This window comes from Plectropomus leopardus, chromosome 16 (assembly GCF_026936395.1).
Source record: "Plectropomus leopardus strain MGB_pleo_1.0 chromosome 16, ASM2693639v1, whole genome shotgun sequence".
In the NCBI taxonomy this organism is placed as follows: Eukaryota; Metazoa; Chordata; class Actinopteri; order Perciformes; family Serranidae; genus Plectropomus; species Plectropomus leopardus.
This window is the reverse complement of record NC_142191.1, coordinates 4337287-4914002: the sequence shown is the minus strand read 5'-3', so window position 1 is coordinate 4914002 and position 576716 is coordinate 4337287. Positions and strand designations below refer to the sequence as shown.

General features: G+C 39.7%; 12 protein-coding genes across 24 annotated transcripts; 6 read left to right on the top strand and 6 right to left on the bottom strand.

Annotated features, from left to right (window-relative positions):
- Positions 1-114312: 114312 nt before the first annotated feature.
- On the top strand, positions 114313-134872 carry agbl5 (AGBL carboxypeptidase 5). 3 transcript variants are annotated; one of them, XM_088089366.1, is made up of 17 exons: positions 114313-114625; positions 116197-116492; positions 116597-116768; positions 117360-117526; positions 117647-117824; positions 117957-118135; positions 120944-121481; positions 122221-122390; positions 122690-122825; positions 123844-124061; positions 124163-124365; positions 125987-126163; positions 130902-131050; positions 131182-131231; positions 132143-132336; positions 133122-133255; positions 133779-134872. In XM_088089366.1, the coding sequence occupies exons 2-17, from the start codon at positions 116278-116280 to the stop codon at positions 133854-133856; spliced, it is 2958 nt and encodes a 985-aa protein (XP_087945492.1). In that variant the 5' UTR covers positions 114313-114625; positions 116197-116277; the 3' UTR covers positions 133857-134872. The 3 variants fall into 3 exon arrangements, with proteins under 3 accessions (XP_087945492.1, XP_042359444.2, XP_087945493.1); XM_042503510.2 differs by having other exon boundaries at positions 124160-124365; XM_088089367.1 differs by lacking the exon at positions 125987-126163 and having other exon boundaries at positions 114314-114625; positions 124160-124365.
- A 906-nt stretch (positions 134873-135778) lies between these two features.
- ost4 (oligosaccharyltransferase complex subunit 4 (non-catalytic)) lies at positions 135779-137403 on the bottom strand. The gene is made up of 3 exons (XM_088089368.1): positions 137396-137403; positions 135993-136130; positions 135779-135900 (listed from the first exon to the last, which is right to left on the bottom strand). Exon 2 carries the CDS (start codon positions 136127-136129, stop codon positions 136016-136018), a length of 114 nt encoding a protein of 37 aa, XP_087945494.1. The 5' UTR covers position 136130; positions 137396-137403; the 3' UTR covers positions 135779-135900; positions 135993-136015.
- Positions 137404-138254: 851 nt separating this feature from the next.
- selenoi (selenoprotein I) lies at positions 138255-161037 on the top strand. The gene is made up of 10 exons (XM_088089442.1): positions 138255-138458; positions 144126-144194; positions 144663-144771; positions 146211-146285; positions 149529-149791; positions 150664-150772; positions 150853-150901; positions 156261-156441; positions 156572-156751; positions 158826-161037. The coding sequence occupies exons 1-10, from the start codon at positions 138402-138404 to the stop codon at positions 158931-158933; spliced, it is 1200 nt and encodes a 399-aa protein (XP_087945568.1). The 5' UTR covers positions 138255-138401; the 3' UTR covers positions 158934-161037.
- A 24641-nt stretch (positions 161038-185678) lies between these two features.
- LOC121955085 (uncharacterized) lies at positions 185679-355433 on the bottom strand. Of its 3 annotated transcripts, XM_088089692.1 has the most exons (16): positions 355203-355433; positions 354219-354281; positions 352882-352944; positions 333187-333294; positions 289523-289647; positions 241628-241690; positions 199859-199981; positions 199470-199639; positions 195700-195755; positions 194339-194477; positions 193930-194057; positions 191798-191933; positions 190341-190518; positions 190124-190207; positions 188073-188370; positions 185679-187995 (listed from the first exon to the last, which is right to left on the bottom strand). In XM_088089692.1, the coding sequence occupies exons 7-16, from the start codon at positions 199919-199921 to the stop codon at positions 187217-187219; spliced, it is 2031 nt and encodes a 676-aa protein (XP_087945818.1). In that variant the 5' UTR covers positions 199922-199981; positions 241628-241690; positions 289523-289647; positions 333187-333294; positions 352882-352944; positions 354219-354281; positions 355203-355433; the 3' UTR covers positions 185679-187216. The 3 variants fall into 3 exon arrangements, with proteins under 3 accessions (XP_087945818.1, XP_087945819.1, XP_042358808.2); XM_088089693.1 differs by lacking the exons at positions 354219-354281; positions 355203-355433 and adding an exon at positions 353124-353401; XM_042502874.2 differs by lacking the exons at positions 241628-241690; positions 289523-289647; positions 333187-333294; ... (1 more) ...; positions 354219-354281; positions 355203-355433 and adding an exon at positions 203714-204314.
- tbx18 (T-box transcription factor 18) lies at positions 252024-266698 on the top strand. Of its 2 annotated transcripts, none has more exons than XM_042503443.2 (8): positions 252024-252836; positions 254515-254674; positions 256095-256196; positions 257712-257883; positions 259079-259246; positions 260842-260906; positions 262251-262345; positions 263391-266698. In XM_042503443.2, the coding sequence occupies exons 1-8, from the start codon at positions 252602-252604 to the stop codon at positions 263930-263932; spliced, it is 1539 nt and encodes a 512-aa protein (XP_042359377.2). In that variant the 5' UTR covers positions 252024-252601; the 3' UTR covers positions 263933-266698. The 2 variants fall into 2 exon arrangements, with proteins under 2 accessions (XP_042359377.2, XP_042359376.2); XM_042503442.2 differs by having other exon boundaries at positions 252028-252836; positions 254512-254674; positions 263391-266697.
- A 1403-nt stretch (positions 355434-356836) lies between the features above and the next one.
- Positions 356837-360148, top strand: irak1bp1 (interleukin-1 receptor-associated kinase 1 binding protein 1). The gene is made up of 4 exons (XM_042503545.2): positions 356837-357125; positions 358249-358330; positions 358425-358555; positions 359242-360148. The coding sequence occupies exons 1-4, from the start codon at positions 356863-356865 to the stop codon at positions 359492-359494; spliced, it is 729 nt and encodes a 242-aa protein (XP_042359479.2). The 5' UTR covers positions 356837-356862; the 3' UTR covers positions 359495-360148.
- On the bottom strand, positions 359535-364702 carry LOC121955537 (uncharacterized). The gene is made up of 7 exons (XM_042503544.2): positions 364518-364702; positions 364102-364236; positions 363162-363251; positions 362848-362936; positions 362410-362570; positions 361015-361131; positions 359535-360939 (listed from the first exon to the last, which is right to left on the bottom strand). The coding sequence occupies exons 1-7, from the start codon at positions 364700-364702 to the stop codon at positions 360829-360831; spliced, it is 888 nt and encodes a 295-aa protein (XP_042359478.1). The 3' UTR covers positions 359535-360828.
- Positions 364703-365727: 1025 nt separating this feature from the next.
- Positions 365728-426814, bottom strand: phip (PHIP subunit of CUL4-Ring ligase complex). Its single transcript, XM_088089856.1, has 40 exons — positions 426656-426814; positions 426482-426540; positions 426367-426396; positions 426156-426215; positions 422045-422195; positions 419821-419919; positions 419335-419495; positions 412797-413018; positions 411043-411143; positions 410576-410646; positions 409585-409685; positions 407733-407773; positions 407067-407165; positions 405181-405337; positions 402708-402842; positions 397124-397252; positions 396774-396999; positions 395416-395556; positions 392122-392305; positions 391929-392031; positions 390844-390978; positions 390077-390174; positions 389754-389961; positions 388547-388657; positions 388174-388281; positions 384925-385049; positions 383341-383423; positions 383129-383240; positions 381950-382011; positions 380776-380931; positions 378705-378825; positions 378487-378612; positions 378200-378275; positions 377130-377189; positions 376840-376992; positions 375421-375573; positions 373726-373937; positions 373403-373644; positions 372760-372906; positions 365728-371994 (listed from the first exon to the last, which is right to left on the bottom strand). The coding sequence occupies exons 1-40, from the start codon at positions 426693-426695 to the stop codon at positions 371276-371278; spliced, it is 5517 nt and encodes a 1838-aa protein (XP_087945982.1). The 5' UTR covers positions 426696-426814; the 3' UTR covers positions 365728-371275.
- Positions 426815-432810: 5996 nt separating this feature from the next.
- hmgn3 (high mobility group nucleosomal binding domain 3) lies at positions 432811-446196 on the bottom strand. Of its 2 annotated transcripts, none has more exons than XM_088089886.1 (6): positions 446025-446196; positions 442416-442466; positions 438527-438577; positions 436646-436744; positions 436240-436339; positions 432811-433606 (listed from the first exon to the last, which is right to left on the bottom strand). In XM_088089886.1, exons 1-6 carry the CDS (start codon positions 446037-446039, stop codon positions 433599-433601), a joined length of 324 nt encoding a protein of 107 aa, XP_087946012.1. In that variant the 5' UTR covers positions 446040-446196; the 3' UTR covers positions 432811-433598. The 2 variants fall into 2 exon arrangements, with proteins under 2 accessions (XP_087946012.1, XP_087946011.1); XM_088089885.1 differs by lacking the exon at positions 432811-433606 and adding an exon at positions 442161-442190 and having other exon boundaries at positions 433613-436339.
- A 9312-nt stretch (positions 446197-455508) lies between these two features.
- Positions 455509-465576, top strand: enpp5 (ectonucleotide pyrophosphatase/phosphodiesterase 5). The gene is made up of 4 exons (XM_042504019.2): positions 455509-455751; positions 456843-457739; positions 458988-459164; positions 463018-465576. Exons 2-4 carry the CDS (start codon positions 456854-456856, stop codon positions 463422-463424), a joined length of 1470 nt encoding a protein of 489 aa, XP_042359953.2. The 5' UTR covers positions 455509-455751; positions 456843-456853; the 3' UTR covers positions 463425-465576.
- Positions 465577-466347: 771 nt separating this feature from the next.
- On the top strand, positions 466348-490331 carry clic5b (CLIC family member 5b). Of its 2 annotated transcripts, none has more exons than XM_042503964.2 (6): positions 466348-467059; positions 482324-482433; positions 482517-482642; positions 483976-484082; positions 485607-485788; positions 486823-490331. In XM_042503964.2, exons 1-6 carry the CDS (start codon positions 466466-466468, stop codon positions 486985-486987), a joined length of 1284 nt encoding a protein of 427 aa, XP_042359898.1. In that variant the 5' UTR covers positions 466348-466465; the 3' UTR covers positions 486988-490331. The 2 variants fall into 2 exon arrangements, with proteins under 2 accessions (XP_042359898.1, XP_087946010.1); XM_088089884.1 differs by lacking the exon at positions 466348-467059 and adding an exon at positions 474791-475103.
- A 10577-nt stretch (positions 490332-500908) lies between these two features.
- Positions 500909-569429, bottom strand: runx2b (RUNX family transcription factor 2b). Of its 6 annotated transcripts, none has more exons than XM_088089297.1 (8): positions 569324-569429; positions 560300-560421; positions 534107-534369; positions 532557-532713; positions 529547-529651; positions 514564-514731; positions 510468-510629; positions 500909-505225 (listed from the first exon to the last, which is right to left on the bottom strand). In XM_088089297.1, the coding sequence occupies exons 3-8, from the start codon at positions 534305-534307 to the stop codon at positions 504747-504749; spliced, it is 1272 nt and encodes a 423-aa protein (XP_087945423.1). In that variant the 5' UTR covers positions 534308-534369; positions 560300-560421; positions 569324-569429; the 3' UTR covers positions 500909-504746. The 6 variants fall into 6 exon arrangements, with proteins under 6 accessions (XP_087945423.1, XP_087945422.1, XP_042359294.1 ...); XM_088089296.1 differs by lacking the exons at positions 560300-560421; positions 569324-569429 and adding exons at positions 557644-557767; positions 557993-558783; XM_042503360.2 differs by lacking the exons at positions 560300-560421; positions 569324-569429 and adding exons at positions 557644-557767; positions 557997-558783.
- Between the last annotated feature and the right edge of the window lie 7287 nt (positions 569430-576716).

Sequence of the window (576716 nt, the reverse complement as noted above, 5' to 3'; positions counted from 1 at the left end):
TCATGAACTGGGTTTTTCTTTGCTCCCAAAACAAAGTAATCAATAAGTTTGATCACAGTGGTCATTAGCGATCAGTCTTCCATGATGCATTTGCTTTCCTTTATCCGTCCAAGCGTATCACTGGAAATTGGATTCTGGATAAGTTCTGAGGATTTCAATGTGTGTCGAGCCGAATGAATTTCTTTTTGAAATATTTTTTATTGTCTTATTTTTTTCTCAAATTCTGGGTTTTCTGTTCTGATTTCTGTTGAAATCTGTGTTTTACAGCTTATACACATTTTGCCATCAGGAAGAGACCCAACAACATCTCAGTAAGAAAATAGTTGAAATTCAATGGACAATATAGAATTTGATGTAAATCAACATTGCACAATTTTTTTGCGCTATTTTGAATAAGTTGATAATTTAGCTCGCAATTTATTTTGGGTGGGGTTTCAGAATCAATGCAGCATAGTATTTGTTTATTTTTTATATTATTAATTACTTAGATTATTTATTTCCATTCGGATTTGCTTTCATTTCTTCCGAAATACTGTTTTCCATCGTAATTGCTCTGAATTCTTTGTTTTACAATTTAAACACATTTTCTCATCTGAAAAAGTGTCTGATCATGTTGTAGATTGTTAAAAAACAACATTGTATGTAAAGCAACATTGCACTATTTTTATTAATTTAATAATTTGCCTCACAATTTAGAAGCAGTGAGGTAAAAAATTATTCAGCATAGTAACACAATATTGTGTGGCTTTATAGCGATATATGGATGCCATGTATACCTTTTTTATTATATAAATTTAATAATATTGCAAATACAAATTAAACTTTTGGTATCGAACTAGAATAATAAAATAAATTGCTCTTTAAAAACCTTTTCTTATTACATAAGAGGTATTGATGATATTTTCTTTCTTTCCAATTTTTTTACAGACAAAACAGTAAAAGAAACAATCAGCCAATAGATAATTGAAATAATGAATTTATTAATTAAATAACAAAATTAATAATAATTATTATTATTAATATTATTATATTAATATAGTATTGTGGGGCCCTACCAAAAAAAATAGTGGGATTATTTTAATCTATAAAGATAGTAGGTAACTTCCTATGAGTATATAAAAATTATTAACGTGGTCAAGTTAGCTGCCACTCACTTCTTGGCTAAAATTTGAGGTAGACACAGGGAGACGAGAGCGAAGTCCCGGTGACAACTGACCTGCTGTTTATTTGGTGATTCGGTGTCGACGGCCCTGCCCTCGCTTAAACTCACAGAGAGAAGAGGACAGAAGCAGCATGCCTATATATGATGTCAAAACATTGCAGCATAGTTTCTTTTTCTGTTTATGCGGCGTAGGCGCTGTGAAAAAAACACCTATAACTGTAGTTAAAACCGTGGTTTTTCGAAAGGGGGGCCACATTTTAGCAAATTCTTCAGTGTTCTCCATTGTTATTGACATAGTACGTGAGTACGTCCGTGTTCTCCACATCATGGAAATCATAAGACCCTACCTGCGCTGTGTTTCATTTAGATGAAGAAGTCTGAAGTCACATTTCTTCGTCCTCTCTATCATCCTGCAAATGTGGATCAAGAGCTGACTGAAGCTTAAGTCACATAGAATTTTGTTGTCAATAATTGAGTTATTGATAATGTACAATAACTTCTCAGAGAAACAGTGTTTTCAGATTCATTCGGATTCAGAGCGATCGCAGGAATCCTTGTGATGAATTCACTGGTGTCTAAGGCTTCCGGATGACAAAGACGTTCTCCTGTGAGACCCACTGGCACATCCCCCGCCAGCGACGTCTTGCCCCTAGAGACAAACTTGGGATAAAACAATGACAGGAGCCCAGCAGCACACAAGCCAGTGCCAAACAGCACACCCACCTGCTTATGATCAATGAAACCTCACCGTATACTATCTCGGCATACCACGCCAGCCGCTGATGAAAGGCCTCGTCGTTAGTGACCGTCTTTGATCGGCTCATCGCCTGTTTTGAAATGTAAATTGACGGGAAAAGGAAAGGGCTTCGTGAAGGAGTGGCATGCAGAGGAGAAAAGGGGACCCCACCCTCTGGGGAGATTAACGCCACCCCAGTCAGACATGTGTCAAGTGGGGCTTGATGAATCCTGGGAAAATGAAAAAAAAATAAGGTATGAAAAAAGGAGACAGAGAAAAGAAAGCCCTTTCTCTTCCCTTCTTGCCTCCTTCTGCACATCCCTGCCTCTCAGATCATCATCTCCCGCCCTTATTCTGTCAACGCCCTTCTTGATGGTTACTGTCAAAGGTGCGCATCTCTTTTGTAGTGTGGTGTTTTGCTGCTGCCACAGTGGAGATGCTTCCTTCCTCTGCATATGCACAAGTAGGCAAGGGTGGGGTGGTGAGGAGTGGGTGTTGGATTGCAGAGCACGGAGGGGAGGGGAGGGGGGGAGGCATGGATGCCTGTGGTATCTGCTGATCCTGACACACCTTTGGGAATCAGAAACCAAAGGACGGAGAGAACGCTTCACGAGAAATAGTGGGAGCATGATATCGGAGTAGAGGGATTTGTTGTTGTTGGTGGCGGTGGGGGCTGTTGCAAGGGCATGGCACATGTCTGTGACATTGTGGATGATAACACAAGCATGACAGCGAACAGTGGTGGAAGAAGTATTCATGTCCTTTAAGTAAAAGTACTAATACCACACTGTAAAATTGCTGCATTACAAGTCAAAGTAATGCATTGAAAATTTTACTTAAGCAAAGTTAAGTATGTTCATGAAAAGGTACTTAAAGTATGAAAATGTAAAAGAACCAAATGCTGAGAAATCTATTATTTTGAATAACAAAAGAAAAAACACCCCAAGGCAAAAAAATGTTTTAAAATATAAACACCCTAAAAAACTGGCAATTATATTTTTTAAAAATGAACAAAAAAAGCATCTAAATAACTCAAAATTATTTAACAAAAAACACTACAAAATTCAAAAGTATTAAAAAAACCCCTCAAAATTATTTAAAAACAAACATATCCCTTAAAACTCAAAATTATTTTTTTTTTTAAAATTGACCGTACCTCTAACGTGGACTTGAGTACAGTACTTGAGTAAATGTACCTAGTTACATTTCACCACTGACAGCAAACCCACATGCTGAAAAGGAAAAAGATACAGAGAGGCTGTTTAAAGGTGTAATCCTGATCCATTTTTGGGCAGTAAAGGAAACACACGGAAGATGCACATCCATCGGCCACTTGTGAATGGCCTCTCCTGTCACACAAGGGCGGAGGTGTCACCTTCTCCGTTCACTCCCGTGCCCGTCTGCCTGCGCCTGAAAAGACCATTGCATCATTTGAAGTGACGATGAAATAGAATAGCTAAATAATGTCCCAGCAGGAGGCCGCTCGCAGAGACGATACAATGCGCAGGGCCTGCAAACTAATGGCCAGCTGTCTTATAATGAGCTCCGGCGATCCAGGCTCGCTGATTACCCCCCTCGCCCCATCGCTGTCCCCACTGTGGGACATTACGGGCATACGGGGGTATGCGGATGGGGGTTTGTAGGAGTGCAGAGGTGGGAGATGAGGGTGGGACTGTCCCTCTCTCTCTCTCTCTCAAAGCTCACACCCCCCAAGCCCTCCATCACCACTACTGAGCACCCTCTCAGTTAACGAACCAAGAGCCGTCTAATTAGAGCTCAAAAATTCATGAGGGTCCTCATTAATATTGAATATCTGTTGTGGGCCACGACTTCAAAATAAGCACTTGCATATGCAGATGGAAGGTGAGAGAGGAGGGAGGGAAGGAGGGAAGGCATTGTGCACCACCAAAGTAAAGGTAGGGAGGTAAAGGTGGAGGGAAGGAGGTAGAGAGGATCTAAGGGAGTAGGGAGTGGGAAGTACATGAAAAGAAGGGCGACGGATTCGGAGACAGATGAGGAGAGGAGATGGAGGGAGAGCAGAGAAGGGGAAAGGGAAAGGGATGAGAAAAAGTGAGGGGCCCCAGAGAGCTGTACCTGTGGAGAAGAGTTGTAATGTTGGAGGACTCTCCTGGGAGAATATGCATGGTCTTTAATGAGGAGGGTGGAGCGCAATGGCGAAGAATAACAAAAAAAAGAAAGGAAAAAAACATTCCGCTCTTAATCCCTCGCTGAGAGGAAAAACTCTTTCAAGCAGGTACGCAGAGGTATCACTTTTCAAGTCCCTCACTCCTTCTGTTTTACCCTGGAAAAGGGTACATAGATAAAAGATACTGTCATTTGAAGATTGTCTGCTACCAACAACCATCATTTGCCTTTGAGATAATTCTGGGTTTTCCACTTCAGATTTAGAGACATATGGGTAATGCAGAGGAGGGGAGAGGAGGGGATGAGAGGGGGGGGATACACTACATTAACTATATGTCAGCCACTCCGGAAGACATCAAGAAAGTCATTTTATAGTGAAGAGGAGGAAAAAAAACTGACACGGATAAACAATTTCTCCTCACATTGCTATACAAGTGGTTGGGTTTTGTCTTTTGTATCACAGCAGTATTTCTATGAGGAGTCGAGGGGTGTCTGTCCTCAGGCCGCAGAAAACGCCCGATGTCCAGATAAAGTCCAAATGCATTTTGTCTGCGTTGCCCGCATCACAAATCTGGTTGCAGATTTCTTGGGTAGGGTGTGCAGTGGTATTAGATTGTTGCGGTGCAGTAACTGTCTCAGAAAATATCACGGTTTCACAGTATCACCGTAGTACAGAATTATTATTTTTATCAGTCAGATCGACCCTTAAAGGGCCTATATGTCATTACCAGCCACCCAGTCCACCTGAATAGGGAGCAGTATTTCACCCTTTAAATGACTTTAAGTCGTCTACAGTTTGTGTTGTCATTTGTTACACTCAAGATATGTTTTGGTAAAAAGCCAACGTTAGACATTACTTACCGGTCTAAAAGAAACATTCTGAGTTCAGCAGCAAACGGCATCTTTTTACTCTCAAAGAGCTGTCTCCAGCATTGGAAAGCCAAAAAACGGCATTCATTGTCCTCTGTTACAGATGGTCTTTGTGGTATTTGTGCAACTTTCATTTTTAGTCGTAAAACAAGCAAATAATCACAGAAGTTGTTCAGTGTCGGATTTGTCACTATGAATTTACTGAGGTCATTTTATGTCAATCTTATGTTGTTTTATATCTCTTTAGATTTCCTTTGCATATCTTTGTGGTCATTTTGAGTCTCTTCTTTGTAGGGGGGGCACTTTCATACATTAGGTAGGTAAGTGTAAGTGGGTTAAAAGCTGTCCTTCATTTGTGGTCTGCTGGTTCACAGACTAGCGTTTGATTTGATTGAGATTTTACACAAATTTGAGCACTGCTGACCAGGAAATAGCCTGTTAGTTTTGGGATCACACAAAGATTGAAAACAGCTATTTTGGCTGTGTTCAAATAGAATCTGCCTGACAGCAGCTCTAAAGATCACATTATATTCTTTTTTAATCTGTGCAAAAACAAAAGTGTAAAAATATATGGGGGCATACTGTATGTGCTGCAGGAACTTGTTGCAGTTTTGTTCTCAGAGTGAAGCTGCTAGGCAGGTATCAGTCTCCTCACTTAACTCCCTGCCACAGAGAAAAAATCTTGTTTTCCAAGATGTCACATCAAGAGAAACAAGGTGTGTGTGAGCTGAGCTTTAAGCTCTGTGCCTGTGTACCTATATGCATGCAACAGAAATGTGCATGCACACATAAGTCAGTGCATGTTTGTGTATGTGAGGGCAAGTCTGATTGTGTCAGCTCAGGCATCTGTTCGCCCATGTGTGCTCAGCGCTTTTGCTTGTGTCCATGTGTTTGTGTGTGTTTGTGCAGAGTGACTGTGGTTGGGGCCAACCTGAGCGCTCTTCCTTAATGTGTCTGGGAGGTCCAGGGGAGTCGAGGGCTTTGGAGGGTGTGGATCTGTCTGCACTGAGAGATTTATAGGCTTCAGCCAGGATCACTCTCTTTCTCTGGTGCCAAGTTAAGCAGTAGCATAATTAAAACCTCAGAGGAATCCTTTTGAAGTCAACAATGGGCTCTTAGGCAAACCTTAATGCAAACGCACATACTGTACACACACACACACACACACACACACACACACACACACACACACACACACACACACACACACACACACACTCAAGTCATGCACCAACTTGCTCTTAGATACACACACACGACCACACACATATACTGTATGTCCATGTATCTTCACACACTCTGGAAAGATGCAGGGTAGATTAGATTAGAGCTCTATTTGTTGTCGAGGAGGAAATTCATTTCCACGGCCAGCCAGTTGCAGGTACATTTTATACATAAGACAGTTATTACTCTGGCACATGGTTTGACACGGACCAACACGCCATCACAGAGGGAATGCACTCACAACAAGAAAACATTTCACATAGGGCTGCAAAATTATGGCTACAATCACAAATTATTTTGATTAATATTGAGATCATGATTATCTATTGTTTTTATGGGCAAATATTTTTTAGCGTGCTTTTGCATCCAAGTAAAGAGAGCAGTGTATTTCTGCTAATTTAAAAAAAATGCATCAAAATAAGATTTAAAATAAGGTTCTTCTTCACTTAAATTCAGTGTATCTCCTATACAATCTGTATCCCCCTTTGCATTTGCATGCTCTGCACTGGCATCATGTGTTAGGGTTGTCCGTCTGTACATATGCGTGTCTCATTCTTGTGGAAGTGATATCTCAAGAACACCTTGAGGGAATTTCTTCAAATTTGGCACAACAGCTACTTGGACGTAAAAATAAACTGATAAGAGATTGGTGTTCAAAATCATTCTGACCTTGTCTGTCTCACTTTCATGAACACGATATCCCAAGAATGCCTTGAGGGATGTTTTTGTAAATTTGGCTCAAATGTCCTCTTGCACCCAAGGATGACCTGATTAGATTTTGGTAATCAAAGGTCAAGGTCACAGTGAACTCACCTGGGAAAGATGTCGGTGAAGCATCCATGTTTTCACAGACATGGATGTAAACTGTAAGGGTAACTTGAGTGATGTGTGAAGGCGCACAACCATGAGGTGGTAATTCCCATTTTGTTACAGCGGTTACAGTATCGTGAATTGCTGCATTGTTGCCGTTACGGATGCCTGAGTTGACACTGGTTAAGCACTGGGATTCAGTGAGGTAACTGTAGCAACTCTATTCTTTAATGCATTTATCCCACTGCAGATTGCAGGGTTGTATCAGGTGGTTTAACAGCTCTGTTGTGTTGCTTTGAGTTGCAGACACAATCTCATGCACTCTTTGCATGTGATTTGTTCTCTCCTAAATGCAAACCATGCATGGCAGCATGACTGCTCTTTTAAGGTGGAGGCTGGCTGTTAGTTTAGGAGGAGCTTTATTTGATAAGCGGCAGTTTTCTGTGGGCAGAGCATGAATTTTAAACGTCAGTATTGCAATTGATCATGTTGATTTAATTGTGGATAGCAAAAACCATGATTGTGATGAATACGTGTTTAATTGTGCGTCCTTACTTTCACATAGTTGCACAAAACTGAAATTGTCCAAGGTGCTATTAGCCCTTTGAAACCTGAGAAAATTGGTTTTGTTGCTTTCAAATACATGCGGAGAAGGCAATGAGCAGCTTAACACGAAATTACTCAGCATTAGCAATATATTTGTTAAGATAATGAAAATGGAAAAATAATTTTAAAAAAAGTTATAAACTGAAAAATGTGCTGTTACACACTCACATATACATATTTCTGCAGTGAGCATTTTCCTTTATATAGAAAAAATAATAAATTTCTAATCATTTAATCTGTCTACGTAACTAATTTTTAGGTCATTTTCTTATCACTGCTTCCTTATCTCTTTTAAAATTATGAAACAAATCGGAATTTGTTATAAAGCATTTCTCGTTCAAAAATCTTTTCCTCCATGTTCAAAAAGAAACCAAACAAATTTTCTCAGGTTTCAAAGGATTTAATGTGAAAAGTGTCTGAACACAGCACATGAAAACTGATGTCAATGCAGGTTTCAAAGGGTTAAAGGTGGTGATAGCATAAGGGGCAAAACCACTGCATCAGTGGTAAATGTGAGATAACCCAGTATGTGAGCATATAGAAATGACATTTCCCTAAATGCTCTCCCTCTGCATCTTTCTTCACATGCATACTGTACAGGACAATTACTCACATTAAACACCAACAGATGCCATCTTGATTAAATTTGACCGTACAAACACAAATGGAGGCGAGCGGGTCTGCGTCAAGGGTTCCCAGAGCATATGCCGCGTGGGTCGTCTGGAGCCCGGGATCTGAGACCGCCTGCTGTTGTTGCCTTGCTGACAACACACCGTGGAAAATACCCTCCGAGCCCCTGAGAGGGCGCGGGCCGTGACCTACCATCCGGCCCTGCCGGGAGACTTGGCCCGAAACACTAAGAGATGGAAACAAGGGAGACTACAGTAGATGTTAGTAATTCTCAGTACGTGTAGGTCCTGACCTTGTTAAGTGAACAAAAGTGCTGCTGTGGAAACATGATGGAGGTGTAAATTGGACAATCGGAGGCTTATTTTCCATAATGAGATATTTGCTTTTGGATTCGCATCAAAGTGAGAAATGGTATAGCTTTGAGTATCTCAAGGTTGCAAAGTCAAGTTATGCTCTGGACCCATACAGGCGCAGATCAAAAGTATTGGGCCTTGTAATGTGATCACAGTGGGAGTTCACAATGTGAGCTAACGCGGTCTGCAGAGAGGGGGGTATGAAAATAAATGTGTGATACTTATCTGCTGTTGCCCATAACCCATGCAGGCATGGTGGTGGTATGCATCGATAAACTCATAAACAAACTGTAATTACTAGCCCATTAGAGTCAGACCCTCACAAACACAGGCTCATAATCCGTACACAGGAGGGATGGAGGCTTGTCGCTCATTTTCATATAACCCACTGAGCTAAAAAACTAGAGCAAAATACTTAATGATTTGTGACTGGGGGACAAACAAACCATTTGATATAAGGAGCTTACACACTCTCAAAAGAGATGTAGCAAATGTTGACGCTCATCACTGCACACACTCCCCCTTGTTTGAGTTTGAGCGGAGCTTAATTTATAGGGGAGGTGATCAGAAAATGGAAGGCAAATTGGTGTTTTATTTGAGGTGGATAAACATGTATTCCTCTGCTGGGAGTAATCAAGAAAATAATCACTTCAGCCTCCACAACAAATCTACTTGAGTAAGTTTTACGATAATAGCCTTGTTGTTTGAACTGGACCCCGCGGAGTGCAGTTTGTTTTCCCTATACGTCTAGACGGAAAGTCTCTTGGCAGTCCGGGCCACACTCGCCCCGAGACAAACCCAAGTCCAGAGGGATAGAGGACAGGAGCCAAGAGTTCATTCATTATACAAGACAGGTCCATATCCAGCTCTGGGTATCACTCTAGAACCCTAACCAGGCCTGTCACGTTTTGAATGGCTTTTCTATGACATTTTGGACATTAATATTGCAGGGATTACTTATATCCCCTCTCCATACCTTTATGCATCTTATGGACTCCTTCAAAGGCGCTGGTCAGGTCCTCTAACCTGGGATATATGAAGCCTTGGTCCTTTCCTTGCTTCCTAGTTGGACAGCAGGGATATCCTCTGATCCGCCGAGACTCCCGAGTGTGTACATGTCTGCGTGTCTATACATTGTGCCTAAATCTGCCTCACTCCTAACCTTCAGTGGATGCTGTATGACTGAGTGATCAAGCAGATCAAGCCCGCGTCTACCTCAGCTCCTCTCTGTGGTGACATTTCGACAAACCCCAGGAAATCCAGGCCGCCCTGATCCTCCTCAGCCCATGTTTATTCAGGAGGCAGGTGGGCCGACCGAGCCCGCAGACAGAGAGAGGGAACTTTATCCGAAGGGACACGGGTAATGCTGTTGATAGTGACGGGAGAGGTGGAGAGAAAATCAGTGCATAACAGAACAGAAGCTATATATAAATATACAGTAATCTCTGTTGGTTTGTTATAATACATAACAAAATGTGCAGATGTGCAATTTTTAAATTTTTGCTTTTGTTTTTAAAAAGCAGCTCTGCTATTTTAGTTTTTCCTCAAAGGAACTTGAAACTGATTATTTATTATAATAAAAACAACCCTTCTTATAAATATGAATGTGGCAAAAATCCTCTCACTACATCATGCCACAAGCATTAATTCTTTAATGCTTTCAGGGTTTTTTTTCCTGTTTTTCAGAAAAAAAAAAAGATTAATATCTTATACTAATCATTAACATTATTGATTAAGCAAACATTTTACAATTTCTCTAATTTAAATTCCTTAAATATGATGATTTATTGTTTTCTGCTGTTTTCTACCATCTTACTTAATTCATGCTTTTTTTGTTGCATGTTTGTCCTTTTTTGTCATTGTGTCACCTTTTAAATTGTGAAATATTTGTGGCTCTGTAAACAGTGAACACAAGCTTAACTCTTCATGAGTTCTTTTTTTCCGCAGCAGCAGTTGGTGAAATTTGAGTCCCAGGGTGGATAATTGATCTGTAGATCCAATCACAGCTGATCAAAAGATGAGAGGAGACCGAGTGCAATCACAGTAAAATTTCACTTTCATGTGCTTGATGTTCTGTTGCTCCCTTTGTGCCCAGAGTACACTCTGTGCTCCAGAAGAGCTGTGCAATGCAGAACTAAATGGTATATATATACCCCCAAAAAAAAAAAAACAGTGAACAAAAAACCCTAAATTAACATTTCACAAAAAAATACAACAAAAGATAAATGACAACATTAAAATTGTTTGGAGATCTTTTGTCTGATTCCCAGTACAGTTCCTAGTTTTTTCTAAATCTGACATGGAAAAAAGTCTTGATACAGTGCTGCAGAGAGGCACTCCAAAAGAAGGAACATAACATTTTAAACCTGCACACGTTCCATCCTGAGTTGTATTAAACTGAGAAAAAAAGGGAACACTAGCACTCTCTGATGCCAGCTGGAATAAAATGCCTGTAGGTCACATGTGGTAAATAATAACCGGTGTTGCTTGAGCGAGTAGAGAGGTGGTTATTAATTATAGTACCTGGTGATGTGTTCAAGTGCAAGGTATTAGCCTCTGTAGCGCTAACGGGTTGCTAATGCGGTCGGTGTTTGACCGGCGCTGAGCTCTCTAATATGTCTGCAGGGACGCGGGAGGCTCTAATTAATCCTGAGCTGACGGCCAAGCCAGGACGTCCCCGGGGAGGCATCAGGGAAAGCAAGGAGTATCAGCACACTTATCCACAGATTAGACTCAACACCCTCACTGGGATGCTGAAATGGGATGCCGGGCTAAAGGGTTGCAATTGTTCTTCTCTCACCTAGCTAAGTGAAAAGACGACGCTTTGGTGATGTTTCTCGTGTTGGAAACGATCCGTTTTTATATTTTACGACTTATCTGTCAGTCAAAAGAGAAAGTGTCACTGGAGTGAGGCATTAATAAAAAAAGAATATTCATGTCCTGTCTAACTCACTCAAAGTTTCCTCTGCTGAAAAGGTTGTCTGACGGAGGATGAATCTCATGCATGTTTGTCAATATAATTTGCTCCCCCCATCACCCCAGAGGAACATGGCGGTCCCTTAAGGTTTCCGACTCAAATGCCAACATCTGTCTGGCAACGGAGCCAGAACGAGACAGAGTAGGACACCTTCATCAGAGGTATTCTCTGGCTGACAGAAGCCACAAGGTGGAATTTCGGAGATGAAATAATGGGCGAGCTGAAAGAAGCTAGAGTATGCAAATCCCCCCCTCTGCACCCACCCCTGTGTAAAACAATCCATCTTGATTAATATTTCATGTAATAAAAAATCTATTAATGGGGAAAAAAACTTTTCTGCTCTCCCGAGGAAGATAAATCCCTTGTTTTTCTGATACTTTTATGCATGATGTCATTTTCTGGGCGACCATCTTGGAAAAAAATGGAGACAAAACATCTTGTAATAACGCGCCAAAAAAGACTTTTCTGTGTGGAGCTCATGATAGTCTGAGCACGAGCGAGGCCAAATGTGCAGAAAGTCCAAAAAGCATTGAGATCCACAAACAATTTGGCACCGCCGCTCACACTTATCCCCATTCACAAACCTTCTTTTATGTACGTTTTACTTGGCACCGAGCGCCCTCCCTCCTCCCCGGGCCCAATCAACTGATAGACAGAGTGGGTGAGAGCGGCGCATCACAGTACCACGCTGCTCTCTACCTCACCACTTTCATTATATTGTCATTTTGAATTATCGGCAGCGATGGACTGGCAAGGATGACTGACACATTCCTGCAAGCGGAGCAGCTACAGCCTGGCTCTCCAGCGTGTCCTGGCAAGCCCCGCTTTGTGCCGTGCCAGACGGGAGAGGGCCGGCCAAGTGTCTGGCCAAGGGGCTGCACTAATACTGCATAAATAGGGGGGGAATCCCCTGCCCCCACGCTGGCTGAAAACAATATGCTGAAATGGAAGGCGATATACCTGCGAGGACATGTGCTCATCCTGTGATTATATGTAATTGAGTAGAAAAGTCACATAAAAAAAGGCTGCAATGCAGATATGGTAGGGTGAGTACATTTTAATATCAGCACTGTATCCATTACCAAATGTCAATTTCAAGTCAAGTGATATAATTGAATAAAACAGATGCTCTCTTGCCAGAAATATGAGGCACTATAACTAATGTGTCAGTGGAAATCTATCTGAAAACGAGCAAAGGGTGACAGAGAAGATATCACTATAAAATGCGGTTTTAGCAGCAAATTAGATCGTGGATTTCACCATGATTTGCATTTTGCATGTAAGCAGTGTCGAGCCAAAAATACTTGCCGCAACACCACGGCGGCGGTCTCAGAGGGCTCAACAGCACCGGCAGACGAGAGCGAAAAAAGATAGCAAAGACGGTGAAATGAAAGGAGGGGGGGGTTTAAAAAAAGAAAGGACATGCTAATAAAAAAAAAAAAAAGAGTCTGAGTGTAGCAGGGCGATGGCCAGGATGGGATCTTGTGGGACGTTACATTTCACAAGACGCTGGGATCCACATCAACCAGTTAGCAGCGGTTTTACAGCTATGACTCTGTGGTGAAAACCACTTTGTTGCCTTGGATGTAAATTACGTGTTCGAACAGAATCATGGGCTCTGACACTGAAAGGATCCAAAACACTCATCCTCTGTGTTTTCTGCTCACCAGACTGCACTTCAAATTTGTATTTTAAAGCCTTAAAAAGGTAGACGGACGTCTCATGAGTAGAAAAGTCTGGGTGTTATTAGGGTTTGTGTTGAGAGATGGGGTTTTTTTTGACTAGAAACACAAGGTTACTCACTGACTCTCTAATTTCCTCAGGACTCTTTAAAAGACAGAGACGGTTCATGTGATCTCCTGCACTTCACATAAAAATAGTTGTTAGTGAAGTTCTCAACAGCTGCGTTTTAGCTGATTTGTCAAACACATAAAAGGCAATTTGTTAGTTTGGCAGCTCAGACCGAGAGGTCAGGACATGACGGTGTGAATTTGTTTGAGTGAAGTTCTTAAAAACTCTAGTCCTAATTTGTTAATTGGGAAAGGATAACAGAGATAAAGGAGACATTAGGTGAACTAAATCTTCTACCTCTCCTGGAAAATGATTATGCCTTATCTCACTCTGCCCTGCAGATACTCCATGACATCCGAGATTTGCTGAACATATTTGAAATAAATGATCCAACAGTATGAAAAAGTGAAGCAGGCCCGCTGAAAGACACAGTCACAATGGTTTCCCCACACCCTGCGCTGCGAACATTGTGAAATCCTTTACTAATTTGTATCAGGGCAGAGAAGGATGTTTGCACCTCATTCGATCCATATTATCCTGAAGAAGCAGCGTGTAGGATTTAGAGGCATCTAGCAGTTAGGATTGCAGATTGTAACCAGATGAAGCTTCTCCCATGTGTCGAATGTGAACTCCTGATTAGAATTCCTTCAGTTTTCAATAGGCGGGTTTCCATTGCAGATTTGCGCAAAACTAATGCAATATTTTCAAAATGTCTATAAAGCACAATTGCGAGATGACTGCGTTTCCATTGAGTGATGTTATGCGACTTCTCCTCTCGCGATAATATTCCAAGAAGCATAGTGATGGATGTTTAAAAGCAGGTTTATTTCTGTTGCAGCCACAACACTCGCCGTCATTATTTCCAATCCAAGGCCATGTAGTTGTGAGCAATAATAGAAAGGCGAGCCTCTTATACGTGGGAGCGGCCATGTATGAGGGGTTTCTGGGAAGTGATAGTCCACGATTTCACAGAGGAATTGTTGATTCACGATCCGCTCAACTTTTGAAGAGTTATGCGATGCAGTAACAGCTCTTGTAGCGCCTGCCGCATCATGTCTGAGGAAAAAAGTCTACCGTAAAACTTAATGCAGAGGTGTCTTCCTCTCCGAGACAAATAGACCCAGTGATTTAAACCAGTGAAAACAGTCAATAGTGTAGTTTAGCTTGTGGTGGAGGGGCGGCTAACTACAGTGGCCAATGCACAAACACAAATGTTCTCACCTAGAGTTTTCAGTTTACTACTGAAAGAACAGCAAAATGACAGGAGGCCAGTGGCCAGTCACAAGAGCCTCATACATGTTTCTAGCATTACAGGACATTTCAGGGATTTAAGGATTTTAGGAAATTTCTAGGATTTTAGTATGTTTCTGAGAATTTCTAAGATTTCAAGACATGTCTAGCATTTTAGGGCATTTCTCATATTTTAAGATTTTTTTTAGGGTTTTAGGATGTTTCCTGGATTTCATGACATTTTTAGGATTTGGGGATGTATTTTGGATTTCAGGACATTTCTAGGCAGTTTTTGGACTTGAGAGCATTTCTCGGATTTTAGGACATTTCTCTGATTTTAGGACATTAGATGCATTGCTAGGACCTCTGTCGGGAGTTGTGTGTGACCCTCCAGTTGCAATTCTTTTTTAAAAAACAAGGTATTTTGGTGCTGTTTTATGCACTCTGGCACCTTGTGTATATTAAAAGAACAAAAACAATTCCCATTGTGAATCACTTTATAATTATTATGAATTAGAAATTGTTGTGGGGCCACCAGGCATCGTGCCAGGAGCCAGATTTGGCCCGCGGGCTGTGAGTTGAGTATCACTCCCCTACAGTCAGTGCCAGCCCTCCTTGTAAAACCACAACTGGGTCTCTTGCATATTAAACCGTCTCTGTGTGCCATCTCAGGCCGATGAGCGCAGAGGTTGGCCCAAAAACCAGAGACAAACACACGCACACAGCGTCACAACTTGAGTGTCTGTGCACGCTCTGTCTTTTTCCAGTTAAAATCTCATCGTGGGGAGTTTTTGTGTGTGTCAGCCCCTCAGCCCGTCCTCACCTCTCTGTGTTTCTTGGAACGCACTCAGACTGCCGTCAAACTTCTTGGAACCAGATTGAGGCAGATAGGAAGGTATTGTCAGGCAGCTCTGGTGCGCGTATAAGAGGAAAAATATGACCTGTTGACTTCTTCGCTGAAATTACTGACGAAGAACTTAAACAATTAAGTTAGAGAGTCTTTTGATTTTTGGTTTAAAAGACTTTTTTTCTACTGTGAAGGACATCTGAGGGCTGAAAATGAATTATCTTTTTTTAACTCTGTGTGATTTCAGAGTGTTTAAGGCCACAGCTGAACTGACTGAGGGCCGGTCGCTTAAACTAACTCTGCCCATAAACATCCTGACGCCAGTTAATTGTTGGTTTGTAGTTCAGCCTCCCCTCTCTCTTCCCCTCAACCTTGCTTTCTCTCCCTCACACTCTCTGTCTGTCACCCCATTCTGAAACAATGAATGCAATTTTTGTAGAAAAACTAAGATAGAGTGAAGCACGGAGCGGGAAGGAGATTGAGAGAGAGATTTCAGGCCGTGGTGGTGTGAGAAGGGGCGTATGGCACCCATTATCTTGTTTATTAAAAGCAAGTTTCTTTCCTTCGCTCCCTCCTCCCCGCGCAGTTGACCGCAGATATTTCCAACGGCCTCGCTCTGCTGTTCTGTGCCTACTTCACAGGCTGCTGGAAGGGTCACAGAAGTTGAAACCAAGAGGGTGTCAATCGCCTGTTTTGCTCCGGGTCCCACTGGAGGCATCTCAAAGGCAAAAAAAAAAAAAAAAGTGCATGTGCATCAGCTGTGTGTGCTCGTGCATAGCTGAGCGTAATTTATGTGTACATGTGCATTTGTTGATGAAGCAGAGATAAAATATAGTGTGAATAAGACAAAGTCAGATTTGTCAGCTGTTGTGCACATTCGGTGTAAACAGGAGGGAAACTGTCAAGCCTGCAGCACAATGCGTTGCAGCAAATTGGAAGCCTGTATCTTTCCTGTATGTTACATAAATGTTACGCTTTTTTCAATAAGATTTTCACGTTAATGGTCGAGGTGTTGTAACTGACCTTTTGCCCCACCCTCCTTGGTTACTGTTGCCACACCTGTCAAGCCTCAGATTCTTGCACAGCAAATAATGCATGGGGGCATAGGGGAGGGGAAAAAAAGATGGTGGAAAAAAATAGATAGTGTAAAAACATTAGATGGTGAAAAAAAACTAAATGTAAAAAAAAACAAAAACAATTTCCACTATCAATTTGTTTTTACCTTCCTGTTCCTTTCCACCATCTAATTTTTTCACACCATCTCTTTTTTTGTCCCCCATGTCCCTTAAGGGACTCCACAAGAAACAGACATACCACTCCAAAGTCAAGTACATTTTTTTGAAAATAATGTATTTTTCATTTCACATATACAACAGGTTTATTTGCTTTCAGTGTTGAGCACGCATTATCCAGTAACTAACCAGTTAACAATGACGTAAAATACAAAAGCCCTTTCTTTTTCTTTCTCATTGACTCATGAGGTTCAGTGTCGCATTTCAAAGCACTGTCCATTAAGTGAGAGAGCAGTTTTAATCCTTTGTGATATAAATATCTCCCCTTTTATTTATTTATTTTTAACTTGACAGTGCATCTCAGGTGATGTTGGGGGTAATGTAAAAGTAATGTAAATAGTGGTGGAACAAATAACTTTCTGCAGAGTAATTACGTAAAGTAATGCAAAATTATCAGTAATGATTATTAAAATAATTTTTATGCCTCCAGCGATAGCAGTGGCTGGAGACAGTAGGTTTTTTGGGCTGTCCGGCCATCCATCCCGTCCATCGGTGTGTGATTGCGTGTCATTTCCGTGATGGAATTTCTCCAAATTTGGCACAAATGTCCACTTGGACTCACTGATGAACTGAGTTTGGTATTCAAAGGGTGAGGTCACTGTGACCTCGTCGGTCTAATTCTCGTAAATATCTCAAGGCATTGAGGTAGTTTCCTCAGATTTGGCACAAACATCCTCTTGACTAGACTTGATTACATTTCAGTGGTGGAAGGTCAGTGTGACCTCACAAAACATTAGTTTTGGCCATGACTCAAGAATTCATACGCTAATTATGGCAAAATTTCACTGAAAGGTCATGAAAATATACATGATGAGATCGTGACACAGCTTGCATCAAGCAGATGAAAACACTGTTCCTCTGTGTTTTTGGCTTTTCAAAGGCTTTGGTGTTTTACGGTTGCTAAGCTATAATTGGGCAATCTATGATTGATGGAGCAATTTAGGGAACAGTCAATTGATAAACGTGTCTGTCTCTTCTCAAATTTTTTTTAGTGATGCAAAACTGGATTTTCAGCCGGGCAATGTGCTCCACTGCCGGGACCCAAGATCCCCAAAAGCTTCAGCTTTAACATGCTGCGTAGCAACGGGTGAGTTTTTCTTTACTGAAGTTTTATGAATCTTTAGGAGCACTACTTAAGTTTAGTGTTAATGAAGCCTCAAGGTGCATCCTGCTTTCTTTCCAGAATTTGAAAGGGACCATGTGCAGGGTTCCCATGGATCCTTAAAAAGTCCTTAAGGCACTGAATTCATTAATCTAAAAAAGGCCTTAATTGGAATTAAAATGTCTTAAATTAATCTTCCAAAAGTCTGAAAAATACTTTTACATTGGAGAAAGGATTGTTATTAATCTTGTTTTCTGACGTTGCATTGCAAAAGCCCAAAATAAGGGGTAACGCCTAAAACAGTCATGTTTTATGTTCCAAAATTAAATTCAAATTAAATTCCCCCATAACCTAATTGATGTCGATACATGTTTTGTTTTTTTTTTTAGTATTGTCCACTGAAAAATTGGTCTTCAATTTCAATTCATGTGGCATTAAAAATAATTTTTAAAAGTCTTCTATCCCACTTGCCTTTAGTTGTAGGAACCCTGCATGTGTCAAATTTTAGCTTTAAGACATCTATAATATCAGTTGCATATAGGTGTGTGAAGTAAACAGGGGCCACACATCTGATTTTTGTCTCAGGGCCCCCCAGCAGGTCAATCCAGTCATGTAGGGATGCGTCCAAAACTGATCAGACTTTAGCACAAAATAATAAACTCACTAGAGCCGTTGAAATTAATCTTCTCAGGTAATATTCAAGACACGACACTTATTAACATATTAAGAAATAACCGGTTTATCAATTAAATTACACTATGAAAACACCAGGAACTCGGAGGTCCAACTAAATTACAAATTATCTTTGCTAAAACTTATCTTTGCAGCACACCTTGTTCTGCAGACTCGCTGTGCCCAGTGTGACGGATTCATTTAACTAGGTGAACTCACATGTTGTCCAAATGTTATCTTGCGTAATGAGTAACACCCTGCACGCCGTCTGTGGTCGCACTTTATATTTTTTCCATACTGTATCAAGATGCCCACATGTTACCCAGAAGACACTGAATGGTACTACTGTATATGAAGTGAGGCAATTTTAACTGCTGGTAAAACTGGTTGTAAAACATCTGAAGCATTTCTGTATCTCTTCCATCTTCAGTTACAACAAGTGCGATTCAGACTTTAAGTATTAACGGCTAGAATCCAGCCTGAAACTAAATTCATGTGTTTTTCATTGGCAGCGATCATTTCACAGTGCGCATTGTGCACATGAATGAGTTAATCCCATGGCTACAAATAAGGCAAGAGGCACTCATGACGCCACTTGTATGTTCTGTGTAGATGAAGTGTCGACACTGGGCAGACAGTTCTCAGGGTGATTTTCTTGTGTTGTGGGTCTTTCTGCTGAAAAAACTGTTAACACGACACAGATTTCAAACGTATTTATGAGCGATATTTTTGCCAGTCATATATTCATTGCAGTTGTAGCTGCTCCAGATCATTTCTGTCATAAACATCACAAATTAACGTTCTGGCATGTGTGGTTTACAGTTTTGCGAGAGACTTGGTCATGTTTGCATACACAGATGCAAGTGTCATCAGGAGATCATTAGAAGTAGTTCTGCAGGACTTTTTTTAAAGACACAGTTTACTCTTAAATGTCCTCGGCGCTCTTTAACAGCTCCAATACATTGTACATATTGTTTTGTCACCTTGATACTTCATTTTATGAGGATTACTTAGAAACATAATTTTAAAGCGATGACATAATTCAGAAGGCTATAGAAAGTGACGCATTACTTCTGATTGGAGTCTGAGGGAGACCCCAGCTGTTAAACATCCAAACATAGTTATGTGCTATATATTTGTGATTGGTGTCGTCAGTACTTTTAATCTCAAAATCCCAAATAAGATTATTTGGATATCTTTTTTTCACATTTCTGTAGTCTAACAGGGAGTCTGAGCAACAGTGGGAAACGTCTCTATATATACATACTGTGCTTTTATTTGCCAGTAAAACATGTATTTTTTCAGTGGCCTGTAGACCCCAAAATTTCATTTTGTAGCGACCCGTCATTGTTTTTCCAGTAGCTTTTTAGGGCACCTAATATATATATATATATATATATATATATATATATATATATATATATATATATATATATATATATATATATATATATATACACATAATTATATATAATTATATATAATATAATTATATTTCATATAATTTTTTATTTTTTTTTAAACAATCAATCCCTGAGTTTCCAGCTGCTTTTGGGCACCAAATGTGGTTGTTTTGCAGCAACCTGTCACTGTATTTCCAGCAGCTTTGACTTATCTGTGTCATGCTGGGTCCCAAATGTAATTTTGTGGTGACCTGTCACTGTTTTTTCACACCAAGCAAGTTTTTTTTGTAGCAACCCATCACTGTTTTTTTTCCTGCAGAGTTATACATCAGACCTGGGTGGTTGTTCTGTAGTGGCCCATTGCTATTTTCAAGCAGCTTTTTAGGCACCAAACATGGCTGTTGCAGCAGACTGTTTCTGTGTTTCCAGCAGCTTTTACCCACTAAATGTTGCTGTTTTTCGGGTCCTGAGGCTGATATTTCCAGTGGCTTTTTAAGTAACAAACGTAATTTTGTAGTGACCTGTCGCTCTTTTTTCAACAGCCTTTTACACACCAAACATGGGTTTTGTAGCAGCCCATTGCTGTTTTCAAGTGGCATTTTAGGCACCAAAAGTAACTGTTTTTATTTACCAAACTGACCATTCTGTAGCAACACGTTGCTTTGTTCCAGTGGCTTTTTAGGCATAAAACATGGTTGTTTTATGGTGACCTGTTAATGTGTTTTTGGGGTCCTGTGGCTGATATTCCTTTGGCTTTTATGCACCAAATGTAGGCGTTTTGTAGTTACCTGTTGCAGTTTTTCCAGCGGATTTTTACGCCTCAAACGTGTTTTCTCCAGCAACTTTTTATGCACCAAACATGGGTGTTTTGTTTCCAGTGAGGATAGTGCCAAGAAAAGTGGTTGTTTTTTACAGAGATATTGCTACTTTTCCATCAGTATTTTAAGCCAAAACACAATCTTTTCCTTACCATAACCAAGTGTTTTTTGTGCCCGAACCTTATCACACATTAAACCTTTGCAGAAATGTACAATGGCAACATTTTTTTCTGTTGATTGGATTGGTACCACTCCAGCACTTTTCTATACTTTTCTATGGTTGATTTTCTCAATTATCGCAATTATTTTTCCACAAACAGAAGTGTATGTGTGTGTGACAGACAGCAAGGAGAGAGTAAAACCAGTGTCACCAGATCACAAGGGTTAAATTGTCTTTATACTGTAACATATGAGAAGGGCAGGCACAAGGACACACATGCACAGGTACACAAACACACGGATGTCCTGCGTGTACGCAGGTCATTGTGTGCGGTCATTATCCAACACATCTACAGCAGGAAAACAACCATTATTCAATTTGCACCAAGCAAATCTCTGAGGCTGTTCAATTCATCAGGGCCAATTACCGATACAATGTGCTGGAGGTTATCTCCACTCGCCACATACTGCACTCATTCAGACATAGACCATCAGCTCTGTTATGAATCAGGGCTCTGCCTGCCTGCATGGATGCACAATGGCCTCACAGTGCAGCTCGATAAAAGTGGGTGGTCCGACTATTTGACACTGCCCAGTGCGCACATGGAAGTCTCTGCTTCTCAAGGAAACTGATTTCAGATCAGTTTGCTTCAGATGAAATCCACATTCATTCATTCAGCGAACACTGATAAGAGATCAGCAAGTCGCCTGCAACTGCAGCAGGGCGCAGCTCCGCCGGGTCTGCTCTGTTGGGCTCTGTTTGCATGTCCTGCTTTGTGATCCCTTCTAATTGGCCATCATTACACCCCACATTACCCTATCAGGGCATGGCTAGAGGGGGAAACAGACCATGGTGGTGGATGGTACGCTTTGGTAAGTCTGAATTACACAACTCCGGGGCCATGACTAATATTGGCGCAGTCGATAACTGCTAATGTAAGCAATGGAACAGATGCCCACGGTGGAATAACAACAAATATAGTCCAGTTAACCTTCTCGCAAGGCTGCCTTTGACCAGTCAGAGAGGCACAGGCTCGGTCAAGCGCACATGATGGCTCTCATTCAGCTGTGATTGTGTTTCACTCTGTTGTGTTAAGTGTTTATTAGTTTGAGCTGTTTGTTTTGGTTGTGAGCGAGTGTGGCTGCATATGCATATTTCAGCGTGTGTGTGAGGTGTCCCCTGCTCCGCGTGGTCAATTGTGCCGTACGTGTGATTGAATTACGGCCAGTGTTTATGAAATCCTCCACCGCAACATTAAAAGTGGGAAAGCAATCCTTTATGGTAATAATCGGCCCCCTCCGCCGAACAAACAAAAGTGTGTTTATACAAGTGAATGCATGAACAAGGAATCGCTTGAGACCGGCCAGAAAGTAAGATAAAGACGAAACAACAAAGATTACTTCCATACTTTTTTGTGACTCATGAGTTTAATTGTTTGTTTTTGTTTGGAGAGTCTGCTTATGTTAATTACGCTCTCCTCTGTTTGAGAAAAATAAGAGTCGAAAAATATTTTTCAGCACAAACACAAACACTTTGACAGAATGCAAACATGAGAAGCCCCCCCTCCAACACACACACATACACAAATCCACACCTCTCAGCCCCACCGCTCGCACTCTGAAGGAAATTAAACATCTGTCTTTTCTCTCCCTCACTCCTGCAAAACTTGGCATCTTTGAGTAATTTTTCTTTCTTCTTCGTCTTTTTTTTCCCTGGTCAGGTCTGGGATTCCCTTGCCACAGCCGAATTCAATTTACTGCTTTTTTTTTTTCTTTTGGTGGGAGCCCAGTTCGTCTCATAGAGGAGACTCTGGGATGGCAGTGCAGCGACTGAGGGCCCGGTCTTTAGACCCGATAGATGAGACCGTAGCCTTGACCCATGTGCAGAGCTGCCGGGTCGCTTGATTGAAGTGCACCACACTTGAGAACATCAGCGCCTTGCATCCATTGAAATAATAAGCTGACCCAGAGAGCTGCTCGCCTTTGAGCTGCAGCCAAGCCATCTGAATCCACTCTGCCCAAATGAGGGCTTATTTTTCAAAGCGTCTCTCTCATGTGCTCCGGCCCGACCCTGCACCCGTCTTCTGCGTGTGCTATATGTGTGCGAGTTAGTGAGTGGAAGGGCGGCGGAGGCCGCGTTGGAAGGGAGCGGATCACGTCTGTGGCTAAACAGTTTGTTTGGTGAGTCACATGTTCCTGGAGAGTCGTGTTTTCACAGTTTGGCTAAGTCCAAGAGTTTTCCTTTCCAGTTATCTCCCCCAAAGTTTTGTTTCGTGTTTGTTCTTAACCTTTAAGTCACGAGGACACAACATTTCTCCAGAGTCTTTTCTCTAATGTCATGTAGGGAGAGTCCAGCTGAAGCAGGATGCGACATAATTTCAGTGGGACTGTGTCCAAAAAGTTCATATGTCCAAACCTGGAATAAATGGAAATTATTACATTTGCAGTGACAAGAATAGGCACCATGTTCAGGGTTTGTTTGAAGGTTTTGGAAAGCAAAACATACCCTGAAGGTCAGATTTTTGTTTCAAAAACTTGTATGATAACACATGATTTGTTAAAGGACCGTTGGAAGTGTGAAAATTCAGCCATAATTTCTGTTGTAACAGTTTCTGGCTGTGATAAGTGTAATTTCTTATGTTTGCCTTCCAAAACGGCGGCATGTTTTCTTTAAAAATAATAATGATAGTAAAAATAAAAAAAAAAACACTGAAATGTTTTCCTTAAAAATCGCCAAAAAATGTTTGAGAAAGAAATGACATAAATATTTTCTTTAAAAATTGCCAGTAAAATAAATACAAAATACAGCCATTTAAAGGTGTATACCACTTCACCAACTCCAAAATCCCAATAACTCTCTTCCCAGTGCTAAAAAAAAATATTGACATGCCTTCCCTTTTTTTGCCCCCCCCCAATAAATAATAAACAGTCTCTATGTTATATTTAAATATTCAGTTCCAATCCTCACCTGAATTCAATATTTTTCCAACAATATAAATTATAAAAGCTATTACGAAAAGAACCAATAAGTAGTATTGGTGACTGTTTCAGAGAATGTCTGGGCTTTAAAATTTGACTTAAAGTCTTGGAGAAGTTATGGAAATGTATGGATAAAAATGTGTACGGCATGTCGAAGCAGGGAAATGGAGGGTAAATGCCTCAAAACGTTCAACTGTATCATGTTGTAGTGACTCTTTTGAAAGTCGATACACCAGTCGAGCACACCTACAGTACTGTGACACTTATTGAGTAACCACATCGTATTTTTCTGTAATTTTTTTGCAATTGTATGGCACTTATGATTGCTTCTTTTTATTTTTTTCAGTCGTTATGCATTTTAGTTCTTATTTGCCTTTTTATCCTGGATCGAGGAGGCAGAGGGATAAAAAGGACAGACGTAAAGGGAGGGGAGACTTTAAGGACCGTAGCAGCACAGAAGAGCTCTTTCCAGGCCAGTAATGAGTGCTATAATGTACATGAACACACAGTGGTCCTATATATGTATACTTATGTAAGAATACTTTATGTTGGGTATAATGTATGCAGGAGTTGATGATTTGCATACACACTGTCTTGACATGTTCGATCTGCCCTCCAGCATTGACAAAATAAAAAATTGATAGCAAAAGAAAACAACCTTGGGATAAAACATTAAAACAGATGAATAGTAAATTAGTGTACTTTAGATATTAAGAATGGTATTAAAACAAAGAAGTTAATCTCATTGTGACTTACAGTAGCACACTAACTCAGTGTCTCAATCATGGAGGATGTCATACGGTCACTTCATACTGTACATTGATGGTGTGAAAAAGTCTTTTTGATTCCTCTAATGAGCCGAATTGGCCTCAAATTGTTTGGATTTATTTATTTTTTATTCTTTTTATGGCATTTCTTGTTTTATCGAGATGGTGACAGAGGAAGATAGAGAGACAGAGAGAGGATCACTTTTCTTAATAACTGAAGCAATAAGTCAAGTGGTAATCTGGCAGAAAATTTATCACCAAGTAATTTTTTAAGAAAAGAATTGCCAGAATTTCTTTGGTTTGAGCTTTCAAATTATGAATATTTGTCTTCTAAGATTTATATTAAACTGAAAACTTTGAGCTTTGGATTGCTTTGACAAAGCAAGACATATGTATATGTTAAATTAAGCTTTCAAATTGTACAAAATTAAATCAAGAAGAGAATCATTGCAGCCCTACCGCTTGTCGGTATGAACTGAATCCCTCATGATGCAGCAGGCGCTACAAGGGGTGTTACTGCATCGCATAACTCTTCGAAAGTTGAGCGGATTATGCAGAAGTTTTGAATCCAAAATTCTTCTGTGAAGTTGTGGACTATCACCTCCCAGAAATCCCTCATACTTGGCCGCTCCCACGTAAAAGGGGTTCGCCTTTCCATTATCGCTCACATAACATGCCTATGTCGCCTTGGATTGGAAATAATAACTGCTAGTGTGGTGGCTGCAAAAGTCGCATATCATCACTCAGCGGAAATGCAGTCATCTCTTGTGTTTTATTGAAATTTCAAAAAGTTTTGCACAAATCTGTAATGGAAACCCGCCTACTGTTAAATTAAAGCAAAATGCCAAAAATTCTTGAATTTGACACTTTGATAACAGTTTGGAGACCTAAAATCAGTCATTGGTCTGAAAAGGTCAAGATGGTTACTCTGTCCTGTCTTGTATTATTCAAGCTCTCCGTAGTAAATGTATGGAAGCAGCGAGGACTTTATTCTACAAGATACTGCACTGGAGAGGTCCGCAACATGGTTTTCATTTTCAGTAATTCCATATGGCCCAGTGAGATGTCTCAGGCTTCACTAATAACTCTTGCTAACCAGTGCGTCCCGGCATTTCATTCCCTCCATCCCTGTTTTTTTCTTCCTTTCCGCTTTGACAAGTCTTTACAACATCGGACATGTGTTTGAATTCAAGAGGCCAAGTGGAGACTGTGCTTTTTCCATGCTCCTCTGTCCTTTTTTTTCAACCTTTCATGCATCTCATTCCTGATTAGAAGCGTCGGTGGGCCATCGTCACTCCACAGCCCATAATGTGCCCCACCCACGCCGGCTGCAGCACAGTAGCCAGTCAGCAGAACACATTAATGGGAATTAATCTGGAGTGGACACATGTGGCTGCTGGGGGAGACTGAGTTAGATGCACGGCAGACAGGAGAAATGTGTCAGTCAACGGTCAACTTCCAACACCTCGTGAGAAGGGAAAGAGTGCAAAAAGGAGAAGACGAGAGAGAACAGGGAGAGGAGAGAAAGACGTCACCGTGCAATCTGCTCCCTCAGCACAGTTTCTCAGATGTGGTCTGGCACCTAGTTCACAAAGCCAACCAGATCCACACATTGCCTTCATATATCTCTGGAAAGGGGTGTGATGGGGGGAGAGAAAGTGGGAACGGGTGACAGGGGAGAGAGGGGTGGGGGGGCGCAGCAAGGGTGGGGTGTTGCAGAAGAAAGGGAAGAGCAAGTCTTTTGTGTTTACTCACACCGAGTCACTGCCAGAAACTTTAGACCACATAAGCGATTCACTTTTGTCATCTTTGCTGACCCAGTCCCATGTAAAAGATTGATGAGCGAGATGATGAATTAAAATAAACAAATCTCACAGTCACTCACACAGACAGGCAGCCAAGCAGGCAGGCGAGCAGACAGCCAGGCCCCCTTCAGTGAACGAAACCAGGCCCAGATCCTCTCTGGCCAAGTCTCATCTTCATCTGAAACAGCGAAGGTTTGGCCAGTCAGTAGCAGCCTGCTGCCCTCTTTTGTCAATATTATGGCTGCACTGAGTGGAGATCATTCTGATCATATAAAACTTACTGTGAAAGAAAAATGCATAGACCCCGAGTGAATAAATACAGAGATCTATATTTCAAATCTTGTTTGAAGCACCAGACCTCATTCAGTTTTTTTAATCAACTTAACAGCTGCATAATTTGCATGATCTTTTAAACTGGTGAATGTAGTTTTGGGCAAAACGCAAACTTTTTTCTTTTACTAGAATAATAATGTGTAACATGTGAAATCATATATGGCTGCACTAAATAGATAAAACTTGGATCACAGTCATATACGACTCACAGCAAAATACAAAACTCATAGAATCAGATATATTTTACAAATCTTGTTAAAAGCACCAAACCTCTTTCAGTTTTTTATCATTTTAAGAGCTGCAAGATTTACATGATTGTTTAAATTTTTAAAATGCTTTTGGGTAAGAATGGGCAATATGGAAAGAAGTCTTATCACAATCATTTTTTTCATATCAGTCGATATCAAACCTCAAACCTAAAACAGATATCACAATTAATTGAACATTGAATGATTATTTTGCTTTTTTCTCTCTTTTTTTTTTTTTTTTTTATTTTTTTAGTTGTTTTTTTTGCCCTCATAGTTCACTGACAGTTTCATTTGACCATGGTTTCTTGGAGTGTAATAAACATATGATTTATTATTATTCATTAAACTTTCCAGCAGTATGTAAAAATTGCAAGCTCAGTTTAAACAAACTTCAGATAAAATTAAACACAGTGTTCTGATAAAAGGCCAACCTCTCCTGACTGCAGGACTCTGACTTTAACTTCTGTGAATTGTCTGTGAAGTGTCTGTGCCATTAATCATTTTACTCAGGGAAAAAAAACCCAAAACTTTTGAGCAGGCCTACTTCTCTTACAGCTTCCAAAAGCCTGCCAGTATTCCCAGTTAGAGAAATGGTGGAAATAAGGTCGTGTACTTGTGACCCCAGGCCCCCAAAACATTACATCTGCCCCTGATAATAATAAAGAGAGTTTAGCACGAGCAGCTGGATAAGACATGGAGCGATGCGTCGTGGTGTTACTAAATAATTCATCCAAAGTCTGATAAAACCTGAAACTAACACAAAGTAGTCTGTAGAAGTCTAAAGAAGTCACTTTCCACCTCTGCAAATTTGGCTGTTTCAGACACGTTGGTGCTTTGAGGAGAAGCTGCGCTCTGTTTGTCTGTCTCACTGCGCTGCTGTCGGACCATCAGCTGTTTGATCCGCGATGATGAAATGCTGTGGCTGTCAAACACTCAGCTGTTCTAAAGTCAAAGTTGTTCACTTTTTTACATGATTGTTCAACACTTGACATAAAACCTCGTAGATCCCCAGTGAATTGAATCACAGATATATTTTACCAAGCTTGTTAAAACACAGAACCTCATTCAATTTTGTTTTTTTAATCAGTTTTATAGTTGCAAGATTCACATGATCTTTTAAACTTGTAAATGTGTTTTTGGGCAAAATATAAACTTGTTTTTTTTTTTTTTACCAAAACAATGATGCAATACTACATAAGTAGTATATGAAAGCATACATGGCTGCACTAAATGGATATCATTTATATCAAGTCTGTTAGACTCACTATAAAATAACAACTCATAGGTCCCTGGTGAATTAAGTCAGAGACATATTTTACAAATCTTGTTTTATGCACTGAACCTCATTCAGTTTTTATCAATTTTAGAGCAACAAGATATACATGATTTTAAACTTGTAAATGTGGTTTAGGGCATAATGAACACTTTTTTTTCTCCAGAATAATAAACTATAACATGTAAAAGCATAAATAGATTTTATTTTTGTCCTAGTCATGTAACATGTGCTGTAAAATAAAAATTCATAGGCCTATGTGTTCCCCAGTGAATTTCAGCATAGATACATTTTACAAATCTTGATTTAAGCAACAAACCAAATGATCTTTCAAACTTGAAATGAAAATGAAAGCTATTTTTCTTACCAGAATAATAATTTATAACATGTGAAAGCATATATGGCTGCACAGTTTTCTTCCACGAGTGTCCCTCCATCACTTAAACAGTATACAGAACTGCAGCTTTTATGAATCCATAAAATGATGTCTTGTTTTAACGAGAAAAGAAATTCATTGCTACCGTAATTGGTAAGTGCCCAAATCATTAAGCCCTAATGCGGGGCATTTCCTTTGGAGGTAGTTTCCATTTAAGAGACAAGTGTCTAATTGGTGAGTTGTTGAAAAGCACCACTACCTCCCCAGAGATCGTTTCTGAAATCATATAGAGGATAATTCCCTTTCAATTAAAAGCTACAGTATTCCAGGTTTGATTTAATTGAATGCGTTTATTCAAATCACAGGGGGGGTTGGGCGTTGGGGTTGGAGGGGGGGTAGATGTGGAGGCACCGTGATTCCATTAAGGGTGGTGTAATATTATGAGGCCAGTGTGAAAATATCACTCTGTCTCAGAGAAAATAGAGCAATATCAGAAATAGATTGCTCGAAAAACAGAACACTCCAAAGTAGACGGCGGCCGGCACGGGTGCAGATTGAATAAACAATGTTCAGAGCAGAAAGCATAATGCTGAATAAAGATGACCTGCTGCTGCCGCCACCACCGTATTTGAATATTATTGGAATTAATTTGTCAGCCGATACTGAACATTGACTATTTGTCAGGAGACTGAACAGATCTCCTGCAGGTTTCAAAGTAATGCATGTGTGGAAAATAGTAAGGGCCATCGTGGGGAGGGTTACTTTGGAAATGTGATAGGTTAGAGATTTCTAGGTACCTTGTTAAAAGTAATAAGTAATGTAGCCATTTTAATTACTGTATCAATGTAATAAAATGTATTACATTTGATTACTTTTTTTACGTGACTTTTAACATTGACATTAATTTTTCCCCTGTTTGACATTCAGTACGTTTACATGAAGTTTGAAAAAGTTGATTTATTGTGTTAGTCTGACTAAAACTGGACTTTCAAAATATATTATATAACATATTAGTTTGACTGAAAGCTGAATTTCTGCAGGTTGGACTAACGCACCTAGATAATACAGTTGGGGGTCGATTTACTCTTTCATATATACGCCTCAACTGGACCTGCACTGGCCTAGGTGTTCTGCAAATGCTCCATAGTCCTGGCACTGGGCTTTGACCTGGAAGTCGAACAGCATACACGCAACCCGTTTGCCGTTTGCGACACTCGTCTGGTATGTGATGCAATAGGTCAATCTGAAGAGGGTCCAGTACAACTAGCTGAAAGGGGGCATAGCAACATCAACTGTGGTAGTGTTTATACACAGTCATACAGCACTGTGCAAAAGGCCACCATTTACATATATATATATATATATATATATATATATATATATATATATATATATATATATGTATATATATATATATATATGTATGTATATATATATATATATATATCTTTATTAGGGTACAAACAAAGAATACAGTGAACATGTACAAATCATTAAAATAGTAAAAAGTAAAAACAGAATGGCTTCTTCAGCCTGAACTGACTGAAGTCAATATTTAGCGGGAAACATGGACTCCTACAACCATAACAAAAGGTAGCTCAAACAATTAATACTAAGCTTTGAAGATGTCATGAATGCAACCTGGTGTAAATACACCAGAAATGGAAGTACTTCCATCAATACATGGATTCTCCCCTGGTGCTTGTATACTGGGACAAGTACAGTAGTCCAAATAAAAAAATCGAGCTACGACTGTAGCTCAACTGCGCATGTAAACATGCTGAGGGATCATTTCGAAATTCGGTGTTTACCGTTTTAACTCTCCGTAAATAAGCCCTACACTGCACAGTAATGTTAGAGTCCTTTCTGATTTCAGAAGGAAAAAATGGTTTTATTTCTGGCACTGAGAGGTGTTCTTGTCCAATGACATGGTCACCTCACTTGGCTGGCTTTTTCTTACCCCAGATCGTCAAAATTTGCTGCCTGGGCATTATCTCCAGGGGTACTGTGTAGTTTCTGTGTGAGATAGATTAAGATTCCTAGCAACTCTGTCATTATTAGATGCTGAGAGCAAAACGTGTAGTATAAGAGTGTGAACATCTGCTCAGCGTAGGCAGGACGGAGGTGGATGGATACAGTATACATCAGACATTTACCAAGGAGAGCAGTGTCTCAGACGTAGAACAACAGTAGTGGCTGCTGTGTTTGTGGCACTCAAAGCAAGTTTTTTTGTTGTTTTTTTTGTGACTCACCACTGCACTAATCATTGATGTAGTTTTGTTGTCTAACCCTTACCCACTGACCCAAAAGGCTGCCCTCTGTGTCCTTTGAGTAATACTGGGGCTTCCACCCCAAAAAGCAAAATATGATGAGCAGAGATCATGTTTGGTCATAGGCTTTGCAGCAATATGCATTGGTTTGATTTGCAGTTTGAGGTGGTGCAAATTCAAACAAGAGAACCAATCAAAAACGACGCTGAAACTTTGGGTGCATACTGTGACATGAATAGAGCCTGTCTGGATGTAGAGACAGCTTCCTGTCAGCCATCCAACCTCTGACGGTGTTGCAGTCAAATTTGTCCCAACGACTTTGCTGACTCGCGTGTCCCAAAATATGCCAAAAGAAGGCAGTCCTGCGTGTGAAGTATTATTTCTAGTGGAGACATATCATAACATGTTTGTGTCTCAGTCACTTTCAAAAACGTATTTTATATTAGTTTTTAGAACATGCCTACAACAACAACAACAACAAAAAACATGCTTAAAACATTATTGTTTGTCCAGTATTCAGATTTGATCTGAAAATGTGATTTGAGCTGTGCATACTGAGCATAATAATCCATATCTGGATTATGTTTCAAATACTGTAGTCCCTAAATATATGCAGAAATGCAGGACATGGGATTCAAGTCTCAAAACTGTGTGTGTGTGTGTGTGTGTGTGTGTGTGTGTGTGTGTGTGTGTGTGTGTGTGTGTGTGTGTGTGTGTGCAAGTTACGAGTAAGTCTCAAGTCTGAGCACTCAAGACCCAGTTCAAGTACCAGGTGAAGCCACAAGTCCTAAACTGTGAGTTTCCAGTCTGAAAACAAGTTATCATGCAACAGAGTAATCATTTATTAGATTTACAAAAATCATGAATGCTTTATATAATTGTATTTATTTGTTAAAACCAGTTTGTTTAGAGTTGTTGCATTTCTGTCTGTCATTTTTGAGTAGCATGTTTAACACATGGCGGATTGTTTACTGTCGCCACCACATAGTTTATGTGCAGTAACCTGCTAATCTTAGCTTTCATGGTTCTCTCCTGCAGCTTGATTAGAAACTGTTGGATTGGTTTAAACACGGTGATTTATCTGAGGAATTAAGTGTCAGCTTGTTGGGAATGAGTCACATTAATGTCACTTGAGTCAAGAAATAAATTGATTCAAACTTTATAAATGACATACTTTTTAATCTTTGGGCTTGAAGGAGCGTATCAAGTTAAAAGGCTCGAGTCCAGGTCAAGTCACGAGTCATTGGTGTTACAGTCCAAGAGCTCGATTTTGGCAAGTTGAGTCGAACGTCATTAAACTTGTGACTCCAGTCTAAGTCATGTGACTCCAGAACACACCCCTGATACATATAAGCTTTTTACCAAAAAGGACATATTAGCCCTTTGAGGCCTGGAGCAACATCACTTTTCTTGTGCTGCTTTTAGACGCCTTTCAACCTTTGAGTTCTGAGCAAACTGGTCAACAAATCAATCATTCAGACTTTTGTATAGCACTTTCCATACAAACTGTAACAGAAAGTGCTTCATACAGTTAGTACAAAATCCCCACCTCCGCACACACACGAGCTCAGAAACATGTGACTAAAAACACAAAAAAGCAAAAACAGTACTCATTAAAACCAAGATCTGAGGAAATGTAAGTGGGGAAACACCAGAGGCAGGATAAAACCTGTAAATACAAAAAAAAGATTAATTAATTAAATAGATAGATAAACAAATCAATTAATAAAAGGTAAATTAATATGCTCAAACTATACATAAGAGGTAAATGAAAGGATAAAAGTAAAAAAGTAAATAAATACTTTAAAAATAATAAAATGATATAGGAAGTAGTAAAACTGTCAAACAGACTAAAATGTATAAATAAAAATTCAATAGACAAAGTCCAATTAAAGGCCAAAAGAGCGTGATTTCTCTCAACAACACGATGTGAAAAAAGGGCAATGGGCAACTTGATAAGAAAATTAATTTAATTCATTCAAATTAATTCACCTTCTTTTTATTTCCATTTTTCTTTTAGATAATTTTCAGGTAATTTTCTTCTACTTTTTGCTAATTTCTTACTATTTTTTTTTTATAATTTCCTCTTTTTTTGCTCATTGTCTTCTCTCCATGTTTTTGAAAGAAATCAAGCCAGTTTGTTCAGGTTTGAATGGGTTGTCATCACAAACATTTTGACTGGTAGCAGTGATTTGATTACATATTTTTCATTGGTAACTGTAACTGATTACAATAACATTTTGGTGAGGGTGGATGTTTGCGTGTGTGCGTGAAGCCGCAGCTGGAATAAACTATGGATCATGGAGTTGTTGCGATGGTTGTGGAATCAGGTGTTTAGCGTGCCGCTCAAAATACATTTCCTTTGAGTTACATTGACGCAATGTGTGAGAAAAACTGCAAGCGAAAACTCTCGATACGTAGTCAAATCAGGAATGTAGCATCTTAAAAGTAAAAGGTGAAGAGTTATCTCCCTCTCTTCATCTCTCAGTTTGTTCTGTCAACTCTCCTGCTCGCTCCCTCCCTCCCTCCCTCCCTGGCAGGTGTCACACCCACACTGTGGCCTCTGGGCTGCAGTAGCAGTGCAGCGCACCGAGATAAGGGCTGTACAGAGACAAGCGTACATCCTGTATGAGGTTAGGGCCCCACCAGCGCAGCACTCTGCTGCAACTTATGTTTATGTGTGTGTGTGACCGCAGCTCCTTCCCGTCTCCACGCCAATGAGGACAGAGCCTGCGGTTGCCAGGCGCAGGTGTGTGCGGCGACAAAGAGAGACCTGAGAAACTCCGCCACGTTCTGATCTCATGGTCGTTTTGATAAATGTGTGAGCAAACAAGGTCAGAGAGGGTGAAGGCGGACCTGCCGTTATGGCGGCAGTCTACAGATGTTGTGATCTCACTGTACTACCCGCCTTTCAACTCCCCTCCGCGGCGCTCGTCTGCGGTTTGAGATGACATTGTTCAATACAAAGGTCTCCGTCTCTGTTTCATTGTCAGATATCCTCACTGTTCTTTTCGGTGCTGTTTGGCACTCAGTAGGGGAGGGACTATAAAACTTGTTGGTGGCCCGGGATTGAAATTCAAATCAAACCCATTTGTCAAAGACGATGTGTGTATATAAGCTGAACTTTGAAAGTTTATCCACTTTTCTTCACACATCTGGGACTGCGATGCCCTCTCATGGCTGCACGAGCACACACCTAGTATGACTTAAATGGAGAGGAAAAGTCGAAGCCTCCCACAATGCGAGATTTTGTGTCGAATGAGGAGGTGGCCGCGTTTAAGGAGGAATATCACATGTTGTCAATATGGAAAAGGATTGTGAGCTTCCTGCTCTGTACTGTAAATTGCTCTCACTGCGAGGAAGGGGAGGGGGGGCTAATGCGTGCATCATCATCGCTGCGGACTTGTGTGTATATATACAAAAAAAACCCTGTGTTTACAACGTTTGTGCGAACTTATGAATTTATGTATGTGCACATGTGATAACAAATTTTCCAATATTCTTAAAGCTGTGATATTGCTTGAAAGTTTATGCATGCTTGACACGCTCTCTCTCTCTCTCTCTCTCTCACACACACACACACACACACACACACACACACACACACACTGAACCGGATATCATCTACAGGCCATCTCACAGGCCATCCCATCAAAGCGGCGACTATTTCTCCCACTCCCTGCCCGGCTTTTTCTCTCTAAATCTGACACCGCTCTCATAATAAGCAGCCTTGCATATCAGCTCCTTGGAAAGAGATGCAACTGCTCAACTGAAGGGAAGAAGGCAGGAGGGAAGGACAGAGAGAGAGAGGGGGGAGGAAGGAGAGATGGAAGAGGAGGTGGAGGAGGAGGAAGGGCGGGGGGGATTGAAATCGCGAAGACTTCTGTCACTTCATGAAAAATAGCTTCCCCTTTGGACGGAACTTCACAGGCCACAATCAAGCGGTGCCAAGACGCTGCAATCGTGGCAAATCAAGTCAGCATCTATTAATAATATTTCTGGGGCTGCTGCGGTGAGTGCGCGGCGTGTCCTCCCGCTGTCACAGCCCCGTGATGGAGCGCTGCCTTTATCTCAGCCCTGGCACGCTTCTGTCACCGTGATAAACAATTCACACACAAATATGAATAAGGATCCTCCCAGTAGGCCCCTACACACCCTGCCTTTTCCCCTCATTTTCTAGATGGGGGGAATGTAATCTTCGGGCTTGGTCTTTCTCTCTTCTTTTTCTCTCTCCATCTATCTCCCCCCCCCACACCCCCTCTTTTCTTTCTCGCCCTCCCTCCACCCCTGCATTCCCTCCTTTCTCTTTCTTTTCAATCTGTCTTTCAAAGATATGTAAATGACCCCGAGATGGGACCCCAGTGCGTAGGTGGTGTAGCGTGAATGTCAAAGCCCGGGCCTGTGAACCCTGCACACACGCGTGCACGCGGACGCACACCTGCACTGTAAAGATGTCTGCTTTGCATGCTTATTCACAATGTTAAGAGTGTGTTCACCACACACACACACACACACACACACACACACACACACACACACACACACATACACACTCCTATCTGAAGGACACTGGTTTTATGATCATCTGCCGGTTAGAGTCACAATCCAGCTTCATCCAAACGTTATGAAAACGCATCGATTATGTTATTTTTTTTCCCGAGCTGAGTGAAAAAGTGCTAATTAATGAACGAACCTACGTGTTTCATTTCACTGCCTACCAGCTGTGCTGACTGTCATATTGTGCGCCACCTCTAATGTTATAATTATTCAAAGATTATTCCTTCTTCAGACGTGTTTTATTGGGGGGAAAGGGACGTGCAATATGAAGTTAGAGCAACATTAATAGTTTGTTTATGACAGAATATATGTAAGAAAGAGAGCACATTAAGGAATCGTTACTGTTAATTATAAGTCCTATTGGGACTTGAGATTGTTGATAAGAGGCTGCTAGATCTTGTAAAACTGTTAAAGTCTTTCCTTTAGCAAAGTACTGATGAACTCATTAAAAAGATGTCTCTCTTTTAGTGTATGAGAATGTTTTTTGACTTGAGTTAACTGCAAGAGAGGAGCTGTCATCCCAAAAACTGTCATTTTAATACGGGTTCCTGGGGATCCTTAAAAAGTCTTAAAAGACATTGAATTTATTAATCTAAAAATATGGCCTTAATTGGAATTTAATTGACTTGAAATAATCTTTCAAAAGTCTTAAAAATGCTCAGACATGGGAAGCGGGATTTTTTCGAATGATTTTTATTTGACGTTGCGCTGTAAAATCTTATTATCCTTGGTAACATTTTTTTTGTTAAATAATTGAATAAATTCCTTTTCTGACACTTGTCATGATGGGAATCCAAGCAGATTTAGAAACACAAAATTGCTCAGAATACAGCCAGAAATTTCCCACTTCTACTGGTAAACCAAATAGATATCGTTTATGATAATGTAATTTGTTAATTGTCTTCCATGTATTCCACTCTTGTTGTTGAATTTTTTTTTCAACATTTAACGTAGATTATCAAATATTTCACTGGACAAAAATGTTATTTTTTTGTTACAAAAACCAGTTGGCCAAATAAAATTGTCCTTGAATTTTGGTCATGAGAAAATTGGTCTTAAACTTAATTCAGAGTGGCATTTTAAAAAGTCTTAAAAAGTCTTAAATCTACCTTGCCTTAAGCTGCAGGAACCCTGTAGTTTGGGGTCAGGATGCGCTCTAAAGATCTCAAATCAGTAAGTTACTAGTAAAGATTATTCCTTTGTCCTCACATTGCATTTGATACTTGGTTTGCAATCAAATTCAAATATAATTAGGTTTTTACACAAAATCAAAACTCTCTGGACTGGTTTCCATTAACCCTCAAATTGCACAAATTGAAACTGCAAATATAAAATACGCCTAATGAAAACACATTGATAAAAAGCAATATTTTCCAAAACTGCAATGGAAACACTTTTTTCACTTTCTAGGTCACATGATGCTATGCGTGCTTGTCGGTAGGAACTGGCTGCCTCAGGCATGATGCTGCAGGTGTTATTGCATCGCATAACTATTCAAAAGTTGAGTGGATCATGTGAAAGTTTTGAATCCACAATTCGTCTGTGAATTTGTTGGCTATCACCTCCCAGAAATCCCTCATTCGTAGCTACTCCCACATATAAGAGACTTGCCTTTCCATTATTGCTCGCATAACACGCCTATGTCGGCTTCGATTAGAAATAATGATGCCCGGTGCAATGGCCGCAATAGAAATAAACCTGCTAATGTTTTAAACATCCATCACTATGCTTCTTGGAATAATATTGTGAGAGGAGAAGTCGCATAACATCACTCAGTGGAAACGTAGTCATCTTACAGTTGTGTTTTATTGACATTTCTTCCGTCTTCTGCCTCCCTTATTTGGGTTGCTTTGCAGTGTAGGCAGTTATTGCCAATGCTGGAACAACAACTTTCCCTGCATGTTTTTCCGCCATTGAATCAGACTTTCATTGAAGAAAATCCAATAGGAACGCCCTCTCTCTGAAATGACTTGTGACTGGCCAAAGTGTCATAAAGTCTGGGCTAGATTTTCTAAAGTCTCAAAATAGTCAAGAGGAGGAGCAGAGATCTAATTTTCTCTCTTACCACTTGAATCATGGTATGCTCAAAGTTTATTTTTTTTTTAATCATTTTTGCCCAGTGATGCCAAAATAAAAACTGTCTACCCCAGCTTTAACATTTTGCATACAAAAAATATGAAAAGTGTATAAAAGATGTTGCACTTTTACATACTACCGAGCAAAAAAAAGGGAAAAAAAACCCCATACATAATTGGCTGGGCTACATAGCCTAAAAATACAATCTCCCATTTTTTTCACACCAAACTCGATTTACGATTTTAATCAATTTTTTCCCTCTTAAAGACAAATAATGAAGAAATGACTCAAAATAAATTCTGCTATGATTTTAGCAATAAAAATTCAAGGCAAACTGAAAAATGTAGAGGGCTTCAAGTCAGTATTGCATATTGCAGTTTTGCATTCTGTACAGTTTTGAAACAATAGCGTAGTGATAAAGTCAGATTCTGAAATCATACAACCCTCATTCATCATCAGTTCCATGTATACAAATAATGTTATTTGTTGGGATCGAATGACTGGACCATAGGTCTGTTGTAGTGGAGTCAAAACACATCTTTTCATATGTAGAGTTGTACGGATGAGGCAGGACAACTTTATCAAAATATCTTGTTCTTGGTAGCACAAACAGTCTGTTGTTTTTTTAGCATGTGGATAAACACAGGTGTTTTTACAGTAAGATCTGCTAAATACAGGACTTAGGTTTGTAATTGAGTGTTTTTACATTGCAGTATTGCTACTTTTACTCAAGTAAAATATCTGAATACTACTTCTATCATAAATACAAAATATATTTATCTATATAGATCTATGGATGGATAGATAGACTTAGTTTCTATAAGTACCGACTGTGCTTTGCAGTACAGTTCACACCTGGTCTGTTTGGTGTCTAATTGTCAGTGGCTGCTCCCTGCCAGGCCCGGTCCCCCCATGTCCGTGATGTAATTGCGTATTTCCAGCACAGTGAAACATCCAAAGAGGCCTAAATGAGATTTCACTCAGCAGGACGGAGCCTGCGGTGGGGTGCTGATGATGAATGTATTGTAAGATTGATTAGCGCCAGTAAGAAGTGTGGCGGATATGGCCACCGGAGGTGTTTTGTGTGTTTGTGTGCGTGTGTGTGAGAAAAAGACAAGAGGTTGGTGGCGGAAGTGACAGAGTGTGTGTGTGTGTGTGTGTGTGTGTGTGTGTGTGTGTGTGTGTGTGCGCGTGTGTGTGTGTGTGTGTGTGTGTGTGTGTGTGTGTGTGTGTGTGTGTGTGTGTGTGTGTGTGTGTGGTGGTGTCATGTGCACGTGTGTGTGAGCGCTTGATGTGATATTTGTGTTTGGATGGACTGCAGAGAGCGTCATTCAGGTGAGAAGTGAGAGTTGGAGAGCTGCGAGGTGAAAAAACAACACGTGAAAAAGGAAACAAAGAGGATCTCAACTATTTCATGAATTCAGTAGATCGAGACGAGCACACATTAAAGAAGCATCCACCACAAAACAATCCTAACAAGCAGCTTCATTTAGTATTCAGTCCCGAGTAAAAGATATCTCAGTGGTCTCAGATACTTCAACAGTTTGCCAACTTTCAATAATTGGGTATCACCTGTCATGTTGTGCCGTAGATGGTGTTGGAGTGATGCGTCTTATTCAGCATTGATTCAAGGCGTAGATCTCTGTTTTGTGTGGGGGAAAAGACGATCGATTGCAAGAACATGTTCATTTTGTCCAAGCTGATCAGTTTCTTTTAAGAAAAAGGATGATTTCAGCTCTGAATATTATTTTAAATTACTTTTTGCAGAATATTAGCACTAATCACACTAACATAATGATTTAACAATGCAGAACTCAATCTAAATCTACTGTCTCTCTTCAAATCAGCTTCCAGTGTATGTTTACTTCATTTTTATGTGTACTTTCTTGGGTTTAGGCAACAAAAGTATGTGGTTAGCTTTAGATAAAAGACTATAGTTTGGGTTGAAATAAGTGTGTTGTAGGACTGGACACATGCGGTGTCTTTTACTGAGTGGAAAACGTGAGGTCAGGAACTGGGTGCCACTTATTTGCCAGCTTTTAAGGGCATGGTGGTAGTTGTGTCTGAAGTGACCATAACCGACATACTTATTTAGTAGCCTCCTTAGCAGAAATCCAGAGTTTGAAGCTGATCTTCTTTCAGTGGTTAACATGTAGTCTGTTGGACAGATGGAAAGTTCTGAGTAGCTCTGCACTAAAATGATCAACTTCTCCTCCAAAGTTAGCGCATACTGATGTTTACAGAAGAAAGGAAAGATATGTGCTTGCTGTGATTGGTTGTTTCTGTAACAGTATCTCAGTATTATCACAAAAATGACCCTTAAGTACCAAAAGTAAAAGTTCTCATTATGCAGAATTGCTCCTGTCAAAGTATTATGTTATAGCATTTTAACGATGCAGTTTGTCGATTGTGTTGGTAATTTTAGATACTTTGTATATTATTGGGTAAATTAGTAGTATAATACTGCATGGTATCATGTACCTGGTAACTATATCTGTCAAATACAAGTCAAATTGAGTAAATATACTTTGTGACATTGCACCTCTGAATACAGTATGTTGTAACTGAACATCTTGTGCATCAAAGATCAGCATGTACAGATATAAAAACAATTCATGAGTCAGTTTACATTCTGTCAGATTTATGTTTGACAATATTCATTTACTTGTTTGATCGTCATGCGCCGCTAACGTTTAACAGTACAGAGGGAGAAGAGGCTGTGCGCTGGATTCAAGCCCTCAGTGGTTTGAGACTGCACCTCTCTGCACAGAGGAGCTGAGACACCTGCTCCTACTCTGATATTAACGGCTCCACTTCCAGATCAACAAATGTCACGTCATTTCAAACTCTGAATAATATCTGCAGATATTTCGTCCATACTCGTAAGTGTAGAAACTCAGTAGAAAATCTGTGAATTCTGCAGCGCTTAATGCTTTTGTTGTCTTTACAAACCTGATAAACATGGTTTTGTGTTTTTGAAAGCAAACGAGCCCTCAGATTCCATTTAAGCCCGGCTGTGGGGTGGTAGGACGCAGGCCTCCAGGCTTTGGCACAGGATCACTGTGCCTCCTTCATAAGAGGGAAATGTCTGTGCAACCCTTCCTACTGGAAGCTAGCCACCGCGCAGCGAGCCAAAAATGCCGCACGGACAATTCCCCCCACTCTGCTTTTAATGGTGGTACACAGAGGCAATAATCATAAAAAGCCAGGGTCTCTTTCTGAATGGTAACTGACATTCGTCTCCTGCAGTAACCGCAGCCCCAACGCCGGGCAATTTCCCCTCAACATGCAAAACTGTGGGGACAAAATGTGGGACCTGCCATTCTCCATGCATATTAAAGACACTTGTCATCAAGACGTCACCCAGGAGCTATGAGAACAAGAGGTACAGTTCCTCCGAGACAGACTCACTCACCATCAAAACCATGAAATTAGACCCGGGAAAATATCCTTGTGATGGGAAAAATGCTACACTTTAGTGCATTTTGCATATAAAAAAAAACTGAAACGGATGCATGTAAATTGCCCGTGCCACAAAGACAAATTGGTAATTCAGGTTTGGAATGAAAATGACACTAAAGTGCAAAAAGGAAATGGTGCAGCGTGAAAGGAATAAGGGTTGTTAAAATGTCACATTTGAGATTCTGTGCCTTTAGGAATCGAGATGTATTGTTAGAGGAAATGTGATAAACACGAGCCAAATGTACGGGCAGCAAATAGAGCTCCATGTATGCCTCGTTGTCTTAGTCAACGTGCAACGAGCGACGCCCACAGAACAGACACAAACTGATGAATGCACAATTTGTGGTTATATACTTCCTCGCACCTTTCTCTTAGGAACTCGTACGTTTTCTCCATAATGACAGAAAAAGGAACAAGTACCCACACAATGACATTCAAAGCGTAATTCTGAGTAAATGAAAACCAAATGTTGATTTGTTCAAAGCGCTGACAGATCACACAAACACATGTACTTGCATCGCGAGGAGGCACACAGAATTTTTTCAAATGGTCCAAAGACACAGAGCCAAAATAAATATTTTTCATTTTGGAAAACCTGCTAAACACACAAACTCCGCTTCAGCCACTTCAAGCACTTCTCATACAATTAACATTTGAACCAGAGTCAGTGAGCAAAACAACACACTTTACTGTTTTGTTCATATCACGGTTTGTATGGACATGAAAAACCTGGAGAAGTCATGAAGGAGTTTGTGATTAGCAATTTCCAGGCCCTTTGGAAAAAATTAAAACCAGAAAGTTTTGGAAAAATCACTAAAATGTGTTTCAGAAATACCTGCATACTGAGTATACATGGTTCAGTTGAGATCAAATGAGAAAAATCTGTATTGTTAAAAAAAACACAGTTTCCTGCACATTCAGTTATTTGTGGTGGCCCGCCACAACTAAAACTGATTTTATGTTTTTGAAGCTGGACTGTTCATTTGGAGTGCTACTGAAATAGTTACCTAGGACTAGGCAGTATTGGCTAATTATGATAATGCAATATATTAAGGCTTTGTCTTGATGCACAATATATATCTTGATATTTTTAAATCTCTTAAAAGCACTTAAACATTCGAAAACCTTACAATTTTTATTTATTTATTTATTTTCAAATTCCCTCTTTGATGTAACAGTATTGTTGGAATGACTATTTTTACTTTGAAAAAATATCAGCACAATTACATTGATGATAAATAATCATAAGTAATGTAGATGTAATGAAAGTGAGTAAAGTCAAGTATTTAGTAAAGTAGAACTGTCTGATAAGTTGAGAAAACTACATCACTTATAATGCAACATATAAAATCAGAAAAAAACACCTCAGAATGATATATACTGTCATATTTCAGTAGGATATAATATGTTGTCCAGCCCTAATTTCACTACACTCTCGGAGCGCAGAGTGTACTGTGGGCACAGACAGAGCAGCAGAACATCAGATGCAGTCAAAGTGAAACTTAACATTTCTGGTGCCGTGTCCACAAACAAAGCGCTAACTGCAGAGGTATCTTGGGTGCTAAAGGTGGCCAGTTCTCGCTATTCCTACAAGTCAAGTGAAAACAAAGAGCCAGCTTCTTATTCCTTTGTGCAGGCGATAGTGGAGGCTGGAAGCATTATATTTTTGGGTTGTCCGTCTGTCTGGAGTCCTTAAAATTTGGCACAGATTTACTCTTGGACTTAACAATGAACTGACTAGCTTTTAGTGGTCAGAGGTCAATGTCACCATGACCTCACATTCGTCCCATTCTCGTGAACACAATTGCTCAAGAACAGTCCAGGAATTTTTTTCAGTTTTGGCACAAATATTCACTTGACCTCAGTGATGAACTGATTAGATTTTGGTGGTCAAAGATCATTTTGACCTCTGTCTCATTCTCCCTGAAAGAATTTCTTCAAATTTGGCAAAAGCGTTCACGTTGAGTCAAGGACAAACTGATTAGATTTTGGTGGCGAAAGGTCACTGTGACCATGCGTTCATCTCATTTTCATGAATACAATGTCTCAAGAAAACCTTTTTTTCAGATTTGGCACGAACTTCCACTTAGACTTTACAATAAATTGTATACAAGTTGCTGGTCAAGGGGCGCTCAGTGGCACAGTGAACGAAGTGGGCGCCCCGTGTATGGGGACAGTGTCCTTGCCACTGCAGCTATGGGTTTGCTTCCAGCTCGTGGCCCTTTGCTGCATGTTGTCCCCTCTCTATACCCCTTTCTTGCTCACATCCTGTTCTGTCAATAAAAGGCAAAATGCAAAAAAAAAATAAAAACAACTCTTTTGACATTTTATGTCATTTTATATCCAAAAGGTCAAAGATCAACTTCACTTTGACATCATAATGTTCTACCAAAACACTTTTCTGGCCAGTACTCAACCTCATAACTCAGGAACAGAAGGGGAGACATTTGGTCAGACACTGAATTAGTGACGCTAATCTTAAAACTGTGCTGATTGTGGAGATCTTTTCGGCTTCCTAGTTCAGGTCATGTTTCCAAACAGCTAGATAGCTGCCAGTTTTGCATGCAGTGTAGGAGCAGTGCTTATATACGTACTGTTGGGCTGGCTCCATATTTTAAGTAACTGACAAGAAATTTGTATTCTGACTTTTTCTATGTACAAACACGTTACAGGAAGTGTATGGTCATCAAAATTTGCCTTAAGGGCATGAAAAAGTCATGTAAATTTACTGTTAAAAATGTGTGTGAACACAGTTTTCGTTGCCTGTATTTACAGTAAGAAAGGCAGATTACCTCCCCCCACATGGGTGACACAAGCCCCCCTCAGTTTGTCCCTGGGCTCCTCGGGGCCCAAGACCAGTGCCCTCCAGGATGACAAATGGCCTTAATGAAATTGGACAACTCAGCATACATGCATAAGAGGATGTTAAATATTGATAGTGAAGATCAACGTAGCGGTGCATATTCCACTCTTTAATATTTTAAGTGTCAGACAGGCCTATTGTCTATCTATTGGGGGGGTAAATCACTGTCTGTGTCCCCCTCCTCTACTTCCTCTTTGAGACACATATGATGGCCGGGGCAGCGTTCGCTCGGTTATGGATGAGAGCACCCAGGTCTGCACTTTGCATATGTGCTCAACAAAAAGCGTGGCGGGACATCTTTTCATAAATTTTCATTCTGATCAAGTGGGTTTATGCATTTGAAAACATGTAAGCAAGCAAATGGAAACCATATATTTATTTACAGTTTAAGCAGCAACAATCTAAGATCCGTCCTGATAGAGTTCATTTTGAGGAACAACAAAAGGGGCGCCTTCAAATCTGGCTTGATAAAAATGATTTTGATCTCCAGCTTAAAGGATGAGTCTTAAGATTCCGTATTAATCCATGCCCTTGCAATCTCCTTTCTTTCCTCTAATGTATTAATCATTTTACATTTTCTCAAGTTATGAAAGAACGTGCGATATCAAACGCCATACGCATGCCAACGCTTGTGTATACAGTGTACTTATCACAGTGGCGGTGCCGCACCTTGAGGGCGTGTCGTCGCGCGGCGCGGTAGCAAAGGCAAAGATCACATGAATAACCATTATTCAAATCGATTCAAATTAGGGGGGCACTCAGAGTAATCGGCTAATATCCTACAAAAAATCAATTCCACTCCCATTTGGACACAATTGAATGCGTCTGAAGAGGGCAATTATTAAACACACAGATCAGATCCATAATTGGCAGAGTGTGTGTGTGTGTGTGTGTGTGTGTGTGTGTGTGTGTGTGTGTGTGTGTGTGTGTGTGTGTGTGTGTGTTGGGGGGGGGGGCATTAGCCCTGCATTGTCATGAGGGCTAATGCACTTCCACTGAGCCAAGAGCCACAGCAGACACTTAGCGGAAGCTAGGTTTGTGTAGCGGGGGCAGACGGGGCTGGCAGCACAGAGGCTGAGGAACTGCCAGGAGTTCATGAGGGAGGGGTGGACAGGGTTCATACGGTCATGAAAAAACCTGGAAAAGAATTTGTAATGATCTGTTTCCAGGTCTGAAAAAGATTAGGAAAAAGTCGAAAAAGTCATGGAACCTGTATAACAACACATGATGTGTTCAAGGAAATTTGAAAATTCAACGATAATTTTTGTTTTTACGGTTTCTGGCCGTGATAAATGGCAAAATTTTGGTGAGTTCACAAAAAAGTTTTTAAACAAAAATTATTGTCCTTTTTTTCTTCGGAAATCACCAAAAGAAAAGTTTTTTTTTTCTGTAAAATCACCAAAAATATTGAAAGAAAAAAAGCCTTTTTTAAAAAAAAGATAATATGCCTTCAGTTGGATTTGAAAGGCAACTTTTATTTAAAAATTGGCAGTAAAATAAATGCAAAATACAACCATTTATGATAAATAAAGCCTGACGGTTTTGAAAAGGCATGGAATTTTGTTTCACAAACCTATATAATAACACATGATGTGTTCAACTGTTACAAATGTGAAATAAATGGTGGGATTTTTGGTGTGTTCTTAAGAAAGCATGCCTTCCAAATGCACTGAGATGTTTTCTTTAAAATAACCAAAATTATTTAAGAAAAAAATGCTTTTTTTTAAAAAAAAATCAAACCCGTGGGCATGTTTTCTTTAAAAATCATTGGTAAAATAAATATAAAATAAAGCAATTTAAAGTTGCATGCCCTTCCCCTAAAAACACAAGTCCCTCCCAAGTGCTTAAAAAATGATTTGACATGCCTCCCCCTTTTTGCACCAGCCCCTCCCCTCTCATGCTTAACAAACAGTCCCTTAGTTATATTTAAATATTCAGTTCTAATCCTGTTTTTAGATAATACATAATTTAAAAAAAACATAATAAGGTAATGAAAAAGAACCGATAAAGAGTATTGATGGGCATTTCAGAGAATGTATGATCTTTAAAATTTGAAAAGTCATGGAAATTTATTGTAAAAATGTGTATGAACCCCGGATGGAGGTGGAGGTAGAGGTGGTGGTGGTGGTGTGGTAGGAGGGCACCTGGGACTTTGCCTAGCGGGGCCCGCTCCCCTGCAACCTCCCCCTCAGCTCCCCCCTTCTCCTACATCCCCTAGAGGCTTGCTTCACTACGGGTCCCTGACACACCGGAGGGATGACCCTGGGAATCTCATTATGCATACAACCAAAGTGTGCCCCCCCACCGCCACCAGAACCACCGCCACCCTCAACCCTACTGCCAGCCGCCCCCCACTAATGCATTTGCATACAGAAGACAGACCAAATAAGGTAATAAATCAGTGGCCTATATTCAAATGGTTTGCAGGGGAGATTGAAACCCCTGCATACACTACCCCGAGTAAATTCACCCACATGCTGCAGAGCCAGATACCCATTCTCATCAGCGGACACAGGCGCTGCGTCCACCGGACACCTCGATATAAATATATATCTCGCTTCATTGCATTGCCGAGGGACGAACTACCTCAATATATCAATATACATATGCTTATATCTCATATGCCTTAGGCAAACTAACTGCCTCGGTTATAAGGCTGTGCTTTCATGGCACCCGAAGGTCACAGCTCATACTGAGAGAGGGAGGACAATTTGAATATTGCACTTAATGTAGGTCTTTGGACACCACCTCTGCCAATTCACTTTGCCTCATCAATAATGAAATTGCCATGAACATGGAAATCAAAGTAATTTCCTTAAGGTGGGATTACGGAGGGTTTCAATTTTCTTACAACATGCAGCCTCGCTTTCGTGCCGGCGACAAACTTTCACATGGAGGAAAGTGTGTACACATGCTTGATGTGGCTGATTATAAAAGTCTGAGAATAAATAAATAGGAATGTCTGGCTGTTGTGCATGCTTGAATAGGACACAGTGAGACGGAATAATAAAATCAAATCCTAAACAGAGTAAGATGTATTTGTGTGTGCGTGTGCTGACTGGCACAATAAAGCAGGCCAACTATGATTGCATTATGATCTGGTGGAAAATGAATTCTGCTTAACAAGCCGACCCCCCCGTGCGCGTGCGCGCACACACACACACACACAGACACACACACACACACACACAGACACACACAGAGGCAGCTCCACCTACACACACTTACTTCCATTCCATTATTTTCAATAAAAATGGGTAGAAAAAAAGATGCATTTTAAGATACATGCAAATAGCTATCCATCAATCAATTTGTTGGTCCCAAAACTACCATCAAAGGGGCAGAGGCTGTGAAGTATGCAATTCCCCATCAACAAATGGAGGATTGAAACTGAATCCTTCAAGCTTAATTAATGGGAAGTCTGCCACTATTACTTGGTTTGTTTAACGCGCCTCACACAGAGGGCAAGTTGTCCTTTTTTGAATCACTGCACCGAATTCCACTTGTTCAACATCACTGAACTGCTTTTCATGCAAAAAAACAATCCATCTCATTTTTAATCCGCTCCTCTCATGGGTCGACATGTCATTATTTTGATCCCCACGTACAATGGCTTCACACATTCATATTGCATCACTCCGAGTGTGTGCCAGTAATTATCACGAGGCAGAGATTTCTATTTGTAGAATAACTACCTACAGTTAGGCAGAAGCACTGATGCAGTAATTTCTGTTTCATCCCAAAGTTCAGCCCCACACCAAATACCTCTCTATTCCAGATAGCCAATTATATCTCGGTAAATAGTGACTTAGAATCCTATTTTTACCGAAGCATCATCGCAAATCTATAATAAAAGCTAATGAGAAAAAACACAGAAGTTTGTTCAAAAAATGTCAAGTTGGAACTTTCTGTAGGGAACCAAAATGGAAATGAGTCAATGTAAATAATGGTTTAATGAAATCCCCTCCAGTGTAAATCCAATGTGAAATTCACCAAAATACGGGAAACTTTTCACCCTCTTCAGCTAATAACTGGTGACAGGAAGAGGGCTTAAACAAAAGATCAGTCAAGCGTTCATTTGAATATTCAAATCCTTTTTAATAAAACTCGGCTTGATTCATTTCCCATAGATTTGCCAAAAACACTCATTTTGCATTGGAGAGAACATCATTTGAATTTTTTGTGCGGAAAAAAAGAGACAGAGAATGAGACTGTAGTGTTCACCTGTTTGAGGTCACTGTCCAAAATTGGGAACATTTTCACATGTTTAAATAGGGAATACTATGTTTCTGCACGCAAACATAAAACTATGTGTGCAAGAAAGTATCTACATCATACCAATGTCACAGTATTTTCATGTTTTTCATAATTTAATGATAAATTTGGATGTTTTTATAGCCATTTATATTACAGGGTGTAAATTTTTTTTCTACATTCTATTTTCGTAGTTAAGCCAACCTGTTCCATCCCCAGGTTGTCAAATACCGATGCCTCGTCACACTCCCGAGCATCTGATAGTGACGCACAGCTGAAACCGTGCTTACAGAGAAAACTGAAGATCCAACTCCGTAGAGGTTCTTGAGCTACAGCCAAACTCTGAACGAGGCTTTTTCAGGCAACCGAAATGCTAGCATTAGCTTTCATGAACTGAAATTACACTGAAATAGCGACACTTATGGCGGCGCTCTGTGATTCTGGGGTTACATAACCTAACCGACGCTGTTGCAATGATAACGACATATCAACGGACTTCCCTCAAAGGAGCCAGGCTCTTAACTATGTGTAACTTTAAGGTTTAATATTAAACTGCTGAGTTTTGTAACACATTTACCCCTATATAGTTGTCTTGTATGTAGAAATTAGCTACAGCAACCAAAACTGTTATTGTACAAGGGTGTAAATATGTTTCTTTCTGCTGTAAAGTTTGGCATTTTAACACAGGAGTCTATGGGGATTGACTCGCTTATGGAGCCAACCTCTAGTGGCCATTAGTGGAAATGCACCTTTTGGCTCTTCCATGTTTTCAGCCTCAAAGGTTTCCTCTTGATTTTTGCCGTTTCCATTTCTTTGGGCTTGCAATTTACAGACCAACTTCTTGGTTTAACTTTGACTTACCGTACTTACTGTAGTTGTGCACAGTGCGACAGTTTTCCTGTTGTTGTTTACAACTCGTCTGACTGCTTGTTTTGAGCTTTTGGACCCTGTTAGTGATGCTGCTGTGTTCCCAGATATCAGAAGTTACTTTAGGGAGTGCAGTGCTATCATGACTAGGGGGTGACCGAAAGCTTTTTCAGGGCCGATACCAATTATTAGTATTTAATGAGATTGATAACCAATGTTTGGAACTGATATGCATTTATAATAAAAATGAAAATCTTGCTGTCAATATTTAGAAATTGGAATACAACAAACTCCAGCACAAAACTTTGTTTAAATGCCTTTAGCAAATGTTTAATCAAAACATTAACTTTTAACAACGTATACAGAAAGTTCCCAGCAATTTTTTTTATAAAGTCAAGTTAAAATCTAAAAAAAATATAGATAACTTCCCGAGATTTTGCAAAGTAAAAGTTCCTCCACTGCTGACACTCTCTTTGCATTTTTTAATTAATTAATTTTATTGGCGACCTTTAGAATAAAACGACGATACAAATAATCGGCAATATGCCAAATATTGGCTTCAATAATCAGCCAGGCCGATAATCTGTCGACCCCTAATCATGACAGATAGAAACAATGGCTTAAACTACAAAAATAAGACCAAGCTATATCAAATCGGAACTTATTATGATATATCATTTAAACATAGCTTGTCTCTTGTCTTGTTGTTCACACACATTGGGATCTTCTGTGCAGTCCCAGTCTATTAGAACATTTGTTACCTTTTCATAAAATTTAGCTTAGCCCACTACGCTACAACAATCTTCTACAAGATGTCAAACGTCTAAAGATTAAAGTCGCTTCAGCAGCAATGTGGCAAAACTCCACTCTGGGAATTTCTTTCCCTGTTTGCATGGTGTGAATAGGGCTCGCTTTTGACTCCGCTGTTCTCAAGGCCTCAGCACTCATAAACAAAGTGATTTATTCAAACTTTCCATATCAGAATTCTGCTATCTAATTACTTCAGGGGGACAGCATATTCCACTTGCCTATGAGTTATGGAGAACCTTCTTTATGAGTGAAGTTGATGGAGGATCAGGCGAAGAGCTCATCATAAATCCTCAATAATGCAAACGTTTGAGGAATATCTCAAAATAAAAATGCAAATGTGATTAAGAATGGGTTAGCCTGTGCTGATATGGCAGCTTGTATCATCTAAAGAGATGCAGAGCACCTTCGGAGGGGTTGGTGGAGCAAAAAAAAAAAAAGTGCCACGTACTTAGGAGGCACTCAAATAAATAAATAACATTCACTAGCATAGATGCTGTATGGTAATATCTCCTTTACAGCACGCACAGATGCACATGTAGACACACGCGTAGAAATGCACACACTCGCTCAGTCAGTATGAAAATGAAAGTGTGCCCAACATTTTAATCTCACACCTACGTGGCCCTAACGAGAAGGCATAAACTTTTAGGAGGGAGGATGAAGTTGAGGCTTGCACATGCAAATGGTGCACGTGGAAAATGGCGGAGGTACAATGCAGAAGCTTGTTAGTGACTGAGAGGCGAACAGTGAGGACGATCGTGACACCTCGTCACTCGCCTTTTATCTCTCGTCACCGGCAGATGAAAAATCACTGTGAATCTGCCACATCCGTCTGCATTAACATAACAAAGCCTCTGAGGAGAGAGAGAAAGAGAGAGGGGGGAGAGAGGCCGTAGCGACCGTCCTTCTCAAATCTACCCAAAGTCCAACCAATGTGCAGAATTGACAAATTCTCTTCCCTTTTTTATTCAAACTATTATTATTTATTCTTTTCTTTCTTCTGGCTTCTGTCTTTCTTCCTCTCTCTCGCTCTGTCTTTCACACACACACGTTCACACAGGATACAGACAGTGAGAACAGATGTCGAGCAGCCACCTAAAGAAGATCCTCCCCAATCTTAGCATCATCTCACCACTCAGCCAGTCTTGTCAGCACAATAGACAGGACAGAATTACAGACGGGTCTCTCTCTTGCTTTAAAAAAGGCACAAAAAAGAAGGACTCATCACCTCTCTCTCTTTTTCTATCTCGCCATTTCTCCTCTCTGCTGCACCCCCCCCAATCCCGCCATACAAAGCTCATTGGGTGGAAAGAGAGAGAAAGAGGAATGAGAAGAAGGGGGGGTTGAAAGACATTATGCATATGAAAATGTCCTGAAAGAGGTGTGATTTATGTATGCATTAGATGCAGATTCCATTACGGGCCAGTGGCTCAAGTGAGATCTTTCCAGGAACAGCGAGGCGACCTGATCAAACTCAGTCTCATTACTGGCCATACGGGCAGCGGGGGGAAACTACCAGCGGAGGAGAGGAAGGGTGCGACAGAGGGAGAAAAGAAAGAGAGATAGAGGAGGCATATTTACAACCTGGACACACACACCTCACCCACAGGGAGAGAGTAAATTGCAATCTGCCCTCCAAGACCGCGGCGGATCACAGACAGGCGTTCACCTGAAAGACGAGTGGGAGAGAAAGAGAGGAGGAATAGATGGAGAGAAAAGTGTGAATATATGTTTGTGGGTAACTGTGGTCAACTGTTGGGTTGTGTTTGTGCGTCTGTCTTTCTCACAGTGTTATTTTTCACCCAAAATGCCTGCTACTACGTACTGTATGTGTTGCAATCCATATGCATTCTTTAAAAAAAATAAAATAGATATGCAAGTGCACGCCTGTATGAAGCCCGGGGTTGTTTGGCTTGATAATCACGTGCCTCCTCGAGATAAGGAAAAAGTGTTTTGTGAAAAGAAAACATGGGCGGCAGTCCTCCATGCTGGCTGACCCCGGCGCTGTAGCCCCTGTGATTGGGGTCAGCCTGGAGATTCCTCTCTGGCCAGCTAATGTGATTGCATCGGAGCAATCCCCTTAAACGCCATCAGCTCTGATCTGCATAGTAATTGGCTCGACTCTCCTTGGACGTGACCTTGGGAAGGGGCGCTGTCACTCCCGCCGCTCTCTCCTGTACCGGCAATCATACACACATGCATACAAACTCACACACACACACACACACACACACAGTGGCAGCATAGGGATGGACAAGCAAGGTGAGGAGCAGATGCCCTACATGGTTCGCTGGGTAGTGACTATATCTGCAAAGAAATGCAGGTGACAGGTGTTAATAAACTACCAGGAAATAGGCGATACCTCGCAATCAACATGTTCAAACACAAGGGAAACCAGTTTCGGTTAATTTTGGTTTTGAAAGCCCAACACCCAAAAAACAGAAACTGACTAGTTTTTTTTTTAAGGAAAAAAAAACAACACAAAATGACGTGAATGATAAGAGGTATTTTTCTCTCAGCGTGATGGTCTGCAGACTGCTGCACGCATTGGATTTTATAAATTTTGCAGAATATGAGCTCTGTGGCAAACAAAAGCTTGTGATATTTATACACAGGTTTCAACATTCATAAAAAGATTGGAAAAGTTATGAAATTTCACAATCACGTTTTCCAGGCTTGGAAAATGAAAGACCAGCCACTGAAACTTTGGAAAAATCATTGAAATTTGTTGCGTGTAATAAATTACATTACATTAATGTAACATAACAGTGAATTTATTTTCTGTAGATGACAATATAACATACAGTTTACAGTACATTTTTTTTTTAAAATTTTTGTTTATTGCAATTTTATAAAGACAGGTTTGAATGGGATGTTTTCTTTTTATTATTTTTTTCTTCTTCAGTTTTTGGAGGGCAAGTTTTCTTTCTTTGAAATTATACCATTTATTACAGCCAGAAACTAAAAACAGAAGTTACTGTCAAATTTAAAGTGGTCCTTGACACATCATGTGGGATGCTGAAATTATGTTTGAATAGAGTTTAAATCTTTTATGTCTGAAAAACAATGTGCAAGAGGGGAAAGAAATTGTTTACATGACAATGTATTTAAAGCTTCTATACATCTTTATCAACAAGATTATCTTTACATATGAACACCATTTTTTTTAGTTTTTGAAGCATTAATGCAATCATAATTGAAGCATAAACACCCTCTCACTCACCGCCTTTGGTTCCCTTGAGACAAGGGAACTTATTTCTGCATTTTAGGACTCATTCATGCAGCTTTTTATTGTCTCAAAGGGCTTTAACACTGCATTTCCAAGTGCTATAAATTTTAATGTTTTGTGATATAAATTTCCAATTGCCTTCAATTTTATTTTCTGTTTGCTTTGTTAACAGAGAAGAAGAAACACCCTGCCCACTGCCCACCCTCTGGTCTTCACTGGTTAGCTAGCCTTGGCTGCTCTGCACTGCACAGCATCCAGCTCATTCTGCAGTCACTGCTGGTAACACCATCCCAAACCCAGGTGGTGGGACATTGTTGCTGCAGAGACATTGTACCTGCCCTCCAGTCATCCCCGGTGAGTAAACAGCTTCATTTTGACTCCCAAACCTGCTTTAGCATTGTAACTAGCACATGTTAGTACCATTGCCTGTGCTGACTCTGCTAATGGTGCTAACAGAGCTACCTCATTTAAAACCAGTCACCAGAAACATGTTTGTATTTTTGTTTCTACAAATGTTACATTTGTGCATTATGTTGTAGCTGATGCGTTGAAACTGATGTTTCTTAACAACGCTGTGGTCAATGTGTCTTCATGTTTAGGCACGAAAAGCACTTGGTTATGGTTTGGAAAAAGTCATGTTTTGACTTAAAATACCCACGTTAGTTGTCAAGAAAACACTAGAAAAGCAATGACAGGTCCATGAAAAACGCTGTGGTTGGTGGCTCAGACACTACTGGGAAACACTTAAATGTGTCAGTGAAACACACCTAGACTCTGTCGCACAAATGCTGCCGGGACACACCACAATGTGCCGCTGAAAACACGCAGGTGCTACAAATACAGCTAGGAAATGCCATGATGTGCATCTACAAACTCCTATTTTGGATATAAAAAACACTCCCTATTTAGTGCCACAAATGCTGCTGGGAAATGCAGTGATGTGCCGCTAAAAACACCCAGGCTTGGTAAAAAGGGTTCAGTGCCACGGAGGGTCTTGAACGCTGGTCTGCAGCTTGGCAGCCATCTCTCTTCGGTGTTACACCGTTGACTCTTCCCTCCACCTCCCGATAACAAAGTCAGCTCATATAATTTGTCAGTAGAAATGTTGATCACATGATACATATGAAATGTACAAATTTAAAGTTTTCATAGTGAGCAGAAATGTACAATGCCAACATTTTCTACTGGGAACTGGGCTGCTAGTTCCCAAGCAGCATAAAACCTTACTAGAGTTTTCTTAGTGTGGTACGGCAAAGTACTAGTACTTAACTGTAGTGTATAAATTAACCTATAATCTGACATAATGGCAAATTGATTGTGGTCCGTCACTGTAGAGAAGGGTCACTCAACTGGCTTTAAATGGAGGCCCCTTTAGCCAGATGAGGCCAGGAGCCAGTCACAGCAGCCCCATGGTCCTCGGATTTTAGGATGTTTCTGAGATTTAAGGGCGAATTTAGGATTTAAGGACGTTCTTTGGATTTGCAGACATTTCAGCATATTAGGACATTTCTAGGATTTTTGGACATTGCCAAGGTTTTGGGCTGTTTCTCAGATTTTAGTGTGTTTGTAGGATTGAAGGACATTTCTTAGATTTAAAGACCTTTCTAGCATTTTAGGACATTTCCAGGGCTTTAAGATGTTTTTTCGGTTTTCAGGAAGTTTCTCTGATGTTAGGACATTTCCAGGACTTTTGGACATTTCCAGGATTTAGGAGCATTGAGAACATTTCTCGGATTTAAAGACATTTCTAGGATTTTAGGATGTATCTAGGTTTTTAAGGGACATTTCTAGGATTTTTGGACATTGAGAACATTTCTAGGATTATAGGACGTTTCTCTGTTTTTTTTTTGACATTAGGGGCTTAGCCAGGACCTCTTTCAGGGGTGCAGAGGTTCTTCCACTGGCACTTTTTTTGATAAAAAAAGCTCTATTTTGATGCCGTTTTATGCACTCTGGCATCTTATGTATCCTAAAAGTCCAAAAACAGTTCCCAGTGTGAATAGAGTAAATTAGGAAATGGTTGGGGGGCCACCCAGCACCCTATCAGCAGCCAGATTTGGCCCGCAGGCCGTAAGTTGAGTCTCACTGTTGTTGTAAAATATCTTGTGGAAATACAGCATTATAGGTGCTTTGGCGGGGGTTCACACTGAAGTCGTCTGCTCTCTAAAACGGGAGGAATTGAGACAAATAGTGCTGTATATGCCCTTAAAGCTACTTTAAGAATAAATGAATCTCTTTTCCTGATTAACAGTAATTCATAAAGAAACGCGGTGAGACAGGGGTTAAGTCATGCTGCTGCAATTCCATTTCCCAAACACCCCGTAACCTTCTCTCTTTTTGTCCTTCTTGCATCAGCACTATTTGTTGAAGATCTTAACGAAAGACAAAGAAGCAGATGTATATTTTATGAATGTGTGCCTCTGGTTTATCTTCCTTTGTGGGGCTTGTGTATACAATCGAAACCAGCTCTCGAAGAGAAAAGTGCTTTTTCTTCTCCTGTCCCCCGATGTCAACGACAAGGTAAGTTGTGGCTTTGGCTGGCTTTTTGATATGCATTTCAAACGGGGGAAAACTTCACAACCATAGAGGCTAATTTGCAATGGAGATTTTTTTTTTATTATTATTATTATCGTTCTCTGCTTCGGAAAGCAAAACAGTCAAGGGTGTCAAGCGAGTGACAAGTTTGTTTTCCTGTAATGATTTCCGCAAACTTGAGGTCTGTTCTGTTTTGTTCCTTAGACAGTTTGACCTAGTTGGAGAGCGAGCACGTCCCCTCTCTCTTTCCCTCACTCATGCATTGTTAAAGCCGTGGGCCCGTATTAGGCACTCCCAAGTCATCACATGTCAGAAGGAGCTAATACAAACTGTGTGTGTGTGTGTGTGTGTGTGTGTGTGTGAGAGAGAATAGAAATACTTTATTTGCATTGAGGGAAAAATTTAGCTTTTTCCTCTTTTTTTTTTTTTTTTTTGACGCCAAGTTTGAGCCAAAGAAAAAGCTCATCAGGATTTTTACAAAATTACCTAAAAGCAACCAAAACAAGTTGTCACCGGCGTGCAGCTCACTACAATGAATTAAGTGACACTCCCTCAGCTGTAAGTCTGACATGAAACCGCCATCTATCCCCGTTCCCCAAGTAACCCTCCGCATGGCCGCAGCAGCATTGGATTATTCATTTGAAACATCAGCACTGAAACAGGCCCAATGTCTGCGAGAAAAAGTTTCTGAGGCATCCTCAAATGGCTGTGGGGGAAGACTGGGGCCCAGAGGATTTGACTGGAGCGCACCCAGCAATACTCAAGAAAAAAAAAACAAAAAAGGCAAAAAAAAAAAAAAAAGTGCTTTGTTAGAAGAGCGAGAGGCATCCCTTGGGCTGTCTCTTTGAATAAGCCAGGAGTAAAGCATCCACCAGCACCACCAACCCCGCACACCCTCCACTCCTTCCTCTCACTCACTCACTCTCGCTCCGTACCCACCGTCTCCTCCTCCCCCACTCCTTCACCCCCCTCCTCCCTCCCCTCTCCCTTCAGAGCGACAGAGGTATAATTGTGCCACGGGGTTTTAGGTGGTGTGACATATCTGTCACCTGGAGACGTGCCGTATCGTGCTCTCCGGAGGAGCCTCGCCTTCCTGTTGGGTGTTGTGTGGAGAAAGAGAGAGAGAAAGAGAGGGAGAGAGAGAGAGAGGGCTGGCTCGGGCTGTTTGTTGACTTTTGTCAGCGCATTGATGCTTTGTAAACTTTCCACCGCCCCAAAGTTTTGTTACCGTGCTGCGTGTACATGCCACTTCGACCACATGCTCCACCGCTCGGGCTCTTTTTGAGTGTCATTAAACCCAACACACTGTAAAATCTGACAAGTTGATCCAACTTAAAATAAAATTGGAAACCGATTGCCTTGAAAAAGGAAACTGAATATAACAAGAAATCTTAATCTATGTTTATACAGGCTTCCCACGGTCATGGAAAACCTGGAAAAGTCATGGAATTTCACAATCACATTTTCCAGACCTGGAAAAGTCTTGGAACAAGTAAATATATTAGAAAGTTTTTGGAAAAATCATGGAAATGTGTTGTGTGTCGTAAATTAAATGAAGTTATTGTGACACAATGGTGAATTTATTAATTGTGGCTGACAACGTAACGTAGCTCTAATATGCATCCACGTGTGACGTTTTGATAATGATTTTGTTTATTTGTTCGTTAAGAAAGTTTCCTCATTTCCCTCTCGTGTTCTGTCTCTCTCGTGTCTGCCCACAAGACATGTCAAATCTTTTTTTTAAGCACCTTTTACTTTACGGGAGAGACATACAACTTTAAATGTCTGTATTTTGTATTTTATTTTACAGCCAAGTTTTAAAAAAAAAAAAGGCCCTTTTTTACTTTCTTTTTTATTTATTTTTTATTTTTTTGGTGATTTTAAAAGAAGCTTTAAAAAAAATTTGATTTTTTTGGTCTTTTTTTTCTTAATATTTTTTTCTTTTGTTTTTAAAAAAACAAGAGGACATGTTTTCTGTCAAAAAAAATGTTTTTTGTCTTTTTTAAAAAATCGTCTAGATTTTTCTTAAAAGTTTTTTTCGCCATTTTTTGGGGATTGTTTTTATTTTTATTTTTGAAAGGTTTGTTGTCTTTAAAAATCACCAAAATAATGCAATTTGTAAATAAAAAAAAAAATGCTGAAATCAAGTTTAAATAGTGTTTGAATCTTATATGTTTGAAAAAATGCCTGGAAAAGTGGGGCAAGAAGAAAAAAGGTCCTTGAAAGTCATGCAAAATTTTTGAAATTTTGTTCATGGCAATGTATGAGAACTCTGGTTATATCTAATTGTTACGTTTACACCAGATTTAGCTGTATTCACTTAATTCAGTGAAGTTGTTGCAAGTTAAAAACGAACAGTGGAATTAACTTCTGTCTGATTTTTAGCAGCTTCAGTAAACTAAGTTAGTCTGATTTAGCTTGATCATCACAAAAACGATCTTGCCAATGATGAAGTTCGGCAATCTGCGAGTTCATTTTGTAATAGCACACTAAACTTGGTTTACTGAAGTTGCTCAAAGTCTAAAAGATTGATTTGATCAAACTTTTTAATTTTTAAGTTGCAGCAACTTCACAAATGAAGTAAATATAATTAAATTTTAAGTAAACTTAACAATTAAATACAAAGTAAACATGAATTCACAACAATAGTTGAATTTACTTTCATTTTTCCAATTTTTTTAAAAGTAAAATCAACTTTTACAGTGTAAAATATACACAAAAAATGGCACAAAATTTAACTAAATTTGAAGTAAAGTTAACAATAAGACATAAAGTAAACATAAATTAAACTGATATTTATATTCACAGTGAAAAAAGAGAATTTTCTCAATTTTCTCATAGATAAATTTTCTCAAGTAGATGTGTTAATCAATTTTATAACTTGAATTGAAAAAACTGTTACCAATTGAAGAAATTAATAATTGTTAATGTTAACAATAATTGTTATTGTTAACAATAATTGTTATTGTTAACAATGCTCTTTTTTGTCAGTGTAATTATTTTTTCGAGGCAATTGGTTTCCTAGATTTTAGTCTTTTTAAGTAAAATCAACGTGTCAGATTTTACAGTGTACACAGCCACTGAGCGCTCTGCATGCTTCCATAAACACCAGGTATTGTTGCAGGAAGCACGTCATGCTCCTCAACACATGCTAGACAACACGGCTCCGTCCCTCCTCGGAGGATCGTCTGACTTTAAATGAAATGTCCCATTTTTACATAAATTATGAGATGTACGTGGTCCTGCGCCGTCTCTCCCTCAAATAGGCCTTCACTCTTCTTTCTTTCACCCTCTCACTTCACAGCCAAATCAAGAATTCTGTTGGCAGTGAAATATATTGAATTTGACAACTCCAAGAAAGACTTTCTGGAGGATAGCGTTTTATTTTGGGTGACCTAATTGTACGCTCCCCATGGCTGCTCCTTGTGCGGTATCTCACTCACTCCTGAAACAGCTTCATTTCTACATTCAAATTATTCATCATCGCCTGGATTTATTTCCTCCTTTCTTCACTTTTCATACCTTTGGTGTTCTCTGCGGGGATTTGAGATGAGGAGGGAGGAAAAAAAAAAGTGCTTCTTTGTTTTTTTTTTTCGTGAGCTATTGTTGAAACACCTTAAGTCTCTGGTGTACGGCAGAAGCTGAAGTGATAGACAGGGCTGCCCTATTTACAGCCAGATTAAAAAGAATCACACAGGAAGAGAGTGTTAAATGATGATTGTCTATGACATTTAACAATTGATTAAAGAAAGATAAGTTTTAATAGGTGTTAGTGATGGTGGTGTGGGTGTTGGGGGAGGGAGGGGTTCTTCTTCTCAGCAGCAGTGTCTTTTAAAATTTTTTTATGCATGCCACATTCTGCTGCTCGTAACGATGAAATGATAAATTTAACATAAAACATCTAAAGTCTATCAAAAAGAGCACAGGTATTGAAGCAAATAAGGATTTTTTTTAAAAAAAAAAACTTGTACAAACACAGCTGTACTTTTCCTCATACATACAAAAACACACCAATGCACGTTTTATTAGATTATTAAATTTAATAGGTTTAATTTGGAAATTTGCCATTCATTTCTTTTATGTTTCCCCTTTAAATGTTATCTGTTTTTGAGCGTGCACCATTCTAATATGTGAATATGATATTATCTGTCATGTTCATAGTAAACCGCATCCGTTCTTACATTAACCCCTTGTGTGCTAAAACTGATTGTTATCAAAGCAAACATGTTGACGACCAGAGGTGGAAGAAGTATTCAGATTCATTACTTAAGTATCAATCCCACAGTGTAGAAATACTGCGTTACAATGTCCTGCAAACTCTTACACTTAAAGTACCAAAAGTAAAAGTATTCAGAATGACGCATAATTATTGATGCATTAATGTGTTAATCTCTTTAATGTTTCAATTGAATTAATTTAAACACTCCTGGGCAGCTTAAACTATAATAAAACATCATAATTTGTTAAATAATTACATTTTTTAATTGATAAACCTAATCTGCAAAGTATCTTAAGGTATTAGATTAAATGTAGTGGAGTACAAAGTATAATATTTGCCTCCAAAATGTTGTGGAGTGGAAATATAAAGTAGCACAAATGGAAATACTCAAGTAAAGTAGTAAAGTACCTCAAAATTATACTTAAATACTGCCACTTGAGTAAATGTACTTAGTATGAGTACTCAGTACGCAGAATGGCCCATAAATGTTGATGCATTATTGTATTCCTACATGTTAATGTTGCAGCTAAGATTAAGATTAAGCTACTTCTAGGTAGCTTAATCTTTAACAATTCATTGTCATGTATTTCTTGATTATATTTTTTATTAATAATCTAAATTCATTACGTAACATAAGTTATTAAATTGATAGTGGACTCAAAAGTACAATATTTGCCTCCAAAATGTAGTGGAGTCAAAGTCTAAAGTAGTGTAAAAGTGAAATACTCAAGTAAAGTACCTCAAAATTGTACTCGAGTAAATATACTTTGTTATGTTACATAGGTTCTGTTAATATGCATTTAATCAGGACTTATTGGACCACAATGACCACAAATAGAAGTAGAAGTTTGTCACTTTCTGCAGTCTTATTTTCAAGTTACATCTTTTTCTCAAGCAATTTCCTATATTTAAAAAAAAGTTGTTTTAGACAGCTCATCTGTCTTAGGGAACTATTTTTACACCCCTCCATGTTTTAACTTTGGCAAACATTTTCAGGAATCACAATCCAGACGAGTGTGTTTTATTAGTAAAGTCTGCCAGCATTGTCAAACATCACGTCAGTCTGTCTCACGGCATGCTAATTACATGTGCAAGACAAGAGAGCATAAGAGCATAGAAGCAAATAGCATGAGCACCTGACACGACCGGAGATAGAAACACTTTTTGGCAAGCAGGAGACGCGTGTGCTGACAGGGAGGCAGACAGACGGAAAGACAGACAGACAGACAGACAGACAGACAGAGTCATTGGTGGAGAAGTTACGCAGCTTAGCGAAACTCCCCAGTTTTCTCGATGTAAAGGACAAAAGTGACAGATAGCGTGGGATATTTGTGTTTTCAGAAATAGAATGAGAGAGAAAGAGTCCGTCGGTGGAGGGCTGCCGGCAAATGTCGAGGTCAGTGAGTTATCAAAGTGTGACTCACAGCTCCGAGGTAAAGATTTGAAAGAACCACATAGTAAATTATTTTTAGAATTTTTGTTTTTCAAGATATGACAAACTCCCACTTTCACTATACCTGCGTGGCAGACTGAGTAATGCACCCTTCACTCCAAGCACTTGTCTAACATGACTGTTTGACGTGTAAGCCCACACAGTGGCACGCATAATTTTTGGGCTGTGAGAGCTTAAAATTGGGCGCAGGAAAGTCTGACAAAATAAGTCAAACTTTTTCAGTGTTTTTTTTTAAGACTGTTTCATCATAATGTGCCGATAAATTTAAATCTGACTCCCATTGTGACTCACTCGAATAAAACCACAACTGGAAGTATATATCACTTCAGTAAAACTAGCTGTTTTAACTTAAAAAGGTTAGTGTCAGGGCTGCCTTAAAAAATTTGTCTGAATTTGAGAAGACACATTTTGTGTAATGATTCAAAACATAAGTTTTTCCAGTCAAATAAACAGTTGTACTATGCTACTAAAGGCTTTAAATCAATCTTAGTGAATCAGTTTAATCCACAGACTTAAGCACAAAGTACACTTTAAAAAGAGACTAGACTAGAGTTAGTGTCCGGGCTGCACTAAAATCTTAAGTTGACCAAATATGATACAAATTTAGGTCATTTTGCAATGATACTTTTCATATTTCCCAATCTTAGAAAAATGAAGGAAAAAAACAGCATACAAGTATAGAAATGTAAGAGAAGATTCACTGTCAACTTGTCAACTCCACTTTGATCCCCACATAGTATAAACCAGAAAGTATTCATCACTGTAAAACGAAACTAGTTGTATCAACTTAACTAACTGAGCATCTAGGCTGCCTTAGAATTTTGAGTTGACTGAATTTGAGAAGTCACATTGAGGTAATTTTGTAATGATTCAAACAAATAAGCTTTCTAGCCCAATTTACTTGGTCTTAATTCAGTTGTACTATGCTGCTTGTGGCTTAAATTGCTCCTAGATGATTTTTGTTGTCGTTGTTGTTGTTACGTAAGAAGAAATGTAACTAGCGGATTTTATTTGTGTGCTAGCTCAGTGCGTGTACACTAAAAATATCTCCCAAACAGACAAAACTATGTATTTAACAGAAGACACATTGTAAAAGGAAACTAGTTGTTTCAACTTAAAAAGTTGGTGTCATTACTGCAGTAAAAGTTGAAGTAATTTTTTACTGATTATAACAAATACTCTTTTCTTGTGATATGAGCTTGATCTCGGTTCAGTTGTACTATGCTACTTAAAATAATCGTAGTTGATTTTTTTAACCTTTTGCCTGCTAGTTCAATGTGTGTACACTAAAATTATGTCTCAAACCTACAAAAAAACCCAAACCTGTGAATATGTTGTTTTTAAAAAAAAAACAAAAAAAAACAGTGTACACTGAACGCTGTACACTGAAAATATCTCCCAAACTTAAAAAAACAAAACTTCGTATGTAAAATTCAGCAGAAGACACACTGTAAAAGGAGACTTCAACTTCAGAAGTTAGCGTCATTGCTGCTGTAAAAGTTGACTCAATTTAAAAAGACAAGTCGAAGTAATTTTGTAATCATTCCAGACAAATACACTTGTCTAGTTATATAAATTCAGTTGTACTATGCTGCTCATGACTTGAATTGATCCTAGTTGATTTTTTTTTTGTTTTGCCTGCCAGCTAAGTGCATGTACACTGAAAATATTTCCCAAACTTTAAAAAAGCAAAACTACGGATGTCGAAATTCAACAGAAACAAACCAAGTTTCCCCGCTAAAGAGTCAACACTGGCAAATACAACTTCATCTGAGAGTTTAATGAGTTGAATTACATTGTGCTGTAAATAGTCTTTCTCCGTAGGGCACTGCATTGGCCTGCGGACGGTTCCTGGCATGTCTGTGAAGTGTGGCGGTGCCCTGTGGGGACGGGAACGCACACACGTACACACACACACACACACCAGCCCCACCAGCATCCCCCCTCGCAACAGCTGCCGTGCTGCAGGAGGCAGCCGTACCCCTCGCTGATCAAATCTTGTCCGTCACATTTCCCCTAATTAACGGGCATCTGCTTCCCCCATTTTCCCTACATGGCTACACACTTTCCCTCTGTAGTTCCAATCATCTGATCGTTATGACCTTTAACCCCTGCGAGCTCGCCTGCCTCAGAGCGTGCCTGCGCTCGCCCGCCTGGCTGCTCACACCTCTCGCCCTCCTTCCTGCTTACCTGCCTGCCACATACCAGCTGGGGAGACGCGAGGGCACGCAAACAAACAAACCAATGAGGCGGCGTTCATCTGTTCACATTACCGTCTTTTACAGTGGTTGTTTTTCCTGCCAAACTTCTGGTAGAATTCACTCATTTTCAGAATAAAAATCCCACAAAGCCAAAAAAAAAAAAAAAAAAACCCTGAAACTTGTGACAACTTTGTTTTTATTTCTGGAATGGTCCAAACAAAACTTCACTCGTCCTAGAATCCAATTTTTTTCCCCCCAAGTGATTTGGCTCTAAAGAAAACTTATCTCATTTTGGTATGGAGAATTTGCCTTACAGTACTGCAATGATTTTTATTTCACTAATGACATAATTAAAGTGTGGTAAAAGCCTGGATTAACACCAGTCACTCAGACCCCACAGCCCGCCGCCACTGACAGGAAATCTCTCTTTGTCGGAGGGTTTATGTGTTATGGTAGGGACAGAGGGTGATGATGATGGTGTGTGTGTGTGTGTGTGTGTGTGTGTGCGCGCATTCCGTCATTCACAACACAGAGGCACCTGAGCAGGCACCAGCTGGCAATGTGAGAGGTGCGCTCTAATTTAAAATGCATCTCATTAGAAGCAACCCATAGCCTGTCACTATACTCTTTCTCTGTATAAAGACACACAGTGGAATTAATGATTTTCTCAAGAAATAGCTGTTGAAATGTTTCTCTCAATAAATATGTAACATAGGAGAGAATCACACTTAATAGCTACTTTTTTGGGAGGGAAGAAAATGTTTAAATATATATTTGTTTTAACCAATGGGAGGTTTATGTAGATTTTTCTGTTGAAGTTTGACCTTGAATTATGTGCATTTCCATTGAGCAGAGATTGAAGGCTTTTGTTTGTTTGTTGCTATTGTTTAAAACCCATTTCCCATTTGCAGGGAGAAATATACTTAAGAGAAGTGTTTATTCATTTGTAGAGATGGCTCCACTGCCAAGGAGAGGAGACTTGATGGAAGCTCAGATTCATTAAAACTTAATTAATATGCATCATTATGTAAATGAGGGTGCAGTTAATGAGTTTTTAAAAGAAGCATTCCTTAATTAGTTCACTTTTAATGGCATCATCATTTATCTTTTTCTTCTTTGAAGCAGAATGATGCACTAGATGCAGGCAGTTCTAAAATGCTAATCTACGTTTTATCATCTTATTTTTCTGATTTCCATGTGATAGCGACGACATCTCGAATCTTGTCGCTAATGAGGGACGTTTACACGTTTTAATGTCAGTTATTTCAATTCAAAACACTGTAAAAATTTTCTTGGGGGAAAAAAGGGGGAGGATTGCAAACAAACACAGAATGCTTATCACAAAAAAAAAAGATAATTAAAAATGTATCGACCAGGAGAAGTTAAATCCAGACCCTTAGGCTACTCACAAATGCAGTCTTTTTTTCCCCATCGTTTTGGGGGGAAAAGATTCTCAACAGTTCCATATCCCAGAGAACAACACTGGCAGGGTGTCAGAAGACTTGACAAAACCTGGAGACTTCTGACAGCGTCGCACTTCTGGATAATTGGTCCCCAGCACTTCCTGTAAAAAGCAGGCGAACTTCCTCCTTTACAGAGGTCCCGATAAAACTTTCTTCACAGTGTTGCACCTCAACCAACACCGCGTTTTCTCAATCATTGTTATGCATGCCACGCTGCAGTTCAAACCATAAACTGTGTACAGGAAGCGTTTTTTTTTTCTTTTTCTTTTTTTTCTTCATTTGTTGTTGTTTTCAGTTTTCACTCAGCATCAAATCCTGAGAACATGTGAGAGTAAGGTTGTCAGGTGAGAGTTTGAGACTCTTAAATGTCTCTTTTTCAAAGAGAATTCTGTGTGTGGAGTGATCTGTCCAAACATATACACATATATATATATATATATATATATATATATATATATATACACTCACACACACACACACACACACACACACACAAAATTGCAAGATGTTATCTAATGTTTTTAAACTTGTCATGAGCTTTTTTCACCCTCTACAAATCTTGGCAGTAATTATCATATATATTTGGGGAGACACATTCCACCCGAGATTCAAATTATATTGACAAAATATGTAAAAAATAAATAAATTATTTTTTGCTGTGACAGGCGTCGCCATCCGAAATGATCATTAGCAAATGTAGACTAATCATAAATAAACTAAACAAATCAGCATTATTATTACTACAAGTTATATTAATGCAGTGCAGCTCTGCATGTGGTTTATCTAAGTGCTGTACCCAGCAGCCCAATCAGTGTCAACCACTGTAGGTCAGTGATACTCAACTTACGGCCAGCGGGCCAAATCTGGCCCCTGATAGGGTGCCGGGTGGCCCCCCAACCCTTTCAAATAAAGTGAATTACACTGGGAACTGTTTTTGCAGTTTTAGTATACATAAGGTACCAGAGTGCATAAAACAGTGCCAAAATAGAGCTTGTATATTTAAAAAAAGAAGTGCCAGTTGAGGATCCTCTGCGCCCCCCGACAGGGCTCCTGGCTGAGCCTTTAATGTCCTAAAATGCTAGAAATGTTCTCAAATCTCAGGTATATCCTGAAATCTTAGGAATGTCCTTAAATCCTGTCCTAAAATCTTGGAATTTCCTTAAATCTCAGAAACATCCTAAAATCCTGGAAATATCCTTAAATCCTAAAAATGTCCTGAAAACCTTGGAAAGTCCTAAAATCCTCAGCATCCTCAGATTCTGGAAACATGTATGGGGCTGCTGCTGCAAAAGTGGCCCCCAATCAAAGCAAGTTGAGTAACTCTGCTGTCATGTCTCTCTATTTGATTAGTTTTGATCACTGTTGATTGTCATAGTCTTAATTTTGTCAATTTATCAATACATATCGCCTCTTAATATTTGGTTTCAGTACTCACTTTCTTCAGTATCAATACAGTCCATTCCTCTTTCTCTCACCTCATCTTTTCTTGACCTCATCGCCCGTCTCCTCTCACAGTGCTCTCTCCTTGTCACTCGTCTTATTTTCTATAGTTGCATAACGATTTTGTGGCACAGTTTTGTTTAATCTTCTTCTTGTACTTTATTGCTTTGTGTATGTGTGCACTACTACAGATTATGTTTTCGTTTATGTATTCGTTTATCTTGTTTATTTATTAATTTATCTTAAATCCAACTTGTATGCCCTCAGTTTATATTGATATTTTTCAAGGTATGTTGAAGTAAGAAGCATATTGACAACATTACAATCATCAAAATGCTCTGAAACAGTCAGTTTAGCTGTTCAGTTTCTAAGAAATTGTGTGGCAGAAGGTGTATTAAGGTGCAGCGAGTGACGTCTAAGGCTCAACATGGTTTGTCAGTTCTATAGCTCAACCTTTGTCTCCCTTCAAGCCTTCGCTCGCTAGTCACTCCAAGGTCACTGCTGGAAAACAAAGGTGGCGCGCTTTTGTCATCAGGGCATCTACACTGTGTAGTTTTCTGTTTTTAATTTTTACAATGTATTTTTAATAGGAAAGCTTTTCCTTTTAAGTTATGATTTGTCAGCCTCTTTGCGCTCTATTTTTCCTAGCTCCTAAAATTATATTACCTCTAATTTTACTGTTTTATTTTAACGCACCTTGTGAAGCACTTTGTAACCTTGTTTAGATAAGTGCTATACAAAGTTATTATTATTATTACTTTATTTTTTATTATTTTATTTTTTTTAATATTTTTTATTGCTATTATTATATTGTTGTTTGAAAATGGCCCCCCGCCCAGTGTAAAATAGTTGGTTACGTCCCTGCTAAAAACACATAATATGAACTGTTTGACCAGCATCTACTTTACACACACACACACACACACACACACACACACACACACACACTCACACACCTCCAACCTTTCACATCTTCTCCTCTGATGAACATTTTGGTTGTTCCGCCTCAGAAGGAATCAGTTGCATCATTTCTCTGAGGGGCATCAGCACTGGGCGCTACAAGCCTTTTGCATTAACAATAAATTTATCATGCATGAGTGTGGTCCCCTCCTGCGGATTGATAAGTGGATGTGAATAGGAAAAATGCAGGATATTGGCTTGTGGGTAAAATGACACAGGCAGCCTCAACGTCCGAAAGTGGACTCAGATTTTATGCCCAAATTCATGTTTGGGTGTTTGACTGTGGTGGCAACGTACATTTGTCTATCCATCTGCATCGAATTCCTAACAATAATATAAACGTCTGATTACAAGACGTTACTTTCTTTATGTAAGTTGCTCCAACAGCAGCTAAAATCCCCGTACTTAACATACTGTTATTATTATGATCATTATTATTATTATGATTATTATTATTTTCTCTGCTAGTGTTGTTGTTGAAGTGCCTTTGTTTTGCTATTATTATCCCTCTGCTTCCCCTTATAGATGAAATACAGCAGTTTCTCTCATTATTTAGATGTGCATTCCAGTGGAATCAATTCTCATAGACACATATAAATTATTGTTTAACGAGAAGCTGTATCCTATAAATTATTCAAAGCACCTGGGATTACAATACGAGATCAAATGATAGGAAAGAAAGAGCACTCTGCTGGAGGCAGCCCGCACACGAGCCATCACATTCCCAGTTTGATGTTCCACACAATCTGCTTATGCAGGAATAATTGGGGAGTAACAGACACCATGTGTACAGATGCACCGGCCCCGCTTTTGTGCGCCATATTTGGAGAGAGGTAATTGGGCCGCTGGACATGGTCAGCAATGTCACGGCGACTCGTGTACACGTTTGTCCTCTGCAAAGTTACAGAGTGCGCTCCTGAATAACAAGAAAAAAATAATAATCAGCTTGTTTATTCTCTCTGGCAGCAATTCTGAAAAAAAGGAAAGTTAGGGAGGAGCTACTTGTTTACAACTAGCACACCGAGCAAACTGTAATAATTTTTTTCATGGCCACTTTCCCCGTCTGGGTGAATTTAAACCGCAGGTTTCAGTAGGTAAGAATACGGAAACAGTAGAATTTATTGGTGTGTTACGGTGCCCTGATGTGTTGTAAAAAGGACACTCCAGTAGATAAGGAGAAAGCCATTGTGTGGCGTGTGACTGATGGAGAAAGGGGATTTAAATTGAGTCCTCAGTCATAAAATAAATAATGTGTATGTCACCAAAGTGGGGAGCAGATAGAAAGAGAAAAGAGAAAGATGACAATGATCTGCTCTCACAGGAACCCGGGGCGTTGTAGGCCGCGAGACGGAGGGCATTGTGGGACTGTTAGAAACATGAGGGATGCAGGTGCACTGAGGGATGAATGTGGTTTTGCTGAGTGTGTGTGGATGAGAGGGGGGCACATAATTGCCCCCACAGATGGGTGAAGTGTAAAGAGGCGGGTGCGGTGAAGAGGCGGAGGGGGTGGGGGGAGTGTGTGCCATGGGTGCATGAACTCCTGCATGTGCATCTATTTTGCTTTGCAGAAACCTCAAGCAAATGAGTTACATCCAGTGTGAAATGGGAAGAGAAAAAAATGAAATATTAAAACTTCAGCAGGAGGAAAAAGTTGAAGCGAGGATAAGACAGAGTGTGTCCAAAACAAGCATAAAAGCTGTGAATTACTCTTTCTACAAAGTGCAGTGAGTTTAACAGGTGCTGCAATACCCACAACAGGACTACTTTTTCTTTCCTCATGAATCTCACCTCTCAGAAAAAAAAGAAAACTCAAGGAGGAAGTGGGATTAAGATGAAGGAAGGACGGGCCATGGGGAAGGAGAGAGTGAGAAGATAGAGGGAGCGAGAGAGTGGGAGGGAAACAGGAAGAGGGAGATCATAGCGAGGGAAGAGAAAAAGACAGAAAGATCATAAGAGATGGGTATGCATTTGCACACGAGAGAGAGAGAGGGAAGGGGGGGGGGGGCAGGAGACCGTAGGGGACTGTCCCCATTCCTGCACCCCACGCTGAGAGCTCCTCTCCACGACCGTGCCACTTCCGATCAGCCACGCAGACGAGCCTCAGCCCCCATGACAGAGCTGCAGAGACTGGCGGTGCCAGCTAAAGGCTGGATCCCAGCTGAATATACTGACGGGAGAGCGAGAAGTTTGGAGGCTCTCAGTAGGCATGTTCCTCCCTCTCTTATTCATTTCAATTACAAGGGGCTTGTATTCCTGCAGGGCAAGGCCGTGTCGTGTGATCCACTGTAATGCAGCGAGGGCGACACGGAGAAGACACTCTGATGCACCGTTATCTGCATATTATATGGGGCTGGTTACATTAGTGGCTAGAGCACGGCGGGGCAGGAAGTCGCTCTGCGGGCTGAAAGATGTAAACAACATAAACACCAGATTACAAAAAAAAAGAGGATTGTTTAAAGCTTCATTTATGCTGAGCTGCAATCGATGCACCTTGTTCTGGATTCAAGTGCTGCCCGGTACAAGCACTTGAAGTATTTGGGATTCCAAAACATTTTGATTTAATCATGTCGTGGTTGCAAACACTTGAGATGTAAATGCTTGCCCCTTATGCGAATTTTGCTGCTTGAAAATGATAAATAATGAAATGTATTTATAAAGCACCTTTCATACATGAGATGCAGCTCAAAGGGCTTCACACACAGAGAGAGAAAGAGAGAGAGAGAGAGAGAGAGAGAGAAATGCTTACAGGCTTAAAGAGGTAAAAAGCAATAAAATATACAGAGTAATTATGAGAATCAAAAGGCGAGATAAAAGATACAAAAATACTACAATAGGGATGTCCGGATCGGACCAGAAGGATCAGTATCGGCCAATCAAGACATTTTTTAAATTGATGGGACGGGATATTCTGAGTGCCCGCCCCACCCCAACCTTTGTTTACGTCCGCCGTCACACCGGTGTCGTAAACAGAGAGCACAGTTTGCAGCAGATATTCTGGTTATTTTGTAATGCTGCAGATTTTTTTCATGTCTAACTTAAGCTTTTACAACACTTATAGTAGAATTTAAATTTTTGTTGCTCATTTTTAGTGAACTAGTTTTACTATAATGCTGTAATAACAAGAACTGTGACTGATGTTTTGGGTTTGTTTGTGACTTGGAATGTTAATGATACGCTATAACAGGACGTGGAGTGGAAATGTGATTATATTACTCACTTATAGTGTTTTGTACTTTTATAACAATGCCACACTGGGTGGCTATTTCTAAATACATTTTAGGTTGTTCACTTTATTTAAAAAAATATATACTGTGCTAAGTAGAATTGTGATATAAGCCATAAAAAAATATTTTTAGTTTGTTTACTTTGTAATTTAGTAAAAATAAAATAAAAAAACCCTTAAGGAACCGTTTGGATGCATACATGTTTTCTGGCGATGCATTGCAGAGCTATTAAACTTTTAAGCGTATACACTGGATTGATTTTAATAACTGAAGTAGTTAAAGTTGGCATTGTGCAGCCATATTATACAAGTAAATACAAGTATCGGATTGGGACTCGGTATTGTATGTAAAAATGGCGTAAGGGTGAAAAGCAGTCTATAAGGTTTTTGATCAAAGAGAAGGCCGGAGTAAAAAGGTGCATTTGAGTTGTTTCTTAAAAACAGTCACATAATCTGATTGTCATATGCAGCAGTAGTGTGTTCCATAGTTTTGGAGCACTAAAGGCTGCTTCAGACACTTTTTTGTGAGTCCTTGGGGCGGTTTATAGTGCACAGTCTGATGATCGTAGCGCACTATTTAGAGTGAAAGTCTGCTGTGAGGGTGACATATTATTTAGAGCTTTAAAAACCAAAAGAACTTAAAAATCAATCTTATATAATGCAGGAACTCTGTAGGCAATATGTTCTCTTCTCTTGATGATGCTATAGCTGCTGCATTTTGTACCAGCTGAAGTTTCCTAATTGATGTCTTTGGGGCGTTGCAGTAGCCTATTCGTGAGAAAATAAAAACATGGGTGAGTTTGTCTGCATCCTGAATTGACAGATAACTCTTGAGATAACACACTTTCACACATCAGAGCTGAGCATTGTTTCACCTCTATTGTTCAAGTGCAAAAAATAAGAAAGAAAGAAAGAAAGAATCTCTGTCTTTACGGCTGATTAATCTCCAGCTCGGAAAAAAATATATATATTTAGAATTTCTTCTACCTTTACTTCCTATAATCTTCAGTTCAATTGCAGAGGAATCTGGCTGTTTTGTAGTACGACTTCCTTTGCAGTGCAGTCTCTTTGTGCAGGCAGAGAATGTGTTTTATTTGTATTTATGCATATGAATAGCATACGCTGAATGCCAATGATTAGATGGCTTAAGTTCCCCTTCAGAGTTCATATCCTCCATAAAACTGTCCAATTATCTGTTCATGAGCTGAGAGGAGGATATGTATGTCTGAAAGCATGCCCAACAGTGCCACCTAGCCCTTGAGAGCAGCGAGGGGGGGAAACAGATTTTTAATATCTTCCTCTGTTTTCTGCATTTTATTTTTTATGATCCGTGAACACGGCCGCTGTGAAGTCAGCATTATTGTGTGTTTTTCATTCAAAGTTTTTCACATCTTACACCTGGCAGTTGTTTTGGAAAATATGCACAATTCGAGTCATTACATTTTTTTTTTTTTAATGATTGGCCTCATACTAATAATTTCCTTTCCGTACAAAACAGGAAAACCACAGCACTCTATTGTGAAAATTCAAGTGAAATTCCAACACGGCATATAATATGCATACCTTGTCAGTGGTGCAATATAATACCTCACTGTGAGCGAGTGAGTAATTTTTCGCTGTGTGAGTCGGAGTCTGAGCAGGGGAGTTATTCTCTGCCTGATAACTGCCAAAATAACAGCAGATAATTAGGCCCTTTAGAGCGCTGGGTGTCTCTTAACAAAGGCACCTGCGTTTCCTGTGGTGTTTGCCGTGCACCCCGAGTGATTGTCATTTTTAATCTAGCACTCCCGCTGAGACTTCTTCGGCAGCAGCCTAGTCTACAGGGTGCCGGGGGTACCTGCATGGGAAAGCGTGCATGTGCATGCTCGTGTGTATCCGGTTAGCCAAGCATGTGTCGGCGCATGCACATGAAAGCAGACATGTGTAAAGAAAACACCCTAGTGTGTTTTTTTGCATGTGTGCAAAGGCGTTTGTGTATATGCAATGGGCGTTTTTTTAAATCTTGCATTCTCCTCACAGCTACGCCTGTAATTGCCACAAGTTAAAATGCTTGACATTAAAATTGACATCACACCAGAGGTTAATGTTATCAGTCTTTCTCCCCAAACAGTCAGGTTTGTGTATTCATAAATGTTGTTTATACTCGGGGACTTTGGCTGCAAATGTTTGCAAATGTACAGGAATGATTTTCAGTTCATCTGAATGAAATAATTTGTTCTGAGCAAGAAACAGACCCCCCCCCCCCCTCTCTTTTCTCTCTCTCTCTCTTCTCTGTCTCTCTCTCTCACATATTCATATATTCAGATAGCTTTGTTAGCGTGTACAAAAATATGTTATTGCCAAAGCAGTTCACAAAACAACAAAAAACATTTTAGACATATTACATACATTCATTTATTACATATATTTTATGTTTATTATGTTTACAGGTCCATCTATCGCTCTCTATGTATGTAGGTTTGTATGTACCCTATTTATCTATCTATCTATCTATCGGATCTATCTATCTATCCATCTGTCTATCTACCTATCTATCTATCTATCTATCTATCTATCTATGTCTGTCTGTCTGTCTAGCTGTCTGTCTTTATTTACACACACACAAACACACACACACACACACACACACACACACACATAGATAGAGAGACAGACAGACTAACAACAATATATCAACATATTAATTAACAATTAACAACAGTGTATTAATTCAGTATTAATTCAAAATCCGTACTAAAGTACATAAAGTAAAGTAAGAGTAATGAGTGAAAAAGCGGCGTGAGCTGTGAGGAGATGAAGTCCAGCTGTTTCGTGTTGTGTCGGTTGTCTCTCAGGCTGTGAAATGCACTGACATATCTTGCTTTCTTCTATTGCGTTGATACTATTTTCTCCCAGTAAATGTTGCGTTTTAATCCGGTCAGAGAGCATATAGAAAGTGTTGGAGTTTACGTGTAATTTTCGTGAAGAACTTTGTTTTAATATCTTCATGTGCTCGACATCGTAGCAGAAAATGTTGCTCTCGCTCTCTCGCTCTCTCTCTCCCAATAAAGAAACAAACAGAGAGCCAAATAAACCCATTGCAATTCCTCTCCAGTGCAGCCATCCACATCCTGGACTGTGCCAGGTTGGGGAAATCATTGGAATTGTTTACCCCCCATACACCCACCACCCCCCCTCCCCAATACCAGCCCACACCTCCCATCTTCACCCCCCCCCTCCTCCTTCTTCTTCTCCTCTACAAAATGAGATGCCCGTGTCTGATCGCCTGAGCCAATTTGCAGACCCATGTGGCACCCTTCCCTTCAGACCTGGGCATTGTGCCTCCCGCTCCCTGGCAAAGAGGCGAGGAATTATTTTTATCCCCCAAACACGCGGATATGCACCGATGATTTCAAATGCCTGCCTCGCACATTGTCAGGGATGATTTTGGCCAGGTGCCAAACCTATTATATTGATCTCTCTTTCTCTGTATTTCAATAGCCACAGACAATGCAGATTTACTGCAGAACATATTAGGGAAATAAAAATCAGTCTCAGGCACTAAACTCGCTCAAACTGATGGTATGCATGTGAGTGTGTGCGTGTATCTGCGAGGCGATTTTGTAACAATACTCTCAGGTTTGGGTCTATCTCCATGGCAGCCAGTGTTTTCGCTCCTAATACGCAGCTCCTTCTAAATAAATGTCTAATTACATTCTGACATATTCTCATCATGTCATTGAGTATCATAACATTTGAGCCATTATATTTTTTTCCCACCTCAGCTTATTGCTTTGGCATCTAGATCTTTCTCCTTGGAGTGCATTGCTGGCATGTCGGCTCTGGCTTTGGTTGGAAAAGACGAGACCTCCGATGTTTGCTGAGGTACACACGGGAATATTCAAATGTTGAAACTGGCAGGGAACGGGGCTGTCAGCTAATGAGCGTGTCTATGAGAAAATGATTTGGTTGTTTCCTGAGAGGGAAATCACAGAGAATGGCTAAATGGGAGCTCTCCGAAGAGACTCTGCCGAGGTTCGTTGTGCGGCGATGAGACCACGTCGGGAGGCCGGCGGGTTGGATGAACACTGTCTGTCTGCCTCGGTGCCAATGTCATTAGTGCCGAGGACTGAGAACGACCACCATGTCCCTTTTGATTGCCATTAGAGCCTGGAGCCAAACAAAGAACCACACAAAAAGGCCATGAATAGACTTGGAGTGGAGGTCATGCCAGCCGCAGAGAGGCTTCAATAACAGAGCTTTTGGTCGCCTTTAACCCAGCAATTTTCAGCCTGTTTGGCACCGTTGAACACTTTACCAGACAAAACATACTGTATCAATCACGCACAGTAAATGGATTGATCACAGAACAGTTCATATAAAACCCTCGTGGCTGATCCTATAAAAGAGAGAATATCAAATGTAAACAAAGCTCTGTGTGATCTCAACTTTAGTTCAGTCCTACAGGGATAATGGTTTTTTTTGATGCCGCCTTAACCTTTGAGCTGCATCTCAATTAACATGTTAAAGGTACCCTGCAGATTTGTGAACGCTGGTGGAGCTGCAGAGCGATGTTGTGACGCCATGTTGTTAATATCTCTTGCTCTACCCGCACACTTTTATTATATAATAACTAAGGATGTTTTCTACTGTCTTTGATTAGAGCTTCTTCAGTTGTGTTTATCATAAGCTTTCAGGGGCTTTAAAATTTACACACAGCTCGCACACATTTAAAGGGATGGTTCAGATTTTTTGAAGTGGGGTTTTATGAGGTACTTATCCATAGTCAGTGTATTATAAATAGATATCAGTCGGTACACCCCAGTTTGGAGAAGCAAGTGCCAACATGGAAGCTAAGAAATCTATTGCTGTGGATGGGGGCCGCAGCTAAAACCTTAAAAAACTAAATTGGTTTAAGTGTATGCCATATTTAGAGTATTTTTACTGCTTTACCTTGATGTCAGACAGCCCGTTCTGGCAGGGAGGCCGCGTCAGTTCCCTTTCTCAGCTCTCTGTCAAAGCCACCAGACTCCACTGACAAAAACAGTAATTTTAGCTCGCTGAAAATAGAAGCTGCTGGTGTGCTGCTGCTTCAGTCAGTTAGTTAGTTTGTGTTATTGTGTGCCGTTGGTTGAATCCAAACTAAACCTTTAAATGCTGGGGTTACTCAATAACATTAACAACGAGCTAATCAGGTCAGCAGTAGAACAGCAGCTCCTGTATTCAGCGATGTTAAATCCCTGTTTTTCTTAATGGAGTCTGGCTTTGAAGAGAGTGATATAACACGTTCATTTTCTTGATTTTCTTTTAAAAATTGCTGTTTACAGGCATGGTAAAACAGTAAAAATCAGTGTGCTGCATTTTATCTACTATATTGAAGGGTGTCAGCAACAAAACATATTTTAGCCACCTAAAAAAACCTGAAACTCCAAATCCAAATTTATTTTTAAAGCACATTTAAAAACAACTATTGATGAAAGTGCTGTATAATCCAAAAAAAGGAACAAACATTTCAAAACTAAATAACTAACAATAAAAACCCAGGGAAAAAAAACACAAGACAGTATAAACAATGCAGTAATAAAACAGACTCCATATAAGTTTAAATGTATACTATATTTAGAATATTTTCACTGCTTTAATTTAATGTCTGATGGTGATTTTTAACTGGAAATTGAAGATCAAGAAGATTGCTCTGATCAAAACCAGACTGCAGTCAGAAAAAACAGGGATTTAATGTGACTTTGGCATTTAAAAGAGTTAGTTTGGATTCACCAAAGTCACACAATAACACAAACTAAGTAACTGATTGAAGCAGCAGTAGAACAACAGCTCCCGTGTTCAGCAAGCTAAAATTACTGTTTTTGTCAATGGAGTCTGGTAGCTTTGACAAGAGCATAGATGGGAAACTGAAGCCGTTAACAGCTTCCTGTTGGGAAAGGGCTGTCTGACGGAAAGCTTTAAAAATACTTGCTAATAAGCATCTAATATAGATTTTTTTTAAGGTGGCTAAAATATGTTTCGTTGCTGACCCCCGTCTATAGCAGTACTTTGTTAACCTTCCTGTTGGTACTCCTGTTTGCTGCTCCAAACTGGGCACGTGCTGACTGGCATCTGTATGTAAAACACTGACTATAAATATGAAACGCATACAAACACTCATGTCAAACGATCTGAAGTATCCCTTTGAAAGCATGCTGTGCACAAGAAAATATAACATTTTAAGCACCATATCAGCATCAGTTGCCAGCCACTCTGTTTGCATCCCACTGACCTGACTGACACACCAGCCACGCTCGGTCAGCCGCGACCTTAAACAGTTGTCTACATTATTGCCATTTGTTTCACTTAATTTGCTGTGTAAATTTACTGCTGCTGTGAAATAAATGGTAAAAAAAAAAGCCCTCAATGAGCTACAAGTTGAAAGCTTCAGCGAACTCTAACGGAGTGATAAAGTCCTTCCTGTAGGCAGAACTGTGCATTTTATTACAGGAATGGCAGCAGGCATGTTACATAAATGCAGCATTTTTAACTTTGATATATCAGATATTCAGTTTTGTTTTCTTGCCACCATGCTTGCTTCCTTCCTCAACTTAAAGGGACAGTTCAAATCAAAATCACATACTTTTCCTCTTAACTATAGTGCTGTTCATCAATCTAGTATGTTTTTGTGGGAATTGTTGGGGATATCAGAGATGCCTGCCTTCTCTCCAATATAATGGAAGAAGATTGCACTCTACGTGTGCCAAAAAACGCCAAAAAAATCAAATAAAAATATAATTTCAAACCCACTATCGATAGAAATCACGACCGGTTACTTAAGATAATCCACAGACCTTGTTGTGAGCAGTTTAATGTAGGAACTATTTTCTTTCTTCTGAACTACACCTGCCAACCATCAGCCTATCACCATGCAAAAAGAAGCGTGCAGCTACTCATGGTCGAGAGGCTCGCGCTCGGGACAGCTTAAGATATGGACATTAATGGCGTCCTCCTCAGCTGAGCTAGCAGAGGACGCATGCTTCCCTCTGCGTGGTGATACAGTTGGCAGGTGTAGTTTGATAAAAAGAAAATAGTTCCTACATGACACTGCTCACAACGAGGTCTGTGGATTATCTTGAGTAACCGGGTCATGAATTCTGGAGAGAAAAATTTCTTCTTTTTTTTTTGGGACTTTGAGCACAAGCCGAATGCCATCTAGATCCTTTAGAATAGACTAGAAATACTTTATTAATCCCCGAGGGGAATTGTTTTGTTACAGCAGCAAATAAGAGAGCAGCAGCAGAATAAAATATTTGTTAAAAAGGCAAAATAATGCAAATATATTTACAAAGGAAGGCACTTAACATAGAATAAAATGGAATAAAATAAAATAACAATAATAATAATAATAAAAAAGATATGTGCAGTATGTACAGAGAACAAACAGAATCAAACAAACAAAAAAGACAGATTAAAAAGAGCGATAAAAGAAAAATGTGCAAATAAGTGTGCAAAAAGTGAAGATGGATGTGCAAACATAGTAATGTGTTGTACATGTTATTTGGAGAGAAGGCAGACATCTCGACAGCCGACACTCGATAACACACCAAAACAATCTAGATTGATAAATAGCACTACAGGTAAGAGGACAAATATGTGATTTTGGTTTTGGGGTAAACTGTCTTTTTGAATCAACTCAGTGACCGTTTTATTAGATGCACCTGTACTGAGGTCATTATAAGTGATGGTGTTGTACTGGACTATATTATAGTGAGAGATGTTTCAAATATTTGACCCTCATTATGTGTGTAATCGGGAATAAAAAATAAAAAGATTAAATATAATGGAGTCTTGTGCACCGCAGCTAGCTATGACATCAGTATAAACTGAACTTACATATTTCTGATAATGTAAACATAAACCAAACACTATATTTGTGCTACAGTCAAAAAGTAAACCCAGCATAGATGTGGGGTTTTCTACATTTTATAGCTCAAGTAAAAACAGCTGTCTTTCGTTTCTTCTTTTTTTTGCTTTTTTAAATGTGATTTATCGTGCGCCCTCTCTGTAGTATTTCACCGTGTGAGTGACCCGAGATGCAGCTAGATTAGCGAGGTCGTCTCCATCTCGTCGCAACAATGTTTCAAATGTAAGACATTTGCAGACCCGGCATAAAGAAACGGTTAATGAGGGTTTTCACTGACCTCTGAGCATCTTTGACAAGAGTAACACCTCATTGTTTGGCCTTGAGTTTTCACTCGCTTGTTTGGATGAGACATCCTGTGGTAATTGAGGTCAAAATGTCTCTGAGTCCTACAATGCTCTGATTTCATGTTGATGTTTGTCTCTCATAAGAGATGACCAGGTGCAATAAAAGCCTTTTAAAGTGCAAATATAATCTGGAAAAGGTTGTTTTTGCTTGTGCCCTGGCACTGCCCAGGCATTTCCATTTTGATGATACTGTACATAACTAGTGTGTAAAGTGGACACAAGGATACATCTAACCAAAGCCAGAACTTTTCTGAGACACTTCAATGACAAGAAGAAGAAGGAGAAGGAGTTTTATTACTATATTAGAAATAACAGAAATAACTTAAAGGAGCAATGTGTAAGATTTCGAAACTGAATCACTTCTCTGACAGATTTCCTGTGTTCATTGTTCCGGAGGTTTTTACCGTGAGCCGAATCGTCTGCAGAGATCTTTACTTCTACAAAACAAACAGACAAGCTGATTTTAACCACTAAACCAGTTAATAAAGCAGTTTCACCTTATACATGAGTGTTTCACCTACATTGTTTGGCATGTTGTAGATGGACTGCAGTCAGCACCTGCTAATGTGCTAATGTGTGCTCTGATTTCTTAATAGCCCTTTTTACACAGAGAACGCACTATAGGACCACTACAGAGTCCCTAATTTATGCCGCCCTTGCATTTATACACAGAACCAAACAACAGCCACATCATGACGTTCTAGTGTGACTTTAGACAGCATGCTGGCTTTGCTGAAGCAAAAACACAACAGTGTTGGTGTCTAGTGTAACATGTTTCATAGGCGTCAGCAGCACTTTCTTAACAGTAACAATAATTTACCGTCCCTGTTATATGGCAGCTAATGTCAACCTGCCTGCGGGGTATGGAGCTTCCGGACCTAATTGTCTCTACAATTTGTGGATATTTTCGACTGCTGTTCTCCTTTTTTGAATGTGCTGTTAACTGCTACTAGCTACTTTTTAAATCACCTGCGGTGGGTTGCATGCATAACACAACGTCAAAACGTCGCACCCATCCTGTCCATAGCTCCCTCCTGCCAGCTGTCCCTTTACAAAGACATTGTTTTGGCACTGTCATTAACTCTATTGCCAGCGTTCAGGCCTTTAACAGGCAGTGTAAAAGGGGTAAATGTGTGCTTGCTTTTTCAAAATTATCGACAGAGGTCACTTCCTCTACAAAATAAATTTATCAGGTGACTTAAACCAATAAAACACTGAATAATGCAGTATCACGTTCAAAATTTTTTTTTGCTTTTCATGGAGGGGCTTCTAACTAATGGTCAACGCAAATAGCAAAAACACAATCATTCTTATTGTATAGTATATTCCATTTCTGCCGATATAGCTCCCCAAATCCAACACTCTTGACCTTGAAAAAACTTGAAGTACCTACAACTATGTCAAGAGGCATCAAAGTAGTCGTGCCAGACCCATCACACTGCGCTATATAACATTTAGAGATAATTACATATCTGAGGATTGTCAAGCATGCAGCCCATTGCAGCTGGATACATTGATTTTTGCACAATATTTGTGTTTGTGTGTGATTCCTTGCATCTGTGCGGGATTTCTCCGCCGATCCCATAAGACTCCTCTGGCTGGCGTCCCATCAGAACTCGTCTCTTGAATGAGAGACGGCTCGATGGTGCTCAGATGGAGAGAGTTATTGTCAGAGGAGCTGCATGTGACTAATCAGGACTGGGCTCGGCTCCCTGCCTCCCCCAAACCATATTCTGCTGATTCAAAAGGCCACAGACGGAGGCTCCGTGGTAATGGAAAAGCATGATGGGGGCCATCAGAGAAAAGTCAAGAAATATTGTGGCTTGATATTGCTTTGGTTGATGTCCAACACGATATGCGGTAATATATCAGCCGGGGCTGTTGAAAGCCATTATGGGATTCATTATATGATGTAGATAAACAATTGATTGATCCACCCCGGTGTCAATAATCAGCCAAAAAAGCAAGTTACGGATCAAACACGGGGGTTATATCTCACCAGCGGACTGTGTGTGCCTTCTGCCATATGCCGCCCATCTCTATCTTTCTCTCGCTCCCTTTTTTATCGCTTCCTTTTCTCTCTCTGGTCATTCTCTGCCTTGCTCCGTGCCTCCACACACATAAAATGGAGGGCAGCGGTGAGGTTCCAATTCAGAACTCATTTGTGGTGCTGCCGGCCCCCTACCCGCTCAGCAGTTGCCGAGGGGACCCAGGGGAGCCCTATCACAGCTCTATATGCAAATGTCCTTGCACCTGGACAACAGCGTGGGCATGCTGGGACTGGGAGCTTATTTATGCAAATCTCAGGGAGACAGTCGCAGCACAACACAGAGCCGGCCACAGACACTGGTGGCCGTATCTCCCCGGCAGCACAACTAGTTGGAAAACGTGGAAAACATGAAAGATGTGGAGCAAGAGGCAAAAGAGGGGAGGAGACAGGGGTAGGGCTGTCGGTGAATAAAATGTATGGATGCTGCAGATGGGATTTGGTGGGCATTTTCGCCCCTGACATTCAGAATTAGAAGTCTGCATGAATGTCTAAGATGTGACTGTACAGGTATGTAACAATTAATCATGAAAAAGCTTGATTTTTCTTTTTTTCTTGTGCATAACACACAAGACCACACACACACGCTCTGCAAAGGTGTTTGTTTACCGCCACAACACCACTGACAAGAGGCAATAACGCTGAATGTGTTAAAGCGCTCCGCGGCGGAAAAGGAGAACAAAACCAATCTTTGTGTCTCAGCTGGCCCTGCCTCCCGACTGGGCCGCACCACTGTGTGAGACATCACACAGGAAAACGCTCCCTCTCCACACACGACGGGCTGCATTAATGTGCAAATGTATGCAAGGAAATTTTCAGAAAAGCCGAAATTACTGAGCCAAATGAGGTAGCTGCACTCAAATTGTTGGGATTATGAATAATTACGGCACGTTTGCTGGAACTTTCCTCGATTTCCTCTGAAACAATGACTTCAGTGCGGCTAATTGAGGAAAAATCCAAACGTGGTGTGAAGTTATTGTTAGCCGGTGGCTGGGGGTGGGAGCTACCTGTGCCCAGTTTCTTATGCTGTCACAACACCAGCTTGATTTATGTCATCATTTTTGATTTCAATACTTACTCTCCTGTCATTTTAAACTCTGCCCCTCCCTCCTGACCTATAGTAACCCCTGTCCTCATTCCCCATCACCTGACTGAGCCGCCTCACCTGTTCTCACTTCCCCCACCAACCCTGCAGCATATAAAAGCATTTCCACCTATTTCCTACCGTTTTCCCTCATATGTTCCTCACTATATGTTCATATGCCTGCATGAACTTTGGGCCACGTTCAGATTGCAAGCAAATGTGGTCCAAATGTGATATTATTGCTCTTATGTAACAGTAGGCGGGTCGTCATTACCGATTTTCGCAAAACGTAGGCAATATTTTCGAAATGCCGATAAAACACAGTTGCAAGATGACTGCGTTTCCATTAAATGATGTTATGGGACTTCGCCTCTCATGATAACATTCCAGTAACCATGGCGATGGATGATCAAAACAACAGCAGGTTTACTTCTATCGCAGTCACCGCACTAGCCGACATTTTTTCCAGGCAAAGGTGATGTTGGCGTGTTATGCGACCAATAATGGAAAGCGAAGCCTCTTCGGCCGGAGATATACTTGCTGTGACCTACGTGTACGCGTGATAGCCTCCGTGCATCCCCTGCAACGGTTTGGCGTGTCGGCTCTGCGCATCCTAAAAAAATAACACGACGTGGACACCAAATGTAGCGCATATATACACAGCGGGGGCAGTGCAGAGGCAGAGCGGATCTCAGCATTAACATAGTAGTATCCTCGAGTGTTGCCATGTCTGCTGTGTACATCTCACTTATCCGGTAGTTGTATACTGCCTGAGCTCTCTCATGTGCCTTCTAGAGGTATCCTCCAATAACATGCTAGTTTTTTTTTTTTTTTTGTTTGTTTTTTTTTTAAATTGACGTGTTTCTATTAGGCATATATTATATAACAGTTTCACTGGAAACGTGGAGAAAATTGTCGAGTCCACCCAGGTGTCATATTTACATTACTGCCAATTAGAGCTGGGGCTGATAAATCCCTGAGAGTACTGCAGTCTCTTTGTACACTGGCTTTTCCTTTTTGAGCCCCTTATTTTTGACTTGGTCCCCTTCAACATGCCAGTGTCAGGGTGTATCTTAGCTGGTCTTTTAATGTCTCGTTTTTATGCTTTACTTATAGTGTATAATGACCTAATTTTCAATGCCTACTTGTGGTAACTCTATCTTCTATCTGTTCTTTTTGTGTTTTATATGGTTTGCTTTGGATTTGCATATTTGGATTTTGTATTTTTGTTCCATGTTGTTTGTCTGTAACATTTGTTCCCGCCTGTCTTGGCCGGGACATTCTTGAAAAAGAGATTTTTAATCTCAAGAGGTTTTTCTGGTTAAATAAAGGTTAAATATAAATAAATTAATAAATAAAATAAATGTATTGGAAATACATAAAACTTGTATTTTCAGTGATATAAGTCAGTAAGTTCTTGTACTTGATCACACTGGCTCCCTGGGCCTTGGGTCGGGATTGTCTGTAGCCATTAGCGCCGAGCTAAAAGAGGGATTTTGAACCCTGCAGCTCCACTGTGAGGACTTGACTCCTGCAGTGCTGATGTGTAAAGTCACTGGGACTAAGCGAGCTGTTAATGGTTGGAAAATCTCCAAACTGTGTGGGTGGGCAGCCTGTTAAACCATACTGTCTCGTTTTCTTTTTATATCATGGATGTATATGGAGAGCTGGACACAGCGTTGGAGGCGGGGCCCCGTTGCGCTCAGTGGTGCATAACGCCAACAAAATCTCGATCCCTGTTAACTTGAATTGGGATAAAATGATTTAATCGTGTAGTTCTTCAGAAATGTTATCAGATAGAATGAACCAGATTTCAATCGTGACACAAGTCATTATAGGTCCACTGATTTACAGACATGTCTCTCAGAATAAAAGTCTATCGGCAGAGTCTTTGGGGCCCATTGGCATCACGTGACGGGCTGTAGGTGGCAATTCTGTGTATGGCCATTATGAAAAATTGACTTTAACTCTTTGAAACCTGAGCAAATTGGTTTAATTTCTTTCAAAAATGTGGGAGAAGTCAAGGCATGGCCCAAAAAAAATAGCAAGAAATAACTAAGAAATAAGGGGGAAAAAATCCCTCAAGAAAATGACCCAAAAAAAGTGCAGAAAAATAAAACAAAATGTATAATTGTTATCCTGTAGTATAGTTTTAAACATGTAATTATAATGATTAGAAATATTTTTTCTGGACATTTTTCCCTAGTTTTTGATAATTTTCTAATAATTCTCCCTCTGTTTTAAAACAAATTTTTAGATCATTTTCTTCGTCACCTTTTACTAATTTCTTACAGTTTGTGGGACATCTTTCGCCAAGTTGGTCGGTGCGTTTTCCCCGTGTTTTTAGAAGAAACCAAATCAATTTGCTTGGGTTTCAAATGGTTATATAGCTTGTGAGAGGCATGTGAACGCAGCACAAGAAAAGATTTTATAGTGTGAAAGCCCATCGCTGTTTCTGGGGTCTGATTTAACGGTATGTGTAATACCGAACATGTGACCTGTGGGTGCTGAGATGCAGAGTTTTTTAATGTATTTGTGACAACTGAGCTAACTAAACAGAATCTGCATGCTGTATTTAAATCTCAGAGTAATTTGTAATTGTGTAATATTTTGATCTAACAGAGATCTTCAGGCGTCAGGCATTTTCAAATCATCAAGCAGAGCAAGCAAGACACTGAGCTGTGTAATGCAATACTAATGTAGCTGAATACTTTTTTTTGAGTAATTATTGAAGTAATACCTCTACAAAAAGTAACCTGAATGCACTCAATATTTAAAGTTACTCAGCCAGTATTGCAAAAAATAACCCCAGTGAACTAATTTCTATAATCTTCTGGTTCAAGGCCAACTAAAAAGTATGCAATGCTCCTTTAATCTGGGGGCTTGACAGGTTAGACCAGGTAAGAGCGGGATGTTTTGATTTTAATTAGGCCAGTGTCTGATGTGCTGAGCCTTAAACAGCAGTGGTCATGGAGGAGGAAGAGGGTCTCGTAGTGCTGTAATCCGTCCCGAGAATGATGCACCAGCCTGGGGGCTGACTGGCAGCTTTGATGCTCTGATCACCAGGATGCTGCCTCTCACCTTCTGGTTCAAAAACCAGGAGAGCGGAGTTAAAAAAAAAAGAAAGACGAGAGAGACAAGGTGGTTAAGAATGATGGCTTACGATTCTTTGTGGTTTGATTGAGAGCAGCAACAAACTCAGATATGGCGTAAGGTGCTTTAAAAAATGTAGATGAGTCCATCATGAAACGCAGATGAAAGGAGTCTTTGGTGATGTGGACCAAGTAAGAAAAATGTCAGAGAAGAAAATGACTTAAAGAAGGAGGTAGAAAAGGAAGGGGAGGGGATGAAGGAGGGCGAGGACGGCTGTTGTTATTGTGTTTGATGTAGTGCTTGACAAGAGAGAGAGTTTAGAAATCCTTGTGTAGAACGAGGCAGAGGAAGAGAGGGTTCATTTAAATGCATGCTCACTCAGGGCCCATACGGAGTGGGTGTCTGCTGAGAATTCATCATGGCCTTGCTGATAAAGCCTCAGCCCCTTAGCGAGGGGAGAGGAGAGACAGATCACTCTCTTGAGGTGAGATTGCCTCGTGGATGGACACTTGTTATGTAGAAATACACAACGCTGACGGATATTACCGCCGCACTTTCGGACTGGTTTGTCATCCCTGCATCCTCCATCCATCCGTCCATCCATCCCGGTTGAATATGAAGTGCTCTCCGGGGACTGAGAAGCTGCAGGCTGCATCAGTGATTAAAGCTTTACAACAATTAAGAAGGAAAGTTTTCAGAGGGAGAAATTCATCCATCTTTTTCTTAACACAGCACCCAGGTAGTGATTTGTTACAATTACAAAGGATGGGTTTAAACTTAATTAGACATTAGCAGATGGTTAAAACCTGTTTACCCAAGGATAAGTGCTGCAAGGAGCATTTTGAATATATGCCTACCAATTTAATGCTGCATGCCTTAAACCTACATTAATTGATTATTTGATTGACATATTATTCTCTTATAAAAATAATAAGTGGGCAAAGGTGTTAGCAGAAAGGTAACACATTCAACAGGCAGAGAAACATTATAATAGGAGGGTTTTCATCACAGATTTGCTCAAAAATTACAATAAAACTACAATTAAACACAATTTCGAGATGACTGCGTTTCCCTTGAGTGACGTTCTGCGATTTCTCCCCTGCGATAACATTCCAAGAAGCATGGCGATTGATTTTCAAATATTAGCAGGTTTATTTCTATTGCAGCCACCACACTAACCGTCATTATTGCCAAATGAAACACGTAGGCTTGTTTTGCGAGCGATAATGGAAAGGCGAGCCTGTTATACGTTGGAGCGGCCACATATGAGAGATTTCTCTCAGGTGACAGTCCACGATTTCACAGAGGAAGAGTGGATTCAAATCTTCTGAATGATCGCTCAACTTTTGGAGAGTTATGTGATGCAGCAACACCTCGTGTAGCGCCTGCTGCATCATGAGGGAGCCAGTCTTTACTGAAAAGCGCATGGCCATAGCTATTTATTAATTTTATAAACTGCTGCAAACGTTTCCCAATGTTGTACATTATGTGATTCACAAATGCGAAAAAAGTGTTTTGATTGCAGTTTTGTGGAAGATGGCTTTTTCAAATCGCCTGAAATACCACCTCATTGGAGCATAAAAACGTTTTTGCAATGAATGGGAGTTTTTTTGGAAATTGACGTGTTTCCATCAGGTATATTTTATAATCGCAATTTAACAGCTTTAACAAGTGTGAAAAAACTGAATATTTTTGCAGGTAAAGGTAGTCACTGTGATCCTTTCACATCAGTAATTATTGTTATCTGTTGTTACAGGTAGCATATTGATTAGATCAGCTTTAAACAAATCAGACCATTTGCAACATCTGACTTGACAATATGTTTATTGGCATATTGTTGTGTGCTAACAGTTTGCTGAAAGCTGTTGCTTTATTGCCCAAAACAGATGTTTTCCAGCTCAGTAAGGGCTACTAATATACAATAAATAAAGATGACAAAAAAAGCTAAGCTGTCTCAATACAGTACTATTGTTGATTGTAATGATGCCAAGGTATTACAATTTATTTAATCTCATTCCGATTTTTACAGATGTACACAGACACATGGAGTTATCTGTTCTCACAGATGTTATTTTAACATTCACGTGGATCAACATAATTTAATGACACATCATTCAGCTTTGAGGAGCAATTAGCATAGATCTGCAAACACAGACAGGAGAACAATGGCCTGAGGTGGTAAGTGCTGTGTGTGTGTGTGTGTGTGTGTGTGTGTGTGTGTGTGTGTGTGTGTGTCTGCGTGCGTGCGTGCGTGCGTACTGTAAGTGTGCATTGCAGTATTTCATCAGCACGCCCCAAAAGGACTGTACAGTAGTTAAACAATAACTTGAAAGTCCAGTTTGGCTTCAACGAAGTTTTGCTGTACATCAGGCGGCCAAGAACTTCATTTTAGGGTTTGTATGAGGGACACTCATCTGTGGTGGTTGCAGCCACACCCATCCATAACCTGTTGTGTTTGCTTTAGTTTGTGCCTGGGTTTTAATTATATTTACTAGGTGTATTAATGTGCACATAATTCATTGTCAATATATGTAATGTTTGACAGAAAACGCCTCGCGGTACACTTTAAAAAAGTCGATTTTACTTAAAACAATCCTGGACACCACTTGCCTCGAAAAAGGGAAGTAAATGTAATTATTAATTTTGTTTTGTTTACCTAAAAGTAAATGTTAAGTGTATTTTTAATGTATCTTTATGTAATAACTTAAAAATGACATGTAAGATTACTTTGTTCTTTCTAAGTGTTAGCAGCGTCAGAAAACCAAGTTAGTCTGACTTAATGATGAAGTTATGAGATCTGCGAGTTCTGTTTTGCTAACATATTTAAGATTATACAAATATGAGTTTTCTGCTAGCAGAATTCAGATATATGGCGCAGTAAACTTACCGAAGTTAGTAAAATGTAGAAAGATTGATTTAATAAAACTTGTCAGATTTAAGGTGCAGCAACTTAACAAAATTAAGACCAGTAGTTAAATTTACTTCATTTTCAAGGCAGTCGGTTTCCTACAGTTAACAAAAAATTAAAATCAACTTGACAGATTTTACAGCAGAATACAGATATATATATCGCAGTAAACTTACTAAAGTTGCTAAAACTTTAATTAAACTAAATTAATTGAATTTATCAGTTTGTTGCAAAAACTTAACAAAATTAAGTAAACATAACTAAATTTTTAGTGAACTTAAGCGTTGGATATAAAGTAAACATGAATTAAGACCAATAGTTATATTTGCTTACATTTCTTAAGGCAGTCGGTTTCCTAGATTATTTGAAATTAAAATCGACTTGTCAGATTTTGCGGTGTATAATATACCAATGACACAGTGGTTATATAATGCAGGTGCAGGTGAGGCTGTCTTTAAGCTGAATCAGCAGGCACGTTGTGTTTTTCCTTGTTTGCTTGTTCGGGCAATTAGCCTCTGAACCTCCATCATGTCCTTGGACAGAGCTGTCCTACCTACGTGCATCTGCAGAGGAGTCCTGCTGCTCATCAACCAAAACAATCCTCTCCATTTCTGTTTCTCTTTGTTATATTCACACTAAAATAAGTCCAAACTAATCCAAACACAATCTTCCATCTGCTTCCACTCCAATCTCCTGAAAAGTTACTGATTTTTATGCTTTTTTTAAATCTCTAATGTGATAGACGGGCAAACTTTTTTTGGAGTGCAGGGGGATTTGGGGGGCTGGCATGGCGGCGGCGTTGGTGGCGGCGGCGGTGGTGGTGAAGTAGGCAGCAATTAGCGTGGTGCTAATGAACTCCCTCTCATTATCAGTGAATCAACAGGCCTGTGCTAATTACGGTTAGCAGGACAGACTCCTCTCTCCCACTGCGACGGGCTTCAAGGTCCCTCCGGAGCTGCAACACACCGGATGGTCTGCCAGCAGCCACAGGTGCAAAGCACTCGCTGCCAATGTTAAAAACAGAACAGAACACATGCACAAACATGAGGTCTGACAAAACGCACAGATCCAGAGACCAGCGCGCTCTCTGTCATGTTGTGGTCATCTCTTGCAGCCTTTTTTTAGCACATTTTTTAGAAATTAAAGTGCTGTTAGCCCTTTATCACCACATGGTAAGCACACGAGAGAGGTATGATTGAGACACTTGTGGGGCTGTTACAGGAACTCACCTGGACTTTGTTAGCTGCAAGTGTTTTTTAATGTCCATTGCTCTTTTGGTCCTAAAACATAATTTCAGTTTATTACAACTCTAGGCGTATTTTCATAGTTTTGGCAGTTATTCTAATTGCAATATTACCTTTTTCTTGTAACAAGAACTCACACAGAGGTCTTAAAGCTGCATGATTCAATATTTTTAAATTATTATTGGATTAAATGAGGCCAGTCGTGAGAAGAAAATGTTGGCATTGTATGTCTCTGCAACCACGAGTACCGATATGTTACAGTTGTACACTTCATACGTTTCAAAAGTGACACAGAGTATGAGCTGACGTTACAATAGTCCCGATATCATCCCAATGATAATCAAATTATGCTTACTTAAAATAATCTTGGAAACTGACTGCCTTGAAAAAGGAAAGTAAAAATTACTATTAATTTTGATTTATGTTTATTTTGTATGTAATTGGTAAGCTTGCTTAAAATTTAGCTTTATTTGCTTAAATTCATAAGTTGTTGCAACTTAAATATGACAAGTATAATTACCTTGTTCTCTTAAGTGTTAACAGCTTCAGTAAATCAAGTTAGTCTGACTGAATTTGATCATGACAAAGAGGATTTCACCAATGATGAAGTTATGAGATCTGCGAGTTCTGTTTTGTTAACATGTTTAGGAATATACAAATATGATTGTCTAGTTTGCAACCAGCACAATACAGATATATGGCACAGTAAACTTGGTTTACTGAAGTTGCTAAAATAAAATGCTAAAAAAAGACTGATTTTGTTAAACTTGTCAATTTTAATTTGTATTAACTTCCAAAAAATTAAGTAATTTTAACAAGATTTTAACTTAACTTGAAAATTATGTTGAAAGTAGGGGTTGACAGATTAACCTGGCCGATATTTGGCATTTTGCCGATTATCTGTATCTGTGTTTTATTTTAATGATCACTGATAAAATTAATTTCTGATAAAGCATACGCATTACACTCAACCAACACCAGGGAAGGCAGTCCGCAATACACGCAAAGAAAGTGTCAGCATGTGAGGAACTTTCACTTTGTAAAACCTCAGGGAGCTACTCTTATTCATTTTTAATTTAAATTATCACCCAACTTAATAAAAACAGTTGCAGAGAACTTGCTGTACGTATATGATGTTAAAAGTTTCAGTTTTGTAACTTGCTAAAAGCATTAAACAAAGTTTTGTGTTGGAGTTTGTTATATTCCAAATCCTACATTTGTCAGAAATATTTTCATTATTATCATAAATGCATACTGATCCAAACATTGGATATCGCTCTTCCTAAGTACTAATAATCAGTATCTGTATTTGCCCTGAAAAACCAATATCGATGGACCGGTAATTTAAAGTAAACATGAATTAAGTAAAGTCAACCTGTCACATTTGACATTGTAGTTTTGGTTTTACAAGTGTAACTTTACTGCACCAACCAGCAGACAGGAAAAGCCAGATACTAGCCTTTGAACATAGTGGAGTGTTAAACATCTGCAGAGCCAGAAACTTCCTTCACGGGATACAAGTCTCCAAAATGAAGCTTTATGTCTGCTGGATGATCCATCGTTTGTTGCCCCATAACATCCATAACTGATACTGTCAGTTAATGTCAATACCCCAAAGCAAGCATAAGTATCAGTTAATACCGCTTTAAACAAATTCCACGTTAGCCCAAAGGTGAACAGAAAAAAATCTGGCATCCTCCTTGAAGGTCCTGCTCTGAGCTGTTTATGTTTTAACTGCCATATTACGGCAAAATGTGTCATCTGTCTTCCTACAACCTCCCAACATTCCCCTGCTCCGCAAACAAGTGTTTTACAATAGACACAGCCAGATCCATTAATCAAATGCCACTTGTGAGCCGGCAGTGGCCCTCGCCTATCAAACACTCTAAATACTTATTGAAACTCCATTGATAAAGGCACTAAAGGCTTTTTTCCGTGAGTCACTGAGGCGCGCAAACACCAAAAAGATTCTCGGTGTCAGCCCACAGCAGGAGCCATAAGAAGGGACCTGGGCATGTAAAACAGACCCCTCCTTCCCTTTCCATCCATAACTTAAGCAGAGATCAGTGGCTAACACTCTTAATCCCAAGGGGGTGCTTTCTGAGCTGTAATTTAAAAATAGCGTTTTAATAACACACCACTGCTACAGTACATTAATCTCAGAATTAATTATCTCCCCCACCCCCAGCCTATTTGCTTGAAAGAGGCTCTTTGCTGCATTTCTTGTGTTTTAGTTCTATTTATTCCAAGAGTGAGCGGATAAAGAGATGCATGTGGAGCGTCTTGTGTTGGTAATTATGCAGTTGCTAGTATATTACCAGGATGTATATGAAAACCAGCGAATAAATTAGAGCTGCAGGGTGTCATAAATGGTCAGTAAGGTGTGATGCTCTTAAGTGGCAAGTGAGCGTTGCAATGTAAACAAGAAACAATTCAATTAGGGGGCGCATTAAATAAAAATGAGAGCGTAATCTAAAGATATTGTAGCAAACAGCTGTGGCGTGGAGAATAAACTTGGAGTTACATTTTTATGCAAGAAAATGTTTTTAATCAAACGTCACTCGCAGCGATAGGAAATCAATTCCGAGGAGAAATTAAAGAGCATAACGTGACTGCGAGCCAGGCCTAAAGGCAGCGCAAATATTCAAAAACAATATTAAACTGCGATAAATAAAATATGAAGCCTTCTTTGGCAATATAGCATTCGGGCGTCGGGGGACGTGGGCACTTAATGCAAGTTAATGAAACACAAGAATCATGTTTAAAGGCGCGGCAATCACTGAGCATTTGTCGAAAGGTGATGATGGTGTTGCCGAGCCCCTCTGGCAGGAGTTGCGGGCTGACAAGAGATCAAGTTGAACACTGTCGGGGATTATAAGTATATTAGCTGGGGATGTTCATAAAAATGATGTTAAAAAAATCCTCCTTGTTCTCTCGCTCCCCCCTCGCTTCCTATTTCCCCTGATTGACTGACTGACCTCTATTGTCATAGCTCCACAGCTGACAGTGATCTCCACACATACATCACTTCGTATGTTCTCGGCTGAGTGGCGGCGACGTGCGTGAACTCGGCATGAGGCAGGTGCCCCCGGGTCTGTGTATCGCAGATAACCTTTACAAGGAGGTGCAGTTCACGCCTCCCGGCCCCCGCACCTCCCCGCTATCACATCAAAGGATCTGGATGTGGTTAAATTCAGACACAGGAGAGACGGTCGGGGCTCGGCATGCATGATTGATGTCGAGTTTGTAACATTAGGTATCATAAGGTGTAATATAGGAGATAGCGTGAAGTGTAAGATTGCATTTGAGCGTGTTGGAGGAAATGGGAGAGTGTTTGACAGCTCTGGGTGTTTTATGGTTTCCTGCTGGTCCTTTTTCTGTTCTGCATATCTGACCAAAGCTATAAAAACAAAGACCTGCTATTAGTTTGTGTTATGCAATGTGTTAACTCTGCTTTATCACTGTATGTCTTTGTTTTTTTTCTGCCTTTAAATAATACAGTGTGTAAGATTTAGGGAGATTTAGTGTCAGCTAGTGGTTGCAATTGCAGATTGTAACCAGCTGTAAACTTTTTCTGGTTAGAATTCCTCCGGGGATCATTGTTCAGAGGGTTTTTTTTTTTTACTGTGAGACGAAATATTCGTAGAGGTCTCCTCCACTCAAAAACAGACCAGGTTATTAAAAAAAACAAAAACCAGTAAAAACACAGAATAAAACAGTTTGTTTCTCATATGCTGTTTGGCATGTCTGAAACAGGCCACTTGCCAAGGACCTGCTAATGTATGCTCACTTGTTTTATGCCTGCACAGAACACCTTGAGGGAGTTTTTTTTAAATTTGGCACTAATGTCACTCGGACTTAATCATGAACTTCTAAATTTTTGGGGGTCAAAGTCACTGTGGCCTTGCATCTGTCTCATTTTTGTGAACACGATATCTCAAAAACACCTTGATGCAAAATTCTTCAAATTTGGCACAAACGTCCACTTGGACTAAACAATGAACGGATTAGAATAGGGTGGTGAAAGCGCAAAGGTCAAGGTTCCGTTGACCCTGTCTGTCTCATTTTGTGAATGCGTTGTGAGTGCCTTGACTCAATTTTTTGGGTCAAAGTTGGCAGAAACGTCCAATTTAACACAAAGGTCATTTGTGACCTTGTTGGTCCCATTCTCGTGAATGCATAACCCAAGAACACCCTTGGGGAATTTTGAGTTAGGCACAAACGTCCACTTGGACTCAGCAATGAAGTGATTAGATTTGGTGGTTACAGGTCAAAAGTCAAGATCCCTGTGACCTCACAAAACATTTGTTTGTCCATAAATCAAGAATTCATATGACAATTTTGACAAAATTTCACACAAATGTCTAATAGAATAATATGATGAAGTGATGACTGATTTTATATCCAAAGGTTAACGGCCAACTTTACTGAGACATCATAATGCTCTGATAACTGAACGTCATAACTCAGGAACTGAAGGGGAGACAAAAATTCCTTCAGTTTTCATTGTTCAGTAGGTTTTTCCCAGGAGACAAATTATCCACAGAGGTCTCTTTACAAATGGACCAGGTGATTTAAAGCGATAAAAACACTGGGGAAAAAAGTTTCATGTAAAAATAATTTGTTATTTTAACGCTGTTTGTTCAACTGTAGAAACATGCAGTGCAACATAGTGATATCTGTGGATGAGGACTTGGGTTTTATATATATATATATATATATATATATATAGGGGTCATTCTGAGGTACAAAAACACAATTCTTATTGTCAGATGATTAGACACTAATGAAAGCATAAGCATTATAATATATTTCTTTTCTACAGGTCCTATATGCTGGACACACACACACACACTGACACACAGACAGAGTGAATCCCTTCCAGACTTTCATGTTTCAATTAAGGTTTGATTGAGTAATGAAATATACAAGTCTTGCAACCAAACCATGACAAAATGACATACATTTCTGTTGTTTGTGACATGACTCTCCTCAGATTTCTGTGCCTCCTACATGACATCCTATTAATTTTGTTTATATCGAGGCAGGTGGTTGTCAGTAAAAGTCATTTCGTCAATCAATTTTTTTTTCGGACTGACTATTTTTCAAATGAAAAAATAAGTTGCTAATTTTGTCAGTGCTCTTTCTAGACACTGCAGGTTTAATTGCTAATTGTTAACTGGGAATGAATGCATTTGCATATTAATTAGTTAGCCCATTTGCATTTTTAATTTGCTGCCTTCAAAGGGGGTGAGATAAAAGGTCGCACAATTCTGAATAATTTAAATAATTTATGCTCCATTGGTGAAAAGAAGCTGAACAGAAGTGTTCTGCGGATATTAACCCCTGAGAGCTTTTACCGAATAAAGCACTCCAAAAATTGTTTTAACAAATCTAATTAAACGGAAAAAGGTCTGAACACACAACCACCCAGAGCACTAGGAGCTAGAGTGTGTCCTCGGGAACAAAAAACGCTCAGGAGAGAGTGATGGAGGGTGCATGGATATGGAGGACGAGACTTCCAGCCCTCCATCCGGATATGAAGGCCTCTCGTAGTCTTTTCATCATTCAGATTGATCAAATACCCCTACAGGAATGCTGATGGAGTCAGGGCTTGGTAATAGTAATTCTCTCTGAAGTTAAGCTGCTCTTTGCAACGTGTCGTACTCCATAAGCAATCAAAGAGATGCATGTACTGTGGTGGATCCTTGAAAGTTAGCCGAGACTAATTTCGACTGCGCGTCCAAGTTGTCATTTTAATGAATGGACACCACTGGCACGAGTAGATTCATCAGATCATCACAAGGAAGTTGCAGCAAACACTATTTGTGCCTTGTGGTTTTGTGTAAAGGGATAGTTTGGATTTTTTTTTTTTTTTTGTGGGTTGTATGAGGTACTTAGGTATCCGTAGTCATATTGTGGTAGATGTTTGTCGGCACGCCCCCAGTTTGGAGAAGCAGGCTCGAGTCCGACACGGTAGCTCAGCAATGTACTGCTGTGAATTGGGGTCGGAAAAAAAAGGTATTTTAGCCACCTAAAAAAGAAGTCCTACCTAAAAATGCCCCTACCAGTTTAAGTGTATACTGTCTTTTTTAATATTTTCACTTCTCTACATTAATGTAAGACTACAATTTCCAACAGGAAAATGAATTTGTTATATTTCTCTTCAACACCAGACTCCATTGAGAAAAACAGTGATTTAACATTGCTGAACACAAGTGCTGCTGGTCTACTGCTGCCTCTGTCAGTTAGTTTGTTCGTATAATTGTGTGACTTTGGTGTTTAAAAGGGTTCGTTTGAATTCACCAAAGTCACACAATAACACAAACAAGATAAATGATCGAAGCAGCAGAACACCAGCAGCTCCTGTGTTCAGTCAGCTAAAGTTACTGTTTTTGTCTGTGGAGTCTGGTGTCTACAGTTGTAGCTGCCTCGGTTATTCTTTTTGTGTTGTTTGATTTTGGCATATAAAGATAATAGTTTGGAGATGATCTCTAGTTTACCTGATAGAACGTGCGCCCCATATAGGCTGTGGCTCTTGCAGTTGACCAGCATTGATTACAGCCTGCAGCCCTTTGTCCTGCTGTCGACCCCACTCTTCTTCCCAATTTTTCTGTCCGTTTTAAGTTGTACTATTATCATTTCATTTTTTTTATTTATAAGGACAACACACATTAATCAACATTTCAGTAAATGTGCTATTGTTAACCAGCTGGCTAATTTTCAACTGTAGTCCATTGGCAAGATGTTCTGAAACCTTTAAAATGATAAAATTCACAGCAGGACACCATACAAACAGCAACAGCTACAACAACAAACAGGAACTCCCCAGACAGATCACGAGCCACGCAAAGCAACAAGAAACAGCAGAACATCAGTACAAAACAACAGCCCAGCATCAACATATAGCACTACAGCACAAATAGCCACAGACGCAGCATGAAGCAGCGACACACAGTTAAGCATAACATGCAGACATGCAGAGCAGCAGCCGAAACAAGAAGCAGCAACAGACAGAAGCAGAGATAAACTACAAGAGTCAGAGCATAGACCTCAATAAAATGTTAAGAGATGCAGTTAGGGGTTAACAATATGTTCGTATGCACTTAAACACAGGCACCATGCGACACAAAGTTAGACAACTTTCAATGAAATAGATATTTCATACATATCCATGCAAAGCTGTCTGCCTGGCAACTGGTAGATATAAGACATACAGCAAGTACACTGTAATACAATCTGATATTGATTTTTTTAAGGTGGGACTTCCTTTAAGTGGCCAAAATGCATTTTCAGGGATCTCTTTGACAATGACATATACAACATGACGTTACTAATGTTAAATATCTCTATAATCTTGCATGTGAGAGAGAGATACTTTTATTCACGTGTTTTGCCCAGATGCTAATATTCGCCATCGTGCTGCTCCAACAAGAGCTCCTAATTGATCGTATCCTTTTCAGAAGTTTTGTAATCCAGCCATGAACTGCAATGTTTTTTGTAGACTTAGTAAAGCAAATCCATAGTGATTGTGATTATTTAGCTGTTTTTCAATTCAAAATGAGAGTCATGGTGCCCAGTAGCTCAGTTGGTAGAGACCAGCAGCTCCTAAGTTCAGTGATGTTAAATCTCTGTTTTTCTCAATGGAGTCTGACTTGGGAGAGAGCGATGCAACAGATTCATTTTTTAGCTGGAAATTATTGTCTGGCATTAAGGTTAAGCAATGAAAATACTCTCAACACAGCACACACTTAAACTGATATTGATTTTTTTTGGTGAGACTTTTCCTAAGTGGCTAAAATATGTTTTGCTGCGTCCCTCATCCACATTAGTATGTCGCTTAGCTCCAAACTGGAGGCGTGCCAACTGTCACCTACTGTATGTAATAAACTGTCTATGGACCCATACAACCTAACTTCCAAAAATCTGAACTATTCCTTTAACTTTCTTCACCTCTACTTAAGTGTCCATTTAGAAAAAAAACCCAAAAAAACGTCTTTCCATTTTTGGGAGCAAGGAGCTGATATTTCCTCTCCCTCTTCTTCAACCAGGTCCCAACTGCATTGTGAGACTGTCTCCTCGCCTTTGTCCCAGTGATCTTAATTACAGGCCCTGGGCCCTGAGCAGAGAAGCCCATTTAAATCAGAACACATCCAGCTTCCATTATGGGCTTGGCATTTGGTCTTTGTGCCCATGCTCTTAAATTATATGCTGCCAATCCTAGTGGGCACGGGCAAGATGAGGAGCGGAGGATGGGTGAGAGATGAGGTGAAAGGGGGATGAGAGAAAGGAGAGAGGGGGCTGAGAGGAACAGCGGAGGGGGGCCACAGGCTACACTTGTCGACAGAGAGCGCCCCCCCTTCTCTCTCTTCTTCTTCTGCCCTCTTTATCACTAGATAACTTATGTAAAGTAGCAGATGAAACCCATTCCCATTCACGTCGGCCTGATTGTCAGAATAAGCTTGCATTCCTTTGAAAAGTGATTGACCGCCTGAAAGGGTACAAATTAGGGGCCTGTTCGTCTTTTCTTCTCCGGTCGTGGGGTTTATTTGCGGCAGATTCACCCAGGCCCAAAATTAAGTGAACTCAGGCAGGGATGAATGGGAGAGCTCTGATTGAATAATTGATTTCTTTTGTGCGGCCTGTGTTTAAGAGGGATAACTAGACATCCTTTGGAGTGTAATGATTGTAATTACTGCGATGACTGGTCATGTCAAATATGACACAGGAAAGGACTGTTATTAACCTTTATTCTCCACATAGAAAAAAAAAAACTAACCCAATATCCTCTTGTCTCTCCCGTCTGCATATGGGTTTCACCTCTGGTGGAGGCATGGCTGGCGTAGGTTGAATGCATGGATGAACTCATTCCCTGTCTCCTACTCCTGGCCCATGAAAGGTAGACGGGTAATTGACTGTGCAGTCGGAGTCACTGGTGTGTCAATGACTCAGGCGGCTAGTGAGCCTTGGGGTAACTCGCGGAGTACAATGGCTGCAGAATTTAAGTGTAAAAGATAGGAGTTATAGCCGTGTTCATGATATCTGTCACATTCCCATATGCCTTGACCTCTCAAGCAGTGCGGCCCGAATTGGGCTTTAATGCACTTGAAGCATTTGAGGGTGTCAGTGAAACAGACATTCATCATGTAGTGATCGGACACAGTCTGCTGAAGTTACTGGACATGCTGTCCATATGAATCACAGATACAACCGCTGATCTGCTGAGCCCAAACTGAGGTCTGAAGGCCCGGCTTTAGAGGAGCAGCACGTGACATCCAGAGCTTCTCTGAAGCCCCGTTCAGAGCTGCACACAGTGGGTCCTCAATGCACCTTGAGATCCAATCGCTCAGACCACATTTGGTGGTGGACTGGTCCAGCCCATTTTCACTACGAACGTGTTAATAACGTCCGCTCTGTCATGTGCGTGATGCCAAAAGCCACCTTCTGCGTCCAACTAGAACGCAGCTTGATGGTGGCAGATGAGGACGCACTTTGAAAGAACCGGTGGTGTTGATATTATATGCTGGTGGACGGCCGGACAGCACCGGGCACGTCCACATGCAACAAGCCAGACGGAACTGAAACGCTGAAGGACAGCGTCAGGTAGTAACGCTGCCTGTAACGTAATGTAATACAAGGTGCATGAGTGCACTTACAGGGGAGGCAGGTGGGTCCCACAAACAATTGTGGTTGTAGTGGTTTGCTGCTCATATTAGTTGTCTGAATGTCACATACTGCTCCTTTAAAAGCTGCATTTGCTGCTAACTATTCATACCTCCAAGAAAGGCTACCCAGGTAGCAGGGAACGTTCCCACAACATTGGCTAACGTTACCGTAACAAGGTGAATCCTTCAGTTGTTGACACATTTCACAAGACATTTCATTGTGAAATATTTGCAGGAACGTGTTGTTGACAATGCAGGAGCTTGTACGGCTTATGATTGTGGAAATACAGTACTCATAGCAGCAGGCAGCCCTGCAGAAACGTCTCAGCAACAGCACTGCCAGTGTGAACATCACAAGTGTGCAAAACGCAGCATTTCGGCAAGGTTGCCATCACACGCTGCTCACGCATGCAGTGTGTCCCAGGTGTATTGTAAAGGGTAAAGGAGCGCTGCAGCTTTGGGTGATAATTCTCTGTGGGCTTGTCATTACAGTCGACCCCTTTCACATTTCACCCATTACAGACGTAAAAAAAAATGGAATAGTGCAGCTTTAAATTGAGATTCTCCATTGGAAAAACTAAAGAGAAAAAACATCTGATTGTAAAGAAAGTCCAGCTCAGGTTGAAGTTGTACTTAAAAACAGGTCTGTCCTGGTACAGCAGAGAGTCAAGGCTACAGTTATAATGTCAAACCGAAACTGATCCTTGAGCTGCTCCATAGGCGCTGAATAATTGAACAACGGCCAACTGTGACGGCCCCCGTGGTGATTTTACTGGGACGTGTAGACATTTTATGATTCACAGCTGTGAGGCCTACAGTCAAATAAAACTCATTTGGATGTAAAATCTCAAACATTCTACGAGCCCACGGAGTCGCTAATTCAGTGTCGGCGGACCTCCTCCTCAAAGTGTCGTGAAATCATCAATTCAAGACTCGATGTGATTTCCATTTTAGGCAGGCAGCTGTGTATAGATGTTGACTGTCCAGAATAATTTGGATAGCACAAATCAAAGTCTCATAAAGGGTCTCCCTTTAAGTGCACTTGACAATAGCTGTTGTATGCTTAACAAATGTTGTTTCCATATTTTGCCAGCTGTTACAGAGACGAGAACTGGCAACAGCCATCTCCAAATCTTATCTAACACCTTCAAGTTCCTTTTTGCCCTTTTCTTCCTCCATTTCCAGCGAAATGTCTACAGCTGTGTGTCCCAGTCACCTCTCCAGCTCCAGGCAAAACTTTTAGAGACATTAGAGTTCCTAACTTGTCGCCGTAAGCCCCGGGCCTCGTTGCCCTTCAGTTGAACCTCTCGAGTCAGTGCTGCCAGCCTTGCCAGCTGTGGAGACAACTGAAAAAACTTCATTTGCAACTTCATTTGAAGCCTTTAATTAGGTACCACAAGCACTTGTACAGGGATAGTGTGACCAGTGAGCATCAGACAGATGGCACCAGGGAAACAGTAATACGTTTTCCATATGACCCAACTGAAGCACTGATATCCAGCTCAAATTGGTCATTAAATTAAAGAATTGAATTATAGCGTAGTATTATTTTTTAGCGTGATACTCAACTTACGGACCGCAGGCCAAATCTGGCCCCTTATAGGGTGCCAGGTGGCCCCCAGCCATTTTCTAACTTTCTAAAAAATGAAGTGATTCACAGTGGGAATTGTTTTTGTACTTTTAGTATACATGAGATACCAGAGTGCATAAAACAGCATAAAAATAGAGCCTGTTTATCAAAAAAGGTGCCCATGGAGCATCCCCGCGCACTGTGACAGAGGTCCTGGCAAAGTCCTACAAACATACTAAAATCCTGGAAACATCCTGAAAATCTAGAAAAGTTCTGAGGTCCTAGAAATAGTCCAAATTGCTGACACATTTCAGACACCCTAATCTCAAAAATGTCCTAAAATTGAAGAAATTTATTAAAGTAAAAAAATATCTCTTGCCTGACCAGTCCATCGTCCTGTCCTAATGTCCTAATTTTCTGAAATTCTCATGAAATCCGAAAAAATGTCCTAAAATCCCGGAAATGTTCCAAAGTCGCAGAAATGTCCTAACATCTGGGAAATGTGCTATAATCCCATAAATCTTGTAAAATCCTTCAAATGTCCTAAAATCCTAGACATCTGACCCAAGATATGTCCTAAAATCCCTACAAACCTCAGAAAATCCGAGAAATACCCAAAATCCAAGACATGGCTCTTAACACAAAAAACATACAAATAGCATACATTCATAAAGTAAGGTTGTGTGTGTGTGTGTGTGTGTGTGTGTGTGTGTGTGTGTGTGTGTGTGTGTGTGTGTAATCACAACTGTCGAACTGATGGCCATAAAACACATTCAGTTTCACTTTGGTGATCATTTGGCATATTATCTAGCTTTTTCGTCGTGTCAGAATTTTAAATAAATACCTGCAAAACAAACAGCATCCACAGCATTTAGTGCTAATTAGCAAAGTTTGCTACGCTAACCAGATGGTGACCAGATTATACCTGCATGTTAGCATCGCCGCTGTAAGCATGTTGACACTCTGACATTAGCATTTAGCTCAAAGCGCCACAGAGCTGCCTCACAGAGCAGCTAGCGTGGCTGTTTGCTCCTTTTTGACAACATTATTTGGATGCACCTCTGCACCGTTCACTGATTCCTCCCTCAGTCTGTGTCTCAATTAGTCGGAGGAGTATTTAGGACCCTCCTGCTGAGAAATCGTTGCATCTCTGTTGCTTTTACCGTGTCCTCAGGACCTGAGAGTCTTTCATGTGAGATCCTGGAGATAACATTGACTGTGCGTGTTACGCTTAAACTGTTTTCAAGCAGCTATGTGTACTGGTTTTTCTGCAAACCAGTGGCCACAAGATAATGCTACGTGCTTGTTTTAGGCATTTGCATCTATTACAACCAACATGAATGTAAGCCGACCTTTTTTATTTCATTATTTCTGTTTAATAAAAATAATCACAAAGGTGAGATTCAATGAAAGACAATTAACTTAAAGAAAGAATCTGAAATTTAAATGTAAATATCATAAATAACAAGCAAAAAAGTTGAGTTTTTTTCCCTTGCGAGTCCACAAATAAAGACACACATTTAGTCTGGAGTTGGTTGCGACTGTGCCATCCTGCTATTTGTGTTCCTTAATGACTTTCTAATTCCTCATCAGTGGGTAGCTAGCCTCCACAGCAGGCAGACAGAGAGCAGTGGCAGGGTGCCATCCAGGAACAGGTGGTCCTCCGTGTTGTGCTTATGGTGTCCGTAGGCCTCAGTTACATCCTTTTGGTGGCTTTTAAATCGGGAGCATTTCGGCAGGTTCAGTACTTCGCCCTGAGCTTAATGTTTCCTGCTTACACGCCTGACTTCAGCTGCAGATTGATTTGAGACTGCTGCTAACTTTGTTTTTTAAGCAGAGGTGGAGTAAAATTGGGGGGTTCTGGGGCTCCAACTCTGAATGTTTTTGGTTAATACCTTCAACTTTGTGTCATTCAGATAATAATATGTGCACATGCTGTTTATCCTTCCATCTACTCCCCTAAAAAATCTAATATAATCGTTGAATAAATGTTCTTCTGTTTGATTTTGATGCCCACATTTACAGGGGGTGTTTTGTAGCCACCCGTCGCTGTGTTTCCAGCATTTTTTAAGAAAGGAAAACTGTTGTTTTTTACAGAGACCTTGGATCGTTTCCTGCTGGGATAACAGTTTGAAAAGTGTTTTTTTTCCCACTGGGACTTTTGCTGCCTTTTGCCTTTGTTTAATTCTATTATTTTTACAATATTTTCCATGTTTATTCTATGAAATGTATTTACAAGAAACGCTTTTTGCTTCTGCTTTGCCTTGTTTGTAAAAGGACTTTGTAAGCTTTTTTTTTTAAAGAGCTGGATAAATAAAGTATACCATATTATTATTATTGTTCTATATATCTGACGCAGTAGTACCACATAAAGCACTTATTTATTACTTATACATCACTGCTTTTACTGTAGGGATGTTTGCACTAAACCAGATATTTTAAGCCAAAACATGATCTTTTCCAAACCATAACAGTGTTTTTTGTGCCTAAACCTAACCACATGTTAACCATAGCACTGTTGAAACATAAGGTTTGCAAAATAACATGCAAATGTAATGTGTTGTTTGCAGAAATGTACCGACATTGTTTCTTGCGATTGTGTTGCAGCCCAGATATTTATTTATTACAAACCTGATAATAAGGTGTTTATTGTTTGAACCAGCTTCAAAAATGTTACCACTTCAGCAATTAAAAGTAATTTAAGCACCATACGCGCTCTGATAATCAGCAAAGTCATATGGACACAAAAAAAGTCCTGACAGCTGGAATCCGTCTCCAGCTGCAGTGTACCTTTCCTTCAAGGAAAAACTGACACCGACACACATCCCCGTGAGCCCGTCCGCCATGACACGTCTCCTCCACCATGCTGGTCAGATCACTCAGAGCAACATAACAGTACACATCTACCGGGCCTCGTCTGATCTCACCCGGGAAGGAGACAACACTTTCATATCAATACGCTGTCATCTCACAATGTGGCATCTTCTCCCTTTGAAGGCACAGTAGCATTGTTGCAGTTTCTCAGATGTGAAACTCCGGCTTTTATCATCCTGTTTTGGGAAAGGAGGAGAGGAGTGGGAGATGAAGGAAGCAATTTCTTTTTAACTTGGACCCACCAAAGTGGAAAGAAACGGCGTGTTGACAGGTGTGTGAAAGGAGTGCTGCTGGGTCAACTGGAGAACTTCAGAGACCAGTTTAGAAGGCTTCATGAAGTCGAAGAGGGGGAGGAACGGCGCTCACTGGCAGCGGAGCAAGTATCAACACGACAGCCCTTTTTACACAGAGATCACGAAATAGGGCCGCAACGAAGTCCCTTCTTTATGCCGCTTTTGTATTTTTACGCAGAACCAAACAACGGCAGCATAATTCTGCTACAGTGGGTGATTTTAGACATCATGCCGGCATCGTGGAAGCAAACGAGGCATTACAGCATGACGTTTAACGCAACAGCATCTGCCTGTGATATATAACATGCACGTTGGCTGCCCTTTATAAACAATAACAATGACATAACATGCCAATCATTTGTTATGGCGCCTGATCTCGTCCTCTGCTCAAAGGGTAAAGAGCTGCTGGACCTCATTATCTCATTGTGTGGACATTTAAAGTCTTCTTTTTTCAGTTAGCCAAATTTTGCGCCTAATTAATTTCCCCCACTTTTTCACAGTAAATATAAAATGATTCAGGAATTGTTTTGTACTTTTAGGACAATAAGCTGACAGAGTGCATAAAACAGCATAAAAATAGTGCTTGTTTATTGAAAAGTATTAGTACTCCCCAATAGAGGTCCTATCTAAGCCCCTAATTTCCTAAAATGCTCAAAACGTCCTGAAAATCGAGAAACTTCTTAATCAGAAATGTCCCAAAACCCTAGAAATGTCCTAAAATCTTAGAAACGTCCTAAAGTCCTACAAACGTCTTAAAATGTTAGAAATGTCCTAAAATCCTAGAGATGTCTTAAAATCTTAGAAACGTCTTTAAATCTTATTAACATCCTAAAATCCTAGAAATGTTTAAAATCCTAGAAATGCCCTAGTACCCTGGAAACATGCCAAAATCCTAGAAAGGTGCTAAAATCTGTGAAATGTCCTCAAATCCCAGAAACTCCCTAAAAACCTCGAAATGTCCTTGAAATCCTTGAAACATGTATGGTGCTGCTGCGACTGGTCGCTGGCCTCTTGTCATTTTGCAGAGGTGACCTCCGAGCAAAGCAAGCTGAGTTGCCCTGACATAGACACAGTTTCGGCGGTGTTGCTACCTCCCTTACCGGCTCAAAGGCGACAACTCTGTCTCCCCATTAAGTATATTGGAGATATTGTCCACAGCTTGATATCCCTGCCTTTTGTACCAGCTGTGTGAAAGGGCCTTATGAGTCAGGAGCACTGAATTTCTATGGATGCCTGCACATGCTTTTACCGTAGATTATAGTTCCTTCAGATCTCGCCACATAATGAAAGGCCCTCTAACGTGCCACCAAAGACAGCTTAAGACAGAAGCCGGAGAGATTTGCTCCTTGTCCTGAATTACCAGCCAGCTGTAAACTACAAGTCCCATTCCACAGCAGGAGGATCACTCCTCCCATTAGCCTTGGCGTAGTGCCGACTGCAAATGTGAGATCCGTGGTCGTCAGGAGGCCCAGTTGGGACAGGACCCTCTGTCACTCATGGCGACACATGTCATAAACTCATTGTCTTGCCATCAATCCGGGGACCTAACCACCTCCACAGCAGATGGAGGCCCAGCAGGAAGACAAGGGGCCATGCCCTGAGCCTCTGCCCCACACAGAGTGCACGCGGCAGGAGTAAGAGGGGCCACAGCTATCGGGGAGCCCCGTACCCGAGACCGGACCTCCTGTGGATACACCTCTGGATGAAGTCCTAATGTTGTCCGTGATTAATTAGAGATACATGTAAATACGCCTTCTCTGCTGTGTAAGAAAATCAGTTGCTTTTGATGCAGCCTATTGGAAAACTATTTAAAAGTTTGTCCCTTTATTCAGCTTCTCCTTTGTGTCAGCAATTACTCTGCATCAATCAGTGAACACATGAAAGTCTAAAGCCACAGTGAGCAGCTTCCCCCCCGAATTTAGGAAATAATGGCGATAAACATGGTCTGCGAGGGATAAAGACGTCTTCCCTCCCCTGAATGGGGACATGTAATGATATTCATAAAGAGATCACCTACTGGGGACACAGGAAAAACTGTTCCTAAGCAACAACATACACGCTCCTACAAGCTACATCTTGGGAAATTTTGACCGGATTGGGATGCAAACAACAGAAAACCCTTAACTAGGCCATGTTATGAGTCTGCTCCCTATGGCTGAGTATCTGGGTGTCTCGTCTGGCACAATCCCCCCCACCCCCCAAACTAATGATACATCCTGCATTTCAACAAAAGACAATAAAGACAACAGAGGCAAGTTTGTTAACCGAACCTGAATTGTTGTCTCTGTTCAAAATGAAAGATTACAAGCCATATATTCAACCCATCAAGAGTAAAGGTCTTTTTTTTTTTTTTTTTTTACAGAAAAAGCCTCTTTTAAAGGGTAACGTCAGTATATTCAAACCTGGATTATATTTTCCCATGTTTTTGTGCATAAATGACTAATGAACAATCATTTTTGAAAGGGGTCCAGTATTGAGCGAGACGTAACTGGCTGCGTTGCCAGCAATCGTGCATCATCAATTTACGTCCACACTGACAGCCTCTGATTGTTATTAACTGATATAAGCTGCAGTGTAACCACTAGGGGCATGTTTACACCATCAAATTCTGTTCAATTTCTGTTAAAAGTTGTTAAAAGGGTTTTTTTTTTTTGCCACTGACAGACTCAGATTGTTACTCGAAGTTTCTGACAACTTACAGAAAGGATCCCTTCAAAGTTGGACCTTTTTGTTCAACCCAGTCTCATTCGAAGGTTGTCAAATACCACTGCTTGGTCAGTGATTTTTTGCATCAGATACAACTATTTTTAAAATTAATCCAATATTTAGAGATACAATCTGCAATATAACTACTCCGGGCACGCTCACACCATCAATTTACGTTCACCAAAAGGTGCTTTTTGCCACTGACAGGTTCAGATTATTATTATTATTATTAGTGTCTAACAGCTTAGAGAAATGATCCCTACAGAGACAGACCTTTTTCTTAAAGAGTGAGATCTTTTTGTTTAACCAGAAACATCCTCGTAATCATTATCGACATACTCACCAGACTCCATTCGAATAAACAGTCATTTTAGTGTATAGAGAGGCAGCATATTTTAACACCTAGCTGGATGAATTAAGGATTTATTTCAACCAAACCAGAGTTGATGATTGTTGGAACAGTAATAAGATGAACCAAGATGGCTTTTTTTGAGTTTTTATTTGTTTCTGTGGACTTTGAATGAAGTGTGATGTGTGATGATAATATTAGTTTATTTAAGTGGAGTTTGGTGGGTTTGATGATACTGATTTCAAGGCTGTTTGTGGTTGAAGAAACAGGATCTTACTCTTTTACAAAAAGCTATGTAGGAATCCCTTCTGTAAAGTTGTCAGAGTATTAGAACAACAATCTGAGCCTGTCAGTCGCAAAAACAAGAACTTTTAGGAGAATTAAGTAAAAGGTAGTTTAATTGACGGTGCTCAGTTGCCCGCAATACTGAATCAAGTTCAAAAATTGTCTTTCCCATTCGGCACTTATGGGGAAAAAAAGGATTCCAGGTTAGAAAATACTGAAGTTACCCTTTAAGCTCTTTAAAAAATTGATCAAGACTCTCCGACAACTTCCTGTACAATGGATGCACACTTTAAAGGTCAAAACCTGGTCAACCAAACTAATTCCTGCTCTCCCTCCAGCACTCAAAACCCATTTCACATTATCAGTTGATGAGGAAACTCTGATGGCCCAGGTGCATTAAAGAAGTCTTATGTCCATTTAATTTAATTAATCGGGGACTCCTGTCCTCAAATTTGCATCGTGGGATTACTGAATGTCAGTCTGGGGAAGAGAAAAATTATAAAACCAAAGAAGAAAGTGGGAACGTAGTCAAAACCCTGTGAAAATATTAAAGTATTTATAAGGTAATGACGCATTCTGTTATATTTTCTTCAGAGGATATTAAAACATGTTAGAGACGACTGAATGATGTAGATCACGGATACTCAACTTGCTTTTCTTGGGGGCCACTTTGGCAAAATGACCGGAGGCCAGTGGCCAGTCCCAGCAGCTACTTACATGTTTCTAGGATTTTAGGATATTTGTAGAATTTAAGAACGTTTCTAGGGTTTTTGGACATTTCTAGGATTTTAGGATGTTTTTAGGATTTCGGGAGGTTTCTAGGATTTAAGGACGTTTCTTGGAGTTAGGACATTTCTAGGATTTTAGGACTTTTCTGGGATTTTAGGAAATTTCTTGGATTTAAGAACTTTTTTAGGATTTGTGGATGTTTCTAGGATCTTAGGACATTTGTGGGGTTTAAGGATGTTTTTATGGTTTTTGGGCATTTCTAGGACTTTAGCACGATTCTAGGCTTTTAGGACATCTGTACAATTTAAGGATGTTTAGGGCATATCTAGGACTTTAGGACATTAAGGTCTTAGCTATGACTTCAGTTAGGGGTGTGGGGGATCCTCCACTGGCACTTTTTTTGATAAACAAGCTCTATTTTGATGCTGTTTTATGCACTCAGTAACCTTATGTATACTAAAAGTACAAAAGCATTTCACAGTTTGAATCACCTAATCTTTATTGTAAAATTAAAAAATGGCTGGGGGGCCAGCCGTCATCCTATCGGGGGCCAGATTTGGCTTGCGAGCTGTAAGTTGAGTATCACTGATTTAGAGACATTTTAACGCACCATCTTGCTGTCTTCACCGCATCGTGTATTTAATGGCGTTAGATTGAGCGTTACTTTTGTGGTACTCAAATCTTAAGCATACTTGCTGTTACCCTCTTCATCTGAAAAGGCCTCAAAACAATTACCGTTCAATAATGAGTGATGTTTGTTTCTCCCTGTCATTAATTACAGTTAATCAAAGACAGCAGATGACTTAAAAGCGCCACTCTGCAAAGAGCTCCCAGAGGTCAACTGACAAAACATTATCCCCTGGGTACAGCACTTCCAGGAAAATGATCAAACAACAGCACGAAATAGAAAAAAAAACATGTTTATAAGGGACAGCGTGATAGATCATCCTCACAAATGCATCCCAAAATTATTAATCAGCACCTCACTGCTATTATCTGCTCTGCAAATCAACACATTAAGGTGAAAAATGCAAGCGTTCAAAATCCTGATTTTCTTTCCGTGAAGACTCGACCATTTATAAAAAGATTAGGGAAGGTAAAGATGCTCCCTTAACTCTAATATGCATCAGCGTCTGCTGTCACCAAGTGACGAGGCTTTGAACGGTCTGTTTGTGTATCCAATCCTTTGCTACAGTGGAGGAGGAGGCCAGCAGAAAGGCTTCAATGCCCTCTTGTGGTGAAACAAATCACATCCATCCAGCTCTGTCAGACAGGAGGCCTTTAGTGAATCTAAGCATGAATACTCTGTGTTAACACGTCTGTCATATAGAGCCATGAAAAGAGAAGAAGTGTGTGCAGCTGGAGGAGTTTCTGTTCTTAATTTTGAGCTTTACCTGGTGGGTTGAATTTTGATTTCAGAGCCGCGGGGGCCAGGCGGCAGGTCGGACAGCGGACAGACTCTGAGAGGGAACCGACAATAAGGTAGGTCACCACGTATCAATATCTTTACATCGAACAGTTTTGACATAAAGAGTGGGACAGAGCATGGGCGGATTATGAGACAATGGGCCCCTGGGCACAGATATGCAAAGGGCCCCACCACCTCTCTGGCAAAAGAGCAACACACAGACTTTACAGTTGTTTACTCTTATTACATTTTAAATGTTGGAATGAGTCTTGTGTCATTATTACTTGGTCCACGCTTGTTTTTAGGATAAACACAAATCTGTGCTTCTTAATTGACTTTCACTCCTCCTTTAACAAACTCACTCACATCCAAGTTTCGGCTTTTAGTTTCACATTTAGAGTCTTAGAACGATCTCTCTCTTTCTCTGCCTCGCTGTTTCCAATCGCTTCTTCTCAAATCCAAATCCAAGAATCCAAAGCGAGTCTTTAGACTTTTCTAGTGACCACGATATCCTTTTTTAAAGTCCTGTTGTGTAAGTCGTTCTTGACTTACGCAGACTGAGATTTCTGAGATGCTTGTGTTTGCTTGAAGAAAAAAGCAGAATGTCCAGATGTGATTCAAAAGTAAAAATACTTGTTTATTTGTCATTTGCTTCACACTTCTTGCAAAAAGAAAACTGAAGTGTAAACTAAGTTGTATTGGCTGATTTACTGAATTAAACAAAGATGCAAAAATAAAAGGCGAGCGAGATGAAACGTCAATCTGCACAGAGTCTAAAGACGGCGCTTTCCAGTCAGCCACACCACCACGAAGCAGCACTTTTTATTTATCAAATCTGAGAGCTGCAGGGTTTACGCAGACTCAGAACCATGATTAAATACCACACATAGTAAAAAATATAAATGTAAATATATTTATGAATAAGAATAAACATACACTGAGGAAGTGGCTCCTACAGTTTGCACGTAATCAATGCCATCCACCATCATGGTACCACTGTGCACTTCTGTTTTGCACGCCCTTCACTGACTGACTGACTCTTCCTTGATCTCAATGGTTCGGCTTAAAACTAGCAAGCAGGTCCGGGAATCCTCAACGTAACCAGTTTAAGAACCAGTTCTTCTTAGGTGGAAACATGAGTCAGCACGTTTACATGATGTTAGAAAAAGTCAAATTGTGTTAGTCTGACCGAACCTGGACATTTAAAATACACGTAAACATGTTAATCTGACTGAAATTGGACTAAATTGAATTTCTCAAAGTCAGACTAACACACCCAGATAATGCAGATTTAGGACATTTCTAGGATTTTAGGATGTTGGTAGAATTTTAGGAGGTTTTTAGGATTTTAGGACATTTCTCAGATGTAGGACAGTTGTAGGGAACTCAGATTTTAGGACATTTCTTGGATTTAGGACATTTCAAGGATTTTAGCAAGTTTCTCTGATTTTAAGACATTTCAAGGATTTTAGATGCATTTATTTGCAAACTGAGCGGGAGAAAGTGCACATTTCTCTCCAGAATTCCCACCAGGAGTCTGATTTTAGACTCCACCAGGCCAACTCTGACACAGGGAACAAAACATAACTTTCAGAAAGCAGTACAGTAGGTTGAAATAAAATATTAAAACTGTTTTCTCCTTCAGCAAGAAACACGGACGAGAAGCATCCGCACCCAAAGATATGAGGTTGTCTAGAAAAATGCCTACATTCGCTCCAGTTTTACTTTGTCATTTCCTTTGCTGTGTGTACTCAGCAGTGGAGATGCTGCTGCCGTGTGGCTGCAGCAACTTGCAACAGAATGTAATGACTTGAAACACAAGAGACAGAACAACTGCACAGTGTAACAGCAGCGTGCATTTGTACAAAGGCTGGCAGCTTACTTTTACCAACAGTCGTAGTCCAAGGACTTTGTGATCAATATTCAAAGCGGGTCAAGCTCCAAAACAGGGGTGTCCAAACTTTTTTTTAAATGGGGGCCAGATTAGATAATGTGAAAAAACCTGGGGGCCAGCGGCTTTTTGCATCATGTGGGTTATTTTATTTAAAAAATCACATACAAATGAGACATCTTTTTCATCTCGCAGCGCTCCAGAAAGTTGTTGCCCTTACTGTTAACTTTATGCTTGTTTGTTTGTTTGTTTTCCGTCTGTTTATGAAACACAACAGTGCATGTCTTCAAACTGTGTGATAGTCCTGCCAACTTCAGGTGAACGTTAAAAAAATGATCATCCTTGAGTAACCAGTATTGTGCGTTGGGCCACATGTAGTATATTTTGAAAGACAAGTCATGGGCTGTTTTAAATCTGTCCAGGGGCCACAATTGGCCCCCGGGCCAGACTTTGGATATGCCTGCTCTAGAACAATATACGGCAAAATTTTCTCTTATTTTTGCTGGTAACATAATTTGTTCTGATATTGTTAATACCCATTGATTTTTGGGATTTACCAATGCTTTTATTCATTTTTGCTCTTCTTTTAATGAAGAGCATTTTTTATGATTTATGGTCCAAGATAAGAGAAACAAAACTCACGTTAGTTGCGCTGCACTGTTTTAATTTATTACTTAATTCGGGGAATGAACGCACATGAATTGAGTCCTGGCACTGTTTTTAAATTACTTACTTTTTTATGATGTTTAATAGCATCAGTTTGGTAACAAATTCACCATCAACTTACAGTAAACCATGATTCTGTATTGTTTACAGCTTGTTTCCACTGCCCTCATGTGGCCAGTCATTGAGCTGTAAGGTCATGCATTTATGGGCCACAGAGCGTGCAGATACTCATATTGCTCTGATCAATTTATTCATTTCAGAATGTAACACTTCCCACCATGTGTGATCGCATTAACAAACAAAATTATATGTCAGTCAAATGTGTGTAAATACTGCAAATGTCACATCTGCTTCAGTTTATTTTAAAAGCAACTGATGAGATATGTATATATGTCATAAAATACAGATTTAAGTCCATTTTTCAAACAGTTTGAGACAGATTTTAAGTAACTGCTTTAACATCGGGCCTGGAAAGATTATTTTTCTTGAGATAATTTAGCCCTACAGACAGTACGACAGCCAAGAGAGGCTTTTTTCCTACATGCTTAACATGTTCATTTTGAAGAACACAATCATGTTAAATGTTAAATTATTCAACATTTTAAATACTTCTTAAACACCACTTTAAGTGGACCACCTTAAAACCACAGCAATGCAAATAAATAAAGAAAAATATAGTACATAATAAAACAACAGCCCAATTGGCATCCCGCAAAACAAACTAATACAACATGATATTTTTAAAGTACAAACCGCCAAAAAATAAAAAGGTGCAATGTTTCACCCACCAGGAAATGCAGGTGCCAAGTAGCCCACAGCATGTTTCTATTTACTGATTAGATGTGTGATGTTGCGACCAGATAATAACAGAAAGTGGATAATTCGGCAAGGACTACTGTTTTTATCATTGCACTGTGCTTTCTGTGGTGGTTTCAGAATAAAAAGAAGATAAAGCAGGCATCAGTTTGTCTGTTTTTGCAACTGTGCTCCAAAAAGTGTGCAAGATATCCATCCATCATAGATTTAGGTATTGCAGTGGCACAAAATCAGAGGGTAACACTCTGATTGATTAATATAACTGACTTTAGACATATGTGATATGTTATACTGTTGACTTTGAAAGTTCACATCAAATGTGTGTTATTATGTGAAATCAGATTTCTATTTCTGGAGCTGAAGCAGGAGATATAATGACAGTAGGTGCTGTGATAAAATCTCTGTTCAATCTCGAAACCTTTACAATATGAAGATGTACAACACATAGGCACTGTATTATACAGAGTTATAACATTTTGTTCAATTTTTCAGTAAATAGTGAATTTGGTTTCTTTGCAAAATTCCTTTGACTGAGTTCTGCTGGAGGCAAAGTGAGGAATGCTTTTCAGATTTGGCTTTTTAGGATTTAAGTCCACTCTCTTGAACTCTGTCTGTGACAGTGGTGGAAATTACATTTAGTCATTTGTGTACAAACTGAGGAAACTGTTTTTTGAGTATTTTTTCTTCCATGCCCCGTAATACTTTTACTCCACTTTATGTCAGAGGTATATGTACTTTTTACTTCATTACATATTTTTTTCTGACAGCTTTAGTTACAAATGAAGATTTTGCATTAAAAAACAAAAAAAAAAGTTTTGTTAAAAATAATCAACCTTTATGTTTACAACCTTACAGTTCATTTGATCTCAGCTGAAATTATTAGTGAATTTATCAATAAGCCAATTGATGGAGAATTAATTGACAATTATTTCCAACTTCCACCACAAGCAATGGGCAGGATTTCTTTTCAAATTTAACTTTTTCTGGAGTTTAATTCGTTCTCCCAAACTCTGTCTCTGTGACAGTGGTGGATGAATGTACATTTACTCAAGGACTGTGTACAAATTTGTGGTACTTGTCCTTTACTTATTTTATTTTCATGCCCCTTTATACTTCTACTTCACTACTTGTAAGATGGATATATTGTACTTTTTACATAACTACATACATTTATTTGCAAGCTGTAGTTATTAGTTGGGGCCTACTTTACAAATACAGATTTAGACTATGCATAAAAACATAAGAGTAACATACATAAGAGTTTTTAAACTATGTAAAATATGATGTTTTGTTATCAAAAGTTTATAAAAGTACAGCTAAAAATATTGGTAGCTATTCAGAAAAAATCATTTGCCTTTTTTTTAATACAGCCTATTTTTTATTTTTATTTTAGATTTATTTATTTTAGATTTTTCTGCATTGAATCCTTTTACTATCATTACCTTAACTACCTTTTCCTTTTATACTCACATTTATTTACTTACACTTACATTATTTTTTACAATTAATATTTAAAGTACCTTTTCCTGTTTATACTTGCATTTACCTACTTAGACTTACTTAGTATAATGTTTTTAGTGCATGCTTTTACTTGTAACAGTGTATTTTCTCAGTGTGGTAGCTTTTTATTACTTTTACTTGTAACAGAGTATTTTCTCAGTGTGGTAGCCTATTACTACTTTTACTTGTAACAGAGTATTTTCTCAGTGTGGTAGCCTATTACTACTTTTACTTGTAACAGAGTATTTTCTCAGTGTGGTAGCCTATTATTAGTTTTACTCGAGCAAAGGGACTGAGCATGTCTTCTATGTAAATGATGGAGTAAGAGAGTTGAGTTTTGTTTCATTATCGTTTGATTGTATTCATTTATTTTACAGTTGTGATGCGTTTTATCCCTATTTAATTTCTTTTTAATAAGGTTAGTGTATTTTGCACTCCGGGGCCACCGTACACAGCACTAATAGCGTCATAATAATTGTTGTCACTTAGTGTAGCCTAAAATTAGCCTTATGCGTGAATGTAACTGTGGCTCCCACCGTCTTTTACTGCTACTACGTGTGAATTACTTGTACATATAGTTTCATTAATACAACGTTTGCCATGTATCAGATTTTAAATAACGTCAGCACTGACAGCATCTTTTCACTGTGACGATAAGCGAAATTTCCAGACAGCGTTGATTTCTCCGGAGGACCCTGAACGCAGCACGAGATCAGCGGACTGAAGGCTGAGAAGGACGATGAAAACAAAAATGGACATCAAACGAAAATAGCCAGTAAGACTCAAAATCCATCATCTCACACAAAGGCATCTTTGCAGCCGAAATGTATTAGCAAAGAGAAAACCGTGTGTTAGCTAAAAACAACGGTGTCGTTTGAAACAACGGCTGCTAGTTCGCTAGCTAAGTTAGCCTCGGTAGCTTAGAAGAAACGTACGCTAACGTTATTAGCTTCATGTAACATTACCGGTTCGACACCGGCCGCTGAGACTCGCGTATTTGTTAGTATTGGCGAGCATCTTGCTCATTTAAACGGTGTTAAGAGAAAGCGTTTCGTTAATCGACTTGCAGCCGTTACTCCACACCCCCCTTTAACACTGGTCAGCTGCTGTTGCTCTGGTGCTGAAATCAAACAGCAGCCATTGTGTTACCGTACAGGACACAGCTGCACGCATGTTGTCGGTAAAAACAGCACTGCAGCCGTTAATCTGCGACATGAGTACAGTGAGTACAGTCATCCTGCTAACATCGGGCTGTAACTGACTGTAGAGAATATTGTTTATAGTTTGGCTCTGGTTGTATTTTCATTAGTGGCCTCAGGTTGTCGCTGTTATGCATATAAGCACGTTATTACCGTACATCTTCATCTAAATGTTGTCTCTCATCGCATCTTATTCTGCTTTTTTTTGGGACATATTTTTATTGAACTTTTTGCAAAGCAGGGAAGACGAGAAAAGCAAAATACATAACAATAATGCGAACAGTAAACAAAATACTGACAATTAAACCTGACAAGATAAGACAGAAACAAACACAGAAGAAGATGATAAAAAACAGACAAAAATGAATAGATAAAAATAGAATAAAAACAAAGAAATACATATATTTAGAGCGTCTAGAAGGTTCGTGGAAGACAGCATTTTGATATCATGACAAGCTGTGGCCCCACATCCTATCGTTGGCACTTAAAAACTACATTAAGTCTTTTTCTGCTTTAATAATCTTTTTTTTTTTAAAAAAAAAAAAAATAAAAAATAGGAAATTCACAGTATATTATGTCAAAAAATGTTATATTATAACATAACAAAAATGTTGAAAAAGTAATTTTTCATATGGCATGAAAAACCCATAGTATATTATGTCAAAATATGCCGTATAGCATGCCAGAAAAAGGAAAAAATGAATCATTTCAGATGTCATATGTGTTTTAAAAATGTCATAATTTAGCATGAAGGAATTTAGCTGTTTCAGATGTCAAAAATGTCATACTTAATGGAAAATGTCATAACATAGCTTGTTGAAAAAAGTTGAAAAATTATTTGTTTCAAATGTCTAAAAAAGTCATCGTATAACATGTCACAAAAAAACATTGAAAAAGTCATCGTTTCAGATGGATGTCAAAGATGTTCTAGTATAGCATGTAGAAAAATATATTGAAAAAGTTATTGTTTTCAATGGGAAAAATGATAGTATTTAAAAAAGTAATACTATTTGAAAAAGTCTTATTGTATATATAGGTATAGTTGATTTTTTTTTCATTACATCTTGATTATTGGGACTGCAAAATGTGCAAAGTATCTGAAGGCTGTCTTTCTAAGATTAGTGAAATGTAATTTATTTTATTACAGGCTGTTAAAGTCAGACCTCTGACTGAGACTTCACGAAGAACCCGAGGGGAGCAAAGAAGCGAGAGTCCAGAGTCCAGAACCATGGAGGCTCGCTTTGGTAACATTGTGTTCAGCTCCAAGTTCGACTCGGGGAACCTGGCACGAGTGGAGAAGGTGGAGAAGGGCAGCTCCAGCCCTCCTACCGATGTCGCTCCCAGTGGGAGTGCCCTCTCGGGGTCAAACCTCTCACCTGACTATGAGTTCAACGTGTGGACGCAGCCAGACTGCAGCGGCACAGAGCATGAGAATGGAAACAGGTAAAAGGCGTTCAGTTCTTTGTAGGTAAATGTTTTTACAGCTCTTACAATGAGATACTTTTAGCATCTCAAATCATGCTTTTTTGTGTTTGTGTGTGTTTCAGATCATGGTTTTACTTCAGTGTACGAGGTGCCGCACCTGGGAAGATCCTGAAAATCAATGTGATGAACATGAACAACCAGAGGAAGCTCTACAGCCAGGGCATGGCTCCTCTCGTACGCACTTTACCTGGAAAGAACCGGTGGGAAAGGATCCGCGACAGACCCACATGTGAGGTACGTACACGTCAGGCAGAGGGTCGGGCATCAGGAGCCAGAAGACCTTTTTACACAGAGATCACGCTATAGAGACGCTATTAAGTGCCGTCTTTATTTCTGGTTTAGCTTTACAAGGTCTCACTCATCAGTGAGTCCCCGCCTCAGGTATGTACTGTGCTTCGTGGCTGTTCTGCGTCCCGTGTAAACCCAGCGTTAGAAGCTTCCAAATCGTATCGTTTTCCCATTGCGCAGAGATCTATGTTCACTGTTCTTCCTTGAGTAAGTCAAAAACTACAAGCAATTGTTTTCAAAATCTCCCGTGGTGGGTTGCACGCACAACACAACGTCAAAACGTCACACTATTTGTCCCATCCTGCCAGCTGTCCCTTTTATACAGATGTCTTCTGTTACTACCTCCGGATCAAAGGCAAGACCACTCTGTCCCTGTCATGCTATCATACCTTTCATACAAAACGGCAAGGTGAAATAACGGAGTGATGTTCCCGCCCTGAACAGGCAGTGTAAAACTTAATTGTGTTGCACAGCGATTTCAGTCTGACTTCCTGACAGCTAATTCGTCTCTTCCTCGTCTCTCCTGTCGCTCTCCAGATCGTAGATAACCAGTTCATCCTCTCATTCACTCACCGGCTGTTGGAGACGCGAGGGGCGACCACCTTCTTCTCCTTCTGCTTCCCGTTCTCTTACAGTGAATGTCAGGAGATGCTGCAGCAGTTTGACAAGAGCTACCCCAACGCTGCTCAGCTCAGTCCGAGCAGGTAAAACACACACACAGACGCCTCAGACACACATAACACATGTCGTTTGAAACTTTTTGTTCGTGAAATTATTAATTGTTACGACTTCTGACTCACCAATCTGCTTCCTCTCTCTGCCAGCACACCAGGCAGTATTTATTATCACAGGGAGTTGCTGTGCCACTCTCTGGATGGCAATAGAGTGGACCTGCTCACTGTGACCAACTGTAACGGGATGCAGGAGGAGAGAGAACCTCGTCTGCCCAAGCTGTTTCCCGACACCAACACTCCGAGGCCGCACCGCTTCTCCAGCAAAAGGGTATCACTCAATCACACATAAATCAGTATCCTCTTTCGTAACATGACACCTTTAATGGCTTTTAAAGACAAAAGTCCGAGGCTGGATTCACTGAATAATGTCAATATGGTGTGTGTCTGCGTGTGTTTGCAGGTGTTTTTTCTCAGCAGTCGAGTGCACCCCGGGGAGACTCCCTCATCCTTCGTGTTCAACGGTTTCCTTAATTTCATCCTGAGAAGAGACGACCCTCGAGCTCACGCGCTTCGTAACATGTTTGTGTTTAAGCTCATTCCCATGCTCAACCCAGACGGAGTCGTTCGTGGACACTACAGGTAAGAACTGCACACACACACACATGCACCATCCTAAAGCACCAACAGTTTTTGACTCAGTGATCAATATTGTTTACAGTGTTTGCATTGATTGATTCTTGTTGCTTGTAGATGTTTAGCATGTTATTGTATGTGAAAGAGTTTTCTCTTTCCTCAGTCAGGGTCCGTGTCCACCAAAGCGTTTCTTTTCTGAGACCTTTCTGAGGCTTTTTTTTTTTTTTTAAAGTAGTCGCAATGGGAACACCACATATTTTACTACACTGCAAATGTCAGCAGCATGAGGAGGTGCTGAGTGTTTATTCTGCAGCAGGTGCTGCACATTTGTCATTTTTTTCTGGTTGGAGAGAGCTGAAAAATGTTTAATGTATAAAACGCTGCGTCGTGAAATCACATTAAAGGAGGGGTGGGACTAATAGCAAAAAGACCAACAGTCACGTTAACATGTACAAACTCACTGAACAACTACAATGGAGGAGAAATATGTTACTATACTGTATACATACTACCTCTCATGAACTGACATAGACCGGTGGGTCTGTCCTCTCTCCCCATGTGCTTCACCTTCCCCTTCATCTACAGAAAGTACTCGACCTTGTATTGACATCTTTATTGTGCAGACATTACGTATCAAAGCCACCAGATGCAACCAAAGCGCCCCAGCAGAAAAAAATAACCTATAAACTGCTCTCAAGTGCTCCTAGCTGAACATTTCCTGAGGAGCATTTTCAGCTGAAAAAAACCTACAGTTCAGTTACAGTTTCAGCAGTTAGCAGGTGTGGAGTGTTTTTTTCTTGTAACAGAGGAAATTAGGGATTGGGTTTACGTGCACTTTAGTAACCTGGTTGCTGTTATAATCAGATTTCTTCCCTTTATGCAGCTTTATTGTGAAAGCATTACTTCTGAATGGTTTAAGCATGAAGTGATGATGTGGATTTTTTGTGTGTATGAGAGAGAACAGGTTGCACACTGTTTTTCTGTACAGTATTTCAGGATTTTAGTATTAAATCCTCAGCTGTGAAAAATAACTTATTCAGACATCATATAGACAATATTTATTTTTAGTTTTATTCTGAAATTATTTTGAGTATAAGAATGTATAGCTATATATATATATATATATATATATATATATATACATACTATATCCTGCAATTCTGCAGCAATACGTCTGTGTCTGAAGTCTGTGTGTCTCTATGTCATCCACATTTACATGTAAAAAGCTGATAAGAAACCCTTTTATCTGTATACATGACCATAAAATCAGCTTTTTCAAGGAGAAATTGAGCTGAAGAAATCAGGTTTCTCTGGTTTTCTCATTCATGTAAATGTAACATGTAAGAAACCTGGTTACTCCAGAAAGACGACTGTAACCCGGTTACTTAAGTGCATGTAAACACAGGATCAGGTTATAGGAGCCAGGTCAGATGTCACGTGTTGACCCTTTTAGCCAAAACAGGTTAAACCTCTTACTGTGTCTCAGACAGTGATATGTGAGGGATAATATTATATAACATATTATAATGTGTATTTTTACCATCATGTCTTTATCTAAAAAAAAATCGTTGTTGAAAAAAAATGTGAAAATGGTGCTTAAAGGTATACTATTTGCTTGGCGTTTTGCTTAACTATATGTGCTCTCTGTCCTCCATTTCCTTAGCTTCCTTTAAGATGCATGCTGCTTATGGTCTACTTTTTTTTTTTCTAAAGTTCGAAACTCATGTGTGCTGTTATAGGCATGGGGGCTACACTTCCAGAAGCAAATTAATAAGAAAATACAGGCAGAGGACAGAGTCTCTGCAGATAAAAGCACCACCACACCCTTCTAGTGGGTCATTAGTGATGATTGAAAGGGATCACTTTGAGTATATTTACATTGTTTTTTAGGAAAATCCTTTGAAGGAGCAGTGTGTAGGATGTAGTGGCATCTAGTGGTGAGGATGCAGAGAGCAACCAGTGGAAATTTTGTTGTTATGTTCACCAGAAAATTAAAGAATGAAAAAGTGTGCATATTACCCTCAGTCAACACAAAGGAAGGCAATCATCAATTCATACAAAGCAAATGTCAGCATTATATTTAATTTATAAAACCTCAGGAAGCTATTATTATTCATTATTTTTTAATTTCATTAAATTAAAATTTTAACTAAAATTTATTTTTAAAAAAAGAAGGGAACTTGCTGTATATGATGCTAAAGGCATTTAAACAAAGTTGTGTCTTGGAGTTTGTTATTTTAAATTCAAAATTTTGACAGAAATATTTTTATTTTTTAATGTAAATGCATATCTGTTTCAAATATCAGTTATGGACTCACTAAGTACTAATGATCGCTATCGGACCTGAGAAATCAGTATCGGTTGACTGCTAGTCTTTTTCTCTCCAGAACAACCAGACCAGGCAATATAAATCTGAATAAAGCAGTTTAACGTTAAAAAAATGAGTTTTTCTCCTAAGTTGAGAAGCTGCTTACTATGGTGGCTGACGATGTTTGATTGGTATTCGATTTGTCCATTCTGGGCTTCTGTAGAAACATGGGGGGTGCAACATGGCAATCTCCATGTAGATATTAACAACTCATTCCAACGTAACAAAACACAGTAATTCTTATTTTCAGGTGATTAAACACTAAAGAACACATACTTATTATATTATATTCCATTTCTGCTCATATAAACCTCTCAATCCTACACACTGGATCTTTAAAACGTACCGAATGCAGCACAATGTGACCTGGATTTCAAACTGCTGTCACAGTGGATGAATGTTTATTCGGCTGTTTTTAGTAACAGTGACTCGTTTCTGTTTTTCAGGACTGACTCCAGGGGTGTAAACTTGAACAGACAGTACCTGAACCCCAGCCCTGAGCTGCACCCCTCCATCTATGCAGCCAAAACACTTTTACTTTACCACCACACACACAACCGCCTGCACAGCACACAGTCCAGCATTCACTATAACAGCCCCACACACACACAGACCCCGCCCCTCAGCATCAAACCCGACAACCAGCATCCGTCTCCTCCCTTCACCGCCCTCGAAGTCAGCTTGAACCAACGAAACGCGGAGAAGGACGCAAATCCCGCGCTGCCAGAAGTTCCCATGGTGATGGAGGAAAACGCCTGGGTCACCACGGAGACGGAGACGGGGAAGGGAGACCGGAACAGCTCGTCGAGCTCTTCGGAGACTGTAGCTCCTGTTACTGTGGAGGTAACAGAACCGGAGGTGGAGGAACAAGAGTCAATTCCACCACAGGAGGGAGGTGTGGCTTATTATGTGGACTTACATGGCCACGCCTCTAAACGGGGATGCTTTATGTACGGAAATAGCCTTCCTGACGAGAGCCAGCAGGTGAGCGTCCTCTCTTTGGAGTGTTTTTGTAAAATCGGAAACTAATATTCAGATAGATTGTGTTTTCTAGTAATTAGTTTCATTTTATTAAAGGGTAAGTTTGGTAATTTTCAATCTGGACGCTATTTTCCTATGTTTTAGTGTCTAAGTCATTAATGGAGACAATTTGTCGTCCAATATTGAGTGAGAGTGCTGCAGCCAGCAGCAGCGATACAGGCCGCAATGTAACCACTCTGAGCATATACACCCTCAGTTTACATCCTTTGCCACTGACAGGCTCACATTGTTATTAAAAGTTTCTGATAACATCATAGAAAGGATCTCTTCACAGATAGACCTTTTTTATAGAGCAAGATTGTTTAATTTGACCAGAAGCAGCCCCCAAAATCACTATCGCCCAAAACACTAGACTTCATTTAAATACATAGTATTTTTAGTGTGTATAGAGCCAATATATTTCCACATGTAACAGGATGAATTAAGGGTTTATTTCACCCACTCTGAGCCTGTCAGTGCCAAAAACAAGCACATGAAGTGATGGTGTCCTGAGTGGTTAATTTGCAGCCTTTTTTTCAATACTGACCAATAAGTGACGAAAATAAGGTTGAAAAACACAAAACTTACCCTTCGGGTTTTTTGTTTTTAAATGCTGTCTTTGACATGTTTATTCATCCCTGCACAGCAGCTGTAGCAGATAGATACTTTCTGTTACATAAATCTAAGTTTCTTCTCTCTGCAGGTGGAGAATATGTTGTATCCCAGACTGATCGCTGTCAACTCTGCCCACTTTGATTTCCTGGGCTGTAACTTCTCCGAGAAAAACATGTACGCTCGAGACAAGAGGGACGGTCAGTCTAAAGAAGGCAGCGGGCGGGTGGCCATTCACAAGGCAATAGGGCTGCTTCACAGGTCAGATTTCAACCAATTCACAACACTGATGTTCAGTGGAGTCTGCTCCGATAAAACTCAACATTTCAGTTCTTTTATTCAGTTTTGGAGGGTAAAAAGTATGATTTCTCAAATGGAAAATAATTTTAAACACATGGTGCTTTTACTCATATTTAACATTTTAATAATTTACCATGTGCTGTCAGGTCTTTCTTAATCATTATCTTGTATATAAGTGACCAGATTTGACTCTTACATTCAAATTTTAAGCTGTAAAATGTATATTTTTTAACCTGTTTCTGTTGTTGGGTCCCCACCAGCTACACTCTGGAATGTAACTACAACACTGGAAAAACCATGAACACCATCCCGCCTGCTTGTCATGACAACGGACGGGCGACCCCACCTCCCCCTCCATCATTCCCTCCAAAATACACTCCAGAAATATTTGAACAGGTTGGAAAACAAGAGTGGTTTCTGCACAAGCATTCCTCCCCTTTCAGAGAGGAATATGGTTCTGTGTTACACAGTTGCAGGTTTTGGAGTTAATAAACAACTTTTCAACACAGTGCACACCGATCTCTGGCTCCATCCTGAAACGCCCTGTGCCCCTACTACTTAGCTCTCACCCCGTAGTTTTTCGTGTCCACATCGAGGTGTAGGGTGTCCGGCTTCTTGTTGGAATAGTGGGGTAGGATGAAGTGTTAGGGCTACCTGGCTCCCCAAACTGAACACTTAAAACTGAGTGTTATCAGAAATCACTGGCACGATGGCTGTATGAGCACAAAATATACCCACCAATATATTTTCTCCATTAATACATTTTAACGATTAAAACATGTTAAGATTTTTGAGATTTTAAAATTACAATAACCATTCTTTTATGATGATTGCATGACAGTCCCACATTTTGACGTTTCCATGTTACATTCCCCCACTATGATGGCATAGGATGCCCGAAACTTAACTAAAATCCAGCAGCAAAGTAGTGCAATAATAATAATAATAATGATAATTATAATAATAATAGCTTGGATTTATATAGCGCCTTTCACAAGACCCAAGGACGCTATTTTATGACTGTCTATTTCTGTTAATTGATAGCATGAAACTGAAGTTGCGAACAAATCGTGAGTGTTGTTGCTTTCGTTTCGTCTCCATAGTTACGTCTGTTTACGTAAACACCATTGATGACAACAATACTGGTTCTATATCAGGGTCTTTATTAGGGATTTTCCCATTTCATAACCACTAATCTTTGTTACTCTCTTCTGAGGGACACTTGGTAATGAGGGGAAGGGGCAGAGATAACAAATCTGATTGGGCAGTTGACTCTGTGTCATCAGTGGATATTTCCACGCTACGTGCACGTTAATGTTCTTGATATTATTTCACTGCAAAACTTATCTATGAACCAAATTGAACTGGAAAGATGAGGCACTTGTGAAGTAAACTCTTGGATGTTGTGCATCAGGTGGGGCGCGCCGTGGCGATCTCGGCCCTGGACATGGCGGAGTGTAACCCCTGGCCACGCCTGGTGCTGTCTGAGCACAGCTGCCTGATGAACCTTCGAGCCTGGATCCTCAAGCACGTCCGCAACACCAAAGGCCTCAACGCACACGTCAACGCTCACCCTCCACCTAGAATACACCACAATGGCAGCAAGGCGTCACCGCCAAAGAACTTCAACAAGTGAGTATAACTCACCTTTTTATTAAACCCAAACACTTCAGTTCCCGTTGTTTCTTTGTCACGTGTAACATTTCGGTTTCTGTGTTTGCATCGATCAGCAGCTGTCTGTCTGGCTCGTCGTCGGAGAACACCCTCAGCCGAATTCGCTGCAACAGCCACAGTAGCAGCAGCCAGACGCCCTCCCCGAAGATGCACAACTCCCCGAGCTTTACTTTCGGCTGCCCCCCACCCCGAACTCACACGCAGCACAACGGCACGCACAGCAACGGACGTGGAGGCAACAAGACACTCGGGCCAGTCAGGGGTAAGATGATCTCTCCACCATCTGCTTGTGTTGCTGGCTGACATTTTCTGTCGCCTCTCCCTGGGTGAACCCAGGTCAACGCTTTTCTCTGTTTCTCTCACATATTCTGTCGTCTAGATTCTCTCTATCTTGCTTTCATCCTCGTTTTTTCTGCTGTTGGAGTTCAGAGAGGCTAACATGTGGTTGATGTGTCAGTGTCTGTGTGATGAAGAGCTTCAGGTTTATTGTGATGGTGACGTACATTTGGTTTCAGGTTCGGGGTTTGCTGGATTTTAGAGTCACTAACACATGGATTAATGTCCTGGATGTCTGTGGCCTGGAACATCAGCATGGCCCCTGCATGACCTTAGCATGACCTTAGCATGACCCCACCTGCTGCTGCTGTCTGTGCATACATTTTCTCACCTTTGAAGTTTAGTCCCACCACAGTGAAATCACATGAGCCCCGTTCAAATGCACTAAAACCACGTTCATTTTGGTGAAAGACTTGTTGAAACATCCTGGCACAACTTGGCCCTGACACACCAGTCCGAAAGTAAGCGTCCGTCACCTTCGTTTTTTTTTTTGCGATGCGTACAACACTAATTGGAAGTAGACGTCACTTGTTGACTGTTTTCAGCCAATTCAGTGTGTTGAATCTGCATCAGAAATGGCAGAGTTCGTAAGAGAATGAAATCACTGAGTGGCATTTCAGCTCAGCACCTGAGAGGAGAAACAGCAGTGAGGAAACAAGTTATTTTAGGTAATTTTTTTTTTTTTCGCCATGCACTCTTACTCCTTTAATAAGTGTGTGGCATGTAGTTAGTGTGCAAACGTAACCTGTCAAATTTTCTGTCAATATTTAGAATTTAGAATATAACAAAGTCCAACAAAAACCGTAGTTTAAATGCCTTTAGCAAATGTTTAATCAAAACTGAAATGTTCAACATTATATACAGCAAGTACCCTGCAACTTTTTTTTCAATAGTCTAGAGTAGTTTATAGTACAGTATACTATAGACAATTTAAATTAAAAAATGAAGCAATCAAAATGGCTCCCTGAGGTTTTACAAAGTCAGAGTTCCTCCCATGCTGACACTTTTTTGCACTTTTTAATTAATCAATTTTATCCGCGCTTATTAAAATAAAATATTGATACAGATAATTGGCAAAATGCGAAATATCGGTCCCGGTAATCAGCCAGGCCGATAATCTGTCGACCCCTACCATTTACCCCCAGTGTACAAAAGTGAAGCCAAAATATTCCAGATATGGCCGCTGCCACCTTATCCTGGTGACGTACAGTAATTCGGAGCCAGTCTGCACAGTAGCAATCTCCGCTTTGTCATGTTTCTGCCGTCCAACCAAATGCGAGCAGACAGCCCCCTGCAGCGCATGGACATGTCCAAGAGCTCACTCTAGTGCGCAGACATGTCCCACAGCCGGCTGCAGCGCGCGGACGTGTCCCACAGCCCATCATTCAGATTCTGATTTACATTTTGTCAATTGACTCACGAAGAGCATTTGAACATCCTCTATTTTGTGTCCGTGCGCGGCTCATGTGAGGACACTTTTGCGTGTGCACCCACTCCCCGCATGTCTCTGAGTTGGTGCGTGTGTGTATGTGTCTCCCTCTCTGTAGACCCTAAGCCTCAGGAGAAGAGACGCCCCCCCCACCACCGCTCCATCCTACGGTCTCCCAGCAACAGCCACGCACCCTCCCGCCCCCCACTCTCACCCCCTTCCTCCTCCTCCTCCTCGTCTTCCTCTGTGTGCGCGGCGGGCTCCTGTCCCCTCCCGGCCTCCGTCAGTATGACAGGTCTGTACTCCCTGCAGTCCCCCAGCCTCTCCACCTTGCTCCCCTCCCTGCAGGCTCTGCCCCGCCCCGTGCTGCTCTCCAAACTGAGCCCCCTGCTCCTTCAGGGTCTCCCGCCGCCTGCCAACACTCCAGCGGGGCCCACCCAGGACTCAATCTGACCCAACCTGTGAGAGCCGTGTGTGTGTGTGTGTGTGTGTGTGTGTGTGTGTGTGTGTGTGTGTGTGTGTGTGTGTGTGTGTGTGTGTGTGTGTGTGTGTGGACTACGTGAGTGTGTGCTCTTTAAATGGCTTGGAGTACCAGATAAGCGGTGTTTTAAGATTTCCTCACAGAAACTTTCACCTACCTCGTACTCCACGTACTCTGTGTGTGTGTGTGTGTGTGTGTCTGTTTGTGTGTGTGTGTGTGTGTGTGTGTGTGTGTGTGTGTGTGTGTTTGAAACATCACTGGTGCTAGCTAAATTTTTGTCAGATATTATTTTTCCTTGCATACTTATCTGTGTAACAACGTGTATCTACAGTATTAGCACCTTAGGAAGCACTTGAGAGTGCAAAACGTTCCTTCAAAAATCAATTGTGACTGAAATGTGTCAAAAAATGTTTTTCGTTATATTACCAACCATCAGTCAACCATCGCCTATTACACTGTTGGTATTACCTGGCTTAGTTCTTGTGGCTGTCCTGCAGAGCGGTTAGTGTGTGTGTGTGTGTGTGTTTAGTAAAGAGAGAAAGCTGCTTGGCTACGTAATGTATATTCTCCCTCCAGGACTCGCAGGATATACTTTTATATTTATGGAAGCTCAAAACATCAGAGTCACACATTTCTTGTGTTACTCTGGAATATAATTGCAGTTAATAACGGAAATATACTAATGCATAGCATTACATTGAAGACGTTTGTAAAGAAATAATAAGCTATGAAGAATACCATGGTACTGTGCTGACATTTAAGAAATAGCCAGGCCTGTTGATGAAATGATTTTTTCTTTTCTTGCAGTTACTGTTTTAATCGGACCTATTCGTGATCAGCAGCAGTGAGAATTATAGACTTTCACTTTTGCCATGCTGCACTTACATTTTTGAATTATTTATTGATTTTTATTTAATTTTTCAAATGTATCTAATGTTATTATTTTCTTTTTTTTTTAAGAAATAGTGTTTGCAGAATAGGACTGAACACAGTGTCTTCTGTTTCTGTCAAATCCTTTAAAGCACCTTTATCTTTTTTTTTCAATGTTTTTCCCTCTTTAATGTTTATATGTGAAACAGTGTAAGCAGGGCTGATCAGACTGTCCACTCAGAGTCATATTCGGACTTATTTCAGCCTCTAGTGACACAAAATAGCATTTGAAAGGATTGTGGTTTTTCTTTTTAAATATAAGTCAGTGATACATTCTTAGTTGTGAACCTGTATCATTCCAGCGTCAGTCGGGTGTCGGTCTTGACATTATGATATTCACAGTGTAGCATACTGCCAGAAACCTCATGTGGAGGGTTTTTTTTAGGATACACAAAATTTAATTATTGAGCTATTCAAAAGCAATATCATATCTTTGTTTAGTCTGTGTTCAAGCAGTTTGAGTCAAAGTTGCGTTTAGAATTTTCTAATACGATTCCATTATTGATTTTGGTGTAAATAAGGTTTTTTAATTTATTACGTTTCATCAAAATGGTGAAGAAAACAACAGTTATCATTTATTCGGGCACATTTGTGTGTTTTAGTGTAAAGTGAACCTGGCAGGTGTTTAGTCAACGGTTAAAGTTAATATTATTTGTGGTTAGCAGAGGTGAGAATGATTTTGTTGTCCTGGTCTGTACACACGCTTCATAGAACAATTGTGGGATTCTTGTATTTTATGTGTTACTTAGTTTTTTTTTATGTACTGTCATCCGAGTACTTGATGATGGTCTGTGTTTTAGGACCGTCCATTTTAGATGCACTGAAGACGCAGAGGCAGCGTGTGAGACATGGAGACATTTTATGAGCAGATGAACCAGATCGTGAATGGATTGCATTGAAGTAGCTTTGACTCGCTGCAGCTATCGTCTGTTCCAGTGCTGTGTGGTGTAGTAGTTCTGGTGTGCCTTGCTTTGGTGTCTGTGGTAGGCAGTAGGTTTTGGAGGCTCTGCTCCTTCGTTTCAATGCTCCTGGATTATATCGTGGTCTGGTAAGTCACCGATACTGCCTCCTCATCTGCTTTTTCCTCGAAATGGAGAAAATTGCTCCTGGAAGTTGCAATTAAGAGGGAGAAAGAGTAGTAATTTATTTATAAGTTAGTGGCTTTTTTAGTATCTAGGCCTAAAACACTGTACGGTTTTACAATTTACAGTATATATAACTGCAAATAATGTTGGACGTTAGCATATGTAGGACTTTTGTTGACCTTTGGAAAAATATCAAACTAAAACTGATGCCAGAGATTCTCTTCAGCACTGTCTTCTCTTACGTGTCGATGACACCACGTCTGCGATGCTGTCTCGCCATGTTCTCCAGGCGACTCTTTATCCCACCGGGAGCGTTTCAGAAGCGAAGCGTCCTGCTGGCCGATACTGTAGACTTGCTGAGATTGTGCTTCTTTTTCATTCATTTTTGTGATTCTACCGTGGCTGACTAAGCTACGTATATAAATGCTTTCCTTTTCTTTCTCTTTAAATTATGTTTATTGATGTTTTTACCCACTTTGTATTGCTGTAGCCTACAGTCCAGCCATGACGGAAGTAGGTCAAAGAATTTTGGTCATGTTACAGTCAAAAAAACATTATCATCTTGATAATTATACAGATCAATATTTAAAAAATCCAGTTAAGCGTGAAATAGATTGAAGATTTGTGGCTGTTTTAGTGAAAAGCATATTCATCTTAATAATTATACAGATGAATAATTAATAATTCAATTATGAATGAAATATATAGGAGATTTTAACTGTGTTTTTATTAAAAATGCAGTGCTGTTAATATCTACTTTCTATTTCATGTACAGTGGCTGTTATCAGGAGCATTTATTCTCCTGCTGGACAGAAAGCGAGCTGCTGAAGGGAGAAGGAGCAGAAACTGTTGATGTAACGTTAGTTAAGAGAAACATGATCCCGAGTCCGTTCAAGGCGATTTCTTTTGAAAATTGACCGGATGCACCGCCGCTTGACTTCCTGCCTGATACGATCTGCTCTGTGCAGCTTGACGCGGCCGCTGTCTGCCTTCATCAAAAATAGACTGGGTGTGTATTTTCCACGCAGCAGAGTGGCGAGTCGCTGCTTAGACGCTGCGAGGCGTGCCCAGTGGAATCACAAGCATTATGTAAAACGTCCGTGATCGGCTCCGGAGGCCGTGTTGTGGCCATAATGCGACGCTGACGGACTCGGTGGAATTTAGGGGTTACATAGATAGAATATGTGCCTGCTCAAAGGGGGCTTTCACATCAGGGACCTGGGCCCGGATCTGAGTACACCCCAAGGTCCACTTCATTGATTAATGTGAACAGTGTATCATACACACTTATCTGTGCCTGAGTCCACTTGAAAAGGTGGTCTCCAGTACAGATCATGTGTCCTCCAGTATGATACACATTAAGGGTGAATACTGACTGTACCAAAACCTTGACTAAAACACAAAACAAAGTTTTTTTAAGGTTATGCAACCGTCTCAATTTAATACTCAATGAAAATGCAGCCACCCGCGGACAAACCGATTCAGCTTAGCAGCCGCCTTCAAGCTGTAATCGGAGAGCTTCACGTCGAATAGCAGTGGCTCCTCCACCAGGTGGGGGACTGGCGAGGAGCAGCGAGGTAAATGTCTGCTCCTGGCAGGTCCCTGGGACAGGAGTGTCTGTCAAAATGTCACGTAGAGATGGCGTAAGTGTACTCAGATACAAAACAACATTACCAGTGTGAAAGCTGAACCACGGTGGCTGAGAGGGCGGGCAGTCGTACTCGAGGACTTTACAAATCCTTCAAATATATTAAGAAAACGCCCTTAGAGAGCAAATAAATTACAAGGAGTGTAATTCAAATCTCTGCAAATTTGATGGTCATAATTCACTCTGGGGACATAAAAAAGTCTCACTAAATGCTCCTTTATTATCACTAAGATGCTTTTTATGTATTATCAACACAACAGGAGGACTGTCCCTTTACATCAGCGCCCTGGAAACTGTAGAAAACTGTAGTTTCATTCTGCTTTCTCACTGTGAACTCCCTGTTTCCCAGTTGCTTTAGTCCTAAAGCTCATATCCAGAACGACAAAAAAAGAAAAAGCTTTTGGTGGGAACTCACTGTATGCATAGTCACATTCTCACTAGGTCTCTCCGCTTTAAACTCCTTAATGAGAATTGTGCCGTTTCCTTCACTGTGGTGCTAACCTTCTATACCAGACGACGGGATGGTCGTTCAGTGTTTGTCCGTGTATCAGAGTATCACCTTCTTGAATGTGCTGCTGTCTTTTACCGCCTCTCTGTTTAACCTCTGGAATAAAAACTATCCCTTCGTGAAGCAACTTCTGTGTGTGGGTCCTCTACTGTCTGTTGACTCTTTGTGTGTGTGTTATCTTTATTTTTCTACTTCAGTACTCTCCTATAAGATAATCAGTCAAACACTGGTGTTCTGTGTGTGAGACAGAAAAGGATCTGTTGTTAGGTACATGAAGAACACGTTTGTGTTATTTGTTTTTATGTATAAATCAGTTTCCGTTGTTAGTTTTCTCCTGTCTTCTCTGCTTCTTGTATTTATGTCCCTCCATCTGGTCAACAGGCCTCAGCTGCCCAGACTTTCAGGCTGGACCCAGTGGACCCAGTTCAGCCGGGTGGTCCAGAACGTCTTTCCCCACGCGTGCTGGGCGTGTGGGGAGAGGGTGTCGAACTCTCACAATCACTCATCACCCCCCAGAGGCCCGCACAGAGGTTAGCTGGCTCACTCACAGACACCAAATTCTCCTCATTTCTCGTATCATCATTGCTTTTTCTAAAATATGTCCTATAAACAACATCCGCTTTGTTATAACGTCTCACTGTAATGTCTTCATTTGTCACAGACTAAAGACTTGGGGCCTGAACACATCCTGTCCTCCATCAAATTTAGCAAGTGAGTCTTTTGGAGTTTTTAAATCACACCGGGGGCATTTTAAATCAAAGAAGAACTCAAAGGGACTGAAATCCAAATGGAAAAAAGGCACAAAAGAGAAATAAATATGATTAATCGTAAATCGCTTTAATATTACACACACTCGTATCGCTCTCTGTGCACAAAATGCGATTTTTAAAATCAAATGTTGAAAAATATTATACATTAATGTTATTTTCTACTTTCATTTAGTTATTTTTTAACCAACATCAGTCCTAATAATAAATATAAAATAACAAGTAATTTTCTGAATTTTAACCCTTCAAATGCCAGGTTTTTATCATGATTTTAAATGAAAAAAATATATATACATGTCCATAGAAGTTTTTTTTTTGATGATGATCAAAGCCTGGGTCAGTGTTTGCAGCAACATCGATTGTGACAGTGCACTTAGTTAAATAGCATGTATTTACTCCATATGCCAAATAAAATAATGTCATCAGGTAGAAAATTGTAAAAATGACAAATTTCAAGGCAAAAGCCCCAGATGACACCCAAAAATAACACAATGCATGTTTTTATGCTTTGATGGCTGTGGGATCAAAAAGTTTGAATGGCTTTCAATGGCAAACCTTTTGCACTTAGTATTAATGTAACAAAGTTGTTCACAAAGTGTATTATAGAGTTATTTTAGGAGCTGAGCTGGAAATCCCAAGATTAAACAAAAGCACACTATCTTGTCAAAATTTCTGTCATATGCATGAACACAGCTGAAATGGAATCAAAAATGAATGAAAAGTGCGTAAAATGCGCCAAACAGTCCTGATTGTGTAAAAAGATTTAACAGCTGCGTTGTCACCTTAAACATTGTGTATAATCTCTGATTTACTGATGATCTGTGAGGACTGTTAACCTCTCTGTTGTCCGCTCAGGTGTGAGCTGCAGCCTCACATGAGCCGCATCCCCATCAGGAGGGCGGGGTCGACTGAAGCCCCTCCTACACACGACAGTAAGACGTCACCTACCAGCATTAACCCCGTGTCTTCTGGAGATAAAGAGGAATCAGCCACCATGAAGGTCTGGAAGCTGCTTAGACCTGGACTGCATCGCCACCTGTCACTGTCAGGCATGTATACCAGCACGTACACACGTACGTGTGGCTGAAATGCTGTCGGTCTGACAGCATTTTAAAAGTCTCGAGAAGCCACAGTTTCAATGATTTGATCTCCGTTCAGATCAGTGGAGGATAAATGAGAAGTTAGCTGCCTGTTTACTGTACGTCTCTGGTGCGCCTGCACTGTGGGCCCCATAAAGCAGAAAATCCAGATTTCATGTCATCAAGCTTTTTGGCTCCATGCAATGCTGAGCCATTTTTGTAGGAATGAGCATGGCTCCACCTCCAACACTGTATCAGTTCTCTCCATACATCCACGCTTCCTGCCCGCTTATGTTCTGGCTGGTTTGTGTAAAATGCAGCTCTTTCGGTGCACTGGTTGCCATAGACGCACAACACCGAAACTCCAGTGAACTTAAAACTGAGAGCTTTCCCTCACTACAGTAAGCTTTATCAGCGTTCTTTAAACTCATCTGTCGATGGCTTGGCAGTCGTTTATATGAAATTTCAAAATTTGGCAGGCACTTTTTTTTAACATACTTTATGAATCCCGGAGGCTACAAATCCACGTTCCATACTTTGTCCAGATGGGGACTTGAACCAGGATCCATGAGGTCCTAAGCCAAGTCCCTGTGGACTGAGCTACCGCTGTCATTCACATCCCCCTCAGAATGACTCGTTATCACTTTGGTGCACTTTTTGTTATCTTCAGGACCAAATTTGTCCAAATACCAAAACAAGATTTATGTCATTCTGCACAAATCCACAGTTAACATCTCTTTTATTTCACGCTGCAGGTGTACCAGGGAAAGAGGGTGCCATGCAGCTGGCCTCTAAAGCGTTAATGAAGAAGAGCCCAGACAGGAGTCTCCACTTCAAAGGAAATACCATCATGGAGGCTGCACAGGAGAAGGATGAAACCACTGAACAGGTGAAAACTGCCTGTCAAATAACATTTAAGGGATAGTTCAGATTTTTTGAAGTGGAGTTATAATAATAATAACAGGAGTTATATTGCACTTGTTTAGGTACTCAAAGATGCTTTACCTGAAATGCAAAAAGAAAACAAATACAAACGCAAAAAAGAGACAAAACTCTGAAGACGCTTCCATGAACAGAACAGACAAAAACACAAAAACAGAATAAAGATAAAAGGGTAGAAGTTACGGCGGTTCAGTTTTGGGGAGGCGGTGGGAGACGGGCTTTTTTGAAAAGATGGGTTTTGGGTTTATTTTGAAATGTGTGGAGTGAGTGTGAGTTGCGGATGTTCAGAGGGAGAGAAACGAGCGCTGAACATAAATGACTGAAATTCCTCAAACGTGACCGGTGTGTGTGTGTGTGTGTGTGTGTGTGTGTGTGTGTGTGTGTGTGTGTGTGTGTGTGTGTGTGTGTGTGTGTGTGTGTGTGTGTGTGTGTGTGTGTGTGTGTGTGTGTGTGTGTGTGTGTCTTCGCAGGTGGACGAGGCTCCGGTGATGCCGCTGCCTGAGACAGTGAACATGTGTGAGACAGTGACGCTGTGTGGAGAAGCTTAGCAACTGCACAGACGAGGAGACTCGCGTCTGTTTTCTCTAAATGTGAGCCCAACTTACTGAATCGTGTTTAAAACCTTTAGACTCGGGAAACGGGACGGGGCATCGTCATCACGGGAGGTTTGTTTGGGGCATCTTAACGTGCAATACAACAATTTTAACATTAAACAGAGCGCGCGTGGTGTTTTCATCCATGCACGCTCAGCATAGTCAGACCGTGGAGCTGCCCAGTACGACCAGTGAGCAGCTTTACTGGAGCAGCTGGAGGTTTAGTGCCTTGCTCGGTGAAACCGCAGCTGTAGCTGAGGTCGGGGAGAGGTACAAACTTTCCCTAAACGTTTTCCGACTTATCAAGAATCCGCAGACTTGAAATATTTAACTTTTCATCTACCGTCGTCGTACTTCACATATCCGTTTCTTTAGTCGTTGCCTTCTGCTGTCCCCTCCCACAATGCACTCTGACCAACACTGTAATGCACTGGTGAGTATTGTTCCGGTCAGCCTCTGGCGCTGAAAGGGTTGATTTTTATTCCGACTGACAAGCACAGCAGCACCTTTATAATCTTTCCATTGTGACTTTAGAGACAAACGTGTGAGTGACGTGTGTATTTAATGCAGTTATTCCAACAGTTGTTTGTGTTTTGCGTGTAAAAGGTATTCACCCCCCGTGGACATTTTGTCACGGTTTGTTTTTTTTAAAAAGATGTAAGCATGATTTCTGACAAAAGCAAAGAAACTGAAGTGTAAAATACTAATGAGCTAAGTTACACCAGTTAGATTAAGGGACTGTTCATTATTTATCAGAGGGGGGTGGCTGGGGTGTGACTTTTTTTTTTTTTTTTTTACTGTTCCCAAATTTAGATAATTTTCCTTGAGCCTCCCTGAGTGATTTGGTGAAAATGCATGACCATATTTTAGTTGATAAATTTAATTGTTTTTTTTTTTTTACCCTTTTTTTGTTTATAAAGTTAAAAGTTGAAGACGAAATCCTGGAATTGAAAAAAAGACCAAAAACAAGACTCATGGGAGAGCACAGGCAGCCTCCTTCGCAACTACTGTCCCCGGTGTCGTTGACATCCAGAATTTCTGTATTCTGTGTATTTCTTTAATGTAAAATCCCCTTTCTCGTAAAATTACGAGTTCGTTCTCCTAAAATTGAGACTTTATTTTTTACATAAAAATTCTGACTTAATTCTTGTAATATTACAAGTTTATTCTCATGAAACTGTTTTTTCTTGTAAAAGTACAACTTCATTCTCATAAACTGTAACTTTTTTTCATAATATTACGACTTTATTCTCGTAATATCATGACTTTATTCTGGTAATTTACCTTTTTTTTTTAACATGGCCCTAATCCTCCGCCGTAGAGAAGGGCCCTCATGAGATGAAGTCCGGCGGCGTCTGCATCTGCTGCAGCCCAGAACTGTGACTTTAGACATTTATTTTCCACATGCACTTAAAGCTAATTATAAAAGGTAATGTATGCAAAGTCATAGAACGTGTTCAAGTCCAAAGGGTGGGTTAATACTTTTACACACACTCTGTACATTAAGTGTTTTGAATATACTTTCCCCGTCACATTCCTTTGGAGCTTCTGGCTCCACAGCACACCAGTATAAGAGCCTGTACTTTATAACTATATATATTCATATCATATAAATATTTTGTGTAAGCAAACAGTTACAGGAGTTGTCTTTTTAAATGTAATAAGCATATCTTAAACCCAGTGACATATGGACTGATTTTTACCAAATTACTTATACTGTGACTCATATTATACTGTGTTGGAACTTGAATCAAACTTGAAGTAAAAATAAATGAACTTAAAAAAAATACCATGTTTTTACTTACATTTTGCAGTATAATTACTGAGAATATATCTAGTGTGCATGCAAAATAACACAAGGAATCAAACAATGCAAATGCCATTCACACATTTTTATTACAAAAAACACGACTGTGCAATGTTACAAAGAAATTCATTTTTTGGGGACTGGACGTGGGGAATGTTTTTTCCTTGGTGGCAGCATTGAGTCCCATCTCACCTGTGGGGAGAAAAAGATTTTAAGCAGGTTTATAGGTGTTTAACTTTGAAAGAATAGGTGTATATATATCGTAGCAAACACATTTCAGTCACCTCTCCAATCATATTGGGGGACTCTACTCCTGCTTCTTGGGGTTATTAACAGCAACGTAGTGATACAACACAACCAGCAGGAACAAGGACACGCCAAGCATGTTGGCAAATATGGCCAGCTGCACGTCCGTCACCATTCTGCAAAGATAAAGACAAATATTAGTGCATGTGTAGGAAAGCTGCTTAGTCTTGCAAAAAATAAAAAATAAATAAAATGATGTTAGAAGGTTTCAGTCAAAAGCATCTCAGGATCATATCAGTGTTTTGCACCCTTTAGTCAATTTACTATGAGGTCATATTTAATTTGCATTATCTCTGTCCATTTCCCAAAGTAACACACACGTTTTTTTATATCTAAATGCATTTTTAAGATCTTCCAGGTACTTTTTTTTTTACATCCATTTAAGTGAAATCAAGTTTTACACCTTAAATATTCACAATAACAGTAAGAACGATGTTCCTGGTTACACAATTAATGTATTAGTTTTTATTGTGTTAAAGAAATGCAACAAAAAGCTTCCTGGACACAGGAAAACATGCATTCAAAATTACGTGAAAACTACAACAACAAAAAAAATCTTTATAAGATACTTAGGGGTGAGATTATATATGATTTAATGTAAAGTTAGGGTAAAGCATGCAACAACTGGTTTAGACCTATACACTCCAAAACAGTTTGTATTAACTATTTATAAATTAATGACCTCAGTTCTGACACTACAAATATATTCATAAACAACCCTACTGATTTATCATTAATACTGGCAACCTGTCTGTGTCATAATATATATTGTATACATAGTTTGCACCTTACTGTTTGCATTTTTTGTTATATTTCCGCACGTTATTGTGACCTAAATAGTGTATTTTGAACCTTTCTGTGAGTTAGTTCTTATATTTAAAGCTGTTATCTAGTTTAAATTTAGCTTTAAATTTGCTATATGTGGCATTTTATATTTGCAATGCAGCGCTTTTCTGCTTTGCTATGTTATACCTTATTGCATGTTTTGTATCTGTAATCTAACTTTTTAATTCAGCTGTTGCACAGCAGTATCCGTCTGGATATATGAAGCTTCATCTATAATAGCTAATGCTGTAGGCTAATAGCTGCGCAGACGCTTGGTAGTCACTGGATTATATTTATCAATAATCCGATAATTATCGTCATATTTGGAATAATCGTCACATTATCAGGGGTGACATGGTTGTAAATTAATTTGTCAAATAGAGCTAAGATTCAATTTAGACCATCAGTCTGCGTAACGTTGACCACAGCTAACGTTAGCTAGCTAATAGGAGCATCACCGGCTGGATTAACACCGGTAACGCTACAAATAAAGCTTAAAAAAAACAAAAAAATACTTTAACATACTGAGATGTAAATAAACTACTGTTATACTTACATTGCACCTTAAATTTGGCTTTTAGTCTGAGTTTGAGCGATAGTTCAGCTGCTCTGCATCAAACCAGCAGGTCTCTCTGCTTCCGGTTGTACAGGAAAGACACGTCACTGCTAAGAGCGTCGAAATACGTCACTGACGTCACTGCCACCAATAAAAAAATATAAAAAATAATTTAAAAATATAAAATAAAATTTGTTAATTTATTCTTAACATCTGCTTTATTTTTATATTAAAAAAACAATAAACAGATTATATTATTAATATATTAATAATATTAATATATTTACTATACTTATTATTACTAACTACATGTATATGTATATATATATATATAGTTGTTTTTTAATGTATACTTTGTTGATACCCCTATGTATATATGCAAATAGTGTAAATAATTTGCCCTGCTTTTTGTTTTGTTTTGTTTTGTTTTTCTTTCGTTTGTATTTCTTATTTGTTTTACATTACTGAATTAGTTAATATGCTTAAGCCATGTATGAAATAAATGGGGAAAACAAAAAATCTGACGTCAGTGATCAGTGAATTAGTGAAAATAAACGAAATTAAAAATTAAAATAAATTGAAAAATAAACTAGAAATTAGTTTAAAAAATAAATTAAAAATTATCGAAAATAAAACATAAATACGAAATTCATACAACTATTATTTGTATTTATATTCTCTGGTGACACTATGATTAATTAAAATAATGCAAATAATGACCATACTGCAGGATTTCTTTTATATATATTTTTTAAAATATATTTTTATATATTTTTAATTTTTTTCCTTTTTTCGTTACCCTCCAGGCCAGAGGGGGCGGCAGCGAGCTCCGGTCAGCGGGGTGTTTGTAGGAGTGGCCTCCCTCTTCGGCATCACCTCACCCGGCGTGAACGACAGCGTCCAGGCTGGATGGTACTCGGACTCGGCAGCTAACGTTGGGGATTTGCTTTCCAAAACAAAAAAAAAACAAGAGGTTAATCTCGCCGTGGAGCCGGACTGCAGCACCATGGCTCTCTACGAATACGTCACTCAGGACCAGCTCGCGGGCTTCGACAAGTACAAGGTACGTTTGGTGTTAGCGTGCTAGCTGCTAACGTTAGCCACGAGCCGACTGTGTGTTTAGCTGTCACGATCCGCAGGAGCTCCAAGTTAGCCGGAGTACAGTTAGCTGCTGCTCAGATGCTGCTTAGAAAATAAAAGCGAGGTTCAGTGTGGCCGTGTTTCTGCGTGTAGTCAGGGACTGTTCTTTATTTATCAGAGAAGGAGAGGCGAGGCCAGTTTTTGTTTACTTTCCCCGAAACTACAAATGTTGTTCTTTGAGTGTCCGTTAGCAGCATGGGAAAAATGCATGACACTCCCTCCACCCCCAAAATAAAATAATAAAGCCTGTGGTGTTTTATTTTAACTGTCTTAAACTCAGAGCAGCGTCACTTTTCTGATGCTGAATTCAGACACTGTTTACAGGTAATTAAACCTTTATACACTCATAAGTTGGTGCTATTTCTATTAAAAACATTAGAAAAAATGCCAATAATTAACATGACAAGTAATGTTTTACAAACTATAAGATGTTATGAGATCTAGAAAATTAGGGACAAAAGGCTAATTGTTATAATAACATATATAAAATGATATTTCAAATTTATTATAATTTTTCTAGAACTTTTCCAGGTCGTGTCCTTATTAATTTGATAATAATAATGATACTTATACTAATAAGACTATTAATATGAATTATATTACATTTATTTCTTACTAATTTCCCTGTGCTTTTTTACAATTTTTTGCAATGTTTTGAGTCATTTCTTACTTTGTTGTTCATTTGTTGCCTTATACCATGTTTACAATAGATATCAATCCAATTTACCCAGCCTTTAAAGGGTTAATAGTTTAACATTAAGTTAAAGATTATTCACTCGTGTTGAGCATGCATGTTAGTTTTTGCAAATTGTTTATTTTTGGCCAAATTTGAGATGAGATGTAGTATAAAGTGCTTTAGGTGATTAAGCTTAGATGTGTTTTTTGTTTCTTTGGGTTTTCTTCGACAAAAGTGTTCATTAGATAAAGTTTCTGGCTGTGATATTGGTGACTTTTATAGAAAATATGCCTTCTGCAGGTTTGGAAGGTAATCAAAGGTAATCTGCCTAATGCCAAATTTAAACCCAAAAGTCCTTCTCCAGGGCCTACAAAATATTTGACAAATAAAGATATAGAATAAATGATTTGATGAAATATGACTGTGTTTGTTTTTGTTGACAGAAGTATTTCTGACACCTAATGCGTCCGAGGACTGTTGGAAATTAGAAAATCTAACGCTAATTTTCCAGCTTTGATATTTGTTAATTTTGGCAATCAGCAGTAAAATAAATACAAAATACAGACATTTAAAGCAGTATGTCCCTCCATTAAGCCAAACATAAGTCCCTCGCTTCAAAAATATATATATACCCTCCCTCCTCTCATGAATAACAGACAGTCCCTTGAGTAACAACAGTATGATGTGTTCGGGTTTATTTTGATGGTATTTGTTTGCTGCTTTGACCATGATGTTGTTTTTTATGGCGCTGTCCTCACTAACCTCTGATTTCCTCAGTGTTTTTACGCGGTGCATGGACACTCATCTCTAAATACAATGTTGACAATCAGAAATCTGGTAAATAATAACATTTTCACGTCACTTTGCAGTGAGTGTTGGGACAAAATGATCAAGAATAGTAGTTTTGTTTTGAAAGCGACACCCGGAAGTGTCGTTTTTTTGTCGTGTTGAGCTTGACGTTGGTGCAAGTGTGCTAATAGTTAGCTGCTGTGCATTCAGCTGTGTTTGGCTTTGAAATCAGGGTTTACTTTGTGTTTTTTATACATGTTAGAGATCTTCTGTCTTTCTTCTTTTGTGCATAAAAGGTCTTTTCTTTTGACAATATTGAGACCACGAAACAGAAAGTAAAGCAAGTAGCTGCTGTGATGGATAAGTCAGGGGAATCACTCTGATTGAAGATGGGAAACTGCAGCAATAATCGATGAGTGAAAAGTGAAATCATTTCTCTAAGCCACCACAGAACGGTGCTGTGAAGGTTCAGAGCAGTGGCCTGTTTGCTGCGTGACGCTCAAACATGTTGGTGTATGTTAATGTCCGTGAAGTTGAGTGTGGCAGCAGATACAAAGAGCCTGTTGTCCTTCCTGTCACTGCTTTTGGAGGAATGTAGAAAACAGGAGCGGCAGTCGTTAAAGGCGAATCTTTGTTTAAATTTTATTATGAGGGCGATGTAATTTGACACGGGCATATTTGCTGTTTGTAATGGTGATTTTTATTTTTTTTAAACCATTAATTAATTAATTTTAACCTTTTATATCTAATCTCTTTAGTCTTTTATTATAAATCTGTATCCTTAATTATGTTTTATATTTTATTGCTCTGTTGTATGAAGTGTGCTATACAAATAAAGGCGCTGCGTGTTTTAGTTTATGTTCACACTGAAGTTTACAGAAAAGCTGTTTGAGTGATTCTGGTCTAAAGCTTTGTGCCAGGTGTTAAAGGGAAACTTAGGGTTTTTTTCAGTGTATACCCTATTTTCCCATGTTTTTATGACTAATGTAGACAGTAATTTTTTAAATCTGTCCAGTATTAAGTGAAAGGGCTGCAGCCAGCAGCAGCAAAACCGACTGCAATATAACCCCTGTGCACCGTCAATGTACATCAACAAAAAAGTGTTTGTTTTTGCCACTGACAGGCTCAGATTGTTAATCTGTGTCTGACAATTTTTGGAAAGGATCTCTGCAAACATAGACCTTTTTTTAAGATTAAGATCATTTTTGTTAAATCAGAAACAGAACCCACCAGACCCCATTAAAATTAAGAGTAATTTAAGTGTGTATATGGAGCCAGCATATATTAACATCTAAGTGGGTGAATTAAGGGTTAACCTAAACCAAACCAGAGATGGAGATTGTGGAAATAGTTAAGAGAAGAACCAGGACAGTTTTTACGAGTATTATTTGTCAACTTTGAATGAAGTGTGGTGGGTGTGGCAGTAAGGATTTTGGGGATATTTATAGATATTTAAAATAACAATCTGGGCCTGTCTGTGGCAAAAACAAGCACTTTTGAGTTAACGGTGTGCAGTTGCCCCGAGTGTTCACATTGCAGTCTTTTTTGCCGCTGCCGTCTTCAGTATTATCCTCGATACTGGACTATTTTCAAAAATGGTTGTCACCATGATTCACTAAAGGCCTTTTAACACAGAGATTACGGAGATACAGCCTCCACAAAGTCTCCTCTTCATGCCTACTTTGCAATTTTCCACAGAAACAAACAACAGCGGCATCATGCCCGAGGATGAAAATTAAGTTTTTTGTCCAAACTCCAAAATCTACCTGCCACTTCATAGATGACACTTGCTTTTTTTGGCTGCTGAATTTAGCAAATCTAACCGCATATTTTAGCAGCATCTGGCTGGTGGCTGCGGCTTATTTCCAGCCCTGATCATGCTGCTCCAGGGTGTAATTATTAAATTGGTTTCTGCAGAGTTGTGACGGGCGTGACTTTTAAACAACAGTGTCGGCCTCTCGTGTGACATAAAACGCTTTCTAAACAACAACAACAGCATAACATGGTAACAACAATCATCACTGTTGCTATTATATGGGGGCTGATCCCATCATCTGTTTGGAGGTTAAGAAGCTCCCGAATTTCATTGTTTTTCCAATTTGTGGAATTTACGGACGCTGTTCTTCCTCTTTGAGTTAACTGCTGACTGCTGCTAGCTGATTTAGAAATCTCCCGTGGTGGGTTGCATTCATAACATGCTGCCAAAACTCTGTCCCCCAATTTCACATTCGTACTTTATATACAGAAAAACGAGGCGACATAATGATGCAATATTCCCTCCCTGAACAGGCTTGATAGTTTAAAAGTGACCTTACACACCAAAACAGAAAAAGAGGGTCAGTGGTTTCGGTAAAAAATACAGAAGTTACCTTTTAAGACTGTGCAGATTAGTTGTTTATGATACAATATCCGTTATGCACAACTGCCAAGAACAGCAATTTTCATACACTGAGAATATCATTTCATCGTTTTCCTCCAGTTTTCCCCTTTTTTCCCTGAATGACACAAGCGCAGCTCCTTCAGGCTCTCGGTAATTCTGTCTCCTTTGATTACCGTGTGTGAAACTGCTCCCCCGAGCTGTTTATCAGACAAGAGCTTTTTCCAATAATTGCTTTTTAAGTGTCTCTCTCTCTCTCTGTGTTGGCCGCTGTGCCTCGAGCATCGGCGGCTGGAGGAGAGCTGAAGATGACAAATTTCAGCGGATGAATTCTTTGGCGCAGTGTTTGTGTTATAAAGGTGCACGCTGACAAAATGCTTTCATGCTGTCAACCTTCTTCCTGCCTCTCACATCTTTTGTCGCAGTAAATGGAAAGCGTCGTGTTTGCACAAGATGACAGCGTGGATCGTGGTTAGAGTGTGTGTGGTGATGATTAATCACATTCGTTATCTTTTCGATTTGAGGAACATCGTTTTGACATGACACTTTAGCCACAGTGGGCTTTTCAGTGAAGTGTTTAAGTGTTGTCAGTAGGCCTGTAGTCTGTAGTTACTAATTTGGAAAAATCTCGATAATAAATGAGATGATTTAGATTGTGTGTGGGAGTGTGAGTCTGCGTCCTCGGCTCGCTGTTGTAACTGCTTCAGTAAATCTGCAGCAGCAAACGTGTGTGTGTGTGTGTGTGTGTGTGTGTGGTGGTTCGTTTGAACTTCGGAAAGTCTGCTGCACTTGTGACAACACTGCAGTTCAAAATCAATTATTAAACCGCTTGTAGTCACCTGAAAAAGCAGATCCTGGTCCCCTTCCAAGTGAACTAAGAGTGATAGTGAGATTCAATAATTCAGAACTTTGTGCCACCCCGTCCTCAAGGTCTGCGTCTATGGGGGACTCCTGTGTTGTGAGGGGTTCAGGAAGTGACCAACGCCTTGTGAGGGCTTTTTTGCAGGCAGAGATTAAGATACCAAACATATATTTATCAGAGCCCTTCGCCTGAAACATGTCTTAAGAAAAATGTGGAAGTTCGGGCGAGTTAATATTGAGTATGTTTTTAACGCTTCGGGAAATCCTGTCCAGAAAGGTCTAATCTGGACACTCCCAGAAAACATGCCAGTGACTGGCTTCCTGAAACCCACACTGTCTCCAACATTTAGCATCCCCTCCAGTAAAATGTGACCTCTGCTTCAGCATGATAAAAAAAAACGGATAGAGCATTTCCACCCAAACTCACGCTACATATGTGAGTTACTGCATTTCCATTTGAATTTACACACGTCCAGCCAGTCCTCATTTGATGTCATTTTTCTTTTGTGTGTTCTGTAGAGGGAGGTTTCATTATCTTAGGGCCTTTATAAAGTTAACTGTAAAACTGAACATAATACAAAATACTTAAAAAGCAGCTTTACAGGCATCTTACACTGTATCCGCAGCAGCGAGGTTACATTACACGGTCACATGCACACATTTCCATCATGTCTGGATAAAGTATCAGAGACCGGGATCAAGTTTGTGTTGACCTGCATGATGACAGGCCACCAAAATGACCCAGTAAACAAGGTGACGTGAGGCCACGTTGCCTTTTTAAATAGCTCGTAGAGAGATTAGTGAGATAACTCGACTGTGATAAAATGTCACTAAAGAGCTGTTTGTGTTTGTTCATCCTGACCGGTTTGGTTTGTGTGTCTCTGCAGTACAGCGCAGTGGACTCCAATCCCCTGTCTGTCTACGTCATGCACCCCTTCTGGAACTTTGTGGTGAAGGTAAGAAAGACCAGTTGAGCCGCGTACGTGTGTGTGTGTATGTTTGCGTGTGTGTGTGTGTGTATGTTTGCGTGTGTGTGTGTGTGTGTGTGTGCATCATTAATGAGGTTTCCAGCCGTCTGCTGTGATACAGTAACAGACAGCCTAATCCACCACCTCCTCCTGCTCTGTCTGTCACAACACATCAGTCTCTGTGAGGACTTGTCCTGCTCTGAAAAACTTAATTGTCCACAGATGTGGAAATTTACCTTCAGTTTCACCATAAAATACATAAATGCGACCTGATATGTTTTACAAAATTCACATCCCTGTGCTCAAAGCATCTCTGGCCCAGTTATGTAACTGTCCGTAAAATGTGACAACAGTAATTAGTGTTATTTAATCAGTGCTCTGATGAGGAGACTTTGTTTATATGACGAGTTAATGAGTTTCTGTCTTTATTGTCTCTGTTCATCTTTGTCTCAACAGTTTCTACCGACGTGGTTGGCTCCAAACCTCATTACATTTACAGGCTTTATGTTCCTTGTGTTGAATTTCCTCATGTTGGCCTTCTACGACTTTGACTTCACTGCCTCTGGTACGTCCTCTACACTATTTTTATTGCCTAATTTCTGTTTGAGTAGTGCATGAGGGAGTGTTGTTGAGTTTATTTCGCCCTGAATGAGACTCACCCCACCTCCTGAAGGTAGAAATAACTAGAGGCATACACGATGGCAAGTTTGTTTATTAAAGTCAAAGTCCATCACTTACTGACACGAGTGCTCATGGAGGCTCAAGGTAATTACTAACCCTTTACACCCCTACTCACACACACACACACACACACACACAGATACTGCTGTAAACATGTACAACAAGATCTGTAAAGAATCTCGCTCTGTCGCTCTGTATCTCATTTAAAGACTTGATGTTTTCATAAACAAGCACAGACCACCAGAGACCGCTGCATGTCCCACTAACGTCTCTATTGTTGTTTATTATTTGTCTCCATCGTTTCTTTCCCACCCGTACAATATGAAACGCCCAAAGATGCCGTAAAAAAATGCTTTTATTTGGTTGGGAACCAACGTTTCAGGTTCCGAACAGTTAATTTTTACTCCACATGATCCCAGTTATGTGTGCGAACCAGAACAGAAGTGGCTCCATGTTGCTGGAGAGAAAATAATTGATTTGTTGGTGTTTTCCTTTCGATTTTAGATGACATTATTTTTAACCAGCCTCTCAGGAAATTTGTGCAAAGTGAAAGTTAATCTGTTTAAGGGCGATTCAAACCAAGAACGACAACAACAACCATGATGACAACGCTGTCAGCATCCGCACAGATGAACGATGACTTCATGCAAACTGTCGTAAAGCCCTCTCTGTGTGCTCCAGCTGTCTGCAGCTTAAGAAAATCAATATATTGATCACTGCTGTACGTCACGTGTCCTGATCTCTTTAAATATTAATAATATTAATAATAAACACTAACCGCTGATTATGAGGATGAGCCCAGTTGTCTCAGATGTCTTACGTCTTAGCGTCTTTATAAATTAAGATCACGCGGGGGTGCGTCGTTCTTTTGAACCCTGATGACGAATCTGATTCGATTTCTATTGTTTCTGTCTTTCATCAAATTGAAAGTGATCTAAACGATATAGTTCACCACTGTTGTTGTTATAGTCGTGATACAGCCATCCATTACAGTATTTATTTTAACAATATAACTCCACTAACATCTGTACTATTCCTCTATTCTACCTTTTATACATACATTTTGTGTTCTTTATGTTCTATTTTTCTATATTTATATTTTTAAATTGCTTTTATATTTTTATCTTATGTCTTACACTATTTAAGTTCAACGTTTTATTCTTCCTTTATGTTAACTGTTTTGCACCAAAACTCAGAGTCAAATTCCTTGTATATGTAAATGTACTTAAAACTGGATTCTGGTTCTGATTGTTGCAGTTCTCGGTTTTCTTGTTTTGTTTTGTTTTTTTTAGATTATAATTTTGCTTCATATTTGTGTCTCAGCTGCAGGACATGAACACGTGCCTAGTTGGGTCTGGGTTGCTGCAGGGATCTTCAACTTCTTGGCCTACACGCTCGGTGAGTCCTGACCCCTGCAGCCTGCGTGTGTTGTTCTTCTTTGACTCTTCGGAGGTGCAGGGGCAAATTTTTCCTAAATGTATTCTGTACAGTGACTCTTAAAAACCCGTCACACTCCATACATAACCAGTGCGAGGGCGTTTGCAGGATAAAATCACACGCGTTCTGCTAAAATCTACTGCGTGTGATATCCTGGAGGTTTAAATATGTTTAATTCTGTTTCGCCACATTTCCTTTGATAAATAACTGACTGTGTTATGAGCGATATACAACCCGCATTTTGCATCAGGAAGCAACTATTGCCAAAATAAACAAATGCCCACAGATTCTTAAAGGCTTAAAATGCATTGAATTCATTCATCTAAAAATAAGGCCTTAATTGGTATTAAATTAACTTGAATTAGTCTTTCAAAAGTGTTAAAAATGCTTAGTCATGTAAAGCAGGATTTTTTTTATTCGTTTTATTCTGACATTGCAATAGTTGATAACATCTGTTTTTTGTTAAATAAATAATTTTCTTACACTTTTCATGATGAGAATCCAAGCAGTGGAATCTCACGTGTGATTTCGAAACATAAAATCACTTAAAAATTGTCCAGAAATAACAAATATTTCCCACTTCTGTTAGTAAACCAAATAGATGTCTATGATAATATATGCTCATTGTCTTCCATGTGTGCCGCTCTAAAAAAGGACTGTTTTTCAACATCTGATGTAAATTATCTTACTTTTTTAAGTTTTATGTTATAATAAACATTGGGCAAAATAAATTATAAATGAATTTTGGTTATGAGAAAACTGGTCTTAATTCAGAATGGCATTAAAAAAGTCTTAAATCTACCTTACCTTAAGCAGCAGGAACCCTGATATCGGTTTGACAAGATGAAAAAAAATACGCCACACACATATTTAAGACTGAGGTTTAACAGTCAAAGCACCAAAAATAAAATCAGCCATGTTTTTAGCATGCAGCCTGAAGTCCCGTTAGACAAAATATCGAGAACAAAGAATACTTTTCAAGACATTTGAGCTTTTACTAAAAGTTTTAAGATAATTTGCCAGACGTGTCTTATATCTTTGATATGCCAGTTTTCTTTGTCTCTTGTCTGTCTGTCTACTTTTTGAGGATCATCTTTGTACATTTTGAAACTATTCCAGACGCCTGGTTTTTTCGCCATCGTGCTCAAACTTTCCTAATGACAAACCTCGCTGAGTTTAAATGTCTGAGAATAATTAGTGTTGATGCTTCATGAATTCTACTTCAGCTGTTAAACTGCTCATTCAGTGACCACATGCTTTTTTGCTTGTTTGTTTTATTCATTTTTGTGTTTTTTTTTTAAATTAAGTGATCTGATAACAGTGCGGTTGCTAAACAACAACTTATGTTTGAGTGCCTTTGAGCAAAAAATGACAAACCGGTAATGTGGAATATGAAAGCATAACATTCGCAGCATCCTGAAACGCCCCGGGTGACTCATAACTGTAACAAATACGCGACCGAATCAGGCTGAAAGAAAACGCCGCAGCTTAGGACAAAGAAAAAGATACTGGAGTGACTGTTGTTTAAAAAGAAACAGTCCGGACTCTATTTAAATAAAGATTGATTTAAGAACTGTTAAACAAATTTAATTCAAAATAAACTCACAAGAGCCGAACGGTTCACGTGTCCACTTTTCCAGCAGCCTGGTTGATAAGCTGATGATGAAGCTGAAATGATCGTTGATTTAAATGGAGTTAACTGTGTGTGGCAATCATGATTTCAGGGCTGATTCTGGTTAAACATAAAGAGGCTCACTTTTTAACCCTTTGAAACCTGGAGTGACATCACTTTTCTTGTGCTGCTTTCAGACGCCTTTCACAAGAATATAACCCTTAAAACCTGAGAAAATTGTTGCAATTTCTTTTAAAAACATGGGAAAGTAAAGCAACGAGAAACCTGTGATCGCAGGAAATCAGTAGAATTAGATTTTTTTTTATAGAGAAATTTTATAGAGAGAGAAAAATGTCTAGGGAAAAAAGCTAGGGAAAACTTTATTTATAATGACCATAATTACATATTTAAAATTATGTTGCCAACTTGTAATTTTAAGCACTTTTTGCAGATCATTTTCTCACTTTTTATTTATCTGTTTGTCTATCTTTCTATTTATTTATTAATCTCATTTTCAGGTATTTTTCATGTACTTTTCACTATTTTTTTATTTGGTTAATTCTTGGGTGGTTTTGAAAGACATCATACCAATTTGATCAGGTTTCAAGGGGTTAACAAAAAGGTCTGTCTTTTTAGGGATCTTTTTTAATGTTGTCAGACACCTATAAAGAGAATCGGAGAAAAACAAGAACTTTCAGTCCATGGAAATGCACCATGTGAACATGCCATTAGTGGTTACATTGCAGCCTGTGTTGCCGGCTGCATAAATACTGGATCAGTTTTTTTAAATAATATTGTTTTCATTAGTCTCTTAGTCGTAAAAACATGGGAAAATAGAGTCCAGGTTAAAATATACAATAGATTTCTATTAAAGAGATAGTAATTTGCAAGATACCATTAAGAGTGTGCCACACCCCGCTTACTCTCATCCCAGTCCTCGAGGCAAGATTAGTCGTTATAACAAGTAATATTAATTAATTAATTAATACCAGGGAGGTGAAACAGTGCACGCGATAAATGCTCGGACATGTGTTGTAAATTCTCAAAAATTAGGAGCTCCTGAATAATACCTCTCGCTAGAAAACACACTTTGAGTTTCGTTTCCGTGTGACATTCTCATTTGTAGCGCTGCTTCGCAAATAATTTATCAAATCTTCAGTGCTCAAAATAAATATAATAGAAGCACCAGAGGGGTGAAACGAATTTGATCTTTCATACTCGCTGAAAGTGCCAGAGACACACAGATACCATCAGATTTTCCCTGGGCCGTTTGGTCGCCAAATAAATAGATTTATTTTACTGTCAGATTCCTCTTCTGTTTGTGTGGAACATGAACTCTGTGAACCAGACTCACCAAAGTCACTTTAAAATCCTGCAGACCATTTTGTGAACCATTAAGATACAAATATGTTCCTTGTGGCGTCTCTCATGAGCGCGTGTTCGCAGATGACTTCAATGTGTGGATGCAAGTAGATGAGATGCTGTGACAGGGAATTCAGAAAATGTGAGACGTGAAAAAGTTTGTATATTTATGTTCTCATAAGTTTGTTCTGTGTATGATGAGTCGTCTTTTTTGTTTTTGTCTTGTTTAGATGGTGTTGACGGTAAACAGGCTCGTCGCACCAACTCCTCCACGCCACTAGGGGAGCTCTTTGACCACGGCCTGGACAGTTGGGCCTGCATCTTCTTCGTGGCCACCGTCTACTCCATATTTGGGCGTGGGGAAAGCGGTGTGGGCGTGGCCACACTGTACTACATCCTGTGGGTGGTGCTGTTCTCATTCATTCTGTCCCACTGGGAGAAATACAACACCGGCATCTTGTTCCTGCCATGGGGGTACGACATCAGCCAAGTGGTAAGCACGCACACACACACACACACACACACACACACACACACACACACACACAGAGGTTAGCGAGGGGTTACTAACTTAACATACCAACCTTGTAATGACTGTATTGCTGAATCCAACTGTCCATCCTTGTGGATTTTAGTCGTATGTACTGTGATATGTTGGCTTTCATCTAGGGCGACGCGTCGACGTAATCGACATAATCGATTATGTAAATACGTAGATTTTCCAGCGTGAGCGTGCTTGTCGGGAGCATCTCAGCTGCAGCACATCTAGAGAAACGGTGGCTTGCTGTTTTTTTTTTTACACACAACGTGCGCGTTTGACAGTGAAATGATATATTAATGATACTGCCACAGAGATGAGGAAATACGAAGATGTTTTACTCCAACTTCCCTGCCTCCCTTTCAAAACAAAAGCCGTCTGACTGTGTCTCTGTGGACAGAATCCCATCAGTTGCTGATACAATGCATTTTATTTTGAAACATTTACAGAACCAGTCAGTCAGCTGTGCAGGAGCTTGTATAACTTCATAAATGAGTTTGTCGTGGTGGAATTTGTGCTTATTAATATGAAAATACAGCAGGCAGCGATGCAGCAGCAGCACGATTTAAATTCAAAGTACAGGCTTTTATTGTGACAGAACAAAATGAACGCACTGAACACGACTCCAAATGAACGCACCATAATTAAACCTGTTAAGTCCAGTGATGTCTGCACCCCGAGCGGACTCTCTTGAAGTCCACAGAAGGTCCGCTCGAGGCCCGTTGTGGACTGGACTGGACAGCCCTCAGCAGTTGCAGACTTCCCGTGAACAAATCTGAAGTCCAGAGATTTGGATTCAGCCTGAGTCTCGTCTCATCTCCTTCCAGACCATATCTCTGGTTTATTTGGTCACTGCTGTGGTCGGCGTGGAAACGTGGTACCAGCCAGTCCTGTGGCACTTCCTCTACAGAGACCTTTTCACCTTTATGATCGTCGGTGAGCTGCGATTGGTTACTCTGAAAACATTATTTCTCTGGTTTCTGCAGCTACAATAATTCATGTCTTTTGATTTTCAGCTTGTTCGTTCACTGTGACCTTACCCATGAGCCTCTACAACGTCCTGAAGTAAGTCAACTTTTTATTCGGGTTTTATTCATATTTGCCAGCCATAGCCTCCCGTTTTTCATTGCCCTCTCCAGGTTTCTTCCCGGTGTCTCATTTCTCCTGATTAATGACACAAAAAAGCCAGCAGTCATAATTCTGAGAATTATGAGGTTTATTTCTGTGTAACATGTACACCGCCTTTAAATTGGAGCGTTCATAGTATAGCATGTCAGTTTTTTTATTTTAAAAAACATAAGTATAGTTTGTCATTAAAAAATCTAAATTTATATCTTTAAATTTTTCTAAAAATTGTCATAACGAAGCATGTCACAAAAAAAGAAAATGTTGAAGTATAGCATGCCATAAAAAGGCTATAAAGATGCCATAGTATAGCATGTTATAAAAATGTTGCAAAAATGTCATGGTATACCTCGTCATAAAAATATTCTAAAATTTGTAAGTAAAGATATCTAACCATAAAATGACTTTAGTTAAAATTAAAGTCACCTATTAGAATATTAGTTGAGTAAAAGTATTAAAATACCTGATATTTACTGAACTTAAGAATTGAAATTATTTATTTTTCTAATTAAAAGTACGCATAAAAGGTAGTAATGAAAAAAGGCAAGTGGTCAAACTTCTGAGAATTATGACGTTAATTTCTTTGTAACATATACATCACCTTTAAACTGGAGCATTCATTGTACTTAAAGAAAAACAAGGTCTCCTTCACAACTTAATACTTCACGTATTTCAGCTAGCTCTGTCATGAAAGGTTTTTAAACATTTTCACAGCATAGCATGTCAAAAAACAACAAAAAGAAAACAAACATCACAGTACAGTTTTCCTAATATAGCATGTCACTAAGATTTTCTAAAAATTGTTATAGTAAAGCATATCACAAAAAAATATCAAAATAAAAAAAGTATAGCATGCCATAAAAATGTTGCATGTTATAAAAAAGTCCCAAAAACAGTATCTTATAAAAATATTCTAGATTTTTATAATTAAGTAAGATGTCACCAGAGCATGACTTTGGTTACTGTACTTAAGTATCAAAAGTAATTTTTATATTAAATGTAATTAAGTATTCAAATTAAAAGTACAATTAAAAGGTAGTCAATCAAACTTCTTAGGATTATGATATGATAAAATACTTGGCAGGCGATTCAAAATTTGACCTCAATAAGGACTCAGCTATGAAGTCTTCCCCTCCTCTAGAGGACCGGCCACTATCAGTGACCACAGCAGATGTGAGAAAAGTCCTGCTGAGAGTGAATATAAACGAGTCCGCAGGCCCCAACAACGTTCCTGGACGTGTACTAAAAACTTGTACTGATCACTTTGTTAATGTTATAACTGTCATTTTTAACATCTCACTCTCACAAGAGACTGTTCCCTCCTGCCTCAAGACAGCTACCATCATCCCTGTACCTAAAAAGTCTGCTGTGTCTAGTCTTAATGACTAATGCCCTATGGCTCTTACTCCCATCCTGATGAAGTGCTTTGAGAAACTGGTTCTCTAGCACATCAAAGACAACATCCCTGCCAGCCTGGACCCTCACCAGTATGCTTTCAAAGCCAAAAGATCCACAGGAGATGCCATATCTACTGCTCTTCGCTCACCTGGAGCATCAGGATGCTGTTTGTCGACTTCAGCACAATCTTTCCCATGAAGCTCATCGGAAAAAATTATACTCTGGGCTTTAGTACAACACTCTGCAACTGGATACTGGACTTCCTCGCATGCAGACCCCAGACAGTCCGGATTGGCAGTCTGACCTCCTCTACATTAGTGCTCAACACCGGAGCCCCCCAGGGCTGTGTGCTCGGCCCCCTCCTGTTCACACTGTACACCCATGACTGCACTCCCAGACATCAGGAGAACGCTATTGTGAAGTATGCAGACGACACCACCATCATCGGCCGTATTACAAACAACGATGAGAGTTCATACCGGGAGGAAATCAACAATCCTGCAGAGTGGTGCACAGAGAACAACCTACTGCTCAACATCAGCAAAACCAAGGAGCTGATTGTTGATTTTAGAAAGAAGAAGGCAAAGACACACACTCCTGTCTACATCAGTGGAGCAGGTGAACAGCTATAGGTTCCTTTGAATTACTATCCCTGAGAACCTGTCTTAGACATCACACATCACCACCCAGGTTAAAGAAACACAGAAAAGGCTCTACTTCCAACGGAAACTTAGAAAGGCTAAATTATAGAGCAAGATCCTGGTTAACTTCTACAGAGGAGCAATAGAAAGCAGACTGACTGGAAACATCACAAACTGGGATGGCTCACACACGGCCCAGGACAGGAAGCTCTACAGCGGGTGATTAAAACTGCAGAGGACATCACAGGTTCCCATCTACAGAGCATCAGTGACCTCGGTGAAGTGAGGTCTCTGCTCAGAGCCCAAAGGATACTGAAAGACAGCAGCCACCCCAGCCTCAGTCTGTTCACCCTGCTGACATCTGGAAAAACATACAGAAGTATCTGCTGCTGAACCACCAGACTACAGAGCAGCTTCTTTCCCTTTCTTTTTCCAGGTCCTCCTTCGACGGCAAGAAGATGTAGCAGGATTTAGGATCAACTTCAGTTTCATTTCTTCTTAAACCACTTTGAAGAAAAATAACAATAAATCTACCTTGTACCTTGTACCTTGTATCTTGTTTACTTCTTTGTAACGTGTATGCCACCTTTAAATTGGAGCGTTCGTTGCACTGAAAGAAAAACAAGGTTTTCTTCACAACTTAAAGGGCCAATTTCAACCAGCTGTGTCAAGAAAAGTTTCTAAAAATTGTCGTAGTATAGCTTGTCACAAAAATATTGTCAAAGTATATTATACAACAGTTGGTTCCAACTAAGCAATTTGACTGGAAGATAATCACAGCCGTGTTTATATACAAGCACAAAATCACTCCCTCTCATAGGATATTGCTTAAGCATGTTATAAAAATGTTTATTAAAAAAAGCATAGTATAGCATGTCTTTAAAAAAAAGTTTCTAAAAATATGTTACCAGAAAATGACTTTGGTCAAAGTTAAACTCACCTATTAGAATATTACTTGAGTAAATGTCTTAAAATACCTGATATTTATTGTATTTTACTCTTTATTTCTTTGTAAATGTACACCACCTTTACACATGAGCGTCCATTATACTTTAAGAAAAACAGCTTAATATTTCACCAGTTTTAACCAGCTTTGTCATGAAACGTTTTTAAAAATTGTCATAGTATAGCTTGTCATGAATATGTTTTAAATTTTGTCCTATTAAAGCACTACATTAAAATTTAAAAAAAAAAGAAAAGGTCATAAAAAATGTTATATAATAGCATGTTGTAAAAATGTTCCAAAAACGTTATAATATAGCATGTCATAAAATATTCTAAAAATATGTTACCAGAAAATGACTTTGGTTAAAGTTAAACTTAACTATTAGAATAGTACTTGAGTAAAATACCTGATATTACTGTATTTTACTCTTTATTTCTTTGTAAATGTACAAAACCTTGACATTTGAGTATTCATTGCACTTTAAGAAAAACAAGGTCTTCTTCACAACTTAGTATTTCACCAGTTTTAACCAGCTTTGCCATGAAATGTTTTTAAAAATTGTCATCGTATAGCTTGGCATAAAAATGTTTTAAATTTTGTCCTAATAAAGTAGGATATAAATTTTTTTTTTTAAAAAAAACGTCATCGTATAGCATGTCACAAAAATTTTCTAAAAATATGTTACCAGAAACTAACTTTGGTCAAAGTTAAAATCACCTATTAGAATATTATTTGAGTAAATGTCTTAAAATACCTGATATTTATTGTATTTTACTCTTTATTTCTTTGTAAATGTTCACCACCTTTAAATAGGAGCGTTCAGTATACTTTAAGAAAAACAACTTAATATTTCACCAGTTTTAACCAGCTTTGTCATGAAACGTTTTTAAAAATTGTCATAGTATAGCTTGTCATAAAAATGTTTTAAATTTTGTCCTAATAAAGTGGGATATAAAGATTTTCTAAAATTATTATAGTTAAGTATGTTTTTAAAAAAAAAGTCGTAGTGTAGCATGTCACAAAAATTTTCTAAGAATATGTTACCAGAAAATGACTTTGGTGGAAGTTAAACTCACCTATTAGAATAGTACTTGAGTAAATGTCTTAAAATACCTGATATTACTGTATTTTACTCTTTATTTCTTTGTAAATGTACACCACCTTGACATTGGAGCGTTCATTGCACTTAATACTTCACCAATTTCAACCAGCTTTGTCATGAAACGTTTTTAAAAAAATGTCACGGTATAGTTTGTCAAAAAAAAGTTCAAAAGTTTGTCCTAATATAGCATGTAATTAAAATTTTCTAAAACATTGTTATAGTAAAGCATGTCGCAAAAACATATATAAAAATGTCATAGCATGCCATAAAAAAAGTTATAAAAATGTTACATAAGTGCATGTTGTAAAAATGTTCCAAAAACAGTATTTCATAAAAATGTTCTAACTTTTGAAAATTAAGTAAAATATGTTACCAGAGCATGACTTTCGTCGAAGATAACTCGCCTATTAGAATATTACTGGAGTAAATGTCTTAAAATACCTGATATTTACTGTATTTTACCCTTTATTTCTTTGTAAATGTACACCACCTTTACATTTGAGCATTCATTGCAAAAACAAGGTCTTCTTCACAGCTTAATATTTCACCAGTTTTAACCAGCTTTGTCATGAAACGTTTTTAAAAATTGTCATAGTATAGCTTGTCATAAAAATGTTTTAAATTTTGTCCTAATAAAGTGGGATATAAAAAAAAATCTAAAATTATTATGGTTAAGCATGTTTAAAATTTTTTTTAAAAAAGTCGTAGTGTAGCATGTCACAAAAATTTTTTCTAAAAATTTGTTACCAGAAAATGACTTTGGTCGAAGTTAAACTCACCTATTAGAATAGTACTTGAGTAAATGTCTTAAAATACCTGATATTTACTGTACTTAAGTATCAAAAATGTTTTTTTAATGATATATAATTACATACTTAAAAGTACAAGTAAAAAGTAGTAATGAAAAAAGCAAGCAGTCTGAATTCAGAGAATTATGACATTTATTCTGTAACACTGTATGTAAACAGCCCTTAAATCATGGCGTTCATTGCACTATAAGAAAAACAAGGTCTTCTTACATCTTAAAGGGACACTTAGCTGGTTTCAACCAGCTGTTTCTTCGTGGGAGGATCCCTAGATCCTCGCTTTGATTTAAAAATCCTCCCTATTTTGGAGAATTCAAGGTTGGCAGGGATGCTTTTTTTAAAATACTGATGTATTATTGATAAGTGCGACGGCGCTCTGAACTCTTCACCCTGTGTGGTTTTGCAGAGCTCACCGCAGTAACACTCTGAAGCACAGCAGCCTGTACGAAGCCTTCCTGCCCTTCCTCTCGCCCGTCCTCCTCTTCATCCTGTCCACCATTTGGGTGGTCTTCTCTCCATCCAACATCCTCGAGCTGCAGCCCAGGATCTTCTACCTCATGGTGGGGACAGCTTTCGCGAATGTCACGGTGAGTGTCTGCTAATGCACACACACATTTACCGCCACCTTTGTTCTTTTGCTTCTGACAACACAATACACGAAAGTCTGAATACGCGCGTTGATGTACGTTTATTCACGTCTGAGTGATTATCTTGCAGTGTAAGCTGATTGTGTGTCAGATGAGTAACACACGTTGCCAGGCGCTGAGCTGGCTGTTGCTACCCATGACGCCCGTGGTGTTGTTGGCGGTTTCTGGGGTGGTGGCCAATGAAACCCTGCTGCTGTGTCTGTGGACCGCCGCTGTCATGTTGGCACACATACATTACGGCGTTTCAGTGGTAAGGCTGCACACACACACACATTCTCTGTTAGAATGAGAAAAAAGTCACGTCAGCAAATGTAACGTTTTCTGCTTTTTAAAGTACGTAAACATCAGTTATTTTTTAACATTTTGAGAACATTAGATAACAAATTATAACTGTTATTTTATGCCTGGCTACGACATAATGGAGACATTAGGTTTTCGGGTGGTACGTCCTTCTGAGTTTTGCTATTTAGGACATCATGCTATACAATGACGGTTTTATACATTTTTTGGGTGACATACTAAGATAAGACTTTTATTTGACCACATACTATGACTTTTTATGCTGCTTTGGAAAACATATTATACTAAGACTATTTTTGTGCTATTTTGGACAACATATTACACTATGACTTGTTTTTTGACCAACATATTATACTATGATGGTTTTATGCAATTTTGGATGTCATACTGTTGTATGACTTTTTTATGAGTTTTTGAACGACATAGCAAAATTTAATATTTATGCTATTTTAGACAACTATAATATGACTTTCAAGCAATTTTGAACAACATACTATATTATGACATACGATACAGTGCTTTTTTATGCTGTTTTGGACAACAAAGTTGACTTTCACGCAAATTTGCATGACATGATTTGATAAAACAATTTTAAAAGACATGGTGTACTACGATTTCTTAAAGCTGTTTTGGACAACATACTGTAATATGACCTTTTTATGATATTGTGACTGACAGTAAACTTTGGCTTTTTAATGCTGTTTTGGACGACATACTACACTATGACGTTTTGGTGGCATTTTGGAGGACATGCTGTACTATGACATTTTAATGCTATTTTGGACGACATCCTATAGTATGTCGTTTTGGTGATATTTTGGACCATTTTGCACAATTTGGTCGACATTCTATACTGTGACGTTTTTGTGAGATTTTGGAGGACATGCTGTTATGTGACGAATTTTGTTGACGTGCTATACTATGACTTTTTTATGCTATTTTGGACAACATACGATAGTATGACATTTTAGTGAGATTTTGGTTGACGAACTGTACTATGATTTCTTTGTGACATTTAGACGACATACTATAGTATGATGTTTTGGTGACATTTTGGACAACATACTATCCTAAGACTTTTTTATGCTATTTTGGATGACATGCTATACAATGATGTTTTGGTGAGACTTCAAAGGACATGCTGTACTACTACATGCCATACTATGATGTGTCTGTATTTTCTTTATGTGTTTTTCAGCCCGTTTTTGGACGTTTTTTTCAACATGCTATATTACAGTGTTTTTGGCGGTTTTTGCAACATTCTGTGCTATGACGTATCTCAGCGTGCTATTTTATGTGGTTTTCAGCTGTTGCTTGGACATATTTTGACATTTTCGCCATGCTATATTGTGGCATTTTCTTGTGTTTTTCCAACATGCTATACTACGGTGTTATTGGCAGTTTTTGTAACATTCTATGCTGTGACGTCTCTCTGCATGCTATTTTATTTGTTTTTTGACCTTTTTTTTAAGTCATATTTTGACATTTTTCAACATATTATAGTATGACATTTTCTGTCTATTTTTGACGACTACCACATTTTCGTGCTATTTTGGAGGACATGCTATAGTATGATTTCTTCCTGCTATTTTAGATGACATGCTATACTGAGACATTTTGGACAACACGCTGTGACGTTTTGATGAAATTTTGGTCGACATACGAAACTATTGAGGGTTTTTTGCACCATTTTGTACGACATACTTCACACTGACTTTTTCACTCAGTTTTAAAGGATGTATTATACTATGATTTTTTAATGACATTTTGGAAGACAAACTTTAGTCTGACTTTTTAATTATATTTGATGATAATTACTATGACTGTTTTCTGTCATTTTTGACGACTTTTTTTGTGATACTAAAAATTTCAGTAGCATAGTTAGCATTTAAAAACGTTTTTTCTATAGTACAGCACATCAATATTTATTTCTGATAAAAGATATAGTAAAGCGTAACATTTATAGGACTTGCTGTACTTGAACCATTTTTTTAAGTGAAACCAATGGTATTTTCCACTGCTAGGTACAACAGCTCAGCAACCACTTTAACATCTTGGCCTTCTCGCTGAAGAAGCCCAACAGTGACTGACAGGAGGAGGAACGAATCGGCTTGAAAGAAGCGGAGGTTTAGGCTCCTCCGCTTATCGACACTTCACTCTCATCACCACGGAAACCACATCCCCACCCCTCCATCCATGAGGACACTGCAAGTGGAATGGACGATAGCCCTCTTCTACACTGTCTCCAACACACACACACACACACACACACACACACACACACACACACTCATATTCCTAACCACCCAACCAACTAACCTCTGGTCCCTGCGATGGGGCGGGCACAGGGGCTCTGGCTTCCGTCATTGGTGATTGGCTAACTTGGTTGAGCCAATGAGGTGCAATTGTTTCCTACGGAAATGTGCTTCAGTCATGAGGACAGGAGCCCTGCAAACACACAGATACATGTACATACATCGCTCTGCTTTCGTGCAGATAATTTATATCTCATGGCAGGTATTTAAAACACAAACACAGCCACAAACACACAGTTACACTCAAATAGTATTATGAATGTATAATATGCCTTTGGGAAACGCCATTTAAGTTTTATTATATGAACAGGAATGCCTCGAATAGTGATGTTTCAAATTTGACCAAACCTCTAGATAGTGGCCGCACATCCACAGCTGTGTCCAGCGTTTAAAGGTTGTCAGTTCTTTTCTTTTTTTTTAAATCATGGGATGTTTTTCAGTTGTAAATCCCAGTGATATATGTTAATAGCTATATATATACTGTATGTGTTAAAGGGGTTTGGGGCATTTTGTTTTCAAACTGAAAAGAAAGATTAAAAAAAGATGATTACTCCTGTAAAACATTGTATAAATTTCCCTCTAATTAATTCCACAGTCTGCTCTGTGATGACTGATATCATGAGTGAACAGAGTTGTGTTTTGACTAACCAGGGCGGGAACTGACCAGGGTCACCTCGGACCTTTTGAACTCTACTAACCTTCCACTTGGACCTCTGACAGAGCACTGGCTCTCCCTACCCTCTGAGGTGTTGTGTCTTCATGCTGATTCGTTCTGGGTTTTTTTCTTGTTTTGTTTTTTACTTCTTTTGTTTTTATATACATGTAGTATACTGTTAATCTGCTGCCATGGCAATGCTTTGTGGTTTAGTGGCGCAGAGCTTGAATGAAGAGTGCGTTCAAAAACCGTTAACGGAGCGGACTCACTCTGAGGAAACAAGCCGTCGCACAGGACACCGCAAACGCCGCAACACCGCCTGGCCTCACAGAGGTATTATCACACCTTTTCTACTGTCTGTCAGAGAACTTGTGGATTGTTTTTCTTTTTCAGTCTGTTAAACACTGTTTGTCTGTGTGATCAAAAAATGTATAAATGGTGAAAGTGCATATTGAGTCGTGGCTGCAGACTGGACTTCTTATCCGATTGGTTTTCACTGCCGACAGGGCTTACCGATCATCTGTGTCCCCTCTCACTGCAAAAAAACTGTCAATTTTTCATGTTACGACAGCGTTTATGTGTCTGTAGTTGGGAGGAAATACCTTTGTCTGGTTGAAAAGTGACTGGTCTTGTCCATCTGCAAGGACTTTCCAAGATCTCCAGTATCTGTTGACATAGGATAGAAAAAATATTATATTTCATGTCTCATTTAGAATTATCAGTTAAAAAACAGACGTAAATGAAGGAAGTCAACTGTGGTTTGGGAGAATCAAAACTGGGAGTTCTGTCTATTTGTTAAGTGAAGTCAGTATTAATCATCTCATTTACAGCTAAAGGGTGATGATACTTTAAAAGGTACACTGTGGTTGAAAAAAAAATGTACTTAAGGCTTCATTTTACATCTGAAGTACAGAACTTTTGTTTTCATTGTTTAGCTACAGTGAACATTTAGACCACAGACACAACCCTCATGACTGTGATATCAATCTAAAACTCTACTGCCTTCATACCCAGCACCAACTGGACAAAGCTAAATCAAAGTCAAAAGCACACAGATATTTGTATTTTGATTGGCCCCACAGCTGTGACTTTGGAGATGTAGATTGTAGTGATGTGAGAACAACTGTGACTGAGGTTACACCACCAAAACCTGGTGGAAACGTGCACTGTCTGGTTATATGCAGATCCATCTGTACAAGTCTGTTGATGTTTAGCTGCACACCGTGTGTCTGTGTGGATATCTGTGTAAATACATACTGGGATTTTTTTCGTTTCCGTTTTATGAACTACAAATGGGATTGTTATCCAATAGGCCGATTTCTGCAACCGCTGTTCCGGTAGCTGTTTCTCGATCTGGCAGAGTTTTTATTTTGTTCGAATTCTGCACTTAATTGTATAGCACGATGGGACATGTTATGGTATACAGTGGTGAACAAAACATTTAAAAAACGGCCAGGAACTCCATAAAGTAGCATGTGGAAAAAATGACCAAAGGAGCAACGCTATACTATGGTGAAAAACACACATGTCCAAAAGTAAGCTGAAAATCACTTAGTATGGCATGTAAAGGCATATTATAACAGACCTCTACATGCTATTCTAAGTGGTTTTCAGCTGTTTTTGGGACGTGTCAAATTTAGACTTTTTCACCATACTATAGCCTTGCTTCTTGGTCATTTTTTCGACATGCTATTTTATTGGATTTCTGGACATTTTGGGGTGTTTTTTCACTACTGTATGCTATAACATACCTCTACATGTTATGCTAAGTGGTTTTCAGCAATTTTTGGGACGTGTCAAATTTCGACATTTTTGCTATACTATAGCCTTGCTTCTTTGGTCATTTTTTCGACATGCTATTTTATTGGGTTTCTGGCTGTTTTTGGATGTTTTTTTCACCACTGTATAATATAACATGCTTCTACATGCTATGCTAAGTGGTTTTCAGCTGTTTTTGGGACGTGTCAAATTTCGACATTTTTGCCATACTATAGCCTTGCTTCTTTGGTCATTTTTTCGACATGCTATTTTATGTGGTTTCTGGACATTTTTGGAAGTTTTTTCTCACAACTATATATTATAACAGGCCTCTAAATACTATTCTAAGTGGTTTTCAGCTGTTTTTGGGACGTGTCAAATTTCGACATTTTTGCCATACTATAGCCTTGCATCTTTGGTCATTTTTTCGACATGCTATTTTATTGGATTTCTGGACATTTTGGGGTGTTTTTTCACTACTGTATGCTATAACATACCTCTACATGTTATGCTAAGTGGTTTTCAGCAATTTTTGGGACGTGTCAAATTTCGACATTTTTGCCATACTATAGCCTTGCTTCTTTGGTCATTTTTTCGACATGCTATTTTATTGGGTTTCTGGCTGTTTTTGGATGTTTTTTTCACCACTGTATAATATAACATGCTTCTACATGCTATGCTAAGTGGTTTTCAGCTGTTTTTGGGACGTGTCAAATTTCGACATTTTTGCCATACTATAGCCTTGCTTCTTTGGTCATTTTTTCAACATGCTATTTTATGTGGTTTCTGGCTGTTTTGGATATTTTTTCACAACTGTATATTATAACATGCCTCTACATGCTATGCTAAGTGGTTTTCAGCTGTTTTTGGGATGTGTCAAATTTCACCATTTTTGCCATACTATAGCCTTGCTTCTTTGGTCATTTTTTCGACATGCTATTTTATTGGGTTTCTGGACGTTTTTGGATGTTTTTTTCAATACTGTATATTATAACAGGCCTCTAAATGCTATTCTAAGTGGTTTTCATCTGTTTTTGGGATGTGTCAAATTTCGACATTTTTGCCATACTATAGCCTTGCGTCTTTGGTCATTTTTTCGACATGCTATTTTATTGGGTTTCTGGCTGTTTTTGGATATTTTTTTCACCACTGTATATTATAACAGACTTCTACATGCTATTCTAAGTGGTTTTCAGCTGTTTTTGGGACGTGTCAAATTTCGCCATTTTCACCATACTATAGCCTTGCTTCTTGGTCATTTTTTCAACATGCTATTTTATTGGGTTTCTGGATGTTTTTGGATGTTTTTTTCACCACTGTATAATATAACATGCCTCTACATACTACACTTAGTGGTTTTCAGCTGTTTTTGGGACGTGTCAAATTTTGACATTTTTGCCATACTATAGCCTTGCTTCTTTGGTCATTTTTTCGACATGCTATTTTATTGGGTTTCTGGCTGTTTTTGGATATTTTTTTCACCACTGTATATTATAACAGACTTCTACATGCTATGCTAAGTGGTTTTCAGCTGTTTTTGGGATGTGTCAAATTTCGCCATTTTTGCCATACTATAGCCTTGCTTCTTTGGTCATTTTTTCGACATGCTATTTTATGTGGTTTCTGGACGTTTTTGGAAGTTTTTTCACAACTGTATATTATAACATGCCTCTAAATGCTATTCTAAGTGGTTTTCAGCTGTTTTTGGGACGTGTCAAATTTCGACATTTTTGCCATACTATAGCCTTGCTTCTTTGGTCATTTTTTCAACATGCTTTTTTATTGGGTTTCTGGCTGTTTTTGGATGTTTTTTCACCACTGGATAATATAACATGCCTCTACATACTACACTTAGTGGTTTTCAGCTGTTTTTGGGACGTGTCAAATTTCGAAAATTTTTGCCATACTATAGCCTTGCTTCTTTGGTCATTTTTTCGACATGCTATTTTATTGGGTTTCTGGCTGTTTTTGGATGTTTTTTTCACCACAGTATAATATAACATGCTTCTACATGCTATGCTAAGTGGTTTTCAGCTGTGTTTGGGATGTGTCAAATTTCGCCATTTTTGCCATACTATAGCCTTGCTTCTTTGGTCATTTTTTCAACATGCTTTTTTATTGGGTTTCTGGCTGTTTTTGGATGTTTTTTTCACCACTGGATATTATAACATGCCTCTGAATGCTATGCTAAGTGGTTTTCAGCTGTTTTTGGGACGTGTCAAATTTCGATATTTTTGCCATACTATAGCCTTGCTTCTTTGGTCATTTTTTCGACATGCTATTTTATGGGGTTTCTGGCTGTTTTTGGATATTTTTTTCACCACTGTATATTATAACAGACTTCTACATGCTATGCTAAGTGGTTTTCAGCTGTTTTTGGGACGTGTCAAATTTCGCCATTTTTGCCATACTATAGCCTTGCTTCTTTGGTCATTTTTTCGACATGCTATTTTATGGGGTTTCTGGACGTTTTTGGATGTTTTTTTCAATACTGTATATTATAACAGGCCTCTAAATGCTATTCTAAGTGGTTTTCATCTGTTTTTGGGACGTGTCAAATTTCGACATTTTTGCCATACTATAGCCTTGCTTCTTTGGTCATTTTTTCGACATGCTATTTTATGGGGTTTCTGGCTGTTTTGGATGTTTTTCACCACTGTATATTATAACAGACCTCTACATGCTATGCTAAGTGGTTTTCAGCTGTTTTTGGGACGTGTCAAATTTCGCCATTTTTGCCATGAGAATGCAATAAAGGAGCAGAACGTTCAAATTTAAGAATTCATCAAAGCAAAGCAAAGACATTAACAAAGGGGCTTCTTTGCTTCTTTGGTCATTTTTTCAACATACTATTTTATTGGGTTTCTGGCTGTTTTTGGATGTTTTTTTCACCACTGTATAATATAACATGCTTCTACATGCTATGCTAAGTGGTTTTCAGCTGTTTTTGGGACGTGTCAAATTTCGACATTTTTGTAGTTTCTGGACATCCAAAAACAGCCAGAAACCCAAAAAAGTAGCATGTCGAAAAAATGACCAAAGAAGCAAGGCTATAGTATGGCAAAAATGTCAAAATTTGACACATCCCAAAAACAGCTGAAAACCACTTAGAATAGCATTTAGAGGCATGTTATAGTATACAGTTGTGAAAAAACATCCAAAACAGCCAGAAACCACATAAAATAGCATGTCGAAAAATGACCAAAGAAGCAAGGCTATAGTATGGCAAAAATGTCAAAATTTGACACATCCCAAAAACAGCTGAAAACCACTTAGAATAGCATTTAGAGGCCTGTTATAATATACAGTAGTGAAAAAACCATCCAAAACAGCCAGAAACCCAATAAAATAGCATGTCGAAAAAATGACCAAAGAAGCAAGGCTATAGTATGGCAAAAATGTCAAAATTTGACACGTCCCAAAAACAGCTGAAAACCACTTAGAATAGTATTAAAAGGCCTTTTATAACATACAGTGGTGAAAAAAACATCCAAAAACAGCCAGAAACTCAATAAAATAGCATGTCGAAAAAATGACCAAAGAAGCAAGGCTATAGTATGGCAAAAATGTCGAAATTTGACACGTCCCAAAAACAGCTGAAAACCACTTAGAATAGCATTTAGAGGCATGTTATAATATACAGTTGTGAAAAAACTTCCAAAAACGTCCAGAAACCCCATAAAATAGCATGTCGAAAAAATGACCAAAGAAGCAAGGCTATAGTATGGCAAAAATGGCGAAATTTGACACGTCCCAAAAACAGCTGAAAACCACTTAGAATAGTATTAAAAGGCCTTTTATAATATACAGTTGTGAAAAAACTTCCAAAAACGTCCAGAAACCCCATAAAATAGCATGTCGAAAAAATGACCAAAGAAGCAAGGCTATAGTATGGCAAAAATGTCGAAATTTGACACGTCCCAAAAACAGCTGAAAACCACTTAGCATAGCATGTAGAGGTCTGTTATAATATACAGTGGTGAAAAAAACATCCCAAAACAGCCAGAAACCCAATAAAATAGCATGTCGAAAAAATGACCAAAGAAGCAAGGCTATAGTATGGCAAAAATGTCAAAATTTGACACGTCCCAAAAACAGCTGAAAACCACTTAGAATAGTATTAAAAGGCCTTTTATAACATACAGTGGTGAAAAAAACATCCAAAAACAGCCAGAAACCCAATAAAATAGCATGTCGAAAAAATGACCAAAGAAGCAAGGCTATAGTATGGCAAAAATGTCGAAATTTGACACGTCCCAAAAACAGCTGAAAACCACTTAGAATAGCATTTAGAGGCATGTTATAGTATACAGTTGTGAAAAAACTTCCAAAAACGTCCAGAAACCCCATAAAATAGCATGTCGAAAAAATGACCAAAGAAGCAAGGCTATAGTATGGCAAAAATGTCGAAATTTGACACGTCCCAAAAACAGCTGAAAACCACTTAGAATAGCATGTAGAAGCATGTTATATTATACAGTGGTGAAAAAAACATCCAAAAACAGCCAGAAACCCAATAAAATAGCATGTCGAAAAAATGACCAAAGAAGCAAGGCTATAGTATGGCAAAAATGTCGAAATTTGACCGTCCAAAAACAGCTGAAAACCACTTAGAATAGTATTAACAGGCCTTTTATAATATACAGTTGTGAAAAAACTTCCAAAAACGTCCAGAAACCACATAAAATAGCATGTCGAAAAAATGACCAAAGAAGCAAGGCTATAGTATGGCAAAAATGTCAAAATTTGACACGTCCCAAAAACAGCTGAAAACCACTTAGAATAGCATTTAGAGGCATGTTATAGTATACAGTTGTGAAAAAACTTCCAAAAACGTCCAGAAACCCCATAAAATAGCATGTCGAAAAAATGACCAAAGAAGCAAGGCTATAGTATGGCAAAAATGTCAAAATTTGACACGTCCCAAAAACAGCTGAAAACCACTTAGAATAGTATTAAAAGGCCTTTTATAACATACAGTGGTGAAAAAAACATCCAAAAACAGCCAGAAACCCAATAAAATAGCATGTTGAAAAAATGACCAAAGAAGCAAGGCTATAGTATGGCAAAAATGTCAAAATTTGACACATCCCAAAAACAGCTGAAAACCACTTAGAATAGCATTTAGAGGCATGTTATAGTATACAGTTGTGAAAAAACTTCCAAAAACGTCCAGAAACCCCATAAAATAGCATGTCGAAAAAATGACCAAAGAAGCAAGGCTATAGTATGGCAAAAATGTCGAAATTTGACACGTCCCAAAAACAGCTGAAAACCACTTAGAATAGTATTAAAAGGCCTTTTATAACATACAGTGGTGAAAAAAACATCCAAAAACAGCCAGAAACCCAATAAAATAGCATGTCGAAAAAATGACCAAAGAAGCAAGGCTATAGTATGGCAAAAATGTCAAAATTTGACACATCCCAAAAACAGCTGAAAACCACTTAGAATAGCATTTAGAGTCATGTTATAGTATACAGTTGTGAAAAAACTTCCAAAAACGTCCAGAAACCCCATAAAATAGCATGTCGAAAAAATGACCAAAGAAGCAAGGCTATAGTATGGCAAAAATGTCGAAATTTGACACGTCCCAAAAACAGCTGAAAACCACTTAGAATAGTATTAAAAGGCCTTTTATAACATACAGTGGTGAAAAAAACATCCAAAAACAGCCAGAAACCCAATAAAATAGCATGTTGAAAAAATGACCAAAGAAGCAAGGCTATAGTATGGCAAAAATGTCAAAATTTGACACGTCCCAAAAACAGCTGAAAACCACTTAGAATAGTATTAAAAGGCCTTTTATAATATACAGTTGTGAAAAAACTTCCAAAAACGTCCAGAAACCCCATAAAATAGCATGTCGAAAAAATGACCAAAGAAGCAAGGCTATAGTATGGCAAAAATGTCGAAATTTGACACGTCCCAAAAACAGCTGAAAACCACTTAGCATAGCATGTAGAGGTCTGTTATAATATACAGTGGTGAAAAAAACATCCCAAAACAGCCAGAAACCCAATAAAATAGCATGTCGAAAAAATGACCAAAGAAGCAAGGCTATAGTATGGCAAAAATGTCAAAATTTGACACGTCCCAAAAACAGCTGAAAACCACTTAGAATAGTATTAAAAGGCCTTTTATAACATACAGTGGTGAAAAAAACATCCAAAAACAGCCAGAAACTCAATAAAATAGCATGTCGAAAAAATGACCAAAGAAGCAAGGCTATAGTATGGCAAAAATGTCAAAATTTGACACGTCCCAAAAACAGCTGAAAACCACTTAGAATAGCATTTAGAGGCATGTTATAATATACAGTTGTGAAAAAACTTCCAAAAACGTCCAGAAACCCCATAAAATAGCATGTCGAAAAAATGACCAAAGAAGCAAGGCTATAGTATGGCAAAAATGTCGAAATTTGACACGTCCCAAAAACAGCTGAAAACCACTTAGAATAGTATTAAAAGGCCTTTTATAATATACAGTGGTGAAAAAAACATCCAAAAACAGCCAGAAACTCAATAAAATAGCATGTCGAAAAAATGACCAAAGAAGCAAGGCTATAGTATGGCAAAAATGTCAAAATTTGACACGTCCCAAAAACAGCTGAAAACCACTTAGAATAGCATTTAGAGGCATGTTATAGTATACAGTTGTGAAAAAACTTCCAAAAACGTCCAGAAACCCCATAAAATAGCATGTCGAAAAAATGACCAAAGAAGCAAGGCTATAGTATGGCAAAAATGTCGAAATTTGACACGTCCCAAAAACAGCTGAAAACCACTTAGAATAGTATTAAAAGGCCTTTTATAACATACAGTGGTGAAAAAAACATCCAAAAACAGCCAGAAACCGAATAAAATAGCATGTTGAAAAAATGACCAAAGAAGCAAGGCTATAGTATGGCAAAAATGTCAAAATTTGACACGTCCCAAAAACAGTTGAAAACCACTTAGAATAGCATTTAGAGGCCTGTTATAATATACAGTTGTGAAAAAACTTCCAAAAACGTCCAGAAACCACATAAAATAGCATGTCGAAAAAATGACCAAAGAAGCAAGGCTATAGTATGGCAAAAATGTCAAAATTTGACACGTCCCAAAAACAGCTGAAAACCACTTAGAATAGCATGTAGAAGCATGTTATATTATACAGTGGTGAAAAAAACATCCAAAAACAGCCAGAAACCCAATAAAATAGCATGTTGAAAAAATGACCAAAGAAGCAAGGCTATAGTATGGCAAAAATGTCGAAATTTGACACGTCCCAAAAACAGCTGAAAACCACTTAGAATAGTATTAAAAGGCCTTTTATAACATACAGTGGTGAAAAAAACATCCAAAAACAGCCAGAAACTCAATAAAATAGCATGTCGAAAAAATGACCAAAGAAGCAAGGCTATAGTATGGCAAAAATGTCGAAATTTGACACGTCCCAAAAACAGCTAAAAACCACTTAGATTAGTATTAACAGGCCTTTTATAATATACAGTTGTGAAAAAACTTCCAAAAACGTCCAGAAACTCAATAAAATAGCATGTCGAAAAAATGACCAAAGAAGCAAGGCTATAGTATGGCAAAAATGTCAAAATTTGACACGTCCCAAAAACAGCTGAAAACCACTTAGAATAGCATTTAGAGGCATGTTATAGTATACAGTTGTGAAAAAACTTCCAAAATCGTCCAGAAACCCCATAAAATAGCATGTCGAAAAATGACCAAAGAAGCAAGGCTATAGTATGGCAAATATGTCAAAATTTGACACGTCCCAAAAACAGCTGAAAACCACTTAGAATAGTATTAAAAGGCCTTTTATAACATACAGTGGTGAAAAAAACATCCAAAAACAGCCAGAAACTCAATAAAATAGCATGTTGAAAAAATGACCAAAGAAGCAAGGCTATAGTATGGCAAAAATGTCGAAATTTGACACGTCCCAAAAACAGCTGAAAACCACTTAGAATACAATTTAGAGGCATGTTATAGTATACAGTTGTGAAAAAAACTTCCAAAAACGTCCAGAAACCATATAAAATAGCATGTCGAAAAAATGACCAAAGAAGCAAGGCTATAGTATGGCAAAAATGGCAAAATTTGACACGTCCCAAAAACAGCTGAAAACCACTTAGAATAGCATTTAGAGGCCTTTTATAATATACAGTTGTGAAAAAACTTACAAAAACGTCCAGAAACCACATAAAATAGCATGTCGAAAAAATGACCAAAGAAGCAAGGCTATAGTATGGCAAAAATGTCAAAATTTGACACGTCCCAAAAACAGCTGAAAACCACTTAGAATAGTATTAAAAGGCCTTTTATAACATACAGTGGTGAAAAAAACATCCAAAAACAGCCAGAAACCGAATAAAATAGCATGTTGAAAAAATGACCAAAGAAGCAAGGCTATAGTATGGCAAAAATGTCAAAATTTGACACGTCCCAAAAACAGTTGAAAACCACTTAGAATAGCATTTAGAGGCCTGTTATAATATACAGTATTGAAAAAAACATCCAAAAACGTCCAGAAACCACATAAAATAGCATGTCGAAAAAATGACCAAAGAAGCAAGGCTATAGTATGGCAAAAATGTCAAAATTTGACACGTCCCAAAAACAGCTGAAAACCACTCAGCATAGCATGTAGAAGCATGTTATATTATACAGTGGTGAAAAAAACATCCAAAAACAGCCAGAAACCCAATAAAATAGCATGTTGAAAAAATGACCAAAGAAGCAAGGCTATAGTATGGCAAAAATGTCGAAATTTGACACGTCCCAAAAACAGCTAAAAACCACTTAGAATAGTATTAACAGGCCTTTTATAATATACAGTTGTGAAAAAACTTCCAAAAACGTCCAGAAACCACATAAAATAGCATGTCGAAAAAATGACCAAAGAAGCAAGGCTATAGTATGGCAAAAATGTCAAAATTTGACACGTCCCAAAAACAGCTGAAAACCACTTAGAATAGCATTTAGAGGCCTTTTATAATATACAGTTGTGAAAAAACTTACAAAAACGTCCAGAAACCCCATAAAATAGCATGTTGAAAAAATGACCAAAGAAGCAAGGCTATAGTATGGCAAAAATGGCAAAATTTGACACGTCCCAAAAACAGCTAAAAACCACTTAGAATAGTATTAACAGGCCTTTTATAATATACAGTTGTGAAAAAACTTCCAAAAACGTCCAGAAACCACATAAAATAGCATGTCGAAAAAATGACCAAAGAAGCAAGGCTATAGTATGGAAAAAATGTCAAAATTTGACACGTCCCAAAAACAGCTGAAAACCACTTAGAATAGCATTTAGAGGCATGTTATAGTATACAGTTGTGAAAAAACTTCCAAAATCGTCCAGAAACCCCATAAAATAGCATGTCGAAAAAATGACCAAAGAAGCAAGGCTATAGTATGGCAAAAATGTCAAAATTTGACACGTCCCAAAAACAGCTGAAAACCACTTAGAATAGTATTAAAAGGCCTTTTATAACATACAGTGGTGAAAAAAACATCCAAAAACAGCCAGAAACCCAATAAAATAGCATGTTGAAAAAATGACCAAAGAAGCAAGGCTATAGTATGGCAAAAATGTCGAAATTTGACACGTCCCAAAAACAGCTGAAAACCACTTAGAATACAATTTAGAGGCATGTTATAGTATACAGTTGTGAAAAAAACTTCCAAAAACGTCCAGAAACCATATAAAATAGCATGTCGAAAAAATGACCAAAGAAGCAAGGCTATAGTATGGCAAAAATGTCAAAATTTGACACGTCCCAAAAACAGCTGAAAACCACTTAGAATAGTATTAAAAGGCCTTTTATAATATACAGTGGTGAAAAAAACATCCAAAAACAGCCAGAAACTCAATAAAATAGCATGTCGAAAAAATGACCAAAGAAGCAAGGCTATAGTATGGCAAAAATGTCAAAATTTGACACATCCCAAAAACAGCTGAAAACCACTTAGAATAGCATTTAGAGGCATGTTATATTATACAGTGGTGAAAAAAACATCCAAAAACAGCCAGAAACCCAATAAAATAGCATGTCGAAAAAATGACCAAAGAAGCAAGGCTATAGTATGGCAAAAATGTCAAAATTTGACACGTCCCAAAAACAGCTGAAAACCACTTAGAATAGTATTAAAAGGCCTTTTATAATATACAGTGGTGAAAAAAAACATCCAAAAACAGCCAGAAACTCAATAAAATAGCATGTCGAAAAAATGACCAAAGAAGCAAGGCTATAGTATGGCAAAAATGTCAAAATTTGACACGTCCCAAAAACAGCTGAAAACCACTTAGAATAGTATTAAAAGGCCTTTTATAATATACAGTGGTGAAAAAAACATCCAAAAACAGCCAGAAACCACATAAAATAGCATGTTGAAGAAATGACCAAAGAAGCAAGGCTATAGTATGGCAAAAATGTCAAAATTTGACACGTCCCAAAAACAGCTGAAAACCACTTAGAATAGCATTTAGAGGCCTTTTATAATATACAGTTGTGAAAAAACTTCCAAAAACGTCCAGAAACCACATAAAATAGCATGTCGAAAAAATGACCAAAGAAGCAAGGCTATAGTATGGCAAAAATGTCAAAATTTGACACGTCCCAAAAACAGCTGAAAACCACTTAGAATAGTATTAAAAGGCCTTTTATAATATACAGTGGTGAAAAAAACATCCAAAAACAGCCAGAAACTCAATAAAATAGCATGTCGAAAAAATGACCAAAGAAGCAAGGCTATAGTATGGCAAAAATGTCAAAATTTGACACGTCCCAAAAACAGTTGAAAACCACTTAGAATAGCATTTAGAGGCCTGTTATAATATACAGTATTGAAAAAAACATCCAAAAACGTCCAGAAACCCCATAAAATAGCATGTCGAAAAAATGACCAAAGAAGCAAGGCTATAGTATGGCAAAAATGTCGAAATTTGACACGTCCCAAAAACAGCTGAAAACCACTCAGCATAGCATGTAGAGGTCTGTTATAATATACAGTGGTGAAAAAAACATCCCAAAACAGCCAGAAACCCAATAAAATAGCATGTTGAAGAAATGACCAAAGAAGCAAGGCTATAGTATGGCAAAAATGTCGAAATTTGACACGTCCCAAAAACAGCTGAAAATCACTTAGCATAGTATTAAAAGGCCTTTTATAACATACAGTGGTGAAAAAAACATCCAAAAACAGCCAGAAACCGAATAAAATAGCATGTTGAAAAAATGACCAAAGAAGCAAGGCTATAGTATGGCAAAAATGTCAAAATTTGACACGTCCCAAAAACAGCTGAAAACCACTTAGAATAGTATTAAAAGGCCTTTTATAATATACAGTTGTGAAAAAACTTCCAAAAACGTCCAGAAACCCCATAAAATAGCATGTCGAAAAAATGACCAAAGAAGCAAGGCTATAGTATGGCAAAAATGTCAAAATTTGACACGTCCCAAAAACAGCTGAAAACCACTTAGAATAGCATTTAGAGGCCTTTTATAATATACAGTTGTGAAAAAACTTACAAAAACGTCCAGAAACCCCATAAAATAGCATGTTGAAAAAATGACCAAAGAAGCAAGGCTATAGTATGGCAAAAATGTCAAAATTTGACACGTCCCAAAAACAGCTGAAAACCACTTAGAATAGTATTAAAAGGCCTTTTATAATATACAGTTGTGGAAAAAAAACATCCAAAAACAGCCAGAAACTCAATAAAATAGCATGTCGAAAAAATGACCAAAGAAGCAAGGCTATAGTATGGCAAAAATGTCGAAATTTGACACGTCCCAAAAACAGCTGAAAACCACTCAGCATAGCATGTAGAAGCATGTTATATTATACAGTGGTGAAAAAAACATCCAAAAACAGCCAGAAACCACATAAAATAGCATGTCGAAAAAATGACCAAAGAAGCAAGGCTATAGTATGGCAAAAATGGCGAAATTTGACACATCCCAAAACAGTTGAAAACCACTTAGAATAGCATTTAGAGGCATGTTATAATATACAGTGGTGAAAAAAACATCCAAAAACAGCCAGAAACTCAATAAAATAGCATGTCGAAAAAATGACCAAAGAAGCAAGGCTATAGTATGGCAAAAATGTCAAAATTTGACACGTCCCAAAAACAGCTGAAAACCACTTAGAATAGTATTAAAAGGCCTTTTATAATATACAGTGGTGAAAAAAACATCCAAAAACAGCCAGAAACCATATAAAATAGCATGTCGAAAAAATGACCAAAGAAGCAAGGCTATAGTATGGCAAAAATGTCGAAATTTGACACGTCCCAAAAACAGCTGAAAACCACTTAGAATAGCATGTAGAGGTCTGTTATAATATACAGTGGTGAAAAAAACATCCCAAAACAGCCAGAAACCCAATAAAATAGCATGTTGAAGAAATGACCAAAGAAGCAAGGCTATAGTATGGCAAAAATGTCAAAATTTGACACGTCCCAAAAACAGCTGAAAACCACTTAGAATAGTATTAAAAGGCCTTTTATAATATACAGTGGTGAAAAAACTTCCAAAAACGTCCAGAAACCACATAAAATAGCATGTCGAAAAAATGACCAAAGAAGCAAGGCTATAGTATGGCAAAAATGTCAAAATTTGACACGTCCCAAAAACAGTTGAAAACCACTTAGAATAGCATTTAGAGGCCTGTTATAATATACAGTATTGAAAAAAACATCCAAAAACGTCCAGAAACCACATAAAATAGCATGTCGAAAAAATGACCAAAGAAGCAAGGCTATAGTATGGCAAAAATGTCAAAATTTGACACGTCCCAAAAACAGTTGAAAACCACTTAGAATAGCATTTAGAGGTCTGTTATAACATACAGTGGTGAAAAAAAAATCCCAAAACAGCCAAAAAACCAATAAAATAGCATGTTGAAAAAATGACCAAAGAAGCAAGGCTATAGTATGGCAAAAATGTCAAAATTTGACACGTCCCAAAAACAGCTGAAAACCACTTAGAATAGTATTAAAAGGCCTTTTATAACATACAGTGGTGAAAAAAACATCCAAAAACAGCCAGAAACTCAATAAAATAGCATGTTGAAAAAATGACCAAAGAAGCAAGGCTATAGTATGGCAAAAATGTCAAAATTTGACACGTCCCAAAAACAGTTGAAAACCACTTAGAATAGTATTAAAAGGCCTTTTATAATATACAGTGGTTAAAAAAACATCCAAAAACGTCCAGAAACCACATAAAATAGCATGTCGAAAAAATGACCAAAGAAGCAAGGCTATAGTATGGCAAAAATGTCGAAATTTGACACGTCCCAAAAACAGCTGAAAACCACTTAGCATAGCATGTAGAGGTCTGTTATAATATACAGTGGTGAAAAAAACATCCAAAAACAGCCAGAAACCCAATAAAATAGCATGTCGAAAAAATGACCAAAGAAGCAAGGCTATAGTATGGCAAAAATGTCAAAATTTGACACGTCCCAAAAACAGCTGAAAACCACTTAGAATAGCATTTAGAGGCCTTTTATAATATACAGTTGTGAAAAAACATCCAAAAACGTCCAGAAACCACATAAAATAGCATGTCGAAAAAATGACCAAAGAAGCAAGGCTATAGTATGGCAAAAATGTCGAAATTTGACACGTCCCAAAAACAGCTGAAAACCACTTAGAATAGTATTAAAAGGCCTTTTATAATATACAGTTGTGAAAAAAACATCCAAAAACAGCCAGAAACCGAATAAAATAGCATGTTGAAAAAATGACCAAAGAAGCAAGGCTATAGTATGGCAAAAATGTCAAAATTTGACACGTCCCAAAAACAGTTGAAAACCACTTAGAATAGCATTTAGAGGCCTGTTATAATATACAGTATTGAAAAAAACATCCAAAAACGTCCAGAAACCACATAAAATAGCATGTCGAAAAAATGACCAAAGAAGCAAGGCTATAGTATGGCAAAAATGTCGAAATTTGACACGTCCCAAAAACAGCTGAAAACCACTTAGCATAGCATGTAGAAGCATGTTATATTATACAGTGGTGAAAAAAACATCCAAAAACAGCCAGAAACCCAATAAAATAGCATGTTGAAAAAATGACCAAAGAAGCAAGGCTATAGTATGGCAAAAATGTCAAAATTTGACACGTCCCAAAGACAGCTGAAAACAACTTAGAATAGTATTAAAAGGCCTTTTATGATATACAGTGGTGAAAAAACATCCAAAACAGCCAGAAACCCAATAAAATAGCATGTCGAAAAAATGACCAAAGAAGCAAGGCTATAGTATGGCAAAAATGTCAAAATTTGACACGTCCCAAAAACAGCTGAAAACCACTTAGAATAGTATTAACAGGCCTTTTATAATATACAGTTGTGAAAAAACTTCCAAAAACGTCCAGAAACCACATAAAATAGCATGTCGAAAAAATGACCAAAGAAGCAAGGCTATAGTATGGCAAAAATGTCAAAATTTGACACATCCCAAAAACAGCTGAAAACCACTTAGAATAGCATTTAGAGGCATGTTATAGTATACAGTGGTGAAAAAACATCCAAAAACGTCCCAAAAAGACATAAAATTGCATGTTGAAAAAATGACCAAAGAAGCAAGGCTATAGTATGGCAAAAATGTCAAAATTTGACACGTCCCAAAAACAGCTGAAAACCACTTAGAATAGTATTAAAAGGCCTTTTATAACATACAGTGGTGAAAAAAACATCCAAAAACGTCCAGAAACCACATAAAATAGCATGTTGAAAAAATGACCAAAGAAGCAAGGCTATAGTATGGCAAAAATGTCGAAATTTGACACGTCCCAAAAACAGATGAAAACCACTTAGAATAGCATTTAGAGGCCTGTTATAATATACAGTGGTGAAAAAAACATCCAAAAACAGCCAGAAACCCAATAAAATAGCATGTTGAAAAAATGACCAAAGAAGCAAGGCTATAGTATGGCAAAAATGTCAAAATTTGACACGTCCCAAAAACAGCTGAAAACCACTTAGAATAGTATTAACAGGCCTTTTATAATATACAGTTGTGAAAAAACTTCCAAAAACGTCCAGAAACCACATAAAATAGCATGTCAAAAAAATGACCAAAGAAGCAAGGCTATAGTATGGCAAAAATGTCAAAATTTGACACGTCCCAAAAAACAGCTGAAAACCACTTAGAATAGCATTTAGAGGCCTGTTATAATATACAGTTGTGAAAAAACTTCCAAAATCGTCCAGAAACCCCATAAAATAGCATGTCGAAAAAATGACCAAAGAAGCAAGGCTATAGTATGGCAAAAATGTCAAAATTTGACACGTCCCAAAAACAGCTGAAAACCACTTAGAATAGTATTAAAAGGCCTTTTATAACATACAGTGGTGAAAAAAACATCCAAAAACAGCCAGAAACCCAATAAAATAGCATGTTGAAAAAATGACCAAAGAAGCAAGGCTATAGTATGGCAAAAATGTCAAAATTTGACACGTCCCAAAAACAGCTGAAAACCACTTAGAATACAATTTAGAGGCATGTTATAGTATACAGTTGTGAAAAAAACTTCCAAAAACGTCCAGAAACCATATAAAATAGCATGTCGAAAAAATGACCAAAGAAGCAAGGCTATAGTATGGCAAAAATGGCAAAATTTGACACGTCCCAAAAACAGCTGAAAACCACTTAGAATAGCATTTAGAGGCATGTTATAGTATACAGTTGTGAAAAAACTTCCAAAAACGTCCAGAAACCACATAAAATAGCATGTCGAAAAAATGACCAAAGAAGCAAGGCTATAGTATGGCAAAAATGTCGAAATTTGACACGTCCCAAAAACAGCTGAAAACCACTTAGAATAGTATTAAAAGGCCTTTTATAACATACAGTGGTGAAAAAAACATCCAAAAACAGCCAGAAACCGAATAAAATAGCATGTTGAAAAAATGACCAAAGAAGCAAGGCTATAGTATGGCAAAAATGTCAAAATTTGACACGTCCCAAAAACAGTTGAAAACCACTTAGAATAGCATTTAGAGGCCTGTTATAATATACAGTATTGAAAAAAACATCCAAAAACGTCCAGAAACCACATAAAATAGCATGTCGAAAAAATGACCAAAGAAGCAAGGCTATAGTATGGCAAAAATGGCGAAATTTGACACGTCCCAAAACCAGCTGAAAACCACTTAGAATACAATTTAGAGGCATGTTATAGTATACAGTTGTGAAAAAACTTCCAAAAACAGCCAGAAACCATATAAAATAGCATGTCGAAAAAATGACCAAAGAAGCAAGGCTATAGTATGGCAAAAATGTCGAAATTTGACACGTCCCAAAAACAGCTGAAAACCACTTAGAATAGCATGTAGAAGCATGTTATATTATACAGTGGTGAAAAAAACATCCAAAAACAGCCAGAAACTCAATAAAATAGCATGTCGAAAAAATGACCAAAGAAGCAAGGCTATAGTATGGCAAAAATGTCAAAATTTGACACGTCCCAAAAACAGCTGAAAACCACTTAGAATAGTATTAAAAGGCCTTTTATAATATACAGTGGTGAAAAAAACATCCAAAAACAGCCAGAAACTCAATAAAATAGCATGTCGAAAAAATGACCAAAGAAGCAAGGCTATAGTATGGCAAAAATGTCAAAATTTGACACGTCCCAAAAACAGCTGAAAACCACTCAGCATAGCATGTAGAGGTCTGTTATAATATACAGTGGTGAAAAAAACATCCCAAAACAGCCAGAAACCCAATAAAATAGCATGTTGAAGAAATGACCAAAGAAGCAAGGCTATAGTATGGCAAAAATGTCAAAATTTGACACGTCCCAAAAACAGTTGAAAACCACTTAGAATAGCATTTAGAGGCCTGTTATAATATACAGTATTGAAAAAAACATCCAAAAACGTCCAGAAACCACATAAAATAGCATGTCGAAAAAATGACCAAAGAAGCAAGGCTATAGTATGGCAAAAATGGCGAAATTTGACACGTCCCAAAAACAGCTGAAAACCACTTAGAATAGTATTAAAAGGCCTGTTATAAAATACAGTGGTGAAAAAAAACATCCAAAAACAGCCAGAAACTCAATAAAATAGCATGTCGAAAAAATGACCAAAGAAGCAAGGCTATAGTATGGCAAAAATGTCGAAATTTGACACGTCCCAAAAACAGCTGAAAATCACTTAGCATAGCATGTAGAAGTCTGTTATAATATACAGTGGTGAAAAAAATATCCAAAAACAGCCAGAAACCCAATAAAATAGCATGTTGAAGAAATGACCAAAGAAGCAAGGCTATAGTATGGCAAAAATGGCGAAATTTGACACGTCCCAAAAACAGCTGAAAACCACTTAATAGAGTATGTAGAAGCATGTTATATTATACAGTATTGAAAAAAACATCCAAAAACGTCCAGAAACCCCATAAAATAGCATGTCGAAAAAATGACCAAAGAAGCAAGGCTATAGTATGGCAAAAAAACGCGAAATTTGACACGTCCCAAAAACAGCTGAAAACCACTTAGAATAGCATTTAGAGGCCTGTTATAATATACAGTATTGAAAAAAACTTCCAAAAACGTCCAGAAACCATATAAAATAGCATGTCGAAAAAATGACCAAAGAAGCAAGGCTATAGTATGGCAAAAATGTCGAAATTTGACACATCCCAAAAACAGCTGAAAACCACTTAGCATAGCATGTAGAATCATGTTATATTATACAGTGGTGAAAAAAACATCCAAAAACAGCCAGAAACCCAATAAAATAGCATGTCGAAAAAATCATTTTTACAATGATTTTTGACATTAATGATTTGTTATGTTATTTTTTTCACATTTTTATTCCATCCTCTTCTATGATTTTCACACTATACTATACTTTGACTTTTTCAGCTTTTATGATCTGTTATACTATGAAGGTTGTTTTTCGTTTTTTAATTTTTTTACATTTTCGTGAGATGCTATATAATGATGTTTTTCAAATATATTTATTGACATACTTAACTATGACTTTTTCCAGTTTTTTGAGATACAATAAAATTATTTTATTATTCTTCATAACATACTATACTAGGAGGTTTCTCACATTATTCTGATTTACATTACTATGACTTTTTTTAAGGTTTTCATGATATACTATACTATGAAATATTTTTCACAATTTTCACGACATTGTGTACTGTGACGATTTTCACATCACATTATATCATAACTTAAATATATCATGACCTACTACGCTATTTTCTTCAACATTTTTATGACATCTTAAAGTATAATATGTCCTCAAAAATGTGAAAAATGCAAAAGTACAATAAATCAAAAAAATCATATTATAGTAAGTTGTGAAATTGTGGAAGTCATAGAATAAACCCTATACAATGATTTTTCACATTTTTAATGACATAGTATACTACGACTTTTTAAGTCTTTTTCCATGTTGAGTAAACAAAAATGTCCTTTCATTTCCACTTGAGAAAAGCACAGAGCAGCTTTGGGCATGATATACTTTGTACTTAGTATCTCCCTTTAGTCCTACTAAAGATTTACCTCCCATTTAAGCTCATGTATTTATGCCCTAAATACAGCAGGAATATACCACAAAGTTTCTGATATTTTAGAAGACTGTTATATCTTGAGCAATATTTTATCTTTACAAGTAAAGCCTTACCATTTGCAGAGAGGGTGCAATGGAAAAAATGTGTCAAGAACTATGCAGAAGTATTATGAGCCACAAGAGTTATGTATTTCAAGAAATTAAGCAATGAAGCATACCCTTAATAGTAAAACAACGTGCACTACACAGAGCCCTCAGCAGATGGAGATGCAGAACAACATATGTTGTCGCCTGCATGGCTTTTTGCTGGTGGTTGCAACAGTTGAGGACAAAGAGCAAGAATGATGACAGTGTTTTTTCTGCACACGTTTCCCTCTAAAATGAGTTTCGCAGGTAAAACAACACATGGCATTTTTATGGTCTTTTCACAGTGCAAACAACATGTGCTGAACTTAACACCTCTGACTCATACAGCTCTGCTTTCTGTTGCAGACTTCATTAGTAATTGATTGTCTCGTCACCTGCGAGATTGTCTGGCTGCAAAAAACTTTTGTTTTTTTTTTATCTTTGCACTCGCGGGAACTCTTAAAACCCCCCGGGGAGCACATTCAAGAAGTTTGGGATGGGATAATGACTCAACTTTCAGAGAGGAATTACAAATCCTCAACTAATCTTTGAGAGAAACTGCCAGAAAACTTCAGAGGAAGAAAGCTGTACGGCTTGTATATCATTGAGTCAGTTATGTCTGAAAGCCAAGGCCCAGCATGTCCGTCATGGATTGTGTAGGTGCCGAGTTTTGCCTGTCAAAACAGCTGGCAGCTGATCACGACAACCGCTTATCTTGACAGGATCTCTTTCATCCAGAAATATGACTCTCATGGAGCAATGATTCATCCAAACAATATGCTGTGAGCGAGCCAGAGGTTCACTCGTGCGTTAAATATTCCAACAAACTGTTTTCCTCGACCTAAGATCATCACACGTCAGACTTTATTACGACTTTTTCCCCATTTTTTCTGAGAAACTACTATGAAGTTTTTTTTTTGCACATTTATGACATGCTAAACTATGTTTTTTTTCCCATTATGACATATTATACTGTCATTTTTCACATTTTTTATGACATGATAAACTATGATTTTTAAAGATATACCAAATTTTTCCACATTTTTTGACATGCTATACTATAAAATTATTTATATATTACATTTTTTTTACATTCTGTGCTATGATTTTTAATGACATACTGAGGGATTACTTTTTTAAAATTTATTATGACATACTATAGTATGATTTTCATTTTTTACATACTATACAATGACTTCATTTAGATTTTTAATTTCATGCTATACATTCTCTTCAAATTTCCTAAGACATATTATTCTACGATTTTTTCACACTGTTATGACTTTTTGAAGGAAAATGACATTTTAAGTAGATTTTACGGCATACTTGAGTCGGACTTTTCCATGCCATGATATTGGACAGCATTTTTTTGACTGACTTTGTTGGATGCTTTCTGGATATTGTAAAAGAGCAAACTAATAGACGCCTCTATTATCTGATAACCTCATTTCTTTTTGAGCGTCAACCTGCTGAAGGTTAAGCTCCCAAGTGTTGGGTTAAGGGCGGCTCCATGAGCTGAGGTTAAAGTGACACAGTGTCCCTCCGGTCAGAGTGTATTTTAGCGAATTAGCTGGTGTTGATCCTGAACTGACAGTTAATCAGAGGTGGCATCAATTAAACAGTGTTCGGCTCCGGTTGCTGCTCTGCGGCGCTGGACGTTTTGTGCGCCGCTGACCCCCGTGACTCATACACACACGCTGTCATGGCCAGCAGCCGGAGCCTCGTTAACCACTGCAGCACCCTGGACCGCCCCCCCCCCCCGCGAGGTGACACTCAATTATGGATGACCATCATTAGAAACCGGACACGCCGGAACCCAGGCTCGCCCAGACTGACACACACACACACACACACACACACACACACACACACACACACACACACACACAAACACTTGTGATGGGCACGGCGATTATTCTCAGAGACACCCAAGACTATTGAAGTGCTAATGGAGTAACACCATCCATTTCATTCCATAACCGCTGCTCCTGTAACCCCTGTGGCCTCCAGGTGACCACCAGTATGCCTTTTCCACATCGGTATCATAATTAGCCAATTAAATTAGTGTCAAGTTATGTAAGTAATTATATTTCAAAAATTTGTCAGTTTTTTTTTTTTGTGTCAGAAAGCTAAATTTCTCGTATAATAACAATATAATATTCTTTCCCATTGTATCTGGAAGTTGACGTCGGGGTCAGCTGCATATTCGCTCTTTTGTCTCTGCTCCTAATCCTGCGTTTGTTCTATGAAAAAGCAAACACAAAGGACGCGTCTCTCATCGGTCATTAACAGAGGGATTAAGCTGCAATACATCAAATGAAATGACACAGACGGTCATGCATCCACATCCAACAAAGGTTTCAGCTTTCAGACCTGAATCTGTGTTTGTCTGTCCACATCGCTGTCGTCTCTTTACACTTTAACTCAGCTATGATGGCCTGATGGCTCTGGAGATGACAAATATCTCAAAAACGAGTCGACTAGTTCAACTTGTGTAGTCGAAATGACTCGGATAGTGGACAGCAAGTGCACATCCATCGACTGGACTGAAGACCACGTGGATTTTGATATAAGAAAGACCAAGAGGCTTCTGTAATAAGTAACCAGCTTGTCCCTAAAATGTCAAACATCAGAGTAGACATGTCCAGGCACGTCGAAAAACAAACCAGATTAAACACAGAGATGCATGACTAACTGCCGGTGAGCACAACTGTCCGTCTCTATAGCATCTTATCTATGGGAGCATGACAGAGGCTGAAACTTTAATACAACTTTTTCTACATTTTGAATTACCAGCCGAGAGTGGAGGACATGGAACTGAGTGCGCGTGGAGGGAGGACGTGATAGTCAAAGACCACGCGGAGAGGCGGAGAGGCAGAACAGTTAAGATAAAGCATTATTAAAGCTGCGTCCTGAGAGACTCATGAAGTCAACCCTGCACTTCTTATATTCCTCATAAACAAGGACGTATAAATAAAACTAGATACAGTTAAAGGAGTTAGAGGCCAATGAATGTTGCTCAGTGGCGAATGAAAAATGTCAGTTCTGCTGTTTAATGTTGCAAACTCAAAGCACAATCAAGCACAAGATTATAAATCCAAATACTGGCTCATAAGCTGTGGGTTTACTTTCACTCTGCTCTGGTTTTGTGACGGCTGTCAGGAGCTCACTTTTGTCAAATGCATCACCGATAACCTGCCTTGATCTCATGCAGCACGTTTTAAGCCGCCGTTTGATGTTACAGGCGCACGCCCTTCTGACGGAACAATGTTCAATGTAGCGTGCATGTAAACACCAGTCGCCATGGATACATCTTTATGTGCAACATGCATTATTGATCTATTTTCCTTAGGCTACTTAGTTTGTGCAATTTATACGCACCATTCAGATTCAGTCTGGCTGAGCTCAGGGAGGAACTGGCTGCTTGTTTAGACTCTCCAGGATACACAAGATCTTTTTTCTCCATTTGGGCCCCAAATATTACACTAAAATAACCTTAATAGGTTTCTGAATAACTGTTTTTAGATCGAGTGTATTTCTTTAGGCTTACTGAACTTGGCAAGTTGGCCGTTAAGCAGCCGTCCTTGTTTAGTGTAATGCCATTGTTCAGCGTGAATGTGTGTGTTTGTCTGATACAGTATCAGAGCTTACTGGTTCATATCAGCGTTAAGTAGCCAGAGAGGTAACTGGAGTGGGGGATGTATCCACCTCAGTGGGTTCAATCTGTCCTCATTGGGTACACGCTGAACATGCGCCATGCCCGGCAAACACACACACACACACACACACACACACACACACACGCACACACACTCGCAAACAGAGTATCAGGTAACAACGCCTCAATTATTCAGCAGCTACGAAGAGCGCCGCCAAGCAGCAACCAGATTCCTCCACATCTCTGCAGCACATCTGAATATTAATGATCCAGAGACAGTGAGAGAAGAGCGACAGAGGACGTACGAGCGAGGGTGAAAAGGCTTGTCACAGATTTGGAGGAAGGATAGTTTAAATTTTGTGGTATGAATTAGATTTGCAGTTGTGTAACAAATCATATAGAGAGCTCATCTACCGCTCTCACAAATGTGTAGTAGTTAATTGGATTAAAGCTAAAATGGTCAAGTAAAAGATGTGTTGATGTTGGTTGGTTCATCAAAATAAAAACTGTTGTGTAAATGTTATTTAAAAGAGTCAAAATTGTTTCCACGTTTTGGCTGCTGCCACAATTTGAGTAGAGCTATTCTGGTCCTTGTCCACCACAAAACACTTCACATGTAAGCGGAGACTTTATCAGTTTACCGAACGGCTGAGGAAGCACAGACAAAACAGAAGTAGTTTCAGTCTAGTGAGGAGCAAACCACAGACGTATTCCTAATCAACGAACAGATACCCAGCTAAAGCTTAAAGGAAATGATTTTGTTTAACCAAAACTTTCAGCAGGTTATAGATACTACGATTTCATCAGTGATTAAATGATTACTTCTTATTTCACTGCACTACCTCAGGTGGCCAAAGTGACCTGCCCCAGCTTTGGCCCAAACTCAGCACGCCAGAAGAAATAAGTCGGGTCAAATCCAGTTGCTCGACTCAGGTAAGTCTCAGGATGAATGACGCCCAAAAATAAGGCCTGATTCTGGCTGATGACACAGCAATCACTGAGCCAGTATCCAAAAAAACCTGGCCCGGCATTGGTTCAAATCGACATGCTAGAAGAAATAGTTGGGCCATATGCGGTTGCCCAACTCAGGTGAGACTCTGGATGAGCGACGCCCCAAAATGAGGCGAAATAAACACCAATGATCACCAGATCATTGTCAAAAATGGCCAGACACAGCATCGGTGCACTCGGCCCTCCGCAACAAATAAGTCCGTCAATATGATGAATGACGCCTTAGCATCGGGCTAAAAGAACTGACCCGATTCTGGCTGCTGACACTGCCATCACCGGGCAGCTATAAACAAGATCCTGGCCCAGCATTGGCCCAAACTCAGCACGCCGGGTTGTGGTTATCAGAAATCAGTCGAGAGGGGCGCCTGGTGGCTCGGTGCCTTGGCCCTTTGCTGCATGTCATCCCCTCTCTCTCTCCCCCTTTCACACTGTCCTATCATTTAAAGGCAAAAACGCCCAAAAAACATCTAAAAAAAAAAAACAAAAAAAAACGGAGAATCCGGGTGTGACTCGGTTGAGACTTGGGTAGAATAACGGCGAAGAACTGGGCCTGTTTCTACCTGGCATTACCACGATGGTCTGGGATAACCGCAAATAAGCCATAAAAACCATCAGTGCAGGACGTTTTGGTGACAGTGTGATGAGGCTCTATAACTTCACTGTTTTACGAAGAGTTGGTTAAAAAATTGTGCGACATCCATCGTTTTGCCTTATAGAAGGACACGTTGAGTTCTGGCTTATTAATAAACCGATAACTTTGCCAAAAACTTGCCATGAAGACACATAACAAGACTGAGGTGGAATTGCGACTTTTTACTTTGACTGTCAATGTTAGTACAAAAATGTATTTAAGAGCAGTGAATACATGTCTGTGTGCATTCTGCACTTCACATTGTGATGATGGAGATTAACATGAAATTCCAGAGGAAAATTATTAACATGAGCTAAACCAAAGCCCAGCCACAAAAGGCCAAATTAAAATTAATCTTTAACCAGAGTTAGAATTTTTGGCACTGCAGTGTATAAAGGATGCATACTGTTTGTTTGTTTGTTTGTTTGGGAGGGAGTCCTCTTGGTGAGTAAGGCATGAATTGAACAGTGGGAAATAATAGTTTTAGCATCTTTTTGTAGCTGCCGTTTACACAACACACACCCCGACAATGTCTATGCACAGTTTTAAACTGCTGCCGTATCTTTACATCCACCCCTTATAAATTAGTTCAGCTCGCAGTAATATTTCATCCCCCAAATGACTATTTGTATATCAAATATTCACCTCATGTTACATTCAATTCATAAAGAAAACTTGTTTTTCTCGCATGCCTCCACAATGAAGGAAGAATCCAAAAAACTGAGAAAATTCTTGATGAATTTACGTCATAGGAAGCAAAGTTTAACATCAGCAAAACTACGTCAAAACATCTGTTTACAAACGTTCACACGCCTCCTGCAGGATAATAATAAGTCTCATTCATCAGTTGTGTGCTTTGTGCTTCACAAACGGCCGTTTACATCAGGGAAATTAACTAAAAGTTAAACGTATCTCTGCTCTCATTAAAGCCAGACTCCACTGACAAAAACAGTCATTCAAGCTTGTTGAACACAGGAGCTGCTGGTCCACCGCTGTTTCAAGCAGTTTGTGTTATTGTGTGTTTTTAAGCTGTTAAAACCCTTAAAAACACAGATGGTTGATAGTTTTACTAATATTAAATGCTGCCCCACATGACTTAAATTTATCAAGAATTTTCTCTGTTTTTTGGATTCTTCATTCGCCTTGAGGCGTGAGAAAAAAGTTTTCTTTAAAAAATCAGTATACCTTAATGTTGCCCTTTCTCTGTCAAGCCCAGTATGTCTTAAAGGTCCAGTGTGTAGGATTTACAGGTATATATTGGCAGAAATGGAATATGATATAAAAAAGTGTATTTTATTTAGTGTAGAAAAAGAAGAAAAAAGAATCACGGTGTGATCGGAGAAGCACAGATTAGAGGGTGCAGTGATGAGAAACACTGATTTGTAGCAAAAAGCTGCGTTATTCAGTGGTTTTATCAGTTTAATCACCTGGTTCATTTGTTTTGGAGGGAGAGACACCGAAGTGGATAGTTCGGCTGCTGTTAAAAACCTCCTGAACAATGAACACTAAATAAACTCTGACCAGGAGAAGTTTTATTTGGTCATTTGCAGCTCTCATTGCTAGATGCCACTAAATCCCCCTAAATCCACACGCTGGACCTTTAATTGTTAATCTGCTTTATAAATTCGTCACTGACCTTAACGCTATCCTCTTTTTTCACTGCACCTTTTTCTGACCGCTATCTCTGCCTCTCTATCGTGTCCTATCAGTAGTCCATGCTGTGCAGCTGGTTCTTCCTGTCTGTCTTTCCCTGCAGGGCTGCAGGAAGCAGCGGCAGGTTCAGGTCCGCGACCCGGCGCTGCAGAGATGAACGCAACTGAACTGAGTTCCTCTTTGCCCCGTTCAGCCCTCCCCCTGCCGTCCCTCTCTCTCCTGCTCCTCCTCCTCCTGCTGCTGAAGACAGATCCCGTCTCTTGCCCCTCTCCTGCCTGAGACTTTTCATGACCAAAGTGTGTTGTCTCTGCGAGGGGAAGGCGGGAGGTTTTGACCCATTCACCAGGAGTCCTGGGGGTCCGGGTCGGGTCAACCCAACCCATGTCATCTTCCTGCTTCGCCCATCTTTTAACCCGACGTTGCGCAGGCGGGGCAGCGGGGCAGAGGGGGACGTCTGTGTCGTCTCTATGGTACCCAGGTGGTCTCGGTCCGAGGAGTGTGTGTCGGCCTCCAGGAGCATCCTGGGAGAGATGCCGGTCTTATCTGACGAATAAAATGTCTGCAGCTTCTCCAGGCGCTCGTTGATGCTCAGGTGATGCGAGTGGTCGTCCGGGTGGCGGTTGTCATGGAAGCAGTCTGACCCGGGGTCCGCCGCCCCGTCTGACTGAGTCGTCCTGAGCAGGTGTGCGTGTCGGATCGGCCTCGACGTGCTGCTGTCTCTGATTGGCTCGGGGGGTAAGGGGACTTGGCAAGGAGCGGAGTCACAGAGCTGAGATGCGGAGCTTTTAGGAGGAGAAAGATGGACGAGTTCCCTGTCTCCGAACACAGACACTGGAACACACAGATACAGTACGTCACACGCTGCACTGGGGACGTGTGCAGCTGCTGTTTCGGCGGTAAAACCTTACCTTCAGGAAACAGTGTCTCTCTGGTGTCCAAGGTGATGGCGATCTCCTCATCAGTGGCCCCGTCCTCTGTAGACAGACGGGCCGGGGAGGGGGAGGGAGGGCGAGGGGGTATTGAGGGGGAGGCAGAGTGAGGGAGCTGAGGTAGAGACGGTGAAGGTGGACGGTTCTCTGTGTCCTCTCTGTGGTCCCTCCTGTGAATGTCCTCAGGCTTCTTCCTGTTGCTCTGACACTCAGCTGTCTGTTGGGCTCTCAGTGGTCTGCTGGACTGTTTCGAGCTTTTCTCATTGGTCTGTTCACTCTGAAAACAAGCAGTGATTATTTCTCACGAGACCCAAAAATGTTCTCAAAGGGGCACCACATATATACACCGAGCAGAGAGCACTGACAGCACACCTCACACTAACGAAGTCCACCACAAACAACAGAGTCCTGACTCTCAAAACCAGGAATCTCACGCTATCAAACATGACTTAAAGGTGCATTTTGTAAGATCTGGACACAATATTATGTTTTTTGTTTTATTTTTTGAAAAACTGAACCAACTCTATCAACAGAGTGTGAAGAAGTAAAACCTTTGACGTTATGTCCAAGACGCCACTGTACTGTACTGCAAAGATATCCTCTGCTGAGCAGTGAGGGACGAGTTATCCCTTCTGTAATGATGTTTCCTGGCCTGAGAGGCGACAGTGAGTCTTGTGGCCTCCAGTGTGCCGCAGGAGAGGATGAAGAAGTTGAGCCGGCTGCCGTCCATGGATACAGCGTACAAATACAGTCTCAGTTAGTGTGTCAGAAACACAGTGATGGCAGAAGCTCCAAGAAAACAAATATTATTGCCATCACAAGCAGCTCGCGGAGAGAAGCAACGTTCCACGGCAAAGAAAAGGAGCGATGTAAGACGAAGCAAAACTAGAGTAAACATTGATGTGACTTTTGAACACTGGAGAGTACAAAGATGCAGTTTGATGCTGAACTCACAACACCACACTTCTGGACCTTTATATACATCCTCCGATTCCTGTAAATACTGACTTTTACAACAATTGTGTATAAATCCGCAGTTTAAAATAGTCCCCAAGAAATGCACCATTTCCTCCTGTCTGAGCAACTTTAGCTGGTCTACAGTGCTCAACACGATTTAGGCCCCAGTTATTTAGCTGAGATTCTGACACACGACACTCAAAATCCAATCACTTCTTAAAACCAGTTCTTATAGACCTGCTTTTAAGTGATGTCATCTTTTAAATTGTCTCTTAATTTTATTTTTAAATTTACGTTTTAACGTGTCAATCCTGCTCATTATTATCATTATTATTATAAGTGTTATGTGTTTACTGCATTTATTTTATTATTGTATTTTTCTAACCTGTTCTTACCTTTCATCTCCTGTCTAATCTCCTTTGTTTTACATTGTTGTCCAGCTTCTATTGTTAGAATCCCTGTGGGGTTTATTACATACGATACGATACGATACGATATGATACGATACGATACGGTACGATACGATGCGATACGATGCAATACGATGCAATACAATACACTTTACGATATCGCCTCTTATCTGCTTTGTTTGTCAAAGGATTTTGTAAATTCTGTTTTTAAAGGTGCTATATAAATAAGGCAGGCTCTTGCTCGCTGCTTTGAAATTCTCTGTCTTGCTAGGACCTTATCTGTTTTTAAATCATTCCATAAAACATATTTTTATGGGACAGCTTTTCCTTTTAATGCCTGATTTGTACTATTGTGATGTGACACTATTGTGTTTTATTTACTTTTGTTCTGTTTTTACACTGTGCACAGTAGGACAGGAGCAAAACAATGTTTTCATTGTAACTGTATTTTTTGTTTTGTTTTGATCCACGTTGTGAAGCAGATAGATAAGTGCTATACAAATGAAGTTAGTATTAGTATTATGAGAAAGTACTGAGTGATCGACTAAATCATTGTTGGCTTGATTTACTTCAGGATTTCTTGTCATTTAATGCTATCTTTTAAACATTCCTAAACGATCTCTGCATTTGTGTTCACAAAGTACTTTAAGCAGTTAAAACTACCTGTTGCTGAGTTTTTGAGTCGGTGTTGTTCCTCTCTCTCCACGTGTTCTTGCTGGGAAGACTCCACTCGTTGCTCTCCAGTTTCTGCCAAAATCAATTATTTTTAGCTGTTAAAACTTCATTGCAGAACATGAGAAAAGTTGCATTTCTTTCATTTCTTTTTTCAGGTACCGTTAGACCGACCCACTCATGTGTGTCTATGTGTGTGTTTCCTAACCTTGCTGCCTTTGGCTCCCTTCTGGCTCCTGCTGAGCTTGTTGAGCAGCAGGTGATAGGAGGCCATGATGGCGGAGGGTCGGTTGATGGTGAGCGTGTGTATGATTTCAGAGAGCGAGTATCCCAGCGTCTCCGTCATGTATGTCAGCACAGACGAGTTAAGATCCTCCGGACACAACCTGGGGAAGACCGAGAGAGTTGGACGGACAAACAGTTACAAGAAGAGTGACGCAGAGAGAAATGTCGGGAATAACTGAGGATTTATTGGTGAGAAAAAGCAAAACTAGTAACTTCAACTGTGAGCAGAACGAAGCTGGAGCAGTTTCTGCTTCACTCATGTGGATTTGAGAAAATGTATTATTTCCAGAGGAGCCATACATGATTGCATTTCCACACTGCGTAAAGTGATAAAAGCCTTTTAGTCATGCTATAATACACAAAGCTTTTTCTCTGCTGACCACAAAAATGCTCGTTTTGTTACAAAACCCACAGTGATTTCCCGCTTGTTTTTTTCCCACGTTGTAATGTTTGCAGCAGAATTTTCCCTGAGAAGAGTCTTTGCTCTCATGGTACAAAGACAAATACTCACGAATACAGCGAAACACATGGATACTCCGCTTGCTGTGCTTAGAGACAACTTTTGCAAAATGTCATTCCCAGCAGCCCCATGCACGTTTCTAGGTTTTTAGGATATTTCAAAGATTTTAGGAAGTTTAGGACATCTCTAGGAATTGAGCATGTTTCTGGGATTTTAGGATTTTTCTAGAATTTCAGGACATTGCTAGGATTTGGGTTGTTTTCAAGGATTTTAGCATGTTTCTAAGAGTTTATTTTTTCAAGAAGATAATTGGCATACATCACCCATTTTTATTATGTTTAGATATATTTAGGATCTATATTTTGCAGAAAAGACGAGGCTGGGATATGACTGTTGATTTTTTTTTTTTTTCAAAATCTTGATCTTGATTTATCTCATCTCATCCTGGCAGAAGCATTAGTTTCACATGATGTGTTCAACAACCATCTGAAGTTTGGAAATACTACAATAATTTCTCTTTTTACAGTTTCTAGTTGTGGTAAATGATGTGATTTGGGCTTTTTTTCCCCTTTCAAACTTGCCGTGTTTTAGGACTCATATGGTAATTAAAATAAATAAAACCACTGAAGTTGTATGTCTCTTCCCTGAGCCAAAAAAAAAACAAAAAAAAAGTCTCTCCCTGGTGCTTAAAAAAATTATCTGACATGTCTCCCCCTTTTCTCACCACCCCCTCCACCATGAACAGCCCCTTAGAATATATATAATATAATGTTTTACTACAATAAAATTGGTACATTCTGCTAAATCTATTATTAAAAGTATGTAAAATTATAACATCCGTATACAGTTTAATATGGTTGTGTTGCTTCAGAGTGAGTTTGCAGTCAGTGTGTCAGTGTAGTGACACAGTAGATCTCTACCTGTTTTTGTAAGAGAGTGTGTGCAGCGGTTTCTTGGCATATCCCTCGTTGATCCATCTCTCCTCCATTGCAGCTCTGACACTGGGCCTCTTCGCCGGGTCTGGCTCCAGGAGAGACAACACAAACGCCACCGCGCCTGGAGGAGGAGCAGAAGAAGAGTCGATTTAAAGCGATTTAAAAGGGGGCAAACTAAAAAAACAAAAAAATCCACTGTTGCACAACTACTCCACTCTGCCAGACTGATGTCACTCATCGAGACTTCGCTGAAAACGTATCACAGGTGACAGCGTGGAGAGAGGCAGGATTTCCCCTCAGGAGAGCCGAGCCGCCCTGTGACAGCCAAGCGGGGCTGATAGTTTGACTCACGACGAGGATTTCTGATAAGCTGCACAGTGCGGACGAGCAGGTGGATTCAGACAGGACGGCTCCATTCAATCTGCTTCTATCAATTGTATCACTGGAGTCACCAGAGTTTGTTTATAAGTGAATAAAATGCTGTTTTTGTTTGATTTTAATTACAAACATGTGAAATAATCGTTTCTGAAGACACTTATAGGTCAGTTTACAAAAGAGTTGCATCACCTTTGGGCTGCTAATCCTGCACAAATAACACAAAAAGATACTTTGTAATTCTTAAAGCACCCACAATGTTTGAAATACACTCTTAATTATGCTGCCAAGCAAATAGCTTCTCAATGTTATTTGCACATATTTAAATTAGGTCAAATCCATACAAATGGTGCAAAAGCAACCCTTTTCTTGGCATATGAGCCTTATTTTGAAAACAGTGCAAATCACAAAAAATAGCACCAATCACCACAAACAGAGCAGTGAAATTATGGGCCTCTTTAGAGAGTTGTTGGTAACTGAAGCACACTGAAAGACTAAGACATCAATTAGCAAATGCAGTTTCGCTCTGTCACCTTGCCTGAAGGTTTTAGAAATGCCTCTGCACCTCATGAGTCAGGACCTGCAGCTTGCAGTTTGAAAACTTCTTGCTATCTCTTGTGCTACAGACTGTGTTCTTGGTGCAAAAGCATGATTAATTATTTGCCACATGGGATATTCCAATTAGATACAAAAAAGGGCAAATAGCACTCAGCTGCAAATCTGTATGGGCATGTTTGTGCTGTAATATTTGTTGTAAATTGGACCTTGTTTGCATGTGATGTGTAAATAGTAGCATTATCATCAGCTGCTATCCATTCTTTGTCAATTTATTTGTAATAAAAGTCCTTAAAACACTGCTGAAGTCAACATAAAAACATTTTAGTTAAAAAAAAAATAGCAACTATTACCAAAAGGTGGGAGCAAATGAATTATGTGCCTGTCTGACAAAAATTGCTGTGGCAGAAGAAAAAGAAGATTGGACCGACAAAAGAAGCAGTTTGGGTAACATCGGGAAGGAGGACAACGTCTGAAAGTTCATGTCGATGTCTAAGATGCTCGTCTGCGGCAGCGATACAGCCTCTAATGTGATCTTGTCACAGCTTCAGAGTTTAGAGCCGTGCTGGTTTTCCCCACAGTAACAGGAGCTATGTTTGTTTGTGGTGACATGGCGCCATGACAGAGTGTAATGGAGTGATGAAGTGTGAGAAAGAGACCAAAATAAAGCGGAGAGAAACAGAGACACTGAGGCCGCTGTGTGCAGAACAAGCAGAGGAAGGAAGAAATAAGTGAAACAGTTTTTCCTTTAATTATCTGTCTCATGACATATCTGTTTTTTGTTTCATATCTAGGAGACGACGCTTACGTCCTTCGAAGAAACAGTTCACCCAAAATTAAATTTACAAATTTTTAGCATGTTGGGCTGCATTTCATGTATGGAAGGTGATATACAAATAAAGTTTATTATTATTATTATTATTATTATTATATTTTTCCTCTTAGCTGTAGTGTATTTGTCAATCTAGACTGACATCTCAAACACAAACACTCTGCAACTCACACCAAAACAATCTAAGATTGATAAAAAGCACCACAGGTAAGAGGAAAAATATGTGTTTTTTATTTAGGGGTGAACTACTTTCCGTGAGCCTTTAACTATAAGTTCCAGAGGCAAATTTTGCTCTTTAACCATCTTGTGCAAACACAAAGACACTTGAAAAAGCCCCTCGGTGAAATGTGGTTACCTTTGCTGATGTCGCTGGGGATGCTGCTGATCTCTCCGTTGACCATCTTCTGGTGCAACTGCTTGATGTTGAAAGGCTCAACAGTGAAGGGAAGAGTCCCTGTCAGCATGGCAAACATACTCACACCTCTACACACACGCATGCACGCACGCACGCACGCACGCACGCACGCACGCACACACACACACACACACACACACACACACACACACACACACACACACACACACACACACACACACAAACATGCAAGCAAAATGTGAAGAGAAACATTTACAAGTTGCATAGACAGTAATGCATTCTGTAATTTGTTTTAAACCATAAATAACAACACAAAAACGCCTTTTGCACACTCAGCTGTGATGGCAGGACATCAGGCGTCCTCGCACACTGAGACTTCAGCACTTACACGGACCAGACGTCCACTTTGGGTCCATACTTTCTGTGCGCGAGCAGCTCAGGGGCGGCGTAGGCAGGACTTCCACACTGGGTGTTGAGGAGCTCCAGAGACAAAGATTCAGCCTTCAGAGTGTTACTCAGGCCAAAGTCTGTGTGAGACATCAGCATTTAACAGAGGACATTCGCAGACGCACCAGATAGCTACGACAGCTTCGATCATGCTGAACACTTTGCATCAATATCATAAAGTGTAGAAATTATGAACACAGACACCGTGACAAACCCACTGCTTTGTGAAATCATTTTGTAAAGCCTTGAATTTGGCGTTTTTGGCCATCGGCATCTTGGATTTTTGGAAAAAAAGAAAAAAGTGACTATACTTGGCCAAAATGGTGGAGCTAACACCAAATCCAGTTGTTGCTTGGTTAGCCTGGTGAATTTACAGCTATGGTTACAGCTATGGCCTCAGACTCAAAGCAGTGAGAAACACAGAAAAAAATCAAAATCACATTACCGAACGCTGAGGAGGACTTTTTTAGGAAACCAAAATGTTACGATTAACTTTCATGAACTGAGAAACACACAGAAATAATGTTGTATATGTTCTGTTCTGTTCACCTGGAGCCAAATTATCCGCAGAGGTCTCTTCCTCTCCAAAACAAGCAAACCAGTGATTTAAACCAGTAAAAACACTAAATAAATTAGTTTTGTGGCAAAAATCAGTGTTTCTCAAACACTGTTTGGCATGTCAGAAGTGGGTCATTAGCTGAGCAGCTGCTGAAAACACTGAATAAAGCTGTTTCACATCAAAAAAATCAGTGTTTTTGTGAAACTGCTCGGCACAGATGGGCTGCTAACTGTGGTGGTGGCCACAAAAATTTGAATGTCCCAATCTACAGCCAGTGTTTGGTCTGTCTATGCTGGACTACTGTAGAAACATGGCGGTGCCACACAGAGGACTCGAGGAGGCCCTGCTCCCTATGTAGATATAAACAAAAACGTGACCATTCTTATTTTTTACATGATTTTAAACTAAAGAAACATACATAATGTGTTATACTCCATTCTACCAATATATCCCCCTAAATCTTACACACTAGACCTTAAGATGAGTGACTTCAACAAAAATTCACCCCACGAACACAAATAACCAAAACCATTTCTGTACCAAGCCGTAAACATGTTTATTTGGGCTGTAAAGTTGGGCATTTTAACATCGGGGTCTATGGGGATTTCCTTGTGTTTGGAGCAGCCTCTAGTGGCCATTAGAGGAAGTTATAAAAATGCAGTTCTAAGCATTTTTTCATTGGCTTCATTTCGATCGGCACACTGTCAGTGAGATGTCACTGTAGAAAGCAAGAGTATACTTACCTACAATCTTTATGTTGTTGTGTTCGTCCAGCAGGAAGTTTTCAATCTTTAAATCTCTGCAGAAGAGAAGAAGAAAGAGAGCATGTTGGTCACAAAGACTGTGGTTCACTGCAGTATTTTCATGAGCTCTAATCCTACAGGAATTTCTAGAGCGACTGTTTCCTTCCTTTCCAGATGAGTGTGTTGGAGCACTTAAATTGACAGACACTATGGTGGTTGTCCAATTTAAGGAGTCCTGCAGCGTGTGTTTGGCCTTAGTAAGCATTTTCTATGTATTTATGGACAACCAGATGAGACTGGACCCACAGAAGTGAAGGAAAACCTGAGCTAAATTTGGGTTTGTGCAAAGCTCAGGCTGAACAGTTAGTGGTAATTTGGGGGACCAGTTTGTTTTGGACTCCTAAAAACCTGCACCCGTCATGCTGTTCAACTCAAGCCAAACTGAAAGTTTCAGATTAAAAAAGTGAAGCTCTTTACTCTGCTTCTCCGCCACTCTATCTCTCAGGGATCATACGCATTTTTACCAATAAATTTCCATGACTTTTCCATGTCTTTGATGCAAATTTTCAAGACTACACATTGAAATGACCATTGATACTCCCCATTGTTTTCTTTTTCATTACTGTATAATAGTTTCTTTATATTATTCAAAGAAATAATGAAATCTGAACAGGATTAGAACTGAACATTTAAATATAACTAAGGGACTGTTCATTATTTATAGAAGGGCAGGAGGTGGTGAAAAAAGAGGGAGACATGTCAAATATTTTTTCAAGCACTGGGAAGGTTTTTTATAATTTTTTTTTTGGCTTTCGGGGAGGGGGTTTCAACTTTCAACTTTGATTTAAAAAGAAAACATGCCTGCGGGTTTAGAAAGCATGTTTTCTTTAAAACATTTGGCTTTTTTTCAATTTGGTGATTTTCAAAGAGGTAGGCAATTTCCTTTCATAAAATTTTTTGGCAGTTTTTAGGGAAAAACATTTGGTGGTTGTCAGGGGTGTAAATCACTGGTTTTATCAGGATACAATACTATATCGATACAATTTCGATTCAATTCGACTTAGGGGCCAGTGATCGGTATGAGCCGATATTATCGGTTACAGGAGAAGCTGCCACCCCTGTCTTTGCTTTTGGCCAGAAAAGATAAAAACAACATACACATAATTGTTAATATACAATAATTGTTAATTCTGTTTGAAAATGCTTTCTGTAAAAAAATGCTTTAATTTTAATCAAAACCATGATTTTTTTCCCAAAAACTTCAGGTCAGTCTGACATGAAGAAAAACTTCTCCCAACATCCTCAAAACGTGGACTAAAAACAAGATCTTTTCACTAAAGTCTAAAACTCAATAACAACTGTCAAGGATCACAGACAAAACAACTGTCGGTCAACTGTCACACTCCCCCCATATTTACAACATGCTAATGTTTTTAGCATAACTCTACGGCATTTTATATTGGAGAAATTAGCTTAGCGATTAGCGGACTTTTCCTCTACTCAGAACTTAACAAGTTTACTGTTATTTATGCTTTCTCTGACTCTCCGCCGGTTTAAGTCCCCGCACCTCCCGACAGAACAAATGATTTTCAGTCTACATGAACGTTTTTTCAGTCAACTAAAACTAAACTGCTAAACCGGAGCAGCTAACGTGACGTTAGCAAGACGTGAGTAAAAGTCGCCCGGCAGGTACTTCCTGTTTCCTCACTATGGCTTTTGTTTACATATCACGTGCGCCTTCTGTTGCCTCGCAGTTTCTCCGAAAACAAAACATTTCCACACTGATGATTTATTCCTGAGTACATAATAGTAATATATCCTCATCATCTTTCTCTCGGCTGCCGCCATCATCTGCCGGACGCTGTGTGACGTCACACAGACTTTCAAAATAAGGGCGCGCCTGAAAGAGGACGATATGCATCGACGTTTACACTTATCGACGGATTGGATTTTTTTTTGCTGAATGTTTTTAATAAAACATGTTTACTTCTTTTTTTTTTGCAATTTTTGAATAAAAACATTTTTTGGCATTTTATGTTTCTATAAACATTTTTGGTGATTTTTAAGAAAACGTTCTGGATGTTTTTTTTATTCTTTTGGCAATTTTTAAAGAAAAATATTTAGGTGAATTTAAAATCAACAAAATTGCACCATTAATCATAGGCAGAAACTGTTAAAACAGAAATTATCGTTAGACTTTCAATTTCCCACCGGTCCATGGACATATCACGTGTTACTATAGGAGTTTTGTGAAACAGATTTCCTCGTCTTTTCCAAAACTTGTAGGGTATATTTAGTTTTCCAAATCTTTTCCAGGCCTGGAAATTGCTATTTGCAAATTCCATGACTTTTCCATATTCACCTGGGAAAGTTGCCTCACTCCCTTAAAAGCACCCCAGTGCCACCACCAACCACGCCGCCTGCTCCCAAACTACAGGGCTAAATGAAAATCTGCGGTCAGGCAGAGAGAGATCCCCTATAAACTCTACGCTGGGAATCAGCCATACTCCTTTCATCTGCCTTCATCTAACCAACAGACACTCGGGGTCCCAAAAATCCAGGGAACGCCGCTCACACAACCCAAATTAAGTTCAAAGACAGACGCAGGAAGAAAAGAGGGAAAAAGGGCAAGAAAGAGCGAGAGCAGACATTGTCATAAAGGAGAAAATGTATGCGGTAAACCTACTGGATGTGGGTGGTAGGAGGTGCATTTAAGTGCAAATTTTCCATTTATTTCCAGTTTAATCATCTCTGTGTGGGACTGTGGTGGAGAGTGTGAGCGCGCGGGAGTGTGTGCATGTGTGCGAGCATGTGTATGTGTGTGTGTGACAGAGAGAGGTGCGATTGAAGGGTTCAGAGCGCCATCGTTGAGGGACTTCATTAGAGAGGAAGTCCATGATGTTGTGATGATGTGTGAATCATGGCGCCGGCGCAGGATGATGAGGTCATTGCCTGGTAATCACATTCCCACCTTCAGAGGAGCCAAGGTCTTAAACCAAAGCCCAGCGCTGTGCATATCCTGCGTGTGTGTGTGTGTGAGTGAGTATTGGGTCTCTAACACGTACACACACTAAAATGCCTTTAAAATAACACTCTCAGCTCCCACGCTGCACTCTGCCATGCATTGCCTTGTCTTCTGTAGACTGTTAATGCCCTGCAAACTACCCCGTGTGTGTGTGCATGAGTGTGATAAAAGCATGTATATGTGAGTGTCAATCTAAATAGTCTGACTTTAACATCCACCATGCAACAAGCAGCTACTGTTTGCAGGTAAAGTTCATTACCATTACCATGCAAGCGACACTAGCAACACATCCAAATTTATTTATGCGGGTCTGCCTGTTAGTCGCCATTAGATATAGTATATAAATAACAATGCAAGCATTCACACTTAGCACCCCTGCAGTCAGAAAGTAAAAAAATATTTCTTGCATATGCATCATATTTTTCTGATTCGCAGACTCCAAAACACCACAGATATAATGTTTTTGTCTACAGTTTGGTGCAGTAACCGGTACAAATTGGTTAGGATCAATATACGTGTATCAGTTATTTCTGAATTGTTTAAGAGGTACGTTTTTCAAAAGTTCTCGGCACACAAACAGAAGAGTGAGGACTCTGTATACAGTTTAGAAAATAATAGTAATATATAACAATCACAAAGGAGACTGCATGAATAAAAGCAGATGGAAGACTTCCTGAGACTCTGCAGAAACTAACTCAGTCTGAGGGCAGACGTCTGTAGCACATGTACGAGTGTGCGGTGTCACCTGTGTACGATGCCGTGTTTGTGCAGGTGTTCCACTGCAGAGAGGATCTGACGAGTGTAGCGCCGCACCTCCCTCTCCTCCAGCCTCTTCCTCTCACAGATCCTGTCCATCAGGTCTCCTCCGGCACACAGCTCCATGGCCATGTAGTAGCTGTTCTCCGTCTCCAGAGTCTGACACACACAGTTATTCACATGCGTATTAACTGGACCATGCTTAGTCGACAACAGCTGATATATATCCTCAAAATCACATTTCGCAATCAACATAATCAACACTTTATGGGGCGAAATTAAAGCAGGTGGAATGCTGTAAGACTCCATCATTACTTTTTTTGGACTGTATATGTAATGAAAGCATGAATGTGAATATGTGTGTTTTTATTTTTCTACCTCCAGCAGGACGACGATGTGAGGATGTCGGATCATCTGATGAATTCGAGGTTCTCTCTTCATGTTCTTCAGCACGTATGAGTCCTGCCGGGCTTTCTTCTTGTCAATCACTTTTATGGCCACCTGATAAAAAACATACAGACATGTACATCCATGAAAATGTCTGCTTTATTTTGTTTTTTAACCTTAATTTATTAGAAGGAAACGTTTTTGCTCCTTTAAAAAGTTTGCACCCAAATTGAGTGTTCACATATACAGCTGTGCTACTGACAGATGTTCCAGTCATTGTGGCTTCAGAGCCTTGCTCAAAGGAACTTAAACAGCACTTGTTGATAAACTAGAGTGAATCGCTCTTCCACCTACATTTGAACCATTGGTACTTCAGTCACAAGACCTTATTTAGCCTCAAAAATGGACCCTTAATTTCTATCACTCCATACAATACAAAACCCCTAACCTTTTTATTAAAGATGGCAAGCAAAAGACAGGAACAGGGGAGAAAAATAAGCTTAAAACAAATCAGTGTAGAAAAATAAACAATAAGCAAATCCTCCCTGGGTAAAAAAAAACAAAAAACTTTTAAATCTCACTGCACTGTCAAATTGTAATATTTTATTGCACTCAGCATTGGGAGTTTAGAGTCTTTAACTTTGGCAACTATTTTGCAATTCTTTGTAACTAATGATAATGATATTGATGATAGGGAAAAAGCACTGTCTTACACAGGAAACTGTATTTTTAAAATGTATTTGTATTTAAACTGATCAGCTTTCTCAGATGACTGTAGTTTGCGATTAACTTTTTAAGAAAAACACTTTGTTGTGAAAAACAGTAAATTGTTCGTAAGATCTAAAAGCTACGGTAATTTCCATTTTTATCTTTTATTGTGTCTTGTATTTTGTGGTGTTTTGTTACTTAAATCTAAAATAAGATCCATTTTTTTCAAAAGCGTCTAAGGTCCACTGCGTTTGTATATTTGCAGACTTCACCTCCACAGGTAACGAGGGTTAAGAGGAGCAAACACCCACGGAGATGAGTTTGGTCATTACTATGGCAACAAGGTCGGGTACACATGAGCCAGGGTCACGGACTCAGTGACTGGTGAAAGAACATTAAACACAAACACACATGCACACAAACACACGCACGCACGCACGCACGCACGCACGCACGCACGCACGCACGCACGCACAAACAATAAATATGCTACATTTCTATGTTTCATTATATATAATTTCAACGTCTCTAAAATGCCATAATCTATACGAGCTGGCTGTCATCAGGAGGTGGAGCGGATGTGTGTCACCTCGCCATGACTCCTACAAAACTGCAGACCACTGTTCAAGACCAATGAACAACAAAACCCATTGTGATTCAGTAAGTCTTTGCTGTGTTTCCAGTGGCTTTTTAGGCAGAAAATGCAGGTGTTTTGTGGCAACCTGTTGCTGTTCCTAGCTGTTTATTAGGCCAACACGTGAGTGTTTTGTAGCGACTTGTTGCTGTGCTTCTGTTGGCTTTTTAGGTAGCAAACGTGGCTGTTTTGTAGTGACCTGTCACTGTGTTTCCAGCAGTTTTTTTAAGCACCATAGTGAGTGTTTTGTAGCAACCCGTTGCTCTGTTTCCCGTAACTTTTTAGGCTGGGTGTTTTGTAGCAGCCTATTTGGTTAGTAGGTTGGTATACTTTTTAGGCACCAAACCTGGGTGTTTTGTAGTGGCACATCATTGAGTTTCCAGTGTTTTTAAGCACCATAGTAGGTGTTTAGAAGCGTCCCATCGCTGCGCTTCCATCAGCTTTTTAGGCACTAAATGTGGGCATTTTGTACTAAACCTTGATTTTTTTTCGAGCGGGGATAGTGACACGAAAAACAGCTGTTCTTACTGAGACATTGCTGCTTTTCGAGCGGGGACTGTCCCTCTAACATCAGGTATTTTAAGTCAAAACATGATCTTACTCTCTAACCATAATCAAGTGTTTTTTTATTTCTAAAACTAACCAGTGTTGCTGGAATTTTAAGTTTCAACTTAGCTGCCACATAACATACAAATGCAACTAGGGCTGGTCGATATGGAATAAAGTCTTATCACCATACGTTTTTTTTATATCAGTTGATATCGATATATATCACGATATACATCAAATCACTATTTCTGTCGAGCTTAAAGGTTCCCTTTTACTCCTCAGTGAGATATTAAGATATCATAAGTAGGGATGGATGATAATTACCAAGACCAGTAATTTTCGGCCTGATTATGGGACTCATAACGTCATACCGATAATTCTGATGACAACATTTTTGGCCGATAAATAGAACCGATAATTATGAGCATAAATTGCTTTGATTTCTCCCGTGTTGCCATGGTTTCGCTCTGCCAGCAGGCTGCTACACACTACTACAGCTCGGTTATGCTAAAAGAATAAACTGATATTTGATGCTTTATTCCTTCCAACAACAAGCAGAACAAGCTGTGCTGCTTCCTGACATTTTGGGGAATGTTCCACTCTATAGTTCAACTATAATACACATCTATAATAAAACTATAATATATATCGGTTTATTGGTATCAGTTGAAATAATCACCATCGTGCATCACTTATCATAAGGTTAATTGTGGTTTAAATATTTTTTTTCTGTCAGACATTGAACATGACAAACTGGCGGACCTATTCAACTAAAATTCAAAGAGGTCCAGTTACTAAAATTTCCTCCCAGCAAAGGTCCGAACCACATTTGGTGGTTTGTTTTTTGTCCTCATCGTTCACTGACACAGTTTCATTTGGCCATGGTGTGTTGGAGTGTAATAAACCCTTGATTTATTATTATTTGTTAAACTTTGCACCATTATATAAAAATTAAAAGTTCCACCTTAAACAAACTTCAGGTAAATTTAAGCACATTGTGCTGATAATAGGCCAACCTCTCCTGACTGCAGGACTCTGACTTCAACATCCATCAAACTTCTGTGCTGTTAATCATCTTATTCAGGAATTAAAAAAACAGTAGTAGGTCTACTTCTCTAATAGCTGCCAACAGCTTGCCAACATTCCCAGTTAGAGAAATGGTGAAATTAAGGTCATGTGCTTGTGGCCCCAGGCCCCCAAAACATTACATCTGCCCCTGGTAATAATAATGAGAGCTCAGCGTGAGCGGCTGGATGAGATGGAGCGATGTGTCCTGCTGTTTCTAAATAATTCATCCAAAGTCTGTTTAAACCTGAAACTAACACAAAGTAGTCTGTAGAAGTCTAAAGAGTCACTTTCCATCTCTGCAGATTTGGCTGTTCCAGCGCTGTGGCTGTCAAACACTCAGCTGTTCTAGAGTCAAAGTTGTTCACTGCATTTGGTTGACCATGGCGCTATTCATATTATCATTGGCTGTTCATGTTGTCTGTCAAAACATGGCTGGAATGCGTTCTATCGACATTTTATCGACTATGTTTCATATTTCAATCGAGGAAAAGTTAATTTGCGATTCATATAGTTATCGTTTTATCGCCCAGCCCCAAATGTAAGGTATACATAGCTTGCAGAAATGTGAAATGCAAGTTTTTTTTAATGGCAACTGGGCTGCTTTATATATGCTGAGCAAAAGTTGTGTTCCTGTAAGATCCCTTTAAGAGTCATGCTTGTGAAATAAATTACAGATGTGCCTGACTGTGTTTTTGTACATAAAACAGGAATAATAATAGGGCACTGCCTCCTTCAAACACAAGTGAATTTAATCATCAGGTACAAGTTGTAAACGTGTAATCATAATCTTGTATGTGTGTGATCTTTTTCTTGTCACCCCTCCAGTGTGAGGCGTGTCTCTCCACGTCTCCTCACTCTTATTCTCAGCTCGGGGGGAAAACACCGACCTTTTCCCCCGTGCCGATGTGCAGCCCCTCCATCACTTTGGCAAACGATCCCTTGTTGATCATTTTCCCCACCAGATAGGATCCCACGCGTTTGGAGTGGGGGAAGCTCCGCAGCAGCTCCCTAGGGACCTTCAGAGAGGGCAGCCGCTCCCGGCCGGGCCCCGAGGCTTCCCACTGGGACCCGCCACGCTCTCCTTCACCACCTCCCTCTGCCACCATGTCCTCCGGAGCTGGCTTCAGTGCTGCAGCTGGCATCCCGGACAGGGCCAGGGCCCCATGTGGCCGCCGCTCACACACACACAATCAAATCAAAAAACAGGAGAAAACACATACTAACACACACACACACACACACACACAGGGTGAAAGACGGAGGGAGACTGTTGCCAGAAATAAAATCCTTCGTCAGGAGCAGGTGTGTGTCTTCAGATGCAGATTCGTTATCCTTCCACTCTCAGGTAATTATATCCTTTAGTCCAGACTCCTCTTCTGTCAATTTCACAAACGCAGGTGCCTCAAAGCGTCTCTCCTTCGGTCCAACATTGGTGTCTCCCTGCTTTTCTCGCTCCGTCTCTCTCTGCCGGTTAGTGGATGATTAACTGTTGTGTTCTTAGGTCAGCTCCAGTGATGAGGAGGACATTCTACACCGTAATTACCCCCCCTCCCTTCGCACTCACTAAGGTACACACACACACACACACACACACACACACACACACACACACACACACACACACACACACACTCACAGAGTTACACAGTAACTCCTCAAACTGTCTTACTCTACCTCCTTGGGTCCCGCTCTGAAATCTTATTTTCTAATTCTGTCCATTTCCTACACAATCTGGTCACTTTCTCCACCATGAGGACATTAGGACAGGTGGACAGGTGGACAGGTGGACGAGTGGACAGGTCAGGGTTGTTATGATGCCGTGAGGAATTGCACCTGAGGACTTTGGGGCCGTTTACATGGCAACGGTTCTTGTGTGAAACTTTAAACTTTCAAACAATCTGCACAGTTTCAAGATTAGTGTCACGAATTCAGTGTCTGACCAAACGTCTCCCCTTTCTTCCCCTTTATGATGCTGAGAAATAACCAGAAAAGTGTTTTTGTAGATGATGTTACAGCAAAGTTGACTTTTGACCTTTTGGATATGAAATATCAAAGTGATCTTTAATAAATAAAATCTAATCAGTTCCAGTGAGTCCAAGAGGACATTTGTGTCAAATTAGGAGGGAGGAAATAACCTCAAGGCAGCTGCAGAGATATCCAACCAAATCAACAGAAAAAACACAGATATAATGAATTTGCACATTATATGTAGTGAAAAATTGGAACGTGCAGTGGCGTGTGACTCAGGTTGTGACTGAGAGTGCCAGCAACATGATAAAAGCATCTAACCTCCTCCCTGGCACTGAGGAAGAGGATAGTCAGGTGACCGTAGGTGCCAGCAGCGCTGAACATGAGGAAGAGGAGGATGAGGGACCACCTGCGCTCTCAAACACGTTAAAATCAAAATATGAGGCAGATGTTTTCGTTTTCTTTTTCTGGAGCGAGCGCTGAGCGATTTGAGTGGAGCGGGGGGAAATCTGAGTGAAGGGTGGAGCAATAATAAGCGGAGCGGCCGGAGTCGCCTCTGAGCGGGCGTAACGTACAGCTCGGTGCACGAGGGACGGGAATTCTCATCGCTCCACTCTGATCACATGCTTTTGTAGCAAATACATTCAAAATCTTTACATTTCAACACAGCCGAGGTTTATTTTATGTTTTGTTTAAGCACAAACGCCACTTGGTCATAATTAGGAAAATATTGTATTTTGGCTAAAAAATACACAGTTTTGAGGGCACAATCTTCACAAGGAAAACACCAATGGGTCCCTGAAAAACACCCAAATTTGAGGCCTAAAAAGCAGCTGGAATCACAATAACAAACGTTTTTGTTGGTCTAAGACTAGTCCTTGGTGTCATCTCCTGCACCTCCCAAAGTCAGCTCATATAAAGAACATTTTAACTTTACATGTAATTTTTTGATATGATAAGTGTAAATGATTCAAATGTAACATATTCATGTCTTGGAAAAACATTCAATAGCAACATTTTCTTCTAGCGACTGGGCTGAGGTTACCTGTTATGGCCTCTGTGGGTTTATATGCACAAAGAAATGATCTGATTATTGAAATTTAAAACTGGATTTATAAGGGTTTTAAAGATGATTTTATGCTGGAGAGAGGGATCAGAGCCACAGAGGCATGTGTTATTCTGGCGCTGGTGATCAATGGAAAGCAGTGGTGAGGTTTTGTGCTGATGAGTGACGGGCAGCATTGAAGTATGTCTGCTTTTCTGCTACTGTGTGTATTAAAGTGCGTGCACGAGTGTATGTGTGTGCACGTCAGGGTCAGATTGCAGTGTTGCTGCTAGATTCTTCCTCTCTCAGCTGATGAAAGGAGGGATAGAGCCTTATATCCGCCATGTAACCCAATACACTCACACACTCTCAAACACACACACAAAACCTTACGCAACCTTTAACTGTAGTAGCCAAGTGAAGCTTCTCCAGTTGCGCTATTTGGTTTTAAATATGTTGATACTGTATAATGTGATTTGGCATTCAGAGCGCACACACACAGTTGCAGCAGCCATGACAGTTTTTTTGCTCTTTTGTATGCACCCAGGCGCCGTTAAACTCGGTGTAATCGCAATCAAAACACTTTGTCGACCACTTTCCTCCCTTTAGGTGACCGTGCCAGCCTTTTAAAAACTCTTTATGAGATACAATCATTGACCAGCTCAGGTCCAAACTGTCTGCGCCATAACGAAAAGAGACACATAAATATAAAACGCACCCATTCTGGTGTCAACAGTTTTTCCAGAATATTCAGAGACGAGCCGCAGAACACAGGAGCAGCGCGCCATTAGTGGTTTCACATCAGTAGAATCCAAAATGCTGTAAAAACATTCAACCAAACCCCTTCAAGAAAATCAGTCATTTTCCTGCACAAATCAGATCTCACATCTTAATCTCTCTTTTCTTCTTTTGTGTGTGTGTGTGTGTGTGTGTGTGTGTGTGTGTGTGTGTGTGTGTGCGCTCGTATGCCAGGAGCCCTACACTTCATAAACGGGTCTTAAGGTCCTGGCGTGTGTGTAGGAGGAGGTGTTAACACACCCTCCCTAATGCTGACGAAGGGTGTCAAGCTGTATCTGGCTCTGTATTGGGCGGAAACAGAGGAGGAAAGAAAGAACGGAAGAAAGTGTGACAGAGAGAAAGAGGAAGCAATGCGCCGCATCCGTGCCAGAAAAAGTGTCAGACACAAGTGGAATGTAACCAAGTACATTTACTCACATTCTTTACTTCAATATGAATTTGAGGTACTTACACTTTACTTAAGTCTACTTACTAACTTACTTGATATACTTTTACTCCACAACATTTCAGAGGGAAATTTTTATCTTTTTTTATCACCACATCTACAGCCTAAGTTACTAGTTACCTTACAAATTCAGATTTTTGCACATTTAATGGTGACAGACGTATCCAAATTTGCACTGAAGGTGACTTTATGATGATTTTATGCCTAGTTTTTATAACTACGATTTCTGTCTTGTTATTTTATTAAATTACTGCTGTATGTTACTGATTCGTTTTACTTTGGGTACATTGCTGCTTGTTTTTAGTTGTCCACCAGTACCCCTGACATGTGCGCAGGTGCGAGGGTCAGTTCATTGTTGCTTGTAGGTTTAATTTTTAGTTATGTCTTGTAAGGTGTCTCTGAAAGGAGCCTATAAATAAAATACATTATTATTATCTTTATTATTATTATTATTATTATTATTATTATTATTATTATTATTATTACCATGAAAAAAACATAAGAAAAGCTCATGAAATATGGCATTTTGTTATAAAATATACTACCCAAAACTTAATCGAGTTTGATTAAAAATTAATTGGCAGCTACTTTTGATAAACGGGGGTTCACTGCTGAAAAGAAAAAACGAATCTGTCTACGCAGTAGAAACACCAGAAAAAACAAGGAAAAGGCTCTAAAACAAGTTTTTACTTGTGTAACAGAGTACTTTCAAAGTGTGTTATTAGTGCTTTTACAGAGGTAATGGATCTGAATACTTCCTAAATCACTGGCGAAGGATGAAGGACAGGAAGTGAGTGAACAACTATAAAGAAAGGATGAGTGAGAAGGAGAGAAACCGAGCTTCACTACTGAAAAACAAATGTGAATTAATAAGACCTCAAGAGGCTTTTTATATAACCTCGGCACTGCCATGCTTAAATGTTTTGCAGAGGCTTTTCTGTGTGTGTGTGTGTGTGTTTGTGTGTGTGTCAATGTGTGTTTTCATGGTTCAGAAAAGGTCATTCTCACTGCCAGAGACCGCAGTCTATTTGTGTGTGCTTTTATGGATATGCACATATTTGTAAACTGCTTCTAAAAGCGATGTATGTTTTTGAGATTGTCTTTGCATCTACACACGTGCATATATAAACATCATTTACATGCCTTGCAGTATAATTATGAGTGTACACAAGTCCTGCGTGTGTGTGTGTGTGTGTGTGTATTTTGCGTTGGCGTGGAGGAATGCTGGCTTGCCTGTAGGACTTGGCGACCTTCTCGGCGGTCACATTAAATGAGAAGAGAAACCCCCTTCTGCTTCCTGCCTGTAATAAATGGATCCCCAGCAACCATTAAGGCATATTTTAACACCAAATAACTCCCCGAAACCACACTAGAACAGACACAGTCAACCCCCACCCTCTCACCATCGCTCTCACTCTCTCTGTCTTCTGCTCTGTTTCTTACATTTCTCTGTCTAGCCTTTTATACCCAAAAAAAAAGTAAAAGAAAAAAAGGAAGACGCTAAATGTTAAAATAAGATCTTTTTGGTACCACGACAGTATTCTACTTTGCAGCCTGTTATAGTGTTTCATGAGGTATACTGTAACTCTTAACAGTCTCCTTTTCTTTCCCCTTCTTCAAATGTTTTAACACTGCGGACCATTTGTTCTGTTTAACTGTGGCTGCTTACTGAACAAAAGACAAACACAGACAGACCTGTCAGTAGTCTCACATAGACTCTGTGTACTGCCGATTGCTGAATGGTGGTGTAAGCGTACTGCAGCAGTTACCTCTATTAACAATGACTTCAGTTATGAAATAACATGTTAAAGTAGTGGACATATGATACGATATGAAAAGATATGATATGATATGAAAAGATCCATTACCATACCATACCATACGGTATGATAAGGTACGACACGGTACAATACGGTGCGATGCGATACCATACAGCAAGATATGTTATGATGCAATAAGAAAAGATACAATATGATATAAAAAAATATGATTAAGAAATATGAAATATGAAAATATACAACACAACAGGACACGATACAGTGCAATATGGTATGGTGTGGGACAATAGGATAGAACTTGGTACAGTACGATACAGAGCAATGCTGTTCGATGCTGTACGATGCTGTACGATGCTGTACGATGCTGTACGATAATGTACGATGTGATACCGTACGATACGACACCATACGGCAAGATATGGTACAATGCAATATGAAAAGATACAACATGATATAAAAGATACAATATGACTTCAAACGATACAATGCGATACGATACGATACAATGCGGTGCAGTGCGATGCAACATGAAAAGATTCGAAAAGATGTGATTCAATACATTATAATAGAATATAATACAATGCGGTACTGTGTGGCACGATACAATGAAATATGGTACAGTACAATACAGTATGATACAGTACGATACAAAATGAAAAAGATACAATACGATACAATACGATTCAATGCGATATGGTATGATACGCAGTGGCAGCATTTGCCATAGGCGATATAGGCGACCGCCTCAGGATGGTGTCAAAATTGCACCCAGAAAAAAAAGTGTATGTAATCTATTACAATCTAAGCAGTGCACTATGAATCAGTCAAGTGGATTTCAGGGGCCTTTTCACACAGCCACTGGAGTATAACGAAGAGTATTTCTTCTACAACTACTACTAGTATTTCTACCACTGTACCACTGAGAGGAGTGTATGTAGAGGCGGAGAAAATTAAGAAAAGAAAACCAACCACAGATCCACTACAGAGCTACTTCACATTAATTCTAAGAAGCCGGTGACCACAACAAACAATCACAGACGTTTCATCGAGTTACATTGTGATTCGTTCAAGCTCTATTCAGTAAAGATGAGTATTGGGTGAAGGTTAATTATAAAGTTCTCATGATGTGTTAAATGTTATCTTGTAAAATGTACTTTTAGGGTGACAAACTTGAATATGTAAGCTATTTGAGGGGGAAATTTGCAAATGTTCTAAAAGCCACATAAAATAGATATTAAAGAGGGAATTATGATATAAAAAGGCATTTTGCTAAATTTTTTTTTAAAAAGATAATTTTGATGTGAAAGGTTATTTTAAAGGTTGTTTCATAAATGTGGATCACTGAATTTGTGCTCATTTAAAGGCGATGTAATGAAGGGCTTAATTACCGTTCAGTTATTCTTCATCGTGTAGATTTATTTACAAAAAAGAGGAAAAGGTCATTTGGGGCGAGGCTCAACTAGGGCATCAAATGTACTCGAACTGCCACTGATGATACCATAAAACAGATTCTGGTTTAGCAACAGGACAGACTAATGTATAAAGGTATAATGTATTTTTCAGCCTGTAACATTTAACTGGGGAGACTCTGAATCGCCTTTTGGACGGCGCAAGTTGTTATTCTTCGTTTAGAGCATACTAAGGGTCAGTAAAATGGTTACCATAATCTTCACACAAATTTGGTGTTGATTGTATAATTTAGTATCAAGTTTCACAGACAGGCAGCTGAGCCAGGCTGTACTACAATACAGCCTGATACTGAATCAGATTTGAAAAACCAACAACTTGACATGACATAAAAGGAGTATTAAGGAGAAAAATACAGCAAATTTAAGGTGTAATTGCACCAAAAGTAACCACAAAATGAAATTAATGCTTTTTAATTGTTACCATATCTTCTCTACCATAATTGAACCCTCTTTCACCACAATTAGTCAGAAGTAATGATTATTTCTATCTATTAACAAATGTTCAGAGAAGTTGTTGCATGCTATTTTTGTGTTGTTAACTAGGTTATCCTGCTTCCAGTAAACTGCCTTTGATCACTTTCAAAAAGCAGTTGGAACAACTTTTTCTATGTATCTTAAGTTAATTTAACTGCATTTCTCTTTAGCTCTGCTGTAGTTCATCTTCTTCCAGTGTGAAGTAACTGATAGCTTGGAGGAAATTCCTAAAAAAGTGCTGGTCTGCTGCAAATCTGAGGTCTTTCAAATCAAAGCTGAAGACATTTATCAAACTGCATTAATTAATTTCATCAAATGAACTACAACTTTTATTCTAGTATTTTACCTGTCTTAGTATATTTTAGGTTCTTTTCATCTTTTATTGTTGTTGTTATTATTTTCAAGCTATTTAATGACAATTTTAATTGCATTTATATGTGTTTCTTTTGCACTTTAGATGTTTTATGTTAAGCATGTTGAGTTGCCTTATTGTCAAAATGTTCAATATTAATAAACTTGCATTGTCTATTCTTTAAACGTTCCCCAACACTGATGACATGCTTGTTTGATACAGTACATGGAGGACATTGTCCAGCCCAGACAGACATCATTATCAGGGTCCACCTCTGCTGTCCCTGTCTGCCCTCCAGTGGACGTAACACACTGATGCAAGGACGCTGCTCTCAGGGTTTCTGCAGCTTAAGGTAAAGTAGATTTAAGAATTAAAAAAAAAACAGTCTGAATTAAGTTTAAGATCAGTTTTCAAAAACCGAAACTGAAGGACAATTTTGTTTTACCCAAATGGTTGTCACATAATTGTTTTTTTTGTCCAGTTAAAAAGTTAGATTATCTACATCAAATGTTGAAAAAACAACCTTTTTTAGTGGTTCACATGGAAGAAAGTTAACTTATTATGTTATATTATCATAACGGTATCTATTTGGTTTACCAAGAGAAGTGGGAAACATCTGGCATTTCTGGACAGTTTTCTGGGCATTTTTTTTGTGTGTTTCTCACTCTGCATGTGAGATTTCACTGCCTGGATTCCCATCATGAGGAATTTAGAGAGGAATTTATTAAATTATTTAAAGAAAACAATAGATGTTTCCAATTATTTTGAGATTTTACTGTGCAACATGAGAGAAACACGATTCATAAAATCCTACTTCCCATGTCTGAGCATTTTTAGGACGTTTGAAAGATATATCTAAGTCAGTTTGATACCAATTAAGGCCTTACTTTTAGATTAATGAATTTAATTCCTTTAAGACTTTTTAAGAATCCCCATGAAGCCTCACTGCTCTGAAATCTAACAACTCAACGAAAGGAAAGAAATAATCTGCAGATAAATAGAAAAAGGTCATGAATTAAGTCGAGGGAAGCAAATTCAGAAAAGGTTTGGTAAATGTCCCACATCATAACGTCTTCTTTCCTGTGGTGGACAGTAACATGTACATGTACTTAAGTACTGTACTTAATTAAGTTCACTTTCTGAGTATCTGTACTTTACTTGAGTGTTATTTTTTGGAAACATATAACTTTGATTGCATTTGAAAGACAAATATTGTACTTTTAACTCCACTTCATTTCTGTGAAGGCTCTTTTAAACGTTACATTTGTATTAAAGTCCACAGATGTTTTTTTTTTTTTTCTTCTATTCTAAAATGAAAAAGTCCATAAATCCACACTAAATTATTTGTACTGGTAACAGAAGTTTACTTTTAAACTTTAAACTTAAAAACTGTCTAAAAGTTATCTGTGGTCGTGAATTAATATCAACTTAACTACATTAAACACAAGAATCAAGTGCTGAGTCAACATGATCATAATCATCACCAACACACAGCTGAAATTCATATATCAGTGAATCAATACGAGACCACAACAATATGAGCCTACAGTGCAAAGTGACTGCTGAATATATTGTGAGACCAAAGCGACACAGACAACAACAAACGTCACCATCATCCACATCATATCCAAAACAGTCTCCCCCTCTGACCTGAAGGACGACAAATGGCGTTAGGAACAAAAGAGTACCTGAATCTGTTGCTTCTCGTGGAGGGAAATCTGAACCAGGAACCAGAAGGCAGTAACTGAGACTGTGAGTGAGGATGAGCACCGACTGACAGGATGGCCTTTGCCTTTTGCAGAACATGGCTGTGGTACAGGTCTGCGAGGCTGCTTTGCTGGACACAATTTTGGAGAGCGCAGCTGATATTATTCATGAAAGATTTTTCTCTCCGGCTCAGTTCCTGTTGAGCAGTTAGAGAGCTGCAGGTGTGTAACTGGGATGTTAAGATGGGTCGTTTTTTAGTTTTTATTCATTATTTTATTTTGAAGAAGTTGCATCTACAGCAATCTCTACTGTTTGTGAGACAAGACCAGAGGATGAGAAGACTTTTGTTTTAAAGATTATTTTTTTTAGGCGTTTTTGCCTTTATTAGATAGGACAGATCAGCAGCGTGAAAGGGGGAGAGAGAGGGGATGACATGCAGCAAAGGGCCGCAAGCTGGACTCGAACCCGCAACCACTGCGGCACGGACAGTGCCATTATACATGGGGTGCCTGCTTAATCCACTAAACCACCGGACACCCCAGAAGACTTCTGTTTTGAGCTAACCGTTAATGAAGACAAACAGACAAACAAAAACTGCAGTTAAATTTAAAAAAAGAAAATGACAGTTGAGGTCGTTTTTTTGTTACTATGGGCATATTTAACAAACTTTTCATTCTACAGCTTTCAGAAGCCGTCAGTCATTAAGAGCTGTAAATGTATTTTGACCATATGTTTGCAAATGTTAAAAAAGTACACTGATTACTTGGGTATTTTTTAAAAGAAAGTACTCAAATACTTTAACTCAAGTAATAATTTTCACTTGTATTGGAGTAATATTTGACCAGGAGTATCTATACTTTAACTCAAGTAAGAGTTGTGTACTACTGCTTCTTTCCAGACAGTTCAACTTGAAAGAAAACCCACAATAAACAGAAATTCACTATTTAGCAAAGTGTCAAGTCTTTACGAGGCCTCGCTCTCACCACCTGCACACGTGACCCACAGTCGAGTCGAAATAATTAACTGAAGTCAACAATGCAGCACGAGGAAGAGTGAGTCACTTCATCACAACGTTACTGAGCGGAGAAAATAACGGATGGATGTAGGAGAATAACAAGTTTGAGAAAACAGCTGATAACAAAGAGCACTCCCAAAGGTCAGAGCAGAGAAAACGAGGCACTGATGTGCTTTTAATTAACTGATATTAAAACAACAACATTTCTAGGATTTTAGGACTTTTGTAGAATTTTTGGATGTTTCTATGGCATTTCAACAATTTTAGGATGTTTCTGGGATTTTATGACATTTCTAGGATTTTAGGACTTCTCTAGGATTTTGGATGTTTCTAAGATTTTAGGACATTTCGAGAATCTTAGGATGTTCCTGGGATTTGGGGACATTTCTACCATTTTAGGACATTTCTAGCATTAAAGGACATTTCTATGATTTTAGAAAGTTTCTAGGATTTTAGGACAATTCTATAATTTTAGAACATTTCTAGGGGGTTTTTTTCCCCCCAGTGTGAATCATTATTTTTATTGTGAACTATAAAATGTTGGAAGGCCACCCATCCTCCTATCAGGGGCCAGATTTGGCTCGTGGACCCTAAGTTGGGTACCACTGCTCTACACAAAGGTCTAAATTATACAGAAAACACACCAGAACACACTGCTGTGCAAACTATCAAGTCCGTCCGAGGCCTCGCTCTCACCACCTGCACACGTAACCCACAGCCGAGTGAAACAAGTGTGCGAAACACTCTGACAAAGGTCAGAGCGGAGAAAAAGAAGCGCTCATGTGCTTTTAATTATCTGATATTAAAAATTATGTGTCTGATTTTTCTCTCCAGGATTGGACGTCGTCGTGATGATGTCACTGTCTGCTCTGGCATCATCAGTCATGTCATTAGGAGGGGGGGGGGGTCGCTGGCTGTCAGTCTCTGATGACTTCATCCGTGGCCGCAGCCTTCTTTGACGTGTCATCGTCTGTCAGTGACACCCGCCATCACTTCGGCGTGTCATCATCAGTCAGTGCAGCGCAGCGTGCTTAGCGTGTCATCAGTCAGCGCCTGCATGTTGCTGTGGTTTCACCCTCTCGTGTCGTGCGGTCGGAGCCTCACTGATGCTGATTGGAAATAGTTCTCTTTGGTTTCTAAACAGACAAACAACTGCGCTGCTCTCTAAGACTTTAAGCTGCGTCTTCCACATCACATGCAGGGAGAGCAGAGCACAGACCAAACCGCCGCTGCCCACAACCAGATCAGGTTGCTTCAGCGCTGAATTCAGGCAGGACTGGTGCTGGATTACGTCTCTAAACAGTTAGGGGAAGTTTGCTTTCTGAAAACATCACGTGCCAAGAAAAACTGAAATGAAGAAAGGCTAAAAAATAAAAAAAAATTACATAGCACTATTCGCTTGCTTTGATTTAAGGCTGTCTTAAATTCTTAACTCATGTCTAGACGCAGTGTGGAGATATCTGAGTGTTGACGTATCGAATAAACTTGTCCGAAGAATCACTTTTCCAACATTTCAAATGCAAAAGAGCTGTTGAGACAGAGGAGAAACTGAATACTGTAATTAAGTCATTAGCCGCCTCGCTCAGCTAAGAATGTATGACCTGACCCCAAAAACAATAACACAAATTAAGTTTTCTTTAATGCAATAATTATTCAGGTATAGTTTTTGTACATTTTGTCTCCTACACAAGAGTTTAAATCAACTGCCAGCAGAGAATGCTTTTGTCTGTTTATGAAAAACCACAAATATGTACGTTTCCGTGTTTCACTGTCTCATGTAAACGTTTCTGAAATGAAGAAGTAAATAAGGTGGTTTTGTCGTTGCGAGGTGAGGGGGATGGTGGATCGCGTCACATCTTGGCGAGACGCCTGCCGACCTGCAAACTGCTGTTCAACACCAACAAACAACAAAACTGGTTGCTTTTTTGTGAATCATCACTTGTTTCCAGCAGCTTTTTAGGCACAAAATGTGAGTTTTTATGGCTCTTTTTCAGACACAAAAAGAGGATGTTTTTTTTTACTTTACATCGCTGCATTTCCAGCTGAGATTATGCCATTTAAACCGAGTATTTTAAGCCAAAACATGATCTTTTGCTAACCATAACGTGTTTTTTTATGCCTAAAACTAACCGTAGGTTAACCACAGTGTTGCTGTAATGCCAGCAACATTTTGCCAACATTTTTTCTGGCGACCAGGTTTACTAAAATGCTTCTTCAAAATATTTTCCAAACTGTCAGAAATGTAATTTAGTATGTATTTTTGAATTTTATTTATTTTTGGCACATACTGATTGCCCTTAATTCAACTGTTTGGGTTTGTTTTGGGTTTTTTTGCCATGAAACTGTTTCATTTAAGTAAATTGTCTCTAAAGAATATCAAAATCAGCCTTAAGAGAGACTGTGATTTGTTAATGAAGTACATAAACTCCTTTTCAGATGTTTAAAATCAGATGTTAAAAAGTCCCACAGCAATGCAAAGATAACCTAAATCGTCACCACAGGTCTTTCCATCCAATATATGTAAAATGCAAATTTCTCACTCGTGATACAATATTTACTTACTGTGCGACAATATATTGATAAATACTTTATATTTCAATACAACTCGTGCGTGTTACAATTACTGTGTGCAGTCATCGATCATAGACAGTGGGCTCAGTGCCAGGCAGACTTTGTTTTGTGACGCAGGTGAAATCGAGAATGAGGTTCATGTTTTTGTTTCACTGTCCTGTCGACAAAGACATAAAGAAAGTACTTTTAAGTAAAACTATATCCATTTATGTTGATTTATTTTGGTTTGGTGACCATGAAAAATTTCAGATATGTTTTTTTTTGCTTGGTCAGGGAAAAAAACGTAGTACGGAGTATTTTGTTTGGGACTGAGCAGTAACATAACATGTTTTTGGGTTGTTCAGTGCACACTGTTGTAATCGTGTCTTGTAAACACACGAAGGGTTGGGCATGTGTTTGTGTGCATGACATCTAAATAAAGAAATCAATCAGTTACACAGTATTTGTATAAGTGTAAGGTGTATACAGTGTGAATAAAGTTTTTATGTTGTTTTCATTCTATCTTACTTGTATTTTTTATCATGTTCTTCATCTTGTTTAGTTCTTATTTCTCATTCACTGACTTTTCCTTTTTACCTTAATGGCTTTTGTCTCTTGAGCTGCTGTGAAAACGAAATTTCCCCCAGTGTGAGATCAATAAAGTTTATTTTATTTAAAATATGTCCATTTTATCTCGCTAAGTTTGTTGGTGTTGAGTTCTTGACAAAAAAGTTGACTTTTTCACTGGCTGTAAAGTCCTTTTGTACTGCCTGAAAGTTCACAGCGTGCAGAGTATTTTGTGTGTGTGTGTGTGTGTGTGTGTGTGTGTGTGTGTGTGTGTGCGTGCGTGCGTGTGTGTGTATTGTTGTACACACACACACGCACACGATACACAATACATATCCATAAAAAATGTCTTTCCCAAAGCTTCAGTCCATCACACGCTGCTAATCCCACACAATCCTGACCAAGCCTGAAATGGGAGTTTGTGTCACGGGTGGTTTAGAGGTTTTCTACTGTCAACAAAACACTGGCGAGAGAACGAAAGACAGACAGACAGAGAGAGAGACACACACACACACACCGAGAGGTTTGAGAAAAATACAGAAAGAAAGGGATGAAAACGAGCCCACCCCTTCAAGCTGAGAGGCTGAAAACAGAGCGCTGTAACACCAAAAAAGTGCACTCCCACTGCCGCTAATGTGGACCGTGTGTGTCTGTGCCTGAGTGTCCATGTGTGGTTGTGCACGCGTGTGTGAGTCCATGCATGTGTACGTGCAGATGTGCATGTGTGTGTGTGCTGGAGTGGCCTGCTGCGCCGCTCCCAAATTGAAATGTGAAAGAAACGTGTTGGAAGGTGATGACAAGAGTGAAGTGAACCAGTCGTTTCCTGAAGGCGCAGGCCAGATGTGTCGCACACAGAGCCTCAGAAATCTGCAGCACATTTCTCTTTAATAACCAGGATATTTAACCAGGGGAGGCGGGATGACTGTGGGGAGGAACTGAGGGTGAGTGTGTGTGTGTGTTTTTTGTGTGTGTGTGTGCTTACCTGTGTGCGCAAACGTGTGTGTTGGATGTTTGTGTTTGCTGGGGTAATGTGTGCGAGTGTGTGTGCGTTTTCGGGGGCCTGTTGGGATGTGTGGTTTATTACTTTAATTGGACTTTTTTTTTCAGACTGCAGCGCTGCAGAAAAGTGAAGGAAGGAGAGGAGGAGCGAGACGGCAGAGAGAAAGAAGCCTGACAGACTGATGGCCACACCTCCGATCACAACCAAAGACACACACACACACACACACACACACACACACACACACACACACACACACACACACACACACACACACACACACACACACACACACACACTGGGTCTATTCCATACTGTACTCAGCTACTGACCACAATGCCCGCCACTTCCTCCAGGAGCGAGCCCTGGCGCCTAGAATAACAAAGAAAATATTCAGCTCCATACTGTCTGATGTCTTAATATTTCCAACCCCTCTGTTCTCATATACGCATGATTCATGGATTATAACTTAGAAATACAATCAGATCCTTTTCCACTGATCCTTCTGCTGGTTAAATAAAGCGTTCTGAGAAAGAAACTGCAGGAGGAAATAATGCAGATTGTGCCAGGGCCTGTGTACTGTGAGCACAGATTTATACAGCATTTCAGTGGGCAGACAGTAAAATCACTGCATGGGCTGACTTTAAGTGGGAAGAGACTGTACTGAAAACTGAATTTAAAGTCTGAAAAGCACAAATTGACATTTTATTTGGTGTTTTGTTTTCATTGTATCCTTTAATAACTGCATCAGCCGCATGATGGACAGCTGGGATTTAAAAATTTAAAAACCTGCAGAGAGCAGGGATTAATCAAACAACACATGTTGATACAAGATCAAGGCTGGAAGCCAGGGGCAAACGGCGGGCTCTGCTCAAATTTTAAAAGATACGCACCTCTAAAGTGCACAATTAACATCATGCATCACTGTTGTTTGATCTGCAGCAGGGCTGTAACCATGGAGACAACACTGGGGGGACCAAATCTGTGGGAGCACCTCGTGTATTTCTGCTCTATGCGCCTCTTGTTTTTGCCAAAGCACTCGAAGCACCTCGAGTTAAAAAACATTCAGTTCAGAGTAGAAAGCACCTGACGTCATTGGTGTTTTTTTCCTGTTGTCTGATCAGATGAATTGAGAGGCTGGCCTCCAAGTACACTGTAAAATCTGAAAAGTTGATCTTAAAATAATCTTGGAAACCCACTGCCTTTATAAAAGTAAACATAACTACAAATCTTTATTTAGTCTTATTTATATCTTAGTTTTAGGTTTACTTCAAATTTAGTCAAACTTTAAAAAAGACAAGTGAAATCACCTCATTCTGTCTGTTAGAAACTTCAGGAAACCAAGACTCAACTTGATCATGTCAAAAAGGATTTCGCCAACGAGTTAGTTGATCTGTGAATTTGGTTTTCTTAACATGTTAAAGAAAACACAAACTTGATTGACGTTGATCGGCGTCAAAATGATATCCGGTGCTAGTTGGACGTATCGCACTGCAGACTGCACTTACACATTGCTTTTCTAATCTTATGAACACACAAAGCGCTTTAACACTACAAGTCACATTCACACATTTGCACACTGGTGGCCGAGGCTACCGTACAAGGTGCCACCTGCTGCTCCGTCACCGTTCACACGCACTCACACTCTGATGGTGCAGCATCAGGAGCAATTTGGAGTTCAGTATTTAGCCAAAGGATATTTCGACATGTTGACTGGAGGGCCCCAGGACCAAACCACCAACTTTCCGATTAGAGGATGACCCGCTCTACCTCTGAGCCACAGCCACGTGTGAACAAACTACAGCCACGAGTACTTTCTAATGTTTTACAAACCGTAGTACGGCCTGACAACTGACAGCAGACTGTCAAAAACCCTCGACTCATCCTAAAATAAACCTTAAACTAACCATCAACCGAAGCTCCTGGATCAGCTGCTGGTACTTTCTGTCATTTGTTCTCTTTCAGAGGCCCTCATGTGCCCACATGGATCTGTCTCTCTGTGTCCAACATACTATTGGATCTGATGAAAGCAGCAGAGAGCAGTAACTCTGCCGTTTAGTGGAGTAAAATTACTTTTTCTCACTGGAGTCTGGTGTTTTTGATATAAGCGGATAAAATCTCCATCAGTATGGGCTGTCTGACGGCAAGATAAAGCGGTGAAAACATTGTAGGCTAAATAAAGCGTAGGCCTATTGATTTTTTAGGTGGCTTAAAAGGAATCATTGAGCAGTTTGCTCAGCACTGTTGATTATGTGTACGTGACTCAGCGTTTTTTTACCTCAAAGTTATTGTAAATAAACAGCTGTGATTCTGCCTATATCACAGACTGTGAATAATATAGGTTTGTTGCAGCTAGCTGAGAGAGGGCATATCTCCACCTGCCGTGGTGGAGTCAGACATGCGTCGAAAAAAGGAGTAAATGACCTAATCAAGCTCAAACCGTAGCTCGACTAAACTGTGCATGTAAACGTACTGGGTGTCCCAAAGCTTAGCTGAGTGCTGCAAATTGGAGCTAAATTGTCAGCCCAAATTGGCTGTCCACAGACCCAAAACCTCCCCGATTCTTGCTGCCATTTATGTTCTCCAACTAACTCACACTTGATCTTTTGGTGCCAGAACACAGCCAAATATGCGCCGACACTCAACCACAACAGGACAAACACAGCATGTCAGCGTTTTACCCAGAAACGACGCCACAATCAGCTGCAGCGGGGCGCTGTGAAAGGCCACATTGTGAGTGCTGCAGAAGAAGAGGTGCAGCTTGTTTGGGCCGGAGGAAGCTGCTATTTACACAAAAGGTGTCGGAGCAGCACACATTTAATTGCTTTGGCTTGTGCGTGTCCGTGCGAGTGTGTAATGAGAGTGTTTAGCTGTGTAAGCCTGTGTGTGTGAACATAATCGCCCATGATATACAACGTTATGGCCGTTTCTTAATAGCAGTGTTTTAAGAACGGCCATTAATGCAGCTTGTAAAATATTCCCAACACCACGCCAAACACTCACTTCAGTTTCACCTCCCTCTCTCTCTCTCTCGCTCCCTCCACCTCGCTCTGCCCCTCTCTCTCTTTCCCTCACCTCATTTGTGGGAGAATTTATTTAACTCGTTAAAAACAATTCTCTGAATATTCCCAGCTGAGTGACCAGGCTTCCGTTTTTTTCCCCTCGTTCATTCTTTCTCTTCGCTCCCTCTTTGTTTTTTTCCTCTCTTCTCTTAAACTAACCTGTATAATGTTGTCAGAACTGCTTGAGAATGAAGTGCTAAGTGTTGCTTTTTATGGGGAGGAAACAGACTGGAACAGCGGGTGTGTGTGTTTTCTGATGCCTACCCGACACACACACACGTATATACATTCACACGCACTGAGAAAACCCCACAGTGAATATGTTATGAATTACAACCTGTTCACTGATGAGACAGCCCCGAAGCTTTGAGCGAGCAGATCATTAGCGTTTGTGTTGTGTGTGTGAGCGTGTGTTTGCGTGTGTTTTTAGGGTTGACAGTATCATTAAGGCACCTTGGTGAAAATCTGTTCTCAATTGTTGTGGTGATTTCTGCTGTTTTAATTTGGACAGTAAAGGCGCTGCCAGCTCTACCCGCCGCGATGCCGTGACCACTTAGCAATGTTAACTCCATTCCCATGCACACAAGCCCTACACACACACACACACACACACACACTTTCATGTATTGTGCCCATAAATGCTCAGCACACAATTTGTTTTTCAAATCTGTGATGTGTCATGAGTGAGGACTCCTTTGTTTAAAGGGTGTGAATAATGTGCAGAAAATTACTTAAACTGTCTTCAAAAGTGTTGGAAAACAAAAACCGAAGCATGGCTCCTCTCTTTTTCTGCATCATACTAATAAGTATACAAGTAGTCTAATAACAGGGAGGCAAGCAGGGGAAATATTATTATCTGAAATGTGAACATAGCAGAGATCAGAGCAGAGCTGCAGAGCGGCTGTCCAACTCCACATTCAAGAGAGACTCTGAGCATTTCCACGACAAGCGGTGTTCCTTCATTAATCATTTCAGAGGCTAAAAGTGAAGCTCTGTTTCCTCTGTCAAGTTTATAACTACAGCTTTTAGTTGGCTTCTCAAATGTCCCTTGACATTTGCTGAAGAAACAGGAGATGACAAATCTGCTGGTTGAAGTCATGTTACGTCCAAAAACATAAGATTCATTAAGGGCCTAAATACAATCCCGTTGTTCCTTGCAAGTTACTTTGCACCCAGGATTTGTCCTATATGTTTAATTAGCAAAAGTGAAATTGGATTCAAAGATAATGATAGCATTCTGGCACTAGGCTATTTGACAGGTGCCATTTTATCAAATGTATCATCAAATTCTGATTTCAGATTTTGGGTTTTAAACCTGCATTTAAATGTTTTGGTCATTTGAGTCAAAAGCTAAAATGACCTCTTTTCTGCGAAGGCTTGAATTCATTCAGAACATTTTTTCTCTTCCCTCTCCCTCCCTCCAGGCTCTCTGCTGTCCCGGCTGACAGCTGCTACGAGCACCTCTGACTCCGCCTGAGGATGAGAGAAGCTAAAACACGATTGAATGGAACTAAAACAATTCCTGAAGCAGCTGCACCAGAAACAGAAATGAATACCACTAAGCAAATTTTGCAAAACAATTAGATCAGAAGACATGGAGATTACATGAGTCCTCCTATTATTGCACCTATTGACCCTAAAGCAGCTTGTTGTCATCGATAAACTGTTCACAGCGCAGATGTTTGCCAGCTCAGGATAAAGAATGCAGGACGTTTCTGTTTCTTTACGTTTAAATTTGATTTCCACGGTGTCGAAAAAGCCACTCATACATCACGTTGGAACATTAGCGGGGTGTAATGGTAGTAATGGTAGTAATGGTGGTGCTGGTGGAGCAGTGAGGGGTCCTGGGATTTTAACGGAAACCAGATGGATGTTTGGATGGCACCGAGTTCCCCTGCCTCACCCAACAGGAAATGGAATTATGGGCGATTATTCACGCTGCTCCCAGCGTCAAATCTCATCTTATAGGTTTATGATATCTTTGTTTTGAAAGCGTGCACGTGTGTGTGTGTGTGTGTGTGTGTGTGTGTGTGTGTGTGTGTGTAAGAGCGTGATTAGGTATGAGGGGTGTTGGCCATTAAATCGAGCTAATAAAGTCTGTTGCCTTTCATTAGTGTGCGTTTAAACGGCAGAATGAGTTTGTGTGTGTTTAGGTGTAGCTGACTGTGTCTGTGTTAACTGGGTGATACTTTGTGTGAGTGGACAGCCTGCAGTTGAGAGCTTGTGTGTGTGTGTGTGTGTGTGTGTGTGTGTGTGTGTGTGTGTGTGTGTGTGTGTGTGTGTGTGCGTGCGTGAGTGTGTGTGTGTGTGAGTGTGTATTCATTGAGCATGTGTTATGTTGTTAATAGCACACCTCGTTGGGCAGGCAAAATGAGGTCGTTAAATTGGTGTACAACTATGCTTGTGTACTCAGATTTAACAAAAGACTGGTTTGTATTTGTAAATGTATGAGTAGTGTGTGCATGTGTGTGCATGTGTGTGTGTGTGTTGCAGCATGTGAGATGCTAGCATGATAGTTTCCAAGTTTAAGAAACACAACCATCTGTTCATCTTGTTCTGATCTTTGACTGCAGCAAACTCATCATAGTTACCAGTGTTATGCATGAGTGTGTCTAACAAACGTACTCGTGTTTTTGGTGAACGGTGTACAGAACGTATCTGATTCAAACGAAGGAACTTGAGCATTTTTCACTCTCACAACAGTCAGCATTAGTAACACGCTGTAATTTACAGCACCCGAGGATTTACAGCACCCAGCATGCCGGTGTTGTGCCAGAAACTGTTTCTGCGTTGATATGTGTTTCCCTTTTACCTAAATCTGAACTAAGCCTTTTCTTTAATATGATAGTTTGGGATTTTTGAAGGGCTGTATGTGATACTTATGTATAGTCAATGTATTGTAAACTGATGGTTGGCGTGCTCCCAGTTACAGGGCGCACCCCGCGCAGGGGTTGATATTAAAATGTATTTTAGCCACTTTAAAAAAGGAAGGAATATAAAATGCAATTAAAATATTTAAAAAAGTAATAGTTTTCAGTAAACTACATGCCAAGTCAATTTTTTTATGATCACAAGGATATGTCTATCATTTGCAGCAAGATTGATTTTTATAAACCATTTTTTGTGCAGTGTCAAATACTCAGTCATACCGCTCTGCCCGTAAAATGCGCTTTTCAAAATCAGGCTATAGAAATTATTTTATATATCAGTCCTTATCATAAAGATAAAGATAAAATATGAATTAATTTTCACAATTTTAACCCATTAAATGTCAGGTTTTTGTCATGATGCCACTATATTTTTAGATAAAAACATCATATATAATACTTTTTTTTTTTTTACACACACACATATATATATATATATATATATATATATATATATATATATATAGATATAGATATATTTACTTTTTTTTCCGATATACTACATGCAAATTCAATTTTTTTTTTTTTTACACTGCCTGTCACATCCTGGGATATATCAATATTTAGCAGTAACAGTAATTCTGACAGTGCACCTTAGTGGAAATAGCATGTATTTTCTCCATATGCCAAATATGGTAAAATGGCATCAACAGGTGGAAAATAGTACAAAATTACAAATTCCAAGGCGAAAGCCCAGAATGACACCCAGAAATAATACAGTGCATGTTTTTATGCTTTGATGGCTGTGGGATCAAAAATTGCAGTTTGACTGTGTTTCAGTGGAGCAGCTTTTGAAGTTTAAAGTATGAATGTAAAAGTTTTGTTTGCACAGTGTATTTTAGACTTAGTGTAGAATCTTGCCAAAATGCATGCCATATGCACGAACACAGCCAAAATGATCAAAACAATGAAGAATGAAAAGTGTGTAAAATGCGCCATAATTCCCTAAGGGTTAATATTCAGTCTACTTTGGCCCCATTTTGAGGGTGTTTACAGGTTTTAACTAAAAACAGTTGCCTAGTGTTTCTGAAAATTAGTGAACAAAAAGCTTAAGTTATGGGCCGTGAAACCAAAACAATAAGCTGAAAGATGCAAAAACACTGCACTGAGGTGAGGGGAACTACAGAAACAACTGGCCATTTTCTTTGGATTAATCACTGCGAGCGACCGCTTTAACAACACACATCTGACCCACCATGGACATAAAGATTTGGATTAAAGCTGCTTTAACTTCTGTGCACTTAACATGGAGTCTGCAGAAGCAGGTATGTGGAGGGTGGGACTAGTTTCTCTGATCCTGCCTATCACCAGGAGCACAGATGATGATGTGTTCACACAGCTGCAATCTCAGATGTGGCTATTTTAGCAGCTCCTAACTCCACACCTCGCAACGGGATACACTTTATTACAACACACACACACAAACACACACACAAACACACACACACCAATGTGCTGGGAGCACCCCTCCCAGTCATGCCTGGCAACTTTGTAGTTTCTCACAGCTCGGTTCCCTGGAATCATAAAAACCCAGGCCAAAAAAAATCTAACCTGGGTACCTGCGACATGCTTCAATCATTCTGTGCCCTTTAAACGGAGCGGGAGGTGGGAAAAGTCTCGAATACTTTCAGTTTAACCGACTCTAATCTGTGTGCTCTTTAGCAGCTCATTATGCCAGCTAATTAAGACGCAGAAACAAACTTAGAAAAGGGGGGAAAAAAAGAAGGACGAGGCTGATTATAGAGCTGCTGCATACTTTTTTAAATCAAGTTTGGTCCTTCGACCTCACAAAAGAAACAAATACCCTTTTAACAGCAGAATGAACGCACAACTGCTCGTGTTATTTAACTGTACTGCATATGTTTATCTTGTGTTTATTTATACTGCATAAATCTTTTTACCACAATGTTGTGTTTTTAACATTATTGTACAAGTATGATTATATATATTTTTTAATTATTATTTTATGCTTTAAAACATCCAGCAAGGGGACCGTCAATGATAACCCACCTTTCATTAACTTGGGTGCATTTACATTTGTTTGCATGTAAGAGTTACAGTTAGGGTTATCAAATGTATCTTTTCAAATAAACTATGAATAAATCGGATTTTTTGCAAACATTGAATAGAGAGATAAGATACTTTTGTGTTTTTGCAGGGATTTTTTTACTTGCTAATCTACTGGTTGCAGTTATGGCAAAGCTCACGACAGCTGAAGACAGTTTGTGAAAGCACGTGGTGGTATGCCTCTGTGCAAGTTACAGTTTACATCCATGTCTGTGAAAACACGGATTCCTCCCACACATCTCTCCCCTGTAGCACAGAAAACCTACACAAACACTATTTCAAGGTGGGTGCCTAAGGTTCTTGAGTTATGGCCCAAAACATGCTTTATGAGGTCACTGTTACCATGACCTTTGACCTTCAAACATCAGATTGTAATGAGTTCTTTCTTGAATCCAGGTGGACATTTGTGCCAAGTTTGAGGAAACTTCCTTCAGGCCATGTTCAGTTATTGCATTCATGAAAATGAGATGGTCCCCCTGAATCTCAAAACTTTGACAGATCAAACGAGAACTATCTACGTGACTAGACAGCAGCAGTTACGTTTCTTTTCCGACTGCTTTCACTTATGCAACTTTGCTGCACGTAAAAATATATAGAGGATTTTTTTAGCTCTGTGTCACTGCAACAGTTGCCAAATTCAATGATGGATTTTCGGAAAACTATCGGAGCAGGTTTTGCTCATTTTCTCAAGTCAACCTTTTCTGTTATGTGTTGCATTAGGATGTTTGTGTGCCAAGTACACAAGCTGCAATCATGAGTCAAACTTTTACCATCTGTTAATGAAGGCGGATGGAGTTTGCTTTTAATTTAGTGCAACTTTTATGTCTGCTTTTAATGAGTCGAACACCATGTGCGCCAATGTCATGTGTTAGCTTGGGTCTTTCCTGTGCTGCCTGCCTGCCCGTCTTCCAGTGCTAATGTGCTAATCTGCTGTTTAGTCCAACCAGATGGGTTTCTCCCCCCACACTGGGGGGAAATGGGGGAGTGGAGAGAGAGAGGGGAGAAGAGGAAGTTACCTGCAGAGATCTCCCCTCATTAAAAATCCCTCTGCCGAAATTACACACCCCACACTCAATCTCTCCCTTCCCTCTTCCATCCCCCTTTCCCAGGATAACCGAGCAAACTTTTATTAGGCAATGACAGCCTCAAACACCAAACTCTCCTTCACTCTTTCTCTCTGCAGCTATTTACTTCCTTCCAATTACTCGCTAAAATCCATCTCAAGCTAACGTCTGACAGTTAGCCCGAATAGAGACGTCATACTTTGGCATCCACTTCACAGGCCTGTTGGCATATGTGCTGACTTCACATAAAACTAACACATTCCTCGCCATAGACGAGAATAAAACGAGAGCTGGAGATGAAAGCGAGCGAGATCTGAGAGCTAGATTGATATATATGTGTGGAAACACGATATGTTAAAGAAAAGGAGATGAAAAACACATATGAAACCCAATCAGGGAGACCACACATACTCTATCCATCATTCACACACACATGCATACGCGCACATGCTAACAGCTCTCTTGCCTATGCCCTCTGAACGTCTATCAAGTTCAGACCATCATGCATGAGCGCATTCAACAAGTAAGGGGAGGCGTAGGGCCGAGGGCAGGGGCAAAAAGAGGTGGAGGGAGGAAAGATGGAGGGAGGTTAAAACCTTCCTTGGAAGGCAAATAAGAGCGGACTGTTTTAAAGGCCTGATTAAAATTCTTATACTTCAATACTCTGCTCTTTAAGTGGGCTGTTGACAAAAACTACAATTACGACCACACACTTGTATGCCTTTGTGCACCAGTCAAGTTTCTCTAACAGTTTACATTTATGTGTGTTAAAACATGGATGCCTCACACACAACTTCCCTCCGGCAGCACAAAATATCTATACAGTCAGCTCAGTGTCAAGATTAGCGTCACCAATTCAGTATCTGACCAAATGTCTTCCCTTCGGTTCCTGAGTTATGGCGTTAAAAAACAGGCAGAAAAGTGTTTTTGCACATCATGATGTCACAGTAAAGTTGACTTTTGACCTTTTATGTATAAAATATCTTCACTTCACCGTTTTATCCTGTTAGGTACGTGTGTGAACTGTTGTTCTAACCAGTTTATTCTTAAGTCCAAGTGGACATTTGTGCCAAATTTGAAGAAAATTTTCTCAAGGTGTTCTTGAGATAACATGTCAATAAGAATGAGACAGATGCCACATTAGGTGACCTTTGACTATAAAAATGTTATCAGTCTAACGTTGAGTCTAAGTGAACGTTTGTGCCAAGTTTGACGACAAAAATACCCATGAGCTGTTCTTGAGATATTGTGTTCACAAGAATGGTACAGATGAGGTCACAGTGACCTTGGACCAAGAAAATCAAATCAGTTTGTCGTTGAGTTCAGGTGAACGTTTGTGCCAAAATTGAAATAATTCCCTCAAGGTCGTATTGAGATACAGTTTTCACAAGAATTAGAGGGATGCAAGGTCACAGTGACCTTGAACTTCTGCTATCAAATTCTGATCAGTTCATTGAGTTCAGGTGAAAGTTTGTGCCAAATTAAAGAAATTCTGTCAAGGTATTCTTTATATATAGTGTTTACGAGAAAACAACAGACGAGCTGTGTTCGAAATCATCCCCTATCATGGATTTAGTGCACTATATAGTGTGTGCACCATTTTTAGTGTTGTTCGAATTCTCAGCTGTTTTCATCCACTATGTAGTGCACTATAAATACCCACAATGCAAAGCAAATTTGAGTGTGCATACAGTGTACCCTACATTCAACTCCTGTACACCACAATGCAATGCGGTCATGTATTTCCAGGGGGAAAAAAACCAACGTAGTGTCTGAACTCCATTTGGTTATTCACTATATAGTGAACTAATTAATACACACTGCATAGTGAATAGTGAGTGAGTGATTAAGGGGATTGTTTCAAACACCAAAGGCGACAGTGATCTTGAACTTTGACCTATGACCACCAAAATCTAATCAGCTAAATTTTGAGTCCAAGTAGACCTTTGTGCCAAATCTTTAAAAAAAAGTCCCTCAAGGCATTCTTAAAATATTGCATTCGAGATTAATGGGAGGGACGAATGAACTGATGGATGGACGGACGGACAACCTGAAAACCGAATGCCTCCGGCCACGGCTTTCACCAGCGCAGAGGCTTAAATGGGGAGTGAAAGAAAGAGAAAAGAGTGCCAGTGCTGTGAGGCGGTGCTGATTCTGAACAGGCTGTTTAACGACGGAAACTCTGCTTCAAGAAAACTCCACCGCTCTTGTTGAGAAAATCTCATATCATGAGGAGAAAAGAGTTGCTGAAAACCTTCATATCAAATTTTAAACTCATGGAGAAATTTGATAGAGGTTAACGGTGGCAATCTCTCTCTCTCTCTCACACACACACATACACACACACACACACACACTCACACACACACACGGGCTCCATCTTTCATCAAGACAATGATCTCTTTTCCTGGACTGTCTACACACTCACACACTCAAAACCAAACCGCGGGACTAAAAACGGTCCTTGTCATAGTCTATTAGGAGTAAATTTGCTGTGTCCACAGAGTTGTTTCTCTCTTTCCCATTTCAGCCCCTTTCACTCTGTTTTGATTGCTCACTGGATTTGGTACCTCTCACCGCCTCATAGTATTTAGGAGGATTTAGCTGCTGCCATTAGCCACACGCAGTTTGATCAACAGATAACACCAGAGCTGTTTTCCAAACGAGCTACTGAGTCCAACGATCCATCTTCTCCTGACTGCTGAGACACAAACAAATACATTTTTAATTCATCTCCTCCTTCTTCTTCTTCTTTGCATCTTGATCACGGACTATATTTTAAAAAATGATTTAGCCACCCTGACATCACCGAGTGGTTTGTGGAATTCCATTTTGAAGCTTCAATTTTGCCACTTTGTTCGTCACCATTTTGGATTTTTGGAGCCATTTTTGGAGCGGTGACCCAAGGTGACCATATTTGGACAAGAGCTAGGCTTAGGCGATATGGAAACAAGTCACCATCATTTTTTTCACATCAGTCGATATCGATATATATCACGATATACATCAAATCAATATTTCCGTCAAGCTTAAAGGTTCCCTTTGACTCCTAAGTGAAATATGAAGACACCGAGACACCGGCGGAAAATGAGAGCGGAGCGGAAATTCAGAGATATTGGTGGAGAAATCAGCGGTGAATGAGGGCGGAGCAAAGCGGACATTCAGAGACACCGGCGGAGACATTGGCAGTGAATGTAAATAATGGGGGCAAAAAACTCAAAAACTTTGTCCACAGTTTTTTTTGTCTCTCTGATTGTATCTGCCTTTACAAAAAAAACAAAAAAATTCCACTGGTTTAGTTTTCGATATATTCCAGTTTCAATGATGCTCAGAAACATGCAGCCTTATTGGCTGACAGAACACTGATACTGGACAAGTCTGCTAAAAAACTGGATTACTTTGAATTTCAGTGTCCAATACCAACATTTTAAAGAATAGTTCAACATTTTTGGAAATACGTTTAATTCTCTATCTTGCTGAAAGTCGGATGAGAAGCTCAGTGTCACTCACATCTTCCTATCTGTCTGCACAGTAAATATGAAGTTACAGCTAATAGCCAATTAGCTTAGCCAAGCACAAAGACTGGGAGCAGGGGGAAAAGCCAGCACGACTCTGTCCAAAGGTTACAAAATAAATCCACCTTCCAGGAGTCTTGTCATCACCGTGAGGTTGTCAGGCGTCCAGTCAAGAGTTATTAAATACTATAATATAATTCTGTGTGCAACCCATGGATGCAAGAAAGGGCTGGATACTATGTTAACAATGGTGATGCATTCAGTCTAATAAAAGTTGCTCACTGGATGCATGTACTTATATGTATAAGCCTCTGCAGGCCTCCTCACTTTTCCCCATTTTTGGGCCCAAAGCATGCAAACTAGTGTCCTTCCCAACTTTTTTTAAACGATTATTTTGGGCATTTCTGCTTTGTTTTGATAGTAGTGATAGAAAAAGCAGCCGAGAAAGAGGGGATGACATGCAGCAAAGCACACAGGTCAGATTCAAACCCTGGCTGTTGTGGTAAGGACTCAATCTTAATGGTATGCACTCTACCCCGTGAGCCTCTGGGGTGCTCCAAGTCATTCTCAATTTGTGATGCTCAGAAAAATATATTTGCCATTTTACGGTGGCTCCTTTTCCGATGCTTATGCATGAGAAAAATGGGCCAGTGTGCATGAATGGGGAAATTTCAATACCCCATACAGCCACTATGCCAAAATTGCTTCAAAGTCCAGCTCTATTCCTGGGGACTCGCTGCAGCCAAGAAATAGCTCGGCACAAAGACTTGAAACAAAGTTAATCGGCTGCTGGATGTGGAATCATACAATATTTACAGACATGAGAGTGGTATTAATCTAATCATCTAACTCTCTGCAAGAAAGCAAATAAGCCTTTCTCTCAAAAAAATCTCTCTGGAAAAAATTAGGGAAAGATTTTTGTTATGATTATTATAAAGTCAAAAGTAACTGCTGGATGATGACGCAAACTCCAGCCTTTGATTTGCTACATAAAGGGCTCACACTTCTGGTATTGGCACTGAATGATGACACTGGACAGAAATTGTGTTTTGTGAATTTTCCTACTGAATTAGGGACTCTAAGCAGAATTTTTATTTCTGGGCAAGCTGTTGTTACTATCACTTTTGTGTCAAGGACAGCAAGTATTTTTCTTTACATAATTAGCAATATATCTCTTGATTTCTATGGGTGACTACCAACGGTGATCAAACTCATTGATATAATAACTATCACACAACAATTACCACCGGTATCTAATGATATCATGTGATTGACTTATAGATTTTCCAACAAAAAAACAAAAAAATGCTACTTTCAGTCTTCACAATCTCATTTAACATAGTTGTGTTGCAGGTGGAAACATAGTGACTGGTCTCTGTTGCAAAGTTTTGGAGCCGTGTGCTTCATAAAGTCAAGGTTTCCAAAACATTTTCAAATCAGAACCCATATAAAAAATTTGTTTTTCATGCCGCTGGGCCAAGGCTGATGAAAACACATTAAAAGTCAGCAGAAAAGAAGCATGACCCATTTAGAGCTGTAAACTGCAGTTCAGAATCCAAGCTGTAAATCACAGGTCTGACCATTGCTCCGGCTTCAAAAGAAAGTTTAATATAAAGTATTACATCAACACACAAAAACATATATATCTGCCCTAAATATCCGTCTATCTGTGCACTGGGCTCTTCAATCCGGCTTGTATGGAGAATTATTTTTGTCCCAAATGTATGCAGACAGCCACAGAAAACATGACTACTCCTCCGCAGTATTTACAGGACTTTTCAACAGTCCTCTGCACTCTTGATTTATGAAATAATTACAGTATCTGCTTCCTAACCGCACCTCGGTCCACACTGTTTGAAAGACAGGCAAGCATGCACTAAATTATAAAAGGGGACCACGGGGGAAGACAGGGGAAGATATGGAAGATGAGACTAAAGAGAAGGAGGGAGATTGAGGTGGACGAGGACAGAGATAACAAGAATAGGTGAAACTCAGCAGCAATGTCTCTTCACAGAAATATAATCTGGTTACAAGATTGCAACAGACAAGGTCACAGTGACCTTTACCTTTTACCACCAAATTATAATCAGTTCATCTTTATGTCCAAGTGGACGTTTGTGACAAATTTGAAGAAATTCCCTTCAGGTGTTCTTTAGATACTGCACTCCCAAGAAAGCAAGAGACTAGAGCACAGTGACCTTGACCTTTGATGACCAAAATCATATCAGCTCCTTGTTGAGTCCAAGTGAATGTTTGTGCCAAATTTAAAGAAATTCCCTCAAGGTGTTCTTGAAATTCTGTGTCCACGAGAATGCAATGAATGAGGTCACAGTGACCCTGACCTTTGATCACCAAATGCTTATCAGTTCTTCTTTTAGTCCAAGTGGACATTTTTGTGCTAAATTTGGAGACAATTCCTCCAAGTGTTCTTTAGATAGCGCCCTCCCAAGAAAGCAACAGACTAGGTCACAGTGACCTTGACCTTTGACCACCAAATTTTTAATGATTTCTTCTTTAATTCAGGGTGAATATTTTTGCCAAATTTGAAAAAAATCCTTCAAGGCCTTCTTGAAACAGAAGCAAGGTCAAAGTGACCTTGGCCTTTGACCATCAAATTCTAATCAGTTCATTGCTGGTCTAAAGGGACGTTTGTGCCAAATTTGCAACAAAAAAAAAAAAAATCCCTGTGATGAAGTCTAGCTATATCATGTTGTAGCCGCGTGGATGAAAATGAGATGTATAAGACCTGTATGTGTTTGATAGAATAAGGAAGTTCAGCAGCGTCTGTGTGACAAGTGCGCACACATACACACACCGCATCTTTTACAAATGAGACACTGCATAAAGCCGCAGCATTAGGGCTCAGAATCAGACATTTTTGGATAAATCTGTCCTGACTGTGTGGTGCTATGAAAGCCCAGTTTCAGAGGTTCAGAGCACCGCTGAGCCAAGAAACAGTCCGCTGGTTAGACGTACACAGATTAGCAGCAGGCTTTACTGTCAGGGAGTATCAGTGTCCGTGTCCTTTGACTCCACGGCTATAAAAACAACATTTATAAGGTTTAATACAAACACTCGTGTATTACAGGGAGGTTTAGGAACAGTTAATGGCGTATGTGACAGTTTGTTTCCCTTTCATAATGGGATCTGAGCAGAGCAGGTAATTACAGCAGGCAGTTTCTTAGGCTGCACAGCAATGAATGTTTACCAGTCTGGGAAAAAGTACAATATAAGTGTTGGAGCCTCAAAGTATCAGTGGGATTAGTGACAAACACGCTAAAACCATAATGATATTCTAACCCTACTTTTAATACTGTCCTCCTCTCAATCTGTTTGGCTGGACCGCAGCATGCAAAGCCAGCCTTATAAAGCAATTTCCTACTTGTTGCTGATTAACCATTTGAAAACCGAGCAAATGGGCTTGATTTCTTTCAAAAACATAGGAAGAAGGCAATTACCAATGAAAGGAGAAATAAGCCAAAATTAGCAAGAAATTAGTAACAAGTACAAGAAAATTACCTGATAATAAGCAAGAAAAAAGACAAAGACAGTTAAAAACAAACAAATAAGGAAATTACCTGGAAAAAAGTGCATAAAATGTATAATATTTTTTCCCCTAACATTTTTTCTTCTATAGCTTTTTAAAATTAACTGTCTAAATCTACCAATTTCTTGCATTTGTGGAACATTTTCAAACATTTTTTCAAACAACTTGCCCATTGCCTTTTGCCCTTTGCACATTTATCACAGTATTACTGTATACAGAAACCCAAAAGGTATGTTTTTCAATACCGTCATAAATACAGGCACTCCTCTTTCTAAAACTCTTTCTTAAACTCATTGTATGTAGTGCACAGCACGCACCTCCAGAGCTCATTCTCCAGTCTCTACTGGTGGAACAGGCAGCTGAGCTGAAAGACAACATGACACCGAATGGTGGAGGGAGAAGTTACAGGACTGTAAACAGCCGACAGCCAGCAACAACAGAGAGAGACTGTAACAGCATGGTTTTTAAATTCTAACTTGGTGAATTTCACATTTATTTTGACCAAAACGGAGCTGGTGATTGTCAGATCAGTGGACTTACTAACTGGAATACAAGCAAGAGTAACCAAAATGATTTGGGTGAGTTATGGTTCTGTGGAGGTTAAATGATGTGTGTTTTATGATGACTTAACAAGGCAATAAAGCTTCGTAAGTCTTCAGTCTTGGTGTAAGAATTTTACTTTTCTTAAAGGTAAGTGACTTTCTTTTGCGTATTTAGTGGTCTGAAAAGTGGAAGGTAATAGCTTTTGCCATATGCTGTATAACGTGGTGAAATTTCAGGAAGGTGTGAGCCTAGCTCAAAGGTTTAAATACATGTAAGAAAAGAAAAGTGATTATGCTCCAGGTTTCAAAGGGTCAAACAAAAAGGATCTTACTGTTTAACAGAAAAGTGCATCTCTGCATGGGTCCTTTCAATAATGTTGTCAGACACTTAGAATAACAATCTGAGCCTATCAGTGACAAAAAAAACAAAAAAAAAAACAAGCCCTTTAAGGGGACGTAAACTGATGACACAAAAATGCCCCAAATGGTGACATTACTGTTTTCCTGCCGACTGCTGCAGCCCTCTCGCTCAATACTGGACTGATTTCAAAAGTTCTTGTTCCCATTAGTCACTAAAAATATTATCTCATCTCAACACAACTAGACAACACACAAACAAACAAACAAACAAACAGACACCACCTTGGCAAGGCGGTGTGATGTCAGCAGGTGTGGTCAGTGCCGTCCAGCTGCATCCTCCTCAGCAGGGGTGCTAGCAACATCCTCACTGCCTCATTAACAAATCATAAAACCTTCACAAGGGCATTTGTGTGTGGGTGTGTCAGACAATACTCAGATGGTCCGTTCATGTGAAAGATGAAAGACTGAAAGACTTGGTGAGTACAGTCACACACACACTAACAACTCAACTGTGACCAAAATGTGTAGTTTTCTGGAGTAATTAGAGGGTTTGAGTGAAGGACTGCCAGTGTCTCAGCTGGTGTGCGGCCAAAGTAAAGTCAACAACTCCTAATTTTCTAAAATATAAGAAAGATGAATGAACAGATGGGCCAGTAAACACAAATGTGATGGAAGGACGGATTGATAAATTATCAAAAGATGGCTGGGAATACTGGGGAAAACTAGAACCACTGCCTCTGCAAACCCATCAAGCTGCAATTGCAGATGACATCCATGTCTATGAAAACATGGCTGCTTCACACACACCTTTCCCCCGGCAGCACAAAAGATCTATACAGTCAGCACAGTTTTTAGGGTGTCAAGACTAGTGTCACCAATTTAGTGTCTGATCAAACGTCTCCCCTTCTGTTCCTGAGATATGACATTGAGTAATGGCCAGAAAAGAAAACATCATCACTTCATCATTTTATCCTATTGGGCATTTGTGTGAAAATGCACGAGTTATGACCAAAAACATTGTTTTGTGGGGTGACCACCAAATTCCTATCGTCACTAAGTTTTGGTGAACGTTTGTGCCAGATTAAAAAAAAAATCCCCTTCAGGTATTCTTGAGATATTGCAATTACAAGAATAAGAGCGATGAGGTCACAGTGACCTTGATCCGTCACCTCTGACCATCAAAATCTGATCATTCCTTCCTTGAGTACAGGTGGACGTCTGTGCCAGATTTAAAAAATCTCCTCAAGGTGTTGAGGTATCAGCATAAGACAAGGTCACAGTGACCACTCTTGAGTCCAAGAGGAAGTTTGTGCCAAATTTGAGGAAATTCTCTCAAGGCCATCTTGAGATATCACACATTCACAAAATGAGACAGACACAAGGTCACATTGACTTTGACCTTGGACAACAAAAACTAGGTTAATTGTTGTGTCCAAGAGGATGTTCGTGTCAAATTTGAAGGAATCCCCCAAGGTGTTGTTCAAACACTGTGTTCAAGAGAATGAAACAGATGTTAGGTCACAGTGACCTAGACCTTTGACCATCAAATTCTAATCAGTTCATAGTTAAGTCTAAGTAGATGTTTGTGCCAAATTTGAAGAAATTTCCTCATGGTGTTCACAAGAATGAGACAGACACTAGGTCACAGCGACCTTTGACCACCAAAATCTAGTCAATTTATCCTTGAGTCTAGGTGGACTTTAACACTAAAATTTGCAGATATTTCCTCCAGGCCTTACAGATATCGCGCTCACCAAATAAGATGGATGCAAGGTCACAGAGACCGTGACCTCTGACCACCAAAATCTAATTAGTTCATCATTAAGTCTAAGTTGATGATTGTGCCAAATTTGAAGAAATTCCCTAAAGGTGTTTACAATATATTGGTTTAACGAAAGTGAGTTAGGCACAAGGTCATGGTGATCTTTTTCCACTAATCTAATCTTTTAATTCTTGAGTCTATGTGGATGTTAGTGCCAAATTTGAAAAGAAAAAATCCCACAAAGTATACTTGAGGTATGGTGTTTACAACAATGAGACAGGTTACAGTGACCTTGACTTTTGACCTTCTACAACCAAATCTAATCATTTCATTGTAAAGTCCAAGCGGAAGTTTGTGCCAAATTTGAGGAAATTTCCTCATGGCCTTCTTGAGATATCACAGTCACAAAATAAGATGAACACAAGGTCACATTGACCTCGGACAACAAAATATGATCAGTTCATTGTTGAGTCCAAGAGGACGTTTGTGCCAAATTTGAATAAATTCCCTACTTGAGGCCTTCTTGAGATATCATGTTCATGAGAATGGGACAGGCAGACAGACAAACATAATGCCTCCAGCCACGACTGTCGCCAGCGCAGAGGCATAAAAAGGCACAAAGAGTCAAAGCAAAGCCCAGTTTTATTCTCTCTTCTACAACACTGTACTAGCACTGAATAGAGTAGGAATGTAATAATAATATCCCACTCTATAAACATCAGTCCAAACCATATTCCTAGTAAATTCTTCAGCTTTTATATCATTTTTCTGTCGGTATATGTGAACCATTTATTTGCCGCCTTCTCCCTCCATCTGTTCGAAGCAGTCAACATCTTTGGAGTTTATTTGGAGCCACAATGACACGTGGCAGTTTTGCAAGGATGAAAAATATCCCCCGGCTCTTAATATATGGCAAAACCCTATAGTTGTGAATTGAGAAACTGTATAAAATGCACATATGCACACACACACACACACACACACACACACACACACAGTAACGTGCATGTGCGACTGGGCTATAATATGTTTGGACGGAGCAGGATGCCAGGCAGTGCCCGTTAAAGGCTCTAATGTGGCGGTGGTTTCATGGTGGTTGGCACAGATCAGCAGGAAGAGGGCAAAGAGAGGGATATAAAAAAAAAGAGGGAGTGATGGGGAGAGAGGGGGGTCTGGGAGCAGGAGGGAAAGAGCAAGCTAAAGAAAGAGGGCTATAGTTACAGAGGCACGCCACAGGCATCAAACAGTGGTGGATATATGAATTTTCTCTCTTTCTCTCTGTCCTCACTTCATCCCTCTCTTCCTCCATCCCTCCCTCTCTCTCCGGCCCATTCACAGTGTGGTCCTGGGGTGATCAGAGTGGACCCTGCCCTCTCTCATTCTCTCACCCTCTTTCATCCCATCTTTTCTTTTTGCCGTGGAGTGAGCGGAGGGGGGGAATCAAAACACTCATACTTCCCCTAAACTCATCTTTTATTAATCAGACCTCAGCAGCGTGTCTGAGGTGGGGGGGGTAGTGACGCACACGCTGGTTTGTGAGTTTTTAAAAGTGCCTCGTGAATGCACACACATACACAAAAGTAAAGACCAAGAACATGCAACTGACCGCTGACAAATGCCTCGGGGTGTTTCATATTTCCTCGGCTGCAAAACAGGCTGTCACGAAAAAACACCAGAGTGCTCAGTTTGTGCCTGAGTATGTGTCAAAGAGAGAGAAAGAGGAATTAGCGAGACAGATGACTTGACTGCACCACACGACCTCCTTCTCCCTGTCATTCATAAAGCCCCTCTTTTCTTTTTCCTATCTTCCTCCCTCACACACACACACACACACACACACACACACACACACACACACACACACACACACACACACACACACACAGAGCGGCTCACAAGCGGAGCGGATATTCTGGGTGGTGTTATTCCAGGTGTGGAGTCGTTGAGGTCTCCATGCTGTGACCCTGTTATCCTGGGAAGAGGGAGAGTATTAGAGGCATGCCGGGAGAGGAAGAGACTCTATATCAAAAACACATTTCGCCCCGAGGCCGTATCACTGCAGCTATATTGCTACAAATAAAGAGATGTGTGCGTGTATATACATGCATGTGCACACACATTTGTGCATACGTGCAGACATGCACATGTGCAAACATGGTAATGCAACTGTGTTTATACGCAAAACATACTGATGGATTTTATCAGTCAGTTGCACAAAAAGGTTGACCAGAGGGGTCAAACTTAGCAAACTCAATCGTTTGTTTGTTGCCAAGATCTACGTCAGTTATCAAAGCGCTGAAAGTGAAAGAGGAATAACAAACAAATAAAAGCGATTTATCAATTTCCTTACAACTTAAGTAGTCACTTAACTTTAAGAGAATATCTGTGGTCTCTGGTTGGTTCATTTTTTGACTGCAAATAAAAAGTATCATTAAAATGAATTCAGAATGGGGTAGTTTTAGTTTACTATTTGCATTTAATAAGACAAGGTGTTTTTTGGGGTTTTTCTGCATTTTTCAGGGGCAGAAACAACAAAAACAAAACTGGCACTGATGTTTGCTATCACTGTCCATGCTATCAATACTTAATTCTTCCTCCTTTTGAAAAGAATGTGCCAATTTGCTCAGATTTCAAAAGGTTAAAGTTTCTCTACCATATCGTTACTGTAAATATGTCTATTCTATATTGAGGATCTTGAGTTTTGCAATACTTTGCCTTATTTGTAATCCTCTTAATGTTTTCTGAATGTTTAATGTGTGCACCAAAAACTAAAGAAAATTCCTTGTGAGTGAAAATATATTTGGCAATAAATCCTTTTCTGAGTCTCATTCTGAGTTAAAACTGTGTCATTACGACCAATTAGATCCTCTGAAAGGCTTTAAATAGTACCTGCCGCTGGTGAGAAAAGACAAAGATCTTTTTGTAACCAAGTTATAAAATTTCATATACATATGAATGTTTTGTGCACGTTTTAACGCAGACATTTCCTAAATGTAGTAATAAAACAGCATTCCTGAAATCTGTGCTAAATGCTAGTTCGCTCTGGGCTGGACGCTGAACGCAGGCGGGGAGGAGACGCAGGCTCACCGGACGCCTTAGCCGCCAATTCTCAATTTTAACGACTCCGATCTTTGATTAAAAAACGCCTAAACGGTTCCAGTTGAGCCAGAGAAAGAGAAAAGGAATAAAACTCCGACATCTAAGAGATGAAAATAACCGTTGTTCTCCAGTTTTAAGAGGCACGTGTGCTGGGGTTTGCCTGAGACGTCAGTTACGAGCTGCAGATGTTTGTATGGTTTTTTATGATTGTTGTTATTTTCAAATTGCGGCGTTTCCGTGATGAGCTGAGCGCTCGTTAGCGTGTGTGTGTGTGTGAGTGTGTGTGTGTGTGAGTGTGTGTGTGTGTGTGTGTGTGTGTGTGTGTGTGTGTGTGTGTGTGTGCGTGGGCGAATGAGAGCGGAACATCCGAAGAAAAAAGGTCTGGAGTACTTGGAGCTTAATTAACCATAGTTCTAATCTGTGCACTTTTTAGCAGCTCATTATGCAACCTAATCACAGGAAACTATAGAGGTGATTACACACTATGACAGACTACACACACACACACAGACACACACACACGCACACACACACCTATCAGTTGAAGAATTCCCTGGCAGTGAACAGCAGGGGGTAATCAAAGCCTCTGCACACACAGTCCTTCCTTCTAATGAGCTCATGCACACATTCAGATCGAATCATCGTGTGGTTTCACAGGTTATGAGAGGAGAAAATGTTTTCACCTCTTCTTTTCTGGACGGAGAAAGCCATAAAAACAGCACCTGCTCGCTCGTTCTCTCGCCTGCCCCTCGTCTCTGTCTGTCTTCGAGGCAGTGAGGTAATGAGACGAGTTGTTTTGTTGCCATGTAACAGCATAAAGCTCATTTTTAACACACTCTCATCCAAAGCACAATGATGGGGCAGCTACAAGCACAAAAGCCGGGGTCAAACGTATATGATCAACCAAGTGAAGACTATGAGCTGATGAAATAAACACATTACTTTGGCAGCATATTGACACGAGCGCAGAAGTATTTTGGATCTTTATGTGTCTGTTTTACGGCGTTTTCAATGCCAGGAAATAAATATTTGCGTATTTCCGAAAATTATGACTCTGCTTTGTAATTAACAGAGCTTAGATCAGCCGGATAAATATGTATAACTGAGTCTCCCGCTGACTCCAGTCCATGTGAGCCAGTCCTGCAGAGCTGATGACCTTGTTGAAGTTTAACCCTTTGGGACCTTTAATATCACACACACTCATATTGCATCAGTCTTAACAATAAATATTAAATATTCATCAGTTTTTGGAATTTTAACCCTTCAAATGCCAGGTTTTTGTCATGATGCCACTATGTTTTTAGATTTAAAAAAAAGTTGGAAATAAGCTGGAAATTCTAAGATCAAATACAAATACATAATCTTGCCAAAATGTATGCCATATGCCCGAACACAGCCAAAACTATAAACGTATGAAGAATAAAAAGTGCGTAAAACGCACCAAACAGTCCCTAAAGGCTAAATAAACATACAAAACTGTACAAACCACATGGACGGTTACAGACCATTTTCACAACAGAAATGATTCATACCACTAAGTGGACAAACAAATTAACTTTGAACCTCTAATTTAGCTTTCATTTGCAGTTAACCCTTTGGTTTTGCTGCTAGTAGCCTACATTTCGAAATGTTGCCGTGACACTTTTACTGGTGTTCTGAGTTTGTTTAGAGCATGAATAGTTTCCTACCTGCTGCTGAGTCTTGGCAGTCTTTTCTCCAAAAGCCTCCGACCAGATACTTTTTTCCAGCAGCTGGAAAAGAAGGTTAAAAACAAAAGTTTGTTACCAGCTGACACAATGTTTTTTAAACAAATAAACACATATGTCAGTGACTTTTAGCAACATGGATTGTGACAGTGGACCTCATGGAAATAGCATGTATTTCCTCCATTTGCCAAATATGGTATAAATGACATCATCAGGTGGAAAATAGCAAAAATGACAAATTCCAAAGCAAAAGCCCAGAATGACACCCAAAAAATACTACATTGCATGTTTTCATGCTTTGGTGGCTGTGGGATGAAAAATTACATTTGTTTGTGTTTCAGTGAAAAACATAACAATTAGTCACAGACAGATTTATTAATATCACACATACAACGTTTAAGTGAAAGCAAAGCAAAGTGGAAACAGATTTAAAAAATTTTAAAACACAAGCAAGTATTGAGAGAAGCTTGTATAACAAACTCGTATAAGGCGACCGAGCTGGTCTGCAAATTCAAGCAACCAAGAAAGATGCTCTTGTGAGACAAAGGCCTGGCTAGCTAACGAAAAAATGAGCGACAGCGTACTGACTCGAGAACAAGTGGGCGAAACTACGGTGCTAGCAATGCTGGTAGTTTTTATAATGCTAGAGTGTAAGGTGAAGAGGTTATGTAAGTAGGGCTCCGGTGCGTCATGGAGCCACCCGTTCAGGCCCGCTGGAAAAAAATGTAAAGCGGTAAAATGGTGTGAAACAGTTTATGGTCTAACTCGAAGTAATGAGTCCCTTTACATGTTTTCAACAATTAATTTCCAACATTTCTAAGATGTTTGGACAGAAATCTCTTTACACAAACTTTTAAATAAGTTTAAAATCCCCTCGTGGGATCAAGCTGGACAGATTCAGATGCTGCTGTCGTGTTTCCCAGGTTGAAGGCGAGCTCTTCACGCACTGAGCCAACAGTGAAGGTAATAAAGGCCTGAGAGCGTCTGCTCTGTCTGCTCTGTCAGCTCTGTCGGCTCTGTCGGCTCTGTCGGCTCTGTCTGCTCTGTCAGCTCTGTCGGCTCTGTCTGCTCTGTCTGCTCTGTCAGCTCTGTCTGCTCTGTCTGCTCTGTCAGCTCTGTCGGCTCTGTCGGCTCTGTCGGCTCTGTCTGCTCTGTCAGCTCTGTCGGCTCTGTCTGCTCTGTCTGCTCTGTCAGCTCTGTCTGCTCTGTCGGCTCTGTCAGCTCTGTCTGCTCTGTCTGCTCTGTCTGCTCTGTCTGAGTGACATGCAGGAGGATAAATATGGCTGCAGTCCAAGGATGTATTTGTAAATGAAGTAATACCGGAGCAAACGTCTGCATATGGATAATGATCATTGGCCAGAGAGTACAAAGTGGAATTGTGAGTGAGCGTTTTTAGTCAGTTATGAATCTTAGAGCTCTGTGATTGACAGCATCAAACATCTGTAAAGAGCTGACAGTCTTTCACGTAAACATAGCTGCGTTTACATGCACACATTTTCTCAATCGGTCAGCTGTTTACACGGGATGTCCTCTGATATGATCTGGTGTTTACATGTGCTGAAGTGGAGCAGCTGTGGGACATGAGCAAAAATTATGACTATAGTAACTTGACAGAGCTGCAAACTCTCGCATTGACTATGAGACACACACAATTGACACTTTTCACACACTCTCAGGCTACAAGTGTATTTGGTCACGGTGAAAAATAAATAATTGATAACTTCTGACAGCAGCACAGCGCTCTCTTCCTCTCCTCTCACACACCTGGGAAAGAGTGAGTAAATTACTATGGTTACAGTGCTGCTCAAGGCGCTCAAGCATCGTATCAGCTAAAATTTTCTTGTAACTTTTTACTGATTTTTTGTGAATTTTTGTGCCATTTCTTGTTAAGTTGCTCACTGCCTGCTGCCCGAGTTTTTGAAAGAAACTGAGATAATTTGCTCAGGTCTTGAAGGGTTAACGGAGATGTTTTGTTCAGTCCTGACTCCTGATTTTTGCTCTGATAAACTGCATTGATGAAGAGCGAAAGACTCTGGATGTGTCTCAGTTTGATGTTGTTAAAATAATGATGTGACAGGCTGTGTGGTGACAGACCTGGCTTTGCTCAGCGTTATATTTCTAATCTGTGAATACGAGGATGAATCCAGCGCCAGTCCGGCAGCTTCACGCTGTAACTCGGCGCTGCAGAGAGCTTCAGTCATCTGTGTCTCTCTCTTTCTATCTGTCTGTGTGTGCGTGAGTGCAGGAGACAGGCATCTGCAGCCAGAGCAGGAGTTCAACTTGAATAACATCCGAGGCGCTCGGAGGCCTGAATAAACGGCGTCACGACCAGAACCGGCTCGTAAAAATATTCAATAAATGTCATAGATCCATCAATTCCTATCAAGCGCGTCAGTAAATACCACGTTTTCAATGGAAGGTTAACTTTATGAAAGAGAGCAGGGGTCACTTCACTTGGATGACGAGGGACCGCGGGCCAGCATAAGCAGGATGTGCTCACAGGGGCCCCGGCCGTTTGCTCTGCAGTGTTGGCACGACTGCAAATAGAGCTGGAGCTGCAGTTATGACTTTCCCAGTGGAGCCATACGGGGGATCCGGCAGTTCTTGCCTGGGATTCGGCCCCCCAGGGTGACGAGGGACCCCTCAGCCTGCAGGGAGGCAGATGGCTGAAGCTGGACGCGTATATATCACTATATGTCCGTCTGCTGTTTGACGACACTCTCTCACTCACAGTTTCAGCACTAAACTGTCCTGATGGCAGGAAAGATCAAAATTACACATTAGACAACTGAGGAGAGGCTTCACCTCTGAAAACCTTTCACACTTTGAAACCTGAGCAAACTGGCTTGATTTATTTCAAAACCATGGGAAGAAGGCAATGAGCACCTTAAAAAGAAATGACCCAGAAATAAGCAAGAAATTTGTAAAAAAAAAAAAATATATATATATATATATATATATATATATATATAGTATTAATTAAAATAAATAAATAATAATAAAATAAAATAAATATATAAAAAATACTAAAATGCACAAAAATTACCTGAAAATGATTTTTTTTAAAAATAAAAAGAAAAAAGGACATGACCTAAAAAACTGCCTAAAACCTATAGTAATCTGGTAAAAAATACTACAATTATGAAACACATAATTCTCTAAATCTACTTGCAAGTTGCTAAAGTTGCTCATTTCCTTTTCCTACATGCTTTGGGGGAAAAACAACAATAATTTGCTGAGGGTCCAAAGGTTCAAATACTTGTGAAAGTTGTCTGAATGCAGCACAAGAAAAGTGATGTCGATCCAGGTTTCAAAGAGTTAAGAGGCAGTATGTCACCACTGTAGGGGAGACTGGGGTCGGTTGTCACGTTCTATTTTAGGGTAATTTTAGAAATAAGAGAGTTGAAATTGAGTTGAGGACTTTTCGTGTTTGTTAAAGGTAAATATCCAGCTCTTCTGTGTTTCTCTTCCAGGTGCCAACCTCCAGGGCTAAAAAATGAAGAGTACACTGAAGTGCCAAAAACTGCTGTTCCTGTACTTGAGGCTGACTCTAAACAGAGTGAAACCCCACAGACCCTCATGTTAAAATGCCAAACTTTACAGCAGAAATAAACATGTTTACAGCCTGACAAAAAAATACTTCTGGTCTCTAGAGCTAAAATTCAAAATTCATGATAACTGTACAGGAGGTGATTTTTTTACATAACTCACTAGTTTATATTCAACCTGTTCTCGCTCTGAACTCGACACACAGTGACGCTCAGTCGGTGCTTTTGGAGTAGGAGTGTGACGCCAAAAGCCACCTTCCATGTCCACATGCAATGCACACAGACACGTCAGATGATAACACTGCCGGATGAAACCGGTCGCCAGCACCTGAATTCTGAAAGACAAAATCAGGTAATAACGCTGCTGGTAACCACGTAATAAAAGGAGCACGAATGCACTTACAGGGCGGGCGGAAATGACCGACCTTCGTGTCTGGAGTTCGCTTGTGGGTGGGTGTGGATGTGTGTGTGTGTGTGTTTGTGAGAGTGTGTTTTTGTTCCACACCTTACCATGTGCCTCTTTTACCTAAACCTAAGTCTGTAACTTTGGGAAAAACCAACCTCATAGTGTGCGACTACCGACCTCATCATGTGGATGGCTGTCACAAAATTTGACCGTCCATATCTTTTGAACATTAAGCTGAGAAAAGTCACAAAGGGAATTTTTTAGGAACAAGAGTGTAGGTTTTGTTTGAGCATTGGGGAAGGGACACATATGAAACAGGAGCTTCGGGAACCGCCGCCAGAAAATTTTGTGCATCACTCTTTTTCCTGAATTCTGGTACATTTTTAAACGCCAATTTGCAACCCTTCTGCACCGATTTATGTTATAAATGTCTTTGATTCTGTCGAAATTAAACAGTTCTTCTCTTGTTTTTATTGTGGAGGACAACTGCACATGCTCCAAATACTGATGGGGATGTGTCCCCTGGGTCCTCCCCCCAAAATCTACACCTATGATAAAGGATTGTTTTTGAAAGATTCAAATGAAAGTACAACTTGTAATGAAAGTGTAACAACCAACCCTGTTCTCCCCTACTGTCTCTCTCTCCCACACACACACACCCACGCACACACACACACACACACACACACACACACACACACACACACACACACACACACACACACACACACACACACACACACACCTTCCCCCGCCACTCATGCCACTTCCGCCATAAAAGCCCTGGCAGCGATCCACGTGCCCATTAGCACGCGCTAAATAACTGTTAACAATGTATTACCCAGACTCCCCTGCTACACACTTCTGCCCGACCCGGCGTCCCTTCAAAGCTCGCAGGTAATTATGTCAAAGGTTTTTAATAAACAGCCTATTCAGAGCGCAGTGGGTTACGCCTACATTCACAGCGACTAACTGTAGTTTTAAAACGACACTTTGACGGCCTCTGATTGGCTGAATGACGCCCAGAGCCGTTAAAAATCACCAGGTATACCACGCACCTGCATGTGTTCCTACAGGCCTAATTTGGGCTTTTTTTTACAAATATATTCTGGTGACATTGTTTCACTAGAATTTGCTTAAGAAAATTATAAAAATGAAGTGTACACTGTAAAATCTGACAAATTCATCTTAAAATACTCTTGGAAACCGATTACCTTGCAAACGGAAAATAAATATAACTATTAATCTTAATTTATGTTTACTTTATTAACTAATTGTTAATTTTAGCTGAAATTAGCTGCATTTACTTAATCGTGCAACAAGTTGCTGCAACAAGTGTTAGCAACATCAATAAACAGAGCTAGTCTGACTTAAGTTGATCATCACAAAAAGGATTTTGACAATGATGAAGTTAGTTTATATATATATATATATATATATATACACATACATACATACATACATACATACATAGGGAGAGGGAGAGAGATGCTTCTACATATAAACAGAGACTGCTTTGTTCACATCTTCACAGAGACATGGTTAACTCCTAACATCCTGGATTAATCTTTTACTGGATGGGTGGACCTTGTTCAGAGCCAAAAAGGACACAAAACTCTGATGTAGCTGCTGATTTTAATTAACTCATCCTTCAACTCCAAATATGTAGCAGGATCAAAGACAATTTGTTTTGTAATTTTTTAAACTTTGTTTAAAAATAAAGACAATAAAAAATACTTAAATCAAATCAAATAACTTAAAGAGATATAAAGTAAACAAAGACTAGAGATGAATTTACTTACATTTTCAAGGCAATCTGTTTCCTAGAATTTTTCAATTGTAAAACCAACTTTTTTTACAGTGTATTATGGAATTAAATAAATATTATTAAGCCTGTATCAACTATTATGAAAAAGTTAATTAGTTATTGATAAATTATTAAATACCTTAACGTGCCGTTTTTTCCAATATGCGCTAAATGGCTGTTAAAGACTGCGCAGTAATAAATCAAAGAAACAGCCCGAGCCAATTAGAATGGTGCACGTGCATTTTCGTGGATGAAGGGAGAGCCTGTCGCGGGCAAACAGTGATTTACACTTGTTTAACAAAAATCGTCTATTTTAAATTTTCCATGCAGGGATAAAAGGTAAATGCTTCGCTTGCATCCGCTCTCAAACCGTTTATTCAATCACGTTCAGGTGCTGACAAATTGTGATATTCAGCAGAACTGACACAAAGACAGTCTCACACACACACAGTCTGCAAGAAATGAATAGAAACACAACAAAATACATAAAAGGCCCGAGATTTTTTCCACATAATGTGCAAAACGTAGCTGCGTTCATCACAAACGGTGCACACAGCTGCCAGACTGGCTCGGATACATCAACAAGTTTTCGGACAGAGAGAGATTTACACTATTTTTAGAGCAAATGCATGCAGAGAGGAAGGCTGCGAATCGTTGCATGCATGGCCACAAAGAGAGAAAATGAGCTGATATATATTTTAGACGCCCAAAATATCCACAATTACTTTGTCTCAAAACACTTTCAGGTAATTTTGTCCACAGATACTTACTGAACTTTCTCAGTTTCTTAGTAATAGAGCAAATTCACAATAGAGCAATACACGTTTTAGGTGTTAAAGTGAATTTTCTTTATCTTTGTATTCCTGGACGGCTGTGTCCTGCTATAATCCCTCAAAAATCAATATAGGATTATATATAGATATTATAGATATAGATATATTATATATAGAATTATATAGAATTATTATAATATTATAAGCTAGCCTATTAAATAACCGAACACCAGGGGAAGATGATAGTGATCTCTGAGATGCAAAGACCAAAGCACCAATAATAATTAAATAATTAATTTAAAAAAATGTGTGTTTTTTTCTTTTAAAAAAAGTGTAAATATATTTGTAAAGCTAAACTAGACATGGCTGCAACGAAAATGGTGATGATTCATATTATGATAATGAAACTGCGCCAATTAACAGTTAACCGACTATCCCAACTGTTAACAGCAATAGAAATGAATACATAAAAGTAAAACATGAGAAATATATCATTATCACCATTATTATTATTATTGATATTATCGTTATGTTCATTATTATACTCATTATTATTATTATTGCCACTTTTATTTTATATAATTATTTATTCTTATTATTTCTAAGATGGAAAAATTTATCAGATAAGACTTTTTGGTGAGCTAAAGTCCGAGGTTTATTTTTTTTTAACTATCAGAACATGACAAATGTCCTTAATTTTATCCGCATTTCGTTGAGGATAGTCAAAAAAATTTAACCTCCAATAGGCCTGTTAAATGCCAGTTCAAAATCCTTCTTACACCTCAATTTTTATCATATTTCAAAATAAATGCAAGTTATTTAGCTATAATGTTTCTCAATATTTAAACTGTTTAATAATATTAAGGAATAAGTAAAATAGAATTAAAGGTATTTTTGTTTGTTTCTGTAAACGTTGATTGTAAATCAGAATTCGCTTAAATGTAATTAAGGGGAAACACAAATAATTGACGCTGTGAATAGACTAAAGCATCCTTTTGATTATTGATGTTTGTGGTTGTATGCACACGTTTATGAGCAAACATTTTGGAGTCTTTTTCTGCCATGTGCCAGGAGGAGTCCTGCGGATTTTGAATCGAAACTAAATTCCATTTCAAACGGAGCGGAGCCTCTTTAATTCTCACGGCTTCATTAAGAAACGTGACATTCCTGCAGGTCCGCGGGGAGCGAAACACGAGGCTTTTGATCTGATAACCCGCGCGGATATGGGCACGGGCCTTCCCCTTGACGTCCAATCATTTACACTGAATTTATGCCAATAAACGATGGCGACGGCTTGTTTATTTAACCAACAAGCCACGAGAGGCCTGGAGCTTCGCAGTGATTTTAGCGGAGGAAACATCACTGAAACAAACTTTAAAAAAGAGGCCTAACGAGATCCTGATGTAACTTATGGCATTTCACATAATCGAATGCAATTATTCCGTCAAAACTTTGATAAATGAGCTTAAAAAAAAGGACGTTGCTAAGTAACAAATTAGCAGATTGCGGGATGGTCCTTTATTCTGCGTAAATGCTGCATTTCAAACAGTTTTGCGGTCACTTGTGCTCACTGGAGTCTGTATTTGGGGTCCTAACAGGGCCATCAAGAAATCAGTTTTGCGCGCGCTCGCACGCACACTTGCGCGGCCTGACTGCCCTGTTTATTTATAGCCAGGTTCTCCCTCTCCATATGTGCGCACCCGCACCAAAAACGCATTCCCCGCGTGACTACACGCTCAAATACGCAGCCTTGAAAGTGCGGAAGATTATTCCCAAACGTGCACGAGGGAAAACAATTCACATCTCAACTCACTTCAGCTGTTTGTATATTAAATCACTTCTATAATAATGTATCTAAATCATAACTCTGGTCTGAAATCGATGTATTTTATTTACAAGAAAATGTTGGGATATATTTAAAATATTTTGTTTACATTTCCAAACCATAATAATAAGAAACGAGCACTGTAAGCCTATAATAATAATAATTATTAAACAGACATTTTTCACCTGAAAACAAATCTTTAAAGCACTTACACTTACATTTATGTGTTAGCTAAGCTGACAGTCGCTATAGGCTATTCAGGCATATATAAGTGATGTGATTTACAATTACAGGTTAAGATGTGACTGCAGTTTTATTTTTGTGCAGTTTCAGCTTCTCTGCGATGGCTGTTCATCATTTTTGAGTAAATTGAGTGAAACAAGGACTGGAATTTGTTTGCACATTGTTGCCAAAGATATTTTCACTACACACACTTGTGCCAAACAGCATAATGTTTTGTATTTGTTTGTTTTGTTTATTAAATGCAGCTTGCTATAACAATGTCATGAAGCAGAGCTTTTGTTGGTTGGGATTGTTTCTGCAGTTGGAAAGAGTCTGTTTTCTCAATAACATGTTTGTGTTATTGCTGGTTTGCGCCGATTTGTATCTTCCTATTAGTTATTTTTTGTTATATTTAGCCCCTTACTGTTAGCTATTTTTATAATTGTTTTTACATCTCTTAATGTAATTTGGCTTATTATTTAATAATATATTTTCCCTGTTACTGTTTTTAAGGAAAATACTTAAATCTTCTCTTACTTTGTGGTATTTTTAATAAGAAGCATCACCATTTGTTTTAATTAGGATCATGCATGCTCTATGTATAATTATTGCTCAGGAAAATTCAATAATAAGAGGCACAAGTTGCAGATTGTAAAACAAAACAACAGAATGCTTTGATCAGAGTGGAAATGTGATATATCATGATCCTGGTCTGGCAAATATATTGTACATATTGATTTGCACCTAATTATACCAGCTATTATGTTTTGTACCTAATGATATCTAGTTTTATATTTAGTTTATATTTGCTATAAACCAATGGCATTTAATATTTGCTATTTTTGCTTTCTATATTAGCCCATCTTTATTGTGTACTTTTTGTCTTCGCTCCTAACTTTGTACAGCAGTTTTCCTCAGGATGAACAAAGTTTGATCTTACCTTCAGTAATCTTACATGGAGCATGTTGATGGGACTCACCACACATTAAATGGACAAATATTACAGATTTCAGGGTTTTTATAAGATATCTACTGAAGGGGATAAAAAGAAAAAAAAAAGAAACAGCACTTTAGCAAATATTTTGTGAGCCAGTGCCACATAGGGAACCAGCAGCCTAACCAGATACTGTCTGCTAACAGGGGTGTTCCTAGAATTTAAGGACATTGGGGGCTTAGGCCAGACCTTGGTGGGATCCTTCCTTCTTTTTGCACCAAAGCTGCCTTTGAAAGGTATAGCACGGGATAAGTTGCACCTTAAAAAATGGTCCCATACTTCTTCTTTTTCTGGTGCGGAAGTCAGAAAAATGTCACAATGGTGCAACGGAAGAAATGCACAGAACAGAAAAAGATTCAGATTGAAGTCTGGATTTTTAATATCTCTTATTTTACATGTTGTGGGGCTCCACAAACAGTAAAAATATGTGTTTGTGTGTCTTCCTTTGCTGCATAATCTACCCTTTAAAACATTTTTCTAAAAAAATATTCAAAATTATAAATTGTGATCAGAAAAATGGTAGTTGTTTCTAATTTCTATTGAGTACAGAATATGTTGTTAATGCAATTATTAAAAATGTATTGACTAGTTTTATTTATTTTATATTTTAACAGTGGTTGAACATGACTATTTCTGTAAATACAAATGTGAACATGATTACAGATTATTATTCTTTATTTTTATATTTAGGCCAATTCTTAGTTGTGGAAATATATATATTATAGATCTAAGGCTATTTATAAAACACTCGTGGCTGAAGCCTCAGATTCAGGCCTAAGACGCCACTGACTGATAATACTGAATATCAACATGTGAAACGTGCTGTAAGAAAAACGCTCATTTCCCGGATGGAAGCTACAAACGGCCTCCATCATGAGGTACTAATGTCCAGATATGCAAAGCATGTCGGGCCGGTGTGTGAAAATGCGCGCAATGCCCCAGAGAGACGCTCTTCGCGCTCCTCCGCCTGAAGACATGATTCATTCACCAGCTCCACTTTTACCCCATAAGGCGGCACGAGCGGCCCCCTCAGCGGGCGGGACCAGGGAAAAGTTCCGGGGGGCTGTGATCACTCCTGATTGGCTGCTCTGTGCGGTGATTGATAGGTCCACTTCTCCTGCTCTCCTCTAAGCTCCGGTTGTTGACGCTCTCCAAAAGTCCGCACGGCTCTCACGGATAACGGAGACATTACAGCAGCTCGTGCCGGCTCCGTCTGTTTCCTCCGCTGTGCGTCTCGAGGGCGCACAAACCGGCGCACCGACAGCACCGGACTGTCACCGTGGATTCAGTTTTTATCGGCTGTGCCTCTTTTGAACTTTTCTCGCTCCCTGCGAGCTCGTGACGCCGTCTCCTCCCTCTCGTGGTCCCGAGACCGAGAGCCATGGCAGAGAAGCGGCGGTCCCCGTGCGCGCTGAGCGTCAAGGCGCACGCGTTCTCGGTGGAGGCGCTGATCGGAGCGGAAAAGAGACGCAGGACGTCCGCAGAGGATGCCGTGTCCCCCGGCTACGAGGACGGAACGGATGTGCCTGATCTCACCGGGAGCCCGGGTCCACGAGCCGACAGAGCTTGCACCAGCGACCGAGGCAGCGAGGCGGAGTGTGCAAGTGACGGATCCCGTAAGTCAAAAACACCAAATAAGGCCCGTAAAAATAATAATAATAATTCAAATAAATTTAGAGAAAAAATATGACCAATAATAATAATAATAATAATAATAATAATAATAATAATACCTTGATTATATATTTAAAGCTATTGCCTCTTTAAATACAAATAAATAAGAATGCCTGGCTCTTGAAACAAGACAACATTATTAGCATCATATACAACACTGTAAAATTAATCTAAAATAATGCTCATGTTTGACCATATATACTTTCTCATTGTAGGCTGTAATCGTTTTCGCAGCTTTTTACTCTAATTCGGCTAATTATTTAATGGGCTATGCACATTTTCCCTATTATTATTTTAAAGGACGGTATTTAAACTTGCTTTTACTTACTGACGTTTTTAACAAGAAGTGGATCCGGGTTTTTTCCATAAGGATCGTGCATGCTTTCTTTATTGCCAAGGAAATTTAATAATAAGACGCAAAAGTTGCAGATTATACAGAAAAACAATGATATAGGTCAGAGCCCCACAGTGGAAATGTGATATCATATCGTGGCCCTGGTCTAGTAAATATGAGCGGTGTGAGTGTGACTAATGTGAGGCGCTTTATGAGTTGTGTTGCAATCATAAACACGCCAATTAGCAGCGTATAAAGGCAGGAGAAGTGGCACGGAAAAAGGAAGAGGTCTGCAGAAAGCAGAAACCGGCCGGCCTCTGACAAATTAGGATTTAAAATCTGCTTTAAAATGCGCTTGGCTGAGGGGTTTGTCTTTGTGTTCGTTTTTTGGGGCTTGTTAGGCCCACGTCTAATGTCCATAAATTTCCCCCACCTGGCGAGGCCTGTGTTGAACAGCGTAAATAACAACAGCGGTGAGACACATAAACACTGCTGTGAGGGTGTCCTCTAAACATATCCTCAAACTGGAGTGCTCCATCATGAAAATCATTACAGGTCCTACTGGGACCTTAATTGGAGTTCACTTATGAGTGTACAGTAAACTTGACATTTTTCTACAGCATCATAATATACTATAGTATATATATTCAGTAATGAGCAGGGTGACCTTAAGTTTAAACACATATAAAATACATTATTCCTACAAATTCTGTAATTATTAGGTTACTTAAAAGCATTTTTTTTATCTGCCTGCAGTAAAATAACTCGCAGTGTGTCTTAAAAATTTGCGACTTTTTCGTAGGCTGCTGAAAGTTTTTCCATCATTGCTGTAGTCACTGCAACGATTTAAATTATACATAAAAAATATATGAAATTACCCAATAAGTCATATTCATATGAGCTATATGTCAAATGCTAAACGTGTTTCATACACGTTTGGCCTTCGTGCATTAGGGAGTTCGTCCTGCTGTGATGTGATGTTTAGATTAGATTTCACTTTGTCAGAAATTATTTTGAAATTTGTCTTGTCCCAGGAATTGTTTCACTTAAATAAAAAAATACAAACTATATTTTAACCAAACTACAAAAACACAATAAAAAATCACAACAGATACGAAAAGTGAGTGCAGTGCAACATATTACTCATTACTTGTTTCATTGTTCGACTCAGTTACATGTAATATGCTATAAGAGTCATAAGAGGAGTAACACTGTGTGTGAGTGCATAATGTTTGGCCCGTGTTTCTGTTAAAACGTGTTCATCCCGCCTCTCTCCGGTGCAGCAGAGAGCGAGGACGCGCTGCTGGAGAGCCCGCAGCCTGCAGCGCTGTGCACGGCGCCGGTGACCGGCAGCGGAGAGGAGACCCGGGTCGACCTGCAGGGATCGGACCTGTGGAAACGGTTCCACGAGATTGGCACGGAAATGATCATTACTAAGGCTGGACGGTAAGATCCTAATGCTCAGAAAGGGAAAAAAAACCCGACGCGCTCTAAAGGAATGTTATAAAAACATGCAAAGAAATATTTATTAAGCCTATTTTGGATTCATTTATTGCCAACTGCACAGATACAGGACAGGTACTCTGGGGTTCTTGTGCGTAAAGTAAGCTTTACTTCATCTTAAAAAAGGTCAAAAAAGGCATTTAAAAGGAAAATATATATTAATTTAATAAGAGTCATAATAATGGCACATAATCTACACTGTAAAATCTGATACGTTGATTTTACTCAAAAAAAAAGAAAAATCTTGGAAATTGATTGCCTTGAAAATGTAAGTAAATACAACTATGAGTCTTAATTTATGTTTAGATTAGATTAGATTAGATTAACTTTATTAATCCAAAAGAAAACTGAAGCACCAAGCGGTTCACAGTAAAAAAAAAAATCACACAAGACAACAAAAACAAGTTAAAATCAACAGATAAAAACAAAAATGGATTTAAAAAAAAACAAACATATACATAAAAAAAAAAACCTCAAGGACTAAAACCGAAAAATAAATAAAATATTTTACAGTAAATTTATATCTAATTGTTAAGTTTACTTAAAATTAAGTTATATATACTTAATTTTGTGAAGCGGTTGCAACTTCAAAATGACAAGTTTAATTCAATCAGTAAACCAGGTTTACTGCTGTTTATCTATTCTGCTGGGTGATATTTGTATATTCTTAATATATATACTCTTAATATATATTATTGGTAAAATCCTCTTTGTGATCATCAAGTTCAGTCAGAATAACTTAGTGAAATTGCTGACACTAAATAACAAGGTAATTCCATTTGTCATTTTTAAGTTGTAACAGCTTCACAACATTAAGTAAATGCGGCTACATTTTGAGTAAACTTAACCCATAGCCATAAAGTAAACTTGCACAGAAAATAATACTTACATTTATTTTCCTTTTTCAAAGCAATAAGTTTCAAAGATTATTTTAACCAACATAAATGTGTCAGATTTTACAGTGTATTTGTACAGGTACAGATATATTTGTAATTTTTGTAGGTAAAGTGAGCTTTGTTTTATCTCTATAAAAGTCAAAGAGAGGCAACAAAAATATTAAATAATTATTTTTGAAGAGTCATAACAATGATAATAATAAAATTAATAATAATAACATATTATCTATTAAAATAGGTAATGGAGCAGATCATTTTACAAGAAATCAGTAAAGTAATTTCTCACCTAACCAAGATGACAACCTAAACATTTTCTGTTTATTTTATCTTATTTTTTTCAATTTTGTTTTATTTTGTTTTATTGATATATCAAAGTAAAGTATTAATAAGTGTGTGTTGTAAATCCACGGATCCTGAGGCTGATCGGAAATCTCCAATGCTGATGATTTATTCGGTTTTCCTGTCAGGCGGATGTTCCCCGCTATGCGTGTGAAGATTACGGGCCTGGACCCACATCAGCAGTATTACATTGCCATGGATATAATCCCCGTGGACAACAAACGGTACAGGTAAGACGCGCAGAGCACGCGCGCGCAAACGCACACACACTCACCCCCCGCTGTACATGCCAAATGTAAGTTCCTTTCATAAATTTCAAAATGTCATTTTAGAAAAGTATAAATAAAATAAAAATAGTTTAAGGAGTGACACAGAAAGTGCAAATTTAACAGACGTACAGGAGTGGCCTGTGACCTCACACGCATGTCCTATAGCACCAGAACATTACAGTAATTTTCGTTAGCATGCAGTCTTAATTTAGACTCCATATACACTGATCCTGGGAGAACCCAAGATTTTTCAATTGTGCAACTCCACTTCTGTGTCCACAAATGGCGCTTGGCAGCGGACTGCTGTCACGGCGGTTTTGCGTCCCTTTTGGGAGAAAAAAATCCCTTTTGGATGCCTAACCTCTCCACCCTCGAGGGTCAAACCGACAAATGTCGTTATGGCGCAGAAGAAAACAGCGTGTTATTGCAACGGCGTCAACGCAGCCAAGTCTTTGCATGCGACACACTGCAGGTCTGTCATTTCAAACGTTCAAAAGCCGTTTATATGGCAACACATTTTTAGCGGCGCTGAGGAGTGATGAGTGACACAGAGGACGTGTTATGCGCCAGACTGACGAGATATCGTATAATGGGCCTACAGCACAGTCTATGGCCTTCAGAGGAAATGTGGCGCTCACGTGCACGCGCAGTAAAGAGCCGCAGGCGGCAGCGCGCCGCAGAGTCTGCAGCTTTTAACGCTTTACAGCAGGTGATGAACGCACCTTCAGCCAGATGAGGAGCTAATTAGTTTGGTTTCTAGCTGAAGGCCATCAGACTTACAGCCTCTAATGTATATTTGCATCGTTTTAAGCCATGGTACATTTAATTGCATATCCTAAAAATAGGACAAAGCGGCTTTAGGCCTGCGTGCTTTACATTTAAAGCGGACATTTGACTTGGCACGCGCTTTGTTTAACTTCTTAATATTAAATGTAGCACACAAGGAAATATGTTTAATAGGGCCTACGTTTATTTATACAAAAATCTTTTTTGGGGTGTATGAGTAACATAAATAAATCTGTAGTCATATATTCCTGTAACTAATATTCAATCCTCTATTATTTTAGTTTTCAGAAAAGGTCTGTATTGTTTAGGGTTGTAATGGTATGAGATTATCACAATATGATAAGGTCTGAGAAAATATCGTGGTTTCATGGTATGCCTATAGGCATTTCACAATTATTATCATTTTTTTTACAGTTTCAATGACCTTTCAAAGCATGGAAACAGAAAATATTTTTTTTCAACAAATGTTTTACAGCTAATTAGTTAAAAGGTCTTCCTTATGAAATATAGAACCGTCAATCTTTATACCAGCAGGCTATATGACTGTAACCGTACTTGTGCTTATTACTGATCGTCAATTTTTTCTTGCGTTTTTTTCGTTATGCATGAGAAAAAGGATGAAAAAAATCTAATTTATGTTAATTTCTCTCCCTGTGCGCGCGCTCGTGTGTGTGGGTGCACGCTATAAAGGTACGTGTACCACAGCTCCAAGTGGATGGTAGCGGGGAACGCGGACTCGCCTGTGCCGCCCAGAGTCTACATCCACCCGGACTCCCCGGCCTCAGGAGAGACGTGGATGCGTCAGGTGGTCAGCTTCGACAAACTCAAACTGACCAACAACGAGCTGGACGACCAGGGACACGTGAGTACCACAACCAAGACTGTCTGAAACATAATCTATGATAGTCAGGGGAGGAAGTATTCAGGACACTTATTTAAAAAACAGCAAAATATCACGTGACAGTGCTGCTGTAGCGTCAATAGTCCATAAACTACATATCAACTACTTTTGCACTATTGTCATATTGCCACCTCAGGCTTCCTGTGTGTGTGTGTGTGTGTGTGTGTGTTAACATGGCTGTGCAATTCTCTATGTGGAATATTTAACCAGTTAATGCAATGCAAAGTGCAAAATTTTATGTATTTACAGTATACTACACAGCATATGTGTACTTCAGCTATCCTTTGCAACTATCAGTCATTGGCATGCAGTCGGCCTGTCTGTGTACATGACGGGTGTGTAAAGTGTGTACAGATTTTGATATTATATTATTTTAATTTATCTCATTTGTCTTTTTTGTATTTTTTTATCCTTTAAAGCAATCAATAACTTTTTTTTTTTGCATTTTTTCTTGCTTCTGACTTGCTCTTATCTTAAAGTAGTAACAGCACACTGTAAAATACTGTTATTAATAAAAGTGAAAAAACAGCCAGCTCTGATAAATGAAAAATGACTCCAAAGACATCAAAATGACTGCCAATTACTTTTCTAGTCAATCAACTAATTATTTCAGCTGCATTTGTATACTTTACTGTGGTTTGTGTGTGGAATTTTTTAAGTAACTAAAATTATGAAATAAATGTAGAGGAGTAAAAAGTACAGTATCTCTACATTTCACCACAGGTGATATTCACAGATATACTTGCTGAATGTTGCCCTTTCTAATGTTAATCTATCTCCGTTACAATAGGATGAGGTAATACAAAAATATTTTTGAATACATGTTTTTGTTGCAATAATTACTCTTCTAAAGCAGCTGTAAACATTATCACTAAAAAGTCAAAATTTACAAGACAACCAAAGCCTGCAACTGAATTTTTCAACAATGACAAGAAATAGTACAAAATATTTAAAATGGAAAAAAATACATCGTTGCAAGCTCCATAGTTCCCCGTCTAAGTTGGGGGTCTTTGATTTAACAATCTGTAGATGTGTGTTTTTGTGTGTGCAGGTGCAAATAACACCAGCCAACAATGCTGTTTTATGGCTTTGAATAACAGTAAATTGCTGTTGTGTAACTTAAGCCTGAAAGAACATTTTCTTCCTCCGTGTCCAGATCATTCTGCACTCAATGCACAAGTACCAGCCGCGGGTGCACGTGATCCGTAAGGAGTGTGGAGAGGAGTTATCCCCAGTGAGAGCCATCCCTGCTGGGGAAGGCACCCGCACCTTCGCCTTCCCCGAAACTGTGTTCACCACCGTCACTGCGTATCAGAATCAACAGGTAACACAGCTGACCTCCACACCAGCACATTTCCTCCTAAAAACAACGCCACTGAAAAAACTACCGTGGCCAAGAGACCCGCGTTACAGCAGAGCTACACTGACGGAGCTGCCAACAGAGACTTGTAGTTTGTTTTGCAGTTTTGCAGTGTTTATAGTTACAAACTCGTGATGACTGATAAGAGTTTAAAATAAACTTTTGTATGTCTTAATGGAGCACATCTTCAGCTACGTGTTTCAAACAGATACAGGACTATAAGAGGCAAAAAAAGGAAAATAAGGGACAATTTTGGTGCAATAACAATTTTAAGTTTTGCCCTTGGTCTGATCTGCATTCTAAAGTCTACTCTGAATGCACGTGTGAGTGTGTTTTGCAAAACAGAGACAGACCAAGAGAAAAATCCTGCAGTTTCCTTCTGTAATGTGTATTGCAATGTCAAATCTGATAAGTCGATCTTTGTAAAATCATCTTGGAAACCGATTGCCTTAAAAAAAGAAAGAAAATATAACTAGTAATCTTAATTGGTGTTGACTTTATATCTGGTTGTAACGTTTACTCAACATTTAGCTGTATTTACTTAGTTTTGTGAAGTTGTTGCAACTTTAAAAATGACAATTCAAATGACCTTTTTCTTCTTTTAAAGTGCTGCCAACTTCAGTAAACCAATATAGTCTGACTTAACTTGATCATGACAAAGAGGATTTTGATCATGATGAAGTTGTGAGATCTGCAAGTTCTGTTTTGTTATCATGTTTAAGAAAATACAAATATGACTGACTAGTTTTCAGCCAGGAGACTACGGACATATGGTGCAGTAAAAGTGGTTTACTGAAGTTGAAAAAACTTGGAAAGATTCATTTAACCAAACTTGTCATATTTAAGGTCCAACAATTTCACAACACTTATGACAAAATAAGGTTTAAGGTTTAAGTAAACCTCACAGTTAGATATAAAGTGAACAAAGATTAATATTTATATTTACTTACATTTTTCAAGAAAATCAATTTCCTAGATTTTTTTTCAACTTTTTACGCTGAGGACTAACTGTTAAAAATGGCCATGCTACTCACCTATATTGATTTTTTAACTACTTTTCTACATGGCTTGGGCGAGTCATATTTTCTGAGTTTTGCCCACCAAATTTCAAAGCTCCTGGTTTTTCTGGATTTTTGCAATGTGAGCTTTGAAGGAGGATGGTAGCTGGCGTTGGCCCGCAGCGCATGACGCCTGAAGTCAGAACATGGTGGCGATGCCTATAAAAGTCCCTCTGGATGCGGGTCACAGAGCCGGGCCTTAAACACCACCCACAGCCTGGGCAGCCCTATGGCCGCCCCACAGACACGTGCACACACACATGCACAAATTCACATATATGTGCAAAGAAACACGTATGCATTGCCACATATAGTCAACAGACAGCAAATTTGGCTGCAAGCTATCCACATTAATGTATTTATTTATAGATCTGACTGTCATATTGCACTAAGAATATTATTTTGGGTGGAAAAAAATCTTCCATTACACACTGTATGTTATCATAGACTTTGTAATAACTAGATTTTTGGAAATAATTAGAGTCTTATTTTACTTTTCAGATTACAAGGCTGAAAATTGACAGAAACCCGTTTGCCAAAGGCTTCAGAGACTCTGGCAGAAACCGGTGAGTTCAACTCAACCACAAAGATTTTCACATTATCTAGTGCATTAGGGGTAATGTGGGATGCATGACTGCATTATATTCTGGCTTGCTTGTGGTTTTTGTCACGGCTATTTCAGTCTGATTTTATGGGGAGCAAAGCTTTGTATTTATTTATTTTTTTCCGATGGAAAACGTGCAACAGCCTCCCATTAAATCTGCCCTAAATGGCAGGAGAGAAGTTGACTAAACGGAGCAGACGTGGCACATATTATTATGATTTCACCGTGATGCATTTTCATTTAAATGTGCTAACTTTAAAGGCACATTAATCCTCACAACTGCACAGTTACGGGCACATGCTCGGAGAGGGGAAAAATCTAACCTCGGCTGCAAACCTAAATGGAGCGTCAGATTCCAGTCGGCCTCGAGAACATAAACATCAACAGCAAAATAATAAAAGTCAAGAGTGTCCTGAAGAAAATCTGTATAAACACATTTCTAAACATATATAAACACAGCATTAAAACAACACGGCAGTAAAACTCCAGCAGTCTCCAAACAGCCACTCCCCTGAGGCCTCACAGAAATCATTAGAGAGGAGGGGAGAGGAGGAAAGGGGAGCGAGGAGGAGGAGGAGGAGGAGGAGGAGGAGGGACGTGCGAGACAGAACATTTGAGAGGTAGAGAACAGCAAACTGGATAACCCTGACAGCTGACCCTATAAAAGTTAAACTCAGGAAGGCCAAAAAAAGAGAACTCCCCTTAAATATTACAGGAAGAGTTAAGCAGTTTGCTAAATAAACTTGCGCTCTGATAGGCTGCTTCAGAGCTCACACAACCGCTCCGGGCAGCTTGTCTAAATTATCACCGTGGCTACAACCCCGCGGGTGGGAGGACTTTTATCCTCACGCTAACGAGGGGTAACAGAGCACTCGCATTACCCCGCCACGGCAAAACCCTCGGCCCCACCTAGAGGAGGAGGGAGACGCAGATTGGGGGGGAGGGGGGAGTCCCACCTCATAAATCCTTGCTGCGGCTTCCTGCTCCTTCGTCCTGATTCGCCCGTAAAAGCCGTGTGAAAGCAATTACCTCCGAGCACCCGGCCGGCAGCAGCCAATCGCAACGTGGCGTTTATGCCCCTCATTACCTGCCGTCTCCATGGAGACGGCGAAAGAGGGGCCCCGCTGGTGACTAAGATGGCCGCCAGGTGGTTGGCGTAATGTGAGGCATGCTGGGAGAGAGCGGCTGCAGCTGCATTGGCGGCTAAACAAAGTGCAAGTTTTGCTCGGAGTGATTTTCTGATGGTTTTTCAGCGGTGTGTGTGTGTGGGTGTGTGTGTTCACGAGTGCGTTTGTGTGTTTTACAGGATGGGTCTGGAGGCTTTGGTCGAGTCTTATGCATTCTGGCGTCCATCTCTGCGAACACTCACTTTTGAGGACATCCCTGGCATCACTAAGCAAGGTAGAGTTAACCAGCAGGAGTTTTTATGATACTGAGAATTAGTCTTTTTGCTTACAGCCCAGCTGCACGAAGATGTAGGCGTTGTAATTCTCTGGAAACCATAGATGTTAACATTTGTGTACCTCACTGTGCAGAACTCTGTGCAACTTCACCCCCACAAATTACCATTCATATGTATTACCCAAATAGTGTTATGTCAAAATTGTGAGGAAAACTTGTTTTCCACAGTGAACAAATAATCTAAAAATGGAGAAAATTCTTGATGAATTAAGGTCACAGGGGTCCAACAGCAAAACTAAACTAAATCCTGCTGTATAATCCAAATCTAATGTGTTCAGTCATATTTTCAGTATTTAAAAGAAAGACCTTTCTGATGGGGAACTGAGCAGAGAGTGAAACTCATCTATGCTCTCTTCAAAGCCAACCTCCATGGACAAAAACAAACGTTTTTCCTCTCTGAACACACGAGTTGCTGATGGACTGACTGGCAGTTAGTTTGTGTTGTGTAACTTTGGTGTTTTAAAGGGTTAATTTGGATTCACCAAAGTCACACAATAAGACAAACAAACTATCAATCCAAGCAGCGGTAAACCAGCAGCTCCTGTGTTCAATGCGGTAAAATGACTGTTTTAATTAATGGAGTCCGGCTGGATAAATGACACGCTGTTGTTAAAAGTGGACCCCAATGACTTCAAATCATCGATTTTTGTCTGTTTTTTGGATTATCCATTCACCATGGAGATATGCAAGAAAAGCAATGATTTTGTGGAATTCAACGTGACACAGAGTGAGTTAGTGATATAGAAATAATCATTTGGGGAGTGAAGTATTCCCTTAAAGCAGGATTCCTGTTTGAATGCAGCTGAAACACTGAATGCTGTATCTAAATTTTAATGTGGATAAGTCATGTCGGGCCTGATACTCGTTTCGGCTAATATGGAAAGTATTGATCTGCTTATTGGATTCCTCCCTGAATCTGAACTGACAAACAGCGTTATCATTTAAGTGGATTTAAGTTTTAATTTTCCTTTTTCTGTTTCTGCAGGGATCCCCGGAGCTCACGGCGGTATCGGAGCATCATCTCACCTGCTCTCCACGTCCCCGTGCTCCTCACCTTTCCAGGTCTGCCCTCTCAGCCCGCCCGACTACACCTGCAGCCGACCCACACACCCTCTCCATCGTTACAGCAACGCCCCGGAGCCGTTCCCCCCTCCCAGAGGTCCATCTGCGTACGAAGGCGAAGGATTCTGTTCCCTGCCTCTCCCCACGTCCCAGCTCGGCTATCTATCCAACCCCACCCCGCAGGGTTACGCCGGGCTTCGCCTCCACACGCCTCCCTACAGCCTGTACGGTTACACATTCCCTCCGTCACCACGCCTCGCAGCCAGCCCTGATAAAATGGCGGCCGCTGCCACTGCCAATCATCAGAGCCCTTTCCTTGGCTCGTCTCCCAGCGGGACTCTAACGGACAGTCTGGGTGTCCTCAGCGGAGGACAGCAGGGATTCTTGTTTGACTCCCGGACTTTAGGACTGGCAGGTAGCCAGCCGGGAGGAGGGGCCTCGCAGGTCACTGCCCACATGGGCTGAATTTGACTCCAGACATCTCATGAAAAACAAAATGACACCCTGGAATGGGTGTAAGTTGCTTTTGGTTCAGAACGAATGAATCATCCGTGTGCTGAACAAGCATCGGGACAAACAGAGAGGAGGGACAGATGAAGCCACCGACTCTGTGAGCATTCAGAGCTCCTCTGAACTGAAGGGAATATTTTACCAAGTTCTTATTTTCCAGTTACGTTCTCTCGGACATGCATGTGCAGCTGCAGTGGTCACTAAAGGGAGAAACTTCCTGCGGCTTTGGATAAGGAGTCCAAACTCAGTGACTGAACTGGAACTGAAAATGGATTGGGCAGAAACTGGGCTGGCCCCGGCACTCAAAGCGAGCACTTCAACCCCTGGCAGGAGGCCCCGAAGCAGAAACCGTTTTACTCACACAGCAGTCGACATCACTGCCGTCATCCTGCCCTCTCTGGATGGAGTTACTGAACACCACTTAAAATCTTTTATGGGATACGTTGACTAAATTCCATTTGTCAATTAAATTCTCTGTCACACCTGGTGGTGTTCTCCATCAAGTCTGTGGAATAACAAACATGTAGCTCAAGTCCATCTAGTAAAAAGCACTCCAGGCTGAGCCTTTTCACCACTCACACTTAAATTTTTTTTTTACACATAACACCAGGAGCCTGTCCAACACGTTGTCATCCCAACTCGTTAAATACCACTATTCCATCAGTGAACCTACATCTAAAAACTGGATGCACCAGGTACCCTCTCGCATCAGTTTTGGGCGTTCAAGGATGCCGTGTCAGTTTCGGATTGTTACGTGCTTTCAACATACACTTCAACTTTCACAGGAAATTTACAGTTTACGTTCGTTGCCTGTATACTAGGGGTGTAAATCACAAGTTTCACCGCGATACAATATTATATCAGTTCCCAGGACAAGGAAATTATATTTGCTGATATCACAACTTCTGCAACGATTCGATTTCCACTCGATTTAATGCAGGGGCCTGTGATCGACATGAAATTATATCAATAATATCCACGTGGTCTGGCACTTGGCTGATAGCACAGTTTGATTTTTTATGAAGGAGACAAAAACGTGCCTTGGGAATTTCAAAATACAGGATGTACTTTTAAGATAATATGTATTGATGTTTTTACTTAGCACATCCTTTAATCACTATATCAGTCCAGACAGATGTGTTACCCCCCTGATGCAGACAGTCTTTAAATAGAAAACCGAAAACATACGTCAAACACTTATGTTTAAAAAAAAAAAAACATTGTGGTTGCGCTTTAAATAGTTATTACTAATGTAATGTCACTTCATTGACATACATCACGTGACGTGTCACAAGCATTGAATTATACACATTCTAGCACACTGCATTGTTATTAAAAATAATTCCATCAATTTTTGGTTTCACACAGGAAACAAACAGCAGTTTCCCGGGTAAAAGACCAGAGTTTGTTTGAACTATTGACATCCCCTCCTACCCATCCTATGCAGACTTTGTCGCTCTTTATCCAACAGTTGTTGCCGGAGGCGTCACAGACTGCTGCTGCCCGCTGTGTATCATGCAAGTGGCAAACTATGAAAGTGAAAAATGAAGCCAATGCACAAGTGCCAAAAACTGCAGTTCCTGTAACAGCCACTTAAGACTTGTTCCAAAACAGAGTCAGTCCCCATAGACTCACGTTAAAATGCCCAACTTAGCAAACTTAAACAAGTTTACAGTCTGATCCAAAAATGGTTTGTCTCTGTAGTTAATCTCAACATTCATAACAACTTTACAGGGATGAATTTCATATAAATCACCTGTTTACGTTTTACGTATTTATTGTTGCCCAAACATGATCACTTCTGGCTCCAGAAACCAGGATAGCAACACCCGAAATGCTGAACTGGAGGGTTCAAAATAGCAGTCACAAACCAGTGGGGGACACCACAGAGGCTACATCCATTATTTATACGATCTATGATATCGTACCGCCATGAACGGTACCTCTGTGTGTTGGCGTCTGACGCTAAAGTCAATTGACAAAACGGCAGTATTTGACGAGTTGGGTTGTTGCCTGCTGCACGTTGTGTATCGTATGGACGCAAAGCATGGCTCTGTGTGTCGGTGTCGGAAGCTGAGATACGCTGACAAAACTGAGGCATTTGACGAGCTGAAAGTGAAAACAAGCTGGCTTGTCACGTATTAACATGATGACATCACGGCCATCGGAGATATCTCGCTGACAGCTATGGACTGACGAGGTTAATGCAGCGAGAGAATGATGGATGACGGACTGATCCACATATTCTGCGTCTGGTTTGACAGACGTCTACTTGATGCAGCTGTTTGGACGTCAGGCCGAACATCTACCCTTGTGTGACACAGACGTAACTGCACATGATGACTCTGTATATAGGGGAAAGGGGGGGAAGGCGGACGGGAGGAGAGATGTGTATATAAAGGGCCGTGTGACCCTTCGCACTTAAAAACCCCAATGCACCTGCTTCTGCTCTTTAGACTGGGTCAGGTACGCCGCAGCCGACCCTGACCGAAAAGCTTTTCTTTGCAAACACGCGCTATATCACCAGCACACCCTTTGGCTGAGGACATTAATGTGTTCTGTGACCTTTTTGAGCCAAATAAAATATATCTATTCATGTCACAATGTTAATATGTAATCAATATGTTACTAATTTAACTGATTTTGTGTTGTTTATTAAGGCCGTTGTGAACATACATATGTGTCTGAGTGTTTTCTTTCCACTTTTTTCTAAAAGTACAGCAGTTACTTACAGCAAGCTTACAATATAATATTTCCTTGTGAAAACAAAGTTGGAAGACTGTGTGTGTTCTCGCTCATGTATGTGCTCGTGTGTGTGTGTGTGTGTGTGTGTGTGTGTGTGTGTGTGTGTGTGTGTGTGTCATGAAGCAGTTATAGTCTGGGGTCGTTCCACAGGATTTGGATTCCAGAGAAATGAAAAATACCACAGGAGACGAGGAAAAAGAACAACTCTCACATCGTCCTTATTGTGTAACGGCGACGCAAACTAAAACCTACAACTGTGCTGAACTGACTGGTCACACGAGGCCGGGTGTGCGGTGAATGTGGATGTGGGTGTGATGGTGCGGACATGTGTGAGTGTGCACATTTGTGTGTGTGGCAACAGGTGGTTGAGTGTGTGACCTCACAGTCTCAAAGTTCATGCAGATCCCTGAGAATTGACCCCCCTCCTCTTCCTCCTCCGAAGTCAAACTACTCCGCTGAAAGCATTCGCCAAGATTTTTCAGAAAGCTGTTTGCTTTGTCATTTTAACCCATTTCACCACCTGAACAAGCACACGCACTAAAGACGCCAAGAACCCGAGACAAAACACAGAGACACATTCCCTCTGTACCTCCAACCCAAAATACATTTTGAAAAGAAAACAAGACAAGTGCTACACTTCATCTCTTGTAATATCTGATACTGCAGAGACTTTATCAGTAAGCAAACAAAAAGAATCATTTAGACAGCAACATTAACAGCTGCTCAAAACTGTCAAGTGTTTCATCTTCATATCATGAGTCTAACTAAATGATAAAAAACTACAACTGAAACTGCAAATAGAGAATGAACTCCTGACAACACTCCTGGTCTGTGGCCAGTTGAACTTAGAGAACTCAACCCATTTTCCATGTGAATAAGTTTAAAAATTAGGAAAAAAGTAACGCTGAACAGTTAACTCCATGCCACAAAAGATCAATGAAGACAACATTTCCATTCTACTTGGATCTTCATCAAGTCAAAATGTTTGAAAGGATGAAAACACGTATATTTACACATCAGTAGGTTAATGAGCTCTATGGTGGCAGGTGGTGATAAAACCTAAAATAAAAACCTGAATCTAAAAATCAAATGAGACAAGAGTCTTGAGATCAACAGCTGGTTACAGTAGACTAGATTCTGCACTCATTACTTTATTATATGAGACCAGGGACGTTGTTTCAGCAAAGGCCAAGGTATGAAAATGTGCAACCCTATTACCAGAGAAAAATGTTGGAAGTGTACATTTCTGCAAACCACTGATTCCTTTGATTTGTACATCATTATGTCGCAGAGATGCTGAAACATTACATTTCAGCAACAATGTGGTTAACATGTTGCTAGGTTAAGGCACAAAACTTGGTTATAGTTCAGAAAAACATATTTTCCTTAAAATACACACTTTTTTACACAGCAATGTCTTGGTAAAACACAACATTTTTTTGTGGTACTATCCCCGTGGAAAACCAGTGACTTAAACAAATCAATCTTTAGCCTCATTCCCACTGCACAAAAAAACCATTAACACCCGCTAACATCTGGCTTTTTAATGCAATGGGAATACACACCATCAGCATTCACACCCGGGTCGACCCTACAGTAGACACTGTTTCATCATCTCCGGCTCAGATCAGCATTGATGGGAACACAACACCCAGATCAACACGGTAATTTTAGCTCCTTAACTGGCAAGATGCAATGATGTACTGTCACTAATTACCGCCCATCTCCTCCCAAGCTGCGCTCAAACATTATTATTATTAAGTTACTCTGCACCGAGTTTGAAAGATAAACTGAATAACTAAGAGATAAAGTTTTCAAAAACCTCTGTTCCTGCTGCTATCTACTGTTTACCTGTTCTTCTACCTGTCCATGACGTCGCACAGACACACCAACAAAACAACACACACAATCAAAACAACCCACACACACACAAAAGCTGACAGAAAGGCAGACTCGTATGCTGCAGCGTTGTGTTCACTAGCAGTGGCAATGCAGCCGATCGACTATATTTAGCGGGTTTACCAGCGTTTGAAATACTCGCATGCATGCGCTAATTTTGGTGGGAAAGGGGTATGTGGTTGGTTCACCTCTGCTTATTGTTTGCATGTAATGTTTGACTTAGAGTAGTGAAAACGCCATTTGCTGCACCTTTTTTGGTGCATATTTCTTCAATCACATGTCTGAATTCATTCATTAGCGCATGTCAATGGATAAAAAACACAATCATCAATCATCTGTACAGGTTATTGGGCATTTGCATAAAGCAACTGGGCAAAATGCTTGCATAAAACAATGTAAATCATTATTTCATCTAAAACTTACATACTAGCTCTAAAATTTCTGCACATGGGAGAAGTTTCTGACAGAAAGGTGATAATTTTAGCCCACACCAGGGTTATTTTTCTTAACCTTAACTAGGAAATCCAATTTTGGCAGAAAGCTCAGAAACTAGCAGCTATTTTTCTGCCCAGTTATTTTGATAAGTTTAGTTATGTAATTCCATATTACGCGTTACTAATACATAATATGGTCACAAACAAACACATGCAAACTATAAAAATGTGCCATATTAATAGGTAAGGAATCTTTATTTACCCAGGAACTATTTGTTATGCACAAATGATCAATTTTAAGGTAATATGAGTGAAATAGGTTTATTATTTTTATTTTTTAGGGTATGGCAGCTGCCCTACTTTGCCATACACCTATAATGCATGTGTTTGAGACCACAGTGTGTCCCCACGTACTTTTGAGGATTTTGAGATGCACAAGATTTTTTAGGTGGAGAATCTATAATTAAGAGTCTGATAAGTGACTACTGTATGACATGCATCATAATATGCAGTACATCATTATAGAGCTGCACTTGTTTTTAAAATTCAGTCTGTAGATTTAATTTTGCATTTCTAAACAGACTTACACAAACTGATTTTTCAATTTTCCCCAGTATTCATCCCAAAATTTGCTGACTCTCTCCTGCTGTCACCCGTTTCCTCCTCTGCTCCTCTGTCCCCCCCTCAGTTGTCTCCTGTCACTCTGAAGGTGAGAGGTGCTGACGAGAGGAGCACATGTGAGGGGGGAGAGAGGACTGAAGGGGGGAGGAGAGCTTATTTTAGAACCCAGGAATGATTGGCTTGTTGTTTCTGAGTGACAGGGGACGGGCCCCCTGCCTGGCGCATCCGTACCACACACACAGAAACACACACACGGCATACACACATGGAAATCTGACCATTTACACACAGTGCTAGATAAATCTCCTTCAGTTCTTGTGAAAACGTAGCTCTTCTAGGAGATCTGATTCAGGGATGATAAATAAAAAGAGTCTAAATTTGTCCCTGGCACAAACACTCACATATTCACACAGACACACTCCTGCATGGTGTCAGTGGTCCGGTGATTCTCGGTTGAGGTGGGGACATTAACACTTGTGTATGACCAGGTGCCGACGTGACAGATCTGTCACGCTATCTGCCTGGCGGAGGAGGACGGGAGGGGAGGAGGGAGGAGGCGAGGCAGCAGTGAGCAGGAGCATTAAGTGTGTATAGAGTTAAAGCAAGTCTGTCCACTTAGCAGAAAATAAGCTTTTTTTTTTTTAAAATCCCTTAAGGAAAGATGTATAAAGATGTATATTAAGAAATAAAATGCGCCTTAAAACAACAAAGACAACGAGCCAAAATCTTCAAATAATGTTTGATTTCTTTTACATCGATGGGGTGTGAGCTCTGTGCAACTGGGTTAGCTGACAACTCCAGCAGCTCAACGCCTTCAGACACATTTCAGCGCAGAGAATACGGCTTACTTTTATTACATTATTGAAACCTAATTTTATATACTTGTCTATTTTTTCCGCTAATGTGTGGTTAATAGCACTTTTTTGTTGTGCGAACATTTTAGGAAATATTTATGTTTGCTTGAAGTTTGACTTACAGTTTGACAATTTTGTTTCTTTTTCTTAAACATGCATATGCTGGTGAAGATTCTCAGTCATCAAGGTCATGATCATTGTAAATGCTACATCACAGGCAACTAGGCTTTTAAAGAAGTCCCTTAAATGAGGATTGAAACGTTTTCTAAAAACTCAAGCAAGTCCAGTTGCCTATAATAAAGCACATAAAATGATTTAACAAGAATCTATCTATTTATTTATTTTTGACAGACAAACCAACTAATTAAATTAATGACAACTTTCCCAGCACGTTCACTGGAAAGATGCTCTTGTTTTAAACTTTTTCATGCTCTTACAATAATGCCTAGTGTATAAAAGTTGTGCAGAAAACATGGGATCTTGTTTGACCGTCTTTTCCAAAGTGTCTGCTGCAGCTTGACTGCAGTGTTTTGCACTGGTTGGTGCTTTAAGTGATGGAACAGATTTGTGGTGTTGCTATTTGAATGTGTCACTACGACAGATTTCAAAGTATTACAAATTACTATGTTTAACGTATCATCTTAAGATATTAATAGATATTACAAGTGAAGCAGACAACTTTGATTTGGTGTTATCATTAGCTGTACATTAATACACACTCTGCACTGCTGCCAAAGCTTCTGATCATGACACTGAATATCCCCAAAGCTCTGTGGCATCAAATCAAAGCTGAGTGACATCAGTCTTCATCTTAAAGTGTGTTTGCATGTGTGGGTATGAATTCCTGCCAGCTCAGGCATACCAATAAAGACATACATGATGAATGAGTGGAAGAGAGAGTGGGGAAAAAATGACAATATTCTGGGCCGTACTGGCTCCTAAGGTTTATAGATAATAAATATATGTTGTCATAGACATGCTAAATATGATGGTGCACAAAAGTCAATGTTTTTACAGAGCTATCTGTGCCTGCACTCTCTCTCTCTGTCACGCTCTCTCTCTCTCACACACACACACACACACACACACACACGCGCTTTGCCTCCTTGCATTGCTAAAATATGAAGTCTTCCATTTTCCACTTGTCACTTGGTGCTGAATACTACAAGCTCTCCTGACCTTTCCTGTCACACTGTTTACACAGTTACAGTTCGCCACATGAGCTCAGCTGACCAACACTGACTGAAGCGCAGCCCTCGTTAAAGGGACATTTCCCCTAAAAATCAAAAATACTTATTTTTCTTCTTACTTTTAGAGTTACTTATCAGTCTAGATTGTTTAGTGTGGCATGCCGAGTATTGGAGATATTGGCCGTAAACATGTCTGGCTTCTTTACAATAAAATGGAACTAGATGGCTACACGTTTGTAGCCTAAAAACCCGATGGAAACACACTGAAGGGTAGATACTAAACACCCATGATTAAAGACTTAAAAGCAAATGGAAAAATACTGAATGGTTGCTATAAACACACGTTTGTAGCCTAAAAAGCCGATGGAAACACACTGAGGGGTAGTTACTAAACACCCATGTTTGAAGCCCACAAGGCTGCTGGAAACACACCGACTGGTCGCTACAAATAGACATTTGAAGTCTAAAAGCATAACAGACACACACTGACTGGTTGCTACAAAACCCAGATGTTTAGAGCCTAAAAAGCAAATGCAAACCACCGACTGGTTGCAACAAACACAGACATTTGAAGCCTAAAAAGCCGATGGAAACACACTGACAGTTTATCCCTTTAAAATGATCATATTGTACCTATGAGACTTTTTGAGTCAGTGAGGATACACAATACTGTTTTCATCAGACACATTTTAAATTGGATTAAATTAGTATGGATTACATTAAATATAAACAACAAGCAATGAAAGCATAAGAAAAACATGCTGCTGTTGAAAAATTGTTGTGAAAACAGTTTGTTGGCATTGCCTTGAAATGTTTCCCGTGTACAGAATGATGGTCTCTGGCATCCTCAAACAGTGAGTCTTGGCGAAAGTGGAATAAACCTATTTACCATATCTTTCCTCTGCACTCGCTGCCTCTCTTCCCTCGGGGAATTGGCTACCCCGAGCACTCAACACAGAAGTTAGCATTTGCATAGAGGCCAGTTATGTGGTTTTAGCGTCCTGTGTGATTGAAGCGTGCATTAACATACGGGCCAACGAGGTGACCACGTGGTCGAGCGTGCTCAGAGGGGAGTTGCGGCCTGCTGTACGTGACCGAGCATATGAACTGGGGAGTCCACAGGTGAGGTCATGTTGGGCAGTGACAAGAAAGTTCCCTGGAGCAAAGAATAAGGTTTGGCACAGAAACCTGCAACTGTCAGGCAGAAAAAAAGTCTGTTTGTGTCTGATGAGCAGCGTATTAGAATTACAAATTGCGGTTTAGACGGATTTATCTTGAAATGAAGAAAAAGCCTCATGCTTGTTGAAGACAAAAGGACTCTAAAAAGTTTACCAAACAGGAATTTTGTAATGATCTTAAAATATGTGTCAACACTACGAGGAGTTCAGTAAAAGATGTCCGTTCAGAATTTAGCCTTTGCAGCATTTCTCAATTTAAAGAGCCAAAGATTTATGGAGGAGAGACGACAGGACTGAATACTGACGCAGAGAGGCTCCTCTGCCCCTGCTGCTCTTCCAGGAACTGAACCTGGGCTCTGGGGGGCTCGGCTGGTGACGAGAGGAGGGCGGGTGTGCTGATGATGTTGCAGGCTCAGCTCAGCTACTCCTGCGTGACCTGTTAATGGCCTAGTGGGTATTTGATGACAGTTGCAAGAATCTGAGGCTCAGGGTGTCCTTTACAGCCACTAAGTCTTTGTCATCAAATCTCCCCCCGCTAAGCTGATTTATGGCCAGCTCCATGGGGCAAGTTTCTCAGTACCCCCCCATTAGACACCCCATGAACTCTGATCTATGAGCAGGGTGTTGAGAAATAATTATGACACAATTTTTTCCTTGTAATCTTTCCATGTCAACAAAAAGAACATGAGCACCTTCACATACTCTCTCCATAGTTTTGCGGGGACAAAGGGACTCGCGTGTGAATACACATGTAGACTTCAGTGTACGAGGCTGCATGTCTGTGTGAGACACTCAGAAGGTCTTACAGACGGAGTGTCGAGCCAAAATGAAAGCACAGGCTCTGCGATGTCTTGTAAATGTCTATCAGTTCTTTAACCATGTGATCTGTGGCTGCGTCCCTCATGAGCCCTCTGGCCAACACATAACCAAGTGCAGGACAGTTATTCACAGCTGCCTTAAGCGGACGGTTTTAAGGGCTGAGGACTTTGGGGGAACTTAAATAAACACTTGACCTAAGCACCTGCTAAACACTCGCACCAAAGACAAGATGGAGAACACCGAAACTACAATGCACAAACAGTATGTTGACACTAAACTGTTAAGGTTTCTTAAGTGTGAAACTGAGACAGTGTGACATTAACCTGAATGGTTATGTCAAGATTATGTAACTAAAAGACAAACCATGGCTGCCAAAGGGACTCTGAATATTGAAATATGTCCTGTAGGACATGAAGATGCCTCTTGTGGGTTTACTGAGAAACACTTTAAAGTCCAAAGTGAATCCAAAACTCTCAGGTTTGGTTCTAGATGTCAGTGAATTTGAACTGGAAATAAGAAAGTTATATATACTTATCATTATGAAGTAATTTTGGTTGCACAGTGTAATGGTTGTAAAGTAATGGCACCACCACCAGCATTTAGATTGGTTCCCTTCAAAGGTGTGTTCACACCAAATGCAACAAGAGCGTCTCGCACTATGAGATTACACGAAGAGTCAAAGCAAAAATATAAATAGACATGAACAGACGTGAATAGACGCAAATGACACAAAGATGCCAAATTTGAGCTGTTTGTGTATTTGTGCAAGTCTAAATTTTTCAAATTGCGCAAGAAATTCACTTGACACTGTGTTGCAAAAGCCTAAGAGTTTTTAATTGTAGTGGAGATTCTACCGATGTTGCCGAGATTGAGAAATAGCATCTCGGTTAACAGAACTGTGGCCGTCTGTGTGCACCCGCTGCTCTACCAGTTGGAGTTGTTTTTGGGGTTTTCATGAGCACTGCACACAGCTTAAAAAAAAGGTCTTGCAGATTAGTGACTGAAGTCATAGGACAACATCATTAGTTCTGAAAATATGCATTTGTGACTTGTTTAAGTTATTTTGATAAGTTGCGGAAAGTGGAAGGTAAACTATGGAGAGAGACTTGTGGAGTTAGCAGCAAGCAACAAGTCCCTTCGTCAGATTTAAAACTACTGTGTGTTGGAGAGGATTCTGGGTAGCATGTAAACACTGGCGTGCAGATACCACGAGTTGTTCTTGGTGTCCCACAAGTGTGCATTTGTGAACCCAGCTTCCACACTAGGAACTAAAGGCTACAAGAAGACTGGAAACATGATGCCAGAGACGTTTTTCAAAACAACTTTGCCTATAGGGGCTTCAGGATTACTTCAGACAAGCTGTATGGAGACATTTTGTGGTTTTATTTATATGTTTTTGTAATTTATATGTTTATATGTTTTATGCCATTTTCTTCAGTTGGGAGATGAGTGCATTGCCTTTTCCCTGTGATTCTTCAGCAGTGTTTTGTGGAGTATAAAACTTCACCCAACTTTCCATCTGCATAAGGGTGAGTAGATAGTGACTGAGTTTTCATTTTTGGGTAAACTATCCTTTAACTCATGTCCTCAGTGTCTTTGAAGCCCACTGTAAACCTATTGCACACTTGTGTAATTATGAGATAAACCATCTTGCTCATAGTTGCATGTCAGTTTAACATTGACGGTTTTTTGCTGCCAGTTAGCAACATTACAACATTTAAAACTACAGATTTTTTCCAATAAAGTACACATTTACAGCATGGAATTAAAAAATACCAATCTGCTGAAATCTGATTTGAGTAGCAGATATGAGACGCTGGAACGACTGGTCAGCAGTGTGCTGGTTACTGATCCACAGCAGACGCGGCTGGAGGTGACTGACAGGGTCGCGCTGCGTGTTTGTATGTTTATATCTTGTGTGTGTGTTTGCTTCCATGTAACAAAAATAGTGTCCCTTCCTCGGGCCCCGGCTCTGACATTCTGCTGCTAATAGGGAAGGTGCGTGTGAGTGTCCATATGTACGTAGCCCTTGCCTGACCGTGGCCCTGTCCAAGTCTTAGCATGCTCATTTATAGCCAAGCAGCCCATCAATCTTAATAGAGGAGAGAAGCGCAAAGAGCCGATGAAATGCCAGACATGATCACTATTCACTCAATGGCGGCGGGGAGAGAGAGAGAGAGGAGCAAGACGAGGGAGGCGCAGGGGTAAGATGAGAGGAGGGGAGATGGAGGAGGAAGGGTGAGGGAGCACGGAGGGAGTGAAAGTGAGGAGGGAGGGAGCGGGGAAGAAGGATGGGGTGAGAAGGAGAGAGGTCGCAAGTTGTTTATCCCTGTAGGTGATAATAATGATCTGATCCTCTCTTCTGTCTGCGTCTCGCTGTGTGAGTGACGGCTACATGAAACACTGCTGAACGGGCCGAGGTGAACGTGATGTCTTTTTTTGTCTGACACGCGCACACACTTTTATATGCACATTTTTTTCTCATAATCAAGCTGCTAAAAGTTTGGAACAAGTTTGACGAGCACATGCTGTATCAGCGGCGGGGCTGGATGGATCACATGCCAGCTGTTAGATCACACTGTACTCTAATGTGGCCATACTGAGACCTGGCCTGGAATGGATTCATATGTGTTTGTGTGTGTGTGTGTGTGTGTGTGTGTGTGAGTGTGTGTGTCAGTGGGGGTAGGAGGTCTGCTGAGAGGTGGGGAATGGCGAGAGGATATTTGGCAATGTGCTGCGAGACTGTGCTGACACAGGACACTGCGTCTTCATACAACAACGGAGCTGTCGCTCTCCCGGGCACGACGTGCAAGAGAGTCAATAAACAGACTGACAGCGGCCGTGTTTGTCCACTAACATCATAATACCATTAGGGAAATAATGCGAGAGATGCAGAGCTCATGCTTTGAGAATTGCAAAGGGGATATGCCATGACTCAAAGTCAAGATAAATACAACTACAGTACATGTATATGTATTATTTCCATTGATAGTCTCCACACACATGCAGCTTTTCACACTTGAAGGATCAACGCTGGATGCAAACGTCCGACAGCCCCACATTTGTGTGTTATATACGCATCAAAAAGTGAAGCAGTGCTGGTTATATATACACGCAGACTTTGTCATTGTGAGGTAGAGGCGATGGTGTAAGGTGTTACATCTGGGTGTGAAGTCTGCTAAGCTGCAGACCACTTTTTAAGACCAACAAACAGCAAAAATGGTTGTTTTTTAGCATGCCATCACTGGGTTTAACATGATCTTTTCCTTAACATAAGCATGTGGTTTTTGTGCCTGAACATAACCTCATGTCAACCGCAGCACTGTTGAAATTGTGCAAGCGTTGGATTGAACAGTGGTTGTTAAATAATGCCTGCAAAGAGGCGCAGTGTTATGACGTCAGTCAAGAGCGGCGTGTTGTGTGTTCTCTACCCATGCGTCCATGCAAGCCCCCAGGAAGTGCGCCAGGCTCTGATGCAAATTTTACATTGTGGACAAAAGTGGAATTACAACGTCTGGGTCGGTCGTGTGATTCCCACTGGCCCAGAAAGACTTTCACATTGACTTACCTTGGGAAAGAGATGTCTGTACATCAGTGAATACATTTTTGTGAGCATCAAACCCCCCACAAAACAACTCATTTCACTATCTAGATTTAAGTCATCCAGTTTGATAATATTTGGAAAAGGGCCATAAGATTACATTTTTTAGACCGCCATTCAAGCTAACCAGAGGTCAGTCAGGCGGAAGTTACCCCCCTCAGACAAACTCAGCAACCTTAAATCTCTAGTGTCCATGCTCTATGGGTCAGCAGATCTGGGTATTTTACACTGATTCTGCACCCAGAAAAAGGGCCTTCCAATAATACATCCATGGTGTTGATACTAATAAACAATGGTGTGTGTTTTATGTGGTGCTGAGATGCACTTTTTTTTACATTTTGTTTACATGCATACAGGTATCTTTGTTTTGTTTGTGTCCTTTTTTTCCCGTAATTGACGTGTTTCCATGAGGTGTATTTTATACTCACAATTTCAATGTGTGCAATTTGAGGTTTAATGGAAACCCACCTATTGACCAATCACGTTAAAGATGCAGGTAAACAGTGCGTGTGGAGATTTGCAACACATCAGTCGAAATGCAATCTGAGAAGCCATCAGCTATCGACTGAAAGTGATTTAGCTTTAATTAGCTTTTATAATATTTATCTGCAGTCATATAAAGATATCTGTTTATACAGATTAGTTGAAATGGCGACTGCATGGAGGAGGAAGTCATCGCCCCGATAGCCTACAGCGGACTCCCTGAAATATTCGCCACTGCCTTCAGAGGCTATCGTTGTCAGATCTTTAGCTAATGGTTTCGGAGACTGAGATAAAAGTTGTCTAAGCTTTGTGTATGTGCCCTAAAAAAATCTTCTATCACCTTAATCATCTGTGAAATGCCATTTTAGAAAAGTACGTTTTATTTCTCACAGCCAGAGAGCACAAAAGTTAAATTTAAGTTGTGAGATGTTGTTGGATTTTGTAGGTTCACTAAAGCCTTATCTGGATTTTCCTGCACGTCACTGGAATAAATCAGTACTGAAAATCGAGGGTTGTTTATTGGGGCAGTTATTTGTTTTCACTGTGTTGAGTGAGATTTTCCAAAAAGGCGGATAATTAATGTAAAAAAGTCACTCTGAAAACACATCCTGGATCACCTGACATGAGAAGATCTGAAAAAAAATATTTGCAACCTAAAATCAAGATCACTGATATTAATTCAGATTTTGTGGATTAAAAAAAAAAACTTTAAAATTTTATCAAGTCTGTCCTAAAACAATATTCCCATTCACACATTAAAACAGCTATTGGACACGATCATCCCTCCGCTTCATAGCGGCTGTGTAAAGATTCCTTTCTAACATCATTTCAAAAGAAGAGATGGAGATTAAATTAAAGTCCTTGTTTGAGGAATAATGTGTGCAATGTTTTAGCCAAAACTAATACGAGCAGTCTGGCAAGTATCTTCCAGAGTTAGTTTTTTTAGCACACATTTCCCTCTTTGTGTTTCCACAACGAGATTTTCTTTGTGCAGCTGCAGTGGCTCGATATCTGTACTAAAAATACTGTAACTCTGGATGATACCAACTTTATTTGTCTAACTCAGACAGCTGAAGCTCTAACTGAACTCAAGAACGCATTTTGGCAAACAACGAGGACTTTGGATTTTGTTCCCAATGTCTTGAACCTCTTCCAAACACTTGGCTCCCGCTAAACTACTGAGATGATCTTTCAGGTATTGCCAGTTATTTTCAAATATTCACAATTGGAAGCAGGCAGATTATACGTTTTTAATTTTAAAAATAAAACAGAGAAAAGTGTCCAAAAAACTATATTCACAACTCTGTGCTGCTTTATATTAAGCATTTTCTTAGGGTAATTTTCTCGTTTTTCTTTTTTTTCAATACTTTTCTAATTAATTAAATTTTTGCTTGTTTTTGGGTAATTTTCTCGTTTTTCTTTTTTTTTTAAAATACTTTTTTAATTAATAAAATTTTTGCTTATTTTTGGGTGATTTTCTTGTATTGTTTTACTAATTTTTTGGATATTTTTGGGCTATTTCTTATTGGTCACTGCTCATTGTCTTCCTCCTGTACTTTTGGAAGAAATCAAGCCAATCTATTCAAGTTTCAAAGGCTGAAGACACACTTGTCTTCAGAAGGTGGCATTAGACACACATATAAATGTGTTTTATTAAGACTGGTTAAATTCATTTCAGATTTAAGTCGTTTCTCCGGACGCACAATCTGATTCACAAGCTGAACAGCTCTTAGTGGACAATATGTATTTTACATTACTCATTTAATTAAGAATTATAAAATGTTTTACAAAGCCAGTAAACCCAGATGAAACAACACTTGTATGTTTTGTCTGCTTGAAAAAAAGAGGAACTGATTTATCTTATCATTGCATGAGATGTGTCTGCTTGTTGCTCTGTTCAGCGAGATATATCAAGCACACATCAAAGCAGTTCAAATATTTAAAAGCCTATTCATGTTTTGTATATTTTGCCTGCAGGTCTGAAAGCCAGGACCACAGAGGGCAGTGCGGTGAGGTGAACCTGGGAAAGCCAGCAACAGCTGTGAGAAACCATCAGATCTGCCATTCCTCACACTTCAACAGCCAACAAGAAAGCGATTTACGACGGCCGGAGAGGGGGAGAAAGAGACGGAGAGGGAGAAGGACAGAAAGAAAAGGACAGGCAGCAGAGAAGGAGACATAAACAGAGAGAGAGAGGGAGAAAGAATGAAATAAACAGAGAAAAGAATAAAGACAGAGGAGCTGAAAGGAGATGTAATAAAGCAAGCGAAGTGAAAGAGGAAAGATAAATAGACAGAGAAAGGGGAGAAAGAGGGTGACAGAAAAAAAACAAGATGGCTGACAGGGATAGAGTGATCGCGTGGAGCTGGAGAGCAAGACGACAAACTGAGAGGTTCAAACATTTAAATTTGAGAATATCACATCTAAATTCTGCGCAATGTGCGTTACACATGATCCTGTTTTCTGAGACTCCCGACTGCCTGATCAGCACTGTCACACACGACAGACACACTAACGCAGCTCCAAGGTCATGCGTCCAACAGCTGAGCGAACAGCGGCACAGCGCTGCACCCAACAGGCACGGCAGGCAACCTAATGACACTCGGATATAACAGCATCTCTCCGTACACGAATCCGGCGACCGTTTTGCTCGTTCTGCCCTCTTATGGCACCATTAGAGCCAATACTATGGTGGCAGGTCGCAGTTTTCACTGCAGCCTGATGACAGTGGCAGCAGCAAAAGTTGATTTTCTGCATTATCGAAACGAGCGACAAACTTTGGCTTTAAATGTAGATATTATTTAGAGTCATCCAAATCAAGGTGAAGTTTGAGAAGAAACAAAAACTCCTACTAAACATAGCTGTAGGTGTTAAATGTAACAAGTGGCTGTGTTACCTGGTGACTTTCAGTCAAATGCATAAGTGATTTTTCTAGTAATTTGCGTAAATGGTCGGCCATCAACTACATTTTTCTAGGGCCAGATTTTTTTCAAGCAGAAGCTGTTGGGGGTCAGACTTTAAAAAATATATCTATGTACATAGCTACATTAAACCTAATAAGCCTATCCTTGTTAAATAACTGAATCAATGGTTGTTTAATAATATTTAACAATTATTAATTTAGTAAGAAAAGAAGAAATAAAACGAAATGTTAAAAGAGAGCTTTGAGACTGTCCCCACATCCAAACAACCTGTGTGTAACAGATAGAGTAACATAGAAGGTGGAAGGTGGACTATTGCATGCAGTGTTTCTAAACTAAAGTTATTAATAAGTTAATCCGTACACTGATATTTATTGCCATGCAGGCAACAGCCTGGTACAGCCTCTTAAAGACAGGAATGTCGGCAGGCTATTAATAAACGAACACTTTAATTACTGACCTTAATCACACACTGCAAATCAAGTAGATATAACTATAAATCTTAAGTTATGTTTACCTTCTTTCTAGATGTTAAATGTACTCAAAATTTAGCTGTATTTAGTTTTTGCAACATAAAGATGAAAACTAAAATTACCTTGTTTTTTCTGAAGTGTTAGCAACTTCAGTAAACCAAGTCAGGCTGACTTAAAGAGGAGCAAAGAGGATTTTGCCAATAATGAAGATCTGCAAGTTCTGTTTTTCTAACATGTTTAAGAAAATACGAATATGACTGACTAGTTTGCACCTGGCGGAATACACAAATATATATCGCACAGTGAACTTGGTTCACTGAAGTTGCTAAAACTTAGAAAGATCTAGTCAATAATTTAAGTTGCAACAACTTCACAAAATTAAGTAGATATAACTACATCAGAAGTAAACTTAACAATTCGGTAAAAAGTAAACATAAATTAAGACTTATAGTAATATTTACTTGCATTTTCCAAAGTAATCAGTTTCCTCGTTTTTTTTAAAAAGTAAAATCAACTTGTTAGATGCCCTAAAAAAGCCCTAATTATTTTCAACACTTCTTAGGACAGCTTGCATTCATATATGCTTGTATTGTACAGAGACACCACTGCAGTAACAGCGACCTGTTTCCAGTACTTCTTTGAAAATAAAGGTTATTGTGGTAAACTACTGCACCTATAGAAAGGCCAGACATCAGGAAAACTACAGAATGATGCTTCAATGCCTCACTGGTGCAGGTGTGGTGGACCTCATGTCCTCCAGGTAAGGAAAAGACTTAATACACACTGATCCGACCTGCTGCTCCAAAAAAAACTAAAGACATTTCCTTCTTCACCTCCTCCACCTCCGCACATACACACATTTCCTCCGGTCGCGGTCTCCATTTCTGTGTGCTTGTCTTGTCTGCGGTGGGTTGGTGGTGAGGAAAGCTTCGTTTATTTGGTCTTTTAATACAAGCTGACCCCCTGTCCGCTGGTGTGTAAGAGTGTATGTGTGCGCACGGGTCCAGAGAGCACTCTCCCATGACAACTACGTCAACGACCCAGAGACAGTGTCGACAGAAGACCACACCGCACGGCAAGAACACACACATCAACTCAACACACATGCACACAAATACACATATACACTCATATATCCAACTAAAACGTATAGCACATAGGAGAATATGTGTGTATGTGTGTGTTTATGTGTGTTTTGGTTTTGAGGAAATCTTCAGCATGTGTTAGATGAATCCCCGGGGCTCTCGCTCAGCTCTGATTGGCTGACGGGCTCTCTGTGTTTGTTTCCGCAGCGACAGAGCTGTCACTGCCTCCCACCACCCAGGTAGAGCTGTCAATCACTCTGGCTCCTCATCAACCACACGCAGGCCTCGCTGCAACCAATCACAACGCAGAATAACCACCAATATCTAATAATAATAATTACGATAGTGAGACATTATGACGTTTTACTAGAAATAAAGGAAAGCAATTTAAAGAGCTTCTGCTTTATGTTGGAAACAAGTCTGGTTTCTAATCAGATTTAGAGAAAAGGTTCATTTTAATGGATGAAATATTTCAGGACTAAAATTCAAAACAGCCGCTGTTAAACCACAACTTGGCCTTTGCTTGAAAAAAAATTGGCCGTGTCCCGTTCTTTAATCACAACCTTCCATTCGGTGCTTTTCAATCTGCGTTTCGTCATTACTTAAATCGCATCGTCGTTATTATTATTACCCCTCTTATTTATGACCTGAATACCTCAGAGGGCGTCTTTCCAAACAATCAAAATCCATCTTTGAAAGCTGACTTCATTTCTTGACTATAAGTGCAGAATCTTAAGCTAAAGATCAGTCTGTTTACTGAGACGGTAAACACGGGGGTTATTGATATGTCAGCAGTCTAAGGATAGATTTGGAATAACATCATGAATGTATAAAATGTCAGATGAAAGAGAAATTAATTTGTTTGTGTCATTTTTTGGTGTTATTTTGAGCATTTATGTTTAACACACACACATGTGTGAGTCTTTGGCCACATTTTATCAACAGCAGAGGTGGGACCAATACCCCTTAACCACCAAATTTAGAGCATGCATGCAGGTATTTTAAAAATAATCTACTGAGTCCTTCAGGTTGCCAGTAGAGCAGCAGATAAGTATGGCTTTCTGTATGTGTGTGTCTGTGTGGTTGTTTTTGGTGTGTTACTTTCAACGTCAAGGCAGACCGGAGAAAAAGAAAACAATAGAAAGCAGCAGCTCAGCTACCAACAGCCCAGGTCCACTGGTGCTCACAATGAGCAGTCCAGCTCCAAAAATATAAAAACAATTTGTGGAAGAAGATATATATTATCAATAATGGAAGTCTGCCACTATAGCTGGGCCATATGGCTTTAAAATAATATCATGATATTTTTAGGCTATATCGCCATACACGATACATATCTTGATATTCTGAAATCTCCTCTAAACTACTGTAAATTACTAAAATACAAATGTTTTAAATGAACTACAGTCACAAATAAAGTAGCTACTGCCATAAAATAAAGTTACATAAACTACTGTTATAATAAAATGCAATAAAATAGTTATTATGCTAAATAAAGCACAATGTTATAGTAAAGTTAAATACATTAATGTGATAATTATATAAATCAAAGCGGAACCCTGCGGTGCTTAAACGACCGAGCTTGTCTCGGGGCCAGAGATGTTGATGTTTTGCTGCGGACTTACAGCTTCCAGTCAACAGGTGGATATAAGCGTCACATCACAAAGCCCTATCCACCACAAATAAATTAATCTGTAAAATACCCTGTGAAGTGAACACAATTCTGCCTATTTTGCTGCTAGAATCCAATAAACCGCTCAAAATTCTTTAATTTTTTTATTAAACCAGCTGGACTCTGAAGTAAAAACAAAATGAGCAATAAAACAAGAATGGTAGCAACATTTTAAATGGTAATTTTCTATTTATACTCTAAACTCTGAACGCGATATATTTTGTGTAGTCAAACTTCAATACAATGAAAAGTGATTATCAAACCACTTTCTACATTTTTTATTGTATGCTGATACATTACAGGCACAAGCTGTGGAAACGAGCCACCATGCAAAACACTGGTGTAACCATCAGGAGCAATTTGGGATTCACACTCTGACATGTGAACAGGAAAAACCGGAGGTCGAACCACCAACCCTCAGATACTGGCAACCTGCTGAACCACAGTCATCCAAAAAAAACCACCACAGCCACCCAAAAATATCTCCTCCTCCAAGCCAGATTTGTTTTTTGGATCGGTAAATGTGATAATGTGTGTGTTTGTGAGTGTGTGTTAGCATGTGTTTTGTGTTAATCCTTGCCCTTGCTCAGCAGTCACACACACCGCTGTACACACACAGAGCAGTTTGTCCCCTGCGGGCTACAGTAGCTCCCTCAGTGCTCAGCTGAATACAGTAAAGCCTTTACACTGTAATCACGGATCAATAATAGTGATCAGAGGCCCATCATCAATACTGTTCCATCTGCTTCCATTTGGCCTCAGCAAATAAACACACACTTCATCTGCAGACGCACAATTTGACTAATTAGTGTCTAAACAGGCTGCTGGAGAAACTGATTATTTTCATGATATAAACACAATTATTCTAAACACACAGCTGACACACTCCGCTCACTTTAACACACACACACACACACACACACACACACGCACACACACACATGCAGGTCTACAGTATGAAGCCGTCATTAATGCGTTGAGCCGGATGTTGCTGTGACCTTTCTCTTTTTAGGCGCGACCCCAGCAGATGACCCTGGAGAGGGATTAGTCTCTGATACGCCTAATTAACCCCACAGCACACTGCTCAGACTGCAGCAGCAGCCACTCACACACACCACAACACCTGGTCTCTGAGGTTTTTTTACTTTCTCTCCCTCTTTTCTTCGTCATGTGCGAGCCTCCTTCACTTTTCATTAGTCTTCTCAAACAAACAAAGGCTACAAACGAGAACAAACTGCATCTGTGCTGCAAGGTTTTTGTGCAACACCTGCAAAATCCATCTTCATAGCCAAAACCGCCTCACCTTAAAATGAGCTTCTTAAACCCGTTTTCCCAAAAGTTTTCCAGACACCCTGTCCACCTTGACCCATCCACTAACACTCCTCTGGCCCGAGCTAACCCTGTGTAATCCCTCTGAAGCCTAAACAAGTGTATTTTGACTGTCGGGTTTGCAGAAAGGAAGCAGATTGGATTTCCAACACGAGTTTAAAACAGACAAAAACATCCACATTCAAACCTGCGGAAATAAGCCTGTTAACGTAAGACACAGAGCACGTGCAGACTCGCACCGAGGTTTAAAAAAGAAGTGAGCAATCAGCAACTGCATACACATGGATATAAAATAAATAACATCTGATGAGTTAAAACTGTGATTCTTCAATTTGCTCAAGGTGTGATAAGTCATTATATATTGATCCAAGCCCAAAGATTAAAAAGTTGTTTTTAAACAGTGTGAAACAAATCAGTTTCCCTTTAGTTCCTAAATTAACCAACATTATTCATTCATTGCAAGCCAACATTCAAATCTTTAGATGATGATTTGTTTGAATCAGTCTGACAGTATCCAGTCAGGTATCCATGTGCAACGGGTGTAAATATTTTTAACTGCTGAGTTTTGCGTAATTTAGATTGTTCTTTTTGCTTTATTTATTGTTTGTACATACCTTGCTTTAATATCCCTTTGCTGCTGTGATAATGTAAATTTCCTTGTTGTGGGACTTATAAAGGATTATCTTATCTTAAGTTACAGGAGAGAAACACATCGAACTACATTTTAATACTGAGTGTCACTTGAAAAAAAAACACAAAGACAATTTTGTTCTGGTGAAATAACTAGACGGTGGTCAACAAAAAACAAATTGCAGTATGCAAAATGTGCTGGTCGAAAAATTACACAACTTCCAACTTGGTTTGACTTTTAAAGTTCACAAAGGACAGTAAATTAAGGCTGATAATAACATATTAGCAAGTGCAGGTTGCTATCAGACGCCGAGGATGTGACAAGGTGTCGGTATTTGACAACCTGAGAATGAGAACGGCTTGCACTCTTCACCTCAGAGACACACACACACATGAAGACACACACAGCTGTGTTCATGACCACAGCCGCACGCACGCAGATACAGTACAGTATGTAAAGTATCCTGGGTTGGGTTCGGGACGACGCAACTCGACACCCGACCACGAAACACCCGACACTCTATTTAGAAAGTTACCACGCAACACGTCTGCAAGCTTTGATTTTTAATTGGCTGTGGTAAATAGCACCGATACTCTGACTTTTTATTTAGATGGCTTAAGTTACTGCGTTTATCAATAGATTTATGTGACACATGTTAACTCCCATCCTGTTCACACCTCCTCTGCTCCTGCAGCTGCGCATGCGTACACGACTTTTAGAGCACAATTTGTATTTTTCTTCATCTGCACACAGATTAGTTTCAGGAGCGATTCAGGAAAATATAATGCAGCCTAAAGACAGCAGTTAACCATGAACACACACACACGTTTCAAAGGAAGCAAGCCTCCACAACAAATCAGAGGAAACCAACCATGTCTGTCAGTGTGTGTGTGTTTGTGTGTGTGTGTGTATGTTCTTTATCTCTTCACAGAGACTTATGGGTAACTCCCTACAGCTGCAACTTTTCCCGGCTGTGTCATTTTGATAACTCGGTGCATGTGAATGCACGTCTTTGTCTCCAGCGCTGTACAAAAAGCATATGTTTGTGTAAACTATCTCCCAAGGCCGGAGTCTGCAGCACAGGTGTGAAGGTGTGAAGGAAATGAAAAAAACTCCAAACACTCATATGTGTGTGTTTGTGTGTGATCTTGTCTGTCTCACACTATCGCATTTCAGTCGCACAGTTCTATCGTTTGTCTGAAAATTCGCTTTATTTCTAATTTCTGTGACGCCTGTGTTATTTGGGGTTTTTTGTGCAGTCACTGGTGAGGACGGAGGACAGAGTCTGAGTAGGAGGACAGAGAGGACAGAGGGGGGGTTAACTGGTTATTACAGGAATCCAGAGAGCAGGACAGATGGTTAGACACTGGTCAGAGTTACACAGCAAAAGGTTGTAAAAGAGCTATGGGAAAACCATGTGTGTGTCACCTTGGGAAGCACACACACTCTCACACACAGATGCACACATATGTACGCCCTCACACTCTCGCAATCATGTGCACATTTGCTAAAGGTGATGAGAGGGGAGGGTTTGGAGAAAAAGGAGAAACAGACATTCAGAAAAAGACTTTAGGATTGTTCAAACAGCCTGCATGCAGAGTCTCTTATCTCACAACAGATATTTTATTTCAGTCAGCTCTCTTTTATTTTAATCAAGTTCAACCGGGGTTTTTTTTTTCATTCTGTTTTACAAAAATGTTCCCAAAGTTAACTGCTGACTGACCTCAACAACACTGATGAAAAGAGATTTAATGCTGCAAAGAACAAATTCACCAGGTTAGTCGAGATTTTTTGGAAGACAAAACAAAGGCAGATGGTAAAACTGACCCAAATCGTCAGTTGTAAACATCCATCATGGATCCCACACTGATCAAAATAAACAGTGCCATATGTAACGTAGTTGTGTGCACTCAGGTTTTTTAATCATAATGAGAGATTATTAGCGACATTACAAAATTTTTCACTGTCAGATTTTACATCCAAATTAAACAGAAGCAAAACTGTCGGCTTATATTCATCCTGTATGGACACAAATGTCATTGCTCTGACTGTAAGGTATGATGCGACTGTCCAGTCACCAAAAGAAAATGTTGCCGCATGTTTGTGCAAATCACAATATGTTGGTTTTGTCATTACGAATTATGACATTTCTTCAGTGAGCGTAGTTCAGATTACACCTCCAACACGACTGACCACTGAACTACAATAACAGAGGGCATTTTTAAGGATTTTTTTGGCATTTTTGCCTTTATCAGATAGGACAGAGTGATAGTGTGAAAGGGGGAGAAAAAGGGGACGACATGCAGTAAAGGGGTGGAATCGAACCCACAGTTGCTGCAGCAAGGACACTGTCTTCATATATGGGGTGCCTGCTTTATCCACTGAGCCACAGGACGCCCCAACAGAGGGCATTTTTAATGACACGTCAGGACATTTCCAGTAATGCTGCATTAGTTGCCAGCTGATATATCCATTGCCAACTAATCTGATAATCAATCAATCATTTGAAATTTTAACAAAAACGAGTTCATGCCTTGCAGCTGTATCCCCCTGCACACCAGTGAAGGTTGCAGTTACACTTTACATCCATGTCTGTCCAGACTCATAAGTAGCACTGACATTTGACAATGCTTCAAATATGGATGTAGCTGCAAAGAAGCCACAAATCCTAAAACATGGATGTTTCACACACATTTCCTCCGCAGCACAGAGGATCTATACAATCAGCACAGCTTCAAGGCGATCACCCAAGATTTACTCAGTGACCAAATGTCTCCCCATCTGTACCTGAGTTATGGCGCTTCATTATGGCTACAAAACATTATGACATCACAGTAAAGTTGAGGTTGGAAGATACATCACCCCCCGAATATAACCCCTGATTGAGGTTGCTATCGGCCGATAATGCGTCCAGCAATCAGCGATCAGCCCAAAAAAAATCATCATTATCTCTATATTGAAATACAACCTGATAGATATTGCATTATGAAAGCACTAGCATGATAAATGTTCACATTGCACATTTACGATCAAAATCATAACACTGACATCGCCTCTGTACAGCAGCCAGAGACGCCTTTCACTCAGTGTGTATTATTTTGAACCTCACACACTCATATCATCCTGCACCACGCTGCAGTGCAACACTGCAAGTGACAAAGGGGGAATTTTAGGGTTCAACAGAAATCCAGCAACAGTCCACGCAAACAGAGACATATTTTCATTTGACGCTAAATATACACTGATGACAAGTCGGATGTGAAATCGTGTGGAAGATGTATGAAAGATGGTGGGAATGTGAGGGAGAGAGTGAGAACGAGAGAGGCCGTCAGTCTTCTGGTTAATAGCGCATCACCAGAACCAGCAGGTCATAACCTCTGCTCACACGCCGTTTTATTTCAATTACAGACACAAGGCCTCGTATCGTGTGTGTTTGTACGTGTGTGTGTGTGTGTGTGTGTGTATGTGTGTGTGGATTGAGATGGAGTGTGAATGGTGTTTATTTGGTCATGGGTCTAAACCGGATGGAAAGGTGTGGGTAACAGCAGCAGTGGGAGATGATATCATGAACGCACATGTGGCCGTGTGACCGTCAGTAGTTTGGTCTTACTTGGTTAGGAGCTCATGCTACATTGGCGTCCGGAGTCCGTGTCCTTCCCGTCGTCGTCCCCTGCAGCGGGTTGGTCGTGGGAACGGAGCGCGCTCGCATGAGGCAGCTCACAATCCGGCGTCTGTCTGAAACACAGGGTGAGAGGACACTTAATACAGCAGCTCATTGAAGAGACACTTGATTTTTCATTTTGTCCCCTCTCAGTGTCCTCTTCTTTGCAAGCCTAAAGAGGAAACAAAAATAAGCTTCAGGCAGCTATATTCTTTTAAATTTCTCTTATATTTTCTCTTAACTTTCTGGTAAGAGAAAATATAAGAGAGCTCAACTCCAGATGCACCAAACGCTCTGAACCACCCAAATCTGCTCTGACCAGGTGTGCTCAATGATGAACTCCACTGATTAGAAGTCACCTGTTAGCACAGGTAACGCCCCCTCAACACTATATAAGGGCAGGTTAAATATTGACAAAATAATATTTACTTTGAGTTATAGTGGAACTATAGAGAGGAACATTCCCCAAAATGTCAGGACACTCGGAGACACCAGCAGAGAATGACAGCAGAGTGGACATTCAGAGACATTGGCGAAGACACCGGTGGAGACACCTGATGGACAATGAGAGTGAGCGGACATGGCTGGAATGCGTTCTATCAACACTCTTTCGACTGCATCTCATATTTCAATCAAGAAACAGTTATATCGCAGTTGATATCGTTGTTGTTTTATCGCCCAGCCTTACCTGCAATGTAATAATGCAGCTATTATAAACACTCTAAAAGCTTATCTAAATAGTTTGTGGTCTGTGAAAATTAGATATTTTTCTCTTATCTTGGTCAGAATGCTCTCCACCACTAAAATTTTCTCTTACCTAAGTGAAGAACAAAAACAAGAAAACAATGGTGGATCCCAAAAATCAGTGGGTATTAACAAAATAAGCACAAATCCTGGATACAAGCAAAAATAAGAGAACATTTGTTTTGTGTGTCGTTTCTTGCATGAAGCCCAGTGTTTGTAAGTTTGATTTAGTGTTCGTACAGACAGGGGCAAGTCAAATTCAAGGACTTTCAAGTACTTTTTCAAGCACTCATTTATATTTTCAACCACCATCGTTTTAGAGTACATCCCATGTAAACAGTTTAACCGAAATCTGCAGATTGATTTCAATCAGACTGAGAAGAAGTGTGCATGTAAACGCACCTACTCAGTAAAATTGATTAAATCTGTTATCCTGACCTCAGACGAACCTCTGCTGCCCAGATTAGAGATGCAGCCCGTATAATATCAGTGCAGTTTAGCATGCTCGAATTCTGACCCACATGACACCAAAGAGACAAGCAGAGCCATAAACACACAAACACAGGACACATACATGTCTAAACAAAGCAGAACCAACAGTGACCATCACACAGCGAGTGGTTACAGATGAAACAGATGAGGCTTTTTCATCTGTCCTCCTGCCTCCGTAAAGATCCCGGGGCGGGATAGTCTCGCCTCACTGCAGGTGTAAGTGTAAGCGGGTGTGAGTGCAGGGAGAGTGGGACAGACTAAAGCAGAGAAAGAGGCAGAGATGTGGGAGCAGATTAGACGCGTCCTTGGCGCCTGTCTGTGGTTCCAGTGAACTGATGTGTCACCCGGATCCTGAGGGTGCTGACAGCAGAGCTGGGAAAAGAGCTTGTTGATGCTACTTAGAGTTATTCTGCTTTTTATATGATCCGGGAAGTTTTGTCTGTGTTTTGTCCGCACAGGGACAGAGAAAGAAAAAAAAGGTAAAGTTATTGTCTTCACTTGTTTAACTAGCTGCTGCTGTTTTGTTTTGTTAACTTACAGTGGACGCCACCGTAATTATTGGTTTAAGCCTGAAAGGCTGACACCTCATTGTTTTTGTGCTGATTTATGATTCATTTTCTTTAGAAATGTTTTTGTAAATTCCAGTGAAGCCTCCTGCAGACTGAGATTGTTGCAATATTACAAGTTCAGTGCAGCTACTCTCTGTGACATGCATCTTAATAAACTTGGGTAAGACATCAAGTTTGACGTCCGCTGACATCAATATGAAAGAACAAAACATTGTTGGTGTGTTTTACATCAACGCTGCTGTAGTGTCGTGCAGACACAAAAATAAATTGAGCCATCGCTATGGTGGCATTTTTGTGTGTTGGAAAATGTCTGAAGAAGAGTGGGAGAATGTGGACGCGGCCGTGGTTGAGGAAACAAAGCCAACTTGGCACGCCAATTTTGCAACGAGAGCTCAGAGTATTTATTAGCAATCACTAGCAGAGTTGCACTGATCACTGCGTCATTTCATGCTGCATTTCTGTTGGTTGGTCAGTAGGCGTAGGTCGTAACAGCAGTCACAGAGTGCGATGATCATCCCAAATCTCTGACGCTGTCAGAATTTTATCTCAGGCTGCCTTTGATGGCACGCCTGTGACAACGGCCATCCTTAAACCTCTCTCACTGTGTAACCTCCAATTGGCCAGATGGGATAATAAATATAATTATAATTATAATTAAAAAAGAGGGGAGGATTATCAGAAAAAAGGATTTAAAAAAATTAGGGATATGTCAAGAAATATATATTTATAATTATTTTATTTTTTATTCGAAATTATGTTATTAAAATTAATATATATATAATATATTAAAATTAATATATAAATAATACAATTTTTAAAAATATAAAATAATTTTCAAAATATATATTTTTAGGGGTTTTTTTAGGTCTTTTTTGTTTGTTTTTGCTTATTTTCAGTTGTTCTAAAACTTTTTTTGGGGGGGGCGTGCAGGTTTTGTTAAGTTGCTTGCAGCATTCTCCCCATGGTTTTGAAAGAATTAAACCAATTTGCTCAGATTTCAAAAGGTTAAACTTCACATGATTCATGCTGGCTTGAAACCTGGAATTGTTGCTTGCAGCTATATTCTTGTGGTATTTTTCCTTTGTTTTATTTCATCTCAATGTCTGGGAGGGTAGCTAATATTACCTCCCTGGCTGGACAAGACTAAACAAAGTAGAATCAGATACTTAAACTCAGAAACAAAGACATCATCAAACATAACCGATCCACTGCTCAGTCCCAGCCCGTGTTGAAGGGTTCCTCGACGGTAGTTTTTGTAACAGAACTGATGTTCCCAGGTCACCCTGCTCTCCCCCTTCCTCTCCTCTCATTTGTTTTCTCTCAGTGCTAATCTAAATTCCTCGTGAACACCTTCCATCACACGCCTGATGATCCGTGCACGGCGCCCTCCCTGACGAAACCGTTTCATTGGTCCTCTAACACACACAATACACACTGTAGTGTGTTCCTACCCTTGACCTTTGACCTCATCTCCCATAATTTCACTGTATTTGGATCCCAAACACACTCGCCTGTAAGCGCTAACAGATAAATCCTAACAAAAACAAGAGAGGCGCGCGCACGTGCGCACACACACACACACACACACACACACACACACACACACACACACACACACACACACACACACACACACACACACACAAACTGTTTGTATTTGTGTGTTTTCAGGTCAGCATGTCTTACTTGATCATACATCTCAATCTGCACATGACTGCGTGTCTACAGCACATGAACAACTCGTGGATTTATCTGATGATTGTAGAGGAGATGTTAGCACGCTGTCTGTGTGTGTGTGTGTGTGTGTGGCCATGAGCGTTCTCCCCTCAGAGAGTTGTATTTAATTTAGGAGCATGGCTACGACTCCCTTGACTGCAGTAGGCGTCATGCTCTGTAACGCAGCGGGGGCCCTCAGATCGGCCAGAGGAGAGGAGAGTAAGAGGAAGCAAGTATTGCAACAGGCGCATGTAATGGATGAGTGCAAATCTCCTCAAATCTCCAGATCCTACTCTTTCTTTAAGGGTAAATTTAGTATTGTTTTTATCCCTGAACCCATTTTCTCATGTTTTGGGAAAAACAAGTTTCGGTCCAGCACTGAGGAGAGCACTGCAGCCCACAGCCACTAACCAGTAGGCCACGTAACCCCTCTGAGCACATGCACCTTCAATGCATGTCCTTTAAAAAAAGGGTTTTTTTTGTCACTGACAAGACTCACATTGTTATTCTAAGTAGAGCTGGGCGGTATGACTTAAAAACATTACCGTTTTAGGCTGTATCACGATATATACATCACAATATTTTTTAAATGTCCTTTAAACTAAGGTCTACTACTAAAATAAAACAACATTTTGAATGAACTGCAGTTATAATAAAGGTAGACAGAGTAGCTACTGCCAAATAATAAAGTGAAATATACTACTTTTATCATACAATTAGTGCTGGGCGATAAAACGATAATGATATAAGTCGCAAAATAACTTTTCCTCGATTGAAATATGAGACGTAATCGATAGAATGTCGATAGAACGCATTCGAGCCATGTTTTGACTGACAACACAAACAGCCAATGATATTAAGAATAGCGCCCCGGCGAACCAAATGCAGTGAACGACTTTGACTCTAGAACAGCTGGAACAGTGTTTGACAGCCACAGCGCTGAAACAGCCAAATTAGCAGAGGTGGAAAGTGACTTCTTTAGACTTCTACAGACTATTTTGTGTTAGTTTCAGGATTAATTAGATTTTGGATGAATTATTTAGAAACTTGGCTCGTCTCAGGCCAGTTTTGCTGCGTCCAGTCAACAGTTGAATGTTAGCGTTACAGACAGACTGTTACCTCAGGGCCTGATAAACGATGATGATTTATTCAGTTTGTGAGCGGGCCACAAACTAACAGCTCTCAAGCTCATATATTTAACAGTATTTGCAATTTGCAGTTGTGCTCCAGCTGTGCAATTGTTACAGTCTGGAGCTCTGCAAAAGCCCTGCTCTGTGTGTGTGTCTATAGGAGGTGGAAAACTGTAGAGGAGAGTGAGAGAACCAAAATGCCAGTGGTTTAAAAAAAAACAGTGAAATATTAAGCGTGTACCCAAAAACAGATTATCTCTACCAATTATATTGATGCTGAATTGACAAGAATCCTGTCGACATATGGAAAATTTTGTCTTTGTTTCAAGAGTAATGTGTTTTTGCAGACACATAAGGAATTGTTAATATGTAAGATTTCTTGAAGGGGGTTTATTGTAATATTTTCCACAAGGAGCAGGATGGGAAATAATCTCAAAAAGAAACTATTTGTCAAATAGTGATCTTACAAGTTGTCCAATGTTTGCAAAATCTTTACATTGTCTTTAGATGTGAAAGGGTGTCAACCTTTAGCCTTTTAAAAGTATTTCCAAAGTCTTTGAATGTACAGTAGGCATAAGCTAGGTCAATAATGGATTGCAAAGATTCAGATTTTCTGAGCTGATTCTGATTCAATAAAATGATATAAAACCTTGATTAACTCGTCCTCCACATGTTCTGACCTTTAAGCTCTTTTGTCATCTCCTTACATGAACTGTGTAGGAGAGGAAACAAACGGAACAAACTGCTCTTATCCCGTTGGCAAAGCAACTTGTCAAGATCCAATTATGCTCTTTGTACTGCGGCAACACACATTATCCAAAGATTATGGAGACTTTAAGTTCTATGGTCAGAAATCTAAAATTACTCTCCAATTTTTTCCGACCGTAAGCGCCCGGCCACATGTCTGCGTTAACGTCTCGCTGCCGTCTGAGGACATGCATTGTCTTACCTCAAATTTAATTACAACAACAGAGACGAGCGGTTAGTGTGTGTTGCGTGCATATGGTCAGCATGGATGGATACATGCACTACAAAAAGTGTGTTTGCATCTGCTGTCTCTTGGCCTATAGGAGCACAGCGTCTCTAAACAGGGCCGTGCTTCGGCCTTGTAAACACTAAACATAGTGGGCTGTGACCAGCACGCTGCCATGCTGCTTGTGATTAGCAGGTTACAGCGGAGCGATCAGAGAGAGCCAGGCGAGCGGAAACCAGAGAATGTGTTTTATGTGGACCTTTTTTTAGCATATATTTCCTAGAATTAGCTCCATCATGGCAGGACTAATTTCAGACGCAGGGGTGTAAACGCTCAATATAACGGAGCAAACATCCGACAGATGCAAAGACAGAAACTAATAAAATGTTTCTTTACAGAGTTAAATGCGCATTAATGTGAAGCACATACACACGGAGCACATGCTGTGTGGGCAGCATGCTGCGCTATATGTGTTGCTTGTAAACTTTTTCTTGAAAAGAAACTTCTAAAAAGTTTAACATCATAAACATAAACAATGTGCCCGAAATGCAACCATGTGTGGAAAATGTGGACGTTTCTATTTGTGTCTAAAGGTCTGAGGCAGGACACCCAACTTATTCCAAAGGGCCAAATTTGGCCCACGATAGGGTGCCGGTGGACCCCTGACCATTTTCTAATTCACAATAAAAATAAAGTAAATCAGACTGGGAATTGTTTTTGTACTTTTAGTACACATAAGGTGTCAGAGTGCATAAAACAGCATTAAAACAGAGCTTGTCTATCAAAAAAAGAGCCCGTGGAGGATCCCCTGCACACCCCATAGAGGTCCCAGCTAAGCCCCTAATGTCCTAAAATCCCAGAAAAGTCCTTAAATCCTACAAATGTCCTAAAATCTAAAAAATGTCCTGAAAGTCCTGAAACCTTGAAAAAAAATCCTTAAAAAATGTCACAAAATTCTAGTTATGGCCTATAATCCTAGTAATGTACTTAAATCCTGGAATCATTCTAAAATCTTAGAAATGTAGTAAAATCCCAGAAATGCCCTAAAAACACAGAAATGCTGTAAAATCTGAGAAATGTCCCACAATCCCAGAATCGTCCTAAAATGCAAACAACGTCCTAAAATCCTAGAAATGTCTTAAAATCCGACATATGCCCTAAATCCAAGAAACTTCCTAAAATCCCATATGTGCCCAAAAATCCTAGAAAAGTGCTAAAATGCTGAAAATGCTCTTAAATCGAGAAATGTAGTAAAACCCTGAAAATGGCGTTAAAATCCTATAACATTCCCCAAAATCCTAGAAACCTCTATGTTTCTACATCATTGTCATTTTGCAAAAGTGGCCTCCAAACAAAGCCAGCTGAGTGTCACAGGTCTAAGGTGTGTCATTATCAAGTTCAGAGAGCAGACGTCTCTGAACACACACTTCCTCACACACAGAGGTGCTAACTGAGGTGGCCCGGAGGGATCAAAAGAGGTCCGGTCCGAGCAGCCCATTACTGCTATAAACAACCATGAACACTCAAGTCCCCTCGTACGCCCTTTTTGTGCTCTTGTTGTTCATGTCTGTCAGCAGCCTCCCCTACATACACACACACACACACACACACACACACACACACACACACACACACACACACACACACAAGCAGTCAAAATAAAGTTATCTCCAAGTAAACATCCACATAATGCAAAGACAGAGGGGGGGGGTGAAAGAGACGGAGGGAGGTGTTATCTGTGGTCATCAGGTGTTGAAAGGAGAAAGCCCCAAATCCTAGACATCTGTATCTGAATGAGCCGGAAACACACATTGACACAAGTGAAAACTAACACCCCGTAACCAACACACCGTCATTATTGAGCGAATTAGGGCTGAAAATCACTCTCCAGGTAAACACAAGTTTGGGCAGATGTGGTGTGTATGTGTGTGTGTGTGTGTGTGTGTGTGTGTGTGTGTGTTACAGCAGCAGTCAGTGAGGCAGAGAGGTGACGCGGCACAATCTGGAGTGCCGATCTGAACACATGAACGCATAATCCTGCACTCTAAAAACAATAAGATACAGAGACTTATTAGGTTGTGTGTGTGTGTGTGTGTGTGTGTGTGCCAGACTAGCCTGTTTTGGATAAAGCCATCAGAGGCTGTGGCAGGAAAAGGCCAAATCACTTACATATTTTAAAGACAGCAAAGGGGGAAGTAAAAAAAAGAGGAAATGAGTGGAGGGGTCTAACGAGAGCTGTGTGTTGTTCCGTGTGTGTGTGTGTGTGTGTGTGTGTGTGTGTGTGTGTGTGTGTGTGTGTGTGTGTGTGTGTGTGTGTGTGTGTGTGTGTGTGTGTGTGTGTGTCGGAGGGTGACAGCCTGTCGGCAACACCTCCAGAATTAACACCTTATTATTCACACATGCATCACTGTGTGCATGTGTGTGTGTCATGCGCACAGGTCTGTGTCTGCTTTAGAGGGAAGATTAAGGGACAGACGGAGGAGGAAGTGGGGAAGTATGTGAGGCAGGTCGGGTAAAATATGGGCCATTATTCTTCAAATTACGTTTTTTTTCTTTTCATGCATCATAAAAGATATTTAACCTTTAAGTCCTCTTCCCTGCCATTTACCAGCACATTTTTTTTAGGGGGCATTACAAAAAGTAGTTCAGTAAACCCTTAGCTTAAATATTACACACACTTGTATCGCACAAAACGCTCTTTTCAAAATCAAGCTTTAAAAAATGATTATACATTAGTGTACATTTTTTAACCAACATCAGTCCTAATCATGATTAGATTTTAGGAGATTTTAGGACATTTTTAGGACCACCTTTGTGGTATTTCACTTCACAAAATTTCCCATTTGGGAGCATTTCTATAACCATTAATTTCTTCCAGAAAATGACTTAATTTACATGCACACTAAAATTTCACTTTGACTCCAAAAATGACATATTTTGATCCAGATACAGGTCACGTAAACAGTATATTCTGTTTAGATCTTCTCAATCAGGTCGTTTCCAAATGTGGCATTATCTGATCATCACATGCAGGATATGAAGGTATTATTTGGCTTTTAGTAGCATTCTTTGGACATCGCAATCAGAAAATACATCTCAATCCACAATTTTCCCACAGATTGCAAAACACAGCCTGTTGCCTGTTTAAAGCTCTCCACAGCTTCACAGGATCGAACAAGTCCACCACCACTGCAAAACTTTTTAAAAAAACCCTATCTTGATGCTAAAAAGCAAAAAGAAAAGCAGCTCTAACCATCCTTCTTTTCCATATTTTTCCATGTTAGACAAAATGTTAGGGAGCGTTATTCAAAGTATGCACAGCTGCATGTTAATAGAAATGTTAGTGGAATTTTAATTCTAAGTAGTCATGTAAACAGCTTAGTTTGAATACTGTTTTTTGAATGAGGGCAGAAAGCAGAATATTTTGGCACGTAAACATAGCCAGTGAGACGGTGTATCATCATGAGACTTTGCCAGCAGAGGTCAGATTTATCACTGGAAAGCACTGCTGCTTCTGAGCTTCTGTAAAGGCTAATAAAAATAAACATCTCATGATGGATGGCTGCTGAGTACATTTTTTTCTCTTAATATTATTGTCTTCACATTTCAATAGGTTTTACTTCTCCACACAAGGTTCAACTGCATTCAATGCTTTGTTTGCTTCACATCATCCATCTCGAACATGCATCACATTCCACACGATGTTTTACCATTCACAGTCAGCTTTATGGCGCATGATAACAAAAACACAGGAATCATACATAATTGAATAAAACCTTTCCTTCGTGGCATGTGGGGGCACGGGAGAAAAGCTAATGCATTATTTATGGTGCACGGCGACTCTGCATGGTTACTGACCACACCAGGAAACAGGAGATGGACCGTGGGCTCAACCTCCACCCCAAAAACGTCCTCTCTGAGTCAACCTCAGCATCAGCCGTCCCTGATGTAGATTAGTCTGGTAAACACTTGCTAAACAGGTAACAAATCAGACTGATTGTTTTATTAATCATCACACTGACAGATGTCAGTAGAGTCTGCAAAAGGGAAAGACAAAATATATCAGGCTGATAAATTATGAGCCAATAATGGAACATTTATATTTTTATGGATTATTCTGATAATGTAGTTATAGCTGATAAAAAGGGCCAATAATAAGAAGCCAGACTACTTTCAGTGTGTAGAATTTAAACATCGCGATACAGTATGTGGCAGCAGACCAGTGATACTCAATTTACGACCCGCAAGCTAAATCTGGCCCCTGGTAGGGTGCCAGGTGGCCCCCCAAATCACTTTCTAAATTCATAATAAGAATAAATTGATTCGCAATGGGCACTGCTTTAGTACTTTTAGTATACATACGGTGCTAGAGTGCATAAAACGACACCAAAAAAGAGCTTGTTTGTCAAAAAAATCCTAGAAACCTCCTAAAATCAGAATAACGTACTAAAATCCTAGAAAAAATTCCAAAATTTGAGCAACATAGTAAAATCCTTGAAACGTACTAAAATCTGTGAGACAAAGTAAAATCCTAGAAATATCCTAAAATCCTAGATACGTCCTGGAAGCTGTGGAATATTAAATCATTCATATTTTCTCACCACATCTTAACCTTTTTTACCCTCAGGTGTGCACAAACTGCAGGCTATAAACTTCTTTTTAAAATACAAAAATGCGACATTATTGAATATCTTTACTGCATCAGTAGGTAGTTATCAGTTATTGGTATCAGATAAAAATATTCTGCATCCCTCGTCTGCAAGTTGGGATCATAGGTTATGATTTTGACCTCCTGCCACTTCCTTTCACCCTGAAAGTCATTCATAACAGCAACTCAACAGCTCCCTCACTCCGACTCTCCCAGACTCCCCCCTTCCCTCCTCCTATCTGTCTCTCCCCCTGCAACTCCCTATCACCCCTCACTGCTCCTCCCCATCCTGCAAGAGTTGTGTGAATCACTTTAACCTCCAAAGATAAGTGATAAGTGTGTGTGTGTGTGTGTGAGTAATTAATGAGCGTGCGGGGGTGAGGACATTCCGTCTGACGGCTGTCTCCAAACACAATCAGTCCGTGGAAACTCACAGAAAAGAACCAGATTTTCATTAAAACACACAGACTTGGGCGGAGGCAGCCTCCCTCCTTATTCCAACATTTATCCTATCTCTGACCTCTTAATTACACACAATTACACAGACAAATACACACATTTATCTTCTTCATGGCTCTCCTCTGTCTCATATCACTGACTGTATCCCGAGTCCTCGCCATCCACGTCAGTTATTACCAAGAACTTCTGGGGTTGCTCTTTTTTTTCTTTGTAGTCAGTCGGCTCTGTCCGGTCGCTGTCCGGTTGGTGAGGCCGCGGTTATTTATCACCCGACGGTAAAATGGAGGGGGCTGCCGGGCGCCCGGGCCTTATTAGTGAGATTTACAGTGCGCAGGAAAGGCTCTTAAAAGGGGAAACTCTCCTATAAGCACCATCAGCTGTTCATCAGATAACACCCACATGACTGGACCAGTACAGGCTCCACGTATGAGAACTTAAAACACACACGCACACGCACACACACGCACACGCACACACACACACACACAGAAAGGTAGAGCGGAAACATGCCGATTTCCCATTTGGTTTAAAACATGGACCGCAGTGACCTTTTACTGTCTGTAGTGGTGTTTGGTGACAAACTGGAAGACATTTTTTGGCCTTTTCCTCCCACTAACACTGAAATAATAATTAAATCATCGCTGAGGGAGAGCATATATTTTCATTGTCAGAACTTTCCTACTCAAATCGTGCATAACCATCGTTGTGCCAAAAACAACTTTCCACCCTGCGACACAAATTCTACAAACTGCTGCTGAGGAAAAAATGTACCCCACCTGCGCTGCAGTAACAAACCGGCAAAAACATCGTAACGCAACGTTAGTCGGCCACGTCAACAAACACAGCTGGTGGTGGGAAGCCGATGAGGGATTGCTCACAGTCTTATTGCTGCATTAGTGACTCAGAAATGCTTATTATACTCTACCAAGCCAACAGCATCAGCACACAGGTGAGGTTGGGGACTTTGTAAAAAGACAGTGTTAAGTGCAGTAGCTTGTAGTGTACTTAAAAGCCGTGTAAGGAAAAGGGGCCAAGATTATTGTGTTAAACAGTAACAGACAATTCCTGCATAGTACACATTTTGAGAAGAGATTCATTTTGTCAACATGCTTCTCAGGTGAAATGAAGGTTAGCAGCAAGCTAACATCTGTCACAACAAAGGAAAAAAAAAGGGACAACTTTATCTCAGCATTAAGCAGGTTAGGTACCACCATGGAAACAACGCCAATGGAAAGTCAGTAAAGACCCTTTGTCATGGTGGACACATGAACACCCTTGAATGATATCGCATATTGGGTGGTGGTTCATGTTACGACCCTACAGTATGTATAAAGAGCAAAAAAGTCTGCATAGGAACGAGGTTGTGATGTGGCTAGGTCAAAAAAACAAAGGACTTTCGCCCAGGAGACGTCTGTCTGTGTCCCGTGTGGCGCTAAAAGTCAATGTTGACTTATTTTTACTGTACACATTTACGTCCTTTACATAGTAACATCACTTTACATCATTTTAAGACATACTTAACATGCTGTACGTCGCAAACGCAGTTAACTAATACCAAGTGGTTCTGCTGCCTAAACCCAACCATATACCCACAGTGAAACTGAACGCATAACCTGGCATGTATTTTTGTGAGATTAGGTTGAATTGGGAAAACAGACCAGTAAAATGTATTCCTACACCTCTTGTGTCACAGTGTATCTAACGTCACTGCCAGACACAAATAACCTTCACAGTCCTGCACTGATGTGCTGGTGTTAGCAACATTAGCCACCATCACACCTGATGAAGCCCCTCTAACCCACCTCACATAGTGTGAGTGTTAAAAGTTAAATGTGTGCTTGTCGTATCTCATGTTGTTAAGCAGTGGGCCTGCATGCCCTTATCGGGGCTTAAAGAGCTGGAGAGGGTGAGAAAAGACGAACAGGGTCTCTGTCATGTGTCTCCGTCACAGCCCTGGGGTTCAGGATCTGCTCTGATAGCAGCCAACAGCATCATTTGTCACTTAGCACACGCCTAAGTGTTGTTTGACACACAGATACTTCAGATAGTCACACATTTATGAGCTGGTATTTACAGTTCACCTGCACACACAACATGTCACAGCCACATTTCCTCCAACATTACAGCAGCCTCAACCTCTCACAAGCTGTGTGTACATGTTTGTGTGAGTCAGTCAGTCATTTTCTGTAACCGCTTGTCCTCGTAAGGGTCGCGGGGGGGCTGGAGCCAATCCCAGCTATGTTTGTGTGAGCATGTATATATTTTTAAGACACTATACATGGACAGGTATTTATGAAAACATATTTCCTTTTATGTTTTTGTCTCTTGTTCACACATAACCTGAGTTTTAGGTCACTAAAATTAAGACTTTTTTCACAAGTGCTTTCTAAGGTGCAGATTTACCAAATCTCCAGTTACTTTGTATCCATCTGCACATTTAAAACATGTTGGGAAATGATGATGTCATCTGCTTAATTGCACATTCCCACTGTTGCTTTAAATAATGAGCATACACCAGAAACAAAAGCAAGGGGAGCTCTGAAGCTGCTCCGTCTGCTTCCCAGGGAGCTAAAACTGTCGCTGCAGCTCTGATCTGCCTCTCCAGTTTTGAAGCTCTTTTATATATTATTTTAGGAATAGCCTACTATCAATGTTAGACAAGCAAACACATGCAGCCACTCAGAGGCAGACAGACAGAGACAGAACATTAGCTTTACGAGTGATTAGAAAAGAGCCGAGGAGCAAAACTGTATTGTAGTCTACCACGTCATCCCTGAAGCTTGTTCAAAAGGTACGTTTTTGATTTTACATGGAAAGCATTGTGCTGAAAAAAGGCACTATTGAGCACCAGTGCTGAATTCTAGGTACCCAAATGGTACTAGTATAGGTTCAAATGTAAATGGCACCCAATCCTAGAAGGAAGCTGTTTTGGTACGCTTCTCTACGAAAAGTAATGCACCCAAATTTGCACATATCCCACATATTTTGAAATGCTACAATCATGCAACTAGTGCACTAACAGAAGTAAACAAGGAAGCCGTCCCCGTGGTGGATGGGTCACAAGATAATGGATTTTCCCCATGGAGATGCGAGTTTGAAATTGTGTGAACTTCAAGTGAACTTTGAGTTATTTTAGGGTGCGTCCTCGCCATGTTTCTTTTCCTAAACCTAACCACAGGGATTCTATTGCCAAAATCTAACCTCTTTAACCGTATATCTATTACCTAACTGTATATTTAAGACTAAACATCATTTGTGGGGCGCTAACTCGTATTATATCATACAAACTGTTATGCGTGCATTTTCATACAATATCATACAACCTGGTCTATAAGAATACGTTGAAGCCAATGCAACATTTCGGCAACACTTTGTAACACGCAAGTCATGTGAACAGAATTTTTTCTGTCAAAAGAGGGTGATATATCGGTTTTTAAAAGTATCTGTGGGTGTAGACGGGGCCTCACAGCTCTCAGTCTTCAGTTTATGATTTCTATAGTAATTTGGTGCAAGAAATGACCCAAACTCGGCCTCGTTTTGCCTGAGCAGATAACTGGTTTCAACACTAAAAAAGCAACATTTTATGATTTTGACTCCCTTATAATGTTACAAAAACTCTTGCGATCTCTCTGGCAACATGTATTTGCTTGGCAAAATGAGTTTATTGAAGCAGTGAAACACTCTCCAGCGGCCGCTGTGGTTTCGCTGGCATCGGACCGCGCGGGCACGAAGCCCTTCCAGGACTTCAAGTTTTGACATCCGTTCAAGCCTTCAGCTGTGATGTTATATGTATGAGCCCACTAAACAGATCTTGTGGAGCACTTTCACTATCATCCATATGCAGAAGCTTCTTCCTTCCTCCCGGCCAGCGGCGGTTGTGGGCTCCTGACGACGAACGCCCTTCCTCAGAAGCCAAAGAGATTGGAGTGATTTCTTAAGTTGTTTTCTTGGCCTCCGCTACAACAAAAGTGTTTCTATGTGAGTCAGTTGGCCGCTTATGTCTGTAGTATTTGCATTTGTGTGTGGGTGTGTTTATGTGTGTGTGTGAATATGATAACTGCGGAGGACGGTTATTTTAGAGTCAGTTCCTCTGCTCCTCTGAGGCTGTCAAAGAGACAGAGAGGCAGGATGAAAGACCGCAGAGAGAAAACCGCAGAGGAAGAGCGAGTGTGTATGTGTGTGAATACAAGCGGCCGTATTTACATGGCAAAAGTTCATTTCTGCCCTTTGAAGTGGGGAGTATCAGTGTCTTAAGAAAACACGCTGAGGAAAGCGCAGTTGACTGTGTGTGTGTGAGAGAAAAACAGAACAGGAGAAAGAGATGAAACCATTAATAACTTCTTTATCACAGGGGTCCCTCTTTGCCTTCATCTCCTTCTCATCCTCCCTTCATCCTTCTTCTCAATCTCTTCTTTTCACTACTTGTCTTGCAGCAGCAGAGTGATGGGGCTTGGTGGCTCCAGCCCTCATAAATTTGATAATAAGTCTCTTCATTAATGTGATACCGACTCCTTGCATGTTTGTGTCTCCCTGTTCTCACTCTTATCTCCTACAGAGACAAAAAGGGCAAATCCCCTCGAAAAGGGAAAATAATACAAACACAGAAAACAGCTGGTGGAAAAGAAGAGCTGAAGATAAATGAGAAAATGATAAAAACACACAAAGATGATAGCTGGAGTTAGAAAGGGAAGTCTCCGAATTAGAAACAAGACAAGAGAGTATCCGGGAAAAGCTATTCAAGAAAAGACTGAACTGTAAGGAATGCTGGGATGTCTTTTTTGTTACAAATGCGACAACGGAGCAAATAGCGGTGTTAATGTCATTACAATAGCGATGATAAAACATGTTTGTTAATGACCTTTTTTCCACAACTAAAGCCCTATTTGCTCCAGTGTGTGAGACAGCATGCCGGCATTGTGGAAGCAAAAGAGCGTGATGTTTAACACAACAGCGTCAGCAGCGCTTTCTAAACAATAACAATGACTTAACTCATCTTGTCCTCTGCTCGGAGCTTAAGGAACTCCTGGACCAAATTTTTTTTTCGATTTGCAAACATTAATAGCTGCTGTTCTTTTTCTTTGAGTTAGCCGCTAACTCCAAACAGCTTATTTTAAACACAATGTGTCACATGCATACATCGTCAAAATGTCCGATCATGATCCCGTTCTGCAGCTGTCCTGTTTATATGGACAACGTTTGGGGGCTGTTTCTACCTACAGTGACAGTGTAAAAGGGCCTATAGAGACAGACATCCATTCATGCTCACATTCACAAGAATTGACCTAAAACTGATCTAAAACCAATCTGCATGTTTTTGGACTGTGGAAGGAAGCCAGAGAACCCGGAGAAAATCCACGCTGATATTAGCTTAACATGGAGACCCCAGCTGCCTCTACGTGCATCAACCTTCCCTCAATCCAGAAGAGGGTTCAGAGCAAGAAGTTACTCTTCGTGGTGGAGACATTTTTACTTCCACAGATATTCATCACAGCAACTATACACATAGCTCTCAAGGACGTCTTTCAAACAGTCAACTGTCTCTCTCACCACAAACCCTTCACCCTTCACCCAATGACCTCCACGTCATCCGAAAAGATTGCCCATAAAAGCTTTGACAGGCACCATGTGAGTCCTCAGATGATGATTCCATAAGATCACATTTTCTTACGTTTTCTTTTAACAGACACAAAGACTCGCTGCTGCACAACTACACGCAACATGTGCACACAGGTTTTACTGACTTTAAGACGTCTCATAATCATTTTTATGGAAAGTGAGAGAGGGGAGTCAGAGTGTCAGAGAGAGACAGACGGACGGAGACAGAGAAGTGGGGAGCTCGCTCCATCGCCACCGTGTCCAAAGGAGCCGGTATCTCCAGATAAAATAATCTGGTTATTCTCAGCAACACTGGGAGGAGACGTGCCTTTTACATGGCGTGACCCTTTGAGTGTGTGATTGCATGTGTGTGTTAATTGCATCCACGGGGAAAAGATACAGAAGATTATGACGTTACTGCTCGTACTGGAAACCTGGATGAAAGAAAAGAGGAGATTGAGCAAGCGAAGTTTGACCTCGACCACTTGAATAACTACAGAGAGCCATAAAGTGTCGGACGTCAAACACATACACACAGCCATGAACAGCTGCAGAATGTAACTAAGTACATTTACTCGAGTACCGTTCCTAAGTATGAATCTGAAGTACTTTAGCATTTTATTTTCATGTCACTTCATATTTTTACTCGGCTACATTTCCCTTTGCTTTACTACATTTATCTGACAGTTTTAGTTGCTTTACAAATTAAGATTTTTGCATAAAAAACACAAAGAGTTTATAAAAAATGAAGTTTTGTTATAAATTAGATAACAAAAGAGTTTATACAAGAGAACAGATTCAACAACTGTTGATTAATCTGTCAACTGACAGAAAATTGCCAATTATTTTCATAAACATTCAAGTCTTTTTCTATTTTTAAATGATTTTGAGTTCTGGGGGGTATTTATTCATAATTTTAAGTTTTAAGTTTTCTTTGTATTTTTCTTTGTCATTTTTTTCTGTTTCTCTTTAAATGATTTTGAGCTGTATCCAATTTATTATTTTGGACTTTTGGGTGATTTTTTCCTCATTTTTATAATTTTTAGTTTTGTTTTATTTTTTTTCTTCTTTTAATAATTTTGTACTTTTGGTGCATATTTCCTATTTCTTTCTAATAATTTTGACTTTTTTAAAGTATTTTTTTTATAAAGATTTTTCTATATTGGGTACTTTTATTTTTAAAACTTTAAGTCCATTTTCTTGATTAAACTTACTTATTTTTACTTAAGTAGCATTTTTAATGCAGGATTTTTACTTGTAACAGAGTATTTTCACAGGGTGATAGAAGTACTTTTACTTCAGTAAAGGATGTGAATACTCCCTCCAGCACTGGCTATTCACAAAAACTATTGACAGGCACCGTGGGTTTGTATTATGTGGTTAATCTCTTGATTTCCGATGTATTATGTTGTAAGTCGGACTAACACTTTCTTGGACTGCTGATTTAAACCCACCAGAGGGGAGTTTGGGTAAAAGCAACACATGATTTATGATATGATCAAATATAATATGCTTGATGCCTTCTAATTTCCTCTGTATGACATAATCGTCTTGTTTTGGAGCCGAGATCTGGTTTCCTCCATGTGGGCAGAGACCACTGTCACTCAAATGTTTATGAAGAAAAACAGGACTCACTGGAAAATAATGATACTGAGTTGATTATCCATAATTCATAAAGCCTTTTATTTGTCCTGGTGGTCATATATTTCAGTATTTTCTGTGGAATATGAAAAGTGTTTACCAAAGCAAGCATTGCAAAGAATTATTTGGTTTTTGGCTTTCGCCTATCATCGTTTTTATTACGTCTACTTCCCTCAGTAGTTTGACCTTTATCTTTTGACCGGTATAACTCCTTCCCCTTCTGCAGGAAGGAAAACTGAAGTATTTTTTGTGCATTAGTACTTTATTCATGTTAGCGTGCAATTTTAAACTCCAGGTGCAATATTATACATTATACATTATTATTAGACACTTTATTTTCACTTGTTTTTTGCTACTGTATTTTTAGAGCAATCTGAAACAAGAATCTCAAGAAGTGATCCGTCACGATAATCACTTATGTCTAGGGCTGGGTGTCTGTACTCGACCAAAACAACTCGATACCAAGTGTATGGAGTCGTCTCCTGTCAAACAAAACCTGCATTTGATCCATTTTGCAGCGGCTGGATCAGTGGACTTTCTATGACCTCCCGGCGAATAATCGTGTCTACCCGGTAAGCACGAACCAAACAGCTGCAGCAGCTAACATCCAAAAACATGCCTTTGAACAGTCCAGACAAACTCACACCCACAACAATCGGCTCGTCTCTGTCGTTAAAGCCCTGTGATGCTAACAGTTAGCCCTGTCATTGTGTGTGAACGGCCGGGTGGACTCTCACATCTGTCCCCCGTCCAAATCTCACGCTTACAAGCAGCAGCAGCTCACCTGACATCATGACCTAAATTCAAGAAAATATCACTGAGCTGCAGGTGCTGAAAAACAAGTGTCGTAACACTCTTTCTCTCTCTGACGACTGAAGCAAATAAAACATTATTTATTTAAGTTTTACAGTTTACACACCATTCACATATTGGGAATCAAATGAAGTACTGGTACTGGTGTTGCTTTAAAGGTACTGGCACTTGTAATTTTTTAAACGATACCCGGCCCGACTGATGGCTGACTGACTCACTGAAGTGTGTGACGGTGTATTTATTTAAAGACACTCTGCCTGTATTTTCTTATTTTCTCCTTTTTTGCTTCTCAGTTAAGTTGCTATCTCTCCTGTCAGCAGCTGGAGACACGCATTATTAATTAAACATCCATCGGCCCTCAAACTCAGCTGATGCAAAAAGAAGGACAATTTCTCTACGTGCTGCTGAAATAGCTTCACAGGTCTGACACTTCTGACAAAGTGTAGCTCACACTGAACATTCATTGTTAAATTCATGGTTTACTGCAAAGCTGGAGCCGTATTCATCTGAGAAAACTCATCAAACGAATCAATTTTTTCAGTTTCACCACATTAAGACCTACAATGCATTAAGCTTGCTCTCTATTTTTTCAAATAGTCCAGGATTATGATGATCAGAAAGATAAAAACACTCCAAAATAGCCTTGATAACACTCTGTATTTCAATTTTCTTATCATCACAGCTAAAAGAAAAAGTAAAATACTGTTTTACTCAACACACAAGCAGAGAGGACGTGTGATGTGTCACCGCTGGCTGATACTTTAACGGACAGTGAAATCACGCCGTTCATCTGGCCTCCGCGACACTCATGATGTGACATTCCTTTCACTTTTGCTCAAATATCCTTCCACTCACACATTTTCAGAGCTCACAGGCTGTTTTTTAACGACAGTCAGATGATATAAAGACTTCATTTCAAGGTTTCTCTCTGCTCACGACCCAAATGAGTCCTTGGCTGCGATGACTGCGTGGAGCCCAACCAGCAGAAAAACGGGTCTGTGACCTATTTTGGGTCCTGAGCCATAGCTTAAGTAACCACTGTCATTGACAGCATTCAATAGGTCTATTTCCAAGTGTTTTAGTGGCTCAATTTTCACTGCCCCATTGCAAACAGACTGCAGGGTTAAAGCCAGGAAAATAGTCATAGGTTGAAGTTGCATCCAACTGTTTCAGAGAGCAGAACTTTTGATGAAGAGGGTCAAACTCTTTAATATTCTGCTTCTGTCCACATAAATTATGAATTCAAAGGGTTCTGTTACTGTTTCAGTAAAAAGCAGCTGCAGCAAGAAAGCGAAAATGGATGAGTGTTATTAATCATTATAAACTGTTCTATAGGCTACCAGTCTCACCAGAGGTGGATCCAGAACGTGGCTAATGGGTGGGCCTGGGAAAATCTGCATGTGTCTGGCTGTTTTAAGCTTAGATATGTATAAAAATGAAACAGGGTGAAAAGAATTGGCGGACTAGTATTATTTTTGTAGTACTCATATCAGAATACCACACATATTAATGTGCCAGTAGCGATGTTTCCATTAAAGTAAAGAACATTAAACTCACAAGTGATTTGTTGTTTTCACCATCACAATGTGTTTCATTTTATTTTCCAGATGTTTCCTCTATATGAGCTCGAGTCTGATGTTTTCTTTTGAACAATGTATGACAGTTTGAAATTTAAAAAAATGAAAAACCCAATGTTTCTGCTCTGATGACGAGATGGAAAATAATGACAGATGAAAACGGCGTATCAGTCGCAGTGTTAGACTGATACGTTCACACTGAAAAGTGCAAAATTACAAAGTCTGTAGCTGCATTTACATGTAAACGTTTTCTCAATCAGGATAAAATCGATCTGTAGATTAGTCAGATTGACGTTAGCGCGTGTAAACATGATGTGGTGCTTACACGCACTGATGTTTACACCCCCATGGAGTCAAACTAACGGCTAAAATTGATATTTATCATCTGTTTAGCGCAGCATTTACAGTTGTTTTGATGCTCTTTATCAAGCAACTGTGTGATACCAACTTCTCCTGGAGGGTATGAAGAGGAGAGGAAGATGAGCACACAGAGCATGTGCAGAAACAACGAGGCCAGAGATCAATCAGCTTCATGGTTTACATTATACAAATTTCTTTTGATCGAACCGATGAAAAATGAATCAGTTTGGGCCTGTTTAAGATGATTGAGGTGTTTATATGGATTATGTTTCATCTGTTTGGGCTTTTAAACGTGCCTATTGGCTTTCAGAATATTAAAACTTCTGAAAACTCACCAGGTCACCACAGCAACCTGTGGACTGACTGAAATTTGGCTCCTACATTTGACTGACTTTTCATGTATTAGATAATTTACCAAAGCAGACATGGTATCATGTGCTTTCACAGTCTGTCCATGCAAACTTTAATAACTGTTGCTAAAAATGTTTTATGTAACCCTCACAAAAATGTGACACTGAAGAAACAAATGACAAACAATTTCAAAAATAGTTAAATAAATGAAAGTAAGACTGACATAGATAAATAATCTGGGACAATTGCTTCTTTTCTCTGGGAACCAATCAGATTAGCTCAAAAAGGTCAAAACCATATGAGACTGTGGGAGGTATCTGGGGTTTTAGTCCTCTCTCTATTTGTCCATGTGTCCAAGAAAAGAGTGTATGTGTCTGCAAATGTGTGTGGGTGAATACGTGACTGGTTTTATCATCAGATTTTTTAAAACGCTCCACTTTGAATATGATGATGTCATAGCCAAACCATCACCATCCAGTCCACATCTGGCCAATCACAACTCACCGCCGGCTATCACCATAATAATTATTATCATATCATGTTATCAGTGTCCTGTTGGACCTCACATTTACCGAGGTACTGCAGCTTTGGGTCTGAGGTTACTGCATGAATCACAGAGAAATATACAGCTTCAAATATGCAGACATGAAAAAGCTGAGCAGGCTGTGGTGCTGAAATACGCTCAACTGCACCTTTGGGAGTAAAAGTGTTTTTAAACCCGGGTGTTGCCGAGGTCAGGATGGCAGGCAGTCAGATTAAACACAGCCGAGGCATATTTTCAAGAGGCAGGGCTGTTTAGCAGCGAGATAACTGAGAATTATCATTGAATACCTTCGAGAGCCACGTCATGACGAGAAGTGAACGACTGGATCTGAATCTGTGCTATCAGACTGATAAGCTGCACTGATCGCCGAATGAAGCAGACTGCATCCATCAAGAGTCCTAAACTCAAACTAGACCGCACACCTACGCATCAGATCACTCCCTGAGTCTCTGCTGATAAAAATCTTGTACTAAGATCAAAAAATATCTTAAAAAAAAAATGTATTAAAGGCTCAATTTTTAATTCAACAGTTTTTGACAATAGGGCAGACACCTTCTGGTCAGCTGGACGATTGGTTGTGTGACGGATTGGGTCCGTGTTTCTTGATTGACTACTATCAGCTACTATCTTATCATTCATAAACAAAACATGAGCTACACTTAACCAAACATCACAGAGGTTTAAGACATCATTTAAGACAGGCATCCGTCTGCCCAACTAACTCAACAACGAAAGATGCTGTCTGATGATGTTGCCTCTCTCATATCGAGGCAACAGTTATGTCATGAAGGTACCTTTCACAACTTCAGCTGTTACTGTTAGTCCGCTGATGCACTTTTCCAACGAAAGTCTCATTTTCAGACAATCGCAGGAGTTACTTTCATACGGCTGTATGACCACCTAAGTGTTTTTTGCAGCTGAAAAAGCCAAGTACTCCTCTGAAAGCGCCCATCTATGAGCACCAGAAGGTGCAGCGTGTTTTCAGCTGAGGGGGCATCTGGTTGCTAAAATATCAAATATCCGCAGAAGTAAAAATGTTGGCACAAAGTAGAGTATTTGCTCTGGATGACAGACGGGCACAGGCATGCTGAGGGACAAACCAGTCTGTGTGGCCGGCAACAAATTATTTTTTCCTTCAGTGTTGTTCAGCAAGTTTGTACATGCAGGGGCGCCTTATATTTCACCTGCTGAATTACAAAAATTGTCCCATGATTCGACAAAATCATAAAGGCAAAGCGCAAGAAGCCAAAGACACAAGTGGGAGCAGCCAGATTATATAGTAAAAACATAAATAAAGTGACATATTCATGTATTTTATGTCCAAAAAAGAGAAGGAGGAAATGAATACTTATTAAATCCCACCCCCCACCCCCTCAATTTTATTAAAAAAAAGAAAGGAAAAAAACTTAATTTCAAAAATGAATAATTATAAAGAATATTCTGGCTTCTGGAAAAAAAATCCTTTGCACACACACTACATGGTAGCCACATCAACCAGCTGACTGTTTGAAGAGTCGACAGTGTGTCAGTCAACTCAGATTCTTTTGGTTGAATACAGCATCATATGATAAATATCAGTAATTAAAAATAAAACGGTCAGTACTGAATAAAGTTTCAGGAATATGTAAGAAAAGGATTGAAGAGGAGGAATCTGCAGACACACTGTTCAGTGTTATATCTGATGTTTCACTGTGTAATAATATATGGAGAACTCTTTTACATTCTTTCCATCAGAGACTGTTAAGGTAAGTCATGAACCTTTAAACTATGTAAGGGTTAACTGCTCTTGCATGGCTATTAAATGGTAACAAGTACATCTGCCAAATGTGTGTGTGTGTGTGTGTGTGTGTGTGTGTCTAAGTAAAATGAACAGGTATCTTATAAGTACTTCGACCAGAATCATGGCACATTAAATGCACATAAAACTGAAGGTGAATATTCGATTTTTCCGACCTCGAGTGTGTCCTGGTTTTTCCATTTTGAAGCTGATCAGAAGTGGCACATGAAAATGTGACACACACTCTCTCTTGTTCCCTATCATCCACGGACACACACACACACACACACACACACACACACACACACACACACACACACACACACACACACACACACACACACACACACACACACACACACACACACACAGAGAGAGAGACCACAGGCCCTCACAGACCTATAAGTGTCTGTCTTTAAGCATTAAAACACACAGAGGCCCACAGGACAGTCAGAGGAAGAAAACGACACATCAGTCAGCTCAGATCCAAAAGACAACACCAGGCCGGCCAAACATTTTTAAAACATTTTTTTGTAAAACTGCATTATTGCAAATTTGACACTAACATGTAATCCTGCAATCTCTGTCTTCAAGTACCATTCTCTTAGTATTCCCCACTTCCCCTAATCTGAAAAGATTTTCGATAAATAGGTCAACATTTCCAGCAACTTTTTTAAGAAAGTCAAGTGAAATTTTTAATGAAAAATGAGTTAATAAAGATAGCTCTCTGAGGATTTACAAAGTAAAAGTTCCTCCCATGCTGACACTTTCTCTGCACTTTTTAATTAATTAATTTTATGGGTGATAATGAAAATAAAATGCCGATGCACATAATCAGCAAAATGCCAAATATCGACTGCAATAATCAGCCAGGCTGATAATCTGTCAACCCCTACCAACGATGCTGCCACATTAGTGTCACAGTGGTTATCTTTCATCAGGGACAGCCCAAAATCGCAGTGTATACCGGCCTTAAGGGCCCCCAGGGCCACAAATAGGGCTGGTGTCCAGGTAGCGTTGCAATAATGGAGTGCCGGTCAGTTAGTGCGGTATCAATCATCTAGGCAAACTCTAGAAAGAAAGCACTAAGCCTATTTCTTTGCATTTTCTGTCCCTCTGTTCATTAAACTTGACTGATTGACGGCATAAACCGTCCATGTGTGTTCAAGGTGCTGATGCATGCAGAGGAAAGCACGCAGAGATTTTGTTTAGTTCTTGGAAAACAAAGTCCACAAAATAAACAGATTTGAAGTCGACACAACAACAAAGTGGAAATCATCACATTGGCCGAGCCACATGAAACAATAACCATTAAGTCATTCTCCTGCCCTCTTAAAGTCTTTAATACGCTGAGTCTGTTAATTGTTTCCTCACTCGGGAGGGACACGCTGAAATGTGCTGACAATCAAAATAGCATTTGGTTTATTTTCTCTCCTCATGGTTACCCTGTATACATGGACATAAAACATGAAATGCAACTCATGGCACTGGCCTCAGTGCCCTGCCAACGGACTCTGTGTGTGTGTGTGTGTGTGTGTGTGTGTGTGTGTGTGTGTGTGAGAGAGAGAGTGAGTGTGTGCGCGCCTTTACCCTGTCGGGTTTCAGATTTATCTTGATTGTTTCCTTCCACGTCTCTTCAAAAAGTTTTCATGTTTCTCGAGGGTGAAACTTTATGTCGACTGTGGTCTCTGGGTTTGGTTATTTTTGAAAGCAAATGCGGAGGAAATATCCCAAACATTTTAACGGCCTCTCTTCAAAGGAAGTCGACTCTCTGTTGAATTTAATTAAGAGACAGAACTGAGATTGGCCTTAAATAGCTCGGCTTTTTACTGAGCTTTTCTGAACTTAAACATAAAACCACATTTAGCAGTCATCAAGTCCACGAATCACCACCCTGGTTTATTTAAGTACGAAATTAGGCTAAAATGGGAGAAATCTTTATAAACATGGTGGGACATTTCTGGGACAAGCTTGACTTGACGGCAGCATTCACACCCAAGATCCCGCCTGCAGGTTTCAACAGCTTATATTACAAAGATAAATATGGAAATTAGATTATTACATATACCATTTTAATGATGTAATGCAATGCAATTAAGCAGAATATAAGAAACTTTTTGAAGCATTGGGCATTTGAAAGTCTTTAAAGTCCACCAGCCAGACTAAATTTGTTAATCACAAGGCCACCTTCTTAAGCCCTACTCACACAGGACTAGCATTACTTCTATTACTCGTAATATTTTCAAACAAACCACAAAAAAAGAGCAAAAAGCAAAACAATCGTTCTTTAATTGTAATCAAAGGAAAATGTTCAATTAACAGTGATATTGATTTTAGGTATGAGGTTCGGACCTTTGCTGGGAGGACATTTTAGTAACTGGACCTCTCTGAATTTTAGTAGAATAGGTATAGTAGTATATTTGTCATGTTCAATGTCTGACAGAAAATAAATATTTAAATCAAAATTAACCTTATGATATCTTCATATCTCACTTAGGAGTAAAAGGGAACCTTTAAGCTTGACAGAAATAGTGATTTGATGTTTATCTTGATATGTATCAATATCGACTTATTTGATATCGCCCAGCCCTACTGTCAAGTAAAAATTCCACTGCAATCTTATCATATTCCACCAAACAAAACAGTCGTGATAACGTCAGTCCCATGTAAATTGGCATTTTGGTAATTATTATTGTTACGCAGAGCCTTGACTTATTCAAATCACCAGAAACAATGTTAGTATCGTACATTTCTGCATGTAGCAGATTTGTGGAACTTTATGTTTTATCAACACTATGATTCACAGTCAGGTTTAGGCTAAGAAAACACTTGTTTGGTTGTGGTTGGGAGAAGATTGTTGTTCTTTAAGACTACTTTCTTGGCTTTTTGCCTTCATTAGACATCTTAAGTGTGAAGAGGGAGAGACAACACACAAAGGGCCACAAGCTGGAACTGAACCTGCTGGAGATGCGATAGTCTCAGTGCATGGGGCGCCTGCTCTTACAGGTGTCCTGTGGAAAAGACTAAAACTCCACTTAAAAGACTCAGATTTGGGGGCATAACCCCTGCTGGAAAAGCAGCAATGTCTCTGTTATAATAGACTGGGGATGTAACTGTTACCAATATCACAATAAACCGCTATAAATTCCTGATGGTTAGTATTATTGTTTTAAATTTAAATGTCCTGAAAACTATTTTCATGAGTTTTTAATTCCTGGTAACACACTGTCCGGCATCAACAAAAGTTTGCAACATTCTTCCAGATGCGGGCGCAGCATGCAGCGTGGGTCTGTTTAGCTGTTCCCTTGTTTACAGTCAGTGTGCAGCAAGTAAACCAGTGATGCTACTGGTCCTTTGTCCTCATCTACACTTACACAGACCGCAGCAGCGGCACGTCCAGTGCGAACGGCCCAACTGCTCAACGGGAGTGCCGGGAGCAAAATCAGCGCGCTTTGCAGCTGTTCATGTCCGGTGTGAGCCCAGCATAAAGCTATCAATCTAAAAGCTTTTATTAAGATTAATACACATCTGATATGGTTTGAAATGTTTAAACAAGGTAATTGCCATGTTATTATTCTGATTATATAAACAAAAAAGTGCTGCTAAATTTATTGTGATTTTCAAAACAGAAGTTAGTAAAAGAATTTCAGCACATTTTGGAAATTATGTGATAATTTTGGTCATCATAATTGTGATATGAAAGTCCAATATGGTTTCATCTCTATAATAGAGTAAATAGTCAATTCAGGTCAAGCTTGTGCAGCTGATTCACCTCAACTCTGCTCAACACGAGAGAGAAACTCCCCCCTGAGGTCAGTCTCAGTACTGCACCGCTTCCCTGAGGGAAACCTCTGCTGTACGGTAGAAAAGAAGGACAGAGAGGTCCAGATGTGGCAGAGCTGGGTGCCTCAGAGAGGAACGTTTTTTAGGGCAAAGGCAGGTAAAGTGACAGCACTTGTACATGTGTGTGATGTCTTCATTGGTCCACTGCAGCAATGACCAAGGAGACGTGTGCGTGTGTGTGTGATGTCTTCATGCTGGTCCCAGTGGGCTGCCGGTTTTAACAGAGCATGGATCACAATTACTGTTCCTCAGAGGGAGAACAGCAGAGAGCGAACTGAGAGCCCTCACACACACACACACACACACACACACATCTGCTTTGTTCCTTTCGTCCAGCAGCTGAAATTCCCATCAAAACTTTACATCGTAAAGCCCCATGATCATCATCATCATCATCATCATCATCATCATCATCATCGTCGTCGCTGCCTCTCTTTGGTTTTCTCCTTTGTTCTTCGGTCCTGCTCTCCATTCTTTCATCCATAGGTCACACACTATTCTCTTACAATATTTATAAAACAGAATAGAAATGTGTTTACTTGATTCTTACATAAAATTTTTGAGCCAACTTCCCGCAGCAAGTATAAGTTCATGACAACAGAATGTTTTCAGCAGATTTATCTTTGTGTGTGTGTGTGTGTGTGTGTGTGTGTGTGTGTGTGTGTGTGTGTGTGTGTGTGTGTGTGTGTCAGAAGGCCTCGGCAGTGAAACCATCAGCTAGTTTGAAGTTTGTCCCCTCGGGGCTCCATCCAAGAACAAAGATGGTAAAAGTTTTATTCTTCAACACACAAAGATCGGCGGCCAACAAGGGCGCTACAACGGCCAGAAACCTTTGTATTGTATTTGTATCTATTGGTGAAATGTGCAGCAACCTCTGAAGACATGCCAGTTTGAAATATGAAAATCCAAAGCAAAGACAACAACAGAAACACCCTACAACACCGGACCGAAGCAGTTTACTCAGCAGTCAGTCCTGAGTGGAACATAATGACACCAAATCCCAACAGAAAACGAGTGTCTAACAATCAGGTAGCCGTGTCCACATTTCAATCACTTCATGTAAACAAACCATGTAGCTATCAGCTGTGCACTCAAGAACAGAACTGAGACTTAAACATTTAAAATGTGGGTGAGTAGCCAACTTACTTTCTTCCTACGTTTGTAACGTTACTTTTTAAATCAGAAAACACACGTTTTATATTATGATATTTACTGGAAATTACATACAAGATAGCCAATAGCAAGAAACATTAGGCTTGCTGCAAATACAGAAACAAAGCAAAATCAGCTAGAAAAGTACTATCAATATAATGCAGATCTCTGCCTGGCAGCCGTGGTGGTATGATGCTGTGCTGAACAAAACCAGGTCGCAGTATTTGTTTTTCAAAGTTCGTATCTCCTCCTTTATTGGCATGCTTTCTGCTGCTGCGGTAAAAACCCCTCCAAATGTATACGTTTGGGCTGCTTTTGCACCGTTGCCCTTGTCGGCCTCCATACTAAAAATAAAATAATCTCTTCATGATACTCAATCTCCTCAGAGTGTCAAAGCCTGAATGCAAGTTTTGCACATGGTTATTCAGGGTGCAACACAGAGTCACAGAGGTGACAGCGGTGATGACTAAAGCAGAAGTCCCATCAGTTGGTGACACAAGGACACACACACGCATGAAACAAGCCACCTCGGAGGCAACATCTTGCCAGTTCATTACATTCACTTGGACTGTGGCCTTTAACACACAGTACCACCAAGAGAGCAGCAAAACCCCCCAACAACTATACACACACACACACACACACACACACACACACACACACACACACACACACACACAATCATCATCTCACAGAAAGCTGACAATCAGCACAAAAGCTTCTTTTTAGTCTCCAAATCCAACACACGAAAAAAGTTAAAGTGAGAAAAAAATCATTGTAATCAAGGACGGTTCATCGTTGGTGCATTTGCACAACACAAGTAAATAGTATTAGACAGATTTGCAGACAGATTGCATTAAAAAAAACAAAACAAGTATGGACCGACTATTAATAAGAGGACGTAGAAGACTATCGAGTGCTCCAGGGATGACGTTTTTCTGTAGGTCGACGCGGAAGATAGTGTCGCTCTGGTTCCCTTGTCAAAAAGCCTATGGGATTTTTCCATTAGATTTTGGTTTTTGATTTAGATTTTTTAAATAGACTCTGTGGTAAACAAATGTTTATGATTCTTTGTTTAGCAAGATAATCCTCATAAATTAACACCACTTTTGGATTTTTGGAGCCTAAATGTTATCACCAGAAGTAAAACACTAATGTGGCTGTAAACAAACTGCACCACAGTTGCATTATTTAATGTCGCCACCACGGTGCCGTGAAGCCATGTTCGGTGTGATGATGTTCCTTAGTCTAATTTAACCACTTCATAGCCACCTTTTATAAAATACATAAACGCTTCTAAGGTATTTTATGTTGTGAAACAAAACATGAAAGTCAGTTTGTTCAGTCCATCCTCTCTTTCCAAACACAGAATATGACACACCCACTGAGGTCATCACTGTTCAAAAGCAAAACGTCCTATTTTTTTGGCTCCGGCTGAAAATCAAGCTTTAAGAAAGGAGGTATCATACATGTGATTAGAAGCACATTATAGAAAATAGAAAAATTAAACTCATGATGCACTTCATGTGCACGTCCACAACATGTTTCATGGTTTAGACAGACTGGGCAGATTGGACACTTTGGACAGTGTGGACAGACTCACAGCAGGCTGAGCTGTTAGAGCTTTGTTCCTTTTGCAGCTCAAACTGTTTATTGCCTCCAACTAAAATAAGATGAAACCATCGGCATTTCAAGGTCCCGTGTACAACATGGTTATCCCTACAACATACCACTGTCCTGAGTCAAGGGTCAAAGGTCACGGGTCAGGGCCCACTGACATGCTGCTGACTGTTCCTTCAGCCAATCATCAATCAGTTTCCATCGTCAGGCTGCATAACTGCAGCAATCGGCTCTGTCAGCAGTTGGTCGAAGGGCAAAAAGGGGGCACTGACAGAGAGTGTGTGTGTGTGTGTGTGTGTGTGTGTGTGTGTGTGTGTGTGTGTGTGTGTGTGTGTGTGTGTGTGTGTGTGTGTCTGCACATTCCCAGTCCTGTAGTGGCATGAGGGTCAGAGGTGAGCAGTAAGCAGCTCTCCTGGGGGTGCTGATCTCAGGGACACACACATGTACATACACACTTGTTGCCAACTTACTCTATTTAAGTGACACGAATAAGGACAGAGTGATGCCAACACACGAAGAATCCGCAGCATGGAGAAAAAAACTCCTGCAGGGTTGCACCCGCCACGAGTAAGTTCACTCCTTATACAGGTTGTAAAGCTGACACTTGTGGCTCAGTAACTAAGTTAGTTCATGACTAAATCAGTTACTAAAAGTGGTTGCACCACAGCTACTTTGGGCATAACCTCAACAGTTTGAATGTAAAGTCATAACTAAAGCCTCATTCCCACTGCACAAACAACCCACTAACATCTGGCTTTTTAATGCGATGGGAATGCATACAATCGGCATTCACACCCGGGTCAAAGGACTCTGCAGTAGTTATGGGATTTTATCGCCTCTGGCTCCGATCAGCATTGATGAAAACAGAACACCTGGGTGAACGTGATGATTTCAGCTTCTTAACCGGCGAGACACAATGACTCATCACTAATTATTGTCCGCAGCCACCTAAGCAGCTAAAACACCAACTTAAATACATCTGCACTGAGTTTGAAAGGGGGGCTTGATAAGTAAAAGATATATAAAGAGGTAAAACCACTGGTAAGTTTTCAAAGACCTCTGATCCTGCTGCTGTCTGCTGTTTACCTGTTCTCCTGCCTGTCTGTGACGTCGCACCGACTCACCAACAAGACAACGCACACACACACGCATACATACCAGCTGACAGAAAGTCTGACTCACTCTCCAACGGTAAATGTGGCAGTGGGAACACAGACATTGAACTGGTTTACCTGTGTTTAAAAAACCCGCCTGCACCTGCTAATTGCGGTGGGAATGAGGTATATGGCAAACAGCCAAACTGTGACCAAAGAAGAAAAAATACCCCTCCAAAGGCAAAAAGCAGTAATATTGCATTTCTTCGCTGCATTGAGGTGTCACACAGATTCTGACAACTGAGATGAAACAACACACAACAAAGTGCATAGTCTTAAGTGCCTTTTACACACAGGCTGCAACTTGTCCACAAAGTGTGGCATCATTTCAATGTAAAATAGCCAGAAACTGACAAAAGGCTAAACTGCCAGAAAAGCAAGGTAGGAGGAGGTATTAACTAAGTATGACTATTGTGTTCACTGTCTGTTTTTGCTGAAAATCGCGTGTTGCATGGTAAAAGCTGGGGAGACTCTGTTTCTGTAGATGCACCGCAGCTGAGCCACACCTGAGCAGCGCTGCTCAAGCAGACAGTGTGGCTGCTCTAATCTGTTAAAATGGGCACAGAAATAAAAAAACAGGCTTCGTGAAGCAAATATTCTACTCTGCAAACATCTCTGTATTTGTATTTGTCATCTGAGTGTATCCAAATCTCCATGTTTTCATTAAAAAAGGATATTTTTTTTAGATATTAAAACAATAATTAGTCTTAGTGCCCATGAAGAGAGTATAAAGGTAACTTGCCCAACTGAGAATTTTACTTTGAGTGTGTGACGGTGGTCAATGTGTGTTTTCAGTAAAAACACAATTTCCGTATAGAAGTTGTGAAGTGAAATTCCCACCTGTGCTTTCTCTCTCTCTCTCTCTCTCATTCAACTTTTCCTCCTTTTCCTCTTTTCATCCTGTATGTGGCTGAATACAAACGCATTCACACCCTCACACACACACACACACACACACACACACACACACACACAGAGAGAGAGAGAGAGAGTACACGCCCACATGCAGCCGGCTCCCCTCCGCTCTGCTTTAAAGCGCTGCCTATCCAAACAGGAAAGTGGCCTCTGCCCCGGCAGCAGTTGAGGGCACAGCAGTGGAGATTTCATTAGTCACAGCTAACAGGCTAATTATCCGCTTCAGCGCACCTGTAAAACTTAACTGTGTGTCAATCTCACACCATCACAGACACTGCACATAGGTGTGTGTGGGTGGGTTTGTGGACATGTGGGCGGGTGTGTAACAAACCCGTCACTTTCTGTGTTAATATGTGAACTGTGTGTCAGTCGGGCCTCTGTGGGCATGTGAGCATTTTATGTGCATTAGTATGACTGCAACTCTAAGCTGCGGGTTATTTAATGGACATTTAGGATCATGAATTGGTAACGAAACAGGCGACAATTACTGTTACTTGCTTACGTTATGTTTTTTTAATTACATTTTCTGTTTGTGGTATGAAACTTGATTATACAGAAGCTGTGCAATGTTTGTCAAACCAAGAAAAAGAACGTTTTGAGATGATGCTGAAGACTGTATATAACAGCATCATTTTTTTCAAAAAGTGCAGCAAAATGTTTAAGTGTTTAAAAAAAACCTTGAGCAGCTCTAATAATTATGAGGGGAGCAAAAGGAAGTCAGGTAACACTGGTGTACAGCGACAAATTTGGCGTTGGGAAGTTAACGTTGTTTTTGTAAGTGCGGCCATGTTTGATCCACGTTCTTAATCACGTGCTTATTATTGTCACGATGACAAAGCTCTCATGTTACTGAAGTATAGATTTTGATTAGGAGTCGACAGACAGCGTGGCCGATTATCAGGGACAATATTTGTATTTATGTATTTATATTATCAGTATCAGCGTTTTAATGAATGCTGATAAAATTCAATAATGAAATAGTGTGCATATTACACCCAAACAACACCAGGGAGGGATGTCTGCAATACATGCAAAGAAAGTATCTGCATGGGAGGAACTTCAACCTTGTAAAATCTCAGGCAGCTGTTTTGTGTTGGAGTTTGTTATATTCCAAATTCAAAATTTCAACAGAAATATTTTCATTTTAGATGCATATTGACAGTTATTGGTCTCATTTAGTACTGATAATCGGTATCGGCCCTGCAAAAACTAATACTGGTCTGCCCCTAATTTCGTTTCCCAAACACTGAACAATATTAATGCATAAACGACCAAACACTAAAGAATTTGATTATATTTTCGATCTTGTGAACACAATTTAAAGCCTGTCCCTGAGTTCAATGATTTAAGCAAAACACAGCCCGGGCTATTAACTGAAGTTTATTAGTACATAAAGATTAAACACAATTCTAAATGCAGTTTCTCATATATTTCTCATAGAAGAGAAGAAGAAAAAGAAGGAGAGGAAAAGGAGAGAAGATTGCAACAATAAAATGCCATTTTGAGGGTTTCGGGTATCTTTTCAAAATAGCCTAAAATAGAGAGATAAAGGGGAGCGGGGGCTACTGATCTGTCCAAGAGTCTTTGAGGTTTAGGGAATTTCTCACCATTTGACTGCAAGTTCCAAAAACCCGCATCCTGCTCCATGAATAGTGCTGGAGAGACACACACACACACACCCCCCCACACACACACACACACACACACACCGGTACCCCCTGCCCGGCAGCCTCTTTGTAGCCGTGTTGTGATTGTATCAGATGTGGAGCGATAGAGGTTCGGAGTATGGGGGTGTTGGTAGGGGGATGTGTGAATTTGTAATGTGCTTATGCTGGAACCGCAAAGACAGGAGATAGGGGCACCCAAAACTGTGTTGTACTCCCACACACACTCCCACACACACACACACACACACACACACACTGACACACTGTAGGGAGTGCAACTCTAGCTCCCTGAACTCCTTTCATCCTACTGAAGGTGGAAGTGAGTGCAGGGTTTCCTGGAGTCACAGCGAGATTCAGCACTCTATATCCTCTAAAATACTACTGCCTGCTGACAGCGTGCATGTGTGTGTGTGTGTGTGTGTGTGTGTGTGTGTGTGTGTGTGTGTGTGTGTACAGTTCAAAGGCTCAGAGTGCACAATGTTGAGGTGAGCTATCAGTGTGTGATCTAAGGCTATATGTATAACACATCACAGTTTGAATTACTGCATTAGTCCATACAGCAGCTTTATTAAGGCGGCTCTGCAGAAGCGAGGCACAGGCAGGGGTTTATGAGATTTACTCCGCGACGCTTGACGTGTTGATTTTGAGTCGAGATTTTACTTTTCCTGGCTATGGCTGCTCCTCTACAGTACAAAACTGCGACTGCGAGGCCCTTTAAGATCCGTCGTCGAGCCTCCATGTGTGGTTGGCGGCTGAGGTCCTGGAAGGTCAGCAGAAGCTGAAGAGCGAGCAGCAAATGGTGTCACTTCCCTAAACGCCAGGTTAGAGGTCAAAGGGGAGCCACACTGGACTGCTGGACAGGACTGAGACAACATACCTACAGCACGCTGCTAAACAGTACATAAAAGCTGTGGAAGTTTGTCACACTAACTTTCATTTACACTCCTTTACAGAAGTGCTGATTATTTTTTCACACCGTCGTTTTTGCAAATCCTTCTGTTATGAAAAGGAGATAACTACACCACATGTACTAACTGTAAAATTTTGGTAAATTGGTAAAAGGTGACAAAATTTTCAGAGAAGAAAATGATGACTAAAATCTTTGACAACAGATCAGATCACTTCACAAGTTTCTGTATTTTCAGAACATTGGGCACATTAAAGAAAACTGAAAGACTTAAGTTATTGAATATTCAGGGAAACTACAACATAGAGGACTGAATTTATGTAATCTTTCCAATTAAAATTCACCAAAATTGTACAAAGCCACATTTTAAAGTAGTAAAACCAACAGGACACCAGAGATGTGTGATTTTGGGGACACTGCATTTTATAAGAGTAAAGCTATTGAATATTTTGAATATTTATTTTGAATCATTTTTCTTGTGCTGCTTTCAGATGCCTTTCACAAATATTTAAACCTCTGAACTCGAAGCAAATTGGTGTGAATTCTTTCAAAAGCATGGGGGGAAAGGTAATGAACAACGTGGTGAGAAATGTGCAACAAATTGCAAGAAATTAGTGGATTTGAAAAAGATATTTAAAAAAAATAGTGATAATGTTGAGAGAAAAAACAGCTAGGGGAATAAAACTTTATAATTATGATGATTAAATATTCAAAATTAGTTTATAAAATTATTTTAACACTTTTTAAAGCACTTTTCAATGTCAATTCCTTGTTAGTATTTTTTTTCCATTAATTTTCAGGTCAATTTCTTGTTAGTTTTTTTTTTTTTTTCATTGATTTTCAGGTCAGTGTCTTGTACTTTTTACTAATTTCTTGATCATTTTTGGGTCATTTCCTCTATTGTGGCTCATTGGCTGCTTCCCATCTTTTTGAAAGAAATCTAGGCACTTCGCTCAGGTCTCAAAGGGTTAAAGGAAGGCTTGCTTTGATAAAAAAAAATTGTAGCTTGTTGTCTATTTTACTATGATTAGAAATCAGTTATGTTTAAACTACAACTTTAGTGGACTGTACCGGCCTACTGTCACCCCTGCCACATGACTTAAGTCCAGATATGTTTCTTGAGCTGTTTCCTGAAACTCTCCTTTAAGTCTGATGAAAAACTGCTTTTAGCTCCCACAACAGCTCCTCAAAGCTTTTAAAGATCTTTTCCCTTCATCCTATAGTTCAAATTCCTCCCTTACCTTTTTTTTTCCTCTTTAGGCTGGTTAAGGAAGTGACAGAGCTACAAGATTTAGAAAGAAAGCCTGACGCTCCACTCTTTTTCCTAACAACTTACCAAAGGTTTTCTTTGATCCCTTAAACTCACTCCGTCTCTGGAGTTTGACAAGCAGACTTGCTGACTGTGGTGATTTTGTGTGTGCAGTCGACCGTGACACACCCACAGCCACATACCGTACACCATACACACTTAACATATGGGTGTGCCTCTAAAGCTGGAGCCCGTTACGCGACTGATCTCATGACTGTTCGAATTTTAACAACATTTATTGCTTTTGTTTACTGGAGATTATTCACTTATGATGTGGCACAGACGAGGCCGTGCATGGCTACGAAGGACCTCCATACCAAACCGACTCATAAAGTAAACTTGTCATTATTTTCCACTTAAAGGGATAGTTTGGATTATTCTGAAGTGGGTTGTATGAGGTACTTAACTATACTCAATGTATTACATTCAGTAGATGTCGCCCACAGTTTGAAGAAACAGGCAGGAGTCCAAAAACAGAAGCTAAGCTATGTACTGCTGTGGATGGGGCAGCAATAAATTGTATTTTATCCACCTAAAATAATCACAATCAGTTTAAGAGTGCATTATTTTAAGAATATTTTACTGTTTTGGGTTTCCTTCAAAAAGTCTTTTTAGACACAGCTGAAGTTGTTATATTCGTCTGTGTTCTCTTCACAGCCCCCAGACTCTGTTGACAAAAACATTAATTGTACCTCGCTGAACACAGGAGCTGCTGGTCTTCTGCTGCCTCCATCAGTTAGTTTGTTACTGTGTGACTTTGGCGTATCCGGTCTTAAACACCATTTCATGAGAATCCCACATATTATCATGGACAACATTTCAAAACTATTTCCATGACTTCTCAAGGACCCATAATAAAATTTCCACAAACATTCACATCATATAACAAGAAAATAATTGTATAGTAGAGCTCGGATTCTCTGCCTGAACCTGATTGGGTCTGACCTGCTTGGTTTGGGACAAGCTGTAATTTCTCACTATTTCCTCAAGCTTGGATCAGGACTGGCTCTTGTCGAGTTAACATTTATTTTTTTTGTCCTGAACTGTCTTGTGCTGAAATGGCACTTTGGCAGGAGTTTTAATGGACAGAATCTAGAGGGAAAGAGAGAGAAAGATGGAAAGAGAGCGAATGCGACAGAGGGACAGAAAAGTAGATAAAGAGAAAGGGGTGCTGCAAGGTGACTTGGCTGGCAGTGTTGGCTTCGGCCTTCCCAGCAGTGGGACAGATGTGGGTGACATGCAGCAGACAGTGGTGATCAACATCTGTGCGCTGCATCCCTTTGAATCGCTGTGCATATTAGACGCACTATGGTGCTAGGAAACATGTCAGCCATTAGTTTGTAATACACGTTTTAATATTTTAAAAAAATCTATATTTTACAATGTTAAAAAGACAGGCAGCAGGAGCGCTTCTGGTGTCCCTAAAACCACCTGTGCTTACACCCCAATGAAGCAAGCCGATGCGCTTTGATGTATTTTAAATGTTTCTAGTCCTATAATTTAAAGGCCTTTTTTGCTTTTCAAACCATCCTCAGTAGCTGGGCCTGGACCTTTTATACCACAGTTTTTTGGCTGTATGTTCCTCCTTTTTTTGATATATTTTTATTTTATCTTCACTTCAAATACTTCAAACTACGTACAAAGTCAATACATTGTCTTGGAGATGTTAACTTCCGCATCATCCTACAAAAAGAAACGTCTTCCCTGCAGCGCTTTCTGGTGCACACCGCGGTCACACGGGATGCTGACAGACACACACACACTAAGATCAGAAAACTTCCTGCTGCTCACTGTGGTCGTGGCGGTGTGAGGGTACCTCCTGGCACAGAGCCTTAGCTGGACAGCACGGCGGGGTACAGGAGAGTGTTTACACACACACACACACACACACACACACACACACACACACACACACACACACACACACACACACACACACACACACACACTCGGCTCTGGCTCCTGTCCCCCTCTGCTTCTCCATCTAATATATCAAAGCATCTCTGGGTGTCTATGGATCTGGAAAATCCGCCCTCACTTCCTCAGCCGACATACTCTCTTTATCTCTCTTGTGCTCTCTCTCTCTGTCTAAAACAAACACACACACACACACACACACACACACACACACACACACACACACACACACACACACACACACACACACACACACACACACCATGTATGGTGATGACGGATGGTACCTCTCCTCTCTCCGGTCTCCAGCTGATGTACACACACCATTTCTGACAAAACACCTGGAATAACACCACAAACACATAAACACACACTGGCACACATACATACACACACACTCATATACACACACACACACACGGTGGCCAGAGTCGCTGCACCGCTGCTGGGCCAAGATAATCATAACTCACACAACCCGACTGTTGTGTTGGACGTGACTGTGGTACCACTATGCTAATAAATGAAAAACATACCTGCACTACAGTGTAAAGTACTCCACAGATCCCACATTAACGCCTCTTATTCTTTATAAAATGAACAACCAGGTCGCTGCACTATGTATCAAATGTAAGAGAAATATTGGGACACACATTTATAATTTTTGGGAATCCCCAAAGATCTTAAAATTCTGGAGTAATATTGCACAGGCATTGTGCAAAATATTGTCACTAAAAATAATCTAAAATCCAAGCCTCTTCATATGGAGCTTGCAATCTAAAACACTAACCCCAAATAAATCTGGCTTCAAACTATGTGACAAACTCCTCCTTGATGGGAGACGTATTTTAAAGCTGTGGATAAGACAAATCTCCCTCAGTCACCCAGTAGCACCCAAAAACCTTTCTAAATGTATCTGTATGTATCTTATTTTCTCTTACTGGTAATTATTGTCATTATTATTTTTATTATTAGATTTTGTTTTTATGAAATAATAACTCTGGAAAAGAAATACAAAGCACACATCTGTATTTTAAGTTTGCTATCTGTTTGTAAAGACGCCTATCGTTATAACAAACAAACTTATCTCTGCTCGCTTCCTGGTGAGGAGGAGGAGGAGGAGGAGAAGGAAGAGGAGCTGGAGGAATAAAAAGATAAAAAGAAAACAGTAGAGCCATTCATAGAGCACGATCCTCAGGGAGTGTGGTGCTTTGTATGAAGAGAAACAGTGTGTGTGTGGGTGTGTTTGCAAAAGAAAAGGGAGAAAAAGGAACTTCAGGAATCATAAAACAGGTACAAAATTTAAATCTATCAAAAAATATAAGCCTGTTTGATCTATACGTAGATACATATACAGTACACAGCGCGCCATGCGTGTGGTCTCGTCCTCTCATCCTGTTTAGGAAGGAGAGAGAGACCCCTGTTTCCTTTGGCTCTGAACCCTCTGTTGTGACTACATTACAGCCCCTCCATCACCACCCCCAACTCCATATGTCTCCATACTGAAGCCTCAACACCAGAGTCCACATGAACAGGGTTCAAACCCCCCAGGCTGTCAACAGTCGCCTCGCTAGTGTTTAATAAAGCATTAATTAAGGTTATAAATAATAATAACAATCATTTTGCCGACTGAACAGATCAAGTGGTTGTGCAAATGTGTTTTAATATGGAGCAAAAACAATGTCCAACCATAAACCTGTTTAAATAACGTATAAAAACATGATTTTCACAAGATACAGGGATGAAGATGGGATTACAGGGGATACTATTTGTTTATTTTTTTTGGTTACTTAATCTAAATTAGTTTAGAGATTTTTTATATATATATCGGTTTATATATTATGTATCACTATATAGCCTAAAAAAAGCATTACAATATTATTTTAAAGTCGCATAGCCCGTTCCTGCTTTTCCAGCAGGTTATGTGCTACCAAACGTGTCCAAACATCATCGTTTTTTTTAAGCATAACCTGGTGATTTTTGTGCCGAAACCCTATGTTGCCATGACAACGACAGCGCATGTTGATGCAGCTGCCAGTAGCTCCTAAAATCCTTGCTACTTTTTGACTCCATGGGCCCTTCTGCTGAAGCACGACTTTTCTATGCAATCGGATGGAAATTTTCATCAACTCATCCTTTAATGTTTAGGGTTGGCCAGTCTGAAAATTTTCGAACCAGTTGCCCCACATGAGTCAGCTGTTAATCCTCAGTGAAACATAATATCTGCCTTTATATCCACACTTTTTCTCAGTCTGACTGAAGTCAATCTGATTGAAGATTTCGGGTCAACTGTTTACATGGGATGTCCTCTAATACGCTCTGGTGTTTCCATGCACCGACGCATGGAAACAGAGCAGCTGTGTGACTTGTGCACAAATTAAGAATATAGTTACTTGACAGGGCTGCCAACTCTCACAGTGACCATGAGACACACACAACTGACACTTCTCACACCAAAAGTGCATCTTCTCGTAGTGAAAAATAAATTAAGGATAACGTCTGACAGCAGCACAGTGCTCTCTCCTGGTCCTCTTCAACAACCAGGTGTGGTTGAGTGAGTGACTACAGTTATGGAAACGCTCAAACCCTCTGAAGTTGAGTCAAACTAACGGCTAAAATGGAGATTTATTGTCTGTTCAGAAGAGTATTTGCTGTCGTTTTGATTATCTTAATCAAGTAACAGCATTATCTAGAAATTGTTAAGGAATGTAACTTCTTTGAAAACTGTACCCTGTATGTACAGAACAAAAAATGTCATACAATACATTCTTTCAACAGTTAATTAGTAATAATTCAAAATGCTGGAGGGTGCAAACTTGACAAAGGACAAAGCCAGGCGGCTGTTTCTCTATTCTTCCAGACTTATGCCAGGCTAAGCTAATGAACTCGAGCTCCATACTTCACGATCACACAAGTTGTGTCGATCTTATCATCCAACTCTTGAAGTGAAGACAGTTTTGTTCCCAAATGTTGGAACTTTTTACTAAAAGAAAAAAGTGGCTCTTTAATGCACAATAACATCTCTGTTTTACAAGATCATATCAAACCAACAGAACAAGCCAAGAGGCAGCGAAAGAAACAAAGAGGTAACCTGGAGTGAATTTCTTCATGTTTACCCAAAATATACAGAGCCTGATTCCCTCCATCCCAGCTGAGCGCAGACAAATCCGCCAACCGCTTGTCAAATTAAACCCCCATTAGCAGCATAAACACACAAGCTCACACACTCGCACAAACAATCCATTACCAGCACAAACACACCAGCGCCGCACACATGTTTAGCCACGTCTCCCGCTCAGAGTGGCTCTTCAAATAATCCTGCACACCCAAGTCGTCTCCACGCCCAGGTAAACCGCTCACAAGCTGCCTCATGCGGCTCGAGCTCCTGACCCGCGCCGCCAACTGTCAGCACCTGTCACGCTGCGTGTCCGGGAAGCATGCGCGGATTTAGCCCCGTAACGTCACACCTGATGAGACACGGCACCCCGCATGGAGTCCACAGTCTAATTCTTTCCATGCGCGCTTGTTAACATGTAGGATTTTCTTTGCAGCCACCATAAAGCAGAGTGTGCAGGTAACACAATCTCATGAAACTGCGCTCCGCCTGGCAGCTGCTAGAGGGATTTACCTCATAATGTAGTAACGTAAACCCCAAAAGTAAGACATCGCCGTAAAAAGGACAATTTCATCTGTCTTCCTTCCTCTTCCTGTGTGGGCCCCCAGGGGACGCCCGGCCGGTAGTGGAGGGTGAGAGTTTGGGGGAAGCAGAGAGTACATGGAACACTTAATATGCACTCCATCAGCGTAAACCAATCATCAGATGATTTTCAGGTATACGGCGGTGTTTGGATGAACATGACGAGGTGAGTTTATGGGCTGTGGCCTTGAAGCGGATAAAGGAGCGAGCAGAGACGTCCGAGACCCAAACTCAGGACACATAAGGTGTAAAAGAGGAAGGGGCAAGAATAATCTGGTGTCCGTTCCACTAAAGACAGCCTATGCATCATTAAACAACGCGGCTGATGCATGCGTCTCTCAGTTTAGCTCAATTTCACCGACAAGAAAGGGTTCACTCAATCAAACACAAGCACATCAGGAATATCTGTTTTCCACACTTCCCTACTATTAAATGGAGACAAATGTGGAGGAAAAAAAACAGCCACTGAGTACTTTATGATGAAATTTAACCACTGGATTTATATCACTGAAATATTTTATTTTGACAATCTAAGAAATTACCTAAAATCCTAGAAATGTCAAAAAAAATGTAGAAGCATCCTTAGATGCTAGAAATATCCTAAAATGCTAGCAATGTCCTAAAATCCTAGAAACATCCTAAAATCCCAGAAATGTCCTAAGATCTTAGAAACGTCCTAAAATGCAAGAAATGTCCTAAAATCCTATAAAAATCCTAACATCCTAGAAATGTCATAAAATCCTAGAAACATCCTCTAATCCAAGGAACATCCTGAAATGCGAGAAATGTCCTAAAATCCCAGACACATTCAAAACTCCTTAGAAAGTCTTAAAATCAGAGAAACATCCCAAAATCCTTCATATCTCCTAAAATCCCAAAAATGTCCCAAAATATGAGAAATGGCCTAAAACTCCAGAAACATCCTTAACTGCTAAAAATATCTTAAAATGCCAGAAACCTCCTAAAATCCTTGGAATGTCCTCAAATCTTACAAATGTTCCCAAATCTAAGAAACATCCTATAATCCTACAAACGTCCTAAAATCTTACAAACATGCAACTGGCCCCTGGCCCCCTGTCATTTTTCTAAAAGCGCACCCCCAGGCAAAGTATCACTGCCCTAAATCGGACACACTGGACCTTTAAGTAAACACAAGCACATCAGGAATATCTGTTTTCCGCACTTCGCTCTTGTTAAACGGATACAAGCGCGGGGGGGCCACGTCTCAAAAGTCTTTGTAAATGTATTAACAGTTTGCCAGAACTTCTTTCACACATCATCAGGCGTGTGAGTTATTTCGAAGGCCTGCAGAAACAGAGGTGCTTCAATCTCTCTTACTCAGCATTTGTTTTAAAAGTTTAAGGCCATTTTGCAGAAACATGCTGAAGAGCTATTTTACTGCTGGAGAAATTACTTCTGAAAGCAGATCCGCTTTTGGGTTTCATTTAGTATTGTGAGTGACCTAACATTGGTTTTATAGTGTGGAGACTTTCCATGCTTACTATGGTTTACCAAAAGCATCCAATCACCTCTATTTAAGTATGCTCGCTCATAAAAAGCGGATCAAGAAGCTATTTTCATTGTTTATTTGTGTGTTCCATAGAGATGCTGTAAATGTTTGCCCTGAAATGAATCCAAACAGAAAATCTATAGCTCTGCCTCCTTCCTCCTCCTCCTCCTTTTTCTTCCTCCTCCTCCTCTCTGGAATTCTACTCTCTCTATTCTAATAAATCTGAAGGGGCCTTTTCCACTTTTACAGGAACAGCAACTCATTAAATGGTTGATTTCAGATGGCAGAGTGTGAATGTTTTGAGTTAACTTTATTGATCTGTGAGTGGGTCTGCAGGCCGGAGAGAAACGGACGTCCCCTCCGGCACATGGGCAGTAGATTTACACCTCCGCCATTTAAAGACACCTCTAAACCCAGATGGCCAGCGGCCCGCTCTCTCCTGGCAGGGACACCGCGGTTGTCTCTCCTGCGCACACACTCGCATAAACACAGCAAAAAGGCCTGGGAAAAAGGAAAAGGATATTTTATTCACTTACCTGCATGAATACACCCTCTCTCTGCTCCGAGGACCGTAGTGATGCGTAACAGCCTGTTGGTTCATGCCTGGTTTACTTCAGCCTCCTCGGAGCTTCAGCTCTGGCCGTCTGTAACACACGAGGAGGTTGTGAGGAGGTCAGAGAGAAAAACATAAATAAATAAATGATTCCATTTTTAAATGACTATTTGGAGGCTTTCCTGTTTTATATGACACTTTATATGAGGGAAGATGAAATAAAGTTCAGCGCAGTTCGAAGTGTTGAGAAATAAATATAAATATCATTAAATGTATCTTAATGGACAAGAATGAAGCTTTATGATTAAATTCATCTATTCAAAGCCAGCCCTACACAGTGTAAGGTAATGCTTAGAGACCACTCTCCGTGGGCCCCCTAAGGAAACTTTTTTTTCTTTAAATAAACACAAGACAATAACGGAAAAAAAGTAATTCTGCAGCGTCAGGTAGGTGCATGCCAGCGCAAAAACAATATGCTCATACATGATACTGCACTATATGAGAAGTTGAAAAAAATTAATGACAAAAAGCTAAATAAATGACATTTGGGAGTTGATTTAATAAAAAAGGTATAATTATCTTTTTATTGCACAGCCATATGCTTTGTCTATCAAAAAGGATATTTCAACTAGTCTGGAATTTACTGTGTCACAGAACCTCATAAGAAACCATAAAAGAGCACAAATATACTTTAAACCCTAAAATATGAAAATTTAATAACTTTAATACTTAAATAATAATTTATTAAAAAACAAAAACATTGGAAAAAATGCTCTTTTCTTTGGTAATTTTATGCTGAAACCGTGTTTAGTTTGACCACTGATCCCTGCTGAATATTCGTACATACTGTTGTGCAGCATTTGTTGTTGGTCATTTCCAACGCAAATCTTAAGGCAGCTGAGATTTAGCCCTTTCAGTTAACAACAAAACACTCAAATATTTGTCAAACTTTAACTGGATAAAGCAAAAGGCCCTGCGAAGGAGCATTTATGGGGTTAAGAGGTAATTGACAAATATTGTATTTACTGAGGTCTTTTTTAGAGATAATGTTGCAACTGAATAAGTGAATATGACTAAGCTTTGAGTGGTAAGAGGCTTAAAAAGGCAAGTCCATTTACTTAAGTCTACATAAATATATGTTCATAATGTCTACTTTAACTAATATTGACATCAAACAAGGGCTGCCACCTGAATGTTGGAGATTCAGATCATTTTTGTTTTGTGGTGTTTGTTTTTTTTTTTTTTTGCTAATCCATGTGTTGTGCAGTTTACCTCTGAGGACGTTTTGGTCCCCAGATTTTGCTGTGGAGTGAGTGCTCTTGACTTTTATGCTACTCTTTGATTCAAACAGCTGCAGCACAGAGGAGATTCTTGGCATGAAGGGACAGAGAGAGAAAGATATACTGCTCCTCTGCTAGGAAGTGGTTCATTTACAGCTTACATTAAGTTAATACAATGCACTCTCTGGCTTTTATTTTATATCTAGTGTCAGCAAAACATATTGTTGCACTTTTGCGATCCCTCCTTCGCACCGTTTGTTTACAAATGACATGAACTTTGCTGTCTGCTAAATAATTTGCAGAGTCCCGTTCAAACATTTTAACTCTGTATGGAAACAAAAGCGAATCATCAAATATTCGTATTGAACAGCCAAATCTGATTCGACTGCCATAATTCTGAGACAACACACTATAAACAAGTTTCTTTAGTGCCAGGTGAGGTGGCAACATGTTATAAGTGGAGCTCCCAAACCAAATACTGCTTTATGTCCCCAAAAGTGTTGGGCCCGGCCCTACATGTTTTTGAAATAAGGCCGTGCCTCCTCTGAGCTCTTCGGGTATGAACAAACGATGGGGCCTCGGGGGAATATGACGCCCCTGAAGGACGTCACAGCGTGGCTTAATTAAGCAGTCTTTGGTGTTTCAGACCCTGTAAGTCATATTTGCCCTCCCTTCGCCGTATCAGCCGGGGAGAGCTTGGTCTGTCTCCTTCGTATGACATCACTCCCTGAGTATGAGCCATTTCCCATAAAGCTCCACGGTCCCCAGGGTCTCCAACCCATGAGATCAGGGAATAGGCAGGGTGATTATGAAGACAGCTTTTTATCGAGAAAAAGCTGAACTAAATCTTGTCCATTTCTGTTTAGAGCCAGACATGCAGGATGTGATTCATTTTGCAGCTTTTTTACGCTCATTTAAACACTCGGACCTCATCTGTGTGTGTTCTGTTAATCTGTTTAGATTCTCTCTTCCTTCCCTCTCAAACGTCTCTCTCTTCCCCTCAGGGCTGAAAGCTGTGAGGCTGTAAGGTCCCTTTCTTCCCACAACTGCTCTCAATCGCCCCTGTGACTGCTCGGCTGTCAATCACGTTAACATCAGACCCACACTGAGCACATCAAGCCTGCTGGCACACACACACACACACACACACACACACACACACACACACACACACACACTGACATACACACAAAAAACAGGGTTTTGTAGGGGGAGTGGAGAGATGAAGGGGGTCCTGTCAGCACCTGCTGGGCCTCACCGGAGAATCTGCGGAGACGCAGAAACACACACACACACACACACACACACACACACACACACACACACACACACACACACACACACACACACCGCAGGGCACTGGTTGTAAAGGTACCACTTTAATTTTGCTCGTATTTACTCAGCCTCCCCCCAAGTTGCCTCCAACCATGCCGTCCCACCGTGTCAGTGAGAGGCGCTCTGCCCTTTAACCGAGGTACGCAATGGGCAGCTAGAACCCACGATATAAAACACACATGCACAGGAGCGTGCACGTACAACAGGTCTAAAGGTCAGATGTGCAGACACAGCAACTTATGAAGAGTGGTGGCAGAAGTATTCAGATCCTTTACTTAAAATATAAGTACTAATACCACCCTGTGAAAAGTACCTTATGCAGAAAACAGAAATCCAAGAATCACTTTTTTAGGATTATTTTTGGGAGTTTTTGGCCTTTAATCAACAGGACAGATTGAGGGTGAAAGGGAGAGGTTGAGGAAGGGACATGCAGCAAGGGTCGAGGTTGGAGTCGAACCTGCGACCACTGTGACAAGGACAGAGCCCCAGTACATGGAGGTGAGCATGACCAGGTGAGCTAGTGGGTGCCCAAAGCTAACAAAATAAATAAATAATTAAAATAAAAAATAAAATAAATAAAAACAAGTACATACATAAAAATATTGTTAAAAAGTCAAAATTATAAAACAAAATTTAAAAACACAAACAAAAAGCAGAAAAACCACCCCAAAACTCAACTTTATTAAATAATAAAAAAACACCCCCAACACTGGAAAATCATTTAAAAAATAGAAAAAGACTTAAGTGTTTATCAAAATAGTTGGCAATTTTCCTGTGAATCTACTGATTGGTGCAGCTGTATAAAATCTTTGGTAAATTTATTCATTACAAAAACATCATATTTTATAAACTTTGCAAAATCTTAATCTGTACAGCAACTAAAGCTGGCAGACAAATGTGGTGAAGTAAAAAGTTATTATATTCCCTCTGTAGTAGTAGTAGTAGAGTAAAAGAATTAAGTAGTATGACAAGAAAATATTAAAGTAAAGTACAAGTACCTCAAAGTCATACTTAAGTAGAGTGCTTAAGTAAGTGCACCTAGTTAAACTCCACCACTGCTTATCAACACACACCTAAAAAACGAATTTTCTATGAGCGAAGGACTCACAGACTCAGCTCTCGAGGTCCCTTCTTATGAAAACCTCTCGATTAATTTCATCTGTTTCTGTCCAAAACCACACACACACACACACACACACACACACACACACACACAGATGTAACACATGCACACAAACATATTACACACACAGAGTCCATTAGGCTCATGTGTTGGGCCCAAACCACGGCCCAGAGTGCTCTTTCATGGCTCCATCATTACATCAATAAGTCTTCACATTAATCTCAGCACAGCAGAGCACACAGGCTATTACCAGACCAGCCCTGCACCACAGAGGCTCACTCCCGAAGCAGACATGAGCAAAATAGTCGTCGAATATATTCTGGATACTTGATAAACACACGAGGCGCGCTCGGTTCGTCTGCGAGGGATGTGTCCAGTTTTGAGGCTGCTTAAACGGCGAAGGATAAATTACCTCGAATGCATGAAACCATATCTAGATATATTTGACCACGTGTGCTCTGAAAAGAAAAACTTTCAGAGTTTTTTTTTTTTTTTTTGTCTGCTGATTTAATACAGAGCCCGAAATTATTTTTGAGGAGCTGGTTTCAATAGTGACTAACGAGAATCTTTCGCCAAAGCCTGTTCGAATCTGTGTAACATAAGATCATGCCCCTTTAATGAAGCTCTTGAGACTACGTCTCAAAAAAACGTTGAAATATTAGCTTACTCCACCGTTTATTATGAAATCAGCCTTTGGTCTGCAGTTAAGAGCTCCTGTGAGAAAAACGCTGCTTGGTTAATAATCACGAGGATGAGCTAAGGCGACTAAGCTGAGGCTGCCATCACAAACACGGCATCAATCACACTTAAAGGTCCAGTGTGTCGGATTTAGGAGGATATATTGGAAGAAACTGAATATCATATAATAAGTGTGTTTTCTTTTGTGTATAATCATCTGAAAATAAGAACTGTTGTGTTTTTGTTATCTCAGAATGAGCTGTTTATATCTATATTGGGAGCAGGTCCTCGTCTATGGAAATCACCAACTTGCACTGCCACGTTTCTACAGTAGCCCAAAGAGGACAAACCAAACACTAGCTCCTGATAGGGCCATTCGCGGATTTTGCGTCCCACACTGTAAGTTAGCAACCCCTCTGTGACGAGACCGCCAGAAAAACACTGATCTGGAACGTGAAACTGTTTTATTTAGGGATGGGACGATGCATCGCGATGCAGTTAAAAATCGCAAAAAAGTATGTGAGATTCAAATCAGTGAAATGAAAAACAAACCACAACACTTTCTTTTAACAGCAGAGGGCGTAATCTACTTAAGCTTTCGCTTGCTCGACGTGCTACGTCACTATGTGTTCAACATCCGAGAGTAAAGCCAACTCGCCAACGTTAATAAGACGAAGCAGAAGTGTGGCGGATTGAGCTTCCTTAAGTCAGAAAGTAATAAAGGTGATGCAGCATGAGAGCTGGCATCAGGAGCTGCGGTCCGCCCCGCCTACGCACGTTACTCCTTAACAACGACTACACGGCCAAACCACACTGAAAAGCACATTTGCAACCCCGCTTGGCCAAACAAGTACAAGAGCCAAAGAGAGAGCCCAACCTATCACCCAAGAGCGGGAAAAGACCAACTTAGTTCTTCAAACTCGCCTTCTCTGCTTTCCCCTCTAACAAAAACAAACCTTCCCACAGCAGACACCACTGTCCCAAGTGAAAGGGCTTTTTTTTTTTTTTAACAGCAGGGGACACTGTGAATGTCCAGAAATGCATTCATTTTATAGTTTGTGTTTTGCATTTATACCCTATCTCAGAAATAAAAAGGGATTCTTTAATTTGATACAGAAAAGAAGAGAAAATGCAGTATTTTGCATAACTTTTGTTAAAATAATAGAATATTTTTCAGTCATAATTTTTCTGTAATTTGTATTTTAAAAAATCGTGAGAAAATCATATTGTGATTCGTATCAAATCGTGAGTTGAGTGAATCGTTACATCCCTAGTTTTATTTAGTGTTTTAATGGTTTAAATCTTCTGGTTTGTTTGCGGAAGAGACCTCTGTAGATTCAGCTCCCGGTTAAAATCTTCCTGAGCATCTGGAAACGGCTGCACAAAACTCCTAAATAAGGGTCGACAGATTATTATTCTACCGTTTCACTCGGTCCGTTCGTTTTGGAGAGGAGGAAACCTCGGTGGATAATTCGGCACACAGTAAAAACATCATAAACACTGAAAGAATTTTAACCGAGAGAAATTTCAGCTGGTTGCAATCTGCAATTTTTACCACCAGATTCCACTAATTCATCCCAAATTTTATGCTGTTCCTTTAAAACAGACAAAAAACTACATTTTCATGCAGTCCAATGAGTTTAAAGCTCAGACAGAGAAAGGGGGAGAGAAGGGAAAAAGAGGAAGAAAGAGACTGAGTGGAAGTGAGAGGAGGGGTGTTTAGCCCTCGTCTGTCTGGACAGGAAATGGGGTTCTTTAACCCTTGACCCCGGTCCACTGTGCGGCTGTGAGTGGGTTTGTGTGTTTATGCCTCAGAACAGGTTCTCTCAGACAGCGTTTTGACGGACAGATGGTCCTCGTTGTCATGGCAGCCCGCGCAGGTGCGTATGTGTGGAGTTTCCTGCCCTAAGGTGCAGGAGGATGGCGGGGCGGGGGTGTTTATTATCCGCAGTGCCAACGGGCAGCCGAGCAGCGCCGCTCCCAAGAGGTAAGAGGAATGATGGAGGAGAAGAAAACGAGGGGGAGAAAGAGGGAAGGTGGGATGAATGGAGAAAAAGAGAGAGAGAGGTAAGCTGTAAAAACGCTGGAGGAGCGTCCACTTTTATCACCCTGGATCTGTTCTTGGATGAAAAAAGCTGTGAAGTAAGTTTTTCACTCGTCTCTCATTCTCTGCCATAACGGGAGAATAAAAGAATATTGCCTCAGAAACCTCCGCTGTTCCCGGAACGGCAGCCGCGGCTCCGATGACCTCAGATATTGTTCCGTTGTATCCTTTTATTCTCCTTTCAACATTTCAGACCGCAAAATGTGAGGCGGGCGGAGGGGAGAGCGGGGGGTGCGGCGTGGAGGGAGTTGAGCGGCGGGGGCTAGGGGTCAATACTGGAGATTCTCCCCTGAAGGCAAGTCCGCTGCAAACGGGGTAATAATAAACGTTTTGGCGTTTTGAGTTTCTGAACCCCATCAACCCGCCCGTCTGTCCTCAGTCCACCGGCTACAGCTCCAGTATCAAACGCACGCCCACCAAAACGAGTATGAATCAATCATGGTTTTTTTTTCTGATTTGAGTATTTTATTTATCTATATTTTATTATTATTTCTTCATATATTTTTTATTTATTTATTTATTATTTGTCTGTCTATTTGTTTTTTATGTATTTATTTATTCATGTATTTTCATCTTTCTGTTTATAGGTTTTATCCTGCCTCTGGTGTTTCCTCACGTATGGTGGCGTTTCTTCAGTTCCTGATTTTAAAAGAGCTATATAAAGTGCTATATACATAAAGTTTGATTGATTGATTGATTGATTGATTGATTGATTGATGAGGCTTGTTGGAACATTGTATCGATCAGTTCCTGAATCTGTTACATGCTATGGATGAAAGCAGGTTGACAAGTAAAATATTTCTCCAGGATAAACAAATTATTGTTTTTTGGTCTAATAATAAATGAACATTGTTTTGCAGCTGAGTTCAGAAAGTTTTTTCTTAAAAAACAGATCATTATTGGTTTGTTTAGACAATCTGTGTTTGTCGAGGAACAATGACGGTGTGCTCAGAAATATATAAACTAAACCAAAACTGTATTTGTATGCAGTGGTGGTATCTACATGTACTCATACTGTGCTTAACTCTTTGGGACTGTAAGGCGCATTTTACGCACTTTTCATTCTTCATTTTTGGATCATTTTGGCTGTGTTCATGCATATGGCATACATTTTGGCAAGATTGTGTTGTTTTTGTTCCACCTATGTTTGTAGGAATTATACATGTTTTCTTTTACAAAGAAAAATAAAAAACAAAATGTGATGACTCTATATGTTGTACGAATACTGACTTATCCCTACTATTAACACAGAAAAACATTAAAATCAGCCAGTCATCTGGAGGAAGCCTTTGAGAAGAGGGAAAAAAAATCTCTTTATTGAGATAATCTTTAAATGTTCAATAGTTCCTTATGCAAACAATTTATTTTGAATATTGTTTTAGTTTTGTTTGCCTTTTTCTTTTCTTTTTCCACATGTTTTGTATATTCCAGACCGTAATAAGTGTGAGGTGACGGTGATTTGTAATCCCATGTGGGATGAACTAAGTGAAAATCTAGCCATAAAACAATAAAAAATAAATCAATGAATAAATGAGTACCAAAAACTGTGAGCTCATTCTCTCTTATTCAAGAATAGCAAACGCTACGACTAACTACAACTGTCTGTGTTTAAAATTAAAACTATAAAATACTGCACTAAATTTTGTATTATCTGTCTTGTCATGTGGTTCAAACTAAGAATAAATTATTATGAGATTTATTTCGTTAACTGACCGGGCCACCATGTTTTCAGGCCCCTTTGCTCCCACAGGACGAGTCAGCATTGTTACTGTCACCGCTGCGCTCAAATCACAAACACAGAAAATACCTCAAACTAAATGACTGAAATCTGTAAAACCTATTCAGATTTATTTGATCAGCTTTTAACCAGCAAAGGATGTACTTAAAACAAATTTAATGTCAGAGCATTTTGAAACAAATTTGATTTGCAATGCACTGCAACCAACATTTGCTAAAAAAAAACATATTTTGAATGTCGACAAACAAACATCTTACACCCACAACTAGAAATGAAATTGAATCAAATGTAAAATAAAAATCTGAAAAACTTTTCTGAAAACTAATTACAGGAAAACCCCAACTTAATAACACTTTAAAAAGAGATTAAATAACCCTGAAACACACAAACACGGTTTGGCAAAGTGGAAATATGCCTCTACCAGCCGTCTAATCCCAGGCCTCGTTGTCTGGGCTGTTTGTTTTTGTGTTTACCCTGGAATGTCAGACATCCGAGGACACAGCGGAGAGGAAGGTCAAAACCGCAGAGCCCCGAAGACTCAACAAACATTATTAAATTCTAATTTGTTATTAAAGGGTGGTGGAAAGCAGTGAAGAGAACCCATTAACAATTTCACTGTTTTCGTGTCCTTAAAGGTCTTCATGCACTGTGGGAGTACGCCCAAATACGTCCCCAATGCAGGACATATCAGGAAAATAAGAAAATACAATAACATACTACCTCTGTTTAAGTCTATATGTTGTTTTTTTTTAAAGAAAATCTTGCAATGCATATCTTTCAGGATCCGCAGAAACCCTGTTTTAGGAAGACACGTTTAGGTGACGACGTGACTGGACGCTACAGAGGAGGAAACAACAAACGATGGAATTTAAACCTTTAAAAGAAGAATTTGACCAATATAAAAAGAGTCCTCACTTAAAATCCGACCACCTCTGCAGCAGAAAGACGTAAATACTTTTGAAATTGGTGCTACGTAACCAGAAAGAAACAGAGAAAAAGGAACTTTTGTTAAAGAGATAGAAAACCTACGACTACCAGAATTTGTCGAATTTGTGAAACCCAAAAAACGTCATCCAGGAGAGTGGGAGGGAAGGAGGGATGTCTATGCAGTGGTTAGATGGAGGGAGGTCACCACAGTTCATCTGCACGTATTACCCACAATGTTTTGATGCAAAGCAGGTTGAAAATAAGCAAAGTGTCCTGTCAAAACATGAGGATGGCTCCATGGAGATAAATCAAAGCTTATCGGATTGATATATATTATATATATATATATATATATATATATTATCTTATTATATTGATATATATATTTTACAAAACGTGTTTGTCAAATCCTGCACAAATGGAAATTCAGTATTTTCTCAGCATATTCACGATGCACTTTTCTCTACAAGCAAACCCAACAGGCTCTAGAGAAATAAAAGCTCTGGCTATTTGATTTGGAGATCTGATGTGGACACGCAGAGATCTTATAAAATCACACTTTCCACTTCATCTGTCAGAAACGCGGCCTGATCTATTGTTTGGAGGAGAAGAGTGGGAACAGAGAAAAGAGGGAACAAACAGGGACAGGGTGCTGAAAGGGCTGTTAAGTCTGTGATAGATCTTTGGCTCTCAAAAAGACATGATTCCTGTAGTAACAACGGACTTTGTGGGGGAATATATCGCTGCAGCCTCCATGAGGGAAACATGTGTCTCTGTGTGTGCATTTGAGTGTTTTTCTGAGTGTGTGTGTGTGTGTGTGTGTGTGTGTGTGTGTGTGTGCGCGCACTCATTAGTGAAAAGCCTCAGTGCAGACTAGCTCCAGTTACAGTAGTAAACGCTGCCTTTGAAGTTTTAATAGAGCCCTGAAACCCAACCAGGCCTTAAAAAACACAGATCTGCAGGAAAAGGGGAAAATGGAGAGAAAGAGGTGGAAATGGTAAAGAATAAAAAAAAAACCACACAAAATGTGCAAAAACTGAAAAGATGAAGACCTGCATTAAAAACTAGATAATTTCATGTAATCATGAGCCAAAAAACTGCCACTGTGATACTCTGCAGTCACTAAATGTTCAGACTGGCCGTTAATACTAATGAAGCGCAACATATATAAACACACACCTGCTGACCTGGATGACAGACACATGTTGTCGCTCTGACAGAAGCATTACTGACATATCAGGTATCTCAAAATGCTCTCTGTAGTGCCTTTAGTGTGCATTAAAGGGACAGTTAACCCCAAAATCAAAAATACACATTTTTATCTTTTACCTGTAGTGCTACTTATCAGTCTGGATAGTTTTGGTGTGAGTTATTGAGTGTTGGAGATATTGTCCATCTCTATGTCTGCCTTCTCTCCAATATAATGAAACTAGATGGCACTCAGCTTTTGGTGCTCAAAGTGCCAAAAAATACATTTTAAAAACTCAACATCAATCAGTGTTGGTGGGGTACAGTAATTAAATTACAAACTGAATGTCAGTTACTTAGAAAACATGTTATTAAATTACAGTTACTAATTAAAATGTTAGTGATTGAGGGTTACATATGAAAACAAAACTGTTCAGTTAAAAGTTTATATGTTGAATAAAACATTCATTCATTCTTTTTGCTGTGCAGGAATCTTTTGGCAGATTTTTGGGACAACGCGGTTCAGCAAAGCCATTGAGACAAACTTGAGTGCAAAATCTATGCACTTATGTTTTTAGGTCTTTTCAACTTTTATTGCCTTGTGTAAAACAAAAATTGGGGACAATTAGATTCAGGAGCTCCTTATCCTCCAAGCAGAGGATGAAGTCAGACAACATATAAAAGAGATGGTAAATGAGTGTTACGTCATTGTTTTTGTTTATAAAGTGCTGCTGACACATGTTATATGTCACGCTAAAGGCCGACACTGCTGTATTAAACGTCATGCTTGTCACGCCTCTTTTGCTTACACAATGCCGGCATGCTGTCTAAAATGCATGCGTGATGCTGCCGTTCTTTGGTTCGGTGTAAAAATGAAAATTAATTGATGTTATTGCCCATTCTCTGTGTAAAAAGGGCTATTAAGATTGAACACTCAGCAACTCACACCAGAACAATCTGGACTTTTAATACCCATATCATTACCATCTTTAACAGCTCAGTTTAGTCCAGACACCTGTGTGTGTGCCTCGACACAGTAATTAAAACACGCAGGCCTTTCTGTGTGTGTGTGTGTGTGTGTGTGTGTGTGTGTGTGTGTGTGTGTTTAACTGGGCGGGTATTTATCTGGGTGGGTGTCTGTGTTGCAGAATCTTCTGGCATGCATTGCAATAAACAGATGTGGAGTCTTTATGAGGTCTTTTCAACAGGTTCAGTGGTGCCCCAAGTGTGTGTGTGTGTGTGTGTGTGTGTGTGTGTGTGTGTGTGTGGGGTGTGTGTGTGTGTGTGTGTGTGTGTGTGTGTGTGTGTGTGTGCGTGTGTGTGTGTGTGTGTGTGTGTATGTGGCTAAGCATACATAGGCCTAACATGGAAACCTCTCATCAGCGACCTGTAAAAGTAACCACAAATGGAAATGAACAGGAAAGGTGTGGCATTATTCCTATGTTGACAGAAAACTTTAATGCTTTAAATATTGCCGTCATAATTTTGCAAGTTGCCATAGTGACAAAAAACTATTCTAATCTACATACACAGGAACAATGTTCCTAATCACAGGAAAAAGGAAAGGGAAGCTATTGGGATTTTTCAACCTGGACCCTATTTTCATGATTTTGTGTCTCAGTGACTGCGAGAGGAGGGCGGTCTGCCGGTGTCTCTCAATGTCTGCTCCGCTCTCATTGTCCAACAGGTGATTCCAATCTCTTCTAGGACACCAAAATATCTAGATCCGGCTCTGATACGGTCATTTATTACCGTGCTCGCTGCTCACAGTAACTGCTGAACTGCTGTGTGTGTGTGTGAGGACATGATGAGAGGACATGATGAGAGGACATGATGAGAGGACATGATGAGAGGACATGATGAGAGGACATGATGAGAGGACATGCTGGACACGGTTTGAGTTCAGGTGTAGTGAGTTTGCAGCTCGGTTATGCTGAACGAATAAACTGATATCTGATGTTTGATTCCTTCAACAACAAGCAGAACAACATGTAAATATGCAGAGATCACAACAAAGCTGATACTTAGGGACTGTTCTGTAGCTGTGCTGCTTCCTGACATTTTGGGGAATGTTCCTCTCTATAGTTCCACTATAACTCAAACACAATATTATTTTCTGCATTATTTTTGTACAATTCAAGTTCGCTTATGAAGATAAGAGGGGAAAAAATAAAAAATAAATAAATAAATTATATATATATATATATATATATATATATATACATATATATCAACTGTAATGCTCTTGTTCATTATCAGACCAGTTTCAAAAAGTTTCGATACAAAAAACAGAGCTAACCACCGTAACATTTTCACAGGCTTCCATGCTGCTTTCAACTGTTTAGTAACTTGTTTTTCAGCACATTTGTGACAGAAGACACGACACACCAGTAAAAAAAAAAAAAAAAAAACCCACGTAAGGATAAGGATATACTCATTAGCCGGCAGTTGAAAGGGTTTATGGCTTATATTTAGCAGGTTTTCAGACATTTATAAATCCTGCATTTACTCTCTAATTTGAGTGAAAAAATAGTATTAGACTTAAAAACATGGGAAAATAGGGTCCAGGTTGAAAAACACAGAGGTTTCCCTTAAAGTTTTATATCTGCACCGTCCATAAATCTTTTATTTTGCACGGCAAGCATGTTAACTTGTCAGAGTAGAAAAAGCATATGAGTGATGCAACTGAGCTAGCATGCACAACACCACAACCACAGAACTAGCACCCAAAAAAACAGAATGCACTTTATTAATGTAATGAGTTACACCTGTGCATCCCCCGTTAAAATATCTGCTGATACAAAGGTTTGCTCAGTGATGGGAGTGCAGCGGGGCTGTGGACAGGACTGTTTATTTGGCTGCGAGCTGTTTACAGAGATGGACGCTGTGGAGCTGAGCGACAGCATGAGAAAATACTTCTGATAATATACTGACATGCAGAGAACTCAGCGGTGAACTTGTTGCTCGTCTCTCAGGACCTACGGGCATCACTCCACAGATAACAAGAAAATGCAAAAAATCCGATTCTCTTCCAATTCTGAAAAGTTGTGTTTTCTAAAATGCTGTTTGAAATACTCTTGTGTTTTGTGATATGTTGTCCCTATTTCTAAAATGTTATGTTACATGAAATGTCACGTGGTGTTGTGGTTTTTTAATGTATTTTTTGTGTGAAATGTCATATTTTCAGATGCCGTGTATTGTGTTTTCTGAAATGCTGTTCAGTGAAATATCATTGGATTTTTGAAATGTTTTCTAGAATGTTTTTTAATATTGTTGTGTTTTGTGATAGTTTGTCCCAACTTCTGAAATGGTAAAGTTTGTGGGAGTGGATGTGTTGTGTTTTTTTAAAACACAGTTTTTTTTTGAAAAGTCATATTTTCTGAAATGTTGTGTGTTGTTGTGTTTTGTGAAATGCTGTTTTGTGAAATGTTGTTGGGTTTTTGAAATGTTTTCAAAAATGTCGTGTTTTCTGAGTTGTCATGTTTTCTAAAATACTGGGGTTTTTTTCAAATATTGTGTTTGTGATATGTTGTTGGAATAACTGAAATTTTATGTTTTGTGACATTTTCTAAAATGTTGTGTATTGTGTTTTCTGAAGTGTTAGTTTGTGTAATGTTGGGTTTTTGAAATGTTGTTGGGTTTTTGAAATGTTGTTTTCTGAAATATTGCAGTGTTTTTTAAATTGTCTTGCTTCGTATAGTGTTGTTGTATTTTCTGATATGTGTCTGCTTTTGACCCTTAGGGCCACCATACATCTCGGTACGTCACAAAGCAGAAATGTAATTATTCTGTTTACGTTCATACTGAAATTACACAGTTGTTAATAAAACTTTAAAGTTTTTATAAAATGACGAAAGCCACATAAAGTAAAATATCAACAAACATAATGACAGAGTGAATCATAGGTGCAGCTTGATTTGTGATCTGACTTTTGGTTCAGAGCACCTCCTGCTGATCAAACAACAATCTCCACCTGAACATATTGTTCAGCAGAGCTGAACACTGCTGCTTTTATAACCAATAAAAGTGTTCATCGGAAGAGTCTGGAGACAATGAAAGTCTCCATTTATTGTGTTTCTTCGTTCTATCAGCATCTGTTTTTAACAGGCAAAAAGATTTGTGTGGGGGAATAAAAAAATGAACTTTTTTTTCCCCTTTCACAATAAAGTCCTAGACAGATGACAGCTGTGGACACACAGAGTGCACGCTGCATGTTTTATCGCCTTCGCCCATAAATAAAAAAACGCAGAGTGGAAGAAATACAGTCAAAATATATGATTTATGGCAACGGGCACAGGAGGGAGTCTGGAGATTTCTTGGACAATATGAAAATAAAGCTGCAATAAAACTGCACGGGCCTTGATTGTGGTCTATGGAGAGACGTGGAAGGCCTCCAACGCAGCTAACTTTATTACTTCATCCGAGAGAGCGAGAGACACATCAACAGATTCAGAGACTATAACAGTCAAATCTTTTTCCCTAAGTGGCCACAGTCTCCATCTGAAGACCCCCAGACCCTTTTTCACCCAACAGCCAGGGACACAGCAGAGGACGAAACCGCTTCAGTTCAGTTCACTAAGCGTTTTATTTATGCAACCAACCTTTTTTTCTTGGTTTACATAAATCTTTACAACATAATTTCGTGGCAGGCACAGTAAGTACTATTAAACGGGTGGTAGTTACATAAACATCGCAGGAGAAAAAGAATTAATGCTTTCAAGAGCAAAATGGATTCTTGTTTATGTAAGTGGTTGGTAACCTTGTGACGATCGCCAACTGAACAAATAATTTACAGCCATTTTCATTTACAGCAACATCACAGCGCCCACATGTGTTGCTCTAAGCATTAAAAATCTTTGTGAGAAAGAGCCGTCTTTATGATCAGAGGACGGGGAGAAACAGAGACACCAGAGTGAGGGATCCATTTTTTAGGTGGTAAAAGCAAGGGTGTTAAACATATAGCTCATCGGTCAGAAGTGGCCTAACAAAGGGTCCAATCCAGCCCACTGGGGGACTTTGCAGACCTAATCAGGCCTTAGTGGATTTTGCAGGCTGTTTTTTGGATTGTTGTGGCCTGAAACTCTGATTTCAAGGCAGCTTTTTGGGTTTTTTTGTTTGTTTGTTTGTTTTTGGCAATGAAACATCAGGGGCAAACTGCAAAGATAGCTGTGATGTTGTCTGGCATTCTGGGCTTATTATTACAAGCACTCTGTGTTTCCCACAAAATTAGAAGCTAAGGCCACCTTAAGTTGAGAAGACCATAAACAGAAAAGTCTTAAAAAATATGCGTTCATATGATAACATTGTGAAAATGATCCGCGTGTACACAGATCCACAAAACCAACCCAAAGTGCTGTAGTAGGAGCAGGGCGATAGATGTTTTAAACATTAGCAGGTTTATTTCTATTGCAGCCACCGCACTAACATTATTCCCAATTGAAGGCTACGTAGGCGTGTTACAGAGCGATAACGGAAAGGCGAGCCCCTTATACGTGGGAGCGGCCACTTATGAGGGATTTCTGGGAGTTATGTGATGCAATAACAGCTCTTGTAGCGCCTGCTGCATCATGAGGGAGCCAGGTCCTAGTAACAAATGCATAGCCATAGCACCCTGTGACCTAGAAAAGTGGAAAAAAAAGTGTTTCCACTGCAGTTTTGCTAAATATGGCCATTATGCATCACCTAAAATACCACCTCATGCAAGCATAAAAACTTTTTCGCGATAAATAGGAGTTTTTTCGAAATGACGTGTTTCTATTAGGCATATCTTATATTCACAATTGAAATTAACGCAATTTGAGGAATAATGGAAACCTGCCTAGGGAAAGAGAAGGAGACTGATCAAATAAATACGCTGCACGAGGCCCGACAATGAAATGAGATTTTACCTGTTTCACCTGAATTATTGCAGAAAATAACTCTGCAGCAAATAAACTTTTATGATACTTACACATTTTTTTCAGCAAGATAATCTCAAACTCCACTTTTATGATTTCCGAAGTGTAAATGCAATCGCCAGAGGTAAAAGCTAATGCAAGGCTATAAATAAACTCCACTACGCTCATCATCGCCACAACAACCAGTCACACATTGACGCATATGAGAGGTTCGTCACGTCAGCAGGTTTAGAAAATAAATTCATCGTCATGTTACACTGAGGGGAAGGTTATCCTCGGATGATTACTGCAACTATTTTGTTACACACAACAAAACTCCATTAATTTTTCAAAACTTTCAATGATTTTCACTAATCCCATGTCTTTTTCAGGCCTGGAAACGTGTTTGTTAAATTCTCAATGACCTTAGGAACCCTGGACTGTGAGTAGTTAACTGACTAAATGTGAAAAAAAAGATATATTGTTGAAATTTGACTTATTTTTCTTGAGATATCTCTGATATCTCTGTTCATCTTGTGTTTTGTAAATGGAAGAACATTTTCAGAATTTATTTCTTTACATTAAAATAAAATATAACATTTTGGAGTTATTGATTTTGTACTGGTCCAGTTGACTTTAGATCATATTGGGCTGTAAATGGCCGATGAACTACAATAATTTTGACGCCCCTGTGTTGGAACGGCAGATAATTCGGAGATAAGTGAAAATCAGCCTGCAAAGAAAACGCTCTCTGTGTAGATTTAACACTGAAGCGTCTCTTCTCCTCCTCATCCTCTCGCATATGAAAACAGTCTATTGTAGCGCTGCATCTCTCTTGGCCGGAGCTGCGCATCAGATCTCGAGTTTCACAGAGCATACCGGGGGACCGGCGAAACCGGAGACAACAACAACAAATACGGCCCTGTATTTTTAGGTTGTGATTATAAAGCCCGTTTCACAGTTTAATACTCCGGGGAAACCAAACAAACTCTGTTGTTTAAAGAAACCAGCGTCCAGAATAAGATCAAATCTCGTCTGTTCCCAAATGTCCGTGAAAAATGAAAGAAGAGGGCAAATAATACAAAGAGGGACCGCAGTTAACACGGCCTCCAAACTACTGTGACAGATCGATGAGATACACTTCACACAATGTCCTGTTTTTACACAAAGTAACATTTTCATCACTAATTTCACAATGAAAATAAATCTAAATTTAACGATTTTTGACCCAATGTCTTTCTTTTGTATTATGATTATTATTATTTCCTTTAACATCACTATCATCTAATTTCTTAGACCTTAAAAAAATCTGGTCACTAATCAAGAGACACTAATTTAAAACTTTTAAACTAGAACATTATATTAATCAAATATAACAAATGCATAGATAAATAACTAATAATCAGAATAGGATTCAATAGAAGCTAAATAAAATTACTACTATTCATCTTTTCTTCCAACAACCAGAAGACCTTAAATATTTGAGTTTGAAGTATTCTCAATAATAGTATAATGATTAAATAATAAAACAAACAGGATTAAAAAAATATATCCACTTTAAGATTGAGGACTGTACTGCATGAAAAGGCCTGTCCTGATTTTTTATTTATTTCTTCCACCTGTTAAGGGTTTTTGGGGGGATTTTTTCCTTATCACACTATTAGCCATCCAAGACAAACTGTGAATTGTTATATTGGGCTTTATCATTAAAACTGACTTGATTATTGATCCTGTCTCTTCCTGTGCTGCCATACAGTATATTTACTGCACTATTATGTTGTACTTTGTCGCCATCTACTGACCAAACAGAGACACTGACAAACCCAAGTGACCTCTGCAATACCCTGCGTACTGTTTCACTCCACTCTGACTGTCAACAGTGACAAAAACCCTGTTTTTAAAAAGTACTGCTACACAACAAACCATAACATGTTAGCTGACGATACAGCTAGAAGTGAAATCTTCACATGAAAGCGTAAATATCTGCATGTATGCAGCTGTTTACAATTCACATCTTGTTTACATGTTCACAAACACCAAAGCAAAGCGCTGCTCAGACCATGAGGAGCAGTTTAGAGTTTGGTCACATCAACATGTGAACACGAGGAGCTGAGGACTGAACTGCCAAACCTGGACCACCAACTCTCTCCATAAGAAAATTAAGATAATGCATTATGGGATGCTGCTACACTATGAAGATCTTCAAGGACTAGAAGCACAGGAAAGTATTAAGAACCTAATTTACTTTCAATTGTTTATTTGCTGCCAATACTCATTAAAAATTTGTGCAGAGTAAGGCTGCAAAAATGTCAAAATCGCAGTACGGCCAAGTGCAATATTTAAATCACGTGAGCAGTAAATATTTGTTAAAGGTAAAATGTGTCACAACAAACCATTTCAATGAAACATTGTGGTGCTACAGAGATTCATGTGTCCAAAAAATCTAATTCCAATCCAGACGTAAGGGAACATGCTTTTACGCTGAAAATAAAGTGCAAAAAAACCCAACAATTTTGCCGTATTTGTCAATAATAATAGCAATATGATTTAAGGTTTTTTTTTTCAAAAAAGAAACTACTTTCTATAAACTGTTTTGCAGCATATATATTCTTTAAATATCCACTAAAGGCCCACATGTATGAACTCAAGAAACATTTATTTATATTTGTTATTTTGAAATTCTTACTGCCGTATATGACATCCATTTTAGTTGCAACTTATTAATTGAAATGTGATTTTTTTTAATTTACATAATTTTCACCTAATTAATATACTATGTCTTCTCAACATTGTATTCTTATATGGGGTTTTGATATTTTTTAATTTATAACTCTATAAATATTTTAATCTTTATGTTTAAACTGTAAATAAAATTATTCTTATTCCTATTATAATGTTGAAATGCAAATACATATAAAGTGTCACATACTGTACATCAAACTATTACATCATCCAGTTTTGTCTTTTAAACAGAATCTATTAGCCTAAATTGCCATGTAAGTTAAGCTAATAATTATTAATAATATTTTCAATATATCCTACTACATGCAAAGTTGGGCTTTTTTGTTTGTTTTTTAAAATTACAACAGCCCGGGATGTGTCAGTAATTGGCAGCATCATTGATTGATTTTTGAAAACAGCCAAAATTATCAAAGAAAAAAGCATATAAAATGCTCCAAACAGTCTCTAAGGGTTAAATAAACATACAAAACTGTATAAACCACACGTACAGTTACAGACCATTTTCCCAACAGATATGACTCACACCACTAAGTGGACAAACAAATTACCTTAGAACCACTAATTTAGCTTTCATTTTCAGTTAACGCTTTGGTTTTGCTGCTAGTAGCCTCCATTTCAAAATATTTGCCTTGACAATAATTTTACTGGTGTTACTAGTTTGTGTTTAGAGCATGAATAGTTTCCTACCTGCTGAGTGCTCTTGTCAGTCTTTTCTCCAAAAGCCTCCAACCAAATACTTTTTGCCAGCAGCTGGAAAAAAAGGTTAAAAACAAAAGTTGGATACCAGATGACACAATGTTTTTAGATGAATGAAAACAAAAATGCACGAAACACACAAAATAAACACAAAAATAATTATTATTTTCAATATAGCCTACTACATGCAAAGTCTTTGTTTTTTAGCCCGGAATATGTCAGTGACAGTGCACCTGGTGGAAATTAAATGTATTTTCTCCATATGCCAAATGTGTTAAAAAAAAAAAAAAAATTTCATCAGGTGGAAAATAGTGAGTGTTGAAGAAAATCTTGTACTCTTGATGAACCGATGCACAACTAAGTAAACTCGATAAATAATATAATAAAACTTAACGAGAAAAGAAGTATAGTTGCATAACGAAAAGAACTCCGTGAGCATCAGTTACTTGAATACATGTTTATTACACAAATCTGATCAGTGAAGCTGTCGGCACAACACGTGTGCCAAAACTTAAAGGAACAGAAGAGTCCTTCAACTTTCAGCAGTACATTTCACACGTCACACAGCTGTGCCAAACAATGCAGACAAAACATCTACAAGGTCTCGCTCCGGCAGTTTCTTAAAACACAGACTTACTGGAGACAGTGAAAGACTGTAAAGTCCTGATGACATTACTGAATCACATCACACCGTACAGTTACTCACGACTGCATTTGCATTATTAGAAAATAATCACTTTCTACGACAGTAAGAATTACAAATTCCACAGCAAAAGCCCAGAATGACACACAGAAATAACACAATGCATGTTTTTATGCTTGGATGGCCGTGGGACCAAAAATGGCAGTTTGAATGGGTTTCAATGGTCCATTTTTGGCACTTAACAGTGTGAATGTAACAATTTTGATTCAACGGTGTATTTTAGACTTATTGTAGGAGCTGAGCTGGAAATTCAAAAATTAAACAAAAATATACAGTCTTGCCAAAATGTACAACATACGCATGAACACAGACAAAAATGTCAAAAGATGAAGACTGAAAAGTGTGTAAAATGCTCCAAACAGTCCCTAAGTGTAAAAAAACACAAAAAACATACAACACTAAACTGTATAAGCCACATGGACAGTTACAGACCATTTTCATGATAGATGAGATATGATTCACACCACTAAGTAGACAAAAAAAAATTACCTGAGAGCCGGTAATTTAGCTTTTATAAACAGTTAACCCTTTGGTTTTGCTGCTAGTAGCCTACATTTCAAAATATTTATCTTGACACTAATTTCACAAGTATTAGTTTGTGTTTAGAGCATGAATAGTTTCCTACCTGCTGCTGAGTCTTGTCAGTCTTTTCTCCAAAAGCCTCCGACCAGATACTTTTTGGCAGCAGCTGGAAAAGAAGGTTAAAAACAAAAGTTGGTTACCAGATGCCACAATGTTTTCAGATGAAAAAAAAAACACAAAAATGAAACAATTTAATTATAATTTTAATATAGCCTACTACATGAAAAGTAAGGTTTTTTTATTGGCTGATTTTTATTTTTTTAAAATCACAACCTGGGATAAATCAATGATTTCCAGCACCACTGACTGTGACAGTCCAAGTGTAAATAGCATGTATTTCCTCCATATGTCAAATACAGTTGGTAAAAAGTGAAAAAATAGTTAAAATTACAAATTCCACAGCAAAAGCCCACAACGACATCCAGAAATAACACAATGCGTGTTTTTATACTTTGCAGTTTGAATGGGTTTCAATGGCGCATTATTTGCACTTAATATTACGAATGTAACAATTTAGTTTCCCCAGTGTATTTTAGACTTACTGTAGGAGCTGAGCTGGAAATTCACAGATTAAAGAAAAATACACAGTCTTGCCAAAATGTAGACATGAACAGTCAAAACCGTCAAAAACAGAATAATACGAAGCGTGTAAAATACTCCAAACAGTCCCTAAAGGGTTAAACATGGACAGTTACAGACCATGTTCACAACAGACAGGATTGATACCACTGAGTGGACATAAAAATGGCCTTAGAGCCGCTAATGTAGCTTTCATTTACAGTTAACCCTTTGCTTTTGCTGCCGACATTTCAAAATGTTAGCAGTGACACCAGTTTGACTTTTAGCATTTAGCATTTAGCATTTAGCATAGCATTTTAAATAAACACTCCGACCGGATACTTTCAGCTGGCGGCTTTTAAAGACGCTTAAAAACTAAAGTTAGGTACCAGAGACCAAAATAAATACATGACGCTAATATATAATTTCAATTAGCTGATATTTCAGGAAAAATAAAGACATGATTTACCTGAACTGTCATGTTTGGGGTCGGAGATCAATGGCGGAAGTGTGTTTAGATGCTAATTTGGGTCACTTTGTTTCACATTTTTCGTGTTATTTATCAACACTGGCGACATTAAACCACCTCAGACTAAGTCAGAAGTCGGCAGAAATAATTCACACGGGAGCTGGTTCAACGAAAACGATGTGGCGAGAGCTGAAATTAGTCCTAAACATTTTTGGGGGCTTCTTCCGAAAGTGTGTGGGGTAGCGCATGCGCAGTGTTTACTTAATTGGGAGAGCAAATCACAGGTGAGTCAACAGCGCGACCCGCATCACGTGATCACAACCGCAGGCGTTACGTCATTAACGTGCAGTAAAACAAAATAGTAATCACATTACACAGTCTGGTTTGTAGAAAAAAAGTTCAATATGCAGTTAGGGACTGTTCTTTATTTACCAGAAGAAGAGCGTGGCTGCGGTGTAACTTTGTTTTGTGTTTTTGTTTATGTTTTGTTTTGTGTTTTTTTCTCCCCAAAGTAACAAATATTTTTCTTTGAGCCTCCCTGTTTAACTCGTGGAAAATACACGACCCTCCCTCTACCACAGTTACTAGATTTTAAAAACCTACATGTTCATGTTTGTTTGTTTGTTTGTTTGTTTGTTTGTTTACAATAACACGTCAAAGAAATCAAAGGGAGAACACAAATGAATTGATATCAGAGCCATGTTTAACCTTTAGGGCCTGCTTTAATATTACACACACTCGTATTTTTTACTTTAATTATATTTATTTTTTGAAAACCAACATCAGTCCTTATCAGAAATATCAAATATTCATTCATTTTCAGAATTTTAACCCTTTAAATGCCAGGGTTTTGTCGCAATGCCACTATGTTTTGACATGAAAAACGAATTATTTTCAATATACTGCATGTAGTCATTTATTGTTAGTTTGTTTTTACATTCAAATGGTTTCGCTCTGCACTCAAAATGTGCTTTTCAAAATTAAGCTTTGAAAAATATTATACATTAATTTTTTTTTAACTTTCATTGACCTAATTTTTTTAACCAACATCAGTCCTAATCATAAATATCAAAAATGCATTAAATTTCCGAATTTTAACCCTTTAAATGCTAGGTTTGTGTCATGATGCCACTAAAACACGGAAATGAATTATTTTCAATATGCTGCATGCAAAGTCATTGTTTTGTTAGTTAGTTTGTTTTTACATAGCCACACTGGCAACGCTCTGTGCACAAAATTCACTTTTAAAAATTAAGCTTAAAAACATTATACATCGTTCATTTTTTAAAAAACTTTTATTTACTTATTTTTTTAACCAACATCAGTCCTAATCATGAATAACAAATATTTATTCATTTTCCGAATTTTAACCCTTTAAATGCCAGGTTTTTGTCATGATGCCACTATCTTTTTAGATAAAACAAAAGACAAAACAAAACATAAAAATGATTTATTTCCAATATAAATAATGCTAAGTGGAATATTTCATTTTATTCATTTTTTTTATCTCCACAGCCTGGGATATATCAATGATTGTGACAGTGCACCAACGGAAATAACACGTAGTTTTTTTTTCAACATTAACATTGACTACAACTCCCGTCATGCATTTCGGCTATTACCATAGTAGCGGGAGTTGTTTTCTTTCTTCTCTTCCGTCATGGAGAGTCAGAGCAGAGTCTTCGCTGCTGTTTTACCGGATTTCGCCGGTGATGAGAAAGAGCCGGGACTGGAGGTACGTGCCGTTAACCGTCAGAGTCCCGGTAACCGGCTCCGGGAGGTCCAGGTGACGGGAACGGCGGAGGTGTGTTGTCCGGCGGACCGAGTGTCGGTGCGGGTCAGTGTGAGCAGCAGCAAAGAGTCCGTGAACGAGGTGACCGGCAGCGTCTCGCGCAGACTTGAATACATTTTACAAACTGTCAGGTAAAAATTAAAGTTTAACACCGTTAACTTTAAATAAATATACTCGTAGTTTCCGGTGAAGCTGTAAATCTTCCGTTAGCTAACCAGCTAACGCTGCAGGTTACGTTAAATATGTAACTAACGGTAACATTCACTATGGTAACACTATTTTTAACGTTAACAGCAACTTATGTGGTAATAATAAAGTGTATGATGATATAAAGGGAGTGACAAGTAAACAGCCAAAAGTTGTTAAAGTTGCTACAAAGATATAGCTAATAGGCTCGTTGTAGTAGCGCTAGGGACTGTTCTTTATTTATCAGAAGAGGGGGGAGGCTGGGGTGTAGCTTTGTTGTTTCTTTATCATCTCTGAAGCTACAAATATTTGTCCTTGAGCCTCCTTGTATGACCTGAAGAAAATGCATGACATTCCCACCACCATAAATTAGTTAGTAAATAAATAACAAAGAAAAAGAGAGTTTAAAGCTGTGTTAAAAAAATATTAAATGTCAAAAGTTAAAGATAAAATCCTGGAGTTGAAAAAAACGCCTAGATTTTTCACTCTTGTCACGTAAGCTGGTTAGTTAAGATAAAAAGTTTATTTTTGGCTAAATTTAAAATTAGACATTAAAGGGGATTTTAATGAAATATCCCAATTTTAAGGCCAAATTTGGTCATTGTTCTGAAACGTTCATCCCACGTGTTCAAGGACTGTCAGTTATTTCTGTTTTTATAGTCTCGCCATGATAAATGGTGTAATTTTGGTGATATAAAATCCAAATAAATACAAAGTACAGCAATGTAAAGTTGTATGCTCATCTCCTATGCCAAAATTTAAGTCCAAGCGATCAAACAAAAAACTTTATTTTTACAGATCTTGTTGTGATTATTAAAAATAGTAATGTACTTTGCATGTAGTATACTGATAATATTTTTTTGAGTTTTTTTCATTCCAAAACATAGTGGCATCCTGACAAAAACCTGACATTTAAAGGGTTAACATTATGAAAATGAATCAATGTTTTGTTTTTTTAAAATTGCATATTGTGCACACAGCGACATGGTTGTGTGTAATATTGGCGCGGACCCTCAGGGTTAATATAACATTTAATAAAATCATTTTTCATCCACGTTTTCTGCTTAGACAACATGGTGTCGCTGATAAAGACGCCTCAGTGAGGAAGTTCCTGCACCGAGAGGCAAACCAGTATCACATGGAAGCAGAGGTGGAGTGTTCAGACAAACACTGATGGTTATTAATGTGTCATGATGCCGTTAACTTTCACTGATCCACTGACAGCGTGACAAACGGTCCCGCAGGTCGTGGTCACGTTCTCAGACTTTGAGAAGATGGAGCGAGTGTGCAGCGTCCTGCTGGAGAAGCTGGACAGGACAGTCAGTGTGGGGACGCCGCAGTTCTTCCACAGCGCTGAAAGCCTGAATCACATGAGGTATTAAAAACACACACAGCTCAGCAGCTAGAGCCCGACCGATTTATCGGTCAACCGATATTATCGGCCGATATGATCCTCTCACAGACATATTGGAGCATATTGGCACCAGCGTATGTTTTTTTCTGATATGGGCCAATAAGAACTTTTATTTTTTATTTTTTATGGACCATATAATAAAGAAAACAATGCTTGAGTGGTTTAGTCACAGTTAGTTAGCAACTCACTGATACTGAACAGTACTGATGTTTATTTCGCTATTTATTTTATTGTATTTATTCTTTATTTAAATACAGGGTGATGTGTGTTTTATTTTTATATTCTTTCTTTGAAAGTTCAGCGAAGACTGATGCTAAACACATACAGTACTGGTGTTTATTTTTATTTTTTTATTTTTGTTTGTGTGTAATGTTAAACAAGTACATCGTTAAATAAAAGTTGTTTAAGAAAGCAGCCTTCTGAGTACTTTTGCATCGTCATATCGGTGCAAAATCAACAATCCACATAGAATTTATGTATTTTTTTAATCCAGCTCAAAAATTCACTATATCGGTAATCTGTGAATTTTTCTGCAATGAAATCGGTATCGGTCTAATAAATCCCACATCAGCAGCACTGTTGACGTTCAGCAGCTGTAACCTCTGTGTGTGTGTGTGTGTGTGTGTGTGTGTGTGTGTGTGTTTAAGGCGGCGTGCGTGTGTGTCAGCCGTTGAAAACGCTCAGCAGAAAGCCTGCGCGGTCAGTCAGCTCCTGGGACAAACCCTGGGACCTCCGCTCCTGGTCCGAGAGGAGGAGACGAGGGAGTGGAGGACTGAGGACGAGGAGGACGCGGGCCAGGACGCAGCCCGTCATCACCTCCCGCGCTCAGCCACAGTCACCGCGTCCTCACGCGTGTCTGTCTCCTTCAGCCTCAGAGACAGAAGCAGGAAAAAACTCTGAAGACATTTATCATCGACTCGTGGAAACAAAGAGCTGACGGTCACAGTTTGAAGTATTTTATTGCTCGGCTGTGATGGCTGAATAAAAGTGCTTTTTTTTTTTTCTTCCTCAGCCAGCACAGTTTTGTAAACAGAAAAAGAACTTCAGATTTTAAAGCAGTTTTGTCATTTTAAGCATTTGCGGGCATAATTTAACTTCAAATCAGTAAAATCAGGCACACGTTAAAGGGACAGTTCACCCCAAAATGAAAAAAAAAACCATGCTATTTATCAATTTAGACTTTTTTTTAAGTTTGAATAAAAATTAAATTGCTACACTTAGCGGCCCCTGCAGGTTTTTCCATGCATTTATTTGTCTTGATGGCCATAATGTCAACATTCAGTACGTTTACATGCAGTTTAGTCAAGCTACGAATAAAACTTGATTACGCCATTAAATTGAACCACCAGGGAAGAATCCGTTTCTAGATGGACGTATGTCCGACTCTGTCACGGCAGGTGGAGATATGCCCTCTTTCAGCTGATTGCAATAAACTTACGTATATTATTAATAACTTCGGGACAGAAAACTGCTGCGTCACCTACAGATAATCAAACTCCGCCTTCATTGATTAGTTTTAAGCCACCTAAAAAAAAAAAAAAAATTAAATAAAAAGACAAATGTTGCCTACGTTACATAAAGAACATTTTCAGCGTTTTACCTTGCTTTGAATCTGCATGTTTGAACACTTGGCAGGTGAATTTTGATAGAGAGAAAATAGTTCCTACATGAAACTGCTCTCACTGACGTCTGTGGATTATCTTCAGTAACCGGGTCATGATTTTTTGGGAAGAGACACTGCTGTTGAGTCTTTAAAATGTATTTTTTTGAGCACCACAAGCCGAGAGCCATCTAGTTCCAGTATATTGGAGAGAAGGACGACATCTCTACAGCCGAAACCTGCAGCAGCTCACACCGAAACTATTCAGACTGATGAAGAGCACCACGGGAAAGAGGAAAAATACGTATTTTTTATGTTTGGGTGAAATGTCCCTTTAAGTTAATTGTTTGCGTTGGATTTGCTCATTTTTTTTGGCACATGAAATTAACATTTTTATATTTTTACATCTCAAAGAAATAAAGAACAGTTCATGAGTGAGTCTCAGAGTTACTTCAGATCCACAAAAGACACCGTCACATCGAGAAATGATCCTCGATCTGCTCAATTATGAGACTTTCACTCATTTCAACACTGACAGATTCAAGAAACCTTTAAAAGGTGAGAAACACACCGAAGCCATGTCCACGCTCTCTCATATCTGGTGTCACCTCTATGATCACACGCAGCCGAGCAGTTAGTCCTCCTCCTTCCCGTCCTCGGGGTACAGCTCTTTGAGCCAGGGCTGCATGATGAACCGCTCGCCGTCAAAATGTGTGAAGTATTTCTCCAAGGTGGGAATGTCCGGCTAGAATCATCCGACAGAGATCAATTAAACGTGTGTGACTGTGGGAGCTTACGTGCTGTGATTCTCAGTACGTACCCTCATCCCAGTGATGCGCTCCAGTTGTGTCTGAGGCAAGTATCCAACCATGATGGAGGAGGGCCCCGGCCCGCTGAACAACACTTTATAATGAGGGGTCTTCTCTGCTTTGAGGCCCTGCAGGCACAAACGCACAGCCACAGAACTCACTGACTTTTTACATTTTTTTTTTACAGCTTTTCAAATGATAAAATGTCAAACACAAAGGAAAAGAAGTAAAAAAACAGTTGTAATTGGAAGGAAAAAGAATAATAAATTCCCTCAAGGTGTCCTTAAGATATCGCGACAGAATGCGACAGATGAGGTCAAAGTGACCTTTAGCCTTCACCTTCGAACACCAAATTATAATCAGTGTATTCTTGAGTCCAAGTGGATGTTTGTGTAAAAATTTGAGGTAATTCCCTCAAGTTCTTCTCAAGATAACACGCTGATGAGAATGTGACGGACAATGTCATGGCGATATTGACCTTTGACCACCAAAGTCTAATCATTTCATCTGTGAGTAAAAGTGGACATTTGTGCTAAACATTGTGTTGTGACCTTGGACCTTGATGAACTTCATCAGTTCATCATTGAGTCCAAGGGGATGTCTGTGCCAAATTTGAAGAAATTCCCTCAAGCTGTTCTTGAGATACCGCATTCACAAGACTTAAGCAGATGAGGTCACAGTGACCTTGGCCTTTGACCTATGACCACCAAAATCTTATCAGTCCATCATTGAGTCCAAGAGGATGTTTGTGCCAAATTTGAAGAAATTCCTTTAAGCTGTTCTTAAGATACCATGTTCACAAGACTTAAACAGATAAGGTCACAGTGACCCTGACCTTTGACCTATGACCACCAAAGTCTTGGCAATTCATTGTTGAGTCCAAGGGGACGTTTGTGCCAAATTTGAGGAAATTCCCCCAAAGCCTCCATGAGATATCACAAGCACAACAGTCGGACACACAGACATCCTGAAAACATTTGTGAATCTCAGGTGAAAACCAGCTCAGATCGGATCAGAGAACCACCAGTCGCAGCACAGGGATGACAGGGCGTCGATAAATGTGGCTGCACATCCAGCTGGCAATTGTACATTTTTAAGTGATTAAAACATAACTGCAAATTAGCCATACTCAGTGACAGTCAGAATATGGTCTAATAACAGTTCTCCGCTGCAGTGCAAGTCCATGTTGAATCGAACTTGTGTACAAGTTTCGACGTGACATGAGATTTGTTCGTAGAGGTATCGTATCACATTGATAACTGCTGAGCTTTGCGTGGAAATGATCATACGCCGGGTATTTTCTCTGATGTCCGTTTAAATGAAGGCCATAAACTCCAGCTGCAGCTATCGTCAACGTGGACGCATAAAAACATTTGAATGTTGAGTATTTTTTGAGAGCCGCTGACCTCAGCACTGGAGTACACTTTGTCGACCCACTGAGGAGGCGCTCGCATCTCGGGGTCCCAGCTCACCACCACGCCCACCATGTGGCCCTTCCTCTCCATCACCACCTCTCCGACCCGCAGAAACACATACGGAGGGCGAGGGCTGCGCACCGTCTTCGAGGCTGCAGGAATGAAGAACAGCAGAAGAATCCCGTGAGGCATTTTTTTTTGTTTTTTTAACCCTTGAGACATTCATTGTTTTCAGATTGAACCCATTCACTGTCTGACTTCTCAATAAGGGTAACAAATCACAGTATATATTATTACCATAGTCAGGATATCACAAGACATTTACAATCACAACAACATTGTTTCATGACTGAAGTATCGTGATAATATCGTATCGTGGAGCCTCTGGGTATTGCGTAATAAGCACATTATATGTATGAAGAAACCAACCTCCAAAGAAATCCTGGTCGTTGTCATAAATCATTTCCTCGATGGCAGGCGAGTCGAGAGGCACTTTCTCCTCCAAACCGAGCAAAGACCTTTGGAAAACAAAAATGTTGTCCGTCTGAACTCACGAGAGAGTAGCCTGTGTGTGCTTCCATGTTACATCAAGAACTCTGACATTAGAGACGACTTTAAAGGTCCTGATCTGGACGCGGTGCTTGATTCGAGAAGAGAGGATGCAAATGATCATAAATCAGAACGCGTGTCCAAGTCTCAATCGATCTCAGTCGTTTTTGAATTGCAAAATATCTCAAACTCACATGACTTTGGACATCTGCTGGTTTGCCCAGTCCCTCCACACTGTGCTGCTGAGGTATGACGCTCTCCAGTCTCTCCAAATTCTGAGCAACCTGAAACATCACGGTTATCGATTTATTATTTATTAAAAGTCCTGCATTGAAAATGCTACTTAAGCAGAATCAAGTATGATCATCAAAGTGTACTGTAAGTATTAAAAGTAACAGAACCCCATGAAGAAAAATCAATTTTACAAAAAAGTTACACATAAAAAAATAAAAAAATAAACCCTTCAAATTAGGAAAAAAAGGAGAAAAAAACCCACACCCAAACTCCAAAAAGAAATTTTTAATTGCAAAAACATCCAAAAATTGAAAGTTAAAAAAATAGAAAGAAAAACACCCAAAAATCAAGATTAATTTTTAATTAACACCCCAAACTCAAAATTATAAATAAAATGATATTGCGTTTGTCTTATATTTTTGATGCAATTAATTTGTAAAGTAACTAAAGCTGTCAGATAAATCTAGAGAAGTAAAAAGTACAATATTCCCTCTGAAATGTAGTGGAGTAAAAGTATAAAGTAGCGTGAAATAAAAATTAGCAAATGTACTTAGTTACATTCCACCACTGTGAGTATGACACAATATATATGCTGCACAAGCAGGAATAAGAATAAGAAACATAAGCCTCAATATGATAAATGCAACACATATGGCACAGAGTATTACTGCAGTTTAATTATTGCATCAATTATCGTGCAGTTAAGATAGTGTTATGAATAATTGTTGTTATATTATAATTATATTATTGGCCCCATTGCACAATTGAAATATCAATCATGGCAAATAAATTATGTAATTATAACTGCATACGCGCTTTTTTTTTGTTTTTCTACAAAATGGAAACACTCCACACTGACGGATGTGGCAAATAAAAAGCCCCTTCACGCACGGCTCTTACCTCGTGCTCGCGTGAAAGCGCTGCGCAGGCGTGGAGCCGCTCCAGCGGGAGATGAAGTACTGCGCGGGCACGGCGGAGAGCAGCAGCACGAGCTGCAGCACCGCGGTGGCCGAGAGCTGAGGCATGACCGCGCACCTGGGGACGGAAATACGCGTCAGGAGGATGTGACAGGTGTGGAACAAAAAATGCAAACCGATCTAAAGAAAAGTCGCTAAAATAAATCAAACTAAGTTTTGGCATAGAGCACGTGCACTTTCTACATTTTATTGACGCGCGTGTCACTGTAGTTCACGCTGAAATCATAGGAAGTGAAACTCTTGATGACAAACATATGGCGCTGCAGAAACTTCGACGAAATGCAGGTGAAACAAATTATCCGTCAAAGCTTGTTACTGGTAATGAATCAAGAGTCTTACCTCGAGTTTAAAATCCAAACTTTCCTCCAACTATCTGCCAAACATCGCGCCTGTTTGCGCCCTGGGACCGGATCAGAGTGACACGGTTTCACTTCTGTTTTATTTACATAAAGCAAACTCCCGTCCCATGCCGCCGGTACCACCTGCGTATTTAAATTTTCCGTCAATATTGCCCGAAAGATCATCCACCCAATCACAGCAGCCCACGGAAGAACCGGCGGACCTTTAGCGGATCGCCACGTCAGGAGGAGCCGAACACGGTGAGCTCCGGGCGGGAGGAGGCAGCGCGCAGTGACGCTGTGGTAACGCGAGGTGGAAGAGTTGCTGTGTTTGCAAAAGCATTGAGTGATCCGCCTCAGTCCTTTTACAGGTTGTAGAGACGTAGAAGTACTCAGAATAAATTATTAAATATTAGTTTTAAGTAGGCTATAATAAGGAAAATGTGAAATTGAAGTATTAAAATTAAACCCTATGTAGAATAATCTTCAGAATAATAACACTCCAATAATAATAATAAAAAAAAGAATAAAGCACTGCAAAACTTAAAATAAAAAACTAGAACACCCCAAACTCAAAGTAATAAAAAACAGAATAGCTCCAAAACCCAGAATAAAATATAACACCCCAAAAGTCAAAATGATTAAATTATCTACATATATACATTGAAAATAACAAAAAAATAAAGCTCAAAATAATTTCAAAAATAGAAAAAGACTTGAATTCAGAATAGAGCAGTTTCACTTTATAGATCAGTGTTTCTTCTATGCTGTTTGACATGTGTGCTCACCTTTTTTCTCTGATAATTTAGGATCCAGATGTTCGGGAGGTTATTCCCATGAGCCGAATTATCCACAGAGGTTTCTTCTTCTCCAGAACAAACAGACCAGTGACTTTAATCTGCAAAAACACTGAATGAAGCATTTTCAAGTTAAGAAATCAATGTTGGGGCTGCAAACTACTGTGGCTGAAGTGAAAACTCAAACGTCCAGCCAGCGTTTGGTTTGTCGTTGACGAGGACCTGCTCCCCGTATACACATAAACAGCTTATTCTAAGGTAACAAACACATGTCAAAATCTTATTTTCAGGTTATTATACATGAATCAAAACAGACTTATTACAGTATTTTCCATTTTCATGACAACAGATCCCCCTAAATCCTACACACTGGACCTTTAAATGACACAATCAACAACAGGCAGGAAAGGTAAATATGGAAACACAACTGTTTATTTACTTAAAATATCGGTATGAACTAACAGGACAGCAATACTCCCCTACACATACATTCTAGCTTTATGCTTCTTTTTTGCATTAATTCCTTTATATATAAAAAGTATCCAAACTAACAAAGACATCCTCTTCGATCAGTTCACATGAAACAGACAACCCCTTTTAACCCTTTCCCCTTCCCGTCCCCTTAAAACTTAAAAAAAAAAAAAAGCTTCCTGGTGGCTCACATGCAGCCACTTCACACACACACACACGCACACACACACGCACGCACACGCTGTGACCTTCAACCTCTGACCAAACAGAGTGACGCTCGGTCAGAAGCCACAAACAAAACTCTGCCACACGTTAGCACATTTAGCCGGCGGTGAATGTGTGTGTACATGAGCTCCAAAGCGCAGTGAAGTAAGAGGGCTGATCTGAACCGCCGAATCAAAACGTCTCGCTAAAGATCATCTTCATTCTTGCTTATAAACCAGTGACTCGCTTTTAAGGCCCCTTTTGAAATGATTAGAGGTTGAACTTACAGGGTTAACAACCTGACTAGCAATATAAAATCAGCTTTTACCCTAACAGACGTGATAAATGCAGATAGTGAGGGTGATCTGATGAAGAGACGCGATAACAGAAGAATAAGTCTGATGTTTACTTGGCTGCAGTCCCATGTTGACTGTATTTCAATGGGAAAATCAGGGCGATCGTTGCAAATTCAAAATATATGCGTTAAATGCGGCACACATTTTGGATTCTCAAGTACTGCGCTTTTGTAAACATTATGAATTGAGCTCAAAGGTTTGAAAAAAACGGGTCTAAAATCTTGTTTCGACTCATGATAATCTGTGCACATATATAAATATGATCTGAGAAAGAAAAACACTTCAAACGCTTTATGCGCCCACTAAGAGTTTATCTTAAATTATGTTTGCTCACGAAATTTGTGGCCGTAGATCATAAGCTTCCTAGCTTTAAACGGTAAATTTTGGTAATTTTCAGTCTATTTTTCCAATGTTTCTGTGTCTAAGAAACTAAAAACATTTGACCTGAATAAGATCCAAGTAGGATCGAAACTTTGTCTTCATTAAACTTGTGTGGCATGGAGGAAGTGTGCAGGCGTTTGTTTTTGTCCTCAAGAAAATAAGAGGAACAACATTTTTGAAATTGGTCCAGTATTAAGTGAGATGAGTGCAGCTGGAAGCCACAAAACAGGCTACAATGTAAACACTCTACATTAAATTTACATCCACCATAAGTGCTTGTTTTTGCCACTGACGGGCTCAGATTATTATTAGAGGTGTCTGGAAAGGATCCCTGCAGAGATAGACCTTTCTGCTGAAGAGTAGAAACACAAAGACTGCACTACATGGCCTCTACAAAGTCGCTTCTTTACGCTGCTTTGCAGTTTTCACGCAGAAACAACAGCGGCGTCAATGTGCCACTCCAGTGTGTGATTATAGACAGCATGCCGGGATTGCAGAAGCAAAAGAGGCGTGATGTGAAACACGGCAGCGTCTGCCTCCAGTGTGACATATCACGTACACGTCTGCAGCGCCTTCTGAACAATTATGGCAAACGTGACAAAAACAATCATTTTCTCTGTTACATGGTGGCTGATCTTGTCCTCTGTTCAGAGGTTAAGGAGCTTTTTGACATCACTTTCTCCCGAATTTGAAAATGTTTTCCGCTGTTCTTTTTAAGTTAGCAGTAAAAGTAAAATGTCTATTTCAGCAGGGATCCTTTCTAATAATGCTGTCAGACACTTAAAATAATCTGAGCCTGTCAGTGAGGAAAAACCAACACTTTTGGTGGATATAAACTGTCAGCGTAAATTGCCCAGAGTGGTTACATTGCAGCCTGTTTTGCAGCTGCAGCGCTCTCTCTCTCTCCATACCTGATCAATTTCCAATAACTGTTGTTCTCATTAGTCACTTAGGCAGAAAAACATGGGAAAGTAGCGTCCAGCTTGAAAAATACTTTTACTAGTTACCCTTAAATAAAAACCCCAATTTGCTTGCCGCCAGTCAGTTGTGGATGAAGGTGTCAGTTTTTTTATGCTGTCTTAATCTGTAATAAAACTCTTCATATACACAATATAAACAAATCTTTTGTGATGTAAATATAAGCCAGACTGTGTGAAAAGAAAGTTGTTAATTGTGTCCTCTAATAAGTGTGACAGAGTATAAAACACTGCTCTAACTCCACAGATCTCGTCAGTGAATCATTGTCCTGTACTGCGGAGACGCAGACAGGAAACACGTGAAAGAACTCGACACACTCGACTGTGGAGACAGAAAATAAACACATTCAAAAGCCATGATCTAAAAACCTTCAGTGCCCAAAGACAGAATTTGGCATTGACAAATGCACAACATAAAAATAACAATGATGAACAGATGAGATATATGTTCAATAATATGTGACATCAAAGACCTATGAAACAAACCAGGTGTGTTTAGATCAGTCCCTTCAGGATTTCGCGAGTGCAACAATTAACACCAATTCAGCAAATCCTTGTAAATTCTGCACAATTTTGTGCTATAATAAACAATTGGAGGCAAATTTGACTATTAAAAAATGGGTAAAATCTCTTTTCATTGTGGAGCTGTGTGCAGCATATTGATTCGCTCATCCTCTATCTCTTTCTCGGTTTATCATGAGACTGCTGCTGCAGGAGTGTGAGCTCTGTGACTCCGACAGAGTCGCACACAACTTTTCCACAAAATTAGCCCTCGTTCTTAAACTGGTTCGGCTAAAGATTCGTGAAACGTTGCTACCATCCAGCTAATTAGTCCATGTTTCCGCCAGTTTTGCACACAACCATTGTAATCAAAGATTACAACGATTTGATGCACAACACAAGTACACAGTGGTAGCAAAATCACAGATTGCAATATTATCTATAAACTTTTGTTCTGCTATTACATGATCCTGTTTTTGTTTTTTGTCCGAAGATTTCTCACGTTACTTTTACATCTTTACGCCCGCTGATAATGTCAGGGTTCACTCTTCAGGTCAAGGATTTTTTTTGGGGAGGGGTCCAGTTGAGAACCAACTTTTCAGCTCTGATCCAATTTATTTTGGGTCGAAGTGATCTGAACGGTTCACAATTAGGTCCTAAAACCAGAACAGATTCCAACAGTGAGAGGGCTAACTGTTAGCAGGGTTCCCACGGTCATGGAAAACCTGGAAAAATCAGGGAATTTCACATAATCATACTCCTGGAATCATATTTTTCAGGGCTGGAAAAGTCATGGAATAAGTCAAAATCCATGAAAATTTTAGAAAATTCCTAGAATTTTGTTTTATATAATGATATTGTTACAGTAAATATGTATTAAATTTAAATGGGTAATTTTCTAACATTACAGCAAATTATTTTCTGTAGCCGACGACTTAACATTCGGTGTGAGAGTAACAGCTGTTTGTTGAAGGTTAACTGCAGCTGCGGCCTGAGTGGCAATCTATGATGAGCAGTGATGAGGCGGACGAGGTCATGGCGCCGGTCCGTCAGTGCTCGAACAGCAGCATCAGCTGATCGTTGATTAAGTTTCAGTGGAAATGCCAAATACTGATAATAAGCTTCAAATCAGTGACATCACAATTTTTTTTGCAACTTTCGCTTGCAAAAAAAAAAAAAAGCCTTTACCCATCAAAACAACACACGTTTTTATAAAAGCTGCTGTAAAATCAGGGATTTTCAGGCTGCTGAGATCCCAAAAAACAAACTGCAAAATCCTGGAGGGACTGATAGATGCTACCGTCCAGTTCTCCCCGATCAAATCCGCAACACGAGCGGCTGATTTTGGCGTTCAGTCGCACCGTATGCTGGAGTAAAAACCTGCTAAAACTGGAGGCCGTTATCCTATAAACTCAGTCTATTTTTCAGAGAGAGAGCGACGTGTTTGTCCTTCGTCATACAAGCCAGTCAGGTCCAGTCCGAAGTCCAGTTCTCTGAACCGAGCAGAACCAGGAAGTCCAAAATAAAAAAGAAAGAAAACAAAGGCCCCAAAAGCAGAAAGGAGGATTCAATATGCCAGAGTAGCGAAGGCACACAATCAGAAAGATGAATATAAGACTTGTCTCTCTCTCTGCTGTCCAGTTTGACCTGGCTCGATCCTGTTTGCTCCATGAGAAAAGTGCTAAAACATGCGAGACAGAACTGTGTGTGTGTGTGGTCACCATAAAAACACATTTAAAAAGTTCTTTTTTATATGTTAATTTTTAAAATACACAGGGTTACTCCCTACGACTGCATTGATAAACCGGTCTGTGGTAAGTGCATCTCAAAGCTAGTCACCCAAAGCTCCACTGGCTGCTGTACCTTCGGTATAAACTGACGATAGGTTGGTTATAGGATAGTATATCGACATGAATAATGGTTTTACAACAACAGTAAAGTCTTTTTTTTTCGACTGCCATAAATACATTTCTTTGAGAGGTTTCACGACGAACTGTATGCCACTGTTTGCACGCTGAAAGTGAATGACAGTTGCGTTATAAAAACACGCACGCACTCCTCCGATTACAAACTTATTCACACAGGCACATGTACTTTGCAGGGCAGAGGCCTTTTACACACATGCACGCACGCACGCACGCACACCGAAGACATAAAGGCACAAGGTATTGCTAATGTTGAGGACGCGCTGAGACACCTATCGCGACGTATAAATGACCCCTCTCACCCATGCATCCTTTCTCTCCTCCTCACAGTAAAAACAGCTTCTAGAAAAACAAAGAGATGCTTTTTCGTTTCTAACAAACATGCAAAAAAAAGGGACGCACACCCACACACACGTCAACGGTAAACAAAACCTACAGATCTACAGTACCAGCAAAGGTACGCCATTTGGTATTTTAGCGGACACGCTCAGGTCAGCCGATGAGTAAGACTTCCGAAACAGAGAGCCGATCATCACGTACAAATCTTAGAAAAAGAAGCAGAGAGGGAGGGTTGTATAAAAAAAGAGCGGGAGCAATGAAGGAGGAAAGGGGGGAGGCGTAGTCAGGTCCGTCACGGAGCTGACGATTTCAGCTCAGTGCGCGTCTTTGACCTTCCCAGCAGAGACACTCGAAAAATCCTCAAAAATAGCAGGATACAGCTCTCCTCGTGATTTTTTTTTCAAGTACTAAAACTGTTTGACTACTTTTTCTCCCGCTCCGACACCGACTGTGTTTGAGGGCAGGCGGAGGTGGAGATCGCTGGACCGGAGCGAGTCGCGACCAGCAGCGGAGTCATTGAGCTCCTGCGAGATCCAACATGGACCAATAATGTCGGAGGGACAGGTGGACGTGGCGCTATCCGGCGTAGTGATGTGCTTACTGGGCCGAGAGGACGGAGGAGCGGACAGGTGTGTTTCTCCGTCGCCACAGCTTTGAATAGCAGCAGCTGGACGAGCAGCTCCCCGGACGTAAACGCGCAGATCACCCGAGCGCGACCTCCTCCGCTCGGACGCCCTCGAAGAAATCTCAGGCGGATTTCCTCCTCGGTGTCAGCGCCGCGCTCCTCACATCCTGCGTGTCTGATCTGTTACCAGCCTATCAGGTTGGCTTTGGCCTTTTCGGTCAGCTTGCGCACGCGTCCTTTCGAGGAGGTGCCGAATGTGATCGACGAGTCCTCAAACAGCAGCTGCCTCTGCTCCTCCTCCGAGTCCTCCTCCATATACCAGGCGGAGCGTCTCCCCTGGTTGCGTGTGCGCATCGACCCTCCCGCCTCGTCCCCTGCCTCCTCCTTTGGCAACTCCCTCCGATTTGATCTTTGAGGAGCAGCTTGAGGAGGAGGAGGAGGAGGCGTGACCTCCTCGTTGGCCTTCCTGCTGCTCCTCCTCAGTGGCGAGGGCTCAGGTGACTCAGCAGGAGGAGCGGCTTCTTCAGTTCTTGCCACTCGCGGCCGGCCGCGCCGCTTCTGCGTCGCCGCCGCGCCAGAGTCCGACAGCGCGGACGTCTCCTGCGCCGACGACGTCCCGCCTTCGTCCCCCGTCGATTGATCAAGGTCGTCGTCGGGGGTGGAGCTCCTGCGGGTGCCGCTCCTCCTCATCTCCTCCAGCTCCTGCTTGCTCTTCCTGCCTCTCTTCTTGCCCGGCGGGCGGCCTCGCGGTCTGGAGGGGCTCCCCGGAGTCGTGACCTCTGGAGGACTCAGCGGAGCCTCCACTTTGGATTTCCGGCCCCTCCTCCCCACTCCCAGGGTCACATGACTGCTGTGGCCGTTCAGGTGGGCTGTGCTCTGAGATGAGGGGCTGACAGGTGAGCCTGAGGGGGCGGGGATTCATTTACAGGACAAAAAGGAAGAAAATATTTATCAATAACTGACTGAGGTATCTAAGGAGCCCAGAGTACAGCTGTCACACCATTAAACTGAAAATAATCACAGAAATTCCCCTGAAACAGTTGTTATTTTTATTTGGATGTGCTGTCTGATCACCAGTTTACCACAGACGAGTATTAAATAATGCATATTTTGTTGATGACTGCAAGAAAAACAATTACTATTAATTAACATGTTTACATGCTGGAGCGCTGTGGGATCAAAAATTGCATTTTGATGGGTTTAAGTGGTGTATTTTTTGCACTTAACAGCATACACACAACAATTTTGTGTAAACGGTGTATTTTAGACTTTTGAGGTGGATATTTCTAGATCAAACAAAAATACTATCTTGCCAAAATGTATGCGATATGCATGAATACCGCCAAAATTATCAAAAAACGAAGAATGAAAAGTGTCTAAGATGCACCAAAAAGCCCTTAAGAGTTAAAATCTCACAATTCTAAAATAATAATAATCTGTTTCTTTTTTTTCAGATGACATTAGTTACATAACTAATATTGTTTCTTGAGGGGCAACATGTTAACGTTTTGCTGTGACGGTCGTTTATAACAGTATTTTATTCCTGGCACCTCGTCGATCATCCCTGTATGTTAACATGATGGTAATATGAGGGTTAAATATGTGTTTTATGACTTTAATCATAAACTACAGGATCATTCACTCACTTCTTTGACACTGTCTCTTACCAGGCGTGAGTCGTACAGGAGTCCTGAGTTTCCTCCGGGTGCTTCCTCCACTGCTACTTTCCGCGGCTGGAGAGGGCGTCACCTTTTCGGGCGCTGGTGGCGTTGGAGCTGACACAGAGTTATGAGTCCTCAGCGAGCGAGTAGACTCTGATGATAACAGAAGAGATAATCAATAAAGGAAATTAAGTGTATACCATGTCAGAACTTAAAACTCTTCGAACTAAACAAGCGGATCTGGAGCGATCATTTCGCTCTGACAAGGATGTAAAGGAAAGGAATTAGAGTTCTGTCGCATCCCAATTATTGTTTTTTTTTTTAAACTATTATCAATTAATTTGATCCCTGTTTGTTTTGTTTTTAAGTTTTTTGTTTGTTTTTGTTGTTTTTTTGTTTATTTATATTTAACAGAGTTGATTATAATGTATCACTTTATTTGTGAAAAAAGACAATAAATGCAGTTTAAAAAATAAATAAATAAATAAAAAAGCCAAAGTGACTTTTCTCAGCCTTGTGAAGCCCAAAACATGCTCGCTCCTGTCTGCGATTCTGATTTTTTTCCGATCTACTTCGTTCTGTTGGCCAATAAAGCGCTTAAACCTGCAAACTGCAGCTTTATTCACTCTGTCTGAACGTCTGATCTCACCTGCTGTGCTCTGTGTGCTGCTCGTGGCGTTATTCGAGGACGATGAGGAGGGCGGAGAGTGTGTAGAATGACGCGCCCCACTCCGTGTCCGGCCCGCGGCCGGTGTGTCTGCCTTCCCGTTGACCAGCTGAGGGGGCTGTTTGAGGGGGGTGCTCTGCCTCAGAGAGGAGGGCCGTGCAGGAGGTGGCGACGGCTCCTTTTTTGCGGTCACCCTGGATGAAACACGTCTCTTCCTCTCTGGACTAGACGGAGGACGAGAAGAAAAATAATCAAACCTGATGTACGGTCAGAGGGAGAAAAAGTCAAAATAAAACGTCTTCTACCTGGATGCAGTGCTGCTGGTTGGTGATTCGCTCCTCCTCCTCCTCCTCTTCATGGCGTGCCGTGTCTGTCTGTCTGTGGTGTGTCGTGTCTGTCTGTCTGAGCCCTGTCGGGTCAGTTTGTCCGTCAGGCCGTGGATGGCCTTGTAGTCGGCCAGGATGGAGCTGACGTGCTCCTCAAACAGTGCAGAGAGCCTCAGACTCATGCTGTAGATCTGGACACAATAACGGACTCACTGACTCCACGGTCACACAAGAAGGCCTGATGACTCTGTGTGTGTGTGTGTGTGTGTGTGTGTGTGTGTGTGTGTGTGTGTGTGTGTGTGTGTGTGTGTGTGTTGGTATAATTTATTTACCTTTTCTAAGATCAACTGTATGTTATGATTGAAAACGTATTTAAGTTGCTTGTATTTCATTTTGTACAAGCAATAGGACTATTATTTTTGAGTCTTGGCTGAAGTCTCATGTGAGTAATAATCACAACAGCAGCGAGGAGGCAGCAAGAGCGCACAATTTCATGCTCTGGTAAAAAAAAAATTTATGGAAGCATAATGGACTTTATTTGGATGTCGACAGTTATGAGAAACCTCTGAAGAATTTTCCCTTTTTTAGCAGCACGCAGCCTACGAGGTATTTTGTTTGGTGAAATGTTATTCTGCACACTGAGGGGGTTTTTACTTCACGTGTGCTGACTTGGCGTAACTATTATTTCCCATAAATTCTTCACAGTAAAAGTCCCTTTTAGTTTCTTTATTATAAAGCCTTAATTGTGATGCAGAAAAACGAGGAAATGATTTTTCATCATCAGTAAGTGAACACAGCTCTTACACATCTGAAACATGAAACTGTGAAATAAAGCAGATATTTAAAACAGAAACAAGGAAGCAGGAGAGAAACTAAAGTTCAAACCACAAAAGCACTGAAAGCTGGACTCAGACGTTTTAAAAGCATCTTTCTCTCTGGTCTCCTGCACAGACAGCTCAACATATTCAACACTGCTACCTGCTTGGAGGCGGTCAGGCACATGAGACGGTCCATCTGAGGCACAGCGTGCTAACACGGTGTTTACATTTCCCTTTTTATACTAGGGGTCGTTTTTTCAGGGCCGATACAGATACTGATTATTAGTACTTAATGAGATCCATAACCGATATTTTGAACAACAATATAACAAACTGAAACACAAAACTTTGTTTAAATGCCTTTTGCAGATGTTTAATCTTTACTGAAACTTTAAACATCAATTGCAGCAAATTCCCTGCAATGTTTTTTATAAAGTTCAGTGAAATTTTAAATAAAGAATGAATAAATGAAAATAGCTTCCTGTGGTTTTACAAAGTAAAAGTTCCTTCATGCTGACGCTTTCCTTGCATGTATTGCAGACTTCCTTCTCTGGTGTTGGTTGAGTGTAATACATATTTTTTAAAAAAAAATAATAATTTTATCAGTGATCATTAAAATAAAACGCCGATACAGATAATCAGCAAAATGCCAAATATTGGCCCGAATAATCAGCCAGGCCGATGATCTGTCAAACCCTAGTTTATACTGTGTATTTAGTTTTAAAGGTGGATTTGGAGAGAAGCTCCAAAAGCACCAGTAGTGAGAAAAACACTAGAATCACAGTGTGTGTGTGTGTGTGTGTGTGTGTGTGTGTGTGTGTGTGTGTGTGTGTGTGCGTGCGCGTGTGTATCTCACCCGAGACTTCTTACTGGGCGTGTAAGCTTTGGAATTGCTGAAAATGAGGCGGACATCTTTGCAGAGCTCGATGGGAGATTGGTACTTTCCTTCTTTGAGCGTGTTGAGGACGGTGCCGAAGTCCATCGGTGAGTCGACTATCTGCAGGTAGTCCTGCAGGAGGCAGACGGATTTTTCAATCAGTTTTCAAAAGGACTGAAGGAGAGAAAGACGGAGGAAAGGAGGCTGAAGAAGGAGGAGATTTCAGGGATCTGGGGTTTCACCTTCCTCTGTTGACAAGGAAACTGCAGCCGGCTGAAAGCTTGAGTCTGTTCACATTTCCTCCTTCACAACATTTAAGTCTTCATTACAGATGCTGAACAGACTGTTCTTCACACCCAACAACCCTTTTACCTCAGATAACTCTCCTTTTGTAGGTGCATTTTAGCCACCTGTGCCCCAAACTGACAGTTGAACTCGATTCAAGACCAAAAACTGAAAATGCAAATTAACACGAGCATAAAGGAAATTGAAAATGACATAAATTCAGATCAAATCCAGATGGGTTTAATTTGTTGAGCTCACAAAAAAAGCATTTCAATCCTGTCTGGAGCAAAGCACACCAAATAGAGAGATTTGAGGGAAACATGCCTTAAAGTACACTGAATACTTCAATAAAGAGCCGTGAGGACAGTGCCAAATGTCAGGTTTCGTGACCACACCAACTCATCATTCGCAAAGTCGAAAATGTTAAAATCCTTTGATTTGTTGAATTTCAAACTGCAAAAATAATGTATAAAGCAAGGAATTATCTAATTCTAAGAAATATTTGGAAAATGGAAGAGATGAAGGTTATAATTTGAGGGGAAAATTAAATTTAGTTTTTCAATTTGTGGAGCTAAACTGTGAAACAGCCTGAGAGTGAAGCTAAAGCAACATCCAAACATTTGGATTAAAAAAGGATTAAAGATATGATTTTCACAAGGTACAGAGATGAGGAGGCCCACAAACAATCAGCTGGTGTTTACATGGATTTATATTTAGAAAGGAATACGTGAAAATATGTAGATTGTTTATATGAATATAAATGGGACGTGAGTGAGTGTATTTATATTTTGTCTATGAATAGATTATTGTGGATCAGATATATTCAGAGAGAAATATTTATATAAAGGTGTGCATACGCCGGTTAACATGTGACATAATTAGGATTTTTATAAAGGAATTATTCATGATAATTTAATTAATGAGTAAGGAGGTAAGATTACACGAGTTTATACTTCATCTACGGTTCTTCTTTTTGTAAATTGGGGCAATTCTATGATGAAATTTATTCCTTTTTTTTTCTGTCATTCATATATTTCTTAAACTAATGTTTTTATTGTATTTTACATGTTTGAAATAAAGAATCAATGCACCACAGAGTCGGTGCACACGTACCGGGTACTCCTGCAGGTCCACAGGTTCTCTGAAGGGCTCCGAGTCTTCACACTGAAAGATGAGATCCAGCAGCTCCTTACAGCGTCCCCTCCACGCGTGAGGGTCGTATGAACGGGGTCGGGTTCGAAGCTGTCGCTGCGTGGGCCGGCGACCCTGCGACAAAAAAAAAAAAAAAAAAGGAAGACATATAAATGGAGGTAAATGTTGCAGCTGACACAAAACTGCCTCCTCTCCTTCAGCTGCTGGATTACGACATGTAAAAAAAAGCTGTTGTTATCAGATATTGTTACCTTATGGTTTCGTGTGGATGTTCCAGGAGTGTTGGTGTCCTCGTCCTCCTCTTCATCATCCTGCACAGAAAGGAAAAGGGGAGTTAAATAAAGGGAACGTCTTAAAGTGCTTAGTATTTCACCTAACGGGCGTAGCTTTGCCGGATGCAGCGGAGCACGTTTCGGTAAGTCCTGTGGGTTTCTCAGCTCGTGTTCTGAACGCACATTCATGCATGCATCATGAGATCAGTTTATCTGATACATGAAGGTATACTCAGGTTTTCCTATAATGTGTTTAACTGTTATCACACCTTTGTATCTTGAAATTGATAGTTTAGCTTAAAAAGTTAGGACAGGGATCTTCTGATGCCAGATACAACAATTAAATCAGAACTGAGAGCCCTGTTTTTGAGTAGATTGTTATTGTTGGACATAATTTACTTACAAATGTAAGTTTGAGTATATTTTAGCACATATTTTCCAGTATAATGTTGTGATGATCTGAGAATTTATCAGGTAAAAGTCATCTGAAAATGTGCAGGTGAGTCTTGTCTTGGTCGCAGTCGTGCCGCAGCACAAGGAGCAAAAATCTAAGTGTATCTCTGTAAAACAAGTATCACAAAAAATAAAAATCATGTGAGGTCCTCTGTAGGTTTAATCTTAGGCTTAAGGCAAAGATTAGTTTTATAAACAAGTATTTTGGTTGTGGCTTTGCTGTCTTGTCTGAAAAATTGATAAGACAATTCCCAATGCGACCATTTTTGCAACACAGGACGAAAGGCACCAAGTTTTTAGGGAAACCCTTAAATTAAGGTAACACATGTTGTGCTCTACAGGCCGCTCTGACATAGAATATTTCATTATTTTAACTCAAAACTGTCGTTCAGATGCGACATAACTTTTATGTGTAACAGAGTCTTTGAGCTGCTGTTTGACCTCAAATAAAGTGAAAATCAGCTAAATGTAAAAGCAGTAAGTTACCTTATTTGATACAAATTACATTATTATTACTGTCGCTCAATGTGAAATCATGTGATCAAGTTCAGCCATTAATTATTGTAAAAAAAAACAAACATGTAGCGCAAACACACCTCATCCTCAGAGTCAGAGAAGGTCGCCTTCTTCATGGTTTTGTAGAGCGGCATGAGGTCTGTCAGACTTTGGTCCCTAAAGAAAAAACAGAAGAGAGCAGAAATTACTTTAATGCTGCAAATGTTGTGATAAAAAAACAGAAAATAACCTTAACGGTTAACCAGAAGTTCCTTGATTACTGTTTTTCTCTTTGTTTCATTAAGAAATGAAACTGAACTGGTTAATAAACATTAGTTGCGACATTATTTTCGAAAACTACATTCAGAATCAATGATTCTGTACTCACTTAATGAACTGCAGCATGAGGTCAGAGACAAACTTGGCGGTGGTGACGATGAATGATCCGGGCTCGTTGAATGTTTGGGCGTTGTGTTCGATATAACGAACCTCCCACATCAGCGAGGACAGTCGTCTGAGGAGGAAAAACAAATGTGGTGAGTGTGTGCTTCATCATATCATACACACACACACACACACACACACACACGGCCTGACGTGGCGTACCTGTAGAAGTGGTTGACCAGCCTCTGTCGTATGGTGCTGAGGTCCGTGACGTAGGCGACCACCGTGCAGTACGTGGGGTACGCCTGCAGGTCAACTGGAAAGGCAAATGGTGCTGCCACATCTGAGGATAAAAGACAAGATGATAAACATGTAGAGAGGATTATTTACTAGAACACATTTATTATAACAACCAATGATTCAGTAACACACTGAACAACGCTTGATATCTATATGATGTACGTCTCCTTCAAAATAAAATAATCATCATGTTGAGTATTACAACAGCAATTTTTGTCGGTCTTATACCGAACAGATTTTCATGTCAGAATAAACTCATGAGATGTGAACACTCTTGTGATGGTTTGATGTAAGTTGGTCATTAAACTCTCTCTAATCTGTTTTAAGTTGATCTTTTTCTCGTCTTCACGTTCTGACAAAATCAAACATATTATTGTACATTTTTTTTCTTGGCTCATGCAAATACTGAAATTCAATGATGTGAACAACAACAACCAGTAGCTGCGCTCTCTGCAGCGCCAAACAGGAAGCAGCAAACTGGGTAGACAGTAAACATGGAGGGAACTCGGCGGAGGTGCAAGAAAATGAACAAGTTGGAGAAACTGGTGGAGTTGTGGAGTAAACAAGAGTTTGTGTTTATTTCAGTGTATCAAATTCATCAAGCAGCACTTATTTTAGTGAGAATTTTTAATTTTTGAAGTGGTTCGCCTCTCGTTCCCGCAGTCTCCTCTCATTAGAGAAGTGCAGCTGACCAACAGAGGCTGGCAGAGAGCTGAGCCGACAAAATCCAGAACATACAGTTTGAAACAGTTCGTCTCTTTGAACTTTCTGATGCCGAAATTTACAAGAATACTGTCGTCATATGAAGCCTTTTATCTTGTGTTTCTAGAGTTGAGTGTTTCTGCAGAATCATGAGGAACTGTTAATATGTCATATTTCTTAAAGGGAGTTTGGTGTGATATTTTCCACCAGGAGCAGGATGGGAAATCATTTTAAAAAGAACCTAGTTGTATCATGCAAAAACTGACGCTGCGAGATCCAAAGGCTTTGCAAAATCTTAAACTGTGTGATTGAAAACTCACATGTACGGTCTTCTGGTGTTTGGTAGGCATTAGGGATGACAACTTGTAGAAAGTTACTGGTTGTGTTTAAGTCGGTGTGCGTTTAATACATCAACCAGCACAATTTTTGAAACCTCTAATTTCCAATGTCACCTCCCACCAAATGGCATAGCTAACTAACGGAGGCTGGTCGTAAGTTGTGGTGCAAAATCCAAAATTGTAATTTCTTTGTTTAAATAGTTTATCTTTATGGATTATATTGATGCCGAATTGACAAGAATTCTGTCGACACATGAGACCTTTTAATATGTGTTTCTAGAGGTTTGTGTTATTGTTAATATGTCACATTTCTTAAGGGGAGATTGATGTGATATTTTCAACCAGGAGCAGGATGGGAAATAATCTCAAAAATAATCTAGTTGTAGTGTTGCAAATACTGGCACTACAGGAGACAGGGTTATAGTGTGTGCCTAAAAATTCACTGTCTTTAGATGTGAAATTTTAGTTGAAAGTCTTTTCAAAGTCTTGTGTATTGTCGGCATAAGATGCACCTAAAAGAGTTAATAAAATCCAGTCCTGTAAAGCAGCTGCAGCATGAGGCGTAGGAGTAGCAGAGAGAGATCTTAAGGGATTAAGCGTTCTGTTTGTTTTTATGTGTCTAATCCCCAAATTGTCACTAGAGGGAGCCCTTATACCAGCTTCCCCCCCGCTGGGAGGATTGCAGTAATACAAAGCTTTTCCCTAATATGACATTACATCACTTAACAGGAATTCAAGCACCTCAATATGTGGCTCAACATGTTAGCAGCTTATTCCTTTTTAAACGTATGAGTCGTGGCCCCGCTGGGCTCACGCTGGCGAGCTCAGAGCGCTGACTCATGTTGTGTGGAGTCATGCCGCCGCCGCTTTACCAGAAATGTGGCTCAACTTCTCGTCCCTGCTTACATGACACAAGGGGTGTGTTTATTCACAGGGGTTTGATGACGACGTACCGAGCGTGCAGAGCTGGTCGATGGCTTTGATGATGCGCTCGCACTCCTCTGCGCGTGTGCGGCAGCCCCATTCCCCGTCCAGAGGGACGTACAGCAGCTCCTTCTGTTCTTCTTCTATCAGCGGGACGCTCATGCCCAGCTCTTCCGGGAACGTGGCTGCACGGGAGAGAACAGCAACGGAGAAAAGTTGAAACTGTAAATTAATTAAATTGGAATAGTTCAACCCTTTGAAACCTGAGCAAAGTGATTTGATTACTTTACAAAAACATGATGTAGAGAATTACTTTAAAAATGTCTAAAAAAGGTCCAAAAAACTATAATTACCATAATTATTTGTTCAAAACCATGTTACAGAATTATTATTATTTTAAGCACTTTTTAGCTAAATTCTTTGTTTTTTATTTATCTTTCGTTTTGGTAATTTTTTTGTAATTTCTTGTAATTTTTTGCTTGTTTTGGCTAATGTTTAGGATATTTGGACATGGCCTAAAAATTTGCAAGAAGTTGGTTAAAAGAAACTAAACAATTCCCACAAATAAGCAAAAAAATAAAAAGTAAAACAAAGTCAAATGATAAAAGTGCTGAAAATAAAAAATAAACATACATGTATGTTTTTTTCCTGTAACATTCATCCCTTTCTTTTTTAAATTTTACCCCCTTTTTTAAACTAATTTTCAGGTAATTCTCGGGTCACCTTTTTCTATTTTCTTGCAATTTGCTGGACGTTTCTTGCAAAGTTGCTGATTGCATTTTTCCCATGTTTTCAAAAGAAATAAAACCAATTTCTTTAGGTTTTAAAGGGTTAAAGGGATGGTTTGGGATTTGTGAAGTGGGGCTGTATGAGACACTTATAATAATAATAATAATTTTATTTATAGAGAGCTTTTCAAGGTAACCAGACACTTTACAAAAGTCAAAAAAGTATAGTCCTTGTATCACATACAGCAGCTGGTGGTCTACTTAGACTGATGTAGATGTTTTCGGTGGGCCTCTTTTAAAGTATTAAAATCCGTTTTGATGTCAGCCTCTGTGGGACTGCGTCTGTTTCTGCAAACCTGGAGCACCGAACACCAGCTACTGTATGAAATATACTGACTATACATAAGTATCTCACTGATGTCGCTCCGGGTTTGAAAGGGTTAAATGTGTGTGTGGGTGTGTTCGAGAGACTTACCATCGTCAGGGATGGGCTCCATGTCCCAAGGACTCATCTTCTCTGTGTCTCCATTATCCCAGCTGGAGGGGAAACAGTGTTGACATGAATCATCAGCATCATCACGTTGTGTTTGTAATTTCTCTTTTTATTTGCACAGGTGACGCGTGTCGCCCTCGCTGACGCTCTCCTCCAAAAGTGGGTGTTATTCTCTTAACAAGGTTTTTTTAAATAACGCGTGACCTTAAGCGCTCGCTGTTGACGAGAAAAACTAACTCACACAGACAATATGCTGATTAACGTTTCCAATTGGAATGTCACCGATAATGAAAGTTGAGCAAAACAAAGGGCAGTGTTAGTTGGCGTTGCTGTAAATGTCATATTCAAACTGTCATCCATGATTGTTTTATAAAATTTCCTGAATGATTTAAGCCATGAGGTGTTTGTGCAGTTAATGAGTGTTTTGAGAGGATGTGTCAGATGCCTGGAGTTTGTCCGATTCGACAAATTACCGTTACATGTTAAGTTTCCATGAAACACTTTTCTTTCTGTCAGTGTGGAAGGTCAGGTCTTAAAACCCGCTCAGTGCCAGCAGGTCTCACCAGGAGAAGTGAAATGTTCGGGAGTGGGAATCACGAATTGGTTTCAAATGGTCTGATCCATCATAATAGTATCCCGACATTATCAATTCCTTTTATCAGTTCTGGTGCATTTTTCTGACAGTTGCACTTTGCAAAACAATCCAGGGTGCGTACAGGTTTCAGACCGGCCTACCACCTGTATAAACAGAGTTTAATGCAGAGAAGGCCAATGTGACAGCTACAAATGTCTATTTAATTTTTAATGTTTACATGTTTTTTTAGTTGACAGTTAAATTTCCCTTCGGGGATTAATAAAGTATCTTCATTATCATTCATTCAATCATTCAGAAAGGCCTACCACCTACATAAATAGAGTCATATGTGGAGTTGGTCATTTTATCAGGGACAAATTATCAGAATCGCCTACCACCTAAAAAAATAGAGTTAAATGTAGCGTAGGTCAATTTAAAATGAAAAAATGTCTATCAGAATGGCCTACCACCGCTCTAAATAGAGTTAAAGGTAGCTTAGGTGAGCTTAGATTGTGCAGGGCTTTGATCAAACCTGCTTTTTTTAACTGTGCATCTCTGAAAAGAGTAAATCAAAGCTGTGATCGTACCAGACGTTGTAGCACTGAAACAGGCTGTCGGGATACTGAGGCTGGTACGGCTCCTGGCTCTCGATGGTCCCAAACCACCAGGCGTCATCAATCACTGACCGAAACCTGTCACCTGCGCACACATCACAGTTAGGTCAGATCTTTACGAGAGAACAACAGTCGACTGCAGAAAGCGAGCTGGAAACAAGCAAGAAAAAAAAAAATCGGCTGACCGATACTCCACTGCCTCTTTCTGGCGTTGTCAAACTGCTGCCGCAGAACCAGGAAGTCGATTACATCAGGCATGTCGTGGTACCTGCAACGAGACAAAAATGAAGTCATTAAAACTGCAACAAAGCACGGAAATAAAAAAAAAAACTAAACAAAATAAACAGAATAACAGATCAAAAACAAAACTGAAAGTAGCAGTTTAGCATTCCCATAACAGTCTCTGCTTTATAATATCAGTCAAGATTTCTAAATTAAATGTTTTATAGCTACTGTCTTGTCTTGAGTTGAGATGAGAATTAATTAAGTAAGAACTGTTCATATTTATAGTGAGCAGAGGGAGCCACAGAGTGCTTAAGAGAATACATTCAAACTCTGTCGGCACTGAAAACCTGCATATTGCTGGAAAGAAAAACACTGAAAAAGTTCAGTGAAGAATAGGACATTTTGGTCAGACCTGATACCCTGGAATCAGCAACTACCCTGACCTTATTTACCTGACCTTTCTTATTATGTCTATTTTATGTATTTATTTATTCATTTATTTGTATTTTATTTATTTATTTTTAAATTGTATTTGTATTCTATTTATTTATTTTTAAATTTTATTTCTATTTTATTGGAATTTTTCCTTATTTATTTAATTATTTTTTTACTTATTTTTTTCTTATTGTCTCTTCTTATTTTTATTGCTAGGCATTGCCTCTACTGCTGTTCTGTTTTTCATTATTATATTTGGTTTGGTTTTCTGTTGTTTTCCAATTTTTGCTGTGCTTTTCTGCTGTTTCGTGATTTCACAAGAGGATGGGGGTAGGAATGAATGAGGTTTGTGGTTATGATAAGTCTTTGTTAAAAATTTAAAAAAAAAAAAATCTGTTTTCTATGTTCTCTATGTACCACCTCCTCGTTTCAATAAAACATTGAAATATAAGAACAGGATGTGTTACACTGTAGCATATTTAGTAATGTATCATATACTAAGAGCACGAGTGCCGCGATGAATCACAAACATGCAGTTCGGGTTTGTTTGCAGGTACTTTTGTATCTGTTGTCTTTGTCAAAATAGTAGAGCTGTATCACATGATGCATACATTTATTCTTTATTAATTCATTCATTTATTTTATTTTATAGGTTAAGGGAATGTCAAATATGTGTTAGATTTGTTATGATGTCCTGTTGTTGTTGTTTTATTAAACCTGTCTTTCATTGCCCTGATATTTGTGTGTCGTGATATTGACCACGGTTTTGTGTCAAAAATAAAAAAAAACCCAATTTGTCCAAAAAAAAATAACAAAGGGTTCGTTTTCAAAAATATTTTCATTTTCACTTTTTTTCCCCTAAATTATGTTTTTGTGTGTTCAAGACAGAATATCAGTCAAAGTGGTTTTTGGTTGTTTTGATAAGATATGTCAAAGTTTTAAAGCTTTTTCTTTTTTGGCGCGCTCAAAGAAATATCAGTCACACTGGTCGTTTATTCATGTTGAGAAAGGCTCTTATCTGTTTTTGCAAACGAACTCTTCTTAAAAGTGAATCATCAGAAAGCGGCCGACTCTCTGAAGCTCTTGTGGATTCGCAGCGGGATGCTTACTTCATAGAGAAGGATCCTCCGGTCAGTTTGCCGGTGTCGGGGTCCAGGAAGGACAGCTTCAGACAGCACAGCGTGGGCAAGCCGACCTCATACTTGATGCCGACTATCTTCATCAGTTCCTGCTCCTGAACACCACCAAGAGAAGAACAAATTATTCTAAATGATGCAACTAATTACAACTAACTAATGGTATCAATATTTGGGTTGATACAATTTTAAACACAGATTTGGTGCTAAATCAAGCTATTTTTGATCACTTGAGTTTTGATAAAAACGTCCACATTAAGGCACCAAAACCTTGAAAAACCTTGGAGATTTCTATAAGAATTGCTATTTTTGAGCGATTGTAGATGTTGCTGAGAAAGCATCTTATTGTTAATATACCCATGAAAGCCGGACATCCTCTCAATGTTTGAGGTCTAGTTGTTGGTTGTAAATTTTCATGAGGCTGTGATTATCTTACAGGTCACAATAGGTCATACTATACAGTATACATTGAATACAGTTGCCTCATTCAATCCACAAGAGTCTCCGCTTATCAGTTATATCCAATTTATGTAATTTCACGGCTGTTTATGGATGTCAGTATGCAGAAATACTTAAATACAAAATAAAATCTGTACTGCATGAGAAAAACTGCATGACTGTGGCCGTAGGGCAAATATGGCTTTAAAACAGTATGACAATATTTTTAGGCTATAACATGAAACATGACATGTATCTCAATATTTTGAAATCTACTCTAACTACTTTAAACTACTAAAATAGAAAATTATTAAATAAACTACAGTTACAAATATGTTAGCTACTGCAATAAAATAAAGTGACATAAAGCACTGTTATAATAACGTTTAATAAAATATTGTTATGATGTAAATAAAGTATAAAGTTTAAAAGTGAAATAAAGTATTGTTATGATTAAATAAATCAAAATGGAACCCATGGTGCTTTTATTTTTGAAGGACATGGCTCGCTCAGGCAGGAAGTGTTGATGATTTTGCTGCGAACGCGAAGTTTCCCGTCAACAGTCGGATGTTAGCAGAGAGTTAAACTGTAACTGCAGTATGAGGATTCATCCACTGCAAGATGGAAACAAACTAACAGCTCTCCAGCTCATATATTGCAAAGATTTCCATGTTGCACTGGTGCTCAGTGGTTGCAAAATGTGACTAAATAATCGCGTTTGGAGCTCTGCAGATAGAAAAACACAAAGCCTCACCTGCTCACACTACCACTCGTTAAGTTAAACTGTTACCTCAGCGCCGTTAAACGTGATGATTTATTTCCTCTAAACTGGAAACAAACCAACTTTGCAGTTCATATATTAATAGTATTTTGAAGTCATAGTGGTGCTCCGTGGTCGCAAAATGTGACTTTACAGTCACAATTGGAGCTCTGCAAAAGCCCTGCTGTTTGTGTGTCTGTGAGAGGCAGAGAGCCATAAGAGAAAGAGGGAAAAACAAAACGCCAAAGCGAGACTAATGCCGTTGGTTAAAAAAACTACGAGACAATTTATACTTGATGTTTGGGATGAAGTTATTTTATAAATTGCACATGGAACAAGCTGCAGTACTTTGAGTATATCCGATTTATCGCCCAGCCCCAGTGGGACCAACATAAAGTTGGCATGTCTGTAAAAGGGAGACTCATGGATACCCACAGAACCCATTTTCATTCAGATACCTTGAGGTGAGATTTTAAAGGATCACGGCCGGTACCAGTGGATTCCTAAAGTCTTCTAGTTTTTGTGTGAAACCAGTAAAACTCAGCCTGCTTCAGCCTCTAAAAGACAGTAATGTGAGCCAAGATCACCAGCGTTCCCGCAGCTCTCTAAGGGTTAAACATAGTTCAAGCCCTCGATTGATAGATTTTCTTTTCAGTGAGGTGTGTTATGTAGCCTGAGCTCTTTCAGTCGAGCAAAAGTGAAACTGCAGAGAGTTATTCTTCAGTTTTGCGACGCCTGTTTGTCCAAATTACAATGAAAGATATAGAAGAGAACACTGCATTTCAAACGCTACAGGCAATACAATCACAAAGATGCACACCGTGCCTGCAATGCATTGTGGTTCGCCGTCTGCAGAGAAATCACTATTTCTGCCTCCAAACATGAAAAAGAAAAAAGTAAAAATGCAATCCCATAAGCTCTTACTTTAAAGTGTTGAAGTGTCTGATGTTTTTTTTTCCTTTCTTAAATCTTTTAAAGGCAGTTTCATATACAGGAATGAAACTCTGCAGCGGAAGTATATTTTTAGGACGGAAAAGGGATTTAAATCAACATGAAAGTGAAACCAGACAGGTGTCTGTGGTAAAGACGAAATACAGGCAAGAGCTTTGCAAGCTAAAGACCATGTGTGTGTGTGTGTGTGTGTGTGTGTGTGTGTGTGTGTGTGTGTGTGTGTGTGTGTGTGTGTGTGTGTGTGTGCGTGTTGTTAATAATGAAACAACAGAGAGTGATTGCATCATTGTAGCTTGCAACTGTGTAGCAATTCCTAAGAACTGCTGTGTATTTTCTAATGAAGATTTTTAGTCATTCTTTATCTCCATTACTCACATTTTTGGCCCTTAATCTTGAAACAGCCTTAAAAGATGAACGTAACAGAAAATGTTTTTCACAGTGATTTTCTTTTTTTTTTTTTTTTTGTTTTTCTTTTTACCCCTTTAAACCCGAGCAAATTCACCTAATGTCTTTCAAGAACATGGGAAGGCAATGATTAGCAAGGAATTAGTTTTAAAAAAATACAAGATAATTATCTAAAAACACACAAAAAAATGGAAAAGAAAAATGGTAAATAATAAATAATTAATTATTTCAGTTAAACAAGCAATGATAAGGCTCATAAAAAGTGCTACAAATGTAATGTTGTTAACTTTTATTATATAATTATAATTAAATGACTATTTTCAAATATTTTTCTCTCTCTTTCATCTTATTTATTCAATTATTATTAATTTTCAGTTTATTTTCTTTGCTTTTTCTAATTCCCAGGACATCCCTTGTCACGTTTCCTGTTGCCTTTAACACCATATTTTGAAAGGACATCAAATCAATTTAAACTACTGTAGCTCCTCTGTGTGAAGACTATTGATTCCTGTTACATGGCTCTTCTGTTATTCTTATGAAGGGCTCCTCCTCAGCGGTTGTGTGCCCGCAGATAAAGAGACAACAGAAATCTCGGGATACGTTGGGATCTAAAGAGCACGTCGCTCTTCAGAGAGTCTTAAATCCATCTTTGTCAAACTGTTCCTTACCCGTAGCTCCATCTTGTGCCAAGGCTGCTTCTTAGGATTGATGCTGTAAATCTTTTTCTGTTTGGCCATCTCCACGTAGGCTTCATGGCCCTGTCTGAAGTAGTATACCTGCACACACACATCAATATAAATACACCACAGAATTTTCTGATGCATGATGTATATTCTTCTGGGAGGTAACTCTACTAAAAAATATAAAGTCAGTGTGCTTCCTCTATTATTGTGTGCAATGGCCGCTGCAGCCTCCTGGGGCCGCTAACTCTGCTGCAGACTGCTCTGGTTGCTATGTAAAACACGAGCCAGTGTTTTGGTGCGAGCAGACATGTGCGGGCCATGTGGTGCGGACAGTGTAACAGAAACAGCTGCCGTGTACCTCGTCCCCCATCTGGGGTATGTAAGGACATCTGCGGGGGACCGTGTCTGTGATCCAGGCTGAAGGAAGCCACTCCTCCAGAGTTAGCCCTTGCTCCTGAAGGTCTGTCCTCTGAATGACAAACAACAAAACAAATTCTCAATTAGAGGGGCACTCTGAGAGCGCAGACCACCAAGGCCAAATGCCCCATCTCACGATGACGACAATAGAGAAAAATAATCTGTGTATCCGCTCTGTAGTTCAGATCTGCTCCAAAATTTAATGTGTTCATTTTTAATCACATTTTCTGTTTTATTATTTTGTATTTTGAGAGTTTTAAGTTCATATTGACATATATATTAATATTTTTGTGTTCATTACTGGCTGTGTGCAATATGTGTTTTTATTACTGGGTGAGTGCAACAGGTGTTGTATGCAATGTGTGCACAATTTGTATTAAGTAAAACTGTGACTATGTGCAGTTGCATATCTGGTGTTTTTGAAAATTTGGGGCATATTTACCCCCCTTTCCGAGAAGCATGATATGGTTGATACCATTAGATTCATTAAGTTTTCTAGTTTTAGATGATACCTGTATCATCACTCTAGCTTTAAACCTCAGCCCTGTGCAGCCTCTTCAGACAGAGGTGTCAGCTGGCGAAGAAGTTAAAAAAAAGGGCTAAATAGCCAAGATGACATCACAATTTAAAATCTAGGAACTGAGCAGGAAATTGTGGGCGTGGCCAGCAGGATTAACACGACTGTGCATATTTAGTACATATTCGTATAAAAGTAAACCTGCACCATTTTGGAGATCATATTCTAGTTATCATAATACATCTATGAGACACAAACACAAGTACCGACCTGCAACCAGACCGTCTACCGCAACAAAAAACAGAGAAGCTCAGATTACAACTCACACACATACATAGGGAGCGAATACAGCAGCAAATAGTTGTTTGCTGCTGTATTAAAGATCTAAATATCATATACAGCTCCTTTAAGAATAAAAGTAGTAATTTTGGAAAACTGCCACTTTGACATTAAGCATGCAAAAAAAATTGCATGAGAAACTTTGAAATCTTTCAAATCTATGCATAAGTCACATAAAAACCTAATATTTAATCTGAACACTTTGGGTAATAACTCTGAATCTATGATGTTACTCCTGACGCAGCAAGGAGGAAAAAATATTTTGTTACAGGCATTAAAACTAATGACTAACCTTCCTTTTCTCCTTTGGCTGCTTCTTCTTTGGTAATGCGCCGTCTTTGTCCACTTTGTCTTTCTTTCTCTCCTTCTTCCCATCCCTCTTCTTCTCTCCGTCCTCCTCTGAGCCGCTGCTCTTCTTTTTCACTTTCACGCTCTTCTTGGGCGGCTCAAGGTTGATCCCCGCGTCCGCCGTCCAGTCGGAGTAATCACTGGAGTAGTCACTGCGGACGCATCGCAGAGAGAAGATTAAACACACAGCTGCTTGTGTTTACGTTTATGTGCATATAGCAGAAAGTTGATATGATAAATGTGCGTTAAACACCGTTAATATCTCACCTTGAACTACTGTGGTCGTCTGGCCAGGGCTCCTTCTGCTCCTCGTCCTTCTCCTCCTCTGAGGAATGCCCGTTGATTTGCCGTACCTCCACCTCTCCCTAAAAACAAACATCATTTAAAGTTAACACTTTAAAGATAAACAAAAAGACAAACAGAATCAGTGCAAATGAAATACATCAAGAAAGGTAATAAAGAAGAAGTCTGTATATCACAGTAACATTTGTGAGCGGAGAAGTTTAGTGTGCTTTTACGGACATTAACAAGAGATAAATGGAACTGAGCCGAGCTACATTAATTTAACCCTTCAATGCTAAGCCCATATCTATTGTTGTCAAAGTGGACATAAAGTTTATTACACTGTTGGACTGTTTTAAAGGTAGAGACATGCCATATCTTTGACTTCTCAATTGTGTACGCTACATTGTTTCCCATTAATAACTACAGTGGGAAGCCATAGTGTAATTTGTCCGGCCATAGTCATTAAAATATACACAGCGCTGGGTTATTTATAGCACAGCAGCGGCAGAGAGGAGCAGCAACATCACGTGCATTAAAAGTAAAACGAAACTGTTATTTCTTCTTGGCCAAAAACTCGCTTTCACTTGCAAAAATGTGCAAATATCTTGTGTCATCCATCGATCAGACTGAGCTCCGTTTTCAGGAACATCATCTGCGTCGAAGATGAGTTTCAAGAAGCGTTTAGCACACAGCTCCCCGTAAAGTTTACAACGTATACATTTAAAACAGGGCGGTAACAGTGTATCTACCTCTGAGGTGCTTTCATCGTCATCGGCAGCCTCGGCGCTCTGGCGGCTCGTCTCCTCCATAGCAGCACGCGTTTGGTAGCCGTGGTTACCCTGGCTCCTCCTGCCCTCGTCAACGGACTCTGATGTCGGATGAACCTGAGAGATAATTCAACAACTTTTTAAAATTACTCCTTTGACACCTTTAAATAAGTTTTCTTGTGTCACATTCAGACACCTTTCACGACCCATTTAACCCTTTGAAACCTGAGAAAATTGTTGTTTTTTTTAAAACATGGAAGAAAAGGAAAAGACCAACTTGGCAACAAATGTCCCATAAATTGCAAGAAATTATTAAACAGTGATGAAGACAATTAGATATAAAAAAGGAAGGACAATTATTAGAAAATTGTCAAAAACTATGGAAAATAGGGTGCCGGGTAGCTCAGCTGGTAGTTTGGTGGTTTTTAGAGGCTACATGTCGTCATCGCAGCAGCCTCACGTTTGAGTCAGAACATCAGCCCGCTGCTGCATGTCATCCCCACTCTGTTTTTTTTAAAGATATTTTTGGGGGCTTGTTTGCCTTTAATTGATAGGACAGCACAAATATGAAAGGTGGAGAGAGAGAGGGGGTGACATGCAGCAAAGGGCTGAGGCCCTTACACTTTTCCTGTCATCTCTCTAGCTATCCTATCAAATAAAGAGCATACAAGTCCAAATAAAATAATTTTTTTATATTATATAAAAATATATTTAAAATCATTATAATTATATATTTAAAATTATGTTACAGAAAAAAATATGTATTCATAAATTTATTTCATTTTCTGCACCTTTTTGGTGTCATTTGTTTTCGGGTTTGTTTTTGCTCATTTTCAGGTCATTTTCTTGTAGCTTTTTACGAATTTCTTGCTATTTATTGGGCCACGTGTCGTTGTCTGATGCTCTTTGCCTTCTCCTCATATATTTCAGAGAAATCAAACCAATTTGCTCAGGTTTCGAAGGGTTAACTAAAGCTCTGTGTCTAACAGAGCCGGGAATAAAATACAGAAAAATAATTTCATTCCCATAAAACAATAATGTGTGTTTGTGTGCGTTAATTCACTCACCCTGCTCTCCTTGGGGAGCGAGTGGATGGTGCGTCTCCTCCTTTCTGACTGATAAATATTGATCTCCTCCTCGCCTTTGGCCTCACGCCAGTTCACCTGTCTCCTACACGATAACACGCCGAGTCATGACATGCGTTAATACACTCACTCCCAAAAACACGTTCCTCTCCGTGACATCGGCGTTGTGTGTTACCTGACGGAGGCGTCCTCCAGCTCGGGGACCAGCACCCTGCGGCTCCAGGCCACCAGGTCGCCCTCTGTGGCCATCTGGCTGCGCGGCGCGTTGCTGTGCATCTGGCGGACGCCCTCGATCTGCCCGCTGCGACGCAGACCCACGTTGGGCGGGGAGTGCACCTCTGTGGGCGAACCCACTGATCCTGAGGGACAGAGATGAGGGGAAAAATAAAGCTTTCACCTTGAACATTTAAGTGACTCACCTGCTCCACAAGTTAACCCTTTGAAAAGTGAAGCGACATCACTTCTCGTGCTGCTATCAGACACCTTTTACAAATATTTGAACCTCTGAATCCTGAGAAAATTGGTGTAATTTCCACAAACTGAAAGAAATAGGTAGATTTAAAAATGTATTTTTAAAAAACTATGGAAAACTGTCTGGGGAAAGACGTCTATGGGAAACAAGAGAAAAGCTCGGGGAAAAAACTATATTTATAATTATAAAAATTACACATTTAAAATTATATTACAGAATTATGTTGTATGTCCTGCTTTCTTTTATTTAAAAAAATAATAATTTCAGGTGATTTTCTTGGGTTTTTTTTTACTAATTTCTTGCAAAATTTTTGGTCATTCTTCTTTTGTTGTTCATTGCCCTCTTTCCATGTTTTTAAAAGAAATCAGGCCAGTTTACTGAGATTAAAAATGTCAAAGAAAATCTTAAAAGGCCAGCTTAACTATTTGAAATGCTACTGCATGTTTTGATTGAAATATGCCAATACTTGATTAACCCTTTAAAACTGGAGCAAATTGGCTGGATGTCTTTTAATAACATGGGGATTACATGTAAATTAGTAAAAAGGAAAAAAAGAAAGAAAAATAAAGTAAGACAATACATAAATGACCAGAAACAAGAGTTTTAAAATATAATAATTCCGTAGTATAATTTAAAATATGCATTATTAATATTATATTACAAATATAGTTTTCATCATTTGAGCAGTTAAGCTAAAAATTCCTCCCTAATTCAGATTTTTTCAGGTACGTTTAAGCATGGCATTTTGTTTTGTCTCAGTTAACCACCTCTTCAGTAACAACAGACACAGCCGTCGTTGATCCAGTCCTCTCCTTGAATGCATTTGAAAAAAAGCTCATTTCATCCCTGAACAGCATGGTGCTGAATTCACTCATGTTCACATATCATGTTAATACCAACACCTTAACGTGCCTTATCAGTGACAGCAGGTGACTCAAATCATCTAAAAAGTAAATCAGAAGTTTTAAAATAAAGGCTGAAAGGCTGCAGCTGTTGATTATCTATTAATCTGTCAGTTATTAATTATAATATTTCCGTTGCCATTTCTAAAAGCCCAAAGCAGCATCTTGAAACCGCTAATTGTGTCTGAGCAGCAGTTAAAAAAAAAAAAAAAACTCAAATATATTCAGTTTACAAAGACATGCCAAAGAAAAGCAGTAAATCCTCACATCTGAAACCAGCAAATATTTGGTATTTTTCCTTGAAAAGAGACTAAAACCATTAATCATTCGACAAAATAGTTGCTGATTATATTTGTGTTGACAGACTAATTAATTGTTTCAGCTCTAAAAATGATTAATTGAGTAGGAGATACAAAGAAAGACAAGAAGAAACAATGAGCTAGCAGGGAGTCAGTTAATGAGTTAATGATATTGTATCTGTAAAATCTAATGTAATTCATGTATTGTACGCTTTATACAATAATAGACACTCATGATTTTGTAATTAGGAAGGCTGTTTCTCTCTGTTCAATAAAAGCAGCTGCATGCAGGCAATTACTTCTCTTAGTGTTTGCTGATGTTACTTCGGAGCACCAGAGCCACAGACACACCAGTGATTTCGTCCTCTCTACACTGACTTTTTAAAATGCTTTCTATGGTGCAGATTTTTCAAACTTCACTTACTTGGTTTCTGAGTCAACAAGTGAAACCTAACGCTCTGAAAACATTGACATTTTCTGCTCAGCTCGTGCACGCACATTATTGCTCTGTGTTATAAGCATGAGCCAGAAACAATAACAACAAAGACAGACTACCGCTTTGTTTCTGTTTTGTTTGCACTGCTTGGTTTAATACACAGAAACTTAGTATTTCTGCTAAGAATGCCCTTTGAAAGTCAGAGGCTCAAATCTTCAGTCGGAGACGCTCAGTCGACTGAGATTTTCTGTGCAGTGTGCTGGGGACGTTTTGGTCACCATTTTTTGCTGCCGAGTGAGTGCTCCTTTCTTTCATGCTTCTCTTTGCAGCTGCAGACAGGCAGGCAGCAGCACAGAGTGAGAGAGGCCGCATCGTAAGGTAAAGAATTTTAAAGTTTGTGGATTTTGTTGATATCTAGTGTACGTAAAAAATGTTGTTGCTCATTTACGACCTTTCGTGCGTTTAGCTTATTTACTATATGACTCACTCTAAACATCCCATGGAGCCCGATCTGATTTTAAAACTGTGTATGAGAAACAAAACAAATTGACGACAAAATCCGATTCGTCTGGCATAATTCTGGGTCGGGTGCAGCCCTAATATACGCAACACTTCAAGGACAAACATTTTTGCCCCACATCAGCATCCATAGTTTTAAGTCCACCAAAGACGATGGTTCAACCAGCAGATGGCGGGACAGTTAGAGAGTGGGATTGTTGTCAATAAGAGGTATCGTAAGCAGATATATCTTAAATTACAAAGGTCATGTGGACAGAATATTTTTTAGAAATCGAAGGGGAAAATATCGATTTTTCAAAATATCTGTATACATGTAGACAGGGCCTAGATCTGCTGTATGTTTTTATCCCTTAATGGATAAGATACCAAAGGTACAGTTCAGGTGTCAGTTCTCTGTATCCACCAACTCTTTGAGAAAGGTGTGTTTAATTGAACTTTCCAGGTTTTCTGTGTAAATCTCACAGTTGTTCAAACTGCTTGTTTTGCATAGTCAGGTATTTTGTTTGTTGCATATTTCAAATGAAGAGTGCATAAAAAAATATCTATTTAATTGTTCTATATGCTAATTAAAGCCAAATATCCCAAGTAATTACCCTGACTATGACTAATCATTATTACAAATGTACTGCATGTTCTACTTTTCACACAGATAATTATACTAATTCATCACATCTGGATTGAAATAGTGTTTGCAAATCGCTCTCAGCTTGTTTTATCGTGCTTCATATAGAGTTGAGTTTGCAACATACTACATACCACAGAAAGCATCAGGATTTGTTGCTCTGAATAAAGTCCTTCCAACACTGCAGCAGTGTTACTTCCCGTCACGAGGCGGTCTTACCTCTGTTGGACCTGGTGTTTGCAGCAGCAGAGGTGTCATTTGTTCCCAGTCTTTGGTCCTGCTCCTGCTGCAGCCTCTGAATCATCGTGTCCAGAGGACTGGGTCCGTCCACCGCCTGCTCACTCACCACTTGGTTCAGACCTGACCCAGACAGGAACGGAGACAGAGACACAGACAGAGAATTAAAAGTCAAAGACAAACAGAGAGAGAAAGAGACAGTCCTTGTCCAATCTACAAAATCTCTTAATTCAACGACAGAGAGAAAACCGCCACTATCTTATAATAACTGGATGTACATATTGCTTTATTGCACTTGTTCTATTTTAGTGAAGGTCGGCTAAAAATCGTCTGCATGTCACAATGCTCTAACATCATCTTCACAGATGAAAAAGGGAATGGGTTTTTCACAAAACCTTTACAATTGCCTCAATGCCTACAATGCCTCTGAAAGGCTGACAGCAGTGCAAGGTTAGCTTCACACCGTTATGCATAAACTGTGAGGCAAAAACCTCAGAGAGCTTGTAGAGAGTCTCATAACAAATTCATCTCCTTCACCTGCCTTCACTGCGTCCTATTAATGCATTTAATAAACTGCTGTTTCTGTTTGTATCCCTGCCAACATTTTACACTACCATATTAATTCTGCCTTTTTAATCACCAATGCCAGTGTAGTTTCAGTTAAAGCATCTCATTTAAGGAATACTTCAGCACCCCAAATGACTATTTAAATATCAGTTACTCACACTGCGTCGTACTGAATTTGTGGAGGAAATTTGTTTTTCTCACATGCCTCCATGGAGAGTGAAGAATCCAAGATCTGAGAAATATTCTTGATGAATTGAAGTCGTAGGGGATCCACATTTAACAACAGCACTATATAAAAAACTATATAAAAAATCTGTTTGCAAACTTTCATACAACTTGTGTAGTGTAATCTAAGTCTCATTTATCTAGTCCGGTTTTGTTTTTCACTTTTACTCCAATTCATCATGAATATTGTCCATTTTTGGATTCTTTGTTCACTGTGAAGGCATGTAAGAAAAAAACATCTTCTTCTCGAGTTCATGGTAACACAGGGTGAGTAATTGATATAAAAATGGTCATTTTGTGAGTGAAATTCTCCTTTAAGCACATTTGAGAACAGATATTCTTGTCCGAGCAGTATGATGAGAGGAGCACGATAAAAGTGTCTTTGATCAGTTGACAGATGAGTCACAATTAGACCGAAGACGACAGTTTCACCTTCGTTTAAAAAAATCTGATCTGTAGCGTGCAAGATGACGACTGAAAAAAAACTACAGCTGAGTTCGTGCTCTCAGGCCGCTCAGAGAGCAGATACTCCTGCAGGTCCACAGTACCTGAGGAAGTGACGCCCATCTGCGGGATGAGCTGCTCGTCCCTGCAGCCCTCCCTGCCCGGCACCAGCCGCTGGTATCTGGGGGCGTGGGGGTTCCCGTCCACATCCACCAGGAAAGGTGGGGGCATCAGGTGCGGCGCCTGCTGCGTCTGCTCGTCCAGCACGTAGTTGTTGGCATCTCGGATCAGCGGCCGGTAGTCGGTGTGGAAGAACATCTGGTCCGCTATCTGAAGCACAGATGGAAAATAACAGGATGCATTTACATCTTACTGTTTCAATGAGGATGTAAGAATCAGCTGTTAAATTTCAGGTACAGAAATGCTTATAAGCCGTATGAGCTGGTTCCATTACCTTGTCATACTTGCTGCTGGAGCCAAAGCCAAAGATGAGCAGGTGTCCGTGGGAGTCTGTGGCTGCAAAATGCTGCCCATCTGGACTACATTTGCAGTCAAACAGGGCTCCGTGCCCTTGGCCCTCGATCTATCCACAGAGAGAGAGAAAGAGGGGGAGACGCACACTGTAATTCACAGCATTACACTGCAAGAGGGAATTCCAGGCAACTGTTGCATTAGTAGGACATGGACACAGTCAACTCAACATGTCCACTACACAAGACCAAATATCCCATAAGTCACGTGGCTTTAATTGCATTTTCATTTCATTTTTTCAACATAGATTTAAAACAATCTACCCTTTACATTGTAGCTTAAACCCTTTAAAACCTGAGGAAATTGGCTTGATTTCTTTTTAAAAAATGGAAATAAGGCAATGAGCGACTAAAGAAATGACCCTAAAAATAGCTTGAAATTGGAAAAAAAAACAAAAAAAAAACAAGAAAATTACCAGAAAAAACAGGGTTCCCACACATTTTCATGGAAAAAAAATAAAAACATTTTTCATGACTTTTCAAGGGCCGTTTTTTTTTTTTCTCACAGAGACAGAACGTGGGGAGAAGATGAAAAAATGTATGTGATGATAAACGAAGCGCTGTCACACGTCGACACACATTAGAGCTACATTACGGCGACAGATACAGAAGTTAGATTTGCTGTTGTTTCACGGACATTTATCCATTATCCATTATTTTAATGATCCACAATAAAATGAATTATTTATAGCAATTTGTAATTGTTAATTTTCTTATTTAAATTTTCACTTGTCTTAATAAAAAAAGCTGCAGGGAACTCGCTGTATGTGATGCTGAAAGCTTCAGTTTTGAGTAAACATTTGCTGAAGGCATTTAAAAAAAGTTTGGTGGTGGAGTCTGTTATATTCCAAATTGTAAATATTGACAGAAAGATTTTCTTTTCTTTCATTTCATTTTTTAATAAAAATGCAAATCAGTTGCAAATATCAGTTATCGATCTCTTTAACTACCAATAATCAGCATCAGCCCTGAAAAAAACAATGAACGAACCCTACTCCGAATTTCCCTGTATCACGTAGAATGACAACAAAGCTTTCTAGTCTTTTCTGTTCGGATCTATTCTCAGCTCGGGAAAGCGGACCACCAGGATGCAGCATTAGTTTCTGTCTCTGATGTGTCTCTCCAGGTGTCTGCATCTCTCCCACCTGCAGCTGCAGGTAGTGATTGCGTGCAGCTGATTTCAGTCACCCGTCATGACCTGATGGTTAAAAACCCAACAGAGACGCTCAGATGGAGCCAGCGGGCCGGTTGGCAGCTTGTGTGTGTTTGGTTGTGAGAGCTTCTGTTGGTGCACCAGAATCGGTAAACTTGCCGTGGGGAGTGTGTTTCATAGTCTTATATTCCTAAACTGCATTTATTAATTTTATTTATATTACTTTTGTTATATGTGATGTTATTGTTACCATTATTGCTGTGCATCTCCCCCCCTTCTCTCTCTTTCTCTCTCCTATGTGTCATTTTGTCATCTACTGTAATTTATTTGTTTTTTCCGACGTCTATTGCACGTCTGTCCGTCCTGGAAGAGGGATCCCTCCGCAGTTGCTCCTCCTGAGGTTTCCACCATTTCTTCAACCCGTTACAGGGTTTTTTGGGGGGAGTTTTTCCTTAGTTGATGTGAGGGATGTCGTAAGCTGTCCAAACTGCATGTCATCCTGGACAATGTGTCCCACCCACTCCAGGACGGGCTGGTCAGTTACAAGGCTGATAGCACCAAAATGCACCAAAGAGCACCACAGGAAATCATCCCTGCCTGTGGCCATCAGACTTTACAACTCCTCCCTCTGAATGTCCGAGCCTCTGAGTCAATGAGTCTACTCTGGACTCTATAATGTGCAATAATCCAGTGCAATAACTACATCCATGTGTAATATGCTATATTCAAATGTTAGTAATCTGTTGTTTTATTTATCACATGGTAGAAACAAGATATATTTATTATATATTAGTACTTATGTTTAAATTCAATTGATGTATTCAACACTTTCCTACTTCTTTTAAGACTTTTGAATGGGAGCATCTGTAACTAAAGGCAATTTCCTCTTTGGGGATCAATAAAGTATTTCTGATACTGATTCTGATAAAGCCTTCGGAGGCAAACTGTGATTTGTGATAATGGGCTTTATTAAAAAAATTGACTTGACTGAGTGAATTTAACAGTTACCTTATTAAAACGTATGTTAAGTAGTTCAGCTGTCTAATCTGTGAAAAAGTAGTTTTCAGATGTTGACTTTAAGCTTTTGGTTGTAAACATTTTATTTCTTTATTGTAAATAAAATCCTTGTTTTTGCTTATACTCCCCTGTTTAATTTTATTGTTACGCCCCTCATCCACTGAACTTAGAATATTTTTTATCTAATGAATTTTCATTCTGTTCACATCACTCAAACCATTATTAAATATATTAATATATATAAATTTAAATTTGTATTTGCAATATTGATTTATAAAATAAAAAAGAGTACTTGGCCTTTGTGTACTGATACAATATTGCCACACAAAATATCTCAATACTGTGCTATAATGAATTTTCTGCCACCCCTAAAAAGCAGTGATATCCACTCCTGTAAAACAGAGCACCACCTGCAGAAACTGAAACTTAATCAACAGAAAATCAGAAAGACAAAACTCAAACTGTTCTGACGGTCAGCCGACTGTTGCCTTCACTTCATTCTGTGGTTATTCATTTACTCTCACAATAGCTCCATTCAACCACAAGATGAAAACACTTAAGAGCTTTTTTTGCCTCTCTGTCACTTAATCAGTTAAAAAAAAAACAGTCTGCCAAAGCTAAACTCACTAAACTCAGATTAACCTGAAGCACTGAACGTTCGATCATCTTCCTCTCTGGTATATGTAGAAAAGGTGTGTGTGTGTGTGTGCGCATGCGTGCGTGTGTGTGTGAGTGTGTGTGTGTGTGTGTGTGTGAGATAAGCCAGCTGATGCACAGACAACATTAGAAGCTGTTTAACAGTTAAAGGAGCAGCACTGATGAATCAAAGGCACAGTAAGAATGAGCAGTGCATGTCAGTTTCAACAGACCGCCGTATTGCAAAGTGTGTGTTGGTTAAATGATGTGGTAATTATATTATGTTATGTGTAAAAGCTGCAGTGCAACTCCACCTGAACTGGCTTCAAGGCTTGGGAAGTTTGCCAATTCACCCCAAAAAACAAAAATACATATTTTCCTCTTACCTTATAGCGCTGTTTCAAATCTAGGTTGATTTTGGTTTGAGCTGCTGAGAGTTGAAGATGTCAGCTTTAGAGATTCAATTTTCAAGCCAATTATCACAGTTTGCCTCAGAGGACTCTACAGCCTGCGACATCCCTCTGTCCTTAGACCCTCACAGCGCCTAACAAAAAACTCCCCCAAAAAATGGAAGAAACCTCAGGAAGAGCAGCTGAGGAGGGATCCCTCTTTCAGGACGCACAGACGTGAAATAGATGTCGTAAATAACAATTAAATTACAGTAACGACAGAGAGAGATTTCTGCCTTCTCTACAATGTATCGGGACTAGATGGCACTCTGCATGTGGTGCAAAAACTTAACAGCAATGTCTCTTTCCAGAAATCATGACCCGATAACTAAAGATAATCCACAGACCTCCTTGTGAGCAGTTTCATGTAGGAACTACTTTCTCTCTACAGAACTACACCAGCAACCAAATCACTGTGCAAAAGGAAGTTTGCATCTTCTCATGGACAAGACGCTGACGTCTGAGACAGCACCAGATGTTAACATTAACACAGACCTGCGGGGGTGACGACTTTTGTCGGACGACAAATAATCCCAAAAATAATTACAATAAACAATACTGTTGTCATTTTAAGACAATTTAATGCCACTAATTTGTTGATAAAAGCATGATAATGCAAGTACATCCTTTAAAATTTAAAACTAAACCTGGCATCATGTTGGATAAAATTTTGGAAACATTCTGGTTTGAAATAAACATGCATGTAAACCTAAGAGCATATATAGACATCACCTTTATGATAAGTTGATTAGGCCTTAAACATTTATGGCGTCCTCATCTGCTGAGCTACCAGTAAACACACACTTCTTTCGGCGCAGTGATACGGTTGGCAGGTGTAGTTTGGTAGACAGAAAATAGTTCCTACATGAAACTGCTCAGAATAAGGTCTCTGGATGTCCCTTTTGTCCCTTTAAAGCAAGTCTATGTCCCTTTTTTTAACCCTATGAAACCTGAGCAAACTGGTTTGATTTCTGCCAAAACATTGGAACAAGGGCAATGAGCAACAAACGAAGAAATGACCCAAAAATTAGCCAGAATTTAGTGAAAAGTACAGGAATATTGCAATAAATTATACTGATGAAACTAAATAAATATATATATAATTCTGTAACAAAAGTATGATTTTTAGAAATATAGTGCTTTTTTCTCTCGCGTTCTTTAAAAACAATTCTCTAAATCTACTCATTTCTTGCAATTTATGGAACATTTCTGACAAAGTTGTTCATTGCCTTTTTTCCCCATGTTTTTGAAAGAAATAGCACTAATTTGCTCAGGGGCCCAAAGATTTAAATAATTGTAACAGGCACCTGAAAACAGCACAAGAAAACTGATGTTTCTTCTTTTAAATTAAAAGTCAAATGAATAATTAATAAATAAATTCTTGCTCAACTCAATAAGCTCGAATGTTTTGTTGCTTCAGTTTTGCTTGTCTGTAGTTTATGGTGGCTCATGTTAGGTAACAGCTCATTTCCTCTGTAGGGCATGGTGCACGAACATCAGCAACCTCTACACAGATATTGCTGTGTAACTGACATTACTGAGTCATATATCTGACATTTTAGCATCTTTTATTACTGTCCTGTAATAGTCACTTAGTGTCACATAGTGTCGCTATTCAGCAAAAGCTCCACAGCCTCACTTTAAGTTTCAATCTGAAATTTGGGCCATTTTAACAATCACACACTTTGTGTCATCAAACAACACCATTCACTGTCTATGATCAACACCAAGGTTTGGCCGACTGACCGGCACACCGAGTGACTCACTCGCTCTGAGACTGTGATTAATGCTCTCCCTGGTAACCATAGAGACGCAAGCAGGAAATACAACAGTGGGTACAATGATTAACGCACCACGTAAATACGTGCGCTGGCATATGCGTGTCAGTGTGGTGTCATGATTGCAGTCTAAAGACTCACGCCAGTGGCCAAAACCAGTGCTTAAAATGACGAAGCAGGAAAGCAAAAAGAGAAAGTGAAAGCAATAAGGGCAGAGAGAACAGTGAAAGAATGTGAGACGAAAAAACAAAACTGAGAAAGGAAAAGCAAAATAATGTGTGGTAGGGAAGAAGCAAAGACTGAAGGAATAAGGAAAATAACATGCTAATTCTGCTGATTCACTGTTAAAGAAAAGCGTGTCACATCATGTGAGGATCTGGACACTTTGAGCGTCAGTGTGAATTCAGCCCAAAGACAAAACAGACAGTGAGTGAGTCAGAGTGAGTGAGAGGCACAGGGTGTCCGAGCATCTCACCATGTTGAAATAGGAGCGGATTTTGACTCCTCTGGCCAGGTCCCACACAATGCAATTCCCATCATGCCCCGCCGAGAAGAGGATTCTTGGATCGAAGGGGTGAGGCTCCAGGACAAACACCTCGTCCTCATGACCCTGGAGGAAAACAACATAAACATACAGATTAACACGCTCAAATATATATTTAAAAAAAAGACTTAATGAGGATTCATTTCATAAGTTTCGGGGTACTTTCCTGAATTATTTACCATCTGAACTCAAACAAATTCTGTAACAAGGCCGATAACCTTCAGAGAGGACGCAAACTATACCCAGTCCCACATGAGATCTCCTAATATCTCCAAGTACTTCCTAAATCATCTTTAGCCTTACGCTGTCGATAAGAGTCAGAGGACAATGTATTTCACTTTTTGGGATAACGTCAATGTAAATATTTTTATTTAATTTTTAATATTTATATTTAGATATTTTTAATATTTATATAATTAATACATTTTTATTTTTTTATAACTTTTTTCTTTTTAAATGTAATATCATAATTATTATTTTTATTTTATTTTAATGTTTTTGCAGCCATATTTTACCTCTATATCTTTTCTTATACATTCCTATTCCTGTTAATTAATATTTGTATTTTTTATTATTTTGTTTTGGATTTTTTTCTTTTTAATATGTAATAATTATTATTTTAATCATGTTTTTACAGATATATTTTACCTCTGTTATCTTACATCGTTATATGTATGAGTGCATTTGGGTTGGGGGGGTTTATACCTTATACCTTATAACCGTGTCTGTACATGATAGATTTGTTTTGTAATATTGTGAGCCTTGTGTTCTGAAAATATATTTTTTTTAAAACTAAAACAAGAGACTTAGATTCTACTGCGAGAGCTGTGTGAGAGTTTGAAAACAGATGTTTCGATTTGGGCTGTGACGATAACCGTATCCAAAAAAATGATGAGGACATAACTGTCATCACTGCATTATTTTTTTTTTGAGTTGATATAACAAAATCCTTTAAAAATGCAACTCTGGCTCTGATGCAGCCCCTCCGTCTGCAGCAAACACTCTGTTTTCTCGCTCAACGTCCCGCCCACAACACTGTCTGATTGGTTTCACCTCGATCGACACTGAAGGCTGCCGTGTCACGGAGGGCAAAGACGGAGACAAGAGCTGCTCCAGAGAGCAAGAGGACTCGCGGATGTGAGTCAAAAGTGAGACAGAGCAGATATAAACATCTACAATGAAGCTGCAAAAACACAGAGTTTCTGCCTTTAGTAACAGCAGTTGGTAGATGTGACTGTAGTTGTATGAGTAAGACGACTGTGAGAGGAAAAAAGGGAAGAGACAGCGCCTGCACACGGCGAGAGAAGTGACCAGATTATCATGGTTTATAAAAATACAGCATATTTAGACATTTGATACACCAGACATCAATAACATGAAACCAGTGGTGTATTTTCTACCCACTTTGGACCTTTCATGTGAGTCAGCCATCCTGTCGCTCTGTTTGTCAGCGTGAGCAGAGAATCCAGCCTGCAGTAAACTTCCCACACTTCAATTGTAAACCAGTCCCTTCAGGATTTTGCAGGCTGTTTTTGGGATTTCTGTGGCCTGGAACGCCTGATTTCACGGCAGCTTTTCTACAAAGTTGCAATGCAAGTTGCAATATTTTTACCCATTTTTTTCATCATTAGATTATTTTTTTAAATTGAAATTACTTAGGATATGATGCATTTTCAGAGCCAGTACTGTCGCATGAATTGTTACAATTGCAACAGCACGAAACCCTGGAAGGGTTTAAATTCTCTAATAAACCGGAGAATGATCAGTGACATTATTGATGTACATAATTTTTGGGGCTGGAATGCAAACCGCAATTGTTTTTTCACTGCAGTGAGTAATGTCACCGTTTTTATATGGTTTTGCTGTTGTTAAACACAGTCACCCTTTTAATTAAAATTCATCAAGAATTTTCTCTGTATTTGGATTCTCTGTTCACCGGAGACATGCAAAGTTTTCTTCCCAAATTCAACATTAGACGGGATGAGTGACTGATCCTCAAACATTCATATGGGGGATGAAGTATTAATTTACTGGCGTTTTTCAGTTTTCAGAGCCAGCTACCAAACCAAAACTCTTTAAATGCAAGAAACAACAAATTTATATTTTCACATTTCTATTAATGTCCAAATTTACTTTTTCTTCTGAGTTTGAATGCATTGCTTTGAAAGCAGCTATCACATGGCCCACGTCCTTGAATATGTCAATAAGAAGAGCATCTAACAGTCCCTGCATTAAAGAAATATAAATGAAATAATATAAATAAATAATTCAATAAAGTGAAGAGCAAGTTGTAGGACTGACAGAGATCTGTTTGAATGCCATTTCAGTAAAATGAATGCAAACACTGACTTTTTATATCTGTGTGAGCATTGTGTGCATGTGAGCATGTTTGATCACTACTCACCATCAGGACGTGGACGAGGTTTCCGGTGATGGAGTTCCACACCTTCAGCGTCAGGTTGTTGGCCGCCGTGATCACCGTGCCGTCATGGCGATCCCATGCTACCATGGTAACCTTCAGCTTCGTCACCTTATCCTCAAGCGGAGGAGGGTTGTACTTCCTAAAGGGAAGATGGTGATACACTGATGTCATGTTCGGACCAAATAAAGTCAGTGTGGTTTACTTTATAAACAAGAACTACACAACAGAGCAAATAAAAGATGTATTATAAATGAGATAGAAGTGGAAATGTCTGATCTCGGAGGTTTTGATTCATCTTTTTCTGGAAAAAAAGGAAGAAACTTGGAATCTCTGGAACTTAAATTTAATTTGGACTTTGATTTGAATTTAAATTGCAGGCCAATGTCTGAATTGGGAACACTGGGTATGAATCGGATCGACAAACATTACGACAATTTCAGTTTACCATATTGTGTCTCTTATGTATGTGCAGTGCCTATTTGTTTATTGTTTATTTATTTATTTTCTATTAAATTGTCCAGTCTTTTAAAGTAATATATATATATATATAGATAAACTTATTTCTTTTCTCAGTCTTTTTCCACAATGAACAAGGAACAAGCTATTTCGACAGCCAGGCCTTTATCTCTTAACTGTTAATAATGAAAAATATTTTTTCACATCTGCTGAACTGCAATAAACATCTAAAACATTTCAACACTTTCTTGTGCAACTCCTTGGCTCAGATTTTATGTACTTTTTTCAGAGTATGAACACAGTTAAGTTCGAGGCATTTCCAAAGACTTCAAATTATACTGCAAAGACCAGAAGTCCATTCAACTTTATACTTAATTTACTTCAAATAAATAAATACCTTCTATTATATCCAAGTCATCTAAAACAATTAAATATTTTAAGATAACCAGGTTATCTAAAAATCTGTATGTCTTCTCACTGCTGTCTCGTGTTTGTTGTGTTCATTCAGGCTATTAAAGCTTAAACAGCTTGTCACAGTCGTCTTCATTCATTCACTGTCGCCTGACGCCTCCCGTAAATCTATATTCTGTCTGGGAGCAGTCAGGTAATCAATCACTGTGTCACACTTTGTGCCACAGGTGTGACAGTGTTGTTGTTTTTCTTCTTTAACCCTTTGAAACCTGGATCAACATTAAAAAAGAAGAAAGGCAATGACCATACTGGCAAGAAATTATTTAAAAAGGGATAAGGAAATTGTCTAAAATTTTGTTTTAAATCAGAGGGGAGGATTAATCGAAAACTATCCATAAAATTCTGAAAAATGTCCAGAAAGCTATAGTAATAATAATAAACAATATAAAATAAATAAACCTTTTAAAAAATCTCAGCATTTTAAGTTGTTGTTTTTTTGTTTTGTTTTTGTTTGTTTTTTTTGCCTATTTATATGTTTTTTTTTTAGAACTTAAGAACTTTTTTTCTTTTTTTAATTTTTGGACCATGTCTTTTTAAATTGCTTGTTGTCTTCTCTGCATGTTTTTGAAAGACATCAAACCAATTTGCTCAGGTTTCAAAGGGTTAACTTAATTATTTACACACTGTAGATGATGCAGTCAACATAAATAAATGCAGATGTAAAGAATTGCAGAAAAGGCATTTTTGGCTGCTGAAACAAAGGATTTTACATTTCTTTTAAGTATTCCTCAATAAATGTTTAACTTCAAAACACTGCATGCTTTCTACTGGGAGCATTCACAAACAATAGGAGTGGGTCTTTTGCATACAGCATGATTGATTTTTGTCAAATTTAGACTGACATCGGAACCCGCAGGATGATCCCAACCCACGGCTCCGAGCTCTGAGCACGGCAGCGCTGGTGGAAAAGCCAGACTCTTGACAGCCGTACACACACATACCCGGGTAATTTGGTCTGCATGTCCAGCAGAATGCTCCTCCAGCCCTGAGGCTGCAGCTGCCAGATTCGTGCTGTACCGTCTCTGCTGCCGCTGACAAACCTACAACACACACACACACACACACACATTTGAGAACATGCAGCATATCAACTGTAAATTTAACGCTTGGTTCTATGTCAGCTTTCTGCAGCACAATGAACGCTTTCATCTGTGCACATCAGGATACACTAATTGTATGTAACCTCCCCCCTCCTCCTCCGTCTCCTCCACTCTCCTTTTTGCATAGACAGTCTCCTTCCTTCACTGCTGAGATTACAGCGACCCAGGGGAATTACAGCTGAGCTTGTTTTTCTGCAAACTCCACATAGGCACACGCAATTTAACACTCACAGAGTGCATGATATGTGCAAGTGTTTGTGTGTGTGTGTGTATGTGTCTGTTAGCTTTATAATAGGTGTGGTTAATTTTTTGTGTGTGCACTGCTGTCTGTATGGAGCCTCTGGGTGTTGTAATGTGACTTGATGGTGTCAGCAGAAACACCAACTTTAGTTACCATTTAATACACGCTCTAATAAACGTCCTCTCTCTCTCTCTCTCTCTCACACACACACACACACACACACACAAATACACACATGCACACATACACCAACTGTGCACACCTACCTGTCACTGCAGTGTGAGAACTGGATGCTGTCGACTTTGTCCTGGGTAAAAAAAAAATACAAAAGCAAAGTCAAAAACAACATAATAGGCGACAAAAATTTCCTCTGATAGTCTTTCAATTCATGAGCGTTTTATCGTGTATCACCAATAAATCATCTGTTTGACAAACCAAAAAATATCTCAACTCAAGGCCAACTTACTAGCTTTTTCCAGAGCTTTCACCTGCATCTCATGGACTTCCTCTATTGATGCAGTTTGCTCAGTTGTTTTAGAGAATAATGACTAATCTCCAAGAAAACTGAGCAGGCTCTGCTGAGGAAGTCCATGAAATACAGTTGAAAGCTTTGGGTAAAAAGCAAATAAGTGGATGTTTAATGTAAGTTTTGTTTTTTTGGTCAAATTACTATTTTCAAGGTGAAGGCTTCATTCACACGGACAACTGTATCTTTGTAAACAGGGGTTTTATTTTTAGTTTCTATTTCTATCTTTATTTTTTTAGGGTTTTTTCCTCATTTGTTCTAAAAAAAATTGTCTTTATTTTTATTTTTATATTCCTTTCCTATTGACAGATTTGACCGTGTACACTTAAGAGTGGATGTCTGTGTTGTTCTTTTTTTATGTTTATGTAATTTAAAAATTAAAATAATGTGTACAAGTGTGATATACACCTGAAGAAAAAGTAAATGTACACACCGTATTGTTGTTGATTAAAACTAAATAAAAATTCAGTTGACCGTAAACATGTATTTTAAATTGTAAGGTGACAGGCAGTTGTCCGACCGACAAACATTATAATATGTTTTAATACGTTATGTTACTTTTGTTATTGGATACATATATTAACACGTTCTTCTGTTTTTTATTTTCTTTCTAATTTTTGTTTTATATTGTTTGATTTGTAGTATCTGTCTTGCCTTAGTCCCGTCTTAGTTTTGTCTTGCTCTTTAATTCAATTACTACTCACACTTTTGTTTAAAATTTACTGGATTGACCAAATTTTATCTTTTTTTTATCCATCCTTAACTGTCCTATTTTTAAAAAAATCAGTAAACAGATTGTGGGGAAAAAAAGTTGAAAAAAATCTTTCCACACAGACTATTATAAAAAATCTCTATCGAAAACACATAAACACAACTGATGTGCTGTCAAACCATCAGGAAGCGATATAAACTTAACCCTAAAGCCAAGCAAGGAAGAAGGTGTCGGCCAATCAGAGGCCTGAGAAAAGCTGTGACCTGAAGGTTTCCTGGAGCAGTGACCTCTGTGACACCTCAGTATAGTGAAAGAGTAACTCTACATTTATGTGCAAACACGTAAAAACTCCGATGTTGCGTAATGGGACGCGGTGGTCTGATGATGTTGTCTGTCGGGACACGGTGTCGTTACGTTCCACTCAGGAGCAGCTGCTTAGTCAGTGGGACACCGGGTAAAATTTGGTCCGCTCTGGTGTTCAGCCTGATATCAAACCCGTCTGAAAATGATTGAACTGGCTCAGTCCTGTGAGACGGAGATACTCTGACGTCTCAAGCCAAAAAAAATCAGTTTACTGTGTTTTTTGTATGTCAGCACTGCAAACAGAGTTTCACCCTGAACGTTTTACAGAAGGTCAGTTTTCAGTGACCTAAAATGCAGTTTGCACGTGAAAGGAAAGCCAAAATGCATAAAAATAGCTACGTTTACAAAAATACTCATGACCATGTGTGCTCTGCCCTAAAATTAACTTGACAAAAACTAAATATAAAAAAGTTTTTAGTTAAACTTGATGATAAATAAGTCAAAACATTCTGAAGCATCTTACTGTGACACAGACAAACAGAGTTACTTTGACACAAAGATTTTTCGGTGGACTCACTGTGTGGGACTCAAGTTCAGAGATCTTCTCTGGTTGGCCTGAACCGAAGTAGTAAACCCTGATGATGTGATCCGTGCTTCCTGTGGCCAAGAACATACCGCCTGCACACGCGCACACGCGCACACACGCACACACGCACACACACACACACACACACACACACACAGCATCAGTGAGATAAATGCATATATCCCAATACTTTTATATTAACATAAATGATCATGAAAATAAAAAAATCATATGCATGTCTTATTTACTGTTTCTCAAATGTACCCATATGTGTCCATCACTCATATACTGAAGTTTTTGTCATTATTATTATCGTTATCATCATCATTGTTATTATTAATAAGATTATTATTATTATTATTATCATAATTATCATCATTATTATCATTATTATCATTATTATTATTATTTCTATTATTACTATTATTATTATTATTATTTCTATTATTATCATAATTATTATATTTATTTATCTATTGTTTAATTTACCTGTCTTTTAAGTTGGAGCAGGGAGGGGGGTATTTGATCCGTTGTTAAATAAGTTTAGTTGACATGTTTACTGTTGTATACGTTGTGCAACATCCGTATGTCAATTTTTAACTTTACTTTTTTCATCTCCAAAAAATATGTACTTCACGAATCAAACCATGGGGAGACAAAACTTTGCAAAACTTGTATTAAAAGTTAATGTTAACTTGTATTTGTGAGTGCAAACTTTTTCTGTAAAAGAAACTTTAAAAATAATTTTTCAAACATTCAAGGTCAATTTAACCTCCAAACAGAAACAGACTCAACAACTGTGAAGCACACTCATCCCACATTTAGTGCGAAGCAGCAGGCCCACTTGAGAGCGGCTGTCTGCTGTGCTAGCTCTTCAGTTAATCTGGGCTAATTGTGCACATTTTTTTCAGCTCTTTCTGCTGCCGTTTCCCCTCCGGTGGTCTCGAAGCATGCGTGAAAATCAAAAGCGGGCCGCTCTCACCTGCACTGAAGGAGGAGCAGATCATCTGGACGCCAGGTCTGGAGCGCTCTGTGAATTTACTGGGCCTCTGACTGGACGCACACAAAAAGAAAGAGACATTTAAAATGAAACGTGCTGAATTGAAATCCCAGTTTTTAAAGGCTTCCTTTATGCTTTATAGAACTTTAATTATTTTTGAAGGCAGCACTGCAGAAAAATGGAAGTTGAAATTGTCAGTAGCCATTAAAAAAAAAGTGACATATCATCCAAAATCCTTGTGCGGCTTAAATTCATACAGTCTTTAAGAACATCTAGATAACACAAAGTAAAACTACAAACTCAGCAAACTTGTGTTATGATACACAAATATGACAAAAGCAGCAGGTTTTCTGGCAAACTGCTGAACAAAGTGTCGATGCAGGAGGTGTGAACGGCACTTGTGCAGGTGAAACTGTGCATCCTGTGTGCACTTTGTATGTGTTTCTCACCCAAACTTGAGCGTGCGTGCGTCCCACTGCCAGAAGCAGATGGTGCCGTCAGCGCCGGTGGACGACAGGTAGCGCTTTGAGCCGCAGCAGAGGGGAGAAAACTGCAAAGACAACCAATTAGAGGTTACAGCTGAGTATAATGGGCGATCGAGAGACGTTGCTAACACTTTGGCAAAATTAAGAAAATTAACCGCAGTCAGCTTAAAAAACATCCATAACAGTGTAAGGAGAGGTGTGAGATTAGCACACAAGCTTAAAAACACAGATACACAAACAAAACAAAAATAAAAGCGCAGAAAATATTAAACAGATATTAACACAGAGGCCAAACACTGTGTAGTCTGAAACTTTACAGGATAACATCTGCAACGTTCTCTTTTATTCATATTGTCAACAAATCCCATAAAAACACTAAAAAAACAACAATAAACAGATTCGACCAAAAAGTTTTGCCTCATATCCAAACACTAATGTAGCTCAGTCCTCTTTAAACCTCATTTGTTCTTCAGAAACAATTCAAAACCAAAGAATGAGTCGTGCCGTCTATCCGGATGACATGCTCCTTTATTACAGACATGTCCAAAGTCCGGCCTGAGGGACAATTTCGGCTGCAGGATGGATTTTAAATGGCTTGTTGTTCAAAATAAACTACATGTGGTACACCGCACAATATTGGTTAATCAAGCAAGATTGCTTTGCATTTTTTCCGTTCGCCTCATAATGGCATCGTGCAGTTTATAAACATGCACGCAGAAATCACACAGGACGAACTAATGAACCGTAAAGAAGCAAACCAACTGTCACCGAACAGCAGGATACAGACACAAGAAAAAAGCAGTGTTGAAACTTTCAGGAGTGACTGAAAGTTGAATACATTTTCTAAAATATTTTTGGGGTTTTTTCACCTTAAATTGACAGGGAAGGTGCCTACATTTTCTCTAAAAGTTTAAACAGTAACATGAAATCCATTTACAGCAAATACACTTTAAGTCTTTTTTGAATAACATTTTCTAAACACTGCAATGTCCAGCTGTCTCAGGAAATATCGTATTCTTTTTTTGCAATATCTATTTTTATTTATTTATTTATTTGTTTATTTATATTTCTTTATTTAAATTTTATTTTTATTTAATTTTAATTATTTACTTTTTAAATGTATGTATTTATTTATTTTTAATTTTATTTGTGTCTTCAGTGGGAATAAAACAGCTTGAATTTAAATGCCACAGACAGAATAGGAAAGGTAATAAACACACAAAAAAACATAGCCTGCCCTAACCTTTCACGACAGGCACCATTATGCAAATTTGATTGTAAAAATGAGTCTGCTGATGACAATAATACTGGCTTTTATCACATACTGGATATCAGCCAGTCGTGCCATCTTTTGCTCATATGTTAGAGGTTTCATCTTGACCTCATCTACTAACAGTTAAAACCTATGGTGGTGCTTTTTTCATCCTATATCGAAAACAGTTATGCAGAATCTGGCAGCATAAAATGAATCAACATGCAGAACTCAAACTAAAACCTCCGCTTGGCTGAAATTTAGTCTAAGACAGATACTTGAGTTGAGGAAGTTTTTCTAATGTACTGCTTTTACAGACACATATAAATATATATAAAGAAAATAAGGAAAGGCATAATAGCCCTCTTTTAAAATTGTTATTAGTTGCTTTTAAACTCCTTTTTTGGAGGAAACCAAATACACTCAAAAACAAACATGCAAAAGCACACAGCGAGCGTCCTCTTACCTGCAGCGAGGTGATAGACGCTGCGTGACCCTCCAGGACGGCCAAAGGGGCGCAGGTCTGTAAGCACCACACCCTGATGGTCTTGTCACAGGAACCAGCGGCGATCATGGTGTTCTCGTAGCTGACGGCCATGTCGGAAATCTCAGCGGCGTGGCCACGAAGCGTCGCCAGCAGACGCCCGTCATCTGTTCCCCAGATCTTCACGAGGCAGTCGTCTGAGCCCTGGAAGAAGAAGAAAGCGCCGCCGATACAGCTATCAGACGTGAGTGAAGACTGGTATTTTATAAAGTTTGAGAAGTGGCGTGTCTGCCTCTGCCTCGCTTCTGGTAAGACAAATTGAACATGTCAAGTTCAAAAAGACTTTAAAATATATCTGGGCACTCTGCAGCCGCAGACTGTCAGCACTCTGACAAAGCTGGAACACAAACAGAGGAGGAAATGAGGTTCTTCAGATGCAGAAAATAGAGGTGATTCATCTGCGGCGCGTCGAAAAGTGACGCTGAACATTTCAAAGTGTTTACATGCACATTATTAATTTGATTGTTACCAGTAAGGACAATACGTGAACACTGCGGCTGTCGTGTAAAAACCTTCACCTGAGTATCTGCGGCTAACTAAAGCTCAAAGTATCCCAATTAGAATAATCAGTGCCAAATCAACAGGAAGTGATGTCACTGTGGTGTGAGTTTATGGACTCGAGGTTTACACAGAAAGTATCATTCAAACACAAAGAGCTCCGCTTACCAAGGTTATTATATTCAACTAAAACTAAACTAAAAACATCAATAAGGTGATTAAAAAAACATTTTAGTAACTGAAATGAAAAATAAAAACAGACTTCAGAAAATAAGGAATTGTGTTCTTACAAAACTCACTAAAATAAACTAAGAATATACAATAAAGGTCTTAAGTTGTTGTTTTTGTGAATTGGTCAGTTTGCATAATGATGCACTGGTGCAAATGTTTTATTGAGACTGGGAGTCATTTGCCTTCATAAAAGTGTTGCGTTTGTTTTGTTACACTTGTTACAAACTTATTTAAAATACACCCCTAACAAATACCCCCGATATTAAAATCAAAATAACCTAAACTTACACCAGAACTAGTGATAACTAAACATTTTTAAACAATAAAACTAAATGGAAACAAGCAAATCCAGTCTGGAAACTAACTTGAGCTAAACTGAATTAAAAGCAAAATAAAAATAAAAACATAAAAAAGAAACAAAACTATGATAACTCAGCTAAAAATAAAAAGTACACTTACATTTCTGTTCTTTTATTTTGTAATGCTTGCAATACACTAAATTACAGTCCGTCTGTGCATTATGCTGATTATTGAACAAATCACACAAATGTGGGTTATTGAGGAAATTGTTTTTTTCTAAAGAATTCATTTTTTAAAAATGTTCATGCTTTGTTTTTAATTTAATATTCTAGACTACTTTATTAATCCATGGGGTAATTTGTCTTGTACATAAAGGCTACCACATAAAAAAGCATACAAAGTGCAGACATAAATGCAGCGCTGCTCCTCACTGACAGAGAGACAGATATGAAAGCGGAGAGGAGGAGACCTGCAGCAAAGGGCCCTGAACTGGACTTGAACCTGGAATTCAGCAGCAAAAATTCAGACTTAATGGTACGTGCTCTTTGTGTTGAGCTACCAGAGTCACCACCTCCAGGTTTATTTTACTTTCTCTTATTCAACCTTTATTTAACAAGGCAAGACAGAACAAACGCGTTTTAACAATGGTGGTCTTGCAAAAGGCAAAGCCTCTTGAGGGAAGAGTCCGGACTAAAAGAAATGTCAAAAGTTACCAAGACAGCAGCATTCATCCAAACATTTCCACAACGCCCTCCTCTTACATACAATCACACAGCGGCTCCTGCAGCCGTGTCAATGGCTCCTCAAACCAGAGCAAGGTAAAGTGAATGTCGACTGAGATGCCATTTAAACACAAGCAACAAGAAAAACAAATACAAACGGAGTCACTACACAGAAGTTCAGAACTGAGATTTTTCACATCGCTGTGAGACCGACGGTCCGCTCTGTGAGGAAGAGTGCACCAAAAAAGACGAGTAAACACACACTGCCTATAGATATCAGAGAGGCCACCACAATAAATATTTTTAAAAGAAAACTAAAAACTTTTCTCTTCACTTAGCCTTTAACTAGCTCTGACCTTTGCATTTTAATTTGTGCTTCCGCACTGATGCACCTCTTTAAAATGTTGTATTTTCCTTAAGTTTTTGCATTTCGAACTCTATTTTTAGGTTGTTTTTTTTTGCTTTTGTTTTATCATCAAAATTATCTCTGTATGTTATGCATTTTATTTTTATTCTTATTGCTTTCACTCATATTATCAAGTGAAGATGCATTTTGTGTATTAATTCTGATCTTCTCTTATTTTCACATGCAGGTTTTATTATGTCTTTATGTCTTTTCATGTAAAGCACTTGGTGCATTTAAAGCATATTGGGCATCATTTTTTGTATGAAAGGTGCATACAAATAAGGTTTATTATTATTATCATTATTATTATTATTATTATCATTATTATTGAGAGGTGGCTCCGTTTATAGAATACTTATTGTGAGTAATGAATGAAGTAAAAGCGAAAGTGAAAAGCTAAAAAAGGAGCACAAAAGCAATGTTTAAAAAAAAAACACACAATAAATGATAAATAATCCATACATCTAAGAGAAGTTTAGTTGCCCAGAGGCAGATTTTTTAGGTCCGGACTGCAAAATGCACGACTGAGACCCTAATGAAGACGTGGAAACAGCCTCCGGGGACGTAACCCAGACTTTCTGGCTTTGATCCAACTTGTAAGGGGTTAAAGAGTTTGTGATTCAACACGGTGCCAGATCCATCTGTGCCATGATTACAATCTCAAAAATCATTTTTAAAACCAACAGGTAGCCAGAGTCAAGGTGAAAAACGCAGCGTGACATAATCTAATAGTTTGTGTGATTTACACAAGCTGGAAACAAAGAAGTGACTTTTGGGAGGAAAAAAAAAGGACAGAAATTCACACAATGAGGCAGGTTGAGGATAAAAATGAAATGTTAGAAATATAATTTATTAAGCGTGGTCGGACGATTTCCCCTGACAGACTGACGTGATTCCAGTAAGTTACAGAACATGCCGAAACCTTTTATATCTGCAAAGTGTTTTATAAGACGGACCACACTATCAGCATCAGCATAGATTTTTAGAGGAAATGTGAGATGAAAACACCAACCCCCGCCTCAGAATAAATCATAATCGCTCGCTCCATCACCAGCAGAACAGAGTCAGACTGGAGCTGTTATTTTATGTGGACTGATCAAAACAGCGAGCGCTCCCTTAGTGATTCAGAAAAAGCTCAAGGACAAAGTACGGCTGTGGCAAGATGGACAAAAAAAACGATACGCCGGTGCAGGTTTAGGAAAAAAGACTTTGCACAAACTTTCTTTGTTGCTACAGACATGAAAGCTGCAAACAATGCAAACCAGCTTGTCTAATTTGTCCTTCCAAATGGCCGTGATAATGAGCTTGCAGCCATTTCTAAAGCTATATCACGCAAATCGATGTGGCTGTTTGCCAATCAATTCTTTAACTAAACCTACATGCACTTGCTCATTGATCACAAATGATCGTGGCGAACGCTTGGGGCTAAATAAGATGATCAATCAGTCTGTCTTCCACTGCAGCAGAGTGAGGAGAGATCCGAAAATAAGGAAATATATAAATAAAAATGATCTTGTGATGAAAGGAGACAGCGAGAGAAAGAGAGAGAAAAGGGAGAAGGAGAAAGTGAGGGAGACCAAGAATGAATTTTAATTCTGGCACTTAGCCAGCGCCTCAGAGGAAACATTTTCTCCAGTTATGATGAGAAATGGCAAGAAGAAGAAGGGGGGAGAAGAGAGGAGAGGGAAAGGAACAAAGGAGGGGCAGCGCAGGATGAGGGACGGGGGAGAGAAACAGAGAGAGAGTGCGGGTGGTGTACGAGCGGTGGAAAGAGAGATAAGAGGAAAAGAGAGACAGAGGGAGTCAATCTAACCCCCTCCCTCCCCTCTCCTCCCCTCCCTCCCTCTCCCTCAGCAGCCAGCCATTTTTAGAGATTTAAGAAGTGAAAGCTGAAAATGGTGTATAGCAGCAGGCAGTGTTTGACTCAAGGATCCAAACAGAAGGACGGCGACATTAAACCAACATCATCTCATTGTTCGTTCAATATTTAACACTTAAGCTGCGCCGAATCTCTGACAAAATCACACCGAAAAGGAAGCGAACAAAGCCACTTTTACACAAGGGGCATCCAGAGGGCAAAGGTCAGCTTCCTCCTTTAAAAAGAGACAAGGGGAGGTCCTTGATTCACTTCCTTAAAAGGTAACTTAATACTACAAAGATGTGTGAATTTTCTCCCGTTTTTCACAGTGAGTCACTCAGCGAAAGTGTCCCAACACAGGAAGGTAAACAGTAATTACCTCCTACCAGAACTACAGCAGGGAATACGAACCCGCGCTCGTCTTGGGAAGCAGAAGACAGCTTGTAACAATCAAACACACACACAGCAAGCAAGAGGTGACCCTAAACAAACACCAGCGCACAACAATGTCGCTGAAATCACTTTGAATCCGCCGCTTAAACGCCAGTACACACACACACACACACACACACACACACACACACACACACACACACACACACACACACACACACACACACACACACACACAAACACACACACACACACACACACCAGCGAGATACATCCCAGCCGAAGTCAACAAACACACCACAACACCGGGCCTGTCACGATAACTACTTCTGTGCAACGATATATTGTCTCAGAAATATTGCGATAAACAATATTATTGTCATTTTGTGACTATTTTATGCCACTGATTTAATGATAATATCATAGCATACTAATGAAATTATTAAATTAAATTACACACTTTCAATGAGAAATTAACATTTTAAAACTAAAGAATATGCAGACATTTTAATTAGAATATGAAAATTTTTTTTATAGTTTTTTAAATACTTGTTAAAAGGTCTAATGTGTAGGATTTAGGGGGATAAATTGGCAAAAATATAATATAATATAATAAGTATATTTTCTTTTGTTTATAACCTCCTGAAAATGAATTGTTGTGTTTCCATTGCCTTAGAAGGAGCTCTTTTTATCTACATATTTATATTTGTCTGAGGAGATCACCTTGTTGCAAAATTGTTTCTACAGTAGCCCAGAATGGACAAACCAAACACTGACTCTATAAAGGGACATTCGCGGTTTCATGTCATCTCCAATAGTTAACAGCCCCTGAGAGTTGAAAAAACATTGATTTTTTTAAAAACGTGAAACAGATTTATTCTACGGATAATTCGGCTCTCGGTTAAAACCTCCTGAACGTCTGGATCTTCAGTTATCGGTGAAAAAAGGTGAACAAACATAAGCAGGCGCTGCGCTTACGGCCTATCTGCAACAGGCCAAACATCATAGTAGAAACAATGATTTTCAATTTTAAACTGCTTTATTCAGTGTTTTCACTGGTTTAAATCACCTGATCTGTTAGTGTAGGAGAGGAAGAGACCTCTGCAGATATTTCGGCTCCTGATAAAAACCTGAACACTGAAGAAATTCTAACTAGGAGAAGTTTTAGCTGGTTGCAAAAAGCAATCTAAATCGCCCTAAATCTTACACACAGTTCCTTTAAGATATACAAGAGAGCTGCCTTGCCTAAAGTACCTTTATAGGAGTAGTCCAAAATTACTTCGAGAGATTTGCTTCACAATTTAGCCGACAAAAACAACATCAAGTCAGGCCTCTTGAGACTTCTAGACAAGCTTAGCAAAGCTCCCGGAACACCTCAGTTAACTCCATAATCCTGCCGGTGTGCTGCAGTCGGCTACCGGGGACAAACGGCCTGGGAGCCGGGAAATTTGAAGGTGACTTTACAGAGCTGAGGATGAAGTTTTTGGAGGGTAGAAAACTACAAATGACCAACTTTCTGGCTTGTTGTCAGGAATAGACAAGCAGACTATCAGAAATGTGCCTCCTCCACTCCAAAGGTGCAGCAGCAGGGTACCGTAAGCTACACTGTGTCGTCTTTGAAATTTTGTTTTATTTTTCTTCAGACTTGGCAAGCAGGCGAGAGAGGAGAGATTAAAAAAAAAAAGAGATTCGGGGAAAATCCTGCTGTTTATTTGGCATCATGTTGACTAAACTGTTATATTCTTATGTTAATGAACACACATGTAAACACAACAGGCAATATCGAGGTCAGCAAAAATGATCCAGGTCATATCCACATACCGTACACAACGTATGCATCGAAATGATTATGTGTAAAAAAAAATTTGCACAACTTTATATTACGTTACTGTGCTGTGTCTTTGTTCTGACCTGCTGAGGGACTGCAGATGCTAATTAGCTCTGAGCACGGTGCATCAAATGTTTTTAACTGTATATAGTCACTTTTAAAGAAATAAATGAATGTATGCCTTCCCATGACGCCGCACATGCACACAAAGACTGCAGCCTTACCGTGAAGATGCGTCGTCCCGTCCTGTCGAAGGTGAGGCAGTACACGGACGACAGGTGTCCCAGGATCCTCTTGTGCATCTTCATGTGCTGGTACACGGCTGTGGGCACCAGCTGCCGGAGACGGTAGGAGCCATTCAGTCGACGGCTGAAGCTCGTCTCGACTGGATGGCGAGAAAAAAAACACACACACACATCGGTGAGGAGGACATCTGCATATGTAAAGAAATCAAATCGATGAAAACCCACTCATTTAATAAAGGATTTCAAAGAACATGAAAATGGGCCGTGACAGCAGAAAACCCTGCGCAGAACTACACTGCGAAGAAAATCAATAATAACACTGCTGTCAAATGCTACTTGGCAAGCAAAAACACAGTAAAGTACATAAAATCTGACTCATAGACTGAAAATCAAAGGCAAAAAACAAACAGTAAAGACGACTGAATCTTCATTTTTTGTTTTGCAGAATTCAAATGTTTTCTTTACCGATATTAGGAGGGCTCCCGTAGATAATAGGCGGCTCCGGTGGTCGTCCACAGTGCAGCGCAGCCAGCGCCGAGCCCTTCCACACAACATGCTTACAGTCTGGAGACAAACAAACACAGAGGAGACGCATGAAGACACACAGGCACGGAGCAGGTGCACGTATGACATATAACCCCGGGTTCCTACAGCTTAAGGCACAGTAGATGTAAGAATTTATTTAATACCATTTGTTTGATTTTCCAGTAATTGTACAATAACCTAAATTGAAGAGAAAAAAATTAAACCATCAGCAATTATTTAAGGTTAAGGACAATTTTGTCCATATGTTTATTGTACAATAAAACATAATTTTCATGGCAGATCATCAGCCTGGTCAATTATTGGGCTGATATTTAGTATTTTGCCGATTATCTGTATCGGTATTTTATTTTGATAATTACCGATAAAAATTAATTAATTAAAAAGTACAGAGAAAATGTCAGCATGGGAGGAACTTTGACTCTGTGAAACCTCTGGGAGCTATTTTTTATTTATTCATACTTTATTTACTTTACTTTATAAAAAAAATTAAAAAATAAAAAAGTTGCTGTGAACTTGTATATGATGCTGAAAGTTTCTGTTTTGATCAAACATTTGCTAAAAGCATTTAATCAAAGTTTTGTGTTGGACTTTGTTATATTCAAAATTCTAAACATTGACAGAAAGATTTTATTTTTATTGTAAATGCATATCCGTTCCAAATATCGGTCTCATTAACTAGATGAAAATGGTGGGTGTTTTTTTTTTTGTTAATTTTGTATTCCTCACTCTGCATGTGGGAGTCCACCACCTTGACTCCCATTGTATCGGGTTTAAAACATTTGCATAATACACCAGGTCTCATACGCACTGCCCTTCACTGGTTTCAGCCGTGCTGCAAATCTTGGTTAAATAGGCAGTTTTCGTTAAAGCTGCGCCTCCCCTCGTTGTCCGGGGTACAGTGACAGCCATCAGACAGAGGATCCTCTGCTCTGAGCATCCCGGCTGGAAACAAATTATGAGTGTTGTTGGCTCCACTCTCCTGAGCTGTGTGACATTACAGAGATAGTTCAGATTTTTTGAAGTGGGGCTGTATGAGGTACTTATCCATAATCAGTATATTACACACAGTAGATGTCAGTCTGCACACCCCCAGTTTGGAGAAGCAGGTCGGAGTCTGACATGGAAGCTAAGAAATCTTCTGCTGTGGAGGGGTCAGCGACAAAAAATATTTTAGACTCCTAAAAAAAACATCACTTTAAGTGCACTCTAGAATATTTTCACTACTTCACTTTCATATCAGACAGTGATCTCCAACTGGAAAATGAAGCTGTTATATCGCTCTCTTCAGAGCCAGACTCCATTTAGAAAAAAAGTGATTAAACATCACTGAACACTGGAGCTGCTGGTCTACAGCTGCCTCGGACTTTGGCGTGTAAAAGGGTTTGTTTAGATTTACCAAAAAGTCACACAACACAAACTAACTGAGCAGCAGTAGACCAGCAGCTCCTGTGTTCAGCCAGCTGTAATGATTTTAGGCTTTGACGAGAGCTTCACCATCGCATCAGGCTATCTGACAGAAAGGTTGATGAAAATACTCTCAAGGTAGCATATACTTAAAGTCAAACTGAATTTTTTTTGGTGGCTAAAATATAATTTGTTGCAGTGAGTTGCTTAGCTTCCATGTGAGACTCCAGCCGTCTTTTCCAAACTGAAGGCATGCCGACTAAAATCTACTCCAAACTTCAAAAAATCTGAACTTTCCCTTTAATGCAACAGGCATTCAGTTAGTTGTTTATAAAAAATTAAATCATTTTTTAAAACGCAACGTCGGGAAAAAAAGTCATAAAATCCTTCTTCCCTTTTTTAAGCATTTCTAAGACTTTTGAACACCTGACTTAGGAGAATTTAATTCTATTAAGGCATTTTTTAAAGATTTTTAGATCAGAAACTGTCAAATGAAAATGCAACAAAAAAAGAGACACATGCATAGATATCATATAGTTTGTATAACTTGTCTCGGCATACGAGCTTGTTCTGTGTGCATGCTCTCTGATATCTGCACGAGCGCATGAAAGAATGTATTAACATGAATCCTGTTAGTGTGCAGATCGTGCAGAGAGGTGCAGCAGCCTGAGAGGGTGTGTTTGCATATGTGTGCATTAAAGTAGCTCATCATGTGCACATGCACTGTGTGTCTACTCACTCTTGCTGGTGCGGAGGAGATTCTGTCTGCCAGCCCCCAGCAGGCTGGTGAGTCCAGGCACGCTGGCAGGGACCTCCCTCTCCAGCAGCGGACAAACTCTGGAGCAGACCTGCAGCAGGTGGTCTGGACTGATGTGCCGGTAAAGCTTCACCTGAACACACACAAATGTAGCTCAGCTTATGTTCACAATGGTAAATGATGAAACACAAGTACAAGGAGAGCGAGGTGGTGTAGTGAAAAAGGAACGCATGTAAAAGACACTTTGTTACCAAAATGCTGGTTTGTGACATCAAAGCTGTACGAGCGCCAGGATTCCCACACAATTTCATGGACGAAATTTTACAACTTTTGAGAGAAATTGAAAAAATCTACGTGATGGTAAACAAAACATCACAAATCAACTTCTATTAGAGCTACGTTACATCAACAGTTGCAGAAAATTTGCCGCAGTGTAACATTACACGGAAGGATATTCACAAAAATACTACTGTAATTCATTTCATTACACATGACAACATTCTGAGCCTTTTCCAAAAATTTCAAGAATTTTTCTGATTTCACAGATTTTCCAGGCCTGGGAAATGCGATTTTGGAGTTCAATGACTTTTCCAGGTTTTCCACGATCAATTCAGCATTATGTCACATTACCTGGAAGATAATTGCCAAAATATTACTGTAACTATTTATTTCAGTACACACAATTCAATTTCATGACTTTTCTAAAAAATTCAAGAATTTCTCTGATTCCATGAATTTTCAAGGACTGGAATCTTTGTTCCACCTTTAAATTCAGATGTTTTCACAGGTCTCGTCTTGAGTCTACCCTCAGCAGCAGTTTAAGGAAATTAAGTCGCTGGATGGATGATTGATCTGCTGATCTGCAGAGCTGATCTGATCGATGGACGAGAGGAGCAGCTGCTGCAAAAGGCCCATTTTTAGACCCAGTGTAATAAAGGGTTAAGTTTCAATTACACTGCTGCTCCGTCTGTGCCCAGAGTACCCTCTGCACTCTAACAGTGTGGTGTAATCAATAACCGGCAATATATCCTGTATATTCCAATAGCACTCCTAATGAACAGTCCAGCTCCACAAATATAAAATCAATATGTGGCAGCAGATGTTTTAATCACGGCGAGCCACCATCAAGAAATAAATATGCTGGAAACATTTTAAAAACAACAAAATTCCATGACTTTTCCAAAACTTTCAATGTTTTCGACTAATTCCATGACTTTTCCAGGCCTGGGAAATGTGATTATAAAATTCCATGACCTTTCCAGATTTCCCATGACCATGGGAACCCTACAGCTCCACACTTTTTGTTGCAAGGAAAAGAAAACTTCCCTAGACAGACAACCATAGTAATGTGTCACATTATTACACCATAAACTAACTAATAATACAAAGAAAAACATTTTCAGTAGGTCCGACTCTGTTCCAAGAGCGACTGAGAAAAAAGGGAATAACTAAGTATTTACGAGCGACTGAAGATGAAAAGGGTTGTTCTTTGGCTTGAGTCCATTTAGTTTCAAACTCTTAAGCACACGAGTACAAAAATGTATCTTCAGCAAAATAAGGGGAAGCACAAAAACAAGGTCAATACCCCAAATGCATGATGGTTTGCTGAGAATTTCAAAAGTAAAGGTGCCCTTTAAAAAAAATCAAATCAATTATTATTCTCAAAAAAGGAGTTCGCCAGAATCAAATCGAGCACGGACAAAGGTAAAAATAAATAAAACAATAACCTTTCTTACTGACTGACATCATTTCAAATACACCAACACAATTATCAATCATTAAATATCTATATCACAAAATGGGGAAAGATAAAAAAGAGCATCTGCAACACATAAATGCTGAAATTTGGTCAAAATGTTTGTCTTTGCAGCACAGTAAAGCAGCAGTGAAGGGGGTGTGGCATGCAACACGAGCATGAAGCAGAATGAAAGCCACACTGTTATAAACACAGCGAGTCTGTGATTTCACTGACACATGGGCACACTCCTGCACGGCCTACCTCAAAGAAACACACGTGTCTGAGTGACTGGAAAACGATACGCCGACGGGATGAGAGAGATAAACATGCAGCATGCAGCACTGTGCTCATTTCAGGATTATTTTAAACGTTTTCATTTAAACCAGACGTGCAGGTAATCATCTTTGTTACAGACACATCTCATTTAAATATCTGAACGGGGTCAAATGAGCCTGAAATTAAACAATTACTGCAATCACACACATTTTTTTCTCCATCCCTTTATCTGACAGTATTCTCTGTCACACACACACACACACAATTAATGACCCCTTAATTGCTTTCAACACTGTTGCAGGTTCAGAGACGTGATCAGTGTTTCTAATATCAGCCTCTCAGGTGCATGCAGTGCCACGACAAACACACACACACACACCGACAGAGAGATGTGCAATAACAATTTACTCTATTTTAGTTGCATCTTAAGGGTAATGATATCACGAGTCACAACAGCAGCACCAGAAAGCACATGGCCCCTTTACGCAAGCTTCCCAGTATCCTTCTACATTTTAAAAATTATATTATATTTCAAATATTTACACATTTATAAAAATCACTTCTTTAAGATATTACTCCCCTGAAAATATAGGTCTAATACTTAAAAAATAATAAATAATTAATTAATTAAATAATTAAAAATTAAAATTAATAAATGGCTATAATTGTAGTTAGAATGAAAACAGGCTATTTTTGACCAAAAATAGGTTTAAAATTGTTAACATTGTTTTCCCGTTGTGTTTTACATGCAAAATTCAAATAGCGATACATCTAATTAATCAGCCCTAATTAATTAACCACAATTAATATCGTTAATGATTAAAATATCGCTGAAGCCAAAGCCTCATTGTTGCCCAACCCCCTTCTGTAGCAGTCCAGACATCAGCCTACAACCGCGGACAAAACAGCCCGATCCTGCGCCCCTGCCCCCTTTATATGTTTCTATTTGGTCTAATAATTAAAAATCACCCGCAGTATTTTTTTTCTAATAGAGGAAATTATGCACAATAGACAGGAGGCAGGCTGATCTGCTGGGAAAGGGAGGAGGAGGAGGAACGGAGAGCCGAATGAGCCAAGCAGGAAGAGAGAGGAAAAAAAGCACAGGCGGGCAGAAAGACTGTCAATAATGTCTTAAACGTATAAATTGACATTTGGGTGAATCTACCACACGCGATCTAGTCTCGGGTGTTCATCCGTGTGCGTAAAAGAGCGGGTAAGCCAGAAAAATGCCGCAGATTAAATACGCCATATGCCGTAATTTTTATATTAATGTTAAAATATCAATCAAATAAAAATAACCCCCCCAAAAAAGTACGGGTTCACACTTTTCAGCAAACTGGCAAAAATAATAAATATGCACGCGATGATTAATTCTCTCCACGCCCCCATGCGTAAACGGCGCTTTCAGGCGAGCCCCTGTTTGTTTACATGACAATTAGCGCGTCAATTAATAGCGCGATTATAAGATATCAGCTCAACGTTACCTCGCATCTTCACATTAACTGATCTCTCCTCCATCCGAGCTTGCACCACAATCCAAAAACCCCCCAAAGAAGAGGAAGCAGCTCTCCAAAAAAAATGTATCCACGCCAGACAGCTGCCCCTAAAAAATGCGCGCTGCAACTCCAGCTTTACTGTATGTACTGTTTATATTCTCCTCAAAAACTCCTGTTTTCTAACTCTTGCCCCCTGTGTGTTTTCAACCCATGCACACAAATTATGGTTCTTGCAGGACAAGAGCGCCTCCATCTCTCTCTGGCTCGTGGCGCAGGGAGTCCCTCCTCCGGATCCAGGCGCTCCTACACCACAACACTCATGACGTATCAACATTTCACACACATTTTTCCAACAACTATTACAACCTTTTGGACATGCATGGCACCAAACTCGCACACCTCGGTGCACAGCAGGCTGTGGACCCGAGTCCTCGGTGCCCCGGAGCGGCCCCAACGTGCAGGCAGCTCGCCCTGCAAAGTGCTTTGCAGTTTTTTTCTCCACCACCTGATTTAAAAATTGCGGGAAATTCAATTTTTATTTTGCTCTCTAAAAACTTTTTCCTCAGTTATAGGGCTCCCTTACCAAATTTTCGTACGTCCCGGGGTGCTCCTGCCCTGTCCAGTCCAGCCTTATGGGTAGCAGCTGAGATGGAAAAACAGTGTCGGCTGTTATCATCCGCGTTATAAATGTGTCGAGTGATGTTTTAAAACACTAAATGACAAATCAGAGTAAAAGCAACATCACAAAGTACAGTGCAGGGAGAAGCATCTCTCTCGTAGTGCTGACTGCTTACCTCCTTCTCCTCCACCTCCCTTATCAGGGTCTGAAAATAGCATAAAAATACAAAATTACACCCCATGACAATTTCGTACATGTTATAAATTATCCCAAAATGCAAAAACACCAACCTCGGCTGCTTTTTGACACGGTCCAGCTTCTAGAAATCGGGCTATTAGGAAGTACAGTTCTGGTATGGTTGGAGGGGGAGAAGAGGACGGGAGCTGCGTTAGAAAGAGGGCACCGAGGAAAATTGGGGGGATATTAAAACAACAGTGACACATTTTCGGATCTCCTTTACTCACCAGAAGTCAACTGCGCGATGTGTGTACTGTCTGAAGCCATTTTGGTGTTGTTTGCCAGGGCAGCGCCAGAGCCTGTGTGGTGGGTCTAGGTGGCTGCCCTGTAGCTGTCACTGTTTATCCACCAGGAAGAGGCTGCCTCCATTCAGCTCCGCGCGCACAAAGTCCCGGCTGCGTCGAGTACCCCTCCGCGGTGCGACAAATAGTGCGCGGCGTGCCTGTCGTCCCCGCGGAACAGCGTTTTCCGTCAACAAATAACCAACCGCGAAGACTTTATTTATCTCGCTGTGCGTTTATATTATTTTTCGTTTGTTTTGTTTCGTCGCGTGGACATGTTTGTGTGAATCCCCCTCCCCCTCAAAAAAAAAAAAAGAACAAGCGCGAGCCCTCTGCGGAAGGATACACGCGGTGTGCGTGTGTTCAGAGGGGAGGTAGAAATGGCAGCCTGCTGTAGGAGAGGACACATTGCTGCATGATTACTTCGTCGCTAAATAACATTTATTACGATTTTTTCCCGAAATTACACGCATTTAAAAAGTATATTTTAAAGTCTGTTGTGGGTTAATTAAACGCTTTTCGTGCTCTATTTTTCCGTATTTACACGCGCGGATGTAGAATATGGCCACCGTGTTTGAGGGGGATTCACAGCCGTTAGAACTGTTTTTGTTTTTATGAAAACGGTCGAGCGGTTTGTGTTAATTTTGCGTTTTTGGCGACTTTTTCTGATGTTTGCGGCGGTATTGTGTAACAAGATGTCTGAGCTAACACACCCACTCTCTCTGGGAGCCGTTTGGTGGTGGAAGTCGTCCATTTCTCTTCCAAATAACTGCCAGGCAGTAAAATGGGGGAAGGGTTGGAGAAGAAGGGGAATGCAGCTTAATGAATGAAACCTCGTGAGTTACAGGAATTTAAGGGCAGTCAGAGATCAAAATGCAACATTGATCATTAAACGAGACTGTCAAGGAAATGCATCACAGCTACACACTTCCTCTCACTGCACAAGTTGTCTGAAAAAGGGAACAGCACCAAGGTGTTATTTCCTGTAATTCAATTATTTTGATATTAATTAATATTTGTGTGAAGGATGCATTTTATGTCTTTATGTAATGCATACATGTTGCAGCAGTCGGCCAACAAAACACAAGCTCCCAATCTCTGTCTGACCTTTTGAACTGTCAAGTCTGTCTTTACTTTAAAGCAAACATACATCTACATCATAAACTAATATCACTACATCTCTACATTCTGTTGAAAATTACCAAAAAATACCTATATAATTGCAAAATATACCACATTTTGGTTAAAGTCACTGTCTTGTTTTGTTTACCATAACCTAACTCAGTGTGATATGTATCTTTCATATGATGCATAAAGTGTATATATATTTATTATTCTTATTACATACATATTGTCTTGTTCACTGTAGCATAATGCACATACTTTTTGTATTTCAAAACCTTGACATTCTACTTTGTACATAGTAATGTAACATAATGCACATATTTGTATATTTTGTGATTATATATACACATACACACTCTACACACTCAGCATTCAAAACATATTTTACATTTTTAAAAATTTGCATTTCTCATATATCGGTGTAAAATTGAAGCATCATGCACACATTTTTATTTTATCATTTTTTGCTAATACACTTGTTTAATTTTTTAATCTTATGCCTTTATTTTATTATTGTTTTTTACTTAATTATTCTTTATTTTTCTCTATATTTGGCACCAGAGGGACTGTAAGGAATCATAATTTCCCCCCTTGGGATCAATGAAGTGTTTCTGAGTGTGATGATATTTACACACTGGCTCCAGCTCCCTATAGGGGTACCCGAAATATCACAGGCGGTTGCAAGGCTGTCTTTATTTTAAGGGGTATAAGAAAATTTTATATACACATAATTAGCCTATATCTTTGCATTTGATTCATTTCCATGAGGAAAACAAAAAACTTTTTTTTTTTTAAGTTTAGATTATTATTCAATCTGCATAAATAAGGAATTATTCCCAGCTGTTTTTAGTTGTACGCTAAAATATACATTGTTTTGATACGATGGTGTTATTTCAAAAATCATAGACGCTGGTATATAATCTGCTCTCCTATTTATATAGCACTTGTCTCACTTAGATTCCTGGCACAGATTTAAGGGAACAGACGAGTTGTTGCTGTGAAGAGTGTGATGATATAAAAACTTGAACAGACGACTGACTAATTCTCGGCCTGTTGTTTACTGAATTTTGTTTTTTGGATGAAAATTTAAAAAATCTATATCACATGGCCTTAACATAGTTTTCTTTAGTGTAGCTTTATTGTGAAATGCAGAGAGGCTTAAAACATCAACTAACTTAGAATGATTTAATTCAGTTTATTTGTAACAGCTGACAAGATGTGAATCAGGAGATGAACGTGCAATATAATATATCTTATATGCATATGATGTCTGAAGTGCACGTTTTCCCCAAATCCTGTTCACTCAACACATTTTTTTGTATGCTTTGCTTTGCAACATCACAGAGCTGTAATAAAATCCAGGCCTTGTTTTTGAGACATTTCAATAACAATAACAATAAAAGACAAATTAATAAACAGACAGGAGCGAAAACATTATTGGTGGAGGAAGTGATCTGATGAAACATATACAATCCCAGATTTTTCACTTACCCTCATGGATTTGAAGGGTGGTGAAATCACAAGTATCTTTTTAGGAACTGAAACCAAATTTAAACCATATGATAAAAATGGCATGCTTGTTGCTTTTGCATATTCACCTCTCTTTCTGCAAAGTTAAACTTCAGCTGCTGTACAGAAATCCTGCAGCCGACAGGGAGTTAATGCAACCTCGTATGTGTCGACTAAAATTGTCTTTTTAACAACTATACGCCAGGTGGCCCACTGACCTTTTTTAAATTCACAATGACAATAAATGTATTTATTTTTGTGCTTCTGTACTTTAAACGTAAATACAGTGCCAGATCGCACGAAGAGAAGCATTAGAATAGAATAAAATATATACTGTCCACCAGAGTAGAAATTTGTATTTGGCCCACCAAACACAGCAAAATAAACTGCAAACAATCAGTGAGTAAAAGCAGAGCACACAAACACGTCATTAGAGACACTTAACCCGACAGCTTCAGGTCATCGTCTGTCCCTGGTTTAAAAACTCAAAAGGATACTGATGGCACTTGGCATGAAGGACTTCATAAATACATTTTTAGTTGCCAGAGGGGCTCTATAGCGCCTCCCAGAGCTCAGGATTATAATGGAGCTTGTTTATTAAAAAAAAAAATATTTTTTTTTTAAAAAAAGGTCCTCAAATCCTAGACGCCCCTGTAAACCTGATCTGTGTAGGGCTGCAACTGGAGAAACTTCCTGGCAAACACGAGTGAGGACAGCTAACACCCAGAAATTAAAAGCAGGCAATTTGTTCATTTATTATATATTCTGATTAATATTATTAACATTATTTTATACTGGGCTCCTGTCATTTTGCAAAAGTGCCCCCCTGGCAAAGAACTTCAAGAGACCATCCTGCAATCTGTGAAACACTTCACAGGCTTCATAACGTGGTGAAACAGTGCAGCCAAATTTGAGCCTCCAGGCCTCCGTCTGTCACTGATGTATCACCTGTCATCCTGACCCCAAAAGTGTTGTTGTTGTTGTTGTTGTTGTTGTGTTGGCTCACATGACCACAAGGAGGCAACCTCACTCTGCAGCATGTGTCTGTGCACAGGGCCACAGAGGGGTCAAAGGTCATGAACAACCAGGGACACGTGATCGCTTACATGTCGAATTTTCTGCAGGACGTTACTGATTAACGACCAAATAAAAAATCCACCAGTCTGTGTTGAACTCATAATAATAATAATAATAACTTCATTTATATGCCACCTTTTTAAAACAGGTGTTTACAAAGTGCTGACAGACAGAACTCAGGGAATCATAAAAAAATAAAAAAGTAAACATCAACAAACAGGAAGGCCAGAATAAAAAACCGTAAACAAAAGGTCAATGAGATTAAAGCAAATAAAAGGGATAAAAATAACAAAACAGGCAGATCGCAAAAAGAGAGATAAATGTAAAAGGTTTTTAAAAATATAAGAATAAATTCAATAAAAGATGATAAAAATAATATAAGAAGCAATATAACAGGTCCACATCACATCAGTGGGAATAAAGAACAAAGAACTTGCCTAAAATGATTAAAAAAAACACCCTGATTATTATTATTATTTGTTTTTATGGTACATTATGACTTCATAACTTCAACAATTGCATTGTCTTTTCTCCTGAAACCATATAGCTTTATTATCTTTTACCAGACATATCCACACCCTTTATGAAATTGCTTCCTAAAGTTTTTTGTTTTTTTTTTTTGCCTTATGTCTCGTTCTGATGTAATCCACATTAGATTATTCGATTAGAGCGGTCCTTCCCTGCGTTAATGATTCACAACAGCCACAAACACATTAATCCAGAAAGCTGATATCTTAATGTGCCTCTTGCATTGTGAATTATGGCCTCTATCAAACATGCATCTGCAGCTTTTCTATCAGTTTTGATTTCTGCAACATGAACATTTATCACAAATCAGTCACAGTGTTGTAATTATGGAGGTCTATAAAGCTGCATAAAGATTTTAATTATCAGTATTGAACCTGAAGCACCATGAAACTTCCACAGTTGATTACTTACAAAAAGACAATCACACTTTTGTATTACTAGTTTTCAGATGACTGATATTCAAATATGCAAATGATTCTAGTTACATATGGACTATTTTCCTTATAATTTCAGAACAAAATCAACACAACTGTTGTTTCACTTTGTTGGTATATTGGAGTAAAAGGTTTTTACAGACAGGATTTTGGATATCTCTTTTACAACTCCATAAATCAGCCAGAAAAAATACATTTTAACCATGTTTTTAGAAAGAAAATGTTCTAGATAGGAATAAAACTGAAAAGTCTGGTGAATCTAAGCACCCCAAAAGTTGAGATTTTTGGCTCAGAGTACGAGAAAAATCTAATTTTAAGAAAATTATCTTTAAAGTTAGTAAAGTTCAGTAAAGTTTTTGAAAGTTCAATACATTTTTAGACCAAAAAAGAAAGAAAAAAGACACTCGGGTATCATTTCTAACTAACAGATATTCTCACAAAACCTCTCTATTTAGTTAACCCTTTAAAACCTGAGCAAAAATATGAATAAAACCAAACTACGACAATTCTTTCTGAATCACGTTTTCTGAAATGTTATGTTTAAATGTGCAAATGAGGCATAATCTATTTTAAAAAGAACATTTTTGCCTACATTTTCATAACAAAAATCTTAAACTTAAATGTGTATTTTGGATGTTTTTTTTACTCTAAAAGAAGACATGTTATGAAGGCAAAATAGCCAAAATTAAAAATAAATAAATAAAATTGACCGGTGCATGAAATATTAATTTTCACTCTGTGTGTTCAGATCAGCTCATCCTTGTGGAAGATTTTCCACTTTGAAATTCAAACTCATTTTTAAGTAATAAGCACTGTTGCACACATTCCTACTGCTGTTTAGTTCTGTTCATATTGTTGATCTGATAATACATTTTTAAACTGCCCTTTTCAGTATTTGTGGAAGCTTTTCAGACATCGTCGCTCCACACCTCCACGTAAAAAAAAAAAAAAAGGGAACTGGTCCCCATCATTGGTTCATGAAGGTGACTGACAGTTTGTCCCTAAATGAAGAGACCGTACGAGTGTCATCAGTCCCACCACTCTGGCAAATGCTGACCTTTCACTTCCTGACGCAGCAGTTGTATTTAACACAGCCACGTGCCCCTGGCGACCTCTCTCTCTCTCACACACACACACACACACACACACACACACACACAGCGCCGGCTTTGTGTTGGTTTAAAAAGTAACTCTAAACATAAACGCGGTGAAAAGGAGCTCTCGAACACAAGCCGAACATGCATGCACGTGTTGTTTCGCAGAGTCCAGGTGAGAGCAAACTATTATTTTGTATTGGTGGACATAACAAGAAGATATCCACATAGAGAAAATACACATGAAAGGCACTATATACATAAGTTTGCACATGGTATTTTATTCCGAATAAGAGAAAAGACACAAAAAAAGGCACAAAACAGCCCCGAGACATCAACTTTTCCTTTTATTTCAAAATATTCTCCCAACAGGATGAAACTCAAGAGAAGCCCAGAGGGTCCAAAGCCAATAGAGCCGTCTAGAACAGAAGCACCACTCATTATTGCTATGTCACTCTGCTGCAGGACAAGGCGCTCAGGAGGTGGAGGGGGGGAAGAGGAAAAAGAGGAGAAAGGAAAGGAAGGGGGGAACACAGAGACCCACAAACACATTCACTCCAGCACACACATACAAAAGGAGCTATGTGAAACACAGTGGTGATTCTAAAAACTACGATATTTTTAAAAAAGCTGCAGACGTTCTCCGTGTAGCTCTGCATCCAAACTGCTGAAGAACAAACCGTCAGGGGAGAAATAGTCAGAGTGTCAATGTGATCTTCCGTAGAGACTAAAAATACAAGCAGAGCTGGTTTTAGAGATCATAACAGTCGTGTTTACGGCCCCCTTCAGGCAAGACGGAGAACATTTGCAGCCGTCTGATAAAAACACTTCATTCTGTCTTTCTGTAGAGCGATACAGAATGGAGGGAGGGAGGGAGGGAGGGAGGAGAGAGGAGCAGAAACATACTGAGGGGGTGAGGAGGAGCTGAGAGGAGTGTGGACGTGTCACGGGATGGGGCTGCTGGTTGTCCGTCTCTACTATCACAAGTCTAAAAAAAATTCAGCATGGTACAAAAATCGTCAGTAAAAAAAGATGCTTTGCTGCCGTGGAGTCAGAGGGGGGCGAGTCGGGTGGACGCACCCGTGTCTTTACGCCTTCTCCTCAGTCGCCTCCTCCGCTGCTTCAGTTACCTGAAGGGAAGAAGAGGTAAAGGAGTCATACAAGTGTTAGCCATCAGTCTCGCCACGGGTAGGTTCCAATGCGGACTGGAATAAACAGACCTCAAAAACCGAAAGATTATCTCCTTTTTCTTTTAGGGAAATATTCACTTCTTCGCTTTCTTGTGGCGAGTTAGAAGAGAAGACTGATACATCGCTCATGTCTGTAAGCCACATGAGAAGTTAGACCAGAAACAGCTTAGCACAAAGACTGGAAACAAGTTGAGCCCAGCCCTATTTTAACTGTCAAAACAAATCCACCTACCGACACCTGAAGCCTGTTAAAGCAAATAAGCACATTACCCAAAATGTTTATTGCTTTAAAGAGTAACTTCGGTAGTTTTGTTTTTGTGTCTAAATGACTAATGGAAATAACAATTTTTCAGACTGGTCCATATTGATGATGGCAGCACATGTTGATAAAGCAGCCAGTAGCTCCTCAAATCCTTGCTACTTTTTTTGCTATATTTTTCTATTTTTTCGACTCCATGGCCCCTTCTGCTGAAGCACGACTTTTCTACGACAAAGAAGCACTCATCAACATCGGGAAAAGTTGTGTGGGGCTTGGACTGAATGCAGACTGCGAGAGGATCCCCTCCAACGGTCAGCCCAGAGGGGAGAAACGAAACTGAAAGCATCGGACGAAGAGAGGGAGGAGAGCCGGCATCAGGGCAAGGCTGACACGACTTGGACCATGACTTCTCCTGTCTAATGTCCGGTCACAGGACAATAAAGTGGATGAGATGTCATTGAAGCTCACTCAGCAACGGGAGATCAGAGACCGCTCTGCACACATCTTCACAGAGACATGTTTAACCCCGAACATCCTGGATCAAGCTGTTGCACTGGATGGGCGTACCTTGTTCAGAGCTGACGGGACACAAGACTGCAGGAATTGCACAATGCCATCTGCAACAACATGTCTGAGCAACCAGGTGGAATTTTCATAGTTGCTGGCAATTTTAATTAACTTATAACTTTTTTTATAAAAAGAGTATTAAATATACCTTGTACCTTGCATATTGAGCAAGTGGGAAAAGGGCTGTAATGTTACCACTCAGTGTGTTCACTTCTCATGTCCACTAAAAGTGTTTGTTTTTGCCACTGACGGGCTCAGATTTTAATTCTAAGTGTCTGACAACATTATGGAAAGAAATATACCTCATTGTCTCTCGCCAAAGCTACCTCACTCCATTAAAGTAAACAGTAATTTTATTACTAAAACTAACAACAAATGTCTTAATTTGTCTCGCTGGTTTATCAAGTTATCAGGATTATGTAACCCCTTCAGATCTGGTGTGCAGTTTATTTCTGTTTAATTAGGAATATAGGTGTGGGAATATTACTTTTCTTAACATTTTGTAGGTTTCTATTGTGCATCTATTAGTCTGCAAAGCAGAAAATTAGTAACGCACTCTGCACCGGGAGGTGTGGGGGGGCGTTAGCATTGCCCCTTCAAAATAAGGTATGAAATATTACATACCTCCTAAGCCCACCTCAAACCTCAAAAAATAATTAACATGAGTTTTGAGAGGAAAAATGGAACTAATCGCCCTAATTGGATGATTGGTCAGCCTGAACACAGTGAGCTTAAATAACTACTGAATATTTCCCTGCTTAACCCTTTGAAACCTGGATCGACCTATTTTCTTGTGATGCATTCAGATGCCTTTTTTAAGCTGTAAGACACTGTGAAACCTCAGCAATTTAAAAAAGATAGCGAGAAACTTGACTTGAAAATGTCCTAAAAAAGAGAAATTAGTAAAAAATTATTTTTAAAAAATGCCAGATTTTTTTAAAGGGGGGATTAAAAAAAATCTAGGAAAACAAATCCAGAAAATGATATTTATAAGTGTTATAATTAAATATTTAAAATGTTTAAATAATATTTACTTTTTTTCTTTTTCCAATGTCAGCACATTTTGGGGTAATTTCTTTTCTTAAACCTTTTTTTCATGCTTATTTTCAGGTAATTTTCTTTCTATTTTTACTTTTGAAATGTATTTATTTTTAGTAATTTCTTTCAATTTTTGGGCCATGCTTTATTAGCAGCTGTGTGAATTTCCTTCAGGATAAATAATGTATCTATTTACCTTTCTATTTAGTTGATCATTGTCTTCCCTCCATATTTTTTGCAAGAAATCAAACCAACATGCTGAGGTTTCAAAGGGTTAAAATCTTGTAGCATTCACATTGTTGGCTCATGTAACAGATTTTTGTTTTGTTAACATTTCTCAGCATTTTTTTCTCTAAAAAAACTGCTCACTAACATGCATAACTCCTATCTGCAGGACAGAGACATCTCCTGTCTCTGTCCCCTGCCTGACCATTGGACGAGCCGGTCGTCTAAAAACACAGCGAGCCAATCACACGTCACATCACAGCGACCCCTCCTGCTCGCGTGTTAAAAAGTTGTCCTTGGTCGGCTTCACTGCACACAGCGACAGAAAATGACAGACGCTCAATTCACTCTTTCTCTCACCAACAGTCTCTCTCGGACACGCCACAGCACTGCAAAGCACACTGGGTAAATTTTTGCTTAATTAACAGACAATTTGTAAACGAGTTAGTCACCGCAAAGATGGATTAGAGACACACGAGCGTACCCTTAACTCTGACTGTCTCACTCTGCCCTCTCACTGACATCAAGGAGGGAGCCGTGCTTCTGTTAGAGGACACACTGACAGACGGACGAGACACGTAGATCTGTGTGTGTGTGTGTGTGTGTGTGTGTGTGAGTGAGCATGCATCATGTGAGCGGGAGATGTGTATTAGTGATAGTGAACAGTGTGGTTATGCAGTGGAGGAATATGCGTGCAGTTTGTGTGTGTGTGTGTGTGTGTGTGTGTGTGTGTGTGTGTGTGTGTGTGTGTGTGTGTGTGTGTGCGTGCGTGTTCATGTTTATGCACAAACCGACAACATAAGGGAATAAAGATCATTATTTTCTTGTCTGTCTAACTGAAAGTTCTCTTCTTTCATCAACATTTTTTCCCAAATTTTCCCTCCTCATACCTCATTGGTCTTGGTCTCTCCGTTCTGGGCGGGGCCGTCATCCTTCTTACCCTTAGCGCCGCCTTTCTTTGCCTTCGCCCCCTTATCATCTGCCACTTTCTGCACAAACAAATGAGAAAAACACATAAAAGTTACATGATAGTACACACAAGGAAAATATTTCTAATATGACTTCCAAATAAGGTTCTAAGATCTAACAATACACTTGAGTATTGCAATATTATGTGTTGTAATACTTTATCAGTTTTCAAAAACTCAACATTAGGGCTGTCCCAAATGCTTTAAAGTTTGTTCTTTAGTTATAATTACTCTCTAATACCTGGATCGACTTTTTCTCTGCTTTCATTAGTGTTTGTACCTCTTGAATCTGAGAAAATTGGTTTGATTTCTGTTAAAAACTGTAAAAACATAATGTCCAACTTGGCAGAATCAGTATTTGAATGCTTCATTTTCTTTTTTAAAAATATATATGCATTATATTATTATGTACATATGGTGTGCCCTACATTGTGTTTATTTTTTTAATTGTTATTATTTTAAAATTTTCTTAATTAGTTTAGGCAAGCGCTTTATTTTAGTTTTTTTTTAATGTTTATGGGCAAATTTCTCAGAGTGAAAAAGTAGCGTTGTTATGTTGGACGTTAACAGGGCTGTTTACATACAAATAAAGTTCCCACTGCTCTGACTGCAAAAAACTTTCATTTTGAACACTGAATAACCTTTAGACCACAGTATTACATCACAGGAGCAAAACCCCAAAGGAGCTATGGACAAGAGAAAAGCTTACTGGTCGCATATCCTTTAATTTATCTAAAAAATGATAACTTTATCTTGGCTCAAACCATGGCCGCCCACACTGCATCTATGCCAAGACAGGTTAACGAAAGTGATCTCGATGAAAAAAATAACAGCAAAACTCCACAGAAGGACAGAAAGTTTCTTGTTAACATGGGCTCATTTGATTACCTATTTTAGATTACCATAGCGATAAGGCGCTGTACTGATTTAATGTTAATTTGACCAAAGCAGACATCTGTTTCTTTTAATGTATTAATATATTTATTTTATTTATTACGCGCCATGAGAATTTATTGTCCATCTCCTGACAAATGTGGATAAACATCTTGTTAAAAAAACCCCAACTTTTAAGCAGATAGTGGTGTGTTCTTACACTATGACAGTTTTAAGGAAATATGTTTTTTAAAAATAATTGCGAAATACCACCTTGCTTACAGTATTGCAATATATCACAATATATTGTATTGTAACCCATGTATTGTGACAAGCATCGTATCGCCTGATTTTTGCAAATACACAAACATTCCCCAAAGTGATCCATCATGTGTGAGGAGCTTTTTTAAAGTTAATTTTCACCTGAATTCAAATGCGTCAACTGAAACTGATTTCAAACCAAATTTTAAGTTCCCTCTGAAAAAATTAGTGTTTACTAAATGCCTGTCATGACAGAAAATGAGAAAAATGCTGATTATATTGCAGACCGTCTGCAGTCCCTAAAAGTAATTAAAAAAAAACAAAACAATAAAATAAAAATAAATACAAGTTGAAACTAGGAATGTTTTTATTTACTATACTTTCTAAAAATTAAACAATCCTTTAACATTCAGAATAAATACAAATTGGTGGATTTTTCTTTTGAAAGTGAAATGATAGCTGCAATGTATGTTTGTATGTGAGCAGCTGAGTGTGTGTGTGTGTGTGTGTGTGTGTGTGTCTCACATCCAGTGGCCTTGGTCACGCACACGGGGCAACTGAGCGCCTCAGACTGTTGCAAATTTATGGGGATATAAATAAACCATTGTTGACGTAGTTTTGTGTGTGTGTGTGTGTGTGTGTGTGTGTGTGTGTGTGTGTGTACTTTACCTTGACGATGGCCTTCCTAGGCTTGGCCTCAGGCTTAGGTGGAGCAGATCTCTGCAAATTAAGCAGAAGTCATTAAGGTCTGACCACCTGCACAATGCATCATGTTTTGGAGAAACATATTTGTAGCTCCTCCTCCTCTCGACACTTAAAGGGTCATTTCTGAACGATCTAAAATCTTATTGCTTTTGCCACAACAGCTGTGTAGAGAATTCATCAGGACTAACACGTGGAGGCTGCCCTCCCATAAGATATTAATAATAATGAAGTACTTGCACTATATGTCCTCAGTAATAGGATCTGACAATGCTCCTGTGCTCAGTCATTTTAAATATCTGCGTCTTCTCAAAGCAAACTGACCTCAGACCGCTGCACAATGACTATATCAGATGGGAGTTCAAATTCTGGCCGCTCGCTCTGAGAAAGTTTGCTGCAGAGCTTTTCCAGGCCGTCGAGTGTAGATGGCGTTACCCTGAAGCCACGAGCTACAGTAACACTGCTGTGACAAAATTAAATCATGTGATTCTTTCCCAGAATATCTCTGTTTTTCCTTCAGAAATCTCTGACGCTCTGCACATGAGACGACATACGAAAGGCAGAAACTCTTCTTCGGCGGCTGGAGGAAGTGACATTTGTACATGCTGGAAACTACCAACAACTTATTGGAATTTACAAACTTCATAGCAGTGTTGGTTTACTGCTAAAAATAGTCTCATCTAATCAAATAAGCTGATCACTGAATGCATGCAAAGAGAAGGAAACATCAGATCAGGAAACATGCAAATATTTACAGCCAGCATGCTTACGTCACATCAAAAGCTTAAAGGAGTAGTTTGATGATTTGGGAAATATGCTTACTCTATTAGAAGTTGTTATTTTTGTGACTTTCTTGTGACTTCCATGACTTCTTTCATCATGCTGGAAACGTGTAAGAAAAGTACAGAAAACGTGGTTTCGAATAGGGGTGGACAGATTATCGGCCGGGCCGATTATTGCTGCAAATATTTGGCATTTTGCAAATTATCTACATCTGTGTTTAACTTTAATGTTTGCAGATAAAATCAATTAATAATTCAAAGAAAGTGCCGGGATGGGAGTAATTTTTACTTTGTAAAGCCTCAGGGAGCTATTCTTATTTATTCATTTTTAATTAAAATTTTCACTCGACGACAAACATGGGAAAATAGTGTCCAGGTTAAAAAACGCCTCAGTTATGCTTTAAACATGAAGAGTCAAAAGCTACTTACATTAGTTTGGCATAAAAACAGTTAAAAAGTCAGATTTTCCCAGTACAGATATATGAGTGGTATTGACCTGCTCATCTAAAAAGCATATTTCTTTTCCTTCAAAGCTTCCGGGAACCAAAATCACCAAAAACTTTCTTAAAATATAATGAAGTCTCTTACATGCATAATAAAAGCGGAAAAAATTATCAGACGTTAGCCTCAGTCCAAATTTTAAATAGTCATTTTAGTTTTTTCAGTTATCTCCGATCCATATCACATAATATGGATAAAGCCAGTCAAAAATTTGAAGTCAGTTACAGTTGATACTAATTTAAGTTGCCAAATTGAAATCCCTCAATGCTCCTTTCAATGGGGTGTGTTCATAAACACTCCGAGTGCCGGACCGTTGGTAAATTCGGAGCGCTGTTGGACTGTACCGTTTGGTTATGCAGAGCAGCGCACTCTGGGAGTGTCAAAGCGACTCTGGGCACTCTGTGTGGGGAGAGAGGGGCAGCAGAGCGCCGAATAGAGCGCAATGAAGTTAACCGTTAATTCATGGAAACAGAACGCTCCGTGGCTTTGAACAACAGCTCTCTCATTTATGTGTAGAGCGTCAGATTGGATTTACGAACGCAGCCAGAGTCAGAGGGCTGGACCATACAGAGCCGTACCACGCCGACTCTGCTTTGCTCCATGGCTGTCGTCATGGAGACGAAAGACAGTTGACGAAGGAGGTGTCAATCTAAACGTGATCTGCCATGCACATGCAGTCTGGAGAAATGCTGTTATCCTCAAATTGAGCTGTTTTCTGACAGTTGGGAACGTTTGTTTTCACCCAGATTTTTGTAGATACTTAATGAGACTCAAATTTGATATAAAATGTGAATTCTTACTATCTGAAGTCACGTTTACAGAGGCTTTAATGGTGCAGCTCTTTGAGACTTTCCAAATGTTATCAGGCTGAATCTCTCTGATAGTGAAAGTGAAAGTATTTTTGGGCCCCGTGGCAATACGTGACGTTTCCCCACTATTTCTTCACACTGCTCTGAATGTCGCATACAGCTCCTTTAAAAACACACATGCAAATGTACAAACACATGCAAAGACTCAACAGAGATGGGTCCAACGTGCAGAACACCACAGATAAAAACACACGGCCTGTTTGGCAGAGCTGCATGATCACATAAACACGATAACCAGTTTGCTAGATAATATCATTATGGTAACTATCCATTAGTTTTACTGGGATTTGGGGAACAACTGGAGAATTCTGATTGAAAATTGGACATTTTCCATGAGTGGGATAAACAGAAAGGACATCTAGGCACTCCAAAAAACGAGGAGGAATAATAGTTTTTAAAGCCCTGACGAAGACCAGTAGTGGTCAAAACATGTTGGCTTTTAAAAAATGATTTAGCCAATATAATAATGGACTTTTAATGTAATTCCTTTTCGATTTCACATTTTTGGAGTGCCTGGATTTCCTTCCTGTTTATCCAGTTGATTCCTGTTTTCCAAGAGCACTGCACACAAGTTTATGACCTATTTAATCATAGCTTATAGTACAGAGTTTTAGGGCCACGTCGAGAAAAAATAAATTAATAAATTTGAGATTTTGAGAATAATATTAAAAGAACACAGTCGTACATTTATGAGAATTAGGCCGGAATATTACTAGAATAAAGTTGTAATTTTACAAGAAAAAAGACGTAATTTTAAGAGAATAAGGTCATATTTTTACGAGAAAGGGGAAATTATATTACGGGAATAAAAATATTGCCAGCCAACTATGAAACAGGTGAGAGCACAGGCAGCCTCCGTGGCAGCCAGTGTCCCCGCCTCACACAATCAACAGGTAACCTGTTGACCAGGTAACCTGTTGACCTGTGCTCTTTCCTGTTGTATATTGCAAGTTTATTCTCATAATATTACTACTTTCTTTTCTCAAAATATTACTTTTTTTCTCTTAATATTACGACTTCATTCTCAGATTTTGAGAGTAACTTTTGTTTTTCTTTAACATGGCCCTGATCCTCTGTCGTATATAGAGCAACCAGTCATCTCTCTCATTTTCCATGAGTGGTTCTCAGTCAGTTTTAGTAGAAAATGTTTTATGGTCACTAACTAATCATGCAGCACTACACATCAACGAGGCGTTGCAACAGGCCACACTGAGAACGGACAAAGACAACAGAGAAAAGACACCGAGCCAGATCCAGTCCTCAGGGAGCGTGTTTATGGAATTTGTAAATTGCTTCGATCAGATCCATAAACTGCGCGAGGACTTTACTCTGAGCCTCGGTAACACGACACCTGCTGCCCCACGAGGTGACGGCGACGAGGGGGAGGCGGGAGGAGGAAGAAGAGGACAGTGACAGAGGTGAAGACAGGGAGGGGAGAACGAAACTTACCAATGACAATCTCTGTGACCTTCTGACGGGCTACAGGAGCAAACGGATGATCAATGAGAGACAGAGAGACAGTGACAGAGAGACAGATATCAGTTGTACCTTTGACGGCTGATCTCGAGTGCTTGGTGAGTGCTACAAGTGTCCTAATCATTAACCTGTCAGGTGTCTCTGACTCACACACACTCTCTCGTAGCAAAAAAACACAGCACACCTGCACAACCACACACAGCACACAAACACATCCGAAACTTTTACCTCGTGCTTTGTGACTTTGGAGGCCTCCTTGCCCTCAGGACCTTCTGGAGACTGTCGGGAAAAGTATGAAGCAACACAGGGAGTGTTAGCAGGGTAACTTACTGCACCACCCCCTCTGAAATGAGAGGGGTCTTGTGCAACCATAAACTTATTAAAAAATGGCCCAAAAAATTGCAAGAAATTAGTAAAAAAAGTTAAAAGACAATTACTTTAAAAAAGCATAAATTAAAAAAAATAGCAAATAACCTCTAGAAAGTGCAAAAGAATGTATTTTTTTCTGTAATATAATTTAAATATAATTAATTTTATTTTTATTTTTGATAATATCCAATTATCCAGATCATTCACCTGTCACTTGTCACCACTAAGAAATAAAAACAATTTTCTAAGTTTCAGATGTTTAAATGTTTGTGAAGGGCGTCTGAATGCAGCAGAAAAAATGGATGTCAATCCAGGTTTTAAAGGGTTAAGGCTGGGTTGTACCAACAAGGATTAATTTCATCTAAGGTTTGCTCTTATCAGAGTTTAGTAAAACCAGGTTTGAAATGAGTAAATCCAGGTTTAAAGTTAATCAGAGCTCTACTGCTCCATTAAAAATTAATCTCAATTTAGTAAAGCCAAGTTTTTTTCATTTAAACTGAGTTTAATCAATAGGGACAAGTGTCATATTGAAACCAAATAATACATAAATAAATACTTGAACAAATACACGTAATCAGCAGGCTGTTGACGCCTAGTAAATATAAAAGAGGCAAAAATGAATCATCATAAAAGTTGAGTTTGTCTCAACATGTTTTGAGGAACTTGATTTTACTTAATCCATTTCAAAAAGGAAGTCATTGCAGAAGTTAAACGTCCTCAGCTGTAGGGTTAAAGTTAAGCCTGGATCACAGTTTAGATTGCAGATTAAAGTTTTCTCAGATTTTAATTTTATCTAGGTTTAGAGTAAAAACTAAACTGAGATTTTAAGAGAGGTTTAAACTGAATCTTTCTTCATTTTAAGTTAGTTTTAAAGTTTGGTGCAACAGATTCAATCAGGTGTAAAAGTTTGTTGTTTTTGGTGCTATCCAGCCTAACAATTTTGTGATTAATGGTTTTCTGATGTGTACATTATGTGCTTTGAGAAGGCTGTCTTATCTGCTCTGTGAAGTAATGTAGGGATATAAATGCAAAAACATGCTAATCATTAGCTTCAGTGAGAGGTCATAAGGTTACAAACTGGCATAGAAAGTGCTGGAGGCTCAGTTCTCTTTCACGAAACACATCACCTCTTGAACAGGAATCCCACTTACTAATGATATAAGACATGTGTTTGGGCTGCACGATTCATCAAAAGTTGCAATATTTTGACAAAGGTAAAATGTGCCACAACATACCAGAGGTCTGTTTGGTGCATTAAATGCAAAAATTACCATTTCCAATGAAATCACAGTTCATATTTCACTATCTATCAAAGTAATCACAATATGATTTTGCATACTGTGCAGCCCTACAATGTGTACCTGGAGCTGAAACCAAAAGCCGATTAAGTGATTATCAACAGAACATTAATCTTCAAGTATTTTAATAATCCATAAAAAAAAAAATCAATTTAGATTTTAAGGACACAACTCATGAGCACAGCACAATAAAACAAAACAGCTGATCAAACAAATTAAAATAAATAAATAAATAAATAAAAAAAATAAATAAAAAAAATCAAATTTCAGCTCAGGCTTTGGGTAATTGTTTCGTTACTTTCTGACATTTTACTAACCAAATGAATTAGTCAATTGATTGAGAAAATGATTGTCAGAATAACTGATGATGAAAATGTGCAGAAAACTATCACGCAAAACAAAAACAACAGGAAAAAAACAGCATAACAGCAACTATAATAAATTCTCTCCCCACTGATTTACAAACTTAAAATGTATATAACAAAAACATTTATACTATGTGTCCGCGTATTGATACTATATTGCGAGCAAAACATCGCGATATTATGCTGTATTGATTTTTTTTTAAATCCCACCCCTAAATATATCATTTTATAGGCAAAAATTCCCCAAATTCACTGGCTCCACTTTCTATTTTATTAATATTTGTTGTAGTAATTAATAAGAGGAAAAGCAATTAATTTGATTTTGGGACTGCTGATCAAACAAACAAATTAACAAATTAATTAATAAAAAAAAAAGTCTAAGAGATCTGATTGGTCTTTGGGGACATGTTTGGTTAATTTGTGATATTTTACAAACCAAATCGAATAATTGAGAAATTAAATGTCAGATTAATCTATGATGAAAATAAACGTACAGCCATGTGCAGAACACTGTAACACAAACTTATCTAACTATCCTGTGCATATCTTTTAAAAAAAAAGCATAACAGCAAACAATAATTTATTTTTCCACTTATTTACTAATATACAGTTACTTTGCCTATTTAAATATTTTATTCATATATTAAAATTTTAATATTCACAATATGATGAGTTCTTGGAATCATAAAATATAATAATCATAAAAATTTAAACTTATTAATTTTAACATATTTGTATTTTTCTTAAAATAACAGAAACAAACTGAACACATAATTTTTAATTTAAATCCAAATTATTTTTTAATTAATATTTGTAATGAAATATCATATGATGTGATGATGACATGTGAGCTCCGTTGGGATTACCATTTTAATGAAGGCATCTTGTTTACATGCCAACAACTGAGGTCCCCAAAGAATGATGTAGGAGTGTAAACACGAATATTTGATACCAACACACCGTCAGCCCACATTCACATGATGGAGGCATGAACACTGTCGGGCTGCAGGCAGGTGAGGACAGCGCACAGGAGAGCCCACCCCCACCGTGAAAAAAATGTGTTGGTTAAGCCTGCAGGTTGGCAATCGCATCATTTGCATGTGGGCGACCTCCGCCCCTGGAGGCCCCCCATTCTCTGTCCTCAAAGGCGAATCTGCGCAGACAATGGCAGTTTTTAGATGGCAGAAAAGCCAATTTCCATGTATGCACTGATACAATGCGCCGGAGCTCGTCGTGCACTGCTGTTTGGATAGTGTCACGGCCCCTTTTAACACAGCGGCAATTGTCCCTGATCCCCTCTTTCTTTATTCCTTTCTCTCCATCTGGACATGGGTTTGTTCAATCGGCTCGGCGCCTACCGTTCATCACCACCGGAGAAAATTGAACCTATAGCTGGTGATATTTCTATTTACTTAAGATCCGATATATGTATGCGCACCTACGGGAATTAACATCACGCACGTCTCTCCTACGGGGTTTACGCATCTATCCATCCGGCGGCTCCGTCTGACATTCACCAGCGCGCACAGTGGACAGAGAAGTGGCACATAAACGACCACAAGAACGGCCATTGAGATGAGCGCAGGGACATATATAGCTCAAATTGAAACATTATTATATTAAAATGACACATAAACGCGGAAAAGACGCGGTAAATGCAGGCAGTGGGCGGAAAGACGCTTCCTGAAACTTTGGCATCGCCTCACCTGCCTCGACGTCGCCACAGAAATCGCGCACTGTTATTTTCCTCAAATGCGAGAGCAGAAAAACTACAGTGAAGTGCACGACACACACACGACACTCACCTTTCTCTTGGGCATTTTTACGCGTGAATTATTCTCCACCAAGCACGGCTAAAAAAAGGCCAAAGCTGAAGGTCCAGTAGAGGCGAATTTGAACTACCTCGAAATACAGGATCAATATCTAAGCACCTTCGATAATATGTTGATTATATGCACTCCCCAAAACTCTATACCTCCCACAGCCATTGGATGGAGCAGTCAAAATCCTCTCCTGTGCTGACTCCTGATTGGCTCCTCGCGTCTCTATGTAAATAAGAGTCTCGCGGACAGTGGATGAGATTTACGCGAGGGCGCGCGTGATTGGCTACGCGCTCTTTGTGCGCAGATCCCACCAGACGGCGGCGGCTGAGAGGGAAAGTGGAGACAGGCCAATGAAAGCGGGGCCGACTCTCTCGGTGGATCTGGGTAATGTAGGATGAGAGAAAGAGAGAATGTTGTAAATGAAGCACAAAGGACCAGAAAAAACGGGCACAATGGCACAATGTCGACCATAAAGGAGCTCCAGAAAATCTGGCGGGTATTGTGTCTTGTAGGGTTTCCACCGCTGTAAAGAACCAGAGTAATCATACACCACTTTTTTCACACAATCACTGCAGAGGCACCAGTCCCTGCAGGAACATGATACCGGTAAAACAATACTGTGAATAAGGTCACTCAAAAAATCGCCACAGCTGACAAATTAGACCACTGATAAATTTTTTAAAAGATGAGGACAATTTTTTTCCACTTTATATACAAAACAAAGGACAAGTGTAGATAAAGGTTAAAGGTTAAATTGTGCCCAAGTTAATTTCGTATTCCTAATTTGTTTTGCTTTCTCCACTAGGACTAAAATTATACAGAAAAGTAACATTAACTAGAGCATATTGGCAACAAAAGAAGAAATGATCCCAAAATTAGCAAGAAATTATGAAAAATATAAGATAGTTATCTGAGAAATTAGCCAAATAAAAAAATAAATGATAAAAAGTTTTAAAAATCATCAAAAACACAAACAAACACTGGAATGACCTGGAAAATGTGCTTAAAAATTATAAGAATTTTATAAAATCATTAAAATATGTTATTATGATATTTTCTAAATTAAGTTTAGTTTAATGTTTCACATCTTTTTAAAAACTGAAAATCCACTAATTTCTTTCAATTTGTGAAACATTTCTGACTAAAATCATCACTGATGACAAGTTAGACCTGTCATTTTTGAATATGGATTTTTTTTCTCATGGGAGTGTAAACATAGGACAGGTGTAAGATTCATATGGCTTATAACCCTAGAAACCCTCATAACCCTAGAAAATCACAACAAATTGGCTTGTTTACTTTCAAAAACACTGGACGGTGATACGCAGCCAAAGAAGAAATGACCCAAATTAGCAAGAAATGATGGAAAATACAAGAAAATTGGAAAGTTAGTGCGCCGGCAGCAGCGATCTTACTTTGTGCCTAGCCTGTTAAAACCGTCCTGATCACGTGAGCTCATCATCCTGTTTCTCTCCCTCTGTCAGTCTGGACTCTCTGCCAACCCAAACAATTTCAGTCCACCACAGTGGAGTCTGGCCAATTAAGGATCCAATTACGCAGCATGCAGGCCGCTGCTTTGGAAACAGTAATGGCAACTTGCACAGAAACAAGTGCTAACTTTAGCATTAGCAGAGTAAACACGGCGATTAGTCAAGTTAAATTAGTAATAGAGTCAATAACAACAATTAGACAAAAACAAGAGGATGCAATCACATAGTTCTTCAGAGGAAAGTGCTATTTTGGCATTTTGTCTTTCTGGATTTGGCCAAAGCCTGATTTATTAACTGATTGCTCTAATGGAGGAGCAGATCTGAGGAGATTGTGATCATACAGATCAGTGTCACAATGCTTCAGACAACAAGGACGCTGGGATTCAGCCGTCCAGAGGCAGCTGGCTGCTCAATGAGAAATGTTGAAAACACATTAAACTGGCAATGCCAGAGAGATAGGGACTGCACATACAAAGGGTAAATGTAAATTAATTGCATTGTTTAGATCCTTGCAGCTTTGGAGATGCCAGATTGGCCCCAAAGCCCCAAACAGTCACCAGAATAAAATGCTGGCATTGTACATTTCTGCAAACCACAGATGTTTTACATTTGTACGTTTCATCCGTATTGTATCAGCATTTCTAAAGTGACATAGTTGAAATTACATGTATTTGAGTTTCTGATCAGAAGGACAGCCTGTGTTTTTGACCACATGTTGTGACGTTTCTAGCTCTGTTTGTGGCGACCATAGTGTGTATTTGAAGCCAAAACATGATGTTTTTCTAAATATAACCAAATGGTTCTTGTGCCTAAACGTAACCATGTTAAACCTTAATCCTTAAACCAGGATCAACATCAGTTTTCTTGTGCTGCGTTCAAGCGCTTTTCACAAGTTATTTGACCCTTTTTAAACCGGAAACTGGTTTCAAAAACAAGGGTAAAAAGTAGGGCTGGGCGATAAAACGATAACGATATCAAGATTCAAGATTCAAAGTGTTTATTGTCATATGCACAGTATGGAAACATGTTTCCCTGTACAATGAAATTCTTACTTTGCTGTCCACAGAATGCCTAACGTTTAGCAAATATAAAGAAATATGAAATAGAAATTTAAAAATTTACAATAGAAGAAATTTAGAAATTTACAATAGAAGTAGAAAGAACAGTGCAAATAAAAACCACGATATAACTTTTTGATGTAGTTGATAGAATCCACTCTCATTCTCCACCGGTGTCTCCGAATGTCTGCTCCGCTCTCATGCGCTGCAGGTGTCTCCACCGGTGTCCGGTCTCATCCTCTGTGGGTGTCTCTGCCGGTGTCTGCTCAGCTCTCATCCTCCGCCGGTGTCTCCGCCGGTGTCCGCTCCCCTCTCATCCTCCGCGGGTGTCTCTGTTGGTGTCTTCCAATGTCTGCTCTGCTCTCATCTTCTGCGGGTGTCTCCGAATGTCTGCTCCACTCTCATCCTCCCCTGGTGTCCGCTTTGCTGTCAATTTCCACCGATGTTTCCGCCGGTGACTGCTCCGCTGTCATTCTCCGCAGGTGTCTCCGAATTTCCGCTCCGTTTTCATCCTCCGCGGTGTTTCTGCTGGTGTCTCCGAATGTCCGCTCCGGTCTCATCCTCCGCTGGTGCCTCCGCCAGTGTCTTCTCTCATCGTCTGAGGGTGTCTCCGCCGGTGACCGCTCCGCTCTCATTCTCCGCTGGTGTCTCCGAATGTCCACTCCGCTTTCATCCTCCGCGGTGTTTCCGCCGGTGTCTCCGTTGGTGTCTGCTCTCATCGTCTGAGGGTGTCTCCACTGGTGTCCGCTCCGCTCTCATTTTCCACTGGTGTCTCCGAATGTCCACTACGCTCTCATTCTCTGCCGTTGTCTCCGAATGTCCACTCCGTTCTCATTGTACAAGAGATGTCGGCAGCAGGTGTTTGTCCTACACTGTCTGCTGCAGGTACATGTTTTTGTAACCGCTGAGCACCGGTGTAAGGGGCTGCCGTCTCCCCCCTCCCACTTTCTGCTCTGTGTGTGTGTGACGGGGACATGATGAGAGGACACGCTGGACGCGGTTTGAGTTCAGGTGTAGTGAGTTTCCAGCTCAGTTCTGCTGAAAGAATAAACTGATATCTAATGTTTGATTCCTTCAACAACAAGCAGAACAACATGTAAATCTAACAGAGCCGTTACTTAGGGACTGTTCTGTAGCTGCGCTGCTTCCTGACATTTTGGGGAATGTTCCTCTCTATAGTTCCACTATAACTCAGACACAATATTATTTTTGGCATTATTTTTGTAAAATTCAAGTTGACATAAGAAGAAGAGGGGGCAAAAAAAAAAATATATAAAAATGAAATTGATTTTGCTGTTAAAAATTACTTCTTTTTAAAACAAAGTGATTTTCCAGCTTTTTTTGTTTCCTTTATGACAATGCACAAAATAAATTCATCTGTACTCTCCACGTCTCAGCCTTTCATACCTTCGGATAATGAAAAACAAACAAAAAGAAGTTAGCGGTTAACGGTATCTTATTGGCCACAAGAAGCTGGAAATTATTGGTTTATTGGTATCGGTTGAAATGTATCACTGGTTATGATATCTTCAAATATCACTTAGGAGTCAAAGGGAACCTTTAAGCTGGAAAGAAATAGTGATTTTATGTGTATCCTGACATATATATCGATATCCACTGATATGAAAAAAATTATCGTGATAAGACTTTTTTCCATATCGGCCAAAAAGTAAAAAAAGAGTATTATTTAAAAATGATCAAAAAATTTATAGAAAACTTTAATTAAAATAATAATTTTATATTCACGATTATACATACATATATATATTTCCTTTTCAGCACCTTTTTGGTAATTTTCTAGTTTGTTTGACTCTTTTTTGTCCCTTATTTTCAGGTAACTTTTTACACATTTCTTGCCATTTTTTGTCTTAAATTGCTCTTTGGCTTTTCCCAATGTTTTTGAAAGAAATCAAACCTATTTGCTTAAGTTTCAAAGGGTTAAACACAGCATTGTCACAACATAAAATTAAACATTAAAACATAAAGTTACAACATATACACTGCATATGAAATGTACAAAAGTAATATATGTGACATTTACAGATAAGTACAGTGCCAACATCCATTCTGCTGATTGGATTGGTCCCAGTACAAAAACCTCTCTAGCAGCCTGAGTGATTATCTCAGCACGACTGTCACTCTGTTGTGACTTGAGGGGAAAATCCTAAACATAATCCTAAACCTAATCCTGTATTGCACGTCTGTTTTATTTTATGTTGCCCACTGGTCAGATATATTATATAGTTGCTCCACATAACTCCTTTCACAGGATACAAACTCTCACTGGCAACTTAATACATTTTATGACACTGAAGTGATTTTTAAAATCTTGTTTGCAAAAGTTTAATTCAGGATATATGAGCCTCGTGAAAACCAGAGTTGTTTTAATTTGTAATTCAAATTGTATCAGCATGTGCAGAAACTTAATTTTATCCATAGATATTAAATCTAGGGCTAAAACTAACAATTCTTTTCATTTTTGATTAAACTAGCTATTTTTTCTCCAACTGATCCTTACAGATGTCTAGATCTATGATTACTGTTATTTGACTTCACACAAATGCACAGACTTATTTGACGGGGTATCTTAAAGCCGATCACAGTGCCTCACCTCATCTAAAGTGGACTACAGAAGAGTTGACAATGAGGCGATAAGGAAGCACACGGCACATTTCAGTCTATAAATCATTTTTGTAGTTCTCTTTTCATTGGTTTATGAAAAATTCTATTTTTCCTGTGACCTAATTTTAAATATATAATTATAAATATAGACTTGTTGATATTTTTCCCTGATTATTTGATCTTTTTTGTTTTGATTCTCTGCCTCTTTTCTATTTTTAAGCCAATATTTAGGTCATATTTTTGTCACCTTTTACTGACCTTTTTGCGAGGCATTTGGCAAGTTGCTAATTGCCTGTTTTTTTTCTGCTCACATTTCAAAGATTTAATAGCTGTGAAAGGTGTCTGAACGCAGCACAAGAAACCTGATGTCAATCCAGGTTAACAGGCCGCTGACAGGTTAAAGGTGTTTTGTGATGAACTATATTAGGGTTTTTACCTACTTCTCTCAATATAACTGCTGCCACAAGATATAAATTTTGCATCTAATAGTTAAAAGCTCATCCACAGACTCTGTTAATAGCTATATTGGTTTACTACTTTGCCAACTGACAGTAATATTCTGAGCATCCAGTAGTGTTGAAACTCAGCCAACTTTGCAACACTAATAATCTAGAAGCTCTTCTATAAAACAATGTCCTTCGTACTCTACAACCTTGAGCGCATAACAGAGAAAGTCAAAAAACCTTCTACAAAGAAATCAACAAAAGCTACCTCTACATTCTTGTGCAGCATCACAATAGACAGAGCTACAAACGTCACAATGGGCAGAGCTTTCCTGCCCAAACAAACAAAACCCATCATGTCAGAAGTCAACCAGAACACACAGGAGCAGGTAGGTAGACGGCCGCTCACTGTGCACACATATAGATTCACACTGTCAGCTAAATGCACAACACAATGAGGAACATGTACAACACATACATATATAACAGACACACACAAAGGGAGTCCACACTGAAGAGAAATAATCCTAAAAATGTGACGTTTTATGTGCTTTAATCAGATTAGGTGGGTTTCCATTAACCCTCAAATTGCATAAATTGAAATTGAGCATGTAAAATACGCCTATTTGAAAGACGTCAACTTTAAAAAAACACTGCCATTTATCGCAAAAAGGTTCTTGCATTCGCATGAGGTGGTATTTCAGGCGAATCCAAAAAGCCGTATTTTGCAAAACTGCAATGGAAACACTTCTTTGGCTTTTCTAGGTCACATGACACTATGTCTATGTGCTTGTCAGTAGGAACTGGCTCCCTCATGATGCAGCAGGAGCTACAAGAGCTGTTCTTGCATCACATAATTGAGAAAGTTGAGCGGATCATCCCGAAGTTCCTCCTCAATAAAATTCCTTTATTGAATTGTGGACTATCATTTCCAAAAATCCCTCATACGTGGCCGCTCCCACATATAAGGGACTCGCCTTTTTCCATTATCACTCACATAAAACGCCTACGTCACCTTCGATTGGAAATAATGACGGCTAGCGTGGTGGCTGCAACAGAAATAAACCTGCTGATGTTTTGGACATCCACCGCCATGCTACTTGCTTGCAATTGTGTTTTCCAAAATATTGTTTAAGTTTTGCAAAAATCTTTTATGGCAACCCACCTACTGAGAGCACTGGCCTTTACTTTTTCAGTTTGCACATTTTCTCTCGTTTGTACCTTTTGTCACTTATTATGGGCTTCAGCTAGTTTTGCACATAGCATAATAATAACTAGATACTGCAAGCCAAGATGGTGCCTATTCAGTCCAATGGATTTGCTTGCCTGGCTCATATGCCCAAAAAAGTTTCTACCTTCCAGGCAGGGGCATAAACATAGACAGTGTCATATTGACAGTTTGTTTTGCAGTAACAGGTGTACAGTCATTTCACAGTATATACTGTAAAATTACAGTATCCTGCTGGTGTCTGCGCTGCAAGCTCTTTACTGTTATTTTACAGTAACATTTTTTACAGTGTGCTTTATTAATGCTCTGAATATTTCAGCACCAGAGGAAAGGTCGCAGGATCACCATAGTCTATAGGAATCATCCACTGGGGACCATAAATGTCTGTGCAAAAAATTCATGGCAATACATCTAATGGTTGTTGCAACTCTGGACTGAGAGTCAAACTTATCAACAAGGAGCTAAGCCGCTAGCGTGGCTAAAAATAGTCAAAGTGTAATGATGCATTGCTTTGCATTTGGTGTCCGATTTAAACATGCATGACAATGTGCAGTGTTAAAGGTGATAAATCACATGACTACTTTGTTTACAGAAACCAGAACCAACCTCATCACAGGTACGCCATATCCAAAAACCTCTGTGAGAATAAACATGACAAACAGTCAGACTAACAGTTTTTTCAGTCTAATTTTCAGTCATTTCAATCATGTTTCTCATGCAGTTGATATCTTGATAATTTTCTGTATATTTTAATTTATGTTGTGACCACACTGTGGTTAAAGTTTGATTAGCTTTAGGCAAAAATACCAAACACTTGTTTAGAGTTAGGAAAATAACATATGTTTGCTTAAAACATCTGGTTTGGTCGCTGCAATCACAGCTGGAAATGTCCTGAGGTCTCATTAAAATATCCAGTAGTAGAGTGTGCGCTCCATATGCCGAGTCCTTTGCAGCGGCCCATGTTCGATTCCAGCCCGTGGCCCCATGGCTGTGTCATTGTTCCCAACCCCCCCTCTCCTATTTCTCCTGTCAATCTATAGCTATCCTGTCAATAAAAGGAAACAAATCCCCCCAAAAATGATTAAAAACTGAAATAAATCCACATTCATTAGTCTCCAACAGTGGTCTGCTGCCAGAGTCCATCCCCTCCTCCTCCTGATGAGAAATGCAGCTCATAAACATGTATTCTCAACTACATCATGTGTACAATTTAAAACATGTCAAATATCAGTGGTTTGCAGAGCTGTACAATGCCAACATTATATTCTAGTGACTGGGCTGTGAAACTGGCCAAATGCCAGAAAAACTTCAAAATATGTTGGCTGAAATTTTTTTAAATGAAATAATGAGTCAAGTCTTTGCTCTGGGGTCTTAAGAGTCAGTTTTCCTCTGAATATATCTTTGATGTAACTATTCTTAAGTTTCTTCTAAGCTATATTTCAACTTTATTTATACCTTTATTACCAGTCAATTAAAATACAGCAATGCTTTTTTGTTCAGCTGTCTGAAAAGTGCTATTAGACTCAAATTTAGGTAGAATTTGCCAAGTCATTGTTATAACTCAAACTGGAGAATATTATACTCATTGTCCACTCTTGAAATTTCCTCAGAGGGTTAAGGGTGGGTTTTATGCAGCAGTGGAATGTAACTAAGCACATTAACTCAAGTACTATACTGCATAATATAATAATATATAAATATAATTATATATAAAAATATATAATTTTCCGATAATTTTCTAGCACTTTTTATTATTTCTTGCAAATTTTTGGGTAATTTCTTCTGTGCTTTCTTCCAGGGATTTTGAAAGAAATGAAGCCAATTTAATCAGCTTTCAAAGAGTTCTGACTTTGCAGAATAATTCTAGTCCAGGTAGAGAAACCAATACAAATGAAGCTTTGAAAATAATAATAATAAAAAAAAATGTCTAAAAAAGGCTATTAGCACTTTTTCCCTTTTTAAAACAAATTGCAAGAAATTAGATTGAGAAAATTTTTTTTTTTTAAAGATAGGGACATTTTTCCAGGGAAAAGGCAAAAAAGCTAAGAAAAGAGTATATTTTGAATTATTTTAATTACACATTTAAAATTATGTTATAAAATCAGTATATTTTTTCATCACTTTTTTTCCAGTGAAATAGGCCTGCTCTTCCTCAGAAGTTTCTCTCTGCGGACATGCAGTGGCTCGTCAGAAATAGTCTCACTGTGCTGATGCAGCGTCATGATTGAGATGCCATCTTTCCTTTAACTGAATGTGAAGAATCTGACCTGGCTGCCTTTATGCAGGACTTGACTGACACCTCGTGGACGCTGTTTGTCATTAGTGTTGCAGGGGCGGATATTGCACTTCCAGCATTATGATGATCTGACGGAATTAGAGCAACACTGTCTTTGAAGGGGGGACTATTTTTAGCAGCGGAGCATTATTTTTGAGTGCGCACCTTCACTCCTTTTAAATGAAACGCCCTTCACAGTGACACATATTTATTTATTTTTTCATCTTAAAGCAGAAACGCTTGTAACCTGACTGACACCAAGACGTCTATTTATACCACCAGACCTCCCTCCCTCCCTCGCTCCTTCCCCCTTTCTCCTCCTCCCTTCCTCATCCTACATTACGTCATCGGGACCGGTGCATTTGCAGTGAATTTGGGGGATGCAGCTGTAGCGAAGCATGCACATGCAGGAGACACCGGACAGCCTTTTGTCTTTAAATGATCTGGTTCGGTTCAGTATATGTAAATAGAGGCGACATAAAGGTTATTAAAAAAACAAAACACACACAGCAGGTTAAAAGGCGGGACTTCCTTCCGGCTGTTTATCTCGGTTGTGCAGCGCAAGGCGAGCCAGTGCAGGATCAGATAACAAGGTAAGCTTGTTGACAGTCTGCGCCGTATTTTGTGTATTTTTTCTGCCGAGATCATGTTTGTTGTTGCTGCTGTGTTTGTCTTATTGTTGCACGCAGAGCTTCGCGTTGAAGCGGTTAGCTCTGCAGCACTGATGCTAAAACACGGAGCTCGTATTTCCCCTAAAATGAGGCTAATTGTCAATAATGTATTTGTAGTAAAGTCGCTCTTATAGATGCATTACAGTCGTTATATCCTCAGTCTGACATAATTGCTATCCTAACCGGTAATGTCTTCAGTGCTAATTAATGCTTTATGTTCGGTGTAGCTGCTGTCTAACTACATGTTACGATTATAAACATGATATCAATATTGCAAAAACGTAATGATACATATATTGTGGCATAACACTAATTATTATCGATCTGATATCACAGTAGAGTTTTGCAGCTGTATTACAGTTATTACTGTAGATGTTTTCCTACTAACTTCTTACACTTGTTCGAAACTGATTATTTTCTTTATTCATCATTTTTCTAATAATTAAATGTATAGAAATGATCTATTACTTGTTCCCAAAGTTCAAGGTGACATCTTTAAATTGTTTTGTCCAACTGCCAGTTCAAAACTGGGTGTACACGATAGGGGTCAACCAATATTGTCTTTTCAGGGCTGATACCGATTATTAGTAGTTGATGAGACCAATAACTGATACACATTTACAATAAAAATGAAAATCTTTCTATCAATATTTAGAATTTGGAATAAAACATTATTATGAGGGGGCCTGTCACTGTTTTGAGATACTAATTATTTTGAGGAATTTTATAATATTTGAAAATGTTTGTCATTTTGAGAAAATTTGTTGTTATTTAGAGAAAGTTTGTCATTATTTTGACATACAAACTCATCATTTTACAGTTCTCTCCTTATAATTACAAGATCTTTCTGTTCCCTCAACTGGCAGCAATGCGCCTCCATATCGCCCAAATGACAGAAACAGCCTCAAAACATAATTATGCAGAAGTATGTGAGCAGGCTGTCCTTATACTTTTGTGTCGATAAGAGAGGTTAATTGAGTTCTTCCTCAGCGGTTTTTGTTGTGTGTCTGTAGGTTTTCTCGTCATGCTGGGCTGCTTGCTTCGAGGAGGCTGCGGTCCTCTCATCTGCCTGTGGGCCCCGCTGCTGCTGCCGTCGCTTGTCTCCCTCCACCGCCTGGACCAACATGGCAGTAGGAGCCACGGTGTGAGGGAGCAGCCCAAGCTGCTGCTCGTGTCCTTCGATGGCTTTCGCTGGGATTACATCTACAGGGTCCCGACGCCTAACTTCCACAGCATCATGGATGACGGCGTGAAGGTGGAGAATGTGGAGAACGCCTACATCACCAAAACCTTCCCCAACCATTACAGCTTGGTGACGGGGCTGTATGCCGAGACGCATGGCATCGTGGCCAACGAGATGTACGACCCCACCACGAACCGGTCCTTCTCCATGGAGACGGACAGTATTTATGAGTCACAGTGGTGGGAGGAGGCGGTGCCTCTCTGGGTGACTGTCCAGAAAGCCGGAGGGCGGAGTGGGGCAGCGATGTGGCCGGGGTCAGATGTGAAGATCCACGGCATGTTCCCCAATCAGTACCTCCAGTACAACGCCTCAGTGTCCTTTGAGAGCAGAGTGGAGCGGATTATCGAGTGGTTCTCTGCGCCCAAAGAAGAAGCAGTGGATTTTGGAGTTCTGTACTGGGAGGAGCCGGATGAAAGTGGGCACATCCTCGGACCGCAGAACAACCTTATGGATAAGATCATCGCTGGGATTGATGAGAAACTCGGATTCCTCATGAATGAGTTGAAGAAGGCAGGGCTGTATGAGAAAGTGAACCTGATAGTGACCAGTGACCACGGGATGGCGCAGCTTTCCCGGGATAAGATCATAGAGCTGGACGAGTACGTGAGCAGAGACCTGTACACCTGGGTGGACAAGAGTCCCGTGGTGGGGATACTGCCCAAAGAAGGTATCACTTTAAAACGTCAAAATTCAATGCTAGCAAGAAACCTAATTGAAAGGAACAGTTTGACATTTTGGGAATTTAACTAATTTGCTTTCTTACTGAGAGTTAGTTGCCTCGGTCCAGACCTTTAAATAGGTTCACTCCACTAAGTTGACAGATTTGTTTCTCAGCAGTTTCTCCTTTGAAAATTAATCGATCAAATGCACACCATGGTAGGACTAACGATTAGCCAATCAGTGCCACTGGCAAGACTAAAGTTGTTGTCAAACTGTTTTAAAGTGGAACCAGTAAGGAGTAATAACAATTGTAACTGCTATAGACGAGACAGACGCTGCTATTGAGGCTGTTCTAAATTGAAGTGTAGTCTTAATATTGTCCGATATTTTCGTTTGTTTTACCAAATGTTGTTAGATTCAGGAGGATATGTCAGTCTTTAGTGGTTGGTAAGGGGAAATCCAGCCCCCCTCCAATTCTAAAGTTCACAAATTGACATCACATTTATTGGATTTGTACAAAAACCAAAACTAAGTCAACAGAAGGTTACTGAATGTGTCGGCAAACTTCCCCTTCCTTTTTTTCATGCATGTGTCTCCTTTGTTTCTTTCTCTGTTCCACCTTTACATTTGGACGTGTCTTAATGACTTTTCCTCATCAGCAGTTTGTGGAGTTTAAGTGGCAGGTTTAATAATTGATCAGTCGATCAGTCTGACCAGATCCAATCAATTTATGAGAGGAGCAGCTGTTTGTAAATGAAAGCAAACGTTTAGTCTAATGAACGCATATGTTTCACTTCAACACTGTGATGCTATGAATAACCAAATGGTATATATTTCCCAACTAGGGATACACAAAAAGATTGGCGCGTTATCGACATTGTCAGATATTGACTTTAATATGAAACATGCAATTTTTTGCTGATATCATTAACCATTTTTAAAAATTGAATGACAAAGTGAACATGTACAAAATACTGTCCCTAAGTTGAAGTATTTTTCTTATTTTGCACAATAAATTAATATTACATAGACGGAAAAGCAATGTATTTTATGTCTCCATCTAGTCCATCTACATTTTAGGAATACAGAGCTTCAATCTAAAACCAAATGGCTTTTCAAAATTTAATATAATTTATACATAAATTATTACAGAATTTCTAAATTGCTGAATTTCTTGCATATTTGCAACTTCTCCTGAAACCTGTGTTTTATATCTATGGAAATTTTCAACCATTCTTCATGTGTGTTTTTGCAGGGAAGCTCGAGGAGGTGTATAGTAAACTGGTGGATGCAAACCCCAACATGGTGGTGTACAAGAAGGAAGACATTCCCGAGCACTTCCACTATCAACACAACATCAGGATCATGCCAATCCTCATTGAGTCCAAGGAGGGCTGGACCATCACGCAGAACAGTAGCGAACACCTCATGCGTACGTATTTCACACCTGCTGGTTTGTATGAGTATTTTTCAGCTGTATCAAATGGCAGGTTCAGTCTGCTCTAATAATAACTTCACAGGCGGTTTTTCAGTTATTGAACAAAGCTAGCTTGTGTAATAGCAGCTGTAATTAACAAAGAAAGCCAGATTTGTTTTCCCTTGGAAACAGCAGGAGTGTGTGTGGGTTTGGAAGTTGGTCCTGTGCTGCTTCCAAGTGCAGTTTTTTTTTCTTCTTTTTAAATTAAGCAGGCGTTTTTTCACCCTCTCTTTCGGATTAGAGATCTTAAACTGTGTATTTTGAGTTTTCAAAGCAGCTTATGTTCCTCCTTTGCTGTTAATCAGCAAAATGACCTGATGGAGTCTGAGGCTGGAGGGAAAACCTGCTGACTTTCAGTCCACAGTTACAACGTGGTGTCAGATTGCTCAGCACACACGCTGTCCTGCATATCAAAAGTTGTTTCCTCAGCATAGCTGTTTGATATATGAGAGATCAATAGGCCTGGATGATAAAACCAAAGCAACCAGCGTCTCAGTGTATTACAGGGAAGGCACTTTGATAGATTACACCAGTGATACTCAACTTATGGCTCAGGGCCAAATGTGGCTCCCCAACCATTTTCTAATTCACAATAAAAATAAAATGATTCACACTGGGAATTGTTTTTATACTTTTTGTTTACATAAGGTGTCAGAGTCCAAAAAACAGCATTAGAATAGCTTGTTTATCAAAAAAAAGTGCCACTGGAGAAACCCCCACGCCCCCCAAAAGAGGTCCTAACTAAGCCCCTATTGTCCTAAAATCCTAAAAAAGGTCCTTAAATCTTATAATATCCTAAAATCTGAGAAATGTCCTTAAATCCAAGACGCATCCCCAAAATCTGAGAAAGGTAAAATCCGAGAAACATCTTAAAATCCAAGAAAAATCCTTAAAACCATGAACAACCTATAATCCTAGAAATGTCCTAAAATTGTAGACACGTTCTAAAATCTGAGAAATATCTCAAAATCACAGACACATCCTAAAATCATGAAAGTGTCCTAAAATCCTAGCATGATCCTTAAAATCTGAGAAACGTCCTAAAATCTTAGTCACATTCTAAAATCCTATAAACATGTACGGGGCTGCTGCGACTGGCCCCTTTCATTTTGCAAAAGTGGCCCCCAAGCAAAGCAAGTTGTGTATCCCTGCTGTAGACCCAATGTGAGTGAATCGCTTCAATGCTCACTTATTAATGATTATTATCGGTGTGTGTGGACTGGACCTGCACTTCCTGGTGGCTTAATATTAAAGGTACGGCCACATTACAGTCAGACCCTGTGAAAACACACAGTTTAATGTTTACTTTGATTGAAGATCGTATGACAGATTAATTCAAGCATGCGTTTCTTGTGTTGGTTAAATCTAACATTCACTGTATTCATATTCTTAGGTGTTGCACTAATGTATCTCTGGGGCCTAACAAAACATGTTAAATGCATTTTCTTCCTTGCAAAACATTTTCAAGGCCAGTTTTTTTAATCTTTTAAATACTGCATTGTTTACATCCATATTAAGATGTCATCCTGTTCGGCCCTGGCTGCCTTTCTTGCTGTTTTGCTACGCTTCTTCATGTGTTAACTCCACCGTCAGTTATTGAAATAGCCTGAAACCTTCGGCAGGACTGCATACTAGTTTTGGGCTGGTGTAAAAATATCCAACAGGTTTGACATTAAAGGCAAATTTATAGTTGTACGTTGGCTATACGCAGAGCCTACGCCATAGCCTATGCATGCGACCTACGCTGTTGTGAGCATTTAATCTTGTGCGGTTGTGTGTTTGTGTCGCTCCGGCCGTAGGGTTTCCGTGAAGTGTTGTAAAGTTCGATTGATTCAAAACACCTAAAACACACAATAAACACGGCCTAATTGCGTCAGTTTCTAACACAAGTACACAAATGGTTTTATTGTAATTCAAAAGGCTCACAGACAAAAAATCGTCTTTTGTTGGACACATTTCCACCACAAATACAACATGGACGTTATTAGCACAAGCCCATTGTAGAAATTAACAATGGACCTGGACCGGTGTGCCGAATTTTACCACTAGGGTTTGCACTTGACTCAGCAGTTGTTCCCGAGGGGAACATGATGATGCTGCATTCCAGTCCAAGTTAGAGGTCAGAATCCCAGTTGAAATTTCCAGACCCGCAAACTTTAGGTGCACAATGCCAAACGTAAACAAAATCGCTGGCTGACCTTGAGAAGCTGATGTTTCTTTGGCAAGTGTTCACACAATTCAACTTTTAGCAGTGCAGCCTCCTTAAATAAAACAGGAGAGGGAAAATAATGCGTCATCATAGCTGTGTATTAGTTCTGATTAAATACGGACAAATATACAACACTGCGTTTTAGCTGAGGGTTAACTCATTGACAATGTGCACTTCTATGGGGGTTGCCATTGTTGTGTGGCGACAGACAACTGCTTCCTCATAAAGTCAGGGTAGATTTTTTTGACTAGAGTTTAAAGTATGAACTTTCCTTGAACTTTTTCTAGTAGGAGGTCAGAAATTTTCAAAGTTAGAGTTGTCTGGATGCAGCATTAGACTCGGCTCTATCACTACTAGGGGTCGACAGATTACCAGCCTGGCTGATTATTGGGACTGATTTTGGCATTTTGCCTACGTTTCATTTTAATGATTGAGGATAAAATTAATTTAAAAGTGCAAAGAAAGTGTCAGAATGGGAGAATTTTAACTTTGTAAAACCTCAGGGAGCTATTGTTATATACCCATATTTTTACATTTAAATTTTCACTTGACTTTATTAAGAAAAAAAAGTTGCTGGGAACTTTCTGTATGATGTTGAAACTTTAAGTTTTGATTAAACATTAAACATTTGCAAAAGGCATTTAAACAAAGCTTTGTGCTGGAGTTTGTTATATTCCAAATTCTAAATATTGACAGAATGATGTAAGTTTTTATTGTAAATGCATATTGATTCCAAATATTGGTTATCGCTCTCATTAACTACTAATAATCGGCCCTGAAAAAAACAATACTGGTTGACCCTTAACCTCCAATGTTGGCTTAATGGAAAAGAGGTTTAAACGAAAAAAAAATAAGGTCATCCAGTGCCTGTGGAAGAAACACTACTTCGCATACTGAGTGGGCTGCATATCCTGGAAGCAAACCCAGAACCTAGAAACGTTTTTTAGCGTTTTAGCAGTTCTTATTAGACTGAATATTTCCCAATTTAGGGTCCAGTCTCTGGATCAAATATAATATCCGTGGTTGCAGCTCGGCAGTAAATTGTGCACGGACTAGGTGTTAGTCCGAATATAAACATAATAATATTATCATAATCATGCTGTTATATTGCAACAGGAGTTGGATTTAGTACAGTGATGCTGTTGGCATGGGTTGCTTATGTAGGCTACTTTTTAATTTGCCAGAACGTGTCATAATGACAAGTGCAGAGTTAGATAAAATCAAATTGGTTCGAGCTTGTGCAGCAGATTGGACCACTACTGTTGCAAACCCTGGTGCACTTTTGGTCCATGCTGGTAGAAAAAAGAAAAAAAAAGAAAACTTCTGGAGTAAACGTCTCTAAGCTCATCAAAGGTCTATGTGCTTGCGTGTTTTGATTTAATTTTCTGTTTTGCTTGTGGGTTGCTGTGATTGATTTAGCAATAACGAGTCAGCTGGGGCAGCAGCGATGTTTGTAAATCATCTGAGAGAGCTGCTATGCCAGATTCCATAAATCTCTCTGCCTGTGATAGGAAATGTGTAGAATAACAATGCAAAAATAATTAACATCAGAGAATTGCACCTCTTCATGCAAATATGTTTCTTGTCTTTTCTCTACAGTCGGAAATCACGGCTATGACAACAGGTTACGCAGCATGCAGCCTGTGTTCGTGGCCCGCGGGCCGGCCTTTCGGCAGAATTACATCAAGACCTCGATGCGCTCTGTCGACCTTTACCCTCTCATGTGCCACATCCTGTCCATCCACCCTCTACCGAACAACGGCTCCCTCTCTAACGTTCAGGACCTGCTGTCCGTAGAGCCGACGCCATCCCCGCCCACCACCGTCGCTCCCAGAGTCAGCGGATACTCCTACGCCCCCGTGGTGGGTTCTCTCCTCGGCATCGTGATGGTGCTGGGTTTTCTGGTGGTCTACATCAGACAAGTGACGCTCAAACAGCTGCCCTCACTAAAACACAGAAGCAGGGAGATGTCGCAGCCCTTACTGCAAGAGGACTTGCACCTGTAGCTGAAGAAACCGAACGTAAAAGAAGAGGAGGTATTGCTCCCCAAGGTAGTCCGCTCTGTCCAGAAGCATCCCCTCACGCCTCCCTTTTACCACTAAACGCCACTGTGCTGCTTTTTATTATCATTTGGAGATCAAAGGAATCTAAGCTAGTCGTGTACAGAGGTACATCTCCAGAGTGTAAGGGGAATGTCTGGGGTTTGCTTCTGGTGCAGGCTTAATCAAGATAATAAACCTTTACATGGGCTTTATAGTGGCTTTGCTTTGGTTGTGAATTTTACTTAATATCATCTCGTCATTTTCATCATCACAAGTAAAAACGCAAAGCTAAGAGTGGAACTTTAACCTGTGATTCTGGGAACCTTTGTTGGCCAAAACCAAGACTTTGGCAACATGAAGGTGTCAGTATGCTCGAAACGAACTTGATTATCTAAAGGTAAAAGAACAGACACAGGGGACTGCAGAGTGAAAAGCCTTAACTGAAGCATAAATGCTCACACAGACAATCTTTCTTCGATGGCATTCATAGGGTTGCACTCCTTTTCACATAAGGGAGAAAAGTAATGAAGTGTGAAGAATATTAAAAGATAGCTGGAGGGAGAAAATCAAACTCTGCTTACAACAAGCCTAAAAACAAGCCTAGTTGGCAGTTCAGCATGCTTAGATTCAGCCAAAATGTTAGAAAGCAAGGCCATTTTAACAAAACTTAATCCGTCAATTCACATGATGAGCATCGAATGAAGAAGGTATCAAACGAAGTTCTCAGTTGTCTTTGGTATCACTTTAAGAGAACTGGTTTTGGTACTGCTGTGTCACTTTTTAGACGAGCTATAGGAGGGAGGGGATTTAAGCTGCTGTTCAGCGATACAAAAAGCAATTTGTTTGAAGCATACGGACACCTTTACTCCCTGACAGTAACAGCTGAGTGACGGCAGCAGATTTAGATTAGTTGGCATTTTAAAATCGACGCAAAACTGATTTGTTTATGTCACAATGTAAAGATGGAACTAAGTCCAGTTTTTGCCACCAATTGTTCTGCTTAGGATTTATTTGAAATAAAAATGCTGTGATTAATCAAAGAAGTATTCAGCTACAGTCCCAGGAGGTCGGCTGGGGTCAGTGTTGTTTTCGAATGTGACTTGGGTGCAGATGTTCCACTAAAGACTCACTCAGTGTGCCAGGCTCCTGTCGTCACTCATCCCAGGAGCCGATCACATGACGACCTCGCTCTTTAGCAGTCAGTTACCATTTGCCTTTTAACTTCATGGAGAACGTCTCTCTGAAAGTGTGCAATTGTGTGTGGGTCTGTTTTTATTTTTGTAGAGTTTGTGTTCGGAGGGCATTTTTTTCTGTATAGATGACCGTGTCCCGCCCTCCTGTTCATAACCATGGCCATTTGTTGGTGAAATGTGAAGTGCAATTGCTATTGGTCAGTATTTCGTCTTAGGAATTTTAAGGGTTTTGTTGTTGTTTGGTTGAGAAGACTATTTCGGCATGACTTGCAAGAACTGTTCCCCTGATTTGCACTACAGGATTGAAACGAAACAGAACGACGGGGGCAGTAGTTTGATGCTTTTTAGGTCATGTATAATTTGCACTTCCTGTTAGTAGTCGCTATTTAAAATAATAATAAAAAGTTAGGTGCCTCTTGCCAAAAAGCTTTTTAATTAGCATAATCATAGAAAGTAGAATCCAAATCTGCAAATTAATAATTCTAATATTTTTTCAGCATCTTTTAAAAAACAATTGGTTCAATTTTCTCCTTTTGCTTTTAGATGCATTGACTAATAATACGTGTGCCCAAAAACAATGACAGACATCACTGTGATATATACTTTTTACAAAAATTAAATTCTTAAATTGAGAGAATTTATATGGAAATTGTTAATTTTCTGATGATTGTCTTGCTTTATGAAGAAGTGTTGTCTGATGATTTTCCCCTGACTTGTTGACGGAAAAGTGAAATATATCCAGAATATATTTAAATAATTGATATGAAATTGTTAGATAAGATAAAATATTAGATCAGGTTTACCTCTGATAATTACATGGATTTGAAATATGGATATTGATTATGATTTACAAATTATCTATCTTTGCCATGTTGATGCAACTAAAGAGTCTTCTGAAATTAAAGGGACTTATGTGAAACTGAGCAGTTTGTATTTCATTATTAACTCTCTGCATGTATGTTTAAGCATGTTGCCCGGGTCTTTACACGTGTTCTTTACTATTTATTGTCTTCACTTTCCTCACATCAAAGCCGAAAAGTAAGCGGCTTCACATCTCAAGACAGGCTGACAAAAAATTCATGTAAATACAATTAATTATTTGGCATAAAAAAATAACAAGTTGTAAGATTTAATGGACTGTAACAAAAATCTGGGTGGAGAAGTGTGGGGGTTTAACTTATGTTTCAATTTTTTATTTATTTATTTTTTAAAGTAAGAGCTTCCTCAGATTTCTTTTGGACTCTCCCATTGACTAAAAAAAGAAATACTACCCTCCTATCAATATCTCAGAAAAGATAACTGAGTTTGTACTATTGATTTAAAAATTAAAAGAAGGCAAAGTGGAATGAATTATAAGATGACATAACCCATGACAATAGATAGATAAGGAGTACATTAGAGGTGGAAGTATTAATAGAAAAAAAAGAAGAGATTTATCAGATAATGGAGACAAAAAAAAATCACAATTTTCAGACAATTTAAATGACTGCAGGTCAAGAATGTACACATTTTATGTTAAATTTTCGTTTCTGTGACCTTCAGAGCACTAGAAAGTAGCTGTGTGCCAACCAGCCCTAAAGCCCTTTAACTGTTTCCTCCCTGCCAGTGCGTCCTTGAAGGCACAGGCCTCAGCTTTTGCATAAATCACTTGTTAACTTTGCGGGATCAAAGGTCTCCTATGAGTTATCGCTGGAATTTGCCCGAGCGCTCAGTCAGTCAGAGGCAGGCGGACTGTGAGCCACCACTGTGTCAGCACTCCTCCTCCTCCACGTTTAACCTCCAGCTCTGCGAAAAAACAACCCCACAGACAACATGGACCACATCTATGACACGGTAGATGACGGGAGCGTGAACGAGGAGCGCCGCGATGGAGCTGGCAGCTCCGACCGAGAGCCCAAATGTGAGGACTCGGGTGAGGCGAAGGAGCAGCTGTACAGCGAGGTGCAGGTCCACGTCTCTGCAGAGGGAGAGCGGGACTACATGGACACCAGAGACAAGCAGAGCAGCTCGTCCTCTTCATCCAGCGATGATGAAGAGGAGAAAGCAGAGGATAAAGCAGAGGAAGAGGTTAAAGCAGAGGAAAGAGCAGAGGTGAGTGTGGAGCCAGTGGTGGAGGTGAAGGTGGAGGACGTGAACGGAGACGCACACGACTCATCCAGGCGCTCCTCGGCCTCCTCAGCATCCTCCGCCTCCCCCAAAGACCCGTGCGACGACCCGCCGGTCCAGCCGAGGGCACAGGAAGAGTATATCGGGGAAGATGGGATGTCGTACACGGTCCCTGATACTGACAGCACGCCGGAGGAGCCTGTCGACTACAGCCTGAAAACTCTGGAGAGTGTCACTCTGGATGAGAGCAGCGCTGCACCGGCTGACCCCAACCAGCCCGACATCTCTCTGTTCGTCAAGGTAAGAAACATATACAAAGTACATGTACTCAAGTACTGTGCTTTAGTAAAAAATTGAGGTATTTGCAGTATTTTCTTTTCATGCCACTTTGCACTTTTACTCCACAACATTTGAAGTAATGTAAAGTTACTTCTCAAATCAAGATTTCTGCATAAAAACCTAACAAGAGTTTATAAAACATGATGTCTTGTTATAAATTAAATAACCAGTTTATACAAGTACAGCTGAAATCAATGATCTGATTTTCAGAAAAGAAATTTGCAACTATTTCGATAAACACTAGTTTATCAAAACTAAACTAAGCCATTTCCGTTTTTGGATTTAGGGTTGTTTTTCTAGATTTTTAAGTTTTTCAGTATTTGTTCTTCTATTTTTATAAATGTGTTTTTGGGTGCTTCTTAAAACAGTTTTCATGGGGGGTTTAAATTATCAATTTAGGATGTTTTTTTAAAATTATTTTTCTAATAATTAAAAAAATAAATACATTTCTTTTCCATTTTAGGGTTTTTTTCTAATTTCTTTTTAATAACTTTGAGGTTTTAAAGTCGATTTTTCTCGTTTGTTCGTTTTTTTATTATTATTTTTCTGCATTGGGTACTTTTACTTTTCATACTCTATATACTTTTTCCTAATTATTCTTACTTATGCGATGGACCTTACTTACTTTTACTTAAGTAACATTTTCAGTGCAGGATTTTTACTTTTAACAGACTATTTTCACAGTGTGGTATTAGTACTTCACCTTAAGTAAAATAACTGGATATCTCTCCCACCGCTGCATATAGAGAATCAACCAGTCTGCAGGGTTCACCCAGGCCAAGCATCAGTTTGATTCAGTACCAGAAAAAACAGCTGAATTAATTTTTTTTTTTCACTTTTACTAGCAGTGTTGGCGCCGTCTTGTTTTGTGTTTCTTTCACTGTGTTGAAGGGTACTTTACATTTTTGGGATCGTCTTGCACAGCTCCTGTTTCGTTGGTGTTGGCGTTAAGCACCTGCAGTGGTGGCACTCAGTTATTTTACTAACAGCAACAGCAACAGTACCACACAGCAGAATTACTCTATTAAAAGTATGTAAAAAAAAAAGTAAGTATGTAAATACTCAAAGTATTTCATGCATTCAGGTCAAATGGGGCAAAAAGGCAGTTAAAATGGGACATTTATCTGAAGTGAAACCAGCGTGTTTTTAGGCTGCCAGGTGCCATAAAATGAGTTTGGTATTTTTATCACTTAAAAAAATATTAAAGATGACGCAGAGAGTCGATATCAGCCACAACAGTCCAGAATTACACACGTGTGAATTCACGCCCTGGGGATCAATAAAGTCTGCTCTTATCTTCACCTATGATGATAACGATCCATTTAGTTGTTGATTATATTTGGTATTAAGTTAAATCTACAAAGTAACTAACGACTAAAGTTGTCAGATAAATTTAAAGTAATAAATAGTACAATACTCTGCAGCAAAAATGTAAATACTCCAGTACATAAGCACTGGTACACATGGAGAACCAACACTGCAGAATTTCAATAATGGTAAAATAATCAGGATTGTTCTGTTAAGGGTTTTCTTCTTTATTTGTTGTATTCCTTTTTTATCTTTCTGATTATCAAAAAAATCATACGTTTCCATACATAATTTAATTGAATATACTTTTAGATTTTAAAAATACTTTGATTAAAAAGAAATCTGTAATATTATTTAATAATAATAATAAATACATAAAAAGTAACGTCACCAATAAATAACAGTAAACATATACAACAGAATAAGCAGCATGAATTCATAATTATATTAATATAATATTCATGTCCAAAAAGGAGTAGAGTAGGAAGAAGTAAACTGCTTTTCAAGTCCTGCCCATGTTCATATCTAATTTATCAATACTCAATCAATCTCATAAACCAACTTTGTACACCAGCGTCTAACCACACAACACAACTAAACCAGTGTTCATGATCCTTATGTATAATTAACAGCACTGTCCAATCAAAAACGTTAAAAGCAAAACCAACAAACAATATCACCATTAGCACGCTTTACGTTCTCTTCACAAAAATATTTTTTTTGTACATCGTTTTCTCTTCACCTAACCAAACAGAAAGTCAAAAAAACTTACGCTATTAATAAGAGACTGTTCTAAAACATTAGATTTAGTATAACACAGAAACATATCTGCCAAAGTTTTGATTTCAGTCCGAAATGTCAGTGATGTATTTGGATCAGAAGCTCAGTTAGTGACTTTAATCTGCGGGCCGCCTGATGTAATCATTAACTGGTTTATAGTACAGTCATAGAAACCAGAGGTGAACTGAGCAAATCCCACCGTGTGTTTTCCTGCCTCTCTGATAGAGCTGCTGCTCTGTGAGGGGGACTATCAGCACACGCAGGGGTCACTTTGCTGATTGGGCAACACAGATTCAAGGAGCTCTGTTTGGGTTCAACAAAGGCTCCAGGATGAGGAACAACAGCAATAATTTGTGCTAAATCTTACAATTGTCTTAGTGTTGTATCACACTGTAAGAACTGAAACGTTGATCTTATTTTAAAAGACTCTAGGAATCTGACTGCGATGAGAAACATCAGTAAATATAACTTAAGTTACCTTTACTATCTATGTGTTCCCTCATGGTTTCCTTAATTCTACAGACGAAACACAACTGTTCTTTATTTAAGTTTAAGAACTTAGAAAGAACAAATCAATTTAACTTGGCTTTTTTAATTCCCCTCTGCATTTTTTAGTTCCTTAATACCCAACGTTAAATTCATTTCAAATTTAATTGTATGTAATTAAATCTGTGACATTGTTGCTACTTAAAAATGACAAGTGAAATCAATTGGTTCCTTTTTAAGTTTCAGCAATTTAAGTAGAAGGTTAGCCTGACTTAACCCTTTGAAAGCCAGGAAAACTGGTGTTCCAAAATAATTCATCCAAAGTCTGATAAAACCTGAAACTTACACAAAGTAGTCTGTAGAAGTCTAAATAAGTCACTTTCCACCTCTGCAAATGTGGCTGTTTCAGACACTTTGGTCCTTTGAGGAGAAGCTGCGCTCTGTTTGTCTGTCTCACTGTGCTGCTGCCGGACAATCAGCTGTTTGATCTGCGATAATGAAATGCTGTGGCTATCAAACACTCAGCTGTTCTAGAGTCAAAGTCGTTCACTTTTTTACATGATTGTTCAACACTTCTGCCCTCCCTGTGTTTTGGCGTTAGATTTTCCTCGGTGTCATAACAGCGTGAGACAGAGCCCAAAAGCCTGAGACGCACTGCAGATGCGTGGGAGTTGGCAGCCCCGGTGGGGAAAGGATTAACAGAATTTTTAAATAACCGAAATACCCAACATGGGCAAGATTATGTCGGTTAAAGGTTCTGAATGGCGGTTTCAATTATTTTTCGATTAATTGCCCAGCACTACTCCTTTAAAAATATTGTTCTTAGTCTTACGTTTTATTACAACTTGGCCACGGGTCCGGATAGGACGAAGTTTGGTCCGGATCCAGTTGGTGATGTCTGGCCTAGAGGTAGGCTAAGTGATGAATCAGTGGTATGAGCGCTACTAATAGCTACCTCTTTGCATATTGGTCACACGCAATGACAGAGCGAGACTGTTTGTACAACTGCTCTAGTCGGAGCAGTTGGGCGTGCCGGAGCTGGCTGTCGGACATGTCTGCGCTGGAGTTGGACATATCCGCGCGTTGGAGCGGACTGTAGGACATGTCCGCATGTCAGTACAGATGAGTTGCAAACAAACAAAGTGCTACAGTCTGACCTGGATAATAATTCCTCTAAGTAATCCAAAGATATTATAATGGTGACATGGCCTCCAAAAACAGCGTTAGCCTTTAGCTTTGCCAATAACATAAGAACAACATAACGAATATCAATTGTTCTGACTATTTCCAGGAGAAAATGATCATTAAAAAAGGAGGAGGTTTTGTCTTTTTTTTGGTCAGTCATAAAAAATCTCACTCTGCTTTAAAATTTGTCCTTTCAGCTGATTTTCACCCACTTTCTTCACCATTGGAAACACTGGTGGGATTTATACAGATGCACTATCTTGATGTCATTATCTCATAATTATGATAGACACGGATCATAGTTCGCCCTGGAGTTGACAACATGCCTGACCCCTTCTCCGAATACCACCCCGCCCCTCTGTCCTATCCCGGTGATTTCCCAGCAGATTAATCTTCAACAAATCGCCATAAACCAAACCGAGCTGCACTATAAAAACAGGGAGGGGAGTCTGGAGATCGTCCGAGCTGAAAGCCTGCGTGGCTCCTCCCTGCTGTCTGTGATAAAGCAGAGTAGGCTATCACTACTATCACTAATAAGCATTTTTTAAACTTTTATATACTTATACTCTTTGATAACAAGCTGTTTATGACACTAACTGTACGGGATGCTTCACTGTAAAAGTCTGGATGGCCGTTTCACAGCTCCAGGGTTTGTTGTCACTAATTAAATGATTCACCAATAAGACAAAGCTTTTATTGATTACTGGGCTGTCACATTTGCTACGTGTGTGTCGACACAAGAGGAGAGTTCAAACACTCCTCTCCACCTCTGCTCCGGAAAGATACAAAGTGTCTGTTACTGTTTGATGTTTGGGTGAATCATTAGCCCAACAAGTCAGTGATTTGAGCTTCTTTTTGTCTCAAGAGGACACAAAAACTCCCAGGGTCATTTCTTCTAAAGCCTTAATGGTTTTATGATCATTGAGGATTTAGAAATCCTCACCAAAAACTTCAGTGTTCGAATTCAAGATCATTTTTTGAAGGTCTCGGTCTCTCCTCAGACTTGACCAGGGAGAAATTGGGATACTTTATAGACGCTTGGGTGAATTATTAGAAAGAAGAAAAAATATATTTTTTAAATAACATATTGGATGTCAATATATAACAACTCATTGGTCGATAACCTTTTCTAATAGATACATCCACTTTTTTCCACCTAATTTTACTAATCATATAATTTCTGTTGTTGTGGAGTTAACATCACATTATGAAAACTCTTTTGGTCATGACTCACCAGCAGATGGAGACATAAAATACAATGATTTTCAATGTGTGTAATATTCATTCATTGTGCAAAATAAGAAAAATACTTCAGTGTAGGTTGGATATTATGTACAGTTCACTTTGGCAATAGAAAATGATGTGTGTGTGTGTGTGTGTGTATGACATCAGCAGAAATCAGCATATTGGTCGATTCGATTCATTTTAAAGCTAATAAAGGCTGATACCTATGATGTGCTGATATTATCGTGCATCCCTGAAAATAACTGACAGTGCTGAGCCACTCCTTTAACATTTACATATATGTAGGAATTCAACAGGAATTATTTAATTTATGGGCAATAAGATTGTAATCAGTACAAAGAAAGCATTCTGTTTTTAAAATACCAAATGATGATTGAATCCTTTATTTTCTTACATCTTCTAGCCTCTAATAGTGTATGTAGATTTCAGAATTACGGAGACAAGAAGTTGCTGTTTTACCAGCTGTCCTGCATCAGACTATTTCTTGGCGTTTAGACGGAGCCATGCTAACTGCCCGTTTCCAGTCTTTATGCTACAGTGCATTCAGAAAGTATTCAGACCGCTTCTCTTTTTATTATGTTTCAGTCTCATGCTTAATTTGTTTAAAATATTTTTTTCCGTCCATATCAGAGCCCCATAAAGACAAAGCAGAATTGACTCAATATTTTGCAAAGTTTTGCATACCTGGATTTTGAGATCCTGTCGAGCTCTGTCAGGTTGGACGGAGACTGGCAGTGTGTGGCCATTTTCAGGTCTCTGAGAAGAAAAGAAAAACAAAGTCCGCTCACTAGATTTTCCCCGATAGATATTTAATATAATTATCATCCAAGAGAGAGAGACAGTGAGAAAAAAATACTAGAAAATAATTATTTAATTATAATCATATAATTTAAGTTAATTACATTTACATTTTTCGCACTTTTTCAAGCCATTCATTCGCTTTTTCAAATTTAATTATCATTATTATTCTTAAACCATTTATCCCCAATTTCACTGGTACTTTTTCACTAGTTTCTTGATAATTTCTGGATAATTTCTTCTTAAGTTGTCAGTTGACTTCTTCCCATGTTTTTAAAGGATATCTGCCCTTGTTTCAAAGGGTTAATAAACATAAAATCAGTGTCTCAGGTATATAAAGGTATATTTTGTAACTGAAAGACGACTGAATGAGCTCCACATCTGAAAATACTTTCAGCTCAGCTCATCATCATGTATTATTTTCATCCAGCGAGGTCTATTGATTCTGAAACTGTGATTAAAGCCTGTACAAATAAAACCTAAAATAATACGTTCAACAGCCTTTTGCCTCATAAACACTGATGATGAACTTCCGTAAGTGGCTCAGTAATTGGTTTGTGCTGCATGTTTGTGTGTCAGCCAGGAGAGGGGGCTGCTCTATAAATAGAAACTGTTTAAAAATCATCTCTCTTTTTCTGTTCTCATCTGACTTTCAAATTCACACAGGATGAGATGTTTAACTCTCGCGTAAATCTGCGAGCGCCACTTTCTGGCGTGTGTGCTGCTGGTGAAGATTTTTGGTGTCAGACCTGCTTTTATTTTTGTCGCCCTACATAGGCCATGTTTCTGTAAGCCAACGCCAATTCCTGCCTTAAAAACCAAAGCCAAGCATCAATAATTCACAGAGGAATCCTCTCCAGGTCTCCAGCTGGTGATCAAATATAACCTGCCTCATTCTGCCGCAGTCAAACACGCATGGGCATTAACCCCCGAACACCTGGATCAACAGCACTTTTCCTGTGCTGCATTCAGACACCTTTCATCACTTTTAATCCCCTGAAACCTCAAAAAACTGGTTTGATTTCTTTTAAAAACACAATGAGCAACTTAGCGAGAAATGCCCTGAACTGCAAAAAAAAAAAAAAAAGACAAGAAAAGTGTCTGAAAATGAGTTGGGTGGAATAATTATATACTATTAAAAAACAAGGGGAAAATGTCTGGGAGGGTATATATACGTATATTATATATGCTGTATACAGGAAAAAAGTATTTAAAATATATCTATTTTTTTTTCTTATTTTCAGGTAATGTTCCTGTAACCTTTACAATTTCTTTGCTAATTTGTCAGGCTGTTGCCTCTTACGGTACTCGTCATTTTCTTTCCATGCTTTTAAGAAACTTGTCCATCACATTATTTTTAGCACTTTATTAAGGAAACTTTTATCTTTTTAAATTTACTTTTTCCTTTTATTTGATTTTATCTCTTATTTTGAGGTAATTTTCTTGTAAATTTTACTAATATCTCATGCCATTTCTAATTATGTTGCTTGTCACCTTCTTCCCGTGATTTGGAGAAATCCAGTCAATTTGCTCATATCTCAAAGGGTGAAATATGAATTCTGCCGCTCAAAATACTGACAAAAAAGTGACACAAATATCAGCCTTTTGTGCAATTAATATTTGGGAATCCTCGAGAGCATTTTTAAAAATGTTATAACATGGCTGGAGAAAGTCAGGCTCATGTGACCTCGAAAAGAACTCGTCCGAAGACAAATAAGAAAGCGAGGGGGACAGTTTAGGAGAGGAGTCAGGTGATGGTGGTGGTGTGTGGTTTTAGAGGGCAGTTTGGTTGCAGCGGTGGGGAGAGAGGGATGGAGCTCCACCCCCTGGTATAGACTGACACCTGTTTTCCTCTTTGTGTCAGTGAGAGCTTGCTCTGCTCTCCATCTGTGTCTAAATCAGAGCGAGGGGCTCTACCTGCCACCTGGACACAAACACGAGACGACAGCTTTCTGCAGGACCAAAAAGGTGGAGGAAATCTTGAATCAGGGACTTAAAAGAGAAACCAAAAACTGCTTCTCAGGCAGAGTGAGGATACTCTTAAAGAAGATATTTGGGTTTTTCATCTTTTCTTCAGGAGGATGTAGACCTCAAAGGATAAGGATTGTAGTTTAAAAAAAAAAAATCAAGGTGACAGCCAGAAGCAGGCATCATGTCCACTAACAGTCAAGACAGAGACCCTGATATCGAGCTTTTTGTCAAGGTAAGACAGAGACAGAGCTATTATTGCAGTATTTTATGAAGTTTAATGGAATATAGAGGCAGTTTATGGGCAGGATTTCCAGTGTGGCTCCGCTGTGTGTTGTGGAAAGCTCGTGTAACTCAATAGTCGAGGTAGAGTTACAGTGGCACGCTGCTCTCTGTGTTGACCCGGGATTGTTGTGACAGTGATACCGAAGCTGCTCGCTGATGGTGGGAAGCTCGGATACATGCATTAACGGTGCACGGAGGGCTCGTTCTTTTTACTCACAATCCATTAAAATCTGCTCTTTTATATTCACTGACATTTCTGCAGGTGTTCACTGATCAACAGAGGCTCCACATTAAAACAGAGTGATAAAAGTGCCTCCGTCAGTAGATGCAGTCGTGTTGTTTTGTTCTCCGCATGAGATGCGTTCGAGGCCCTGTGGGGAATGTTAGAGGCAGATGAGTCTACCTGAGGCAGGTGAGGGGAAGGCAGGTGGAAAGGTTTGCGGTTGATGTGCTGCCTGGATGCACTGACCCAATTAGCCGGTGTGGAGGCCGATTTCAGCCAAACTAGCTCCCTGGAAACCAGTCAGTTCACTGACACTCTGCTCGTATCACAATGTTCCTCTGCTGTTTCAGTGCTTTAAACTCTTATTTCTAGGGAGAAAACTGCTGTAGCTCAATAAACTATGTTTTGTATTTTGGTACATTTAGTTCAATAAATGCTGTTCTTCATTAAAAACAAACTCAGTGAGATGTGTTAGATGCAGAGCCAGTCTGATGGATGCACATCGTACGGATTGACTTTTATAGTATCTGCAGACATTTTAGTTTTTTTACTTCATGCTGCATCTGAGCTGTACAACAGCAAATACGACGGTTAAAAAAAATAAATTAATAAAAAAAGGGTTGGGAAGGGTGTGATATCCAGAGAAAATAAACAAAAAATTTTTTTACTAGAACAAATTCACAATTTTAAGAGAAAAATCTTGAATAAATCTCTGAGATTGAAGTTTTAAATTTATTAACTCACAAATTTATGATTAAAAATAAAAATTAACTATTCTCAAAGGTTAAAGTAATACATTTCCGAAAACACAAGTTTACAAAACTAAAATTTGGATAAACTCAGAAACTAAGCTAAATTTATGATAAGTCACACATTTACAAGTAAAAAACAACTAAAAATGTATAAGAAAAAAACTTGAATTTTCTCCGAGATCAAAGTGGAAAATTCGCAAGAACAAACTCAAATTTATGAGAAAAAAACTTGAATATTCTCTAAGATTAAATTGGTAAATTTACTTTAAAAAAATCGCAAAATTAGAAGAAAAAAAACTAGATATTCTCAGAGATTATACATTTATAAATTTGCAGGAAAACCCCCCAAAAATTCTGCAAGATTAAAGTCACAAATTAATCAGAAAAAAAACCTTCAATGGCCCTTATATGCGATCACAGAGATGTGACCTCGATGAACAGACAGCTGTCCTACATGGCTACACATCATCTAATGACCTCAACGCTTCACAAATCTAGACTCTAACTGTACAATCAATTCATCATGAAACAAGATATTTGAGTAATTTTAGCATTTTATGGACTGTACAGCTGAATCGCTGTTTTTTATTCATCTGAACTCAAATTAAGAAGAGAGAGGATCTGTAGTCTAAACTCCAGTAATGAATAATCAGCACTGACAAAATCCTCAGTGAGTGGCATCTCATCTAACTGCATATTCTGTAAAGGCCAGTTTCCTTTATATTTGTGTATGTTTTTTATTTTCATTTTTAATATCAGACAGTAGGCTGCCTTCGTAATTTCCATGTGTCGTTGTCTTGCTCAGTAATATAATGACTTAACATTTCTTATCTTATCTGAAGACACAAAGATCAATTGAAAAATACTACACAGCCTGTAGAAAATGGTTATATAATGGTTTCTGTGGCTCTGGAGGTCAAGGTTTTCTCAGCTCGGACCGGGAGGCTCTGAATGTGTAACAGAAAGCCAAACAGGTCAATGATAACCAGGAGGCCATACACTGAAAAACATCGAATTGGTTGGTTGGACTGTGGGATACAGTATTTTTTGGGGCTTGACAAATAGTTGAGAATAAAAGTCAGGATATCTTAACATCAGGATATTCTTTTTTTAATTTCTCCCTTCAACCTTCTGAAAGTACAATAACGAATTGGTTTTTTTTTTTAAAGTTTCACTTCCCAGCGTTCATCTAAACATAAACCCTTAATCTTTCAAAAACTGAGCAATTTGGCTTTTTTTTCTTTTCTCAAAAACATGGGAAGAGGGCAATTAACAATTAAAGAAATGACCCAAAAATTATCAAGAAATTAGTAAAAAGTAAAAAAAAAAATAACTGAAAAGTATTTGGAAAACAAAAGAAAATACAAAAAAGGAAAGCTAAAAAAAACAACAAAAAGGACCAGTAAAAAGTGCTACAGAAAGTTCAAACTTTAAAATAAAATGCCCAAAAATGAGCAAGAAGTAAGTAAAAAGTTACAAGAAAATTATTGTAAAATATGCCAAAAAAAAAGAAAGACAAACAAAACAAGTACTTGAAAAAAAACATTTTTTTTTCCCTTTTATGTAACTTAATTTTAATAATACATTAAAAAAAATAAATAAAATCAATAGAACTATATTTTCTGGACTTTTCCTCCCTCTCTTTTTAAATTGACATCTAATAATCTATTCCACGTCATTTTAGGGTATTTTTTGTCACCTTTTACTGATTTTTCGCAGTTTGCTAGACATTTCTTGCCAAGTTGTTAATTCTATTTTTCACCTCTTTTTGAAAGAAATCAAACAAATGTTCTTGGGTTTCTGTGGTTGAAATGATTGTTAAAAATGTCTGAATGCAGCAAGAAACTGATGTTGATCCAGGTGTTAAAAGGTTAAACAACATATAAATTATTTTTACAGAGTAGTATACATGTGTAAGTATGTGATGGATCATATGAAGTAGCGTCGCCTCCAGAGGACCCCCCCCCCATCATCACATCTCTCAGCGGCTCCACGCGCTCGCGCTCCTTCTGCCCGCGGGCCCAGTTGTGTGTGACAGCTTTTGTCCTCCGTGTTCTAGATGTTGATTGGCTATTATCAGCGGCTGAGTATTGTGTTACGACCGTGCCGCTGAGCCCAGCCATAACAATACTCAGACAGAAGCATCACATGCGCTCAGGCTGCATGACAGCGGCGGGCATCAATGGCTGGCGTCCATACAGTCGGCTCAGCTACTTTTAGACTGACAGCTCTGTTTTCTGGTGTTTGCTGGGAGCTGAATGACAAAATGTTTTCCACTTCAGTGTGGAGAGGTGACTGCTGCAGTCACTTTCTTCTTAAATATCAGCTTTCTCAAGTAAAATTCATCTACTTGCTTCTTCATAAACAGTTAAATTCTAAATGATCAACCTCAGCTTTAATATTACACACACTCATATCGCTCTGCGCACAAAATGCGCTTTTCAAAATCAGGCTTTAAAAAATATTAAACATTAAAATTATTTCTACTCCCATTGATGTTTTTTTTTTTCTTTGGTGAACATCAGTCCTAAGCATAAATATCGAATATTAATAAATATTTCGGAATTTTAATCCATGAAATATGAGGTTTTTGTCATGATGCCACAATTGTTTTTAGATAAAAAAAAATAAATAATTTTTTTGGAATATTTATTTATTTCAAAGTATTTTTCTATTTTTCTATTTTTTGGATTAACACAGCCTGGGGTAAGTCATTAATTTGCAGCAACTTTGATTTTCTCCATATGCCAAATATGGACAAAATGACATCATCAGGTGGAAGACAGTAAAAATTACAAATTTCAAGGCAAAAGCCCAGAATGACACCCAAATAATGCAATGCATGTTTTTAAGCTTTGTTGGCTGTGGGATCAAAAAATGCTGTTTGAATGGGTCTCAATGGTGCATTTTTTGCACTCAACAGTATGAATGTAATATTTTGTTTACACAGACTTATTGTACGAGCTGAGCTGGAAAAGACTAAACAAAATTGCACAATCTTGGCTTAGTGTATGCCATATGCATGAACACAGCCAAAATATATAAAAGCAAAAAGAATGAAAAGCGGGTAAAACGCGGCCCCTAACACTCCCTAAAGGTCAATGGCATAAATGAAAAAAAGTATCTTCACAGTCAGATCTCTGTTGACCTCGAGGTCAGTGCCCTTATTTTGCTGAGAGTCGTGGAGCTCTCTGCAGGTCTGACTCGAACTCTTTGCTCCGTCGGCCAGTGAACCAGCTGATGGAACCACTATGTATAATTCAACTGGGCCAGTGGGTCAGGTGTCACTGCTGATGCTCCGCTGTGTATTTATATATATATGCCGACACACGATATCACCACGTGTACACGAGCGTACGACGACGCAGAGGAAGTGATTCTATCAGCAGTGTCACTGTTTAGGAGGAAAACTTGCAACCCCTATTTTTTAAAATGATTTAACAATTTATGAAAATTAATCTTTAAAATTAATTAATATTATAATGACTTTATGCAAAAATACGAATTACACAGACGTGACACAAAAGGAAAAATACCCTTTCAGCTTATTTTATAGGATTTGTAATTCTGGATTCACTGATGAGCTCAATAAAAAAACATTTGTTTAAATGCAAATTAATTATTAGGCCTAAGCGTCTGAGACTTCAGCCACAATGTTTTATAAACAGCCTTGGAATTAAAATCTAAGCTTTATATATGTATCAAAAGTAAGAATAAGGTTTAAAATCATAAAGGTCTTGGATCCAATAATTTGTCATACCATTAATATTTGTACTTGAATAAATGTACTTAGTTACATCAAACTAATGTTGTCATAAAAACATATATTTAACTATTTTTCAACTTTAGTCAGATTTTTAGGGGTAGAATTTGTAAAGTATTCTGAACTCAATACTAATTTCTAACATTTATATATATTCTAAGGCTGTCAAATGATTAATTTTTTAAAATTACAATTAATCACACTTTCTGCTCAAGAGACCCCTGTGAAATGGCCAAATTTTAGCCTAACTGAAGCGTTAATCCTACCCCTTATTGAAACTCCTCTAGTTTCATATGAATACAATATCATCATCACCCGAGCTTCAAAACTCAGCCCGGTACAGCCTCTTAAAGACAGAAATGTCAGCCAGCAATTAATGCGATTAAGAAAAAATTAACACATTAATTACTACTGACAGCCCTAATTATTTCTCATTACAATTCATAAATAATCTACAAAGTACAAACAACAATAGTTTTTAAGATTAAATAAAGTGCCAAAGTGCAAAAAAGTATCAAAACAGCTAACAGAAGGATCTCCCTGGACTCCCCTAAGAGGTCTGGGATAAGCCCCCAATATCCTAAAATCCTAGAAACACCCCTGCAAAACATGATGCTTTAACCTGACATGAATATGCTGCTTTTGTTATCTGCTCGCATCTGTATGAAGCATTTAGTGCACGCAGAATAACGTTTCCTGATTAGAATATGTTGGCAGAACCAGAGTTTACTTTTGGTTTGACTCGTTTCTTATCATTCATTTATATCAGAGATTTAATGTGTGTTTGTGGTGTGTTTACATTTACACAACCCATGACGCGTCTCTGAACAACCTTCCTGGTCAAATAAAAGTCAAAGATAACAGTCAGCTAAGTCCAATATGTATTTAATTATTAGCAGCAAGGTTGTTTTTAGAGAGAGACAAAGATTTTCCCAACAGCAGAAAGCTGGTTTAAAGCCGGACTGTGCAGGATTGTCCATTACTGCTGCAAACACACTCGCCCGTGAAGTGAGAGCAAAAGCAGACCCAAAATTTACTCTTGTTTAGTGTTCGCCTCACTATATTTGTGTTTTTTGGGTGCTGTGTCTTTTGAAGACCTCACCTGAGCGCTGTGGGGGACCGTGACCATTAATGTCCCAAACAAAGAGAACATAAGTAGAAAATAAGAAAATACAGGCTGAAGGCAGAGACTCTGCAGAAAAACACACCACCACACGCCGGGAATGTGTCAAAAGTGATGATTTAGAGATATTACTTCTGTTTGAGTCTATACGTGTTTTTTTAGCGAAAAGCCAGCGTCGTATATCTTCAACGAGTAGCGGGTGAATAATTTCATTACAATCATTTTGACAATTATTTTCTCGGTTAATTTTTGCGTCAATAAACCTTCCGAAAAAAGTGAACAGTGAGCCCGAGTAATGCCATCAGATGTCTAGTTTTGTCCAACCAACAGCCCAAACTCAAACTCAAAAGTAAGAGCACCAAATAAATGCAGCTGTATTGATGTCAGAAATGTGTTGACGTAAAGAAAAACTTCAGCCCCCAAATGACTGTAATTCACTCTGTGTAAAGTTAAATTCAGGAGAAAAATAAGGTTTTTTTGCATACTTTTGGTGAACAAAATATCCAAAAACTGAAAAAACTCTATGTCCCTGTTTAACCTCAAAACTATATTTAAACACAACTCATGCAGCATAAACCAAGTCTTACTTGTCCAGTCACATGCTCAGTGTTCTCGAAATACACGAGTGAAACTAATCTGTGCTTTCTCTTTTAAAGCCAAACTCCATTAACAAAAAACATAATTTTACCTCGCTGAACACAGGAGCTGCTGGTCTAACACTGCCTCAATAAATTATTTTGTTCATGTTATTGTCTGATTTGGGGTTTTAAAGGGTTAGTTCAGATTCACCAAAGTCACACAATAACACAAACTAACTAACTGATGGAGGCAGTTTTAAAACCAGCAGCTCCTGAGGTTCAGTGAGGTAAAATGATGTTTTTTGTTAATGGAGTCTGGCTTTAAAGAGAAAATAGATTAGTTTCACTTTTAGTTCAGTTCCCTGTCAAACATCAGTGTGTTTGTGAGGTACTGAGCGCATGTCGGGATAAATAAGACTTGGATTATACTGCTCAAGTTGTGTGGGAGTTTGTAAACTGATGTTTAGATCTAGTTTTGCTGTTGTTAAACATGGACCCACAAAATATCAATTCATCAAGAATTTTCTTTGTTTTTTCTTTGCAAGAAAAATGAACTTTTCTTCTCAAATTCAAAGTTACACAAAGTATTCCTTTAACTCTGGTACTTTTCCACGCTATAGCTGCTGCTGCACATCCACTCTATGTGCATGTTTTCTAGTGTACACTATATTTCCACTGTGTGTCATATTTCATCACTCTGACTTGTTTCCTGTCGTCTTGTTTGCGTGCAGGCGGGCAACGATGGAGAAAGCATTGGCAACTGTCCCTTCTCTCAGCGCCTCTTCATGATTCTCTGGCTCAAAGGAGTCGTCTTCAACGTCACCACCGTCGACCTCAAAAGGTAAAAAATGCATGCCTTCCAGCGCACGAATACACATTGAAACACGTCGTCCTGACAAACTTCTGTCTCTGTGTCCTCTGCAGAAAGCCGGCAGATCTGCACAATCTAGCTCCGGGGACACACCCTCCATTTTTGACCTTCAACGGAGAAGTCAAGACGGATATCAACAAGATCGAGGAGTTTCTGGAGGAAACGCTGTGTCCACCAAAGTAATGCAACTGGAAGGTTTTACAACACGTAGTTTACAGTATCGCTGACTGCACACACGCTGCTTTTGGCTGGATTTATTTGACTTCAGCGACACTGTTGAAAGGGCAGGAAACATTTTAGTGCAATAAAAGCCAATATGTGCTGTAGTTGATGAAGACTGATGTTGACCCTTAGGGACTGTTTGGCTTTTTTCACACGCTTTTCAGTCTTCATATTTTGATCATTTTGGATGTGTTCATGCATATATTATATATTTTGGCAAGATTATGTGTTTTTGTTTAATCTTGACATTTTCAGCTCAGCTCCTACAAAACGTCTAAAATACACTGTGGATACAAAATTATTACATTCATAATGTTAAGTGCAAAAAATGCACCATTGAAACCCATTCAAACTGCCATTTTTTATCCCACAGCCATCAAACATAAAAACATACACTGTTTTATTTCTTGGTGTCATTCTGGGCTTTTGCCTTGGAGTTTGGAATTTTTAGCATTTTTCACCTAATAATGTCATTGGTACCTTATTTGGCATATGGAAAAATATATGCTATTTCCACTTGGTGCACTGTCAGTCAGTGTCGCTGCCAAATCATCGACAAAAAAAAAAAATCTACGTAGCATGTTGTTAAAAAGAATTCATTTTTTAATGTTTTTTTATCTAAAAACATAGTAGCATCATAACAAAAACATGGCATTTAACGGGTTAAAATTATGAAAATTAATAAATATTTAATATTCATGATTAGGACTGATGTTGGTTAAAAAATTAACTAAATGAAAATAGAAAATCACATTATTGTATAACATTTTTAAAGCGCATTTTGTGCACAGAGCGACACGAGTGTGTGTAGAACTGAAGTGGCCCACTAAGGGTTAACTGATACAACTGTTTGTTGTTTATAGCTGTTATAAATCTTTTAAGAATGAGTATATATGTGTCTCAGGCCCATAAACAGTAACTATACATGCTTTCTTTAGCAGCAGCTTTTGTGTAATTTTTTTAAAAAAGACGACAGGTTTATTGTTTTTTTAATGTTTTTTTTGTTTTTGCCATTTACTTAGAAAATGAAAAAATCAAGAGGCGGTGTGTGTGCAGTTTTAGAGAAAACTGTCAGATCAACTAAATCTTTCTTTTATTGCCTGTAAAGTTTTTTGCATTATAAATGGACCTTAGTGTGAGAGAGCTTAAGGGGCGGGCGGCCAACTCGGTGTAACATGCATTCAGCCTGAGCCGAGCTCCAGTCCAGGTGTTAATGCTATCCAGATGCTTTGCGTCTCTGACTGCGTCTCCTGCCTCTGTCCCCCCCTCCCCCTTCTAACGTCTGCTCAGGTATCCCAAACTGGCCGCCAAGCAGAGAGAGTCGAACACAGCTGGAAACGACATCTTCGCCAAGTTCTCAGCCTACATCAAGAACACCAAACCAGAGGCCAACGCCGGTGGGCTGCTCGTTTTATGCCATTTACACACACACACACACACACACACACACACACACACACACACACAGAGCAGAAGAAAACATGACAGGCACTATTCTGTCTCTCCACTAGGGCGAGGCAGAGTCCACTGTTTGAGACTTGCTTTGACTGCATATATTTTGCTTTGCCGCCACCTAGTGAGCTTTTTACGACACACTTTGACTTTCCAACAATACTGTATTTTAGAAATATCAGCATCCTGATTGAGCAAAATCAGCCTAATATAAAATAAGAGCAAAAACAGTATTGATTCATCATCCTTAAGTGCTTACATACCTGATTTCCAACCTTTTGATAGCTAGACTGACATCAGTTTTCTTGTGCTGCATTCAGCCACCTTTCACAAGCTATTTAACCCCTTGAAACTTGAGTAAATTTGTTAGATTTCTTTCAAAAACATGGGGAGAAAGGCAATGACCACCTTTGTAGGAAAAATATCCCAAAAATAGCAGGAAATTAGTAAAAGGTTGCAAGAAATGTACCTAAAAGAAAATGATCCAAGAAAATAATGAAAAATGTCTGGATAACTAGATTTCTAATTACTTTTTAAATTTTATTTTAGAACTTTAGTCATTTTCTTGTTAGCTTTAGTTTTGGAGTTTTACCTAAAAATTAGGTTTAAAACAATGGGAGGATTATGCACATAAATTATACAATATACATACAAAGACAAGATACATACATATTCCCAAAAACACACAAAAAGATGCAAAACAACAATGACACGCAATACAACAACAAAAAAAAATCAAAATCACACAAAGTCTGTGTGGCTTGCTGCTGTGTAGGAGAGGAGGGTGGAGCCTTTTACATATTTACATACAATTCTCTCATAATCCATGCATGTAACCCAACTATTTGATGTAAATATAACCCTTTGTGCTTTCCATTATGTTTAAAATCTAATAATAGTTGTGGTGCATATAGCCATCTCATGTGGCTGTGCTCTAAAATTGTAACTTCTTTGCTGTCAGTCCAAAGCGAGAGTAAGAAAGTACTGAGTATAGATGTATACATAAATCCAAATAAATTTACCGGGAATTAGAATCCAATTATAAACATAATGTGGGCAGAGGTGCATTCTTAGAAACGCTTTGTATGCTGCACTGACCACAAAAATACAAAAAATGTTTAAACAAAGTTTAACTGATTCTTTAGCGTGGTATGAAAACCTCATGCCCATTTTTATTTAAGAGTAATATGTATGGGAATAACAAATATAACAGAATAATTAAATACAAACCACATTTTGTGGCTGCTATTATTCACCCTTTTTAAAAATCTCATTAAATGTAATTGATTCACTTATTTTCTTAGTTTTTTGTTGTTGTCTGCTCTTGTTTTACATTTTTTAAATACATTTGTCTTTATTGTAGGTCTTTGTGTTGTATTATTTTATTTTTATGACTTTTGAAACTGTTAAAACTAAAAACTTTTGACAAGAGTAATTGTACCCATGCTTGTTTGTGTTTTTGTGTTTAGTTCTAGAGAAAGGTTTGACGAAGGCCCTGAAGAAGCTGGATGATTACCTGAACAGCGTCCTGCCGGACGAGATCGACGCAGACAGCATGGAGGAGGAGAAGGGCTCCACCCGGTGCTTCCTCGACGGAAACGAGCTCACCCTCGCAGACTGCAACCTGCTGCCCAAACTGCACATAGTCAAGGTAAAGAGGGAGAAACATTCACTCATGTTAATAAGTTCTTTTATGTGGATTGTGAATGTATACTTGGATGTATACTTACTCAATTATAAAAAAAAAAGTAAACAGGACATGGTATCACAATTAACTATATATATATATATATATATATATATAAATATATATATATATATATATATAAATATATATATATATGAAATTATTGTCAAAGAATTCAGAAAGCAGTTTTAATGAAGTAGAAAATTCTGCTCATTTTTCTAAAAAAAAAAAAGTATAAAAAAATATAAAAGTATAAAAAGAAGTATCAAAATAAATCAAGTTTTTTTCAGAATTTTGAGAAAGTGATTTCACTATTTCAGAAAAAAACAGAACAGATTTTATTTTATTTTTTCTTATTATTTTATTTTCTCAAGGTAATGCATTGCACTGGCATTACAGAAAAAAATGACTGAAATATTGAAATATCTCCACGACTATTGAATGAAATGCCATGAAATTTGGTACAGACTGACTGATGTGAACCCTTGACCTTCACTTTAGCGCCACCTGCAGGTCAATAACCAGATAACTGCTAAACTGACAACTCACTGCATCTTTCTCCTTTCACATTTCCACATGGGAGATTTCAGGGGGGATACAAGTTTCTCAGTTGCAGAGGACTTTTTTGACAAAATTAAAGACATTTATACCACAAACTGATGCAGAAAATGCACAAACTGGTACATAAATATTCACCAGAATGCATGAAAATAAGTGTTTGATGCTCAAAATGTTCTGGCAGAGGAACTCTGCAGTCCTGTTTCATACCTGTCTGCCCCAGCGATGAACCAAAACCTAAACCCTTCTCACCTCTTTTGAGAGAGCAGTACATGAGGCAGGCTGAGAGAGAGCAGGGCATAAAAATGTGAAGTGAAGCAAATCACCTCTAAATACTACTGCACATAAAGAAATGGTAAAGTTATACGACTGCTTAGTGTCAGATTTTAAATATCTGTCAAGTTTGTCTTCAGTTCATAAAGTCACATCTTCTCTCTCAGGTTGTTGCTAAAAAGTACCGCAACTACGACATCCCCTCGGACATGTCGGGGGTGTGGCGGTACCTGAAGAACGCCTACACGCGTGACGAATTCACCAACACCTGCGCTGCCGACTCAGAGATCGAGATGGCCTACAAAGACGTGGCGAGGAGACTGGCCAAGTAACTCGCCAACCAACCCGAGCTCAGACAAAATAAACTAGAAACACAACACACAAGAAAAAGATCTCCTTTCAACAAATGTGACTGTCCGTTAGTCTTCTTCAGTGGTGTTTTTGACTGTAAGTCAAAGTAAACAGGTCAGATGTTGCAGATGTTATTGGGAGCTCTGGCTGCTTTACAGCTGTACATGTTGCAGTTACAGATATGGCAAAAGACTTAACTAACTTAAAGGAACAATCCACCCCAAAATCAAAAACACATATTTTACTTCTCACCTGTTGTGCTCTTTATCAGTCTAGATTGTTTTGGTGTGAGTTGCCGAGTGTTGGAGATATCAGCTATAGAGATACCGTCCGTCTCTCCAATTTAATGGAACTAGATGACACAAAAAAAAATCTAAAAACTCAACGTCTCTTTCCAGAAATCATTCCCCGGTTACTCAAGATAATCCACAGACCTTGTTGTGAGCAGTTTCATGTAGGAACTATTTTCTCTCTACCTAACTACATCCACATACTGTATCACTGCGTAGAGGGAAGCGTGCATCTACTGCCAGCTCAGCGAGCAGCACTGAGCCCGCCATCGTTTACATATCACGCTGTCACAAGCCTGAGTCCTGCATTGGGTCGTATGTCGATGGGTGAAGAAAACAACGTGGGTCAGTTGGTGGGTGTTGAATGGCAAATATATTAAAATAATAATTTTTAACGATGAATGATTTAATCCTGTGTTTGCTGACTTTGTGTCGGTTCTTGCTTTTGCATAATTTGGAATATAAGAGCCGCTTCACTCAGGTGTGCCACTAAAAGGCACGTTTACTCAGAAAATGCCATTTTAATGAATATTTTTTTGTATATTCTCACAGCAGCACATCATGACAGTTCATTTCATCTTAAATACAATATCTTAGTTCCACATGTACGAAATGTTCCAAAATGATCACTTTAAATGTGCTGCATAACCAAATTATATGAACAAGCCCTGGTTATTACGGGGTTTGCGGTTTTTGTGTCGGGTTGCAGAATCAATTTGTCATGTGTGGGTGACAAGTGTGGTACTGCACATTGCGTTTCTGGTTCATGAGCAGGTCTTAGACCACATTTAGATGAGAACCCCCAAACACTGTTGTCGTGTGAACAAAAGGCCAAACTGCAACAAAAGTGTAACGTTTCATGTATAGTTTAGTAGAGAGAAAATAGTTCCTACATGAAACTACTCACAACGAGGTCTGTGGATTATCGTGAGTAACCGGGTCATGATTTCTGGAAAGAGATATTGCTGATGAGTTATTTAAATTGATTTTTTTGCCGCTTTGAGCACCACAATCCGAGTGCCATTTAGATTTATTATATTGGAGAGAATGCAGACGTCTCAACAGCCAATATCCCCAACACTTGGCATCTCACACCAAAACTATCTAAATTCTTAAATAGCACTACAGCTAAGAGGAAAAATATGTATTTTTAATTTAAGGGTGAACTGTCCCTTCACTTCACAAACCACATTTATTTTTGCTGCTGTGAAACTTCTGACCGAACACTTTTACTCAAACATGATTGTGTCCCGTCTGTATTTATTTCTCATAACACAAAGCTCTCTTTCATACATAATCCGCCGGTCCGCACGGCCAAACATTTTACTAGCTGCTGATGTCAGGGTCGTTCACTTTATTTATTCCCAAACCCACAGAAGTCTAGTCTGACTCCAGTGTTTATTATCAAGTTTTGGCTCCCGCGGAGACACCTTGATTCATCCATGATTGATGCTCGCTGAATATGACCGTTCCAATCTGCAGATTCATTTTGACTCTTATTACTGTCTGTGTTGTAGTTGTTTTGTTTCCTTGAGCTTATCCTGATTCACTCCTGCTTCTGAAAGATTGATTTGAAGAAAGACTGATTTTAATAATGACTTTATATGATGTCAGTTCGATGGAACGAAATGTAGCTGATGAGGGCACTGATAGAACAAAGCTTGTTTCTGATTTCTTTGCATGAATCTGTTTTAAATTGTTTTGTTTTTTTAAAGATTCAGTGTGTAGGATTTAGGGGGATATTTTGTAGGAAATGGAATATAATCACCCGAAAATAGGAACTGTTATATTTCATTACCTCAGAAAAAGCTGATTATGTCTACATAGTGAGCGGGTCTTCATCTACGGAGATCTTTATCTTGCATCGCCGTGTTTCTACGGTGGCCCAGAATGCAATGGGTTATAATATTAATACTTTTTAACGGGACCAGAATTATCCATAGAGGTCTCCTCCTCTTCAAAACAAACAAACCAAGTTTCTTTGATGCTGTTTGGCATGTCAGAGATGGGCCGCTAGCCCAGCACCTGCTAATGTGTGCTCACTTTTTTGTCTGATAACTTTAGATCCAGACATTCAGGAGGTTTTTACCAGGAGCCGAATTATCCACAGAGGACTCTACCTCTCAAAAACAAACGGACCAGGTGATTTAAAGTGCTAGAAACATTTAATAAACACTGAATAAAGTGTTTTTCCAATGGGACGTGCTAACTATGGTGTCTGATGCAAAAAAAAAAAAAAAAAACAGCTGTGAATGTCCCTACCTAAAGCCAGTGTTTGGTTTGTCCATATAGGCAACTGTAGAAAAATTTCGTAGACGAGGACCTGCTCCCTATGTAAATATAAACAGCTCATTCTGAGGTAACGAAAATACATTGATTCTTATTTTCAGAAAACGTACTAATAATGTTATATTCCATTTCTGCCAGTATATCCCCATAAATCCTACACACTGGAGCATTTAAAGTACAATAAATCCTCATCTATGTGCCTTTATTTGGAAGTATCAAAAATCCATGCCAACGTCGCTGATGGACTCATTCTGAAAAATGAAATGCATCACAGCCGGAGCTGAGACATTTGTTCTGCCTCCAGCTATTAGTGTTCAGTCCAGGTATTGATTTTGTCTTAAGTTACACATGATATTATGAATGGAGAAAGTATTTATTTAGCTGCCCCCCAATCAGGCCTGATTAGCCATTAGCACTGCGATGAAAAGCGTCTTCCAGGCCGGGTCCACGATGGTCAGGAGCCCTCCGGCCCCCGTCATCACACACACATTTCCTCCGCTCTGAGGAGCCTATCAGCATCCAGAGGCTAAAGTTCAAAAGTTTCATTGTCCACGCAGAGGAGGATGGAAATTTGTCTCGGGGCTTATCGTCTTTGGCTTGGTGTCAGGCTGCAACTATAGCGAGACTTCCTTGAAGAACCATAAGGCTCTTGTGTGGTTTGGACAAACATATGATATGAAATTGGAGCATGATGACTGAGAGCCTTGCTCATTGCGAAGCTCTGCAAATAAAATAATATTTTCACAGATCTGCTTCTGCCTTTTCTTTTCTTTTCCAGCGAGGTGATCAATCAACACGGACACTTTGGAGGTTGTCACGCGGCGAGGCGCTTCGTCTCCGCGATAGCGAAGGTGAAAGCAAAGATCACGGTCCTGAAAAGGGTTAAGTGTGCCTGACTGAGTTGATCAAATCCAGTGGTGCAGGTCTGTTTCTCCATCCATAACGGAGAGAGGGAGAAAGAAGGAGAGAGGGAGAGAGAGTGATGACCGTTGACAGGCTTAAATAGAGGCTTCCATGCCAGGGATCAAACGCCATCCCTCTTCTCCACTCTCTCATTAAGACGGAAAACCCGAGCGCCGCCATCCGATCTGTCTCCATTTTTCCTCAAAGGAGTCTAACTTGAAAGATCTGCGCCTGTCGGATTTACAATGGTGGGCGAGTGGTGTTTACTGAGACGCGGCGTTGCCAGAAACAACAGTCAAAGAAAATAAATGGAGCCTGCCTAGTGTTTCCACAGGAGTAAGGAAATATGGAGCGAGACTTGTGCCTTGCTGTTTGGTAATTAGTACCTAAACATCCCTGTCCTTGGATCCCATCGCTCACATCCAACATTTCTGCAAGCTGGATAATATACAGTGGAGCATTAACGTCAAACACGTCTGGTCATGGGGCCTGGCACGCCACATTAATCTGTTATTACACTCCCAGTGGATCCACCAGTCGCTGGCCTTGGCTCGGCCACCATAGTACAGGGAGTCCATATAGGCTGACAGGGACTCACACTCACTCACACACACACACACACACACACACACACTTTTATAGCCAGGTTTACTAAACCTTTGCAGCTCAGGCATAAATTGTCTAAATTGAGCGTCGCTTTGAGACCTGAGCTGATTAAAACAAACTGGTGCGTTTGACGTGTGAGGACCCACCAGAAACAGTCCTGTGATCCAATTAAGGGCCAGACCCATAGTTTAAGAAATACTGCACACATTTAGACCTCAGCGCTCCTTTGCTGCTGCTTACCATAGATATTGTACCCAGGAGACAGACGCATATGTTTCAGCCTGAGGTGGAGTTTGGTTTTACCTCATACTGTCCTGCTATTTTAGCAGAAACCCCGTATTATTCATGTCCTTTAACTGTGAGCGCAGCAGAAAGGGCTTCATATGTTGAGTAATCTCATACTATATCCTATCCAGATTTTTCACTGTGATCATACATAGAACAGACTTAACCCTGGTTTGTGTTCATGTACACGCATGGATGGTTAACTGAATGGGCATACCAGGTACAGGACTCAAAAGGACTACAAAGATACACAAAATAACCACAAAGAGACAAAAAACCCACAAAGAGACACAAAAAAACTATAACCAAAAGGGCAAAACAACAAAGACACACAAAACGACTACAAAGACACACAAAAGAGACAAAAAATGACTACAAAACAACCACAAAGACACACAAGATTACATCAAACAGTATAACTACAAAAGGGGAAAAACAATCAAAGAGACACAGAGCAACTACAGAGAGACACAAAATGACCACAAAGAGAGTGCAAAGACACACACAATGTCTTTAAAGAGACACAATATACAAAAAGGGGCAAAACGTCCAGAGACTTACACTGACTACAGACACAGAAAGACACAAAATGACACCACAGAGACACACACCACCACAAAGACGCAATAACTAAAAAAGGAGGTGAAACAACCACAAACAGACACATAAAGACCACAAAGTGACGCAAAGAAACTTAAAGTTACTTCAAAACAAAAGAACAAAACAAAACAAAAAATGACACAAATTGACTTTAAAGAGACAAAACAACCACAAAGACACACAAAGTGACCAAAAGTATGCAAAAACACCACAGAGAGATGCAAAGCAACTGCAAAGGGAAACAAATTCATTCAAAGATGCACAAAACAATTATAATGGGATACAAAATTACTTCACAGAGACAATATAACCACAAAAAGGGGCAAAACAACCTCAAAGAGACCTAAACTGACCACAAACAGACATTAAAAGACCACAAAAAGACACATGCAACCACCAAAAAGAGACAGTGACTTGAAATGAGACACAAAATGACCAAAAAAGTGACAAATGACTTCAAATGGACACAAAATTACTGGAAAGAGATACATTATTTTAAAAAGACAAAAAAATTACTTTAGAGATGCAAAATCACAACAAATTGCCTCAGAGAGACACACCAAACCATAAAAACATGCGTAATGACTAAAAACTATAACAAAAATTATCTAAATACATAAATAAGCGGTAAAACCACCACAATTAGTCTGACAAAATTAATTACAGCAAATTAAAACAATCTATATTTTATAAACCAAACTGTGTTATTTAAGAAACGCATTATCTCTATTTATTCCTAGTATCCATAGGTACACCATGTCAACATGTGCATTTGCCTCCCAAACAGAACGTTTTTTTATTTGTAAAGTAAAAGCCCGCTCCTTTACCTTTCACATACAGATGTGAAATTTGGTAAGCATATGTATCATGTACAAAAGTACATAAAAGCTTATTGGAGCCGTACCCTGAACCCAACAGGAAGTCAGCCATTTTGATTTTACTGTTCAATCTGGTGCATTTTTGGCCATTTCCAGGGGACCTACTTTTTCAACCTTTTACAGATTTCATCAGATTGACTTTAAATTTGATGTGTACCATCTAAAGACCTTAGACAGAAAAAGTAACCAAAAGCTTGAGTTTTCGTCACACCGTGTGCCCGTAGTGAGGTGTTAAACCTCTATGTTTCATCATGAAAGAGAAAGTGGTTTATACCTCCAAAGTAAATTGTCCAAACTTTGCATGTTTGATGACAGTCAGCCCTGACAACATCTACAGTTACAGCGCCACCAACTGGCAACAAGAAATAACATGTTAAAAAGCTGACTCCAATCTCTGTCTGCATTTTGACGTTTTCACAGAAATGAACTGCCGCTTCAGCCGGCGTCCCGCCTGTACCCCCAGCGTGGCCATGGATGCGAGGGCCCTTTCATCGCTGCTTGCAGCTTTAATTATTATTATAATGACTGATGTTGGGTAATGACTGACATGTGACATGAACATTGACCTCTCCAGAAGGTGACGGCTGAGGAAATACAGGCCCGAGAAGGAAGTGTCTAATCAGGAGCACGGCCGCCATCCACAGGAACCATGTCATAACAGGAGATCATGTTTAAAAGAGCAGACAGAGCTGCGGAAGACGAGTCCTCGTCTCTTCCACCCGGAGACAGAGAGCATCTAAGAGAGTATCACATTCTCCGCAGGTCCCCCAACCCTCCTTCACTCGCCTGCCCTCGAAGGCTTGAGTGACTTGTGGTGAAGCTTGATGGGGATTATTGATCTGCCTGGCGCGCGCCTGCGGTTTCGGCGTAAGACTGACGACCTCACCAGAGAGAGTTCTTGGCACACGACGGCCCCTGTCTTAGATCAGCGCGGAGGCCGGGACAGGCCTGTCCTGGCCTGTAGTGAGGACTGTTTGAGCTCGGAGCCAGGTGATCAAGACATTTTTCTGTGTATTTAAATAATCAGGCCCAAATTTAGGCAGAAGATAACAATAAACATATCTGATTGGCTTTTTGGAGAGGAGTAGAAATGAGTAACCATGTCTGCAGACAGCAGGGCCCGCGGGTATTTATGCTCTTGGTTAGATTTACTGGTTAGGGTTTCAGTTCCAGTTGTGGACCACATGAAATAATCCATGGTCACTGGAGAAGGATGTGGACACTGTGCTAATTATGTGAGATGATGATGTCAGGTATTGATACCTTCTAGTGAGCCAGAACTTTCCCCTCTCCGCTGTCTTCCAATGTATATAACCGCGCTGTAGCGACCACACTCGCTATATGACCACACTCACATCCACATGTCGGACATGTCTGAATCCTCGGCAGCCCTCACACATCCGCACTGTCAGCCGGGCGCTCACTTTATCATTCATAGTTGTAAATCATCGCTTCGCCTGCAGGAAACACGCAGCATTTTATTTTCCAGTCATAAACCATAAAACCTGCCTCTAACACGAGTTATGATCCTTGGAGACGGAGAGGATGAATGTCTAAAGCAGAACCAGACACGATGGCGGGCATCCTTCATCCCCCTCTTTGCCTGGCATCCCCGCACGGTTGGTGGATTTTCCAAAAAGCCCCAACATGATCTAAATGTCACCAGGGTTGTATGTCATTCAGCGGCGAACTGGTTCTCACTGCTCCGAATTACCACTCCATTAGTTCTCAATTAACACTCGTCTGATAAAAATTTAACAGCCCTTCATGTGACAGGAAGAACACACAGGGCTCCTTCATGCTTGACTTTCAGGCGAAGATGGGGCCCCTGCCCAAATTTTTGAAATTTTATTGCCTGGCTGAAACCTATGGAAAAGGCCTGTTTTGCATGAATATTTGGCACAGAGAGAAGGTTTATCCTGTCTTATGTTCTGTACACTCATTCGTGCTGCAATAGTTTGCCATTTTTTGACAGTTGAGATGGTGTATAATTTGAAACACTGACATGAAGCGGAGCCTTCGGACAAAGAGGTCTTTTGTTTGTGTGTTTGGTCGCTGTCCATGGTCCTGACACTCGCATTTTCACAGTAATTCCTTTTTTTTTTTGCAGGCGGTGTGGCCATGTATCAGATTGCATAATTTGAACTGGCAGAACTCATTAAATGTAGGCTTTTTATGTTTCATAAGTGCACTTTTCTCTGCGTTTCACTTAGCAGCAAATGGTTTCATGGAATCGAATGTTTCCAAAGCGGGCTAAAGACACAGGCATGCTTTAATCTGGTGATGAATGGATTCTGGTGCTGGATGTCAGGCCAACTTACAACCTACCATGTCTGTGAGGCTCTGGGCTGCTGCCTGGACGCAGCTCGCCCGCCAGTCGATCATTTCTTTTATTACAGGTCAGAAGACAAGTCGTCATTTACATCACTCATTCCCTTTTCCAACAACATGGTTCCGTTTCAGTTTCCGCACCTAATTTTGAACCATTCGGAGCATTTCAACCAAAAATAAACCAAAAAATTTAAAAATAGCAGGTTTTGCTTGACCTGAAGTGTAAACTGTGATGGCATCAGTGGGGGTGTTATATTCTCCGGGTGGAAAAATGGAACGCATTCTGATCCCAACTTGTCAAATACCACCGCTTTTTCAGTGAATCTACACGTCTAAGAGGCCAACCACAACCGCTCCAAAAACGCCTTGCAAACACATCTGGAAAAAAGAGCTGGGAGTACTAAACACTGCGTGCGTATACTGCATGCGCATGGCCAAAAATTACAATGATGAGCGGGGCGACTCCGCATACTATTGGGAAACTAGCGACGCATCTCAGCATGATTGGCCGCTAACTATGGCGCACTAGATACCCTCCTGCGTCTGTTTTGGCCGTTCAGGGACGCGGTGTCAATTTGCACATTTTGTGCTTGTTGCATGCAAACAGTCATTTTCAATATAAACTTACAAAGTAAGCAAAACACTTTAAGGTTAATTATCTTAGATTTCGACAAAGGAAGCACATGGCTGGCTTAAAATTCACACAGAAAGCGAACAGTGGGTTCCTGTTTTTTTGGATTAAAACCAGTAACACATCCAAAACACATCATAACGCACCCACTATATGCACTATGCATCAACACCAACATGAAAGCTGATTTTTAACAACCACAACACACACACACACACACACACACACACACACACACACACACACACACACACACACACACACACACACCCAGCGGCGTTTGCAGCACAACCATCAGATCTTCCTGCGTGTCTCTCAGCAATGAAATAGCACACCATCACATAAATAAATATTTCCACACATTAAATATTATTACTGTACAACAATAAGAAAACACTGGTGAATGTCAGAATCTTTGTAAAAAATTGCATTTTTGAAAAGAATATTTTTTACTTAAGACCGGGCTGGGCAACATGGAGAAAAGTCTTATCGCAATAACTTTTTTCATATCAGTCGATATTAATATATATCACCATATACATCAAATCACTATTACTGTCAAGCTTAAAGGTTTCCTTTGACATCTAAGTGACACATGAAGATATCATAACCCTGTGAGAGCGGAGCGGACACCAGCAGAGACACCCAGATACCAGCAGAGAATGAGAGCGAAGTGGACATACGGAGACACGGTGGAGACACTGGCAGTAAATGAGAGCAGAGCAGACACCAGCGGGGACACCAGGGGCAAAAGAGAGCGAGGGGACGTTAGTAGACACCTACAGAGAATGAGAACAAGCGGAGACATCAGTGGACACACCCGCGAGAATGACAGCAGAGCGGACATCCGGAGACATCAGCGGAGACACCAGCGGCAAAAGAGAGCGAGCAAACATTCAGAGACATTGGTGGAGACACAGGCGGAGAATGAGAGCATGTGGCGATTCAGAGACACTGACAGAAAATGACAGCTAGTGGACACCGATAGAGACATCGATGGCAAAAGAGAGCGAGCGGACATTCGGGGACACTGGTGGACAATGAGAGCACAGCGGACATGGCTGAAATGCTTCTATCAACATTTTATGGACCACATCTAATATTTCAATCAAGGAAAAGTTACATCGCGATTGTTGTGGTTTTGTGGCCCAGCCCTAACTTAAGAGCAGTTGGTGAATGGGGCCAACTGTCAGTAAATTCAAAGTAATTACCTTTGACTCAGCGACTCTTCCCACTTGTCCTGTCCTCTCAAATTCTTGTTGTCCCAAAAAGACACAATCCATAAAGCGTTTTCAAAATGTCACTTGTTTTTACTCTCTGGTAGTTTCACGTCCCCGTTGCTTTAATCACGCTGTAAATCCTCTCTGGACCCACCGAAAGTCTTCTCCGGTCACTGACGTTAAACCGGAAACACCGTTAGCTAATTAGCATGTTCGCTCGGTGCTAGCTGTTAGCCACCGTTAGCAGTCACAGTTGTTCTCGATAAAGTGCCGTTTAAAACCTTTGCTGGTCTCAGAGAGTCCGTCCACTTCAGGTGTATGTCCTCCTCTTGAATTTATTCCTTTCTTGTCTCGCAAACCGTCGTTTTAAAAAGAGACACTCGAAGTCGGTCGGCAACACTTTCGGCTTCAGCTGTGAAGGCGGCGGCCATTATGTTTCCCAGCAGCACCACGTAGCTCGCTTACGTCACAGACCGCCAAGTCAGGCTGATGACGACACCAGAAGCATGCGCAGTGGGCGGTTCTATAACCATATATCGAAATCTGATTGGTTGATAATTCTTTTGCAGCTCCAGGCTCCAGCCAGCAGCACCTGTGATGCGTTCACGTGACATAGGAAATCCTAGCTTAATGGATAAGTTTGAACTTTACTTTAAGGCTATTTATTTTATTTTAGTGAGTTTTACTGTTTAACTGGATGGTATATTGTTTTATTATATTATTTTTAACGTTTCCAATTTCTCTTTTATTATTTGTTCTGTTATCATTTTATTTACCACCTATCTACTATATATTTATTTATTCATTTATTTAACTAACTTAATATTAATATTATTTTATTTATTGTCATTTTTTATCTATAGGTTTTATCCTGCCTCTGGTGTTTCTTCCCTAATGTTAGCATTTCCTCAGTTCCAGGTTTAGAAGTAATCTTATTTAATTATTGTTTTGTCTTGTCTTGTATGAAATGTGCTATACAAATAAAGTCTGATTGATTGACTATTTATTTAAACCTTTTAGTGTGTTTTATTGTTTTACTATAAGGAATATTCTTTTATTTTATTATTTCATTATTTTTTAACATTTTTATCTATTATTATTTGCTCTGTTATCCTCATATTTACCTTCTACTATTAAGAGTATTTTATTTATTTATTATACTTATCATTAATATCATATTTATGAGTTTTATGTTATGTTGTTATGTTGTGCTTTACTTTTTTTTGCCGTGCAGGAATGCCTTCCATTTTTGGACAACGCGTGTCAGAAAAGCCTTTGAGACAGATTAAAGCGCCACATTTATGCACTTAAGTTTCTATGTCTTTTCAGCTTTATTTCCGTTTTAAAACATTCATTAGAAAAGTAATAAAATGTAAAAAGTTACATTAATTGGATGAAGTAATTAAAATATCTACAAAACTTATTACATTTTTAACAGCATAACTAGTAATTGGTAATCTATTACATTTCAAAAGTAACCTTCTCAACACTGCCACTAACAAAATAAATTTGGCCACATGCAGCCTGCCTTTGGCTGTGTGGAGCTGGTATGGGTGGGCCCCTCACCCCGGTCCCTGAGGTTAAATTTTTTAAAAAAAAGCCACTAGAGTGCGCCAAAGTACACAGTTATTGTTGACTCAGTTTGAAACCCTCCTGGAGCCGAAACGGGAGGGGGGGGGGGGGGGGGGTCACTCAATTACAATCAGATCACATTAAGATCAGATTTTGCGTGTTTTATGGTGGGCATGTTTCTGGAGCGTCTTCCTCTGAGACGCTGAGGTGGCCCGACGCCACCGGATCAGATCAGATGACATCAGATTAGAAAGGTTCAGGGAGGTCGCTCCCATTCGACAGCCGAGGCCCAAACTGGAGAGCTCCCGGAGTTTATCTCAGGGACTAAATGAGAAATCAAGATGCATGGATTCCTGCAGAACACACACACACACACACACACACACACACACACTGAGCCCTGTTAGTGTAGACGGAAACATAGACAGAGATATACAGCTCTGAGTGGTATGGGACCCTTGAGGATCACTTCCCGCCTGAGCTGCTCCTCTGAAACCTTTGTAGGGGTCAAGTAAACAGTTTGTATGGGCTGTCAGCTGTGTGTGTGTGTGTGTGTGTGTGTGCATCTGATTGGAGTGGTTTTATCTCCTCATAAACTCCTGTTTGTGCTCCTCACTGCTGGTTGCATAATATAAAGAGGAGAGTGCTGCCTGCTGAAAGACTGCTCACGACCTGGTGCAAAAATCAGGCGCACATCATCGCTGGCATCAAAAACTCAGAACTCCTAAAATGAGTCTGTCTGAGCTCTGCTGTCTCTCCCGTGCATGCAGGACATTATGCTAATTTCTCCGGGTGTCTGGGTCCCGTTGCTCCTCCGGAGTTCATTACTATAATTGCTAGACATGGCTGAGAACGCTGCGAACGTGAACCTGAAACCAGCGGGAGCTTTTTCCACGCAATCTATATTCAGGGAAATCCCGAGAATGTTCCCAATCTGAACCTTAAAAAAACACATGGGATGGTGCAGCTCGCCTTCTCTTCTTCTTCTTCTCTCTGTTTCTCGAGTGTGTGTGTGCGCACACTTAGATTGGCTCTATTATGTCTTGGAATAATGTAAAACAGCTTCCCCGGGTCTCCCTGTCTCTGTTCCTGTCTCCGTCTCTCTGGTTTCTCAGCGTACCTTTGAAATGCAGCCATGGCAGTGGCGGTGGCAGCAGTAGTCTGGCCCCTGAAGCGCCTCGGTCCCCCGTCCAAAGACAATGTTGGTGCAGACGGAGCGGCAGACCAGAGATGACACCGCGCAACACGCTCGGAGATCTGCTTGTTAACTGTTTCACAAAAGATTTAAACGAGTGATGACACGGCGAAATGTTCTTGGAGAATGAGAGCGAGCTCGGCGGCGGGCCTTGAGAATTAAACGGACGTTCAGCAGACGGGGAAAATCGAATTTAAAGGCCCAGAAAATGCTGTGGATGATTTCTAGAAACACACAAAAACCTGAAAGGTCCTCAGCAGCAGCTCATCTGGTAGAACGTGTACGAGCTCAACTAAAAGTCCATTAATTTTCGATGAGAACTTCGGCTGTATTTGCAAAACTTCTGTCCGAAGTTTGCCACAAATACGTTGAAAAATTTTGCAGCAGATTTCGGGGAACAGGAAGTTTGCTTAAAACCGCATTGGCTAAGAGAGTGTTTTAGTGTTTGCACCGGAGGTTTCCACATCACACCTGTGTGAGTTACAAACAAAACCACGATTGGCTTATTGTGACATCACAAAATCTCAGACGAACATCGCCTGGACGTCAAAAAAAAAATACAATCCGACAATAAAACGAAACACGCATGATGATATGTTGCAATGGTGATGCCTTATAGTTTGCCTACATGAAATAAAACATAAAAAATGTAATTATTCCATGATTATTTTACGTAATTATTCTCTTAAGGTCCAGATCCTCCGCGGTTTCTCCTGTGTGAGGGAGCTATGTGACATTTATTTGTTCCACTGAAGACGGCAAAAAGTTAAAATATTTTAACCTTGAACAGCTTTACAGTCTATCGTTACCATTGCAGATATTCTCTGCCAGCTTCTCCTCGTTTTATCGTCTTGTTTTCATCCAGTAAAATGACATCCGCTTTAAAGTAAACAAAGAAACAAAGAAACTTCCCCTTCCAGCACATGGACGTGAAAACAGCCGTCTCCGGTCGAACTGTGCACACACATCATTCATTAAGTTACAAAAAGCAAAACATATTTTTGAGCGGAGGGGGATTTAAAACGAAAATTCAGCAGACATGAAAATCAAAAACACGATGTGACCCGTTATTTCAGTGCAAAGAGGAGATTAAGAGGGAAAATTAAGTTACAAAATTCCTATTTTATTCTTAAAATAAACAAAATGTACAATCACAATGCCAATTTCACTCACTGTTGTCAGGTCTGTTTGTCCCTTAAAAAAAAAAAAAAACTCACTTGATGTTTTATGAAACGTACCAGCAAAAACACCTAATGGAGCCTCCATTAGTTTCAGTTTCCTGACAAGTGTTCATGAGAGAAGAAGCATCACAAAAGACATAACAAGTAAACTTTACATACGAGCAGAGTAAAGTAATGGATCCTGGATATCATACATGTTGATCATTAAATAATACAAGGTGACGCAACATTGAACCGAAGCAAAGAATGAAAAAAAAACAACACAAACAAAAGCCGATGAGGACAAAACGGGATGTCAGTGCTGCTTTGGTGTGTAAACAGATTTTCAAAAAAAGACCGTTTCCTGTTCAGAAAGAAAGAAGCAGATGAAATAAATTCCCACAGATGTGCTCGGTTTTTATGTAACTTTGAATAAATTTGTAATTGGGGAAAAAAGCTATAAAATCACAACAATCTAAAAGGTTTTTATTTGCTTTCTTATGTTACACTGTAACAGCGAAAAGACTTTTCGTTTGGGCCGAGGCAGACGAGGAAATGTACTGTGACATGTTCAATTCCATTAAGTGAGTTCAGAACATCCTCTGCAGAGACGGCGAGAGAGGCACTGCGTGCAAACCTTCAATGAAAAGCTTGAAGTCTGATCCTTGGACCGGCCCGTGTTTTTCTCAGCTTTTTCAAATTGGGTTATTATATTACCTACATGCACTGAATATCATATTGTATGAAAGCAAGAAAAATGCTTTTTTCAAACAAATACCAACTGCCTCGTGAGATCAGATTCAACTCCAATGTAAATGGCTTGTTTGGCCAAGTGTTATCCATTCTGAGTGTGTGTGTGTGTATGTGTGTGTGTGTGTGTGTGTGTGTGTGTGTGTGTGTGACTCCAGTGGCGTTATATCTGCACTGAGGACCAAAACCACGAGCCCTGCTGGCAGCCTGCCGCAAGTGCTGCTAGAAATAAAACAAGAAATAAGTGCTTTATGAAACAAACATACACAAGTCTCCCATATTTTTTGGTTACCAGTTTTGCTGCCAGCAGCTGCGTCCAATCACCTCGGTTTTTTTTTTTGCACTCTTGCCTCCAACACTTCTTTTTAAAGCTCACGTAGTCATTTCAAATTGGAAAATATCAGACCTCCCGTCACACCGGTGCCACGGAGTGATTTTGGGTTGAGACGCCAGTACGTGAGGACGCTACAAATCTGTTCTCCAAAGCAAAGAAAAAAAGGAAAAGAAAAGGAAAATAAATAAAAGCAGGAATGTCACAGTCTCTTCTGTCTTTAACTGTGATGTTTTTCTTTCAGTCTCAGAGACTGAAAGAGGAAAAAGCAAAGAAACAAACATAAAAACTGTACCTGTGTGTGTCTCACACACACCCAGACAAACTTTTTCAAAGCTATCTTTAGCACATGGTGTGAAGGCGAGGGATGGGCTTTAAAACCACCGTCCGAATTTCAGAACTCGCAAAAATAATAAAAATCTAAGGTTAGAATAGGAATGTGAATCGGCCGATAACTGAGAACAAGTGCAATTTAAAATTCAATTATTGTTAATTGAGGCCTTCCTCAATGAACTTATTAACCCTTTGAAACCTCAAACAACATTAATATTCCTGTGCTGCTTTCAGACACCTTTGACAAATATTAAAACCTTTGAACCCTGAGCAAATCTCTTTCAAAAACATCGATAAAAAGAAGGAATATTCAGCAAATTGCAAGAAATTGGTAAATTTAAAAAATGTAGGGAAAATGTCTCTGGGAAAAAAAACTGATCATAATCACATTTAATATATCATAGAGAAAATATAAATATTTAAGCATTTTTCAGCCCTTTTTTTTCGAACTCCTTTTTCCTTAATTGATTAATTTTCAGGTAATTTCCTCGTAATTCTTTTAAAAAATTTAAATTTCTAATTTTTAATTTCTTTATTTCTTTTTGAAGAAATCAGGCCAATTTGCTCAGGTTTCACAGGGTTAACGGAGGCAGAGGTCTACGAGCCAACTGAATATATTGCATCATTTATTTTGCCGTATTTTATTACATATTAGCGAAGTGGTCCGTTTCACTGCCATTTAAATTTCTGTGTCGTCTCCTAAAGTCGATCCTGCTCTAACTACGCTACACTGCCCCCATGATCTCAGGTGGTGCTGCTCAGGTTCGTCCGTATCGGCAAGTTTTCAGAAAACGTACACAAATACGGACGAAGTGAATGCAGCGTACATACGGAAACCTCCATCTATCTTTGTGTCGGTACGAAATGTTGAGCGTAAATGAGCCAAAAGTCTCATCATAAACAGAGAGTGAGAACAGCGGCACCAGAAGTGCTGACAGAAGAAAAACGCTCGCAGCTCTACAACAAAATAAGATTTCACCTTTTTTAAATAGCGAAAAAAAAAGTCGTGTGTACATTTGGAAGGGGTGGCAGTGATTACTTTACATGCTGAACGACATCCAGATGAGTACTCGAGTACTCGTGCCCATCCCTAATGAAGCTGTAACAGACTTGGCATGTGTTCCCTATAATCTTGACAGCCAGACTGGAAATAAAAATACGTAGATTTACAAAATCTGTGACAGATCATCCAGAGATTATTCCAGTCCTGAGGAGTTCACGTATCATAAAATAACCTTAAAGTCCGACCTGCCGCTGCGGCGTGCGCCACAAGGCGTGGCAACGCCAAACTCATCTTTGGGCTGCATGTCAGTTCGTGTATAAATGTACCATTTCTTTTTTGGACGAGAAAAATACACATGTATCTTTGTGCATGTCAGACGAGACAAACTAAAAGAAATCAAGCAGAATTTCCCCCAACGCATAATTATTTTTCCTCATTGAAGCTCTCATTCGTGGTGTGTTGCCAAGAGGCACAATACAAGTTATTGCTCAATAAATACCAAAGGTTTAATTCCAGGCCAAATGTGTGTCAACGCCTCGCGAGGATGTCGGGCTCTTAACGCGAGGAGCAGTAAAACTGAAAGTTACACCAGAAGAAACATGTTGCAATACTCTTTGGAAATTACATTTCATATTCGAAACGATTTAAATCTTTGGGTACGACAAAAACAATTAAACCTCTCACTCTTTTTTTAAATTACCTATCAAAAAACAAAACATTTTAACTTAGTCATATAGATGCATCAAAAATATTCAGATTACACTTCTTTGACTCAAGTTTCAAATACAATACATAATTTATGGCTTTATAAGTTAAAACTAAGAAAACGCCTCAATCTACACCAACGTTTCACCCACAATATACAAGTTAAATTAATCGGTTTAAAGCAAATTTACTGTCCATACCACTTAAGGTAACATATGTGTTACTCTCATCACTTGCTACTCAGTGCCTAACTTGCATCTTGATATTGTCGTAGTACAAAAACATGCTCAGCAAAAAGCCTTATTGAAATACAAACACTATACAAAAGAGGCAGTCTTTTACAAATATTGTTGAAGCATCCCTTAGCTTGTGGATTATAATAAAACTGAAATATAGTCTCATCCACTGGGCCTAGTAAACCGAAAAATGGTCTTTCTCGTTATTGCTGTGAGAATGACTCCCTTTGTAGTGCCTTGGTCAAAACACATTCCAGGAAGACGAGTCCATACAAGTCTTTGTTTTTTTTTATCTCAACTTTAATTTCCAAGTAAATCGTAGAGATGAGAGCTCCAAAATCCCCTTTTCAATTTAAAAAAAAAAAAAAAAGGTTTTGTGCTTTCAAACCATGACATCAGTTGACTTCCCCTTCGCTTTTTCTTCAATATGGCCTCCAGACAGCTTCATCCATGCGGCCTCCGGTGTTGAGAACGGTCGGGGAGTTACTGTGGCTCCCGTCGCCGTCCACCCCTCCCTCCGTCTGGCTGGGCAGGTTGGGGTTCACCAGGGAGGTGCCCGTGGAGGCGCTAGTGCAAGGCGGGATCATGCGGGAGGGCGAGCGATCCCCGCCGGGAACCATGGAGAACTGGTACGAGCCGGACGAAGCGCCGTAGTAGAGATACGGCGTGCTGCTGGTCTGGAAGGGTCCGCTCTGGCTCTGGGTGGAGCCCGGGTACGGAGGGGGCAGGTAGGTGTGGTAGTGGGCGCTGCCCAGCGACATGGCGGAGGTGACGGGCGGCGTGTAGGTGAAGGTGGCCGGGTAGTGCATCCGAGGGCTGGAGAAACGGCTCTCTGTGAGGGAGGAGAGGCCCGGGAACTGACGCTCGAACTGACCGGGGAACGGGCTCAGATCAGAAGTACCTACGGACACACAGAGACGTTCACATGTTCAGGATCCAACGACACGGCAGGAAATATCACGCAGGCCTCAATAATCACCAGCAGAGCTGAAAACTTCTGATCGGGTGATCGATTATTGATCAATATACTCTTGTGCTTAAAACGTAGCTTTTTTTACACCACCTGACTGAAAATGTTGTTTTTTTGCTTTTTTTTGTAATTTTTAGTAGTGATTATCTTTTAAATTTTAAAATCATGAAGTAATTCATTTTTTATCTTGTATATATTTTATTGTGCTGATTCAGGTAATCTAGAGATAACGCACAGACACTCCCCCCATTGACCGATCGAATTTCAGTCGATCAAGTTTTTCTTTGGTTGATTAGCGCCTTAATTACCAGTTTGTCAGTTTTGATTATATTTAATGTGGCTTTGGACCCTTAAACTATTTATCACTTTGTCTTGTCGTGAAATTGAATTTAACAGATAAGTCCCCGGAGGACAGAAACGGTAGTAAATTCAGTTGGATGTAATCAGATATGTCGTTCAGATATGTGTATTAACTAAATCAGGAAAGACTCTGGCTGATGTGGGCTCTGTTATGGAACGGCATCCGTCTATAAATATTGTTATATTCATCAACTTGTGTTTTTTTCACGTAAACTCTTGATAAAGTTAACAAACACATCCCACACATGCATATTCCTTTATGTGTTTACGCCTCTGCATATTTATGTTTCTGTGTGTGTGTGTGTGTGTTGGCGCATGTGTATCTGTATAACTGTTTATGCATACAAATGTGTGTGTGCATACGGTGTGTGTGTGTGTGTGTGTGTGTGTGTGGGTGGGGGGGGCGCGTATGTGTGTGAATACTGTATGCACATAAAAAAGCAGTTGGGATGAATCAGGAGCTGCACATGTGGAAACACTTTGAGCAGAAACAGTTTCCATGAGATCCATAATGAGGCAGGGCTGAGCTCTGATGTGGCTCCTCTCCTCGCCTCCCATCGGCTCCAGCGTGTGTGTGTACGTGTGCGCGCGCACGAGAGAGCGAGAGAGACAGAGAGCGAGAGAGAGAGCCGAGAAGGAGCTGCTCCATCTCACCCTTCGTTCCTCTCTTTGCTTCATCCCTTAAAAAATACCCCAAAACCACTAACTGGCTGCGGCGAGCTTCTCGCTGGGCGCAGAGTTTAAGGAGAATAGGAGGTCCTCCCCCTCTCGCGCTCCCTCCCTCCCTCCCGTCTCCTCTCAGTGGTTTAGTCCAGCCATGGCGCTCTTATCATAAATCACCAGGCGTCTTCCGTGTCACCATGTCTGCTGCGAGAGGACAAGGGGTGGCGGGAAGAGGAGGGGGGGACGCAGTGTTTATGTGCAGGGAGGAATTGCGAAGTCGGGTTTGTCGCTAGCGTCAGATAGCATATGCTGCCAATTAAGGCCTTTAAACTTCCTCTTTCCACAAGATCTGTTTGATTCTAATAGAAATAGTAGGTGATTGTCTCCGCTGTGGAGGAGCAGTGTGATCTCAGACGTGACCGGCGCTGTTCAATAAAGTCCTGACTCCTGCTTTTAACATTTGGACCTGTTTTAGTGCTCAAAGGGGCCCTGTGATGATGAGCCAGTTCGAGCTTTATTCGTTTAAATGAAACCAAAGTGGAACAATGTCTAAATATTTGGAGGGACTTTGCAAACTCTAGAGCATCACTTCCGAATTTGGTGTTTTACTTCCAACTTTTGCAACAACTTCAACATGTCACAGGGTTCCCACGTTCATGGAAAACCTGGAAAAGTTCATAATTGCATTTTCCAGGCCTGAAGAAGTCATAGAATTAATAAAAATCATCGAAATTTTCCAGGGCAGCCCAATAAAAGTCAGAGATTCTAATCATCAGTAGGAAACCCCTCAGTCGTCTGATATTTGCTTTAAACCGAGCGGTTGTGTTTTTGTTTTTGTTTGTTTGTTTTGCGAGTCCATGTGCTGTGCAGTGTACTTCTTGGGATGTTTTGGTCCCCAGATTTTGCTGCAGCGTGAACGCTCTTGATCGTCACGCTACTCTTTGATTCAAGCAGCTGTGTTTGAAGCAGCACGGAAGAGACTCTCGACACGCAGAGAGAGAAGCTGCTCTTCTGCTTAGTCGTGCTGAATTTACAGCTCACAGCAACTTAATATGAGACAGACTCCGGCAAAAACGTTGCACATTTGCAATCTGTCCTTAGCACTGTTAGCTCATTTACTACGTGAATGCTACTGTCACACTGAACGTCCTGCTGTGCCTCTTACAAACTTTAAAACTTTATCTGTAAAAAACCCTGAATCTTCGAATATTTGTATTAAACAGCAAAACCGATGTGATTGACATAATGCTGAGTCGGGTACAGCCCTGGAATTTTGTTGTGTTTGATGAAACTGTTACCGTAATTTTCCGTCAGCCCCACATAATGTAACAATAACGTCAAGCGTACTCTCCCAAGCTGGCGACGTACTATAACTCTCTTATGTGTCTTTCGTCAATGTGTGACGTTCTGTTTACCATCAGGTTTCGGCATTTTCTCCATCTCTCCCTCCATATCCACGTTTCCATCAAAGGTTTTCGGTTTAGTACCTCTGGAACCAAAAGTATCACCTATGAACGTGTACCTAGACCCTAGATCTGTTCAGCGTTTCCACCGCAGACAGTACTTTTACATGTGGGCGGGGCTGTTGTCACTCGCTGTCACTCACATTTATCGTTCACAGAACAGGGCTGCATCACGACATTTTCAGAACAAAAAAGAGCAGGCTGGAGTGAGGGTCTCTCTCTCTGGGATATTTATTAATAGCGGGTTTGTGCATTAAAACAGATGGAGCGGTCAGAGTTGTCATGTTGAAATTTAAGGTGTGTTGATGGATTCATGTCATCAGGTCATATAGTAACATTACAAGGAAATGTTCTATGTTAAAATCTGCCGCTTGTTGGCACAGTGAATTATATCAGTTTTTTCTCAGTCTACAGTTGCTGCAAGAGGCTGCAAAACAGCATTTTAGTTTATAGTTATAGTTTACTACTGTATGAAAAACTTGAAAAGCAGCCGTGAGCACTGAGTGTGTCTGCAGTGTTACTAGCTCCAATTTTTAGCATCGGATCTGTGTGCTGGGTACCCCAAACAGAGGGGTGACGAAAAATGGACACGGTCCCACTTTAATACTCATTTGCACTGTTAAATTTGTATTGTTTTTATTCTTGCTTAGTCTTAGATTCTATTGTTTTATGTCATTGTATTTGTTGCACTGCACTGCTGCTTTAATCGTGACCTCAGTCGTTGGTTTCATTCCCTCTCATGTATCACATTGTACCTTCTAAAGGTACCATCCGCAACTTTTCACAATGGAAGCACACAAAAAAGCAAACTGAACTGAAACCACCTGCAGGTGGAAACGCCCCACATGCAAGCTGAAATGATGTTTGAATAAAATTTTAAAAAACGCCCCGCAACTAGTGCTAGGAAAAAATAAATAAATCATGGAATAGTTTTGAAATTTTGTTCGTGACAATGTGTGGGAACCCTGATTTCAACATGTGAGCTGGATTGTGTGAAGGTGTGTGCGAGGCAGGGCGGGACTGTTTGCGTTGGAGCATCCATATCAGCTTCTGCTTGTACTTGTCGGTATGTTCTGTGGCTGGATACTGTTACAGAGCAGCCTGGCGAGGTGTCAACATGATCTCCAGAGATCTGAGGGCCTTAGTCACATCACTTAGAGGGCATTAAGTGCTCGAGGTGTGCGAGTGGGTGAAGGCGGCAGGCGAGGTTCGGGGCCCGCGTTCATGCGTGCGCTCGCACATGCACGTGTGTGTCACTTTGAGAACAAAGCCCTGACGCTGGTGAGATGAAAGCTGAAGGGGGAGACCAAACTAATCAAAGCTGACAAGGCAGCTGGCTGGATTTTAAACCCTCTCTAATGCAGAGTCACACGGCCTGCGTCGCGTAATCACTCACCCTCGCTCCGGGCACACACACACACGCACACACACACACACACACGCACACACACACACACACACACACACACACACACACACACACACACACACACACACACACACACACAGGAGGGCGTAGCACAAGAAAACAGAGGGAAAAAAAAGTAGGGCAGAAAAAAACCTCTCATGGCAGCGAGTCAAACAGGTGTACGGGGGAGAAACTTGTCTGGCGGCATGTTGGGAGTTTAAAGGAGCTTTCACATTGGGGGAAAAACAGAGACAAATTGGAACACAGATGCCGCCGCTACGGCAAACAGACTGGCTAATGCAATTACCCAGAATGCCTTGTGAGAGTAGTGTATTGCTATAAAGACACTTTATTTGTCAGTCATGAGCCTGTTATTATCCCTGGGCCTGTTATTACCCATACTCCTCTGGGATCAAAGGCTTGGAGTAGAGAAGAAAAACGGAAACAATCGTCACTGTCACTGACTACATGCAGCTCGCCATGCTATATTAGAAAAATAGTAGCACATCCAGTACTGTGCAAAAGCCACCTTAAACTTTGTTATTTTAGTAAGATTATAATGATCATACATGTTCATGTCTCAGTAGTCTCTGAAATACAACCACAGCATACAGGAAATATGTATGCAGCATTAAAAATACAAATATTTCAGAATAAAACAGCTTCAACAGGCTAAAGTTGAAAGTATTTAGTGTGACCTCCCTTTTCACTTAGCATGTCTTAAACTCTCTTGGGCAGAAAATGTGAGATTTGAAAAAATTAATCTTCTGGTGTATTTACAGCATGCTAGTCAAAACATTTCCAAAGATCAATATCGATTGATCTGACTTCTGTTATGGTTGCACAATTCCATGTTTCACACTAAATATTGACTTCAGTTTCAATTTTGTTCTAACTTTTTTGGTGTTTTAATGCATTATAAATGTTTATTAATAAAAAAAACACACCCTAATAAATACATAAATAAAAATAAAATAAATAATCAAAACAACAAAAAAAATAATAAAATAAAAATAAAAAATAAAATAAATAAGTATCCTCATTACTACTTTGCTAAAAACAACAAATCTATGGTGGGTTGAGACTTTTGCAGAGTACTGTAGATTATTTTTGTAATCTTTGAGTGTGTGTATGTACGTCTGTCTTTCTCTCTCCTCTTCCCTCATTATATCGAATAAGAAAGCGTTTAATCTGGATAATTTATGGCAAATTAGGGAGTACTGGTGGGACAATGAGATTATTTAGGTGGTTTCACACAGTGGCGGAGCAGTGGTTCTACCTGGCAATCGTCTAGGCACGTCACTGATGGCAGGCAGGCCCGTGCCTCGGCTGGAGGAGAGGGGGGTGGTGGAGTGGACTGAGGGGGACGCCATGGGACTCAGGTAGGACGGGTACGTCTGTTCATAGGACCAGGGAGGAGAGGACTGGGACTGACGAGGGTCTGATGGGGAGAAGGAAAGTGAGGAAAGGAAAAAAAAGCAAGGGGAGAAAAAATAGCCCAGAAAGACATACAAAGAGAAAAAAACAGACAGGAAAAGAAAGAAAGAATAATTACTAGTGGCCAATCTGCTGGTTTAAATGTGCTATATTTTGGTATAATGGGCATCAAATTAAAATAACATTCTCAACAACTGTAGACATTATTAGTGTCTGTTTCTGTGTCCTTAGATTTAGAGGTAAGTATCAGTTGGCCCTGTTATGCAACATCCTCCATAATGACACATCTAATGTTTACCTTCGTAGAGAAGATCTTCCTGTTTGCCTCATAAAACATTGTGCTTGCAGCTGAGGCACAGAGAGCCTTGCTGGCACACACCCAGGGCGTAAACACACCAGCACACAACCAAGAAAATAAGCACTGCGCACACTTTACTGTGTGTGTCTGTGCTGCAAAAGTATTGTAGAGCGTGAAACTTGGTCGATATTGCACTGTATGTGGGCTATTGTTATGAGTTTTAATGAGATAATATAATCAAATGATTCACAACCAGGGCAGCTGCCAGGGAACGTATAGGAAGACTGAGAAAGACTCGCTCAACTAATTTAAACAAGTAAAATATTACTAAAGATTTGATTAAAAAAAAAAAAAAATACTGAGTTAGCTGTAATTCCTGAACGTCCGTGAAAAGTTATTAGCAAACCGAGAGATCAAATGTTAAACAGTTAACATTGAAAGTAATGGAAAAACTGTTGAAATAGTTAGCTTAAAGATATAGATTAAACAGCTCAAGTTGTCAAGCAAAAGTAAAAGATAAACAAGTGAAAAAGTTAAAAAGAATGGCTAAATTAGTAAAACAGTTAGCTGAAAGTAACAGGCAAACTGTTAAAAATAGTTATCTAAAAGTAACAGAAAAACAGGTGAAATTGTTAGCTAAAATAATGGCTAAACAGTCAAAATAGTTAATGTTAGCTAAAAATAACGGATAAAGAGTCGAAATAGTTAACGTTAGCCGAAAAAAACAGATAATGAGTCAAAATAGTTAACGTTAGCTGAAAATAACGGATAAACAGCTGAAATAGTTAGCTTTAGCTAAAAAAGAAAAAAAGGCTAAACAGTTGAAATAGTTAACGTTAGCTAAAAGTAACAGATAAACACTTTAAATAGTTAACATTAGCTAAAAATAACGGCTAAGCCTGTAATAGTTAGCTTTAAGTAATGGAAAAACAGGTGAAATAACTAAAGTGAGACAAACAAAGTTAAAATAGCTGAAAATAAATAATAAAAGGTTGAAATAATGAGCTAAAAGAAGACTAATGGTTAAACTGGTAATAGCTAAAGTAAAGGCTAAACAGTTGAAATAGTTAACGTCAGCTAAAAATAACAGATAAACAGGTAAAAAAGTTAGCTTAAAGTGATGGAGAAACAGGTGAAATAGCTAAAAGCAGGATAAACAGTAAAAATAGCTTAAAATAATGCATAATCAGTTAAATTGTTTGATAAAAGTAATGTATTAACAGTTGAAATAGTTGGAAGTAATGGATAAAAAGGTGAAATAAAAGTAATGGATAAACAGGCTAAAATTAACAGAGGAAATAACTACAAGTAACAGATAAAAACTTGAAATGGCAAAAAGTAACAGACAAACAGCTGAAATAACAGGAATGGATAAATTGGCCACATAATAAAAGTGATAAACACATGGTGAAATTAACTAAAAGTACTGACTAATGGTTAAACATCCAGCAACCACACCCAGACAAACATGACAAACTGACCTCATTAACAGTTAAATTGAATGAAAACATTGATATTCACTTTTTATAAGCCTTTTTAAATAATATCCAGAGTAAAATCAATTTAAACAAACGTTTGGTACATGACAGATGTGGTGCTGATGAAGGGTTAGGCCTACTTAAGTTCATGTGACAGGCCTGTTGGGGTTCGTCAGACAAAAAAGTTGGGATCCTTCGCTCTAATTCAAGCAGTACTTGAGTTTTAAGTTCTACTTGAGAAGTAGTTTGCTCACAAGCAATTAATGTCCAGTCCAGTGAATAATCCTCCCTGCTCTCTTCCACACTGCCACGCTGTTTAACCATCCCTCAAACGATCCTCTAAGTAACACCACAGCGCCATGCCAGAGAGTAACGAAGAGCTAAATGACGACCTGTGACGAGCCTCCGCAGGTGTGGGTGATCAGGTAGCAGCCATCGCAACCGTGAGAGATGGTGTTACCTTCTAGGATGCAGATTGATGGAGTGACGGAGCAGAGAAAGACAGACGATCTCAGAGGCAATGTAACATATTCTGTGGTCCCACGGGACAGGCACATGGCTCCAGTTAGGGTTTGATATTTCACGTTACATATAGTAAATGTGAGTCAGCCTGCTGGCTCATGCAGTGACACCCTATAAGACATTGCTCAGATGTGTGGTGCATGTTAAAGGAGGTTACCTACTTCAGAAATTGATGTTTTATCTGGATTTTTTTGGCAGTTTGGGTTTAAAATACAATGCAAAAAAAGTATCTTATCTTTCAATACGAACACAAAATGCAAGGCTAGGTAATCTGTCTGAAATAATATTTTTAAGAATATTTTCTGTAAATGTAAAAATCGCAATATAGCCAAAGTACAATGCCAAACTGTTGTGCATTACATAAAACAAACCTCTCATCACATGCAAAGCTAAAAAAATGTAATGACTCATTCTGTTACGTTTTAACCCTTTGTCCCCTGCAACAGAAATGGTCTGACGGTTCCTTCTTTGGTATATTTCTGATGTCATTTCTTTGAGTATCTTCAAATGCTTCATATCCCGTTAAAGCCGTACAACCTAAGCTAAAAAGTTATTCAAGTCAATAAACCATAATAATATATAAAAGGTTTTAAATTGTGTTATCCAAAAATCTCATGGTTATTCATTGGATTTTTTCAAAATGTTTCTAAATGTAGAGACATAAACTTTGTCTTACCACTGGATAAGTTATTTTAACTATGTATTGTATTGTTTAGTTTTTCAGATATGCAGATTTTTATGAGGCGTGACGGATTCATCATTCATTCCTTTAGCGCCACCATGCAATTTCCCGTGGTTTTGCACCACACATAGCATAGCGCAAAAATGTCATTACAAGCGTGTAACATGATGATATGCAAGACAGAAGCCTTGGCTTTCTACTGAAAAAAGACTTATTGTTTTATGGTTTTTATTTTAGATCCACAGAAAGAGTAAAAAAAAAAGACTTCTCGCAGCCGTTACAGGGAATACGGGCCCAATTATGATGAAATACCATGTTTGCATGGCGCGTAAGGTAATGAAACGTAACATCATGACGTAATTACAGGGAAGACAAAAACCTAGCTGTCTGAAATGAATGAATGCTTTAGCTTTTATGGTTTTTATTTTAGATCGATTTAAACAAAATCATGCAAACAGCAATATCCCGCAGCTGTCCATGGCACGTCTGTTTCAATTTAAATTTTCTTAAAATTGTTTCTAACTGGCCATAGATCGTGTCATAATAAAAGTCCATATATGGTGAATAATTGCCAAGCTTTAAATTAAATGTGTATCCATGGGACCAGGCCATAAAAAAATAGAAAAAAATGATTGGTTAAAGCCTAAAATTATTTATAATCTGGATAAAAAAAGCTTTCACTGTTGACTGCAGGGAAATGAGGTATCATTTCACTGTATGACACCTCTAAGAGGGGACACACACTTTGAAAAACACTTGTGATGCTAATTACCTGTAACGGTAAATAAACAGGTTTTGTATTTTAAACTCATTTTAGTAACATGAGACTTGAAGCTCTGTCCACTTTTGACCATGAGGATCTTTCACAGGGGGTCAGAGGTCGAGATCAGCTACATGACGCTGCTCTACGACACTTCAGGAGGGTGGAGTCTCTGTGATGATGTAAGCGGGGGCTCACCTGTTATCTGCGTCTGTCCCTGCGGGTTGAAGGAGTTGGCCCCTGCGTTGAGAGGTGGCCGGGGGCCTTGAGTGGGAACGGCCACCCTCACCCTCATCCTCTCCAGCTCACTGAGGCGGTCTGAGAAGAGACCGGTCTTAGGAGGGTCCTCCAGTTTCTGACGATGTCCTGTGGACACAAAAATGTTTCTTTTATTGGTGAGGAGGATTCAGGCTGCAGTGAAAAAAAATAATTATTTGCTGACAGTGTTTATTACTGCTGTGATGTTGCATGCAAACCATATTATCATCAATGTTTGATGAAAGACACAGACGCCGCTCAGCTCTGTACGATGTATGATTTGTTTGTTTGTCCTCTTGGCATGCAGTCTGACAGTTAATCTCCATAATGTACATTTCAGTGACTCAGTCCCTCTGTGTGCCATGCCTAGCTTGGTAAATATAGTTTGTGCTCGTAAACAAAGAGGAGCTAAAGAGAAGCATTTGGGAGAGGGATGCTACATCCTGCTAATTAACACAGACTTATGCAATTATCTCGCATCACCTCCCATGAGAGAAAAAAAGAGCAAAGACGGGTGAAAGGAGTGAGAAGCATGTATGTTTAACCTGAGGCTTCTTCCTCAGGTAAACACGAGCTCTCACGCCATCGCCCCATTATCCCCACAGGAGTCGTAACTTATGCCAAATAGAGTATATTATATCTTTCCCTGCATTCCTCTGCCAATACTTTTACACCCTTTATATCCCTGATTTTGCTCTCATCACTCTCTCAGGCTGCTAACTCTAAACCCTTTCGATATACAAACACAGCGCACGCACGCTGCAAACACATCCATCGTGCTCACAGTGTGTCGCTTGCTCTGCCTGAGCCATCTCGATCCCAGCAGCCTCATCTGCCCTGCAGTGGGAACCACAGCAAAACCTGCCCAGAGGCCCAGGTGTAGACCAGTTTAGAAAAGGTGGAGCCGAGAGAGAGGCCTGTGCACACACAGTCTTTTTTATCACTAACACAGGTTTGTGTCAGTGCGTCTGTCTGGTCTCGCACCAGCTCTCCTGTAAAGGCGGTAAAGTAAATATCAAACAGAGGAGAGTAGAAACTCCTGCTGTGCTTGGCCGAGCTCCAGTTGGCTCAGGCAGAAACAACGAGCTACTTCAGAATCCTGCCCAACCTGCCTGCTGCCTGGCTGGGAACAAAGGCCTGGCACTACCCCTGCAGGACTGGCTGGGTGTTATGGAGGGAGATGATCAGAAAAATGGTCATTACAACGATCAAAGACCGCAGAAAATTGCCTCACCGGGGGTCCTTACGGACTATTAGTCTAACATGTGCTGTAATGACCCCCCGGCTCAGGAGCTTTGTTGCATGACATCTCCACCTTCCTCTCAACCTGAGACACTTAACCAGCTTTGTCTGGGGGCCACATTTGTAAATAACAGGAGGCCAGGGGCCAGTCGCAGCAGCCCCAAACATATTTCTGAGATTTTAGGACATTTCTAGGATTTTAGGACCTTCCTAGGATTTTAGGACATTTCTTGGATTTTAGGACATTTCAAGGATTTCAGTGGAGGGCACCACTCCACTGACTCCACTGGCACCTTTTTTGATAAACAAGCTCTATTTTGATGCTGTTTTTTGCACTCTGGCACCTTATGTATAGTAAAAGTACAAAAAAAATTCCCAGTGCAAATCACTCTATCTTTACTGTGAATTAGAAAAAGGTTGGGGGGCCACCCAGCATCCTACTGGGGGTCAGATTTGACCTGTAGGGCGTAATTTCAGTGTCTCTGCTTTAGCCCCTTTGAAACTGCCTGTTCAGAGCGGGAATATTGTGCTGTCACTTTGCCTTGTCTTTCTGTATAAAAGGTACAATCACTCAATTTATGACAGCCTTTAAGCCTTTAACCTTTAAGCCGCCATAGAAGGCAGTAACTACACCAAAACAATGTCTGTACAATTTAGGACAGCCGGCAGTATAGATGTGACCTTTTGACAATGTTTTTGTGCGACCAGGGTCAGAAATTAACGCACATGCAGGTAGATTTTTCTGTCTGGAGAGTAAATCTCAGAGTCTGTCTGTCACAATGGTGGGTAAATGTTAATGTACCAAAACAGATACGTCATTTAAAAAAATATGCGGAGAGTTTCTATGACGTTTCGGTGTCTTTGGGATCGCACTGTTGTCTGTTTGACACTCACAGCAACAGGGTCTTCATGTTGCATTCAAGTACACCTCGTAACCTGTGAAATCTACATTGTTTTGTACAGCAAACAATGTGGACGCTGACTATGATGCATTCAAGTGCACTTTGCAAACTCAGTAAACGACCCAAACAGCCTAACGGTTGTATAAAAGGGAAAGCATATTACATTACATTTTTTTAAATCCCATTTAGCTCTACACAGAAAGATGTTCAAAATTCAATTTAAAATCAAATCAAGATACCAACATGCTTTCCAAAATTATTAACTGGAGAGGCATGATGTTCCCATCGTTGCCTAAAGGCTGAGGCATAAAGAGGGGACTTAATAGCGGCATTATAGCTCGATCTCAGTGAAAAAAGTGTCCTCCTCTCTGAGGATTTCATGTCATTCTCACCGTCAAATAAATACCAAATGACAACAAAATAATATTTTAAAGACTGCCTCCTCCTCTGTGTAGCATTTTTCCACTACTGCAATTCTGAAAAAAAAATATTTCAGCCACAGAAATGCTTTTATAAACCATCCGGCTCTTCACAACAAATTAATTTATTCTGGAACAACTGTTTGGAATTCGACTCTGCAATGTCTTGGCGGGAGTGAAAATGCAGCCAGTGACAGTCAGACAGACCATGATCTTTATTACGATGACGTTACCGGACTGGCATCATTATCCAGTTCAGAATAAACAGACATCATCCGCTTCTTCACATAGCTGCTCTGGTACGCGAGTAATATCGGCTACTTGAAAACCTCAGCTTATTGAAGTTTTTTTTTTTTTTCGCTTTATAACATAATTCATGGCCATATTTCATTAATAATATTTCTCCGTCGTTCCTGCGGATAATTTGTGCCTCTCGCTGGCATTCCTCGTCTCTCTGTGCAAGCTGTGCCCAGTCAATCATAGCGTTTCCATTTTCAACAGACCGAATTTCTATTCTAAAAAAGCCTCGGGACACAGTGCGGGCTTTGTGCACAGGCCGTCTCCTAGTGATGGGAATAAATAGCAATGGGAGACCGAGAGAGATGAGGGGAGACAGAGGGGGACAGACACGAGAGGGAGGAGGCACATGGAGACGAAGAGACCCTGATGACCAGTAAATTAAGAGCACTGGATGGGTCTGAACCAGTGAGGAGACGCAGAGTGCTGAGCAGAGCGAATGGTGAAACAGTTAGAGACGGTTTAGAATTTCGACATCTTTGAGGAAGATCCCAAAATACAGACAGATATTTACATGTATATTTAAGGAGATAAAGATCTGCAGAGCAAGCCAGCTCTGTCACTGCGAGCTTTAACGTCTCAGCTTCCACCCTGGAATATATTGTCAAAAAAACCTACGAATGCATCCCAATTTAAAGGAAACCAATGTATATTTTCAACTTATAGGAATGCAGCATGTCAACCACCACATTAAGGTCCAATTTACACTCCAAACAGCCAGACCTCAAGTCCATTAGTTTAGCCTGCCTTGACAGTAAATACAGTTCTTCATGAGTTAATTACACCTTTTAGTCGACAACTGTTGCCAAACACAAGACGTCTCAGCTGTTTTATCGGAACCCTAGCAGGGCGGAGGAATGAGCCGGGGGTATTTAAAGGAGCGGGAAAGGCGGATGATTTCACTGCCGTAGGGAAAGTCCCTGAGATTCCCATCATCCCTGTGAAAACAGCGGAGATTTTCGATAGCGCCTGCCACTTCCCTGCCCAGCCAGCGGCCGGAAACATGGACAGATTCAGACCAGATGTGAGCAACTTGCGCACACACACACGGAAACACACGAGAACGGACGTATGCAAGCACACGTCTGCGCATGCAATCATGCACATTTGCACACATGCATCATGCATACACCCACATAGAGTGCAAGCTCGTGCACACCCACACACACTCTAAAAAAGATTAGTAATGATTAGATAACACCTCTATAGATAGTATCTCTAATCACACAGTTGCACACTGATCCTAGAATAGTATTATTTCAGCCGTCCAAGAGACATAAGTCTGGATTCAACTGGCCCCTGCTGATCTGATAACAGTTAGTAAGAGCAAGTAGACAAACAGAATATAAGTCCTCTGTAATTAATGGCAGCATTAGATTGGATCTGAGTCTGAGCGCAGAGATCTCTGACGAATAGTGAGCTGTTGCTTCATATGTCCTGGCTGAAAAAAATCCTCAAATATCCACTTTTTTTTAAGTAGGGAAAATTTTGCTTCGGGATTTTTACACCAATTTTGTCTGGGATCAGTCTGGTTTCAACCTGGGTGTCCCGAGACCCGATAAATATCTGCAAAACCCCTTAAAGTCTAAAATTTCAAAATTCACCACCAAATCGGCCCAGCTCTCACCACAATTATAATAATAATAATAAGCAGGGACTTGATGAAATCAAACATAACTTAATAATATTAAATGTATTTAGATATTGAAACTAAAAGTACAAGTAAATTATTGAATTAAAAAAAAGCAAGCAGTCAGAATTTTGAGGATTATGACATTTACTTTTTTGTAACATAAACCACCTTAAAAATGGATGACATTAGACCTAAAGAAAAGCTTTTTTCACAACTCTAAGATTTCAAAAACAAATTCATTTTTCCTTCCCTCCCTTTCCTTCATTCATCCGTCCATCCCTTCCTCAGTTCTTTCCCTAATTTGCAGTGCATAATTAAAATGCTTTGGGTAAATGTAAAAGTATATATTAAGGAAATGCAGTGAAGCAAAAGTGAAAGTTGGCAGAAAAATAAAAACTCGGGTAAAGTACAGATACTCCAAAAAACACTTAAGTACTCTAACTAAGTATTCTGACTTCTTTACATTACACCACAGTTGTTAACCTAACCTAACCTAACGTCTCCTGGCTTCATTTTTGCTGCACAAACTAGAAAGCGGAGTCGATTCTCAGGTCTCAGCTAGGAAAAGTCCTGAGATACCTTTAAAGACCCCCCTCAACCCCGGCAACACATCAGCGATCACTACAGACACATCACTCGGAAACTCTCGTGCCTGCAGCCTGACTAAGTAACATGTGAGGAAAATGCGTAGCGCCAGAAAATCCTGAATAAATGGGATAATTTATAAATTTGGTGTCACGTCATGCCCTCTAAGCCCTTCAGGCTGGTTTATGATCACTGGGTGAGCTGGGATGAATGTATCTTTGGGGCTGATTCAGAAAAACCCCCGCGCTCGTGGAGCCTGGGTTGAATCAGCCAGTCTGTGTTTGTGTGTGTGTGTGTGTGTGTGTGTGTGTGTGTCAGTCATCTCGCAGTGGAACGGCCAGTAAAGTCGATGAATGAATGCTCCGGGTCCATATTTCACTTTTTTATTTGGAGCCCTCACAGTGGCCATGTTGTTTTTGTGCGCGGTCAGAAACAATGAATTATTTCAGGTGGCAATCTGAAACTGGCAGAGCGTGGCTCGAAAGGAAAAGCGCTGAGTGGGTGACAGCCAGGCGCCCGTCTACCATGGGGGTCTGGGATAAAGGGAGACGGGGGGAGACGAGAGAGAGAGAGAGAGAGAGGAGGGGAGATAATAAAAAAAAGAGAAAAAAGAGGAAGAAGTGAAAAAGAGAGGAGGTGCGGGAGATGAGGGAACGAGCGAAGGAGAGGAGACGGAGAGAAAAGGGGGAGCCAGGCTGTCGTGGAGCGCTGCCAGCCGTCTGTGTGGTCCATGCGTTCCAGCCTGGAGGAAGCAAGCCAGGCAAGGGAAGGGCACACACACACACACACACACACACTTACACACAGACGTACACACACACACACACTTACACACAGACGTACACACACACACACACTTACACACAGACGTACACAGCAATTCCCAAAGGCGAAACATTTATTGAACACAAAAACACATTATATACACACTTGTACGATAAGTTTAAATAGCACACACAGTTTGGCTTGTGTGTGCCGCACCTCTCCGCTCACATTAAAGCGTTTTGAGTCAGACCAGAGGAGAACAAATCTGATGTTTTTTTACTGCAGCTCAGGGCCAACCACCTCTGGACCCCCTTTCATAATCTTTATCTCTCTTTATGATTCACTTTCTGCCTCCCTTTCTCACTCTCCACTCTGCTGTCTTCCTCTGCGTCTCCCCCTCCCACTGAAAGATTTTGTGTTTTGCGTTGTAAAGGCCTTGGCACCTCTTCAAGGAACTTCATAAGACATTCAACTGACTGACTGCCTCTGGAAAAGCCTGCAGTCTTTTTTTTCTCCCCTCTCTTTCCCCCCTCCCTCCCTCTTTTCATTCCTTTTCCTGCTGATGTTTGGGTGGGTTTTATTTGTCCGGCCCTCATTGTTAAAAGCTGTTTCGAGCAAGGTGTGGGTGTGTAACTGTCTGCGAGGTAGAAAAGAGTTTTGAGTCTTCTTAAAGCCTCTTTAAGTACCTTTAAGTATATTCGATTTTTGGACAAGACATGGTAATCCAGAAACATAAAGGGTCTCATATTCATGGACACAATTCAAATAAAAGTTGGCTGACATTAAATAGTGTGGTACAATGTAATTAGTATCCGTGAGGATTGCAGCATTTAGCACTGAGCATACATATCTGTTGTCTGAAACAAAGCCCAGGCCTTATGCAGCAGGTAATAGTACCCTGCCAGTGCATGTAATGGCATGTGTGTGTGATGACACTGTTCAGAGGCTTGTTGGTGTCGTCATGACAGACATGTTAATGAAAGCGTCTCACTTACTCATACTTTTTTTCCAGCCTAGCAGCACTGAAGGTTGTGAGTGTTAATGTAGTCCAGCAAACACTACTATAAGGTTGTTAAGTTATGTGGGTGTTTGTCTGAGTGCATTTTGGTGAGTGTCAGTGCTGCATCTAAAACAATGGACTATACATCATCTTGTACTCCCAATCTCACTTGTGGTGTGCCACAAGGCTCTGTTTTAGGGCCTCTACTGTTCTCTATGTGCTTCCTTTTGGGGAGATTATTCAAAAATATAATATTAAAGGAACACTTCACCTCCTAAATGATAATTTCTCTATCAATTACTCACCTTGTTTTGCATTGAATTTAGAAGATTTGTTTTTTCTTGCATGCTTCCACGGTAAACAAATGATGAATTGAAGTCATAGGGGTCGACCTCTAATTACAGCTTAATTATATCAAAACATATGATTACAAAACTCTCACACAACTTGTGCAGTATGCTCCTAGTCTCATTTATCCAGTCTTATGGTTGGTACTTCCCAAACACATGCATTTTTCCCTTAAGTGGTAACCGGCACACAGATGTGTGACTCGTCTGTTTATATGGAAGTGTTTTAAATAGTTAATTTTTAGTAAAAATGCATGCACTGCAACAAATTTTCCTGCAAAATTACTGACAGCTGTAGTTGCTAGGGCTGGGCAATATAAAGACATTATATCGTATCAAGAAATGAGACTATATATCGTCTTAGATATTGAAAATTAATATATTGTGATATTTTTACAGCACTTTGTTACATTGTGTGTTAAGGAAGTACTGACTATTTGACTGGATAGATGAGTCTTGGATTATACTGCACGAGTCGTGTGAGAGTTTCTAAACGGATGTTTTGATATACTTGTGCTGTTAGTAATTGCTGACCTCTATGACTTAAATTTGTCAAGAATTTTCTCAGTTTTTGGATTCTCCATTCACAGTAGAGGCATGTGAGAAAAACATAGTTTACGTCATGAATTTAACATTACATGAGGTGAGTCATCGATATATAATTGGATATTTGGGGTGTGAAGTATCTCTTTAAGGTTCTTTTTTTATGCAGATGACATCCAACCGTACGAATCACAAATTCCAGGCTGTAATAGCAATCTTTATGAAATTTATGAGCTAGTAAATGGGAATTTTCTAAAAGTCCGCAAATTGTTACGTGATTGCTTATGTTTTTAAAAGTAACAATGAAAGTTTCTTTTTTGGTGGATGGTAAATTAATCCTTTGAACCCACAACAGTTGGCGCTTTATTTCTTTCAAAACCATGGAAAAGAAGAAAATGAGCAACCAAAGAATTAATAACAAAAGCTCAGCAAGAAATTTGTAAAAAGAAAAGGAACATTTCATGAAATTTAATAAGTTTCCTAATAATCCCAATAATTCTAATGCATAATTTTAAATATGTAATTTTTTTAATTTGAGAAATTTCTTGTAATTTGTGGAACATTTCTTACCAAGTTGCTTACTGCCTTTTTTCCCATGCTTCTGAAAGAAATCACACCAATTTTCTCAGGGTAAAAATCTTAGAAAAGGAAGAAAGAGAAAAGTAATGTCGCTCCAGGTTTCAAATGTTAATATATTGCCATTTTAGTCATATTTTCTATTATATTATTCTATTATTATTCATATTCTTTAAAATTTTATTATGTTTGAGGAAAATGTTAATACGCCCATTGCATCTTTCTTCTTGTCATTATACCTTTGCACTTCCTGCATTACTGTAGGTCGCTAAATTGTTAGCCTCGGTGGCTTCTTGATGCAGACAGTAGCGTCCAAGCTGTCATTGGCGAGCAGCTGTGTTCTCACAGCATAACCACTTGAACACCAAGCATACTGTGTACACAACTTCCCATGTCACAATCAGGAGCTCACAACTTCCACTTGAAAGCAGCATTATTCAGCTTCCTCTAAGTTCCTTTGCGAGCATTTTCATTCACATAATTTCCATTTTACATTAGTTTTTTCCTTTTATCTGTGTATTATTTTTATCTAAATTTCCTTATATTTCTGCATGTTTTTTCTTAAATTTTGCTCTGTGAATCACTTTGTAACTTGTTTTGTATTAATGTTCCATTTCAACATGCATAATGGTTAGACTGCTTTTTTATCCGATTCCTTTTTAGTGTCCTACCTTTGCATTTTATGTTTTATTTAATGTGTTTATTATCTTTGTTTACATATGTAATATTTTCCAATCTTACGTGTTTGTATTTTATATTTTTTTGTCATGTGTGATGTTATTTTTATCTTAAGCACAATGAGCCTGTCGTATGAAATGTGCTAAATGAATAAACTTGACTTGACTGTTGCGAATGTATACAGACATATATCTGCAAGTACTGTGCATATGTGTGTGAGTGTGTGCATGTGTGTGTGTCGCAGGAAGAGTTTGGCTTGGCAGACAGGTCCTCTGAACCACTAATATTGTCTGCAGGCCTGTAAGTAACCAGGGGCCTCTTCACCAGACTTGTTAACACCCTGACCAAAATCGAACCAAAACACGACCCTGTCCCCAAGCCCAAAACCCCCCAGACCCGGCGGCTTCAAACTCCCGAGAGCAGAGACGGGCCTGACCGCTAACCTCCACCGCTGACACAAAACTCACACACACACACACACACACTTTACACTGCACAGAAACCGCTGCAGTATGCCACAGCGAGACACAGTACTTGTGACGCCACAATGGTTTTTGTCACCTCCTATGTTTGTCTGTCATCAATTAACTATAATGAGAACAGTGGGTTTGGACAGAAAACCTAGTATATTGTGTTATTACGGCTCGGCTATTATCACTCAGGAAGTTTGTCTCAGCTGGCCACAGCCACCGTCAGGAGCAGCTGAAAGGAGACAGAACCACCTATAAAAGCATACTGGTTTAAACAACCACTCCCTGTCTATTAGCTCAAAATGACATTTAATGAGGCCTATTAGCTCCGCTCCAAATCAGCACTGTGGCTACACTAGACTAATGACACCAATAACACACGCTCTCTGCAAATCCTGTCATGTGGGTCCACACATGCATAGACGCGAGGCGCTGAAGGACACACATACATGCATTTACAATCGTACATCCATGCGAACAAACATACATGTGCACACGCTCGCTGAGCTGTTGGTGCAGTGGCAAACCACAGGGTAACCGAGAGCTGTCAAACGATTAAGCACAATGCGAGCCACAGAAACCGAGTTAGCCTCCCGCTAATAACACAGTGGCCAGAGGGACCTGACTAACCGCTTACCATACCCACACATACACTGCAGCCTCTGAGGAAAATCACACCACAGATCTTTAAACTCGGCCTCGCTGATATTCGTCACTCTGACCACGCAATTAATTAAACAGAGCTCAGCGCCACAGCTCGGAGATATGAGCCCAGTTCGTTCATGGGTGGTCCGACTTCAGCCCTCCCCAACTGATTTTAGACGTGGAACCGCTGGGGAAATGACATCCCTCAGAAAGACTCATATGGCTGCCATAAGGCTCATCAAACACGCCGACAAAATGTCCTTCCTGAATGAGACGCCCACATCCAGGCATTAACAGGGAGAAAAAACTGACAATAACAGAAAAAAAGTGTTAATTAAAGCATGGAGAATGGTTGCTAATTTTAGCCTTTTCAGCCCACATTGAAGTCTTGTGTTATTGTCAGCTTATTTTCCAGAAACACCACTGGCTACGGTTACATGCACACCAATATTACCCCATTATTCTGAAAACGACAATATTATGAATTTTGTGCAGGTTATATATAGGCAGCATATTTTGTTTGAAGTTTCCAAATCAGACTGTTTTCCACATTTGGCATTTTCTGATTAAGTCGTGTCGGATATTTCCGTATAACACTGGTCTTAAGTGCACTATTTTATCTATTATTAACAGTTGGATGACCTCTGGCATATTTCCAAACAGTTTTATTTTTTTATTTATGTTTAAGATTATTATTACTTATTTATCTACTTGTTGGCTTTTGCCTTTATTGACAGGACAGATTGAGCGTCAAAGGGGATACAGGGGATGACATGTAGCAAAGGGCCACAGGTCGGAGTTGAACCCGCAGCCGCTGTGGCCAGGCCCTTGTACATGGGGCGCCCACTCTACCAGGTGAGCTACAGGGCGCCCCCAAAATGATTTTTAACATGATTTTAATCAACCACTACTAAAAAAAACTTATCTGGAACCTCTTTTACTCAGTAATTATCAACCAACCTCTAAACTTTGATTTTTATCTAAGGTGCTGGTGAAGGTTATTTCATCCTAATTAATCTTTCATATAAATAGTAAGAACATTTTTTGCAGTTTTCAGCCTGTTTTTTGATTCCACCATAGCACAGAGACGGCCCTTGTTAAGGTTTGCAAAGACTTACTTTTAACAGCTCCTTTTTAAACTTTACTTTATTCCCAAGTGTTTATTTATGATCACTGTGATGTTTGCATTTTATTTTTGTTCTTGTTTTATTGCTGCCTTGTTTTCATCTGCTGCTTTTCTGAAAAGCACTTTGGAACCATGTAAAGAAAGTGATATGTAAATGAAGTTTTTAAAATTGTTATTATTATTACTATTGTTAATGGTAGTAGTAGTATTAAGCAGCAGTCAATTCCAATTTTCAGTTATACTGCAGTTTGTGACACACTGCCTTTTGTCTGTTTACAGTCGGCTCTGTGTGTTGTCATGGATACGTTGTACACAAACCAGCTTGCCCACAGTTTGCAAAGCTTTGGGGTAAAGATGCATGTGACAGAAAATCCCAAATTTCTGGTCGGAAGAAGAAACACAGCTGTTTTTTAAACATTATGAAAGACTAAGATATCAACATGTTTTTGAATACGCGCAAATATCACAGCAATGCCTTTTTCTAGAAGGTGACAGAAGAAAGAGCCCAACAAGTTTGCCGAAAAAGTTTTGATGCAAAGAAACAAAATGACAAGCGGCTGCAGCTTTCATTATTTTGATGTGATAAATGACATGTTTGGACACATTAATCAAAGTATGCACGGCTGCGTGTAAACAGGAATATTTGTGGAATATTCATGTTTATTAGACATGTAAACAGCTTAGTAGGAATATTGTCTTTTTCGGGCAAAAAGTGGATTATTTTGTGCATGTAAACATACTCAGTGTGTGTTTTTTTGACAGAGAAGGACCACAGAGTGCCAGTGTATGTCAGACTTAAGACAGCCTACTGTTCTTTCTCCGCATGTCTCTGTGTGGACCCCTCCCTGTAGGGGCCCGGTGTACCACAGGCCTCCTAATTACCCACTCGTTTAACACAAAATAGAGCTGTAATGGCCGACAAAGCCCCCCCCACGCATGTGTCAATGAAGCGTTCACAGATAGAATCACAGTTTCGGAGACAGCCGGTGCTCTCAGCTCCGAGGCTCTCCGTGCTGAAAACCTGGAGGAGGGGAGGTGCGGTTGAGAGGGCACATGTGTGTTTTGCCACCCTCCGACCTCGGCTTAATGACCCTGAGAGGGAGACGTGTTCTGGCTGTAGTTTCTGGGTAAATTACACCGCCACTGCAATTCTGACCACTTAACAGCAAAGCAAAGAAGTTCAGGGGTTACGTATGATGACATACTCTTTATGGCTTAAATTACTGTCCTGAGACTGAAGTTAGAACATGCAGGCTCGCACCGCAAATTGAGAAAATAGAAGGGAACAATGGCTGGAAGTGTAAAGCCTCTTCAAAACGCCACGATCCCCTCACCTGGAATCAGGTAAAGCTGCAGTTTAGTCACTCAGATTCACTTCACAATGTGGAAAGCTCTCTGGACACGACTTTGTAGAGACCAAACCGGGGGCTTTTCTAAACAATTTCTGCTCCAGCTCCCATCTGCTCGCCACCAAATAACAGGACTTGTTTGAAAGTCATCTGACGGGGGACAGCAGATGCACAGGAAATGCTTTTGATCAAACAAGATGGCTTGAGAGCGAGGAGGAGGAGGAGGAGGAGGAGGAGGAGGCGGAGGGAAAGAAGTGGGTGTGATTGCGAGTACATGTGCGTTTTGACGACAAGCATGTGCCTTTGTTTCGAGGGGTGCGTGTTGATGAACGCTGAATGTCGAGCGTCTGAGGCATTTTTTGGCACCGCGGGCAGGTTTTCCTACTTCGGAGACTGATGGTGGTACTAATCCTACTGTCTCCCGGCTCCTCTGTGTCTCTGTGTCTCTGTGCGCCGTGGTGCCATATGGACGGGGCAATGGTGGGCGGGTTGTTTGCGATGTGATATTGTTCATTGAGACGCCATGAGATGAGAATATGTTTTTTTTTTATGAATAGGGAGGAGGGTTGGGGAAACAGCTGCATGCCAGACCAGTTGGCACTGACGGCTATAGTAAAGTTTTTTTCCTCCTCAGTTGTTTTTATATGGCCCATTAAAAGGAGCTGATGCTAGCATTCTGCTACCCAGTGTACCCTCTCAGGAATATTCTGCCTCACTTTTTTATTTCTTTGCTCTCAAACCGTCACATGGGAGGCTGAGCGGCTTTCCTCGGAGGTCAACTTAATTAAAAGTCTGTTGATTGCTCATTAACACAATCACAACCTTTTCCAGTAAAAACCTTTTTTTTGCTGTTAATTAACTTGTTTTATTAGCCTGTCACCATTTTAGCTCGGCATTTGCTGCCATTGGCTGAGCGCGCAGTCGTCCACGCCCACAGCTTGGTTAAAGGAGCAGTGCACTGATTCTGAGGTTTGGCCACATCAACAGCAATACGATTATATTTTTTAGCTGCAGTGTGTAGCATTTTTGGTTTTTAATGTTAGACTGGTTTTTAGTGGTTGTACTGGTTTAAATCACCTGGTCTGTTTGTTTTGAAGAGGAGGAGACCTCTGAATAATACGGCTCGCACTTAATAACCTCCTGAACGTCTGGATCTTAAGTTATCAGAGAAAAAAGGTGAGCACACAGATGCCGGGCTTAAGCCCGTCTCCACAATGCCCAACAGCGTGGGAGAAACACTAATATTTAATATGAAACTACTTTATTAAGTGTTTTTAATGGTTTAAATCAACAGCTCTGTTTGTTTTAGGAGAGGAAGAGACCTCCGCAGATAATCTGGCTCCCAGTAAAAACCTCCTGAAGAAACCAGGAGACGTTTTCGCTGGTTGAAATCCCCCTAAGTCTTTCATGCCGTTCCTTTAAAACTGCATTTTAAAAAGAAAACAATTTCCGATCTCCCAAGCGGTTTTAACAGTTTCAGAAGTAATCTCCGTCTGTGCTAACACGCCTCACAATGTAAATCATATGACTCTTCATGTACACTGTGTGTGCTCGTACTGTTGTTTGTTTACTCTTCAGTTGTTTGTTTAATTACAGTAAGAACTTCGGAGATGGCGAAAAAATGACCAGAAACGTATTTGCTTGGACCTACAACAAGGTGGCACAATTACTGAAAGTAACATACGAGCATAAAGCAATCAAGGCGGCAGAAAACAGATCGGAAGTCATTTTGAAGCCAATTCGTAGACATATCAGAGCGGTACTGGGAGCATTATCCATTGCTGGAGGGAGCCATGGCGATGGGAAAAGGTATCGTTTGTTGCTGTAATGTTTTGGCTTTACACATTGTCTGCGTGACTGTTTCCAAAAGTCCCAGTTTCCATCGTTTCCACCCTCCAGACTAAAACCCCCCGAAGGTATTCAAACAAAAAATGGTCAGCAGCGATGTAAATGTAAGCATTTAAAAATGAAAATGTATTAGTGTGGATGCAGCCTTAGTTTATATGAGATGTACTACTCAGCCTGTAAAAACTGTCACAATATGTCTTTTGTGGCTCTGGAGGGAGTTCTGCATAGTTGTAGTTGTGTCTAATTGAAAGGTACAATTGAGTTGCATTATGGGAAATCTAGGAGCCAGTGCTTGAGGGCACTTAGGGACTAAATTCAGGATATTATGACCTCTCGTTCTCCAACTTTGACCAATCTTTTCCTTGTGAATCCCCCACGTTATTCAGTCCATCACAAAATTGCTGGTGCACTCATAAAAGCAAATGAAATCATGTAGTTTTCTGCGTGTGTGTTAACATATTCCCATGCCGTGCTGCGTGTGCGTGCCTTTGTACTCACTCCTGGGCTCACGCGGTCCGTCCACGGTGACCTTTATGGCTCGGTGGTAAGTGGCCACTTGTGGTGGGTTGGTGAATACTGTGATTGTCAGCGTGAAGCTCTTGCCTGTGGTGACATCAAACAACATCAAATGACACACTATCTGCAGAGACAATGACCTGCATTCATCTCTAAACCATCCCCGAGTCACAAGTGTGGCTGTGATCACATAAAAGCCAATACAAACCGGGAAAAAACTTTGAGAGGATTAACGACAGGCAACATTGGCTGTTTGAGAGGGTCTATTTAGGGTTTTTTGGCAGAGCCTAAATGGAAGACTGACTGGAGGAGCCAGTATCTTGTTATCCAGACTTTCTCCCTGTCGAACGCAGTGTGAGTGGGCGAGAGGCATTTTAATAGTCACTTCCTTTCTCGATAATCCCCAGCAGTTGCTGCCTTGGGGTTGAGTGTGTGCGCTCCCATGTGCACGCAACACGAACGCTATGAATCAGAGTGCAAGTCAGCAGCAGCAGTAACGTCTGAGGTATGCAGGCGCGTCACGTAGCCGTGGCTACGTACGGGAAACAGGAAGTGGGGGGCAGGTTGCTGCAGCGACTCATCTGAGCAGCTGTCCATTCAGGCGCAGACACCTACCCGTGCATGTCCTCCCCTCTCCTGCTCTGCACTCTGACTCTGTAAACATGCCTTTCATAGGAGGTGATTCGGGGAGATAGCAGAGCACAGATGCAACAGGTGTTCCAAATACCTGATCTGAGCTGCATGTGGGTGATCTCTGATCGAGTGAGACACCTATGGGGCGTTTACACAAGCAGGTCGGTTCACTTCAGTTCAGCTCAGCTCAGTACGCATTTATTTGTGTTTCCATTGTGAAAAGTTGTGTGTGGTACCTTTAGTACTTTTGGAAGCGTCTACGTTTTCTGTCTCCTCTCTGCTCGGCTACCAAACACACAGATCTAAAAGGTGGAGCTAGAAACGCTGCAGTGTGTCAACACTCAGGGCAGAGCTGCAGCTGGTTTTCATACTTTAGTAAACTATAACTAAAAATAAAAAGATGTTTCAGCAGCAGCTTAAAATAGCTTAATTCACTGGGCCAACTGGCAGCAACTTTTAAGGTGGAACGTTTACTCGTGATATTGAATGCATGAGTTGATGACGTGAATTCATCAACCTATCTTACATGGAGATTAGGGCTGTCAAAGGATTCATTTTTTAAATTGTGATTAATGGCAGAATTTGAGTAGTTAATTGCGGTTAATCACATTTTTTAATCACGTTTTCAATCCCATTATTTTGCATGACAAAACAGTTTTGAAGTCCATATTAAAAAGATAAAGCAATTCTTATGAGATTGTCTTGATTAAGGATTAAATGACAACAAAAAACTACATGGACTAGCAAAAACTGGGCTTGTCTGTAAAGGGGAGACATGTAGGTACCCACAGAACCCATTTTCATTCAGATATGTTGAGGTCAGAGGTCAAGGGACCCCCTGTGAAATGACCATACTGTTAAATCGCCAAAATTTGAAGTTAACATTGGAGTTAATTTCAAAATGACAACTTTGACCACTCCGTCTTTTATTGTCTCTCTTAAATGACATACACTTTTAGTAATGAGTGGATCTTCAGTGTTTAAAAAATATATACTAGATTATGTGAACTGCATATAATCTGATACTCACATGGAGAAAAAAACGTTTCTGAGATTTGTTTCAGTGCACTTTGGCGGCACTAAACTCGTGCTCATGGCAGACAAGGAGTCAATGCATAAACCCGAGATTTAAAAACATGTAAGAGTGCTGTCTGCAGGGGAGACGCTGCACGGATCTCGGGTCCAGGTTCACGTTCATAGGTGATACTTTTGGTTCCAAAGGTACTATACTGAAAGCCTTTGATGGAAACACAGCTGGGTGCGTCACCTCCCTGTCATCATCTGATCTAATTCTTACTGTCAAGGCAGCAGCACTGCTATACTATTAACTCTAATGACGTTATCAAAAGTATCCGATTACTCTCTCTCCTGTCCATCCTTGCTGTCATCGCGCCGTTTCAGCCCCGCGACTATCAATCCATCTCTGCCGGCTCTGCCCACCTCTGTGTGCACGACTTTTAGCTATCTAACATCCTATCAGTTCGCTCTGCTTGTACTTATCTCGGGTATTCATTTCAGACACCTCGTAGTCTGATCTCCCCTGGCTCCTATGTCACTTCCTGTGACAAGATTCTGTGTCACATCTGAGGGGACGCACGCGAGGTGTCTGTGGCAACAAGTACCATCTGCTCTCTGTATACTGTCACCCCTCATCCCTTTCGACCGCTTCTTCCCTTTTTTTAACAGCTTTAACGGAGAAGAAAAGTGACTGCTGACAACGCTTTTCTGTGAGACGTGCAGAAAAGAAAAGCCTCCCAGAAAATGCTTCCAGTAAATTTCGAGAGGCGCATCCTCTGCTCCAAATCTCAAATAAGACGATTCAGTAACAAGGCCGTAAATGATGCAAAGAGTGGCTTTAGTGATGCCAAATATTCTGGGAATGCCATTTGACCCAAAAGGAGTGCGCCTCTGCCTGAGGATATGTGCAGAGCAATCAGCTGCAGGGCTGCAGCACCACCCAACATGTTTATAAGCCTGAGCTGGGTCACGTCAGGTGAACGTTACGGAAGGGATTAAAAAAAAAGGGACTTGTTATCAGATTGACACTGTCTCTTGCAGCTGACTGACACACATCTTATCTCTGTCAATCTGAAAATAAAAGCAGGAAACAGTGGTTTTGACAAAGCCTTTCTGTGCCACCTGGGTTAAAAGATCAAAAATAAACCAAAGGCCCTCATTTTAAAGCAACACGATTCACCACTCAGACTTTAGGAGACGGGCGGTGGGATTTGAGCCCGGAGTTAGAGATCATTATGTGGTCGCCATGAAGGGAATGTGACCACTAATCCACACCACTGAACCTAATAGCTCCTTCTGAGTTGTAGCAGTGTAAAGTGAACGGGGTGTTTCGGGGCCTCACCTCGGCCACTGCGGCCCACAAAGCGAAGGTCGTTGAAGCGAGCCACTTGGTTCTTCATCACACCTGAGGCGTTCCGCAGCTCGGCGGAGTAGTTCTCGTCGTTGCCTGCCATTACTGTGACAACGGTCCCGTCTGGTATGTCTCCAAGGGCGACCACCTGTTGGGGAAGAAAGGTCAAAGAGCAGAAAATCAGCAGAGAGTTTGCATTTTGCTCCCTTGTGCAGTGACTCAAAATTGGTGAAATAAAAACTCAGTGTGCCACATCTCTCCTTCTGTTCATGGTTAAAGAAAATTAGAAAAATTTGATTATAAAAAAGTAATAATAATAAAAGAACTGCTTCAGTTTAAAAGCCAAAACAAGAGTGGAATCAAACCCCGGCTTCTCTGACAAAAGAATTCATCTAATGTGACAGACTTGTTTTACATCATACCATCTTCCTTCCAATTGTGTTGATGAATGGATTTAATTTCACTCCTTGAACGCAGCCTTTAAAAACAAAAAGCGGCGAGAAGACTTGTGTTATCGTTTAGATTCCTGGATGCAGATAAAAGAGCACGAGCGGGCCTACAGAGCAGCAATAATTACAGAGCCGTAGTAATAAGAACGGTTAAATAACAGATATATTTTAAAGTGTGTCACATCTGATTTGGAGCCAGCGCTACAGCTACAAATTTCCACTTTGGTGCGTCTTTGATCCGTCCTCTAAATAATGTCTGTCGAGTAATTAATAGGACCTTTCCTGTAAAATATCATGGGAGAAAAAAAAATTGTCAAGGCTTCAAAAACGCCTCGAGAGGCCTTAAATGTATAAACAATTAGTCTGTGCTGCATGTTGAAATTTTTCTGTCTGTGCTTGTTCGCTCATTAAACCTCAACATAATTACAATAATTTATTGTATAATCATTAAAATAGTAGTAATAGTAGGTTACAATGTGGTTGTAACCCATATGTGACATGTACTGTTTTTTTTTTAAACATAATGAAAATAATTGCATATTATGGAAAACTGTAATTAATTACAATGGAAACAAAGCTTTGATAATTAACTGAACCATAACAATTACAGTTATTCATAGTAAATTAATTATATGTTATTTGTTTGTTTACGAAATGTAAAAACAAAACAATAACAGCATGTGATTTCTTTCCCTCTTTTCAATCTACATCCATTTCACCAAACCTTTAATACTTTTTTGGCCGTTTAAGCACCACCTTTCCTTCACGCTTTTTCATTTTGTAATTCATTTTCTGAACATATAACTACACTACATTTTTTGTTAATTGCTCTAACAACATGTTGTTCAGAAAATCGAGGTGATAAAAAATCAAATGAGACACGAGGGAAGAGGCTACACAACACAAAACATCGGCATCCAACAGCGTTAAATTCATCACGTTTCATATGGGAGTTTTGAATTTAAAAAAATCATGCATTTACTGTTTTCTAAAATCTATTTTTGGCTTAATTTAGCGGGTGTTTGTCTTCCAGCGCACGCGGAATCACACTGTGGTTTACGCTCCTTTTAATTTCACATCACTGAGACTCACCTTAAAGGCGACTGGCAGCGTCTTGTTGCACCGCCAGTGGGAGGGCAAGACCGAGCACAGAAAGTTGGGGCTGTCGGTGCGGACCAGCTCGGCCGGGTGGTCTGCGATGATCTCGGCCATGCTGCGGTTTTCGTGGGGACGCAGTCTTGGCACCGCCGCCGCTGCGTCCGGCTGCCCGGCTGGAGAGCTCACATCGTTCATCTTCCCTGGGACCGGCTGGAGGCTGTTGGACGGCGGACTGAACCTCCGACTGGCGCTGGGATCTACGGGAATTCGCATCACAACAGCGTTGATTATCAAAAAAAGAGAAGGCACCAAGCGCTCTGCAGCTCCTCTCTTTCTTTTCTTTTCTTTCTCTCTCACACACTCTCGGGGAGAAACTCTGGAGTGTGCGCCGCTGCTCGCTGAACCTCAGCGCGCCTGCCAATGGAAACTTCGGGAGCGCACACCGCGTTTCAAAACCCTCTCCACTACAAACTTTAGTGGGCGCCTTCAAACGACAGAAAATATACTTCTCCGGCGAAGAAAAACAACCCCTGAAAACTTGATGATGTTTTAAATGACAAGCTCTTTTTTCAAACTTCTCGGGGGAAGCGTCCATGCGCCATAACGCAGGCGGAGTTGCTCGTGTGTGGATATAAATAACATCAAATAAATGTCCGGGCGCGTAATCGCCTATACAATTACAAAAAAAGCAAAAAGGAACAACCCAGATGCTCTCAGTTTTTGTCTGTCTTCTTTTAGCGAGAAGTCAAAGCGCTGCTCCAGGTGCGTCATTGAAGTCTTTGTGCCAAACTGAAAGGCTCTCTGAAAGCCCGCAGGCGATGAACACACACACACACACACACACACAAAAGTTTTCAAAGTCAAAGGGAGAAGCTTTAACAATACTTAACAGAGCTATTTATAACCTCGCGACGCGTCAAAAGTGTACACATTTTCCGTAAAGTCTCGCGCTGGGTTTGTTTATAGGGTTAAAAAGGTTGAAAAAAGAGAAAGAAAATCGTCGCCGGTGAGATGAAGGAGGCGGAAAATAGAATCCCGTTTTTGTAGCCGTAAATGTGGTTAGTGTTTGGAGGCCGGGGTTTCCCGTGCGCAGGGTTTTTGTGGTTTATATAGCTCGAGCGCCCAGCAATTATTGCGCTGATGCGACTCCAACACGTGGTGTCTGGAGTCAGATCCATTCCCTCTGCCATAATCTATCACGCCTATACAGACCACCGGACGCTCTATACCTTCACGCGGAGCGACGTTTCACGCCTTTTTCTCGCTCTCACAGATAAGAGTTTCACACACAGCCCCCCCGCCGTACATACCGACATGTTACCGCTGCGCTGCCCCGTCCGCGCGCTCCTGACTCCGGTCATTTCCAGTCAGTTAACACGCATCAGTCCCGTTAATCAGCCCGTGTTGTGTTACCGCCGTGTCCTGACAATACGCGGCTCAGGAGCAGCGTTCAGAGAGCCGAGTCCGGCTGAGAAGTGAGTTACACTCCATGCGGCGGGAGTGAGTGAGTCACCGGAGAGCGGTGAGTCAGGTAGAGAGGCGCAGGAGTAGAGTTTCACTCGGTCGCAGGGGAGAGCTGTTGTGCAGGTGTACAGGTATTCTGCAGCGCGCGGGGCTTTAATTTATGTCTGTGCACTCGTGCGGCCGTTGCTCGTAAACCGAAGGGTCTACTGAGAAAATTAGTTCAAAATCTCTCGTGTCTCACAACTTGTGAGAAATATTTTACAGCTACAATTCACAATGAAATGTAAACTAAATATAACAGCGCCCAAAGATACACTTCTGGATGATTTCAGCCGTGCGTAATTACGCACAACTCACTCACTGTTCATGCACTTAGGTACAAATTTGAGGTACTTTACTTGTGTGTTGCCATTTTATGCAACTTTATATTTGTATCTCAGTACATTTCAGAGGGAATTATGGTATTGTAATCGACTACATTTATTGTTAAGCTTTAGTTTGTTTGCAGAAAAAACCTATATTTAACACACAAAACACACCGTGATTTAATAAAATATGATGCATTGTTATAGATTTAACTGCAAAAAAACAACATAAAGCAGTTAGAATGAGACCAGCTTACATAATAGGAATATACTTACACATAAATGCATATGTTAATAATATTAAAATAATATAATACATTATGGCATAACACTCACAGAAACCTTTTTCTGCTTTGTGAGTGCTGAAGTATTTTTGTACTCCATTCCACATTTATCTGATAGATTTAGTGACTTTGCAGAACAAGATTTCCCACACAAAACAAACCAGGATTTTATAAAATATAATACATTGTTATAGATTTAACTGCCCAAAACAATATTAAGCAGTTAAAATGAGCTAATTCTATACTTGCTTCAACCTTAAAATGATGCCCACGTGTAAAAATATTAAAATAACATGATATATAATGGTACAACAGTCACAATAACTTTTTTCTCCCCCTTTATGAGTGCTAAAGCATTTTTAATTATACCATTTTGAGGACTTTGACATTGTGGTATTGGTACTCATAACTAAATAAGTAAAAACAAAAAAAAAAACTAAAAATAAAGTATTTAAGTCCACTGCTGCAATGTGAAAGATACAAAATACTTAACTTGCATATAATAACATAACAAAGCAAGTCACACAAAAAAATCAAAAAGAAATCACATATTTAGGTGAAATCTTATTTTGAAGAAAACATAAACGACATCCTGATAATTACACATTTTCGCTGTAAGCAAAATTAGCTCAAATCAAAGAAATAAATTATTTTTTAGAGCTTAAAAGTGTGATATTTCAGAGTGTGTGCTGCTCTGCCTGCCCCTCCCGTGTCTACTGTAGAGGGCATCATCTACCCTCTGTGAGACTCATATCTCAGCCGGCTCTCATCACCCACCCCACCCTCCGCCCTGATCACCCATCAGTCTCCCTATGACTCTTTTTCTGAGTGCCACATCACACAGCAGCATGCGTATTTGCCACTCTGTGTTCCCTTTTCCGTGGCTCCCAAAGAGGCTTTTATTGCAGCGAGTCTTTAAGACAAAGGCCTTTGATACTTCAGGCCTGTTTCAAAATAAAAGGGACCTCTGGGAGGCACAGCTGTCAGGTTATTTGGGTCCTGTCGCAGCTTTTGCAGCTTGTTTTTTATATGCTGTTTAGCTCAGTCTTATGCATTTCTATAATAAGGGTTCTGTGCTGAGAGAGAAAAAGCCTAAAGCCTGAAATAACTTGACTTCTTGTGTTTCATAAGTACGTGGGTGTGCACATGCATGAATGTCTGTTAGTGTGTGTGAGGATGTGGGAGGGATATATATAAAGTCTGAAAGCATTGACATGCATCTGGCACCTCGTCATGTGGACGGCGAGGGAGGGAAAGAGGAAAAAAAAAAGAGTGATTGAGTTACACTTCCCCTCCGTGTGCCCCAAACACCAGAAATATGGTTCACATTGTCCAACATTCTCAAAGATCAACTAACAATTCACGGATGGATAAATGCGAATAGTAGTAATTAAATCTGTAATAGTGATAAACACGGCCTTGCAGGAACCGTGGAGCCGGTTATTCCAACAGAGTTAAGTTTCAGCTCCGATAATATCATTTTTTCACCGCTGAATACATTTTGGGGTAATGTGGAAAACATCCTTAATGTTGTAGTGGAATTTAATTTAGGAAATGTTAGGGATGAAGTCAATTTCATGCCATCAATTTAATCAACCTAATTATTTATAATGCATGTGTGTTTTACGTTATTTAAGTGAAATTTGAACTGTTTTTTCTTTTTATTCCAAAAAGACACTAAAGAAATTTCACACTCCTTTTTTTGGCCAAGTCTTAAATTTGGATTTTCTGCACCCTGTTATTGTCCCATCAGACGCAGCAGCAGCAGGAAGAGCCTCTTGATTTTCCCAGCCTGGTCCCAGGCCCCGGCCGCCCCCTCCCTCCACCTCCGCCCCGGTGTAGTCGTGACTTTAACCATGACAAGCTCAACTCATCAAAGAGTGTTTGTCCCATCTGACTCCGCTTTGCCTCTGCGCTGTACGTCCAGCATCTGTCTTCCAGCTCCCTACAGGATACGACCGTGCATTCACACACAGCGAGGCCTGCTGCTGTCTGGCTCGCTGTCACTCAGAGGTAGGGCGACCTCTGCGTTTGAAATGTGTCGTTTGAAGTCTCGGAGATGTGAAGGAGACACTAGAGAAGGCGTTAATGTGCCAGAATACGCCGTTCAATCAAAACAAAACAAAAAATGCTTCTCCGCCTCACTGTCCTGGATTTAACCCAGCCAAAAAATTAACTTCTGATTAAACTTCACGCAGTATTGAACTTTTTTTTTTGATATTCGACCCATCCCGCTCAGTATTAACAAACTTAATCTCATGTTGTAATGAATCCAGCATAAAGCTGTTCATTCAGAGCGGCTGCTGCTCGCCTGGTGCACAGCTGGATCGTCTCTCTCAGCTCTGGTATTATTCATCTACTGTGTTACACTGGCTCCGAGTCATTGCACAGTAGGAGAAGTCACTAACAGTGAAGAACCACAGTATACCACATTGAGCAGGATGTGCAGTTTTATGATTTATGGTAATATTGTATTTCTGCCGCTCAGTTTCAATTATTTGTTTTCAATAAAAATCAAACTCGGCTGACACTCTCTGGCTAATTTTCCTGTCGAGATATCAAGCGCGTAATAAAAGTTTCTGTTCTCGTTCCCACTTGGAATGACAAAGAGTGTGCGAACCGCTAATATGTACACACACGCTTTTAATGCTGTCAGCAAATGAACCGTGCAGAATCTCTCGCTTCCCTTGTCTTTTTCTTTATAACTGTGCGTCTGTCAGCGTCTATACGTCTCTCCTGCTGGTTTACAAAGACACAAACACGCGGAGATCCTCAGAATTAACACCTCGTTGGAAAAGATGACAGGACAAACAGAGCTAATGCTAAAAAATACATCAATAGTCTCATGCAACAGTTTAACCCTTTAAAAACCCAAGCAAATTGGTTTGATTTCTTTCAATATCATGGGGAGAACTACAAAAGACGAGGCCAAAAAATGATCAAGAAATCAGTAAAAAAAAGTTCTAAGAAAATTACGTGAAAAAAAGCAAAGAAATTCAAAAACAAACAGAAAATGTCCTGAGTGCTGAATTTTCTGACATTTTAAAATTATTTTTCTGATAATTAGTGTTAATACCTCGCTGGGAAAGATGACAAACAGAGCTAATGCAAAAAATAGATCAATAGTCTCATGCAACAGTTTAACCCTTTAAAACTTCAGCAAATTGGTTTGATTTCTGCCAATAAAAAGAGAAGTTCACGAGTAACGAGTAAGACATGGCCCAGAAATCAAATTAGTAAAAAGTTTTTTAAACAAATTATCTGAAAATAAGCAAAAATAAACAGTAAATAAATATATATTATAAATATATAATACATATATTATTATGATGATTATAAATATTTTCTGGACATTTTTCTAATATAATTTAATAATAACCAGCCCAGCCCCTGCTTCTTTTTTATACCTAATTTTCATATCATTTTCTTGTCACCTTTTATTAATTTCTTGCAATCTGTGGGACAGTTCTTGCCAACTTGCTTATTGCCTTTTCACTCCAGGTTTTTGAAATTATTCCAACCATTTTCTCTTGTTCCAAAGTGTAAAATAGCTTTGGAAAGTGCTTAAGAAAACTGATGTCGATCCCAGTTTAAAGGGTTAACCAGGATTATAGGTCTATGTGTCATTCACACGCACGCAGTGGCGCCTCCAGAAAATTTCATAATGGTGGCCAGAGGGCGCCACTGAAAACATTGGAGTGGCAAAACCAAAAGCCCAAACTTAATTACCGAATTACAATGTTTGTTTGTAATAACGTCTGGCTAGAAAACCGCCGCGTCACGTGCACAAAATAAAACCGTGCTGAGCAAACGTTGCCTCAATTGGTTAGGGGTTAGCCACCTAAAAAAGGCCAAATTTAACCGTTTAAATGTAAGCTTCAGGATATTTTCTGTACTTGCTGTCAGGCAACTCTTTCCGATGAGGAACTGAAGCCGTTATCTCGAAGCAACCAGACTCCATTGACAAAAATCGTAATTTACTTCACATAACATGGGAGTTGCCTCGCTCAGATAGCGTGTGACCTAAAGCAGTGAAAACATTACAAATATACCGTACACTTCAACTTGTATATATAAACTTTTTTTGTAATATGTACATTTCAATAAATTTTGTGTTACTGCCTCATCTTGAAACTTTGATAAATAATTGACTCTTTGTTTTTATCTTGGTGTTTTTTTTAATGTCTGTTTATTGTTGTTTCATTGGGGAGGTACCTTCAAAAGACAGTTTTGGATTCTGCACATTTTTTTTTACTTTTTAATTTCTTACTGCCTTTTTTTTAACACACATATATGTGAAAATAAATAAAGTAAACTAAAACGAATAATGATCTTTTGGGTGGGTCATTTTAGTGGCCCTCGCCCACAGCAGTACGTCGCTCAGCTTCCGTTCTGGTGAATTTGGTTTATCGGTAACAAAGCAACAAAGACCATAAAATAAGCACAGCAGAAACGTCAGAGAGATCAGAACACCCTGTTTAACTCTATATCTTTACACATTACACTTGTGGCTAAAAAATGACAACAGAGATAAACAAGTTTACTGATTTTACATATCTCTGATGGATAGATATGACAATAAAATGCAAAAAAAACACCATTCTGACTTAAGTTGTGACTCATACTGCAAGCACTACATCGGCCCAATATGCGGATAACGTAAAGCTCAATCAGGATGGCTGCGGCCCCCCTGACTGCCCCTTTGGGAGCAGCACTGCATGCACACGCTTTCACATTTGACAATAAACATATATTTGCCTATTAATGCAAACACATGAGAGCAACACTCTTCTTTCTCCTCCCTTTCACGAGCTCATACTCTCATCATTCAAGAGGAAAAGTACAGCCACTTAAGACTCAGGATAAAGGCTCCATTTCACAGTGGTGCATTTTTCAAGACACTTAATTATAGCTTTCTAGAGGAGGGCTGTGACGAGGCCCAGGCTCTTTCAGCTCTAACGGGATGTTTCCATGTTTGGCAGGCCACCAGCCAGCCGGCCTGCCAGCTAACCAATCAGCGAGCCCACCGGGCTCGGCAGCAGAGCGGCCAAAGATCCAGTCCACTAGCCAATCAACCAGGAGAGCAGAAATACGGCCACAAAACTAGCCTGCTAGTTAGACTCGGGCTGGTAGCCGGCCAACCAGGCAGTCAATTAGTGAACCGTGCTCGCCACTAGAAGAGGATGACGACGGGCAGAAACTTAACTCCTAGTGACCTCACCAACCTCACCGACTCACATCCACGCACTGATCACAGCTAAGCCCTTAATGACTGTTTGTCACCGAGCACCGTGACATCACCGTGAACTGTTAGGACGAGGTCGGCACGTTCTGCGGTGTGCGTGTGCGTGCGTGCGTTCCCGAGAGACCATTATCACTGTGTGTAATCCAAGTTCTGTGTTTGCTGGAGTGGCTACAGAGTTTAATGTATTTATTTCTCAGTGCGAAACGGCGATACAGACAGTCTGATATTTCAGTCTGCTGTTGAAATGGCAGCGAGCAGCATGGAAAGAGATGGAGACATGGAGGGGGCGGCTGCTCACTGCTTGTGGCAGGAGGGTAGAGAGGGAGGGAGGGAGGGAGGGAGGAGGGGTATAAAGACAATTTCCTCTCTGCTCTTATTGCTCTGACTGTCTGCCGCCTACCGCCTTCACGGAGGTCCCTAATTGAGATCACTTGTACTTAAAAATAGGAACAAAAAAGGAACTTCTGTGGGCTGGGAGATGGAGAGGAGAAAATAAAGCGGTAATATGTGACGAAGGCTGCCATTAAAGAGTCCCAATGATAGATCAGAGCGACTGGGGCACACGGAGCTGAGAACTCTTTCTCCGTCTGCCAGCGAACCTTCAGATGTTGACGTGTCACACACCACCTGCTGTCACAGCGCTACAGCCGCGCATGTGGGGGAGTGTGTCTGTAGGGTTTTTGTGTGTGTGTGTGTGTGTGTGTGTGTGTGTGTGTGTGGTTCTTTGATGGGGGAGAGTGACAGTGCCCGGGGCCGAGGCCAGACTTATGCCAAAAACAGGGAGTTCAGTTTTTCCACTTATGTATGTGAGTGTGTACATTAGGTTTTGTCTTTACATTGACTACATTAACGCACACAAATATTCCACCGTTTTCCAGAATAGGGGTCGACTGATATCATTTTTTCAGGGCCGATATTAGTAGTTAATGAGTTAATTAGTAGTAGTTAATGAGACTGATAACAGATATTTGTTAACGATATACATTTATTATAACAATGGAAATATTTCTGTCAAAATTTAGATATTTATTTATAACAAACTGCGACACAAAACGTTGTTTAAAATGCCTTCAGCAAACGTTTAATCAAAACTAAAAATGGTGCCTATTAACCCTTTAGAACCTGGATCGACATCAGTTTTGTTGCGCTTTACCCAAAAAGAGATCAAACATGCAGTGGTGATGATGCTGTCTGTAACACCTAAAATACGCAGAAGCAGAGACCTGAGCCTGCATGAAAACAGCATCACTTTCTGCATGATAGACTGTGAAGCAAACTTATTTCATAATATAGAGGTACGGGGGCGTGGCAGTATGCTGATTGAAAATACTGTTCACATGCCTGTAAGTTAAAAATGACTGATTAGGGCTGCACCCTGAGAGACGCCTCAGTCGACTCAGATAGATTCACGTTGAGCAGTCTGTTTGTTTGTTTTGTCGGTTACCGTGCGGTGGGACGTTTTGGTCCCAAGACTTTGCTGCAGAGTGAGAGCTCCTGACTGTCACGCTACTCTTTGGTACAGGCTGCAGCGTCCTGCAGTGACACAGAGGGAGAGACGTCTGCGCTGTAAGACTCTGAGACAGTGTTATCTTGTCTCTTCTGCTTAGAAGTGATGAATCTGCAGCTCACAGCAACTTAATACAATATACTCTCCGGCTTTTGTTTGATATCAAGTGTTGCTTTGTGATCTGTTGTTAGAGCTTGTTTACTGTATCACATGAATGCCGCTGTCACACTGAATGTCCCACTGAACTGCGTTAAAACTCCAAAACTTTGCATTGAAAAAAAAAAACAACCGCAAACTAATCGCTAAATATTCATATTGAACAGCCAAATCTGATATAATTGACATACAGTGCAAATTCTGATGACTAAAATATGCATGCTGGCAAGAATAAGACGGGTCTGACGGTACTTATTTTGAGTGCAAAGTAAGACAATGAATATTCATACTTGCATCCTCACTTATTCCCGATTCTACTGCTTTATTTCATTATATTTATCTGTTGCTTCTACTAGTTTTAGATTCTTGTGTCCTATTTTACTGCTGCATCAGTGGGACCTCAGTACTGAGTTTCAATCCCTCTCATGTACCTCATGTTTTGGAAGGACGATAAACCTTCTTGAATCTTGAATTTCTTTTTCATCGAAAGTGCAAAAAACGGAATATTTTGTGCATTAACACTCTGCTGCAACAAAATACCTGCACAGTGATCAGGCATATTTGGCCGCCCCGCTCTGTGCAGCCATTGTGTCATTACTTCTGCTATTATTAGTCCTTCGCTTCAATTCAGCCTTTCCACCAATCAAACCCTCCCCGAAGCTGCCTTTCCCAGACTCAGCCCCGGAGCGTCCCCAAAGGCGTGCTGGTTTCCCCTTCAAAGCATCTATCACTCAATCAGGTCTGATCGTGCTATTAATCAAACAACGAGCCCCCTCCTCGGAGACCAGTTTGAAGGATTGGCCTGGAGGAAACGCAGCGTATCCAGGAGTGGTACCGCACCGCGGCTGGGAACAGGAACCCTGTAAAGAGCGTTTTTCTTGGACCGAGACCCTCTGTAGGTGCTAAAGACAATACAGACACTCGGGCTAGGCCAACATTCCACTTTACACTTTTCCCTTCCTCTGTGTATTTCACTGGTCTACTTCCCCTCTGCAAACTAGCCGGCTAGTATCAAAATATTTATAGTACATCTGCAAGACATGCTGTTCTCATGTATCCAGGACCGTTTAGCCCTGTGTTCATTATGCGAGGTAAAACTAATACCAGATTTATAGGGGGAGACTTCTCTCTGTTCTCCCCTGTTCGTGCAGCGCGATCGAGGATGATTTATGTGAGGCGGGGAGGCACAGGCCAGATAGATAGAGTGACTACACGGCGAGAGGCAAACACGCAGCGGCCCAGACTAGCACTCGCAGGGGGGCTATCGGCTGTCACTCGCCCGTTTCCACTGCTCCTGTTTTGGGACTGGAGGACGACAGGACGGCGGCTGGAGGGAGAGGAAGGAGGTGAGGATGTATGTGAAGGGATGCCCAGGTGCACTGGGTCCAAATCGATATAAGGACATGTAAAGAGGAGCCAGACGAAGGGAAAAAAAGTCTGTCATGGATGCTCAATTGCACACAGACATAAACAGAGCCGGGATAAACCCACGCCTTGAAATGTACCATATGCATTTTTTTGTCTCCGAGTGTTTAAATGTGTTAAATATACTATCTGTTTTGCTTGGCCTTCGTTGCAGCCTGGGTATCATGGATATTACTGTGTCGAATAAGTTCTGGCATTGCTTTGCTGCTTCATTCCTGGGGGGCAATCAACGTCAAAACTGTCAGTCCGGCATGTCCAGCACCGAGACAACGGCCAATCAGATAATAAGGAAATGAAAAAACAGTCCTGGGCAGGCACGGCGTGCAGCCACAGCACTGGGCGTGCATCGAGCACTCAACTTCCGAGGGTTTGGATCTCGCTCTCCTTTTCTTTTTTTTTTTCACGATTGCTTCCTGATCGCGGTCCAGCTCGGAGCGGCTCCAAAAACACCGAGCATGAACTCTGCAACCCGGAGCCATACAGAACACACGAGCTCGGGTTCCAGACCATTTCAAAATGGCCCCGGGAAGATGCTGAGAAAATGTTTGAAGGCCTTACATGAAGCGTCTGTTGTGCCGAATGAGTTAACAAATTAATTTGAGAGTGTCACCGCTGATGCAGCAAACTCTTTGCCGAAAAACCTTAGTCTGTAATTACAGTGAGCCTATTAAGCTACTGGTCAGAAGTGACTCACAACAAGGTGGGGGGAGGGAGGGACGGGTGGACGGAGTTCACTTTCATAGCTTCCAGCCTGAGATGTCTTCAGACAAAATCAATTCCAGTCATCTTCGGAAAAGCGGCTTCAATGAAAGAAAACATCAGGAGAGTTTCGGGAAAACAGGATTTCACAGACAATAAATGACTATTGTGTGATTACGCGACCTACGACCCTGTATTTTCCACTCAGAGGTTGCCGGTTATTCCAGGACAGGGCCTTCTCATGTCTGCTCTGCCCCAAGCTGAGACTCGGATGACGCCAGCTTTATAGCGCCTGAATGCAGTCCTGAGCGAGGAGACTCCTCGACTGCTGGCTCCCACGGGGGACATCAATCACGTTGTGAAACGCTGTCCTTCAAACACAATCAATTCTGTGGGTGTTGCATTATAGCGAGAAGTTGACACATAAAAAACCCCTCTTTGGCAACGGCGTTGTTGGGATGTGGTCTCGGGCTGACAATTAAATTGTCCGCTCGGAATATGCTGTCACTCTGGAAGCGCAGGATTTATGGCGAATAATTTTCGCGAGAACTGATCATCTTAAATGTTTTAACTGGGTTTTATGGCGTCATAGATCACTCTGATATGTTCTGTGGTCCTCGGGGGACTGACAGCTGTCCCCAGTAGTTGCATTTTCAGACAAATAAAAAAAAGCCTCCTCTTACTGAGAGAAAAAAGTCCACCACCAAACTTTTAACAACTTTCCTGCAAGGCGCAAATATTCCACGCTTTTAAAAACCACAATCACACAAGCATCTTTCAGCAGCTTCTACCAGCAAAGAAAACCTTAACATCACAATAAAGGTTAAAGCTGTAAACATTAACCCCATGTTTACATTGCAAGGGACTCTTTTTCATTAGTAATTGCCTCACACTGTGAGCCTGATGATCGGGTAATATTAAGATCAGCCCTCAGGGCCTGCTTCCCTCTCAGTCTCTCCTATGTCTATAAAATCTTTTACTCGCGGCTCAAACTGCAGCACAGACCAGCTCCCATTAGATTGTGTGTGTGCTTTCAGAGTGAGCCTCTTTAATGTGCGCAGGTCATGTGCTCCTGTGTGTTGTGGGTATGTGTGTGCGCAGTATGTGTGCAGCAGTAAAGGGGCTGGCTCTGAGACTTTGGTTAACCGGACTGTAATTTGGAGGCCCAGTGAAGACTCCCAGCAGCCTCGCTCTGTTTGTTTACCAGAGAGACCGACTCTGCTGCATCTGCAGGGTCCTGCAGGAAAAGGGCGTGTGTGTGTGTATCTGTCTGGCTTTGTGTGCATAAGTGTGTGTAGGTGTAGTCATGTGTGTAATGCTGTATTCATGTGAAAGTAACATTCTGCAGAGTATGTAGAGATAAATTTGTCTGCGGGCACCGGAAAAATTATTTAGACCAGCGGTTCCCAACTGGTAGGTTGCGGACAAAAAGTGGGTCGCGGGTCCATTTTTAATGGACCACAAGTGACTAGTGACCGTGTCAAGTTTGTGAAAAACACACATTATTTTGAAGTACTGTGAATATGCAGCAAAGAGCTTTTATTTTGAAGTGCAGTAGAGTGAGAAAATATATTTTGAGAACAGTAACTATTTCATTGCCTCGTTCTTGGCATTATGTGGCCTTTTTTAAAAAAAACAAAAAACGAATAGGTCTGTTCTTTATTTATCAGAGGACGGGGTCGCTCTTTTTTTTCTTTTGAGCTTTCCCAAAGCTACATATGTTTCCTTGAGCCTCCTTAAGTGTTGAGTTGAAAAATTCAGGCAATTTCTTTCCCCAACAGAGGTCCAGGTTACGCCCCTGGTTTAACCCTTTAAAATTTGAGCAAACTGGCTTGATTTGATTCAAAAACATGGGAAGAGGGCAACAAGCATACTCAACAGCATACTTAGACATTTTCCATTGTATATTGGTAATATCTAACCCTTAAGCTAATTTTCAGATCATTTTCTTGTCACCTTTTCCTTTATTTTTTTGCAGGATTTTTCTCGTCACGTTGCTCATTATGTTTTTTCCCGTGTTTTTGAAAGAACATTTTCTCAGGTTTCAGAGGTTCAAATGCTGGTAAAAAGGCATCTGAATGCAGAAAACTGATGTTAACTAATTGCACTTTATTCTCACAATATGTTTTATTTCATTCTGCTTTAAGCCCACGTTATTTACATTTTGTTAAATAAAATCGAGTAGATGGTCATTTCTCTTATGTGCGGATCTTGAACTAATGACTAAGGAGAAATCTGGCTGGACCTCTGACTTTGACTGCACATTTCCTTAAATGAACATATTTTCGAATGCACTTCTGAACTAAAGCTCCCAATTAAGCAAAAGAACATCCCTCATTCTTGTCTCTCCACCTTTAAGCTGCAGTAAATCAAAGCCACAACACTCCACCTTTTCTCTCCTGACATGCTAGCTTTGTCATAAATAATAAAACAACTTCACAAAAAAACACCCTCACATTAAAAAGTGTTTGTCAGCAAAAAATGACTGCTATTTTTGTTTGTGCCGAGAGTAATTCTCCCGAGACCAAACTGCGCGCTTTCTGTCCCATTTGGGCTTTTTTTTCTCCCCCCCCCCCCTCCCTCCACCAGTCCTCCTCCCGAGCAGGAATAAAAAGAAAACAATGCGATTCAAAAGGCCGGAGCTCCCAGCCTGTCATTTAGCTGTGACTTTGAATTGTCTTTGCTCTGCGTGAGCTGTTTTCTCTCACACACAGAATTGTTGCAGCATCCTAAAATTCCATCACGGGAGAGGAAGAAAGACAGAGGAGGAGAGGAACTTTCAAAATATCACTCTAATAAAATATTCCTGCTCCTCTGGGATCCTCCTTTGCTCATTCAGCATCAGGAGAAGTGAAGTGGAAAACGCCTGTTATTGGTCTCCGTCCAAAAGAGAGAAAAGAGAGAGAGACCTATTTCCTTTGGGGAAAGACAGAAAATAGAATGAGCGGCGCAACAGTTGACGGAAAAAACTTTTAACTGCGACAACAAAATGAACTACAGACGACTGTAAGAGGGCAGCTGTCTGGGTGAGTGACAGGATTCGACTCCAGACTGAAAGCCCGCTCCGGCGAGGATCAGACGCCGCGTACGTATATAGACTTTGATCACGCAGCGCTGCTTGTCGGAGCGGCATGATTGGATTGAATATGTGTAAACTGGAACAGCTCGGGGATCAACATAAAACACAGCAGCTACAAGTTCTCCAAAGATGCCAGCCTCAGTGGCAGGAGAGAGAGGAGCGCTTTGAAAACAACCTGAAATGTAACGTAGGGGATTTTTGCAGTTTTGTAACATTGCTGCACAAGCAGAAATTTTTCAAAACTTTCCTGTTTTTTCACAGCGAGAGTCACGCAGAACTTCTGAATATTTGCAGCAAAGTTGTAAGACAGTAAACCCAGCCGGCAACACTTTATTTTAACCCCTTGTTTGGCATTTCTAAGCAGAATATCAACACTTTTTAACACACCCTCATGCAGTTAAGTCTTTTCATGTATTTGTCAACAACTTCTCAGTTTGACGTTACAATATACACAACTGTAATCATTAAAAATGTAGATTTAAATGACACATTTGACAGTATTTGTTTCTTGTCTGTATTAAATAACTATCACTCTGATTCAGGGAGCTTTTTGTTTGTTGCGTGGCGAGCTTCGACTCGTTATACTTGCATGTAAGTCCAGTTCTGATTAGATTTATGAATAAATTCGTCTCCGTCACTCTCTATGACCGCTGAGCAAACGCTGTCTGCTGATGAAGACCATGAGATCTGACTGAAAGCTCCAGAAAAAAATGGATTTTTATCATGCTTCATAAAAGGAGTTATAATCGTTCACTAATACGTTAATGAAAAACGTAAAATGTCCAAATATCTGTTTATGATTCCACCGTAGTGAGTTAGAAGCACACCTTTTTTAAGAATTTATATGCTGCTTATTAATACTAAACAGGGGTTGAAATCAACTGTTTTCACGTCAGCTCGAATTTTTTGGTTCTTAATCTCACTTCACTTCATGCTTGTTTCCCTCTTTTCTTTCTTTCTCCTTGTCGACCCCTCCTTCGGTTTCCTTCTTTTCTTTCTTCCCTTGCTTTCTTCCTTTCCTTCTTCCTTCCATCATTTGCTCTTTTCTTGACTACCTTACTTTCCTTCCGTTTCTCTTTCCTTCGTTCGTTCCTGTCTTTTTGTCTTCTTTCCCCTTTTTGTTCATTCGCATCTCTGTCTTTCTTCCTTACTTTCTCTCTTTTTTCCTTTCTTTTGCATCTCACCTTCCTTTCCTCTCCTTCCTTCCTTCAAGTCTCTTTTGTCCTTTCCTTCTCTTCCTCTCCTTCTTTATTTTTCTTTTCTTTCTTTTGCACCTGCCTTTCCTTATTTCTTTTCTTCTCCTTTTCTTTCTTTCTTACCTTCCTTTCAGTCTCTTTCATTCTTTCCTTCTTCATTTTTCATTTCTACCTTCCTTTCCTTTCTTTTCCGCCTCTCTTTTTCCCCTTTCCTCCTTTCTTTCTTTCTTTTCTTCCTTCTTTCTCTCCTATCTTAATTTCCTTTTCTTTTCTCCTTTCATTTCTTTTTCCTTTTATGTTCTTTCTTCCTCCCTTCTCTTTCTTTCAAACCTTTCCCTCTTTCTTTATCTCCACCTCTCCTTCTCCTTCTTTCTCTCTGGAGGCCACTTTTACAAATGAGAGCTACGATTTTTAGCTTCCCTCGTCTCCCTGGAGACTCGTCAATATCAGCTACACACACTCTCCGAGGTTCAAAGACGACATCCCACTACACACACCTACACACACTCTGCTGGCCCCTTTTGTGTCTCTGGGGCAGATTTAATTTCAGTGTCTGTGCACACATTGGATTATGTCTCTATGTGCGCGTGTGTGTGTGTGTGTGTGTGTATGTGTATGTGTGTGTGTCACAGGTGGTTCAGTGCTGCCGGTGACTCTGCTCTGATTATTGCGGTGACCAAAGCATCGCCGCCCCGTCACATTTGTCATCGCCCTGTTCCTGAAAGCGTGGGTGGGAGGGGAAGGATGGCGGGAGGACAGAAGGGGAAGGAGGACGGAAAGGGAAGACGGGAGAAGAGGAGGGCAGATGATGGTAAATGGCCGCCCCCGCGGTGCCATATGGGAGGTGGTCTGAAAGAGTCGGTCTTGAGTTGCAAACTGATCCCTCTCTTTGTATCACATCTCTGTCTCACTTACTCTTTTTCCTCACTTTAATGTTTCTTTCTCCAATTTTCTCACGTTAGCCGTCACTCTGACATGAAAGAATAAACGTGTAACCCCTCCACACACACACACACACACACACACACACACACACACACACACACACACACACACACACACACACACACACACACACAGACCACCATAAAAGGCTGGCGTGGGCGTTGCCGAGTGGGTGGGCACGCTGATTTTCAGGTGTATTTGATCTGTTGTGTTCACACCTCGGCGCTGGCAGGGGGCCCGCTGTGTGGGCAGGTAATTTGAGCAAATTAGGAGATGGGGCCCGTGTGTTATTAATGACACCCCACACCCTCCGCTGCACGTTCACCTATTGTTCCTCCTCTGCACACACCTTTCTTTTCTTCCGCTCCGAGTCCCCACCGGTCCCATCTGCGCCTCCTGCTCTACACCCACCTTCAACAACCTCTCTGGAGGCGCACTGTATGGAATGCACACACACACACACACACACACACACACACACACACACACACACACACACACACACACACACACACACACACGGTGCACATGGGACGGGGGCGGCAGGAGGGGGGATTGGTTCCAGGTGCCAGTTTGAGTGAGAGCATTAATCAAGCAGACAGATCTTGTCACCTTCAGCGCTCTCTCTCTGTCACACCCACACACACACACACACACACACACACACACACACACACACACACACACACACACACTGTACACTACTTCCTGCCACAGAACAAACTCCACTGTCCTAACTCCGCCACATTATTACACCAAACTCCCATTTACAAACATCACATTTCTGTCGTCAAACTGTTTGCTAAGTAGCGCTGGGCGATAAAACAGAACCATAATTATCTCATCATGATTTTCCTCGATTTTATAAATGTTCGATAAATTCTCAATGTATATTTAACCAGCCGTACGCCCGTAGACGGGAGCTGTAGCGCTCTTTAAACATCAGCTACCACCTGCCATTAAGCACAAGAAGAAGAGCGTCCACCTTTCACCGGCCACCGACGAGCGAATAAACTTATTTTTGGTTTGACTGTTTCAACGATGAATAACGTTGCACCGTGACTGAATCCACCACATCATGTTAGAATAACGTTAGAGAAAAACTGCCGTTGAACAACTGTACGACGACACTGAAGTGCAACTCCTCACAGTGGCACAAATAAAAACATCGACCCGACAACTCCCACATATAAACTAAACCTGTAACAGCAGTAAATAAAGAGACGTCAGCATTAGCACTGTAACAATAAACTATGTTTTAACTTCAAAAAGTTACACTTTTAAGTTGACTGAATCGGAGAAAACAGATGATGATTACACTGATTTTCTCTAATTTGGCCAACTGAAAAATGACAGCAGCCCGACACTTTTTTTAAGAGTATTTTTTGGACAGTTGAAGCTTGAAAGAGGGAGCGAGAGGATGACGTGGGAAACGGTTGGCAGCGATACAGCCTTGTTAAAAACTCGATCTACCAGCTGAGCTCTTGAGCGCCCCCTAACTTTCAAAGTCAAAACAAGTTATCTGTTTTTAGAGTGAGTAGCTGTATAGTCGACTCAGAAAATGCTCATGGTAAATTTAAGTTAACATGACTGAATAACTGGTTGTTTAAAATAACGACGTGACAAACTGAGATTAAGGTAACGTGAATTAAATTTCCCTCATTTGTAAACATGATTTCTGCCTCAGTCACTTCAGACAGACTCTCAAAATCCGTCTGTTGTTATAGTTTTGAGTGAGAAACGTCAGTAATTACAGACTGTGGGTGTAAAACCGTCTTTGTCTGTTTACATTGTTGCTAAAACACAAATGTTTCAAAGCGTCTGCACACAGATTCAACATGCTGGTGATCAGGTGTTTTTGGTCGATATATTGTTTTACTTATTGACATTGTTTTGAGCAGAACTGTTTTTAAATCTACCTCAGATTCGTGAAATGTTCTGCTGTTTGGTAAATGTTGCCATATTCTGATGATAAACAGTTCAAACCAAAGTTAACTCTTTGAAACCTGAGCAAATCGGCCCGAGAGTGCACTGAGCAACTTAACAGGACATTACCCAAAATTAGCTAGAAAATACCAAAAAAGTCAGAATAAATGGCCTGAAATTAGCAAAAAACAAAAAGAAAAATTGTGATGATAATAATAAGAATAATATAATCATAATAATTATAAACAGTTTTCTGGAGATTTTTCCTCACCCTCCCTCTGCTTCTCTGTATCTCTTTAAACTAATTTTAAACCACTTTTTCAGTTTTTTTGTTTTTACCTTTTCATAATTCCTTACAGTTTCCCGGCATCTCTCGCCAAGTTGCTGATTGACTTCTTTTCTCCAAGTTTTGAAAAGAAATCAAATAAATTTGCTCAGGTTCGAAGGTTTAAACGTTTGTGTCAAACATCCTGAACGCAGTACGAGAAAACTGATGTCGATCCAGGTGTTATAGGGTTAACGTCTGGTTGCTTTAACTTTTACTCAGGAGCAACAATCAGCCTTTAAACTTAAGAGCAATGACTGTTTTGGTAGATATTAATCGATATCGACCTGGATTTAATTTTTTTTGTGCCATCATTTTGAGCCGTGTCACAGCGCCCTGATGCTGAACGATTATGAGAAAGTGAGCGTAGAATCGGTCTGCAAACATGTTGTGGCGCCGTCTCCCCTCAGACGGCGCCACTGATCCGCAGCCAAGCTATTGATCACAGTCAGCGCTCGCTGCGACTCTTTGATGCTCATCTTGTTTCACCTTTCTCCCCAAAAACAGAGCAGAATCCCCTTCTGTGTTTACAGACGTGTTACCTGACGTGGGATTAAAAAACGCTGCTCCCTTCATGACCTGCCGGTACGTAGGTTTATATATTTGGGCCTGAGTCAGAGGGGATACCGCATTCCTTTAAGATTAAACTAACAAGGGGAAAAACCTGCCCTTTTCTCCGGCGAGGGGGCAGAACAGGTAAGGCCTTGTGTAGGTGCTGCGGCCGCGCTCTCACTCACGTCGTTACAGGCTGAACCCAAACATCCAGGAGCCTCGACACTCCATATTTCCCCCTTATAGAAACACGGAGCGTGGAAGTGAAGCCGCCTCATGTTGAGGACACAATGCTGTTCGGGTTTCTCCTGGTTCTGCTTAAGCGTTCTTCAGACCCAAACAGAGACAAGAGGGGATTTGAAACAGAGAAAGAGGTATATGTGTTATAATACTAGTGTTCTGTTTCATTAGGGCGAACCGCTTCCAAGATTGACCGATTTTCAATGTGTTAGGTAGTTACTTCCTCTCTGAGGGCTTATATCGGATAATTCGCCCAGCGTGATGCAATTTGAAAAGGATGAAGGGCTGCAGGATCTTGTTAAGTGTGAAAATAGCACGGCGCTGCATTAAAAGCCTCAACGCAATGGCATTAAGCTACCTGGTAATTATGGCGCGTTCAAAAAAACGTAGCTCTGTAGCATGCAGAGCGGTCCAAAAAACACACACCAGTTTGGCCAGCAAAGATATTACTGATTTATGAGGAGGGGGAATACAAAAAAAGGCTTTATCGCTGCTGTGAGAAAGTTGCTTTTGAGTCTATTATCAACACGTTAAACAGGCAGAAAGCTACAGTAAGCAGAGTCAATTGGCAGGTTGCCTCATCATAACAGTGTAATTAGCCCTCCAGCTACTGAAGACGGGGATAAAAGACGGGATAATACACAGCGCCCTGTGAGTATTTACACTCAACTCTGCGTTTGTTGTTGCAGTCTCCGTATTACAGCAGTGAATGTGATCTCGCTGCGGTGTGTCAATAACTCCTCGCTGCTTCGTTTGGAAGGAAGCGCAGATATTGTTCACACACAATCTCTTGTTTTCTGGCTGCACTCATTTTTTTCACTGATTTCAGATCTGATGTTTCAGACGTAACAGCTCACAATGTGACCTTTAAAAACTAAGAAAAACACGCCTCAAGTTTAAAATCAACAGTGGGAAAGTCCATTCAAATCACAAGTTCCCTTGACGCTCTCATTTGGACCTTAATAAGTGCCTACAGCCTATTTAGCGCCATAATCAACCCACCATTCACTGTTATATGAGTGCAAACACAGACCAATTAATCTATCTTTGATTAAACATGAACTGCACCCCCCTGATTACCCTCAGGAGTCATGGAGACTGATGTGAACCTCCAGCGCTAATAAGTCCTAATAGCCAGTGCAGCAAACACACACAGCACCATTTTACTCCATCAATACGACCCTGCCGGGGATTAAATAACATGTTTGCCTCAGAGGCACAATTAAGCATCGCTAAATAGAGTTCCTTTGAGCACCGAGTTAAAGGGAAGAGTCTTCTCTGGCTGCACAGTAGCAGCCAGTGAAGCGCTCAGATTTTTCCCCCTGGCTTTTTCAAATTACCTATTGATGAGTGGGCTTCACGTCTCTCCCTGGCTGAGGAGGAGGAGGAGGAGGAGGAGGAGGGAGGATGTCTGGTTCACTTTTAAGATGTCTCCAAGAAGCAGGCCTGTGGTTAGATCTAAGGCAACACTTATGCAACAGAAGCTGCCTTTCTCAAATACATATACGGTTTCCCCTGCAAATTATCTGAGATTTTCTTTTGGGGAAAGTTTTCCGCCCGAAGTCTTCAGATATTTACCCGCTGTTCTTTTGATCGTGTTGATTTGGGTCCGTCTGTGTAAGCACTTTTTCTCCCTCTCTCCCCCTCTCTCTCTACTGGAAGATAATTGCTCCCATGACTTAATTGTCTATATGTAATTAAGTTTGTAATAGAGAAAATAGGCACTTAAATGTTCCCCAGAGAGGCACGGTGGTTGAGTGGGTGCCACACATGTTGAAGATTATTCCGCCCTCCTCATCTGATCTGCCAGTCTGGTGGAGGAGTTATAAAAAAAAATGTATTTGAGGCAATTAAATGAAAATTGCTTGATGTAAATGCCAAGACAAAATTTTAATGAGCCCCCTTTTTTCGCAATTTGGAATATTTGCCCGCTCCCTCAAGTCAACTCGATTTATCGCTGGGAACTCAGAGCTAAATTAAAAATGTCCTTAAATACAAATTTACGGACGGAGTACTGTGGCTTTCTAACTAACAAAACATATTTTGTAACTTGTGTTCTCGTAAAGCTGGCTGACGCCGGACAAAATGATCCATGGGAGCAGGATGAAAATATATAAAAATCAAGAAAAGGCAAGATGTTATGACAAGATGTTACAAAATGGATCCAAACTGTGAGAAAACAATCCTTATAACTCAAAAATCTGAATTTAAAGGGAATTAATATGTAAATTTAACAAAATTTTGCATCAAATTTGATCTTATTTTAGTTTAACAAAAACTCATAATCAAAACTTCCTATTGTCTTTAATCAAAACAAACATTTTTAAGCCTCCAATGCTAAATTTGCCACTTTTAACACACTTCATGTATTTATTTAAGATCATAAATACGACAGAAAGCCCTGGTGGTCTTGCAAAATCACATTACGCTGTCAGGGGGGCTTTTTGTGGTCGCACTGACAGATTTACTACCCAGATGTTCATAAACAGGGACGACATCAGTGAGCCGCAGCACAATCTCAATCAACTGTACTTTATATACAAGAATTGATCTCTGATTATCTCAGCTTCTCTCCACCTGAACATCTGCACACATCTCTCCACTGCAGCGTGCTTCCAATTTCCTGCAGCGCCGCTCCTCTCCTCGCTTCCCGCGCTCCGACCCCAGAGACACAGTGAGAGGTCAGGGGTTAACGTGGTAATAGGTGGTGGTGATTGGTAGAAGACGCTCACTCTCTCCCGGCTTTCAGAGCGTATTAGGGAGCCACCCTTTGCTTCTGTGCGGAGCCCCAGAACAGCTGTGTCTGACCACGGAGCGACTTCTTAAAAACATCTTTTAAACATTTGATTTGGACAGAGGAGCGGAGGCTATGGACCGGAGCGGAGGAGAGGAGGAGGGGGCGGAGGGGAGAGAGAAGGGGGGAAGCTATTAAACTGTCTATTCCTTGTGTCGCACGGGAATGGAAATGTTTGTTTAAATTTGAAAATTCGTCTGGTAAACCCTAAAACATCATTTATTCTGCTGATTGAATTAGATTGTGTAAAGAGGCTGTCACAATAAGAGACAGAAAACCCAAAACAGGCCGCAAAATGCAGCGTGTGAGCTGGCCTTCACAGGTAATTTAAAATCATGACGCTGCTACTGTTCACAAGCCTTGAACTTTTGTGATGTTATTACTTTTAAATCCACTTTGGCATCCAATCCAGATCTTAATTATATGACTGGACGAACATAAAATAGATTAAAGTAGAGAGTAAAATCTATTTAAAAGGTGCAAATCTTTGAAAACATATTTTTATATCCTAAGAAAGTACAAATCAGATTATCATACAAAAATAAACATATCTTCAGAGTAATTTGAGGAGAAGTCAGATTGTTTTAAACTTAAATTAATTAATCCAGCACTTAAATCACAATTCCAAATCACGGAAGTCTTGTCCAGAGCGGATTTATGTCTGTCGATTAAACGCTCCCTGCAGAAATCCACACTGATTAATTAATGACAGCAGCAACATTGAACAATTTCAGGAAGCGATTACAGACCTTTCTTGGCAAACTAATCAATACTTCTTCCCTTTGCACACACAAAACAGACACCAGCGCACACACACCATCCAGTAATCCCCACATCTTGTTTCAATGCTCCACTGTAAACTCTCTTGTGCAGCGTCTGTTTACGTTTGTCAAAAATATCACCCATGCTTTTTGTTTTCGGTTCCGCAGAAAGGCATCGGCTTTGTAAATCTAAGAGTATGTTGCACAAACATGTCATCTTCCTCTCTGAGAAATATTTATAAACATCACGTAGAGTAAATACTGGAATCTCTAAATGCACAGAGGTTTTTTTTTTGTATTTGCGCACCACAAAAAGCCTTGATGATAGTTGGGTCTTTCTTCCACCGCAAAAGCTTGGACCTTGATAGCAGGTCCTCAATGACCTCAGCTGATCCCCCCCTCCACTCTTCTGGATCCTTCAGTCACATCCAAGATCCTTACCCCCTTTACCCCAAACCCCCTTAAAGCCTCCATCCAAACCTCAACACCTGACCCCGAGTCCTCCCCGTGACCTGCGCCCCAAAAACCCAACTCCAGACACAACGGCGAGCGGCGGAGCGGTACTCACCCCAGAAGAAGTTTTGTTGACATGGTGTCACTGTGCTGAAGAGGCTGTTAGATGCCATAGCTGCCTCTGGTTGCAGCAAGCCCCACTTTTGTTCCTCTGTGGTTTCCGTGACCCCTGACACGTCCTAAACCAAGAGCACGCAGCGTGTCATGAGGAAAAAAAAATGGAAAAGCCATCCACAAGACATGCTTTTACGTATCAACTATTTGGATGACCACAAGTAACAACCAGGTCTGGTTTTATGGAGCAAAAAAAAAAAAAAAGAAAAATTGCAGAGGCAAATATCGCCTTTGCGGATAGATCAGATGGTGTCGGACTTGCTTGCTTGGCGAGTGTGGTTGGAACGTACTTACTCGCTTAGCGCCGTCCTTGTGACTGGTGCTGGCCCGCGACGATTAACCATTTACACTCCAGGTCGCCCTCAAACACCAACCCCGAGCCGCACGTCTGTGGTTCTGTGGTTGTTTGGGAGGCGAGCAGAGCCCTCACACAACCCAAAAGGCACCAGCTTTAAAACTCGTCTCTTTCCTGCCCTCCATGTGCCGTCACTGGAGAGCCTGGGTCACATGAACTCTGACGTCATCACGGCACAGCAGTCGAGTGGGACAGCCTACCGTTGTGGCTTTCTTCCCTCTCTCTCTCTCTCTCTCTTCTCTCCTCTCCTCTTGGACTTTTTTCTCTCCTCTCTGGCTCCCCTCCTCTCTCTCTTGCGCGTGGTTCGGCGGCGTTTCCAGGCTCTCTGGGGGATCGGGGTCTGACGCTCCCATGAGTCAGGAGGCTTCAGTGGGGGCAGCTTGTTCAACCGCCCATGCCTCCTCAGCATATGGGGAACAGCGCTCTCTCTGCTTTGCTCTCCCTTCACTCTTTCATCCCCCTCCCTCTTCTCTCTGACTCCGCTGCTCCTTCCCTCAACTCCTTTAACAGGCTGCTGTGCTGCTCCTGTCTGCCTCTGAGCAGGGAGAGCTGAGCCTGGTAAGATTTGAGGGTGTGAGTGAGGAGCGAATGGCTGGCTGGCGGTGTGAGACTGGGTGTGTGTGTGTGTGTGTGTGTGTGTGTTTGTCTGTGTATGCATGTGCAGCAGAGAGAATGAGGAAAGAGAGAGACAGAGAGGCTGGCTGTGTGTGTGTGTGTGTGTGTGTGTGTGTGTGTGTGTGTGTGTGTGTGTGTGTGTGTGTGTGTGTGTGTGTGTGTGTGAGGAGAAAGCGGAGGTGGTGTGAAGCTGCTTATTTACAGAGGAGTGTGTGAGAGCTGCTTCAGTGTCACTTTTGCAGACTGGATTTTGTTTTTCCTCCCGTTACGTTGCCGTGTCACAGACAGTCGTCATGTTGTTGTGTCATTGCTGTAATAACTGTGTGTGTGCATGGACGCGTGCAAGCCTGGACTGACCTTTAAAACTACAAAAAATAACATAAAATGGCACGTTTTATGTGCCATGGGTTTTTAAAATATGCCGCTCTAATATTTGAACGGAGAGGAACAATATTTAGTTTCAGGGTGCAAAGCTGGCATCATTTACCAGCCAAATGTTGGTAAAATATGCAAGTGGCTGGCAACTTTTATGAGCATAACTTTGTGTCATATTTGCAGAATCTGTCAGTACATGAGACAGCTAATCTGTGAAAAAAATCATGGTAATCCTACTCTTTGTAGTGCTGCCCAACTTGTCCAGATTTCTCCTCAATCATTAGGTCCACATGTTAGACAAAATGCCACACTTTCAATTCTATTTCACGAAATGTAAACATGTTGGCTTAGAGCACAAAGAATTAAATCATAATGCATGAATAAACAGACAAGTCACTTAAAAATAAAAGCTCTGTGCCGAAAACTCACTGTACTCTAAAATAAAGTGTGTTTTTTTTACAAAATTGACACATTTTCAAGTCAACTGTGGTCCATGTAGAATGGTCCTGTGATGCACTTTTGGGCCGCGCCCCACCAGTTGGGAACCACTGCACTAGAATATACCACTGCTGCTCGAAAACCAACCAATCAGAGCCCAGGAGTCTCGAATGTTGCGCACTGACTGTACGATGTCAGCCCGTTTTAGAAATGTTCTTGTTTAATTCGAACTCTCACCGTACATGAAAATCACCTGCAGTATAAAGCAAAAGCTCATGATTTATGTGCTCACATTGTGCGATCTGATCATCCAACCAAACCTAACTGTTTAAACTCTGTTTTCAATTATTAAAAGTCAACTTCATTGTCAATTCTGCCACATGTACAGGACACTGACGGGATTAAAATGCCATTTCTCCCAGACCCGCGGTATAAATATGCAATTACACAAACAACAGAATAGAAAAGTATTCAAAAGTAAGAAAGAACCAAATATAAGTAACTTTTTTAAAAAGAGAAAAAGGTCAAGGACGTCTTAGCTGAAAGAAAGACGGAGCAGGGACCCCTGATGACTTATATTGCATAAAATAGAGTTGCATGTTAAACTGGACGGACAGTAACATGTTGGGCCGTCAATGGCATCATGTAGCAAGGTACAGTTCAAAATAATGTTGAGAACAAGATTCAAAAAGAGATTAACAGTCCATTACTGCAAAAACAAGTTAATCTGAGTTCTGATTCCCCTCTTGTGCTCTTTCTCACAAGCACACAAGTTAGCCTGTTAGCAACACCAACATATCAGCTGGGCACTTACCTTGGGGAGTCGATTCATGGCTGTGCTTCTAGTGTGTGAGAGCCTGAAGACGGCAGATCAACATTTCTGAAATTCATTCCAAAATCTGATGGTGGGTTGGGAGCGAGCTGAAACCTCCGGAGCTGAAAAAAGACGCAGACACAGACGTGTCAAAAACTGCAGTTCTCCTAATGACCACTAGAGGCTGGCTCCAAGACAGAGTCAATACCCACAGACCCTCATGTTAAAACGCTCGACTTTACAGCAGAAATAAACATGTTTACAGCCTTATAAAAAACGTTTTTGGTCTGTGTAGCTAGTTTTAACATTCATGACAACTGTACGGGGGGTGAATTTTTATATAACGCACATTTTTTTATTTTATCAAGGTTTGAAGTTACGCATAAAAAAAAGGCGTGGCTCCTCTGAGTGACAGGCAGTTTGCAGATAGCGTCCTTTGCCTCACTCAGATCCACTCCTCACTCCTCCACAGTACCAGACTCATGCCCAAATATGGTCACTTTTGGCTCCAAAAAACAATATGGCAACAGCTGAAATACCAAACTAGAGGCTTCCAAATGTGAGTCTACAAACCAATGGGTGACGTCATGGTAGCTAAGTCCATTATTTCAACAGTCTGTGGTTGAGAGCAGCTGATCCAGCCATGATCAGTCCTCAAAGCCCCCAACACACTACGAAAACAATGCCTGATGAAGTTAAAATTCAGTCTGACTCTTAAATGAGTCGTGCAAGTTGGGTTGGAAACTGGCACAAATCGTGCAGCATGTGCACCTTAACGCAGCTGTCAATCAAGTCAATTACTGCTCATTAACGGTAGTCAAACTGTCAAATTAAGCAACAGCGCTAAAATATGAATCAAGATTTTGTAACTGCATTGCCTTTTTTCTTGTCTAAAATGTTCACAAGCATATTTTAGTATACTGTTTAAAACAAGAAAGTTTGTGCTTGGTTTTCGCTCAACAGTTTCCAAAATGCTAGCAAAAATTCTCATTTTACAGTCAAAATTAAGTTTATTTTAATTTTTCCATATGTACAGGAGGTAGATGGGATTGAAATGCCGTTCCTCCGAGACCCTCTCTATAAACATGCAAACACACAAACAGAGGACTAGAAAAAAAGGATAAAAAAGTGACTAAGTGCTGAATAGAAGTGATAAGATTACAGTTAAAGAAAGGCACACATGAAAAAAAGTACAGGTAAACAGTACACCAAAATGTTTCTGAAAAAGATCTGAGGTGAGAAAAAAGCAGCAACAGAATCGTGATTCATATTTGATCAGCGTTGCCAAGTTTGGCAGTTTAACCACAGTTCACCAGCAATGATTGACAGCAGCGTAAGAGACACCTCGGCTCTGATTGGTTGTTTTCGTTGACGTGGTTGATTCTAACAATGCATGAGAAGCGCAGATGATCTGTCTCGTGTACCACTGTGTGGATATAATGACTATTTAAGCAGATATGACAGAAAGTTACTTTCATAAAAGTTACCTACAGCTTTAATCGACTCTCATAGAAGCGACAGACGGGGGCGGTTCCTGTAAGACGCCGTAAATTATGTCCACCTGTCTCCACTGTGAAAGAGATGCCTTCTCACAGTCTCGCTAACGCTCGGAGGCACACACACCATAACACAGACGCCCTGCAAAACGGCCTGCCAACGTGCAGAGCCGCGCGGGCAGCTCATGACAATCAACAGTGAATCATCACACTCACACACACACAAGTTCCCACACATGCAGCACACACACCCTCGCACGTCACGGCTCGTCTTTGATCAGCGATCGTAGGTGTTTGTTTCAACAGATCAAAAACACAGACGGGGTGTTAGTGCAGCGGCAGAGGAATGTGAGGAATGGCGCTGGGAGTTCAGTCAGGTTCGAAAGTGTTTGAGTGTATCAGTCATCGTGTCAGTGGCCGGTGGGCAAGTGTGACTAAGCAGAAAAGAGAAGAACAGCGCCTCGGGCTCTTTCCTTATGATTTGTTATTGCCAGTGGAAACTACCTTTTAATAAGTCATTTGCATAAATCTATCACTGCTGTTTTTTAATCACCGCCTGTGATTTAAAGGGCTGCTCCAGCCAAAAAAAAAAAGGTTCGAGTTTCGAGATATCTCGCTTTGATGTTTGAACGCAGTTTCATTTGTGACTCACAGCAAACACAGGTTTCAGACACTTCAATTTAATGGTTTTTAAGATTATTTTCAGCCAAATTAAGACTGAACTTTTGATAAATCATCTTATTCTTATTCGAGCATCGCAGGTAAGTGTAAAGGTACGTATGTGCTCCTGTGCAGATGTGATTTATGTCTGAATATGGTTATTAGAGTGAGTCGGGTTAATCTACAGTTTTCTAACAGGCAAGAGCGAATATCAAGTAAAAAGACAGCATTATGTTCAGTGAAAGGCTTAGAAATTTGCAAGATCAGAAATGTGCACTTTCACACTGAAGAGCTTGACTCATTTTGACAGAAAGAAATTAAAAATGATAAATACATTAATAAATAATAAAATATAAAATCAAACAATACATGAAATTGTGGCTTTAAGACCTCACAGATTTAAATTTAAAACAATTTCATGACTTCTTTAAGGCCTGATATTTCTACAATTAAATGTAAGATATTTTGAAAATTATTTCAAGACTTTCTAAGGACCAGCAGCACTGAAAATTTCTGATTTCTTTTTCTTAAATTGACATGCCTTTCTTGAAGCAATGTCCCCATTTTGATGGACCTTTTTGTTTTAAAGAGCTTTTATATACATATTTTTTGCCAAAGAAATAGTCCCAAAAAATCCTGCTCACACTGTGTTTCATGGATTATCCTTTATTTTTAAACGTATTTCTATTTCAAAAAATGTTTACAGCATCGACTAGCAGGGTTTTAGTCATTCTAATGTTAATTTTTAAAATGTTTGAAGGAAGCACTTCGTACATCACAGCCCTGAGATAACACATAAAATCAACGTACATGAATGATGCGATTGATTTTATTGCATTAAATCCAAGTGAGTCCAGTCTTAACTCATGTTTGCACACTGAGGGAATCTGGGGAAAAATGAGCCGAATATATAATAAAAACATCACTGTCTGAGAAATCAAGTAAACACTTTGTTTAAAAGCTGAAACTAAACATGTTTTCTTCTTTTGCAGTCAAGCCCTTATTTATTTCAAATCTTGATGACCTTAATATAGTGTTAGAAAAAAAGTGAATAAAAATGTCAAACTTGAAATACAAATAATCCCACCAGATTCCACGGCACAACAGCATTTCCACAAGTCTTTGCCACCTACCTTATTTTTGTGCAGTGAAACATTTTCCTTGGCTTGCTGCTTTGTAAATATTTGCTGTCTAAAACAAGAACATGCCTCTGGAGTTACAGCACATGTTACAGAATCCTTAGGGATGCCTATTCAGACGCTGCACACACACACACACACACACACACACACACACCACACACACACACACTGGATATCGCCGTACCTATTTCCATCCCCAGATTTAATCGATCTTGTCACCCGTGCAGTTTACCTTGATGCTAAATTTACAATTCAACAACAGTCTCTCTTAATAATTGTTGGAGTATATGTTTTGGATCGGCAGTCCAATAGCAAAAACTGTACACGAGGATTAGTTTGGTACTCGATACTTTAAGAATAATACTTCAGGCCATGTATAAACATTTTTAAAGTTATTGGGAATGGATGCTTTGCTGTCAGAAGCATTAAACTTTTCGGACGGAGTGCAGCACCGCTGCGAGCTGCGCCGAGCCACAGTAAATTACACGCAGTTTGATGGGAATATAATTTGCACATCATGATTGAATCTGAAATACTGAATGAAAAATAAAACATAAACCCAACTCATATGGCAGGAAACACAACTTCTTGGGTGGCACGGCATGTGATAAACAACCTTGATGGTGAAAATGTGAACTGTGATGATGTTGTCGTCTCAGATATCTCTGCATGAAGTCTTTACGAACTGCGAGAGCTGAAACTGAAAAGAGCGGATGATGTTTTCCCCTGACGCAGTAACAAAGTTTAGTTAAAGCCGGCCAAATGTTGTTCTACTTGCCCAACTTTCGGTCGGGTCAGCAGTTCACCCACCTTAGGAAAACCACAACAAACCGTTTCCATAGCTGAAACCTTGACCACAACCTCTGCTCGTGTCTATAAGCAAGTCTGACGGTTTAACTCAACTCACCCGCGATCTAATCCAGAAAACATGCAAATTAAAGGTTTTGATTTTGTTTTCAAAAGTATAATGTTTTGGGGATATTTGGCCTATAAACTGTTTGGTTAAAAAAGGTATTTATTGAATTTATTCTGGCCTGATTGGAGGGATTTTTGCAATTACATCGTTAGAGGAGTTGATGATCTGAAGTTCATGGAGTGTTTCAAAGGATTTAACATATCAAATCAGACCGTGTGTGTACTCTGTTTAAGCGGTGGAGGGAATTTTACACAACCAGCACAGTTGCAGAAGAAAAAGGCGGCATTATACGTGTCTGCAAATCGCAAATAGGTTACATTTCTACTTTTCATATGTACCATATCAACGTTTGTGAAGTATAGGAGCTGACTTTGTCATTGGGAGGTGGAGGGGATGGTGTGACACAGAGGTGAGACGCCTGCCAAGCTGCAGACCAACGTGTGAGACCAATAAATAACAATTACTGAGTCACTGCTGCATCTCCAGCTGATTTTTTAGTCACCAAACATGGGTGTTTTTTAGCAACTCGTCACGGTGTTCCACTCACGATAATACCACAAAAAGTGGCTGTTTTTACTGAACCATCGCTGCATTTTCTGCCTAATTAGTGCTTTTGCCGAGACAGTGCCAAGAAAATGTATTGTCTTATCACAAAGCCATAGCTGCATTTTCTGCAGGGATAATGTGACGAAAAGCAGCTGTTTTTACTGAACCACCGCTGTGTTTTCTGCCACGATAGTGCCACAAAGAGTGTTTTTTTACAGACATCACTTTCACGTGGTAATAGTGTCTTGCAAAGTGGTTGCTTTTTTATTGAACTATTGCTGTGTTTTGTGCTGTGATAATGCCACTATTTTTTTCAGTTATCAAACAGGAGAGATTGAAACTAGATTATACAAAAGTCCACAGAAATGTGAGGAGTTCACATTTACAGACACAACTCGACAGAAACAACGTAATATGCAATATGCACTATAATGTTCATGAAAACACAGGGTTGTGTTATGTGTTAAATACTGACACCACACTTAACCTGGTAGCAGTAGCATGAAGTTGGGAGGATTACTACTGCCTCGCTTCTCTGAAATCAATAAAGGGTAGCCGAGTCTTATTTTAAAAAAAAAAGTAAAATAAATATGACATTTTCTAGTTTAAGGTCCTACATAACATCTCTTATTAAGATAATGTAGGTGGGATGTTGAGCCTGTTTCCAGTTCAACAAAATCAACCTATGTGCTAAAAGTGGGTGTATTTTTTGCCGATCCATCACTGTGTTTTCTGCCAGGGTAGCGCCATGAAACGCCTTTTTTTTTTAAGTTGAGCCATCGCTGCGTGTCCTGATGGGACTGTGCCATCAAAAGCGGTATTTTAAGCCAAAACATGATCTTTTCTTAACCATATCCAAGTGCTTTTTGTGCCTAAACCTGACCACAAATTTACCACGGCGCTGTTGAAGAGACATAAAGTTTAAACGTGTCCACTACATAATAACATGCAAATATAACATATCCGTGGTTTGCAGACATGTACTATTCCAACATTTATTCTGGCGTTTGGGTTGATACAACATACTGCCAGGTTGTCCTCATTTTGCTGTACAGACAATTTTATAATATATGTACTCCTTGCTGTCAAAAAAATGCTTTTATGTGAAGGTAATAATGTTAAAGTCTGGAATATGATGTGGAATATAATATTTCATTCATTACTGCCTCTCCACTGGTGGCCGTATACTACACTTGCTATACTTGTGTGTGTGTGTGTGTGTGTGTGTGTGGAGCTGAAGAGCCTGGCCATACTCTGAGCTCTGGCCAAGGTCTGCCCTGAGGACTGTGGTCGATGGCCCACCCTGCCAGACACTCTCTCTCTCCTACCACTCAGGACCACACACCTTCAAATGGACTCCACTTTGTTATCACAAGCTCTCACAGAAACATAATAGAGGTATCATGTGTTGGAACATGCTTAAAATTACACATGCTATTAACACGGTGTGTCTATGTGTGTGTGTGTGTGTGTGTGTGCGCAATGCAGTGCCGCTGCTTGCCTCGCTTTGTCACAGCAGATGAACTTCGCAGCGGTGTGTTTTCATAGAAAATTATTTCTTGCAACAGAGTATTCCTGGAAAAATATTGGGGGATAATGATACCTAAGATGAGTTAAAATTAACTCAGACGGAGGCTGTGAGGCTGTCTGTATTCGTCTCTCTGCGAAGGCTAAAAATGACGTGACATAATTAGCTCAGAGCAGACATTACACACGTGGAGGTATTACAGTATTAGAAAAGGAAGGGCTTATTAATAGCCCTTTTGGCTCGTGTTGTGTACTCTCTCTGGCGCGGCATCAGAACGGCCCGACGGGGCAAACAGGCAGGTACAGTGATTCACTTTAACAGGCGACATCTGTAAAACGCCAAGGTAGTTTACACTGCGGCCGAGCCCGAATTAACGTGCTTTCATTGGAAACAAACACCACTTGCAATCAGCTTCTGTTGGCCGCTGGTGTGAACGTAAATATCTCCTTACAGCGCTGCTGAGGCGGGACGCTGACCCTGCGCCCATAGAGTGAAGCAAGAGTCATGGTGAGGTTCACTTCAACGCAGTCCAAAACTCATGGAAGTGCAGAAACTTAATCTACGACGCCGTGTCGCCAAGAGGATGTTGATGTTCTGTGTGAATTGTTTGGTAAGGTACGGTATGGTATAATCTTAATGAAAAGTAGATATTTTTCTTCTGGAGTCCAGCAGTGGTATCTACATCTTCCAGTGACTTAAGGCCCTTTCTTGTGGTGTCTGGACAGCTGTTTTTGGAGTCACAGCTTTGAGGGAAAATAAAGTCGGCCTTTAAGTAATAAGGGGAAATGTTTAATATCGAATGGCGCGCGCACAACCTAAACACACATTAAAAATAGCTCTTGGAGTTGTGATTACATAAAATTGCAAAAAAAAAAAGAAAAAAAGGGGTAAAGTCAGATCATTGGTGGAGGCTGCGATGAGGAGGCTGTGGCTGACCACCGAGAGACGGAGCCATTTCTTTTTTTTCTTCCATTCCTCATTTTAATCAAGCGCCCCGTCCAGGATAAACAGTGCCTACCTACACTGCAGTTCAAACAGCGAGGCCCGCTGAGACCCAAGCGATGATTTCTAAATGTTCACTGACAACTTGGTTTAATTTGTGTGCTAAGTAGATGGAGGTGGACTTATATATATCTTTCTTACTTGGCGCACATACCGCTCTCCCGCTATTTCTCCACCTCTGTGAAACATTATGGTTCTTCTCAGTATGAAAAGCAATACTGGTCCTCTGCGAGTCCTGCTGTCTAGTTTATATATGCCATGCTGTGTTAAAGGTGAGGACAGGTCCAGCTGCTGAGGCCTGAACTGAGACTTACAGCAGCTTCTTCAAACTGCATGCACATTTTAAGTAACTTCCAAATTTGAATGCTTGAATTAAATTATAATACAGGTTTACTGTGGATCTTTAAGAAGTCTTAAAAGGCTTTTAATTAAGTAATTTAGAAAGAAGGCCTCAACTGGTATTAAAATAACTTAAATAAATGTTTTAAAAGTTTTAAAAATGCTAAAACATGGGAAGTTGGATTTTCTGAATCGTTTTTTTCAGATCCTGTATCGCAAAATCACAATTGGTAACATCTGTTTTTAAAAAATCAGTCCTTGATCTCTACTGGTGGAACAGGAACCTGAGCTGATGAAACAGCGACACTAGTGGTGGATGGATAAGCTACAGGACTGTAAACAGCCGGCGGCCTGCAGCGACCCATCTACCGTCCATACCCCGGTGAAATTTCAGAAATGTATGAAAGTATAAAAATAAGATACCACCCAAGCCTTGCACAGATGGATTTAACATGAATTGGTACTGACATAATTCAGTCAGTGCCCTTAACTCCCCTTACCCTACTCTTACTCCTGCAGCAGTCGTGTCATGATAAGCAGAGAGAGGAGCGACAGCGGGACAAGGAGGCACTGATCGAGGCAATAAGCTGCATGCACATCTACAATGAAAACTGGGAATTATTTTTATACTCTTAGAATACATAAGGTGCTAGAGTGCATAAAACAACATCAATACAGAGCTTGTTTATCAAAAAAGTGCCAGTGGAGGATTCCCTGCACCCGCTGGCAGAGGTCCTAGCCAAGTCCTAAAATCCTAGAAACATCCTGAATAACTAAAAATGTCCTAGAATCCAATAAATGCCCTAAAATGCTAGACATCCTAAAATCCTAAAAACATCCTAAAATCTGATAAATGTCCTAAAATCCAAGACATGTCCTAAAATCAGAGAAAGGTTCTGATATCCTACAATATCTTCAAATCCTAGAAATGTATAAAACCTACAAAAGTCCTAAAATCCTATGTTTAAAACCTAGAAATATACATACAGTATATAAAATACAAATGTCCTGAAATCCAACAACACCCAAAAATCCTAGCAAAGTCCTCAAAGCCTAGAAACAGCCAAAAAATTCAAAGTATGTCCTAAAATCCTAGAGTCGTCCTGAAATCTTAGAATTGTCCTAAAATCCTAGAAAAGTCCTGCAATCCTTGATATGTCCTGAGACCCTAGAAATGTGCTTAAATCCTAGAAAAGTCCTAAATCATAGAACTGTCCTAAAATCCTTGACACATGTATGGGGCTGCTGTAACTGGCCCCTGGCCTCCCGTTATTTTGCAAAAAAGGCCCCCAAGCAAAGCAAGTTGAGTATCCCTGATCTACGTGTTGCACTGATGCCCAAATCTAGTACTCGGGTATGATACTCATCCCTACTTCACACCAAAGACTTGCTGACCGTGACCGAGGACCTCCAGATGCTCCTGCTTCTACTCGAACTCTGAGACTCTGTTCAGCTCGTGTCCAGTGAGGTTGGTACAGTAACGCTGCGGCCACTGGAAACCCTGTCATTGTGTGGTCAGTTGTCAACAGCTGAGAGATTTTACAATAGCTGCGAGGCCGAGGTCGCCGGAGTTCAAGCGTCTGAACTGCTAAGTCAGCGTTATAATTACATCGCGCTGATGATACAACTCCACTACAAGGTCACATGATGCCCTCGGTCACGAGATGCCGTCACTCCAGGCAAATGTCAATAACAGAAATGACTGTGTGTCAGCGGGTGTGAGGAGGAATAAGTTAACTCTGCGCTGGCCGTGACTCAAATCTCGGGGTCACGACAGCCAATCGCAACCTGAATGAGCTTATACATAAGCTGCCCATTATGTGTCTCAGAAACTCAGTTTACTTGCTGTCGAGAACAAAGTGCGCCTGATGAAGGCAGTCGGCTCGCTGGAGAAACAAGCCATTATGAGGAGGAGTTCGGCACTGTGTCACTGACAATGGGGCAAACAAAAGGCTCTGTTGTCTTCTCCAGTCGGTGGGTTATTTTTTTTTAGTCTGTGGGGCTTTTGTGATGGATAATTGCCCTCCTCACATGATTTCATAATGCTGTGACTCGTCTTTCAGTCCCTGTGTAACACAATAACAAGATGTAAAAAAAAAAAGAAGAGGGGATCTAAATCTGAATTTTTGACATTGTTTAGAAGTGGCCGCTTTTCTTCATTGTGGTGTATAATTTTAGAAAGATGTATGAGCAGGACTTGAACCAGTCATAATAGAGCCTGCAGCACAGGCAGGCCAGCTCCCAGAGTTCACTGGCTGTATTGTCTTAGGATAATCGTTTAAAAGTGCTCGCACAACTGTACCATAGTTTATGGCTTTATATCTTATTGCTGTCTGGATATCAAATTCAAATCAGATGGGAATGCTGCGAGTCAACCCAGATTTATCCTGAACAAAAAAGGAAGTTGCCATAGTATGTAGCATTGTACAGCTATATTACAACTGACATTTATATCTCATTTTTATGGTTAAAACATTAAATAGCAGTGAAATAAGGCTGTTTTGTAGAAGAATTTACAAGCTCATACTAATCACAGTTTGCTTCTTAAGTATGACACTTAAGGCTTAGTTTCTCCTTAACTGAGGAACTTTGTTAAATGTGTTGCACAAAATCTTGAAACATTTTTTCTTAGTCAGGCACTTTTAACACAAAGATCGTGCTGCAGGGCAGCTTCTAAATCTCTTCTCTATGCCTCATTTGCATTTTTACACTGAACCATACTGCAAATTTTGTTGCAGTTTGGCCTTTGGCCTTCACATGACAACGGCTTTTCTGGGTGTGAAAATGCAAACTTTTGAAACCAGGTTCCAGAGTGTATTTTTTTGAAAAGGCAACTCCATCTGTCGCAGTGTAAACTGGCAATTCACAGATCCTGTGAGAACAGTGACGTCATGGCCGAACTACTGTTCTTCTATGTGTCATCACAAAGTTACACCACCAACTACTGGCCTGGCATGCATACTACAGCGTTTTTGGTTGTTTCTGTAGATCTGTGTACACGAAGATCAATCTCACAATGTTATCATATCAACGCAGATTTTTAAAAAAAAAAGTCAAAATAAAAGACTTTTGTGTTTTTAGTAGGGCTATTCTTGTGTAAATGTGGCTTAGACAGCATGCAGGCACTGTTGAAACTAAAGAGGTGTGACGCTGTGACACAACAGTGTCTGCCTCTCCTGTGACATATAACATATGCATCAGCATCGCTTTATAAACAATAACAATCATATAACACGGCAATAACAATCGTTAAATGTCCCTGTTACATGCCTGCTGATCTCGTCAATACCTCTGTTGCATTCTGCATTTGTACCTTACATACAGAACGGCGAGGCGGAATAATGGCATGACATTCCCGCCTTGAACAGGCAGCGTAAAAGGAGTCAAGGAAAGACATCAGGCATTTACACTGCACTGAAAGATATTTTACACCATTAAAATACTACTGGAGACCGTTGGTCTGCTTGCATTGGAAACTTTGTGTCTTGATTCAACTATCACGTCAGATTTCTTTTGACCCAGCACCACATCAGCCAGGCTGTGTAGGTTCTTTAGTTAATAATTTGATGAATATTTGGCAATAAGACATTGTGGTTTTTGTACGTTGATGACACTAAAGGATCAATCAAACTCGACCATTGCCATGAAACCAGCAGCAGATTAGATGTTTCCTGAGGGCGTGGGACTGCATGTCTGTTTAAAATTAACTGCTGAAAGTTAAACAAAATTACTAAAATAATAAATAGTAATAATTCCCCACATGCTAAAGTTAAATAGATGCCTTCATTTTCCCCATTTATCGCTATAAACTCAGCCATGTTTCTGTTAAGATGGAGCAAGAAGTATGTTGTTTTTTTTCCTTACTTCGGTTGCTAAGGTCCTCAGTGCAACAGTTTAATAAACTTCCTTTTGCATAAGACCAAGATAAGGAGAAAAAATGAATTCTTTGGTAACCAATTCAAGGAAACATTAAGGAGAAGACTTAATGAAAACTTATGTTTTGCGCAACCAATTTTATTTCTAGTAAACCTTAACCAAGACCAAGAAAAATCTTGACTTCAGATGTTTTGTGCAAACGGCCCAAAGTTAATGTTCCTTTGTAGCTGACAGCAGTTTACTACAGAGTGTAATAAGAGTCTGAGTTTCTGCTGCACCCCAAGAACTGAGCGACCTGTAAAAACTGTCTGTCTGCACGTGTACTGTGCGTGCGCAGAAGAAACCCCGGGGCATTGTCTATTAGATGCTCGGTAGGTATGCAGTCTTTTTTCTGAGTCAGCACAGATCAATCCGGGACAAGCCAGCAGAGGAATGTATTTACTCCTCAAACATTTAACTTCAAACAAAAAGCACAAATCACATTTTAATGTATGCTGGAATCTGACAAATCCAACAGCATATTGACACGTAGGAATGCATATATCATAGCGTGGCTGGGTAAGCGAGCACTTGTAAACACATTCTTAAAACGAAACCTGCATTCCAGTATGTGCCGTTGCAGATTAAATATGCTTGTAAAAAATTAGAGTCTTACTGTGCCTCTGGGAGTCGTTTTACAGTGCAAGAAACCCAAAAGCCCAGTTAAACAGAGGTGGGTGTTCTATATTATAAAAAGCAGAACGGGAGAAAATCGCAGTTTACATGCATACCTGAAATAAACTTCATGAAATTTTGTGGTTTTTCACATCAGTGCCATAAGAAGTATTCTGATCCTCTATTTAAAAAAAGTAGCAAAGCCATTGTGAAAAAATATTCTATTACAAATAAAAGTGAACTGAAATTTTTGTAAAGTTAAAGACAGAAGTAATGATGGGAATCATCAGTCACCACGATACCATATTATCACGACACTTCTAATATTATTGCAGTTTTAACTGTTTACTATTATGCTGACTATTATTATAAAATGTTGCAATACATTTCGATTTATTACCTTTTTTTCAACTGCAAATTATGTTCTAAAAAGTAACTCTTGTCAACATCTGTTTTATTTCATAAGATAAAGTTTTCAGTCTGTTTATCTCACTTCATTTTTATTGCAGCAAATATATCTAGTGGACAACGTCATTAATTTTATTATTCTAGTAGGCTACCAAAAGTTTAATTTGTATTTGCAATATAAAACAAATACATGATTAAAAACATAATACTTGGTGTTTGTCAAGCAATACATTTTTGCCACCCAAAATACTGATGCTGTACTGTATCAAAAGACAGAAAGATTATCAGTAAAATGTTGTATAAATATCAAAAATTAAACTGTGCAGAAAGTAGGCCTGTTTAGTAGTATATTTTTCTATTTTATAATATTTGTTTACAGATACTGATGCATCGATGTGCAGGTAGCATGTTATTGTTGTAGTCAGTCGAGGTGAATTTATTTGATCTGTTACTGGATATTTTGCATGCAGTTAAACTCACTGGATTTAAATATGTGCAAAGTAACAAGCAATGATGATCAAATAAACAAAGCAGAGAATAAAGTACATATTTACTTCAGAAATGTAGTGAAAAAGAAGTACATGGTAGTATAAAACTAAAGTAAACTACCTAAAATGTACACTTACACTGTTATTTTCTTATTTATTTACTATTTTCAGGCTAAACCTTAAATACATATCAGTGGCAACAATGCACCACAAACAAAAAGTAATCCCACCATGGAATGAAAAAGCTACTTCATTCAGTTACTTACTGTGAAAGTATTTAGTTTATTTTTATGTACTCTACACTGTAAAATCCCAAAAACTGATCTTAAAAAAATCTAGGAAACTATATGCAAAAAGGTAACTATAAATGTTAGTCTTAAGTTATAATTACTTCAGTTGTTTACTAAATTGATTCCTAATTGTTTTCTTAACTCTAATAAATAAACACAAACTGTTCAGTCAAAGTCAGGCTAACTTGGTTTAATTAAGTTGACACTTTAAGATTTCACTTGTCATTTTCAGGTTACAACAACTTAACAAATTTTAGCAAACAAAACAAAATTTTAAGTAAAAGTGATAAATACCATCTTGGACTTTAACTTTCCCTAAACATATTTGCTATTTTGCACACTCCCTTGTTAATATTTTTGCAAATCCTGGACAAAATTGTTCAGCTTTCTAATTTTTAAGAAGCTACACTTTTAAAATATGTTTTCCATATTTTTATGTATTTCTATTCGTTTTATGCATATGTTCTTCACTGTTGCAGTACTTTGCTTTTAATTTTATTTTTTGTTTATTTTGTACGAGGAAAGCACACAATCAAATGTACCGGTAACTGCACCAGAGTTAGTTGGCAGCCAATTTGCATCTGTTGTCCAATTAATGATTTTTATTTCCTCTTTATATGTTTAATATATGCACCAAAGCAAATTCCTTTTAAGTGAAAACCTGCTTTGTAAATAATCGTATTCTGATTGAATGCAATGTTTATTTCATGTAGTACAGTGAGTCCTACCAAACTAAACTACCGTGATGACTACTGACATTTACAAGGGTGTCTCTAATAACTAAAAATTAAGAAATGTACCACATACGGTTTAATATTTGGTACACATCCTCAAGCTGGAAAGTTGGCGCCATTTATGAATGAGAGAGTAATGAACTGTGCCTTTGTGGCAGCGACGCATTTAAAAGCAGCAGGAAAAATCATTCATGAATCCTAAATTAGCAAAAATACTTCACGGTTGACTCCCCCGGCACTTTGCCTTCATGTAGCTGTCATATAATCATGATCAGAATTAGATATTTTTGTGCCTTTTTCATCCAAAAATAAAAGGACTACAGCTGCACTTATACACTAACGTGTCTCCTTTGAACAGTTCACTCACATATTGTTGCCTCTCCAACGTTATTTTACAGACGGTGGTTTCGGGGATGTGTATTTGTGAATTACAATGACTCCTTTTTTTACTCTCAAAACATTCCAGCAGCCTGCGAGATGAAATGCTGGAATCCGAGGCATGATGCTAATTTGAAGACAGAATAAATCTATAAATCTGACTTAGTCTCTCGCCCGGGGACATACAGCCATGATAATTACAGGTTGACTTTACAGACATGCAGACATCTCTCATCTGTATCGCTAATAGTATAACCAGCAGGCTGCTACGTGCTTACTCAACGTCTGGCAGGAGGGGTGAGCAGAGGTAAGCTGTAACAATGATATCATTATAAAGCAGAAATCGGGGTGGCTCGGATTGCATGTTGTTATGACAAAGATTTACTGCAGTTTAAAAAGAATTATCTGTTTGTCGTTACACTGCGTGCAGGATTATCCACTAATTATCGACCGTGAATAATTCTGAAATCACAAATGGAAATAACGGTTGCAGAAGTGCAAAGCCAGATGTTCAGTCTGTGTCACGGCGTTAGCTGGCAGCCTGAATTAAAACATATTTGCGAAATACATCGCTTTGATTGTCCCACGCGAACAAACAAACAGGCATCCCCTTTCCACTGGCAGCGTGACTATCTGGGGAAGATCTAACACAAAGCATAACGGATGATCTGGGAGGACAGTGCTGCATCTGGTTGCAGTTAAATCCTTGTTTTGCTGTGTCCTTCAGACTTGGTGCCATAGGCCCAACTGCTCAAGCAAGTAGAGTTCATATGGACGCAAAACCAACATGTGGTGCCTGGAAGACTCCCCACAGAGGTCAGCTCCAGGACTCACCGGCCCAGGAGACAATGGATCAGGACGGTAGTGGATTGGATCGCTGGTGCAGGCCATGAAACGAACACTGGAGAGACATTAACCCTTTAAAACCTAAGGGAAATTAGTCTAATTTCTTTCAAAAACATGGGAAGAAGGTACTTAGCAACTTAAACCCCTTTTCCACCCAAATTAGCGCATGCCTGTGGGTTTTTCAAACATATTTAATCCCACTAAAAAGAGGCTTATAGACTGCTTTCCCATTGCCAGTAGAGCAGAGCTGTGTACACGGCTCTGCAGCAGACGAATGTGCTTTTCTGTTTGTGTGTGTGTTTTTGGTTTTCTTTTGTGTTTGTTCTATGTCACGGATGGAGAGGAGTGCTGGTAAACAAGAGAAAGCAGCATGACGGAGGTCTGTGAAAACTTTACGGTGCTTACTTCTCTTTACGAATCTCTAGTCTTCGATACTAATTCAGTCTCTCTTTCAAACTCAGCGCAGATTAATTTGGACTGATTTTTCACCTTTTCTGTAAAACAGTTTTTAATACATCATAGCTATTTTAAAAATAATTTTCTAAATCTACAATTTTTGTGCAATTTGTGCTATTTCCTACCAAGCTGCTTATTGCCCCATCAGACCAATTTGTTCAGGGTTCAAAGGATTAACCCTTTGAAACCTGAGCAAATTGGATTTATTTCTTTCAAAAACATTGGAAAAAACTCAATGAGCAATTTCAGAAGAAACTACCCAAAAATGAACAAAAAAAGGTTATTAAAAAGAAAGAAGACAGAAAATTACCTCAAAAAAGTAAAAAAACAAAACAAAAAACAAACAAAAAACAATGAACAAAACCCTAAGAAATTAACAGTAATTCTGTAAAATATTTTAAATATATAATTTATAAAAATAGTTTTTGAACATCTTTCTTCCAAATCTATTAATTTCTTTTAATTTGCAGAACATTTCTTGCTAACTTACCTATCGCCTTTTTACCAAATGTTATCAAAAGAAAGACAAACAAATTTTAAAGGTTTAAATACTTGTGAAGGAGTCTGAATGCAGCTCAAGAAAAGAGATGTCAGTCCAGGTTTCAAAGGTTAAATCGTGTGTTGGTGTGGGGAGCTTTATTGAGCTGGAGACGAGGCA

Excerpts from the sequence above, each read along its gene's own strand:
- agbl5 (XM_042503510.2), top strand. The coding sequence starts at position 116,278 with ATGGAGGCTCGCTTTGGTAACATTGTGTTCAGCTCCAAGTTCGACTCG. Across the intron at positions 131,051-131,181 it reads CCCCAGAGGCCCGCACAGAG|ACTAAAGACTTGGGGCCTGA; the intron begins GTTAGCTGGCTC and ends CATTTGTCACAG. Across the intron at positions 133,256-133,778 it reads AGGATGAAACCACTGAACAG|GTGGACGAGGCTCCGGTGAT; the intron begins GTGAAAACTGCC and ends GTGTCTTCGCAG.
- ost4 (XM_088089368.1), bottom strand. The coding sequence starts at position 136,129 with ATGGTGACGGACGTGCAGCTGGCCATATTTGCCAACATGCTTGGCGTG.
- LOC121955085 (XM_042502874.2), bottom strand. The coding sequence starts at position 203,968 with ATGCCAGCTGCAGCACTGAAGCCAGCTCCGGAGGACATGGTGGCAGAG. Across the intron at positions 199,982-203,713 it reads ACATCGGCACGGGGGAAAAG|GTGGCCATAAAAGTGATTGA; the intron begins GTCGGTGTTTTC and ends GTTTTTTATCAG. Across the intron at positions 191,934-193,929 it reads CCCCAGCGACATCAGCAAAG|GCGCGGTGGCGTTTGTGTTG; the intron begins GTAACCACATTT and ends CTCCTCCTCCAG.
- tbx18 (XM_042503442.2), top strand. The coding sequence starts at position 252,602 with ATGGCAGAGAAGCGGCGGTCCCCGTGCGCGCTGAGCGTCAAGGCGCAC. Across the intron at positions 256,197-257,711 it reads GTGGACAACAAACGGTACAG|GTACGTGTACCACAGCTCCA; the intron begins GTAAGACGCGCA and ends CACGCTATAAAG. Across the intron at positions 260,907-262,250 it reads AGAGACTCTGGCAGAAACCG|GATGGGTCTGGAGGCTTTGG; the intron begins GTGAGTTCAACT and ends TGTGTTTTACAG.
- irak1bp1 (XM_042503545.2), top strand. The coding sequence starts at position 356,863 with ATGGAGAGTCAGAGCAGAGTCTTCGCTGCTGTTTTACCGGATTTCGCC. Across the intron at positions 358,331-358,424 it reads AGTATCACATGGAAGCAGAG|GTCGTGGTCACGTTCTCAGA; the intron begins GTGGAGTGTTCA and ends ACGGTCCCGCAG. Across the intron at positions 358,556-359,241 it reads GAAAGCCTGAATCACATGAG|GCGGCGTGCGTGTGTGTCAG; the intron begins GTATTAAAAACA and ends TGTGTGTTTAAG.
- LOC121955537 (XM_042503544.2), bottom strand. The coding sequence starts at position 364,702 with ATGATCTTTCGGGCAATATTGACGGAAAATTTAAATACGCAGGTGGTA. Across the intron at positions 362,571-362,847 it reads CGACCAGGATTTCTTTGGAG|CCTCGAAGACGGTGCGCAGC; the intron begins GTTGGTTTCTTC and ends TCATTCCTGCAG. Across the intron at positions 360,940-361,014 it reads AGCGCATCACTGGGATGAGG|CCGGACATTCCCACCTTGGA; the intron begins GTACGTACTGAG and ends GGATGATTCTAG.
- phip (XM_088089856.1), bottom strand. The coding sequence starts at position 426,695 with ATGGCTTCAGACAGTACACACATCGCGCAGTTGACTTCTG. Across the intron at positions 405,338-407,066 it reads ATGCAGACCAAATTACCCGG|GAAGTACAACCCTCCTCCGC; the intron begins GTATGTGTGTGT and ends TCTTCCCTTTAG. Across the intron at positions 380,932-381,949 it reads GGAGCCCATCCCTGACGATG|CCACGTTCCCGGAAGAGCTG; the intron begins GTAAGTCTCTCG and ends TCTCCCGTGCAG.
- hmgn3 (XM_088089885.1), bottom strand. Across the intron at positions 438,578-442,160 it reads GGTCACAGAGATTGTCATTG|AGATCTGCTCCACCTAAGCC; the intron begins GTAAGTTTCGTT and ends CTTAATTTGCAG. Across the intron at positions 436,745-438,526 it reads CTAGGAAGGCCATCGTCAAG|AAAGTGGCAGATGATAAGGG; the intron begins GTAAAGTACACA and ends TTGTTTGTGCAG.
- enpp5 (XM_042504019.2), top strand. The coding sequence starts at position 456,854 with ATGCTGGGCTGCTTGCTTCGAGGAGGCTGCGGTCCTCTCATCTGCCTG. Across the intron at positions 457,740-458,987 it reads GGGGATACTGCCCAAAGAAG|GGAAGCTCGAGGAGGTGTAT; the intron begins GTATCACTTTAA and ends GTGTTTTTGCAG. Across the intron at positions 459,165-463,017 it reads CAGTAGCGAACACCTCATGC|TCGGAAATCACGGCTATGAC; the intron begins GTACGTATTTCA and ends TTTTCTCTACAG.
- clic5b (XM_042503964.2), top strand. The coding sequence starts at position 466,466 with ATGGACCACATCTATGACACGGTAGATGACGGGAGCGTGAACGAGGAG. Across the intron at positions 482,643-483,975 it reads GAAACGCTGTGTCCACCAAA|GTATCCCAAACTGGCCGCCA; the intron begins GTAATGCAACTG and ends ACGTCTGCTCAG. Across the intron at positions 484,083-485,606 it reads CAAACCAGAGGCCAACGCCG|TTCTAGAGAAAGGTTTGACG; the intron begins GTGGGCTGCTCG and ends TTTTGTGTTTAG.
- runx2b (XM_088089296.1), bottom strand. The coding sequence starts at position 557,701 with ATGGCATCTAACAGCCTCTTCAGCACAGTGACACCATGTCAACAAAAC. Across the intron at positions 514,732-529,546 it reads CGGACCGCGTGAGCCCAGGA|GACATCGTCAGAAACTGGAG; the intron begins GTGAGTACAAAG and ends TTGTGTCCACAG. Across the intron at positions 505,226-510,467 it reads CGTGCCTAGACGATTGCCAG|GTACTTCTGATCTGAGCCCG; the intron begins GTAGAACCACTG and ends GTGTGTCCGTAG.